At 40.6% G+C, this 537916-nt stretch overlaps 9 protein-coding genes and 3 long non-coding RNA genes across 20 annotated transcripts; 5 read left to right on the plus strand and 7 right to left on the minus strand.

The window, feature by feature from the left end:
* Positions 1 to 2817: 2817 nt before the first annotated feature.
* LOC120449608 lies at positions 2818 to 7640 on the minus strand. Of its 2 annotated transcripts, none has more exons than XM_039632176.2 (3): positions 7370 to 7640; positions 6014 to 7142; positions 2818 to 5930 (listed from the first exon to the last, which is right to left on the minus strand). In XM_039632176.2, exon 3 carries the CDS (start codon positions 5816 to 5818, stop codon positions 3704 to 3706), a length of 2115 nt encoding a protein of 704 aa, XP_039488110.1. In that variant the 5' UTR covers positions 5819 to 5930; positions 6014 to 7142; positions 7370 to 7640; the 3' UTR covers positions 2818 to 3703. The 2 variants fall into 2 exon arrangements, with proteins under 2 accessions (XP_039488110.1, XP_039488111.1); XM_039632177.1 differs by having other exon boundaries at positions 4578 to 5930.
* Positions 7641 to 69812: 62172 nt separating this feature from the next.
* Positions 69813 to 70122, plus strand: LOC120447467. Its single transcript, XR_005616051.1, has 2 exons — positions 69813 to 69933; positions 70036 to 70122. It is a non-coding gene; the product is annotated as an uncharacterized LOC120447467 (long non-coding RNA).
* A 185-nt stretch (positions 70123 to 70307) lies between these two features.
* LOC120447465 lies at positions 70308 to 74728 on the plus strand. 8 transcript variants are annotated; one of them, XR_005616050.1, is made up of 6 exons: positions 70308 to 70615; positions 70669 to 70717; positions 70801 to 70881; positions 72377 to 72383; positions 72793 to 74078; positions 74153 to 74728. It is a non-coding gene; the product is annotated as an uncharacterized LOC120447465 (long non-coding RNA). The 8 variants fall into 8 exon arrangements; XR_005616046.1 differs by having other exon boundaries at positions 70669 to 70881; positions 71727 to 72383; XR_005616044.1 differs by having other exon boundaries at positions 71727 to 74078.
* Positions 74729 to 110976: 36248 nt separating this feature from the next.
* LOC122756458 lies at positions 110977 to 126262 on the minus strand. Its single transcript, XM_044006063.1, has 3 exons — positions 125960 to 126262; positions 124208 to 125334; positions 110977 to 111191 (listed from the first exon to the last, which is right to left on the minus strand). The coding sequence occupies exons 1-3, from the start codon at positions 126100 to 126102 to the stop codon at positions 110977 to 110979; spliced, it is 1485 nt and encodes a 494-aa protein (XP_043861998.1). The 5' UTR covers positions 126103 to 126262.
* Positions 126263 to 154347: 28085 nt separating this feature from the next.
* LOC120447464 (ubiquitin-conjugating enzyme E2 G1) lies at positions 154348 to 159334 on the minus strand. Its single transcript, XM_039628853.2, has 3 exons — positions 159185 to 159334; positions 157758 to 157860; positions 154348 to 154776 (listed from the first exon to the last, which is right to left on the minus strand). Exons 1-3 carry the CDS (start codon positions 159228 to 159230, stop codon positions 154419 to 154421), a joined length of 507 nt encoding a protein of 168 aa, XP_039484787.1. The 5' UTR covers positions 159231 to 159334; the 3' UTR covers positions 154348 to 154418.
* A 37051-nt stretch (positions 159335 to 196385) lies between these two features.
* Positions 196386 to 199731, plus strand: LOC122756459. Its single transcript, XM_044006064.1, has 2 exons — positions 196386 to 196910; positions 199218 to 199731. Exons 1-2 carry the CDS (start codon positions 196876 to 196878, stop codon positions 199729 to 199731), a joined length of 549 nt encoding a protein of 182 aa, XP_043861999.1. The 5' UTR covers positions 196386 to 196875.
* A 9788-nt stretch (positions 199732 to 209519) lies between these two features.
* Positions 209520 to 487309, plus strand: LOC120450087 (aminopeptidase N). Its single transcript, XM_039632880.2, is given in 14 exon segments — positions 209520 to 209596; positions 210816 to 210878; positions 212346 to 212596; positions 212654 to 212924; positions 212985 to 213064; positions 285027 to 285204; positions 368440 to 368585; positions 368636 to 368786; positions 368844 to 369538; positions 454727 to 454910; positions 454964 to 455160; positions 455220 to 455419; positions 455422 to 455533; positions 487018 to 487309. Coding segments are annotated over 13 exon segments (2796 nt in total). The 5' UTR covers positions 209520 to 209596; the 3' UTR covers positions 487286 to 487309.
* On the minus strand, positions 238029 to 242344 carry LOC120450089. The gene is made up of 3 exons (XM_039632881.2): positions 238981 to 242344; positions 238458 to 238929; positions 238029 to 238401 (listed from the first exon to the last, which is right to left on the minus strand). The coding sequence occupies exon 1, from the start codon at positions 242342 to 242344 to the stop codon at positions 240656 to 240658; it is 1689 nt and encodes a 562-aa protein (XP_039488815.1). The 3' UTR covers positions 238029 to 238401; positions 238458 to 238929; positions 238981 to 240655.
* On the minus strand, positions 243765 to 245250 carry LOC120450092. The gene is made up of 3 exons (XR_005616248.2): positions 245061 to 245250; positions 244303 to 244748; positions 243765 to 244251 (listed from the first exon to the last, which is right to left on the minus strand). It is a non-coding gene; the product is annotated as an uncharacterized LOC120450092 (long non-coding RNA).
* LOC120450091 lies at positions 295669 to 296715 on the minus strand. The gene is made up of 2 exons (XM_039632883.2): positions 295939 to 296715; positions 295669 to 295884 (listed from the first exon to the last, which is right to left on the minus strand). The coding sequence occupies exons 1-2, from the start codon at positions 296602 to 296604 to the stop codon at positions 295873 to 295875; spliced, it is 678 nt and encodes a 225-aa protein (XP_039488817.1). The 5' UTR covers positions 296605 to 296715; the 3' UTR covers positions 295669 to 295872.
* LOC120450090 lies at positions 422455 to 424167 on the plus strand. The gene is made up of 3 exons (XM_039632882.2): positions 422455 to 423289; positions 423347 to 423964; positions 424026 to 424167. The coding sequence occupies exons 1-3, from the start codon at positions 423080 to 423082 to the stop codon at positions 424035 to 424037; spliced, it is 840 nt and encodes a 279-aa protein (XP_039488816.1). The 5' UTR covers positions 422455 to 423079; the 3' UTR covers positions 424038 to 424167.
* Positions 487310 to 536350: 49041 nt separating the features above from the next.
* LOC120449510 lies at positions 536351 to 537535 on the minus strand. The gene is made up of 2 exons (XM_039632013.1): positions 537498 to 537535; positions 536351 to 536970 (listed from the first exon to the last, which is right to left on the minus strand). Exons 1-2 carry the CDS (start codon positions 537527 to 537529, stop codon positions 536610 to 536612), a joined length of 393 nt encoding a protein of 130 aa, XP_039487947.1. The 5' UTR covers positions 537530 to 537535; the 3' UTR covers positions 536351 to 536609.
* Between the last annotated feature and the right edge of the window lie 381 nt (positions 537536 to 537916).

Here is a 537916-nt window from a genome sequence, read left to right on the forward strand (position 1 = left end):
GACTTCCGTGTACTTCGCGTAACTTTTCCGACCGACTGTGTGGCTGTATGGCCCTTCGCGTACTTCTTCTTGACCGTCCGTCTGTATGTCACATTCTTCACTGACTGTGTGCCCGTATGGCACTCCGCGTACTCTCCTGATCGACCGTGTTCGCACCTTCTGCGTCTGCTCCGACTGTCCGGCCGCACGCCTGTGTCCTGACTGCGCGACTCGCGCTCGCACTCTCCGCTTGCTCGTATGACCTACGCGTGTTAGTCTGACCGACTGCCTCGAGCCGCGCCTGCGTCGCTTTTTTATAGGCCGCGGGGATCCCGCTATTTCCCCTTTGCGCACGGCTCACTCAGGTCCAAGGTCCAGCGCGGTACCGTTAGTTCACGGTGCGTCCTCTTTGTGCTTGTCCAAAGTCCGCACCTTTAACGTTCGACCTTTGTGCCCTTTGCCGGTTCGAGTCCAAGGTCCATCGCGGTACCGTTAGTTCACGGTGCGTCCTCTTTGTGCTTGTCCAAAGTCCGCTTTGCCGGGGTCCAAGGTCCATTATTTCCCGTTTGACCTGACCGCCTTGACTCCTCTCGCATTCCAGCCGTCTTCGCTGTTGCTACGCCGATCTCCTGCACCCGGATTTGTGGGGAGTTTTAAGACTCCTCACAAACTTGATAGTAAAAAAATCACTAATTACAAATGTTTGCGTGCTAAAACTACACCCATCCCACTAATTTAATATTTGGTTGGGTATCTCTTATTACCAGTAACAGAATCGCAACATTTTGGCATGGAATCAACCAGGTCCTGGCACCGTTTTAAGGATATTTTGCTCCAGAACTTCATATTTATACCCAAAGTTATTCATTGTTAGTTGGCTTTGAAGGTACAACTGCTTTTCTCATATCTGACCAAGAGTTTTTGATGGGATTACGGCCTGGGGACTGTGCAGGCCAATCCAAAACAGGAACAGATTTATTTTGGAACGAATCCTTGGCTTTCCTGCTGGTGTACTTGGGGTCATAGTCTTGTTAATAGAATTCGGAAAAGGGTAGCATCATCGTCACCAAGATATCCACAAACACATGTTGATCCATGATGGTTTTTATCCATGGTATATTATGGTATTGCCCCAACTACATAGTATGAGAAACAAACATACCATTATACAGGATCCTTCGTGTTTAATTGCTTCTACTGTGTAGTTTGGCTTATATTCGGTGTTCCTAAGGCGCCTTACATTCGATCAAGATCTATTGCCACCAAAAAAAACCACCTTGCTCTCATCTGACAATAAAAAGTTCGTCCATCTTTCGCATGGCCAATTTAAATGTTCCTTGACGAACTTAATGCGCTTGGGTATGTGTCTCCCATTTAAAAGAGGGACTTTAATTGGACTACAGCCTTTTAAACCATGTTCCCTTAGACATTTGTAAACTGTTTGCTCTGTTGCGGATAGTTCGGTAGGAGCTTTAAATGGATCCTACTTGCTCTCGGGCACTAGCTCTTTGAAGAGATGTTGTTTTCTCCCACGTTCTTCGGGATTCTCGTTGTAGGTGATTGCATTTCCTATCATTCTGTTTTAGCATTAAAGGATTAGACCAATATTTCTGTGTGATTTTCCTTCAGAAATTGATTTTTTGACCATGTCACGTTTAACTGAAGTGCAATGCTTTCCTCGTCCCATTTTAATAATTTTTTTTAAGGTATGGTTAAAAAAATACTGTTGAAATAGGAATACAAATGTGAAGTTTTACAACCATGTGCTATTCACCAAAACAAACCGCCGACAAGTATTGAATATTTGAAAATATCGATAGTGCTGCTATTTTTGTTTTCGCCTCATTTTAGTCCTTGCCGCCCAAAAAAAATTATAAAAAATAAAGGTATGGACAATTCAAATTTTTTTTTTATTTTTTGATGTGAAAAATATCTAGCATTATACGAAAATACAGTATTTTGTACTATCGGTACCGCAACGTTAATTTATTTGGTCGAGAATAAAATACGTTATGGCTGCTATTATTTTTTTCGCATACTCCACTTAGTGTTTTCTTTATTTATTTTGTGTTTGTGAATATCTTATTATTGTTAGGTTACAATTAATTGGTGCACAAAGGTATATTAATGTATCATCAATATATGTATAGCAACACCCAGGATCCAACGCGTCGAGATCTCATCGCTCCGGATTAAAGTGGGGTAAGTTTGACGGAACCCTGTTCCCGAGTTTTCTCTATATTCATATATATACACAAGCTGACCCGGCCACGCGTTTCTGTGGCTAAAGTTTTTGTTATATTAAAGACGAAAATGTTGATGTTGGTATATAAATTCACTGGATTAAGATTTGAAGGGGAAGTACGTTGAACACAATTAATTAAAATGTTCTTACACTTGATATTAAGCAGAAATCAATACAAAATAAACATTTATCAGATCGATTATTTCCATTTAATTTTATAACAAATAAGTATATATTACAGTATAATACAGCAAATAATATGTGACGCTCAAACTCATGAATGAGGTAGGCAAGGCAGACAGTCTTAAACTTTTAAACATTAATATCTATTTTTTAAAATATAAATACTTTCAATTTCAATTTAATTTAACACCAATCGGTGCACAATGTTTTTGGTTAACCTGTCTTTAGCTAAAACAAATAGATTCGATGGTTTTCCAACACGTGAACACGCAACATATAGTTGCCCATGAGAAAAACATGGATTTTCCAAATCTAAACCACAAATGGACATTGTTTGACCTTTAGATTTATTGATAGACATGGCGAAAGCTAAACGAATTGGAAACTGTAGCTTTTGAAGGGTATGGTAGAATCTAATGGTATCATCAAAATACGTGGCAGCAGGACCACTTTTCCTTTAAACTTCCCAGCCAAAATGGTTGCTTCAAGAATGTTTCCGGTGATCTTTTTGATGACCAAACGCGTACCGTTACATAATTGAGGTGGATTCAAATTACGGAGGAGAATAATAGGGAACCAATCTTTAATCGAAGATTATGTGGTGGCATTCCAGGGATATCTAATGAATTTAAAAATTCGATCGGAAAATGAACACTTTCATTTTCATCCACATCAGTATCGATTGATTTAAAAGACATCAGATCGCCTGGTAACAACTGTTGTATCTGGAAGTTAATTTCGTCAACATCAACGTTTTTGGCTGCCAAAATCGCCCGTTGACTGAGCCATTCATGATTCAAATAATTATTATGTATATCCGGGAAAATACTCTGAATCAATTCATTTTTATCCTGAACAACAGTGCAAAAATTGTCTGGTAGTTTAATGCATTGCGTATTTGGTTGCAGTTCTATTTTACCGTTCCCAATATCTAGTAGTTGTTCGGAAAATATTTGTGCTGATTGATCATTTTGCAATTGTACTCGCATATTTATTGTCAATCGAAGTGTTTCAACACTTCGCAATAAGAATGATTGTTTCAAACATGCATTAATCTCATCCGCGAAAGTAGAGCGAGGTATAACCGGTAAGGTCTGCCGGAAGTCACCAGACAAAAGTAAGATAGCACCACCGAACAGTTTATTATTGCTGTTTAAATCTTGCATAGTTCTGTTTAATGCTTCAAGTGAATATTTGTGTGCCATTGTGCACTCATCCCAAATTATTATAGAACTCTTCCGCAACACTGCATCTATTCCACTATTCTTTTTGATGTTACACATTGCATCTGGTTTATTATGAACATGGCAGCTTGAATGTTGAATGTGCTGTTCGCTCACCATCCAGTAAAGTAGCCGCAATGCCTGACGATGCTACTGCTAATGCGATTTTTTGTTGCGACCGTATTTTGGCAAGAATCAACGATATTAAAAATGTCTTACCGGTTCCACCGGGTGCATCCAAGAAAAAAAAACCGCCTTGTTCAGCAGCAACAGCCAGCATAATCCGATCATGAATAATTTTTTGTTCTGCTGTCAGTAATAGTTCACTGTTCATGATAATTGTTGCTAAACTTCCATGGTCATATTGCTTTTCTCGTTGCAAATCGGTATTGACTAAGTCGGTGGCTGGACGATTAGGTGATGGCATACCATAATGATTAAGCGGTAAATTTGAAATAAGAACACATAAATCCTCGATAAAGACCAATGCTTCATTGTAAATCTCTGGTGTATAATCTATGTTTTGGCATTGATTTGTTTGTCTCATTCGGTGCAAGATGTCTTCTGTCATACAATTTTTATATTTTTCCCACAAAGTTTGTGCTTGCGAGGGATAACATGTCGTCAAAATAATTGCAAGCAACTGACGAATGTTATTCGGTGTTGATGTCAACGCAGCATCGGCAAGCGTTAAGTCCCAATGGTTATCGTCTTCTAGCAATTGCAGTTCACGACATGCATCCTGGTATGTATTGAATACTCGACCATTAACTGTTCGCAAAAATTCAAAAGACGTTGGTCCGGGAACATTCACCATTAACAAACGTAAATAGAAGCATTCACGTTGCTTTGGATGTACCGTGTAAAGTCTCCCCAATGTCTTAGCTTTGAATATGCCTGTAATGGAAGGATGTGGTTTTCCTTGTTTCCGTGGCTCCCATTTTTTACTGGATTTGTTCCATGTGAAATAACGTGGAACATCACCATACACCAATGTCTTCGCAAATTGGCCAAAAACATCAGGTTTTTGACACAATGTAAAAAATTCAGTTAGAGTCGTTTTCGGAGCTTCGAACGCTCTTTGGAGAACATTTTCTTCAGTGAAGTATACACGTTGACCGTTTTCAAGATGTATAGCCAGATGTTGGACAGCAGGATCTCTTTCGTGGATGGGAAAGCTGAGAATATGCCAAATAGCTTCATTGCTGCTAATGTATCTGCCCATTTGGTATCGTGCTATTTCGTCATTTTTATTTATGTTTTGTACTTCAAATATGGCCAAATCACTGCCTTTGCTTACATATTTACAAATATACTTAATTGATTTAACAGAACTGCAAAGCTCAACATTGATATGAGCTTTGTAAGTTTTTTCAAATAATTGTGAGTATGGTACCACCCACTGATTATCAAACTCAACTTGATTTGGAAAGTTCGGCAGTCGCATTGTAAATGTGTGGCCACCATTCTCAGTACTTCTGCGGCGATACATTGGATAACCATCAATATCCGTGATCGTGTCATTCGTATGCGGCTTTGGGAAGTTTTTTTTACATTTTCCATTTTCCATGCACGGTGACGTCATGTTGAAAGCACCGCATGGCCCATGGATCATGTGTTTGGTGACAATATCAAATAATTCTTGATCAATTAATGGGTCTGGAATTTTGGCTGAAATTATTTGATCGATTTCTTCAGGACGGATTCTATCTTTAAGCCAAACCAAAATGTGGGCATGAGGCAAACCTCGCTTTTGCCACTCTATCGTATACAGCCAACAACGTGTGATACCAAAAATTGAATATTTAACAATAAAATCAATTAAGGATTTCAATTTTTGTTTAAACACACGTGCAGTTAAATCATGGCGATGAATGGCTTGTTGTCCTGGCAATAGTAAAGTTTGTATCTCTTCCCAATTTGAATTACATGTGAATGTAATAAATAAATCCGGTCGGCCGTAATAACGTACGTAAGTCATCGCATCTTGTATGTATACCTGCATGTTCCGTGGACTGCCGATGTAGCTTGAAGGTAAAATGAAAGCATTACCGATGTCATTGAGATTTACATTTCCATCGATGTTTCCAGCAACAGCATCTCGTAAGTGAATATATTCTTCCGATCGTAGTTTTGCCTGGTTGAATCGAAGGAATCGCAAGCGTTCGCTTTCGACCTTAGCATACATATCAACAATGTATTGATGGAACAGCTTACGATATCAAAGGATATAATTTTCTTGATGTTGTCTAACCATTATTCGGTGTGCGTAGTAGTTCATTTTTTATTACTGTAATCACCTAAAAAATAAAAAATAAAATGCAATACGAAATTAAAATCTATACATACAGTAAGAAAATAAAAAGATAATTGTCAAATTTACCGGTATTTGGATCATACTGTTTGATATAAAGGTGATATTCATCTTGTCCTTGCCAAAATATCAATGGATACTGTAGTGCGTCATATGAACGGTGTAGATCCGAAATCGTACTGACAGTGTCTCGCCGTGTAATTTTTATAGATCTTTTGTCAACTGGATCACCAACCATGATAACAGTAACCTCATCAACAGTTGGAGCGTTGAATCTACCAGCATGTTCACCTAATGGTACTTTGTCGGCTTTTATGACGATTTGATAATTGTCATTTTGCAGTCGTGGCGAAACTCTTTTGATCAATTGAATTAGTTGATTGTGATCTTCTAAAAAATTTTCCAATAATATCACAATTGCTCTTCCGTCTGTTTGTTCAATAAAATTATACAGGCACCGAGTCGTCACGCGCTCTTCATGATCGCCCATAAAATAAATTTGAAGAAATTTCGGATTGTTATCAGGCATTTGCATCAAGGATCCGATTTTATGGTACACCTGGCCTTGAATTTTGAATGTAGTTTCAAAATTACGTCCATCGGATGCACGATCGCAAATTTTAGTTGCCCCAAATGACGTCATTTTGAAGCAAGAATTAAATTTGCGTATTTTACGCAAAAATAATTTGGAATCATCTGAATTGCCAGTAAGAAGGGATAATAAAGGCTCCGGCGGAGCGGGTAGAGGTGACAGTACAACTTTTCCTGATGCGCAGCACATGCCGGCTGCTTCATTCCGAAATTTCAATGCCTGACAATATTGACATACTTTATCCATTCCACCAATAGCAATTTTTGAATGCGCTGAGTAGTTAATATCTGGTGCATATTCAAAGGCAAGCCGAACGAATGATGCACGTGTTAATGAGCGGCTGATTCGTTGCCTTTGTCGACCTAGTACTCGTACTGTAGCTATGTTTCGTTCTCGTGCCGCTCTTGTTCTCGTAATATTCTGTTGCAGACGTTCGTCACGCCGTTCTTGAGATTCTTGTGCACGACTTTCTGCAGTCCTGATTCTTTGAGCTGCATTTCTTGTTTCGATTTGTTCTGGTATTTGCTGAGCTCTTTCAACACGTTTGCGTCGTGACCCTTTGCTGCTCGCGTTGTTGAGGTTAGATCTTTTCGATGGCATTTTTGACTGAAAATAATAATTTAATCGTTTAATCGGTTAAATATTAGAAAGAGGAACTGAAAAACAGGTTATCATAGCACATTGAAATAATAATTGCAAAATAATTTTCAATTGAGGTTAAATAAAAATAATATAAAATTTTTGTACAATTATTAAAAAAGGGTGGGGAGCTTTGTGCCATTTTCTCATTGATATATTAATTAACTTTGATAAAACTATGTGATATTACTTACGTGTATAAATTGAAATTATTGTTCCTTTACTCCTACTGTGGCTATGTCTCGTTCTCCTGCTGCTCATGTTCTCATGATATTCTCTTGAAGACGTTCGTTACACTGTTGTAGCTTATATGACACGTTCGTTGATTTCAATAGCAGCGCCATCTATTGATTACTTACTCAACCCAGTCGAAAGGTATCGACATCTGTTAGAAATTCTAACTTAGAATCATTTGGAGTTAACAGATAATTGTGACTATAATTTGAGATTTAAACTATCCTATCTCTCAAGTAATCGGTTGAGTGGTTTAGGAGCCCATTGAGGACAAACATTGTGACACGAGATTTATATATATAAAAAATATATAAACAAAACAATAATAGCCAACTTATCATAATTTTTGTATGCTAGCTTTTTAATTCTTTTTTTGTATTACATGGCAGTAGCCAACGATCTATTACTCAATAAAATTATGCTTTTAGAAAATGAGTATGTAAACATTTCCAGAAGGGGTGCTGACGCGAGAAGTGGAGTAGGTCAAAAACGATGACATAACGTTTAACGGACAACCTTGACAAAAGGGGATCGTATTGCGCGGCCAGCGACGATCCATCAGGCATGCGGATGCATGAAGGGGGAGGGCATGTGGCCGAAACATTGCCCGATCGTTTTACGATCAAGCTACAGCTTGTGGGGCAGTGAGGACGAACAGTGCTGACTGACGAACGGTACGAACTTTTTCAGGCACTACTAATATTCTATTCTCTATACTAATATTATTCTCGTTATGTTGGAGAGGTGAGGGGCTTACCAAGATCCCATCTTAGTGCCTGAACATCGGATGCCTCTCCCTCGGCCTGAGTCCTTTCCCAGGACACAGGCACGAAGACACCGACGTAACTCTATAGTAATTAACATAATTCTGTAGTCCGGTTTTATTAACATTTTTGGTTTACTTTAAAATGTTACTGAATCCTGTGATAAATAAATGATTGGTCTATGCATGTTATTTTCAAATCTTTGTGTCTTGAAGGTAAGAAAACGCTATATACATATAAAGGGTGTTTGTTCAGGAGGTTTATGTTTATACCCGTTTTTTGTAGAGTAAAAGGGTATACTAGATTCGTTTAAAAGTATATACCAGTATAACAGTAAATAATATATGTTCTTGATTAGGTTCAAGCTGATTATCGAGTATCAGATAGTCGGGGAACTCGACAATAGCGCTCTCTGTTATTTAAATGGGATGAGGTGTAACTTCAGCGCCCGGTGACAAATCGATGGGTTCGGTTTTTCTGTTACACCGGCCTCAACGGATGCAATGTTTTCTTCAGTGTGCACTCTGCGAAGTATAATCGGTGGCCGGAGGTCTAAATGAGTGAATTGGGTGCGACACTTCTCGATAGTATTGCGCACTGTCGGAATTGATTATAAACACCATAAAACGAGAGAAGCAAACGGTGCACTTTCACAAACGACCTCTGATTTTCAAAATAAAATTCAAGGATTTGGTATCGCTGCTCAGCTGTTAACCTAATCATCATGAATTGTCAAACCAAACTAAACATAAAGCACTCAACAGATCTCAGCCGTCGTCAAAGATGGCCGAACTAAACGCTATGGAAAAAAAAACCGTCTAAAAAACACTCGTTTCCCCCAAGGGTGGAATTGTAAATCGAACTTTTGAGCAAAGCCTGCCATACGAATGGACACCGCACAGACTAACGGACAGAAAGATATTGAAGGTCGACCAGAGGAATGCCCAATATTCCTGTGTGCGATAACGGAGACAACGCGGAGACTGTACAGCCTTAGAAAGTTACCAAAGGCTAGTGAAGGCCTTAAAAGGTGTAGTGGCCAGTGTACCAGAAATAAACAGAAGTAAATAATCTAAAAAAAAAATTATTATCATCTGTAAAGACTCAGACTAGACCACTTTTCTGTATACTGGGGTTTATTGAAAACTCGTAACAACTCCGTGAGACAGAAGCTATAAGTCCCAGTTGTCCCATTCGCACTTTAGTCGTCGCCTTTGCAAAGAGTACAGCAAACACTCCATCATTCTGATTTTTCTACTCTGAGACGACAGACGCTCTGAAAAGAACAGACCACCGAAGGGAAGTAAAAACATGTGCGGTCTTTAAAAACAGTAATCGGTCAAAAAAAGTGTAGTATGACATATTTTGAGTGCGGGAAGTGCGTAAAGACAACGGAAATCGCCGCTTTTCGATTCCTGAAATTTTAAAAAGTGAATAGTGTATTTGCAATGACAGGTAAATAAGAACACTGAAAAGCGTTAATTTGTATTTACGTTACAGAATTGAGTTACTGTTGGCCGGCACTTTTACAAGCCTATGTGCTGCCAAGCCACGCGGTGTACATATTTTCGCGGAGTACTGGTATAAGAGAATTCGCTGCACACATATGCATACACATATTTATGCATAGGCGCTGTCGACAGTAACCGCAAGCTGCCAAGATTTCATTTCTATGTGATCGAAACTGGCGCGAAGGCCAGATCTGGGAATTAGAGACGAAAGAGACAAGGAAAAGGGATCCAGAACACGTGGAGTAAGCAGATAAAGAAGACAGAGAAGTAGAGAAAAATCGCCGTGAGTACGAATATGTCGCTGATATAGGGTGCCTCATGCACTCTGACCAAGGAACCAAGAGAAAGAGAGAGAAAATATTAAAACGAAACAAACCAGTGATGTTGCTGCTGACTACGGCTAGAGCCGTAGAAGAAAATAATAAACTTTAAATCAGTATATTTTTTGCAAAATATTAGCTTTAACTTAATTATAGACATGGCTTGGAAATGTAAAAGAAAATACATATACACATTAAAATTAGTTTAAGCGGAAAAGAGTATTCGGAGTGCGAATTACAAGGAAAAAGAAATTAAAGCAAAAGAATTGATGACTGAAATTAAAATAACTAATTAAAAATGAAGATTGTAAGTAATTGAAGAAGAATAATTAAACAAGATTTGCAGAAGAATTTTTGAACAAGATTATAAGAAGAATAGTTGAACAATAAAGGAAGGGGTGGGGCGATGGGGCAAGTGGAAGTTGCCGAAAGTTGTTGTAATAGGAATTTTTTATGTGGAAGAATACTTTCTAAGAGTTAGAAAGGCATTTCAGAGAGGAAGTTTTTGTATGGCCATGCCCGCGGGTAGCAGGTAGTTGCGCTATCCACTACACCACGAGGCCCCACAATATAAATATTGTTGGTTTGTGTGAGCTATGTTAAAATAAAACTTATAATATGATTTTGTTAATAAATAACAATCTGTCCTTTTACATAATGCCAATGAAATATCAAGATTAATGAGATGAAATGATTTAATTTAGGGGAAATGGTTCCGCAAATTTCCAAAGGTCAGGAGGGTATAAAAGAACGAGTGATCACTACCATCTCGATCACTTCCCAACACAACGCGGTCCCCTAATTCTCTGCTATTGTTTACACCGTTTTGGGGAATTCGCTAAATTCATATTTTTTTGAGTTTTTGAGCACAGGCTGTAACCGAAAACAAGCAACAGCCCTGCTACTATATACAATATACGTAAACGTTCAATTCATTATAAAAATGGCGGCCACCGAGGGGCCACCGAAGTTATAAAGGACGTGCGATTCGCCGTCAAGAACTTGGTGTACCTAACTTTTAGCCTATATCCTGTTTTGATGATCCCGATATCATACAGCTTAAGGTCAATCAAAGATCCAAATATTATTTCCGAATAAGGCGAAATGTAATCCTTCGGAAAAGTTAAGACAACCTTTGTCCTGTAAAAGGCACCTCGACATATCGGAATATTACCGAAAACATAGACTTTTTCATTATACCCGACTTAAGTCAAGAAGTTTATCTGGGAATAGACTTCTTTAGAAGATGTACACTTGCGAATAAGCTTGAGGAAAGCATCAGTGAGCTAGATTGTAGTCTTGCAGATGAAGATATGGAATTACCAAGGTTACACAACCTTTCCATTAGTGAACAACGTAAGCTAATAGCCGTGATTGACATTTTTCCCTCTTATGAAAAGAAGACTTGGGGCGAACAAACCTCATTTCTCACTCTATTGACGTCGGCGAGGCTAAGGCTGTTTACCAAAGGCACTGACCACTAACCTGTACGGGAGAAAGTTATGTTCGCCGAGATAGACAATATGTTAGCTCTTGATATAATCGAACCTTTTCGCAATCCTTGGAGCAGCAATTGCGTGATTGTGCAAAAGGCAAGCAAGGTTCGGTTATGTTTGGACTCCCGCAAAGTCAATAAACATACCAGGAAGGACGCGTACCCATTACCTCAAATTTATGTTATTCTAAGTCGCTTACCTCCTGGACTTTTTATAACCGGTCTCGACATGAAACATCCTTTTTGGCAAATAACGTTAGAAGAGAAGTCGCGTCAGTATACAGCATTTACTGTTCCTAACCGCCCTCTTTACCAATACAAAGTCATGCCATTTGGTCTTACTAACGCACAGACATCATGCCGTCTAATGGATCATGTCATACCAGACAATCTTCGCAAACGAGTTTTTGTATATCTTGATGACTTATTAGACCATTCCGATGATTTTTATTCGCACTTCGTTCTTTTGCAAGAAATAGCAATCTATTTACGGAAGGCCCATATAACCATTAATGTAGGGAAATCTAAGTTCTGCATGCGAGAAATAAAATTTCTTTGATTTTTAATTTCTGACGGCCAGATCAAGACCGATCCATTAAAAATTCAGGCTATCAATGAGTTTCCACTCGCGAAGGCCTATCTGGATGGTATCGTAGATTTGTAGATAGCTATGCCAGCATAAGTTATCCGATGACAGAGATGGTGTACATACATATTAGCGGGGGGTGCTGGTATAAGAGCATTCGCTGCACACATATGCATACACATATTTATGCATAGGCTCTGACGACAGAAACCGCAATCTGACAAGATTTATTTTCTGTGTGATTGTAACTGGCGCGAAGGCCTGATCTGGGAATTAGAGACGAAAGAGACAAGGAAAAGGAAGCGATAACACGTGGAGTAAGCAAATAAAGAAGACAGAGAAGTAGAGAAAAATCGCTGTGAGTACGAATATGTCGCTGATATAGGGTGCCTCATGCACTCCGACCAAGGAACCAAGAGAATGAGGTAGAAAATATTAAAACGAAACAAACCATTAATTCTGCTGCTGCCTACGGCCAGAGCCGTATAAGAAAATTATAAACTTTAAACCAGTATATTTTTTGCAAAATATTAGCTTTAACTTAATTCTAGACATGCCTTGGAAACGTAAGAGAAAATATATATACATATTAAAATTAGTTTAAGCGGAAAAGAATATTCGGAGTACGAATTGAAAAGAAACAGCAATTGAAGCAAAAAAATGGATGACGGAAATTAAAAGAACTAATTGATAATGAAGATTGAAAGTAATTGAAGAAGAATAATTTAACAAGATTTGAAGAAGAATAATTGAACATGATTTGAAGAAGAATAGTTGAACAATAATGGAAGAGAAATATTAAAATTGAAGATTAGCTTATAAATTATGATTGATTAACATTAAATATAGAAATATTATTCTAACTCCCTTTATTAATACTACTTAAATAATATCTTATAATTTTCCAAATATATACACCTAGACACATAAACATACGCACGTATCCATACTTAATTAACCCTTGATATACAGCTATGTAGGAGTTCATTGGGCCCAACGAGCTTCTTGGCGACAACCATGAGGTAAAAAATAAATAATTCAATTTAGTGTAAAATATAAATAGTACGGTAAAATTTCTAGAGTAAAAGCTGGAATTTCTTAGGAAGAAAAATATACTCGATATTTAAAGTAAAACCTAAAACGATACCTTAAGAAAAAAATTAAACGATGTAAATACTAAGTAACAAAGAAAATTAATAGTCTAAAAATTATGCCTAGGGAACGAAATAAGATAAATATGAAAATTTTTGGGTTGTGTGAGCTATATTAAAATAAAAACATATAATTTAGTAAATACATAATGCCAATAAAATATCAAGATTAATGCGATGAATTGATTTTTTTTAGGTGAAATGTATAACGTTCCACACATTTCCAAAGGTTGGGAGGGTATAGAGGAACGAGTGATTACTACAATCTCGATCACTTCCCAACACAACGCGGTTCCCTAATTTTCTGCTATCGTTTACTCCGTTTTGGGGAATTCGCTAAATTCATATTTTTTGCGTTTCTTTCTTATTTGGATTAGAGTAGTTTCAGTCAAAAGCACTTATCTTTTATATATGGTGGGAAACAGAGATTATAGGGATAGGAAAAACCCGACCCCAATACCGGCGAGCTGAGCGCAGAACGCACCATAATGCAGGAAACCCCGATTCCCCCTCCAGACGATTCTGAAACCGAAACAACAAAATACAGCGCGACCCTCCGTTAAGTCTTTGCTCATCCACCCGGACTTGTCCACCCGGACTTCGGCTTTGGGGACTGGGAGGTCTTGCTTGCCACCAGATGTCATAGACCGGGCCTACCACCTAAAATTATCATTTACTATAAGATCAGATTTTCTACGAATAACAACAACCACAACACCGTAGACGCCACGCCAATCCCCGATGACGACAGGTGGCAGCCCCACCACTGGGATAAGCCGCATCTGGCCAATCACCAGATCGGTCGAAAAACTTACAACGATTACTGAAACTAATACCATAAATTTAAACATAAACGGCTCCCCAAATTCGATAACGACCATAAGCATCTCAAAACGGACACGAATTGGACAATGGAACGTTAGAACTCTAAGAGAACCATCTAGGTTAGCACAGTTCGAGGCGAAGATGGAGAAACTCCACATTGCAATAGCTGGAATCTGCGAGATGAGGTGGGCTAGCTGTGGGGTAACAACGACATCAGATATCAATCTAGTCCTACACAGTGGCAACAGTGACGGCAGCAGATATGGAGTGGGGATTTTCAGTCCAAGCGCATAAAGAAGGCACTGGTTTCCTGGGAACCCATTTCTGATAAATTAATGACCGCCAGGTTCAGATGTAGAGCTAGATACATAAACATCACCCAATGCTATGCCCCGACGGAAGACGCAAACGACGACACCAAGGACGACTTCTATACTGCCCTTACAGCAACCCTCAACAAGCTACGGCAAGGTGACATTAACATCCTCATGGGTGACTTCAATGCAAAAATTGGCCCCAACAACACCGGACTAAGATCTGTCATGGCCCAGCATGGAACTTGGACTCGCAACGATAACGGAGAGAGATTAGTGGAACTCTGCCAGCTATTCCAACTGGTCATCGGCGGCACAATATTACCACACAAAGATGTCCACAAATACTCATGGACATCTCCAAGTGGTAATACGCGCAACCAGATCGACCACATATGCATTAGCAGGAAATGGAGACACTCGCTACTGGACGTACGGAACAAATATCTGAATTGACCTGGGACCTGATTAGAAGGAGGAACCACCTGAAGCCTCTGGCGGACCAGCTCACACAGTACCGTGAGGAGTATTGCGGACTATGCAGAGCGGTGAAAAGGTCGGACAGAATGGACAAAAGAGCACAGCTGGATAGACTTGCGGCAGACGCAGAACGAGCAGCCGGCGAGAACAACATGCGCTCGCTATACCAGCAGATTGCACGTATTGCCGAAACCCACCGCAGACGGAACCATTGTGAAGCTTACCAAAAAAGGCGACCTTAGTGACTGCAACAACTGGAGAGGGATAACACTGCTCAACACCAGCTACAAGATCTTAGCTACACTTCTGTTCGTCCAGGAGAAAATTGAGCCAACAATCTGAAACGAACAGGCAGGCTTCAGACCACACAGGAGTTGCGTAGACCAGGCAAATACACAACGCATAATAACCGAGCAAACTGTGGAATGGAGAGCCCCGCTTTTCCTCCTGTTCATCGACTTCAAGAAGGCATTCGACTCAGTTGAAAGAGCAGCAATATGGCGAGCACTTGCAAGAAAAAGAGTACCTGCAAATCTCATCGCCATCATCGAATCGATGTATGACGATGCCAACCTGGCGGTACTGCACAATGGAAAAACTAGTGCACCTTTCCAGACGAACACCGGAATTCGGCAAGGATACCCGCTGTCACCACTCCTCTTCAACATCGTAGTCGACGAGCTAATGAGCGAAGTATGCTCTTCCAAGCGCGGAATTACGTGTAACCTCACACGACACCTTGAGGACTTGGACTACGCAGACGACATCTGTCTCATATCGCACAGACTCGGCGACATACAGAGGAAAAGTGACGACCTCGTCAGGATAGCCAGAAGCGTAGGGCTCGTGGTAAACATAGCGAAAACAAAAGCTATGCGCTTCAACCACTCCAGCCAAGGGAATTACGTGTAACCTCACACGACACCTTGAGGACTTGGACTACGCAGACGACATCTGTCTCATATCGCACAGACTCGGCGACATACAGAGGAAAAGTGACGACCTCGTCAGGATAGCCAGCAGCGTAGGGCTCGTGGTAAACATAGCGAAAACAAAAGCTATGCGCTTCAACCACTCCAGCCAAGGGAACATAAACGGGAACCAATCGAGTACATTACCAGTTTTCCATATGGAGAGACCGACGATCAAAGCTCAGGATCTACAATGCGTGTGTGAAATCCATACTGCTACACGGAAGTGAGACATGGCTCGTTACGAAGAAAATAACGCAGAAGCTACAGGCTTTCAGCAACAAATGCCTGAGAGTCATATGTGGAGTATTCTGGCCAAACAGAATAGCCAACACAGAACTGGGTCGCGTTACAGACGAGTCCCCGATTCACATACAAATAAGGAAGAAGAAATGGATGTGGATAGGGCACGCTCTCAGAAGAAACCCGAGTGGCATAGTGAGGATGGCACTAGACTGGAACCCCCAAGGAAGCAGGCGAGTAGGGAGGCCAAGAGCAACCTGGAGAAGAACCGCTCACCAAGAACTAGCCCAAATAAACACCACATGGGTACGTGCAAAACAGACAGCTCAAAATAGAGTTAGATGGAAAGCTCTCGTAGAAGCCCTAAGTTCCCGAGAGGAATAGAAGGAATTAAAAAAAAAAAAAAAAAAAACAGAATAAACGTGCTGCGATAGAAACAAGCTAGTTAAGAGAACCGGGAGAGCTTATAAAAGGATTCAAAAGAAAAAATAGTAATAGAAGACGAAGATGATAGAAGATCGGCAAACGGACAAGAGAAATTGGTCAAAGCGAAGCCACGGGTGTTATTGGGGTCGCAAGTGCCCACCCTACCTACGGTAACCCACCTGAGAGCATGGCTCAGGTGACCCCTTTGTCCCCTACGACCGCGGAATCATCAGCATGAGTTCGATCTAATAACTTAGCAGAACGTCATCTCATCATAGATTCCGAACGGCGCAGAGGGCATCGGGCGTCATCCATCACGGTAATATCTGCGGAAAAAGAAAATCGGACAAGTCTAGGGAACTCTACTAAAAAAAACTATTAATAATTTTGAATAAGGGGTTAGCTTAAACTACTTCATTTCTATGACGAATGTATTAATTTTGTGTTTTACATATGTTGAGTGTGTATTAAGTACACATATAAAAGTTTAAGTTTAGAGTATATCGAGTATAGGAACGATAGAGCAAGAAAGAGCTATCAAATATTATTTCATTTCAATGCTTGTTTAAACATTAAATTAATTTATCATATTTTTGGCTAACTGAAGGCTTCATTATCAATTGCCTTTTTTTTTTTAATAATTTGTACTTTCTTGTGTAAATGGAATTAATTTTTTCTTTAGTTTGTATTAATTGTGGAGGGAATGATTAGCTTTGCAGCTCATGTAAAAAAATATATTTTTGAAGTAATATGTATGCACAAAATATAAAGGAAAAAGAATAAGTTCATAAAAGGAACGGACTCACCGCACTAAAATTCCATCGACGAAAGATCGATCTTCCGGCTCCGGGGAAATAGTTGAATTTTTGGTGTTTTGTTGCTGCTGTCAATTTTAAGATTTCATATTAACATTTTTCATAACATGAGCTGAGCATAATTTCCCTAACTAAAAATTAAATTAACATTTATTCGTTTTATATTGAAATTTAACTACTCTTGCTTTGCTCTAAAAGCTCATTGCTATGATAGCGTTGGATTTAGATTCCCTTCTGCATATGCAGGAACATCAAGATAGACTTTTAGGCGCGGCTCGATAAATTAAATTTTTTTAATTTGTTGTTGTTTCGTTTTAGTTTTCTCGTCGCATTTGATTTTTTTGAATTGAGTTAAATTAAGAAGAATGGATTAATAAGTGCTGGACTGGTCCCGCGAATGCCTGAAGGCCATCGCCACGTGTGCCAAAGAAAATTTCACATTCAGGTTAGGTCACTTTTGCCCGGCTGACATGAGCCCTCGGGCACTTGCAGCCAAGGGTGCTCCTACAAACAATCGGTGCAAAAGGTGCTCCTGTGGGCAAAAGGGGTAAAGATGCTCCAATGGACCAGAGGTGTAAAGGTGCTCCGATGGACCAGAGGTGTAAAGGTGCTCCGAAGGACCAGAGGGCTAAGAAAAAAACGCTACGGCTAAACCCCGCTGGGTGTGCTTTTTTTTTCCGTCAGATAATGCACCAAAATGCAGTTTTATGGCCTTATCTTAAAGCTAAGCTCCGGATATTATTCGATCTGCGAATCTTGTATCCGAAGTTAGGCTTATGATCTACAAAAGCTACTTTAAAAGTACTGACAACTTTCAGATGCTCTTGTTACCGAAATTCGCTGCATGCTTTCAGGCACCATCCTTAAATTACTTATGTACTTTTCAGGCGCCGCTACAAAGGCCCCCCGGTACAATCTGACTAGGGTATTTCTCGAAGATACCCTAGACAGATACCGCCTGAAGCACTATCACTGTCGTATATGCTTCGCGTGATAGTTTCCCAGCGTTCGGCCGTGCATATCTTTCAGCTCATAGTAAGAATTTCCTATTTTTTATACCCGTTACTCGTAGAGTAAAAAGGTATACTAGATTCGTTGAAAAGTATGTAACAGGCAGAAGGAAGCGTTTCCGACCATATAAAGTATATATATTCTTGATCAGGATCAATAGCCGAGTCGATTTGACCATGGCCGTCTGTCCGTCCGTCTGTCCGTCTGTCCGTCTGTCCGTCCGTCTGTCTGTCCGTCTGTCTGTCTGTCCGTCCGTATGAACGCTGAGATCTCAGGAACTACAAAAGCTAGAAAGTTTAGATTAGGCATACAGACTCCAGGGACATAGACGCAGCGCAAGTTTGTCGATTCACGTTGCCACGCCCACTCTAACGCCCACAAACCGCCCAAAACTGCCACGCCCACACTTTTGAAAAATGTTTTGATATTTTTTCATTTTTGTATTAGTCTTGTAAATTTCTATCGATTTGCCAAAAAACTTTTTGCCACGCCCACTCTAACGCCCACAAACCGCCAAAAAATGTCAGTGTTGAAGACTCACCTTCGGACTTCCACTATCTGAGTAACGGGTATCAGATAGTCGGGGAACTCGACTATAGCGTTCTCTCTTGTTTTTTACTCAAGAATTTACAAATTTCGAGTTGAAACCAGTGCGAAGCAACTTTGTTTAAAATTGCGTCTGAAAACTTCTTGACCTTCTACAAAGTTCACCTCTCGTGATCTCAATTTGTATCGCATTTCGTTTTGCTCATGCGCTTTTTGCATATGCTTTCCAGCGGCTGCACGAACTATTTCGAATGTGTCTGGGCGACTAAAGACCAACGATCGGTCGTCTAGCCTATTGAGCTTCCTCAACAGAGAATATGTGTTGCCTGACGTTGTACCAATGCTTGAATGTTTTGAAGAGTGCAATGCACACGAAATTTTATTTAAGTGATCGTCCCACTTTTTCTGATCGGGATTCACATAGGCCCGATTGGCTGAGATAACAGAACGATTGACTCGCTTAGAGGCATTCGCTTGAGGCGAATGCATGGCCGCCAGCGTATGCGTTATGTCGTACTGCTTCATAAGCTTTTATAACGCATAAGACCGCAATTGCGAACCGTTATCAGAAACTATTGTTTCCGGCACACCGTATGTCATAAAAAGATCGCCTTCGAGGTACTTTATCACCACGTCAGCGTTAATCCTTTTGACGGCCTTTAAAAAGACAAACTTTGAAAAATGATCTAAAACAATAAATATCCCTATATTTCCGCTTCTTGGTCACGGGTATGGACCGAGAAAATCGATAAAGAGGCGCTGAAAAACTCATTGAGTCTCAGCGGTTTTCACATTGGAGGTCTCAAAACTTGATTAGGAGGCTTTGCTGATTTGCAAATTTAACATGAGTTTATATAATTCCTGATATCGGGTACTAAGCCAGGCCAAAAGTAGTATCGTCTTACTCGCTCGATAGCTTTATGGATGCCTCCATGCGAGGCCAACGGGCTGTTATGTGCTTTCGAGATGACTTCTACCACTAATTCTTTTTGAATCCATAGCTTCCAGGCATATTCGTATTCCAGGCATGGTGTTGCGTACACCCTTTTTGGAAGATCGTAAGTCTTTAAAGATTCAAAGCCGGAATCTAAAAGCAGGGGAAGGGGTACCATCACCCCGTTGACTCAGTTGGATTGCGACAAAGAAAATGCAAGTCGACAGTAAACGAGTCTCCGATTACCCGGTCAGCGGCCGCAATAGATTGCAGAAAGTAAAGAAAATCAACACCAGTTGACTACCCAAAATAGGGGAAAGTGAGAAATATGATTCCTGGGTGGGAACACTTGGCATAGAAGACCAATAGATCAGAAAAAAGCTCTATGCCGGTATAAAAAGACCATGGCTCACCGATGAAAGGGCAGGCAGATAGAGAGTCAGTACCCGGGTAAACACCCGTCGTCCGTCGGTACCCGGGTAAACATCCGTACGTCAGATACCCGGGCAATCATCCTTTTGTCCATCGAGGAGAAGACTCAGGGATAACTCCAGTCTCAAAGAAAAACGTCAAGGAGCAAGGACACTAGCATCCTTTAAAGGAAATAACAGGACTAACAAGGAACACACTTTGAAGGAAGACCATAGTTCCACGAAATTCTCAGGATGGGCGGCAAGGAGTCTAAGGCCTCCGACAACACAGCAAATGTGATAAACACCGTGGAGGTTGTCGACCACAAACAGGAAATAGAAGCAGTACAACATACCCTGGAATTCATCGCTGCTATACTGATCTTCCTGGCTCTGTTAAAGATCGTAAAAATGTACAAGAGATCCGTACAGCGGAGGAGGGACCATCACCATGTCCTGGACAGAATTGGCTCCGGAGTCCCGCAAAGTACTTAATTAAAAATACAAACTGAAAAACAATTAAAAGGTCAAGTGAACCGGTGCAGGCCGTTAATGTGAACATCAGCAAAAACCAAACAACAGGAAGAGCGAGCCATAAAAAAATGGCCTATTTCATTAATAGGAGTTAAATGTTTTGTGTTCCATATTGTTTTAAATTAATAAAAATTACTTTTCAGCGACGAGTATCCGCATTGTTTTTGTTATGCAAAAACAAGAGCCATCAGAGCGACGTTTGTAGTCGTGAATAGCCAACAATTTTTGTTGACGTGCGCACCTTTGCTTGGTGATGAATTCGATACTCCTCGCTAACAACAGTTATAGCCAACTTATCATAAATTTTGTATGCTTTTTAATTCTTGTTTGTATTACATGGCACTAGCCAACAATCTATTACTCAATAAAATTATGCTATTATTGGAACTACATCAAAATGAGTATGTAAACATTTCCAGAAGGGGTGCTGACGCGCGAAGTGGAGTAGGTCAAAAACGATGACATAACGTTTGAGGGACAATCATGACAAAAGGGGATCGTATTGCGCGGCCCGCGACGATCCATCAGGCATGCGGAAGCATGAAGGGGAGGAAACGTGGCCGAAACATTGCCCGATCGTTTTACGATCAAGTTACCGCTTGTGGGGCAGTGAGGACTGTTGACTGACGAACGGTACGAACTTTTTCAGGCACTACTAATATTTATTCTCGTTATGTTGGGAAGGTGAGGTCATTGGTCTCAACGAGAAGTAGGCATAAATTCCATCATCTATTGACCTAATTAATTTGACTCTGTATAGAATATTAAACTTAAGTATAATCAGTGAGCGCTTACTAACTTTTTTACTATTTAGCATAAATTAAAGTCCCTAACTTCTGCAACCGAAATCACGTGTAAATGGTTCAGAATAGAGGTATGACTTTAAGATGACTTTCGTTTATTATCCTTTTAAAATCATAAGTCCTTTGTTTTGTCATTAGAAAAATCGGTTTGAAAAAGAAAAAAAAAATTCCTTAATTCAAAAATGTGGGAGATTTCCTTGTTATAATATCAAACAACTAAGTGCCGATCGACTATTTTTTCTGTAAATCATGTAAATATAATACGAGGGTGGCTCACGCTTCCAACGTATTAGGCCAAGTAGCCAGGTAGTTCGAGAAGTCTGAGTCCAAAGAAGATAGGAGCGCAGATATAATGGTAACGCATTTAGCGGCGCGGTGCGGGTGTATCAATTATTTGACGATCCAGTACAGAGGGGGTGGGGGAACTGACCGGAAAACGTAAAATCGACGCTGCCCACGTACTAGGCTCGACTCTTTGCGGCTTTCCATGACTAATCTTGGGCGGGGGACGATTTTAGTTTCTTTGGTTCACGCTGCCGGCGTACTAGGCCAAGTAGCCAGGTCGTTTGTGAGGCACGTGGCCAGGGAAATAGGAAAACTGTTGTGGAGTCCGAACGTAACGGTCAAATAGCAGCAGGTTGTGGAGTCCGCAAATATCGGTCAAACAGCCTGATTTTCCGACGACTGGCGGGAGGGGGTTTTCGGACATACACTGTCTTAGGTGGACCAGTTCACATATGTAGCCATTGTAAAAGCTCTTCAAGAGAAGGTGGGCCAGCTCACATATGAAACCAAGTAAAAGCTCCCCTGGAAAAGATGGGCCAGTTTACATATGGAACCATAGTAAAAGCTCCCCAGGAAAGGTTCACGTACGAAACCTAGTAAAAGTTCCTCAAGCAGTGGAAGACGGAGGCATGTTGGCGTGGTGTAACCATGTCAGGGCAACGACCAACATCTCCGGGCAGTTTTTGTTTTTTGAGGCTTAAATACCGGACGGTATTTTTGACTAAGGAGAGACTTATTAATGGCGTAGCAGCACCCCAGCTTACCTATCTTATTTTAACAGTTGTAGACAGGAACTTTCACGGTAGATCGTGTAATATATTTAGCTGCATACCAAGCAGAACACAAAAAAAAACAAGTATCAAATAGAGCAATCCAAAAACGTAAATGAGGGGGGCAAAAAAGAAAGTGTTGTTTCAACCCGCCACAGTGAGAGTAACCCGATCGCGAACACAAGAAGAGGGTCGTGCACCACGAAGTGCGAGTGCGGGAGACATCCCCCCGACTGTATGAGGCACTAGATCAAGAGAGTCTACAAAACTTCGAGAACCAGCCGGAAGAGATAGGACACTTGTCCGAACAGATTGAAAGCACGATGGATGAAACAGCCGGAGGAATAGATATACCGCTAGAACCGCCTAGGAGACGCTCTATCATGTTGCCACGGTACCATGCAAGTTCCGAAGACCGTTCGGAGATGGCCAATAAGCGGGAACGAGAACTAATGGAGTTGGTGAAGCTAAGTAGAGATGCGGAATTGGAAATGTTCGCTCAAGTAAACGCTTTGAAGAAGAATGTGGCAGAGTTACAAGCCACCCAAACCTTTTCCGAACAACCAAGAATGGCCCCACCACCTGGACTACTCAGAATCCCCACAGATAGCTTTTTAAGACATCAAGATATCCCAACACCAGAACAGGTGTCCCAAGAATGTTTTAACAACCAAATGCATCGGTTAAGGGAGCCCAGACAAACGGCCACTCCGCAGCAGATACCGGAGACCAGCCACCAACTGCACCAGCACAAAAGGGTGTTCGGTTGGATTAATGGAACTTAAAATTTGACGGAACAAGCCGCGGTATGACCGTTGAAAGTTTTTTATTCCGTGTGGAAAGACTACAAGAATTATATGACATAAGCCGAATTTCATAGTCTGCTGATCGGCGCAGCCAGCAAGTGGTATTGGCAACTCATGGAGGATCGAGCCGAGGATTATGATTTTGATTACTATTCGCTCACCAGGGAAATAAAAAGCGCTTTTTCCACATGTGACCTAATGAAGATCAAAGAATTAATGGAGAGGAAACAAGGGTATAACGAGTCCTTCAGCGATTATGTCGCCTACATGCACAACTTACCCTTTAAGTTGAAACACAAGATCGCCGAGGGTGAATTTGTAGAACTTTTGAAGGATAACTTGAACTCCCAAATGGGTGAGTTACTGTTGACGTCCCCAATAAAGTCTCTGGCAGAGCTTAAAAAGGAGGGGTTCAGAGTGGATCGGTGGTTAAGAAACCATGGGAAACCGATGCGAGGTAGACCTGTAAATGAGATCCAACGCTCAGAGAGGCAAGGTCGTATTCCCGATGGTGTCCTTGTGGAAGAATTCCAACGCAGACCAGGAGACAGCCGCGAGTCCAACAGAACAGCGCCTGGGTGCAGAAACTCTTTGCACGATATGATTTGCGTGTCGATACGGAGAGGCTTTCTACCGCCAACACCCCAGAGCCAAGAATCCATGCACGTCTCGATTCCATGAGTCCACTTATCGTTTTTACCAGAAGTCCGGTAAGGACGATTTGTAATAATAGTTATGCAATTTTTATGTTTTTAATATAACTTTTATTAAAAGAGAAATTTAATTAGATATCCAGCGTATTTGTAACTTCTGTTAAGACTGCTTAAGATTCAATTAAGACATGTTGAAGACTCTTTGACGACTGCCTTGTACTTGGTCTTGAAGAGTCCAAGCTAGCCAAATGCAATCCGTCTGCGCCGGCAGAGAGGCCGTCGGCAGAGACGTTGCTTTGCTCTTATGTACTTAACTTTGGCAGCGAGAGCGCCGCTGTCTAAGAGAGTCATGTGCACATAAAGATCGAGCAGTCGCGCATGCTAATTATGCCGACTTTGCACTCCTGGTCTGAATAGCATTCTTGTGTGGTCAGATTGCTGAGCACTCAAGATATGCCTGGGAACTGAAAAGTCTTGCATAAACATTGTTGCAAAAGTGCTACAATGTGATTGTTCCCAATGTTCTGATTTGGTACAGTGCTTATTCGATATGTGTTCCTATTGATGATAATAGGGCTTCCACCTCGGCGAATGCTGCAAAATAGAATAAATCCCGGCGAAGCAATGAATGCCATTGCGTTTGTTGCAATTGAGCGCAGGCTTTTCACCACGCTGTCTGAGAATATAAGTGAAATCGTACAAAATACGGTCGTGGAAACCGTGCAGAGACTGATGATCACACCTCCTCAGGCAATTTCAAATAGTGCTCGAGCACAAGAAAACCCTCGATCACTGGAAAACCCTTTAGAGCAGTTGGGTTCTTTTTCAGCAGTCGAAACAAAACGAGCTCAAAACGCAGGATCTCCCTTTTCAAATAGATCCCATAATTCAGATCCACTAAACGTCCTAATAAAGTTGTCCACACTCAAGTACTGGTTTCTTAACAATCGATAATTTTATTTATCGTGTAGAAGCCCTTACCGTGCAGACTTTAGACGGAAACTTCTATATTTTGTGCAAAAACGCAAGCGTGCTTTTTTAATTTTATTGGCGCTATCACAAGTCTGTAAACGAGGTCAGATGGGATCAATTGTGTGCAGCTTTGCGTTTGCAATTTCGGCAAGAAATGGATGATGCAGATATCGAAGAGCTTATCCGAACTAGGAAACAGAAAGTTAATGAAAACTTTGATAGCTTTGATACTGTACTCCGTACTGCTAGACCAGTTAGAGCAACCATTATCGTCTCAGAAATTGGTACGTCTCCTCAAGAACAATTTAAGACCTGAAATAAGGCATGAACTATTAAATGTAGATATTAAAACCGTATCAGCATTAAGAGACATTTGTCGTCGACGTGAGATCTTTTTAGAAGATGTAAAGAGCTCGCAAGGCTATAAGATCGGTAAACCTTTTCGACGAGAAGTTTCGGAATTGGGGCAGGAAGAAATAGTTGTTGAATCCGATTCAGATTCTCAGGCAGTCGAAGTTGAAGCAATATCATTACTCTGTTGGAATTGTCACAAAGAGGGACATAGATACCAAAATTGTTTAGCTGAGAAACGAGTTTTTTGTTACGGTTGTGGTGCAACCAACACCTACAAACCAGATTGTAGAAATTATTCAAAAACTACAAAAGGTGCATGCAGAAGTCGCTACCCAAACCGAAGACTTCGAGTGCTAAGCTAAATCAGGGAACAATGACCGACTAAAGATTGAGGTAGCTCTAGATACACCACCAGATTTACTTATATTACCAGATTTACGCACAAACACTGACTTCTTGCCAATTCGGATGCTAAACCGAACAGTATATGGCCTATTAGATTCAGAAGCATCGATAAGCTGTATAGGGGACTCTTTGGCCGTTGAAGTCCCTAAAGGGGGTGTAGCATACAAACCTATAAAGGCAAACGCTTCTACAGCTGATGGTAGCTCACAGCGCATAATAGGTAATTGAAGCTAAAGGTAGAATACGGAAAACAGGAAAAATCCCTGAATATGTACATAGTTCCCTCGCTGCAACAAGAGTTATACCTTGGAATCGATATATGGTGGATTTTTTGCATATTTCCTAAAGAATTAGAAATCGCCGAATTAAATTTGAAGGATAAAGATGTTCCCAAGTCGAAGGTAGAACAACACGCCTTAACTACAAATCAGCAAGCAAAACTCCAACTGGTGATCAATTGCTTTCCCTCGTTTTGGAAGAAGGTTTAGGAAAAACCAATTAAATAACGCATTCCATTGACGTTGGCAATACTAAGCCGGTGAAGCAACGACAGCTGTGGAGAAGGAAATGTACGCAGAAATTGACAGAATGCTTGCTCTTGGTGTAATAGAAGAGTCAGATAGCGCTTGGTCTTCACCTATTGTAATGAATGGTGACCAAACCAGGAAAGATTAGGATTTGTTTAGACTACCGCAAAATCAATTCGTTTACTGAGAGGGACGCTTATCCACTTCCTCAGATAAGCGGCATACTGAGCCGGTTGCCAAAGGTTGAGTATATTAGTAGTTTAGATTTGAAAGACGCTTACTGGCAAGTTCCACTAGAGCAGCAATCCCGCGATAAAACTGCCTTCACAGTACCTGGTAGGCCACTTTACCAGTTCAAGATTATGCCTTTTAGTTTGTGCAACGCGACCAGCACCATGTCTCGTTTGATGGATAAAGGGGTTCCATTCCAACTCAGGAATGTGGTCTTTATCTATTTAGACGATTTTCTTAGAGTTTCCTCTAGTTTTGAAAGACATCTAGAAGTTCTCAGAGAGATTGCTCTCCACATAAAGCGCTTAGGATTGACGCTTAACGCTGCATGCGGCGTGTGCGTTATTAAGGTCACATAATTGGAGATGGCGAAATTCGAACTGATCCTGAAAAGGTGTAGGCGATTACACAGTTTCCCATTTCTAAAACCCTTCGGAGCTTGAGAAGATTCATGGGAATGCGTGGGTGGTACCGTAAATGCGTACCTAATTTCGCAACACTAGTTTCCCCGTTGACCGATTTGATGACAACCAAAAGAAGATTTTCTTTAACCGAGACCGCAATAAAAGCCTTTGAAGAGTTGAAATCTCACCTCACTAAGGCTCCTGTTTTATGTAGTCCGGACTTTACAAAACCCTTCGCAATACATTGCGATGCAAGTAAAACTGTAGTAGGAGCAGTATAAGTACAAACCTCGGAAGAGGGAGACGAGCGCCCAGTAGCTTTCATCTCAAAGAAGCTTAACAGAGCTCAAAAAAATTACACGGTCACGGAGCAGGAATGCTTAGCAGCAATTGTAGCGCTAAAGAGTTTTCGAGCTTACGTGGAAGGGTATGATTTTACAATCAAAACCCAACACGCGTCTCTTAAATGGCTAATGTCCAACCACGATCACAATTCTCGTGTGGCTCGTTGGGCATTAACTTTACAAAGATTTAAAAGTAAAATTGAACATAGGAGAGGTTCGCTAAATGTTGTGCCAGACTCCTTGTCGCGCGTAAATGAAGACAAAGTTGCAGCGATAGACATCAAAGAAGGTTTGCTCATTGACCTAAATTCTGAGCACTTGAAGTCTACAGAATACAAGGATTGGTTCCGCAAGGTGCAAGCCACCAGAGCGTTATTCCCCGATTTAAAGACCGAAGATGGGTACGTCTATCGGCGGTCAGAACATTTAACTGGAGAACAAACTCATGTTACGTCGGTGTATTCGTGCCTGTGTCCTGTGAAAGGACTCAGGCCGAGGGAGGGGCATCCGATGTTCAGGCACCAGGATGCCGGCGTAAGCTCGTCGATTTTGGGTCGTGGATCTTGGTATACGAGAATAAATATTAGTAGTGCCTGAAAAAGTTCGTACCGTTCGTCAGTCAGTCCTCACTGCCACACAAGCGGTAACTTGATCGTAAAACGATCGGGCGATGTTTCGGCCACGTTTCCTCCCCTTCATGCTTCCGCATGCCTGATGGATCGTCGCGGGCCGCGCAATACGATCCCCTTTTGTCATGATTGTCCCTCAAACGTTATGTCATCGTTTTTGACCTACTCCACTTCGCGCGTCAGCACCCCTTCTGGAAATGTTTACATACTCATTTTGATGTAGTTCCAATAATAGCATAATTTTATTGAGTAATAGATTGTTGGCTAGTGCCATGTAATACAAACAAGAATTAAAAAGCATACAAAATTTATGATAAGTTGGCTATAACTGTTGTTAGCGAGGAGTATCGAATTCATCACCAAGCAAAGGTGCGCACGTCAACAAAAATTGTTGGCTATTCACGACTACAAACGTCGCTCTGATGGCTCTTGTTTTTGCATAACAAAAACAATGCGGATACTCGTCGCTGAAAAGTAATTTTTATTAATTTAAAACAATATGGAACACAAAACATTTAACTCCTATTAATGAAATAGGCCATTTTTTTATGGCTCGCTCTTCCTGTTGTTTGGTTTTTGCTGATGTTCACATTAACGGCCTGCACCGGTTCACTTGACCTTTTAATTGTTTTTCAGTTTGTATTTTAATTAAGCACTTTGCGGGACTCCGGAGCCAATTCTGTCCAGGACATGGTGATGGTCCCTCCTCCGCTGTACGGATCTCTTGTACATTTTTACGATCTTTAACAGAGCCAGGAAGATCAGTATAGCAGCGATGAATTCCAGGGTATGTTGTACTGCTTCTATTTCCTGTTTGTGGTCGACAACCTCCACGGTGTTTATCACATTTGCTGTGTTGTCGGAGGCCTTAGACTCCTTGCCGCCCATCCTGAGAATTTCGTGGAACTATGGTCTTCCTTCAAAGTGTGTTCCTTGTTAGTCCTGTTATTTCCTATAAAGGATGCTAGTGTCCTTGCTCCTTGACGTTTTTCTTTGAGACTGGAGTTATCCCTGAGTCTTCTCCTCGATGGACAAAAGGATGATTGCCCGGGTATCTGACGTACGGATGTTTACCCGGGTACCGACGGACGACGGGTGTTTACCCGGGTACTGACTCTCTATCTGCCTGCCCTTTCATCGGTGAGCCATGGTCTTTTATACCGGCACAGAGCTTTTTTCTGATCTATTGGTCTTCTATGCCAAGTGTTCCCACCTAGGAATTATATTCTCACTTTCCCCTATTATTGCGGCCGCTGACCGGGTAGTCAGAGACTCGCTTACTGTCGACTTGCATTTTCTTTGTCGCAACTCAACTGAGTCAACGGGGTGATGGTACCCCTTCCCCTGCTTTTAGATTCCGGCTTTGAATCTTTAAAGGCTTACGATCTTCCAAAAGGGTGTACGCAACAGGCTCGAAGTGATCGATGCGGTTACGCATGGAATGACTTCGCAAAAAGAAAGGACGTACGCCATTTTCTTGTATTTTGTTTGTTTCCTTTTTTTTTATTTTCCTTTGTTGGCATGTGGTTCTCACCACCACGACCCACCACACTCTGCTGACTACGCTAGCCGGGCTCTTAGGAATAAAGGTTTTTTTTTCTCTTCAAGAATGCTTCTGCCATTTTTCAAATACAACTCGTACGAGCAACTCGTTGTCCTAGGTTCTTATGTGTTTGATAATTCTGCGTGAGCTTACGGTAATTTATGGGTATGACGAATTTCCCGGTTTATGGTTCTTACCGGACTTCTGGCAAAAACGACAAGTGGACTCATGGAATCTAGACGTGCACGGATTCTTGTTCCCGGGGTTTTGGCGGTAGAAATCCACTCCGTATCCACACGTATAGCAAATCATATTGTGCAAAGAGTTTCCGCACCCAAGCGCTGTTCTGTTGGACTCGCGGCTGTCTTCCGGTCTGCTTTGGAATTCTTCCACAAGGACACCATCGGGAATACGTTCCTGCCTCTCTGAGCGTTGGATCTCATTTACAGGTCTACCTCGCATCGGTTTCCCATGGTTTCTTAACCACCGATCCACTCTGAACCCCTCCTTTTTAAGCTCTGCCAGAGACTTTATTGGGGACGTCAACAGTAACCCACCCATTTGGGAGTTCAAGTTATCCTTCAAAAGTTCTACAAATTCACCCTCGGCGATCTTGTGTTTCAACTTAAAGGGTAAGTTGTGCATGTAGGCGACATAATCGCTGAAGGACTCGTTATACCCTTGTTTCCTCTCCATTAATTCTTTGATCTTCATTAGGTCACATGTGGAAAAAGCGCTTTTCATTTCCCTGGTGAGCGAATAGTAATCAAAATCATAATCCTCGGCTCGATCCTCCATGAGTTGCCAATACCACTTGCTGGCTGCGCCGATCAGCAGACTATGAAATTCGGCTTATGTCATATAATTCTTGTAGTCTTTCCACACGGAATAAAAAACTTTCAACGGTCATACCGCGGCTTGTTCCGTCAAATTTTAAGTTCCATTAATCCAACCGAACACCCTTTTGTGCTGGTGCTTGAAACATTAGACTATGATCGAACTCGGGGTGCAGTTGGTGGCTGGTCTCCGGTATCTGCTGCGGAGTGGCCGTTTGTCTGGGCTCCCTTAACCGATGCATTTGGTTGTTAAAACATTCTTGGGACACCTGTTCTGGTGTTGGGGTATCTTGATGTCTTAAAAAGCTATCTGTGGGGATTCTGAGTAGTCCAGGTGGTGGGGCCATTCTTGGTTGTTCGGAAAAGGTTTGGGTGGCTTGTAACTCTGCCACATTCTTCTTCAAAGCGTTTACTTGAGCGAACATTTCCAATTCCGCATCTCTACTTAGCTTCACCAACTCCATTAGTTCTCGTTCCCGCTTATTGGCCATCTCCGAACGGTCTTCGGAACTTGCATGGTACCGTGGCAACATGATAGAGCGTCTCCTAGGCGGTCCTAGCGGTAGATCTATTCCTCCGGCTGTTTCATCCATCGTGCTTTCAATCTGTTCGGACAAGTGTCCTATCTCTTCCGGCTGGTTCTCGAAGTTTTGTAGACTCTCTTGATCTAGTGCCTCATACAGTCGGGGGGATGTCTCCCGCACTCGCACTTCGTGGTGCACGACCCTCTTCTTGTGTTCGCGATCGGGTTACTCTCACGGTGGCGGGTTGAAACAACACTTTCTTTTTTGCCCCCCTCATTTACGTTTTTGGATTGCTCTATTTGATACTTGTTTTTTTTTGTGTTCTGCTTGGTATGCAGCTAAATATATTACACGATCTACCGTGAAAGTTCCTGTCTACAACTGTTAAAATAAGATAGGTAAGCTGGGGTGCTGCTACGCCATTAATAAGTCTCTCCTTAGTCAAAAATACCGTCCGGTATTTAAGCCTCAAAAAACAAAAACTGCCCGGAGATGTTGGTCGTTGCCCTGACATGGTTACACCACGCCAACATGCCTCCGTCTTCCACTGCTTGAGGAACTTTTACTAGGTTTCGTACGTGAACCTTTCCTGGGGAGCTTTTACTATGGTTCCATATGTAAACTGGCCCATCTTTTCCAGGGGAGCTTTTACTTGGTTTCATATGTGAGCTGGCCCACCTTCTCTTGAAGAGCTTTTACAATGGCTACATATGTGAACTGGTCCACCTAAGACAGTGTATGTCCGAAAACCCCCTCCCGCCAGTCGTCGGAAAATCAGGCTGTTTGACCGATATTTGCGGACTCCACAACCTGCTGCTATTTGACCGTTACGTTCGGACTCCACAACAGTTTTCCTATTTCCCTGGCCACGTGCCTCACAAACGACCTGGCTACTTGGCCTAGTACGCCGGCAGCGTGAACCAAAGAAACTAAAATCGTCCCCCGCCCAAGATTAGTCATGGAAAGCCGCAAAGAGTCGAGCCTAGTACGTGGGCAGCGTCGATTTTACGTTTTCCGGTCAGTTCCCCCACCCCCTCTGTACTGGATCGTCAAATAATTGATACACCCGCACCGCGCCGCTAAATGCGTTACCATTATATCTGCGCTCCTATCTTCTTTGGACTCAGACTTCTCGAACTACCTGGCTACTTGGCCTAATACGTTGGAAGCGTGAGCCACCCTCGTATTATATTTACATGATTTACAGAAAAAATAGTCGATCGGCACTTAGTTGTTTGATATTATAACAAGGAAATCTCCCACATTTTTGAATTAAGGAATTTTTTTTTTCTTTTTCAAACCGATTTTTCTAATGACAAAACAAAGGACTTATGATTTTAAAAGGATAATAAACGAAAGTCATCTTAAAGTCATACCTCTATTCTGAACCATTTACACGTGATTTCGGTTGCAGAAGTTAGGGACTTTAATTTATGCTAAATAGTAAAAAAGTTAGTAAGCGCTCACTGATTATACTTAAGTTTAATATTCTATACAGAGTCAAATTAATTAGGTCAATAGATGATGGAATTTATGCCTACTTCTCGTTGAGACCAATGACCTCACCTTCCCAACATAACGAGAATAAATATTAGTAGTGCCTGAAAAAGTTCGTACCGTTCGTCAGTCAACAGTCCTCACTGCCCCACAAGCGGTAACTTGATCGTAAAACGATCGGGCAATGTTTCGGCCACGTTTCCTCCCCTTCATGCTTCCGCATGCCTGATGGATCGTCGCGGGCCGCGCAATACGATCCCCTTTTGTCATGATTGTCCCTCAAACGTTATGTCATCGTTTTTGACCTACTCCACTTCGCGCGTCAGCACCCCTTCTGGAAATGTTTACATACTCATTTTGATGTAGTTCCAATAATAGCATAATTTTATTGAGTAATAGATTGTTGGCTAGTGCCATGTAATACAAACAAGAATTAAAAAGCATACAAAATTTATGATAAGTTGGCTATAACTGTTGTTAGCGAGGAGTATCGAATTCATCACCAAGCAAAGGTGCGCACGTCAACAAAAATTGTTGGCTATTCACGACTACAAACGTCGCTCTGATGGCTCTTGTTTTTGCATAACAAAAACAATGCGGATACTCGTCGCTGAAAAGTAATTTTTATTAATTTAAAACAATATGGAACACAAAACATTTAACTCCTATTAATGAAATAGGCCATTTTTTTATGGCTCGCTCTTCCTGTTGTTTGGTTTTTGCTGATGTTCACATTAACGGCCTGCACCGGTTCACTTGACCTTTTAATTGTTTTTCAGTTTGTATTTTTAATTAAGCACTTTGCGGGACTCCGGAGCCAATTCTGTCCAGGACATGGTGATGGTCCCTCCTCCGCTGTACGGATCTCTTGTACATTTTTACGATCTTTAACAGAGCCAGGAAGATCAGTATAGCAGCGATGAATTCCAGGGTATGTTGTACTGCTTCTATTTCCTGTTTGTGGTCGACAACCTCCACGGTGTTTATCACATTTGCTGTGTTGTCGGAGGCCTTAGACTCCTTGCCGCCCATCCTGAGAATTTCGTGGAACTATGGTCTTCCTTCAAAGTGTGTTCCTTGTTAGTCCTGTTATTTCCTTTAAAGGATGCTAGTGTCCTTGCTCCTTGACGTTTTTCTTTGAGACTGGAGTTATCCCTGAGTCTTCTCCTCGATGGACAAAAGGATGATTGCCCGGGTATCTGACGTACGGATGTTTACCCGGGTACCGACGGACGACGGGTGTTTACCCGGGTACTGACTCTCTATCTGCCTGCCCTTTCATCGGTGAGCCATGGTCTTTTTATACCGGCATAGAGCTTTTTTCTGATCTATTGGTCTTCTATGCCAAGTGTTCCCACCCAGGAATCATATTTCTCACTTTCCCCTATTTTGGGTAGTCAACTGGTGTTGATTTTCTTTACTTTCTGCAATCTATTGCGGCCGCTGACCGGGTAATCGGAGACTCGTTTACTGTCGACTTGCATTTTCTTTGTCGCAATCCAACTGAGTCAACGGGGTGATGGTACCCCTTCCCCTGCTTTTAGATTCCGGCTTTGAATCTTTAAAGACTTACGATCTTCCAAAAAGGGTGTACGCAACACCATGCCTGGAATACGAATATGCCTGGAAGCTATGGATTCAAAAAGAATTAGTGGTAGAAGTCATCTCGAAAGCACATAACAGCCCGTTGGCCTCGCATGGAGGCATCCATAAAGCTATCGAGCGAGTAAGACGATACTACTTTTGGCCTGGCTTAGTACCCGATATCAGGAATTATAACGGGTGTTTTTTTTAGAGGTATAGAACTTTAAGTTGGCATTACTGTTCAAGATGGCGACCGATTTAACAGCTGTCAAGTGATTTATTCTCAGTTTGGTTTGGCAATTCGTCATGCGTGCTTACAAAATCCAACTCGTGCAAGAATTGAAACCAAACGATCATCAAGCAAGGCGTAGATTCGTCGAATGGGCCCAAAACGAGATTGCTGTTGTTCCCGATTTTTCATAAGCCTCCAAGATCTTGTGATTTAACACCGCTAGACTACTTTTTGTGGGGCTATGTAAAGTCATTGGTCTATGCGGATAAGCCACAAACGCTAAACATTTGGAAGACAACATTCGCCGTGTTATTGCGATATACGGCCAAATATTGGAAAAAGTCATTGCAAATTGGACGTCCAGATTGGACTACATCCGAGCCAGCCGTGGCTCATATCAGAATATAAATTAATAAACTCATGTTAATATTTGCATAATCCATGGCAATAGCCCTCCTAATCAAGTTTTGAGACCTCCAATGTGAAAACCGCTGAGACTCAATGAGTTTTTCAGCGCCTCTTTATCGATTTTCTCGGTCCATACCCGTGACCAAGAAGCGGAAATATAGGGATATTTATTGTTTTAGATCATTTTTCAAAGTTTGTCTTTTTAAAGGCCGTCAAAAGGATTAACGCTGACGTGGTGATAAAGTACCTCGAAGGCGATCTTTTTATGACATACGGTGTGCCGGAAACAATAGTTTCTGATAACGGTTCGCAATTGCGGTCTTATGCGTTATAAAAGCTTATGAAGCAGTACGACATAACGCATACGCTGGCGGCCATGCATTCGCCTCAAGCGAATGCCTCTAAGCGAGTCAATCGTTCTGTTATCTCAGCCAATCGGGCCTATGTGAATCCCGATCAGAAAAAGTGGGAGATCACTTAAATAAAATTTCGTGTGCATTGCACTCTTCAAAACATTCAAGCATTGGTACAACGTCAGGCAACACATATTCTCTGTTGAGGAAGCTCAATAGGCTAGACGACCGATCGTTGGTCTTTAGTCGCCCAGACACATTCGAAATAGTTCGTGCAGCCGCTGGAAAGCATATGCAAAAAGCGCATGAGCAAAACGAAATGCGATACAAATTGAGATCACGAGAGGTGAACTTTGTAGAAGGTCAAGAAGTTTTCAGACGCAATTTTAAACAAAGTTGCTTCGCACTGGTTTCAACTCGAAATTTGTAAATTCTTGAGTAAAAAACAAGAGAGAACGCTATAGTCGAGTTCCCCGACTATCTGATACCCGTTACTCAGATAGTGGAAGTCCGAAGGTGAGTCTTCAACACTGACATTTTTTGGCGGTTTGTGGGCGTTAGAGTGGGCGTGGCAAAAAGTTTTTTGGCAAATCGATAGAAATTTACAAGACTAATACAAAAATGAAAAAATATCAAAACATTTTTCAAAAGTGTGGGCGTGGCAGTTTTGGGCGGTTTGTGGGCGTTAGAGTGGGCGTGGCAACGTGAATCGACAAACTTGCGCTGCGTCTATGTCCCTGGAGTCTGTATGCCTAATCTAAACTTTCTAGCTTTTGTAGTTCCTGAGATCTCAGCGTTCATACGGACGGACAGACAGACAGACGGACAGACAGACGGACGGACAGACGGACAGACGGACGGACAGACGGACATGGTCAAATCGACTCGGCTATTGATCCTGATCAAGAATATATATACTTTATATGGTCGGAAACGCTTCCTTCTGCCTGTTACATACTTTTCAACGAATCTAGTATACCCTTTTACTCTACGAGTAACGGGTATATAAACGCTGGGAAACTATCACGCGAAGCATATACGACAGTGATAGTGCTTCAGGCGGTATCTGTCTAGGGTATCTTCGAGAAATACCCTAGTCAGATTGTACCGGGGGGCCTTTGTAGCGGCGCCTGAAAAGTACATAAGTAATTTAAGGATGGTGCCTGAAAGCATGCAGCGAATTTCGGTAACAAGAGCATCTGAAAGTTGTCAGTACTTTTAAAGTAGCTTTTGTAGATCATAAGCCTAACTTCGGATACAAGATTCGCAGATCGAATAATATCCGGAGCTTAGCTTTAAGATAAGGCCATAAAACTGCATTTTGGTGCATTATCTGACGGAAAACCCCCCAGCGGGGTTTAGCCGTAGCGTTTTTTTCTTAGCCCTCTGGTCCTTCGGAGCACCTTTACACCTCTGGTCCATCGGAGCACCTTTACACCTCTGGTCCATTGGAGCATCTTTACCCCTTTTGCCCACAGGAGCACCTTTTGCACCGATTGTTTGTAGGAGCACCCTTGGCTGCAAGTGCCCGAGGGCTCATGTCAGCCGGGCAAAAGTGACCTAACCTGAATGTGAAATTTTCTTTGGCACACGTGGCGATGGCCTTCAGGCATTCGCGGGACCAGTCCAGCACTTATTAATCCATTCTTCTTAATTTAACTCAATTCAAAAAAATCAAATGCGACGAGAAAACTAAAACGAAACAACAACAAATTAAAAAAATTTAATTTATCGAGCCGCGCCTAAAAGTCTATCTTGATGTTCCTGCATATGCAGAAGGGAATCTAAATCCAACGCTATCATAGCAATGAGCTTTTAGAGCAAAGCAAGAGTAGTTAAATTTCAATATAAAACGAATAAATGTTAATTTATTTTTAGTTAGGGAAATTATGCTCAGCTCATGTTATGAAAAATGTTAATATGAAATCTTAAAATTGACAGCAGCAACAAAACACCAAAAATTCAACTATTTCCCCGGAGCCGGAGATCGATCTTTCGTCGATGGAATTTTAGTGCGGTGAGTCCGTTCCTTTTATGAACTTATTCTTTTTCCTTTATATTTTGTGCATACATATTACTTCAAAAATATATTTTTTTACATGAGCTGCAAAGCTAATCATTCCCTCCACAATTAATACAAACTAAAGAAAAAATTAATTCCATTTACACAAGAAAGTACAAATTATTAAAAAAAAAAGGCAATTGATAATGAAGCCTTCAGTTAGCCAAAAATATGATAAATTAATTTAATGTTTAAACAAGCATTGAAATGAAATAATATTTGATAGCTCTTTCTTGCTCTATCGTTCCTATACTCGATATACTCTAAACTTAAACTTTTATATGTGTACTTAATACACACTCAACATATGTAAAACACAAAATTAATACATTCGTCATAGAAATGAAGTAGTTTAAGCTAACCCCTTATTCAAAATTATTAATAGTTTTTTTTAGTAGAGTTCCCTAGACTTGTCCGATTTTCTTTTTCCGCAGATATTACCGTGATGGATGACGCCCGATGCCCCTCTGCGCCGTTCGGAATCTATGATGAGATGACGTTCTGCTAAGTTATTAGATCGAACTCATGCTGATGATTCCGCGGTCGTAGGGGACAAAGGGGTCACCTGAGCCATGCTCTCAGGTGGGTTACCGTAGGTAGGGTGGGCACTTGCGACCCCAATAACACCCGTGGCTTCGCTTTGACCAATTTCTCTTGTCCGTTTGCCGATCTTCTATCATCTTCGTCTTCTATTACTATTTTTTCTTTTGAATCCTTTTATAAGCTCTTCCGGTTCTCTTAACTAGCTTGTTTCTATCGCAGCACGTTTATTCTGTTTTTTTTTTTTTTTTTTTTTTATTCCTTCTATTCCTCTCGGGAACTTAGGGCTTCTACGAGAGCTTTCCATCTAACTCTATTTTGAGCTGTCTGTTTTGCACGTACCCATGTGGTGTTTATTTGGGCTAGTTCTTGGTGAGCGGTTCTTCTCCAGGTTGCTCTTGGCCTCCCTACTCGCCTGCTTCCTTGGGGGTTCCAGTCTAGTGCCATCCTCACTATGCCACTCGGGTTTCTTCTGAGAGCGTGCCCTATCCACATCCATTTCTTCTTCCTTATTTGTATGTGAATCGGGGACTCGTCTGTAACGCGACCCAGTTCTGTGTTGGCTATTCTGTTTGGCCAGAATACTCCACATATGACTCTCAGGCATTTGTTGCTGAAAGCCTGTAGCTTCTGCGTTATTTTCTTCGTAACGAGCCATGTCTCACTTCCGTGTAGCAGTATGGATTTCACACACGCATTGTAGATCCTGAGCTTTGATCGTCGGTCTCTCCATATGGAAAACTGGTAATGTACTCGATTGGTTCCCGTTTATGTTCCCTTGGCTGGAGTGGTTGAAGCGCATAGCTTTTGTTTTCGCTATGTTTACCACGAGCCCTACGCTGCTGGCTATCCTGACGAGGTCGTCACTTTTCCTCTGTATGTCGCCGAGTCTGTGCGATATGAGACAGATGTCGTCTGCGTAGTCCAAGTCCTCAAGGTGTCGTGTGAGGTTACACGTAATTCCCTTGGCTGGAGTGGTTGAAGCGCATAGCTTTTGTTTTCGCTATGTTTACCACGAGCCCTACGCTTCTGGCTATCCTGACGAGGTCGTCACTTTTCCTCTGTATGTCGCCGAGTCTGTGCGATATGAGACAGATGTCGTCTGCGTAGTCCAAGTCCTCAAGGTGTCGTGTGAGGTTACACGTAATTCCGCGCTTGGAAGAGCATACTTCGCTCATTAGCTCGTCGACTACGATGTTGAAGAGGAGTGGTGACAGCGGGTATCCTTGCCGAATTCCGGTGTTCGTCTGGAAAGGTGCACTAGTTTTTCCATTGTGCAGTACCGCCAGGTTGGCATCGTCATACATCGATTCGATGATGGCGATGAGATTTGCAGGTACTCTTTTTCTTGCAAGTGCTCGCCATATTGCTGCTCTTTCAACTGAGTCGAATGCCTTCTTGAAGTCGATGAACAGGAGGAAAAGCGGGGCTCTCCATTCCACAGTTTGCTCGGTTATTATGCGTTGTGTATTTGCCTGGTCTACGCAACTCCTGTGTGGTCTGAAGCCTGCCTGTTCGTTTCAGATTGTTGGCTCAATTTTCTCCTGGACGAACAGAAGTGTAGCTAAGATCTTGTAGCTGGTGTTGAGCAGTGTTATCCCTCTCCAGTTGTTGCAGTCACTAAGGTCGCCTTTTTTGGTAAGCTTCACAATGGTTCCGTCTGCGGTGGGTTTCGGCAATACGTGCAATCTGCTGGTATAGCGAGCGCATGTTGTTCTCGCCGGCTGCTCGTTCTGCGTCTGCCGCAAGTCTATCCAGCTGTGCTCTTTTGTCCATTCTGTCCGACCTTTTCACCGCTCTGCATAGTCCGCAATACTCCTCACGGTACTGTGTGAGCTGGTCCGCCAGAGGCTTCAGGTGGTTCCTCCTTCTAATCAGGTCCCAGGTCAATTCAGATATTTGTTCCGTACGTCCAGTAGCGAGTGTCTCCATTTCCTGCTAATGCATATGTGGTCGATCTGGTTGCGCGTATTACCACTTGGAGATGTCCATGAGTATTTGTGGACATCTTTGTGTGGTAATATTGTGCCGCCGATGACCAGTTGGAATAGCTGGCAGAGTTCCACTAATCTCTCTCCGTTATCGTTGCGAGTCCAAGTTCCATGCTGGGCCATGACAGATCTTAGTCCGGTGTTGTTGGGGCCAATTTTTGCATTGAAGTCACCCATGAGGATGTTAATGTCACCTTGCCGTAGCTTGTTGAGGGTTGCTGTAAGGGCAGTATAGAAGTCGTCCTTGGTGTCGTCGTTTGCGTCTTCCGTCGGGGCATAGCATTGGGTGATGTTTATGTATCTAGCTCTACATCTGAACCTGGCGGTCATTAATTTATCAGAAATGGGTTCCCAGGAAACCAGTGCCTTCTTTATGCGCTTGGACTGAAAATCCCCACTCCATATCTGCTGCCGTCACTGTTGCCACTGTGTAGGACTAGATTGATATCTGATGTCGTTGTTACCCCACAGCTAGCCCACCTCATCTCGCAGATTCCAGCTATTGCAATGTGGAGTTTCTCCATCTTCGCCTCGAACTGTGTTAACCTAGATGGTTCTCTTAGAGTTCTAACGTTCCATTGTCCAATTCGTGTCCGTTTTGAGATGCTTATGGTCGTTATCGAATTTGGGGAGCCGTTTATGTTTAAATTTATGGTATTAGTTTCAGTAATCGTTGTAAGTTTTTCGACCGATCTGGTGATTGGCCAGATGCGGCTTATCCCAGTGGTGGGGCTGCCACCTGTCGTCATCGGGGATTGGCGTCTACGGTGTTGTGTTGTTATTCGTAGAAAATCTGATCTTAGTAATGATAATTTAGTGTAGCCGGTATGACATCTGTGCAAGCAAGACCTCCAGTCCCAAAGCCGAAGAGCTAGAGCCGGAAAATTAAAACGTGCCCTGCCAGTACAGATCGTCCGTAAAACACATACCGTTGCACGTTACAGCATGCGTAATGCGGAAAAGTAGATGACCTCCGTCCGTATCGACGCAACTTGGAGGCACAGAAAGCCGATTCAATATTTTTATGCACAGTTGGAGAAATATGGTTAAACTCCTTGCTGTCCTTGACCGAAGGTTGCCCTTTACATATTTGGCATATTTTGTAAGGGTTCTGCTCCCTGTACTCGACGTTTGCAAAAGTACACACCAGCTAAGCGCGCTTGTTCAGCAACTCGATGAAGTGTATAACCGTTGGGTAGCATCCTAGACCATTCCAGCTGGCTACGTATAAGCTACTTCGGGCGCCCGTGTCGGAAACGTAATTGGTTCACTACAGCTTGAACGTTGTCCGGGTGGATGAGCAAAGACTTAACGGAGGGTCGCGCTGTATTTTGTTGTTTCGGTTTCAGAATCGTCTGGAGGGGGAATCGGGGTTTCCTGCATTATGGTGCGTTCTGCGCTCAGCTCGCCGGTATTGGGGTCGGGTTTTTCCTATCCCTATAATCTCTGTTTCCCACCATATATAAAAGATAAGTGCATTTGACTGAAACTACTCTAATCCAAATAAGAAAGAAACGCAAAAAATATGAATTTAGCGAATTCCCCAAAACGGAGTAAACGATAGCAGAAAATTAGGGAACCGCGTTGTGTTGGGAAGTGATCGAGATTGTAGTAATCACTCGTTCCTCTATACCCTCCCAACCTTTGGAAATGTGTGGAACGTTATACATTTCACCTAAAAAAAATCAATTCATCGCATTAATCTTGATATTTTATTGGCATTATGTATTTACTAAATTATATGTTTTTATTTTAATATAGCTCACACAACCCAAAAATTTTCATATTTATCTTATTTCGTTCCCTAGGCATAATTTTTAGACTATTAATTTTCTTTGTTACTTAGTATTTACATCGTTTAATTTTTTTCTTAAGGTATCGTTTTAGGTTTTACTTTAAATATCGAGTATATTTTTCTTCCTAAGAAATTCCAGCTTTTACTCTAGAAATTTTACCGTACTATTTATATTTTACACTAAATTGAATTATTTATTTTTTACCTCATGGTTGTCGCCAAGAAGCTCGTTGGGCCCAATGAACTCCTACATAGCTGTATATCAAGGGTTAATTAAGTATGGATACGTGCGTATGTTTATGTGTCTAGGTGTATATATTTGGAAAATTATAAGATATTATTTAAGTAGTATTAATAAAGGGAGTTAGAATAATATTTCTATATTTAATGTTAATCAATCATAATTTATAAGCTAATCTTCAATTTTAATATTTCTCTTCCATTATTGTTCAACTATTCTTCTTCAAATCATGTTCAATTATTCTTCTTCAAATCTTGTTAAATTATTCTTCTTCAATTACTTTCAATCTTCATTATCAATTAGTTCTTTTAATTTCCGTCATCCATTCTTTTGCTTCAATTGCTGTTTCTTTTCAATTCGTACTCCGAATATTCTTTTCCGCTTAAACTAATTTTAATATGTATATATATTTTCTTTTACATTTCCAAGGCATGTCTAGAATTAATTAAAGCTAATATTTTGCAAAAAATATACTGGTTTAAAGTATATAATTTTCTTATACGGCTCCGGCCGTAGGCAGCAGCAACATCACTGGTTTGTTTCGTTTTAATATTTTCTCTCTCTTTCTCTTGGTTCCTTGGTCGGAGAGCATGAGGCACCCTATATCAGCGACATATTCGTACTCACGGCGATTTTTCTCTACATCTCTGTCATCTTTATCTGCTTACTCCACGTGTTCTGGATTCCTTTTCCTTGTCTCTTTCGTCTCTAATTCCCAGATCTGGCCTTCGCGCCAGTTTCGATCACATAGAAAAGAAATCTGGGCAGCTTGCGGTTACTATAGACAGCACCTATGCATAAACATAATTTTTTTTTTTATTACAAATACGGCAGGAAAATAAAATCTTCAAAAGATACCATCCACCGCATGGATCCACCATCCTTGCACGATTCATAACTCTCCAAGTAGAGTTACGCCGACGTACTAAATAAAAACCTCCGAACGCTCTAAAGTCCTTGCTTCGCTCACCGGGACTTCCAGTCAGGCGACTCTTTAGTCGCCTTTTACGACAAGCCGAGCCCGCTGAGGTGGTATTCTTGCCCCGCCACCACACGGGGGTGCTTTTTATCCAACGGGTCTGCTGGCCGTCTCATCAATGCGAACACGTTTCATCATGCCGATGATAATGCCACCTAGTCCATGAAGCCAGTCAGTGATCTCTTCCCCGGAATTACCTTCTTGCTTTAGGTATTGGGCCTCTATCTCTAGGTCGATCGTTGGATGCCCGCAAGAACATGGGCCACATCTTCCGAGATTGTTCTGAATCCTCTGATCAGTCTAAGGGCCAGGGTCCGTGATACTGCACGCGCGTTGTCCAAGTGTCACTTTATTCGGGACACTCCTCCAGATGGGGGCAGCGTATAGAAGCGAAGATTTCGCGACCGCCACGAGCAGCCTTCTGGCCGGCATCCTGGGTCCACCTATATTTGGCATGAGTCTTGCCAATGCTGCTGCTGTCATCGGTGCCTTCCTGCTGGCGTATCTTGCATGCTCCTTGAATGACAGTCTGTTGTCTATAAGAACTCCCAGGTACTTAAGGAATCCAGCTGACTCTATTTGAGTGTCTTTGACCGAGACCCGTATACTCTCGACGGCCTTTCTGCTGCTCAACAACACCACTTCGGACTTGTGCGCAGCGATGCTGAGACCGGCCTTTTCCAGCCAGTTAATAGTTGTGCTAATCGCTGCATTGCTAATGTCCTGTAACTCCGGTATTGTTTTGGCAACCGCTGCTACTGCCACGTCGTCTGCAAAGCAGAGTAGCTCAACTCCGGTGGGCTTGCTAATGGACAATATCCCGTTATGCATTATATTCCACAGGATTGGTCCAAGAACCGACCCTTGTGGGACATATGTGATTTTTTGGCCCGGCACCAGTATCGTACCAAAGTACACGGTCCCTAAAGTAGCTGCCAATGATGATCCTGAGGTAACGAGGTATACCCGGTACCAGCTTCATGTTCTTTCAGCGGGATGAGAAGAGACCATCTATCAGGCACTGTTGGAAGGTGTCCCTGAAGATTTCTGGCTTAGCATTTGCGGCAGCCATAACTACGACACCTGGGATGCCATCAGGACCAGGGGCTTTGTTGGGCTTTATTCTTCGATTACCTCACTTGCAGTGACACACGGAAAATCTGGAGCAGGGATTTCTTGCGCGGGTTGCCATAGAGTATCCTGCTTTGGGAATAGATCAACCACGATGGTTGACAGTAGGACTGGGTCCTGTGGAGTACCACCTTCAGCGGCTTTCAGTTTGTTGCTAACTATTTTGTAAGCGATACCCCAGGGGTCTTCGTCGACTCTTGCCAGCAACTCTTTAAAACCATTTGCTTTCGCAACAGCTATGCCGTTTCTAAGATCTGCACGTTTCGTGAAGTTCGTCGTGCTGAGGAAGTCCTCTAGCTCGTTGCGCCTGTCTCCTTGCCCTGAAGCATTCCGAGCGTAGCTGGTTGAGGGAGCCGTTCCACCAGTAGACCGGAGGTTTGCGTTTGCCATTTTTCCTCTTTCGCTGCATCGCATGCAGCTTCCAGCATCTTCATGAGCGCCGCCACCATGGTTTCCGCCTGCCCATTTGTTGGCTCCATTTGCTCGATGCTAAAGGGCCCGCATGTCCTTGTCCAGCTTTCTGGTGTCCCATGCTTGCCCAAGGGTACTCCTTGCCTGTCGTTGTATGATGCACGACGAGCGGGCGCTGAATCTGATTAGGGCATGATTGCTCAGAGTTACGTTCTCCTGAACCATCCAATTAGCAGTGGAGGCTAGACTTCGGTTAACAAAGGTGACGTCGATTAATGATGTACCTCTGTCGTTGTTAAACGTCGGCTTCCCACCATCGTTCAGCAGCACCAGATCCAGCTGGTTCATGGCATCGATAACGGCCCTTCCTCGGAGGTTAGATGTCCGGCTTCCCCATTCTATTGCCCAGGCGTTGAAGTCACCTGCAATGACTACCGGCTTGCGCCCTCTAGCGTGGTGTATTAGGTTGTCTAAAAAGTCCTCGAAAAGGTCCGGACTATCACTAGGCGGGGCAGCTATATAGGTGGACACCCTTCACTTTAGCGTACGCAATGCCGCGCATTGGCACACTTTCCTGGTCCTCTATGTAGAGGTTTCTGCAGCATATGTCACCTTTCGAGTAGAGTCGAAAAGAACTCCTGCATTTTCCACACCAGGGGCGTACGGTTCACTTAGTATCATGACGTCAGCATTGCGCTCTATCGCTGTTTGGGACAGAAGGCTCTGTGCAGCTGCGCAGTGATTGACATTAAGCTGTAGTATGTTAATCATGGATGCGGCGACTTAAGACTCCTTTTCTGTGTTCGCTTTGAAGGCAGGGCATGTAAAGCTACCTGTCGGTAACAGAATTGCAGATCAGGCAATTCGGCGGGTTGACACAGCCCTTCGCTTTGTGACCTCGTTCGCCGCACCGGAGACAGCAGTCCGAGCGATCAGGATCCTTGCAGTTGAGTGCCCTGTGACCGTAAAGCTATAAAGCTCCATTGCAGTCGTCGCCTCATCCATGTCGCTGCAGGCTAGCGCCATTCTCCGCGCGCCCTTGCAGCCATTTTCCGAAGGGATTCTTCGATAGGTCCTCTGTATTCGGGCATACTTGCAGCAGCTTTCCTCTCCACTTCGAGCAACAACTCTCCTTGTTGGGTCCTCCTGATTTTTTTGACGTGGCTGCCCAGTTCTGACAGGCTCGGGTCTGCTTTGAGTTTACGGAGCATGTCCGTGTACGAGGCTTCTCCAGTCTTCTTAATTATGATGGCTTACGGTTTTTTTCGTAGTCGCTTAGATGGACCTTAGTCCACTCCGAATTTTTGTTACCCTCTTTGGCAACGGACGCAAAGCTGGGCGGAACAGGCTCGTCCCCCTTATGCGTCTGCTAAAGCACGTCCTTGCTAACCAGAAGCTTCTTTTGGGGAGGCTTTGCTGGGGCGCTCCTTTTGCTGGCTGCTGTGATGCTCGCTGGTTTGGTTTGCGCTTCCGTCTGGGTTGCCGTACTCTTTGCTGGGGCTTCCTTGACTTTGGCCTCCTGCAGCTGTATAGCTCTGGCATTTAGAGCTGCCAACTCCGAGATCACAGCCTTGGTTTCCCGCGTAACGTGGCGCTGCGTCTCAAAAGCTTATGGCAGTACCGCTATTTTCGAGTTCATAGTGCCCAGGATGCTGCTGAAGTCCTCGTTTTTGTAGGCCGATAGGTCTAGTGGCCTAGTCGGCCAAACAAGCGGGGTTTTTGCTGGTGTGGGACGGGACGGCACGCTGATGAGGTCGGAGATCTTCCTATTCATCAGGGATGTTGAGGGGGCCAAGTTCTCTGTTGTAGTAGCTCCACCGATGCTGGTTGTTGACGTAAGCGTCTGGGGGACGGCTTGCGCTACGCTCACAGCCGCTGGCATTACAGCTCGGTCCGTTATCTCCGTGATCTCCTGGACATTCTGGCGCTTCGTTTGAATGGGTCCACCACGTCGTCGGGGGCAGTGCCCCCCGCTGGACCGTCTATTGATTGACAAGATTCAACCCTAGTTTACCCTATGCGAACATAGAGCACCGAATTTAACAGGTTTCCCACTTAGGCCACGGATTTCTCCTAGGCGTTGGCTGATGGAGGTTATTCCGCCCCTTCTCGGACACCAGAGCCTCTACTTGGGCACCGAGATGGTGAGAGGATGATGTCTGTCCGCGACTTTTATGTCGATTCCCTTGCTAAATATTGGTCAACTCCACGCAAATTTATATATAACTATATATTTTGTTGGTTTTTCGTAATTTTTAGCAATTGTCCACTTCAAAAAATTCAATTTATTGTTTGAATATTACTATTTAGGTACAGGTACACTATTCAACTGTTCGAGCAGCCCTGGCAGAGCCGATGGTCTGGCAACGCCACTAAGCTCCGATCACTTGCGACGTAAGTTGGCAGCGCTGTCAGCTGTTGTTCTCAGCTGCAAAGTCATAAAAATTTAATCGCGCCGAAATAAAGCACATGAGCATCGTGTGGCTTTGGGCAGTTATTCCGCCAGACTCGCCAAGTCGACTTCCTGATAAAGAATTTTTCCGCGCAGCTTAACAAAAACACGTCCGATTTTAGCAAGTGCAAAACTCTCTCCCATGCATAAATATGTGTATGCATATGTGTGTAGCGAATTCTCTTATACTAACACTCCGCGAAAATATGTATGTACACCGCGTGGCTTGGCAGCACATAGGCGTGTAAAACTGCCGGCCAACAGTAACTTAATTCTATAACGTAAATACAAAATAACGCTTTTCAGTGTTCTTATTTACCTGTCATTGCAAATACCTGTCATTGCAAATACTGTCACTTTTTAAAATTTCAGGAATCGAAAAGCGGCGATTTCCATTGTCTTTACGCAGTTCCCGCACTCAAATTATAGAGTAAGGGATCGTTCGCAAATCGAAGTCCCCTTATTGTTCTCCTATTTGGGTGGTCCCCAAGAAGGCAGACGCCTCTGGGAAACAAAAATTTAGGTTGGTAGTTGATTACAGGAATCTAAACGAGATAACTGTTAATGACAAATTTCCCATTCCTCGAATGGATGAGATATTGGATAAATTGGGTAGATGCCAATATTTTACCACCATTGATCTAGCTAAGGGTTTTCACCAAATCCAGATGGACGAAAATTCTATTGCAAAAACAGCTTTTTCAACTAAGCATGGGCATTACGAATATACACGTATGCCTTTTGGCCTATAGAATGCTCCAGCTACTTTTCAGAGATGTATGACTAATCTTTTGGAAGATTTGATCTACAAAGATTGTTTAGTCTATTTGGACGATATTATTGTTTACTCCACTTCATTGGAGGAACATATTTTATCTCTAAAGAAAGACTTTGAGAAACTGAGAGACGCCAACTTGAAGTTGCAGCTAGACAAATGTGAATTCATGAAAAAAGAAACTGAATTCCTGGGACATATTGTCACAACAAATGGCATTAAACCAAACCCAAACAAAACTAATGGAATCACAAATTATGTGGGTTCTATCGCAAGTTCATTCCTAACTTTGCTAAGATAGTTAAACCCATGACCCTCAAACTAAAGAAAGGTGCTGTAATAGATATTAAATATAAAGACTACATCGAATCATTTGAAAAAATAAAGGTTTTGATAACTTCAGATCCGATATTAACCTACCCCGATTTTTCGAAGCGCTTTTCTCTAACAACCGACGCGAGTAATGTAGCTATTGGTGCAGTGCTATCACAGAACCATAAGCCCGTTTGTTATGCCAGCAGAACGCTGAACGAACACGAAATCAACTATGCTACCATTGAAAAAGAATTGTTAGCTATAGTTTGGGCGACAAAATATTTCAGGTCATACTTATGAGTGATCACACGCCATTGGTATGGCTGAATAATATCAAAGGGCCGAACATGAAATTACAAAGGTGGAAAATCAAACTTAATGAATTCGATTATAAAATGAAATATCTTCCAGGCAAAGAAAACTATGTGGCGGATGCTCTTTCCCGCAATTTACTTCCCTTATGATGAGGATTTTCTGATCTTCCAGAGGGCATTTACCGAAATCATAAGCCCTAACAATTTCACAAAACTATTGAGATGTACCACGAAGCTAATTGATATACTAACTTATGCGGAATTTAAGGATTTAATCCTAAAAAGACATAAGGAAGTTTTACATCCAGGCATAGAAAAAACCATTAATTGGTTTAAAGAAAAATACTATTACCCAGATAGTCAAAAGCTAATTCAAAATATTATCAACGAATGCGAAATCTGTAATCTGGCAAAAACAGAATATAGAGACACTAAATTGACATTTGAAACAACACCAGAAATATTTAACACAAGGGAAAAATACGTGATAGATTTTTATCTCACGGGTAACCAGATCTTCTTATCTTGTATTGATATTTATTCAAAACTTGCCTCACTAGTTTAAGTTAAAAGTAGAGATTGGCTAGAAGCGAAAAGAGCCATTACTAAAATATTCAATGATATGGGAAAGCCACAAGAAATTAAAGCAGACAAAGATTCAGCTTTTATGTGCATAGCTTTGCAAAATTGGTTAAGATTTCTGTAACAACCAGCAAAAATGGTGTATACGATATAGAAAGATTTCACAAGACCGTAAACGAAAAGCTAAGAATCATCGTTAGTGAACAAAATATCGAAGATAGGTTTACAAGGTTCGAAACAATCTTATTCGTCTATAATCATAAAACTAAACATAATAGTACAAAACGATCTCCGGCAGACACTTTTCTATATGCAGGCAGCCCAGACTTTAACGTACAACAAAACAAAATTGATAAGATCGAATATCTTAATAAGAATAGGCATGATTTTGAAGTTGATATAAAATATAGACAGGCTCCACTCGTGAAGAGTAAAATCACCAATCCATTTAAAAAGACAGGAAGAATTGAACAAGTAGACAGTAAACATTTTGAGGAAACAAACCGCGGCAGGAAAATCGTTCATTATAAATCAAAATTCCAGAAACAAAAAAAGATTAATAAGAGCAAATACGATAATTCCAGACCAGCCAGAGAAGCGCAAAGTACGCAATCTATTTCTAATAATGCTAAGTTGCATGTTATCACATGTTATCATTCAATAACCAAGTATTTCATAAAGATACAGATAAATTAATATTCGACAAATGTATTGTTGGACTTATTAAACAAGAGCAAACTCAATGCAAATACATTAAAACCCAAAGAAATTTTCAAATAAATTATATAGAACCAAATATACTTTTAACATGGAATATTCCTGAAACAGTTGTCAACCAAGATTGTACAAACAACAAAATATTAATATCAGGAAACAACATCATTAAAATTAAAAATTGTACCATGCAAATAGATGAATTCCTAATTTCTAATAATGTAGCAGATTTTACACAAACGATTTATATCACCAACAATGTTACAAGTTTAGAACCAATAAATCTTTTAGAAACAAGAGAAATGATAAAATTGCATGTAAAACACTACAACTTTTTCCAAATTATATGCATTACAACTTTTGTCATCATGATAATTAGTTTGACTCTGTATTTAGCATATAAGTTAAAAACAAGAGAGAACGCTATAGTCGAGTTCCCCGACTATCTGATACCCGTTACTCAGCTGGTGGAAGTGCGAAGGAGAGTCTTAAACACTGACAGTTTTTGGCAATTTGTGGGCGTTAGGGTGGGCGTGGCAAAAAGTTTTTTTGCAAATCGATAGAAATTTACAAGACTAATATAAAAATGAAAAAATATCAAAACATTTTTCAAAAGTGTGGGAGTCGCAGCTTTGTTCGGTTTGTGAGCCTTAGAGTGGGCGTGGCAAAAAGTTTTTTGGCAAATCGATAGAAATTTAGAAGACCAATACAAAAATTAGAAAATATTAGAACATTTTTCAAAAGTGTGGGCGTGGCAGTTATAGGCGGTTTGTGGGCGTTAGAGTGGGCGTGGCTACATGAATCGACAAACTTGCGCTGCTTCTATGTCTTGGGAGTCTGTATGCTTAATCTCAACTTTCTAGCTTTTGTAGTTCCTGAGATCTCGACGTTCATACGGACAGACAGACGGACGGACAGACGGACATGGCCAGATCGACTCGGCTATTGATCCTGATCAAGAATATATATACTTTATATGGTCGGAAACGCTTCCTTCTGCCTGTTACATACTTTTCAACGAATCTAGTATACCCTTTTACTCTACGAGTAACGGGTATAAATATACCTAAGAAAATTATTGTCAAATACTGTAAACAAAAAGAAGAACATCCGTACCTTGAAACTAATGTCAAGGAAAATATTCAACCAGAAAACAATGTTATGATATATCCCAATTTAACGACCTGAGGACAGGCCAAATTCAATGATTGGGGGAGTGACATATCCGTAAGTCCCTAAGACTTAAGCACATGCCCTTCAGTACCAGTCCCTAAGGATTACCTAACGAATCCCTAGGGAGTCCCCAGGACTCCTAGAGGAATCCTAGGGGAAGACTCCATACAAATCTGACAGGAATATCCATACAACAGGCGTTAGTGGCGAGGAATTCGAAGTTCCAGAGGAAATCCTCTGAAATTCCTCAGGTATTCCCCTGGAATATCCTCAGGAATTCCCGAGGAACTTTTTCGGAATTCCTTGGGAAAATACCTGTAAATACAGAAAAATCTCCCAAAAAACGTAAACAATGTATTTAATTGGTAAATTCAATTATTATTTTTTTTTTATTCCATTAATATTTTCCTATTTTTGTTTGCGTTCTTTTTAACATGCAAGTGCCGTCAGTGGGGCAAGGCCTTCTCCGGTGGCTGCTGGGCTGGCCTTCTAATGTGCTTATGCTATCTGTAAAGAAACATATTGAAATAATATATATTAATATCATGTAGTTTCAATGCAATTAGCTATGCTAACTTACCAATGCGAAACAATACTTACCGGTTTTTTATATTTAACGTTGAAAATGTTCCAAACACCACTTGTCATGTTCTACAATTGAATAAAAATGCAAAAAAGGGGTGACGGAAAACAAAACAGAAAATTCTGACAGGCATTTCTGACAGGGTATTTCCGACCATAATGATCCCGTGTAATTAGAGTAATTCTAATTACAAATAGATAAATAATTAAAAATGGACGCATTGGCGTTGCCTATAGCGACAGTTTAATTTCTTAAAAAATTTAAAATCCTTAAATCAACAAATATAAATTAAATATACACTTTAAAATATAAAAATATCCCACCAATAATTAGAACGGTATTCAGAAGTCTATACATAGCGTTTTTTTCTCTACTCTCATTTTGTCCTCTCTCATCTCTCACTCTCATTTTCGGTCACTGCTCCTAACTACTTCGAAAAAAAACAACAAATATGAACTTCTAACATAGGCAGCATCAAAACCATGACAAAATTTGGCTTGACTTCGGTGTTTGAAACTTTGCTAAAAAAAACCTGTGAGATTTGCTTTTGTTTTTTCGAACTCTCGCAAGGAAAAATACGGGCGAGGAATTTTGGTACTGAAGGGTGCCTACACACTAATACACATACAACTTGTACACCCAAACACACACACACACCCAATGCAACTCTGGATGTACCAAACAGATACCAGATACCTGATAAGTCACCCACTGGTAGACTTAACATCCGTTGTCTAATTTAAACAATCTATGCTTTAGCCCTCGCATCATCGTTGCGTTCCCACGTTCAAAGCTCGGACTCGCAATCCCGAAAAACAGAAGTATTAGATTTCAATAAACAAAATTATAAGAATCTAAGAGCACTTGTATCCAAGAGCGAATGCACTCGAATCCAAGAGAAATGCAAAGACTATTAAAGTCAGCAACTCCAAAGCTTTCTCTCTTTATTTGATCAGACCCTAAAGTCTAAAGTCCATTTTAGAAAAGCTCAAAACCGAGGCTTGAACGTCAAAAAATCAGAGTAATTATCAGAGTTCAGTTTGAGACCTATAATTAGGTCGGTGTTCTTCTTAACTAAAAATATTGTAATCATTCAGTAAAATAAAATTATATTTTTTTTACATATGAGTATTGCGATTATTTAATTATATATATATAAATGTATGAATGAGTTGGGTTTCTTTTCTTTTGTAGCACGCTTTGGCTGCTATTCGGCTCTCAGGTTGCTTGTTTTTGCTGGTGTTCACATTAACAGCCATGCACCGGTTCACTTGTTCTTTTATTATACCCGTTACTCGTAGAACGTATGAACGTCGAGATCTCAGGAACTACAAAAGCTAGAGAGTTGAGATTAGGCATACAGACTCCAGGGACATAGACGCAGCGCAAGTTTGTCGAATCATGCTGCCACGCCCACTCTAACGCCCACAAACCGCACAAAACTGCCACGCCCACATTTTTGAAAAATGTTTAAATATTTTTTCATTTCTGTATTGGTCTTGTAAATTTCTATCGATTTGTTAAAAATCTTTTTGCCACGCCCACTCTAACGCCCACAAACCGCCCAAAGCTGCCACGCCCACAGTTTTGAAAAATGTTTTGATATTTTTTCATTTTTGTATCAGTTTTGTAAATTTCTATCGACTTGCAGGAAAACTTTTTGCCACGCCCACTCTAACGCCCACAAACCGCCAAAAACTGTCAGTGTTGAAGACTCTCCTTCACACTTTCACTAGCTGAGTAACGGGTATCAGATAGTCGGGGAACTCGACTATAGCGTTCTTTCTTGTTTTTAATTGTTTTGCCGTTATTATTTTTAATTAGGCACTTTGTGAGAAAACGGATGCAGTCCTGTCCAGGGTATGGTGATGGTCCCTCCTCCGCTGTACGGATCTCTCGTACATTTTCAGGATCTTTAATAGAGCCAGGAAGATCAGTATAACAGCGATGAATTCCTGGGTATGTTGCACTCCTTCTTTTTCTGCCTGTGGTCGACAACCTCCACGGGTATTTGATGTACTGATGATTACCGCTGGGTATTGACTACGGGTGTTTTCCCGGGTACCGACGAACTACGGGTGCTTACCCGGGTACTGACTAACTTTTTATCTGTGAGCCATGGTCTTTTTATACCGGCATAGAGCTTTTTCTGATCTCTTGGTCTTCTATGCCAAGTGTTCCCATATTTCATATTTCTCGCTTTCCTCTATTTTGGGGAGTCAATACCCGTTCGGTGAAGTGTGACTGGAACTGGTGTTGATTTCCTTTTCTATCTGCAATCTTATTGTGGCCGCTGACCGGGTCATCGGAGACTCGTTTATTGCCGACTTTTATTTTCTTTGTCGCAATCCAACTGAGTCAACGCGGTGATAGTACCCCTTCCCCTGCTTTAAGATTCTGGTTTTGAATCATCAAAGACTTACGATCTCACGAAAAGGGTGTACTCAACAGGCTCGAAGTGATCGATGCGTTTGCGCATGGAATGACTTCGCAAAAGAAAACCGTACTCCATTTTCATTTATTTTTGTTGTTTTTTAGTAGATTTTCTTTCCTTCTTCTAATTATGCGCCCATAAGCGTGTGGCTTCGACTGCGCCAGCCGGGCTATTATGAAAAGATAGATGTTATCGGTTGTGATCTGTTTTTTTTTCTTTAAGAATGCATCTGCTACTTTTCAAATAAAACTCGGACTAGCACCGGTATCAAGTAATGCCAGTATTTCTACTCCATCACCCTTAGTGATGTCTTGTTGTACTCCATCTCCGTTTCCGCGACTTTCTGTTTAAAGCGTCTGTGTTCAGTTATGTTTTCATAAAGTTTTGGTGTCGTGCCAATGCAAATTCCTGCTCTCGTTGTTCTAGGTTCTTACGTGATCGGTAATTCTGCTTAAGCTTAAGGTAATTTACGGGTATGACGAATTTCCCGGTTAATCGTCCTTACCGGACTTCTGGTAAAAACGACAAGTGGACTCATGGAATCGAGACGTGCATGGATTCTTGGCTCTGGGGTGTTGGCGGTAGAAAGCCTCTCCGTATCGACACGCAAATCATATCGTGCAAAGAGTTTCTGCACCCAGGCGCTGTTCTGTTGGACTCGCGGCTGTCTCCTGGTCTGCGTTGGAATTCTTCCACAAGGACACCATCGGGAATACGTTCCTGCCTCTCTGAGCGTTGGATCTCATTTACAGGTCTACCTCGCATCGGTTTCCCATGGTTTCTTAACCACCGAACCACTCTGAGCATCTGATTTTTAAGCTCTGCCAGAGACCTTATTGGGGACTTCAACAGTAACCCACCCATTTGGGAGTTCAAGTTATCCTTCAAAAGTTCTACAAATTCACCCTCGGCGATCTTGTGTTTCAACTTAAAGGGTAAGTTGTGCATGTAGGCGACATAATCGCTGAAGGACTCGTTATACCCTTGTTTCCTCTCCATTAATTCTTTGATCTTCATTAGGTCACATGTGGAAAAAGCGCTTTTCATTTCCCTGGTGAGCGAATAGTAATCAAAATCATAATCCTCGGCTCGATCCTCCATGAGTTGCCAATACCACTTGCTGGCTGCGCCGATCAGCAGACTATGAAATTCGGCTTATGTCATATAATTCTTGTAGTCTTTCCACACGGAATAAAAAACTTTCAACGGTCATACCGCGGCTTGTTCCGTCAAATTTTAAGTTCCATTAATCCAACCGAACACCCTTTTGTGCTGGTGCTTGAAACATTAGACTATGATCGAACTCGGGGTGCAGTTGGTGGCTGGTCTCCGGTATCTGCTGCGGAGTGGACGTTCGTCTGGGCTCCCTTAACCGATGCATTTGGCTGTTAAAACATTCTTGTGACACTTGTTCTGGTGTCGGGGTATCTTGATGTCTTAGAAAGCTATCTGTGGGGTTTCTGGGTAGTCCAGGTGGTGGGGCCATTCTTGGTTGTTCGGGAAAGGTTTGGGTGGCTTGTAATTCAGCCACTTTCTTCTTCAAAGCGTTTATTTGAGCGATCATTTCCCATTGCGCATCTCTACTTTGCCTTACTAAATCCAATAGTTCTCTTTCCCGCCTATCGGCAGTCTCCGAACGGTCTTCTGAACTTGCCTGGCACCGTGGAAGCATGCTGGAGCGTCCTCTAGGCGGTCCTAGTGGTAAGTCCATTCATCCGGCTGCTTCATCCATCATGCTTTCAATCTGTTCGGACAAGTGTCCTACCTCTTCCGGCTGGTTTTCGAAGTTTTGAAGACTCTCTTGATTTAGTGCCTCATATAGTCTGGGGGTGTCTCCCGCACTAGCACTTCGTGGTGCACGACCCTCTTCTTGTGTTCGCGAACGGGTTACTCTCCCGATGGCGTGTTGAAACAACACTTTCTTTTTTGCCCCCCTCTTTTACGTATTTGAATTGCTCTATTTGATACCTGTTTTTCTCGCCCCAAAAAAAACAAATAACTACGCGGAGATATTGGTCGTTGCCCGTTACAGTCGTCGGAAAATCAGGCTGTTTGACCGATATTTGCGGACTCCACAACCTGCTGCTATTTGACCGTTACGATCGGAACTATAGCTTGATCGTAAATCGATCGGGCAATGTTTCGGCCACGTTCCCTTCCCTTAATGCATCAGCATGGCTGATGGATCGTCGCGGGCCGAGCAATACGATCCGCTTTTGTCAAGGTTTGTCTGGAAATGTTTACCTACTCATTTTGTTGTAGTTACAATAATAGCATAATTTTATTGAGTAATAGATTGTTGGCTAAAGCCATGTAATAAAAAAAAAATAGAAATAAAAAGCTAGCATACAAAAATTATGATAAGTTGGCTATAATTGTTTTTAGCGAGGAGTAGGCGCGCACGTCAACAAAAATTGTTGGCTATTCACGACTACAAACGTCGCTCTGAGGGCTCTTCTTTTTTCATAACAAAAACAAGGCGGATACTCGTCGCTGAAAAGTAATTTTTATTTAAAACAATATCGAACACAAAATATTTAATATCTATTACTGAAATACATTGCCTGGAAGAGGCTAACAATAAAATAATATTTTTTTTAAACCTGACACCCTTCGGTTACCATTGTTACAAAAATATACTTATATTTACTAATAAGGTAAAAGTAAAATGAGCACGAGAATATATGTTTATATATGTGGGATTGGTTTTTGGCTGTTTACCCTAATCCCACTAGTATGAAACAGCTGATCCCTAGACAACGACAACGACGATAACAACAACGATTATGGGAACAGCAACGATTAATTACAGATGAAGAAGGTGACGAATTAGCGAGGTGGCGAATTCGCAAACACGACGATCAACGAGGAGCAAGAGCGCAACGCTACGAGGGCGAAGTGCTTTACGACAGGGGTAGAGATAGAGTTGCTCGGAGAAGAAGTAAGTTGTGCGTTCTGCCTGTGTGGCTACGAGAACGACAACAATACGACGACGGTGACGATTAATTCCAATATCCTATATTATTTGTTACAAAATTCAAATAAAACTTCTATTATAATAATAAAAATAAATACTTTTGGGCGCTCGTCCGGGATTGAGCAAATGTAAACGGGAATGAGCAAATGTGAACGGGATTGATCTATTGTGAACGGGATTGAGCAAATCTGAACGGTATTGACATAAGTGAACAAAATTGATGATATTAAACAAAAGTTGAACATGTAAAACAAAAAAGTACAGTCGCAATTTTTTTTTTACCATAATGGCGTGTTTAAATAATTTCATAAGTGCTAGTTTACGCTCAAGTAAGAAAGAGAGCATTGCTGCACTGCATAAGTTTGTGTTCGAGAGTGAAGGAGACAGAAGTAATCGTCAAAGACTACGGGAATTCACTGGTTTCGATTTTGCCGAAAATTACTAGAGATATGGTGCAAAGAAGGAATACGCAGTAGATAATTTGACGCAGGCTGACCTTGTGGCAATATGTAACGTGCTAGGCAAAGGGTACAGAGACGAAGATTTTCATATACACATTTTCCGCAACTTAAAGAAGAACAGTTTACTGGCGTCAACCGAAGCCGACAAAGACGAAACAGACGATGAAACAGACAGTGATGCAGAAAACGTTGTGTTCCAGACGCCGAACAAAGCAACGAACGCCGAAAGAAGAAGAAACGAAACGTGGCAACAACGAGTGTGTTTTCGATTACTTTTATAGAATGAAAGATATTGCTTCTAGAGGTAAAATTGCAGATGACGCTTTCATACAGTATTTAATTGACGGCATCGACGAAAAAAGTGTAAACAAAACAATATTATATGGTGCCAAAAATATGAGTCACTTTTAAGACAAACTAAAGTGTTTCGGAACAATGATAGTAAAGGAAAATCAGAGTGAGAAAGGCAGGTCGAAGAGCAATGAGAACAGTGTGAAAGAGAAAGACAGAAAAAATCAGAATGTAAACAACGACGCGAAAAAAGAGGTGAAATGCTACAACGGTGGTGAAAAAGGGCATGTGTTGAATAACTACCAGAATAAAGAAAAAGGCAGAAAGTGTTACAAATGTAATCAGTACGGACATATTTCTATAGAGTGCGCAAATATTGACAAAAATGTTTTAAACACGAACACTCGCAGTTTGATTTCTAAAAACGATTTGACCAGCAAAGAAGTTTATATTGCAAATAAAAAAGGTACGGCGTTATTCGATACGGGTAGTAAATTCAATATCATACGGAAAGATTTTTATTGTGATATTGGAAAGCCGAAGCTGGAAAGCCGCAATGTCGTTCTAATTGGATTCGGGAGTGACCGCGACTCCAATAGAATAAAACCACTTGGACAATTTAAACAACAAATTCAGATTGATGAAGAGGATTATTTGTTAGATTTTTACGTCGTTCCAATCAAATTTCTTGATATGCAATTAATTATCAGAGAACAGCTATGTTTACAAGCAGAGATTGTTTTTAACTGTAATGGCTTAAAAGTGCGAAAAAATAAAAGAAATAACGAACAAAATTTTCTAAACATTTGTGTTGAAGTGGACAATGAGTTGTTTGACATTAACGAGGCTGCGCGAGTTATAGTTCCGGGGGTAGTTGTCGAGGAAATAGATCGGCTGTAGTTTTAAAATTGTAGGGTAATTTAGTTTGTTTGAAAGAATACTTGTGAAGAACTTGGATGTCAAAATCAGACTGACTTTATATTTTAGCTTTTGCCACAATGAGACCTCCGCCGTTTAAGTACATACAAAAAGGGATACATAGTCTTAAGCATAAATACAAATGTAAATAAACTGCTGTGTCGGATTGTCTTGAGTTGGAGTGGGGGCCTGTTGCTGACTCGTAGCTGTGGATTCCTGGTACGCTGCGGAGTGGGGGCATCCTGCCCAAGTGCAGCGTAGACATATTTCATATTTAGACAACGGCCGGTCATTGAACGGCCTGGATTGAAGTGATGGCCAGAACGAAGGAGTGGTCATCACGAAAGTTACCGGTTGGACAGAAGGTGAAAAGAGTATCTTTTCAGTTTTGGTGACGATGATTAAGCATGCTATTATTGTGATGCTTCCCAAGATGTATATAATGGTGAAATTTGTTGTCGTTACATTTTTCCAATAAATTAGATCATTTTGATCTTGAATTGTTTGTAAGTTAAGTTTTTGCAGATTTAAATCATCTATGTTATTTGTTAGGTTGATACTTTGAATGGAGGTGAAGATTAATTCTGGCCTTTCTTCTTTGGTGTAAAGCTGTTTGTCATAGGTAATTCCATTTATAGATATTGTGCAATTCTAGACTTCTAGGATTGCTGATCCCATTATGACGTTTGGTGTTGAACAATCAGATTCGATTGTTGTCTTCCTGGTGTTAAAAATGAAGATATATCCGACCTCTTCCTCCACGATGGATTCCTGCTCTCCGACATCCTTACTCAGACAATGCGCAGTTTTGTTATTTAAAATATCGATTATACAAGTGGGTTCAAAATTGTTTGAGCTTATAGCTAGGTTTTCGCAGAAGAATAGGTTTTGTATTTGTAAACATCTTTTATCGAAGTTCTTAAAATTATTTGGGTCGTGATAAGCTATAAATTTAGGTAGTATTAAGTACTTTGATATATTGACAGGTAAAGGGATAATATGTAAGAATTCATAATGAAGTTTGCTGAAGAGTGGTATTTTTACTTTGAATGTAATCTTTTTGTTCTGTATAAATGTTTCAAGTTCTAATAGTTTTATTATTTCTTCATTATTCATGTTTTGGATCTCGTTGTCTTGTATTTCTTTCTTTATTAGTTCAATTTCTTGTGTTGATAAAATGAATTTAGGTATAATTCTTAGTTTAGATATAAGAACACTTTCTTCTATATTATTTAAAAAGTTTGATAGAATATCAATGTTAATACTTATTCTAGTTACGAATTGTAGGAGGTGTATTTGTTTAAATTCTGTATATATTGTCTTAAAAATCATGTTTTTATATTTATTTATGAAAGTATTAATGTTTTCTTGCTCTTCATTTATGTGTTTAGTGATATTTTCAAATCTTTCAATTACTTTGTTATTAAATGTCATTTGTTTATTTGAATTGGCTACTAGCTCTCTTTCGTTTTCTCTAATAATTTCTTTGATTCGCTGACCATCTGACTCATCTAAATTTCCTGTTACTGTCTTTATGATACTGCCTAAGCCGTTTATTAATCCTCTCCTCTGTCTACCTTTGGGTATTAGAATATTTACTCTATCCTTTAATTGATTTATTTTTAGGAACAGACTACCTACTACCTCTTTAGAATAGGAAATTTCTTTTAAATCATACATGGCTCTATCGAATTTGTCTATTGTGTGTGCAAGTTCTTGTATATCGATTTGATGATTTAAGTAGGTGTATGATTGAATTAAGCGCTTTATTTTGGATTTGTGTAATTTCTGTAGTCTAGTCGATATAAGTGTGATATTATTATCTTTTGCGATTTTGTGTTTGGAAAACCTAGGAGTGATTTTGTTTCGCCTATTTTCTTTTCGAAAAATTATATCCCCTGGTTTTACTGTCATTGGGGTCTTTCTGCCCTTGTTTAATTTATTGATATTTTGGTTCATTTTGTCCTCCATTTCTTTTTGTACTACTGGATATATGGTTTTTGGAATTCATTTAATTTTTGTAAGTAATCGTTTTGGTTATTAAAGTTTGTTTGTCTCAAAAACATTTGTGTTCTCCCTGTAAATAGTTCGAAGGGTGTATGTTTGGTTGATGAATGAATAGCATTATTATACGTAATAAGTGTTTCAAAAAGAATGTCTTCGTGTAAACATTCCAATTTTTCGGATTTTTTTGTTTCCAATATAATTCTGTAAATTTCTGTTAACGAAGAGTGAAGTCTTTCTACTGGGGAATTACTTGAAGATTGTGAAAAAGACGTGACATGGATATTTATATTAAATTGTTTACAAAAATCGAGGAACACTTGTCCAGAAAATTCCGTACCTTGATCGCAAACAAGTTTCTGGGAAATCCCGTGGATACTGAAAAAATGTTTAAGAGATTTTACTACGCTTATACAATTTCTAGAGATAATTGTATATGCGCTAGCAAATTTTGAAAATTTATCAATTATAGTCAAGATTATTTTTCCGTTAATTGTATAAATGTCAATATGTATTATCTGTAGGGGGGTATTAGGAATTTCTGTCTTTTGAAAGAGTGGTCTAGTCGGTTGTCTATCGTATTTTAGTGTTTGGCATGTGTCGCATTTTTTAATAATTTGCGCGATTTTTGGTCTCATGTGTGGAAAATAAACGGTACGTTTTAAATGATTAAGCGTTTCGTCGATACCCCGATGGTTACTTTTGGTATGATAATTAAGAATGACTGAATTTTGGTTGTCTGTTGTTGTAATATCGAGTAATATAAGTTTGCATCTGATCAAAGTATAAGTATTTAGATTTTTAAAATATTTGTCATGCGCTTCCTGTATAACTTTAAAGATCTCGTCAGAAGTTAGGATAGCATACGTTTTATGGGGCTGTAAAAAGTTTTTTAATATTTTAGTAACGTTATCCAAATTGAAATTTTGTTCGGAAATCGTTCTTCTAATCCTGTTTTTGAATAGAATTGCTACTGTAGTTTTACTCTGGTTTCCCAATTCAAATATATATTGTAGTTTGAATTCGTTAATAGGCCTGTCTGAAGTGATAATAGTCTTGGGAAGTTGTCGCCTATAGCTTGTCACGTTAGTGTTTACTGTGATACGACTTAAAGCGTCTGCCACTACATTTTGTGGTCCTTTCTTGTATACAACGTCGTAGTCATATTCTAACAGTTGGAGTTTCCAACGTACTAATTTCGAGTTTGGTTCTTTAAAGTTCATCAGCCATTTTAGTGGTTTGTGATCCGTTACAATTTGGAACTTATTACCGAATATATAGGGGCGGAAATATTTGGTTGCCCAGATAATGGCTAACATCTCTTTTTCTACCGTTGAATAATTTGACTCTCTATCTGATAATGTTCTGCTGGCAAATGCCACCGGTCTATCAGATCCTACGGTACCTTGTGATAGCACCGCGCCGATTGCTACGTTACTAGCATCAGTGGTTAATATGAATGGTTTCTTAAAATCCGGGTATTTTAATATTGGGTCATTGCAGAGTAGGTTTTGACATAATTCGAAAGTGTTTTTGTATTCATCGTCTATTTCCACTACTTTTTTTCCTCTTAGTTGTTGGGTCATAAGTTTTGTGATTTTTGCAAAGTCTCTAATAAATTTTCTATAATAGCCCAACAATCCCAGGAACGATTTAATTTCTTTTTTGGTTGTTGGTAGAGGAAACGATTTAATAGCAGCTATTTTGTTTGGATTGGGTTTAATTCCATGTCCAGTTACAATGTGTCCTAGATATTCTATTTCCTTGCGTAAAAATTCGGATTTATCCCGTTGTATTTTTAAGTTAGCTTGTGCTAGTCTATTAAAAACTGATTTTAGGTCGTTGATGTGTTCCTGAAGTGATGGTGAGAAAATGATAATGTCATCTAAATATACCAAGCAACATTTGCCATTAAGTTCTGCTAGTACATTATCCATCACTCTTTGAAAAGTGGCTGGTGCGTTTGTCAGTACAAATGGCATTCTAAGAAATTCGTAGTGGCCATTTTGTGCCGTAAACGCAGTTTTTAAGATATCCTTGGGTTCCATCTCAATTTGATGATACCCACTAGCCAAGTCAAGAGCTGTAAAATATTTTGCTCGACCAATCCTATCTAATACGTCATTTATATTGGGCATGGGATATTTATCTTTTATTGTCTTTTCGTTCAATTTCCTAAAGTCGACTACCATTCTCCATTTTTTAATTCCCGAAGTATCGGCCTTTTTTGATACTAGGAAAACTGGAGCACTCCAAGGCGAGTGGCTATGTCTTATTATATTTTGTTGTAAAAGTTTATTAAGCTGGTCTTGAATTTCGTTCCCCTCAGTGGGACTAAACCTAAATGGTCTGGAGAATATGGGTTTCTCGTCTGTAATGTTAATTGCGTGTTTTACTTGATTTGAAAATGATAATCTGTCTCCGTCCTTAAAAAAGATATATGAAAATTTTTTAAATAACTTGAATAATTCTTCTTTTTCTTCTTTGTTTAGATGTTCGGTGCGTAAAAAATCGAAGGGTGTATGATTCTGTTCCGGGTCAAGGTTATGTGACAAAACTTCAATAAGTTCATAATTGTCCTCATTAAATTCCGTAACATCTAGCCTTGAATCGAGACAGAATTTTTGTTCTTTTGTGGAGAAATTATTAACTTCTAACAAGCTGAAATTATCGTTTGCATAACCGGAGGTTATGAACAAATTATTATTTAATAGGATTTGGGGACAAAAGAACGGGCCATCTTTAATTGTAACTGGTAGATTTATCAAAGATTTGGATTCTTCTTGAACTAACTTGATTTCCGACGTTTGATTTGTTTCGAAAGACAAGGCGTATTTAAATTTTGGTGAAGTTAATGTTAGATTTGCCATGTCGACAACCGCTTGGATTTCCCGAAGGATATTCATTCCAATAAGGCCATCAAAGAATTGATGAAAATCAAATAATAAAAATGGGAATTTAGTGTCATCATTTCTTTCTTTGAAGATAGATAATAATACCATATGCGAAATTGGGTGTTCGTTGAGAGCAGTTGAAATGGATACTGGTTTTTCTAATTCTATAATGTTTTTTTCTGAAATTATCTTAGGGTGTACAAAAGAACCCTGCGCACCAGTATCCACTAGCAATTTTAAGTTTGAATGATCGGTAAGGCATATAGTAATGTATGGTAACATAGACCCTATTTTAAATTTACTCATGTATCCCGTTTGGGATGTGAGGCATTTAACTGAAAATTTTTGTCTTCATCGTACTTATGTGAAATCTTACTTTGGCTATCATTCGTATTCATGTCCATATTAAACAATCGTTGACTATTTGAATTAGTCTTCTCATTTTTAAAATTTTGATTTGCGTATTTGGAAGTACTAGGTTTGTCATCGTTGAGCATAATAGCTGGGTACCTATTTGTGGAACCGTTGTTGTTATTTTTAGTTGTAAAATCCCTTCTGTTATATCTATTATAAGAACGATTGTAGCCTTGATTTTTCTACTTGCCTGTCTTGAAACCTGTTTTGGATTGGCTTGTTTGCGTTTTCCGTAAAATAGGTATTTCGTTCTTTTAGTGCCAAATCGAATGCCTCTTCTAAATTTTCCGGTTTCATAGCTCTGATTGTACTACCTAGTGGTCCCCCAATTCCGGTGAGAAAGGACTTTAAACAGGCCTGCGAAATTGACCTCTTCTTAACCCTGATCGCTATTAACTCTGTTTCCTCTGAGTCTACCAGCCTAAATAATGTGAGTTTAATCTTAGTTATCTGATCATATAGTTTTTGCAAAGGTAATCTTTTCTGAGGTAGATTAAACAATTCTGCCATTAAAGTAACCTCATCCCTTCTATCCCGACAATGTACGATTAAGGCTTCCTTAATTTCATCCCAGTTTAGAGATGCTCCAGAAGCTATCACTGCCTCATTAGCCTTGCCTTCGATTTTCTGACGAATTGCCCTGAGTAACATTTGTCCATATGGGGTTTGATCTGTGCCCCTAATAAGTAAAATTATCTCTTCCACGCTTGTAATGAAATCGTTTAACGTGTAGGAATCTCCCCCATACGGTGGTAAGAAGCGGATTACATCCGGAATGCGCATAGAATTAAATAAATCAGATGGATTCACGCTCGGAATTTGAGAATGGGGGGTGAACCCGTATTAGTACTCATGGTAGATGTGGTTGGCGTATTTGGTCGTAAAGAGATAAGATTAGTAGGTTCTTCGTTAATATCCGGAAGATTACCGGTGCTACTACTCCTGGTGGTAATTCTTGAGGCAGGCAAATATTTTTTTACTTTTTGAATTTTCGACATTAATTAACAATTGAATTGGATTTTTCTTTTATATATTTTTTGTATATGTATATGCCCTAATTTATGTTTTATGAGGATATACCAACTATTTGTTGTTTTATCATAGAAAACTTAAATATAAAATGTTGTTGTTTTGTATTTTGTCTTTTTCTTAAAATTAAGTACTTAATGTGTTTTTGTGTGTTGTTGTTCTGCCTCCGCTCGTGAAGTGAATATTATTTTCGTGAATTCTAGTAAGACGTTTTGTAGTTGTAGCTGGATTTCGATACCTTGCGCTTCAAGTTGAAGTAGTAATGATCGTGTTGTCCTTTCTTTAATTGTGTTCTTTTTTTGTGTTTTAGATTAGGCTTGCCCAACTCAACGTTGTTCAAAACCTGTAGGTAGGGAGAAAAAAGATTTTTAGTATGCGTTTAAGAAATAACTACTAGCTGCTAGTACGTAGTACATCTGTCATGCCTTTGCGGCTTCAACTATATTTGTATAAATTTCCCACACATACACATATTTCGCACACATACACATCTCTTTTCCCCATATATTTTTATTTTTACGTAGTTTTTTTTTGTGTGTTAGAGAATTTGGCTTAGAGTTCTCGACTCTCGAAGTTTAATTACGTTAGAAATTCGCACTGAATTAAAAAAATCGCAAAAACTTTAAAAGTTGTATATATATTTGGTATATTATTTTTATTTTCTTCCGTCTTCAAGCTTGCATATGCCACGAGAAGTTTATTGGTGGGTTATATAGTTTTAAATTTCGCTAGAAATTCGCACTGAATTAAAAGCTCATAAAACATATATATTTACTTCTTCTTTTCTTTTTTTTTTTACTTGGTTTTGCTAGAGAATTCGCCCTGAATTCTAGAGGCTTCAAAGTTTAATTACGTTAGAAATTCGCCCTGAATTTAAAACGCAAAAACTTACAAGATTGTATATATATTCTTTTTTGTTTTCTTCCTCTTTTTTTTTGTTTTGCATATGCCACGAGAAGAATTTATTGATGGGGTATATAGTTTTTAAATTTTGCTAGAAATTCGCCCTGAATTAAAAGCTCATAAAAACGTATATATTAATTTTTTTGTTCGTAGGTTAGAGAAAACAAAGTTTAATTACGCTAGAAATTCGCCCTGAATTTAAAACGCAACCACTTAAAGAAATGTATATGTGTTCAAAAGCCTGTATGTGCCACGAGAAGAATTTATATATTATTTTTTTTGTGTGTTGTATTTCTTGTATAGGTTACACATTCCTTTTCTAGAGTTGAGAAAATCTGTAGTTTTAATTTGCTATAAATTCGCCCTGAATTTAAAGTGCGTAAAAACAACATATCCATTATTCACAACTTTCCTTTTTATCATTATGAAAAAATTTTTTTACGTGTTGGATACCATTTTATCAACTCTCTCTTTTTTATTTTTTTAATAACTTTGGGGATTAATTCTTTTTAGTTTTTCTATATATCATATATTTTCTTCTTTATAGTTTTTATATAACTGTTACCCAGTGACCGAATAACGCTGATCAAACTCCTCCTCCCGTTTTCATTCAATTTTCCTTCACTTTTTTTTTTTTTTTTTTTTTTTTTAAATGTACACTTCACTTAATACTTGCGGTTTTTGTGTGTGTGTGTATTTTTATGTGCATCTTTTTCTTACATAGTAAGACAGGGAGCTTCATTTTTGGTCCGTAGACGGCTGCGCCAGTTATAGTTCCGGGGGTAGTTGTCGAGGAAATAGATCGGCTGTAGTTTTAAACTTGTAGGGTAATTCAGTTTGTTTGAAAGAATACTTGTGAAGAACTTGGATGTCAAAATCAGACTGACTTTATATTTTAGCTTTTGCCACAATGAGACCTCCGCCGTTTAAGTACATACAAAGGGATACATAGTCTTAAGCGTAAATACAAATGTAAATAAACTGCTGTGTCGGATTGTCTTGAGTTGGAGTGGGGGCCTGTTGCTGACTCGTAGCTGTGGATTCCTGGTACGCTGCGGAGTGGGGGCATCCTGCCCAAGTGCAGCGTAGACATATTTCATATTTAGGCAACGGCCGGTCATTGAACGGCCGTTGTTCGGGTTTCAAAGTTTATGTGTTTGTTTGTCCCGATTCCAGGGAAAGCCTGGGTGGCTTAGCTGGTGGGTCGGTATACCGGTTGGAACCGGTAACTCGCGCGAGTATACCAAGAAAAAGGTGCGTGAGCTAATTTCGAACTATGAACCGGTCAAAACAAAAACAACAAATGTAGAAATGCGTATTGTGCTAAATGATGAAGCGCCAATTTGCTCACGTCCACGCAGACTAGCTTTTTCGGAAACGCATATTGTTGACGAACAGATTAAAGAGTGGCTTGAGAATGACATAATTGAAGAGTCAACATCCGACTTTACAAGTCCCATAGTACTCGTAAAAAGCACGACGGTTCTGTAAGGCTGTGTGTAGATCATCACAGAATTAACAAAGTAATTGTTAAAGACCATTTCCCATTACCGCTCATTGAGGACCAGTTGGATCGTCTGCAAGAGGCAAAAATATTCAGTACAATCGATTTGAAAAACTGATTTTTCCACGTACCAGTTGCTGAACCCAGCAGAAAATATACGTCATTTGTGACACACCGAGGACAATATCAGTTTTTGAAAGTACCCTTTAGATTTTCAAATTCGCCAGGCGTTTTTCATCGCCACGTTAATGCGATATTTCGGGATCTATCACGCAGAGGAATCGCATTGCCCTATGTAGATGATATTATTATCCCCGCTAAGACGGAACAAGACGCTGTACAAAACTTGAAGGAAGTTATTGCGACGTGCAAAGATTATGGTCTGCAGCTTAATTTGAAAAAATGCAATTTTCTGAAGACGCGCATTCAATTTCTGGGCCATGTTATAGAAAATCGCAAAATGTACCCCTCACCAGAGAAAATCGAAGCTGTATCCAAATTCAAGATGCCACAAACTATTAAGCAAATAGAAAGTTTTTTGAGCCTGACGGGCTATTTCAGAAAGTTTATACCAAATTACGCAGGAATTTGATTTGGACGAAGAGAATGCAATTAATATTTTGAAAAAGTTACTAACTAAGAACCCTGTTTTAAGTATTTATAATCAGACTTACGAGACGGAAGTGCATACAGATGCGTCTATTGATGGATTCGTAGCAGTTTTATTACAGATGATCGTCGACAATGGTCAATTGCATCCTGTGTATTTTATGTCAAAAAAGAACACAAATGCACAGCGTAAATACAGCAGCTATGAGTTAGAAATATTGGCAGTCATAGAAATATTGACTAAGTTTAGGGTGTATTTGTTAGGCATTAATTTTAAACTAGTAACAGATTACAACGCTTTTACTAAAACTTTAGAAAAACAAAGCTTATGCACCAGGGTGGCTCGCTGGATTCTTTTTCTACAAGAATATAACTATACAGTTGAACATCGATCTGGCGTGAGAATGAAGCATGTCGATGCTCTCAGCCGGTATCCAGTGATGCTCATAAAAGAAGATAGCATAAGTACTGCTTTGAAGGATGCGCAAGCAAGCGACGAGAAGATAAGAGCCATCAAAGAAGTTCTAAGCGATGAAAATAAAGTATACTATGACTACTTTTTAAAAGGAGGTGTGCTGTACAAACTTGTAGGTGACGATGAGCTGATAGTAGTGCCAAACGAAATGCAAAAGCGAGTCATTAACAGTGCCCATGACAGAGGTCATTTTGCTGCTAAGAAGACAAAGGAGTTAATCTGCCGAGAATTTTTTATACCACACGTTGAAGACAAGATTAAAAAATATATCGAGTGCTGTATTCCATGCATTTTAACGGATCGCAAACGAGGCAAGCAAGAAGGACTACTACACTCCAGAAAGAAGACGTCCAATTGTTTACCTACCATATTGACTTTTTGGGTCCGCTGGAGTCAACGCATAAAGACTACAAACACATTTTGGCCGTAATCGATTTTTTTACGAAATTTTGATGGCTCTATACTACGAAGTCAACCACAGCAAACTAGGTGATTGTGAAGCTCAGCAACCAAAGTGTTAACTTTGGCAACCCAGCATTCATTATTTCGGATAGAGGCTCAGCATTCACATCGCAAGACTTTGTGAAGTATTGCGAAGACGACGGAATAAAGCTAGTGAAGACGACTACTGGCTTGCCAAGGGTAAACGGACAGGTTGAGCAACTATATTCTATTATAGTTTCAGTACTCTCAAAGCTAACAGGCGATCAACTCAACATTTACCAGAAGCATTAATACGACGCCTTTTGAGCTACTGGTTGGTATTAAAATGAGAACGAAAGATTATCTTCAGATACGAAACTTGATAAACAAAGAGGCCGTAGCAGTTTTCAATGAAGAACGTAACGAGTTACGAATAAAGGCTAACCCTCAGATATTGAAGCTGCAGAACGAGAACAAGAAGGACTACAATCTTCGACGCAAGCAAGCAAGACGATATGGTATTGGCGACCTAATTGCTATTAAACCTACCCAGTTTGGTAGTGGCCTAAAGCTGAAACCTAGGTTTTTGGGGCCTTATAAAGTTGTAAAGGTGAAGCACAACAACGCCTATGATGTCCAAAAAGTAGGCAAGAGCGATGGACCAAAGAATTCTGCAACGTGCGCGGAATATATGAAGCCATGGCCGATTGGCAACGATGACAGCGATGACGATGAAGCATTCGGGTCGAAAGCTTAGTCAGAATGGCCCAATGTGGGATTGGTTTTTGGCTGTTTACCCTAATCCCACTAGTATGAAACAGCTGATCCCTAAACAACGACAACGACGATAACAACGACGATTATGAGAACAGCAACGATTAATTACATATGAAGAAGGTGGCGAATTAGCGAGGTGGCGAATTCGCAAACACGACGATCAACGAGGAGCAAGAGCGCAACGCTACGAGGGCGAAGTGCTCTACGACAGCGGTAGAGATAGAGTTGTTGTTTGCTCGGAGAAGAAGTAAGTTGTGCGTTCTGCCTGTGCGGCTACGAGAACGACAACAATACGACGACGGTGACGATTAATTTCAATATCCTATATTATTTGTTATAAAATTCAAAAAAAATGTATATTATAATAATAAAACCCCACATATATGAATATAGAGAAAGCTCGGGAACAGGGTTTCGTCAAACTTACCCCACTTTAATCCGAAGCGATGAGATCTCGACGCGTGTTGCTATATATATAAAGTGATGGAGTTATACATACATATACCTTCGTGCACCAATTAATTGTAACCGAACAATAATAAGATATACACAAACACAAAATAAAAAGAAATACACTAAGTGGAGTATGCATCTATATATATAAAAATTGAGAACAAGTTTCACAAATGATTATAACTCCAGAACGCATGAGCCGATTTCAACGGTTTTGCATTCGTTGGAAAGGTCTCGGGCTCCGTTAGGACAAAAGCAAAGAAAATTCTGGAAAAAGTCAAAAGAGTCCTAAAACATAGGATGTCATTCTTCTCTGCTCATTTCGTTTTATTTAATTCATGAGGCAAACTTTATTTGGTTGGTTCATAAATAAATTGTAACAGCAGGCATTTGTTTTTGAGGTGGTAAGTTCAACTGTGTTAATTATGTGTATCGTGCATTTGAGGTTAAACTCACCACTTCCACCTTCTTCGACTTCCTCATCCTCCTTCTTCTTCATCAATTAGAAGATACACGAGCCGAACGCAATAAAGCAAGAACACTAAAGCATCAACAATCACGCAGGTTTTCAGAAGAAGGAGGAGGATGAAGAAAAAGGTAGAGGAAGAAGAAAGACGATGAAGAAGAAAAAAAAGGATGAAGATGAAGAAGGAAGAGGAGGAAGACGAAGAAGGAAGAAGAAGAAGGAAGAAGAAGAAGGAAGAAGAAGGAGGAGGATTAGGAAGATGGAGGAGGAAGAAGAAGGAGAAGGATTAAGAAGATGGAGAAGGAAGAAGGAGGATGAAGAAGAAGAAGGAATAAGGACCATGAAGAAGTCAGAAGAAGAAGGAAGAAGAAGGGGGAGGAAGAAGAAGGAAGTGGTGAATGACGAAGGAGGAGGAGGAAGACGAAGTGGGATAAAACGGTGAATTTAACCCTAAATGCACGATCCACATCATTTACACAGTTTAACTTACCACTTTATTGAATCTAAAATTTCATTGATTTAAGCTGCAGTTCATTTAGTTCTAGAAGGCTATTCTCTTTCATTCAATTTTGTGGTTTTGGAAATCAAATTGGATATTTTATTTGGAAATCGTATTCAATGTTAGTATTTTTCATCATATATTAATAGTGTTTTTAAATTCCATTTTTTTTAGATTCGTAATAAACCGGATTTGCTAAATACGTGCTTTATTGAATTCTACGGTATGTGTTGTTGTTAGTGCGGTGTTTTATTTCTTCGCGGGACAGGCGAACTTTGTCTCGCCCCTAATTGTTCTTTTATATAGTTCTAGAGTACTGTTCTATTTCATTCAATTTTGTGCTTTTGGAAATCAAATTGGATATTTTAATTGGAAATCGTATTTCATGTAAGTATTTTGCATCATATATTTATACCCGTTACTCGTAGAGTAAAAGGGTATACTAGATTCGTTGAAAAGTATGTAACAGGCAGAAGGAAGCGTTTCCGACCATATAAAGTATATATATTCTTGATCAGGATCAATAGCCGAGTCGATCTGGCCATGTCCGTCTGTCCGTCCGTCTGTCTGTCCGTCTGTCCGTCTGTCCGTCTGTCTGTCTGTCCGTCCGTATGAACGCTGTGATCTCAGGAACTACAAAAGCTAGAAAGTTGAGATTAAGCATACAGACTCCAGAGACATAGACGCAGCGCAAGTTTATTGATTCATGCTGCCACGCCCACTCTAACGCCCACAAACCGCCCAAATCTGCCACGCCCACACTTTTGAAAAATGTTTTGATATTTTTTCATTTTTGTATTAGTCTTGTAAATTTCTATCGATTTGCAAAAAAACTTTTTGCCACGCCCACTCTAACGCCCACAAACCGCCCAAATCTGCCACGCCCACACTTTTGAAAAATGTTTTGATATTTTTTCATTTTTGTATTGGTCTTGTAAATTTCTATCGATTTGCCAAAAAACTTTTTGCCACGCCCACTCTAACGACCTCAAACCGCCCAAAGCTGCTACGCCCACACTTTTGAAAAATGTTTTGATATTTTTTCATTTTTGTATTAGTCTTGTAAATTTCTATCTATTTGCCAAAAAACTTTTTGCCACGCCCACTCTTACGCCCACAAACCGCCAAAAACTGTCAGTGTTAAAGACTCTCCTTTGCACTTCCACTAGCTGAGTAACGGGTATCAGATAGTCGGGGAACTCGACTATAGCGTTCTCTTGTTTTCGTTTTAGTCGTGCCTTAAATTTCATCATACAACTAATAAAATGCAATGAAAAAGGCGTAATAATATTAGTCGCCGTACACGTAATGTTTATACTTTAAGGTCGAATAGAACATTGCAAAGTAAGGAAGAGCGTGCACAAATTAATGCAGATAGAAGAGATCGATTTGCACGAAATCGAAACTCACCTAATCGATCTCTTGATAGGCAGCCACCTCGAAATCGGTCAATGCGAGCGGGAGTTCGTGTTTTGCAGCAAACGCTCCTTGCTGGTTTTAATTACGATAGTGCGATTGATTACAGTGCATATGGCTGTATTGGTGGAATGACGGTGATATGTGCACATTGTGGTGCAACCAAATTTTTAAATGAAACAGATGGAATGTGCTGTGCTAACGGCAAAGTGAAATTGCCAACATTTGAATCTCCACCCGATCCACTACGTTCGCTGATTTTTGGAATGGTATCAACGTCGACACATTTTTTGTCTCATTCAAGAATGCAATGCATCATTTCAAATGACTTCTTTTGGTGCGACAAAAATTTTAAGAGACAAATTTATGCCGACGTTCAAGGATATTAGTTCTTCTTCCTTCTTCTTCTTCATCCTCCTTCTTCTTTCTCCTCCTTCTTCTTCCTTCTTCGTCTCACATATTACAGATTCAGGGTAAGATTTACCACCGCGCTGGCTCATTATTACCATATCATGATACCGACCATCAATTCTTACAAATCAATTTCGTTGGAAATGAAAATCGCGAATTGGATCGGCGATGTACAATTGCTTTGAGGACAAGGCGACAAAATGTTTCTGAGCTTCAAACATTTTTTCATCAAAATAATGAATTAGTTCGATTATTCAAAATCGCTCTCGATCGTATGCCATCGGATAATCACAAAATCATCATAAAAGCCGATAGAATACCAATCGGAGAGCATGCCAGACGATTTAGTGCACCGACAATCGATGATGTGGCTATTGTAATTGTTGGGGACCAGTTTCAATCCCGCGACTCCGTGCTATTCACTTTAACACAAGAAGACATTTTAATTTTTTGATAATGCATTCATTACAGGTCGTGACATTCAAAAAAAAGTTTGTGCGATGAACTATTACTCGTACAGATTCATGATTCGCCCACAAGAAGACAATTTCATTTTGAGATGTGGCAAACTTTTTAATCAATACGCTGTTGACATGTACGCAAAAATAGAAACAGAACGTCTGAATTACCTTTGATTCAATCAAGCAAATTTACGATCGGAAGAATATATACATTTGCGAGATGGTAATGCAAATGATATCGGACGTTTAACAATATTACCATCCACATATGTCGGCAGTCCGCGTCGCATGCATGAATACACGCAAGATGCAATGTCATACGTTCGCAAATATGGTCGACCAGACTTTTTTATATTATTTACATGAAATACGCAGTGGGCGATTTTGGCCATACAACAACAATTAGAGTTCATAATCAAGACACTATCATTGACAATCGTTGGGTAGCGATTATTTGGACTGCAAAAACATGGCAACGACGTAAAAGAGGAGCCCCAGTTGATGGTCATTCAGGCGTTTTATATGAAGATATTATGGGAAGGTTGTACACAGTTCATCCAAACAATGCAGAGTGCTTTTATTTGCTACTGTTGTTGGTAAACGTTGTAGGACCGCGCTCATTTCAACATTTGCGAACAGTTAATGGTCATTTATGTCAGACATATCGCGAAGCATGTGAACACTTACATTTGTTGGAAAATGATGCTCATTGGGATTTGACACTTAACGATACATCGATTTCTTCTTCTCCACATCAAATACGTATGCTATATGCCATAATATTATCGACATGCTTTCCATCGAATCCATTCGATTTGTTGAATAAATATAAAGGTTTAATGGCCGAAGACTTTTTAAATCGAATGCGTCATCACACCAGAAATCACGATTTGCTGATCTCATGGGAAATGTATAACGAGGCATTGATATCGATTGAAGATATGTGACTTGCGATGGCAAATAAAGCATTAGGTCAATTAGGTATGCCTTCACCGAATCGTCCAATGCATGATTTGTTTGATCGAGAATTGCAACGTGAACAACCTACCCAAATTGAACGACCAACAAAAACATGTTTACGATACCATTATGCAAGCAGTACATAATGATGGTGGATTGTATTTTTTGGATGCGCCTGGAGGTACGGGTAAAACATTTGTGGTATCATTGATTTTGGCAGCCATTCGGTCACAACAAAAAATTGCATTGGCACTTGCTTCGTCAGGAATAGCTGCTACTTTATTGGATGGTGGAAGAACACCACACTCAGCATTAAAATTGCCGTTAAATGTGCAGGTTTGTTTGTATTCATTGATTGATCTATTTAAAATACATTAGTGCTAATTACTATATTATTTTTGAACGTACAGGTGATTGACAATCCCACATGCAACATATCAAGAAATTCTCCAATGGCAAAAGTTTTGCAGCAAGCAGCAATTATTCTTTTGGATGAATAAAAAATGTCTGGAAGCATTAAACAGAACAATGCAAGATCTACGTCGCAATCAACAAATTTTTGGTGGTGCACTAATATTTTTGTCAGGAGATTTCCGACAAACATGGCCCGTCATTCCACATGCAATGTTAGCGGATCAGGTCAATGCGTGCTTGAAGTATTATTTCCTGTGGCGATATGTCCAAAAATTGCCATTAAACATAAACATGCGTGTTCAATTGCACAATGATCAATCTGCAGAACGGTGTGCGAAGCAATTATTAGAAATCGGAAGTGGCAAAGTTCCAAGTACAAATAACTTGATCACTTTGCCAAACAATTTTTGTACAATTCTACAATCTAAAGGCGAATTAATAGAAAGCGTTTTTCAAAATATAATTCAAAATCACAGAAATCACGATTGGTTGACAGAACGAGCAATATTGTCATCAAAATTTGTACATGTCAATGAAATCAATTTTCACATTAAAGAATTTTCACATTTAAATTCCCTAGAACCGCCTGGTATGCCACCGCATTTTTTGAACTTAAAAATCGGCTCATCAATTATTTTACTACGGAATTTAAATGCACCAAAATTGTGCAATGTCACAAGATTGGTTGTAAAAAAATTGATGCCGAATTAAATTGAAGCCACGATATTGACTGGAAAAGCGAAAGGAGAAATGGTGCTCATACCGCGTATTCCGTTGATACCAACAGACATGCCGTTTGAGTTTAAACGACTGCAATTTCCAGTGCGTCTATCATTTGCCATGTCCATGAATAAGGCACAAGGACAAACGCTTCAAGTATTCGTGTTTTTCTCATGGGCAGCTATGTAAACGTAGCCTGTTCAAGAGTTGACATTCCAAACTCTTTATTTGTATTCGCTTCAAATGGACAAACGAAAAATATAGTTTACCCAAATGTTTCGGATTGAAAATAACAATTTTCAAATAAAATAAATGACTTTCATATAACAAATTCTAAGAATTTTTCAATGAATATTAAGACTGCATGCGGCGAAGCGCATAGGGCACACTAGTATATATTGACATATCCATAAGTCCCTAAGACTTAAGCACATGCCTACACACTAATACACATACAACATGTACACCCAAACACACCCACACACCCTACACAACTCTGGATGTACCCAACAGATACCAGATACCTGATAAGTCACCCATTGGTAGAGTAAACATCCGTTGTCTAATTTAAACAATCTATGCTTAAGCCCTCGCATCATCGTTGCGTTCCCACGTTCAAAGCTCGGACTCGCAATCCCGAAAATCAGAAGTATTAGATTTCAATAAACAAAATTATAAGAATCTAAGAGCACTTGTATCCCAGAGCGAATGCACTTGAATCCAAGATAAATGCAAAGACTATTAAAGTCAGTAACTCCAAAGCTTTCTCTCTTCATTTGATCAGAACCCTAAAGTCTAAAGTCCATATTAGAAAAGCTCGAAACCGAGGCTTGAACGTCAATCAAATCAGAGTGATTATAAGAGTTCAGTTTGAGACCTAATTATAATCGGTCGGTGTTCTTCTCAACTAAAAATATTGTAATCATTCAGTAAAATAAAATTATATTTTTTTTACATACGAGTATTGCGATTATTTACTTGGCGCAGTCCTTTTAGTACGTTACTGATCCATTGAAGGATACGCTATACAACTAGCTATCCAGGATCGGCGAATTAAAACAGTGATTCTAAAATTATTTTGAGATCCGCAAAAGAATCTACGTGAAAGTAGTATTCAAGAAAAAATCCCGTGTGGTCAGTAACATCTGCAAAACAATTTAAAATCCCGTGCGGTCGGAAACAAAATTATATAAAATTTTTAATTCCGTAACTTAAAACCAAAAATTAAAATAAACACCGTGTATCCAGAAACTTATACCAATACACCTAAATCAATTATTAAATCAAATTAAAGAACTGAACTACTACGATGGCACACCTGGCAAGCTGTTTGTGTTTGTTAACCAGGTCGAGCAGTTACTCAACTTATACCCTACCCAAGATGCCAGACAAGCACACCTTATCTACGGAGCAGTAAAACGGTTACTAGTGTAATATATATATTATCGCCATGTAATTAATATAATATATCTTTGTCAAAAGAGAGAGAGCGGTCCGGTCACTTCATGGTTCTTTATTTGAATGAATCTTCTGAGCTGATTTTGGGTTCAGCTAACCCGCACATATATTGCTTATCTCTATATATTTCTGAATTGCATTTATACATATACATATGTATGCAGAAGGCATGCATATGTTTATGTATGGCTTGACCACTTGAGCTGCAAAGTGCATGCTCAGCATTCCCAGGCTCCGCGATCGGCTTATGTATAAGCGTTCGATCATATTTCTTGGGCGCTGGAATGCTTATATTATTGTTGTTGGTCATTTTGGGTATTTGTATGTCTTTATTTAGTCTGGCACAATGTGACTATGTACAAACGTTAAGACATACCCATTCTTTGATATATGGAAGGGTAGATATGCTACACTAGTGGATGCAGCATTGGAGGTCGTGACCCAAGAAAGAGTAAACACATGGCTGGATACAAAGACGGTCCTGGCGATGGCATTCATGGATCACAGGCCCTACATAAAACTTATAAGACAACTGGAGGATACATCATACCCCGGAAGCATCTGTAAGTTCATCGAGAAGCTCGAATCACAATATTGGATTATGTTTGACAAGTTAGAATTAGAAAGCGACCCTGTAGATAAATCAAATTACACTGAAATGTTATATCTTTAATAGATCGAAAACTGCTGGAAAGAATTTATATGTCATTGGCACGCAAAGATATTGATACTATTTATAAATTAAAACAAGCTTCAATGGAGCTAGGCCTCTATGACGCCAGTCCAGAAAATCAGCGTTCTAATAGATCAGAAGAGAACAGACGCAGGAACAGGGGAAATCATAGTCAAAGCAATAATCAAAGATATTACAATAATAGAAATTACAATCACAGCAATTATTATCCTGGAACGAATCAGAATAACAATACGCAACATCAAAATTCTAATCAACCTACAATAAATGAAAATCAGTATTCCACTCGTCCCATACCGGTTAGTCAAAGGAGAAATTATTACACGTTTAGAAGGGAGTTAACACAAGGCCAACAAAACAATCCTCTTAACAATTCCCTTAATTTCCAACCTTCAACTTTAAATAATATTAACGGTCAGATGCCGGTAAAAAGTCAAAGTGGCCAAAGCAGAATGGATGTAAATTTTCATCAAACTGCCTCGGACACTCAAGTGACACAGGAGGACGTACCAGTCCCCATGTAAGAATAGGTTATCATAACAAAATTTACAAGGGAATGATCGACACAGGTTCATCCATATCATAAGGGAAAATTTTGAAAATTTAGAAGAAAAAGTAGAAGATCTAACAGTGTATACCATTAAAGGGGCAATAAAATTAAAGAAAAACATAATATTGAAACCCACTTCAGTATGTCCGTCTGTTCAGAAATTCTATATCCACAAATTTTCCGACAATTATGATTTCCTGTTAGGTCGAAAGTATCTAGAGGATACGAAAGCTAAGATAGATTATGATAACGAGACGGTAACTTTAGGTTCAAGAACCTTTAAGTTCGTGTATGGAGAAAAGAAGGGCGAGACCGCATCTAAATGTCTCGACCCATGTAGGATGTAACACATCTCGATCCCATGTCCGTTGACAACGATATAGTCAATTTCGCGATCAACAATGAGTTAAGCGAATGTAACGAGTACAGACTCGAACATCCAAATGTAGAGGAAATTGAATGTTTAAAGAAAGTTCTATACGAATATAGAGAAATTCAGTACAAGGAAGGCGAAAATTTGACCTTCACCAGTACTATTAAACATGTCATCCAGACTCAGCATGAGAATCCAGTATACCGTAAACCCTATAAGTACCCCCAAAGTGTTGACCAAGAAGTCAACAAACAAATCGAAGAAATGATAGAGCAAGGGATCGTTCGGAAATCGAAGTCTCCTTATTGTTCTCCTATTTGGGTGGTCCCCAAGAAGACAGACGCCTCTGGGAAATAAAAATTTAGGTTGGTAGTTGATTACAGGAACCTAAACGAGATAACTGTTAATGACAAATTCCCCATTCCTCGAATGGATGAGATATTGGATAAATTGGGTAGATGCCAATATTTTACCACCATTGATCTAGCTAAGGGTTTTCACCAAATCCAGATGGACGAAAATTCTATTGCAAAAACAGCTTTTTCAACTGAGCATGGGCATTACGAATATACACGTATGCCTTTTGGCCTAAAGAATGCTCCAGCTACTTTTCAGAGATGTATGAATAATCTTTTGGAAGATTTGATCTACAAAGATTATTTTGTCTATTTGTACGATATTATTGTTTACTCCACTTCATTGCAGGAACATATTTTATCTCTAAAGAAAGTCTTTGAGAAACTGAGAGACGCCAACTTGAAGTTGCAGCTAGACAAATGTGAATTCATGAAAAAAACAAGAGAGAACGCTATAGTCGAGTTCCCCGACTATCTGATACCCGTTACTCAGCTAGTGGAAGGGAGAAGGAGAGTCTTAAACACAATTTTTGGCGGTTTGTAGGCGTTAAAGTGGGCGTGGCAGAAAGTTTTTTGGCAAATCGATAGAAATTTACAAGACCAATATAAAAATGAAAAAATATCAAAACATTTTCAAAAGTGTGGGCGTGGCAGCTTTGGGCGGTTGTGGGCGTTAGAGTGGGCGTGGCAAAAAGTTTTTTGCAAATCGATAAAAATTTACAAGACTAATACAAAAATGAAAAAATTTCAAAACATTTTTCAAAAGTGTGGGTGTGGCAGCTTTGGGCGGTTTGTGGGCGTTAGAGTGGGCGTGGAAAAATTTTTTTGACAAATCGATAGAAATTTACAACACCAATACAAAAATGAAAAATATCAAAACATTTTTCAAAAGTGTGGGCGTGGCAGTTTTGGGCGGTTTGTGGGCGTTAGAGTGGGCGTGGCAGCATGATTCGACAAACTTGCGCTGCGTCTATGTCCCTGGAGTCTGTATGCTTAATCTCAACTTTCTAGCTTTTGTAGTTCCTGAGATCTCGACGTTCATACGGACAGACAGACGGACAGACGGACAGACGGACAGACGGACAGACGGACGGACAGACGGACATGGCCAAATCGACTCGGCTATTGATCCTGATCAAGAATATATATACTTTATATGGTCGGAAACGCTTCCTTCTGCCTGTTACATACTTTTCAACGAATCTAGTATACCCTTTTACTCTACGAGTAACGGGTATAAAAACTGAATTCCTGGGACATATTGACAAAACAAATGGCATTAAACCAAACCCAAACAAAACTAATGCAATCACAAATTTTCCGTTACCTAAGACACCTAAACAGATAAAATCATTTTTGGGATTATGTGGGTTCTATCGCAAGTGCATTCCTAACTTTGCTAAGATATTTAAACCCATGACCCTCAAACTAAAGAAAGGTGCTGTAATAGATGTTAAATGTAAAGACTACATCGAATCATTTGAAAGACTAAAGGTTTTGATAACTTCAGATCCGATATTAATCTACCCCGATTTTTCGAAGCCCTTTTCTCTAACAACCGACGCGAGTAATGTAGCTATTGGTGCAGTGCTATCACAGAACCATAAGCCCGTTTGTTATGCCAGCAGAACGCTGAACGAACACGAAATCAACTATGCTACCATTGAAAAAGAATTGTTAGCTATAGTTTGGGCGACAAAATATTTCAGGTCATACTTATTCGGCAGGCCATTTGAAATAATGAGTGATCACAAGCCATTGGTATGGCTGAATAATATCAAAGAGCCGAACATGAAATTACAAAGGTGGGAAATCAAACTTAATGAATTCGATTATAAAATAAAATATCTTCCAGGCAAAGAAAACTATGTCGCGGATGCTCTTTCCCGCACAAAGATAGAAGAAGTCATGGTTGGCGAAGTCGCAAACAGCGCAGACGCAACTATACATAGTGCTAATGAAGATAATTTAAATTATATATCCATAACGGAAAGACCAATTAATTTCTTCTCTAGACAAATAGAGATAGAGAAAAGCGACAGTGACACAACAAGTGTAAGCCACTACTTTCAAAAACTAAAGATTAAAATAATCTATAAAAAAATGACACTTGAACTCGCCCTCGCCTCATTAAGGAATATGTGTGCACCAAGAAAAGTGCAATTTACTTCCCTTATGATGAGGATTTTCTGATCTTCCAGAGGGCATTTACCGAAATCATAAGCCCTAACAATTTCACAAAACTATTGAGATGTATCACGAAGCTAATTGATATACTAACTTATGCGGAATTTAAGGATTTAATCCTAAAAAGACATAAGGAAGTTTTACATCCAGGCATAGAAAAAACCATTAATTGGTTTAAAGAAAAATACTATTATCTAGATAGTCAAAAACTAATTCAAAATATTATCAACGAATGCGAAATCTGTAATCTGGCAAAAACAGAATATAGAGACACTAAATTGACATTTGAAACAACACCAGAAATATTTAACACAAGGGAAAAATACGTGATAGATTTTTATCTCACGGGTAACCAGATCTTCTTCTCTTGTATTGATATTTATTCAAAACTTGCCTCACTAGTTTAAGTTAAAAGTAGAGATTTGCTAGAAGCGAAAAGAGCCATTACTAAAATATTCAATGATATGGGAAAGCCACAAGAAATTAAAGCAGACAAAGATTCAGCTTTTATGTGCATAGCTTTGCAAAATTGGTTAAGATTTCTGTAACAACCAGCAAAAATGGTGTATACGATATAGAAAGATTTCACAAGACCGTAAACGAAAAGCTAAGAATCAGCGTTATTGAACAAAATATCGAAGATAGGTTTACAAGGTTCGAAACAATCTTATACATCTATAATCATAAAACTAAACATAATAGTACAAAACGATCTCCGGCAGACATTTTTCTATATGCAGGTAGCCCAGACTTTAACGTACAACAAAACAAAATTGATAAGATCGAATATCTTAATAAGAATAGGCATGATTTTGAAGTTGATATCAAATATAGACAGGCTCCACTCGTGAAGAGTAAAATCACCAATCCATTTAAAAAGACAGGAAGGATTGAACAAGTAGACAGTAAACATTTTGAGGAAACAAACCGCGGCAGGAAAATCGTTCATTATAAATCAAAATTCAAGAAACAAAAAAAGATTAATAAGAGCAAATACGATAATTCCAGACCAGCCAGAGAAGCGCAAAGTACGCAATGTATTTATAATAATGCTTAGTTGCATGTTATCACTTATCACTATGGTCAAATGCAGCAACATCGAAGTAAACCCAATAAGTGCGAAAAATGTATACCTTATATTCCAAACCGGCACGATGGAAATTCCAACCAGCTACGAATACCACTATTTGAGTACAAAAATAAAAAAGGCAATGCTTATGTTCGAAAATCTAGTAACTGAAGCAAATGACTATTCCAATGTACCTCAGATACAATATTTAGTCGATAAACTAAAACGGGAAATAAATGGATTAAGAATTATTAACAGAAGCAAAAGAGGTCTCTTGAACGTAGTAGGGAAGGCATATAAATACTTATTTGGTACATTAGATGAAGACGACAGGGAGGAGTTAGAGGAAAAAATTAATAACATGTCAGAAGATTCCGTTAAAACCCATGATCTAAACATGGTTATCGACATAATCAACAGTGGTATAGACATAATTAATAGGCTCGAGGTGGAAAAAGAACAGAACCAACAAATTGCGATACTGATATTCAACCTACAGCAGTTTACAGAATACATAGAAGACATCGAGTTAGGTATGCAATTAACCAGATTAGGAATCTTTAACCCAAAATTACTAAAACATGATTATTTGAAACACGTAAATTCGGAGAAAATGCTAAAGATAAAAACATCAACTTGGCTCAAGACAGACACGAACGAAGTTTTGATTTTATCCCACGTTTCTAGCGAGGTCACTAAAGTTCCGATATTTCAAATAGTTCCGTTAGTTAACTATATTCTTACCGAGCAAATATTCGATAAGTTTTATGTATTCAATAACCAAATATTTCATAAAGATACAGATAAATTAATATTCGACAAATGTATTGTTGGACTTATTAAACAAGAGCAAACACAATGCAAATACATTAAAACCCATAGAAATTTTCAAATAAATTATATAGAACCAAATATACTTTTAACATGGAATATTCCTGAAACAGTTGTCAACCAAGATTGTACAAACAACAAAATATTAATATCAGGACACAACATTATTAAAATTAAAAATTGTACCATGCAAATAGATGAATTCCTAATTTCTAATAATGTAGCAGATTTTACACAAACGATTTATATCACCAAATATGTTACACGTTTAGAACCAATAAATCACTTAGAAACAAGAGAAATGTTAAATTGCATGTAAAACACTACAACTTTTTCCAAATTATGTGCATTACAACTTTTGTCATCATGATAATTAGTTTGACTCTGTATTTAGCATATAAGTTTAAAAATATACCTAAGAAAGTTATTGTCAAATACTGTAAACAAAAAGAAGAACATCCGCACCTTGAAACTAATGTCAAGGAAAATATTCAACCAGAAAACAATGTTATGATATATCCAAATTTCAGTACCACTCCAAACTTCGAGAAGTAAAGACGTGCGACTAATTAACAGCGGACCTATACGCCTTATCAGTTAAAAACCAACAACAACACTAACCATATAAAAAATTTTTTTGGACAAACTAACGACATTAAAAGAGAACAAAAAAAAAAAGTGACAAAGCAAAAAGGGCTAGTGCCCAACAACAATGCCTCCCGAAATAAATAGACTATTTAAATCATCCGACACTGGACCCAAATTCATAATCATAAAAAGAACAGACAATGAAACATTTAAAAACGTAAGCCCATTCTTAAGGAAAAAAGTTATTGACTACGCATGCAACGGTGAAGTGGAAACAGCCAAGGTCACAAAAGAAGGATCGATGCTAATCAAAACTAAAGACACCCTACAAGCACAAAAACTTCTAAAAATGACTAACTTTCACAACTTCCCCGTAGAAGTAAGTGAGCACAAGACCCCCAACTTCTCCAAAGGAGTTATATACTCCAATGATCTCCGTAACATCGACGACGAAACAATTGTAAATGAACTAAAACCACAAAACGTGACAGAAATACGGAAAATTAAAAAAATTGAAAACAACGAACCTAAAGAAACTGGCCTTATCATTATCACCTTTGCATCACTAACGCTTCCAGATACACTGATGATTGGATACGAGAGAGTGAATGTACGCCCATATATTCCTCTACCACTCAGATGCCGAAACTGCCTAAGATTCGGACATCCCACAACTGCTTGCTCATCAAACAAAATATGCATCAACTGCTCCGCAGAACAACACACAACAACAGACGAAATATGCACCAAAACTAAATTTTGCGTAAACTGCAAATACGATATCCCAGACAACAAACACAGCCCATTAGAAAAAACATGCCCAGCATTTATAAAACAAAAGGAACTAACATCTATAAAAACCCTCGAAAAAGTCGACCACAAAAAGGCCCTAATGATTTACTACTCACGACATACCCACCAACCTACTCTATACTCAACCATAACAACCGAAAAAACAACAAAAGTAGCCACGCCAATCACCAAACTACCCATCGTCTTACCCAATTCACTTCAGAACGGAAAAAATACTGCCTCCACCTCTTCAGCCGCTAAACCCCCATCTAGAAACACCACAACATATGATGACCTCGACACACTAATGGACACCACCCCGATCACTGCATCTACATCAATACTGAACTCCTCCATACAAGAAGACCTAAAACTAAGAATCTACACCAACAAACAAAACACTCTCGCCAAACCCTTTAAATCTAAAGAAAAAACTGAACAAAAACAAAAAAAAAATAATAGCAACAAAACCCCACTTCTTAATAGCGACAGCGACAGTATCTAATACAAACAAAAATAAAATAAATACAAAAAAGTAGAATGCAATTATACATCAAAACAGGTAAACTGTCTCTATTTCCTAAATTAATTAAAATCCCAATTTAAAAAAAAAAATGCTTAAAGTAATACAGTGGAACATGAACGGTTACATTAACAACTACAACCAATTGCAAATTATTATAAAAAAACACAACCCTAAGATAATATCCATACAAGAAACACACTTACACTCTACTCAAAACATACCTATTCCAATAAACTACACCATCTATCACGAAAACACCGCCACAAACAGTTTTGGAGGAGTTGCTCTCCTCGTCCATAACTCATTACAACATCAAAATGTACAAATCAGCGCCTTTGACTTCGACACAATAGCAGTAACAATTCACTCCAAATTCAAGTTCACCATATCATCATCTTACATCCCACCCAACAAACCTTTTACAATACAAAACCTCAGAAATATATACGACAACTTACAACCACCCCTTCTAATAACTGGAGATTTTAATAGCTGGCACAGGAGCTGGGGCTCACAAACCAACAACCAAAGAGGAAACATATTATTTAAATTTATCAACCAAAACTCATTCGTAACACTTAACAACGGCTCAGAAACCCACTTTACCACACATCATACATTCACACACATTGACCTTTCCATTGGATCACCCCCTATTAACCTAAACTCAAAATGGTATACGGACAGCTCGCTTTCAGGCAGCGACCATTACCCAATTCACATAGACCTATTCGAAGAACATAACATGAACAACCCAATCGAACGACCAAGATTTAACCTTAAGAAAGCAAACTGGCCCCTATTCCAGGAAATTGCGGATAAGCTGTCTATTAAAAAACCCCCAAGCTCCAATGTTAATAAAGAACTCGCTATTATTACAAGAATAATAATTCAATCCGCCAATGAATCCATCCCCCAATCACACCAGTCTAGAAGACAGCGGAACGTTCCATGGTGGGACCAAACCCTCCAACAATAAAGAAATGAAAAGCAAACAGCATGGAAAAATCTTAACAGAAACACTAATATGACAAACGTATTATCCTACAAAAAATCCAACGCCAAACTCAAACGAGAAATAAAAATAAGAAAAAAATCAGCAACGGAAAGCTTTACAACCGAAATTAGCCCAAGCTCACCCATCGGAAAAATATGGACTAAAATAAACCATTTCTGCGGCCTGAAAACTAGGCACCACATCCACTGCCTTACCGATCCCAATGACACAACACAAAGCATTATGGACAATAATGAAATAGCCAACTACCTCTGCACCCACTGGTCTAAAGCATCGCTTGACAGAAACTTCCACACAGCATTCATACAAAGGAAATCAAATCCAATCCCTCACACACACGTCCCATCCCCTACAGCGCTTAGCATCGAACAGGACATATCTCTTACAGAACTCCTTGCTGCACTTAACCAACTTAAAGGAAAAACTCCAGGCCGAGACCGTATAAGCTATCCTATGCTTAAAAACCTATCCGCAAACCTACATAAAAGACTGCTAAAACTTTTCAACAACATCCTTAGCTCACATATACCTCAGCAACTTAAAGTAAGCAGCGTCATACCAATACCCAAACCGAACACGGACAAAACCAACATTAACTCCTACCGACCCATATCACTCAATCCATGCATATCCAAAGTCCTTGATAAAATAATAGCAAAACGGCTATGGTGGTTTGCTTCAAATAGCAAGCTTCTAGATAACCGGCAAATGGGATTCAGAAAGGGAAAATCGGTTTCTGATTCTCTAGCTATGCTAGATTATCAGATAACTGCATCCCTATCAAAGAAAAGCCACGCGTCGATCATCTCACTAGACTTCGCCAAAGCGTTTGACAGAGTAGGCATCCACAGCATCATTGACGAACTCATAGCCTGGAAAATAGGCCCAAGGATCTCCAACTACATATCATACTTCCTCACCAATAGAAAAATAACAGTCCTTTCCAACAAATGCTACTCAAACCCCCAACCACTACACAATGGAATACCGCAAGGATCCCCCTTATCTGTGATATTATTCGCAATAGCATTCAACCAATTAAACAAAATACTAGCTACGCACAAACAAATGGATTTCACTGCTTACGCCGACGACTTCACAATAATTTACAATCCTGGGAAAAAACAAAACAACCTCAACCTAGACGCACTTCTCAACGACATAAATCAATGGTGCAACTACTCGGGTGCATCCCTCTCAACCAACAAATGCAAACATCTGCACGTTTGTAGGAAAAGAACCTGCAACTTCACACTGCAAACCATCGATACCCCCATACAAAATGTAACATCCCTCAAAATACTAGGAATAACAATAGCCAGAAACTACAGATGGAACAAACACATAGAAAATCTTACTTTAGAACTAGCTAAAAGACTAGACGTCATTAAATGTCTAGCCAACAAAAAATTCTGCTGCAACACAAACACAATAATATATGTGGTCAAATCAATTATTATGTCCAAAATAGACTACGGAGTACACATTTATGGAAATGCTCCAAAATCAACCCTGAGCAAACTAAGAACGATTTACCACTCAGCAATAAGAATCGCCTTCAATGCCTTTCGCACCACTCCAATTAACAACCTATTGCATGAAGCTAACATACTGCCAATAGAACATAGAACAATACATGCAACACAAAAAAACATCAAAATCATAATCAACTCCAAGTTCTCACCAATTGAAAAAATTTACAACAAAATTAAAAATTCCAAAAGAATACCAAAAGTCCCGTCTTCACTACACAACACAATAGAACAACTAAAAAAAGTAAATATTTATGTATCACCCGAAACAAGCAGGAAAGAAAAAGCCCCACACTGGCTGTGCAGTAATACAAGCACTAACACCGCACTACACACCTTATCCAAAGCAGAAACGGCACCATTAATATACCAACAAAAGTTCAAGGAATTAAAAAACACACTAGCAGGCAGACACTTTCTTTACACAGATGGATCCAAGTCAGCTAGCGGAGTCTCATATAGCGTAACAACGGAAACAGAAATTATTTACCACCATATACTCCCACAATACTCCTCCATATACACAGCCGAAATAGCAGCAATTCTGACAGCATGCAACGAGGAAAATTTGCAATCTGCACAGATTCCCTATCAGCCCTAAAAGAAATTGAAAACATAAAAAGCCAAAACTACTACACCACCTCCATCAGAAATATCCTAAATAAATACAAGAGAAATAAAATCTTAATTCTATGGGTCCCGGGACACTGCGGGATTTCAGGAAACGAGCTCGCGGACGAAACAGCAAAAAACGCACATAATTTCCCTTTGATTACCCAAAAAAACTTTAACACATCAGACATCTTGAAACACATCAAACAAAACACTGTAACCTTTAAAACTTCAATATTTAACAACTCATCAATCCACTACAAAAATATTAGCCACGACAGCACCCCGACGAAAAACATCTCACGATCAGACTCAATAAAATTCACAAGAATAAGACTAGGACATACCAATCTAACCCACAGCCACATACTCAATAAAACTCCACCACCAATCTGCACAACCTGCAACATCAACATAACATTACAACATATATTACTCGACTGTCCTGACCTTCAGCAAAACAGATCGAATCTCTTGAAACAAACAATGAGAGAAATCACCTCATACGAAAACATTCACCAAACAATACAATTCCTAAAAAATACGAACCTTTACCATACAATATAAGCAAAAATAAAAAATCATATCCATAAATAACATAAATAAATTAGCTTTAAAAAACTATTTCATAGTAATTAACCGTAAAATAAGAACCTCCCTTGTACATATAATATAACCAAACTCAATAAAATGTATATAACTTAGCTTAAGGCCCTCAGCTGCTATAGCTAATCCAAAATTCCGCATAATTTTAATCATGCGTTAATTTCTCAATAATAATAATAATATCCAAATTTAACGACCTGAGGACAGGCCAAATTCAATGATTGGGGGAGTGACATATCCATAAGTCCCTAAGACTTAAGCACATGCCTACACACTAATACACATACAACATGTACACCCAAACACACCCACACAGAAGTATTAGATTTCAATAAACAAAATTATAAGAATCTAAGAGCACTTGTATCCAAGAGCGAATGCACTCGAATCCAAGAGAAATGCAAAGACTATTAAAGTCAGCAACTCCAAAGCTTTCTCTCTTCATTTGATCAGACCCTAAAGTCTAAAGTCCATTTTAGAAAAGCTCAAAACCGAGGCTTGAACGTCAAAAAATCAGAGTAATTATCAGAGTTCAGTTTGAGACCTAATTATAATCGGTCGGTGTTCTTCTTAACTAAAAATATTGTAATCATTCAGTAAAATAAAATTATATTTTTTTTACATATGAGTATTGCGATTATTTAATTATATATATATAAATGTATGAATGAGTTGGGTTTCTTTTCTTTTGTAGCACGCTTTGGCTGCTATTCGGCTCTCAGGTTGCTTGTTTTTGCTGGTGTTCACATTAAAAGCCATGCACCGGTTCACTTGTTCTTTTATTTTTAATTGTTTTGCCGTTAGTATTTTTAATTAAGCACTTTGTGGGAAACCGGATGCAGTCCTGTCCAGGGTATGGTGATGGTCCCTCCCCCGCTGTACGGATCTCTCGTACATTTTCAGGATCTTTAATAGAGCCAGGAAGATCAGTATAACAGCGATGAATTCCTGGGTGTGTTGTACTCCTTCTTTTTCCTGCCTGTGGTCGACAACCTGCACGGTGTTTATCACATTTGCTGTGTTGTCGGAGGCTTAAGACTCCTTGCCGCCCATTCTGAGAGTTTCGTGGGACTATGGTCTTCCTTCAAAAAGCTGCCCTAACCTAGTCCTGTTATATCTTTTAAAGGATGATAGCGTTCTTCCTCCTTGACATTTTTCTTAGTGACTGGAGTTATCCTTGAGTCTTCCCGGCGATAGACTGAAGGATAATTGCCCGGGTATTTGATGTACTGATGATTACCGCTGGGTATTGACTACTTGTGTTTTCCCGGGTACCGACGAACTACGGGTGCTTACCCGGGTACTGACTAACTTTTTTCTGTGAGCCATGGTCTTTTCTGATCTCTTGGTCTTCTATGCCAAGTGTTCCCACCTAGGAATCATATTTCTCGCTTTCCTCTATTTTGGGGAGTCAATACCCGTTCGGTGAAGTGTGACTGGAACTGGTGTTGCCGACTTTTATTTTCTTTGTCGCAATCCAACTGAGTCAACGCGGTGATAGTACCCCTTCCCCTGCTTTAAGATTCTGGTTTTGAATCATCAAAGACTTACGATCTCACGAAAAGGGTGTACTCAACAGGCTCGAAGTGATCGATGCGTTTACGCATGGAATGACTTCGCAAAAGAAAACCGTACTCCATTTTCATTTATTTTTGTTGTTTTTTAGTAGATTTTCTTTCCTTGTTCTAATTATGCGCCCATAAGCGTGTGGCTTCGACCCACGACACTCTGCTGACTGCGCCAGCCGGGCTATTATGAAAAGATAGATGTTATCGGTTGTGATCTGTTTTTTTTTCTTTAAGAATGCATCTGCTACTTTTTAAATAAAACTCGGACTAGCACCGGTATCAAGTAATGCCAGTATTTCTACTCCATCACCCTTAGTGATGTCTTGTTGTACTCCATCTCCGTGTCCGCGACTTTCTGTTTAAAGCGTCTGTGTTCAGTTATGTTTTCATAAAGTTTTGGTGTCGTGCCAATGCAAATTCCTTCTCTCGTTGTTCTAGGTTCTTACGTGATCGGTAATTCTGCTTAAGCTTAAGGTAATTTACGGGTATGACGAATTTCCCGGTTAATCTGTAATGTGCACACATATCGAATAAGCACTGTACCAAATCAGAACATTGGGAACAATCACATTGTAGCACTTTTGCAACAATGTTTATGCAAGACTTTTCAGTTCCCAGGCATATCTTGAGTGCTCAGCAATCTGACCACACAAGAATGCTATTCAGACCAGGAGTGCAAAGTCGGCATAATTAGCATGCGCGACTGCTCGATCTTTATGTGCACATGACTCTCTTAGACAGCGGCGCTCTCGCTGCCAAAGTTAAGTACATAAGAACAAAGCAACGTCTCTGCCGACGGCCTCTCTGCCGGCGCAGACGGATTGCATTTGGCTGGCTTGGACTCTTCAAGACCAAGTACAAGGCAGTCGTCAAAGAGTCTTCAACATGCCTTAATTGAATCTTAAGCAGTCTTAAAAGAAGTTACACATACGCTGGATATCTAATTAAATTTCTCTTTTAATAAAAGTTATATTAAAAACATAAAAAATGCATAACTATTATTCCATGGCGACCGTGACATGGTCACTTAAGCCAGTAAAACAACAATAAAAAGAAATATATAAAAGTTAAAATGCGAACAGTGACCATTGAAAAAAAAATTGTGACATTAAATGCTATCAAAGTGTTAAATACACGGCAAATATTTTGAATGTTGAAGTGTTTGGAAATAAAAATACAAACACAAACCTGTGCGATGACCAGACCAGAAGAAATATAATACCATAATTGATCAAACCCGGACGACAACAGCAGCCGCAAACTGGAGGACTCTGCTCCTATCGAGCAAAGGGACGCACCTACTCTACAAGATGCACTAGAGGTGTGTCCAAACGATGGACCACGCCCACTCACAATAGCTGAGTATAGAGCAAGAAGACAGCCAAAACCAAAAATAAAGAAGAAGAGAAGCGGCAAAAGGATCAAGCTGCTTCAACAACGGAGGTTAATAAAGGACCTTATAAAGACGGCAACTACAGAGGATGAAATAATAGCCCAAACCAAAAATATGGAAGCGATTGAAGCCAAATTGTGCAGTGGTGCGCAATAACGCAGTTGAGGCTGTATTTAATACCAATGCCCCAATCTGCCTTAATATTAAGAATAAATACCTCAAGCCGATGCGTGAAAACGCTGCTTGAAAAATACTAATCTCTGTTAGGCTTTTACTAAAAACATGTGTACGGTATTGAATTATTTAGAGCAAAACATTGTAAACCGTACACATGCCCTCTAACTAACTTTTTCTTGGACAGGCATACGTGTAGGAAGAAATAATAGAAATATACAATTTTTAATCAAAATTAAAAAAAAAAAAAAATCGTTCAATTAACAACTATGGGTTGGTTCGGATCTGACGATAGTCAGACCAAAGACAACACGGCTAATGTCGTGAACAACGTCAAAATAGTAGATCACACAGAAGATATTCAAGCACTGTGGGTTTTACTCCTAATTTTGACAATTATTAGTGTGGCCCAGTTCCTTCTGACGTTGTACGTAAAACATAACAAAATATTAAAAAGAAGATATATGAGTAGGGCGAATAATCTAGACAGGGTTTAGAAAAAAAAAATTTAGCTATACAAAAAAAAAAAAAGTATATAAATATATACTAACAATTAGGAATATATAAAATAGTATGGAATGGAACGAGTTATGTAAAAACATAACAAGAATAAGAAACGAATTTGAAAAATCTCATAAATGTTTGTCACAAAATAGACCTATTTTAGGACCGACAATAAAGAAACATGCAAATATTCTGGTAAATTCCTTCAACGAAGCACGAATACTAGTGTATGATAACAAGGAAAGACTAAGTCCAGATCATTGGTCTCAGGTATCGAAAGTTCTCATAAAACTTAGATCGAACTTGTTATCTGTAAAATTGAAACTTGGTTTGGATATATCAATACCAACCATTTTAAATTCGCCAATAAAAATAGAATCGGACGAACAAACAGAAACAGAAATAGAAGACGAAGATTTGAACAACTTAACAATTCCAGCTATATTAACACTAGCTGAATTGACGGAGGAAGAATTGGCTGAGTCAGACATAGAAGAAACAGAAACAAAATCTGTCATCATGGTGGACGAAACAACTGCCCAGAGGGCATACATAAAAGACATTTCAACGGCGATTCCGGAATTTGACGGTAAAAAGATCAATTTGCGTAGATTTATCACGGCAATCAAGTTGGTTAACCTGACTAAGGGACCACATGAAGCTATTGCCATTGAAGTGATTAAATCGAAAATAATCGGAACAGTTACAATTGATGCCATAATCAGGAAATTAGAAGAAGTGGTCGTAGGAGAAACAACGGACGTAGTAAGAGCAAAAATGGCAAATGTTTACCAAAAAGGTAAAACAGCCACACAATTTACAAATGAAATTGAAAACCTACGCAAGTCTCTTGAATCTTCATATATAGATGAAGGATTGCAACCAGAACATGCTATCAAATTTAGCACAATGGAAGCAATCAATACAATGACAAAGAATTGCGATCATGGAAAACTGAAAACAATCCTAGAGGCAGGAACATTTAAGACAATGGACGAAGCAATAAGTAAATACATCCATTGCAGCACTGAGATGACAGGAAGTGCAAGTTCCGTTTTGTTTTACAAGAGAGGACAAGGAAGTTACAACAGAGGTAACTACCGAGGACGAGGAAATGGTCGAGGTGGTAATAATAGAAATAATTATAACCAGAACACCGGCCAATACAACAACTATAATAATTATAACAATAGCAATGGCAGAGGACGAGGAGGATATAGAGGAAATAACTACCAGAACAGAGGCGGTGGTAACTATAACAACCAAAACCGCAATTTCTCAAGTTATAGCCAAAATGGTAATGTCAGACATGCACAAGGCACGTCGGAAAACCAGCAGGCTCCCTTAGGGCATCAAGAACAGTAAAACAAAAGATTCATACCATCAATCTTAATCTAAATATTTTCATTAAAGTACAAAATGAACACACAAATAAGATACTTACATTTCTAGTAGACACAGGCGCCGATATATCAGTCATTAAAGAAAACTCAGATGAACTTTTGAATCTTGATCATAATAATATAACACAAATTACAGGAATTGGAAAGGGTTCATCAATAGGTTTAACACTTCTCGAGATGAGAACCGGTAACTATATAGTACCGCACAATTTTCATATTGTGGACGACAATTTTCCGATCCCTGGTGACGGAATAATTGGAATCGACTTCATAAAAACATTCAATTGCCAAACAATATTAAACAAGCGATACAAATACCAATTTTTCATAATATCGATAACACTGAGATAACCATACCATCTCGTTGTGAGGTTATCAGGCAAATTACCGTAAGTTCGGTGGATAACCAAATTATAATACCCAATCAGGAAATAGAAGATGGTGTATTTGTCGGAAATTCGATATCAGATTCAAAAAACACGTACATCCGAATACTAAACACAACTAACAGCAATAAAATTTTAAACGTAAGCAAAATCAATTTTGAACCATTAACTAATTACAAAATAGCAGACCTAAACGACTCCATAAGAGCCGAATCAATTTCAAGCAGATTAAAGAAAAACTTTCCATCTGCACATAAGAAAATGTTGACTGAACTGTGTTCACAATATACTGATATTTTTGGATTGGAGACAGAGCCAATCACTACAAATAATTTTTACAAACAAAAGATAAGATTGAGAGATGATGAACCGAGCTATATTAAGAACTATAGAACACCCCATTCACAACAAGCCGAAATATCGAGACAGGTAACTAAATTAATAGAAGACAAGATAGTAGAACCAGCTGTATCTGAATATAATAGCCCATTATTGCTAGTTCCAAAGAAATCCTTACCGGATTCAAAAGAAAAAAAATGGCGTTTAGTGATAGACTATCGCCAAATAAATAAATCATTTCAAACCATATATATATGGTAGACACTTCACCGTCAAAACAGATCACAGACCGTTAACATACTTGTTCTCGATGGTTAATCCAAGTTCAAAACTGACCAGAATGAGGCTTGATTTAGAAGAATATGAATTTACTGTGGGGAAAAGACAATTATGTAGCAGATGCGTTATCCAGAATAACCATCGACCAACTAAAAAATATATCCAAACAAGTACTTAAAGTCACTACAAGAAATCAAAGTAGACAGGAATTCTGCGCAGGAAAAGGAAATAAAAATGATAAAGTAGAATTGCCTAAGCAAACTACTCAAGATGCTTCTAAGCCCAAAGTATACGGAGTCATTAATAATGACGACGTACGCAAAGTAGTGACATTGCATGTAAATAATATGATATGTTTTTTTAAACATGGAAAAAAAATTACTGCAAGATACAACGTTGAAGATTTGTATATTAATGGAACTCTCGACTTAGGTAAATTTTTCCACAGGCTTGAAAAGCAGGCCGGTATGCATAATATCAATCAACTTAAAATGGCACCGTGGGAAAATATCTTTGATAACATTTCAATAGATACATTTAAGAAAATGGGCAATGAAACATTAAAACTATTAAGAGTAGCGCTACTCAACCCGGAGGACGCGCAGGCATTACAAAAACCCTGGCCAGGATTAAAAGCCATTACTTTTGGAAAGGTATGACTCGGGAAATAACAGAGTACATACGGAAATGTCCAAAATGCCAAAAAGCTAAAATTATGAAACACACAAAAACTCCTTTATCAATTACAGAGACACCAATAAGCGCATTTGACAGAGTCATAGTGGATACGATAGGTCCACTACCAAAGTCAGAAAACGGTAATGAATATGCTGTTACACTTATATGCGACCTGACAAAATATTTGGTAACCATTCCAATCGCAAATAAAAGCGCAAATACAGTAGCGAAAGCAATATTTGAATCTTTTGTACTAAAGTTCGGTCCAATGAAGACGTTCATTTCGGACATGGGAACTGAATACAGAAATTCAATTATCAAAGACTTATGCAAATACCTGAAAGTAGAAAATATAACTTCTTCAGCACACCATCATCAGACGGTAGGAACAGTGGAAAGAAGTCATAGAACTTTTAACGAATACATCCGGTCATACATATCGGTTGATAAAACTGACTGGGACGTATGGATAAAATATTTCGAATTTTGTTTTAATACTACACCCTCTATGGTATGGTGATGGTCCCTCCCCCGCTGTACGGATCTCTCGTACATTTTCAGGATCTTTAATAGAGCCAGGAAGATCAGTATAACAGCGATGAATTCCTGGGTGTGTTGTACTCCTTCTTTTTCCTGCCTGTGGTCGACAACCTCCACGGTGTTTATCACATTTGCTGTGTTGTCGGAGGCTTAAGACTCCTTGCCGCCCATTCTGAGAGTTTCGTGGGACTATGGTCTTCCTTCAAAAAGCTGCCCTAACCTAGTCCTGTTATATCTTTTAAAGGATGATAGCGTTCTTCCTCCTTGACATTTTTCTTAGTGACTGGAGTTATCCTTGAGTCTTCCCGGCGATAGACTGAAGGATAATTGCCCGGGTATTTGATGTACTGATGATTACCGCTGGGTATTGACTACTTGTGTTTTCCCGGGTACCGACGAACTACGGGTGCTTACCCGGGTACTGACTAACTTTTTTCTGTGAGCCATGGTCTTTTCTGATCTCTTGGTCTTCTATGCCAAGTGTTCCCACCTAGGAATCATATTTCTCGCTTTCCTCTATTTTGGGGAGTCAATACCCGTTCGGTGAAGTGTGACTGGAACTGGTGTCGGAGACTCGTTTATTGCCGACTTTTATTTTCTTTGTCGCAATCCAACTGAGTCAACGCGGTGATAGTACCCCTTCCCCTGCTTTAAGATTCTGGTTTTGAATCATCAAAGACTTACGATCTCACGAAAAGGGTGTACTCAACAGGCTCGAAGTGATCGATGCGTTTACGCATGGAATGATTTCGCAAAAGAAAACCGTACTCCATTTTCATTTATTTTTGTTGTTTTTTAGTAGATTTTCTTTCCTTGTTCTAATTATGCGCCCATAAGCGTGTGGCTTCGACCCACGACACTCTGCTGACTGCGCCAGCCGGGCTATTATGAAAAGATAGATGTTATCGGTTGTGATCTGTTTTTTTTTTCTTTAAGAATGCATCTGCTACTTTTCAAATAAAACTCGGACTAGCACCGGTATCAAGTAATGCCAGTATTTCTACTCCATCACCCTTAGTGATGTCTTGTTGTACTCCATCTCCGTGTCCGCGACTTTCTGTTTAAAGCGTCTGTGTTCAGTTATGTTTTCATAAAGTTTTGGTGTCGTGCCAATGCAAATTCCTGCTCTCGTTGTTCTAGGTTCTTACGTGATCGGTAATTCTGCTTAAGCTTAAGGTAATTTACGGGTATGACGAATTTCCCGGTTAATCTGTAATGTGCACACATATCGAATAAGCACTGTACCAAATCAGAACATTGGGAACAATCACATTGTAGCACTTTTGCAACAATGTTTATGCAAGACTTTTCAGTTCCCAGGCATATCTTGAGTGCTCAGCAATCTGACCACACAAGAATGCTATTCAGACCAGGAGTGCAAAGTCGGCATAATTAGCATGCGCGACTGCTCGATCTTTATGTGCACATGACTCTCTTAGACAGCGGCGCTCTCGCTGCCAAAGTTAAGTACATAAGAGCAAAGCAACGTCTCTGCCGACGGCCTCTCTGCCGGCGCAGACGGATTGCATTTGGCTGGCTTGGACTCTTCAAGACCAAGTACAAGGCAGTCGTCAAAGAGTCTTCAACATGCCTTAATTGAATCTTAAGCAGTCTTAAAAGAAGTTACACATACGCTGGATATCTAATTAAATTTCTCTTTTAATAAAAGTTATATTAAAAACATAAAAAATGCATAACTATTATTCCATGGCGACCGTGACATGGTCACTTAAGCCAGTAAAACAACAATAAAAAGAAATATATAAAAGTTAAAATGCGAACAGTGACCATTGAAAAAAAAATTGTGACATTAAATGCTATCAAAGTGTTAAATACACGGCAAATATTTTGAATGTTGAAGTGTTTGGAAATAAAAATACAAACACAAACCTGTGCGATGACCAGACCAGAAGAAATATAATACCATAATTGATCAAACCCGGACGACAACAGCAGCCGCAAACTGGAGGACTCTGCTCCTATCGAGCAAAGGGACGCACCTACTCTACAAGATGCACTAGAGGTGTGTCCAAACGATGGACCACGCCCACTCACAATAGCTGAGTATAGAGCAAGAAGACAGCCAAAACCAAAAATAAAGAAGAAGAGAAGCGGCAAAAGGATCAAGCTGCTTCAACAACGGAGGTTAATAAAGGACCTTATAAAGACGGCAACTACAGAGGATGAAATAATAGCCCAAACCAAAAATATGGAAGCGATTGAAGCCAAATTGTGCAGTGGTGCGCAATAACGCAGTTGAGGCTGTATTTAATACCAATGCCCCAATCTGCCTTAATATTAAGAATAAATACCTCAAGCCGATGCGTGAAAACGCTGCTTGAAAAATACTAATCTCTGTTAGGCTTTTACTAAAAACATGTGTACGGTATTGAATTATTTAGAGCAAAACATTGTAAACCGTACACATGCCCTCTAACTAACTTTTTCTTGGACAGGCATACGTGTAGGAAGAAATAATAGAAATATACAATTTTTAATCAAAATTAAAAAAAAAAAAAAATCGTTCAATTAACAACTATGGGTTGGTTCGGATCTGACGATAGTCAGACCAAAGACAACACGGCTAATGTCGTGAACAACGTCAAAATAGTAGATCACACAGAAGATATTCAAGCACTGTGGGTTTTACTCCTAATTTTGACAATTATTAGTGTGGCCCAGTTCCTTCTAACGTTGTACGAAAAACAAAAAAAAATATAAAAAAGAAGATATATGAGTAGGGCGAATAATCTAAAAAAATATATATAATCAAAAAAAAAAAAAAAAAAAAAAGAAAGAATGAGTATATAAATATATACTAACAATTAGGAATATATAAAATAGTATGGAATGGAACGAGTTATGTAAAAACATAACAAGAATAAGAAACGAATTTGAAAAATCTCATAAATGTTTGTCACAAAATAGACCTATTTTAGGACCGACAATAAAGAAACATGCAAATATTCTGGTAAATTCCTTCAACGAAGCACGAATACTAGTGTATGATAACAAGGAAAGACTAAGTCCAGATCATTGGTCTCAGGTATCGAAAGTTCTCATAAAACTTAGATCGAACTTGTTATCTGTAAAATTGAAACTTGGTTTGGATATATCAATACCAACCATTTTAAATTCGCCAATAAAAATAGAATCGGACGAACAAACAGAAACAGAAATAGAAGACGAAGATTTGAACAACTTAAAAATTTCAGCCATATTAACACTAGCTGAATTGACGGAGGAAGAATTGGCTGAGTCAGACATAGAAGAAACAGAAACAAAATCTGTCATCATGGTGGACGAAACAACTGCCCAGAGGGCATACATAAAAGACATTTCAACGGCGATTCCGGAATTTGACGGTAAAAAGATCAATTTGCGTAGATTTATCACGGCAATCAAGTTGGTTAACCTGACTAAGGGACCACATGAAGCTATTGCCATTGAAGTGATCAAATCGAAAATAATCGGAACAACACTCTATAGAGTACAAAATGAAGTTACAATTGATGCCATAATCAGGAAATTAGAAGAAGTGGTCGTAGGAGAAACAACGGACGTAGTAAGAGCAAAAATGGCAAATGTTTACCAAAAAGGTAAAACAGCCACACAATTTACAAATGAAATTGAAAACCTACGCAAGTCTCTTGAATCTTCATATATAGATGAAGGATTGCAACCAGAACATGCTATCAAATTTAGCACAATGGAAGCAATCAATACAATGACAAAGAATTGCGATCATGGAAAACTGAAAACAATCCTAGAGGCAGGAACATTTAAGACAATGGACGAAGCAATAAGTAAATACATCCATTGCAGCACGAGGAGGATATAGAGGAAATAACTACCAGAAAAGAGGCGGTGGTAACTATAACAACCAAAACCGCAATTTCTCAAGTTATAGCCAAAATGGTAATGTCAGACATGCACAAGGCACGTCGGAAAACCAGCAGGCTCCCTTAGGGCATCAGGAACAGTAAAACAAAAGATTCATACCATCAATCTTAATCTAAATATTTTCATTAAAGTACAAAATGAACACACAAATAAGATACTTACATTTCTAGTAGACACAGGCGCCGATATATCAGTCATTAAAGAAAACTCAGATGAACTTTTGAATCTTGATCATAATAATATAACACAAATTACAGGAATTGGAAAGGGTTCAATAAATTCAATAGGTTTAACACTTCTCGAGATGAGAACCGGTAACTATATAGTACCGCACAATTTTCATATTGTGGACGACAATTTTCCGATCCCTGGTGACGGAATAATTGGAATCGACTTCATAAAAACATTCAATTGCCAAACAATTTTAAACAAGCGATACAAATACCAATTTTTCATAATATCGATAACACTGAGATAACCATACCATCTCGTTGTGAGGTTATCAGGCAAATTACCGTAAGTTCGGTGGATAACCAAATTATAATACCCAATCAGGAAATAGAAGATGGTGTATTTGTCGGAAATTCGATATCAGATTCAAAAAACACGTACATCCGAATACTAAACACAACTAACAGCAATAAAATTTTAAACGTAAGCAAAATCAATTTTGAACCATTAACTAATTACAAAATAGCAGACCTAAACGACTCCATAAGAGCCGAATCAATTTCAAGCAGATTAAAGAAAAACTTTCCATCTGCACATAAGAAAATGTTGACTGAACTGTGTTCACAATATACTGATATTTTTGGATTGGAGACAGAGCCAATCACTACAAATAATTTTTACAAACAAAAGATAAGATTGAGAGATGATGAACCAAGCTATATTAAGAACTATAGAACACCCCATTCACAACAAGCCGAAATATCGAGACAGGTAACTAAATTAATAGAAGACAAGATAGTAGAACCAGCTGTATCTGAATATAATAGCCCATTATTGCTAGTTCCAAAGAAATCCTTACCGGATTCAATAGAAAAAAAATGGCGTTTAGTGATAGACTATCGCCAAATAAATAAATCATTTCAAACCATATATATATGGTAGACACTTCACCGTCAAAACAGATCACAGACCGTTAACATACTTGTTCTCGATGGTTAATCCAAGTTCAAAACTGACCAGAATGAGGCTTGATTTAGAAGAATATGAATTTACTGTGGGGAAAAGACAATTATGTAGCAGATGCGTTATCCAGAATAACCATCGACCAACTAAAAAATATATCCAAACAAGTACTTAAAGTCACTACAAGAAATCAAAGTAGACAGGAATTCTGCGCAGGAAAAGGAAATAAAAATGATAAAGTAGAATTGCCTAAGCAAACTACTCAAGATGTTTCTAAGCCCAAAGTATACGGAGTCATTAATAATGACGAAGTACGCAAAGTAGTGACATTGCATGTAAATAATATGATATGTTTTTTTAAACATGGAAAAAAAATTACTGCAAGATACAACGTTGAAGATTTGTATATTAATGGAACTCTCGACTTAGGTCAATTTTTCCACAGGCTTGAAAAGCAGGCCGGTATGCATAATATCAATCAACTTAAAATGGCACCGTGGGAAAATATCTTTGATAACATTTCAATAGATACATTTAAGAAAATGGGCAATGAAACATTAAAACTATTAAGAGTAGCGCTACTCAACCCGGAGGACGCGCAGGCATTACAAAAACCCTGGCCAGGATTAAAAGCCATTACTTTTGGAAAGGTATGACTCGGGAAATAACAGAGTACATACGGAAATGTCCAAAATGCCAAAAAGCTAAAATTATGAAACACACAAAAACTCCTTTATCAATTACAGAGACACCAATAAGCGCATTTGACAGAGTCATAGTGGATACGATAGGTCCACTACCAAAGTCAGAAAACGGTAATGAATATGCTGTTACACTTATATGCGACCTGACAAAATATTTGGTAACCATTCCAATCGCAAATAAAAGCGAGTTAAGATGTAGGTCCGTTTAAGAGTTCGTGGAGTTCAAATTAGAATACGTCTTGGTTCTTTTAGGTTTAACTTCAGAATGAATTTATTTCTTTACTTCATACTTCTTTACAGCTATGTTTGATACAATTGGAATTTGCTGATGCGACAGTAAATGGAAATGGGAGCGGATGCGGTTCTGTAGCTTGGATGGATCAGCGTTTCGGTGGCCGATATTACGGTGTCGACTAAACCTCCGGCTGTCGAGAGGGTTTCGGCGGGGGACCGCCGAGGGTAAATGCTGAGGCGGTAACTCCTCCCCCCCCAGACTGAACTACCGACCATAGCGGGGATATAGTTGCTGGAACGGGTGAAGCGATGGTGGGAGTGAAGGTGGCATGTGGCGTAATCTCTGGTGTAAAAATGGTCGTCTTCTTCGGGAAATAGGCCACGACCACTACTATTATTAATAGTACGCCAAGCATCGTGTAGGTCGTTGTTTTATGGATCGTGGTTCCCCATTGTATTTTGTTGATCTGTATTTTTGTTTCAAGATCCTCCATCCTTAACTCATGTATCCCCAATTCTTGGGTTGTTCTGTTTCTCTTAATTGTCATTATTTGAGGTATGTCCAACTTCAACTCTGCTGCGCCAAGCCTCTCCACCGCTTCGTACTGCACGTTGTTCACCATCGCCTTGCAATGGGTGAATTTAATTAACGCCGATCCGTTCAGCGTCCTCTCCAGTCCGCAACTCGTCTGTAGCTTGACGTTTTCCCCGTTGAATATAGCGATATATCCGGCCTCCGGTTCGAATATTGTTGTGGTGAATCCTGCATCCTTCGTTTCGCATTCCGCCTCCTTTCCACTAACCAGTCTTCTAATACATTTCTCATTAACCTGATTTACAATTTTATCATTCTTACACATGTATATGTTTCTTATAAACTGACATTTTTGTTTGTAATAAAGTATTTCATCTCCATGAATCGCCACATAATTTGGTGTTATGACAAATTCTGTGTTATTCATGGGAAGTGGGATAAGTCTACGCAATGAAAATGTTTCGTTTTTGAATATCGGCAACCTGATAGAGAATATTATGTCTGTGTTGTTCATTATGGCTCTCAATTCTAAAAACTCGTACATGTGCTCTTCCGACACCAATTGTATCCCCTGGTTTTCTAACTCGTGAACACACTTGTCCGTTTCCTGTCTATTGAATAAAAACCTGGAGATTACCCCTATCTTTGCCAACAAGAGGCTCTCGGCAACGTCGTTTAAGTTCAATCCCAACATGTCTATTGTAAGTGAAATTCTATCGATGAATTCCAATCTGTAAATCCTCTTGTCCTCCTCTAAAAATGTTTTGCTTATGCTATTCTTATAATTGTTTATGAATGTGCTTACCCTACTCTGTTCTTCGTTAATGTACTTCGTTAGATTCTTGAACATTATATTAACCTTACTGCCTGTTTCTTCCTGCGTCCTTATGCTTTCCTTCAAATTCTCCTCTTCCTCTCGCATCTTCCTTATCTCTTCTTCCATCTTTACTGCGTCATCCGCATCTAAATTCCCTGTTATAGCTTTAACCACTGAGCCCAGACCATTTATCAATCCTCTAGCCCTTCTGTGCTTGGGACATATATTTTCCAATCTGGTCTTTATCATTTGCAGCTTGTTCTGCAGTGATTTGACCAGATCTCTGGTTTCAGCTTCTCTTGCAGCTTCCCGCAATGTACTTTCCATCCCCTCTACTATATCTTTATATTCTTGCAACCTTACAATGTGGACAAAAGTCTTGTGCGTCTGGACTACCCTTGCCACTCCTAGTTGTATTTGGGCCAATGGTTCATTCCCCCTCAAGGGAATTACCTCGAGTCCGCTCTCCTCGGCCACGGCGATTGACCACCTGGAATTAATATCATTCGTTTGGTTTATTAATTCGTCGGATCTTTTCTTTGTGTATTTTCTGTGGTTTCGCTGTCGCTATGGTTAGAACATTGTCCTCCACCACCTTGTGTTTTGAGAACCTGGAAGTGAGTTTATCTCTTCTGTTCTCCTTCCTAAATATTGTATTCCCCACTTGAATTGGTTCTGGTTCCTGCCTATCTGTGTTCGCTGCTTCGATTCTTCTCACCTTTTGATCGTGTACCCGTTGCTTAATCTTTGGGTATAATTCGGCCTGGAACGCATTGATTTTCTGTAAATAATCGTGTTCATTATTGAATGACACGTTATTCAGGAATTCATGCGTTCTGCCCGTAAATAGTTCCTGAGGAGTCAGCTTTGTTGCTGAGTGAATGGCGTTATTGTACGTTATAAACGCTTCACTCAGAGTCTCTTCATGTTTAAGCTCCAATCTCTTTTCCTTCTTATTTTCCAATATTAAACGGTATATTTCCGTAATCGTGGAGTGCAGTCTTTCGACTGTGGAGTTACTCGACGACTGCTGAAAGGACGTTGTATGCAGTTCGAGTTCGTACTGCCTACAAAAATCCTTAAAGAGGTTCGACGAGAACTCAACTCCCTGATCGCAAATTACCTTTTTGGGTATTCCGAATAGGGCCATAAAGTTCTTCATTGCTTTAACAATGTTGATACTCTCCTTGGCTGGGATAGTTATTCCCCATGCATATCTCGAAAATTTATCAATGATTGTGAAAACGTTTTTCTTGCTCACGAAATACAAATCGATATGCACTATCTCCAAGGGTCTGTCTGGAGTTTCGGTCACACTATACTTGATTTTATAGGGTCTCCTGTCGTATTTTTGAGTTTGACAGCTGTCACAGTTGTTGATTGTTTGTGCTATCACCTGTTTCATGTGAGGAAAAAACACCTTCCTCTTCAGGTGCGCTAGTGTCTCCTCTATCCCCCTGTGGTTACTCTTCAGGTGATAATCCTTGACCACTTCTTCTTGCTGGCCTCTCTCGATTATATCTGGCAACAATATTGTGCACCTTATCGCCCTATACAATCTACTGTAGGCAAAATACCTGCAGTATACCTCCTGAATGGTTAAAACCAATTCCTCCGGTATTAGCAATGCTACCGTTCTCTTTGGCTTTAAAATTTCCTTGAGTTTTCGGCCGATTGTCTCATCATCAAAGGTCTTCTCCGTCCAATTTATCCTACTCTTGTTCCTAAATGGAACTTGTTTAGTTACCTTGGACGTTTCTCCCTTTTCTATCACCACTTGGATGTTGTATTCATTTAGTGGCTTTTCCGAAATCGGAAAACCTAACTGTAAATCTTCTTCTGCAGAGTGTATTGTTTCTCCGTTAGTTGCATTTTCTGAGGCGTTTTCTAGCACGTTAAGCTCTGGCTGAACTCTACTTAATGCGTCTGCCACTACATTCAAGGACCCTTTCTTGTACACTATTTCGTAGTCGTATTCCAACATCTGAAGTCTCCACCTCCCCAGTTTAGAGTCGGGTTCTTTAATACTCATTAACCAGGTTAATGGTCTATGATCCGTCACTATCTTGAACTTGGTACCAAACAAATAATGCCTGAAATGTTTTATTGACCAAATTATGGCAAGCATTTCCTTTTCTATGGTAGCATAATTTGTTTCTGATGTTGATAGGGTCCTACTTGCGTATGCTATTGGTCTGTCTGCCCCCAGGTTTCCCTGCGATAACACCGATCCAATAGCATAATTGCTGGCATCCGTGGTCAAGATGAATGGTTTTTCAAAATCGGGAAATTGTAAAATCGGGTCATTGCAAAGGAGTGTTTTACACACTTCAAATGCTTCAATATACTCTTCATCTATTTGCACCGTCTTTTTTCCTTTTAGCTGTTTCGTCAGCGGTTTTGTTATCGCTGCGAAATCCTTAATAAATTTCCTGTAGTAACCTAACAACCCCAGGAAGGACTTAATTTGCTTCCTAGTTCTCGGGATAGTGAACTTTTTTATCGCTTCGATCTTTCCCGGGTTCGGTTTTATGCCCTGCGGGGTTACTACGTGTCCTAAATATTCTACCTCTGTCCTTAGGAACTCCGTCTTGTCTAATTGTAATTTAAAATTGGCTCCCGTGAGCTTTTTAAATACCTTCTCTAAGTCAGTAATGTGTTCCTGCAACGATGCTGAAAACACCATGATGTCGTCCATGTATATGAGGCAACATTTGCCCAATAACTCCCCAAAGATGTTGTTCATTAACCTCTGGAAGGTCGCAGGAGCGTTGTTTAAGCCAAACGGCATTCGCACATACTCGAAGTGACCTCCCTCTGCTGAAAAAGCCGTCTTAGGAATGTCTGATTCCTGAACTTCGATCTGGTGGTATCCACTTGCTAAATCCAACGTCGAGAAGTATTTAGCTCGTCCTAAATTGTCCAACACATCACTTATTATTGGTAGTGGATACCTATCTTTTATCACCTTTTCATTCAATTTCCTATAATCAACTACCATTCGCCATTTCCTCATACCATTTAATCTTCTCTCCTTTCAGTATCATACTCTGCTCGTTAGCCTTAAGAAGGCTCACCAACGCCTTTTTCAATGTCATGACCTTGGTATACAAAGCCTCTAATTCCAACTTCTTTTCTTTAATATGGGTTAATTCCATTATTAGGTCCTGCTCCGACCTCTTGTCTTTAAAATGGGACACTAATGTCTTCTTAATCTGGTCCCAATTTAACTCTGTTTCATCTAGATCTAAGACCCTATCTGCTGCTCCTATTATCTTGCTCCTAACTGCTCTGAGTGCTATAACTCCTACATTCGACCTTTCCTCCCCTTTAATCAAACCTAATATCTGTTCTACCGCAGCTATAAATCCGTCTAGCTTACTTCCTTCCCCATCATACTTGGGAATAATCTCTACCAACTCGATCACCTTGATCGCTTCCAATACACCTGTAGTTGCCATTTTCTGCTACCTTGATTAACTTCCTACTTGCCTACTCTTTCAGAGTGTGTCTGTGTGTTATGTTTTGCTTAGTCTAGTCTTATGTCTTACAAATAATTAGTACTACTATTACTTAATAAAATGTTAAGATGTGTATTTGCCGATCTCCGTGTGTATGGAATATGTGTGTCTTATAAAGTGAATCCTTAAGTGTCCGCGGGTGAAATGGAGTTTCCGTAATTAATTTTCATGAATAACCTTTCAATATTTAATATTATTTAACAAAATGGGGTTTCCAAAATAATGTCGCAATGTAATGTTTTTTTTTTTTTTTTTTTTTTTTATCTTATTCTTTAAAATACCCTGCGTGCTGAAGCTAGCTGTTCAGCTGTACCATACAGCTTCACAACCAATTGCGGACAGTCACTGCTAAGGCATCCCCGTTTGCTTATTTCACCTTACATGCTGAAGCTAGTTCGTCGGCTGTGCGATACAGCCTCGGAACCAAATGCGGACAGTCATTGTAAAACCCTCCAGCCATACCTACGCTAGGCAGCCGCTCCGTGCGTTACAGTGCGCCGCCTAATACATGTGCATGGCCGGATTACTAAATCCTTTATTATTTCTTTTACTTTTCCATATGCAGTAATTTATTTAAAAATTTTTCCGATATTATTTCAGATTTATTATTCCGTTTTATTTTCCTCTATTTAAATTTGTAATTTTCTCAATATCCACTCCCATGCTAAGCGGCCGCCCTGTGCGTTACAGTGCGCCGCCCAATACATGTGAATGGCTATCCAATTTATTAAATTCCCACACTTCAGGCCCCACGGTGCCTTTCACTACGCCCTGTGCCTGTATGCAACGCTCGTTTCCATCGAACCGTTACCTACGACCGTTCTCTCATACTATCGAACTTTGTTGCACTGAACCTCGAGCTCCAACCGTCCGAACCGTCCGACCTGGCGTCGACCGACGGCCGTTCGCCCAACGAACTTCTCGTTGTATCGAACCGCCTGCCAACCACTGTTTTTGTGCGACGGTCGTTCGTCCGCTCGAGCCGTTCGACACGAACCGCCTGCCAACATCCGCCACCGAACATTCGACCGATCGAACCGAACTTCTTCTCGTGCATTTTATTGCCGATTTATTTCTTATATTCTTTCCTTTTATTTCGTGTTTATTTATTATTTTATATTTTCCATATTTCTTTCCATTGCATTACTTTCTTCATTGCGATTTATTATTTATTTTACACCTCCATTTCACTCACAAACACTCTACTCACTGTTTTGTTCTTCTTACAATGCTAATGTAACTATAACGATTTTCTCCATCCTTGTCGTCACGAATCCTTCCTTCTGTCGAATTCGTCCTTAGTCCAAGGGTCTACCGACTGCGCCAGTTAAGATGTAGGTCCGTTTAAGAGTTCGTGGAGTTCAAATTAGAATACGTCTTGGTTCTTTTAGGTTTAACTTCAGAATGAATTTATTTCTTTACTTCATACTTCTTTACAGCTATGTTTGATACAATTGGAATTTGCTGATGCGACAGTAAATGGAAATGGGAGCGGATGCGGTTCTGTAGCTTGGATGGATCAGCGTTTCGGTGGCCGATATTACGGTGTCGACTAAACCTCCGGCTGTCGAGAGGGTTTCGGCGGGGGACCGCCGAGGGTAAATGCTGAGGCGGTAACTAGCGCAAATACAGTAGCGAAAGCAATATTTGAATCTTTTGTACTAAAGTTCGGTCCAATGAAGACGTTCATTTCGGACATGGGAACTGAATACAGAAATTCAATTATCAAAGACTTATGCAAATACCTGAAAGTAGAAAATATAACTTCTTCAGCACACCATCATCAGACGGTAGGAACAGTGGAAAGAAGTCATAGAACTTTTAACGAATACATCCGGTCATACATATCGGTTGATAAAACTGACTGGGACGTATGGATAAAATATTTCGAATTTTGTTTTAATACTACACCCTCTATGGTATGGTGATGGTCCCTCCCCCGCTGTACGGATCTCTCGTACATTTTCAGGATCTTTAATAGAGCCAGGAAGATCAGTATAACAGCGATGAATTCCTGGGTGTGTTGTACTCCTTCTTTTTCCTGCCTGTGGTCGACAACCTCCACGGTGTTTATCACATTTGCTGTGTTGTCGGAGGCTTAAGACTCCTTGCCGCCCATTCTGAGAGTTTCGTGGGACTATGGTCTTCCTTCAAAAAGCTGCCCTAACCTAGTCCTGTTATATCTTTTAAAGGATGATAGCGTTCTTCCTCCTTGACATTTTTCTTAGTGACTGGAGTTATCCTTGAGTCTTCCCGGCGATAGACTGAAGGATAATTGCCCGGGTATTTGATGTACTGATGATTACCGCTGGGTATTGACTACTTGTGTTTTCCCGGGTACCGACGAACTACGGGTGCTTACCCGGGTACTGACTAACTTTTTTCTGTGAGCCATGGTCTTTTCTGATCTCTTGGTCTTCTATGCCAAGTGTTCCCACCTAGGAATCATATTTCTCGCTTTCCTCTATTTTGGGGAGTCAATACCCGTTCGGTGAAGTGTGACTGGAACTGGTGTCGGAGACTCGTTTATTGCCGACTTTTATTTTCTTTGTCGCAATCCAACTGAGTCAACGCGGTGATAGTACCCCTTCCCCTGCTTTAAGATTCTGGTTTTGAATCATCAAAGACTTACGATCTCACGAAAAGGGTGTACTCAACAGGCTCGAAGTGATCGATGCGTTTACGCATGGAATGACTTCGCAAAAGAAAACCGTACTCCATTTTCATTTATTTTTGTTGTTTTTTAGTAGATTTTCCTTGTTCTAATTATGCGCCCATAAGCGTGTGGCTTCGACCCACGACACTCTGCTGACTGCGCCAGCCGGGCTATTATGAAAAGATAGATGTTATCGGTTGTGATCTGTTTTTTTTTCTTTAAGAATGCATCTGCTACTTTTTAAATAAAACTCGGACTAGCACCGGTATCAAGTAATGCCAGTATTTCTACTCCATCACCCTTAGTGATGTCTTGTTGTACTCCATCTCCGTGTCCGCGACTTTCTGTTTAAAGCGTCTGTGTTCAGTTATGTTTTCATAAAGTTTTGGTGTCGTGCCAATGCAAATTCCTTCTCTCGTTGTTCTAGGTTCTTACGTGATCGGTAATTCTGCTTAAGCTTAAGGTAATTTACGGGTATGACGAATTTCCCGGTTAATCTGTAATGTGCACACATATCGAATAAGCACTGTACCAAATCAGAACATTGGGAACAATCACATTGTAGCACTTTTGCAACAATGTTTATGTAAGACTTTTCAGTTCCCAGGCATATCTTGAGTGCTCAGCAATCTGACCACACAAGAATGCTATTCAGACCAGAAGTGCAGAGTCGGCATAATTAGCATGCGCGACTGCTCGATCTTTATGTGCACATGACTCTCTTAGACAGCGGCGCTCTCGCTGCCAAAGTTAAGTACATAAGAGCAAAGCAACGTCTCTGCCGACGGCCTCTCTGCCGGCGCAGACGGATTGCATTTGGCTAGCTTGGACTCTTCAAGACCAAGTACAAGGCAGTCGTCAAAGAGTCTTCAACATGTCTTAATTGAATCTTAAGCAGTCTTAACAGAAGTTACAAATACGCTGGATATCTAATTAAATTTCTCTTTTAATAAAAGTTATATTAAAAACATAAAAATTGCATAACTATTATTACAAATCGTCCTTACCGGACTTCTGGTAAAAACGATAAGTGGACTCATGGAATCGAGACGTGCATGGATTCTTGGCTCTGGGGTGTTGGCGGTAGAAAGCCTCTCCGTATCGACACGCAAATCATATCGTGCAAAGAGTTTCTGCACCCAGGCGCTGTTCTGTTGGACTCGCGGCTGTCTCCTGGTCTGCGTTGGAATTCTTCCACAAGGACACCATCGGGAATACGACCTTGCCTCTCTGAGCGTTGGATCTCATTTACTGGTCTACCTTGCATCGGTTTCCCATGGTTTGTTAACCACCGAACCACTCTGAGCATCTGATTTTTAAGCTCTTCCAGAGACCTTATTGGGGACGTCAACAGTAGCCCACCCATTTGGGAGTTCAGGTTATCCTTCAAAAGTTCTACAAATTCACCCTCGGCGATCTTGTGTTTTAACTTAAAGTGTACGTTGTGCATGTCGGCGACATAATTGCTGAAGTTATACCCTTGTTTCCTCTCCATTAATTCTTTAATCTTCATTAGTTCAGTTCCAGTTGTAGAAAAAGCGCGTTTCATTTCCCTGGTGAGCGAATAGTAATCAAAATCGTAATCCTCGGCTCGATCCTCCATGAGAAATTCTCTGAACACTTTTTGTCGGCTTATGCCATATAATTCTTGTAGTCTTTCCACACGGAATAAAAAACTTTCAACGCTCATACCGCGGCTTGTTCCGTCAAATTTTAAGTTCAATTTATCTATCTATTTATGCTGGCGCTTGAAACGTTAGACTATTATCTAACTCGGGGTGCAGTTAGTGGCTGGTCTCTGCTCGGCTGGTCTCCGGTATCTGCTGCGGAGTGGCCGATCGTCTGGGCTCCCTTAACCGATGCATTTGGCTATTAAAACATTCTTGCGACACTTGTTTTGGTGTCGGGGTATCTGATGTCTTAGAAAGCTATCTGTGGGGTTTCTGGGTAGTCCAGTTGGTGGGGCCATTCTTCGTTGTTCGGGAAAGGTTTGGGTGGCTTGTAACTCAGCTACTTTCTTCTTCAAAGCGTTTATTTGAGCGATCATTTCCCATTGCGCATCTCTACTTTGCCTTACTAAATCCAATAGTTCTCTTTCCCGCCTATCGGCAGTCTCCGAACAGTCTTCTAATCTTGCCTTTTACCGTGGAAGCGTGCTGGAGCGTCCTCTAGGCGGTCCTAGTGGTAAATCCATTCCTCCGGCTGCTTCATCCATCGTGCTTTCAAGCTGTTCGGACAAGTGTCCTACCTCTTCCGGATGGTTTTCGAAGTTTTGAAGACTCTCTTGATTTAGTGCCTCATATAGTCGGGGGGTGTCTCCCAAACTAGCACTTCGTGGTGCACGACCCTCTTCTTCTGTTCGCGAACGGCTTACTCTCCCGGTGGCGGGTTAATACAACACGTTTTTTTTTGTTCTGCTTGGTATGCATATGACACGATCTACCGTGAACGTTGCTGACTACAACTATTAAAATAAGATAGGTAAGCTGGAGTGCTGTTTCGCCATTAATAAGTCTCTCCTCAGTCTAAAACTCGTCTGGTATTTAAGCCCCAAAAAAACCCGGCCAACATGCCTCCGCCTTAAACTGCTTACTAGGTTAAACTAGGTTAACTTAAACTTTTACTAGGTTTCGTACGTGAACTGGCCCGCCTTTCCCTGGGGATCTTTTACTATGGTTCTGTACGTGAACTGGCCCTCTTTTTTCCTAGTGAGCTTTTACTATGGTTCCATATGTAAACTGGCCCATCTTTTCCAGGGAAGCTTTTACTTGGTTACATATATGAGCCCACCTTCTCCTGGAGAGCTTTCACGATGGCTCCACATATGAACTGGTCCACCTAAGACAGTGTATGTCCGAAAACCCCCTCCCGCCAGTCGTCGCAAAATCAGGCTGTTTGACCGATATTTGCGGACTCCACAACCTGCTGCTATTTGACCGAAACGTTCGGACTCCACAACAGTTTTCCTCTTTCCCTGGCCACGTGCCTCACAAACGACCTGGCTACATAGCCTAGTACGTGGGCAGCGTCGATTTTACGTTTTCCGGTCAGTTCCCCCACCCCCTCTGTACAGGATCGTCAAATAAACGATATACCCGCACCGCACCGCTAATTTTCGTCAAACTTACCCCACTATAATCCGGAGCGATAAGATCTCGAAGAGTTGGATCCTGGGTGTTGCTATATATATATAATTAAATAATCGCAATACTCATATGTAAAAAAAATATAATTTTATTTTACTGAATGATTACAATATTTTTTAGTTGAGAAGAACACCGACCGATTATAATTAGGTCTCAAACTGAACTCTGATAATTACTCTGATTTGATTGACGTTCAAGCCTCGGTTTCGAGCTTTTCTAATAGGGACTTTAGACTTTAGGGTCTGATCAAATGAAGAGAGAAAGCTTTGGAGTTGCTGACTTTAATAGTCTTTGCATTTCCCTTGGATTCAAGTGCATTCGCTCTTGGATACAATTGCTCTTAGATTCTTATAATTTTGTTTATTGAAATCTAATACTTCTGTTTTTCGGGATTGCGAGTCCGAGCTTTGAACGTGGGAACGCAACGATGATGCGAGGGCTTAAGCATAGATTGTTTAAATTAGACAACGGATGTTTAGTCTTACTTATCAGGTACTTATCAGGTATCTGGTATCTGTTGGGTACATCCAGAGTTGTGTAGGGTGTGTGGGTGTGTTTGGGTGTACATGTTGTATGTGTATTAGTGTGTAGGCATGTGCTTAAGTCTTAGGGACTTATGGATATGTCACTCCCCCAATCATTGAATTTGGCCTGTCCTCAGGTCGTTAAATTTGGATATATCATAACATTGTTTTCTGGTTGAATATTTTCCTTGACATTAGTTTCAAGGTGCGGATGTTCTTCTTTTTGTTTACAGTATTTGACAATAATTTTCTTAGGTATATTTTTAAACTTATATGCTAAATACAGAGTCAAACTAATTATCATGATGACAAAAGTTGTAATGCATATAATTTGGAAAAAGTTGTAGTGTTTTACATGCAATTTAACATTTCTCTTGTTTCTAAGTGATTTATTGGTTCTAAACGTGTAACATATTTGGTGATATAAATCGTTTGTGTAAAATCTGCTACATTATTAGAAATTAGGAATTCATCTTGCATGGTACAATTTTATACCCGTTACTCGAAGAGTAAAAGGGTATACTAGATTCGTTGAAAAGTATGTAACAGGCAGAAGGAAGCGTTTCCGACCATATAAAGTATATATATTCTTGATCAGGATCAATAGTCGAGTCGATCTGGCCATGTCCGTCTGTCCGTCTGTCCGTCTGTCTGTCCGTCTGTCCGTCTGTCTGTCCGTATGAACGTCGAGATCTCAGGAACTACAAAAGACATAGAAGCAGCGCAAGTTTGTCGATTCATGTTGCCACGCCCACTCTAACGCCCACAAACCGCCCAAAACTGCCACGCCCACACTTTTGAAAAATGTTTTATAATTTTTTAATTTTTGTATTGGTCTTCTAAATTTCTATCGATTTGCCAAAAAACTTTTTGCCACGCCCACTCTAAGGCTCACAAACCGAACAAAGCTGCGACTCCCACACTTTTGAAAAATGTTTTGATATTTTTTCATTTTTATATTGGTCTTTTAAATTTCTATTGATTTGCCAAAAAACTTTTTGCCACGCCCACTCTAACGCCCACAAACCGTCCAAAGCTGACACGCCCACACTTTTGAAAAATGTTTTGATATTTTTTCATTTTTGTATTAGTCTTGTAAATTTCTATCGACGTTCTGCCACGCCCACTATAACGCCTACAAACCGTCAAAAACTGTGTTTAAGACTCTCCTTTTCCCTTCCACTAGCTGAGTAACGGGTATCAGATAGTCGGGGAAATCGACTAAAGCGTTCTCTCTTGTTAATTTTAATAATGTTGTTTCCTGATATTAATATTTTGTTGTTTGTACAATCTTGGTTGACAACTGTTTCAGGAATATTCCATGTTAAAAGTATATTTGGTTCTATATAATTTATTTGAAAATTTCTTTGGGTTTTAATGTATTTGCATTGAGTTTGCTCTTGCTTAATAAGTCCAACAATACATTTGTCGAATATTAATTTATCTGTATCTTTATGAAATACTTGGTTATTGAATACATTAAACTTATCGAATATTTGCTCGGTAAGAATATAGTTAACTAACGGAACTATTTGAAATATCGGAACTTTAGTGACCTCGCTAGAAACGTGGTATAAAATCAAATCTTCGTTCGTGTCTGTCTTGAGCCAAGTTGATGTTTTTATCTTTAGCATTTTCTCCGAATTTACGTGTTTCAAATAATCATGTTTTAGTAATTTTGGGTTAAAGATTCCTAATCTGGTTAATTGCATACCTAACTCGATGTCTTCTATGTATTCTGTAAACTGCTGTAGGTTGAATATCAATATCGCAATTTGTTGGTTCTGTTCTTTTTCCACCTTGAGCCTATTAATTATGTCTATACCACTGTTGATTATGTCGATAACCATGTTTAGATCATGGGTTTTAACGGAATCTTCTGACATGTTATTAATTTTTTCCTCTAACTCCTCCCTGTCGTCTTCATCTAATGTACCAAATAAGTATTTATATGCCTTCCCTACTACGTTCAAGAGACCTCTTTTGCTTCTGTTAATAATTCTTAATCCATTTATTTCCCGTTTTAGTTTATCGACTAAATATTGTATCTGAGGTACATTGGAATAGTCATTTGCTTCAGTTACTAGATTTTCGAACATAAGCATTGTCTTTGTTATGTTTATACTCAAATAGTGGTATTCGTAGCTGGTTGGAATTTCCATCGTACCGGTTTGGAATATAAGGTATCCATTTTTCGCACTTATTGGGTTTACTTCGATGTTGCTGCATTTGATAAGTGATAACATGCAACTAAGCATTATTAGAAATATATTGCGTACTTTGCGTTTCTCTGGCTGGTCTGGAATTATCGTATTTGCTCTTATTAATCTTTTTTTGTTTCTTGAATTTTGATTTATAATGAACGATTTTCCTGCCGCGGTTTCTTTTCTCAAAATGTTTACTGTCTACATGTTCAATCCTTCCTGTCTTTTTAAATGGATTGGTGATTTTACTCTTCACGAGTGGAGCGTGTCTATATATTGATATCAACTTCAAAATCATGCCTATTCTTATTAAGATATTCGATCTTATCAATTTTGTTTTGTTGTACTTTAAAGTCTGGGCTGCCTGCATATAGAAAAATGTCTGCCGGAGATCGTTTACGTGTTTAGTTTTATGATTATAGACGTATAAGATTGTTTCGAACCTTGTAAACCTATCTTCGATATTTTGTTCACTACCGATGATTCTTAGTTTTTCATTTACGGTCTTGTGAAATCTTTCTATATCGGATACACCATTTTTGCTGGTTGTTACAGAAATTTGTACGCCTGCGGATCTTAACCATTTTTGCAAAGCTATGCACATAAAAGCTGAATCTTTACAGATTTCACATTCATTAATAATATTTTGAATTAGCTTTTGATCATCTGGGTAATAGTATTTTTCTTTAAACCAATTAATGGTTTTTTCTATACCTGGGTGTAAAACTTCCTTATGGCTCTTTAGGATTAAATCCTTTGATTTTCCACCTTTGTAATTTCATGTTCGGCCCTTTGATATTATTCAGGCATACCAATGGCGTGTGATCACCCATAAGAATGACCTGAAATATTTTGTTGCCCAAACTATAGCTAACAATTCTTTTTCAATGGTAGCATAGTTGATTTCGTGTTCGTTCAGCGTTCTGCTGGCATAACAAACGGGCTTATTGTTCTGTGATAGCACTGCACCAATAGCTACATTACTCGCGTTGGTTGTTAGAGAAAAGGGCTTCGAAAAATCGGGGTAGATTAATATCGGATCTGAAGTTATCAAAACCTTTAGTCTTTCAAATGATTCGATGTAGTCTTTACATTTAACATCTATTACAGCACCTTTCTATAGTTTGAGGGTCATGGGTTTAAATATCTTGGCAAAGTTAGGAATGAACTTGCGATAGAACCCACATAATCCCAAAAATGATTTTATCTGTTTAGGTGTCTTAGTTAACGGATAATTTGTGATTGCATTAGTTTTGTTTGGGTTTGGTTTAATGCCATTTGTTGTGACAATATGTCCCAGGAATTCAGTTTCTGTTTTCATGAATTCACATTTGTCTAGCTGCAACTTCAAGTTGGCGTCTCTCAGTTTCTCAAAGACTTTCTTTAGAGATAAAATATGTTCCTCCAATGAAGTGGAGTAAACAATAATATCGTCCAAATAGACAAAACAATCTTTGTAGATCAAATCTTCCAAAAGATTATTCATACATCTCTGAAAAGTAGCTGGAGCATTCTTTAGGCCAAAAGGCATACGAGTATATTCGTAATGCCCATGCTCAGTTGAAAAAGCTGTTTTTGCAATAGAATTTAGTCCATCTGGATTTGGTGAAAACCCTTAGCTAGATTAATGGTGGTAAAATATTGGCATCTACCGAATTTATCCAATATCTCATCCATCTGAGGAATGGGGAATTTGTCATTAACAGTTATCTCGTTTAGGTTCCTGTAATCAACTACCAACCTAAATTTTTGTTTCCCAGAGGCGTCTGCCTTCTTGGGGACCACCCAAATAGGAGAACAATAAGGAGACTTCGATTTCCGAACGATCCCTTGCTCTATCATTTCGCCGCTTTGTTTGTTGACTTCTTGGTTAACACTTTGGGGGTACTTATAGGGTTTACGGTATACTGGATCCTCATGCTGAGTCTGGATGACATGTTTAATAGTACTGGTGAAGGTCAAATTTTCGCCTTCCTTGTACTGAATTTCTCTATATTCGTATAGAACTTTCTTTAAACATTCAATTTCCTCTACATTTGGATGTTCGAGTCTGTACTCGTTACATTCGCGTAACTCATTGTTGATCGCGAAGTTGACTATATCGTTGTCAACGGACATGCGATCGAGATGTGTTACATCATTGTCCACTGTGTCACTAACAACTTTTGAAGTGAGGCATTTTGGTAATGCGGTCTCCTTCTTCTGTTGTTGATGCTTTGGATTAAGGCATTTAGGTGCGGTCTTAACCTTTTGCATCTTTGGATTGATTTCCTCCACTGGAGCGGAATCATCCTTTTGATGTGGGTCGAGGCATTTAGATGCGGTCTCGCCCTTCTTTTCTCCATACACAAACTTAAAGGTTCTTGAACCTAAAGTTACCGTCTCGTTATCATAATCTATCTTAGCTTTCGTATCCTCTAGATACTTTCGACCTAACAGGAAATCATAATTGTCGGAAAATTTGTGGATATAGTATTTCTGAACAGACGGACATACTGAAGTGGGTTTCATTATTATGCTTTTCTTTAATTTTATTGCCCCTTTAATGGTATACACTGTTAGATCTTCTACTTTTTCTTCTAAATTTTCAAAATTTTCCCTTATGATATGGATGAACCTGTGTCGATCATTCCCTTGTAAATTTTGTTATGATAACCTATTCTTACATGGAGACTGGTACGTCCTCCTGTGTCACTTGAGTGTCCGAGGCAGTTTGATGAAAATTTACATCCATTCTACTTTGGCCACTTGGACTCTCTCGTTGTCTTTTTACCGGCATCTGACCGTTAGTATTATTTAAAGTTGAAGGTTGGAAATTAAGGGAATTGTTAAGAGGATTGTTTTGTTGGCCTTGTGTTAACTCCCTTCTAAACGTGTAATAATTTCCCCTTTGATTAACCGGTATGGGACGAGGTGAATACTGATTTTGATTTATTGTAGGTTGATTAGAATTTTGATGTTGCGTATTGTTATTCTGATTCGTTCCAGGATAATAATTGCTGTGATTGTAATTTCTATTATTGTAATATCTTTGATTATTGCTTTGACTATGATTTCCCCTGTTCCTGCGTCTGTTCTCTTCTGATCTATTAGAACGCTGATTTTCTGTACTGGCGTCATAGAGGCCTAGCTCCATTGAAGCTTGTTTTCATTTATAAATAGTATCAATATCTTTGCGTGCCAATGACATATAAATTCTATCCGGCAATTTTCGATCTATTACAGATTTAACAGTTCTTTTTAACATTTCAGTGTAATTTGATTTATCTACAGGGTCGCTTTCTAATTCTAACTTGTCAAACATAATACAATATTGTGATTCGAGCTTCTCGATGAACTTACAGATGCTTCCGGGGTATGATGTATCCTCCAGTTGTCTTATAAGTTTTATGTAGGGCCTGTGATCCTTGAATGCCATCGCCAGGACCGTCTTTGTATCCAGCCATGTATTTACTCTTTCTTGGGTCACGACCTCCAATGCTGCATCCACTAGTAACCGTTTTACTGCTCCGTAGATAACATGTGCCTGCCTGGCATCTTGGGTAGGGTATAAGTTAAGTAGCTCCTCGACCTGGTTAGCAAACCCAGACAGCTTGCCAGGTGTGCCATCGTGGTAGTTCAGTTCTTTAATCTGATTCAATAATTGATTTAGGTGGGTTTCCGAAAGTTGTAAAACTGTCATGGTGTATTTGTATAAGTTTCTGATTACCCGGAGTTTATTTTAAAATTGGTTTTAAATTACGGGATTAAAAATTGTAATTAATTTTGTTTCCGACCGCACGGGATTTTAAATTATTTTGCAGATGTTACTGACCACACGGGATTTTTTCTTTTACTACTTTCACGTAGATTCTTTTGCGAATCTCAAAATAATTTTAGAATCACTGTTTTAATTCGCCGATCCTGGATAGCTTGTTGTGTAGCGTATCCTTCAATGGATCAGTACCGTACTAAAAGGACTCTTTATTTAACAGATCCTACCGACTGCGCCAATTAAATAATCGTAATACTCATATGTAAAAAAAATATAATTTTATTTTACGGAATGATTACAATATTTTTAGTTGAGAAGAACACCGACCGATTATAATTAGGTCTCAAACTGAACTCTGATAATTACTCTGATTTGATTGACGTTCAAGCCTCGGTTTCGAGCTTTTCTAATAGGGACTTTAGACTTTAGGGTCTGATCAAATGAAGAGAGAAAGCTTTGGAGTTGCTGACTTTAATAGTCTTTGCATTTCCCTTGGATTCAAGTGCATTCGCTCTTGGATACAATTGCTCTTAGATTCTTATAATTTTGTTTATTGAAATCTAATACTTCTGTTTTTCGGGATTGCGAGTCCGAGCTTTGAACGTGGGAACGCAACGATGATGCGAGGGCTAAAGCATAGATTGTTTAAAATAGACAACGGATGTTTAGTTTACCAGTGGGTGACTTATCAGGTATCTAATATCTGCCATCGTGTACATGTTGTATGTGTATTAGTGTGTAGGCATGTACTTAAATCTTAGGGACTTATGGATATGTCACTATATAGTGATGGAGTTATAGATACATATACCTTCGTGCACCAATTAATTGTAACCGAACAATAATAAGATATACACAAACACAAAATAAAAAAATACACTAAGTGGAGTATGCATATATTTATATATATATGTATGAATGAGTTGGGTTCCTTTTCTTTTGTAGCACGCTTTGGCTGCTATTCGGCTCTCAGGTTACTTGGAGCGAGCACTTGTTAGGAAAGTCTACGCTGTTGCATATTTTTGCTGATGTTCACATTAACGGCCATGCACCGGTTCACTTGTTCTTTTATTTTTAATTGTTATGCCGTTAGTAATTTTAATTAAGCACTTTGTGGGAAAACGGATGCAATCCTCTCCAGGGAATGGTGATGGTCCCTCCTCCGCTGTACGGATCTCTTGTACATTTTCACGATCTTTAATAGACCCAGGAAGATCAGTATAGCAGCGATGAATTCCAGGGTATGTTGCACTCCTTCTATTTCCTGCTTGTGGTCGACAACCTCCACGGTGTTTATCACATTTGCTGTGTTGTCGGAGGCTTAAGACTCCTTGCCGCCCATTCTGAGAGTTTCGTGGGACTTCAAAGTTTGTTCCTTGTTAGTCCTGTTATTTTTTTATTTTATTTTTTATTTTATAAGATTGCAGAAAGAAAAGGAAATCAACACCAGTTCCGGGCACCCTTCACCAAAATAGGGGAAAGCGAGAAATATGATTCCTAGGTGGAAACACTTGGCATAGAAGACCAATAGATCAGAAAAAGCTCTATGCCGGTATAAAAAGACCATGGCTCACCGATGAAAAAGCAGTCAGTACCCGGGAAAACACCCGTAGTCAATACCCAGAGGTAATCATCCGTACATCAAATACCCGTGCAATTATCCTTCAGCCTATCGCCGGGAAGACTCAAGGATAACTCCAGTCACGAAGAAAAATGTCAAGGAGAAAGGACGCTCTCATCCTTTGAAAGAAATAACAGGACTAACAAGGAACACACTTTGAAGGAAGACCATAGTTCCACAAAACTCTCAGGATGGGCGGCAAGAAGTCTAAAGCCTCCGACAACACAGCAAATGTGATCAACACCGTGGAGGTTGTCGACCACAGGCAGGAAATAGAAGGAGTGCAAAATACCCTGGAACTCATCGCTGCTATACTGATCTTCCTGGCTCTATTAAATATCGTGAAAATGTACAAGAGATCCGTACAGCGGAGGAGGGACCATCACCATACCCTGGACAGGATTGCATCTGGTTTCCCACAAAGAGCTTAATTAAAAATACTAACGGAAAAACAATTAAAAATAAAAGAACAAGTAAACCGGTGCATGACTGTTAATGTGAACGTCAGAAAAAACAAGCAACAGCGTAGACTTTCCTAAAAAGTGCTCGCTCCAAGTAATCTGAGAGCCAAATAGCAGCCAAAGCGTGCTACAAAAGAAAAGAAACCCAACTCATTCATACATTTATATATATACAGCTACGAAAAATAAAATAGCAGCACTTGCTCAGTAAATCTTTAAACAAGTCTCCTACCTACAATTTAGGGTTTCAATGGAGCTGAAATACCTTTTTAGAAAGGTTAAACAATTACTTTTTAGGAAATGAAAAATAACTACTATTGATTTATTTATTATTATCTTAAATGAGGAACTTTGTTGATACCGACAAAGTTAGGCGTAAAATAAAATAGCAGCACTTCATGAAAAATGCTAAAATTTTCTATTTTAAACTTGATAGTAAAAAAATCACTAATTACAAATGTTTGCGTGCTAAAACTACACCCATCCCACTAATTTAATATTTTGTTGGGTATCTCTTATTACCAGTAACAGAATCGCAACGTTTTGGCATGGAATCAACCAGGTCCTGGCACCGTTTTAAGGATATTTTGCTCCAGAACTTCATATTTATACCCAAAGTTATTCATTGTTAGTTGGCTTTGAAGGTACAACTGCTTTTCTCATATCTGACCAAGAGTTTTTGATGGGATTACGGCCTGGGGACTGTGCAGGCCAATCCAAAACAGGAACAGATTTATTTTGGAACGAATCCTTGGCTTTCCTGCTGGTGTACTTGGGGTCATAGTCTTGTTAATAGTATTCGGAAAGGGGTAGCATCATCGTCACCAAAATATCCACAAACTCATGTTGATCCATGATGGTTTTTATCCATGGTATATTATGGTATTGCCCCAACTACATAGTATGAGAAACAAGGCCATACCATTATACAGGATCCTTCGTGTTTAATTGCTTCTACCGTGTAGTTTGGCTTATATTCGGTGTTCCTAAGGCGCCTTACATTCGATCAAGATCTATTGCCACCAAAAAAAACCACCTTGCTCTCATCTGACAATAAAAAGTTCGTCGATCTTTCGCATGGCCAATTTAAATGTTCCTTGACGAACTTAATGCGCTTGGGTATGTGTCTCCCATTTAAAAGAGGGACTTTCCTTGGACTACAGCCTTTTAAACCATGTTCCCTTAGACATTTGTGAACTGTTTGCTCTGTTGCGGATATGTTGAGATCCTTTTATAGTTCGGTAGGAGCTTTCAATGGATCCTACTTGCTCTCGGGCACTAGCTTTTTGAAGAGATGGGTGCCCAATGATTGTTTTCTCCCACGTTCTTCGGGATTCTCGTTGTAGGTGATTGCATTTCCTATCATTCTGTTTTAGCATTAAAGGATTAGACCAATATTTCTGTGTGATTTTCCTTCAGAAATTGATTTTTTGACCATGTCACGTTTAACTGAAGTGCAATGCTTTCCTCGTCCCATTTTAATAATTTTTTTTAAGGTATGGTTAAAAAAATACTGTTGAAATAGGAATACAAATGTGAAGTTTTACAACCATGTGCTATTCACCAAAACAAACCGCCGACAAGTATTGAATATTTGAAAATATCGATAGTGCTGCTATTTTTGTTTTCGCCTCATTTTAGTCCTTGCCGCCCAAAAAAAATTATAAAAAATAAAGGTATGGACAATTCAAATTTTTTTTTTATTTTTTGATGTGAAAAATATCTAGCATTATACGAAAATACAGTATTTTGTACTATCGGTACCGCAACGTTAATTTATTTGGTCGAGAATAAAATACGTTATGGCTGCTATTATTTTTTCGCATACTCCACTTAGTGTTTTCTTTATTTATTTTGTGTTTGTGAATATCTTATTATTGTTAGGTTACAATTAATTGGTGCACAAAGGTATATTAATGTATCATCAATATATGTATAGCAACACCCAGGATCCAACGCGTCGAGATCTCATCGCTCCGGATTAAAGTGGGGTAAGTTTGACGGAACCCTGTTCCCGAGTTTTCTCTATATTCATATATATACACAAGCTGACCCGGCCACGCGTTTCTGTGGCTAAAGTTTTTGTTATATTAAAGACGAAAATGTTGATGTTGGTATATAAATTCACTGGATTAAGATTTGAAGGGGAAGTACGTTGAACACAATTAATTAAAATGTTCTTACACTTGATATTAAGCAGAAATCAATACAAAATAAACATTTATCAGATCGATTATTTCCATTTAATTTTATAACAAATAAGTATATATTACAGTATAATACAGCAAATAATATGTGACGCTCAAACTCATGAATGAGGTAGGCAAGGCAGACAGTCTTAAACTTTTAAACATTAATATCTATTTTTTAAAATATAAATACTTTCAATTTCAATTTAATTTAACACCAATCGGTGCACAATGTTTTTGGTTAACCTGTCTTTAGCTAAAACAAATAGATTCGATGGTTTTCCAACACGTGAACACGCAACATATAGTTGCCCATGAGAAAAACATGGATTTTCCAAATCTAAACCACAAATGGACATTGTTTGACCTTTAGATTTATTGATAGACATGGCGAAAGCTAAACGAATTGGAAACTGTAGCCTTTTGAAGGGTATGGTAGAATCTAATGGTATCATCAAAATACGTGGCAGCAGGACCACTTTTCCTTTAAACTTCCCAGCCAAAATGGTTGCTTCAAGAATGTTTCCGGTGATCTTTTTGATGACCAAACGCGTACCGTTACATAATTGAGGTGGATTCAAATTACGGAGGAGAATAATAGGGGAACCAATCTTTAATCGAAGATTATGTGGTGGCATTCCAGGGATATCTAATGAATTTAAAAATTCGATCGGAAAATTAACACTTTCATTTTCATCCACATCAGTATCGATTGATTTAAAAGACATCAGATCGCCTGGTAACAACTGTTGTATCTGGAAGTTAATTTCGTCAACATCAACGTTTTTGGCTGCCAAAATCGCCCGTTGACTGAGCCATTCATGATTCAAATAATTATTATGTATATCCGGGAAAATACTCTGAATCAATTCATTTTTATCCTGAACAACAGTGCAAAAATTGTCTGGTAGTTTAATGCATTGCGTATTTGGTTGCAGTTCTATTTTACCGTTCCCAATATCTAGTAGTTGTTCGGAAAATATTTGTGCTGATTGATCATTTTGCAATTGTACTCGCATATTTATTGTCAATCGAAGTGTTTCAACACTTCGCAATAAGAATGATTGTTTCAAACATGCATTAATCTCATCCGCGAAAGTAGAGCGAGGTATAACCGGTAAGGTCTGCCGGAAGTCACCAGACAAAAGTAAGATAGCACCACCGAACAGTTTATTATTGCTGTTTAAATCTTGCATAGTTCTGTTTAATGCTTCAAGTGAATATTTGTGTGCCATTGTGCACTCATCCCAAATTATTATAGAACTCTTCCGCAACACTGCATCTATTCCACTATTCTTTTTGATGTTACACATTGCATCTGGTTTATTATGAACATGGCAGCTTGAATGTTGAATGTGCTGTTCGCTCACCATCCAGTAAAGTAGCCGCAATGCCTGACGATGCTACTGCTAATGCGATTTTTTGTTGCGACCGTATTTTGGCAAGAATCAACGATATTAAAAATGTCTTACCGGTTCCACCGGGTGCATCCAAGAAAAAAAAACCGCCTTGTTCAGCAGCAACAGCCAGCATAATCCGATCATGAATAATTTTTTGTTCTGCTGTCAGTAATGGTTCACTGTTCATGATAATTGTTGCTAAACTTCCATGGTCATATGGCTTTTCTCGTTGCAAATCGGTATTGACTAAGTCGGTGGCTGGACGATTAGGTGATGGCATACCATAATTAAGCGGTAAATTTGAAATAAGAACACATAAATCCTCGATAAAGACCAATGCTTCATTGTAAATCTCTGGTGTATAATCTATGTTTTGGCATTGATTTTTTTGTCTCATTCGGTGCAAGATGTCTTCTGTCATACAATTTTTATATTTTTCCCACAAAGTTTGTGCTTGCGAGGGATAACATGTCGTCAAAATAATTGCAAACAACTGACGAATGTTATTCGGTGTTGATGTCAACGCAGCATCGGCAAGCGTTAAGTCCCAATGGTTATCGTCTTCTAGCAATTGCAGTTCACGACATTCATCCTGGTATGTATTGAATACTCGACCATTAACTGTTCGCAAAAATTCAAAAGACGTTGGTCCGGGAACATTCACCAATAACAAACGTAAATAGAAGCATTCAAGTTGCTTTGGATGTACCGTGTAAAGTCTCCCCAATGTCTTAGCTTTGAATATGCCTGTAATGGAAGGATGTGGTTTTCCTTGTTTCCGTGGCTTCCATTTTTTACTGGATTTGTTCCATGTGAAATAACGTGGAACATCACCATACACCAATGTCTTCGCAAATTGGCCAAAAACATCAGGTTTTTGACACAATGTAAAAAATTCAGTTAGAGTCGTTTTCGGAGCTTCGAACGCTCTTTGGAGAACATTTTCTTCAGTGAAGTATACACGTTGACCGTTTTCAAGATGTATAGCCAGATGTTGGACAGCAGGATCTCTTTCGTGGATGGGAAAGCTGAGAATATGCCAAATAGCTTCATTGCTGCTAATGTATCTGCCCATTTGGTATCGTGCTATTTCGTCATTTTTATTTATGTTTTGTACTTCAAATATGGCCAAATCACTGCCTTTGTTTACATATTTACAAATATACTTAATTGATTTAACAGAACTGCAAAGCTCAACATTGATATGAGCTTTGTAAGTTTTTATACCCGTTACTCGTAGAGTAAAAGGGTATACTAGATTCGTTGAAAAGTATGTAACAGGCAGAAGGAAGCGTTTGCGACCATATAAAGTATATATATTCTTGATCAGGATCAATAGTCGAGTCGATCTGGCCATGTCCGTCCGTCTGTGGGCATACAGACTCCAGAGACATAGACGCAGCGCAAGTTTGTCGATTCATGTTGCCACGCCCATTCTAACGCCCACAAACCGCCCAATACTGCCACGCCCACACTTTTGAAAAATGTTTTGATATTTTTTCATTTTTGTATTGGTCTTGTAAATTTCTATCAATTTGCCAAAAACCGTTTTGCCACGCCCGCTCTAACGCCCACAAACCGCCCAAAGCTGCCACGCCCACACTTTTGAAAAATGTTTAGATATTTTTTCATTTTTGTATTAGTCGTCTAAATTTCTATCGATTTGCCAAAAAACTTTTTGCCACGCCCACTCTAACGCCCACAAACCTGCACTTCTACTAGCTGAGTAACGGGTATCAGATAGTCGGGGAACTCGACTATAGCGTTCACTCTTGTTTCAAATAATTGTGAGTATGGTGCCACCCACTGATTATCAAACTCAACTTGATTTGGAAAGTTCGGCAGTCGCATTGTAAATGTGTGGCCACCATTCTCAGTACTTCTGCGGCGATACATTGGATAACCATCAATATCCGTGATCGTGTCATTCGTATGCGGCTTTGGGAAGTTTTTTTTACATTTTCCATTTTCCATGCACGGTGACGTCATGTTGAAAGCACCGCATGGCCCATGGATCATGTGTTTGGTGACAATATCAAATAATTCTTGATCAATTAATGGGTCTGGAATTTTGGCTGAAATTATTTGATCGATTTCTTCAGGACGGATTCTATCTTTAAGCCAAACCAAAATGTGGGAATGAGGCAAACCTCGCTTTTGCCACTCTATCGTATACAGCCAACAACGTGTGATACCAAAAATTGAATATTTAACAATAAAATCAATTAAGGATTTTTCAAATCTTTGTGTGTCTTGAAGGTAAGAAAACGCTATATACATATAAAAGGTGTTTGTTCAGGAGGCTTATGTTTATACCCGTTTAATAAGCAGAAGTAAATAATCTAACAAAAAAATTATTATCATCTGTAGAGACTCAGACTAGACCACTTTTCTGTATACTGGGGTTAATTGAAAACTCGTAACAACTCCGTTAGACAGAAGCTATAAGTCCCAGTTGTCCCTTTCGCACTTTAGTCGTCGCCTTTGCAAAGAGTACAGCAAACACGCGATCATTCTGATTTTTCTTGTATGAGGCGACAGACGCTCTGAAAAGAACGGACCACTGAAGGGAAGTAAAAACACGTGCGGTCTTTAAAAACAGTAATCGGTCAAAAAAAGTGTAGTAAGACATATTTTGAGTGCTGGAAGTGCGTAAAGACAACGGAAATCGGCGCTTTTCAATTCCTGAAATTTTAAAAAGTGAATAGTGTATTTGCAATGACAGGTAAATAAGAACACTGAAAAGCGTTAATTTGTATTTACGTTACAGAATTGAGTTACTGTTGGCCGGCACTTTTACAAGCCTATGTGCTGCCAAGCCACGCGGTGTACATATTTTCGCGGAGTACTGGTATAAGAGAATTCGCTGCACACATATGCATACACATATTTATGCATAGGCGCTGTCGACAGTAACCGCAAGCTGCCAAGATCTGGGAATTAGAGACGAAAGAGACAAGGAAAAGGGATCCAGAACACGTGGAGTAAGCAGATAATGAAGACAGAGAAGTAGAGAAAAATCGCCGTGAGTACGAATATGTCGCTGATATAGGGTGCCTCATGCTCTCCGACCAAGGAACCAAGAGAAAGAGAGAGAAAATATTAAAACGAAACAAACCAGTGATGTTGCTGCTGCCTACGGCCGGAGCCGTATAAGAAAATTATATACTTTAAGCCAGTATATTTTTGCAAAATATTAGCTTTAATTAATTCTAGACATGCCTTGGAAATGTAAAAGAAAATATATATACATATTAAAATTAGTTTAAGCGGAAAAGAATATTCGGAGTACGAATTGAAAAGAAACAGCAATTGAAGCAAAAGAATGGATGACGGAAATTAAAAGAACTAATTGATAATGAAGATTGAAAGTAATTGAAGAAGAATAATTTAACAAGATTTGAAGAAGAATAATTGAACATGATTTGAAGAAGAATAGTTGAACAATAATGGAAGAGAAATATTAAAATTGAAGATTAGCTTATAAATTATGATTGATTAACATTAAATATAGAAATATTATTCTAACTCCCTTTATTAATACTACTTAAATAATATCTTATAATTTTCCAAATATATACACCTAGACACATAAACATACGCACGTATCCATACTTAATTAACCCTTGATATACAGCTATGTAGGAGTTCATTGGGCCCAACGAGCTTCTTGGCGACAACCATGAGGTAAAAAATAAATAATTCAATTTAGTGTAAAATATAAATAGTACGGTAAAATTTCTAGAGTAAAAGCTGGAATTTCTTAGGAAGAAAAATATACTCGATATTTAAAGTAAAACCTAAAACGATACCTTAAGAAAAAAAATTAAACGATGTAAATACTAAGTAACAAAGAAAATTAATAGTCTAAAAATTATGCCTAGGGAACGAAATAAGATAAATATGAAAATTTTTGGGTTGTGTGAGCTATATTAAATAAATAATAATCTGTTCTTTTATATAATGCCAATAAAATATCAAGATTAATGCGATGAATTGATTTTTTTTAGGTGAAATGTATAACGTTCCACACATTTCCAAAGGTTGGGAGGGTATAGAGGAACGAGTGATTACTACAATCTCGATCACTTCCCAACACAACGCGGTTCCCTAATTTTCTGCTATCGTTTACTCCGTTTTGGGGAATTCGCTAAATTCATATTTTTTGCGTTTCTTTCTTATTTGGATTAGAGTAGTTTCAGTCAAATGCACTTATCTTTTATATATGGTGGGAAACAGAGATTATAGGGATAGGAAAAACCCGACCCCAATACCGGCGAGCTGAGCGCAGAACGCACCATAATGCAGGAAACCCCGATTCCCCCTCCAGACGATTCTGAAACCGAAACAACAAAATACAGCGCGACCCTCCGTTAAGTCTTTGCTCATCCACCCGGACAACGTTCAAGCTGTAGTGAACCAATTACGTTTCCGACACGGGCGCCCGAAGTAGCTTATACGTAGCCAGCTGGAATGGTCTAGGATGCTACCCAACGGTTATACACTTCATCGAGTTGCTGAACAAGCGCGCTTAGCTGGTGTGTACTTTTGCAAACGTCGAGTACAGGGAGCAGAACCCTTACAAAATATGCCAAATATGTAAAGGGCAACCTTCGGTCAAGGACAGCAAGGAGTTTAACCATATTTCTCCAACTGTGCATAAAAATATTGAATCGGCTTTCTGTGCCTCCAAGTTGCGTCGATACGGACGGAGGTCATCTACTTTTCCGCATTACGCATGCTGTAACGTGCAACGGTATGTGTTTTACGGACGATCTGTACTGGCAGGGCACGTTTTAATTTTCCGGCTCTAGCTCTTCGGCTTTGGGACTGGAGGTCTTGCTTGCACAGATGTCATACCGGCTACACTAAATTATCATTACTCAGATCAGATTTTCTACGAATAACAACACAACACCGTAGACGCCAATCCCCGATGACGACAGGTGGCAGCCCCACCACTGGGATAAGCCGCATCTGGCCAATCACCAGATCGGTCGAAAAACTTACAACGATTACTGAAACTAATACCATAAATTTAAACATAAACGGCTCCCCAAATTCGATAACGACCATAAGCATCTCAAAACGGACACGAATTGGACAATGGAACGTTAGAACTCTAAGAGAACCATCTAGGTTAGCACAGTTCGAGGCGAAGATGGAGAAACTCCACATTGCAATAGCTGGAATCTGCGAGATGAGGTGGGCTAGCAGTGGGGTAACAACGACATCAGATATCAATCTAGTCCTACACAGTGGCAACAGTGACGGCAGCAGATATGGAGTGGGGATTTTCAGTCCAAGCGCATAAAGAAGGCACTGGTTTCCTGGGAACCCATTTCTGATAAATTAATGACCGCCAGGTTCAGATGTAGAGCTAGATACATAAACATCACCCAATGCTATGCCCCGACGGAAGACGCAAACGACGACACCAAGGACGACTTCTATACTGCCCTTACAGCAACCCTCAACAAGCTACGGCAAGGTGACATTAACATCCTCATGGGTGACTTCAATGCAAAAATTGGCCCCAACAACACCGGACTAAGATCTGTCATGGCCCAGCATGGAACTTGGACTCGCAACGATAACGGAGAGAGATTAGTGGAACTCTGCCAGCTATTCCAACTGGTCATCGGCGGCACAATATTACCACACAAAGATGTCCACAAATACTCATGGACATCTCCAAGTGGTAATACGCGCAACCAGATCGACCACATATGCATTAGCAGGAAATGGAGACACTCGCTACTGGACGTACGGAACAAATATCTGAATTGACCTGGGACCTGATTAGAAGGAGGAACCACCTGAAGCCTCTGGCGGACCAGCTCACACAGTACCGTGAGGAGTATTGCGGACTATGCAGAGCGGTGAAAAGGTCGGACAGAATGGACAAAAGAGCACAGCTGGATAGACTTGCGGCAGACGCAGAACGAGCAGCCGGCGAGAACAACATGCGCTCGCTATACCAGCAGATTGCACGTATTGCCGAAACCCACCGCAGACGGAACCATTGTGAAGCTTACCAAAAAAGGCGACCTTAGTGACTGCAACAACTGGAGAGGGATAACACTGCTCAACACCAGCTACAAGATCTTAGCTACACTTCTGTTCGTCCAGGAGAAAATTGAGCCAACAATCTGAAACGAACAGGCAGGCTTCAGACCACACAGGAGTTGCGTAGACCAGGCAAATACACAACGCATAATAACCGAGCAAACTGTGGAATGGAGAGCCCCGCTTTTCCTCCTGTTCATCGACTTCAAGAAGGCATTCGACTCAGTTGAAAGAGCAGCAATATGGCGAGCACTTGCAAGAAAAAGAGTACCTGCAAATCTCATCGCCATCATCGAATCGATGTATGACGATGCCAACCTGGCGGTACTGCACAATGGAAAAACTAGTGCACCTTTCCAGACGAACACCGGAATTCGGCAAGGATACCCGCTGTCACCACTCCTCTTCAACATCGTAGTCGACGAGCTAATGAGCGAAGTATGCTCTTCCAAGCGCGGAATTACGTGTAACCTCACACGACACCTTGAGGACTTGGACTACGCAGACGACATCTGTCTCATATCGCACAGACTCGGCGACATACAGAGGAAAAGTGACGACCTCGTCAGGATAGCCAGAAGCGTAGGGCTCGTGGTAAACATAGCGAAAACAAAAGCTATGCGCTTCAACCACTCCAGCCAAGGGAATTACGTGTAACCTCACACGACACCTTGAGGACTTGGACTACGCAGACGACATCTGTCTCATATCGCACAGACTCGGCGACATACAGAGGAAAAGTGACGACCTCGTCAGGATAGCCAGCAGCGTAGGGCTCGTGGTAAACATAGCGAAAACAAAAGCTATGCGCTTCAACCACTCCAGCCAAGGGAACATAAACGGGAACCAATCGAGTACATTACCAGTTTTCCATATGGAGAGACCGACGATCAAAGCTCAGGATCTACAATGCGTGTGTGAAATCCATACTGCTACACGGAAGTGAGACATGGCTCGTTACGAAGAAAATAACGCAGAAGCTACAGGCTTTCAGCAACAAATGCCTGAGAGTCATATGTGGAGTATTCTGGCCAAACAGAATAGCCAACACAGAACTGGGTCGCGTTACAGACGAGTCCCCGATTCACATACAAATAAGGAAGAAGAAATGGATGTGGATAGGGCACGCTCTCAGAAGAAACCCGAGTGGCATAGTGAGGATGGCACTAGACTGGAACCCCCAAGGAAGCAGGCGAGTAGGGAGGCCAAGAGCAACCTGGAGAAGAACCGCTCACCAAGAACTAGCCCAAATAAACACCACATGGGTACGTGCAAAACAGACAGCTCAAAATAGAGTTAGATGGAAAGCTCTCGTAGAAGCCCTAAGTTCCCGAGAGGAATAGAAGGAATTTAAAAAAAAAAAAAAAAAACAGAATAAACGTGCTGCGATAGAAACAAGCTAGTTAAGAGAACCGGAAGAGCTTATAAAAGGATTCAAAAGAAAAAATAGTAATAGAAGACGAAGATGATAGAAGATCGGCAAACGGACAAGAGAAATTGGTCAAAGCGAAGCCACGGGTGTTATTGGGGTCGCAAGTGCCCACCCTACCTACGGTAACCCACCTGAGAGCATGGCTCAGGTGACCCCTTTGTCCCCTACGACCGCGGAATCATCAGCATGAGTTCGATCTAATAACTTAGCAGAACGTCATCTCATCATAGATTCCGAACGGCGCAGAGGGGCATCGGGCGTCATCCATCACGGTAATATCTGCGGAAAAAGAAAATCGGACAAGTCTAGGGAACTCTACTAAAAAAAACTATTAATAATTTTGAATAAGGGGTTAGCTTAAACTACTTCATTTCTATGACGAATGTATTAATTTTGTGTTTTACATATGTTGAGTGTGTATTAAGTACACATATAAAAGTTTAAGTTTAGAGTATATCGAGTATAGGAACGATAGAGCAAGAAAGAGCTATCAAATATTATTTCATTTCAATGCTTGTTTAAACATTAAATTAATTTATCATATTTTTGGCTAACTGAAGGCTTCATTATCAATTGCCTTTTTTTTTTAATAATTTGTACTTTCTTGTGTAAATGGAATTAATTTTTCTTTAGTTTGTATTAATTGTGGAGGGAATGATTAGCTTTGCAGCTCATGTAAAATAATATATTTTTGAAGTAATATGTATGCACAAAATATAAAGGAAAAAGAATAAGTTCATAAAAGGAACGGACTCACCGCACTAAAATTCCATCGACGAAAGATCGATCTCCCGGCTCCGGGGAAATAGTTGAATTTTTGGTGTTTTGTTGCTGCTGTCAATTTTAAGATTTCATATTAACATTTTTCATAACATGAGCTGAGCATAATTTTCCTAACTAAAAATTAAATTAACATTTATTCGTTTTATATTGAAATTTAACTACTCTTGCTTTGCTCTAAAAGCTCATTGCTATGATAGCGTTGGATTTAGATTCCCTTCTGCATATGCAGGAACATCAAGATAGACTTTTAGGCGCGGCTCGATAAATTAAATTTTTTTAATTTGTTGTTGTTTCGTTTTAGTTTTCTCGTCGCATTTGATTTTTTTGAATTGAGTTAAATTAAGAAGAATGGATTAATAAGTGCTGGACTGGTCCCGCGAATGCCTGAAGGCCATCGCCACGTGTGCCAAAGAAAATTTCACATTCAGGTTAGGTCACTTTTGCCCGGCTGACATGAGCCCTCGGGCACTTGCAGCCAAGGGTGCTCCTACAAACAATCGGTGCAAAAGGTGCTCCTGTGGGCAAAAGGGGTAAATATGCTCCAATGGACCAGAGGTGTAAAGGTGCTCCGATGGACCAGAGGTGTAAAGGTGCTCCGAAGGACCAGAGGGCTAAGAAAAAAAAGGTACGGCTAAACCCCGCTGGGTGTGCTTTTTTTTCCGTCAGATAATGCACCAAAATGCAGTTTTATGGCCTTATCTTAAAGCTAAGCTCCGGATATTATTCGATCTGCGAATCTTGTATCCGAAGTTAAGCTTATGATCTACAAAAGCTACTTTAAAAGTACTGACAACTTTCAGATGCTCTTGTTACCGAAATTCGCTGCATGCTTTCAGGCACCATCCTTAAATTACTTATGTACTTTTCAGGCGCCGCTACAAAGGCCCCCCGGTACAATCTGACTAGGGTATTTCTCGAAGATACCCTAGACAGATACCGCCTGAAGCACTATCACTGTCGTATATGCTTCGCGTGATAGTTTCCCAGCGTTCGGCCGTGCATATCTTTCAGCTCATAGTAAGAATTTCCTATTTTTTATACCCGTTACTCGTAGAGTAAAAGGGTATACTAGATTCGTTGAAAAGTATGTAACAGGCAGAAGGAAGCGTTTCCGACCATATAAAGTATATATATTCTTGATCAGGATCAATAGCCGAGTCGATTTGACCATGTCCGTCTGTCCGTCCGTCTGTCCGTCCGTCTGTCTGTCCGTCTGTCTGTCTGTCCGTCCGTATGAACGCTGAGATCTCAGGAACTACAAAAGCTAGAAAGTTTAGATTAGGCATACAGACTCCAGGGACATAGACGCAGCGCAAGTTTGTCGATTCACGTTGCCACGCCCACTCTAACGCCCACAAACCGCCCAAAACTGCCACGCCCACACTTTTGAAAAATGTTTTGATATTTTTTCATTTTTGTATTAGTCTTGTAAATTTCTATCGATTTTGCCACGCCCACTCAAACGCCCACAAACCGCCAAAAAATGTCAGTGTTGAAGACTCACCTTCGGACTTCCACTATCTGAGTAACGGGTATCAGATAGTCGGGGAACTCGACTATAGCGTTCTCTCTTGTTTTTTACTCAAGAATTTACAAATTTCGAGTTGAAACCAGTGCGAAGCAACTTTGTTTAAAATTGCGTCTGAAAACTTCTTGACCTTCTACAAAGTTCACCTCTCGTGATCTCAATTTGTATCGCATTTCGTTTTGCTCATGCGCTTTTTGCATATGCTTTCCAGCGGCTGCACGAACTATTTCGAATGTGTCTGGGCGACTAAAGACCAACGATCGGTCGTCTAGCCTATTGAGCTTCCTCAACAGAGAATATGTGTTGCCTGACGTTGTACCAATGCTTGAATGTTTTGAAGAGTGCAATGCACACGAAATTTTATTTAAGTGATCGTCCCACATTTTCTGATCGGGATTCACATAGGCCCGATTGGCTGAGATAACAGAACGATTGACTCGCTTAGAGGCATTCGCTTGAGGCGAATGCATGGCCGCCAGCGTATGCGTTATGTCGTACTGCTTCATAAGCTTTTATAACGCATAAGACCGCAATTGCGAACCGTTATCAGAAACTATTGTTTCCGGCACACCGTATGTCATAAAAAGATCGCCTTCGAGGTACTTTATCACCACGTCAGCGTTAATCCTTTTGACGGCCTTTAAAAAGACAAACTTTGAAAAATGATCTAAAACAATAAATATCCCTATATTTCTGCTTCTTGGTCACGGGTATGGACCGAGAAAATCGATAAAGAGGCGCTGAAAAACTCATTGAGTCTCAGCGGTTTTCACATTGGAGGTCTCAAAACTTGATTAGGAGGCTTTGCTGATTTGCAAATTTAACATGAGTTTATATAATTCCAGATATCGGGTACTAAGCCAGGCCAAAAGTAGTATCGTCTTACTCGCTCGATAGCTTTATGGATGCCTCCATGCGAGGCCAACGGGCTGTTATGTGCTTTCGAGATGACTTCTACCACTAATTCTTTTTGAATCCATAGCTTCCAGGCATATTCGTATTCCAGGCATGGTGTTGCGTACACCCTTTTTGGAAGATCGTAAGTCTTTAAAGATTCAAAGCCGGAATCTAAAAGCAGGGGAAGGGGTACCATCACCCCGTTGACTCAGTTGGATTGCGACAAAGAAAATGCAAGTCGACAGTAAACGAGTCTCCGATTACCCGGTCAGCGGCCGCAATAGATTGCAGAAAGTAAAGAAAATCAACACCAGTTGACTACCCAAAATAGGGGAAAGTGAGAAATATGATTCCTGGCTGGGAACACTTGGCATAGAAGACCAATAGATCAGAAAAAAGCTCTATGCCGGTATAAAAAGACCATGGCTCACCGATGAAAGGGCAGGCAGATAGAGAGTCAGTACCCGGGTAAACACCCGTCGTCCGTCGGTACCCGGGTAAACATCCGTACGTCAGATACCCGGGCAATCATCCTTTTGTCCATCGAGGAGAAGACTCAGGGATAACTCCAGTCTCAAAGAAAAACGTCAAGGAGCAAGGACACTAGCATCCTTTAAAGGAAATAACAGGACTAACAAGGAACACACTTTGAAGGAAGACCATAGTTCCACGAAATTCTCAGGATGGGCGGCAAGGAGTCTAAGGCCTCCGACAACACAGCAAATGTGATAAACACCGTGGAGGTTGTCGACCACAAACAGGAAATAGAAGCAGTACAACATACCCTGGAATTCATCGCTGCTATACTGATCTTCCTGGCTCTGTTAAAGATCGTAAAAATGTACAAGAGATCCGTACAGCGGAGGAGGGACCATCACCATGTCCTGGACAGAATTGGCTCCGGAGTCCCGCAAAGTGCTTAATTAAAAATACAAACTGAAAAACAATTAAAAGGTCAAGTGAACCGGTGCAGGCCGTTAATGTGAACATCAGCAAAAACCAAACAACAGGAAGAGCGAGCCATAAAAAAAATGGCCTATTTCATTAATAGGAGTTAAATGTTTTGTGTTCCATATTGTTTTAAATTAATAAAAATTACTTTTCAGCGACGAGTATCCGCATTGTTTTTGTTATGCAAAAACAAGAGCCATCAGAGCGACGTTTGTAGTCGTGAATAGCCAACAATTTTGTTGACGTGCGCACCTTTGCTTGGTGATGAATTCGATACTCCTCGCTAACAACAGTTATAGCCAACTTATCATAAATTTTGTATGCTAGCTTTTTAATTCTTGTTTGTATTACATGGCACTAGCCAACAATCTATTACTCAATAAAATTATGCTATTATTGGAACTACATCAAAATGAGTAGGTAAACATTTCCAGAAGGGGTGCTGACGCGCGAAGTGGAGTAGGTCAAAAACGATGACATAACGTTTGAGGGACAACCTTGACAAAAGGGGATCGTATTGCGCGGCCCGCGACGATCCATCAGGCATGCGGAAGCATGAAGGGGAGGAAACGTGGCCGAAACATTGCCCGATCGTTTTACGATCAAGTTACCGCTTGTGGGGCAGTGAGGACTGTTGACTGACGAACGGTACGAACTTTTTCAGGCACTACTAATATTTATTCTCGTTATGTTGGGAAGGTGAGGTCATTGGTCTCAACGAGAAGTAGGCATAAATTCCATCATCTATTGACCTAATTAATTTGACTCTGTATAGAATATTAAACTTAAGTATAATCAGTGAGCGCTTACTAACTTTTTTACTATTTAGCATAAATTAAAGTCCCTAACTTCTGCAACCGAAATCACGTGTAAATGGTTCAGAATAGAGGTATGACTTTAAGATGACTTTTAGAAAAATCGGTTTGAAAAAGAAAAAAAAAATTCCTTAATTCAAAAATGTGGGAGATTTCCTTGTTATAATATCAAACAACTAAGTGCCGATCGACTATTTTTTCTGTAAATCATGTAAATATAATACGAGGGTGGCTCACGCTTCCAACGTATTAGGCCAAGTAGCCAGGTAGTTCGAGAAGTCTGAGTCCAAAGAAGATAGGAGCGCAGATATAATGGTAACGCATTTAGCGGCGCGGTGCGGGTGTATCAATTATTTGACGATCCAGTACAGAGGGGGTGGGGGAACTGACCGGAAAACGTAAAATCGACGCTGCCCACGTACTAGGCTACGGAGCCAGGTCGTTTGTGGGGCTCGACTCTTTGCGGCTTTCCATGACTAATCTTGGGCGGGGGACGATTTTAGTTTCTTTGGTTCACGCTGCCGGCGTACTAGGCCAAGTAGCCAGGTCGTTTGTGAGGCACGTGGCCAGGGAAATAGGAAAACTGTTGTGGAGTCCGAACGTAACGGTCAAATAGCAGCAGGTTGTGGAGTCCGCAAATATCGGTCAAACAGCCTGATTTTCCGACGACTGGCGGGAGGGGGTTTTCGGACATACACTGTCTTAGGTGGACCAGTTCACATATGTAGCCATTGTAAAAGCTCTTCAAGAGAAGGTGGGCCAGCTCACATATGAAACCAAGTAAAAGCTCCCCTGGAAAAGATGGGCCAGTTTACATATGGAACCATAGTAAAAGCTCCCCAGGAAAGGTTCACGTACGAAACCTAGTAAAAGTTCCTCAAGCAGTGGAAGACGGAGGCATGTTGGCGTGGTGTAACCATGTCAGGGCAACGACCAACATCTCCGGGCAGTTTTTGTTTTTTGAGGCTTAAATACCGGACGGTATTTTTGACTAAGGAGAGACTTATTAATGGCGTAGCAGCACCCCAGCTTACCTATCTTATTTTAACAGTTGTAGACAGGAACTTTCACGGTAGATCGTGTAATATATTTAGCTGCATACCAAGCAGAACACAAAAAAAAACCAGTATCAAATAGAGCAATCCAAAAACGTAAATGAGGGGGCAAAAAAGAAAGTGTTGTTTCAACCCGCCACCGTGAGAGTAACCCGATCGCGAACACAAGAAGAGGGTCGTGCACCACGAAGTGCGAGTGCGGGAGACATCCCCCCGACTGTATGAGGCACTAGATCAAGAGAGTCTACAAAACTTCGAGAACCAGCCGGAAGAGATAGGACACTTGTCCGAACAGATTGAAAGCACGATGGATGAAACAGCCGGAGGAATAGATCTACCGCTAGGACCGCCTAGGAGACGCTCTATCATGTTGCCACGGTACCATGCAAGTTCCGAAGACCGTTCGGAGATGGCCAATAAGCGGGAACGAGAACTAATGGAGTTGGTGAAGCTAAGTAGAGATGCGGAATTGGAAATGTTCGCTCAAGTAAACGCTTTGAAGAAGAATGTGGCAGAGTTACAAGCCACCCAAACCTTTTCCGAACAACCAAGAATGGCCCCACCACCTGGACTACTCAGAATCCCCACAGATAGCTTTTTAAGACATCAAGATACCCCAACACCAGAACAGGTGTCCCAAGAATGTTTTAACAACCAAATGCATCGGTTAAGGGAGCCCAGACAAACGGCCACTCCGCAGCAGATACCGGAGACCAGCCACCAACTGCACCCCGAGTTCGATCATAGTCTAATGTTTCAAGCACCAGCACAAAAGGGTGTTCGGTTGGATTAATGGAACTTAAAATTTGACGGAACAAGCCGCGGTATGACCGTTGAAAGTTTTTTATTCCGTGTGGAAAGACTACAAGAATTATATGACATAAGCCGAATTTCATAGTCTGCTGATCGGCGCAGCCAGCAAGTGGTATTGGCAACTCATGGAGGATCGAGCCGAGGATTATGATTTTGATTACTATTCGCTCACCAGGGAAATGAAAAGCGCTTTTTCCACATGTGACCTAATGAAGATCAAAGAATTAATGGAGAGGAAACAAGGGTATAACGAGTCCTTCAGCGATTATGTCGCCTACATGCACAACTTACCCTTTAAGTTGAAACACAAGATCGCCGAGGGTGAATTTGTAGAACTTTTGAAGGATAACTTGAACTCCCAAATGGGTGGGTTACTGTTGACGTCCCCAATAAAGTCTCTGGCAGAGCTTAAAAAGGAGGGGTTCAGAGTGGATCGGTGGTTAAGAAACCATGGGAAACCGATGCGAGGTAGACCTGTAAATGAGATCCAACGCTCAGAGAGGCAGGAACGTATTCCCGATGGTGTCCTTGTGGAAGAATTCCAAAGCAGACCGGAAGACAGCCGCGAGTCCAACAGAACAGCGCTTGGGTGCGGAAACTCTTTGCACAATATGATTTGCTATACGTGTGGATACGGAGTGGATTTCTACCGCCAAAACCCCGGGAACAAGAATCCGTGCACGTCTAGATTCCATGAGTCCACTTGTCGTTTTTGCCAGAAGTCCGGTAAGAACCATATACCGGGAAATTTGTCATACCCATAAATTACCGTAAGCTCACGCAGAATTATCAAACACATAAGAACCTAGGACAACGAGTTGCTCGTACGAGTTGTATTTGAAAAATGGCAGAAGCATTCTTGAAGAGAAAAAAAAACCTTTATTCCTAAGAGCCCGGCTAGCGTAGTCAGCAGAGTGTGGTGGGTCGTGGTGGTGAGAACCACATGCCAACAAAGGAAAATAAAAAAAAAGGAAACAAACAAAATACAAGAAAATGGCGTACGTCCTTTCTTTTTGCGAAGTCATTCCATGCGTAACCGCATCGATCACTTCGAGCCTGTTGCGTACACCCTTTTTGGAAGATCGTAAGCCTTTAAAGATTCAAAGCCGGAATCTAAAAGCAGGGGAAGGGGTACCATCACCCCGTTGACTCAGTTGAGTTGCGACAAAGAAAATGCAAGTCGACAGTAAGCGAGTCTCTGATTACCCGGTCAGCGGCCGCAATAATAGGGGAAAGTGAGAAATATAATTCCTAGGTGGGAACACTTGGCATAGAAGACCAATAGATCAGAAAAAAGCTCTGTGCCGGTATAAAAAGACCATGGCTCACCGATGAAAGGGCAGGCAGATAGAGAGTCAGTACCCGGGTAAACACCCGTCGTCCGTCGGTACCCGGGTAAACATCCGTACGTCAGATACCCGGGCAATCATCCTTTTGTCCATCGAGGAGAAGACTCAGGGATAACTCCAGTCTCAAAGAAAAACGTCAAGGAGCAAGGACACTAGCATCCTTTATAGGAAATAACAGGACTAACAAGGAACAAACTTTGAAGGAAGACCATAGTTCCACGAAATTCTCAGGATGGGCGGCAAGGAGTCTAAGGCCTCCGACAACACAGCAAATGTGATAAACACCGTGGAGGTTGTCGACCACAAACAGGAAATAGAAGCAGTACAACATACCCTGGAATTCATCGCTGCTATACTGATCTTCCTGGCTCTGTTAAAGATCGTAAAAATGTACAAGAGATCCGTACAGCGGAGGAGGGACCATCACCATGTCCTGGACAGAATTGTCTCCGGAGTCCCGCAAAGTGCTTAATAAAAAATACAAACTGAAAAACAATTAAAAGGTCAAGTGAACCGGTGCAGGCCGTTAATGTGAACATCAGCAAAAACCAAACAACAGGAAGAGCGAGCAATAAAAAAATGGCCTATTTCATTAATAGGAGTTAAATGTTTTGTGTTCCATATTGTTTTAAATTAATAAAAATTACTTGTCAGCGACGAGTATCCGCATTGTTTTTGTTATGCAAAAACAAGAGCCCTCAGAGCGACGTTTGTAGTCGTGAATAGCCAACAATTTTTGTTGACGTGCGCAGCTTTGCTTGGTGATGAATTCGATACTCCTCGCTAACAACAGTTATAGCCAACTTATCATAAATTTTGTATGCTAGCTTTTTAATTCTTGTTTGTATTACATGGCACTAGCCAACAATCTATTACTCAATAAAATTATGCTATTATTGGAACTACATCAAAATGAGTAGGTAAACATTTCCAGAAGGGGTGCTGACGCGCGAAGTGGAGTAGGTCAAAAACGATGACATAACGTTTGAGGGACAATCATGACAAAAGGGGATCGTATTGCGCGGCCCGCGACGATCCATCAGGCATGCGGAAGCATGAAGGGGAGGAAACGTGGCCGAAACATCGCCCGATCGTTTTACGATCAAGTTACCGCTTGTGTGGCAGTGAGGACTGACTGACGAACGGTACGAACTTTTTCAGGCACTACTAATATTTATTCTCGTATACCAAGATCCCACGACCCAAAATCGACGAGCTTACGCCGGCATCCTGGTGCCTGAACATCGGATGCCCCTCCCTCGGCCTGAGTCCTTTCACAGGACACAGGCACGAATACACCGACGTAACATGAGTTTGTTCTCCAGTTAAATGTTCTGACCGCCGATAGACGTACCCATCTTCGGTCTTTAAATCGGGGAATAACGCTCTGGTGGCTTGCACCTTGCGGACCCAATCCTTGTATTCTGTAGACTTCAAGTGCTCAGAATTTAGGTCAATGAGCAAACCTTCTTTGATGTCTATCGCTGCAACTTTGTCTTCATTTACGCGCGACAAGGAGTCTGGCACAACATTTAGCGAACCTCTCCTATGTTCAATTTTACTTTTAAATCTTTGTAAAGTTAATGCCCAACGAGCCACACGAGAATTGTGATCGTGGTTGGACATTAGCCATTTAAGAGACGCGTGTTGGGTTTTGATTGTAAAATCATACCCTTCCACGTAAGCTCGAAAACTCTTTAGCGCTACAATTGCTGCTAAGCATTCCTGCTCCGTGACCGTGTAATTTTTTTGAGCTCTGTTAAGCTTCTTTGAGATGAAAGCTACTGGGCGCTCGTCTCCCTCTTCCGAGGTTTGTACTTATACTGCTCCTACTACAGTTTTACTTGCATCGCAATGTATTGCGAAGGGTTTTGTAAAGTCCGGACTACATAAAACAGGAGCCTTAGTGAGGTGAGATTTCAACTCTTCAAAGGCTTTTATTGCGGTCTCGGTTAAAGAAAATCTTCTTTTGGTTGTCATCAAATCGGTCAACGGGGAAACTAGTGTTGCGAAATTAGGTACGCATTTACGGTACCACCCACGCATTCCCATGAATCTTCTCAAGCTCCGAAGGGTTTTAGAAATGGGAAACTGTGTAATCGCCTACACCTTTTCAGGATCAGTTCGAATTTCGCCATCTCCAATTATGTGACCTTAATAACGCACACGCCGCATGCAGCGTTAAGCGTCAATCCTAAGCGCTTTATGTGGAGAGCAATCTCTCTGAGAACTTCTAGATGTCTTTCAAAACTAGAGGAAACTCTAAGAAAATCGTCTAAATAGATAAAGACCACATTCCTGAGTTGGAATGGAACCCCTTTATCCATCAAACGAGACATGGTGCTGGTCGCGTTGCACAAACTAAAAGGCATAATCTTGAACTGGTAAAGTGGCCTACCAGGTACTGTGAAGGCAGTTTTATCGCGGGATTGCTGCTCTAGTGGAACTTGCCAGTAAGCGTCTTTCAAATCTAAACTACTAATATACTCAACCTTTGGCAACCGGCTCAGTATGCCGCTTATCTGAGGAAGTGGATAAGCGTCCCTCTCAGTAAACGAATTGATTTTGCGGTAGTCTAAACAAATCCTAATCTTTCCTGGTTTGGTCACCATTCATTACAATAGGTGAAGACCAAGCGCTATCTGACTCTTCTATTACACCAAGAGCAAGCATTCTGTCAATTTCTGCGTACATTTCCTTCTCCACAGCTGTCGTTGCTTCACCGGCTTAGTATTGCCAACGTCAATGGAATGCGTTATTTAATTGTTTTTTCCTAAACCTTCTTCCAAAACGAGGGAAAGCAATTGATCACCAGTTGGAGTTTTGCTTGCTGATTTGTAGTTAAGGCGTGTTGTTCTACCTTCGACTTGGGAACATCTTTATCCTTCAAATTTAATTCGGCGATTTCTAATTCTTTAGGAAATATGCAAAAAATCCACCATATATCGATTCCAAGGTATAACTCTTGTTGCAGCGAGGGAACTATGTACATATTCAGGGATTTTTCCTGTTTTCCGTATTCTACCTTTAGCTTCAATTTACCTATTATGCGCTGTGAGCTACCATCAGCTGTAGAAGCGTTTGCCTTTATAGGTTTGTATGCTACACCCCCTTTAGGGACTTCAACGGCCAAAGAGTCCCCTATACAGCTTATCGATGCTTCTGAATCTAATAGGCCATATACTGTTCGGTTTAGCATCCGAATTGGCAAGAAGTCAGTGTTTGTGCGTAAATCTGGTAATATAAGTAAATCTGGTGGTGTATCTAGAGCTACCTCAATCTTTAGTCGGTCATTGTTCCCTGATTTAGCTTAGCACTCGAAGTCTTCGGTTTGGGTAGCGACTTCTGCATGCACCTTTTGTAGTTTTTTGAATAATTTCTACAATCTGGTTTGTAGGTGTTGGTTGCACCACAACCGTAACAAAAAACTCGTTTCTCAGCTAAACAATTTTGGTATCTATGTCCCTCTTTGTGACAATTCCAACAGAGTAATGATATTGCTTCAACTTCGACTGCCTGAGAATCTGAATCGGATTCAACAACTATTTCTTCCTGCCCCAATTCCGAAACTTCTCGTCGAAAAGGTTTACCGATCTTATAGCCTTGCGAGCTCTTTACATCTTCTAAAAAGATCTCACGTCGACGACAAATGTCTCTTAATGCTGATACGGTTTTAATATCTACATTTAATAGTTCATGCCTTATTTCAGGTCTTAAATTGTTCTTGAGGAGACGTACCAATTTCTGAGACGATAATGGTTGGTCTAACTGGTCTAGCAGTACGGAGTACAGTATCAAAGCTATCAAAGTTTTCATTAACTTTCTGTTTCCTAGTTCGGATAAGCTCTTCGATATCTGCATCATCCATTTCTTGCCGAAATTGCAAACGCAAAGCTGCACACAATTGATCCCATCTGACCTCGTTTACAGACTTGTGATAGCGCCAATAAAATTAAAAAAGCACGCTTGCGTTTTTGCACAAAATATAGAAGTTTCCGTCTAAAGTCTGCACGGTAAGGGCTTCTACACGATAAATAAAATTATCGATTGTTAAGAAACCAGTACTTGAGTGTGGACAACTTTATTAGGACGTTTTAGTGGATCTGAATTATGGGATCTATTTGAAAAGGGAGATCCTGCGTTTTGAGCTCGTTTTGTTTCGACTGCTGAAAAAGAACCCAACTGCTCTAAAGGGTTTTCCAGTGATCGAGGGTTTTCTTGTGCTCGAGCACTATTTGAAATTGCCTGAGGAGGTGTGATCATCAGTCTCTGCACGGTTTCCACGACCGTATTTTGTACGATTTCACTTATATTCTCAGACAGCGTGGTGAAAAGCCTGCGCTCAATTGCAACAAACGCAATGGCATTCATTGCTTCGCCGGGATTTATTCTATTTTGCAGCATTCGCCGAGGTGGAAGCCCTATTATCATCAATAGGAACACTGGGAATGACTATAGTATTGCGGCTTTTGGATTGTCCACGAGTAGTTACTCCTAAACCTTCAGGCTGACAGACGGCGTTGCATCTGGGATATTTGTTGCTATTTTTAAAATGCACTGCAATGCATTTTCTATGAAAATCGTGCTCACAACATGTTCTATATTGTCCAGAAAGTGAATTAATTTGAGTCTCGCATAACGAACATACAGAATTTGGCTGTGCTTCAGAGGCTATTTTATCGGGGGATCGGTCGAGCCCCATGTTGCAGATAATTAGAATCGTTACTTATAAACTAAAAACTCGAAAACCAAAATCAAAGCGAACAGATTAATTTTTAAAAGGAATCAACAATCGACTATATTATAATTAATAAATTTTTCTTATTTTTTATACCCGTTACTTTTTGCACAAAATATAGAAGTTTCCGTCTAAAGTCTGCACGGTAAGGGCTTCTACACGATAAATAAAATTATCGATTGTTAAGAAACCAGTACTTCAGTGTGGACAACTTTATTAGGACGATTTAGTGAATCTGAATTATGGGATCTAAAGGGTATACTAGATTCGTTGAAAAGTATGTAACAGGCAGAAGGAAGCGTTTCCGACCATATATATATATATATATTCTTGATCAGGATCAATAGTCGAGTCGATCTGGCCATGTCCGTCTGTCTGTCTGTCCGTCCGTATGAACGCTGAGATCTCAGGAACTACAAAAGCTAGAAAGTTTAGATTAGGCATACAGACTCCAGAGATATAGACGCAGCGCAAGTTTGTCGATTCATGTTGCCACGCCCACTCTAACGCCCACAAGCAGCCCAAAACTGCCACGCCCACACTTTTGAAAAATGTTTTGATATTTTTTCATTTTTGTATTGGTCTTGTAAATTTCTATCGATTTGCCAAAAAACGTTTTGCCACGCCCACAAACCGCCCTAAGCTGCCACGCCCACACTTTTGAAAAATGTTTAGGTATTTTTTCATTTTTGTATTTGTATTGTAAATTTCTATCGATTTGCCAAAAAACTTTTTGCCACGCCCACTCTAACGCGCACAAACCGCCAAAAACTGTCAGTGTTGAAGACTTCGCACTTCTACTAGCTGAGTAACGGGTATCAGATAGTCGGGGAACTCGACTATAGCGTTCTCTCTTGTTTATATATGAAAATATTAACTCAGTGCATAATGTTTCGCGTATCGTAGGAGATAAACATTTAATTTTTTACCAATTTTCTTGCCGATAAAAGTATAGAAAGAGAAGGGAAATAGTCGTTAGTTGCGCGGACAGTGGACGTTCGAAACATACTCATCTGTATTCCTGCTTTTAACATAACTAATCAGATAGGCTCAAAATAAAACAATCGAATTACAAACCCGGATAGAGCAATGCTCGGAAGCAACGCAATTATATTCCAAAGTGCTTGATTATTCAAACATTTTAATTGAAGTAAATGACAGATTTGCTGTGCCAATAATGCAGTATCTTATTTTGGGCCGAAACCAACCTAAGTTAGACTTTCTTCCGTATATCCGCAAACTTCCGCAAGCATAGCAGAGGAAATCTTTGTCTAAAAACTTTTAATTGTGGACAAAATACGACTGATAATCGATCTTACTGTATTCCAAAGCAAATAAGGTTACTAGGCAAAAGATTTTTTTTTTCTTTTTTTAAAAAGCAATTAAGAAATTGAAAAGAATTTGAAAATGAAAAAGAAGAAGGGAAACGAGAGAATATTTGAATCTATTTATTGATAAGTCTCAATGAGGCCATCTAGTTGGGCGCCACTTTCTTAATTATGTAATAATATGGGGTCGCAAGTGAACACCCTACCTACGGTCACCCACCTGAGAGCATGGCTCTGGTGACCCCTTTGTCCCCTACGACCGCGGAATCATCAGCATGAGTTCAATCTAATAACTTAGCAGAACGTCATCTCATCATAGATTCCGAACGGCGCAGAGGGGCATCGGGCGTCATCCATCACGGTAATATCTGCGAAAAAAGAAAATCGGACAAGTCTAGGGAACTCTACTAAAAAAAACCATTAATAATTTTGAATGAGGGGTTAGCTTAAACTACTTAATTTCTATGACGAATGTATTAATTATGTGTATATTGAGTATAGGAACGATAGAGCAAGAAAGAGCTATCAAATATTATTTCATTTCAATGCTTGTTTAAAGATTAAATTAATTTATCATATTTTTGGCTTACTGAAGGCTTTATTATCAATTGCCTTTTTTTTTTTTTTAAATTTGTACTTTCTTGTGTAAATGGAATTCATTGAATTCATTTTTTTTTAGTTTGTATTTATTGTGGAGGGAATGATTAGCTTTGCAGCTCATGTAAAAAAATATTTTTTTGAAGTAATATGTATGCACAAAATATAAAGGAAAAAGAATAAGTTCATAAAGCTGAGCATAATTTCCCTAACTAAAAATTATTTAACATTTATTCGTTTTATATTGAAATTTAACTACTCTTGCTTTGCTCTAAAAGCTTATTGCTATGATAGCGTTAGATTTAGATTCCCTTATCAGTGGAAGCTCGGGATAATCTCCATGATCCACAAACCTGGCAAGCCGGAAAGGGAGCCCGCCTCCTACCGGCCGATCAGTCTCCTCCCTTCAATTTCGAAGGTGTTTGAGAGAATGATTGCTGTCCGGATTGTAAGGATTATGGAAGCCCAGGGGATTACCCCTGAGCACCAGTTCGGTTTTCGTGCTGGCCACTGTACTGTCGAGCAGCTCCATCGGGTCGTCGAGCAAATTCTGACTGCCTACGACAGCAAAGAATATTGCAACAGCCTCTTCTTGGACATTCGAGAAGCGTTTGATCGAGTGTGGCACCTTGGACTTCAGCTAAAAATCAAGCAAACGCTGCCTGCTCCATATTATGGGTTGCTAAAATCGTACCTGGAAGGTAGGAGGTTCGCTGTGCGCTTCCATTCACCGAGCACAATGTGGCAGCTGGTGTTCCACAAGGAAGTGTCCTTGGCCCCTGCTCTACTGCCTATATAGCCACGACATGCCGCAGCCGGATGTAAGCCTCTACGGGAATTCAATGTTGGCCACATTTGCCGATGACGTGTGCGTCACCTACAGGTCCCGATGCGAGCACGACGCAGCGGATGGTATACAGGACTTTGCAGATCGATTCTCGGAATGGGCAAGACGTTGGAACATTGGCATAAATAGCAGTAAATCCAACAACGTCTGCTATACTTTAAAGCGGAGAACGCCACCGCCCGTTTACATCGAGGCAGCCCCTGTACCACAGCCGAATGCAGCCAAATACCTTGGAGTGCTTCTGGATCGCAGACTCACATTTGCCAAGCATGTGACCGACATTAGAACGCGCCTACGTGCTAAGGTGGCGAAGCACTACTGGCTACTCTGTCCGCGCAGTAAATTGTCGCTTTCCAACAAGCTGACAATCTACAAACAGATTTTAGCTCCAAACTGGAAGTACGGGTGCCAAATCTGGGGCTTGGCATGCGACAGCCAAATCAAAAGGATCCAGGCTATACAAAATAAGGTCGCAAGACTCATCACCGGATGCGAGTGGTTTGTGCGAAACACCACCCTGCACAGAGACCTGAAACTCGCAACGGTATTTGACGAGATAAACCAGCACTCGAGCAGATACCATGACAGGTTGGAGCGCCACAGAAATCGGCTGGCCAGCGCTCTAAATAGATCTCGCCCACTAAGAAGGCTGAATAGAATACAACCGAGGGATCTCATATCCCGATCTCCTGTGACAAGGGTCAGCAGAAGCTGACGCTTATCTTAATTCCTATATGTTATCTGTGATTGTTATGTAATTGTAGTAAAATCATTGTAAAATAGAAAAAGCTAACTGTAGTTAGCCGGCGCGCCCAAATGGGCTGAATTAATAGAAAAGAAGGACACAAAGGGGCTCCAAGTTTCCCCGTATGCCTTAATAAATAAAAAATTATTATTATTAAAAAAAAAAAAAAAAAAAAAAAAAAAAAGATTTAGATTCCCTTCTGCATATGCAGGAACATCAAGATAGACTTTTAGGCGCGGCTCGATAAATTAAATTTTTTTAATTTGTTGTTGTTTCGTTTTAGTTTTCTCGTCGCATTTGATTTTTTTGAATTGAGTTAAATTAAGAAGAATGGATTAATAAGTGCTGGACTGGTCCCGCGAATGCCTAGGAGGCCATCGCCACGTGTGCCGAAGAAAATTTCACATTCAGGTTAGGTCACTTTTGCCCGGCTGACATGAGCCCTCGGGCACTTGCAGCCAAGGGTGCTCCTACAAACAATCGGTGCAAAAGGTGCTCCTGTGGGCAAAAGGGGTAAAGATGCTCCAATGGACCAGAGGTGTAAAGGTGCTCCGATGGACCAGAGGTGTAAAGGTGCTAAAATGGACCAGAGGTGTAAAGGTGCTTCAATGGACAATCGCGGAATAGGCTTGATTGCTTACTTTTAGGTGGAAGTGGAGATCAATTTTTAGGGTCGAGTTAAATTGTTGCACAGCTATATTCGCTGCAACCTGCTGCTCCACAGACTGCCAAGGCTCTAGAGCTTTTTTTGAAAAATTTGTATTTAGCCTTTTCCATAGGTTTTGTTTAAAACAAATTCTCACTTACGTGGGCGACGAAGGCTTTTGGTTTTCTTTTAAACTCTTCACTGGTAAAATTTGATTTTGCACTTTGGGTTAGGATTTTTTCCAATCACGTGTATATAAAAAAATTTTCTTTTTCTAATTTTCTTAACAAAGGACGTCTTTTCGCTTTGACGATCAGAATAGAAAAGATCGCTCTAAGAAAAAAACGCTACGGCTAAACCCCGCTGGGTGTGCTTTTTTTTCCGTCAGGTAATGCACCAAAATGCAGTTTTATGGCCTTATCTTAAAGCTAAGCTCCGGATATTATTCGATCTGCGAATCTTTTATCCGAAGTCAAGCTTATGATCTACAAAAGCTACTTAAAAAGTACTGACTACTTTCAGATGCTCTTGTTACAGAAATTAGCTGCATGCTTTCAGGCACCATCCTTAAATTACTTATGTACTCTTCAGGCGCCGCTACAATGTGCCTCTGTAGGTGAAAGGCAAGAAGCTGGACGAAGGATCATCCGTAACCACGATAGATAAGGTGCCTAGATCTGAGAGGCAAGAATCGGCAGCTTTATATGATAAGCGTACAGATCAGTGGGATCAGTGGACTACGGAACGTGAATATCATCTCGAATCTTAATCTACCCATGCAGAATCCGATGAAGAAGGGTGTACAGTAACATTACCCCGAGAATTTTGATTGGTTTCGATCATGCGAGCCGGAGAAGCATTGCACCAGCAGCACCATTCACTGGATCAGAAAACTTTTTTCCTAGCAGAACAACATTGTCTTCTGGATAAGATATTTAGCGGCTACTTCAAAATAGGAAACTTCGGAGCGAAACCGATCGCACCTAGTGGTGATGCACGTGCCTTGGAAATTCTAAACGAGATGACTATGAAACTTTTCTGCTTTCGAAGAATGACGAGGTGAGAATGCCGGATAGCTATAACATGGCGCTCATGAGGCTCGTCAGCATTTAAGGGAAAATGAGTCGTGACGTGAGATTCGCGACGGCTTACAAAGCAATTAAGAAGAAAGAATACGAACGACGACTAGAGCAGCAGGAAGTCACTCCAGCCAGTGACAGAGTCTGGTACATGCCGCAGTAAAATTCTCTGCAAGCCGTGATCATTCACTTCGGGAATGGAGCGGTCGGTGTCTGTGCAGATATTTAAACGTGTGGTCAAGGAGGAACACTGGACTAAGTCTTTCTCAGCTGATGACAGCATCATACCTACAACGGAGGACAAAGAGATGCCCTGCGAGCTTGCATTTGTTACAGCAACCAGATTTATATGTCTGGAAAGCTTTTTAAGCTACAAGCGTCTGGTCAGGATTGCATGGGTTCTCAGGTTTATCCGACGGAGACGATCTGGAGAAGTCCGGTCTTTTGCGACCATAAACCAGACTCGAATAAAGTTCTGGATAACAAATGCGTGAAGGTTCTTGCAGAGGATCATGACCAACTGCCATGTATGTAAGCTCCGGAGAGCACGACTGATTTCACCACTAATAGGCCTCCAGAGGACCGAATTGAGGCCAACGGATGGTTATTTAAGTAAACCTCCATGGACCACCTTGGACCATTGCAACTGACGCTTGGACGTAGAGTGAAAGAAAGGTGGGTCGCACTGTTTACTGTCTAACCGGTAGGGCTATCTACAGATTCCTGCATCTTCCCAAACAGGAATCTTATAAACCGCCGTGAACTGGAGGTCAGACTGAGGAACAACGGAGGAAAACGGAAACAACTTCATCGGAGCGAGCCTTGTAACCAAGAGGTTCGATGAAGTCTTCGGATTCAGGAAGAGGTGTCCTTCAAAGGAATCAATCAATTAACCGCCCGGAAAACCCAGCTTCAGGAGGCGTATGAGAACGGATGGTCCAATATCTAAAGAAGGTGCTCGCGCACACCGTGAAGGAGGTGGCCTTTAAGAAGCACGTGCTGGAGAGCTTCCTCATTGAAGTTGAGAATGCAGTTAATTCTCGTCCCCTTACCTATCTGCCTGTTACGGTGGACCAGGAGGCTCAACGAACGCCGAACGCTGAAAGAAATAGCAAGTATTTCAGATCTTCTCGGGGACAAACGACATACACCTGAGAGGTGCGCCACGAGAAAGCAGTGGCGAATCGCACAGATATTGAGGGACCGATTTTGGAAACGATGGGCACTTGAATATCTACCCACGCTACTCCGCTGGGAGAAGTTATACGAGCATGTCGCGCCTATACGTCGCGAAAATCAAGTCGTTATCTGTGATCCGAGCAGAATGGAGAAAGGGCGTAATCCAGCCGAGAGCTTGGTGGCAAGAATAGCTAATTTATTAGCGACCGACAAAACGAAAAAAAGAATGCGTGAACGCTTAACGACTTTAATTTTCAACATAACTTCTATTTCCACACGATCGTACATAGAGCCCATCTAAACAAAGGTTGGAGAAGGCGGGGCGAATATACAAAGAGCTTTTTTATGCCCCCACCTTACCCCTAAACTAACTTTCACTAGACTTTGAACTTTCCAATATTTACAGGTAGACATAAATATGGATTTAGCCAACTACCGTGTTTCAGAATCTTTTATTAAATATTATAGTTATTTGACCAATACGTTCGGAATGCACCACCCGCGGTAATTACTTATACGTTCGGAATCCACAACAGTTTTTTTATTTACCTGGACTGCATAGGTTAACTATTTTAATTTGTTTGTTTTGCCAGTTGCTTACGTTTGTTAAGTGGGCTCCGTCTTTTAGTGCTGCTTTCACGATACAGAATTCTTAGGGATGCAGGATACTGGACACGATCTTTTCAGATGATGATGATGGTTTCAGAATCGCTAGAAAAACCAACACTATTTCGATGTAATTAAGTGTGTTCTGCACGTCCTTGTGGTCTATCACTTTCACGGTGTTGAATGTGATGTGGTCGGTGTTGTCGGAGGCCTTGAATCGCCTTCCGCCCATCTTGGAACATTCTGCTGGTTCGATATGCGGGGTTTCCTTCACAATGCATGCTTTTGCGTTCACCTTGTAATCCCCATCCGAATTTTTCATCCCCCCTGGGTCAAGGATTTCTTCTGGTCCTGACGTAACTCGAACCTCCTTAAATTACAGAAATTCCAGATCCTAAAGAATATGTCCGCTAAGGACTCAAAATATTCTGTATCTGCAAGAGAGTGAGTCTCCTGGGCACTTGTAATGTGGACACGAAATTTTTAGTTCCTTGATTTTTGGTGGGGAGACCTGGACCAAAGCTTTTTTATCCACTCCCCTAATTGCTTTTTTGATATATTGGGAGTCAACGCCTGACTGATGAACTTTGCCAATTACTGGAGTAGAATTGGCTTGTGAACGGTTATGGGCGTTGGACTGGTTATTTTATTTTCTTTGTTTCTATTAGCTATCAGCAAAGAGCTGACAGCCGCCAAAAGTGTGCATTAGACTAATCTTATTCTCCTAATATTATAAGCCGAAGTAGTCAGTAGTAGCAGTTGCGATGCCCATAGTTTAAACCGCTGTTCTCGCACGAATTTATCTGTACGGCGCTCATTCCTTCTTCTCTTTGTTATCTACCTACATTAAGCTTGGGCGCAGCATTCGGCTGTCTGTCCCCCCAATGGTAACAACTTCGTTTTTCGGCAAAGACTTAACTTGTGCGTTTGTTATAGCTCTTGGTCGGCCCTAGCTGCCAGTATAATTAAGAAAATTAACTGTGTCGGAATAAAGACAAAACTTTCTTCGGCTACTTATTTCTCGCAACAGCTATTGAAAAAGCTCAATAGCTAGCTGATAGGGGCTGTGTTTGAGCGAGCTAGCATTCTTACTGTTCGAGCGCATGCATGTGCATACATACATATTTATATACATATACATTTATATACATACTCCGCTTGCATTTTCGGCATTTATTTTGTGCTCATCTTCCCGCTGAACCGAATTTAAAGCGATTTGTTGCTGTGCCCGTTAAAAGTGACAAAAACGGGGTGACCTTTTTAAAGCGCAAAGCCAATCCGTTGTTCAGCAGATTGCAGAGGCTACAAACGTCGCTGTCTAATGAGACGCTAAGCGGTTACGACGAACCCACTCTTACGGTGAGGCTGGAGCAGATTGTGTAGTAGCCCTGAGGTAAGTGTTCACTAGGACGCAGAAGGCTCTCTAGCGTATAGACGGATCGGTGTTCGTGCACTTCTCGCATTTGCTCGATGCAAAGCTCGTCGGATATGGCGTGGGTCTTCCTCCTCATATATATGGTACACCCGTTCTACTACGAAAAGTTTTAAGTGCACTATCTGTTCTCTAAATGATTGGTTCAAAAGGTGTAGTAATCGGACATTAACAGACGGACCCTAAAAAGTAGTGTATTAGAGAGGCGGATACCAGCAATATAGGGTGGCTTAGGTGTAAGTTGCCCCCATCCTATACCCTCCCAGCCTTGATAACGCTTGTATATTCAATGGTTACCCCTTAACAATTCTTTTATTACATTTCAATTCATTTCATAGGATATTGACATTCGCATCACGGTACTGGCAACAGACCCGGATTTTGTGGATTTATCTATTCATAATACAAAATTATCCAAATCGGTTCCCTTCATTGGTGTTCTTCTCAATTACAAGTTTTCCAAATCAAAATAAAGATATTTCCCTCTTATGTTAGATTAATCTACATGCTTTCTTATACGCCGGTTTTACAGCTCCCACTTAAAATTGAATATAAAAATATATGCGCTACGTTTGCCGATATTGCGGCTTAATCCCTTACGTACAGGTCCTCGCTGCTGATTCGCTGCTGATTCGCTGCTGATTCTTAAATGGGACACACTCTGGCGGTATACAGATCGCGGTTCGGATTTGGTGGATATCCTACATCTTGGCTAGGATCGGCTAGTCCCTAGCGACGAGTTTCACTACGTGGTGGTTCATGCTGTGTTGCCTAGGCCGAGGTGCTGTTCTTTTCCGACAAAAGAGTTACTGGCCGTGAAATGTGCTAAACGCGCCCAGTCACTATGGCTGCGCCCTGAAGGGTGTGGCTGGCCAGGTCCAGAAGGGTGATTAAATAAATGTAAGCGCGAGAGCGCCAGCGACAAGCCTTCTGGCCTTGACCTACGTCAAGAAAACACAAATTAAGTTACCTACGAACTTTACGGGAATCTGGCTGCAAATATTTACCCAAGTAGACTGATATCTGGTTTTATTCACAAACTGGGATTTATGTAACACCCTTATGGTTACAGAAGTCCACGCGGCTTTACTTCTTTACACTAGATAATGACCTTTCGACGTTTGAATACTTTGAGATTGCAAACCCAAATGAACGAGCAATTTGTATTTTCTGCTGCGGTACACTTTTCGTGGTTTGGCAAATGTAATTAACTCGATATCCTAAAATTGCTTGAAATGAGCATCCCATTAACACAGTAATTGACATTATGTACTTAATTTTAACCACAACTCCTCCCTCGATCAAAGAAAACCCTAAGATATGTACATATTTAAGTTAATCCTTTTAATGTATAAAATGTTTAATATAAATATACAAATATAGGGCGGGTCGCTTCACGAGCACTCCTCCTGACTTTTTCTGACGCAACGAGCAACTTTGCGCTTAAAGTCGGTATAGGATTCTCGCCATTCCTTGGCAGCATCAACGTTTGCTGGAGACTCATCGTTTGGATCGGCCAGCATTGATATTACAGATATCAAGATGGTCTCCACTGTATGCACGGGTAACCAGCGCTCCGATGCTTTTTCGTATCCCCATTTATCGTCTCCAGGCTCATGTAAAATAGAAATACAGACATCTCCGTTCTTCTCAATATTAGGGTGCCAAATTTCTGTAACAAACTTCATTCGAGGAGGACGCAACGGATATTCCTTAGGAAAGTAAAGATGAGCTTTAAAGAATCCTCCTTCGCTGCGGGATAAAAAAGAAACATTTTGTATAATTAAAAGACACGCACCCTAAATAATAAATAAATTCGTATTTTAGTAATTAGAGTTATACTCAAGTGCCAAGACAAATAGACACCCGATACTTAGTTAATGGAAGTGCGTGAGAGATGGGGAGATAAATAAAGTCGAGTTAAAGCTGCTTGAAGGAATGAGACAAGTTGTAACTTAACTTACGAGGAGGACTCAAAAACATGTGTAAGATTGATAATAAACAGGCTGAATAATAATGCACCAAAAACCTGCCTTGGGAATCTTCTGAACTCATAGTCACCGTATTTTTATTAAGTTATTGTTATTAAATCTCGTTGAATCCGAGTCGTTAAGAAGGAGCGAAACCATATTAGCAAGGCAGAAGAGAAGCAGAAAAGTTGTGGCTCGTGGATTAGTAGTTTAAGATTAACCGATTTAAAGACCTTTTTTAAGTCTGCCATGCCAATAAAAGTGGTGAAGTCATAACTAATCGAGGTTGACCGCTTAAGGCAATCTGAAAGAAAGGTACTGAGCTTAGCTATGCATTGATAATTGCTATTAACATAGTTGCTGCCCTTCTTATGCACTGAAATTAGAAGGGAGTGCTGTGTTGCTAACTATTTGAATTAGGACTATTGGGCACCATATTAGAACAATATGCAAATAGCTTTGCTTGGTGGGAACCGCAATAGTGTGAAACACAAAGTCAATATTGGAGCTACTATTTTATGAGTTAGTACCATGTAGCAAAAACATTATTACATTAAATTAAAAGTGGATTGCTTATTGTTAAAATGAAATATTAAGTATATATATTCTTAATCAGGATCAATATCCGAGTCGATCTGGATATGCCCATCCGTCCGAATGAACGACGAGATCTCAGGAACTATAAAAAGCTAGAAAGTTGACATAGACGCAACGCAAGTTTGTTGACTCATGCGGCCACCCCCATTAACCGCCCAAAACTGCCACGCCCACACTTTTAAAAAATGTTTTGATATTTATTCATTGTTGCTAATAAGTCTTGTTTGCCAAAATAAGACCACAAAACGCCAAAAATGTTTAAATTTGTAACATTTTATTTATTTTTTTTCCAATTTCTACAATAATTCAGAAAATGTTTAAATTTCTCCTTTGCACTTCCTACTCAGGATTTATCTATCTAATAGGTCGGGGAAATCGACTATAGCATTCTCTCTTGTTTTCATAACAGTCCTTGACGACTTTGTCACACGTACTACTCCGATATTCGTTCATGGGGATCTTCAACAACCTTCACTAAAAATTTCCATAAAATTTCAGACGTCGGTCAGATTTTTAAAAGATATGTACATTTTCCCACGGAGCCCTTTGGTCGCCTGGTGCACTTTTGGACGATAGCACGTTGTGGCCAAATGTTTAAAATTAAATTTCATAATTTCAGTGTCATTATGATTGATATGGGAAAGAAGATATGTATTATGATGTCTAACATTTATAAGTCTTACCGACGGCATAAGAGCCTAGACGTAAATATGGCATTTGCGCTTCGCATTTCCACTACCTGAGTAACAGATATTAAGAGTAGAGGAACTCGACTAAAGCGTTCTCTTAAGATAAAAAAATTATTTTCCTGCCTATTATTGACAAGAAAATAAATGCCGAAAGTCTTAAGTTTAACTGAGAAAACTAAATAAACAAACTGAGTGGAGTATAATTTTTTTTGTAAAACCATTACAAAAGTGGATACATTCTTACTTGTTGAACACGCCGTTTTACAAATAATATTGTATTCGACTGGGAAATCAAACTAAAGTGTGGCTCTTCAGATTAGTGGAAATAAAAGTAGGCGAGACAACGTTCTGAAGCAGACTTGCGGTTTTTAGCTCCTGAGAGCTCCTATGCTCATACGGAGGGATAGACTGACGGATAAATAGATACTGATCAAGAAAACATATACTTTAACTGGTCGAAAACACTTCTTTCTACGTGTTTCATACTTCCAAGCGAATCTATTACCCTTTACGAGTAACGGGTGTTATTATAATTCTTAGTTTAAGTTTTTAACCCTGGCTTGGTGACCTTTTTGTTATTTTTTTTAATTATAACAATATATAATTAGTAACGTACTCAATTTTCAATCTAAACTTGCCTAGATCTTGACGTTCATACGGACATGGCCATATCGAATCGGATACTAATCCTGATAAGGAATATATATATCTTATATGCACCCTTTTACCTGTAACATACTTTTCAACGAATCAAGTTTACCATTTAACTCAACGAGTAACGCGTATGCAAATGTATTGATCAAACAAAAGCGAATGCTTTAGTCGAGTTCCCCGACCTATTAGATAGATAGATCGTGAGTAGGAAGTGCGAAGGAGAAATTTAAACATTTTTTGGAATATCGGTAGAATTTGGGGAAAAAAAAAATACAATGTACAAAATTTTGACGGTTTGTGGTCGATTTTTGGATAACAAGACTACTAGCAACAATGAATAAATATCAAAACATTTTTTTAAAGTGTGGGCGTTGCAGTTTTGGACGGTTTGTGGGTGTGGCAACATGGGTAAACAAACTTGCGCTGCGTCTAGGTCTCTGGAGTCTGCATGCCGAATCTCATCTTTCTAGCTTTATATATAATTCCTGAGATCTCGTCGTTCAAACGGGCAGACGGGCATGTCCAGATCGAGTAGGATATTGATCCTGATCAAGAATACGTATACTTTATATCCTTCTGCCTGTAACATACTTTTCAAAAGATCTCGTATACGAGTAACGGGTGAAATTATTTCAAGATAGTAAAATAACGTTTAGTTGCAGACAAACAAAAATTTAATTTTAAAAATTAGGTGACAGTAGTAGGTGACAGAATTTCATGTATCATGCATGTGGACGCTTAGTCGTCCATAGTGATTGTTACATAATAATATAATAATACTTATTTTTTCTTAAACGAAAAAGGTAATTCATTCATAACATACTACAGTGTATCTGGCGGTCCAATTATTAAAACTTCCCAGCGAAATATATCATTCTCATCAATTAAACCAGCCGAGAATCCTTCCACTGGATTCTTGTTTAGTTCTGAAAAGATACAACAGTTTATTTATTTTTAGTAATCACGTGGTTTGGTGGGTTTCAGTTTTTTAAGTACATTTAGATTTATGTAGAGTTATAGTTTAAGAAAAACAATTCTTGTACCTATTCTGGTGCCCCTTAATGGAATATGATTATACCAGTTAGTCGTTGAGTATATATACATATATATAATTATAATTATATATATTTTTATATTGTTTCCTTTTTTTCTTTTTATGCCGAAACGCTTTACGAAGGTTTTGCAGAGAAATTGATACCCCTGCTTAAATAAACTGTACGCGGCCTGTTCACTTATTCGTAGTCTTAAATTTTAAATTAAAAATAAAATATTTTTAAATAATTTTTAATATAAACACTAAAAATACGATGGAAAATAAAATAAATTAAAGGTAAGTTAAAGTTTAGTTATGTGTTAATTATATGCATAACTGAATAAACCATTTGTGTTTCAATTTAAAATTTTTTGGGGTTGTACACAGACTAATGGGAGCAACCTTTATGATCAAATGGAAGATGTAGGCAAAGATATGATAATTTTATTTCGAATATTTTTAAGGATCGATGACAAAAATTTATGTTTAAAATATTTATTATCATTATTATACATTTTTGGTAAAGCAAAAAGGTTGGAAGAATTATATAAATTTATTTTGAAATTAAATTAAATTATTATCATTAATATAAATTTTGGTTTATATATAGGCAAGCAAGTTGAGAGAATTAAAATCGAAATACATATGTAGAATAAACATAGAAGTTAATTTTCTTATAAAAATTAAAAGTTGCTAATGCAGTGAAGGCAACATTATCTATGTACACATATTTGTGTATGCACGCATGTGTGAGAGTAGCGAAGATTATATATTTTATGAACACTTACACTTATTAAACATATAGAAATATCTTTTCGACATATTAAATAAATTCTTGTTAAAATTTTAACACCTTTTTACGTACTTATGTATACAGAACACAAGGGTAGAAACAGATTTTCACACATATATACGTATGCTCATACACATTATATATATACATTTATTTTACTATGTAAGACTATACTATCAACTTTACCAAAAAATAACAGTTAAATTATTATTAAAATCACCTTTCTAATATGTTATTTAGAAATTATAAAATGTGAAAACATATTACTCATCAAATTTAAATTTGGTTGAGCAATGCTAATGGTTTATGCACCAATTTTCGCACATGTGCTTGACTGGAAAAATAATTTCAAAATTTGTATGCAAGAACATATTCATGTATGCATTTTTGCTTATATATATGTGTTCGAAATAGTTAAACATACCTGCCAATTGTTTTTTTAACAGTAAAGATGACTGAAGTTCAGACATTCTAAGTTGAACAATAAATGAATTGTTTAGCTTAACGCACAAGAAATTTACACGAACAAAAATTGTATGCTTAAAAATAAGTTTGTATTGAAAGTAAATATAATCGACATATCGACTGACCAAATATTTTATAAAGGCAAAACATAAAAAAGAACTAGTTACACAAGTTTATCAAAGATCTAGATCTTGTGAATACTACTAATATGAGCAGAATAACACAAATTTCAAACTGCACTTATATTGCATTTACACGGCGTTTTCTTGTTTCAGTTTTCCCAAATGTTTGTTGAAAATGCATTTAAATACAAATTTAAATATAATTTTAAATATACATATATATATATATATATATATATAATATATATATATTATTATATAAACATATATATTATATATTTTATTATAAGTTTATATATATATATTTATATGATAGTTTTAAGATTTGGTCCCAGGCTTCTTTTAGTGTAAAGATGGGCAAAAGAGATTTATTCATATTTATATATGATATTATAATAACATTACACATAGGGTATTTTAAAAATTAATTAACTTACCTTTGTTACCTCCTGGATTTTTAATATTAGGTACATCAGAGACAGGAGCACCAGGCAAACCACGCATGAGGCGAGCAACTCCAGGGACACAGTCGAAATCTTTTGCAGGTTCTTCAGGCTTACGTCATATGTATTCCAGTGACAGTTGGTAGTCGGTGGTTGTCTTCTGGGTGAGTACCGCCTGCAGGGGCATCAAATGACTCCTTCAGTAGCTAATATAATTTCTTTTTCCGATGGCTACCGTTCCATTGTCGATCCCTTGACCCGGTTCTTACCGTTCCATTAAAGTACGTCAAGAACAGGGTGCTATCTTCGATAAGGGAGACGGTAACCCTTTTATTCCTACGATAGGTACACGCTGCATGGCCACCCTTCAGCAGTCGCGGGATGCAGCCTTCCTCTTCCAGTTTAAATAGGTCTCTCCCCAGACAAACAGTGGTGTTGCCTATAGAGAAGCGGCCGGCCAAGACGGCTAAGGGGTCGCTACGTCTAGCGCCAGGTCGCTGTACTTCAGAGCCACCTGTCTTCCATGGCAGATAAAGGTAGATAAAGGTGTACTCGGTTATATTCCCTGTCGAGCACTTTATGGAATGCCAACATATATAGCAGCACTGTACTGCTGGACAGGATGGATGAAACGCTTCAAATGCGTTTTGGTACGGGAGATCGATGACCTCGTCCAGTATTGTTCTAGTTAACCATGGTCCGAGAGATTGGTATTTACCACTCCAGTTTTGGCCAACTGGCATGGTCTAGCAATTTCTTTTACTTGGCCCGCAAGGATAATGGCCTTATGTAGAATCGTCGTAGCTGCGTGCAAATCCCCTTTTAATGAGTTCATCCGGGAGACGATATTCCGGCTATTTCGTAGGTCGCATCGAACAGGGTATTGATCCTGATCAGTTGATTATTGTTTCTCGCCTCCGCATCCTGTGATCCAGCCACCCATTTCCATGGTGAGCCAAACCAATCAATAGAGCGCGATTTCTTTGGCGGCGAACTTGCTATTCTCCCGATTGCCTTCGATGTTTTGCTCAGATAATGAACCCACTGAGGCTTCCGCGCCAAATGCTGCCCTGTTGCATTGGTACTTCAGGGGCTTCGTATCTAAAGACTTGAATTGCGGTTATGGTTTGGCTTATAATTTTTTTGAAAGGGAAAGGTTTTACAATAAGGTTAGTACAAATGCTTAAAATGTCGGTGTGATTCCAATATTATAATAGCGTATGCGAGTTTGTTGATTTTGGTTATACAATTAAAATGTGTAATTTGCTTGGTACAAGGTTTTTATGTGTGTTTAAGTGTGGTTGTTTTGTCCAACGCTTAGTTGCGAGCGGGTGAAACGTTGGTCACTCTATTTAATTTAATTTTTATTTTCTAGGAAATTTAGTATGGATTTCTTGCTTCCTTTCACTTACGTGGTACTTTTATTTCTATATTTTTTTTTATGTTTTTTAGTGTCTTTTTTTTTATTATTATAATTATTAATTATTTTTTTCCCCCTTTTTAACTCCTTATATCTGATTGTGGAATAATTTACCGGACTTGGTCCTAAACGTGACAACTTTGGCTTCCTGTATCTCTTTGAGACTGAAACGTGGTTTTCCTTTCCGTTCGATCAAGCCCCTTACGTTTAAAATCGGACAAACCCTGATAGTTTATTCTTGATGTACGATCAAAGAATATGACTACACGTCTCTTGTCAGTGACTGAATGGACAGACATGGCTGTTCTACAGCAATGGCGACCAGCTCTACGCTCTTGAATAGGGCTTACTTGCACTTCAAGCAAACGGTAAAGGTCGAGTGGAACCTTTCTATCTGGCCATTGACTTCGCTTTCCTGAGTCGGGGTGCCGTATAATTCCATTTAAAGTTCCCGGAGGTAGTTTAAAGCTGTTGGGCAGAGGTAACCCCTCTCGTTGTCGGAAACAACAGCCCTTGTAAACGTGAAATAGTGCAGCAATTTCTTTCGTAGATGTATTGCTGATTTGAATTCCAAAAACCAATTTTGTGAATTTATCAATTAAACGGAGATAGATTTTTTTCACCACATCGATATGAAGTATTTTACATGGATAGTTCGGTATCGGGGTCGAAAAAGAATTTTTCTTAGATCCTTTTAGACCCCCTATGGGCCCTGCGATGTTAATTTTCAATAACATCACAAATCGCCTCTCTGCGTTATACGGATTTTATACAGTTTCTGAATATAGGACCGAGATCCCGTTCAGGATTGAGGCCGTAAAATGTTTCTGTAATAGTGCTGATAGGTAGGATTTTTCTTGGTCGCTTGATTGTGAGATGCTAATGGGGATTTTATGCCGCACATGTCCCATGTGCCGGTACTTGCAAACATACTCGGTTAGGTAGGGGTCGAAAATGAATTGATTTTTGTAAACATTGTTTGGCGCTTCGATGTGTGGTATTAGCTGAGTTGCGTCTTCCAATACGCTATTGCCGCGTCTATGCAGTTCACAACATTGGATTTTCCCGGTAGAAGCTAACAACAGAAACTCTTGTTACTCCTCTCGACGCACAATGGCTCAAAAGATACAGATACTATACAAAAATTAATTTTTTGATGAAAACGAATCATATTGCATTTGACAGGTAGTAGTTCAAAAGGGTTTTTAGAAGTTACACGTGTTCAAAGTTGAATCTTGTTTTGGGTTGCAAAAGAAGCAGGTAGTTTTGTAGAAAATTCGGACTATGCGGTCGATATTTAGGTAAAATATGTAACCGACAGGTTTTTTATGGGCTCTATGGAAAGGGTTATCAAATCTCGGTAAAACCAAGGTAGAATAAATGTATAATAATCTTTGCACGTGCAGGAGTACCTGTTTTACCGAAGAACTAATTTTCACATATCTTTCAACTTTGATGGAAAAAAATCATCGATCTTATGGGTTAGGCGTATGAGGTGTTATTCTTGAATATGTTCTTTATCATATTCAAAAGAGATCGGGTCCCCCAACGTCCCACCCCGAATTTCCAAGGCAAAAGATACTTTCAACTCAGCGTAAAAAACGCGCGGCTTAGTGCAAATTCTGCTACAATCGCAGTCGCTGCGCAGTAAGAAATTGTATGGCGAACAAACATTTTTTCCTGTATTGGCTGCTTTTCAATCCCTGACTTTGTAATGATTTTTAATGAATGTATAATTAGTTATTCTACAAAAATATTAAATGATACAATGAACTCTTGGTACTTTGCTTGCAATAATTGTGCAACAATATATTCAATGAAAGCAAGAGTTCTAAAAAAGCAATAATATAAACATCTGCCACGAGTTCCACGCAACGCCGAAATTGCAGAGATTGCAATTTGATTCAGTTCAAACCACTCCAATTCTAGCTACCGATCACGTTGTCATTGACGACGCCAACGTTCTGACGACTCTAAATTTCAATGTTTAGTTCTTAATTTGAATCCGAAATAAAAGGTCAACCATTAAATTGAGTGAGATATTAACTGGCTCCCGAAAAGGGACCTAATGAGAAGGAAATCTTGTTAAGTCAGATTATACATCAGTACGACTCAATTAGTCTTAAAAACATTTTTTGCATTCTTTCGTACACGGATTTACTAAAGACAACCTATAAGCGGTCTACGCGTTCTGTCAAGGTCTGACCTCGTAAAATCCTTTACGCGTGTGCATTGCAGGATCCCAGAGTAACTCAGTAAAACGGACAACATCCGGATCACAAAGAGGAGTAGCCGCATCAAGATAGCAATGTATGTTAAATGAAGCAAATTACCCAAAACAAAATAGGAAAATTAGAGCACAAATAATTCAAAGTAAAAATAGTGATAGGTTTAAAGCAAAATGAAAGTGTTTAAACAAATTATCAAAAATTTGTGAATAAAATTATTTATTTATTTAAAAAAAAAATTTAGTATACAATACCAAACCAAATAAATGTAATGAGTACTAGCTAAGGGGGGCCTTCGACTCGAATCTTATGTGTTATTACTTTATATAATAAAATGAGCTGTTTGAACAAATTTGTTAATTTTGAAGATATTTTCAAAAAAGGGGTTACTTAAACAACTTAAAAGACTATGTGTACCAAATAGTAGAGATCTAATTGAGTGCAATCAACTGCAGGCGTCCAGAATATGGCCAACGGAGAGCTCGTCCCCGCATTGTGGGCATGTTGGTCACCGTTCCCGTCAGTAGGTGTTGATGTGTGGATTGTGTGTGCCCGATGCGTAGACGGATGAAGGTATGTACGTCCGGTGCTGGCTTAAACATTATGCAATTTTCTTGCAGTTTCTTTTCTTTACGGTATAGCTGAATTCGACAATGTATATCCTTGTATCATCTCTTCGGAGACTGTAACGAACTGATTCCTTAGTTTCTGCTCGCTACGGATTGCAACGGCTAGCTCAGAGAGTTTGTTTGTTCGTCCCACCAAATAGATGATTTGTGTGATTGCCCGACCAAAGAAAAGAAGGGTCTTCTGATCAGAGTACCCCTTATTTAGTGACGCGTGACAAAGGGAATCCTACGATCCTTGCCTTCGGATGCGCGTCGTCCTTCTTTGCTGGTCCCTCGTCGCTCTTGACGGCGTATCCGTGCCGTCTCGACTGGGTTAGGATGTTATGGGGGTAGGGTGTATCGTCCGTGAGATAAGCTAGCGCTCCTCCCCGAACCACCTTTGCCGACCAAAGACCCCACCGTCCCTTCTGTATATGGCGGGCACTCGTCGCCTCTGCCAATGGACCACCTGCTGGCTCGTATGGGCTTAGAATGTTATGGGGCAGGATGTATCGTCCGTGAGATAAGCTAGCGCTCCTCCCCGAACCACCTTTGCCAATCAAAGACCCCACCGTCCCTTTCTGAGCACGCTAGGTCCCTGTGGTTGCTTCTTCTTCGCTTGTAGGGATCCTCCTTGGATGTCCGCTTCGACACTCACTTGCTTTAACTGGTTCACTATCTCGCTGTCGACCTGCGGGTACTTCACTGACCGACTGTCTCGTTGTATGGATCTCTGCGTATTTTCCTGATTGACTGTCCCGAGCTTCGCCTGCTCCATCCCTTTATAGGCTGCGGGGATCACGCTATTTCCCTTTTCGCGCAATAGCGGGAATCCATCACGCTCTTTCAAAATCCGTCGAAAAAAAAGAGACGTGATTTTTGGTCGAAAGAGCGTTCGAAGCGAAGTGTTGGATACGCAATAACGCGCCCATCGTGCTGTGAATTCTTTTGATTGCAACTTAATTATTGGAAATTCGACTGTGGCATTTAATGAACCAGAGAAGTCTTTGTGCTAATAATTATGATTAATTAGGATTATGATTTTTTTCACGTATATACTCTATTGAAAAATTTTGGTCAGAAGAGTATTCAGCAAAGATCAGGCAAACTCTTCGGTGATTTGCTTTTTTGTATCTTATGAGGTTTATATTATTCATATTGGCGCTGTAGGACGAAACTGATTTTGGTCCCTAAGCTTTTGAAGCTTAGCGTTCCATCACGGCACTTCGGCTTTCTGGATCTCTCTTTTCGTTTAGGGAATGCTGCAGTTTTCAGCTGCTCTCATGACTTTCGTCATTTGTGCGACTTGCTGATTTAAGCAACCGTCAGTCCAAATTGCTGCTGATATTTCGCAATTTTTATTAAAGCGTTTTCAGTTTGCTAGGTCTGTTTTGTATTTAGGGAGGAGTAAAATATTATCGGAGTGGGTTGGTGGTGATGTGTATGATAAAAGTATAGTATAAATAGTATATTCTTTGGGGCAAATAAAATTTGTGAAATTGAATGGAAGGTGGGTTTCCTGCAACAACACAATGTCGGGTTCGTGGTCTTTTATAAGTAATGTCAGTTCGTTGTAATTATTAAAAATACCTTGGATGTTCAATTGTAAAATAGTAATTGTCTTTTTTTTGTAGCGTTCGTGTTTATTAATTTAAAATCTGTCCAAGTGGATAATAATTTTATGTTTTCGTGGGGGACATTAACGTAAGTGAGGTACTTCAGATCTACTTGTGTAGAGATTAAAAGTATATCTTAATGTTTGCTGAGGTCAATTGGGTGCGTTCTCCGCAGGCGTCTACGGGATTGGCTGTTGTCCAGAAGGTGGTTGGGGTAGTTGTCCAGCCAACCAGGTGGTTCTTGCGTATCTCTCGCTGTGACTATAGATTTCGTCTACCACCCTTGGGATCCCGAGCTCTTCGTGGATGATGCAGTTCTCATGGTAGGGATGGGCTTTGGAGACCACTCTCAAGTATCTGTTTTGGAAGCGAATGATCTTTATTCGGTGTGAAACGCTTGCAGTACCCCACAGCTGGATTCCGTAAGTCCAGATCGCCTTAAGAATGGTTTTGTAGACGAGCATTTTGTGTTTCTCTCGCAGCGCGCAGTGCGGATGCGCTTTTTGTTGAGGGGAGGGCCCCATGTGAGCCTTCGGTACAGGGTTAGCCCTAGGTATATGGCGGTGCTGTTGGTTGGGATGGTGTCGCCGTCGAGCGTGACAGGTTGATGATCTCTTCTGCATAGTGAGAATGTTGCGCTCACAGGGATCCAGAGCATCTAGTTGTTTTTGGATGATGGCTGGTTGAGGAGCCGCATCGTACTTGGAACGATTTGAGGAGGGCGAAGTGGGAACTGGGAAGATGGGACTTAAGCTTGGATAGGAGTCCAGGGCGCCACACTCTGTCAAACGCCTGTTTGACATCCAGGAAGACTGCATAACAGTATTGCTAATTTTCGAAAGCGTCCAGAATGCATGCTACGGGCCAGTGGCATTGCTCGGGTGTTCCAAGGGAGCACCTGAAATGAAACGGGTGATCAGGGATCAGTACAGTCTCGTCCAGTACTGGCCACATTCTGCGCATAAAAACTCTTTCGATTATTTTTGAGAGGATCGCCAGCACTAATCGGTCTATATAAGGGAAGATTGGCTTCAGGCTTTCGAGGTTTGAGGATGAGTATCACTTCTGCACGTTTCCAAGACTTCGAGAAATACCCTAGACTGAAGCAACTGTTGAAGATGTCAGCCAACAACTGGGATCAGCGGATGGCCAGGCCTGGTTAGGTTAGGTTAGGTTTTACCGGCCGTCGGTAATCCGACGCACTTAGACCATTAGAGGTCCATTGTAATACCGTGTATGTTTTCCCTTTTTGCCCGTCGAGGTTCGTGTGAAGTTAGCAGTTTCCTCAGCCAGAGGCGCTGGTGAATTTTTGTATCCGATGTGGAGTGCTGTCGGAAAGGTCGGACGTGTTTATCAGGAATCTGCTTCCTAATTGAGCAAGTCTTTTCGCTTGCAGTGCTGGGCAGTGGCATAGTAGATGCCGTTTCTTCCATTTCTTTGCCCCTACAGCTACGGCAGAAATCTTTATACGGAGCATTTAGTCTTATGGCATGGGTGCCAACCAATGCCCTGTGATGACTCTCATAGCAGTGCTGAGGTTTGCTCTGGTCAATCTTAAAAGTTTTGACGTTCTTTTTGATCTTATTTTTGGCCATATTTGGCGTGTTAGGCGACAGTGTGTGGTATATTCCCATATGGTCTGTTTGTTACGGTTTAGGTTTTCCTAAGGTTTTAGGTTAGGTTTTCTAAGTAGTAGTTTACAAGTGGCTAAAGGCATACTCATGCCTTCCATCTCTTGTATGAGTGGCGCGGTAGTGCCTTCTCGAGCTAGTTCATCTGCGATGCAGTTGCCTTCTATGCCCCTGTTTCCGGGAACCCATATAAGGCTGATTACGAATTGTTGTGTCATCTCATGTAAAGATGATCGGCAATTCGATACTGTTTTTGAGTGACTTGAGATTGAGCCAATCGATTTGATAGCTGCTTGGCTATCACTGAAAATGTTTACATGTGAGCTTTCCGATTTTAGTGCTGCTACTTCAGCTTGGAAGACGCTGCAATGATCGGGGAGTCTGCACGAGATACGAAGGCCTCTCTGTTCGGAGTAAATTCCTCCTCCTACTCTGTACTGTAGTTTTGATCCGTCCGTATAGAAGCATATAGCATTCTAGGGGCCAGGTGATCGTGAGTTCCACTCGTCCCTCTCTGGGATGATTGTGTTGAACGGTGTTTGTTGTACTCCGTTGGAGTGCAGTAGTCTGTCCTGGAAGTTATATTTGAATGTTTTTTAGTATACATGAGTCCCCCGTTTTTTGTGGGTTCCAATGTTTGATATCCCTAAGCCTGATTGCCAATACTGTAGCCTGTTCCATGCCAGCTAGTTCTGGCTTGGGAGATTGAGTATGGCATTTAGGGCTTCGTTTGGGGTGGTGCGTAAAGCACTGCTGATGCAGAGTGCCGCAACTCTTTGCATCTTTGCTAGCATTTTTATGGTGGATTTCTTTTTCAGAGCCGGCCACCATACCACGACCCCCATACAGTAGTATTAGTCTGACGATGGCCGTATATATCCAGTTTAATATATGCCCCATTTGAACCCTATTGCTTTCTTGCACGTGAAGAGTGCCAGGCCGGGTTACTTTCTGGTTTTTAGGGAGGTGATCTCCTGCGCAACCTCTTCTGAGGTGACGGGCTCTTTTGTCAGGCTAGGAAGACTTGGAAGACTGTCTAGGAACCTGGTGGTGGCTGCACGTTCATCACCAGTGCATCTGTCGAAAGGGGTAAATGCATTCTGAAGGTGGTTTGCAAAAGCTTTTGTTTTTTCGGATTCAGAACGGTACCAAGAACCGCCCACTTTGGTTGTGCTGCGGATCACCAGGTTCCCGCTCCTCAAGAAATCTGTTGAAGAAGTCCTGCGTAGGGTATACAGCCTGTCCTTGAGTTCCTTGGTGGCTCTATTGAGTGCTTCTTTGTCCCTTGGGCTGCGCGAGGAGAACCAGATTCTTCTGAAGACCAAAGGTGAAAATCTCTTTTGGGAGTTATCGGTACACTGGGCACCAGTTCCTGTTGCACCTCGTTCTCCACGGGTGTGGTCGCTCGTTGCCTGAAAACCCGAAATATAAAATAATTATTTCGCAATCATATTTAACAGAAAAACTCGCTTACCTGTGGTGCAGGCGATCCGGGTCAGAGGAGGCACCACGCCTACCCCCCCCAAAAGCCTCCGACAGGTCCTGCACACCGTCCTCTACGACAGTCCTGAAAATTCGAAGTATAAAAGGTATTGCTAAAAAAGCGGTTCCAAAAACCCCAGCTCCCTGGTCCACGGCCAGTTGGAAACGCCCTTCACAAGTTCCCTCCCGTATTTCCGACGAAGCTCGGACTACCGCTTCTTACATGCGGAAGCTGAGAAAAAAAAAATGATGCAAAATTCTAAGATTTGCATTATTACATACACATAGGAAATTTTTTTCATACTTACGAGACTTCTGACACGTCGCCCCAATTTCCAGCCATGCTTGTTTGTCGGCGGTCCTCAAGACGCGGCACATTTACGATTTTGTCGTACAGGCATTGGTGGTCCCTTACAGCGGCAATTAGCATGGATTCCATTTCTTAGGAGGCGGGCTTTGGGGTGCGGGAGTCGGGCTATGCGTTGCGGTATGCGGACTTTTGGATGCGGGAGGTGGTCCCTGGGATGCGTGCTCTTTTACACGCCGCCCCAACTTCCACCCATGCCTGTTGCCGTTGGGCCACAAGACGCGGCACCCTCGTGGAGCTGTTGTACAAGTTAACAACTCATAACATAATAACTCATAGCTCTGCGAAGAGAACGTCCGGCAACGGAAAGCTGACATTTCTTATTCGGAGTGCTGCAAGGAAGGCTGAGTCGGCTTTGCCGACTCGTCTTGGTGGCGCGATGCATTGCTGTTAGGGTAAACTTAGCTCTATGTTTTGTCAACTCTTCAGTCTCAGTTTTGTAACCAAATAAATCAGAACGTGCTCCGGCTTACAGCCGCAAATAATAATTGTATTTATTATTTATAACCTAAGGGGGCGAAGTCAAGCCCTCCAACGTAATCTTCAGAAGAAGAATCTACAGACGCAACGTCTAACCTCCGCTACCGACCGGGAGAGAAGTCCCTGGATCAACGCGGATACACCCATGTAATTGGCGCCTAACTGCAATTCGAACTCAACTACCCTGTTAAATCAGTTGTTAAGTTAGAAATCATGTAAGTTTTACATTTGACTTCTTCGACACGACTCAAGAAATCTCATAAAAGAAAGAATTCGTTTAACTGGCCACGTAATAGTTGTGCTCTGTGTAAATCAGTTTCAAAAGCATTGCATATTTTCGGCAGAGCAAATTCTTATTGCATACCTTATAAAAAAATAAGTGCTGCATACCATTGCATACCTTTTATCAAGATATTATTGCATACTTTTAACAAATAAATAATTGTTGCATACCCTATAAATAATTATTGCATACTATAGGTCGGTATTTATATATGTTTAACTTTATTTTCACGGTCTTATTTTCGCAGTCTTTTTTCAATCAACTTAACTATGCGACGCCAACCAGTAGTGATCGCAGATCTTACTTCCCGATATATATCTTTTCTCAAACAATCGTATCGATGCATATATTCTAATACAATATTCACACTATCGTTATGTTATTCTTAATTTCGCTATATACAATGTTTTTACTATGTACAATAAGGTTATTCTACTATGTTCCTATGCTATGTACAATAAGGTATTTCTACTATGTTCCTACAATACCTTGGTATAATTTTATTGCATACTCTTTCTTGCCACATCACTTAGCCGATCAATTGTGCTCGGCAACAGTATATTTATTTATTTTATTTATTTGTGCTTTATCCCTTATATATATATGTACATTTCATTAAAGCTAATGGTATAATTAGGTATTTACAACAACAGTATATTAGTGGTGTCCCAATCAACAACTAATAAGTTGGGCACATAACTACAGAATTATCAAGGTCGAATACGAAAGCGAGGATAGCTGGGAGGAGGAGCAAGTAGGCCAAGCAGTAGGTCAGACGTTAGATAGTGGCCCGGTAGATAATACTATGGACCCCAATCAGATTCAAGCTCTTATCGACAATGCCGTCAGACAGGCATTGTCGCAACAGCAATCCCAGTTTCAGATTCAACTAAACTCCCTAGCTGCGCGGGTACAGAGTTTGCAGGTGGAAGCTCCGCAAATCGTAACTTATGAAAAAGTCTCTGTCAACCCCGATGTTAGGTGTGAAATTCCCCTTGACATAATAAAGTCTGTACCGGAGTTCTCCGGTACCCAAGACGAATATGTGGCCTGGAGGCAATCGGCCATATACGCCTACGAGCTTTTCAAACCATACAATGGCAGCAGTGCCCATTATCAGGCTGTTGCCATATTAAGGAATAAAATCCGTGGCGCAGCCGGAGCTTTACTCGTATCCCACAATACGGTATTGAACTTCGATGCCATTTTGGCCAGATTAGACTGCACGTACTCGGACAAAACATCCTTACGCCTGTTGAGGCAAGAATTGGAAATGGTGAGGCAAGGAGACCTACCATTAATGAAAGCTAACGCTTGTCACAAACAAAATCGTAATGTCGCATGAACAAGAGGGTGCTGACCTGCTTAACGCTGAGGTCAGAGCCGACGCCCTGCATGCTTTTATTACAGGGCTCAAAAAGGCCCTTAGAGCTGTGGTCTTCCCGGCCCAACCAAAAGATTTACCATCTGCACTGGCTTTAGCTAGAGAAGCAGAGGCAAGCATAGAGAGAAGCATGTTTGCTAACTCCTACGCCAAGGCCGTAGAGGAGCGAGCGCATTCGGTGGCAAACGGCAAGAGCCGTTTCCAGGGGAAATCACATAAAGAAGAACAAGGACAGGACAGAAATCCCCACTTCATGAAACGACAGGTAAACAACGGACAAACCAACAAGGACACTCAGGCGCAAGCGCCCCAGCCTATGGAGGTCGATTAATCCTCATCCAGGTTCAGGCATCGCACTGAATATAATCAGAATCATCCTAATGAATCGAACGCGTCTAAGAGGAGAAATTCCTCAGAACGCTTGACAGGACCGAGACGATAACGTCTTAATAACGTTGTCCAAGAGGCTCCTAAGCAAAAAGAGACCAAAGAAGAGTATGAAAAGGCAGAAAAGGCTGCAGTCGAGGAAATCGACAGCGAAAATGAGTAAGCTCCCAGTGACGACTGGTTGAATTTTTTAGGGGTCGCTCCTGGTTGCCGTTCATTGAACGACGGCTGGCTGGGAGAACCTTAAAGATGCTAATCGATACCGGCGCGGCAAAAAACTACATTAGGCCCGTAAAGGAGCTGAAAAATGTAATGCCGATCGCCAGCCCTTCCTGGTGAGCTCAATACACGGCTCCACCGAAATCAAACACAAATGCTTGATGAAAGTCTTCAAGCACACCTCCCCATTTTTTCTTCTGGATTCTCTCAATGCGTTCGACGCTATTATAACACAGGCCGGGGTAAAGCTCAACCTTGCAGAGGACTCCCTAGAATACCAGGGCATCGCTGAAAAGCTTCACTATTTCAGCTTCCCCAGTGTAAATTTCACTGATGTAAACGATATTGTTGTACCTGACTCCGTTAAAAAGGAGTTCAAGGACACAATAATAAAGAGGAAGACAGCTTTCTCCACGACAAATGAAGCTCTTATTTTTAACACCGCTGTCACTGCCACAATTCGGACAGTTGATAATGAACCGGTGTACTCAAGAGAGTACCCAAATCTTATGGGTGTCTCCGACTTTGTGAACAACGAGGTCAAACAACTGCTGAAAGACGGCATTATCAAGCCCTCAAGGTCTCCCTATAACAGCCCGACATGGGTTGTTGACAAAAAGGGGACCGACGCCTTCGGGAACCAAAACACGAGGTTGGTCATTGACTTTAGGAAGCTAAATGAGCGAACTATTCCTGACCGGTACCCGATGCCTAGCATTCCCATGATTCTAGCGAATCTGGGCAAGGCAAAGTTCTTCACTACCCTTGACCTGAAGTCAGGGTATCATCAAATTTACCTCGCGGTGAATGGCGGCAAATACGAGTTCTGCCGTTCGGCTTAAGAAATGCAAGTAGCATTTTTCAAAGAGCCCTAGACGATGTGTTGAGAGTGCAAATCGGGAAAATATGTTACGTCTATGTAGATGACTTCATAATTTTCTCAGAAAACGATATCTCACCATGATATCCCGCACCCTGAGACAGGCTGAGCAAAATTATGCCACAAACGAAAGGGAATTGCTACCCATTGTATGGGCCTTAGGTAAACTACAAAACTTTCTATACGGCTCTAGGGAAATCAACATATTCACCGACCACCAGCCTCTCACGTTCGCTGTTGCCGACAAAAACACGAACGCTAAGATTAAGAGATGGAAATCCTATATAGACCAACACAATGACAAGGTTTTCTACAAACCTGGCAAGGAAAATTTCGTGGCAGATGCCCTGTCCAGGCAAAATCTTAATGCCTTACAAGACGAACCCCAGTCAGACGCTGCGACTATTCACAGTGAGCTGTCCCTGACCTACACGGTCAAAACCACAGATAAACCCTTAAATTGCTTTAGGAACCAAATCATTCTGGAGGTAGCACGTTTCCCGCTTAAGCGAAGCCTAGTGCTGTTCCGAAGCAAAACTCGCCACTTGATCAGTTTTACTGACAAGAGTCACCTGTTAAAAACTCTAAAAGAAGTCGTTAGCCCTGACGTCGTGAATGCTATTCATTGCGACTTGCCTACACTCGCAAGCTTAAAACACGACCTCATTACCAATTTCCCAGCCACTCAATTCCGTCACTGCAAGAATGTCGTGTCAGATATAACTGATAAAAACGAACAATATGAAATTGTCACTGCAGAGCACAATCGTGCACACAGAGCCGCGCAGGAAAATATTAAACAAGTCCTTCGAGACTACTATTTTCCAAAAATGGGCAGCATGACAAAGGAAGTGGTTGCTAATTGCAGGGTATGTACCCAAGCAAAGTACGACAGGCACCCGAAGAAGCAAGAGCTCGGGGAAACGCCCATCCCCAGTTATACTGGCGAAATGGTGCACATTGACATATTTTCAACCGACAGGAAGCTGTTCTTGACGTGCATTGACAAATTCTCTAAGTTTGCAGTAGTGCAACCGGTTACATCTAGGACAATAGTGGAGATCACAGGACCCCCTATTGCAGATTATTAACCTTTTCCCCAACATCAAAACAATCTATTGCGACAATGAGCCCGCATTCAACTCAGAGACAATCACGTCAATGCTCAAAAACAACTACGACATCGACATTGTGAACGCGCCTACTCTGCACAGCGTGTCCAATGGCCAAGTTGAACGGTTCCACAGCACCTTGGCAGAAATAGCTAGATGCCTGAAGTTGGACAAAAAGACAAATGACACAGTAGAGCTAATGAGCGCCATGGTGGAATACAACAAAAACCGTGCACTCAGTTACTCGTGAGAGACCAATTGATGTTCTTCACTCAGGGGCCCACGAGCGCTGCCTGGAAATCAAGTCAAGATTAGCTAAGGCTCAGTAAGACATCGGAAGATGCAACCCCCCTTCCCGTCAAAACCGTGTGTTTGAGGTAGGAGAACACGTGTTTGTAAAGAATAACAAGAGGTTAGGAAATAAACTAACCCCGTTATGCACGGAACAAAAAGTGCAAGCAGACCTGGAAGGTCTGTTCTTATTAAGGGGAGGGTGGTCCACAAGGACAACCTTAAGTAGGCATTCCCCTTGCAGTTAGTTAGTAGGTTACTTTAAGAAAGCCCGAGCACTACAGTCTCACCCTGTATCTAAATTCCAGGTTCACCCTCACGATTTTCATTACACTGGCATTAGCGAATGCACGGATTACCTACTTTTCGCATGCCAACTACATCCCTGTCGTAGATGGTGATGTGCTGGTTTTTGAACAGCGTGACCTCTTAAAGCACTCAAGCAACTTGTCCGAATTCGATGTTATGATAGACGAGACAGAAAAATTATCCAAGTCTTTTCCCCAATCGCATATGCGTAAGTTACTAGAGGTCGATACGGACCATCTTAGAACTTTGTTGTCCGTCCTTAAGGCCCATCATAGGATTGCCAGGAGTCTAGATTTCCTAGGTACAGCTTTAAAGGTAGTGGCGGGTACTCCCGATGTTACGGACCTTCTAAAGATAAAGATCACAGAGGCTAAACTAGTTGAGTCTAATTCCCGGCAGATAACCATAAATTCCGAAACCCAGAAACAGATTAACAAGTTAACTGACACCATCAATAAGGTGATCAGTGCCCGTAAGAGCGACTTGGTTGACACTCCACATTTATATGAAGCGTTGTTGGCAAGAAATAGGATGCTTTCTACTGAAATTCAAAATTTAATTCTCACTATTACTTTGGCCAAATCAAACATTGTAAATCCCACGATTCTTGACCATGCCGACTTGAAGTCTCTTGTAGAACAGGACACCCCTATCGTCAGCTTAATAGAAGCATCCAAGATTAGAGTCCTCCACTCCGAGAACAGCATTCATGTTTTAATTGCCTATCCCAGAGTCAATTTCAGTTGCACGAAAGTCGCCGTTTATCCTGTATCTCACCAACACATCATCTTACGCCTCGACGAGGATACGCTGGCCGAATGCGAACATGACACCTTTGCGCTCACAGGATGCACAGATACCACACACTTCACGTTCTGCGAGCGGTCTCGGCGCGAATCTTGTGCGCGCTCACTCCACGCAGGAAGCACAGCCCAATGCCACACTCAACCCAGCCACTTGCAGGAAGTAACTCCCGTAGAAGACGGCGTTGTGATTATCAACGAAGCATCAGTTCGCTTTAGCACCGATGGCAGCCCAGAAGTACTAGTCGAGGGAACCCACCTGGTGACCTTCGAGAGAACGGCGACCATCAATGGCTCCGAGTTCGTAAACCTGCGAAAAGCATTAAGCAAGCAGCCAGGCATTGTGCGCTCCCCATTACTTAACATCGTCGGGCACGACCCCGTGCTCAGCATCCCTCTGCTACACCGGAGCAATAACGAGAATCTACTCTCCATCCAAAGCTTTAAGGATGACGTGGAATCTGAAGGTTCGCCTAAACTCTGGTTCGTAGCTGGTGTGGTCCTAAACATTGGTTTAATTGGCTCCTTCGCACTTTATCTGGCATTAAGGAGAAGACGAGCCTCCATGGAGATTCAGCGTACCATCGACACATTCAACATGACCGAGGACGGTCATGAACTTGAGGGGGGAGTAGTTAACAACTCATAACATAATAACTCATAGCAACTAAGTAGCTCTATATAAAGAATGCTGACGCGCCAGAATTGAGTTCAGCGCTCTGCGCAGAGAACGTCCGGCAACGGAAAGCTGACATTTCTTATTCGGAGTGTTGCTTCACTCTGCAAGGAATGCTGAGTCGGCTTTGCCGACTCGTCTGGGTGGCGCGATGCATTGCTGTTAGGGTAAAACTATGTTTTGTCAACTCTTCAGTCTCAGTTTTGGAACCAACATATAATTTACAGGCATGGGCGATCCCGAACTGCGTCCTTTTCTATCTTGGCTGCGGGCATATATATGTAAAAAACCATAAAGGGTTAATGTTTTTTCTTTAATTTTTCTTAAACCTTGGGGCGCTTATTATTAAAGTTTAAAACAAATTCCGGCCAGGCCGCCTCCAACCTTTCCTCCCCACTCCGCAAGTGGCGAAACATCGCCGAAGGGGAGAAATAATTTTACGTCGGCTGTATTTTTCTTAAAGCACCAATTAATTAATTTTGTTTTAATTTATTAAGTTTTACAAGTACACATATGTAATTTGATCGCCTCCTTAAAAAGCTGAGCCAGACTCCAAGAAAGTCTTTTAAAACCTATCACTTTCCTTCTTGTTCTGCATGACTAAAGAGCGTTCTTAGCAGCTCTTAAAACGGCGGGGAGGATGAGGTCCGAGTCCACTATCTGGGAATTCGGGTCAGATTGCAAGGCGATAGCAAGCTCTAGCACCCCGTTCTCCACGGGGGACCTCGCGCGTTGCCTGAAAACCCGAAGTATAAAATATTTATTTTGCTAAATTATTTAAAGAAGAATCAAATAATTTATTTTAAGAGGTTCCAAGAACCCCAGCTCTGCGATCCACGGCCAGTTGGAAACGCCCTTCACTAGTTCCCTCCCGTACTTTTGACGCACCTCGGAGGCTTTGGCGGTCTCGAACTGCGTCGATGACTGCCTTTTCGATCTTGAGACTGGAAAATTAAAATAATGAAATTAATTCCAAGAACCCCAGCTCTGCGATCCACGGCCAGTTGGAAACGCCCTTCACTAGTTCCCTCCCGTACTTTTGACGCATCTCGGAGGCTTTGGCGGTAATCGAACTGCGTCGATGACTGCCTTTTTGATCTTGAGACTGGAAAATTAAATTAATGAAATTAAAAATTAATCTAGTAAAAAAAACTACACATGTAACTTATCTCTTCACAAATCAAGTTTCTTACTAAGAGTAATGGGAGTAAATGGAGAAAAGGGGACAATAAAAACTCTACTACATATCTTAAAGGAGTATCGGTTTAAATTGTAGTTATGAGCTAAGGCTGGAAACAAATTTGGCAAATTTTCCGAAAGAAAACAATGTAGGTGGGATGACCCAGCAGTCCCAAAGTTACCCTACAGTTCTACCAAAGACATTAAAATAACAAGATGCGTAACGCCATACCATTTTTTTGCACAGAATTTTTTTGTGCTGGCTATGGAGCTGGCTCCAGGCTCTCTCGAAACTTTGTTCAAAATTATGTCCTTTCACAGGAAAACCATGGTAGAGATAGACCGATAGCATATATTTCCCGATCACTAAATAGGAAAAAATTACGCTAATATTGAAAAAGATAGTTTAGTCGTTGGACAACCTTCGGGCTAACTTATATTGCGCTGGTATTATTGAAGTATAGACTGACCATCAACCTCTCACGTTTGCATTGGGCAGAAGAAATTGTAATGCGAAACTAAAACTCAGGAATCAACTAATTTTTGACACGACCAGGTCATAGTTCTTATGAGAACACCCGTACCCAGGTTATACTCGTATTTGATTCCTCTTCAAGACGGATTATTTACCGATTTAACCAGTTCGGTACAGTCATATCTGCGACCCGTAATAATTAACAGCATCAAAATCCCAGAAGTGTATTTGAAACTTTTTCAATCCATCTGCTTAGCGAGTTTTCTTTTAAACAAAATTCGGATAACGCAGCGTCTGGTGGCGGACGTGACTGACACATAGGAAATTTGTGAAATAATTGAGAAGGAACACCGTAAAGGCATTCGCCTCCAACTTTAAGAAAGATATTATTTCCCGCGGATATCGGGTACGATCCGTCTCCAAATTTGCTCATGTCATTGTTGCAATATAAAAACACAAATACAAATAAATATATACAATTTTTTAATATGGTTTTTATACCCGTTACTCGTAGAGTAAAAGGGTATACTAGATTCATTGAAAAGTATGTAACAGGCAGAAGGAAGCGTTTCCGATCATATAAAGTATATATATTCTTGATCAGGATCAATAGTCGAGTTGATCTGGCCATGTCCGTCTGTCCGTCCGTCTGTCTGTCCGTATGAACGTCGAAATCTTTAGGAACTATAAAAGCTAGAATGTTGAGATTAGGCATACAGACTCAAGAGACATAGACGCAGCGTGTTGCCACGCCCACTCTAACGCTCACAAACCGCCCAAAACTGCCACGCCCACACTTTTGAAAAATGTTTTGATAATTTTTCATTTTTGTATTGGTCTTGTCAATTTCTATCGATTTGCCAAAAAACTTTTGGCCACGCCCACTCTAACGCCCACAAACCGCCCAAAGCTGCCACGCCCACACTTTGGAAAAATGTCCTGAATTTTTTTCATTTTTGTATTGGTCTTGTAAATTTCTATGGATTTGCCAAAAAACTTGTTGCCACGCCTACTATTACGCCCACAAACCGCCAAAAACTGTCAGTGTTGAAGACTCTCCTTCGCACTTCCAATAGCTGAGTAACGGGTATCAGATAGTCGGGGAACTCGACTATAGCGTTCTCTCTTGTTTCAGTTACAATTTGTCAATAAGTTGACTCTGCGGGGTACAGAAAAAAACTTTTCCAAAACTTTTTGCGTGTCGACCTTGACATCGCGATGAATGTTGAGCGAGGCTAGACCATTTAGCCGGTCTTCAGACATTGTCGACCTGAGGTACGTTTTGAGACGACGTAATGTTGAAAAAGAACGTTCAATAGTAGCTGTTGTTACTGGCAAAACGGCCCAAATGCGAAGCATTTGATGGACATTGGGAAACGCGTATTTATTCCACATATCGAGTGCTTCCATTGAAAAAGCGAAAATTTGAAAAAAAGCGCGGCATAGAGATTAAAACCACAAATTTGGAATATAATATCGAAATAAATTTTTTTTCAATATTAATTGCTGTCCATATTTTAAAATGTTGGCACTGAAAAAACAAATTCTGACAATTAAGTATGAATTGTCAAGTTATTTGCACTTTTATATAAAAAGTGCTATTGTTCATAAAAATTTATGTGGAAAAATTCTCCATGGGGGGGGGGGTTTACAACCCCCAAAAACCCCCCCCTGCACACGGGCCCACGTATATATGTCCCGCCCACGTATATAAGTACGAGGGGCCGGTGATCCCCTTGCAGCACGGCGAGGTATGGAGAATCAACGGCGATTTCAAACTAGCGCACCTCGTCGACCTTGCAAAGATGAACAGATTGGCTGAGGAAATCGGACGGTAAAGGGTTGGTTCGGCGGATAGGGGAGCCGAAGCTTTCGTCGACTACTACCTCAACACAGCCATAGAAGGAATCAACAGGCTTTATGGACGAGCGGGGCGCAAATCTCGTTTATTTGACTGGCTGAGGTTGGCTGGCTGCAAGCTTGAGAGAAACTTATGCGGTTCTTTGAAATTGCCTTTCCATTGGCAATACCACTGTTTGCCGGGAGGAAGAACTACAGAAATAGGAGGAGGCTAGTTGTATCGCCCGGTTACTGAAAGGCGGTCAGGCCAGGTGCTCATATCAAAGAAACAGCCAACGAGTGGTTAAGCAAATCGACGATGGAATGCTCTACCTGACTAACTTCAACGGAGCTCTGGGAACGGTTGCAAGCAACTACCACTTGATGGGCTCCTTTATCATCCAATTCGACTACGAGACGATAACGGTCGATGGCCAAAACTACTTCAGTTACTAGATCAGTCATCTCATGGCAATGCCGGCCGTACTGAGCCACATAACGGCCAGCAACTTTCAACTTTCCCTGAAATACGTCCACGACGTGAGCATGAGGAATTTTGAGAAGATATCCAACGTGACCGCAGAACTGCTAGCTTCTTTCCTCACCGAGGCAGCACTCGCCATCTGTATACTCTCAGATTTTTATTTCCTATGGAGGTATAATGTTCGCAAGGATCACAAAGAAGGTTCAGTATTTTTAGAGTCTGCTCAGTTAGAGTTACTTTATTCGAATGTTTCTTATGCGCTCAACTTGGGCTGAGCTGACCCGTATATATAGTACTTAATTTTATATACATATAGTTCCATATGCACAGCTGCAAAGTGCATGCTCAGCAATCACACGCTCCGCGATCGGCTTATGTATAAGCGTTTGATCATATTACTTGAGCGCTGGGACACTTGTATAATTGTTGGTGGTCTTTTGGGTACTTGAACGTTATGTTTATTATGACAAAGTGTCACAATGTTTTGAAGATAAGTTGAACCCATTAATTTAGTATATTTATAGGGTAGATATGTTACACCTCCCTTTTTAAAAGAAATGACGTAATACATGTAGTCATTTAGTTCTCTTTAGTTAAAAATTTTTTTTTATGATATTGATTTTTCTTATTAATTATTAGCAATGTTTTGTCTCAAAGCATTTTTGTGTAATGACAGAATAGAAGGAAAAAGAATTCTTTTTTTTGTTTGGTTTTTTTTTTGTGGTGATCAGACCTTTTAAAGTTGTTTTCTATAAGACTTTGCTTTATCTAACATAAGTCTAGCTCTTTTATATGCTATTTCTAATCTAAATTTTATTTCCTTATTTCTGTTTTATTAAAATTGGCGAACTGCCTTGGTAATCTTCCAAAGACTAGTTCATATGGACAGTAATCATGCATGACTGATGGTGTTGTGTTGAAACAATATGTAAATATTGTATCCAAACGTCCCAATCAGTTTTATCTGCTGAGATGTATGAACGAATGTATTCATTGAATGTTCTATGACTTCGTTCTATTGGCCCTAAAGTTTGGTGATGATATGCGGTAGATTTTAGGTTTTCTATCTTCATGTATTTGCACATATCTAAAATTACTTTATTTTTATACTCGGTACCCATGTCCGAAATAAACGTCTTCATTGGACCGTACTTTAGTATACAAGTTTCGAATATAGTCATATTTTTCCAATAATAGTGTCTTTTTATTTTTGCTAGCGTTCTTGTAATGCCTGCATGACCTCCTTGAATTGGATCGTCATGATATGTAGACAGTATTGATTGTATCTCTTTTTCAGTTTTTATAATGGTTACCGGCTGGAGTAGCGCTACTCCTAATGATTTTAATTTTATATTGCCCGTATTTTTGAAATTATCTATTGAAATGGTTTCAAAGATTTTTTTCACTCGGTGCCAATTTGAGTTGGCTGATTTTTAGTATACCGGCTTGCATTTCAAGCCTTTGGAAGAACTAACCTAAGTCAAAAATTCCATTGGTATATAAATCGTCAACATCAATTCTTGCAATAACTTTATTTCCTCGTTTTAGTAAACAAATAGATTCAGTTATTCGCAAGGTCACTACTTTTCGTACTTCATCATTTGTTATGACTTCGTGTACGTTGGGCTTAGATACATTTTGGATACTTTGCCTAGGCAATAGTTCCTTATTTGTTACTGTACAGATTTTATCTTGTCTACTTTGTTGCCTGGTAGTGACTTTCAGGACTTTATGTTGCATGTCTTTGAGTTCTGTTATATTTATACGCGAGAGTGCGTCTGCTACAAAATCATCTTTCCCCTTTACGTATTCTAAAGTGAAGTCGTATTCTTCAAGCTCTAACCGCATGCGAGTTAATTTAGAACTGGGATTAGTCATAGAAAATAGGTACGTTAAAAGTCTGTGGTCCGTTTTAATGGTGAAATGTTTGCCATAAATATATGGTCTAATATGGGTAATTGCCCAATGAATTGCCGCTAGTTCTTGTTCCGTTGTACTCTTATTGCTTTCTCCTTTTGTAAATGAACGTGATGCATAAGCTATTGGGAGCTGAATCCTGTTACGGTTCTGAGTTAGAACTGCTCCGCAAGCTTGTTTACTAGCATCCGTTATAATGCAAAATTCTTTGCGAAAATCAGGATATTGTAACAATGTGGGGTGCATAAGATTTTCTTTAAGGTATTCGAATGCGTTCTGGCACTCGCATGACCATTCAAAAGGGACATTCTTTTTACATAATCTAGTTATGTGCCGTGAATAGTCGGCGAAGTTCCTTATAAATCGACGATAATAGTTGCAGAAAGCTACAAATCGTCTTGCGCTGTCCGCATCATGAGGGACAGGATAATATTTGATGACGTCATATTTCTTGTCATCTGGAAATACTCCTTTGTCTGTGCATTTGTGACCTAGGAATGTCACTTCGTGCATGAAAAACAACCAGTTCTGGATGCAACTTTAGGTTATATTTCCTACATACATTAAAAACGTCATGTGTTTTTCTGAACATCCTATCACCATTAAGTCATCCATATGAAGGAATGCCTGAGAGGGTTCTAAACCCGAGAATGATATAGTCATCTTCCTCTGAAATGAATTTGGTGCTATTTTAAGACCAAATGGTAATCGCGTGAAGCGATATGAGCCGATAGTAAATTACTAATCGCCATTTCTTCTCTTGTGAATTTGGTAATGATTTTCACGGAACTAACAAGAGTGGGCTGTTATACTCGGATACAGACGGTTCGACGATTTTGTCGCTAATTAATTTCCCTACTTGTTTTTGAATTTCTTCAATATGGCTATGCGGGCTTCTGTAGTTTTTTATATAAATGGGTTCATCATCTTTAAGTCTTAATGTTTGTTTATAAAAGTTGTTTGTTGATATTGGTTCGGTTTCCAGTCCGAACTCATCACTATACTGTGTGCATAATTCAGTTAATTGATTTTTGAATTGGTCTGGAAAATTTTTCTTGAGTTTTGAAAATACTTGTTCGCTTCTATTTTTAGTGTTGGTATTATGAATGTCATAATCTTTTAAATTTTCATATTTGATTTTGTTTACTTTGACCAATTGATCGAAATTAGTTGTATTTAGAAGTCGAGTGTATAAATGTTTGGATGCTGCTATTGTATTTGCAACATAGATCCCATTGTGTAGTTCCTGATTAGGCACAAATATGTAATCATTTACAGCATTAATGTTTTTTTTCCGAATAACTTGTGATCTGGCTGGCAGAAGAACTGTATTGTTGCCAGCGCTATATGTTATCGGAACATATATTGGATAATTTTAATTTTGGGGTCTAATTATAAACCAGTCTTCACTTGGTTTGAAATCTAGTTGACAATTGAATTTCTTTATAAAATCTATGCCTATTATTTCATCACATGGTATTGAGCGACTTCGCGAGAGGATTTTCGTGTGCGGCGAGCTTTGCTTGATGTTTACTTTTTCTCATCTGGATTTCCTCGTTGACGAGGTTTATGTTGAGGTCTCTATGGATGCTTTCGCTGCGTAGGTACCATGGTGTCCCAGTGATAGTTCGCAGAATCGCTGACTGAGCTCGCTGTATAATTTCAATGTTGGTTTTGGACGCGTTTCCCCATAATTCACAGCCGTATGTCCAAATGGGTTTCAGCACGGTATTGTAGAGAAGTACTTTGTATTCCAGACTAAGCGGAATTAATAAGCCAGTGGAGATTGCCTGCTTTAAGCTTCATATGAGTCCTTTTAGATTCTATATGTCGCCGCCAGGTGAGGCGTCTATCTAGGTGAACCCCGAGATATGTTACTACGTCTGATTGTGGTATGAGTGTATTGTTAAGGGTACATGGTGGGCAGGTTTGTCTATTTAGTGTGAATGTTACATGTCTGCTTTTGGTCTCGTTTATCTTAATGCGCCAGTCCGCAAACCATTTTTCCACTGTTTTAAGATGACAGTCAAGTTTTTCTGTTGCCTTTGATGGGCGTAAAGGTTGTGAGCTGATAGTTTGTAGGCATGTCTGCTGTATATAAAGTGTAAAGAACGGGGCCCAGCACACTTCCTTGGGGAACTCCAGCATTGATGACGCGGTCGTGTGAAGTCGAACTGTTACACCTGATTGAGAACACTCTTTTGAAGAGATAAGATTCGAACACTTTGTGGGTATTCTGCGGAAGCAGTTTTGTTATCTTGTACATTAGTCCTTCCAGCCAGACTCGGTCAAATACTTGTGCGACATCTAAGAATATTGCTGAGCAGTATTCCCGGTGCTCAAAAGCAGTACGAATTTCGTTTGTGATGCGATTGACCTGTTCGATCGTTCCATGATTTTTGCGAAAACCAAATTGATGGGATGGTATTGTGTTTCGCATTCTTAAGTAGGGGGCTAGGTGTTTTAAAAATGCCTTTTCAAACAGTTTCGAGAGACACGATAGGAGACTGATTGGTCTGTAGGATGAGGGTTGCGTTTTGTCTTTACCTGGTTTGGGAATCATCACTATGACCGCCTTTTTCCACCTTTGGGGATAGTATCCAAGTTTCGTAATAGCGTTAAAGAGATTGCATAAGGTCAGAACCGCACACGGTGGGAGATCTATGATAATTTTTGGTGTCACCAAGTCGTGTCCAGGTGATTTTTTGGGCTCAAGATCTTTTATTATAGATGCTATCTCACGTTGACTAAATGTTATTGGATTTATTGGTGGCTGGATTTTAATTGCTACAGGTAGGACAAATGAGTTGCTAGCAGTATTTGGTTGGAATACGCCTTGAAGGTGATCGGCGAATGCACTTGCTCTATCTTGTTCGCTGCGTATCCAGCTTCCTGAGGGGCCTCGCAGTGGAACGACTGTTTCTGCTGGTGGCTGAATATTTTTGTGTGCTTTCCACAAAGGGTTCTTCTTGCTGGTGGGCGATAGTTGTTCGATATATAGATGCAACTAGATACAACTTTGCTTCCTCAAGCTTAAGTGCCCTGGCTAGTCTACGTGTTGCTATTTTTAGCTGTTCCTTAGCCTTTGGGGATCTGTGATTCTGCCATTCTCTTCTTAGTCTTCGTTTTTCAAGTACTAGCTGTTCGATTTCGCGAGTTGTCTTGGTATGATTTGTCATTTTGTGTGTGTCTGGAGGGGTAGAGACCTTGGCTGCAGCAACAAGATTTTCCTCCATCCATTCGGTCAGGCGGTCAATATCCTCATGGGTAGACACTGTTTGAGTTGGTACCATGTGAGTACAAACATATTTCGTGTACCTTGCCCAGTTGGTCCTGTTGCCTGTCAGCCTGTAGGTGTGATCAGTTATATGTGGTCGATGCCTGAGAGCAAGTAAAACTGGTGAGTGATCTGATGATAGTTCTGCAAGTGACTTAGCCATAATATTATTTCTAGGGATTTTTCTTATTATTGCGAAGTCAATGAGATCCGGGAGCTTATTTGGATCTGCTGGACAGTATGTAGGCCTTCCCGGAGTGACATAATCGAGCTTATTTCGTGGCTTAATGAGCGCGTTGTAAAGTTGTTTGCCCTTTGGGTTTAAAAGTCGTGAACCCCAGTGCGTGTTCTTGGCATTGTAGTCACCAGCCGCTATAAATCGCTCACCGAGTGAGTTGAAAAATTCCAAGAATTGGTCCTCAGAAACTGCAAAACGAGGTGGGCAGTAGACTGCGGCCAGAGTGACGGGGCCGATGCTAGATTGCATGCTTATGGAAGTGGATTGCAGGTAGTCCGTCTCAGTTCTATTATCTCAGTTCTAAACACCACCTTCAGTTTGATGCGACCTCTGATAAGTATGCCAGTGCCGCCATGGGCTTTTCCGTCCGGATGGTTAGTGGCGTAGAATAGGTATCCTGGAACATGGAAGTTGTGCTTGTCTGTTAGATGTGTCTCGGAGAGGATCATGACGTCAATATTTTTTCGGATAGGAACTGGGCAAGTTCGAGTTTATGCCGTGAAACGCCATTCGCGTTCCACATAGATATTTGAAGTAAAGACATTAAGTTGATTTTGATGACACGAGAAGCTGTATCAGCATATTTTGGTTTCGCATAAGCTCTTGCATTGTGCTTTGCATGAATTTCATAAATTCTTTTAGGGTTTGCTGGAGTGAGATCATCATCGTTTCAATGCCAGTTGATGTATGCTGCGTTTGATCGTTCGAAGTAGTTATTTCCTGTTCTTCCCGCGTAGTAGTTGACTTTTGTGTTATTGGATTTACGCTTTTAATTCCCGATCTTAAGGCAGTAGCGAAGGAAACGCTAGGATTGGTACGATGTGTAGGAAGGGGTGCCGTGTAAGAGGGGCCCGATTGTGGCGGAGTGTGACTGATGTGTGTGGCCTGAGCTCGTGTTGATTCTCCGTGTTTGTTAAGACGGTTCTTTAGTTCCTTATATAGCACACAGCCACGGCAATTCGCTGTGTGACTTTCACCGCAGTTGCTGCACATTTTAACAGAGCTGTCTTCCTTGTTCTTATGACAGTTCGCTGTGCTGTGGGCTTCACTACAGACTACGCAGATAGAGTTCAGTGTACAGTAAGCCTTAGTGTGGCCATATTCTTGGCAGTTAGTGCACTGCACTGGGCGGTTGCGCTTGTGTGGCTCTTCTACTGTGATACGCCGATGCAATAGGAGCTGTAACTTGTAGATTGGGTGAACTTAATTTTTTTTTAGTACCTGGCTCTCTGGCTCCAACTCGATTTTGAACATTGGTTGTGGTTCCTTATTTTTATTAAGTATGTTCATGACGATTTTTGCATTAAAGTTCTTTTCCTTGAGCGCTTCTACGATTTCAGTGGTCGAAACAGTTGCCTCAATCCCTTTGAGAACAACCTGTAGGCCCCTTGCGCTTTTTAGTTGGTATGTATAAAAGTTTTTTCCTGCATCGTCCAGACATTTGGTTAGGATACGATGGCTAGCCTCGGTGTGAGTTTGAACTTTTGTTTCATTAATGTTCCCTTTTCTTAGGGGGATTATGTAGAACAATTCTGTGTCATTGCTTTTACAGCTGTTGTAGTGCTGTATTTATTTGCTTAGGACTGGCTGAGACCTTCACTGATATAGGCACCTTCCATGGCCTTTGTCAGTTTCTCCACCTCTTGGGTGTATTGGCTAGCCGTTTTATTTCTCTGTTTTAGATTGAGAAGCTTGGCAGATATCACTTCTACCGATTCTCCTTTTACTGCACTTGACAGTTGTGTAATGATTGCTACAATTGTCTGCTCATTACTTATAAGGTTTCTTACATGGCCTTTAAGTTTAGTTTTTATTAGGCTTATCGCAGTTGTTTCATGTGTGCTCTTTAAGCTGCCTAGTAGACCTAGAGCATCCAAAAAACTTTGTAGATTTTCTGGTTGACCATTAAACTCTGGTATCAGAGATGTGGCTAGCCTGAAAAAGTCTGTCACTGTCTGTGCCATTTCAGAAATTGTTATTGTTTTTGGATTTAAATTCAATTCGGTCGCTTCCTTCTAGTGTTTCAATGTCACTATCGGACTCAGCGCCGCCTGATGGATGTACAGATTCGTCTAGTTCTTTGAACTGGTCTGGGTTGAATTCAACCAATTGACTTAGACTTTCTGGTACATCTATCAGAATATGCCTTCTTTTTCTGATAATATTTAATCTTGTGTTTAGGGATTTTATAACCCTCAAACACTTGTTATTATGTTCAGATGTGAGTCTATTTGCATATTTATTTACTAATGTAACTATATTATTATATTCTCCTACAACTATCTCTATATGATTTTTCAAAGTTTCGGATTTTATTACTGCATCTCTTGCATTTATAAGACTTATCAAACCTGTAGCGAAATTCGTCTATTTGTATCGCTATTTCGCTCCATTCCATTCTTGTCGTAAAAAAAAAGTTTTTATGAAGCTTTCTTCTACTCTATTTTTTTTTAAATCTGGTCTAAACGATTTGCCCAATTCATATAACGTTTTTTGATGATTTTGTTATGCTTAACATAAATTGTAAGCAGAAATTGTAGAATTGGCACTATTGTAATGATCAGCAATAAGATCCACAATGCATTTATATCGTCTGTGTGATCTATAATTTTTACGTTATTAACTACGTTGGCAGTATTGTCTTTTGCCTCATTAGAATCGCAAAACCATCCCATTTTTTAGTTTATATTCAATGAAACGTTTTTTTTGAAGGAAAAAGTAAGATTTTCTATTAATGAGTTTTTCTCATAATTATTATATTATTTTCTTCTTCTAGAAAATCAAAAATAAAAATTTTTACGTTTAAGAATTAGGAATTGTTATATTTTGTCATTTTTTAAAAAAATTATGCAGACGTGGAAATATTACTTGTTAATAAATGTGGTTGGCTCACATATTTGTTTACAATAATAAAAAAAATTGTCCAACCGCATTGTTAGTAAAAAGCCTAACAGATATTAGTGTTTTTCAAGCAGCGGTTTCCCGCATCGGCTTGGAATTAGAAATGAAAACTAAACAAATTGGGTCATTGGCATTTATTTATGCAGTCCGTTTGCGTTGTTTCGCACCTTGCGAAAGCTTGATTTCAATGTTTTCCAGACGCTCTTTGTAGCGTTGCCGGGATGTCTCGTCTCTGGCCAACTGGGTCATTTCCTTGATCAGTCGGCGTTGTTGTAGTAGCTTTACCCTTATTCCGGAGCGTTAGTGCTTCTTTGGTTCTTCTAACGTTGGCAAGTCCCTTTGCATCGTGGGCCTCCCATTGTGCCTCCTCTGCCATCAATTGTTGCGTGTTGTTATTATTTTTGCACAAATTTTATCGGTGATTTGTTTGGCAAGGTGGCAAGGCATTTGTTGTCAGGCGGAGGCGAGACTTAGTCTCATGTCCTGATGTCCTGACGTCCTGAGGTCCTGAGGTCCTAAAGTCCTGACGTCCTGTCACGGTCAGTTAGAGTTACTTTATTCGAATGTTTCTTATGCGCTCAACTTGGGCTGAGCTGACCCGTATATATAGTACTTATTATTATATACACATAGTTCCATATACATATACATATGTATGCAGAAGGCATGCATATGTCATGTATGGTCTGACCACTTGAGCTGCAAAGTGCATGCTCAGCATTCCCACGCTCTGCGATCGGCTTATGTATAAGCGTTAGATCATATTACTTGAGCGCTGGAACACTTGTGTAATTGTTGGTGGTCTTTTGGGTACTTGAACGTTATGTTTATTATGACAAAGTGTCACAATGTTTTGAAGATAAGTTGTACCCATTAATTTAGTATATTTATTTGGTAGATATGTTACAGAGGAAACTGACGTCCACCAAACCCAATGTCCGCGAGATTGCCGCAAAGCGCTGCTGCCCCCGTATCATCATCAGCACAGTTTTTTCGCGGTATCATATGGACAACATTGTATGCAGGTGCTGTGCCGGCAGTCTCAGCATTGGGACAGCGAGAGTCACGTTGCGCTTGGTCAGCACTTATGCTGGCTGGTTAGGGCTCAACAGCTCGTAGCTGACGAGCCAAGCGACACTCTTGGGAGAGAATCAGACTCCAGCAGACTTCAACTGAATTGTATTCAAACTTACCAGACTTACTGTGGCAATAAAGAATTAAACTCATATTCGATGGTTATTCTTCCACATGGAATTAATAATTAGGTAATATCGAACCAAGTGCTGAACAGGAAGAATTATTCCTGGTCATGGCACTTAACTTAAATATAAATATTTTAACGGTAGTTAATTCGAGCGGCGATTTTAACAAATGAATATTTAAAAAAATAACTTCTTTCGGCATCAATTTTTAAATAAAATTTTATTAGGTCATTGAAATTGACCAAAACATTAAAATTTGTTTCTTAGAAAAAAGCCGCACACACTTTCTCCTTTGTTGTTTTTACTCACACAAGCAAGAAAATTTTATTTTTAGATTTTTACGCTCTCAATTTTAGGCGAGCGAAAAGAGAGCAATTTTGATCGTCACCAAAAAAATTGATGCATAGTGCAAAACCAATGTATGGCCGTTACGCATCAGTCTCTGCTTTTACAAAGTTAAGAGTGTTGTGGAGCTTGCACTTGATTTCGCATAAGGCGGTTAAAGAGGTCACCTTGGCGAATTTCTCACTAATTTCCTTGAAGTTGACCTGCAGAAGGTTACCATCGCGAAGATTAGAGATGGATGTGATGTCCTTGCTGATGTACTTAAGGGCTCTCTGGACGGCAAAGCAGATATATTCGCATATGGTTTTCGGAAAGTTTTTTTTATGAGATTCTTGCACTAAGTTTCAATGAGGTTGGGGAAATCAACTGCTAATTTCTGAACAGGTCTTTTTTCTTTGCTTTGGGGCTAACGCTGAGGCTGGCAAAGCAATTATCCCCTAAATTGGGTGGCCCGGGGCCATGGCTAACAAGTTTATTGATATAAAAAAATGTTAAAAAGAAGTTTAATAGATAGGCGATAAGCTGGGCGATGGGATTTCACGATAATTAAACCAGTCGGTGACTGTGTGAATAGAATAGCGATAAAATAACATACAACTGCACTAACAAAGCTCAATCTTGCGAATCCTAAGGGACCCTCTAAGCTAGAAGCAAAACCAGACACTGGTTTTCAAAAACTAAAATAAAATAAAATCACTTTAATCAAAACACACAGTTCTTTGATCACGTTCCCTTTTTAAAACTGAATAAAGAAATTTGAAAATTAAGTAATTATAATTTATACAAAACTAAATTATTTTTAATAAGATTTACGATTCTGAAAATTAAAAAAAAATGTCAATCAAATAAAATTTAAATGTACGGTTAAATTTGGCTATTAAATATTTAAATTTAATATAAATTAAAATTTCAATGTGCTGTAAAATGTTGCTATTAAATATTATTTATTATTAAATAAGTTTTACTTGAATTTCAAAATCAAAATAATTGTAAGGACTTATTAACATATCTCAAATTAAATATTTTGGTTCCCTTATTCATTTTTTATACATTTTAATAATTGATTTTATTTCTATAATACTATTCGATATCACAGGAAAATTGTTCCTTTATGGCAAATTTCAACAATTTAATTAGAACACCAGTACTTAACGTAGAAATAGAGCCCGAGGTAATAAACCGAATAGAACCTAACGCACATAATTAACTTCAACAACACGGAAAAATAGAACGACAAGAAACACACCAACAAAATAGAAACATAATGGTACAGCCCGAATAACTAGCCGAAACCATTCGTTATATTCTGATCTATTCTGACTTCCAACTCTCTTGCAACAAAGTCAAAGTTATAGCTTTGATTTCGCAAATGTCGTGAGCCAGGTATTAGCCCAGAACATCAACATAATTTACAAGATCTGGACAACGTCCCCGATATGGTAACATCTTTGCATGATTTTTCCGGTGACCCAGCTAAATTCGGTTCCTGGAAAAAGGGTGTAGATATAATACTAAAAACTTATGCTTACACCCTAGGTACAGCGAAGAATTTTGGTATTTTGCATACAATTCGAAATAATATAAAAGGCAACGCAACGCCATTGATTCTTATAATGTCTCTTTGAACTGGGCAGCAATTTAAAAGTACTTAACAATTCATTATGTATAGGGATAAAACTTTAGATACCTTTATCAGACGTCTCCGTAGCGACCTCTCATGTTTGTTGGGCATAAAAGAGCCCGCTGACTTGTCATCTGCTTGACACCGCAATGACGCAATGACAGCTTAAAACAAGAGAGAACGCTATAGTCGAGTTCCCCGACTATCTGATACCCGTTACTCAGCTAGTGGAAGTGCGAAGGAGAGTCTTCAACACTGACAGTTTTTGGCGGTTTGTGGGCGTTAGAGTGGGCGTGGCAAAAAGTTTTCTTGCAAGTCGATAGAAATTTACAAGGCTGATACAAAAATGAAAAAATATCAAAACATTTTTCAAAAGTGTGGGCGTGGCAGCTTTGGGCGGTTTGTGAGCGTTAGAGTGGGCGTGGCAAAAAGTTTTATAACAAATCGATAGAAATTTACAAGACCAATACAGAAATGATAAAATATTTAAACATTTTTCAAAAGTGTGGGCGTGGCAGCTTTGTGCGGTTTGTGGGCGTTAGAGTGGGCGTGGCAGCATGATTCGACAAACTTGCGCTGCGTCTATGTCCCTGGAGTCTGAATGCCTAATCTCAACTTTCTAGCTTTTGTAGTTCCTGAGATCTCGACGTTCATACGGACAGACAGACGGACAGACGGACAGACAGACGGACGGACAGAAGGACATGGCCAAATCGACTCGGCTATTGATCCTGATCAAAATTATATATATACTTTATATGGTCGGAAACGCTTCCTTCTGCCTGTTACATACTTTTCAACGAATCTAGTATACCCTTTTACTATACGAGTAACGGGTATAAAAATTAGGTGCAGTCGTTGCCACAAAAAACCAAAAAATGCATTTAAAAAATTGCACAAACATTCCCATTAAAGAAAAAACATTTAAATCAGTCAATGTAATAATACCAAGGTCGGATGAACTTACACTCAATCAGCGAATTGAATTAAATCGTTTACTTTAAAATTATCCAAAACCAGATGACGAACTGACCTACCTCACAAATGTGAAAGCCGAAATACGAACACATACTGACACACCAGTTTTATCAGTACCCAATTGCTTTAAAAGCTGAGGTTGGCAAACAAGTTAAAGACCTTTCAGAGATTAACATAATACGACCATCACGATAATCCGAAAAAGTAAGATGGTTCCAACGTAAAAAAATGTAGAATGGTCATTGATTAGTGTAACAATACCCGACCAATCCCCTTTACCTGCCATAAACGGAGTCTCGCACAGTTAGGTAACAACAAGCTTTTTCCCGTTCTAGACCTTAAAAGTGGATTTCACCAAATTCCATTAAGGGAAAAAGATATAAAAAAGAAGCATTTTCTGTAAACAACAGAGAATACGATTTTACCAGGCTTCCATTTGGTTTAACAAATATTCCAACGCACATTTGATGACATTCTTAGAGAACACATATGGAGAAAATGTTCATATACATTATGGTTTTTAGCAAAGATAAAGATTCTCATTGCTAAAATATAAAAACAATTTTTGAAACACTAAGTGCAGCACTAGACAAGTGCGAGTTCTTTTAGAACAAAGTAGAATTCTTAGGATTCGTTACATCGGATAAAGGAATAGAAACTTACCCAGCTAACTATCCGCGACCAAAAACCCTGAAGATTGACCCTGGTAATTAAGATTCTTTCTTCGGCTATCAGGATACCACAAGAGGTTTATACTGGGCTATGCTACAATGACCAAGCCACTGACTGATTTGATTAGAGGGGGAAACGGACGCATTTCAAATTGATTCACTTAGACAATAAAGCAATAAAAGCATTTGAAAAGTTACGCAATACACTAATAGCAATTCACACTCAGCACGGAGGCCTCTGACTATGCGATAGGAGCAGTATTACCACAATCCGACAGACCAATTGCATTTAGATCTAGAACCCTTTCCAAAACCGAAGAACTATACGAAGCGGCAAAGGAAGAAATGCTAGCCATACATTGGGTTGTTTATTTCATTAAGGGATATAAAAGGTAAAAATCTATACAGATCACGAACCACTTACGCACAATTGCAATTGGAAAGGCGGGATAGCTATTAGAAGGTGAAAGTCTTATTTCGATGAATATATTAAGGATTACTCTAAAGCCAGGGAAAGAAAATGTAGGCACCAAGGCAAGTTGAAATTAATTCAACTCAACTAGTTCTCAAAGTTCTGGCAACAATCTGATATCAAAAGTTGAATCTCCAATTAATGTTTTTAAAAACCAAATTTTGATTTTAAGTTCCCAAAGAACCTACCATTAGCAGACCCCTGTTTCCATGTCACAAAAAATTGATACACTTATAGAAGCAGATTAATTTTTCGAATTGCTAGCTGTTGGTCAAATTGTCTAGGTCCTTAGTATTCAACTTTACAAAAGACCCTTATTGGTTGCGTTGTCTCGGCCGATACAAATCTGCGGCCCGAATTAAGTTGTGAATAGTTTCAGTTGTAGTGAAGTACCGTTAGAATCGATTGACAGCACATTACAGAAATTTTGGTCACTGGAGGAAATGCCGAATCCAAAGAAAATTCTGAAGCCTGAGCACAAGTTACAGAAAGATTTCTCAGGTATTGCCATCAGGCCGGTTTGAAGATAGGCTGCCATTTAAGTCCGATCTAAATGGGTTGGGCAACTCCTTCGAGGTTGCAAAAAGGTTTTTGTCACTTGAGCAAAGGTTGTCTCGAGATCCTAACATGAAGACCATGTACTTGGAATTCATGACCCCAGGAAAAATGTGGCCTACAGACAACCAAATCCTTTTTACTTCATATTATGTCATTCCCCATAAATGCGTGTTAATGGCCAAGAGTACGCAGACAAAGTTGCTCGTCGTGTTTGATGCTTCTTGTCTCAGTTTGCATTCTGATGGTGGGGCGGACTGTTCTCCACGCTACTCCGCTTCCGGCTGCTCGGATGTATCGTCAAGTGATGGTTTATGAAGCGGCTAGGAAGTTTCAACTCATAGTGTGGAGGAGAGGCAACTATGAATCCTGTATAATGGTTGGATCCTGAAGTTACTCTTCACTGGATTCGATCTCATCCATCTTCGTTGTCGACATTTGTTTCAAACAGGAATTTGAATCTGTTAGTCATTATCTTCTAGTAAAGAATCTTGATTTATTGGGGTTTCCTGTTTATGTTCTAAATTGAATTTTAATTTATCTGAATTGCATTACGCAACGGGTCCTATTTAAAAATTCTCTTTCTTGTATTCTCCGAGTTACATCAGGTGTCCCACAAGGGAGCCACCTTGGTCCGCTCCTTTTTACCTTATTTATGAACGAACTTTCCTTAGTAATAAAACATTGGCGTGTACGCATGTGCACAGACGATGTTAAATTATGCCTCCAGTATAAGGACTTTTCTTGTCATTTGGACATTTGGATCTAGATAGCTTTCAAATATGGTGGCGTGATAACGTACTAAACTTAAATGGCCAAATTTTAAGTTACCTTCTGTCGAGTATTTCGTCTACAGTCAATAAGGCCAGGGAAGTGCTTGCTTTTATAAAAAGGTGGTCAAAGGAATTTGATGGTCCTTAGATAACCAAAACCTTATTAATTTCACTAGTCCGTCCGATTTTGAGTATGGATCGCCTGTTAAGAGTCCACAATAAGTAGTTCACTCGGACCGCATGTTATGTTAAAAAACTTCTTACTGTTGCCCTACGGCGCCTTAATAGGGATGCAAACCTAATATTACCTCATTATTCCCGTAATTTTATGTTAAATAATTTACCTTCCCTAGATAACCGTATAACGATGCTTGGAACAATATTTATTTGTAAGCTTATTCTAGGTAAAATTGATTGTGGGCTTAACTTCTCTGTTCCAAGCAGGTAGAATACTTAGAAAATGAATACTTACCCCTAATATTAAATAATTGTAGATCAAACTATGAGTGTCATGACCCCTATAGATGTTCTGACTATAATAGACTTTATCCTATTATCTGAAATCTTGACTCTCTGCCACTCTTAAAGCAATCAATTTTAACTTTTTTAACACAAAATTTGATCTTACTAATATTTCTACATTTTCTCGTTTCTGTACCCGTTTGGGCGAGAGGTGTAGCCTTGAAACTTACGAACAATAAATAAAAAAAAAATACAAGAGAGAACGCTATAGTCGAGTTCCCCGACTATCTGATACCCGTTACTCAGCTAGTGATAGTGCGAAGGAGGTCTTCTACACTGACAGTTTTTGGCGGTTTGTGGGCGTTAGAGTGGGCGTGGCAAAAAGTTGTTTGGCAAATCGATAGAAATTTACAAGACTAATACAAAAATGAAAAAATATCAAAACATTTTTCAAAAGTGTGGGCGTGGCAGCTTTGGGCGGTTTGTGGGCGTTAGAGTGGGCGTGGCAAAAAGTTTTTTGGCAAATCGATAGAAATTTACAAGACCAATACAAAAATGAAAAAATATTTAAACATTTTTCAAAAGTGTGGGCGTGGCAGTTTTGTGCGGTTTGTGGGCGTTAGAGTGGGCGTGGCAGCATGACTCGACAAACTTGCGCTGCGTCTATGTCCCTGGAGTCTGTATGCCTAATCTCAACTTTCTAGCTTTTGTAGTTCCTGAGATCTCGACGGCATGGCCAAATCGACTCGGCTATTGATCCTGATCAAGAAAATATATACTTTATATAGTCGGAAACGCTTCCTTCCGCCTGTTACATACTTTTCAACGAATCTAGTATACCCTTTTACTCTACGAGTAACGGGTATAATAATAATATCGGTCATATTTGGGATTAGTAGGTCCTAAGTGAGGTTATGTTCGGTCATCCTTCAAGAGGATGCTTAACGGAATAGTTGGAGCTGTGCATGTGTTCTTGTGCGTGGTGTGGGGTGGTCAGGTTATGCAAGGTCTTGTTTCAAGTTGCACGAGTTACCGACCCATCGGTACCACGCCTACACTCTCCACCGAAACCCCCTCGATCGTTCCAAATTCACTAACAATGTTATTGAACCGGGAAACATTGTAGCTAGTAAGCGAATGTCGCAACTGCAGACACATCCGCTTAGAAGCTACATCAGCAAGAATACTATGTCAAGCATTGGACAGTTGGCCGGCTGCAAAATTATAATGTAAACAAACTGAGCTAGCTAAGATATATATAAGACAAAGACATTTTTCAGAACGCAGTCTCAATTCACTCTTTATACAACGTTGCTAACGAACGGACGTGTACTGTCCAGATATATTTTGTATAATTAAAAATATAAATATCACAAACGAAATAAAGTGCTGTATTTACTGAAGAACACAAATGGAAATTTGACTAGAGAAGCGATACATCATCGACGTCACCTGGGCCACGATTGACTGAACCAAGAGGACTCCCACTCTGATGGTGACTGGCGCAGCCGGAAAACGGAATGAACTTACACAAGATTATATTTAAGATTATGCAGTGAGTAGAGTGCAGTGGAAAATAAATTAAAAGAAACATGTAGCAAATATACACAGCTTAAAACTATAAACCAGTGATCGGGTCAAAAAAAAAAAAGGGCCTAAATATAACTAAAACATACAAACAAAAGCACACACACAAAACACATAAGCAAAATTAAACTATACACATATAAATAACCAACAGTATATGCCGCAAATATAAACAGTGACGTGGTGGCGAAGTCAAACGCTGACGACGAAACTACATTGTATGTATTTAATGGCAACAAAAAAAAAAAAAAAAAAAAAAAAAAAGTACTGACAAAGAAAAATTCAGTTGCTATAGTCGAGTGGAGGATAGCAAAGATCAATCGCTGATATTGCTATACTTATACATTCGCTTCAACAAGACATCAAACGATGATGTCACTGTTGTTGTAAAATAGCTGCACAAAAGAATACCACACAATTTTAAACACATTAGTGCCGTAGTGAAAGAGTGAAGTGTAGTAATGATCAAACGCTGATACTTACTTACAAACTCACGACAACAGGGTATCAAACGCTGAGACTACTGTTGTTGTCACATAGCACGGCAAGAATAAATATATAAACTATTGGCAAGTACGTATTATGTATTCAAAAGTAGCAATATCTATCGCTGATATTAGACTACAAAGAATGCTGATTCGATCGCAATAGAAGTATACATACATACATGCATTCAAAGTTAATGTGGCACGATCACTGACATACAGAGCTATACTCACAAATTCAAAACTAAGAAAGTTTCTTTTAATTTACAAAAAACTGCCGCACAGCAAAAGATACATATATCTATAAACAAACATATACTAAAGTATCTTACATTACAGAGAGAACACCACAAACACTCACTAACATATACAGTATAAACAAAAAATTATTATTATTACACATATAACATTGTTAAAAACAACACAAAATATTGCACACAATTTGTAACGCACATCTATCTTATATAAATATTCTAAGAACACAATATTTGAAAGAAAAGAGAGTATTAGGATTCGACTTGGAAATAGCTTGCGTCTAGATGTCAAAGAAGATTGTAGAAAAAACTAGACAGGGACTAGGCTCAAGTAAATCCACAGGCCCAACTACTAGAGCGAGTAGTCAGATTGTTGAACAGGTAGCAGGTAATATGGATTCTGGCAACGTTTCTCATTCGATCTCACCAACGGTGAGTGGAGTAAGCGCTATATCAACGACATTGAGCCCTAATGATATATTATCATTCATTAAGGAATTGCCAACGTTTGATGGCCAGCCGAGTCAGTTGGATAAATTCATCACTAATGTCGAGGAAATAATAATGCTTATTAGGGGCACAGATCAAACTCCCTATGGATTATTACTTCTTCGGGCTATAAGAAATAAAGTTATAGGAAAAGCAGATGAAAGTTTGACCCTAGCCGGTACCTCACTAGTGTGGGATGATATTAAAGAGGGACTCAAAAGATTGTATGGCAGTAAGAAGTCAGAAGCGATTCTCCTTAGGGAAATTCAATCACTCCCAGATAATCTGTCACTTGGTCAGCTATTCTCGACAATTACCAAAATTAGAGGACAGCTCGTATCATCGGTACAAGGAGGAAATCACGCGACCACTGTAATGGAAGCGAAGAAACAACTTTATAACGAGGTTGCTCTGAACTCATTCATGGTCGCTCTAAGAGAACCCCTTAGAACGATTATAAGACTAAAAAACCCTACAACTATAGAACAGGCCTACGAATGTTGTCAGATAGAACAAACCTTTTATTACCAAGGAAAGAGAGATAGAAGTTATGCAGAGCGAGGCAATCAAGGTAATCGTACGAATCCGTACAATAATCAAAATCAGAAACCATGATAACATATAATAACGCTGTACACTCTAGTACCAAGTTGACACCCTATGAACTTTTCCATGGTAAAACCCACACTTTTAGTAACTCAGTGAAATTTAATGGAGAGCATGATTATTTAAATCAGTTAAATATATTTCGAGAAAAGTTATACCCAAAAGTAAAACGTAAGTTAGAAGAGATAGTATACAAGAGAACTATGAAATTAAATGAGAATAGAACGGATGAAATAGTAATAGAGGAAGGAGACAAGATCTTTAGAAAAGAAAATAGAAGAAATAAGATTACACCTCGTTTTTCAATCCATAAAGTGTTAAGGGTACATGGACCTACATTTAAAACAAGCAGAGGCCAAAAGATACACAAGTCTAAAATCAGAAAGACTACAAAGAAACAAGAAGATAACTAAATGTCTCGGCCTTTTCTCTTTTTTTTAGATTCGTGCTAGTTTCGGCACAATTCATATCGATCCAAGATATTAATGAGTCCACTAATCCCATCGCCAAAATAGAACTAGGAGAATGCTTAATAATCCAAACTTATAAAAATATTAAACATATAATAGATCTACAGGAATATGAAAGCTGTGTAGAACAATTTAGTAGTACACTAAATTTGATACAGCAAGATGAAACGCTCATTGATGCAGCTTATATCCTAGAGGGTAAGATAGCCCAATTGCGGGAAAAGATAGAAATACTAACACCCTCGGGAAAACAAAAACGGGGTTTAGTGAACGGATTAGGAAGTATCGTAAAATCAATAACCGGTAATATGGACGCCAATGATGGCCAAGAGATAGAAGAAAAAATAGACACATTAAAAGAAAAAGAAAGAAACTTAACAAATGCGCTACTAGATCAAGAAGCATTTAACAATGAGATACAAATAAGATTCCAAGATGTAGCAAAAAGCATTAACCAAGAGCAAGCTATGATAAGTCGATTTTAGAAACATCTCAAAATAAAATTTTTAAAGTACTATCGAAAGAACAGGACCAAATTAATAAATTACAATACATTAATAGAATAATATATAATATAGATCGGCTTGTAAATCATTTAAATGATCTATCAGAAAGTATAATAATGGCTAAAATAAAAATAATACCTAAGCTAATACTAGATCCAAAAGAGATCACAAAAATTGAAGAGATCATAAGAAAACAAAATATTACTATCAAATCAAAACAAGAGATATACAAATTAATTAAATTAAATACATATAATACACAAGATAAAATAATATTTGAAATTATGATACCTATATTCAAAAAACAAAATTATAAAATTGCTAGAATTATACCATTACCGCTCAACAAAACATTTTTATAATAGCGCCTAAGTTTATAGCATATAATGATTATAAAATTGTACACCTTTCGAACAAATGCCAACAAACTGCCAACACATCCATTTGCGATATAGAAAACATTGAAACACGACCAACAAACGAATTATGTATCCAGAATTTACTAAAGAATAATCACAGTAATTGTGACATGCAGAATACTGGTATGGTCACAGATATATTTGAACCAGAAAAGGGATACATCTTCATCTTTAATGCGAAGGAAACTAAAGTAAAAACACCAGAAGGCAATGAGACCTGTATAAACGGATCGGCAATAATAACTTATGGAAATGCTACAGTAGAAATAAATGGACTGGACTATGATAACACTATAGAAAGTATATTAGAACATCCAGAGATAATTATGCCACCTACAAGAGGGATTTCAAGAAACAACACGGTGGAAACACTGACACTGCAAAGATTACATCTAGAAGCAATAGACATACATAAGAGGGTAATCGTCGCAAGTAACACAACAACACAGCACACGTCCATCCTTTATATGATAGTGGCAGTACTATCCATAGCAACAATCATTGTCTGGAAAGCAAGAAGGCCTGTCACAATCTTTACACCAAATCCAGAACATCATGTACCCATGGTCGCGCTGGACATACCGTCACTATGGCCATCGCTTCAATCTGGGGGGGGAGGAGTTACCGACCCATCGGTACCACGCCTACACTCTCCACCGAAACCCCCTCGATCGTTCCAAATTCACTAACAATGTTATTGAACCGGGAAACATTGTAGCTAGTAAGCGAATGTCGCAACTGCAGACACATCCGCTTAGAAGCTACATCAGCAAGAATACTATGTCAAGCATTGGACAGTTGGCCGGCTGCAAAATTATAATGTAAACAAACTGAGCTAGCTAAGATATATATAAGACAAAGACATTTTTCAGAACGCAGTCTCAATTCACTCTTTATACAACGTTGCTAACGAACGGACGTGTACTGTCCAGATATATTTTGTATAATTAAAAATATAAATATCACAAACGAAATAAAGTGCTGTATTTACTGAAGAACACAAATGGAAATTTGACTAGAGAAGCGATACATCATCGACGTCACCTGGGCCACGATTGACTGAACCAAGAGGACTCCCACTCTGATGGTGACTCACGCAGGTTGCTCCAGGCTCGCAAGTTGCATACGTTTGCGGGATCTCGCTCAGGCGCTTCTGTCGTCTTGACCAGGTCTGTCGCCTCCTTTATTGGGAACCCCTGGGTGCGTCTACTAAAATATAAGGTTTTTCATAAAGCATTTTTTTTTTGCAAACTGTGAAATCATAAAATGCATTGTCAATTTAATAACCTTAGCTACAGAAAAAAATCTATTTTTATGGGGCCATTTTAAATTAGTCTATTGTTGGTTTCAAAAGAGCTCGAGTCGTCGTTACAGGGGCGTAATAAATATTTCAAACAATTTAAATGTACATATAAATACAAAGCGATATAATCTGTATGTTCAGAAATCACGAATTCATCTTTAAAAATGTAACATTATAAATTATGCTTATAATCATTCATTATGCAGAAAATTTGTAATGTGTGGGCCCCTTCTATGGGCCTCGAAGTTTAGGATTTTTCTATTACGGAATGATTAGTTTTACATTATAAAGTGTCTTGCTTTCAGCAAACTCGGTTCACGTTTGTTCAATTCAACAATATTAAATATAATTTAAAAATAATTCAATACTTATATTTAAAGTAAATATGTAGTATTTTATATTTTTTCCCGTATGTTAGTTAGTGATTTTTAAGTAATAAGATTGCCTAACTTTTTCTTTAACTTTTTCTTATGATAGGATTATCTCATAGCTTAAAATTTTAATTATTATTAGTGAAAACAAAAGATTCCACGTAAAGAAGATTCCTATAGTAAATGCGCCTTTTAGTAAAGCGAACTTGCAGTAGTATTACTCGATTAGTAACATTTTACACTTTCCCTAAACACTTAAACTCCATAGGAGATGGAACTGTGACTAATTTTGTTATCCGCTATGCAAATTTATTTATTTATTTAGGAGTCTCAATGGGTTAATGTCAATTTAATATAGGATGTAATATTAAAAAAAAAGGTGTTTTTCCATATGCTTTATATTTCTTGATATATATGGAATAACTAAACTATTTTAAAGGAATTAATTTATTTTTTTAGCTAAGAAAGAAAGGAATCATTTTTGTGTTGTTTATTATTATACCCGTTACTCGTACAGTAAAAGGGCATACTAGAATCCTTAAAAGGAAACAGGCAAAAGGAAGTGTTTTCGACCATATTAAGTATATAATATATTCTTGATCAGGATCAATAGCCGAGTCGATCTGGCCATGTCCGTCCGTCTGTACGTCCGTCTGTCCGTCCGTATGAACGTCGAGATCTTAGGAACTACAAAAGCTAGAAAATTGAGATTAAGCATACAGACTCCAGAGACATAGAAGCAGCGCAAGTTTATCGATTCATGTTGCCACGCCCACTCTAACGCCCACAAACCGCCTAAAACTGCCACGCCCACACTTTTAAAAAATGTTTCGGTAATTTTTCATTTTTGTATTGGTCTTGTAAATTTCTATCTATTTGCCAAAAAACTTTTTGTCACGCCCACTCTAACGCCCACAAACCGCACAAAGCTGCCACACCCATACTTTTGAAAAATGTTTTGATATTTTTTAATTTTTGTATTAGTCTCGTAAATTTCTATCGATTTGCCAAACAACTTTTTGCTACGCTCACTTTAACGCTCACAAACCGCCAAAAACTGTCAGTCTTTAAGACTCTAGTTGAGTAACGGGTATCAAATAGTCGGGGAACTCGACTATAGCGTTCTCTCTTGTATTCATTTTGATTTGCCTGTTGTTTGACTGCGTCAAATGTCACTATGTAAACCTAACTCTGTCTAGATAGCCGGCATCCGGCGTCCCCGCTACTACCTTTAGCATTGAGCCCAGAAAATCTAAACTCCTTGCGATTCTGTGGTGGACTCTGAACGAATCCAGCGTGTCCCGGAGGTGTCCACTTCTAGCAACTTCCTTATGTGAGACTGTGGAAACATCTCGTTCATGCTACTTGTTTCTTCTATTACGCGCATATATTCCGAAAGATTTGCCGAGTGGGTCACGTACGCGAGCTTCTTCCACACCAGGATCTCTCCATCTATAAAGGGGATATACCTTGTTTGTGAATTGTTAGTGATGTGCGTTGACACCAATGACAGTGAGAGGGAATGAAAATTCTGCACTTGTGGAAATATATTTTTTAGTCGCTTTTTCTTGTCTGCTTTTATGGCTTTTTCCTCACACAAGGGAGTGAGTTTATTGCCAAGCCTTCTATTAGTTTTGACCAAAACCTTTTTGCCCACTTCGAAGACTCTGTTTTGTCGAGATGCATTCTCTCTAGACCTTAGCGCGTCTTGGGCACTCTTAATTTTGTCAGCAATCCGTTCTTGTGTGTCGTCCTTGGATTCTTGTATTTCGTCGACTGGCCTCTTATCGATGACCGAATGGATTGATTTGTTATATCTGGTAGTGGCTAATAAGATTATTTCCACAGTATCACTCATGCCCTTCTCAACTTTAGGCACCTGGCGAGCTCTAGTAGAGTGTTGTAAAAACGTTCCACTTGCCCGTTTGAGAGACTGTGAAGGGGTGGCGCATTCGTGATACTGACGCCAAAATGGTTGTCTAGCATGGCCGGGATCGTGTGCGATTTTAACGATGGCTTGTTGTCGTAGTAAATCACTTTGGCCTTTGGGAAGAAATTCATGACCTGTAACAAGGCCGGTTTCAAATCCTCAATTGTTATTGACGGCACATGCTGTACGACGATGAATTTCGAAAACTTTCCAAAGCAAGTGAGAATATAATTTTTATCCGTTGAAAAATGTCTATGTGTAGCATTTTTTCTACATGAGAAGGAATCGGTGAGTCGCCGATCTCTTGTTTCTTTGGGTGCCTATCATATTTAGCTTAGGCCAGTTTGGCCATTTTTAAGAAGTAGTACTCTGTGAGAACCTGCTTTCCATTTTCTTGGGCCGACCCGTGGGCCCTATTGTGTACTGCTAACATGACTTCCCTCCTTTCCTCGACCCCAAAAATAGCTGTAACACGGTTTTTGCAGTGCCAGAATTTTGTAGTCGGGAATCTCCTTTTAATTTTCGCTTTAGGGTTAGAATCTGATACCGAGAATGACAATGGCTGATGGTCAGTGAAGATAGATATATCTTTCACCGCATATAAAAAGTGTCGCAGTTTGGCCAACGCCCAAACAATGGCTAATAGTTCCCTTTCATTTGTGGCGTAGTTCATTTCCCTATCCCTTAATGTCCTCGAGATAATTGTAATAGGACGGTTCTCTTGTGAAAGCACTGCATCAATACCGTAGGCTAAAGCATCCGTCGTTAGATGGAATGGCTTCTTGTAATCCGGGTATCTGAGCATAACATCTTCGGATGCCAGAATGTTGCGCAGTTTTTCGAAAGAATTTTTTTGCGCCTCATTGAATTGTACTTGGATGTGTCGCGATCTATGTCTGCTTACACTTCCATTTTCGCCCTTTAACATGTCCGAAATAGGCAGTATGGCTGCCAAATCCTTAATAAAGCATCTGTAATAGCTCGCGTGAACTAGAAATGATCTAACCTCAAATATTGTTTTTGGTTCGGGGAACTCTTTTATGGCCCTGACCTTTTCTGGGTCGGTAGTGGTGCCATCACTGGTGACTATAAAGCCAAGAAAGTTCACGCTTTTTTTTAAAAAACTTGACTTTTTTTACTGAGACTCTCATATTTGCATCGCTTATGGTTTTTAAAACCCAATCCACGTACTTGACATGAGCATTCTCATTTTCTAAGAAGATTATTACATTATCGAGTCTTGCCGATTTGCTTTCTGGAAGATGCTAAAAGCATTTCTCAAACCAAAGGGAAGCCTCGAATTCGTACTTCCCTCCGATTACGGAGAAGGTCATTTTCCGCTAAGACGATCTGGTGATAACCGGACTTCAGGTCCAGTGTCGTAAAAAATTTGGCCTTGCCCAAGTTGCCCAGTATCATCTGAATTTTACAATTTTTAAGCAGGTCTTGGATCCCGTTGTTGACGAAATCTGCTGCCTCCATTGGATATGGATATAATTTGGCGTAAATGGGCTCTTCGCTAGTCGTTCTAATCGTTGGGATCTGCGAAGGCGTTTTTTCGGCTTTTTATCATTCTTCACCAAAGGTGGTGCATCTGCGCACTTTACGTTAGTGAAGTTGACGTCAGTGCATTTACGGAATGAAATCTTCTTAGCCATGTTACCCCATTTGAGTTGGGCGAAAGCGAGGCAAAGTGGTAACATTGTAAAATCTGGTAAAATGAAAAAAGTAGCTTTCAAATTAAAAATCGAGACGAAGCATTTTTTGTGACAGTGGTGGCGCCATTAATGGAGTGAATTTCGAAAGGAGAGTCCGCCGGGCAATTTGCGAGGTCGGATGTTTAAAAAGAAATTCATTGGTACCCCTGCTACTCTTCGTCTGATGACGGGTAACAGGGATTTTCCCCTAAAAAATTGACGTAGTCTGAATCATACTCGACAATGGCATCGTCGTCTATTTTCGATTTCGCTTTGGAGGCGGCATATGCTCCTGCCTTTTCTTCCGCCTTCTGCGTAATGAAGTTAATTTTTTGTTGTTTCCTCACGGCGCCTGTGCGCTCAGAGATGGCTGGTCTTCTGTTCTGGTAGCTTTTGTCGGATGCAGCAATTTCAAAAAATGAGGGATCGACCTTCATAGGCTCTGGTGAGCCGTTGTTTTCGTAGTTTTTGACATTTTGCGGGTCGGCGTGAACCTGTGCCTTATGCTGCCTATTATTATTAGGTTGTGGGTCATGGTAGTCGTACTTGTCAAGTTGACGACCCTGCGCTTTTGCAGTAGGTTTGCGGTCTTTGTCTTCCTGTCTTTTTGCAAAACTGTCTGCAAAAACGTACCTCTCGTGGTTAGATTCCACTTCTTGCGCTAAGGCCAGAGCTGACGGCATGTCTTTCGGCTTTGTCGCGAAAAGCTCGTCAGTGAGGTTGCGTTTAAGATCCGAGATGAAAATGCGCAAGGCGTCCTCTCGGAATTTTTCGCACAATATTTTTGCCGTCGATGGCTTGTTAGACATATGAGCTTTATTTGTGAGTAAGGTAAAAAACTCACCTTACTCACAAATAAAGCTCATGTCGACCTCATCATAATACTGTAACAGGGTCATGTTTCCCTGTCTAAGAGTGCTCATTTCTTGTTCAGTGACATGTATTGGACGCTTGTCACTGTAAGTGAAATCGAGACGATTTATAATAGCATCGAAATTCAGCACAGTGCCAAACGAGGATAAAACGTTATCGGCCGCGCCCCTAACTTTGTTTCTAATAATTGTCACTGCCTCGTAATGGCGAAAGGTGCCGTTGAAATTTTTATACCCGTTTCTCGTAGAGTAAAAGGGTATACTAGATTCGTTGAAAAGTATGTAACAGGCAGAAGGAAGCGTTTCGGACCATATAAAGTATATATATTCTTGATCAGGATCAATAGCCGAGTCGATTTGGCCATGTCCGTCTGTCCGTCCGTCTGTCCGTCTGTCCGTCCGTCCGTCTGTCCGTCTGTCCGTCTGTCTGTCCGTATGAACGTCGAGATCTCAGGAACTACAAAAGCTAGAAAGTTGAGATTAGGCATACAGACTCCAGGGACATAGACGCAGCGCAAGTTTGTCGAATCATGCTGCCACGCCCACTCTAACGCCCACAAACCGCACAAAACTGCCACGCTCACACTTTTGAAAAATGTTTTGATATTTTTTCATTTTTGTATTGGTCTTGTAAATTTCTATCGATTTGCCAAAAAACTTTTTGCCACGCCCACTCTAACGCCCACAAACCGCCCAAAGCTGCCACGCCCACTCTTTTGAAAAATGATTTGATATTTTTTCATTTTTGTATTAGTCTTGTAAATTTCTATCGATTTGCCAAAAAACCTTCTGCCACGCCCACTATAACGCCTACAAACCGCCAAAAACTGTGTTTAAGACTCTCCTTCTCCCTTCCACTAGCTGAGTAACGGGTATCAGATAGTCGGGGAACTCGACTATAGCGTTCTCTCTTGTTTTTTTTAAAACGTTTCTGTGCAGCGGTTTGTGGTACATACAAATATTAAAAGACTGGCAGGAGAAGATTATTATTTACGTTGAGAGGAACTTTCCTCTTTTAACTGCCAGCCCTGTGGTCTGGCAGAGTAAGTAATAAAAATGTGTTTAGTAGGAGTAAAAAGTTGACGAGCTGCCGCTTTTTATTCTGGTAAATGCCAATTCAAACTTAAACTTAAAATGATTCTTAAAGCTAACAAAGACTCTCACGCAAATATGCTGTGTTTGCCGGCTGCGCACGGGTTTCCGGCCCAATGCTGGGTCAGCACTTTGATATTATATTGCGTACACTGTTCTAGTTTCGCAACTGTTCTAGTTAGTTGGCTTGTGTTAACTTACATTTTAATCTCGTAAGAAAAGACTAATTAAAGGAAAATACATTCAGCAAAGAAAAATACATTCATAACTTGTTTTATGATTAAGACAAGTGCATATTTGTTATTAATTAATAAGTGCCACGCGTAAGAAGCTCGAAAATTAAGCAGCGATCCAAAGAGCGAGCATAGAAGCTCTCAACACGCGATATCGACGAAGAAAGTAATTCATCAAAGAGCAACCCGGCTTTACTGACCGTCGACAGCAAGAGATCGAGCTCTTGCTCACCCACTCTCCCCAACTCCTACATCATGGAGCCAGTATCCATCTTAGCGGAGAACAACCAAGCAGAGTTGGAACAGGAGACGCAACCGCAATCACTCGAACCAGATAGATGCCTTAAAGAAAAACAAAGTGCACCCGATCTACAAGCTGCAGCTCCTACTGCATCGAAGGATCACCGTGGAAGAACCACAGAAAAGCAACGGCCCTGTACAATGACATACTGCATACTTTGGGCAGTCTGCGTACACTCCCAAAACTCCGTAAGCTGCCCCACAAACAAAGAAGAAGAACCCCTAAAAAAAAAATGTGGCAAATGTGGAGGAAACCATACGGCAAACTACAAAGGCTGTAAAATGCGTACCGTAACCCAAAAAGTACCTCAGGCGTATTTTTCGGTAATGCAGCCAGATCTTCATTCGGTCCGCTACAGCCACACTCAGAAAACGCTAAGCAGAACCCAGGGCAGCCGCAAAGAAATTTTGAAACTATGTTCGTCATTGGAACTTATGTCGTTTAGGAAAACCACTATGCAAACCCTTGCTTAGAACCAGAATATGGTGATTCAGTTGCTTGTCCAAACAATAAATCGCTCACCTAAGGCATAAACTTGAAATAACGCAATTCCTAAATGCAAATCATATCGACGCCATGCTGCTGGTTGAAATGCACCTCAGCGGCGAGTACACTTCAGCGGCAAGTATCATCCTTGTTTTTGATGCACAAAGAAAAGAACCCTCAGAGCAATGTTTGTAGTCGTGAATAACCATATTAATGATATGATAAAATGATATTATTTCTACTACGATGAAATGAGTAGGTAAACATTTTTAAAGGGGGTACACGACGCTGTAAGTGGAGTAGGTCAAAAACAAGAGAGAACGCTATAGTCGAGTTCCCCGACTATCTGATACCCGTTACTCAGCCAGTGCGAAGGAGAGTCTTCACCGCTGACAGTTTTTGGCGGTTTGTGGGCGTTAGAGTGGGCGTGGCCAAAAGTTTTTTGGCAAATAGATAGAAATTGACAAGACTAATACAAAAAAGAGAAAATATCAAAACATTTTTCAGAAGTGTGGGCGTGGCAGCTTAGGGCGGTTTGTGGGCGTTAGAGTGAGCGTGGCCCAAAGATTTTTTGCAAATCGATAGAAATTTATAAGACCAATACAAAAATAAAAATATTTAAACATTTTTTAAAAGTGTGGGCGTGGCAGTTTTGGGCGGCTTGTGGGCGTTAGAGTGGGCGTGGCAACATGAATCGACAAACTTGCGCTGCGTCTATGTCTCTGGAGTCTGTATGTTTTATCTCAACTTTCTAGGTTCATACGGACGGACAGACAGACGGATAGACGGACAGACGGACATGGTCATATCGACTCGGCTATTGGTCCTGATCAAGAATATATATACTTTATATGGTCGGAAACTCTTCCATCTGCCTGTTACATACTTTTCAACGAACGTTTACTCTACGAGTAACGGGTATAATTATGACATAACGTTTGACGGACGGATAACCATGACAAAAAGGGAATCGAATTGCGATGCCCGCGACAATCCATTTGGCTCGCGGGCGTGTGAAGGGGAGGGAATGTGACCGAAACATTGCCCAATCGTTTCGTTTTACAGCTAAGGAAAAGAAATCATAATTTTGTAATTTAGATTATAAATTATAGATATACTTAATATATCATTAATACAAGGGTAAATAAACTTCGACTTGCCTTGATTTATGCATTTATGCAAAATATGCATTTCGAAAAGAATTCATTCGTTCGGTTGACATCTCTAATTTTTCCTTTATTACTTTTCTTGTGTCGATTTCCACCTCAAAAGTATTCGACTCATGTAAGTTCGTCTGCATTAACGATACTTAATTCACCAGCAGTGCTGTGAGGAAATTCTTTGTCACTCTCCGAGTACGCCAAAAAAAAAAAACAACCCAAAAGACGACCCGAATTAATATGCTATTAAAAGACCAATTTACGAGATGTGATCAATGTTCTTGGGATCAGTAACTGCCAGAGATAGCGCTGGCCATTAACTATAGCGTGTCGGACTTTAAGAGGTACGGCCGCAGTCCCGAGCGTAAAGCTCTTCTGATGAACAATTCAACGTGTGTCTTAAGAGAAAGCACCAAGAATGGGGGCCAAACTTTATCGATGTCTTTTAGGCCAAATAAGTCCACACATTGGTCTTTACACCTTGTGGCTTTAAACGTGTACATGTTTTTGCGATGCCCTGAAGATTAACGATGGCATTGCGCAAAAACTAGTCCATCAAATCCTTGGAAAGCTTTAGAAGGTTCGGAATAAGACTATCAAAAGATGGTGGAACGTAAGTGGGTTAACAAGAAGACCAGTCACAAAATGTAGTACGGAAATTATATTATGTCCAAGGTTCGCTTATATAGTTAGGTTAACGATTTTCCATAAGTTCAGTGAAAACGACGACGTCATCATTTTGTCAAACAGCTTCCATCACACTCTCTTAGATTGTTAGAAATAACCGAAAGCTACGATGGAGAAACTTCAAGATGAAGACGAAAAATGAGCACAGAGTTAGGCAGCACTCGATCTAATAAGCCTTTTTATTATAAATATATATATTTAAGAATAAGACATCGTGTTATAATGTAGCGATTTTCAAATAAATGTATTTTATTTTAATTGGTTACAGCGATAATTGGCTTTAATATTATACAAAGAGGAATAGGTTACAAAAGCTAATGACAAGAGAGCCTTAATTGCAAAGCGAATAGGAGCTCCCCTCTCTTGTAATCATCAGAATGCACTTTTGGGTTAACTCTGCAATAAAGCCTGCTTGTCAAAATCGTAATCTTATTCCTAAAAAACTGCTTAACAGTTACCAAACACGATACAAAGCTTAAACTAAAAGGTTTGTAATTTTAAATTTGTTTTAGATGGCTGGCGGTACACGAACCTTAATATTATTGGAAATACTTGTTACTGCGTCTGTATTCAAGGTAAGATACCTAAGTGAAACTGTAAAAATATTTGCTACAAATTATTTAAAAAACAAGAGAGAACGCTATAGTCGAGTTCCCCGACTATCTGATACCCGTTACTCAGCTAGTGGAAGGGAGAAGGAGAGTCTTAAACACAGTTTTTGGCGGTTTGTAGGCGTTATAGTGGGCGTGGCAGAACGTTTTTTGGCAAATCGATAGAAATTTACAAGACCAATTTAAAAATGAAAAAATAGCAAAACATTTTTCAAAAGTGTGGCCGTGGGAGCTTTGGGCGGTTTGTGGGCGTTAGAGTGGGCGTGGCAAAAAGTTTTTTGGTACATAGATAGAAAATTACAAGACTAATACAAAAATGAAAAAATTTCAAAACATTTTTCAAAAGTGTGGGCGTGGCAGTTTTGGGCGGTTTGTGGGCGTTAGAGTGGGCGTGGCAACATGAATCGACAAACTTGCGCTGCGTCTATGTCCCTGGAGTCTGTATACCTAATCTCAACTTTCCAGCTTTTGTAGTTCCTGAGATCTCGACGTTCATACGGACAGACGGACAGACGGACATGGCCATATCGACTCGGCTACCTTTTACTCTACGAGTAACGGGTATAATAAGAGAGAACGCTATAGTCGAGTTCCCCGACTGTCTGATACCCGTTCCCCAACTAGTAGTAGTGCGGTAGGAAGAAGTTTCAACACTGACAGTTTTTGGAGGTTTATGAGCGTTAGATTTTTGGCAAATCGAGACGAATTTACAAGGCTAAAAATGTGTGAAAAAATATTAAAACATATTTCAAAAGTGTGGGCGTATGGGTGGACGTGAAAGTTGTCCTGCAACTCGATAGAAATTTAAAAAACTAATAAAAAAAAGGATCTCGATGTTCATACGGACAGACAGACGGACGGACATGGCCAGATCGTTTTGCTTACTGATCCTGATCAAGAAGGAGCGTTTCCGACCATATAAAGTATATATATTTTTGACCAGGATCAATAGCCGAGTCGATCTGGCCATGTCCGTCTGTCAGTATGAACATTGGCAAAATGAAAAGGTGCTTGAATAAGGACCATTTATATCTGTAGTGGCCGTGATCGTCTTTTTAGTCATCAGTTGTACCTATTTTGGATTCTACCAGAAACCGGAAGTTCTTTAAGTTATCAATTACGGTATCAAGTCCAAGCACGTCCTCCAATTAAGCAAAGGAACAGATACCACACCCAACAGCGTTCTCAGCTCCGGACCACGAATGCAAGGTCAGCGTTGCCAGCTCCAAGTTCTTTAGTTCGATTTTGGAAATAAACCGTGACGGTCGACTCCAAATTATTTAATTTATATATGTATATCTGAAATGCGTTCTTCTACCTATTACACACATATTTTCAACGAATTAATATGGGGCAAAATTTTGTAAAACATTACGCATTATAATATTCTAAGGTCTTTGATTAAACAACGCGATTTACTTTCCAAACTAGGGGTTTGTCAATGCAGACATTGATTTTTCTTCACTTCACGTAATATCAGAAGTACGCCTGCCGAAAGAAGTTTTGCCTCTGAACTATGAAGTCCTCATTGAACCCCATATTAGTAACCATAACTTTGAGGGATCAGTAAAAATTCACTTAAGGTGGATTACAGATTCAAAAAAGGTGAATTTCCATGCACATGACAGTTTACTGATCGATTACAGACAAATTAAATTAAATAGGATAAATATGGGAGATGGGTAAGTTAAACTATTAACTATATCACTTTTTGTAATTTATTTGAAAATTCTTTTTAGGACTTTGGGCGACAGTGTAATAATTTTAAGGGGCATCCGACTGCCTCGAAAGCCTGTATTTGTTTTATACCTAAAGGACAAAATCAAAAAGGATACTGAATGTCTTTTAGAAATTTATTTTAAAGGAAATATTTCAGAAACTGAGAAAGGCCTCTTTAGAAGCTATTATATCAATTCTGGCAACGAAGACAGTGATATATATTTAGCAACCAACCTTAATCCCAACTATGCACGTCGATTATTTCCATGTTTTGATGAACCTGGAATAAAGGTAGTGCTTAGCACATTTCATTATCTTTATTTAGTTTACACATTTTCTCTTCACACACAGGTCCCATTCAATGTGTCAATTGCAAGACCTAAAGGATATACAACACTCTTTAATACGCCTCTGCACAATTCAATAAATCAGTAAGTAATGTGTTTTATGTTTTATATACCAATCTCAAATCATTTAACCTGTCAAGTCATTTAACCTGAGCTGGCTACCTAAGATTGATCATCATTTAAGTGTTTACAAAAAGTGCTTTGCGATGAACATAAGTCTACATAAAAGTAATTTGACTCCTAAAATAGGAACGTTATATTTAAGTTTCTCAATTATTTTATGCTCGTAATTCAGCTACTGTTTTACGACAGTGACTTTCGAGACTTCGACGTATGGCTTAAATACACAGTTAATTATACTTGCAAAAGCGTATACTAGATTCGTTAAAAAGTATTGAATAGGTAGAAGGAAGCGTTTCCGACCATATAAAGTATATATACTGACATTTTCATTCTTCATTTAAATATAAAACAAGAGAGAACGCTATTGTCGAGTTTTCCGACTATCTGATACCCGTAACTCAGCTAGTGGAAAGTTTTTGGCGGTTTGTGGGCGTGACAAAAAGATTTTTGGCAAAGCGAAAAAAATTTACAAGACTAACCAGAATGTGAAAAAATATCAAATAATTTTTTAAAAGTGTGGGCGTGGTAGTTTTGTCCGGTTTGTGGGCGTTAATTTGTGGGTGCAAATCGACAGTACCTTACAAAAAAATAACAAAATATTTGCAAAACTATGTTAAGTTTCTTGAAACTGTATGCTTAATCTTAACTCTCTAGCTTTTATAGTTCCTGAGATCTCGACGTTTATACGGGCAGACAGCCGGTCATACGGGTATGGCCAGATCGACTCGGCTACTGATCATGATCAAGAATATATGGTCGCAAACGCTGCCTTCTGCCTGTTACATACGTACTTTTCAACAAAACTATATTTAAATTAAAAAAAGTACCTAACGCCGCATAGCGTAGATATTAGCGGCAAAAATCAGCTTAGTGCTATTAGCAAAGCACTGCCGTCAGTGCAGTTAAGACTTCAATCAGATTGCGATGCTGTAGTTCCAAAGGTGAACACAAACGGTCTTCGGTGATGGTTTGGTGTGGAGGCGATCCCACTTCTGATGTCGGAGCACGATTATTATTACCGTTAACTAAATCGATACCGTCGACTCATTGGGCAGCATGTATCCTAGGCAATGACATGCTGAACTTTCAAATGAAGATTGTCTCATTTCGACACCAAACTCAGTATATATAGGCTTGTGCCAGATCAGCATAACGGAACCTGGCGCCTCAAATCTACGCATTTTCTTGCATTTTTGTCGCTTCAAAACCATGCGTCGAAATTCACTTGAATTCAGGACCGAAACTACTTGAAGCTCGGCGCCACACGTCTTACGCGCCTAGGCTACGCAAAACAGAAACAAACGTTGGTCCAGGCATCGAACGGGCACAAGACGAGTTCTAGAGAATTCTGCGAATCGCTTTACATTTCATCATATATTTAAATGAACATTAACATGATATAATGCTTCAGCCTGATAAATATAATATAAAGCAGCGACATATAATATAAAGTGACGACATATATATAAGCAAGACTATCGCCGACTATCAGATACCCGTTACTCAGCTAGTAGAAGTGAGAAGGAGAGTCTCAACACTGACAGTTTTTGGCGGTTTTTTGGCAAATCGATAGAAATTTACAAAACTAATACAAAAATGAAAAAATATTTAAACACTTTTCAAAAGTGTGGGCGTGGAAGCTTCGGGCGGTTTGTGGGCGTGGCAAAAAGTTGTTTGGCAAATCGATAGAAATTTACAATACCAATTCAAAAATGAAAAATTATCAAAACATTTTTTAAAAGTGTGCGCGTGGCAGTTTTGGACAGTTTTGTGGGCGTTAGAGTGCGCGTGGCAACATGAATCGACAAACTTTCGCTGCGTCTGTGTCTCTGGAGTCTGTATGCTTAATCTCAACTTTCTGGCTTTTGTAGTTCCTGAGATCTCAGCGTTCATACGGACGGACAGACAGACGGACAGACAAACAGACAGACAGACGGACGGACAAACGGACATGGCCAGATCGACTCGACTATTGATCCTGATCAAGAATATATATACTTTATATGGTCGGAAACGCTTCCTTCTGCCTGTTACATACTTTTCAACGAATCCAGTATACCCTATACTCTACGAGTAACGGGTATAAAAAGCTTTACTCTTTAAAAGCATCACAGTAAAAACAAGAAAGAACGCTATAGTCGAGTTCCTCGATTATCTGATACCCTAACTAAAAGGCTTAAAGGTTGATAAGGTACATTGACCATAAAGAAGGTAGGTACACAGGGACGATAAAAAAAGAGTTGTACTTTTTTTATTGTAGGCACTGACGTATCTTGCAAGGAATTTTAAATTTCGTTGTGAACGCAACTTAGCAGTAAGCCCAATTTTACAGAATGAGGTCACGCAATATACCCATGCAGAGGATTTATTGATTCAACACAAATTTTGCAACGCAATTCAGATGTCAAGTGGCTTTCTACGCAAGCCCCGCAGTTTTTAAATTATCTGAATGAAATTTTGATAAAAACTATCCATTCTATTACAACAGGTATTACAAGTCCTGTCATGTTGTTGCCATAGAATAATAAAAAGTTAAAAGAAACAAACAAGAAAGGAAGCTAGCTTTAGCAAGCCGAAGGTTATGTACAATTTATAATAAGTATATATTTTTGAGCTTTTGAGCTATTAATATGCTTTTTTATTAGCTTTTTTTGAGAAGTAGACCGACTATTTTAAAAAGGTAGCGATTTCGAATGAGTTTAGTTTATTTGGTTGGTTACGATATCGAATATAACGGGTGTTTTTTTTAGAGGTATAGAACTTTAAGTTGGCATTACTGTTCAAGATGGCGACCGATTTAACAGCTGTCAAGTGATTTATTCTCAGTTTGGTTTGGCAATTCGTCATGCGTGCTTACAAAATCCAACTCGTGCAAGAATTGAAACCAAACGATCATCAAGCAAGGCGTAGATTCGTCGAATGGGCCCAAAACGAGATTGCTGTTGTTCCCGATTTTTCATAAGCCTCCAAGATCTTGTGATTTAACACCGCTAGACTACTTTTTGTGGGGCTATGTAAAGTCATTGGTCTATGCGGATAAGCCACAAACGCTAAACCATTTGGAAGACAACATTCGCCGTGTTATTGCCGATATACGGCCAAATATGTTGGAAAAAGTCATTGCAAATTGGACGTCCAGATTGGACTACATCCGAGCCAGCCGTGGCGGTCATATGCCAGAAATCATATTTAAAATGTAATGCCACAAGATTATCTTTCATGTCAATAAAATTCATGTCAATCGAATAATCCATCGTTGTTTAATTGCAATTTAAAGTTCTATACCTCTAAAAAAAACACCCTATATAATGAGTGACTTAATAGCAGCACACTAAGCTAAAAGTGAGTACAAGAAAGAGAGAGAGCGCAGGAGGAGCGTGCTTAGATGCTCAAATAGCTCCTCTGAAAGTACCAAAGTTAGTAATATTTGTACAAGAAAACATTATTTTAGGAACAGCTGGTGCGGGACCCGCCATATATTTAAAAATTAAATATTAAAATTTATTATTAAAAGAAAACTATTAATTCTTTTTAAAATGTTTATATTTTTTTAATCAGACATTTCCTATGGCACTTATCAGACGTGGATCAATTATTGTAAATAAATTCGAAATGTTCAAAAACGTGTAGTCGGTATCAAATTGCTTCATGAATGAAGTTGACCCCAAAAACTATATATTCGGTACATATGTAATAAGAACTTTTTGATCAAAAACAATAAAGTTTTTTTCGGAGCTTCACAAGGAGTAAGCCAGAAGTTAAACATTTTTTTGGTAAATCGATAGAAATTTATGAGACTAAGAAAAAAATGAAACAATATCAAAACATTTTTGGGCGTCAGGGTGGGTGGCAACAAGGGCCAAAATCAGCCGGCCAATGGCACAGAGGTCGAACGGTAACACGGTGTGGGCTTTGGACGAGCACAAAGAGGACGCACCGTGAACCAACGGGATACGGGTTGGACCTTTTACCCGAGCTGACCGTGCGCAAAGGGGGAAATAATGGGATCTCCGCGGTCTACGGACACGGAGAAAGTGTAAACGCGCACCTGTCGATAAGTGCGTTGGTCCGTTGGTGGATATAACAAGGGACTGTCGTGGTCAGAAGGGACAGTGGAGTAATGGGTCGGCAAAAGTTGGTTCTGAGAAGAGCGTCGGCTTTACCTTTTGGACGATACACCAACACCACCATAGCATCCACCGGTGACAGACAGCCGGACAGACAAATGGACAGACGATCAAGAATATATATACTTTATATGGTTGCAAGCGCTTCCTTCTGCCTGTTACATACTTTTCATCGAAACTAGTATACCCTCTTACTCTACGAGTAACGGGCTTAAAAATATAACACGAGCCACACAGTAAATATATGTATGTACCATTGATTAAATTGGAAGACATTCGGAAGAAAATTGCCCATCTTTGTAAAATAGGGTCTTTTTGGCCAATAAAAAAGAGACTGCTCAGCTTGCAGTTTATTGGCGTTAAATCAGGAGCTGCACTTGTAATGTGCAGAGTTTCACAATTTTTTTAAAGAGACAATGAAAATGAAAAAGCACAAAGCCCTCTGTGCTGTGTTTACACGTCGCGGGTTAGCGTATGTGGATGTTCAGCTCTATGATGGTGTTATAGAGTGTAGTGCACTCTTGAAAGTGAGCGCTTTCAAAACATTAATTGCACCTGACAGTCCACAAAAGCAGATTGCCAGAGGTTGACCTAATAATTCTGCCAAATACAAGCGATCGAGAGGCACAGTGCATTGTTTTGGTTATCCAACTCATAGTTACATCTACAATGATTTAAAATTAGGTACGTAATTTCTAGTGAATCTGCTTGGATATGATCTGAAAAATTAAGTTTATGGTCCAGAAGAACACCAAGATCATTAACCCGAGCTATCCTGTTCAAAGAGCACCCACTTAGAGTGAGTCGCCTGTATTGACACATCATAACCTTACACTTGGAGCCATTTAAGATTGGTATGTTTTCACGAGACCACATTTGAAAGCTGTGTAGATTGAATTATAAGTTAGAATGGGACGCCGGATGTGACTCGGAGAATAAAAGAAAAAGGGTTTTTAAAGAGGACCCGTTGCGTCCTGCCATTCAAATAACTTCAAAACCAATTTAAAAGATCAACCGGGAAACCAAAAGATCCGTTATTTAAGTGGATGTAGATGACAACTGTTTGAAATTTATTTTTAAATCCTTTGTAGTTCCAAAAGGTAGTGAGATACCTCTGTAAATGCTTACATCCAATTGGTTTAATTTTTTAGGATATGAACCACAAAGGACTCCATTTATACATAGGGGAACTGTGATGTTTCCAGATATACAGTAAACTGTTTTCCCGTGGAACAAAAAGGGTATGAAATGGTTTTGCACTTAGTATTAACGAAATTATAAAACTGCCTCGGATCCTGTGCGAACTGGAACTTACAACGGCTTAAATAGTTATTGTAACACTGAGCATTATGCACGGTAAAATTTCATAACTTCCACACGCGTTAGGGTGGGCGTGGCAAAAAATCTAAAAAAAATTTACAAGATTAATAATAAAATTTTAAAATATCAAAATGTTTAAGAGTTCTTGTAAGTTATTTCTTCTTGCCCTAATGATTATGGTTACTTCTTTTTTTCTAACATAAATAAAAATTCTTAATGCTAAGATGTTTTAAATTATAAGGGTTTTGTTGGCTGAAGTTATAGGATGTAGTGTTTTTTTGAATGGAGTTATGCTGGAGCATAATAAATCTCTTTCTTGGCTCTAAGCGTATCATGTGGAAATATAAGTTATGTCGAAATTTGAAACCGTTAAGCGCACACACATTCTCCTCGTCGCCAATTATTATTTATCTTAGCAAAGAGAACAGAACTTAGCTGTAACAGCAAGCACAAACTCTTCAATTGTCGCGACAACCTCAATAACTAAAACAACACCGATGCCGACTGCCCGCTCAACACATACAAACACAACGAAAGCTGCGCAGACAGCAAAACAAACTGCAACAAACGAAAACGAAAACGCAAAGCCGGCCATACAGACTGGAATGGATCGCTACATCCAAATAAAAAGAAAGCTAAGCCCCCAAAAAATCTCACGCGCCAACGCCAACACAACTTTAGGCCCTAAAAAGCTGCAAGGGTCTACAAGTCGTACTAAAGGGCATAGAGCCTGATGTAACACCAGACGAAATAAAGCTGGCGCTACAGGATAAAGGATTTACCGCAAAATCAGTCTTCAACATCTTAAACAAAAATAGACAGCCGCAACCACTCTTCAAGGTGGAACTTGCACCAGAAGCAAAGATGCCGAAAAGAAACGATGTGCATCCAATCTACAAACTCCAATTTTTACTACATCGTAGAATCACTGTAGAAGAACCTCACAAATGTAACAATATGGTACAATGTATGAACTGCCAAGAATACGGCCATACAAAGTCTTACTGTAAGCTGCGCCCAGTGTGCGTAGTCTGTGGCGAACTCCCAACAAAGCCAGCTGCAGAGGCTGCCCAGTATACAAAGATCTCAAAAGCCGCATTAACCAGCGCGTAATCACTTTACGCTCACAAAACGCACCGATCACAAAAATACCCTCCAAAAACAACCCAGAGATTTTCTTCTCTACCGCAGCCAGATCCTCACTTGGTACAGGATTCGTTACCAAAAACGCGTCATATGCAAGCGCTCTAAGATCAGGTCTAGAGCCCCCAGCCTCCAATGCGCCATGTTCACAAGCCAAATATGTGGACTTCAATTCGGTACAAGACAAAAAGCCAATGGAACAACAACAAAACAATTTCGAAGCAATGATACTTACCTTGCAGCACAGCATGGCGGAGTTTATGGCGTTTATGCGGACAACCATGCAAGATCTAATGCGCAATCAAAACATGTTGATACAACTGCTTGTATCACAACAATCAAAATAATCATCTACATGGCCTCGCTAAGAATCTCTACGTGGAACGCCAATGGCGTTTCACAGCACAAACTTGAGCTAGCTCAATTCCTACTCGAAAAGCACATCGACGTAATGCTACTTTCGGAAACACACCTCACATACACACCCAACATACTTATATTGACATCCAGTATTAACATTCAGTACAAAAAACTCACTGTGGAAAGCTCACCCAACTCTTGGCTCACCCACAGTACCAATGGTCCCTATTAGAAACCAAACAGGTGGTTGGCTTGACGGTCTGATGTACAAAATCAAAACAACGCTTCCAAACAACACTCATAAACTGCTAGAATCGTACCTCTACAACAGGAAGTTTGTAGTGAGGCGCAACACTGCGATATCCGACGAACACAGTATTGAAGCCTTTGTCCCACAAGGCAGCGTACTAGGCCCAACACTATACGTCCTATTCACAGCAGACATTCCTTCAAGCAGCAACCTGACAGTTTCAACATTTGCGGATGACACAGCTATTCTCAGCCGCTCCAGATGCCCAATCAAAGCATCATCTCAGCTAGCCATCTACCTGGTTGACGTGGAAAAGTGGTTATTCGACTGGCGTATAAAGGTAAACGAACAAAAATGCAAGCTAGTAACTTTCACCCTTAACAGGCAAGATTGTCCACCGCTCACGTTAAACAATGTCGCACATCCAACAGCAAACGAAGTGACGTATCTGGGCGTACACCTCGATAAAAGACTAACTTGGCGCCGACACATCGAAGCCAAGAGAACGATTTGACTATCTGATACCTGTTACTCAGCAATTGGAAGTGCGCAGGAGACTCCTCAACACTGGCTGTTTTTGGCGGTTTGTGGGCGTTAGAGTGGGCGTGTGTAAAGTTTTTTGGCGAATCGATAGAAATTTACAAGACTAATACAATATGTTATATATGTTGAAGCGTCAGTTAATTCAGTATTCTTAACACCTCGAGCAGCGAGCCCCGTTCCCTTCGTTGGTGACATCGTTCCACTTGTCGTCGTTTCAATATTAATATCGTCTGTATTATACCAAGACTGACCTCTCTCTTTTTATGCACGCTCGCTCGTCCCCAAAATCTATTGCGCAGCTTGCTCGTGTCACACTTGCCATCCTGCGCTTTCGCACACACAGCAAATAGCCAGTCCAGCCTCGCTCACACACTTCTTCAGGTGATGTACACAGGACGAACAACCGGAGGATGCAACACACCAAACACATGGCACGGGTCACACTCAGTGAGAGAATTTACAATTAGTCCTCTCACCGACTCTCGGTGATATAAAGAACACAAGACAGCAATAACAGTTGTTATGTTTTCTGAATCCTTCGTTATTACAATGTTGTCACATACAATATTCATGTTGCTGTACTAAATTCAAATAATGCTACCAATGCTGTGGCAACATGAATCGACAAACTTGCTCTGCGTTTATGTCTCTGGAGTCTTATTCTCTGCTTTCTAGCTTTTGTAGTTCCTGAGATCTCAGCGTTAATACGGACGGACAGACGGATCCTGATCAAGAATATATATATACTTTATCGGAAACGCTTTCTTCTTCCTGTTACATACTTTTTAACGAATCTAGTATACCCTTTCACTCTACGAGTAACGGGTATAATGACAGGGACACACATACATGAAAAAAGTGCAGTTTAAGGGGAATTTTTTTGGTGTGCCAACCAAAGCCGGAGTTGGAGACAAATTTGATAAATTTGATTTTTATTGTCTGGTGCTGAAATTTAGAACGTCGCTTTCAATTCAAATAATTAAATTTTTATTTTCAAAAAAATACACATAAATATATTGAACCGCTCTTGGACGCAACATCACTTGTAGCCACAGAAAACTTGTAGGTCCAATGCAGCAGATCATTTACTACAGAACTGTATCCCGTTTGGGCCTCTATCTGAAGGAAAGGCTTGAGTTTGCAACGGCTAGCCACCAAATTTGTGATTTGTGTGATTGCCCGACCAAAGAGAAGACAGAGTTTCCGATTTTAACCAGCTTTATTGATGTACTGTGTATCTCCACGTATTTTCACTGGTCGACTGTGTCCGCACCTTCTGAGTCTGCTCCGACTGTCCGGCTGCACGCCTGTTTCCTGACTGCGCGACTCGCGACCGCGCTCTCCTTGCTCGTATGACCCGTTAGTTTTGACCGACTCCCTTAAGCCGCGCCTGCGTCTCCTTTTTATAGGCCGCGGGGATCACGCTATTTCCCTTTTGCGCTCGGCTCGCTCGGGTCCAAGGTCCAACTCGTGTCCCATTAGTTCACGGTGTGTCCTCTTTGCGCTTGTCCAAAGTCCACACCGTTACCGTTCGACCTCTGTGCCCTTGGCCGCTTCTCTCCGCTTTGCCGTGGTCCAAGGTCCATTATTTGACGTCTGACCTGACCGCCTTTGACTCCTCTCGCATCCCAGCCGTCTTCTCGGTTGCTAGGCCGATCTCCTCCCCGATCTCCGAATTTGTGGGGAGTTTTAAGACTCCTCACAGTATCAATTGTCTGCGAAAAGGTCATACTGTTTCAAAATGCAAAGTTAACAAATTTCGAGCTTGCCACCGCTCACACCACCTTCTTCTACATAGATACACAGTGCATATTAGCATTTATCAGCTGAGGAAGCGACAAAGCCGATAAAAGGCAAATTATTGTAAAGCAATAGCTAATTTGAATGTTTCTCCTCCAACAGCAAGGCTCAGCAAAAATATTATATTTTCCTCCTCGATGCGAAAAGCTAAATTTAAACTGTTGCAATCTAGAAATCCACCTAGCAAGGCTTCCAGTTACATTCTGTTCGGTGCCTTCTTCAAACTCTGACAATGCTGACAAATGAGATTTACAATCTAAGTGAGTAAATATTGTGAATGAGAATACGTAGAAGGGAATGTTCAGGAGCTAAAACGCATAGAGTATCGACGCAAGAACTGCCGAGCGGCGTAACCATTATTCTTGCGTGTTTTTGTTTTGGTTTTAATGAAATTTGAAATAAGTAAATACGTTTTCTTTGATTATGATGTAAGCTTATATTTTAATATTTTTTTTTTATTTTTAATATTCGATTTAAGGTCGTAGGGTTATTTAAATTTACTATTATATTTAATGTCTAAATGAAGAAATTGAAGTTAAGTCTAATAAGAGAAATGAAAGATAAAGAATGAAGTTAAATTATACGTTAATGAAATTTTGGTCTAGCATTCCATTCGTCATCGAAACAACAAAAAGTGTAAGGTTTGATAAAACTTAATAACAGTTAAACAAGGGGTAGCTATTAGAAAACGTTGCAGATTTCTTAATCCAGATTTTCCCTTCATTTGTGGGTATAGCCTATCACGAATCTTATCAGTCCACCATCTAAGTTTGAGTAAAGCTCTTATTTTCTTCATTTATGTAAGTGTACAGCTGAGGTAGAAAAAAACCTACGCCAATTCCGACGAGCATAACGAAGAGTATCGCTATAAGGGCGTGCACCTCTACATGCAGCATACCCTGAAATCCTGTCAGGGCGAAGTTGAGCTCTACAATCTGTTGGTATGATCTGATCCATTAAGCGACTTATCGTGGACGGCGATTTATATTGCCCGAACTAGTATAACGGTCGTCCAGGCACCGTGAATACAGTTAATTCAGTCAGAAGTTATGTTACCCTCTTTTTACCCAAACCTTTTGTGATTTGGGCTCTCAAATGGCTGGTGGAATCATCTGGTGCCTAGTCCTTTCAGCGATGGGGTGGGACGGATTCTATTTCACAACTGTCCGTCCACACATACTTTAATTTTAAGAAATCCTATTGAAACGAATATGAAACTAACAAAAAATGAACTTAAAAATTAAATCAGAAAAAGACTGCGGCAAGACTAAATGATAGCAAGATCGGTGGTGTAAATTGAACCCAACCATAATCTTCGCGAAAGCATATTCGAAGATTCCCTGAAGACACTTCCGATTAGAGGTGGGCGCGGGACTACTTTTTGAGGCCCGGCCCGGCACGAGCACGAAAGCACGAGGCCGGCACGACTTTTTTGGAAAAAGCACGGCCCGGCCCAAGCCAAACACGAAAATTTCAAAAAAAAAACCAATGCAATTTTTTTAATTTATAGTATGACATATACAAAGAAATTTAGTTAAGTTCAATATAGTTATTAATTATTACAGTGTTATAATATGCCGGAATGGCTAAAATGTAACGGGCAAGTCTTTTCATTAATTTGAGGTCACTACATTTCCAAAATTCTAACACATTTTGGTCTGAAATGGCTGCACAGCCATTTAAATATTTTTCGATTTCAATATCAAAAGAATTTAATTGTAACTTTGGTTTTTTTGGAAAATTTGTAATCTTGAAATTCTGCAAACAGTCCTGGGTCATCTGTCTTGCAGTTCTTAATTCCACAAACTCATTTGATGCCTCCTCATCATTTATCATTTCTGAAAGCATTGTTTTGACCGTTACCATGACATTCTCCTTAACTTTTGGCGATAAGAAACGCATTTCCTTGAAGGGAGGATTTAAGAAGAGGCCAACATAATGTGCCGTTGATGGTGCCAATCTTTTATTTAAAGTATTTAGCGTATTATTTTTTAGCTGCATTATGATTTCACAATCGAGCATTTCAGTGGCGCAGACCTTCAATAATTTCTCCGACCACAAACAAAAAGTGTGCATGGTAGGTTGCGTATCGGCACTTAGTGCCTCCGAACAATCATTAAACGGTTTTAAAAAATGCAGTAAACTTTCGAGCAATGATAAATCTAGTCCGGATATTCGATTGAGCTCATCTCTCTCTAATAAAATTACTTTTATTTCTACTTTTACTGGTTTAATGCTGTCTAACATAATAAACACCGAGTTCCAACGCGTACGTATTTTTTGCTTTAAGGTCCTAGACAGTTTGTTATTCAAATGCGAATGTTTAAAATATTTAACAAGATTTTTGCAACATTCTATCAAGGACTTAATTGGAGAAAGAGGATTTTTTTCAAATATGTTTAAATTGTGGCATGCACACGATAATCTTTTGTAGCTTTTAAATGCAGCTACCACATTTGCACCATTGTCCGTAACAAAAATACATTTATCGATTTTAGAATCCGAACTGTACTCTACCAAAATTTCCTTAACGATATTGAGGATATTCTCGTCTGTTTTCTTATCATCTGTGAACTCTTTTATCCTTAGCAAAGCCACTTGCAGCTTAAATGACTTATCCACGTAGTGAGCCGTCAGCGAAATGAAGTTTTTTTGCGTGTCGTCGTCCGTCCACATATCTGTTGTAAATGCCAACTGTTGACCTTTTATTTTGGACCGCACTTCACTTTTTAGGCTTTCGTACTCTCGGCTCATAATTGTAGATGACAACGTTTTGCGCGATGTGACTAAATCAGCGAAGTCCAATTTGCCATACACTGATCCAATATCCAAAAGCTCTTGGCAATAGTCGCGAACGCCATTGCCTGCCAATTGAGAAAATGTGAAGTGTGTGTGAAGTGTTTGATGACGGACGCGTCGCGTTAGCGCTCCCGGAAAAACCCCAAAATTTCCGCGTTGAGCCAGCGTGGACGCGCCAATGGGTGACAGCGTGCATTAGCGCCGCGGCCACGGTCACTTACCCGCGGAAGACTGCTCTCCAGAGGTCCATGGACTGCCAGCCGGACCCAATCTCCAGGCCCATGGGACAGGTCAGGGTGAGAAAATTCGAAGCTTTCTCTTCCGGTTTTTCTCTTCCGTCCGCTTTTCCATGTGTGCAATTAGAGATGCACTGTCACACCAGCTGATCTCACTCTCAGCTGCTAAACCAGTGTTGGAAAACGGCTCAGGCTACCGGTCTGGCAGCGCTGCACAGCCGAAGGCGACCCCAACCACAGGTGGCGCTTCTAGGGAAATGCTACTGATCAGAAGCAAATTGCTACATAACTAGCCAAACGATCTCGTCTCTAAACGTAGCATACTTTCCTGGGCTGCTGACGAGAATCCTTGCCAGCAACGCATGAAATCCTTGCGAAAATAGAACCAACAAGATGGGGCTAGGAAATAAGAGGTGTCAAAGGTCAAGGAGCGGCTGCACGCCTGTTTCCTGACTGCGCGACTCGCGACCGCGCTCTCCTTGCTCGTATGACCCGTTAGTTTTGACCGACTCCCTTAAGCCGCGCCTGCGTCTCCTTTTTATAGGCCGCGGGGATCACGCTATTTCCCTTTTGCGCTCGGCTCGCTCGGGTCCAAGGTCCAACTCGTGTCCCATTAGTTCACGGTGTGTCCTCTTTGCGCTTGTCCAAAGTCCACACCGTTACCGTTCGACCTCTGTGCCCTTGGCCGCTTCGCTCCGCTTTGCCGTGGTCCAAGGTCCATTATTTGACGTCTGACCTGACCGCCTTTGACTCCTCTCGCATCCCAGCCGTCTTCTCGGTTGCTAGGCCGATCTCCTCCCCGATCTCCGAATTTGTGGGGAGTTTTAAGACTCCTCACAGTATCAATTGTCTGCGAAAAGGTCATACTGTTTCAAAATGCAAAGTTAACAAATTTCGAGCTTGCCACCGCTCACACCACCTTCTTCTACATAGATACACAGTGCATATTAGCATTTATCAGCTGAGGAAGCGACAAAGCCGATAAAAGGCAAATTATTGTAAAGCAATAGCTAATTTGAATGTTTCTCCTCCAACAGCAAGGCTCAGCAAAAATATTATATTTTCCTCCTCGATGCGAAAAGCTAAATTTAAACTGTTGCAATCTAGAAATCCACCTAGCAAGGCTTCCAGTTACATTCTGTTCGGTGCCTTCTTCAAACTCTGACAATGCTGACAAATGAGATTTACAATCTAAGTGAGTAAATATTGTGAATGAGAATACGTAGAAGGGAATGTTCAGGAGCTAAAACGCATAGAGTATCGACGCAAGAACTGCCGAGCGGCGTAACCATTATTCTTGCGTGTTTTTGTTTTGGTTTTAATGAAATTTGAAATAAGTAAATACGTTTTCTTTGATTATGATGTAAGCTTATATTTTAATATTTTTTTTTTATTTTTAATATTCGATTTAAGGTCGTAGGGTTATTTAAATTTACTATTATATTTAATGTCTAAATGAAGAAATTGAAGTTAAGTCTAATAAGAGAAATGAAAGATAAAGAATGAAGTTAAATTATACGTTAATGAAATTTTGGTCTAGCATTCCATTCGTCATCGAAACAACAAAAAGTGTAAGGTTTGATAAAACTTAATAACAGTTAAACAAGGGGTAGCTATTAGAAAACGTTGCAGATTTCTTAATCCAGATTTTCCCTTCATTTGTGGGTATAGCCTATCACGAATCTTATCAGTCCACCATCTAAGTTTGAGTAAAGCTCTTATTTTCTTCATTTATGTAAGTGTACAGCTGAGGTAGAAAAAAACCTACGCCAATTCCGACGAGCATAACGAAGAGTATCGCTATAAGGGCGTGCACCTCTACATGCAGCATACCCTGAAATCCTGTCAGGGCGAAGTTGAGCTCTACAATCTGTTGGTATGATCTGATCCATTAAGCGACTTATCGTGGACGGCGATTTATATTGCCCGAACTAGTATAACGGTCGTCCAGGCACCGTGAATACAGTTAATTCAGTCAGAAGTTATGTTACCCTCTTTTTACCCAAACCTTTTGTGATTTGGGCTCTCAAATGGCTGGTGGAATCATCTGGTGCCTAGTCCTTTCAGCGATGGGGTGGGACGGATTCTATTTCACAACTGTCCGTCCACACATACTTTAATTTTAAGAAATCCTATTGAAACGAATATGAAACTAACAAAAAATGAACTTAAAAATTAAATCAGAAAAAGACTGCGGCAAGACTAAATGATAGCAAGATCGGTGGTGTAAATTGAACCCAACCATAATCTTCGCGAAAGCATATTCGAAGATTCCCTGAAGACACTTCCGATTAGAGGTGGGCGCGGGACTACTTTTTGAGGCCCGGCCCGGCACGAGCACGAAAGCACGAGGCCGGCACGACTTTTTTGGAAAAAGCACGGCCCGGCCCAAGCCAAACACGAAAATTTCAAAAAAAAAACCAATGCAATTTTTTTAATTTATAGTATGACATATACAAAGAAATTTAGTTAAGTTCAATATAGTTATTAATTATTACAGTGTTATAATATGCCGGAATGGCTAAAATGTAACGGGCAAGTCTTTTCATTAATTTGAGGTCACTACATTTCCAAAATTCTAACACATTTTGGTCTGAAATGGCTGCACAGCCATTTAAATATTTTTCGATTTCAATATCAAAAGAATTTAATTGTAACTTTGGTTTTTTTGGAAAATTTGTAATCTTGAAATTCTGCAAACAGTCCTGGGTCATCTGGCTTGCAGTTCTTAATTCCACAAACTCATTTGATGCCTCCTCATCATTTATCATTTCTGAAAGCATTGTTTTGACCGTTACCATGACATTCTCCTTAACTTTTGGCGATAAGAAACGCATTTCCTTGAAGGGAAGATTTAAGAAGAGGCCAACATAATGTGCCGTTGATGGTGCCAATCTTTTATTTAAAGTATTTAGCGTATTATTTTTTAGCTGCATTATGATTTCACAATCGAGCATTTCAGTGGCGCAGACCTTCAATAATTTCTCCGACCACAAACAAAAAGTGTGCATGGTAGGTTGCGTATCGGCACTTAGTGCCTCCGAACAATCATTAAACGGTTTTAAAAAATGCAGTAAACTTTCGAGCAATGATAAATCTAGTCCGGATATTCGATTGAGCTCATCTCTCTCTAATAAAATTACTTTTATTTCTACTTTTACTGGTTTAATGCTGTCTAACATAATAAACACCGAGTTCCAACGCGTACGTATTTTTTGCTTTAAGGTCCTAGACAGTTTGTTATTCAAATGCGAATGTTTAAAATATTTAACAAGATTTTTGCAACATTCTATCAAGGACTTAATTGGAGAAAGAGGATTTTTTTCAAATATGTTTAAATTGTGGCATGCACACGATAATCTTTTGTAGCTTTTAAATGCAGCTACCACATTTGCACCATTGTCCGTAACAAAAATACATTTATCGATTTTAGAATCCGAACTGTACTCTACCAAAATTTCCTTAACGATATTGAGGATATTCTCGTCTGTTTTCTTATCATCTGTGAACTCTTTTATCCTTAGCAAAGCCACTTGCAGCTTAAATGACTTATCCACGTAGTGAGCCGTCAGCGAAATGAAGTTTTTTTGCGTGTCGTCGTCCGTCCACATATCTGTTGTAAATGCCAACTGTTGACCTTTTATTTTGGACCGCACTTCACTTTTTAGGCTTTCGTACTCTCGGCTCATAATTGTAGATGACAACGTTTTGCGCGATGTGACTAAATCAGCGAAGTCCAATTTGCCATACACTGATCCAATATCCAAAAGCTCTTGGCAATAGTCGCGAACGCCATTGCCTGCCAATTGAGAAAATGTGAAGTGTGTGTGAAGTGTTTGATGACGGACGCGTCGCGTTAGCGCTCCCGGAAAAACCCCAAAATTTCCGCGTTGAGCCAGCGTGGACGCGCCAATGGGTGACAGCGTGCATTAGCGCCGCGGCCACGGTCACTTACCCGCGGAAGACTGCTCTCCAGAGGTCCATGGACTGCCAGCCGGACCCAATCTCCAGGCCCATGGGACAGGTCAGGGTGAGAAAATTCGAAGCTTTCTCTTCCGGTTTTTCTCTTCCGTCCGCTTTTCCATGTGTGCAATTAGAGATGCACTGTCACACCAGCTGATCTCACTCTCAGCTGCTAAACCAGTGTTGGAAAACGGCTCAGGCTACCGGTCTGGCAGCGCTGCACAGCCGAAGGCGACCCCAACCACAGGTGGCGCTTCTAGGGAAATGCTACTGATCAGAAGCAAATTGCTACATAACTAGCCAAACGATCTCGTCTCTAAACGTAGCATACTTTCCTGGGCTGCTGACGAGAATCCTTGCCAGCAACGCATGAAATCCTTGCGAAAATAGAACCAACAAGATGGGGCTAGGAAATAAGAGGTGTCAAAGGTCAAGGAGCGGACCAACAGCCAACCCCGCCGCTAACGCGGGGCTCTGGCGACCGAGCAGGAGCGGTATAACTCCCACCGAATAAAACCCTTTCCCCTTCACACCATTCTCACCAAAAATCCACGGAGCGTCTGACCCAGAGTGGGCGGCTACCTGGTCTGCGTCTGCGCCATAGTGGCCGGCAGTAAATCCAACCCTGGCAGAAGGGATAAATCTGCAACATAAACCTGGCAGTAGGGATAAAATGCATCCAAGTGAGGAATGTCGGTAAATAACATTACTACTCCAGGTGGCAACCACTTAGTTGGAAATCCACCCGTGGTTAATCCCACGGCAGGGGCACGGATTCTGGAGGCCCCAAACCACGTTCTAAACCAACCTGGCGAGGTGGTGGCAAGCTTGGCCGCCTCGACAGTGATCGCAACAAGCAAACACTATAGCGAAATGGACAACGCGGGAGCTTTTCAAAGCAGTAAAAAGATCTTGCGTTCGCCGATCCTACCAAGATCACCTGGGCCACCACAGACTGGTGGGTCAGTCCTGGCCGAGATGGGAGATGGTCAGGACACGCCGAAGCGGGCAAGGACCCCGAGCAGCCCCTCCGGCTCGATCCGCAGTACACCTCCAAAGAGGACGAAGGCGGATGGGCAAATCCGCTGCGCCGACAAGCTATCGGAAATCGGACGGGTCCTGGATCAGCTGATAAACCTGACCAACGTGAAGCAGGTGAGGCACATAAACGTGCAGATGAAGGCGATGTTCGCCAGGATGAAGGCCCTCCAAGAAGACGCCAGCCGGGGCTGGACATGGAGGACGAACAGCGCCACGCCCTCCCAGGATGCCCCAAGTGTGGGGACAAACGAATGAAGACCGAGCAAAAGTCGCAGCAGACCACCCCCAGGCGAAAAAGGGACAGTTTCGTGCAAACGGACCAAACGGCAAAGGGAAAGAAGCCGGTGGATAAGAGAGCGAGCCCCCCAAGACAGCAGGTGAAAGCAGCGGAGCAAATCCCGGCTCAGCCAGCGGGAGTCCCAAGCCGTGGGAAGCCGGACACGTGGACGAAGGCGGAGACTAGGAAGAAGGCACGCCTAGCGCGGAGACCCGACGCTGTCATAGTCGAAGCGAAGGGAAAAACCTACAGCGAGGTCTTGGCTTTGGTCACCAGGCGAAGCGACGGACAACTGCAGGAGTTGGGAAGGAACGTGCACAAGGTTCGCTGCACAGCTAGTGGTAACCTCCTGCTCGAGCTAAGCAGGGATGGAGAGAAGAGCGCATCGCTAATGAAGAGCGATCTGGAGGCGGTGCTGGATGGAGTCGCATCTGTGCGAGCTCTGACGCAAGACTCGAGGTTGCAATTCCTCTCGATCTGCGACTTGGACCCATTAGTCGCTATAGAGGACCTGTCAAAGGCATTGGTGGACCAGTTCCAAGTTGAGGCAAGCTCGATTAAGCTGAAAAGCCTCCGATCTTCCTTCAGGGACACCCAAACGGCAGTAGTGGGCCTGCCGTGCAGCGAGGCACAGGCGGTCCTTGCCAAGGGTACGCTGAAGGTGGGATGGACAGTCTGTAGAGTCAAGGAGAGCGACTCCAGACCCAGGTGCTTCAAGTGCCTTGAGCTCGGCCATATTGCAGCGCTTTGCAAGAGCACTGCAAATCGCAGCGACTGCTGTCTCAAGTGCGGACAAACCGGGCACAAGATTGCTAGCTGCACTCAAGAGGCCAAGTGCTTCCTATGCACCAGTGCCAGGAGAGCCGACGCTAGGCATATTGCGGGTAGCAGGAGATGTGGTGCTATGAGCACCAAGCCACCGAGGAAATGAAGATCGTCCAGATTAACCTAAATCACTGCGAAGCGGCGCACCATCTGTTGAGCCAAACCATGCGCGAAGTCCAAGCCGACGTAGCGCTAATAAGCGAGCCGTATAGAAAAACCCCCGGGTCTGACTACATATTGGACGGTACAGGAAGCGCCGCGATCCTAATCAACGGGACAAGCCGGCCAAGAAACATGCGCATTGGCTCATTCTTTGTAAGGGGGCTGGTTGGCGACCTGTGCCTGTACAGCTGTTATCTACCGCCACGCCTTTCCCTTCCGGAATTTTCGGCAGTTATTGATGAGCTGGCTAACGACGCAAGAGGAGAGCGAAACGTGGTCATCGCTGGGGACTTCAACGCCTGGGCAGAGGAGTGGGGCTCAGTCCACACGAACGCAAGAGGGCGTACCCTTCAGGAAGCCTTCGCGTCTATGGACGTAGCTCTTCTGAACACGGGAACGGAGCACACCTTCAGCCGAGCTGGAGCAGGATCGGTAGTAGACCTGACCTACTGCAGTGGCTCGCTTTTCCAGCGCGCACAATGGTCCATCAGCGATGCCTACACGGCAAGTGACCACAAGGCGATTATCTGCGACATCACCAGCAGAGGATCTTTCACAGCCCCACCAGCGAAGAGGCACTTCAACCCAAAGACGCTCCAGCGGGACGCGTTCCTGAGGGAATTTGGGAGCCCAGACATCGGTGAGAACGCAGCGGCAAGCGCAATCAGCCTGACTAGAGCAGTCGAGAGGGCATGCACAGCAAGCATGAGGGTGTCAAGGATCCACCACCGCCACCGGGAACCAGTCTATTGGTGGACCGACGAGATCGCGGAGGCTCGCAGAACCTGCCTTCGGGCAAGACGGCGGCAGCAAAGGGAGCACGGCTACCCCAACAACGAGACTCTGAGGCAAGAATACGCCGACAATCGAAGGGCCTTAAAGAGACTCATTAAGCAGTCGAAGAGGAGATGCTTCTTGGAGCTATGCGACTCAGCCGAGCAGGACCCTTGGGGCTCAGCATATAAAATAGTGGTTAAAAAGCTAAGCCAGGCGAAACCTCTAAAAGCAGGCGACGCGGCCACGATGACAGCGATCGTGGAACACCTGTTTCCAATGGTGTCCTCGGACCCGCAACCTCCTCACGCGGCTCCAAGCGACTTGTCGCAGATAGCGCTCCGACCGGAGGAAATACGCGAGGTCGCAAAGGAAATGCCTTCGGGGAAGGCGCCAGGGCCGGACGGTATCCCAGATATCGCCGTCAAGCTTGGAATGTACGAGCACCCGGAAGCATTCGCAGCCGTCTTCAACCAGTGTCTCACGGAAGGCTTCTTTCCAGAGCGCTGGAAGAGACAGAAGCTGGTACTGCTCCCCAAGCCCAACAAGCCGCCCGAGGACCCATCCTCATACAGACCGATATGCCTGATCGACCACATCGGCAAGGCTTTCGAACGCTGTATCAGCCTCAGACTGCACGAGGCCATCTCCGCTGCAGGGGACCTCTCAGAAATGCAGTTCGGCTTTAGGAAGGCGAGATCGACAGTGGACGCCATAGCAACGGTCAAGGAGATCGCCTCGAAGGCAATATTACTGCTTGGTGGTAACATTGGATATAAAAAATGCGTTCAACACAGCGAGATGGGGCGTCACCATAAGAGCATTACAGCACCTAAGGGTACCGGACGCTCTGGTGGGCATAGTCAAGGCCTACTTCAGCGACAGAGTGCTACTGTACGACACAGACGGAGGCACACTTGAGCACAGGGTGACCTGCGGGGTCCCCCAAGGTTCGGTTCTCGGGCCGCTGCTGTGGAACGCAATGTACGATGGTGTGCTACGGCTGCCACTACCAGGGAGAACCAAAGTGATTGGCTTCGCTGACGATATTGCCGTGGTAATCGTGGCAAAAACCGTTAATGAAGCCGAGAGCCTCGCGAATGCAGCAATCGGCATCATAGTGGAGTGGCTCCAAGCGGTCGGCCTAGACATTGCTCACCACAAAACGGAGGCAGTGCTTATATCTAGCCGCAAGCAGGTAGAGAGAGCCACCATCCGAGTCGGAGACACCACGGTCACGTCGGCGCGAGCAATTCGATACCTAGGGGTCTTGTTAGACACTAGGCTAACGTTCAAGGAGCATCTGGCGGAAGCGAACAGGAAGGCGTCGAGCGTCGCTAGGGCTCTAGCGCGAATAATGCTCAACTGCAGGGGCCCAAGACAGGGACGCAGAATTCTCCTACAGTCCGTCTGCAGGGCAACAGCCCTGTACGCAGCCCCAATATGGGCGGAAGCTGCGGAGAAGAGGTCCTACATAACGGGCCTTGAATCGACGCACAGGCTGTGCGTCCTAAGGGTGTGCTCCGGCTTTCGGACAATCTCAGACGACGCAGCCCAAGTCATAGCGGGAACTCTGCCCATAGACTTGCTGGCCTTGGAGGCGAAGGAGATACACCACGAGGTGAAGAAGATTGTGGGACAGTGCAGCTCGGCCCAGAAGCGAGCCATAAAAGCCAACGCCAGAACCAACAGCTTGGAAAGGTGGCAAAGACGGTGGCAGCAGTCGACGAAAGGAAGATGGACCTTTAGGATCATCCCGGATGTGGTCGCATGGACGCGAAGACGGCATGGCGAGGTGAACTTTTGGCTCACCCAAATGCTTAGCGGGCATGGATGCTTCAGGAGCTACCTGGCTAGGTTTGGCCACGACGACGACAGCCACTGCTCAGAATGCGGCGTCGACGAGACGGCTGAGCACATCATCTTTAATTGCCAGCGATTCGACCGCGACAGGGAAGGCTTCATGGAGGATGTATCGGACCCTTCTACCCTAGGGGAGCGCATGATCTCGGATCAGACGTTCTGGGATCAGATCAGCAACTTCGCTGCGGTGGCGATGAAGAGGCTGCGGGCAGCGGAAAGAGAGAAAGCCGCTCGGAGTCAACAGGATCCTAGGTAGGGAAAAATGAGCGCATCCTGGCCCTGCGAAGCATAGCCTCGCGGTAGTACCGCAGATACTCCAGGATTTATCGCACCTCACAACACCTACGCCTGTTTCCTGACTGCGCGACTCGCGACCGCGCTCTCCCCTTGCTCGTATGACCCGTTAGTTTTGACCGACTCCCTTAAGCCGCGCCTGCGTCTCCTTTTTATAGGCCGCGGGGATCACGCTATTTCCCTTTTGCGCTCGGCTCGCTCGGGTCCAAGGTCCAACTCGTGTCCCATTAGTTCACGGTGTGTCCTCTTTGCGCTTGTCCAAAGTCCACACCGTTACCGTTCGACCTCTGTGTCCTTGGCCGCTTCGAGTCCATGGTCCAGCGCGGTACCTTTACTTCACGGTCTCTCCGCTTTGCCGTGGTCCAAGGTCCATTATTTGCCGTCTGACCTGACCGCCTTTGACTCCTCTCGCATCCCAGCCGTCTTCTCGGTTGCTAGGCCGATCTCCTCCCCGATCTCCGAATTTGTGGGGAGTTTTAAGACTCCTCACAGTATCAATTGTCTGCGAAAAGGTCATACTGTTTCAAAATGCAAAGTTAACAAATTTCGAGCTTGCCACCGCTCACACCACCTTCTTCTACATAGATACACAGTGCATATTAGCATTTATCAGCTGAGGAAGCGACAAAGCCGATAAAAGGCAAATTATTGTAAAGCAATAGCTAATTTGAATGTTTCTCCTCCAACAGCAAGGCTCAGCAAAAATATTATATTTTCCTCCTCGATGCGAAAAGCTAAATTTAAACTGTTGCAATCTAGAAATCCACCTAGCAAGGCTTCCAGTTACATTCTGTTCGGTGCCTTCTTCAAACTCTGACAATGCTGACAAATGAGATTTACAATCTAAGTGAGTAAATATTGTGAATGAGAATACGTAGAAGGGAATGTTCAGGAGCTAAAACGCATAGAGTATCGACGCAAGAACTGCCGAGCGGCGTAACCATTATTCTTGCGTGTTTTTGTTTTGGTTTTAATGAAATTTGAAATAAGTAAATACGTTTTCTTTGATTATGATGTAAGCTTATATTTTAATATTTTTTTTTTATTTTAATATTCGATTTAAGGTCGTAGGGTTATTTAAATTTACTATTATATTTAATGTCTAAATGAAGAAATTGAAGTTAAGTCTAATAAGAGAAATGAAAGATAAAGAATGAAGTTAAATTATACGTTAATGAAATTTTGGTCTAGCATTCCATTCGTCATCGAAACAACAAAAAGTGTAAGGTTTGATAAAACTTAATAACAGTTAAACAAGGGGTAGCTATTAGAAAACGTACACCTGCTACCAAGAAAGCGTGGGTATAGAATAGGGAGGCGCACAACATCCAAGTTTCCCTAACGCCTGACTAGTTGCAGATTTCTTAATCCAGATTTTCCCTTCATTTGTGGGTATAGCCTATCACGAATCTTATCAGTCCACCATCTAAGTTTGAGTAAAGCTCTTATTTTCTTCATTTATGTAAGTGTACAGCTGAGGTAGAAAAAAACCTACGCCAATTCCGACGAGCATAACGAAGAGTATCGCTATAAGGGCGTGCACCTCTACATGCAGCATACCCTGAAATCCTGTCAGGGCGAAGTTGAGCTCTACAATCTGTTGGTATGATCTGATCCATTAAGCGACTTATCGTGGACTGGTATAACGGTCGTCCAGGCACCGTGAATACAGTTAATTCAGTCAGAAGTTATGTTACCCTCTTTTTACCCAAACCTTTTGTGATTTGGGCTCTCAAATGGCTGGTTGAATCCTCTGGTGCCTAGTCCTTTCAGCGATGGGGTGGGACGGATTCTATTTCACAACTGTCCGTCCACACATACTTTAATTTTAAGAAATCCTATTGAAACGAATATGAAACTAACAAAAAATGAACTTAAAAATTAAATCAGAAAAAGACTGCGGCAAGACTAAATGGTAGCAAGGTCGGTGGTGTAAATTGAACCCAACCATAATCTTCGCGAAAGCATATTCGAAGATTCCCTGAAGACACTTCCGATTAGAGGTGGGCGCGGGACTACTTTTTGAGGCCCGGCCCGGCACGAGCACGAAAGCACGAGGCCGGCACGACTTTTTTGGAAAAAGCACGGCCCGGCCCAAGCCAAACACGAAAATTTCAAAAAAAAAACCAATGCAATTTTTTTAATTTATAGTATGACATATACAAAGAAATTTAGTTAAGTTCAATATAGTTATTAATTATTACAGTGTTATAATATGCCGGAATGGCTAAAATGTAACGGGCAAGTCTTTTCATTAATTTGAGGTCACTACATTTCCAAAATTCTAACACATTTTGGTCTGAAATGGCTGCACAGCCATTTAAATATTTTTCGATTTCAATATCAAAAGAATTTAATTGTAACTTTGGTTTTTTTGGAAAATTTGTAATCTTGAAATTCTGCAAACAGTCCTGGGTCATCTGGCTTGCAGTTCTTAATTCCACAAACTCATTTGATGCCTCCTCATCATTTATCATTTCTGAAAGCATTGTTTTGACCGTTACCATGACATTCTCCTTAACTTTTGGCGATAAGAAACGCATTTCCTTGAAGGGAGGATTTAAGAAGAGGCCAACATAATGTGCCGTTGATGGTGCCAATCTTTTATTTAAAGTATTTAGCGTATTATTTTTTAGCTGCATTATGATTTCACAATCGAGCATTTCAGTGGCGCAGACCTTCAATAATTTCTCCGACCACAAACAAAAAGTGTGCATGGTAGGTTGCGTATCGGCACTTAGTGCCTCCGAACAATCATTAAACGGTTTTAAAAAATGCAGTAAACTTTCGAGCAATGATAAATCTAGTCCGGATATTCGATTGAGCTCATCTCTCTCTAATAAAATTACTTTTATTTCTACTTTTACTGGTTTAATGCTGTCTAACATAATAAACACCGAGTTTCAACGCGTACGTATTTTTTGCTTTAAGGTCTTAGACAGTTTGTTATTCAAATGCGAATGTTTAAAATATTTAACAAGATTTTTGCAACATTCTATTAAGGACTTAATTGGAGAAAGAGGATTTTTTTCAAATATGTCATCCATGGCCAGGTTTAAATTGTGGCATGCACACGATAATCTTTTGTAGCTTTTAAATGCAGCTACCACATTTGCACCATTGTCCGTAACAAAAATACATTTATCGATTTTAGAATCCGAACTTTACTCTACCAAAATTTCCTTAACGATATTGAGGATATTCTCGTCTGTCTTCTTATCATCTGTGAACTCTTTTATCCTTAGCAAAGCCACTTGCAGCTTAAATGACTTATCCACGTAGTGAGCCGTCAGCGAAATGAAGTTTTTTTTGCGTGTCGTCGTCCGTCCACATATCTGTTGTAAATGCCAACTGTTGACCTTTTATTTTGGACCGCACTTCACTTTTTAGGCTTTCGTACTCTCGGCTCATAATTGTAGATGACAACGTTTTGCGCGATGTGACTAAATCAGCGAAGTCCAATTTGCCATACACTGATCCAATATCCAAAAGCTCTTGGCCATAGTCGCGAACGCCATTGCCTGCCAATTGAGAAAATGAATCTTTCACAACATCTGACTATTTTTGTTGTACTTACCTTCAGTTACGGAAAACGAATGTAGATCTTTTCCAACCAATGCGAGCTGTTTTCTCTCCAGAATTTTCATCACACGACTGGGCACCGTTTTTTGGCAAATAATGAAAGCGAATCAATTCTGGGTTGGTTGGCATTTTCATTTGTCGCCAAAACACAATTCCAATTGCCCGTTCCATGCCTAGGTGCATATGCAATTACGTTCTTGCATTCGCGGCAGCATGCAAATTCAACAATTTTATTGTTGAACTCGACATTGTATGTCTCGACATTGTATATGCCTTCACTTCACTGATATTTCATATAAGTGATGTGCAAAAGTGAGTAGCAAAAGTGATGGGCACAAGGCGATAAATATCTAAAACATTGAAAACTATGATATCGTCGCGCGAACTGAGTTGCCTTTAAGCGGCTACTCCACCATGGATCCCGAAAGAAAGGGCAGACTATTCCGTGGATGTAGGCTCGTTTTATTCTGTTAGGATTAAGGGTTATTACAGTTGGAGTTTACTTATTCTTAGCTCACCGCAGTGTGTCCTCCAAGCTTTCGCGCGATAATGAAAAATGGAAATTTTTACGGCTAACAACTCACTCTGAATCTTCTCCATCTCGAACACGTCACCAAAGCGTATGGCTTCCCTGTTATCGCTGCGCAGTCTATGTAGTGGCTCTCTAAGGCAGACGAAGTTCCTGATCGCAATTACGCAGGAATACGTCGACAGGTCATGCGCCAACTCCAGATGAATCGCCCTTGTCGTCAAGCACGTAAACAAGGCGACCCAACGCTTCTCCTTGTGACGGGACACAGTCACCAACAGTGGCCCAAAGTAGTCCACTCCAGTGTACTTGAATGGCCATCCACCCGCATCCAATCTGTCTTCTGGATGGGGTCCCATTATTGGCAGCATCGGCCGAGCTCGCTGCAACTTGCACTCGTTGCCCGATGAGATAACACACCTCATCACACGCCTTATCTTCGTAACCCAGAATCTCGTCCGCAATTGTAGCATCGACGTTTTGATGCATCATTCTGGCGTGGAAGTGTCGCACAATCAGCTCCGTCAGACTGTGCCTGTGTGACAGTATGATGGGCCTCCTCGCACTGTACGGCATGCAAAGCGTATGGCTTCCCTGTTATCGCTGCGCAGTCTATGTAGTGGCTCTCTAAGGCAGACGAAGTTCCTGATCGCAATTACGCAGGAATACGTTCTGCCGTAGGCTCGTAGAATCCCATGTTCGTACAAGTAGGGCACCAACCCTCGAATGTCGTTCGAGCTAGCGACGTCCTTTCCAGCTTCTGCCGACCTTATCTCGTCGGGGAACGACTTTAGTTGTGCCTGTCTGACCAACAGGTTCACTGCGACCTCACAGTCTGCTGCAGTAAGGCCGTATTCCTCGAGATCGCCTTTCTGTTTGCGGCACCGGCGCGCAAACCGTAAGACCCAGGCTGTGGTCCTCACCAGGCGATTGAAGCTCGAGAATTTCTGAAACGGGAGTACGAAATTGTTTGCCGCAAACTCACTGGGCATCTCTTCTTCATCCGGCACATCTGGAACGCGTTCAATTACTTGCTCAGGCTCCGGCCAGCTGGCTGCTGGCTGCCTTAAAAACGCAGGTCCTCTTAGCCACCTTGATTCCTGGCTAAGGTCGACTCCTCTCTGAGACCGCGTCGCATCATCCGCAGCATTGTCGGCTGTAGGCACCCATCTCCACTGAGAAACCTTCGACGAATCCAGAATCTCCGCCACTCGGTTGCCGACAAACTGCTTATAACGGCGGTGCGTGCTGCCGATCCACCTCAGCACCGTCTTCGAGTCCGTCCATAGAACTAGGTCCGAAGTAGTGGAGAGGACATCGAAAATGTCCCACGGCGTCCATCTCTCTAAGACAAGTCGGAAGAGCCTTCGCTAGTGGTTCGTCCCACTGGATCTTCTGCCTCCAGATCTCCCGCAGCAGCAGCTTCGCTGTAATCATGAGGCAGCACAGGAATCCCAGGGGATCAAACGTCGACATCACCAGGCTCAAATATTCCCTTTTCGTAGGGACACTCGATGATACTCCACGTTAAACCTGAAGTCATCCGTTGCTACTTGCCAACGCGTTCCGAGGATCTTCTTTTCAGCCTCACCCCATCCGACGCTCTTGACTCGTCCAGGTCCTAAAGCCGTCTCCACGGTGGGCGAGCTGGATGAAAACTGGCACTACTCGAATCCAGCATACGCGTGTATCTCCTTCACACGGGTAGATACGCTGATAGCCTCGCTCTCTGTAGCGAAACTGTCCACATAATCATCGACATAGTGGTAGTCGGTGATGGCCTTGACTGCTCTCGGATCCGAATCCCGAAACTTCAGGGCATTCACAGTCTTGACATAATGTGCAGCACTCGGCGAGCATGCTGCTCCAAAGGTCATTACGTCCATCTCGTAGACGTCTGGATCTCTGTCGTCGTCGCCATCTCTCCAGAGGAATAGTTGGGAACATCTATCCTCGGGTCGGATCAGAACTAGGTGGAACATCTCCTTAATGTCACCGCAGACTCCGACTGCTCCCTCTCTGAAGTGGAAGAGCACAGCTGGCAAAGGCTTATAGTGCTGAGGCCCTTTGTCCAGCGCCGAATTCAACGATGTTCCTCCAACTTTGGCTGCAGCATCGAACACAAGCCGCACCTTGCCGGGCTTGTTAGGGTCTTCGACACCAAAGTATGGGCAATACCAAAGTCGATCGCTCCTTACCGCGACCTCATCCGGCTGCAACATTCTCGCACATCCTTTAAGTACATAATCCTTGATGATCCGGTCATATTCTTGCGCTAACGGCTTGTTGCGCTTCAATTTCCTCTCAACGTTGACCAGCCTCTTGTACGCCATCTTGTAGCTCTGTGGCAGTACAACGTGGTCGTCCTTCCAGAGCAATCCTGTCTGGTAGCGACGCCCCACTTTCACCGTGGTGTCTTCGAGGATCCTTTGGGCCCGAACATCGTCGCTAGCTGCGACCTGTGGCGCGGGCTTCACTCCAAAGTTCTCCACGTCGAAGTAGTCCTCCACCATTTGCTCCATTGTGTCGTCCACTGACACGGCGAGTAGGCAGGACCTCGGCGATGGCATGGTCGATTGCCCACTTACAGGCCCGAACACAACCCAGCCCAGGTCGGTTGCGGCCGCGTACGGTCCCTCTCTAGAGAACCGCCTCGTTCTAAGTGGCAATCCGAGATGTCCATGATCCAGACCGATGAGCAACTTCGCCACTGCGTTGCTGTAAGGCTTCATCGGCAGACGCGCATCTCTCTGCACTCCCTGGACATCCTGTCGACTTAATGTCTGCATCGGCAGACTCAGGCTTGAAACGGCATAAACGTTTTTTAATGCGTGGCGAGTGGTCTTACCGACTCCACTTATCTGCAGGCTCACCACGTTGGTAGGCTCTCTGGCTTCCCTACCTCCGAACCATTGGATGTTAAGCTGCCGACGCTCTCCTTGTACTCCAAGATCCCTTCGCAGCTCGTCATCGATCATCGTGACCGAGGATCCTTCGTCCAGGAGCGCATATGTATCCACCCTCCGACCGGCTCCGTATAGCGTAACGGGCAGTAGGCGTCCTCCTTCAGGGTCAATGCAGCTTAGGTTCCTTTGGGTGGGCAGTCCCGCTTCACGCGGAGCACTTCTCCCCAGGTTGTTTTTGAAAACCGCTGGCTGCTGGTTTCCTTCTTGGTCCCTGTGACCATCTCGTCGCGAAGGCATCCTGGCCGGGCTGCGTCTGGGAACTGGTTGCTGGTTCCCTCCGTGGCGTCTGAAACCACCTCGTTGCTGCGGCCTTCGCTCTTCGTCCGCGCCATATAGCAGACGATGATGCATCCTCCGGCATCCGTTAATCTGGCACTCAGATTGCATATGGCAGGATCTGGTGGCGTGCCCGCTTCGTAAGCATGTGAAGCAGAGTCGGTGCCTCTTCACAATGCTTCACCTTCCAGGCGGCGAAGCTCCAACGAACTCTTGGCAATTCGTGATTCCGTGTTGTCCTCGGCAGATGGGAGAACCTCCATGGCGATCATCCTGTTCGCCTTCGTTGTGGTCGACGCTCGCATGCAGAACTCGACGCCTCGGCTCCTTTCCCTCGCCGTCCAAAACCTTGCACACCACGTTTGCGTATTCCTGTAGCCACGCGTTGAAGTGGACTACAGTGGGAAAGGGCACAATCGTTGCAGCATGCCTGGCCCATTCTACTCGTTTGCTTTTGGGAAGCTTGGCCACAAGCTCCTCCATGAGAGTTCGGTTCCCGAGGTGCTGCTCCGCCTTCGCTGACTGCAAGAAGGCTGCCAGGTTGCTCACTCGGGTCGCGAAGGGAATAATCTTCGCCAGGTTGTGCTCCGAAATCGGCTGCACCTCTCGCACGCTGTTGAGCTGGCTGCGTATGAGCTGCTCCGGTCGGCCGAACCTGAAGCGCAGCTGCTCCATCACGGCGCTGACATTCCCGGGATGAATCAGCAGCGCCTTCACTGTCTCACGAGCTTCATCCTTCAGCGCCTTCAACAACCTCTGGTTGTTCTCCAGGTCCGTGTAGTTGTACGCTCGGGTCGTCTCCACGAACACACAACTGAAGATCGGCCACTCCTCAGGCTGCCCTCCAAATGCAGGCAAGTCCGGAAGCTACCTTGGTCCATATGCTCCATGCATTCCATTCGGCGACATCGAGGCGTAGGATCAGACAAGTGGCGATGCTGTTGACACTTTGTGGACGCTCAAGCCCGGTTGCAGGAATCCATAGGCTGACTTCCCAGTACTTGTTGCACACAGTGGCGCCACAAAATTGTTGCTAGTCGTTAGCAATGGCGGTCCATTCCAAGATGAAGGCAGTGTGCATGCCGCGCTGCTTGCACCGGCACCGTTATAGGGAATCGACCCGACCCCGTTATGTGATGCCTCTCCATTAGTGAGTAGTGGCGGTCCGCTCCAAGATGGCGGCTGCCCCGACGCTCCACTATTGGCGCCAACTGCGCTTGGGTTTGCTGGGCTTGTCGCGCAATTGGTGGCCCTTGGCGGGCAATTGGTGACTCTCGCTCTCTCTAGCTCCTTCTCCAACGCTGCGATCCTCGCCATGAGATCCAACGTGAGGGACTGGTTCATCTCTGGCGCAGCTGCGCCGGCAGTACATCCAATCTGGGAAGCTACTGTAGTGCTGGCATTGGTCGGGGTGGCAATGGCCGCTGTCGTTACCCGCGGCCGGGTTCCTGATCCACTCACTATGCGCTGGCTGCTGATCCGGTGTAGGGGTGCCAGCGCCTCCGATGAGACGGGCACTCTTCCTGGGGAATGCTGGATCTTCCCCAGATCCATTTTGGCAGCGTCCAAAAATGGCGTCTCCTACGCGTCCAATATGGCGTCTCCTACGCCTTGTGGCAACTGTCTGCGGCCGCCGATGCTTGGCGCTCCTTGCGCCTCGTGACCGCTGGCTGCGGTCTCCGCAAATAACGATCCTGTCCGTCTCCTCGTCGCTGGCTGCGACCCAGTTGTACCGCCGTTCGTCGCTGGCGGCTCCTCTGTCGCTGGCTGCGACGACTCTGTCGCTGACTGCGAGTCCTTTTCCGGCAAGTAGCGCTGGCTGCACTCCTCCTGCTGGCTCCTGGCAACTCTCTAGCTGGCCGTCTAAGCCCTCCTCCAGCGCAAGTTGCCCTTGCAGTCGCCCTCGGACTGCGAATAAAAGATATCGTCGCGTGAACTGAGTTGCCTTTAAACGGCTACTCCACCATGGATCCCGAAAGAAAGGGCAGACTATTCCATGGATGTAGGCTCGTTTTATTCTGTTAGGATTAAGGGTTATTACAGTTGGAGTTAACATATTCCTAGCTCACCGCAGTGTCCTCCAAGATTTCGCGCGATAATGAAAAATGCAAAGTTTTCCCGGCTTATTGGAAACTTACGATGGCGACAATCAGTGTGCCCGCATACATTTTGGCTAATAATCCTAACATTTCGGACTAGTTCACAATACAAAGATAAATAAAAATACTAACTATCGATTACAATGTTCGATCCGGGACATATCATATCAGGAGTCCCACCGATTGTGCGGCTCGATTTTGCGGGCCTCCGGGCTTTTGCGGGCCTCCAGGCTTTTTTCTTAGGCCCGGGGCCCGCACGAACCTGCACGAAACTCGATGTTTAGCACGAGCACGTTTTTTTTGGCAAAAGCCCGCGGGCCACGAAAAAAAGCACGGCCCGCGCGCACCTCTACTTCCGATTTCATTTAAGTTTAAGCTGTGTGCAGCAGTCAGGACACCCAGAGCTTACGGGCAAGCTGAAAGAACAAATAAAACATTAATAAAAGATTTAAAGACCAGCACATAAGCACAGAAAAGACAGCACAGCAGCAAATATTACAAACGAACAGAAGAAATGGAAAATTAGGTTCGACGCAAAACGCGAACAAATAACGAATTAAACGATTTAGTTATCATTAGCTTTCTACCAATGGCTAGAGGAGAGTCACATAAATTGTATGCTGCGTATAAAGGCCCATATGTAGTAAGAACGGACCTGAAAAACGATCGCAGTATTGTGGAAGATCTGCCAGACCACACTATTAGTCAACGACGCTTATGTAACGTACCTGGATATTGAAAGATGACGACGGCAGAATGTCGGGAGAGGCCGGGTGTCGTATGTGGGCTTGCTGCATGAACTAGGGTTATATTCCGTATTGTACTTGGACATATAGATTGTAGTAATGATTAATAAATAAAAGAGAGCCGTATGTTAATACAACCTGTCTATTTTTTTTTTTATCATCATGGATAGGTGTTTTAGATGTCATAGATGTCATATTCATAGAAGGGTGTTCCTGCGTAAAATAGAACGTAATCTGGAACCTGTAAGGTTGTATTATTTTTTACTTTTATGATTGCATGTATATAAAATGTTTCCTATTCTTGTTTCCCTATATTGTCTTAGAGACTAATAACAAAAACGGGAATATATAAAAATATTTTTCAAAAGTTTTAGGCGTTTTCTGTGCGTTAGATTGGGCGTGGCAGCATGCACTGCCTTCATGTCTAAAGAATCTGTATGCTTAATCGTATTATTCTAGCTTTAATAGATCCTGAGATATCGACGTCAATTGGGACGAACAGACAGACGGGCTGACATTGCCAGATCGACTCGGCTTTTGACCCTGATTAAGAATATACGGTACCTACTACCTGTTACATACTTTTCAAAGATCCTAGTATTTTCTGTCACTCTCCGAGCAACGGGTATAATAAACGTCAATACGGGATAAATTTTCTTCATTGTCAACAGCATAAAAATCAATTACGTAAAGTGGTTTTGTGTTATTTGTTCTATTTGGTCTATGTTCCGGTTTTTTCAAGATTGCTGACTTCGTAATCATTAATGATCCTTTGAAATCATTTGTTATAGTCGGAAAAATAGAGTTTATTTTAAAATGTCGTATAATTTTTTCAATATCAGGGTATAATAACTTTATGTGCTGAGTACTTAATATTGAATTCCTTGAATTCAGCATAAGAGTTAATGTCCTTTAGATTAATTATCCTTTTTATAAGTTGTACTGTCATTGGCTATGTAAATTGCTGTAGTGTAGCCTAGAAAGTATTTTATTAAAAAGTCTTTCATCATTGGTGGAATCTTTCCAGTGTATTTTGATAGTGATGTGAATATAGTTTTCGTTACTTTCTGCTGCTCTACTCTTTAAATATTTACCATATTTTCTCAAATTTTAACGCGAGTAAAAGCGCCTGCTAAATAATAAAGTTTTCCATCCAAAAATTTTATTCTAAAGTTGTATACACTAAGTTTAATTCGCCAACGCTGTTTTTGTATATTGTCAGAGAAGCGGCCTAATTTTTTAAAAGGGACTCGATACAAATATGGAGGGAAGTATTTGGTTGCCCAAACAATTTCGAATAATTCTTTTTCTATTGTACTGTAATTCTAGGAGACGTATTTGTACAAAATTTGCAATAAGCTTGCTGAAATATCCGCGAAGGCCTAAAATGATTAAATTTGTTAAGAGGTTTTTAGAATGGGATATATTTCGATCGCTTTTCCTTTTTCTATATTGGGTCGGATACCGTCTGGACTTATGGTATGACCTAAGAAATTTTGTTTTGTCCGCTTCACGCGGAGCACTTCTCCCCAGGTTGTTTTTGAAAACCGCTGGCTGCTGGTTTCCTTCTTGGTCCCTGTGACCATCTCGTCGCGAAGGCATCCTGGCCGGGCTGCGTCTGGGAACTGGTTGCTGGTTCCCTCCGTGGCGTCTGAAACCACCTCGTTGCTGCGGCCTTCGCTCTTCGTCCGCGCCATATAGCAGACGATGATGCATCCTCCGGCATCCGTTAATCTGGCACTCAGATTGCATATGGCAGGATCTGGTGGCGTGCCCGCTTCGTAAGCATGTGAAGCAGAGTCGGTGCCTCTTCACAATGCTTCACCTTCCAGGCGGCGAAGCTCCAACGAACTCTTGGCAATTCGTGATTCCGTGTTGTCCTCGGCAGATGGGAGAACCTCCATGGCGATCATCCTGTTCGCCTTCGTTGTGGTCGACGCTCGCATGCAGAACTCGACGCCTCGGCTCCTTTCCCTCGCCGTCCAAAACCTTGCACACCACGTTTGCGTATTCCTGTAGCCACGCGTTGAAGTGGACTACAGTGGGAAAGGGCACAATCGTTGCAGCATGCCTGGCCCATTCTACTCGTTTGCTTTTGGGAAGCTTGGCCACAAGCTCCTCCATGAGAGTTCGGTTCCCGAGGTGCTGCTCCGCCTTCGCTGACTGCAAGAAGGCTGCCAGGTTGCTCACTCGGGTCGCGAAGGGAATAATCTTCGCCAGGTTGTGCTCCGAAATCGGCTGCACCTCTCGCACGCTGTTGAGCTGGCTGCGTATGAGCTGCTCCGGTCGGCCGAACCTGAAGCGCAGCTGCTCCATCACGGCGCTGACATTCCCGGGATGAATCAGCAGCGCCTTCACTGTCTCACGAGCTTCATCCTTCAGCGCCTTCAACAACCTCTGGTTGTTCTCCAGGTCCGTGTAGTTGTACGCTCGGGTCGTCTCCACGAACACACAACTGAAGATCGGCCACTCCTCAGGCTGCCCTCCAAATGCAGGCAAGTCCGGAAGCTACCTTGGTCCATATGCTCCATGCATTCCATTCGGCGACATCGAGGCGTAGGATCAGACAAGTGGCGATGCTGTTGACACTTTGTGGACGCTCAAGCCCGGTTGCAGGAATCCATAGGCTGACTTCCCAGTACTTGTTGCACACAGTGGCGCCACAAAATTGTTGCTAGTCGTTAGCAATGGCGGTCCATTCCAAGATGAAGGCAGTGTGCATGCCGCGCTGCTTGCACCGGCACCGTTATAGGGAATCGACCCGACCCCGTTATGTGATGCCTCTCCATTAGTGAGTAGTGGCGGTCCGCTCCAAGATGGCGGCTGCCCCGACGCTCCACTATTGGCGCCAACTGCGCTTGGGTTTGCTGGGCTTGTCGCGCAATTGGTGGCCCTTGGCGGGCAATTGGTGACTCTCGCTCTCTCTAGCTCCTTCTCCAACGCTGCGATCCTCGCCATGAGATCCAACGTGAGGGACTGGTTCATCTCTGGCGCAGCTGCGCCGGCAGTACATCCAATCTGGGAAGCTACTGTAGTGCTGGCATTGGTCGGGGTGGCAATGGCCGCTGTCGTTACCCGCGGCCGGGTTCCTGATCCACTCACTATGCGCTGGCTGCTGATCCGGTGTAGGGGTGCCAGCGCCTCCGATGAGACGGGCACTCTTCCTGGGGGAATGCTGGATCTTCCCCAGATCCATTTTGGCAGCGTCCAAAAATGGCGTCTCCTACGCGTCCAATATGGCGTCTCCTACGCCTTGTGGCAACTGTCTGCGGCCGCCGATGCTTGGCGCTCCTTGCGCCTCGTGACCGCTGGCTGCGGTCTCCGCAAATAACGATCCTGTCCGTCTCCTCGTCGCTGGCTGCGACCCAGTTGTACCGCCGTTCGTCGCTGGCGGCTCCTCTGTCGCTGGCTGCGACGACTCTGTCGCTGACTGCGAGTCCTTTTCCGGCAAGTAGCGCTGGCTGCACTCCTCCTGCTGGCTCCTGGCAACTCTCTAGCTGGCCGTCTAAGCCCTCCTCCAGCGCAAGTTGCCCTTGCAGTCGCCCTCGGACTGCGAATAAAAGATATCGTCGCGTGAACTGAGTTGCCTTTAAACGGCTACTCCACCATGGATCCCGAAAGAAAGGGCAGACTATTCCATGGATGTAGGCTCGTTTTATTCTGTTAGGATTAAGGGTTATTACAGTTGGAGTTAACATATTCCTAGCTCACCGCAGTGTCCTCCACGATTTCGCGCGATAATGAAAAATGCAAAGTTTTCCCGGCTTATTGGAAACTTACGATGGCGACAATCAGTGTGCCCGCATACATTTTGGCTAATAATCCTAACATTTCGGACTAGTTCACAATACAAAGATAAATAAAAATACTAACTATCGATTACAATGTTCGATCCGGGACATATCATATCAGGAGTCCCACCGATTGTGCGGCTCGATTTTGCGGGCCTCCGGGCTTTTGCGGGCCTCCAGGCTTTTTTCTTAGGCCCGGGGCCCGCACGAACCCGCACGAAACTCGATGTTTAGCACGAGCACGTTTTTTTTGGCAAAAGCCCGCGGGCCACGAAAAAAAGCACGGCCCGCGCGCACCTCTACTTCCGATTTCATTTAAGTTTAAGCTGTGTGCAGCAGTCAGGACACCCAGAGCTTACGGGCAAGCTGAAAAAACAAATAAAACATTAATAAAAGATTTAAAGACCAGCACATAAGCACAGAAAAGACAGCACAGCAGCAAATATTACAAACGAACAGAAGAAATGGAAAATTAGGTTCGACGCAAAACGCGAACAAATAACGAATTAAACGATTTAGTTATCATTAGCTTTCTACCAATGGCTAGAGGAGAGTCACATAAATTGTATGCTGCGTATAAAGGCTCATATGTAGTAAGAACGGACCTGAAAAACGATCGCAGTATTGTGGAAGATCTGCCAGACCACACTATTAGTCAACGACGCTTATGTAACGTACCTGGATATTGAAAGATGACGACGGCAGAATGTCGGGAGAGGCCGGGTGTCGTATGTGGGCTTGCTGCATGAACTAGGGTTATATTCCGTATTGTACTTGGACATATAGATTGTAGTAATGATTAATAAATAAAAGAGAGCCGTATGTTAATACAACCTGTCTATTTTTTTTTTTTATCATCATGGATAGGTGTTTTAGATGTCATAGATGTCATATTCATAGAAGGGTGTTCCTGCGTAAAATAGAACGTAATCTGGAACCTGTAAGGTTGTATTATTTTTTACTTTTATGATTGCATGTATATAAAATGTTTCCTATTCTTGTTTCCCTATATTGTCTTAGAGACTAATAACAAAAACGGGAATATATAAAAATATTTTTCAAAAGTTTTAGGCGTTTTCTGTGCGTTAGATTGGGCGTGGCAGCATGCACTGCCTTCATGTCTAAAGAATCTGTATGCTTAATCGTATTATTCTAGCTTTAATAGATCCTGAGATATCGACGTCAATTGGGACGAACAGACAGACGGGCTGACATTGCCAGATCGACTCGGCTTTTGACCCTGATTAAGAATATACGGTACCTACTACCTGTTACATACTTTTCAAAGATCCTAGTATTTTCTGTCACTCTCCGAGCAACGGGTATAATAAACGTCAATACGGGATAAATTTTCTTCATTGTCAACAGCATAAAAATCAATTACGTAAAGTGGTTTTGTGTTATTTGTTCTATTTGGTCTATGTTCCGGTTTTTTCAAGATTGCTGACTTCGTAATCATTAATGATCCTTTGAAATCATTTGTTATAGTCGGAAAAATAGAGTTTATTTTAAAATGTCGTATAATTTTTTCAATATCAGGGTATAATAACTTTATGTGCTGAGTACTTAATATTGAATTCCTTGAATTCAGCATAAGAGTTAATGTCCTTTAGATTAATTATCCTTTTTATAAGTTGTACTGTCATTGGCTATGTAAATTGCTGTAGTGTAGCCTAGAAAGTATTTTATTAAAAAGTCTTTCATCATTGGTGGAATCTTTCCAGTGTATTTTGATAGTGATGTGAATATAGTTTTCGTTACTTTCTGCTGCTCTACTCTTTAAATATTTACCATATTTTCTCAAATTTTAACGCGAGTAAAAGCGCCTGCTAAATAATAAAGTTTTCCATCCAAAAATTTTATTCTAAAGTTGTATACACTAAGTTTAATTCGCCAACGCTGTTTTTGTATATTGTCAGAGAAGCGGCCTAATTTTTTAAAAGGGACTCGATACAAATATGGAGGGAAGTATTTGGTTGCCCAAACAATTTCGAATAATTCTTTTTCTATTGTACTGTAATTCTAGGAGACGTATTTGTACAAAATTTGCAATAAGCTTGCTGAAATATCCGCGAAGGCCTAAAAGGATTAAATTTGTTAAGAGGTTTTTAGAATGGGATATATTTCGATCGCTTTTCCTTTTTCTATATTGGGTCGGATACCGTCTGGACTTATGGTATGACCTAAGAAATTTGTTTTTTTTTTTTTTTTCAAAAATTCACATTTTTCTTACGTAAGCTTAAGATGTTCATCTGTGCATTATGTCTGTGAAAAACTTTCTTTAGTGAAAGTGAGAGTTGTTGAGTAGACTATGACATCATCTAAATATACAAGGCTATGTTTGTTAGTTAGGTCCTTAAGGACCAAGTTCATGTAACGTTGAAAAGTTTCAAGCCACATGGCATGCGAGTATACTGTTTAGTCGAAAATGCAGTTTTTGGTATTGATTTTGGGTCCATTTCGATTTGGTGAAAACCTTTATTTATCAGAATACTTGATATCTATAAATTCTTTTAATAATTGTGCCAGTTTATACTTTTCTTCATTGTATAAATGGTCTAGTGGGTATCTGTGGTCTTTAAAGTTTATTTAATATTTTTTTATCATTTATATCGCTAACTAGTGGAGTCCCAGGTAATTAATATGGCAGGCCTAGCACTTTTGTCTGGGCGGCGTCAGTTGAACCAGTTGATCTTATCTGAAAGAAGAACCACGTAAAGCGTAGTGCTGGCGTAATTAAATAAAACCGAGTGATAATCAAAGTCAAGTGCAAATCGTGAACACGGCAATCGCTGTAGCTGGAGCACCGACTTAGACAGAATTCCGGGCAGTGTTGGGCACCAGCCTTCTAAATGAGGTTACCTCTGCACACAGGCATTTAAATTTATAACTGGGCACGAGCTAGGTCCTCGTTTGTAACTAGTTCCTCACGCGCGCTACCCACGCGGCCGCAACTTCGGCGCGGACTACGCTACCATTATCCACAGGCGGAGCATCAATAGTTGCCGTTACCCCTGGAAGGTTGGGAAGAATCCATTGACGAACAGAGACGACATCATCTGCCTAAGAACAATATGCGCACCTCGGCATCCTTACTGATGCTTTTTAACTTAATCTCGTGGTCAAGATGACGAGATTTTACGAACGAGTTAATGTTAAGTTACCTTCTGATAAAGTTTCACTCCGCCAAAACTTAAAGAGAGGGTCAAAGGTAAATTTCTTCTATCTTAGCACCCGAAGCAATCAGCTCTGCTATCAAGTCATCAAAAAAGTGGAAATGATTCACAAGAAAAGAGACTCCCTTTAACTTCAATACCAGCAACTGCTTCCATACAGATAGGTTGCATACCAAGCTTTTGCGCTCATAAATCGCATCCAAATTTTCTGCTTGGCATTATACTCGGCATTGGAGAAGCTAAGAAAAAAAACGCTTAAGTATTCAATAATAATACTTTTAGCTTTGCTGTTTCACTTTCTCCACTGAACTGTCTCTTCTTTTGCGTCTTTGTCAATAATGTCTAATAAATAATTTTCCTCTAACAGAGCTCTAACTCGATATTTTCAAAATGAATTTCCAAATAATATAAACAACGCTCTGTTATAATTTCAATATTTTTTGTTTTTGTTTTTTTCTTGAACAATTTTAACCAATTCAACCACAGCGTCGTAAAGAACACGCAGGCAGAAAAGCAAATCCCAGAAGAAACAATCTAATTCCCGCTCATCTTGTTATATGCATTAGCCATATCTTTCTATCATTAGCAAATCAATGAAGCTTTTCCAGTTTTCATATAGGGATTTTTACATTTTGAACGGGCTATAGGAGCTTTCCTATATTTTGTGTCAAATTCATCATTTTGTCGGTTCTCTTTAAGTTTTTCCATTTTGTGAAGAAGAAGAGTTGTAGGGTGGAGCTGCATTCGAGATACCAGCGAGTGTGGACGTACATATGTGGGCTTGCTGCGTGAACGAGGGTTATATTTTGTATTTTACTTGGACATATAGATTGTAGTAATGATTAATCAGATGTGGGATGAAAATTTATTTCTAAGTGGAAAATGTGATTAAAAGAAAGAAAAAACTATGTTTTCTCCAAACCAAAGGAAACAAAACTGCAAAGCTCAACGAATTAATACGAAACTAGGAAATGTTGAAATTGATACGGACGACTACAAAGTCTTGGAACAAAACGTAAGCACAAGTATGCAAGCCCAAATCAACGATTTAAAGGAGATGGTAGAAAACTTGGTCCAAACGGCGTGCACACAGCAGCAAGGCCGAGGGAAAGGGACTGTAGACTCGACAAGGGTCAGACTCAAGGTCAAGGTTTTGCAAGCATCAAAGAAATGATAGGAGTTTGATTCAATCAGGGGATATATTACATCGGATCAATTCAAGGGGCCCTCCCGAGCAGAGACTTCTTTGTCCAGCTAGATGTAAGCGTTGATCGCCGAGACCTTTGTGTCCCAAGCGAGTCGATCGAGGCTTTGGGAACGACATCTACTACTAAAAGCTTATTCATAACATAATGCTCTTTTTCTAATAAGTGAGGGTATGTATAGGTATACATGACTCCCCCAGCGTAAGTTTCGACAATGTGGTTGAAATTATTTGTTTAAGTAAATATATAATAGTATAGAAATGCTAGTTTTCACAATCTTCATTTTGATATTTATATCTCCGTTTCACCTGATCCTTATAGATTTTTCTTTTATGGTCTTTATTATTAATCAAGTAGTTACCGTATTTCTTTGTATTTTGGATTTGATTTTCCTACTTGATTATTCCTAACAAATATATTTGCGAAGTTTGTTTAGCAATTAAAGTTTGTTTATTTCTTACTAGCTTTTCCGATATTTTGGAGGTTGAATGAATTGTATTATTATAGCAAACAATTGCATTATAAACATTATCTTGAATAGTGTCAATATTATTTGAATCAGCATTATACAATCGCATATGTTCATTGAGGGTTAAATGTAACTTTCCACGTCCGTGTTTCCAGTTTTCTTATAAGGAATAGTAAAGTGCACATCTATATTATTTTCGAGGAGAAATTGCTTTATTACGACAATGCACATTGGGCCAGCGAGCCGATTTTTCACCGAAAATTAAAGTTTTAAGGCTAGGTTCTTGAAATTTCGTACATATGATAGTGTCGATGCATATAAAAACATATCCAAGTTTCAGACCAATCTGAAACGGCCTTCCCTAGCCGCCCATATGTTTCCTCTTATTCTTAATTGTACGCTAGTTAATAATGCTAGCACTCGTTAAATTCAGCAAATGTTTTTAATTAATTTTTTTTAACACATAACCTTAATATTAATAACTAAGATATAACAATGCATTCAAAATGACATAAATATGTATTTTACTTTTAAAAATGTTCATAAAAGTCGTGTTCTACATCAAGATCTATTGAAAACGGATTTTCAGTCAGAATCTGAATCACTATCACTATTGTTAGCATCAAAATCGGGAACATTGTTATTATTGTTCATGTTAATAAAATTTGGCAAGTTTGGTGATTTCAAAAGTTTGATTACGTCTGCTGGTAAGGGTAGTTTATTTTGCTTTTCTTTTTGTTAGATAGATGCTCGACACAAGAGGATCTGAGGAATCCATTGCTCTGTGGAAAACGTCTGACATGTTGTTCTGCCGTGTACTCTTTCGAACATGTAACCTCCTGTCACTTTTATAGTATTTGTTGCGAGCCTCTGAGCCGTTTTCGTCAAGAACACCTAATGGAAGGATTGATGCTTCTATTATTTGGTAGCCGTGCATTAACACTTTATGGACCGTTGCCGACATGGAAACCGTGGATACAAGGACATATATCGAATTATGGGTTTCTGGCAATATTTTTTAAATTGTGTTGGATCAATTGGTAGGTCACAAGAAATAGCAATTAAAATATTGCTAAAATATGCAATGAGGAATTCATAAAGACCTAAAATTTCAGCTAGTAGCTTAGGTGGGCGTCTAACTCGTCTTGATGTAGACGGCTTTGGATTTGAAGACAACAACAACCATGTTGGACGAATACCATTTGGTATGCTTTGTCTTAAATCTGGCCATATTTCTATTACAATTTGCCAAATTCTTTTGTATGTAAAGGTGAAAGCTTCTTACTTTGGTGTTGATTTCATCCTTTTACTCCGTGCTTAAGTCGAATTCTTTCAGTTCATCATAAATCCAACTCGAAACGGAAGATGCGCTACGATTGTTTTGTATGTAGATATCAAGCAGTTGATCATAGGCGAACTCAACCACAGCTGTAATATTAAGCATTATACACATCGGAGCAAAAAAGATTTTTAAAATTAGTTTATATACACTTTGCACTATAATGACACATAATTACTTTTTGGCACAAATTGGCACAAAATAAGTTATACTCCACAAAAGACGGTTTAGCAGGTTAGCTTTTTCTACTTTTGGACAACACGAATAAACGCCCACAAAAAACACAAACGAACGAAATTTTTTTAATACAATAATTCTACATACCATAAACCACAAAAATTTTGGCACGCTCGCAAGTCAACAAAATTTTTCCTGCGCTTTTTAGTTTCGCACGCATGCAATCAAACAGCTGAATTAGAAGGGCTGCCAAAATTTCAGGAATTAATCAAAACAATTAAAATCTTTTGATCCATTAGAGGTCCGTTGTGATACAGTGTATGTTTTCCCCTTTTGCCGGTAGAGGTTCGTGTGAAGTTAGCAGTTTCCCCAGCCAGAGGAGCTGGTGAATTTTTGTATCCGATGTGGATCGGTGTCGGAAAGGTCGGACGTGTCTATCAGGAATCTGCTTCCTAATTGAGCAAGTCTTTTTGCTTGCAGTGCTGGACAGTGGCATAGTAGATGCTCTACCGTTTCTTCCATTTCTTCTTCCCTACAGCTACGGCAGAAATCATTATAAGGGGCATTTAATCTCCTGGGATGGGTGCCTATCAACCAATGCCCTGTGATCAATCTTAAAAGTTTTGACGTTCTCTTTGAACTTATTTTTGGCGTGTTAGGCGACAGTGTGTGGTGTTTTCCCATTGTTTAGCTATTGAGCTTTTTCAATAGCTGTTGCGAATAATAAGTAGCCGAAGAAAGTTTGTTTATTTTCCGATACTGTTTATTTTGCGAATTGTTTACGGCAGCTAGGGCCGACAAAGAGCGATATCAAATGCACAAGTTGAGTCTTTGCCGAAAAACGAAGAAGTGACAATTGGCGGGACAGACAGCCGAAATGCAGCGCCCAAGCTTAACGTAGGTAGATAACAAAGAGAACAAGGAATGAGCGCCGCACAGATAAATGCGTGCGAGAACAGCGGTTTGCACTATGGGCATCGCAACTGCGACCACTGACTACTTCGGCTTGCAATATTAAAGAGTATGAGATTAGTCTACTGCACAGTTTTGGCGGCTGCGTGACCCAACATCCTCCCCCCGTTGGAAGCTTGGCTTCCAACAGAGTCCTCAAGGGGAAGCAGACACAGCTTGTTCACTGCCCGCCTTATTAATCCAGACGCGGTCCTCAATTCTGCAACTCGAGCGACGCCGTCTCTGCCAGGAATCAACTGCATGACTCTCGCCAAAGGCCATCTCATTGGGGGTAGATTCTCATCCTTAACAAGAACGACGTTGTCCACGGCTACGCCAGGCTTTGGGGTGCGCCACTTGGAGCGCTGCTGGACCAACGTCAAGTACTCTTCCTTCCATCGCGACCAAAATATTTGCTGAAGAAAGGAGATGCGCTGCCAAGAGTCAAGCCGATTATAGTTTAGGACCGTTATATCTGGCTCGTCAAACGACGAAGGCGGACCACCATTGAGAAAATGCGCCGGAGTGAGGACGTCCAGATCGGCAGGGTTCTCTGAAATGGGAACTAAAGGTCTGGAGTTAATAACTGCCGAGATGTGGCACACCAGCGTCCTCAGCTCGTCGAAGGTCAGAACCGCCGTACCCACAGCGCGGTAGAAATGATGTTTGGCCGTTTTCACCGCTGCTTCCCAAAGTCCACCGAAATGGGGCGACCGTGAAGGGATGAACCGCCAGTCAATCGTCTCCGAAAGGCAAAAATTCTGAACGGAGCCTTGATGCTCGCTGCTGAGAAATAACCTTCGAAGTTCTAGAAGTTCATTTTTGGCGCCGACAAAGTTGGTGGCGTTGTCTGACCAAATTTGCTTAGGTTTCCGACGGGTGCATATGAACCTCTTGAGTCTGCACAGAAACGCAACTGTCGAGAGATCCTTGATCAGCTCCAGGTGCACTGACGTGGTTGCAAAGCATATAAAGACGCAGACGTAGCATTTAACCGCGGGCTTGTTGCGAGTATCCGACTTGTGAAAGAAGGGTCCACAGAAGTCTATACCAGCAACCTCAAAAGCGTGAGATCCTTCTGAGCGCTCCTTGGGAAGGTGCGCCATTATGTGCTCTATCAGCCGCGGATTAATCCGAAAACATCTGATGCATTTGTTCACGGCCTTGGTAACCGTCTTCCTCCCCCCAATAGGCCAATATTGGGATCGAATTGCACCCAGAAGAGCTCGAGGTCCGGCATGAAGATTGCTTTCATGGTAATGCAAAATAATTGCCAGAGTTTCCGGATGGGACCTTGGGACCAGGAACGGCGAAAGCGAGGATATGGGACTAGACGAGGAAACTATTCCCAGCGTTTTTAGGGACTGCATGTCCTCCCATAACTGCGCGCGCTGCACCAACCGCAGCATCATCTGAGTACCCTCTTGAATGTGTGCGACGGTGAGCCCAGGATGACGGATTCCAGGGTGCTTTTTAAGCTTCCTTTCCAGCGACAAGAATCTCCGCAAAACCTGAGTATAGGAATCTCCTAAAGAGTCCAAATGGAGTTTTAGCGGCAACCGTACCGAGTAATCGCCAGCTGGCAATCGGGTGTAATTTTTAACAAAGTGGGCCTCGCAATCTAGCTCCTCCTTAGTGGCTTGAACTATTGGGCCGGGACAATTTTCTACCTCCCAAAAGCGCTGCAGAAGTGAATCAAGTTCAACATCAATGCCGTTTTCCTTGCTGGCTGAAGAAGGAACGCGTGAAGCTACTAAGGCGCTACCGCAAGGGCGCGCGCAGCCTCCAGACACAACCCAGCCCAGACGAGTTTTTTGAAGCAGTGGCAGTCCTGGCAACAACTTTATCTGACCTACGCACAGCAGCTCATAAAACAAGCTAGCTCCTATTAACAGGTCAACTCGCTGAGCTTTATGAAATTCCGGGTCGGCGAGCTGCAGGTTTTCTGGAATCTTCCAGTCCCCAATGTCCACATTTAAACTTGGCTGGCAATCCGTGATATTGGGAGCGATAACTGCTGTTATGCTCGTTGAGAAATCCGAAGTGGCAGACCGCAGCGCAATTCCTACCGAGAATCCATCAGTCGCGAAATTGGAATCCCCGATTCCAGTAACGGAGCCGGACGACCTTGACCTCTTAAGTTGCAGTTGATTTGCAAACCGAGAGGTGACCAAGTGCAGTTGAGAGCCAGAATCTAACAAGGCCCTGCAGGGAACGAACAGTCCCGACCGATTCTGCACTAGAACGGTTGCAGTGGCTAGCAGCACAAGGTCACTACCGAGATCCTGGGCAATTAGAGTAGAAGAAGTCGAAAGCGGGGCAGAAGGCTCAGTGTGGGAGCTTGAAGACACCGGAACATGTGGCTGCGAGGAAGGCGGACCATCTAGATGGAGTAGAGTATGATGCCTGATTCCACAAGTGCGGCAGCGGCTCGAGCTGCATTGCCGTAGCTGATGACCTGCCTTTAGGCAATTTAGGCAAAGTGCTAGTCTCTTTGCCTCGCGCAGACGATCTACTGGCGCTAAGTCTCTAAATTGCGGGCAATAATATATGGCATGCTCTGCACTATGGCAAAGCATGCAACCAAGAGAATTTTGGGTGGTAGCAACTAGCGTCGAACGATTTCTGCCCACCTGAACGCCTGGCGCATAGGTTGCCATGGCTTCCAGAGTCCTACATCGCTGCTCCAGGAATGCAGCCATCGATTCCCACGACGGAATAAGGTTGGCAAAGACCGGATCCTCATAGCGCTCCTCCCACTTAGCTTGGCTCGCCGCATCCAGCTTTTGCAGCAGCACTTGCACTATGATGCAGCCAGCGATTTGCTCAGTGGTCCCCAAACCCTTCAACGCACGAATGTGAGCGTTAAACTTGTCCGACAATTCCCGAAGCGATGCCACTGAACCATTCCGTACTACCTTTAAACCCAGAATCTCGGTGATGTGCGCCTGAAAAACGAGACGCCGATTATCAAACCTTTTTTGAAGCAACTCTAAAGCCGCTTCGTAATTGCTGTTTGAGATCTCCAATGATCGGATAGTTTCCAGCGCTGAATTCCTCAATCATGACCGCAGATGTTGAAATTTCTCAATGTTGGAGAGGTCCGGATGGCTGTCGATTATGCTCGTGAACACGGAATAAAAATCCGCCCAGTTTTCGTAGCCTCCGCCAAACGTTGGCAGCTGCACAGGCGGCAACGGCATCGGCCTCGGCCGCGGCTGCGTTTGATGACCACTACACTGGTGGGGCACAACACCTTCCGCAAGCGTTGAGTGCGGCGCGAAATGCACATTGCGTTTGGCTATTTCCGCGCGCACACTAGCCTTGAATTCAACGATGAATTCATCGAAACTCTCGCTCATTTCACTGCCAATTTCGTCGAAATCCAATTCCTCGAGTTCTGTATGCAGAACATTGAAGGCACTTTACAGCTCATCAATCTGCTCCAGCCTCACCGTAAGAGTGGGTTCGTCGTATCCGCTTAGCGTCTCATTAGACAGCGACGTTTGTAGCCTCTGCAACCTGCTGAACAACGCATTGGCTTTGCGCTTTAAAAAGGTCACCCTGTTTTTGTCACTTTCAGCGGGCATAGCAACAAATCGCTTTCAATTCGGTTCAGCGGGAAGATGGGCACAAAATAGATGCCGAAAATGCAAGCGGAGTCAATGCACGTAACGATATATGTAGCAATGTATGTATGTATATATGTAATGCTAGCTCGCTTAAACACAACCACTATCAACGAAATCACCACTCACTTGTCCAACCGATTGCGATTTAATGTATTAATATTTTTTTATAAACGGGATAAGTGCATTAATTAATGGATGCAAATTAACACTATTGGCGGGACTAATTGGCGGGACAGACAGCCGAAATGCAGCGCCCAAGCTTAACGTAGGTAGATAACAAAGAGAACAAGGAATGAGCGCCGCACAGATAAATGCGTGCGAGAACAGCGGTTTGCACTATGGGCATCGCAACTGCGACCACTGACTACTTCGGCTTACAATATTAAAGAGTATGAGATTAGTCTACTGCACAGTTTTGGCGGCTGCGTGACCCAACACCCATATTGTCTGTTTGTTACGGTTTTGGTTTTCCCAAAGTAGTAGTTTACAAGTGGCTAAAGGCATACTCATGCCCTCCATCTCTTGTATGAGTGGCGCGGTAGTGCCTTCTCGAGCTAGTTCATCTGCGATGCAGTTGCCTTCTATGTCCCTGTGTCCGGGGACATATAAGGCTGATTACGTCATCTCGTCATCTCGTGTAAAGATGATCGGCAATTCGATACTGTTTTCGAGTGACTAGAGATAGAGCCAATCGATTTGATAGCTGCTTGGCTGTCACTGAAAATGTTTACATGTGAGCCTTCCGGCTTTAGTGATTTTAAGTGTTTTAGGGCCTCCCTTAGTGCTGCCACTTCAGCTTGGAAGACGCTGCAATGATCGGGGAGTCTGAACGAGGTGCGTAGGCCTAGCTGTTCGGAGTAAACTCCTCCTCCTACTCTGTTCTGTAGTTTTGACCCGTCCGTATAGAAGAATATAACATTCTGGGGGCCAGGTGTTTGTGAGTTTCAATCGTCCCTCTCTGGGATGTACTCCGTTGGAGTGCAGTAGTCTGTCCTGGACGGGACTATTTGAATGTTTTTTAGGATACATGAGTGACCCACCTCTTGTGGGTTCCACTGTTTGGTATCTCTAAGGCTGATTGCCGTTATTGTAGCCTGTTCCATGCCAGCTAGTTCTGGGCTTGGGAGGTAAAGCACTGCTGATGCAGAGTGCCGCAGCTCTTTGCATTTTTGCTAGCATTTTTATGCTGGATTTCTTTTTCAGAGCCGGCCACCATACCACGACCCCGTACAGTAGTATTGGTCTGACGATGGCCGTATATATCCAGTTTACTGTATAGGGTGTCATGCCCCATTTGAGCCCTATTGCTTTCTTGCACGTGAAGAGTGCTATTGAAGCTTTTTTATATCTGTCTGTGAGATTCAAGTTCCAGTTTAGTTTCCTGTCAAGTATTACGCCCAGGTACCTTGCGCTGTTACTGAAGGAAAGTTTTTGATTGTTGAGGATAGGTGGGACTAAGTCTTTTATGTTATACTTCCTAGTGAAGAGAACCAGCTCGGTCTTTGAGGGGTTAATCCCTAATCCGTTATTTTTGGTCCAGCTGGACAAAACACTGAGTTTTTCGCTTATGAGATCGAATAGCGTTTGGGGGTATTTGCCTGTGAAGATGATAGCAACGTCATCCGCCTAGGCTATTATTCGGCAGGACATTGGGACATTGATTTTTCTATCTTGGAGACGAGAAAGTGTAGTGCTGTCTCTGTAGATTTCCCTTTCTTGTGTTGCGTGTCTGTAATGAGACGAGGGTTGTGAGTTGATCTCAGATGCAGGCCGATGATTCTTTCAAGGGTCTTTAGTAGGAAGAATGACAGACTGATTCGTCTGAAGTCCTTTGGGGTCGTGTGTGATGGTTTCCCAGCTATGGGGATGAAGACAATACGGGACTCTAGCCACGATTGTGGTAGGTGTCCAAGAAGTAGGGACCTTTTAAAAATGTCATGAAGCCAGTTTACCGCTATATTTCCCGCATGCTGGATTTGTGCGGGTATGATTTTGTCTGTACATGGCGATTTGTATGGTTTAAAGCTGTCCAATAAGGGACCTTTGGGTCTATGCACAGTTTGATACTTGCCAGTGTGACGTTTGTTTGTTGGGGGGTGAGAGCGTTTTGGCTGTTTCCTGGGAAGTGAGAGTCTAGAAGTATCTCCAGAGATTCCTCACTCGTGCTGGTCCAGTAGCCATCTGCTCTTTTAAGGTAGCCTAGGGGTGTGGCTGACTTGGATAGTATTTTTCTAAGTCTGGCTGCTTTAGTTGTATTTTCAATTTCTGAGCAGAAGGAATGCCACGAGGATCGCTTTGCTTTCCTGATGGCTTTTTTGTAGTGTCTGTAGGCGATACAAATTGCCTCCTCATTTCCTGCCTGGGCCCTGTTAAAAAGGGTTCTGCAGTCTATTCGGAGGGGGGACAGTTCTGCTGACCACCAGGGAGGTTTTCTTTTTCTTTTGGGCTTGCTATTGGGGCAGGCCTTTTTAAGTGCATAGTTGCAGGCTTCTGTGAAACTTGAAACTAGTTCGTTTGGACTAGAGATTGTTTGGGGGTATGGAGGGGGATCCGTTGGGATTTTTTCCCTTAAAATATTTTTGTATTTTTGCCAGTCTGTTTTCCTTGGGTTTGTGAAAACTGCTGGCTTTGATTGGTTGATTGTAATTGTCGTTTCTATATACCTGTGGTCCGAGAAAGAGTGCTTATCTAGCACCCTCCATTGAGTTACTGTTTCTAATAGTGGTTTAGAGACGAGAGTTAGGTCTATTACCTCTTTTCGGTTCGTAATGATAAAGGTGGGGTCATTACCTTTATTACATATGAAGAGATTTGAACTAAAGATAAAGTTAAAAAGAGACTCACCGCGGTCGTTTGTGTCTGTACTTTCCCATTGTGTATGGTGGGCGTTAGCATCACAGCCTATTAGTAGGCCTATGTTTTTCTTTTCGCTGTCTTCTACCAGTCTCCTTACCAGTTCATCCGGCGGTTCTTGCCTTTCGTAGGCCATGTACGATGACAGCACTTGGAACGGAGATGGCTCTCTCCACGGTGGCTGCCGCGTTATCTGCATCGCTGTAATTATGGAGCAGAAAATTGCCAAAGTGCTTTTTGGCTAAAATGCAGGCCCTTATTTTACCTTCGCTGGGAGCTGTTAGAAGCTTATATTCCTTAGTCCCTAATCCTGAAACCTTTCCTCCCACTATCCAAGGTTCCTGGATCAGGACTATATCGACTTGATCTTCTGCCACATGGAGTTGAAGAGCAGCGGAAGCTGCCTTACTGTAGTGGAGGTTTATCTACAGACGCCTCACGGATATCTGCTGTGGGCCTCTCCACCACGGTTGTATCGCCTCCGTCCTCGACCGATGTGTCCAGGTCCGTTATTTGACCCATGTTCGCAAGGCTGCGGAGGATTGAGGCATCGGTCGAGGAGGGAGCCGATTGCCTCTCGGAGGCAATCTCCTCGATCACTCCTCCACTGCCTTCCTGATCCTCCTTGGCGGAGTCCGATTTGTAAACCTTTATGGTCATTGAGCTAAACCCGAAGCTTAGCTCCCCGTGAGCGGCCTCAATGGGAGCTAGGGACTCCTTGCTTAGGATGAGGATGGCCTGGTTTGTTGGCCCCTCCCTTTCGTCGACCTTCACCACTCGCCAGTCCGAGGTGGGAAGGTACGGGTTGCAGCGCTGCAGCATGGTGAGTATCTGGTCCGGCGCCTTGATGGATGCCGGGATCCAGATCCTTGCACGGGGTCGGCAAGGTACGTCGGACCAGCTCAGCGCAACAAGTCTTTCTCTTGCATGAACTTAAGCATATTTTCCTCGTTTCTGCTTGATTTAAATATATGTGTTACTTTCATGTTATGCAAAATTTTGAAGGTACCTAATTCGCTTTCTGCTTGTATAATTTTTATTTGGATTTTAAAAACGTTTAGACAATTAGTTGTAATACCAATAAAATTAAGATCGTCTGAGTCCGCACTGTGAACAGTTTTCAAATCGTCAATTTCGTTAGCAAATATATGAATTATATCTTTCGAGAAATCTTCATTTATAATTTTTGTCTTAGGCTTAACTACTGGTAATGTGTTAGTGTTCTCTAGCATAAAGTTATAGTTATAGCATAAGTTATTTATCTCTAATATTGTTTGAAAATTTTTGTCATACTTTTATGTTGATGCTTTGACAATACTGCTAAGTCCGTCTGCTAAAGCGTTTTCTTTTGCTTATAAATGTTATGTCAAAATCAAACTCGTTTAATTGCACTTTCCAACGTTGTAGCTTTAGGTTGGGTTTCTTTAGATTATTAAGCCAAACTAGGGGTCTATTGTCGGTTTTAATAATAAACTTTCTTCCATAAATAAATTATTTAAAAAATTATGTTGAGAAATATATTGCAAGAAGCAAAAGCTTTTATGTATTCTTGATCATGTGTGTTTATTTTAGAATTGTCCTTTAAATATTTTATTAAAGGTTGGACAATTTTGGAGTAGTCTTTTATGTAGCGCCTCAAATAACCTGTGATGCTTAGAAAACTTTTAATTTGTTTTTGGTTTGTCGGTAAATTTCTGACTTGGCTTAAGACCTTCTGAATTAATGGTGTGTCCGAGAAATTCAATCTCCTCTCTGGCAAACTCGCATTTGTCTGATTGGAGTTTTAAATTTGCCTTAGATAGGCAGCTGAAAATACAGCTTAGATGATTGACGTGTTCTTGTATATTCTTAGAAAATATAAGGATGTCATCCATATAAACAATGAAAAATTGTCTGGTATAGGTGCTTTCCGTAGTCCAAAAGGCATACGAAGGCACTCGTAGTGGTCACTGGTTGTTGAAAAGGCTGTTTTGTGTACGCCTTTATTGTCCATTTCTATCTGATAGAAACCTTTTGCAAGGTCTAAAGTTGAAAAAATTTTGCAGTCACCCAATTTATCGAAAATGGCATCTATATTTGGGATCGGGAATCGATCTTCGATGGTTTCTTTATTAAGTTTACGAAAGTCTACGACGAGCCACCACTTTTGCTTATTTGACTGGTCCATTTTCTTCTGAACAACACACAAAGGACTATTATATGGGCTTTTAGAGTGTCTTATAATACCTGTTAATGTTATAAAGCCTGTTAACTTCGTCTTTGTAAATTTCTGGATATTTTTATTTTTTTGAATAAATGGGAAGATAATTCTATGTTATTTATTTATTTATTTATACTCTGGTTCCGGGGCAATTACAAATTACCTCTAACCGATTGTTAAGCTATAGCTACTAGGCCTTAAGCTATATTTACATACTTGGATTTACATTAAATTGAGTATTAATAGTAATATGAGTAGATATTGGTTAGAATAAAAGTATTGTCTATGTTTTACATTAAGTGATATAAGTTTGTAGCCTTTAGGAATTTCAGGGAAGAGATGATATTTATGGTACTTGGGGATAGGGAATCAATTGGGTTAGCTGGTAGGAACTTCTTTCTTTCCGCCTCAAAAAGAGGACACTCTAGAAAAATGTGGCGTATCGTGATACTGGCGTTGCAGAGCCCACATTGGGGTGCAGGTTGCTTGTTAAATAAGTGTTCTTTTGTGTATTTGGTGTGTCCGAACCTTAGTCTTATAAATTTCACCATATCTTTGCGGTTGATGTTGTCTTGTGGAGTAATATTATAGTTTTTAATTGATGTTTTGTTGGGGTTGATGTATTTGTAGTGTTCCGATGTATTTTCCCATATTAATATGGATTCTTTTTTAAATAAGTTTTTAATATATATTTGTGTATCTTTATAATTTTTATTGATTTCGAATATTTGTGGGAAGATATGAGCTTCCCTAGCAGCTAAATCTGCCGTGTCGTTCCCAGTAATATTTGTGTGGCCTGGGATCCACAATAATATTATTTTTGGTTGGCATCGGTTAAGGATGTCCCTGATTTGGGACGTATAAAAAGTTTGATTATTAATATTGCCTATTGATTGTAGTGATGACAGCGAGTCAGAGCAGACAATAAATCTCTGCTTCTGGCTTTCCGCGTATTGGCAGGCAGCATAAATGGCTGCCACTTCTGCCGTGTATATAGTGCTATGTGCTGGTAGGAGAGTGGATTTGATAACGTGTGTGTCAGTCGTAATGCTGTAAGAGACTCCTTTTGTAGATTTCGATCCATCTGTGTAAATGAATGTGTAGGTGTTATAGTGTTCTTTGAGGGAGAGGAACTTTCTTTGAAATACTTCTGGTGGGGTGGAGGATTTTAAGGTGTAGTGTAAAGTTAAGTTTATTGTTATGTTATGTCTATGTTATAATCCAGTGTTTGATTTCATTTGTAAAACTTAGGTCTTGGCCTTCTTTGTAAAAAATATGTTCGAATTTTTGTATAAGCTTGTTTATTATGGACAAATTAAGTTCATTGGAATTAAGTTGTTTATGCCAATATCAAAGTGGTTTTCCTGAACCAAAAGATCTAGATAAACATTATTAAGTTGAATCTTTTTGTTCGAGTAATCGATAACTGCACTCATGTCATTAAGTATGTTACAGCCAATTAGCCCATCGAAATAGGTGTGAAAATTATACTCTAAAAATTCACAAATATAACTTTCAGCTTCAAATTCTTGAAAACATGGAAACCTGCATAATTTTCCTATTTTAATTTTGTTTCCCATTGCTTTCACTTCTATGTCAGTGTCTGTTTTCCACTTCGGGTGACACAAATTCTCATTTATTACACTGAATTCTGTTCCTGGGTTTCTCTGTTGGGTTTATTGTACCTATTATTTCTTCGAATTGGTCCGTATAATGTGTATCTTTGATGCCGAGAATCTTCAATGATTTTATAGGCATTGTGGGTTTCTCGCGAATATTAACGTTTTTGTAGGTTCAGACAAGTTTTCTCTGAAAACGCGGAGTGCTTCGGTTCACTTCTAATGTGGTGTATGTTGTGTCGTTATGGATCAGTATCCGTTTGTGTACCCTATTCGCAATTTCATTAATTTTATTATAATAATCTTCTATAGTTGATTCCAATCGACACAATTTTAACATATCCATTAAGACATCGCTCAATTCTATTTCACCGAAATTTTTCAGAATTACATGTTTAAAACTTTCCCACTCAGTCATATACACATGCCTATGAATCACTGGCCTGCATAATTCCACAAATTTATTCTTTATAAAGCCAAACAAAATTTTTTTTCTAGTCGTGTCGAAAACATCAAAAAAGGAAGGATATTTTCTATTTGTGTAATTAAATCTGGCAATTGTTATGTATCAGTACCATCAAAAATTTGTATTAACTTGATGCAGTTCATTGTTGAGTTAAATGCGGCTAAGCTATTTTCGTTCATTTTAGATTTCTTTGTTTTCTCTCAAAATATGCAAGTATTGATCCATTTCTTCTTCCTTATTTGGGTGTGTATCGGGGGCTCGCTCGTAACGCGCCATAGCTCTGTGTTGGCTATTCTGTTTGGCCAAAATATCCCACATATGATTCTCAGGCATTTGTTGCTGAAGACCTGCAGTTTCTGCGTTACTTTCTTCGTTGCGAGCCATGTCTCACTTCCGTATAGCAGTATGGATTTCACACACGCATTGTAGATCCGGATCTTTGTTCTTATTTCTCTGTTTTTCCAAATGCGGTATAGTCCCCCAAACGCTGAGCGGGCTTTGCCAAGACGACTCGAGACATCATCATCCACTCCTCCATTGTTGAATATTATGGTGCCAAGGTATGGGAAACTGTTGACGACTCGATTGGGTTCCCATGTATGATCATGTTTCCTTGGGTGGAGTGGTTGAATCGCATAGCTTTTGTTTTTGCTATGTTTATCTCGTGCCTGACGCTGCTGGCTATCCTGACGGGTTCATCACTTTTCCTCTGTATATCGCCGAGTCTATGAGAGATAAGACAGATGTCGTCTGCATAGTCCAAGTCCTCAAGGTGTTTGGTGAGGCTCCATCCTTGCCGAATTCGGGTGTTCGTCTGGAAAGGTTCACTTGTTTTCCCGTTGTGCAGTACCGCCAAGTTGGCATCGTCATACATCGATTTAATGATAGCGATGAGGTTCGCCGGTACTCCTTTCCTTGCAAGTGATCGCCATATGGCTGCCCTTTCAACTGAGCCTAACGCCTTCTTGAAGTCGATGAGGTAAAGCGGGGCTCTCCATATGCGTTCGAAATGTGGATTCAGCGTATCAGCCATCAGCTGAGTGTCAACTTGAAGCAGTTCGGCTGGTATGTTGTTCTCGCCGGCTGCCCTGTTGCGCTTTAGCTTCTTTATTGCATTCACAATCTCTCTTACATGCGGGGGTATCCTGGTATTCAGACTTGGTGGCGCAATGCTTCTATAGCCCGTAGCCACGTTTGGTGATGTGGTGTGGCTAATTCCCATGAAGTGTTGGCGCCATATCCGGATTTGTGCATCATCATTGGATAAGACGTTGCCTTCTAGGTCTCTGACTGGCTGGTTCCGTCTGTGGTGGGTTCCGGCAATCCGTGCAACCTGCTGGTATAACGAGCGCATGTTGTTCTCTCCGGCTGCTCGTTAAGCGTCTGTCGCAAGTCTATCCAGTAGCGCTCGTTTGTCCTTTCTGGCCGCTCTTTTCACAGCTCTGCACAGTTCACGATATTCATCACAATTCTGTGTGAGTTGGTCTGCCAGAGGCTTCAGATTGAATGCTCCAGATGCTCCCCTAGGAGATGTCCAGGAGTATTTGTGGACATCTTTGTGTGGGAATATTGTGCCGCCGATAACCAGTTGGAATAGCTGGCAGAGTTCCACTAATCTCTCTCCGTTGTCATTGCGAGTCCCAGTTTCATGTTGGCCCATGACAGATTTTATTCCGTTGTTGTTGGGGCCCACTTTCGCATTAAAGTCACCCATGAGGATGTTAATGTCACCTTGCCGCGTCTGGCTGAGGGTTGCTGTGAGGGCAGTGTAGAAGTCGTCCTTGGTGTCATCTTTGGCGTCTTCCGTCGGGGCATAGCATTGTATGATGTTTATATGTCTAGCTCTACATCTGAAACTGGCTATCATGAGTCTATCAGAAATGGGTTCCCAGGAGTGCAGTGTCTTTTTTATGCGCTTGGGCCCATAAATCCCCACCCCGTATCTGCTGCCGTCATTGTTGCCACTGTGTAGGACTAAATTGCTATTTGATGTTGTTGTTTCCCCACTGCCAGAACACCTCATCTCACTGATTCCAGCTATTGCAATATTCTTCATATTCTCCATCTCCGCCTCGAACTGTGCTAATCTAGATGGTTCTCTCAGAGTTCTAACGTTCCATTGTCCAATTCGTGTCCATTTTGATATGCCTATGGTCGTCATCGAATTTGGGGGCCGTTTATGTTTAATTCTCCTACGCAGAGGCCTAATTAAATAGTCCCCGCCTTATTGAGGTCTCCCACTAAGGGGATAATTTAGGGAACGACCTCAAGTAGCTAACTCATGTGGTGTGCACTTAGATTACATGTTTTTGACCACTGCACTTATATCGCCCTAGATAATAAAATCCTAAATATAAATTTAACACTCTCGATTCATTTACACAAGATATGAACGGAGCCCAAAATTGTAGGTCTTTAAATATATTCGTGTTCGTCTGAACATTCTGCCAAGGGCCAGCAAAATTATAATTAAATTAGTTGCATTATAAAAAGAGTGGACTGTATTTAATTTATTCGATATAATTTATTTTGCAACTAATATTTTTTTTAAAGGCCGTAGTATCTTTGCTTTTAAATATGTTTACAATTCTCTGGTTTTGTTTTATCTGAATTAATTTTTCTTAATTTAACAATTTGTATTTAATTTTGTATTTATTATTTTTGCATTCATAATTAATTTCCTATCAACGAAAAGTCCTCTAGCAGTTAGTGAGGTATAGACCTCTTTTAATTCAGTGCCTGTTTCCTGGCAATACTAAATCTCAATCTTTACCTGGCTAGGATGCAACATATTAGTATTAAGCCGCCCATGATTGATGTCAATTAATGAGCTTATGATTCCGGACTGTATTTTTTCACAATCATCTATTATATTGCTTAATTGATTGGCAATCAGGAAGAAATTGGTTGATTCCTTACATAATATAATTCTTTTAGAAGAGCAGTCATATTTTCAATTCTTTTATTCCTGCCTCTAAAGTTGGTATTAATGTCATCGGTCGTGCTTTTTAGAATATTAGCTGTAGAATCGACAATTGACGTTTGTTTTTTACTCAACTCGTTAAGACTCTGCCGATTGCTTACAAGATTCCTCATATTTTCTTTCATTTGTAATCTATCATGCTCATCCATTATCCCGAACAAAATGTGGTAAAGAGATCCAATAAAGCCAAACGGTACTCTTCTAGTTCTCATTTTACCTTGGGACATAAAGAGCTTGTTATTTTCCTCCAAGTTTTCTCTGTCTTTCAGTGTTATGTAGAGTTAACAGACAAACTATACAGTTTTTCGCAAAACTACTTTCAATTTTGGAATTAACAGCTTCCCTTTTTTTAACATTTCGAAATAAACGTCCATATTATAGTATATTACTAAGGTCCAAGAGGAGGCTACAATCTCAACGTCGCCCATTGGATCTAAGTAAATTGCCGAGTTTTTATTAATTTTCTCTAAATTTCGGCTTGTCAGTATTAGGATGTCTATTTTCGTCCTTTAATAAAACAACCTGTCCTTCTTCTACATTAGGACTTTCTCTCCTCCACTTATTCCTTTGCTAAAGTGTATGTAGATACTCATTTTTCCATTTTACCCAAAAATCTTTTCTTATTATTTGAATAAGTCTCTACCTATCCAAGTGTCCGATTCTTTCATCTTCCGTTGGTTCTACTATTTCTAAAGGTGGTCTTCCAATCAAAAAATGAACGGGTGTTAAAACCTCTTGTTGGTCCATTTCATTAACTACACTATATATTATTATTCTTTTATTTATTCTTTTGAGATGGTACTTCATCGATTTAACTCCAGGTTCCCAAATACCTCCGAAGTGAGGTCCTGCCGGGGGAATAAAATGCCATTTAATTCTATCGTTTTCTAGCTGTGCATTGTATTGCATTAAAAAACTCTTGATCCAATTTTCTTGCAGCTCCTACAAAATTTGTTCCGTTATCCGAATAGATATTGGAACATTTTCCTCGTCTGGCAATAAATCTTCTGAGTGCTGCTAAAAATGCGTCAGAAGTTAAATCGCTAACCATTTCTAAGTGTATGGCTTTGCTGGCCATGCAAACAAATACGGCAACGTATCCTTTTTTGTCCAAGATTCTTTGAACATTTAACAAAATAGGAACCTGCGTAATCTATTCCCGTATTAATAAATGGTAATGCCATCGTAACTCTATATTTTGGCAAATTACCCATTATTTGCTGAGCTGTATTTTGTTTATACATTGCACACTTTACGCATTCTCTTAAATACTCTTAAATACTAACGAATTATTCAAACCGAAAATACAATATCTTCTTTGGATATAATTTCGCAAACGGTTTATCCCTCCATGCAATGTTTTCGCATGGGCATTTTTAATTAATAAGTACGTTAGGTAACATTTTTCTATAATGATTGGGTGTTTAACTTCAAATTCTGCATTGGAGTTTTGCAGCCTTCCTCCCACTCTGAGTACCCCATTTTTGTCTAAAAATGGATTTAGTGACAATATTTTATTATTTGTCTTAATTTCTTGGTTGTTTTACAGGCACTTTATCTCCTGACCGACCTGATGCTCTTGTTGTTGTTGTTTCAGCGAGTTTTAACTCCTTTACTGAAAAATAAAATAGATTGTACTCTTTTTTGGTTTTTATTTGAATAAATCTGTTTATATATGCTACTATACGTATGAGTTTTTCCATACTGGAATACTTTTCTATTAATTTATAAATTGGATAACTTGTTTCGTCATTAATTATTGTGTTTACCAGTACTGTTTCTTCTACAGATTGCTTCTGAAGCCAAAGTTCCTTTGGGTTAGCTAGCCATCTTGGACCTTTCCACCAAAGATCACAGTGTGTCAATTGTTTTGAATCAATTCCCCTAGATGCTAAATCTGCTGGATTATCCTCTGACTTGATTCCATGCAGTCTTTTTATACCCGTTACTCGTAGAGTAAAAGGGTATACTAGATTCGTTGAAAAGTATGTAACAGGCAGAAGGAAGCGTTTCCGACCATATAAAGTACATATATTCTTGATCAGGATCAATAGCCGAGTCGATCTGGCCATGTCCGTCTGTCTGTCCATCCGTATGAACGTCGAGATCTCAGGAACTTCAAAAGCTAGAAAGTTGAGATTCAGCATACAGACTCCAGAGATATAGAAGCAGCGCAATATAGTCGATTCATGTTGCAATCATGTTGCAAAATTTAACCTTACTCTCCAAGCATAATTTTCTACCTTACTGATTAATGGCTCTTTTATTCCTTGGATCAGTAAACTTAACAAATGAGCGGCGCACAGTTCTAGTTTAGGGAAAGTTTTTCTATTTTTTACAGGACTGACTCTACTCCTAATTTAGCATACACTGCAGCATATGCTTTTTCTGACGCATCAGCGAATCCATGTAGCTGAATACTTATGCCATTTCTAGAATTAATCCATCGTTGGATTCGAATATTTTCTAAATATAATACATTTTCCTAATATGCTTCCCAGTATTTCAAATCTTCTACTGCTAATTCCTGATCCCATTCACTTTTGCTTATCCAAAGTTTTTGAATGAAAAGCTTTCCTAAAATAGTCACTGGAGCCAACCATTCTAAGGGATCATATATTTTAGATCATATCCATTGTACTATCCTTTTGTTTGTCAATTTGGATGACCCGCAGCTTACTTTAAACTTGAATAAATCCTTTTGTGGTTCCCATTGAAGTCCAAGTGTTTTAACACTCTCATTTTCAATAATACTAAGAACCTTGTTATCCCCAGTATCCTCTACTGTTGATATTATTTCTGAAGTATTAGAAATCCATTATTTTAAATTTTGTTCCACATTTTGTAATTCGTTTGAAATTAGTTGGACAACATTTTTGGCGTCTTCTACAGAATCAACTCCAGTCATTAGGTCGTCCATGTAAAAATCGTTTCTTGTTATTTCACTTGTATTTTTATTTTGACATTTATCTGCTATGTCCACCAGAACCCTAGTAGCTAAGTATGGTGCAGATGCCGTACTATAAGTGTCTAAAGATGTGTTTAGACATGATAAGTAGACAAACTATAAATATTTTCTATTTATGGGCTGCAATAAACATGGCAGGGGACAACAGATAAGTACGATTGCAGTGGTCTATTGCCGAAGTGTTAAGAGATATGATCACGCGGGAGGTGATTAGCGCAGTCATAGGTCACAAATATAGATTTAAGATAAATCTCAGCTGCATTGACCAACGCAGACTTCAGCGTCTTACAACCGCTGCATTATATAATTAGATGATAAGAACCTATGTAAGAATGAATAAAAGGCGATGACCTCGAAGTAGCGAGTCAGTTAGATTCAAACACCCGAATTGAACTCATTAAGTGTACGCATTAGTTTATAGTGTGAACATTTTGGTCCTTCGAGAAATTCTGTTGTTTTCCCCCACCAGTGGTAAGAAACACAGAAGAAGAAACCAGCGCCTTAAAGTAAAAAGAGCAAGGTTATTCGAGTGATTCTGTTGTTTCCCCCACCAGTGGTAAGAAACACAGAATAAAAGACCACGCCTTAAAGTACTAGGACTATAAGGTGAAACATTGTGTTCTTGCTTTTCTTTGGCTGATCAATCAGCTGTGAGTCGAGGCACAGCTAGGTCAACTGGGCGACCAATCAAAAAATCCTCCAACGGATCACGCCAAAGAATACAAGCAGAAAGTACAAGTCACAGTGATTGTTTTCCCAAGATGTTGTCGGAAAGATCTGTGAAATTGATGCAAGACCAAGGAGTGCTGCAGAACAAAATACTGCAAGCCATCAAGGACAAGGCATCTATACCAGCAATAGAAGCATTGGTAGACCAATTTACTACTAACAACAATGCACTGGTAAAATTGGGAGTTGGCGATCATCAATATTTTAATGATAAAATATTTATTAAAACTATGGATGCTACCGGAAACTGGTCTCGTAGTGACATGGACAGAGCAAGAGTCTTCGCTGATCATCTCAAAAAGGTATTTCAACCCAATCCAGCCACTAACTCATTTACTCTCCCACCCTTAACTGCATCTGAATTAGCACCACAAGATCCCATAGAATTTCTGCCAAGCGAAATAACGAAAGTCATTAGAGACCAACTGAAGACTGGAAAATCGCCTGGCTTCGATTTAATAACACCGAAAATGATCATCGAGCTTCCAATGTGTGCAGTTCTACAAATCTGCCTACTCTTCAACGCTATTACCAAAATTGGATACTTTCCTCAAAAGTGGAAGAAATCAGTTATAGTTATGATCCCTAAGCCTGGGAAAGACAAAACACAGCCATCATCATACAGGCCAATAAGCCTACTTACTTGTCTCTCCAAGTTATTTGAAAAAGTACTGCTGCTACGAATCAGTCCCCACCTTAAAACACACGACACACTCCCATCGCACCAATTTGGTTTTCGGGCAAAACATGGAACTGTTGAGCAGGTTAACCGCATCACAACGGAAATTCGCACTGCTTTTGAGCATCGTGAATATTGTACAGCTTTATTCTTAGACGTTGCACAAGCATTCGATAGAGTATGGTTGGATGGACTTATGTTTAAAATAACCAAACTGCTGCCTCAAAACTTACATAAGCTTCTAAAGTCTTACTTATACAAAAGAGTGTTCGCGGTTAGATGTAGTTCAAGCACTTCAAGCGATTGTACTATAGAAGCTGGAGTGCCCCAAGGAAGTGTATTAGGTCCAATTCTATACACCCTATACACAGCGGACATCCCAACAGACTACCAGCTAACAATATCCACATTCGCTGATGACACTGCAATACTGAGTCGATCCAGATGCCCAGTAAAAGCTACGATGCAACTAGCACGCTATTTAACATGTGTAGAGAATTGGCTTGCAAATTGGCGCATACGAGTAAACGAACAAAAATGCAAACAAGTTACGTTTACCCTTAACAAACAAAGCTGCCCGCCCTTGGTTATGAACCACACGCGCATCCCACAAGCCGATGACGTAACATACTTAGGTATTCATCTGGACAAGCGGCTCACCTGGCGGAAACACATAGAGGCCAAGACGACGCACCTGAGACTAAAAGCAAAGGATCTACACTGGCTTATAAACGTTCGGTCTCCCCTGAGCCTGGAGTACAAAGTCCTTTTGTATAACTCCGTTCTTAAACCCATATGGACCTATGGCTCCGAGCTATGGGGCAATGCATCGAGAAGCAACATCGACATCATTCAGCGAGCACAGTCTAGGATTCTGAGAATCATAACCGGAGCTCCATGGTATCTTCGGAACGAGAATATACACAAAGACCTAAAAATAAAACTTGTCATTGAGACAATAACAGAGAGAAAAGTTAAATACAAGGAAAAACTAGGCTCACATCCAAATCCCCTTGCAAGGAAACTTCTTCGAGTATGCAGCCAAAGTCGACTGCACCGCAACGATCAACCAGCCCAGCGTTAAATTTGTTAGGCCACATAGCACAAATCATCTCATAAAATGATAATTAGCTAGCTTAGAATAAGATTTGAAAACTTATTGTTAGTCTCTTAAGTAAAAGGGAAGATTCAATAAATAAGAAAAAGAAGGAAAAAAAAAAAAAAATGGATGCTTTCAAGGCCTACAAGGAGTCGCAATTAAAGGTAGAAACACTTGAAGAGGTAAATATACCAAGTGGATCAAAATTATCAGATTCCGCATCAGCTCGGAGCTCCAGTCCAGTTGATAATCTGGTTCAACTGGTGGACAGAAGAGCGGACAGGGTGAGGCAACAGATAAGCCTAATATACGAAACCCTGGATAGTTCAAGTGAGATTGAACTAGTCAAGCAGCTGGCAATGATGAAAAGTCATTGGTCCGTGACGGACACACTGAAACTGCTTGAAAACAAGTATGACAGAACTGCCTTTGATCAAGATGAGGCAGACATTCTGCAATCTGATGTTGCCGCACTAGAGATGGTACTTCAGAGGAAGTTGGAACAGTTCAAAAGTTCCAACTACGACGTGCCAGAACTCCCAAAAGTGGACCTTCCAACGTTCAATGGAAATGCGAAGGAATGGCCAACATTTTACGAGCTGTTCTCTGAACTAATAGACAGCAGGAAGGATCTCAGCAACACAAGGAAGCTGGGATATTTAAGAGCCTGCTTAAAAGGAGAAGCTCAAATGGTGGTTAGCCATTTGATAACGGGATCAGCGGCTAGCTATGCAGCAGCGTGGGAGCTTATCTGCAAACGCTATGAGAATAGCAGAAAAATATTCTCCCAACACTTCAACAAATTAATGGAACTGGAGTGCTTGCTGCCCCACGATGAGAAAAATGTAGGGAAGTTTTTGGATACTGCGACCGAGAGCATATTCATCATAAAGCAAAAAGGAAAAATAGGAAGTTCTGCTGACGTAATTTTAGCTGAAATTCCCAGAAGACGCTGATTTCAGAGGAAGCAGCACAAATATTAAGGATTCCCAGAGTAAGAAGTACTATAGAGGTCGAAGGTAACTCCCAGACTACTCAATTATCAAAAAATAGTGTCCACCTGACGATCAAACCAAAAATTCCAAGCAGCTTCAAAGCATCAACGGAAGCATTGGTTTTACCAACACTCCATAGAGCCCTTCCCAGCAAAAAGTTTGATATTGATATCAACAAAGAGTGGAAGGGCTACAGGCTAGCAGATCCACGATTCAACGAGCCAAGCAGAATTGACATGGTGATAGGTGTGGATCTATTTCCCCTGATTATGATGGAAAAAATAAAAACCGTGAATGGAATCTTGGGACAAAAAACCAAATTTGGATGGATTGTGTCCGGAAATATAACTCGAGCAGCAAAGCACAAAATTATAAGTGCCACTACAACAATAAATCTAAAGGACCTGGATCGCTTTTGGGAATTGGAAGATGAAGCCGATGAGACGATTACAGACAATGCAGAATGCGAAAGAAAATTCCAAGAAACAACTGTCATCAACGAGGAAGGCAGATTTGTGGTGTCAATTCCATTCCGCCAAGAGGCAAAGCTGGGGGACTCTCGCAAACAGGCAATGGCAAGGCTCATGCAAATGGAAAAGAAGTTTCAAAGAAACCCAAAGAACTGGGCTGCATACAACGAATTCATGAAAGAATACCTTAAGATGGGACATATGGAATCTGTAAAGGCAACGGGTCAAGGTAAATACTATTTACCCCATCAAGCAATCATCAGGCCTGGAAGCTTAACTACGAAGCTACGAGTAGTTTTTGACGCATCCGCAAAAACGACAAATGGACTAAGCCTAAATGACGTTATTATAGCTGGTCCTAAGATTCAAAAGGATATATTCGATATTCTAATTAAATGGCGCAAGTGGCAATATGTTATGGTAGCTGACATTGAAAAAATGTATCGCCAAATAAAGGTTGCTGAGAAAGACCAAGAATACCAATATATCCTATGGAAAGATGATCCAAAACTGCCGATCAGTGAGTTTAAGTTAACAACCGTAACGTATGGCACCTCGGCAGCACCTTTCTTAGCAGTCCGATGTCTACGAGAGCTGGCAGACCGGTTTTGCCAAGAGGATAGCGTCTTAGCAGAAACAGTAAGAGACGACTTTTATATGGATGACCTCATAACTGGTGGAGACACAGTCAACGAGTGCTATGAACTTCAAAGGAAATTGAGACAAGTGATGGAGAAGGCCGGCATGCATCTGCGAAAATGGGTTGCAAATGACGAACGCATTTTAGCCGACATTCAGGACGACGGTGCTACGGATAAAATCTGCATTGAGGAGAATGAATCGATCAAAACCTTAGGACTTCAATGGGATCCGAAGAAGGATACATTTACGTTTTCGGTAGAAAACCCAATGCTAACACGCATAACAAAGCGGTTAGTGTTATCACAGTTGTCCAGAATTTTCGACCCACTAGGATGGTTGGCACCGGTAACGATTCAAGGCAAATGTTTCATTCAGGAACTGTGGAAGTTACCGATGACTTGGGACGTTGAATTGGAAACCAACTTAGCAAACTGGTGGATGGAATATGCTAAAGGTCTATCAGATTTAGAAGAAATTAGCATTTCACGCTGGACTGGATGCTCCAAAGGTATTATGGAGCTACATGGATTCTGCGATGCATCAGAGAAAGCATATGCAGCGGCTGTGTATACAAAAGTAGGCGGCAGAGTTACCTTGCTAGCAGCAAAAAGCAAAGTAAATCCTATAAAAAACAGGAAAACAATTCTTAAGTTGGAATTATGTGCTGCGCATTTACTAGCAAAGTTATTAGCGAAAGTGCAGGCTATATGGAGCAACAAGATTACAACGCATGCATGGAGTGATTCGCAAATTACTATTGCCTGGATACAGAACAAGCGCAGCAAAGATAAGTTCGTCAGAACTTGAGTGGAAGATATCAATAAACTAATTCCCAATGTCAAATGGAATTACGTTAAATCGGAAGAAAATCCAGCAGACGTGGCTTCAAGAGGGATATCACCGCAAGCTTTTAAAATCTGTGAAATTTGGTGGAGACGGCCGAATGGGCTATCTATAGATGCACAACACTGGCCCACTCAAAAGGAATCGGAAATGGTTGTGGTATCCACATTGATAAAATCCGAATATCTGCAAAACCATCTTTTATCAAAGTATTCATCGATCGACAAACTTCTTAGAGTAATGGCGTATGTATTACGCTTCATAACAAAGCTGAGAGGAAAATCGCAACAGCAGTCACATCTTACGGTGGAGGAATTAAAGCTAGCGAAGATTGCTGTGGTAAAGATATAACAACAGCTAGATTTTGGACACGAAGTCAGACTACTCAAAAACAAAAGACCTTTAGACCCAAAGAGTAAGTTGCAGGCGCTAAATCCGTTTTTGGATAGTGATGGCGTACTTCGAGTTGGTGGACGACTACAAAACGCAATGATACCGTATAATGTAAAACATCCAATTATACTGGATAAGTCACATTTGACTTGGTTAATTGTAAAGGATTCTCATAAAGAAACTCTGCATGGCGGAATTAACATTATGAGAACTTATATTCAGAGGGAGTTCTGGATATTTGGCATACAAAATTCCTTAAAGAAATATTTAAGGGAATGTATTGTATGCATACGATACAAGCAAGAGATGTCCAGTCAACTGATATACTGGAATAGACTACGCCGGACCGTTCCAGATTCGCTGCTCAAAGGGAAGAGGTCAAAAAACGTATAAAGGATACATTTGTGTATTTGTTTGTATGGCAACAAAAGCAATACATTTGGAAGCTGTTAGCGACCTTTCGTCAGACAAATTCCTGGAGGCTCTTCGACGGTTCTTTGCAAGAGTGAGAACATATACTCAGATAATGGAACAAACTTCGTAGGAGCTTCAAGAGTATTGGACAAAGAATTTGTAGCTGCGATTAAAAACAATAATGAGTTAGCACCTTCACTAGAAAAAGAAGGCATCAAGTGGCACTTTATCCCCCCGGGAAGCCCCCACATGGGAGGTTTATGGGAAGCCGGTGTAAAATCAGTGAAGCATCACCTTAAACGAGTTATTGGTGAAAACAGCTTTACATATGAAGAATTTGCATCGCTGCTATGTCAAATCGAAGCAGTGCTAAACTCGCGCCCATTAGTCACTGTAAGGAGCGAAAACGATGGTGAGGAAATATTAACGCCGGGTCATTTTCTGGTGGAAGACCTCTAATTGGAGCTCCTGAACATTTTGACGAAAGTAAGACAATCAGCTCTTTGGATAGATGGAAGCTTATTCAACGCATCAGAGGTGATTTTTGGAAGAAATGGAAAGAGGAGTATCTGGTGTCATTGCAACAGCGAACCAAATGGCGCCAGGTAAAGCCAAATCTGAAGGAGGGACAGTTGGTTCTTATAAACATGAGAACACTCACCCTGCAAGATGGCCAATGGGAAGAATCATTAGTACGACTAAAGGACAAGATGATAAAGTCCGGGTAGTCACGGTTAAAACAAGCGATGGGGAAGTAAAAAGATCGCTAAACAAGATCTGTCAACTTCCTGTTAGCGAAGCAAAACCAGCTGGAGCTGCAACGCCATCTAGAACGGAGTCAATGCAGCTACGCAAGGACAAGAAGCTTAGGCAGCGAGTTCCAAAAGGCAAAAGGAATGGCACTGGAAGCATAGCTACTGTGCTATGCTGTTTATTGATGTTGCAAGCTACAACTGCGACAAAAAATTCGGAAGAAATTCCCAAAGAACTTGGGAAAATTTACGACATCGACGCAAAAGCTGCAGTTATGGTAAACAAAATTGGTAAAATTGAAGTCGCTACATCCAGTTGGCAATTATTGTTTTATTATGACATGCAAGCCTATTTTGATGTCATAAAACAATCAGAGGACTTCCTGGAAAAATCCCGCCTGGTTTGCGAAAAAATGGGAGACTTCAAGGACTACTGCGATTTCTTCGGCACGACAATAAGGACAAAAATTGACAACATAAAAGAAAAAGACAAAATACTACGGCACCGTACCAACCGAAAGAAAAGGTTTATACTGTTCTTTGATATCGGAAATGCAAATAGAATACAGGAAAATATGCAAACGATCATAAAAAACGAAAAACATCTAATGGAATATGTTGACAATCAGACCTCGGTCATCAATGCCACGGAAGAATTAGTAAGAGCAACTACGATAGAAGCAAACCGGAATTTGGGAAAACTGACCCAACAAGTCAATATTATTGCAGAAACCATGAAGGAGCACTTTATGGTATATAAGGAGTCAATTAAATTCCTTATGTTATCAAATCAAGTGCGAAACTGGATTGAAGAGGCAGAAAGCCTACAAGCAACAGCGATCTCAATGGTAACGGACATTAGTGAAGGAAGAATTCATTCTACACTAATTGCGCCTAACAAAATGCTGGAGGAGCTCGAAAAAGTTAAGCAAAAATTAGGACGAAAACAAATGCTACCGGGTGGAAATTCAGTTATACAATTACCACTGATCTATAAACTGATGAAGGCACAAGCTATGTTGAAGGATAATGTCCTATTCATTGAAGCAAAATTGCCGATATACAACAATCAGGAAACGGATCTCTTTGGAGTAATCCCAATACCACTGTGGTCAAACGGAACAAAGCTTATTCCGAAATGGAATTCTAAATATTTTGCGTCCAATACAGACATAAACGCTTATCACCTAATGTCTGAAATGGAAATTAACCAATGCAGCCAAGAGGATTCGACAACATGGCTTTGCGAAAATAATTGGGCATGGAAAAACGCGGATGATCACTCTTGCGAAATATCTCCATTGAAACCAAGCAAGGCACACTCATGCGAAATGATGGAATTCCAAGGCAATTCGTTCATCAAAGAGATAAGTGGATCCAACCGTTGGCTATTTAGACTGTTTCGGAATACAACAGCTAATAAAAGATGCAACGAACAGCATCAAGTTATAAGACTGCCCAATCAAGGCATTATACAACTACCTGCAGGATGCACAGAAATATTAGGGGATACAACAATAATTACTCCTCAAAAAGTAATTTCGACAGCGTCTGAAATGTCTATCTTTCCCAGTTTACGAATTATAGATGACAAGGAGACATGGAACGTGGTCCCGCTGAAGCACTTTATTGTCAACAACACTAATGAACTACAAAATCTTCAAATGCGCATCAAGACTCTGAAAAATAACAAAGTACACATTGATGACTTGATTTTCCACACGGCAAGCGGACACTCGGCTCTAGCGTTGACAACGATTATCATAATTATAATGCTCATTTATATCCGGAGGCAACGCATAAATGAGAGACAACTACTGGCCGTACACTTTTCCCCCCCGGAGAATGTCTAAAGATGTGTTTAGACATGATAAGTAGACAAACTATAAATATGTTCTATTTATGGGCTGCAATAAACATGGCAGGGGACAACATAAGTGGCAACCACATATAAGTACGATTGCAGAGGTCTATTGCCGAAGTGTTAAGAGATATGATCACGCGGGAGGTGATAAGCGCAGTCATAGGTCATAGGTCACAAATATAGATTTAAGATAAATCTCAGCTGCATTGACCAACGCAGACTGCAGCGTCTTACAACCGCTGCATTATATAATTAGATGATAAGAACCTATGTAAGAATGAATAAAAGGCGATGCCCTCGAAGTAGCGAGTCAGTTAGATTCAAACACCCGAATTGAACTCATTAAGTGTACGCATTAGTTTATAGTGTGAACAATAAGTGACTGTTGTTAGTTTATAATTTTAAATTTTTTCTTCTGGAGAATTTCTCCATAAAATATATTGATATTTTTGGTCATTGTTATTTATTGTAATCTGACGGAACATTTTTTCAATGTCCGCAGAAACAACAAATGCCCATTTTCTCCATTTAACAATAATGTCAAAAATATCTTTTTGAACTTGTGTTTCAACCCACATTATGTCGTTCAAACTTTTATTATCTGTAGTTTTTGCTGAATCGCGAATTACAGCCTGGTGCCGCAAGAAATATTTTCCTTCATCCTGCACTGCAACCATTTGTCCTAAATCTATTTAACTTTTACTCCAAATTCATATAACGCGCTATAGCTTGTTTTTTCAAATCTCCTAAGGTGGCATCCTCCTTGAATGGAATTGACACAATTTATCGCCCATCTGAATCTTTTTTAGTAGTTTTAGTAGTGAATTTATTTTCACATATTTCAGACTTGATATCATTTTTGTCTTCCTCTTCAACTTTCCAGTAGCGATCCAAATCTTTTATTTCGATCGTTGTTGCTACAATTGTTTCCTTTCCCTTGGATTTTTTACATCCCGAAACAATCCACCCGAAATTAGTTTTCTGCCCAAGAAGCCCATCAATTCTTTTAACTCAATTTTGCAAAATGTGAATGTATAAGTCGGCTCCAATGATAAGATCAATTTGACCTGGCTTATTAAAATCGGGGTCAGCTAGTTTATAGCCCTTCTATTTTTCCTTATCAACATCAATTTTGCTGACTGGAAGGACCTTCATTAGTTTTATTGCTTCAATTTCTAAATTAGTAGGAGAATTTTTAATTGAAATAATGGTTTTGTGCTTGGAGATGCACTTTTCTGTGGAAGATACTCCACTTATTTCTGTTTGAGATCTAATTCTTTTTAATTTTAGAATCTGCGCAGATTCTTCAGAAATGATAGTGCTTTGTGACCCACTGTCAATCAATGCTCTGAAATTTTTATAATTGCCTTTAGATGTTTTTATTTGAACCCTAGCCGTAACGTGCCATCATCTCTTCATAGTGCTTATTTTTTAAGTAGTCATGATCGACTACTCCAATACGCAACAGTGCCGAGTGATTTCGTACGCATTCCGACTTTAAATCGTCATATTGCTTTAGGAAGGCAAAACTGAGGCTTGGAAAATTTGGTAATTTTCTACTGGCTTGGGTAATTTCAGTTTGCTTTTTTATAAGGGTAATCGTTTCAGCGGACAACATCTTTATTTTTGTGTTTGTAATTTCCACTTCCGATTTCAGTTTTTTTTTTTTACAACTAATTTTTGTTTTTATATGTATGTGTGTATAAATGTTTTTTATGTATATATAATAAACTTTTTTGGTGATAGATTTAATGAAAAAAAATATATTTTCCTTTTTATGATCTTTATTTGAATAAGTTTCACCAGAGGTCAGTTAAGAACTAATTTACAAATGTATTCCTTCGGCCCAGCAAACCTTTTACAGAGAATTAACATAAGCCTTTTAAGTTCTACTTAGCTTTATATGTCAAGCTTAACAGATCATTAAGCTCGTATGAATCCGTATGAATATGTTTATATTATTCTATATTTATATATATACATATGTGTATATACACAAAAAAAATCTTGAGTTAACTTAGCTGCCGTCGTTTTCACTGCTGCTGTTATTGTTGCTGCTGCCGTTGTTGTTACGTTGCGTTTCTTCCTTCTCTAACTAGGCTCCGTTGACGTCGATGTTAAAGATAATTGTTTTATTTTTTTGCGAGTTCGAGTTAGGAGGCGCACTTGAGGTGGTTAAATTTATGTGTCGCACTTAAACTTCGGTGGCGCACAGGAGGTAGTTTGATTTTAGGACGTTTGATTTTATGATGTGGTCACTTGAATGGAGTTATTTCACTTTGATGAAATTAAAAATTTTTTTTTTCGTGTGCTGGAATTATTTTTGGGAGTTTTTGTCGCCGGGCCTGATCGCATCTTAAAGTAAATGGGCTACGTAGAGGCCTAATTAAATAATCCCCGCCTTATAGAGGTCTCCCACTAAGGGGCTAATTTGGCTGACTCATGTGGTGTGCACTTAGATTACATGTTTTTGAGCACAGCGCTCATATCGCCTTAGATAATAAAATCCTAAATGAAAATTTGACACTCCCGATTCATTTACACAAGATATGAACGGAGCCCAATATTAAGGGTCTTTAAATATATTCGTGTTCGTCTGAACACACTAGGCATCTTGCTCTGTAGGAACTGTACAGGTGTCTGGCGAAACCGGCCGTAACAGAGCAAGGGACAGGAGTTTGTGACAAGCAAGGCTTACTGACATTAAAAAATTGTGTATAAGGTATGGGCATTACATTTCATAATTGTATCATTTCTTTGTAGAACAAAGGTTTGTTAGAATTATACTTATGATTGCGTTATAAAAAATATTTATGGCATCCGCAATAATGTTTTAAGCGTTAAGATCGGACCAATTAAGGGAAGATATAAAGCTATTCAGCTGAAGAAAATTAGCCTTGCAAAAGCAATGTTTTCGTTTAGTTGAATTCTTTGGATTTTCTTTTATTGCTGTACCTGTGTTCATTGTCACCTTAAAAGTAGGATGATATTAATCTTCCGGTTGAGTAAGGTGTGCACTGTAGACATAAAAACACACTTCAGAACAAAGCAGAGGTCCAGTAATCGACCAAGAGGATTTCGAACTGCCCTCTTAACAAGCGGGCAACTGATCTCTGCACCATCGCTTGGCAATAGCTTTAAATCGATTTTCCAACTTATTTATATATTATAAAAACATTTACCAACAGAACAAAAACTATCTTCACCAAACATAAACTTTTCTTGTCTTTCTATTTCAGCCCAAAATTAAGTGGTTACAGCTTGGATTTTTTTTATACCACTCCACCAATGTCTACGCATGCGTTCGGCTTTGTTATATTAAAAGTTAAAATATGGAAGGACCTTAGAATTTTAAAGGCTTCAGATATTCCTTCCATAAATATTTGGAGCAATAACTTATCATCAACTATTTTATTGGTAAGAGATTTTTACAAGTAAGCAATTCGATTAGTTTAAATTCTCAAACATTTATCCAGCTCTCCCAAACTATTTAATTATCAGTATAATAATTATTTTGCAAAAACTTTTCGGTGCACTTTCTATTTTAAGGGAATATAAGTTGTACACAAACTGCACCCAACTAAAACATAGAACGCAATAAACATGACAATGGATCTGACTAAAACGTAATAGAACGTTTGAGCTTTGAAGGGATATATAGTGACATATTCATTTCTTCATATAAAAAAGCTAAAGCCGATCTTTTGAAAAGCTTCACTCTCCAAAAGCCTCATAAATAACATTCCCCCAAGATACGAACCGCTTAACGGTAACGAGCTTAATGATCTGTTAAGCTTGACATATAAAGCTAAGTAGAACCTAAAAGGCTTATGTTAATCCTCTGTAAAAGGTTTGCTGGGCCGAAAGAATACATTTGTAAATTAGTTCTTAACTGACCTCTGGTGAAACTTATTCAAATAAAGATCATAAAAAGGAAAATATATTTTTTTTCATTAAATCTATCACCAAAAAAAGTTTATATTATTATCCTAGTCAACTCGTTATCCTTTGACAATCTAGTGAAAAGAGGAAACTTGTACGACCAAGTAACCTTTTCTGATTGTACCCGCGAATTGGCCGCAACAAAGTGATTTCGGTTCGTTTAAAGTGACTAAAATCGGTATCCGCACAAGAACCTGTGCGATCGGAGTTACTTTAAAGACCTAATTTTGTGGACCGCTTCGTGAAGTGAGACCTCCACTAAGGTGTAATACAATTAAAAGGCGCACAGTGCAGTTCACTAAGACACAAGTCTCGACATACTGTAGCAGTCTGTGAACAAAAACAGTAGCCCACTAAAATCAAAAGTGCGACCGCTACTATTGTATAAAACAATAAAAAGTTAAAACAGTGCAGTTCACTTAAGGCATAAGTCTCGACATACTGCAGCAGTCTGTGAACAAGAACAGAAACTAACCTATAAATAAAACTAAAATGGAATTACCAGCGGAAAATATGACTCAATTACTTCGGCAAATACGCCAAGTACCGAAATTCTCTGGGGACCCATCAAATCTCAGCTCGTTCATCAGACGTATCGAATACCTGTTGAACTTATACCCTTCAAACGACGCTCGACAGAAGGCGGTTATATTTGGAGCCATCGAACTTCAAATTGTCGGAGATGCGGAAAAGGTTACCCAATTTGGAATGCACAACGAATGGACAACTTTAAGAGACGCCCTAATCACGGAATTCAAGACTCAGACGCCCCTGGAGGAACTACTAGGAAGATTGTATCGCACACCTTTTAAGGGTAACTTACGTCTATTCTGTGACGTCAACGCTCACTCTCCGATAGGTTGTTCATGACCTTAGCGCGGTATGACATTTCAACCGTTCAAAAATTAAGGCAAACCGCCCAACAAGAAGGTCTATACGAAGACCCAATTTCAAAAACATTCGATAGTCAGCCAAAACTTAACTCAAATTCACCTAACACCTATAAACATTCAAACATTAACCAAATCAAAAACACTTACCCCAACCAACGATTCATTCGCCCCTTTATTCCATTAAATCCCACACAGACCCAAAACACTAACGTAAACAATCAAACCCCTCTTAGACAAATTCCTCCGACCAGACAACAGCAACTTAATCAGTACAGAAATTTATACAACGGATTCAGAACAGACTTACTTCAGGACCGTCAAAACGACACCCGAAACTACTATCAGCCCCCCCAACAACCAAGAGTGCCAAATAAGCGTTTTAGAGAAAGCAGCGAACAATCGCGTATGCAGACAAATGAAAATTTTCACCAGCACGAATTAGATTACGATAACGAAACTGAACACTACATTAATAACGACGAACAGTTCCACGAAGATCAATTACAGAATACTCAGACAGAATTGTTTACAGATCAGCAATATCAACAAGCTGAAAATTTCCAATACCAGCCTGGGATCCCACCAATACATAGAGATCATGTTTAATAACCACAGATATAGATGCATAGTTGATACTGGCTCTTCGATAAACTTGATGAGCTCAAACTTTTTCAATCTTCAAGTTAAAGATAAGCAAATAACTGTCCGAAGTATGACAGGCTATTCTAAATTAAATAAATATGTAGACCTTCCAGCCAACGGTCTTTTTCAACAAACGCAAAAATTCTATATTCATTCATTTTCACCTTATTATGATATTCTGTTAGGAAGAAAAATACTAATAGAGAATAACGGTTTAATAGACTACTCTCGGAAAGAAACAATAATTAACGAAAGAACATTCATTCACAAAGAATTAGATCCATGTGATGAGAACTCTTCGGAAAACTTTAATGCACTCTTACAAGAAAACAACTTTACATCAGAAATAAACTATGCCATGGACAACAACATAGATTCAGAACACACATACAGACTAGAACATTTAAACAGTGAGGAAAAATACAGATACAAATATTTTACAAATTTATTAAAAGAGTTCAATGAGATTCAATATTCCAAAAATGAAAACCTTACATTCACAAGAATAATACGTCACGATATAAAAACCTCTCATGAAAACACAGTTTAAAAAAGACCATACTCGTACCCGTTTTCCTACGAAGCAGAAGTAAATAAGCAAATTGAGGAAATGTTAAAACAAGGCATTATACGCGAAAGCGACTCCCCTTATTGCAGTCCATTATGGATTGTCCCCAAAATTCAGGTTGGTCGTGGACTATCGAAATCTAAATGAAATAACAATAAATGATAAATTTCCGATTCCTAACATGGACGAAATACTAGGCAAATTAGGAAAATGCCAGTATTTTACTACAATTGACTTAGCAAAAGGCTTTCATCAAATCGAAATGGACCCTAAGTCTATACCAAAAACGGCGTTTTCGACCAAACATGGTCACTATGAGTACACTCGCATGCCATTTGGCTTAAAAAATGCTCCTGAAACCTTCCAACGGTGCATGAATTACGTCCTAAAAGACCTCATAAATAAGCATTGCCTTGTTTATTTAGATGATGTGATCATCTATTCAACATCTCTGAACGAACACCTAGACTCACTGAGGAAGGTTTTTGAGAAACTTAAAGAAGCCAATCTTAAACTCCAATTGGAAAAATGCGAATTTTTAAAAAAGCAAACAAATTTCTTAGGTCATATTATAAGTCCAGAAGGCATACGACCTAATAAAGAGAAAGTTAAGGCAATCGAAAGTTTCCTCTCCCAAAGACGCCAAAAGAAATCAAATCTTTCTTAGGCTTATGCGGATACTACCGTAAGTTCATTCCAGACTTTGCAAAGATTGCAAAACCTCTGACAATATATTTAAAAAAAGGAGCTAAAATAGACACAAGAAACGAAGAATACAATAAATCATTTGAAAAATTGAAAACACTCATAATGAACGACCCAATTTTGATTTGCCCTGATTTCACAAAAACATTTCAAGTCACTACTGACGCTAGCAATTTCGCCATAGGAGCCGTGTTATCACAAGACAATAAGCCAGTAAGCTTTGCAAGTAGAACATTAAATGATCATGAACAAAATTATAGCACTATTGAAAAAGAACTACTAGCAATCGTTTGGGCAACCAAATATTTCCGCCCATATCTATATGGAGTCCCCTTTGAGATCTTGAGCGATCACAAACCCCTTGTTTGGCTAAATAATATTAAAGAGCCTAACATAAAACTACAACGTTGGCGAATTAGACTTAGCGAATATAATTTCAAAATCAAATATTTAGAAGGTAAACTTAATCATGTAGCAGACGCTTTATCTCGCGTCAAAATTGAAGAAAACATGGTAGGCGAAGAAGAAAATATTTCAACAGCAGCAACAATACACAGTTCATCAGAAAGCAACGAAACCTACATTGAAATTACAGAAAAACCCATAAACTATTTTGCAAGACAAATTGAATTTATAAAAGATAGCGTAGACCAAGTAGAGACAACGAAATACTTTCCCAAAATAAAACTGACCATCAAATACACTGACATGACCCTGACAAAGGCAAAAGATATCCTTATTAAATACTTCTTAGATAATAGCAGTGTTATTTACCTGGAAAAAGCATACCGAGAAACCATTAACCCACATAGTAACGTGAAAATTCTGAAAAGTATCATAATGTTAAAAGACATAAAATCTTATCCTGAATTTAAAGAATTCATTATTACTCAACATTCTAAATTGTTACACCCTGGTATTGAAAAAATGATACGATTATTTAAAGAAACTCACTATTTTCCCGATTATAATAAACTAATTCAAAACATTATCAATGATTGTGAAGTCTGTAACCTTGCAAAGACAGAACATAGACCAACAAAACTAGTTTTCGAAATAACTCCAGAGACAAATAACCCACGTGAAATTTATGTTATTGACTTTAATGCTATTGACAACGAACAGTATTTATCTTGTATAGACGTTTATTCAAAATATGCTTCACTTATTAAAACAAGATGTAGAGATTGGTTAGAGGCAAAACGAGCCATTAATAGAATTTTTAACGACATGGGAAAACCACAGAAAATTAAAGCAGACAAGGACTCCGCGTTTATAAGCACTTCTTTAAAAACTTGGCTAAACAACGAAGACATACAAATAGATATTACCACAAGTAAAACAGGAATAGCAGACATAGAACGCCTTCATAAAACCATAAATGAAAAAATCAGAATTATCAATACTGAAAACAATAGAGAAAATAAAGAAACACTAATGGAAACAATTTTATACATATACAACCACAAGACTAAACATAACACAACCAGACAGATACCGGCTAACATCCTTCTTTACGCAGACACTCCTACTAATGATACCCAGATGATTAAAGAAATGAAAATCAAAAATCTTAACAAAAAACGACAGGATTTCGAAATCGACACAAAATTTAGACAAGCACCCTTAACACGCGCAAAATCAAAGAATCCCTTTAGAAAAACAGGCAGAATAGAACAATTAGACGAAAAACATTATAACGAAAATAATAGAGGTCAAAACGTTATTCATTATAAAAGCAAATTTAAAAAGAAAAAGAAAGTTAATGACAGCAAATACTTGCAGCAAACCGACACCTCCCAGTCATCGGACTCATAATCACCATAATAACTTGTATTGCGACACAAACTACAGCAGGAACAATCGAAATCAACCCAATAGAAAACAATCAAGGATTTTTGTTTGAATCTGGAACAATACAAATCCCCATCACCTTTATGCATCACTGTCTCACCATAAATATTACAGAAGTTGAAGAAACATTTAATAGTATAATTAAAGAATGTCAAGAATTTAAAAATGTCACACAAATTAAATATTTAACCGAGAAAAGGGAAAGGCTAACTTTGTAGGTTCCACATTAAGATATCTTTTTGGCACACTGACAGTCTCAATAATGGCAGAAATAATTAACAACCAGTCCAATTCTTTGAAAAAGGAACAAAAATTGAATCTATTAATATTTAATATTGAACATTTTACCGAATATATCGAAGACATTGAAATGGGTTCACAACTAACACGACTAGGAATATTTAATCCTAAACTACTAAAACATGAAAATATTGGCCACATTAATTACAAAAATCTGATAAACATAAAAACTTCCGCTTGATATAACGTACCTACTAATGAAATATTCGTAATGTCCCACATTCCTATGAATTCAATTAAACGACAAACTTTCATCATTGCACCTTACCCCGACAATAATGGCCAAATTATTAAGGAAAATATTGAAGGCAAATTCTACTCACATAACAACTATGTTCTAAATACACTAACAAAGAATATTGTCAAAGACCACTGCATAGCTAACAATAAAACACGAAACACCAACTTGTACTTTTCAAAAATATGAAATTGCAAATTCAGTACCACACTTATATCCAGAAATAATCGCTTGAGGGCAAGCTTATATCTAAAAGGTGGGGGAGTGACATATTCATTTCTTCATACGACATATTCACTCTTCATATAAAAAAGCTAAAGCCGATCTTTTGGAAAGCTTCACTCTCCAAAAGCCTCATAAATAACATTCCCCCAAGATACGAACCGCTTAACGGTAACGAGCTTAATGATCTGTTAAGCTTGACATATAAAGCTAAGTAGAACTTAAAAGGCTTATGTTAATCCTCTGTAAAAGGTTTGCTGGGCCGAAAGAATACATTTGTAAATTAGTTTTTTATTTAAATTATTTTTTTTTTTATTAAATCTATCACCAAAAAAGTTTATTATATATACCTGTTACTCGTAGAGTAAAAGGGTATACTAGATTCGTTGAAAAGTATGTAACAGGCAGAAGGAAGCGTTTCCGACCATATAAAGTATATAGAATATATTCTTAATCAGGATCAATAGCCGAGTCGATCTGGCCATGTCCGTCTGTCTGTCCGTCCGTATGAACGCTGAGATCTCAGGAACTACAAAAGCTAGAAAGTGAGATTCATGCCCACAAACCGCCAAAAACTGTCAGTGTTGAAGGCTCTCCTTCGCACTTCCACTAGCTGAGTATCAGATAGTCAAGGAACTCGACTAGCGTTTTCTCTTGTTTTAGTGTAACATATAAATTTATTGGAACGTGGATCAACTAACTTACGTTTAGTAAAAAAGGGAAAAATAACATGAATTAACAGAGCAATTATAAACAATTGTTGTAACAATTAACAACCTTTATTGGACCTCATAATGACTCTTTACAGCAATGCTTACAACAGTACACAAAAAGACTTTAGAAGTTACAAAATCTTAGAAATAAACTTTAAAAGATGTTTATCCAATAAGGTAATCCTGTTAATGGGGAGAGATACAGGCAACAGTTAATTGCTTAATAATAACTAAAAATATTGTAAACGCTTGAACCAACTCCGGTGCGACGCTTTGCTTAATTAAGTTTTTCTTTATTATCAACTTTACTCTTTAAGAACCAGCGACCGAATGCCGCGCTTTGCTTCTTTGTTTTTCTTATCCTCTCTCATGCGTGTCTGTATGCGTGAGAGCTAGGTGTGTGTACATTGTTATCTCTTAAAGCTACCTTATAAGTAAGAGCGGGACAACAGTATTGTTCTTACTTATAACGGGGATATGATCGCATACTTCTCTCTGCCACCATGGGCTTCATACGTTAACCTAAACTACTACATGATACATACATGGTACTGTGGGCCTAAAGGGTATCTATCCTACTACAACTCGGCCGTCCTGACTAGCTGATCCCCTGATCATGGTTTACATTTTTTTGTCTGTAGTTACATATATAATGATTTTGTATCTTAAATATTTATATATAGTTGCACGTACTATATATGTTTGTTGACCTTGTTAACAGTGTTTAATTGTGTGTTCGTTTATTTTTCTTATTGCCTATCCAATGTTTAATGTTTTGAATGCTCCAGACACCTTGGTACGGGTTACGGGATACCTGGAAACCTTCTACGTCTTTTAATAAGAATCTGTCGTTGCTCAGTATTTTGAAAATCATAAATGGACCTTTACATTTTGGAATCAATTTTCTAGAAATACCTGCTGTGCTGTCGAATTTTTTTACCATTACATAATCTCCTATTTTGTATTCAGAAGGCTTTTTGGCGGACTTATCATATTGTGTTTTGTTATACTCTTGAGCTTTTCCTTGATTATTTTCTGCTTCGCTCCTAATCTTCTCTAAATCCCTATCTTCTGGAGTGTTATCTAATTCTTCTAGTTTTTCCTTCAATTCGTCTACTATTTTTCCTCTTTGCTCTAACCCAAAATACTGCGGTGTTGTGTATTATTTAGAACGTGCTCCACTTTATCTATTACTGTATCCCAATATATACCTTTCTCTGGTTCTACCAGTTTTGCTATCATTGGACCTAAACTTCTGTTGACTCTTTCGACCTGTCCGTTCGCCTGTGGTGATCCAGTCGCAATCTTCATACGCTTAACATCAAATTCTAACATAAAATCATCAAACTCCTTGGATGTAAAACAACTTCCCCTGTCTGAAATAATGCATCTAGGCTTGCTGTATGCTCTAAAATAGTCTTTTAAAGCTGTTATGACTTCTCTTGTATTGGTGGTCTTTGTAGTGTATAAACGTACGAACTTAGTAAAACCGTCGATGACAACAAAAATATGTTTTTTGGATCTACCCGAGTCGACTGGGCCGTAATGATCGATATGTATTAGTTCAAACGGTTGACTACCTTTTGGAATGCAGTGCAGAAATCCCTCCTTACCAGTCTTAGGGGAGAACGCAACACATTTTAAACAATTTTCTATATGGTCTAAACATTTGTCTTTGGCATTGGGAAACCAATAAGATTTCAAAATTATATCTAACATTTTGTCTCTACCTATGTGTCCGATCTCATTGTGATTTTTATATAGAATATGATCTTCCATGTCTGTGGGAACATAAAATAATAGTCTGCCGTCGTTACATTTTCTATAAATTATTCCGTTTCTCATTTCGTATAACTTATGTTCATTTTCCTCTAACAGTTTTCTAATTTCTTGAATTTTTTGATCTTTGGCTTGGTAAATTACTAAATTGTCTTCAAACGTATTCGATTCTACTATCATGATATTCGTACATCTACTTAGAGCATCTACATGCTGCATCCTTTAACCTTCTCTAACGCCCATCTAGCTATTCGTGGATTAAGTTCAATCTTATTCAGTGTTAAAGTAAGTGAATTACAATCAGTAATAATTTTAAAGCGTTTTCCATACAAGTATATTCTAAATCGTCTCAGTGCGTGAATAATTGCCATCGTCTCCAGTTCGAAACTGTGATATTTTGCCTCAGCGACTGTTGTACGTTTTGAAAAATAAAATATGGGGTGCAATTTTCCATCCTCTTTCTTTTGACATAATACGGCACCGAAGCCAAGACCGCTTGCATCACAGTGCAGCTCTATCTCGTCTTTGAAATTATAAATGGCTAAAACCGGCGCCTGCACTAACTTTTCCTTGAGTGTAGAAAAACAGCTCATTTCTTTTTCTCCAAATTTAAATTTCTCGTCTTTTCTCAAGAGGTCGTATAACGGTTTCGCTAATGTTGAAAAATCTTTTATGAATCTACGAAAGTATGAACATAAACCTAGGAAACTTTGAACGGATTGCATCTTGTCTGGAATTGGAAAATGTTGTATGGCATCTATACCTTTATCATCTGCCCTAATGCCTTCGCCGTTTATAATGAATCCTAAATACTTAATATTTGTTTGAAGAAACTCACATTTATCCATTCTTAATTCTAATTTATTTTGGGCTAATCTGAGAAACACTTCCTTTAAGGTTCTTAAGTGTTCCTCCATGTATACAATTACTTTGTTGTCCCTAATGAGATCCTCGAAAATTTTGTTTACAAATCTTTGAAACACTGCCGATGCAGTTTTTAGCCCCATTGGCATTCTGAGAAACTCGAATTGACCTAACGGTGTAACAAATGAGGTGTATCTAACCGAATCCTTATTAACAAATACATGAAAATAACCGTTTTTTAAATCAAGTTTCGAAAAAATTTTCTTGTTAACTAGTTTGTCTAAGAGGTCATCGATAAGCGGTATCGGATAATTGTCCTTGATTAATATCTTGTTTAGTTTTCTAAAGTCTATGCATAGTCGTATGTCTCCCGTTTTCTTTTTAACTAAAACTATTGGCGAAGCATATTCGGATTCACTAGGTCGTATAATCCCTTCTTTCATATATTCATCTAACAATTTTTGTAATTTCTCCTTTTCTGAGTAGGCAAGTCTTCTTGGTGCGCAGCTAAATGGTTTTGACGTTTCTAAACATAGTTTTATTTCACATCTGACTAGAGGTTCGGTAGGCTTTCTAACATCTAAGTAGTTGCTTTTGATAATCTCTTTCAATTGACAGTTTAAGGCTCGGTCATTTTCTGCCCCGCATATGTAATTCATTTGCTCATCCTCTACGTAATCAATGCTAAAGATTTCTCTAACTGCTTTTTCATAACTGGGCATAACTGTATTATAAAATTTCTGACTAAGTGCGGAATCCGTTGTAACGCTGCCTAAAGGAATAACTGTTTCGTTCAGTGTTTTACTAACTGTAGTATTAACTGTTTTACTACTCGTTTCGATATCTGCTATACTAACTGTTCCATAACCTGTTTCACTAACTGTTTTACTGTTTCATAACTTGTCTCACTAACTGTTTTACTAACTGTTTCATAACCTGTCTCACTAACTGTATTACTAACTGTATTACTAACTGTATCACTAACTGTATTACTAACTGTCTCACTAACTGTATTACTAACTGTCTCACTAACTGTCTCGCTAACTGTCTCATTGTCTAAGGTACTAACTGTTTCCTCATTTAATGGGTTAACCGTAATCCTTCCCAAAGTATCTGGATCCAGCTTAAGCTGGCAAGCTTCCATAAAATTTCGTCCAAGGATTACATTATGACTCATAGACCCGTCTGGAACTACGTATAAATCAAAATAACATTTTATTCTTTCTTTTGTAATGTAACATAAGGTTTTTCCGAGTATTATTAGTTGGCTTTTATTTAGCCCGAAATAGTTTTCAGCAGCAGACTCTAAATTGACTTCACTGAATATACTGCTTAGTTTTGCAAATGATATTGGACTCCCGGTGTCTATGAGGCATTCTGTAATTAGTGGGTTTTATAGCTACTGTGAAAAAAAATCTTAACATGCCTTACATAATTGTTGATATTGGCGCTCTTGCGCTCCGGGCATTGTCCGACGAAGTGTCCGAACGCTCCACAAGCATAGCAGGATCCGGGCTCTCTCTTTGGCTTCAGGCACTCCTTGGCGAAGTGTCCTTTTGAGTTGCAGTTGGCGCAACGCAAATCCTTCTTAGTTGGACCTCCTTCAAAGAGGCGTTTTGGCAAACTATTATCAGGCTTGTGCTTTGGCAGACGTACTTCCGAGAAGGCTCTCAAAACCTGCATCGGCTCGGAAAAGCACTGTATGCGAGCCTGATTGCGTAGCGCTGGTGCCGGAATTCCCTCGATAATGTTTTCCAGGAGTTCCTCCAGATCGATGTTGATATTGTTGGCCAGCATCATCTTGTCCTCGAAATAAGCCGCAAATTTCTCCTCTGAACGCCATTCCCGCTTTTGGAATGCGCTCCTCAATTCTCCTTTGGACATTTTGACCCCAAATGACATAATTAACTGCTTACACAGCTGATCGGTTGACTCCAGAATTCGCGTGGTGTTTGCGTGCAGCCAACGTTGTGCACTCCCTTTCAGCTTGGCAATTAGAAGCATATGCATGCAGCCGTCGTCCAAATTGTAGATCTTGCCGATGTTCTGGAACTGTGTGACCCAATTACGCACACACACGCTGCCGTCGTACTCCATGGTGACCTCTTTTGCCAAGGCAAGCGCTGCTGCTGGCGATTCCAAGAGTTTGTTTACATTTGTACTCTGGCGTTGATCATCACTGCTAGCGGTCTCCTTTCCAACACTGGTATCTCCCTCGATAATGTTATCGGCAGTGATGGTTACTTTGGTGCTTTTAGCTTTAACATTGGTGCTGTTAGCGCACATGTTAATATTGCCATCATTTTCAATACTATTTTCGATGACGTCATGGGCTTGGCCAACACGAACGGACTTGTTCTTGCTCGCCTCGTCGATTTCTGTGTAAATGCTCTGCAACACGGTCATGTTTGCATCTATTTCGTCACGAATTTTCTGCAGGGTGGCTTTTTCGGCATCCACTAGCGATAACTGCTCTAAATCCAGACTTTCTAGGGTCTCTGACGCCGCCGATTGCGCGTCTAACGGGGTCGCTGGTGTGTCTCCCTCTTGCAGCTCTCGTTGTGCTAGCTGCGATGCAGCTCCATCCGTTGCTGATCCGTTGTTTGACGGTGGATCGCCACGTATTTCCGGAGAAATGGCTTGGAGACGCCCTATCAACTCCGCTTTAGTGCCGAAAGTTTGGCGTCCAAGGGCTCCCAACCATTTTTTTAGTTGTTGCACCGAGAATTGATTTAATATGGTGTCAGGCATAGTGAGTAATGACCACTTCTGATGTTGTAAACGCTTGAACCAACTCCGGTGCGACGCTTTGCTTAATTAAGTTTTTCTTTATTATCGACTTTACTCTTTAAGAACCAGCGACCGAATGCCGCGCTTTGCTTCTTCGTTTTTCTTATCCTCTCTCATGCGTGTCTGTATGCGTGAGAGCTAGGTGTGTGTACATTGTTATATCTTAAAGCTAGCTTATAAGTAAGAGCGGGACAACAGTATTGTTCTTACTTATAACGGGGATATGATCGCATACTTCTCTCTGCCACCATGGGCTTCATACGTTAACCTAAACTACTACATGATACATACATGGTACTGTGGGCCTAAAGGGTATCTATCCTACTACAATATTAATAATTTGAGATCATCTGCTGATTTGGCTGTTCCAAATCAACTTAAGTATAGGCATCAAAGGCTTCCATACAGTGTTTAGAGAAGATGGCTACGTTGGTAGTGGTTGAGCGTTATAAACCAATGCTGGTAGGGATCGATATAAGCACGAATTATGAAGTAAGTTTTTACAAACTATTCTTTCCCAAATTTTGCAATATTGCTGATTTTAACAATTGGCCTGTAGCTGGAGACAACTAAATATAAGCCATTTTTCTTATAGAAATAAAATTAACCCGAAAAAGGCTTCATAAGTACAAGAAGGAGACTTTAGATAGTTTTTAAGAAAGAAGGAGAAAGCCCCCTCAATGTTGGGCTTAGGAGAATTATTAAAGTTCAATATCGCTTCCAGGCATCATCCGACTCAAAGTTAGTGGAGAAATAAGAAGTAAATACTTTACAGATGCCAACATCGGTGTTAGCTGACATGTTCCGATATGTCATAATTGACGGTATTGACGAAGATTTCTTTTTGAAATTAATAACGTGCCGGAATGTGAAGGGGCTGGCCCTGAGTCCATTTTTAAACAACAGAAATATCATGTACTGATTGTATAAGAATTTACTCAAGAACTCAAATTCGCGTTCGTGTTGACTTTACCTTTCCCCAACAACTGATTACATCATTAAACAAGAGAGAACGCTATAGTCGAGTTCCCCGACTATCTGATACCCGTTACTCAGCTAGTGGAAGTGCGAAGGAGAGTCTTCAACACTGTTTTTGGCGGTTTGTAGGCGTTATAGTTGGCAAATCGATAGAAAATTACAAGACCAAAACAAAAATTAAAAAATATCAAAGCATTTTTCAAAAGTGTGGGCGCAGCAGCTTTGGGCGGTTTGTGGGCGTTAGAGTGGGCGTGGCAAAAAGTTTTTTGGTAAATCGATAGAAAATTACAAGACTAATACAAAAATGAAAAAAATATCAATCTAAACTTTCTAGCTTTTGTAGTTCCTGAGATCTCGACGTTCATACGGACAGACGGACATGGCCAAATCGACTCGGCTATTGATCCTGATCAAGAATATACAGCCGTGGATGTATAAATAGCACACATCAGAACAGTAACTTTAGATAGATTATTTTATAAGTATTTGGCTTTCGATTCCAAAAATTTTGATGTGAATCGATTATTGCTTTCTTCTACATGACGTACAACCCAAAAATTTACCGTTTTCATTTTTTTCTTCTGCTCTATGCTTAATTTTCGTTCGCGAGCGACTATTTAGCTTGGTCACAGAAATAGCACACTTTAAAGAACTTACATCAAATTCCGTGTAAAAAGTGGTTTTCCTAAGTTTTTTCGTCATTTCGTCAACAAATTATTGTAATTTAATACAAAAGTTAAAAAAATGGGTCGAGGAAAGCATTGTTCAGTTGAAGAAAGGAGGATGATATTCAACCTAACTGAATCTGGCAATACACCTGCTGAAATTGCCAAAATAATGATGTGTTCGAGGAAAATGGTATATAATGCACTGAAGGTTGCAAAGGAAAACACAGCATATTTGACCAATCAAAAAATAAGCAAACCAAAGCCACGAAAAACTGATCCGCGTACAGATATGCTCATTAATCATTTTGATTAATTAATTTATTAGTTTATAAGCTAAGCTATGAAGAAAGAAAGCTGTTTTATTTCCAAGAAATATTTGTTAATTAAAAAAACTATTGAAAAAGATGAACTTTATTTTGTGCTATTTATACGTCCACGGCTGTATATACTTTATATGGTCGGAAATGCTTCATTCTGCCTGTTACATACTTTACAAGGAATCTAGTATACCCTTTTACAACCATCTTATCTGGGGTTATGTCGAACTTTTTAATGCCTTTCGTCTACCTCGGAAGAGTCGCACCTTGTTAAAAGTATGTATAGATATAAACATTTTCTGCCTAGAAGTATGCACTAAATTATGTGACACTCTGAGCCTGGCTTTACGCGACGGGAATAACGTCGATGCATTTCAGTAAAAGCTTTACGTACGAGTTTAAGCTGAGCTTTAATGCACATGCATTTTTAATTAGCTAGCGGCATTTCTGACAGAACAGAGTTTTGGACACAAATACCAGATAGCTCATGGATGCGCCAGGGAAGATCTGGAAAGCTTTAGTCTAATTAGGAAATTTTTATGCTGTGGCAGAGAAAAAGTGCTAAGCGACTCCATCCGTTTCCGTGCTAAATTCTATTCCTTTTGAGATCCGGTAGAGTGCAAATCGTTGCAGTGGCCGATAAGATATATAATAATCACATAGTGCCAGTGTCCACGCGGATTGTGAAAATCTGGTGGCGGAAAAATTTATTCGGCGAAAGCTTAACCAAACTCAAGTGAGTAAAGCCGTTTTCATTTGCATACAGATGCATAACCTTTTGTTGCCCAGGTCACGGAAAGAGTGTCCACGGAGCGGCCAACAGCGCGCATGCGCAATAGCCTACAGTGGCCAGCTTTGGCGTTTTACGGAACAGTTAATGGAAATTGGCAGTGCCAAAAGTGACCCAATAATTTTGACCCCAGTTGACCCCAGCACCCATGTGGGTTTAACTTAAAAAGATTCAAAAAGTGGATCTAACCCCAAGAGGTAGTGTAAATCCGAGCATCCGATGTCCGACTATAAATTTTCTTGTGCATTATATCAAAACCATTAAATGGGTTTTAACCCAGTTCTGCCGAATTAAAATTTCTTGCAATTTTCGCCACAAATTGGTCATAACCTGTATCGAGTTACCTAACTTTTACGACACTCATATGAAATGTTTTTGTGAATTTGATTCTGGTAATAGAAGCCATGAATAGTTGATGAAAAATCCCTGTAAAATTAGAATACATTTATTTTTATAATTTAAGTAAAGTTAGTTAAAATCTAAGAAAATTTCTCTTGTTGCGAAGTGAAACGAATTGTGTAGAAGAATGCCTTTTTAACTCTTTTGTTTAAACTAATGCCTTAAAACCCAAAGTGGGCTGCCAAAGCCATACGATTTTCAGCACATCTTCGAGGGAGATCGATCTTTCGCCGATGGATATGATGCGTGAGTTTATATAACTTTGGTTTTAAGTGCTAACCCAAAACTTAAGAGAAATTTATTAAATGGCAATGATATAAAAGAAGTTGAGAAACGAATTAAATGCCGCAACAACTGAAATTTGGCTATCGCTGTAATAAATTAAATATTTTTTTTTATTTTGTCGTGAATTATAATGAAGTTTAATTGAATTTAATTAAAAGAAATTTCACAATGGAGTTAAACGAGAAGTTGTCTACCAATGAATTCAATTAGATAATCGAAACTATTTCTTATTAATTTAATTCTTATCACAATTAACATTTATATCCAAATCCTCACATTTTTACTACATATTATTAAATCATGCGATACATAAATATTCTTATAACTATCTAAGCTTATAATCAAACTACCTATATACGATGTTAGTCTTAATTACTTTATGTAACTAAACATTTCCTTTACCGACTCTACTGATGACTCCACGGTCGTAAGGTTTCAAGGGATCATCGGAGCCATGCGGAAGATGATCATAGGTTGGGTGGGCCTCAAGCGAGCTCAACAACATCCGTGTCTTCGCAAATGATAGTTTCCTATCTGTCTTTTCCTCCATCTTTCGTCCTTTCTTCTAACTTTCATTTTCTAGAATTTAATTATTTATTTTTCTTCCGGTTTAGTTCTAGCTCGTATTTTTTGTCGCAAGCACGCTCAATTCTTGTCTTTATTAATAGTGATGTGTAGTCCGTGTCCGAGATCTGGGTGAGCAAGACCACCACCCCCAAAGCCGAAGAGCTAGAGCCGGAATCTAAAGCGTGCCCCGCAGCTCAGATCCTCGAAAGCCTGCCTAACGCGAGGAGTTATAATTCCTTCTTGTATTGAGAACAGTGGCGCACTACGTTACACACTACAGTTATAATTCATTATTATTAATAAAAAAAAGTGGCGGCCAAACGTGTGGAGCCTTAGTAGAAAAATAATTTTTTTTATTAAGACTCGCGAATATATAAATTTATTTTCTTTAACTTCAGTTATCAAGAATTCTCGGATTACAGTTAAGTGAATATTAGTATTCCTAGCTGTCCAGACTTAAATCGGGTAGTGCCTAGCAAAAAAAAAAAAAAAAAAGATTTTTTATTAGGAATCCCAGATAAACGAAGTCTTTCTTTCTTTTATCTTTTATCTGAATAATTCTTGGAAAACATTTGAGGTGAATATCAGTATTCCCAACTGTCCAGTCTTACAAAGAAGCCAAAGATTCTTTCTAAGATGTAGGTGAGATTACAAGGTGTCTATTTAAAATGAGGAAAACTGAGGTGGTCATCGAAGGCTCATCTTCTGTCCCAGATTATAGCACTAAGTCATTGAACAAAGTCTACGCTAAAACTCAACGCTACGGAAAATACTGGCAATTTCTTCCGAGTCGTGCCATAGCCAGAGAGAGCTAATGAAAATTTTCCTTTATTCTTTATTTTCTAGAAGTTCTATATTTTTTTTGATGGTATTCTGGAATACATGCGTTTCTGTTTTTGAACGAATCGCTGTCCGAATTCGAAATCCTGAAATATATCTTCCCTCCTAGGGTCAAACCTTAACAAAAGCCTATTACTTTCCAATCTTTCAATTTCTGAGAATATTAATTGTCATTAAGAAAAAGATACCTTGCGATACGTGCGACATATAGTATTGAGTTCGGTAAATACATATACATATTTTTGATTACTTTATCATATTTTACTTTTCGAATTTTTGGGTTGAATTACCGAAACATTTTCTTACAAACATTTAATTACAAAACAAAGCATCAATTTCTAAAAGAACAATTTCGATTTGTAGTTGGTTAACCGTTGTCGGAACGTGAATATTTTTTTTCGCACTCAAACCAGATTTTTATATCTTGTGGGAATGATGGGGTTAGACCGATCTCCTGAAAGAGGGTCTGACTCAAGCCCAAAGGTTTGTTTGTCCGTTATGTACAGCAGATATAATTCCTGCTGAGGTTTTTATAACCAGTTGCCAACACGAGTTTCATAAGCGGTGTATAAAAGCTTATTGGAAGAAGAGCGCACAATGTCCTGTGTGTAAAGTAGCTAGTAGACCAGAGATCCCGAAGCCTAAAGAAGTAACTGAGAGACAAACTCGAAGTGGGTCGAGAAAACGACAGCCCGTAGATACAGTTGGTCAGCAAGTCTCAGGTAATATAGCTTCGACCTCCGGACAAAGTACGCAAGCTAATAACATTGGGGCCAGCAATTCGAATAGTTTAACAGATAATGCTATGACATTACTAGCTATGGAACAAAGGTTATTAGCTACGCTTTCAGAGAAGATGACTGATTTAATTCAGAATTTCATTACCGATACTATAACCAGGGCGTTAGCAAGCACCAGTGGTGGTAATGACAATTCTCAGAGGGAACATTCTTCACGTCGATCGCTTAGCAATGGAGATAGGGTCGAAACAAGAAATGAAACCGGTAGCAATTCAAGGCAAGTCCTCTCGGCTCCGGGCTCTCCCGCTTCACAGAGAAGCACTACGTCCGATTTGGTAAACCGACCAGATAAGGTTGTACATATCCTCAACGGTTGGAAGATAAAATTTTCTGGAAAAGGAGTGTATGTTAATAATTTTATTTATAGAGTAAATACTCTAACACGAGAGACGTTAGACAATAATTTCGATCTGCTTTGCAAACACGCCAGCGTACTTTTTGAAGGAAAAGCCAATGAGTTTTATTGGCGTTATCATAAAGCGCACGGCGATATTCAGTGGAATTCTTTCTGTGCAGCTTTGCGTCTCTAGTTTCGCGATAGCAGAGACGATTGCGATATCGAAGAATTAATCAGGAATTCTAAACAAAAGCAAAACGAATCTTTTGATAGTTTTTATGATACAATATCAGGTTTAGTCGATCAGCTGGAGCATCCTTGGACTACGAGTAAATTAATTCGAGTTCTCAGAAACAATTTGCGTCCAGAGATAAGACATGAGATCTTAAACATTGATATTAAGACGGTTTCAGATCTCAGACAGATTTGTCGAAGGCGCGAAACCTTCTTGGCCGATATTAAGCGGGTTAGCGGCTACGTGCGAAGCACTCCGTTTAAACGGGAAGTGGCTGAATTTAGCCAGGAGTATGATACGCAGTTAGAATCAGAACCTGAAAATGAGGCTGATGTCGAAGCGTTCTCCTTATTATGCTGGAATTGCCGCAAGGAAGGACACCGATATCAGGATTGCGTATCGGAGAGAAGAATATTCTGTTACGGTTGTGGAGCTGCAAACACTTACAAGCCAAGTTGTAATAAGTGTTCAAAAAACTCCAAAGCCGGCACGTCGAAGTCGCAATTCGAACAGAAGACTTCGATTGCCTCCCGGAGCCAATCCACAATGACCGAAGACTTAGAGATGCAGCAAATGTTGCACAACCTCCAATCCCTGACGAACAACAACTACCTGCTAGTTCTTTGCTACATAGCAAAATCCAAACACTAAAGAAAATTAAACATGAAGAGAACTATTTACAAAATATTGGTAAACGAAAGGCTCGAAATTCTAGTCGAAGCATTCTGGCAAAATGTCAAGAACTGTAGAATTGGAGTCAATTATATAAAGTCACTACCTGAAGGACCAAAAGATCCTCGTCCGTTTTTGCAAATTCGGTTGTTTAATCGTACGGTTTACGGTCTGTTAGACTCTGGCGCATCGGCAAGTTGTGTAGGAGGTAACTTAGCCCGTGAAGTAGAAGCTGCAGGAAACTATAAGGCCATTAATAGTAGTGCTACAACGGCAGACGGCCGATCACAGCAGATACGAGGACATATTCAAACAGAGGTAGAATACGGCGACCAAAAGAAGGTTTTAAAAATTTACATCGTACCGTCGCTTAAACAAGATCTATATTTAGGGATAGATTTTTGGAAGCTTTACGATTTACTTCCCAGAAGACTTATCATATCTGAGCTAGATTCAACTGAAGTTGATTTCAAAGTTAAAGTTGACCACCATAAGCTATCCGAGATGGATAAGGCGAGGCTAACGAATGTGATCAATTGTTTTCCGTCATTTTGTCAAGATGGTCTTGGTAAGACCAACCTTATATCGCACTCTATTGATGTAGGTATGGCAAAGCCAATAAAACAACGCCATTTCCCTGTTTCACCAGCCGTAGAAAAGGCAATGTATTCCGAGATTGACAGGATGCTACAACTAGGAGTGATAGAAGAGTCTGACAGTTCTTGGTCATCTCCAAACGTTATGGTAACGAAACCTGGAAAGGTTAGAATTTGTCTAGACAGTCGTAAGATGAATAGCTTCACCGAAAAGGATGCATATCCACTGCCTCAAATTAGTGGCATTTTGAGTAGGTTGCCGAAGGCCGAGTACATAACTAGTCTTGATCTAAAGGACGCTTATTGGCAAGTGCCTTTGGAAAAAGCTTCGCGTGACAAGACGGCGTTCACCGTTCCTGGTGTACCCCTCTATCAGTTTAAAGTTATGCCGTTCGGGCTATGCAATGCCACAAGTACAATTTCTCGTTTGATGGACAAAGTGGTGCCAGCTCATCTTAGGAACGAAGTTTTTATTTACCTAGATGATCTGCTGGTGGTTTCATCAAGTTTTGAGAGGCACCTCGAAGTGCCAAGAGAGGTTGCGCTACAGATAAGACGTGCAGGTTTGACGATCAATATAGGCAAAAGTCACTTCTGCATGTTAAGAGTGCGTTACCTAGGTCATATAATCGGAGATGGAGGAATCCGTACAGATCCAGAAAAAGTAGCCGCAATTAGGAATTTTCCTTTGCCTAAAACGTTGAGCAGTCTGCGAAGTTTCATGGGTTTATGTGGCTGGTATCGCAAGTTCGTTCCTAATTTTGCGTCTCTTGCTGCTCCTTTAACTGATCTGATGACCACGAAAAGAAGATTCAGTTTGTCTGAAGCAGCAGTAGAATCTTTTGAGAAGCTAAAGCAATGTCTTAGCGAGGCTCCTGTTTTATGCAGTCCTGATTTTTCGAAACCGTTCGCAATACATTGCGATGCGAGCAAGACCGGAGTTGGAGCCGTATTAGTCCAAGTTTCGGAAGAAGGAGATGAGCGTCCTATTGCCTTCATTTCAAAAAAGTTAAATAAGGCGCAACAAAATTATACCGTCACAGAGCAAGAATGTCTCGCCGCGATCGTGGCTCTTAAAATTTTTAGGGCGTACGTGGAAGGACATAGGTTCAAGATCATAACTGATCATGCGTCACTAAAATGGTTGATGTCTAACCATGACCTTAGTTCGCGCCTAGCTCGATGGGCTTTGGCCTTGCAAAGGTATGATTTCGCGATTGAGCATCGCAAAGGTTCGATGAACGTAGTTCCCGACTCCTTGTCTCGGGTGAACGAAGACGCGGTAGCTGCAATTGACTTACGGGAGGGACTTCTCGTGGATCTAAATTCTGACAACTTTAAATCAGCGGAATACACCGAGTTAGTGCAGAAAGTGAGCGCAAATCAGAGGAATTTTCCTGATCTTAAGACCGATAGCGGTTACATTTATCGGAAGGCTGAGCATTTGACAGGAGAGCAGGTGCACGACGAATATGCCTGGAAGCTATGGGTACCTAAGGAATTGGTCTCTGAAATACTGTCTCGTGCTCATGATAATTCGTTGTCTGCTCATGGTGGGATACACAAGACCATTGAGAGAGTCAAAGGTTTTTCCAACGCTTATTTATAGACTTTATTGGACCTTATCCAAGGTCTAGAAGTGGGAACATTGGAGTTTTTATCGTCCTTGACCATTTCTCCAAATATGTCTTTCTTAAACCAGTAAAGAAGATAGATTCAGGTGTTGTCATAAAATATCTTGAAGGAGAATTATTTATGTCGTATGGCACTCCCGAAACGATAGTGTCAGATAATGGATCTCAATTCCGTTCACACGCTTTTCAAAAGTTAATGCAGCAGTATGGCATTACTTATACATTTACTGCTGTACATTCGCCACAGGCGAATGCCTCCGAGCGCGTGAACCGATCAGTTATTGCTGCAATTAGAGCATATGTGAGACCCGATCAAAAAGACTGGGACGAATACTTAAACAAGATTAGTTGTGCGTTGAGATCATCCGTACATTCAAGCCTAGGAACTTCTCCTTATTATATGGTTTTCGGGAAACACATGGTTACCTCTGCTTCTACGTACTCTTTGTTGAGGAAGCTCAACCTATTGGATGATCGATCTTTGAAGTTCAATCGGTCAGACTCGTTTGATATAGTACGGGAGAAAGCATGTAAGAAGATGATTGAAAAACACTCCGAGAATGAAAAGAAGTACAATCTTCGGACTCGAGTTGTTTCTTATACGGAAGGGCAAGAAGTATTCCGAAGAAATTTTAAGCAAAGCTGTTTCCAAACAGGATACAACGCTAAATTTGGTCCTTCTTTTGTGAAAGCAAGGGTTCGCAGAAGGCTAGGAAGCGCCTACTACGTGCTAGAGGATTTACAGGGAAGACTAATAGGTACATACCATGCGAAAGATATTCGGCAATGACGTGTCTTCAGTGGTGTCATCCGTCTAGGGTACCAGTCGAACATATACCCTAGCCAGATGTTACCGGGGGGGGCTTTTGTAGTGGCGACTGAAGAGCCGCTAAATAAATTTTAGATAAACCATAAAAGATATAAACATTTTCTGCCTAGAAGTATGCACTAATTATGTGACACTCTGAGCCTGGCTTTACGCGACGGGAATAACGTCGATGCATTTCAGTAAAAGCTTTACGTAGTTTAAGCTGAGCTTTAATGCACATGCATTTTTAATTAGCTAGCGGCATTTCTGCCAGAACAGAGTTTTGGACACAAATACCAGATAGCTCATGGATGCGCCAGGGAAGATCTGGAAAGCTTTAGTCTAATTAGGAAATTTTTATGCTGTGGCAGAGAAAAAGTGCTAAGCGACTCCATCCGTTTCCGTGCTAAATTCTATTCCTTTTGAGATCCGGTAGAGTGCAAATCGTTGCAGTGGCCGATAAGATATATAATAATCACATAGTGCCAGTGTCCACGCGGATTGTGAAAATCTGGTGGCGGAAAAATTTATTCGGCGAAAGCTTAACCAAACTCAAGTGAGTAAAGCCGTTTTCATTTGCATACAGATGCATAACCTTTTGTTGCCCAGGTCACGGAAAGAGTGTCCACGGAGGCAACCAGGCGGCGGACTGACAGCCAGTGCCATAGGGCGGGGTGGACAACCCTTATATTTCATCGGGGCTCAACCAGCGGATCTAGCCCAGCAAGCCGACTTTGCGTCCTGTCCCGAGGAGCACCCTGGGAGGGGCAGGATGGACTACTAGGAGAGCAGCAGTAGGAGAATGATCGGCAAATAACCTTTAATTGGTCAACAGCGCGCATGCGCAATAGCCTACAGTGGCCAGCTTTGGCGTTTTACGGAACGGTTAATGGAAATTGGCAGTGCCAAAAGTGACCCAATAATTTTGACCCCAGTTGACCCCAGCACCCATGTGGGTTTAACTTAAAAAGATTCAAAAAGTGGATCTAACCCCAAGGGGTAGTGTAGATCCGAGCATCCGATGTCCGACTATAAATTTTCTTGTGCATTAAATCAAAACCATTAAATGGGTTTTAACCCAGTTCTGCCGAATTAAAATTTCTTGCAATTTTCGCCACAAATTGGTCATAACCTGTATCGAGTTACCTAACTTTTACGACACTCATATGAAATGTTTTTGTGAATTTGATTCTGGTAATAGAAGCCATGAATAGTTGATGAAAAATCCCTGAAAAATTAGAATACATTTATTTTTATAATTTAAGTAAAGTTAGTTAAAATCTAAGAAAATTTCTCTTGTTGCGAAGTGAAACGAATTGTGTAGAAGAATGCCTTTTTAACTCTTTTGTTTAAACTAATGCCTTAAAACCCAAAGTGGGCTGCCAAAGCCATACGATTTTCAGCACATCTTCGAGGGAGATCGATCTTTCGCCGATGGATAAGATGCGTGAGTTTATATAACTTTGGTTTTAAGTGCTAACCCAAAACTTAAGAGAAATTTATTAAATGGCAATGATATAAAAGAAGTTGAGAAACGAATTAAATGCCGCAACAACTGAAATTTGGCTATCGCTGTAATAAATTAAATATTTTTTTTTATTTTGTCGTGAATTATAATGAAGTTTAATTGAATTTAATTAAAAGAAATTTCACAATGGAGTTAAACGAGAAGTTGTCTACCAATGAATTAAATTAGATAATCGAAACTATTTCTTATTAATTTAATTCCTATCACAATTAACATTTATATCTTTTATATATTTTTACTACATATTATTAAATCATGCGATACATAAATATTTTTATAACTATCTAAGCTTATAAACAAACTACCTATATACGATGTTAGTCTTAATTACTTTATGTTTATTAAATTTAATGTTTACCGAAATCATGAGCAACTAAACATTTCCTTTACCGACTCTACTGATGACTCCACGGTCGTAAGGTTTCAAGGGATCATCGGAGCCATGTTCCTGCGGAAGAATATCATAGGTTGGGTGGGCCTCAAGCGAGCTCAACAACATCCGTGTCTTCGCAAATGATAGTTTCCTCTCTGTTTTTTTCTCTATCTTTCGTCCTTTCTTCTAACTTTCATTTTCTAGAATTTAATTATTTATTTTTCTTCCGGTTTAGTTCTAGCTCGTATTTTTTGTCGCAAGCACGCTCAATTCTTGTCTTTATTAATAGTGATGTGTAGTCCGTGTCCGAGATCTGGGTGAGCAAGACCACCACCCCCAAAGCCGAAGAGCTAGAGGCGGAATCTAAAGCGTGCCCCGCAGCTCAGATCCTCGAAAGCCTGCCTAACGCGAGGAACGTCAAATTTCCAAAAATTTTATCCGAGTACTCTAAACATTTACTCTGCATTCACTCATTCTATCCATTCCGCTTTGGATTGAATTTCACTCATTTCGCATACAACGAAAACAACGCTAATCAATGCGCAATTTACTCATTTGAAACCGTTTCGGCACGCCGAGTTGCGAGTTAGGCTTGTGAGTACTCAAATAACCGAAAATTTTGAGTGCACTCGTCTGATGCATAGGTTGCGAAAGCGAGAAATGAATTAATTGCAGAGAACAGCAAAACGCTAAGCCAAAAGTGTAGGGGCGGGAGTACTAGAGCGAGAAAAAACGCGTGAGAGATGATAGATTTGATGCTCTCGCAGCGTTTCCGCATAGACTAATTGTGTCTACAATGTTGGCAATGAATGAAGAAATAAATTACCCAAAATCCACAAAAGTGAAGATATTGAGGAGGAATGAAATGAAACTTGATTTCCTTTGCCTCAGTTCAAGCCACTCGTTTTTTTGCGGCAACAAAGTTAGTTGCATTGGTGCAAGTTCATATTCATATTTTCGGATTCCAAAAAAAACATATATTATCAACGGACTTAATTCACAAAAACTCACGAAAGCATTTTTAGCAATGGATATACGCACTTGTTCAGAGCTGCTAGATTCCTTGGAAAATCTGTATGCAGCAACAACAATACAACGCGGCAACAATTAATAAAAAGCAAAAAAACAATGCTGATGGCAAGATGAAAGCAATTAAATGTTATATCTGCAATAATTTTGCGCACTTTGCGTCAAAATGCTCAGAGCCCCAGCGAAAAAATGGTGTTTCAAAATTCTAGGATTGGGCATAATGAAAACGGTTGGTTGCTCAAGTATATGAGTCAAAACATAAGAAATATCCGCCAATAATGAAAACAGTTCTGTTTGGAGGTAAACATGTTGAAGCATTTAGCGATAACACACTCATTAAAGAAGCAGCAGTGCCAAATGGAGCAATACGGCAGCCAAGGGTAAAACGTCGGCAAGGCTTTGGAGGATCAGTGGTCAGGAGTATTATGTGGACGAAGTATAAATTGCAACTAAGGCGGTGGAAAAAGGACTAATTATATTAAAGATATATCTGAAAGGTGACTTTTTTGGGTCACGATATTACGGGCAACGGTATTCAGCCAGGCAACAAGAAGACTAAGTGCATTTACGAATATCAAAGGCCATGCAATGAAACAGAAGTAGGCAGATTCCTAGGAATTACAGGATTCTTCAGAACATTTTGTCAAGGACTACAGAAGCCAAGTAATGAACTAGAAGTTCGCAGATTTCTGGGAATAACATGAATTTTCGGAAAATTTGTTAGGTACAGTATTATTGCCTATTTATTGAGCAAATTATTGAAAAAGGATGTGGACTTTGTATGGGGAGACTTTCAGCAACAGGCTTTTTAACGACTAAAAGAAGCCTTAGCATCGAAGCAGGTGTTGGCTCTGTACGACCCAACAAAATATCATGACGCCTGGACAACTGTTGCACCAACCTCACAGCTAGGTAGAAAGCAGGCTTCGGTCCATACGTAACAACTTAAACACGTACATATCTTGTTGAGGAGAACCTTTCCACAAAATGCACTGGAAGTAGCAAAACCCTGACACACCGGTACATTTTACAGATTTTACCTGCGATTGCAGCTAATGCAATCGAAAACGAAGAAGAATCTGGAATAGTTTTGGATGAATCACTAGAACAGTCATTAGAACATCATTTAAGCCAAGACATTAAAATATCAAGAAGCGTAAACCGCGATTTTTTGCACACGATTTTGTAGTCCACGCTCTCAAATTTTTGCTCAGAAGTCAAAAAGAGAGAGTGCTCTAAAGCCAGCAGCTCTTTTGTACGCATATAGCGACTGCCGACCGCTGTATGTTTGCACATGCATTGTAAATATTACAAAATTGCCCTTTACTTTAATTATTAAAGTACAGCAAAGAAATAGTAATAACCGAATATATGTATATAATAATTTAAAATAATTTTCATAAATTACTTTATACTAGAGCAATTGTCTTTAATATTCAGCTTACGACGTACAAAAAATATTTGAAGACAAAGATTCTTAGGTGGTTATGTCCGTGCCTTAAGAAAACAATTTACCTATAAACAAGTTGCATATTTGTATTTAATTTATAAATTATAAAGTAGAGTAAAAGGGTATACTAGATTCGTTGATACATTTCAACAGGCAAAAGGAAGCGTTTTCGACCATATAAAGTATATACATATATTCTTGATCAAGATCAATAGCCGAGTCGATATGGTCATGTTCGTATGAACGTCGAGATCTCAAGGACTACAAAAGCTTGAAAGTTGAGAATATTCATACAGACTCCAGAAAAATAGACGCAGCTCAAGTTTGTTGACCCAAACTGCCACGCCCACACTTTTGAAAAATGTTTTGATATTTTTAATTTTTGTATTAGACTTGTAAATTGATTGATCTACTAACCCCCACAAGCCGTCAAAAACTATTAGTGTTAAAACTTCTCCTTCGCACTTTTCGCAGCTTAGTAACGGGTATCAGATAGTCGGGAAACTCGACTAAAGCGTTCTTTCTTGTTAAATAAGTATTATTTTAATAAAATATATTTTTAAAACATTTATTTAATAGAATCGGACATTGGACTAAAGGCACCACCTGATCTTTTTATTAATATGTATCTGCAAAATACACATTAAAGTTTTTGCAAATATTTTTAAAAATAGTCAAAAACAACTGGGTATAAAAAATATATTCTTAAGTAATGCATTAAAAGCACAAAGGGAAGTATTGATTTATCATTTTGGTATTTCTTAAATGAAAAATGTTATGTGCAGAAAATATATCTTTTAAACAAACTTATAAATTTTGAAGGTTACTTTGATAGCTGATAGACAAAAAAGCAAGCTCAGAAGAAATTAATGAAAACAAATAATTGAAAATGGAGAAAAATATATCGGAGCATAATATAAATAAAAACAAGAGAGAACGCTATAGTCGAGTTCCCCGACTATCTGATACCCGTTACTCAGGTAGTAGAAGTGCAGGTTTGTGGGCGTTAGAGTGGGCGTGGCAAAAAGTTTTTTGGCAAATCGATAGAAATTTAGACGACTAATACAAAAATGAAAAAATATCTAAACATTTTTCAAAAGTGTGGGCGTGGCAGCTTTGGGCGGTTTGTGGGCGTTAGAGTGGGCGTGGCAAAACGGTTTTTGGCAAATTGATAGAAATTTACAAGACCAATACAAAAATGAAAAAATATCAAAACATTTTTCAAAAGTGTGGGCGTGGCAGTATTGGGCGGTTTGTGGGCGTTAGAGTGGGCGTGGCAACATGAATCGACAAACTTGCGCTGCGTCTATGTCTCTGGAGTCTGTATGCCCAATCTAAACTTTCTAGCTTTTGTAGTTCCTGAGATCTCAGCGTTCATACGGACGGACAGACAGACAGACGGACAGACGGACAGACGGACAGACAGACGGACGGACAGACGGACATGGCCAGATCGACTCGACTATTGATCCTGATCAAGAATATATATACTTTATATGGTCGGAAACGCTTCCTTCTGCCTGTTACATACTTTTCAACGAATCTAGTATACCCTTTTACTCTACGAGTAACGGGTATAACAATAGTTAGAAAACTAGCTATGTTGGGGGAAATTGAAATATTTTAATGTATAATATTAAAATATTTTATACAACCCTATTAGAATTGTAATGGCCTCCCCGCATTATTAATGGGTATTAATTATTACATATATTTAATATTATTAATAATAAACATATAAATTTACATTTGTAAACAGTAGCTAATTTAAGCGGTGATTTTAACTAACGAATAATAAAAAAAAACTTCTTTACAAAAATTGAAGAAATTGAATTGAATGAATTTTTAATTAATGTTATTTTAGAATTAAATCATTTATTTCTTAGATCAAAATTAATTTTTTTTTTTTTTTTTCCTTCTTTTTCTTATTTATTGAATCTTCCCTTTTACTTAAGAGACTAACACAAAGTTTTCAAATCTTATTCTAAGCTAGCTAATTATCATTTTATGAGATGATTTGTGCTATGTGGCCTAAAAAAATTAAAGCTGGGCTGGTTGATCGTTGCGGTGCAGTCGACTTTGGCTGCATACTCGAAGAAGTTTCCTTGCAAGGGGATTTGGATGTGAGCCTAGTTTTTCCTTGTATTTAACTTTTCTCTCTGTTATTGTCTCAATGACAAGTTTTATTTTTAGGTCTTTGTGTATATTCTCGTTCCGAAGATACCATGGAGCTCCGGTTATGATTCTCAGAATCCTAGACTGTGCTCGCTGAATGATGTCGATGTTGCTTCTCGATGCATTGCCCCATAGCTCGGAGCCATAGGTCCATATGGGTTTAAGAACGGAGTTATACAAAAGGACTTTGTACTCCAGGCTCAGGGGAGACCGAACGTTTATAAGCCAGTGTAGATCCTTTGCTTTTAGTCTCAGGTGCGTCGTCTTGGCCTCTATGTGTTTCCGCCAGGTGAGCCGCTTGTCCAGATGAATACCTAAGTATGTTACGTCATCGGCTTGTGGGATGCGCGTGTGGTTCATAACCAAGGGCGGGCAGCTTTGTTTGTTAAGGGTAAACGTAACTTGTTTGCATTTTTGTTCGTTTACTCGTATGCGCCAATTTGCAAGCCAATTCTCTACACATGTTAAATAGCGTGCTAGTGCATCGTAGCTTTTACTGGGCATCTGGATCGACTCAGTATTGCAGTGTCATCAGCGAATGTGGATATTGTTAGCTGGTAGTCTGTTGGGATGTCCGCTGTGTATAGGGTGTATAGAATTGGACCTAATACACTTCCTTGGGGCACTCCAGCTTCTATAGTACAATCGCTTGAAGTGCTTGAACTACATCTAACCGCGAACACTCTTTTGTATAAGTAAGACTTTAGAAGCTTATGTAAGTTTTGATGCAGCAGTTTGGTTATTTTAAACATAAGTCCATCCAACCATACTCTATCGAATGCTTGTGCAACGTCTAAGAATAAAGCTGTTCAATATTCACGATGCTCAAAAGCAGTGCGAATTTCCGTTGTGATGCGGTTAACCTGCTCAACAGTTCCATGTTTTGCCCGAAAACCAAATTGGTGCGATGGGAGTGTGTCGTGTGTTTTAAGGTGGGGACTGATTCGTAGCAGCAGTACTTTTTCAAATAACTTGGAGAGACAAGTAAGTAGGCTTATTGGCCTGTATGATGATGGCTGTGTTTTGTCTTTCCCAGGCTTAGGGATCATAACTATAACTGATTTCTTCCACTTTTGAGGAAAGTATCCAATTTTGGTAATAGCGTTGAAGAGTAGGCAGATTTGTAGAACTGCACACATTGGAAGCTCGATGATCATTTTCGGTGTTATTAAATCGAAGCCAGGCGATTTTCCAGTCTTCAGTTGGTCTCTAATGACTTTCGTTATTTCGCTTGGCCGAAATTCTATGGGATCTTGTGGTGCTAATTCAGATGCAGTTAAGGGTGGGAGAGTAAATGAGTTAGTGGCTGGATTGGGTTGAAATACCTTTTTGAGATGATCAGCGAAGACTCTTGCTCTGTCCATGTCACTACGAGACCAGTTTCCGGTAGAGTTACGGAGGGGTACGACAGTTTCTGCTGGTGCCTGCAGATTCCTGTGGGCTTTCCACAATGAGTTTTTTGTGCTGGTGGGCGTGAGGTTCTCGATGTAACGCAGATGTGCGTCCGCTTCTTTTTTCTTAAGCGCTTTAGTAAGTCTGCGAGAAGCTGCTTTTAGTCTACTCTTTGCGCCAGGTGATCTGTGCTCCTGCCACTCCCTTCGAAGTCGTCGTTTTTCAAGCACAAGGAGTTCGGTATCTCGACTTGTCATGTTGACTTTTTACTGCATCCGTTGGTATCTTGTGGAGTTGACGCTTTTGCTGCTGCGACTAGTGTTGATTCTAGGCTACCAGCAAACTGATCGATGTCTTGCTCGGTTTCCAATGAGCTAGAGAAGTCGGTATGTGAACAAACATATTTTTTGTACCTCTCCCAGTTGGTCCTGTTGCTTGTGAGTCTATACGGCCGCTCGATGTGTTGCAGTTGGTACAAAAGATTAAAGAGCACCGGGCAGTGATCAGATGAAAGTTCTGAAAGTGCCTCAGCTGTAATCATTGATTGGGATATCCTTTTGGTGATGGCAAAGTCAATCAAGTCTGGAAGCTTTTTAGGATCTGCTGGCCAGTATGTAGGCGTACCCGGAGAAACATAATTAAGCTTGTTTTGCGGTTTAATAATTGCGTTGTATAGCTGTTTTCCTTTAGGGGTCGCTATCCGAGATCCCCAGTACATGTGCTTGGCATTCCAATCACCAGCTGCAACAAACCTTTCACCGAGCGAGTCGAAGAATGTTGTGAATTTGTCCTCTGATAGTGTGAAGCGGGGTGGGCAATAGACAGCAGCCAGAGTGAGAGCACCGTTATAGCATTGGAGGCTTATAGAGGTAGATTGTAGGCAATCTTCTTGCCAATTACTAACAAAGTGGTGTTTGATTCGCGATCGTATTAGTATGCCAGTGCCTTCATGGGCCTTGCCATCCGGGTGATTCGTAAAGTAAAATTTGTATCCTGGTATTTGAAAATTGTACTTTTCAGTGAGGTGAGTCTCTGAGAGTAGCATAACATCAATGTTTCTGTCGGCTAAGAACTGAGCAAGTTCTAGCTTGTGCCGCGAAACGCCATTAGCGTTCCAGGTTGCTATTATTAGGGGAGTCATTATACTGTTTTAGAGGAAACGAGCATTTGAATAAGGATGTTTTGGTTCCTCATAAGCTCTTGCATAGTTGTTTGCATGAAGGCCATAAAGTCTTTCATGCTTTGCTGCATCGAAAGCATAATCGCTTCAACGCCAATTGGCTGCTGTTGCATGTTATCGTGAGTGTTTGTTTGATGAATGGGAGTGTCCGCTGCTGGTGTTTGGATCCCTGATTTTAGTGCACTTGCAAAGGAAATATTTGGCGCTGTTCGGTAGCTGGTAGACAGAGGGATGTTAGTTGTACTCGGTTCCATTGCTTTGTGAATTGCTGGTGTGGTACGATCACGAACTGAAGTCACTCGTTTGTTTAGGCGACACTTAAGTTCCTTGTAAACAATGCATCCTCGCCAGTTGGCAGTGTGGTTTTCGCCACAGTTGCTGCATAATTTAATTGAGCTGTCGTCCTTGTTCTTATGACAGTTTGCGGTACTGTGAGCATCGCTGCAAACGACGCAGATAGATTTTAGGGTGCAGTACGCTTTGGTGTGGCCATATTCTTGGCAGTTAGTGCACTGCACAGGCTGCTTGCGCTTGTGTGGCTCTTCGACGGTTATTCTCCGGTGCAGTAGAAACTGGAGTTTATAAATAGGATGTACTTCATATTTGCTGATTTTTTGACTCGATGGCTCCAGTTCGACTTTGAAGAGTGGCTGCGGCTCTTTCTTCCTGTTAAGAATGTTGATCACCGTTTTTGCCTTAAAGTTTTTCTCCTTTAGTGCCTCGATAATTTCGGATGGGGTCACTGATGATTCAATTCCTTTAATGACGACCTGCAATCCTTTTGGCTCCAAAATAGTCAACATAGTCTACATAGTCTTACATACACACTTTTCCCCCTATTGTTTTTAGTACTCTCAAATTTACGCGAGCGGACAGAGAGGTATTATTGCCGCCTGCAAAGTACAAAACTAATGTAGCCGTTACGCATATTGTTATTTTAATGTCTTTGGTTTAATGGCCGTTACGCATCAATGTAACTGTTCCTGTTTTCTCTATATTTTTATATATGCACTCGTGCCAATTTTATTTTCACACAATTAGTAAGTATATGTATATTTTTGTGATAATGGTAACCAAAGGGTATAAATAAATATTTGATTGCTATCCTCTTCCAGGCAATGTATTTCATTGACAGAAATTAAATGTTTAGTGTTAAATATTGTTTAAATAAAAAAAACTTTTCCGCAGCGGGTATCATCCTTGGTTTTGATAGGCTAAGATATGTGCCCTCAGAGCGATGTTTGTAGTCGTGAACAGCCAACAATTTATATTGACGTGCGCACCGTGCGACGGACAACTGACGAACGGTGCGAACTTTTACAGACACTTCTAATATTTATTTTCGTTATGTTGGAGAGGTGAGGGGCTTACCGAGATCCCAGGACCCAAAATCGACGAGCTTACGCTGTAAGCCTGATTCCTGAACATCGTATGCTCCTCCCTCGGCCTTAGTCCTTACCCAGGACACGGGCGCTAGTACGCCGACTTAACATACCAGGGAGATGAATTTCTAATGTAATTGGTTTTGTCATAAAAAATTGTAGTAGTGGAAATAGCTAAGCGGGAGAGGCTATACGAGACCGGCTTGTAGTGTAGACACTTACCGACGTTCAGCTGAAACACGAACCATTGATTAGTCAAGACACGATTAATTGGATAAATACAATTCTAATTAGAACATTTATTAGGTTTCAGTAAAATCGTGTTCGAAGGTTTGTGCCTAAACGGTGCCGAATAATGAGCTAGAGAGATCACTTTTGGGGTTAAGTATAATATTACTTATTGAGTTTACTTTGCCGGGTACATATCTAGAAGAGGTTTCAGAGATTACTTAAAGGTTTATGACTTAGCTTAATAATAATTTTGGTGTCATATGTGAAAAGGTATTTTTAAACCAATGATAATATTTGGTGTTCTTCAGCGCCAAACGGGAGACTGCTGTGAACTACTACCCGGAAACAGGCAAAATTTGCCGGTATATGCTATGGGGATCCTTATTAAAAAAATAAAAGTTTGCTCTCGTTGGAAAGCATTTTTCAAGCCCTTTCCAATGCATTGCAATTTTATGCTTTTAAGGATTCTGAATCTAAAAATACGAATCATCATAAAAAATCTCAAAATTACAATTGCACAAACAATCTTGGAAGGGGGTGTACCTGCAGGCACAAGCAGCCATACGGATGACCGTAAGGGTTGGGGTGAGATTTCTGTTCAAGGATATGCACCTTACTCTCTCCTCAATTTTCTCGGAAGGAAAATTTGATGAGAAATATCGTACAAACTGGTTATAGGGTTGTGTATAAATTGACAATTTAGTTACTGAGCTCTTTATTATACGACTAACTCGTTTGAGTCTGCGCTTCAAACTGAGTACAATTTCATTTCTTATTCTTTATACCCTGCTTGTGCTCTCTCGTGAGAGAACAATCCTTCTCTCTCGTCCGATGTTTGGCTACGTTAACTATTCCCACCTTCAAGTGAAGCGCGTCCTCGAGCTTCGTTATATTTTTGTTGGTATCGTAGTCAGCTACAGCAATGTTTTATCCAGGATACCTTTGGTCTCATTATAAGAAATAAAATTTTTTATACAATGAATAAATAAAAATACTTAGGATAGATTTAATACTAGTAGAACGCTCATTAATCAATGTCTTAAATTCTTATTTTTTTTCTTTTCGTTTTTTGTTTTTCGATTTCATATCTTAAGTGACTAAAAAAAGTTGGTGTTTCCTGTCATCTTATACAATTACAAATTTGTGACGGTTTTAGTTTAGGAAAGTTGGTTTGTTGTTGGCAGATATTCAATATTGTAATAATATTTGAGAGGGACAATTTTTTAAATTTATCTTATGTTGTCCTTATGGACCTCTCCCATTTGCGAGGATGCTTGCCCCTAGGTCAGCGTCAACAGTTCGTTCAGCATAGAGAGGAGAAACCTTGTTTCCCAGCCTTCTGTTTTCCTTTACGAAAATTGTCTCTCCTCTTTGGAATGTTCTTGTTTGTCTCTTTTCATTTAAGCGGTTAAGCTGGAGCTCCTGCGCTTTTTGAACTCTGTTCCGTATCTCGCAGTTCATTTGATCCGGTGACGAATGTATTACATCAATGGGTGTTGCATTTGTGACGGAGTGTACTGTTCGGTTGTACTCTATTGTGGACTGGAATATGAATTTCACGGTGTCACTTCTCCCCATTTCCAGTTTCAGGCATCTTCCTATTTTCGCAGGAGTACTATGGAATCTTTCGACTTGTCCATTTGAGATACTGTGATGTGGTGGTGCATGTGAAATCTGGATTCCGTACGATGATAAGAGTGATTTTATAGTTTCTGACTTTAGCGAAGGCTCATTGTCACAGTATACAACTTTTGTTCTCTTGAAGATATTAATTAGCTGAAGGATTCATGGTTCCAGGCCAGATATTGTTCTCGATGGAATATGCTGAACCAGCGCATACTTTGAGAACTTGTCGATGCAAGTAAGGAAGTATTGGAAAAAATGTCAACATGCAAAATTTCTTTCACAGCCGTGGGTATAGGAGTCTCACAGATTTTCTGCATCATGGGGTGACGATCATATTTGGCTTTTCGGCAGATCTTACAATTGAGAATCACCTCCTTTGCTATTTGAGTCATCTTAGGGAAGAAATAGTCCTGGAGAATTTGCTTTACATTCTCTTGAGCGGCTCTTTGGGCCCTGTTGTGCTCTGTCAATACTATTTCTCTATGCTCGTTTTTATCGAATATATCCATTACCAATTCCTTGATGTGTCTGAAAGTTGTAGCTGGGAATTTTTCAACAATCCTAACGTCAGGCTTGACTACATTGCAGACGGCATCAAACAGAATTTTTCTATCTGAGAAGTGAATGAAGTGCCTTGTCCTTTCGCCATACATAATAACGGTGCGAGATGAGTCAGTTTGTGCCTGCTTTATGATGATTTGGTTTTTATAGCAGTTTAGTGGTTTATCAGAGGACTCTATAGTGTACGAAAGTGACTCCTCGAGTAGCGAGGTCACATTGCGCTTCATTCTCTAAGGCATGAGCGCATCCGCCACTAGGTTGTCCTTCCCCGGCTTATGGAGTATCTTGGCGTTATGCTCATCGATAAAAGCTTTCCACCTTTTTATTTTTGCATTTGGGTTTCGGTCAGAAACGTTCAAGTTTTTTACACCATATAGGTAATTCCTGCATTTTTTCAAGGCCCAGACGATGGCAAGTAGCTCCCTCTCGTTAGTTGCAAAATTTTGTTCTTGATCACGCAAGGTCCGAGATATCATTGTTATAGGTCTTCCCTTCTGAGACAATACAGCGCCCAGACCAGATGAAGACGCATCTGTGGTGAGATCGAACGACTTGTTATAGTTGGGATACAAAAGCATGACATTCTCTGAGGTCAAAATGGTTCTCAGTTTGTTGAAAGATTCGAGTTGCCTTTCATCCAAATGGACAGAGATCTTTTTTGATTGTGTGGCGCTTATTCTGCCGTTTTCGCCTCGGAGGTCTAGCTATGGCCTCAAAATCCTTGACGAAGCACATATAATAGCTTGCTAAGCCAAAAAATAATCGTACGCCAAATAATGTTTTCGGCTCCTCATAGTCAAGTATTGCTTGTACCTTGGTAGGACTTGTAGTGATACCTCCCCGAGTAATAACGAATCCCAGGTACTCTACGGATTCCTTGAAAAAGTGAGACTTTTCTCGTGATATTCTCATATTGGCTTGATAAAGACTGTTTAAGACCCAATCAATATGTTTTAAATTGTCCTGCATGTTTTTAGAAAAACGTAACGTAAACGTAGCAAAATTTGCCAACGTTCTCCCTAAGGACATCGTCGATGGCTCTCTGAAATATGCCTGGCGCATTTTTGAGGCCAAAAAGAAGTCTGCAGAACTCAGGGTCTTATATCTCGAGGGTCTTATAATCTTGTTTTTCAATAACTCTCCGATCTCAGCCTTGACGAATTCTGCTACTCCCTTTGGATATGGGTATAGTTTAGAATATACTGGTTCCTTGTTTTCTGTGCGAATGTCCTCAGGTACTATAATGTCCTCAGTCTTGGTAAAGTTTACATCCTGGCAGTTTTGAAATAACATCTATTCCGACCCATCCTTGAAAATAATTAGCTTATTTTTGGGATCTAAGATTATTCCCTCCTTTTTCATAAAATCAAACACAATAATTCCGTCAAACGTTTTACGATATTAAAAAAAATGTAGCAAGAGCATTATACAGACCAACTGTCGTCGCAGCCGTGTACGGACCTAACCTTAAACTTCTTATTGACGGAAGTGACATGTTTCAGCTCTGCGAGTGGTCTTATATAATTTTTAGCAGCACCCTAATCCAATAAGAGTTTTATTTTCTTCCCCAGGACCAGCTCCTAAAAAATTAATCTGATCATATTCAACAACATCTTTTTCGACTGAATCCGCTTCCTGCTCTGCAAAATTATTATAATCTTCTTAAGCTTCTGAGACTAAATTTTCGTCAGTGACATGATTAATTCTTTGGTATTTCGGTCCGGTAAATCTTGCTGATCCATCGAAGGGCCTCTTGGGAGTCTGACCTTGATCGCGAGCATCCATGGGCTGTGTAAATCTGTGTTGTTGTTCTGGTCTAGACTGTCTTGAGCGCAGCGATTGATCTACTTCCATAGGGACTGCGCTTGTTTTCTATAAAAGTATGCGTATTTCCTGAGGTCATTGTCGGCATATCTGCTTTTCGGATTTGTTCGTTCCTTTGTGCCCTTATTTCTAGGCTTCGAGCGAAATTGTTTGCAACATTATAGCGCTCGTGATTGGCCTCTACCTCTTGGGCCAACGCTAAGGCCGATCGGAAGATTGGTCTGGCGGAAAACAGGATGTCGCTTAACGATTTCCTCACGCCTGAGATAAATACCCGCAAAGCATCCATTCTATACTTTCCATTCAATTGGGCTGCTACAGTTGAATCGTACGACATTACAGTCTTGTTCACAAGGAGCGTGAGCTTCTTTTCGACCTCATCATAAAATTCGATTAGCGTCATTCTTCCTTGGCGAAGAGTCGACATCTCCTGCTCTATTAGATGTATTGGTCGTTTATCCGATTACGTAAAGTCGTGCCTATCTATAATCGCCTTAAAATTGAACGGTGTGTTAAAGGAAGCTATTACCATATCTGCAGCCCCTTTTATCTTATTCCTTATAATTCCTGAAGCTTGGTAATGCTTTGAAGTACCATCATACTTTTCAAAAACCTTATAAGCAGTATGGGCCGCCTTTCTCCATGAAACATAAGTTTCGTGCTTTCCCTTTTTGCAGTTGGGGATCTGGAAGATTGCCATTCTCTGCGTAAGCGTCGTTTTATGTGGACGATTTGCTCGATTTGTACGTTGGTCTCTTTTGAATTAATTGTAGTACTTGTTATTTTGGGTGTTGCAGTAAGAGCTGCTGCAGTAAGGATAGATTGCAATGCACATGTGCAGCTCACTATATCAGATTCAGTATTGAGTTTTGGGCTTAGCTCAATGTGTGAACTTATATATTTTTTATACGGCCGCTAGTGTGAGGAGAGTGTTGTCCTCCAGCTGAATGTTGATAGATGTGGCCTGAAGATGATTTTCCGCAAATTCTTTGTAAAAGTGGTGCTTCATACGGTTCCTTATGAGTATGGCGGTGCCACCGTGTGCTTTTACGTCGGGATGATTTGTACCATAGAAATGGTAGTCTCTTATTTGAAAATTGTATTTGCTTGTGAGATGAGTTTCCGAAAGAAGCATTACGTCGATGTGCTTCTCATGTAGGAATTGAGCTAGCTCAAGTTTGCGCTGTGAAACGCCATTGGCGTTCCACGTAGCTATGCGTAAGGTAGCCATTATTTATTTGATTGTTGGGCTACAAGCATTTGTACCAAAAGGTTTTGATTACGCATCATGTCTTGAATGGTGGTCTTCATAAATGTCATAAATTCCATCATGCTCTCTTGTAGGGCTTGCATCATAGCTCCAGTTTTTGTTTCCTGCTGCGCAGCTTGGTTATGGTTTTGCTGTGTGTCTAATTTTGTGTGCACTTCATGTGGGGTTCGAGAATTTTGGGTTGGAAGCGTCATACCGGATTTTAAAACGTTTGCAAATGTTATCTTGTTAGTGTTGGATGTAGGCCAGGGAGCGAAACTTGCTGCTTTCGAGAAAAGTACTTCAGGATTTGTTTCTGATGGTGTCAGCGTAGCTGTTCCTTGGTGTGTCCGCGCCGTATTCATTCTTTTGTGAAGACGGATTTTCAGCTCTTTGTAGATTTGACAGCCTCTGTAGTTTGCTGTGTGATTGCCCACAGTTATTGCATTTTTCTCGCATCCATTTTCTTTGTTAGTTTGACAGTGTTTGGATTCGTGGAGATCTCCACAGACTACGCACACCGGGCGAAGTGTACAATACGACCTCGTGTGGCCATACTCTTGGCAGTTTGTACATTGTACAGCAGCGTTACGTTTGTGCGGCTCTTCTACTGTGATCCTACGGTGCAGAAGGAGCTGGAGTTTGTAAATTGGGTGAACCTCGTTTTTTCTAGGAGTCTTGTTTTCTTGTTCAAGCTCAATCTTGAAGAGTGGTTGGGGCTGCCTGTTTCTGTTTTTGATATTGAACACGCTGTTGGCGTAAAATCCCTTTTCCTTTAGCGCCTCAGTTATCTCTTCGGGCGTAACATCAGACTCAATGCCCTTCAGTACTACTTGCAGGCCCTTGATGCTTTTAAGCTTGTAGGTGTAGAAGCCTATTTTTTGTTCGGTAAGATAGTTTGTGACTTTTCTGTAGTTGTCCTCCGTTTTCGTTTGAAGTTTGATTTCATTGATAGTACCTCTTACGAGGGGAATTATATGAAAGCTATCTTTTCCATAAAGGCCAATCAAAGCATTTACAAAACCGCTTGTGCTCTTCTCGCGGATGTATATTGGCGGAGGCTTTGTTTTCTTCGGTTCGATATCAACGGATCCCAGCGGCACGTTCTCAGCGGTATCTGCCAGCAAGGCAAATCTGTTGGTATTTCCGGGGGCTACATTGTTGATCAAGGTAGAGTTGTCGCGTGTATTTTTCGGCTTGTTTTCCAAAACTGAATTTTCCGGGCTGAGCTTTCGCTTTATTGTAATGTAGCGGTCCATTCCAGTCTGCCAGGTCGACCCAGCTTTTTTGTTTACGTTTTCTTTTTGTTTTGCTGGTAGTGCAGCAGAACCGTTTATTGCTTGCGGTTTTGCTTTTGCTGACTCAGTCAGAGCGTGAGCGGGTGCAGCCGATGACGAGATAGAGCGGGCTGTCGGTATATCTCCAGCTGTTGTTGTTGGAGGTAGCGAGGCTTCTGTCGAGGCTAAGAGAGCGGGAGAGCAAGAGCGCGCTCTTTCTTGATTTGTTGGTAGAAGATTTGATTTGTTGGTTGTCGGTGAGACGTAGGAGAAGTACGCGTTGTTGCGTTGAACTGAGAGCCGGCGTTCGTCTTGCTCACGCTGACGCTGAGAGCGAGTGTCGTTCTGACTCATAGCTTTATTATTTACGATCACTATATCACTATATATATTTAAGCGATCTTGCATCGCATAGAGCGTCTCTTTCGCTTTCGGATTATTTATTTAGTTTATTTTATTGGGCGTTCACTTCACTCAAAACAACTGATTTTGTGCGGAGCTCGATAATTACACGTCTTCACGCGTCGCCGATCGAACGGACATATATAGTTAATACCAGTGTTTGAAAAGCTGCAGTCGAATTAGCAGAAGTCGCAATACTTTTGCTTTTTACTGCTTCTGCTGCGAGCGATATCAGAAAGCGAACAATTGCTTGTGCTTCTGCTTCTGAAAAATCAGAAGTCGCAGTCAAAGCATAAGTAAAAATCCCGCAGCGACGAATATCAAAAATCAGCAGCAGTCGCCGTTTTTCGTTTTTTCGCTTTCTGCTTTGCTGTTGCTTTTCATCGTAGACGTTCGTCGCTGCTGCAGCTACCGACGACTTTCGGAAGTCGTCGGCAGTCGCAGCAGCATAAGTCGGTGCCTTCGACTGTTTGCTGCTTTTGATTTTCGTTGCTATTGCTGCTGACCAACAGTCGCAGCAGCATAAGTCGGTGCCTTCGACTGTTTGCTGATTTTGATTTTCGTTGCTATTGCTGCTGACCAACAGTCGCAGCAGCATAAGTCGGTGCCTTCGACTGTTTGCTGCTTTTGATTTTCGTTGCTATTGCTGCTGACCAACAGTCGCAGCAGCAGAAGTCGGCGCCTTCGACTGTTTGCTGCTTCTGATTTTCGTTGCTATTGCTGCTGACCAACAGTCGCAGCAGCGTAAGTCGATGCTTTCGACTGTTTGCTGCTTCTGATTTTTGCTGCCGAGCACCATAAGGCGACAGACGCATGAGGCGACAAATTCATTCAGTCGCCGCGACTTTTATTTAATTACGAATGACTAGTCAAATTAAATCCCACCTTTTTGGACATGGCCATTGATACTTTGCCACTTTTTGAAAACGAAGAACTTACTCTTAGTGGTTTATAAAATAAGTAAAATAATAGTTATAACAGAAAGCAATGAAAATTTATTTATGTATCATTTTTCAAAATTCATATACTATTATTTTAATTTTGCTAATTTTTTCTATAATTTTATACCTTACTCGTAGATAAAAGGTATATAATTCGTTGAAATATGTAACAGAAAAGCGTTTCGACCATATAAATATATATTTTGATCAGATCATAGCGAGTCATCTGACATTCGTCTGTCCGTTGTCTGTCCGTCTGTCGTCTGTCGTCTTCGTCTGTCGTCTGTCGTATAAGTCGAATCTCAGGAACTACAAAAGCTAGAAAGTTGAGATGATATACAGACTCAGGACATAGACGCAGCGCAAGTTGTCGATTTAGTTGCCCCCACTCTAACGCCACAACCCCAAAACTGCCACCCACATTTTGAAATGTTTTAATATTTTTCATTTTGTATTGTCTTGTAAATTCTATCGATTTGCAAAAAACTTTTGCCACGCCACTCTAACGCCACAAACCGCCAAAACTGTCCTCGCTCTTACACTAGCTGAGTAACGGGTATCAGATAGTCGGGGAACTCGACTATAGCGTTCTCTCTTGTTTTAAAATTGATTAGTTGTATTATTTTATAAGCATTATACAAAAAGAAAGTCCAAACAACGGAGAACGCTATAGTCGAGTTCCCCGACTATCTGATACCCGTTACTCAGCTAGTGGATGTGCGAAGAAGAAATTTCAACACTGACAGTCTTTGGCGGTTTGTGGGCGTTAGAGTGGGCGTGGCAAAAAGTTTTTTGGAAAATTGATAGGAATTTACAAGACTAATACAAAAATGAAAAAATATCAAAACATTTTTCAAAAGTGTGGGCGTGTCAGGTTTTGGCGGTTTGTGGGCGTTAGAGGGGGCGTGGCAAAAAAATTTTTGGGTTACCGATAGAAATGGGCAAAACAAATAGAGAAATGAAAAAATATCACAACATTTTTCAAAACTGTGGGCGTCGTAGCTCTGGGCGGTTTGTGGGCATTAGAGTGGGCGTGGCAAATACATTTTTGGCACACCGATAGAAATTTACAAGACTAATACAAAAATGAAAAAATATCAAAACCTTTTTCAAAAGTGTGGGCTTGCCCGTTTTAGGCGGTTTGTGGGCGTTAGAGTGGGCGCGGCAACATGAATCGACAAACTTGCGCTGCGTCTATGTCCCTGGAGTCTGTATGCATAATCTAAACTTTCTAGCTTTTGTAGTTCCTGAGATCTCAGCGTTCATACGGACGGACAGACAGACGGACAGACGGACGGACAGACGGACATGGTCATATCGACTCGGCTATTGGTCCTGATCAAGAATATATATACTTTATATGGTCGGAAACGCTTCCTTCTGCCTGTTACATACTTTTCAACGAATCTAGTATACCCTTTTACTCTACGAGTAACGGGTATAACAAATCAATCAAGACGTTCAATGCTATGGAACGTCGTAAGGCTTTAGCCGATCCACTTTGATTGCAACCGAAGTAGCCCATACCGTATAGCCGAGTCTGATTCCCTACTTCGTGCACAGTTCGCTCTTATTCAAATCAGTTTTACGCTGGGCATACTTATATTGAATGCACAAGGTCGTGTGGATTGGTACCGATTTGATTCTCTTTTTGAACAGAGTATTTGTTCATACTTAATCATACTCGTTGCAGTTCTCTGATACGTATATATTAAAAAGTCATATAGTGTATTCCAGGTGCTTTTAGCTCAAAGCTATGGAATCGTCGAGAAAAAAGCATCAACAATCTGAAGTCATAGCGACTTTCAGCTTAAGGCTACCGACGTTTTTAATTTATGTTTTGCAAAATGATACTTAAAAAGTAACAGTGACTACTAATCATCAATAAATTTCTGAGTCCTGACTGCGGTCATCCGAAATATTATAATTCCCTACGGAGAAATGTATTTCAGATTATCAGTGATCGGTCCCCATTTTCAATATGCTTGGAGACCCCATAAATTCAAATATTTATGACTCCTAGAACATATTATCGAGAAAGTCAAGCGGCTATTTACCTGCACCCAAAACAATAGCACGCCCATCTTCTCTGACTTCCACATTTCAGTCTGTGAAGGCTCCTTAATTCGAGAACCAATCAGGTGGATTTCTAAGAGTAGACACCCCCTGTAAATGTCAAAATCTCTAATCCTCATGTATAAAAATGGCTATCCCTAAATTGCTTAGGATAAGTTCTTATAATACTTCAGCACTGCATTCTTATAATATCATTTCGTTCGAACTTGCTCGGGGTATTACGAGTATCCGTTATATTACGAATATAACGTTATATAACGAATTAAAATATATAAATAACAAATATTTATAGAAGAATTAAATGGAATCATCTGTGGCTTGTGATTTGTGCAACTAATGCATCGAAATTAGTGAGTTTGATTCTCATTACGCAAAGTGCGCAGAACCCAGTAAAGCCTAAGAGGCATTGATGTTTGAAATGGAGTGGGCGGAATTTGTCCAAGATAATTATTGACTTCTGGGGGATCGTGATGTGGTCGTCTCTCAGTGTATGTGTCGTTGATCGTCGTTGTTGTTGTTGCGGCTGCTGCTGCTAATTCCTTCAGAAATTAAAGGCACGGGATCGACTTCACTTTTGAACTTTATTAGGACACTTGTAAATTAAGACTAACTTAAAACTAACATTGGAAATACCGCGGGACCGCGGAGTGGTGAATACCTTGCGGGAAGGAGGGTGAGCGAGAGGAGAGAAGGAGAGCGCGAGCAGCGGTGCTTGCGAGCCGTGGAGGAGCTTTGAGTACAAGCATTGGCCGCTTACACTGCCGCTCAACTGTTTGCGCCCTTCTGGCGTGAACATTCTCCCCCCCCCCTTGCGTAGCCTGGCCGGCTAGACAGCAGGATCGGCCTCTTCATTCCGTGCACGCTCCAGAAACGGTCCATCCGAGCACCGTGTTCTGCGCGACGGGCAACCCATCCTCAATTTTTAGGAACCCCGGTTGGATCAGATTGGCATATACATCTGATCCCAACACGAGGGAGATGGTGGCCGGCTTGTATAAGCGCTCGTCCGCGAGACGGACACCGTCAAACTTGGCCCTTGCGACGTCGCTCAGAGCTCGGATGGGTGTCCGGATCCTTAGGCTGGGGTCGATCTTCAGGACGACGTTGAGTCGGAAGGTGCTTGTTCGGGACCGGAGTGTCACCGAGCAGACCTCGTCGTCTCCCAGCCGGGTGATGGGCAGACGGAACGCAGCCGCCAACGACCGGTCGATGCTGCTCACCGGCGTGCATGGGTCGATCATGGCCCCGGTCTCGAAGGTCTTCGAGCCCGTGTCCAGCACGACGATGGCTGTAGGCAGAATGGGGACAGCCTTCTGCTGCCCCGTTGCCACCGACGGAGACGCGACGGAGACCTTCGGACGCGGGCGATTGTTGGCGACTGGGGCTGGTGGCGGAGTGCGGGAACGAGGTGCAGCGGGATGGCGCTCTCTGCGCGTCGGAGCTGGTAGCGCTGCCGGGGTCGGAGCGGGGAGGACCTCGTGCATGTGGAGGAGAGTGTGGTGGTCTCCTCCACACTTCTTGCATCCCTCTTGGCTGCGGCAGTCTCCTCCTGAGTGCTGATGGGCGAGGCAGTTCGCCCGAAGGCGCTTTTCAGCGGTCAGTTTGTGGAACCTCTTGCACTTCCGAAGAGGATGGATTCCAGAGCAGACTCGGCAGGGGTAGGATTAATACCTCGAGTACGTCTGCTCTCCAACGACTGGGTGCACGAGGACGAGGAGCCATTAATGTAGGAAGTGAGTAAGTCTGCCAATAAAAGAAATAAAAAAGCTTATTATGAGCCGACTACTATTTGGGCACGGGATGGGGGAAGTGCCCTAATCCCTAGGAACGGAGGACTCTTTGTCCTCCATCGATAGAAGAATAACTTTGTGGACAGGGCGTTTTATGGTGCCGCGAGACGTACGGATCTCAACGACTCGAATGCGATCGTCGGCTCCTGGAAAGGCAGAAACGATTCTGCCGAGCCGCCATTCGTTCGGTGGTAAATTGTTCTCCTTGACAACTACCATATCGTCGGCTTGCCATATCGGAAATTGCCATTTGTTTCGTTTATGGAGTTCTTTAAGATACTCCTCTTTCCACCGTGCACTAAAATGCTGATGTTGTGCCTTGAGGTGTTGCCATCGATTTATTATCGACTTGGCTTCGCCCTTTATCTCGGGTTCCGCCGTGGAAAGCAACGGCCCTCCAATAAGGAAATGGCCTGGTGTGAGGGCCAGCAAATCTGAGGGATCTTCGGACATAGGGGAGAGGGGTATATTTGCGGGCTGACGTCGATTTAAGGAACAGGGTTTTGAAGCTTTTCACCCCTGCTTCCCACAAACCCCCCATATGTGGAGCCCCTGGTGGCTATATGCATCAGTCACGGACTCTTTGATAGCTTGGAGAAAGTCCCTGGAAATCAAAGTTGCCGCCCCCACAAAGGTCTTACCATTATCCGAATGGACCCGCCGAGGACAACCGCGCCTCGCTACGAAAAGGCCGCTAGAAATTTCTCGGTTGTTAGATCGGAAGTGGGTTCCAAATGTATAGCCTTCGTGGAAAAGCACACAAACACACAAACATATCCCTTCGTTATGAGACACGCTCTCCCTGTATAATTTTTTATTTCGAAAGGGCCGGCATAGTCGATACCCGTGTAGGGGAACGCCCTCGAGAAGGAGACTCTATCTGTCGGGAAATCGCCCATCAGTTGTGTTTGGAGTCTTTTCTTGTAAATCGTACAAATCTTACACGGATTGACCACAGCCTTCACCAGATTCTTGATTTTAGGAATCCAATACTTCGATCGGATCAGGCGTACCATCAATTGACTACCGCCATGAAGAGTAATCTGGTGAGTAAATTGGACGATGAGGCGCGACAGTCTACAGTCATAGGGGAGAATAATCGGATGACGTTCATCATATTGCAGGGTTTTGGAGGCAGTGAGACGGCCGCAAGCCCTTAAAAGGCCGTGTTGGTCAATGAACGGGAAAAAATTCACCAAAGGACTTGACACTGGAAGAGGCCTTTTCTCGGTCAGATGCTGAAGCTCTTGGCCATATGCTCTGCGCTGCGCAATGGAGGTCAGAGTTCGTTATGCCTCTCGGATCTCTTCACTTGTAGGTCGTGAATTGGGCAAGAATGAACCTTTGCGGCAGCGTTTAAGGAAGCGTTGAACATAGACCATAAATCGCAGGGCCTTGTCCAATTTGGAGAAAAGTTCGAGAAAGTCGATGGACGGGGCCTTGACAAAATGCACTTTGACCGCGCGCTGCTCTAGCTCTGTCACAGAGTGTCGCTTTGTACTGGCCATAGCTCTCGGGGCCCTTGCAGACACTCTGGTCCGTGCCACCAGAGATGGTTTTCTGCAAATTCATGTAGGGATACGCCTCGACTGGCTAGATCGGCGGAGTTTTGTTCTGAGGGAAGGTGTGCCCAACAGTCGACTGGCGTCGCCTGCGTGATCTTGGCAACTCTGTTGGCCACAAATGTGGTCCAGTTGCACGCAGGCTTTCGTAGCCAGGCTAAGACGATTGTGGAATCTGTTCAGCAGCGGATATCTGAACTGGCGGAGGGCATGTGCGGAAGGATTGCTGTCACCATTTCGGTTAACAGCACGGCACCACAGAGCTCTAGCCGAGGAAGGGAGACGGTTTTTACCGGGGCCACTCGTGTTTTGGCTGTAAGCAGGCGAGTCAGGATCTTTTGCCCCATCTCGACGCGGATGTATATAGCTGCTCCATAGGCTCTCTGAGACGCGTCACAGAAACCGTGGTGCTCTATGATTACCTCAGGCTGGTACCAGATCCATCGCGGAACGCGGATCTGATTGAGGTCGGAATACTCGTCTAAAAACGATTGCCACCGCTGACTCATTTCAGTGGGAAGCTTATCGTCCCAGCCTAAGTTTTGCAACCAAATCTCCTGCATGAACATTTTTGAACGGATTATGAACGGCGCGAGCCACCCGGCAGGATCGAACAACCTAGCGATTTGGGACAAAACTTCTCGCTTTGTATAGGAGGGTTCCACAACTATTTCGGGGGGAATGAAATAGAATTCGTCGGACTTTGCCCTCCACCGAATACCGAGCGTCTTGGCCGTGCTTTCGGCATCGATGTCGAGGAACTCGCTAAGAAGGAGGTGTTCGGCCGGGACGTCTTTAAGGACGCTTTTGTTGTTCGAGGTCCACTTTCTTAGCGGAAACCCGGAGGCACTTAGGGCTGCTTGCAACTCTCGAATCGAGCTTTGGGCTTCGTTTACGGAATTCGCCCCTGCCAAAACGTAGTCGACGTACTTGTGCTGCTGGATGATGCGGCTGGCATTTGGAAATGGCACTTGGATATCCTCTGCCAGCTGTTGCAAGACTCGAATGGCGAGGAAGGGGGCGCAGTTGACCCGGATATCTCCTTCCTTGTTTCGGAACAGAATTCTTTGAAACGGGGTATGTTTTGGGTCGACCCAGATCTGACGATACATTTTCGTAATGTCTGCACTGAAGACGTATTGAAAATAACGCCATTTCAGGACCTGGATCGTTTGATCGGATTGTAGGACTGGACCAGCATGAAGGATATAATTTAAGCTGGTCCCATTTGCCGACGGACTTGAAGCGTTGAATACAACGCGAAGCTTTGTAGTGGTGCTTTCGGGCTTAACTACTGCGTGATGAGGAAGATGGTACGAGGGAGAATTGTGAGTCGGCGGAACTTCTTTCATATGACCCAGATCCAGGTACTCCTGGATCACGCTGTCATATTGCTCTTTTAAGGGAAAGTCTCTTTTTAAACGATTTTCGTTTCTAAGAAACTGAGCTAACGCAATGGACCTTGAATATCCTAAATCGGATCCGGTATTCTCGGGGTCACGGAACGGGAGCTTCACCACGTACCTCCCGCTTGCGTCTTTTGTTGTTGTTTGGAGGAAGTTCCTTTCACAATAGGAGTCCGACTCTTTTACCATCTTTACTGGTAGATCCTCCACCTGCCAGAACTTGCTGAGAAGCGTGTCGAGCGAATCGTTTAAGGCTCGGGCTCGGTAGTTCGTCCCCAAATGGCACACGTCAATGGCGTCCGGCTGAAGTGCCGGACGCGAAAAAAGTTTGCACCGCTGAGGTGCTTGCCGATGCATTTCTGCTGGAGGGTCTCGGAGGTTGCTGTGTAGGGGGCGAGGTTGAGGAACTCGCATTTTCGGAATTTGGGGGGCTGCGATGCAGCAGCGTATGGTGCCTGCCCTTACATGTAAAGCAGCTGTGTGTGCTTGTGCAGTCACGTAGCTGGTGACCTCTGGCAAAACAATTCAGACATAGCTGCTTCTTTTTTATATAGCCGGAGCGCGAGTCAACAGACATTTGAAGAAAACGCGGGCACAATCTTACCGGATGGTTCTCCTTAGAACATAAGTCACACCCTTTCTGTTTGGTGCTGACCTTTGTCTCGAAGGATTGAAGCCTTTTTGGAACTGCCTGAGTCGGTTTCATATCTTCGATGGCTTCCAATGTCCGATACCTTTCGCTCAGGAAGGCATTCATTTCCTCCCAAGCTGGGATCTCGGATTTGGCAGTTAGCGACTGTTCCCATAAGGACAGGGTCTGCTTGGCAGTTTGCTCGCGCAAAGGAAAACCAAGAGACAATCCCAGTTTTCTGTGGATACCTGGGAATGCGCTAGTGCTGTTTAACACCCCTGAATCGTGGATTGTAGCTCTTTTAGAGCATGACCAGATTCTTGCGAAATTGAACTCAAGTTAAAAAGGAGCTTGAGCTGGCTGTTGACTAAAAGTCGCTTGTTTTGGAACCGATCTCGCAGTGCCTCCCACGCCGCAGCAAAACCATCATTCGTGAGAGGAGATTTCGCCACGATGGCTTTTGCTTCGCCACTTGTTTTCGTAAGGAGATGGAATAGCTTCTCGACCGGAGTCAGCCTGGGGTTGTTTACGTAAATTGCCGTGAATAGGTCCCGGAAAGTGGGCCATCGGAGGTAGTCGCCATCGAAGACTTCCGTGTCGCATGGAGGTAAGCGGCAGCCGGACGAAATTAGCGGCTGAGAGGGTGCTTGCGCGACTTGAGGCGTTGCTCTGTCAATTGTTTCGCCAATTTGTGCTGTACATGACTCGTATACTGAGTAGCAGTAGTCATATTTGGCCTGGAGAATAGGCACTGTGTCGAGGGATCCTTCTTGGGCCATTAGGTCAGAGCATGTTTCGTACTCTCTTTTCACTTTGTCCCATAAGGCTCGCACCTGTTGCAGACGGACTTGTAACGTGTGTAGGGACGGAGAGGCTTGATCAGGAGTGTTGATCTTCGCTTCGAAAAGGCTTACGCGATCGCTGACGGCGATGAATTTATGCAACGCTGCGGTTGCGGTCGTTGGCTGCTCAGAGGATGCCATTTTCTTTGTGGTAGAGCGTGTGACGCGGAGGAAATCAGTCCCGACAGCGGAGGGACTCTCGGATTTTCTCGATAGAGAAGACTCACTAGACACTCGCGTCACTGGTCGGGAAATGACAATCTTAGGAGTTGTCTTCGAACTGGTCGATGGCAAAACCTTTGCTTTCGGAGTGGGAGTCGCGGTTTTGACCCTGGGACTAACGGACTTGGGTGCTGCCTTACCGCGAGTGGATAGCGGAGATTGCGGGTTGAACTTTTGTTCTTTTCCAGGTGCGGGTGTCTTTTTCTTGTCTCCCTCTAGGGGCATGCTCAGCTATGCCCTAGGAGAAGGAAGTCAAGAAGGCCTGCACGCCGCAAAAAATGTGAAATTGAAAAAGAACCAGACACAGAGGGCACCCAAATCTGGATGGACAAAGGATCCCGTCGGAATTCGGGAGAAAGTTGCAATTGGGATCTGGAACTTGGAGCACGAAAGGAAAAAAAATCCCAATTTTTGTGAAATAAGGCCCCAATAGATCTTCAATCAACTGGAAAAAGCTTAAATAAAGCACAATATAGCTAAAATTCAGTGTGAAAAATAGCTAGGAGGATTCACAAAAAAACAGCTAGAGTGAAGTCCACAAGAAGATATAGCTATATTGGAGTCTTGAAAAACAATAACTCAAATTTATAAAAAAAAGCTATGAACTGCAAATTCTAGAAAAATAGCTAAAAAAAATAGCTACCAGCTGGAGTCTGGATAATAGCCATTGATTTATAAAAATTAGCTACCGATTGGAAATCCCGAAAAAAAATATATGAAAAATAACTATAAATTGGGATTTATAGAAAAATAGCTAACAAATAGCTATCGAATAGAGTTCGGATGATAGCTAATAATTTATAAACAAATAGCTACCGGATTTAGAACCACAACGAAAAAATCGCGACAAACGGATGCGAAACATAAACACCAAAAAAAACCAACAAACACGCCAAAAAGCCAAGTTGGGAGGCTGATAAATTTTAATTTAGGAACCAGAAATAGGAGCCAGAAATAGCTTATAAAAAATTATTATTTGGCTTAAATAATTATTAAAAATTCGGGTCAGTTTTTTCTTAAATTTTGTCGTCGGACTTATTTATTTTACTTTATGTTTCGATTCTAGGGTATTCTCTCGTCGCTATGCGCCGGTTTTTTGTCAGGGCAATAAAGAACAAAGAGGAGACGAAAGAACTTGCACTTGGCAAGCCTATGTAAGTCGCGACTGTGTGTATGTATGTATGTACTATTTGGAGTTTAATAGGGGACTTGCAATATGTATTTATATTTCAAACCACATATTCTACGTTACCTCATTCCGAACGACCTTACTCTTACGCGGTATCAAAGTCAAATTTAATATTCTGTCCCACTTTAAACGAAAGCTCACTGATCTTCAGCGAGTTAAGCCTGTCTATTCGCCAGGTCCCGATGGAATTCCTGGCTGTGTGCTTAGATTCTGTGCGGAAGCCTTGTGCAAACCTCTACTAAAACTGTTTAAATTATCTTTGGAATCTACTCAGTTCCCCCAAATATGGAAGGAGTCCTTTGTGATCCCTCTCCATAAAAAAGGTAGCAAATCGGATGCAAGCAATTACAGAGGAATCTCCAAATTGTCTGCTATCCCTAAGCTTTTTGAAAACGTTATCACTCCTCATTTGCAGCACCTTTGTAGGTCAATTATTTCACCATGTCAGCATGGGTTCATGAAACGCAGATCAACAACTACTAACCTTCTGGAGCTAACCTCCTTCATAGTACAGGGTTTCAAAAATAATCTTCAAACAGATGTCATTTATACGGATTTCAGTAAAGCATTCGACTCTGTTAATCATTCACTTTTAATAAAAAAAACTTGATTTATTAGGTTTCCCTGTTGATCTCCTAAATTGGATTCTAAGTTATCTAAATGGCAGGATAAATCATTCGCGTGTACTAATGTACGCTGATGATGTAAAATTATGCTTGCAATATAAGGACATTTCTCGCCATTTGGACTTACAATCCGATCTAGATTGCTTTCAAACCTGGTGCCGTGATAACGTATTAAACTTAAATGGCTCTAAGTGTAAAGTTATGACCTTTTGTCGTGCCAACTTAATGCACACGACTTACACTCTAAGTGGGTGCTCTTTGGACAGAATAACACATGTAGATGATCTTGGTGTTCTTCTGGACCCTAAACTTAAATTTTCAGACCATATTTCGTCTATTGTCAATAAGGCCAGGGGTGTGCTTGGTTTTATAAAACGGTGGTCAAAGGAATTTGATGATCCTTACATGACCAAAACATTATTTCTCTAGTCCGTCCGATCCTCGAGTATGGATCACCTGTTTGGAGTCCACAATATGAAGTTTACTCGGACCGCATTGAATCGGTTCAAAAGAACTTCTTACTTTTTGCCTTATGGCGCCTTAATTGGGATGCAAACCGTAGATTACCTCCTTATTCGAATAGATTAATGTTAATTAACTTACCCTCCTTAGCTAACCGTAGAACGATGCTTGGAACAGTCTTTATTTTTAACCTTATTCGTGGTGAAGTGGATAGTCCCGACTTGGTTAGTCGGCTAAACTTCACTGTTCCAAGCAGATTTACTAGAAATTACGTACCTCTAATTTTAAATCATTGTAGATCTAACTATGAGTTGCATAATCCCTACAGAGTATTATGTTCTGACTATAATAGATTTTATCCTATTATCTCTAATTCTGACTCTGCCATTTTTAAAGCGAACATTACTAACGTACTTAACGAATCCTTAGATATTACTACTAGCATACATATATTTCCTCGTCCTTTACTGTCTTCTATATCGCGTCTATCTTCCCGCGATTCGAGCCGTACGATACACGGCAGCGCCCCTCGGTCGGTTGGGCGGGAGGTGTGGCCGTGGGACTCGCGCGTGAATTTAAAAAAAAAAAAAAAAAATGTATGGAGAAACATATATATGTAATGTAATATCGGAAGAAAAAAGTCAGGTTTTATTTTATTCTGTATGTCGAGATTTGTGTTTTATTTTGAGCCAAGAGATAAAATTTGTTCTCAGTTCGGGTTCGATATTATTTATTATTTTTGGTAATATAATTTATTTGTGTATTAAATTGGTTAAATCTTGGAGTGATTCTTATATATGTATGTAGATGTAAATTTTATTGGAATATATGTATGTCAAATTTTACTTAATGTATGGATATGTATATTTATGGGTATGTATAATTTTATGTGTATGTAAAATTTTGCTGAATATATGTATATGTATATCTGATTTAATTTAGTTGAATTTGTGGTTTGTATTTTTTATTGAGGCAAAAAACAGCAGTTTAGCAGCGGACGATAATCGTGAATTTTGGACAGTGTTTTAAAAAATGTCTATATATATATGTATATGCGCTTGGATACCAGCGGATCACCGTGAGACGAATTAGGGGGCTGGTATTGGCAAAGTGCTTTTTTATGCACTTAAAAAAAGAAGTAATCACGGTGGCTGGGCGCATGTACTTATATATATTTTCACTTTTCACTTGATACGGATGGACGGAAAGAATAAACGCCGTTGGAAAAACGAAAATGGCGACCACGGACGGAATAGGATTTAAAGCCGTACTTATCTTAATTTTTCCGCAAGGAGCGCTGGATGTGTCGCGGACGAAGGACCATGAAATGGAGTGGGCGGAATTTGTCCAAGATAATTATTGACTTCTCAGGGATCGTGATGTGGTCGTCTCTCAGTGTATGTATCGTTGATCGTCGTTGTTGTTGTTGCGGCTGCTGCTGCTAATTCCTCCAGAAATTAAAGGCACGGGATCGACTTCACTTTTGAACTTTATTAGGACACTTGTAAATTAAGACTAACTTAAAACTAACATTGGAAATACCGCGGGACCGCGGAGTGGTGAATACCTTGCGGGAAGGAGGGAGAGCGAGAGGAGAGAAGGAGAGCGCGAGCAGCGGTGCTTGCGAGCCGTGGAGGAGCTTTGAGTACAAGCATTGGCCGCTTACACTGCCGCTCAACTGTTTGCGCCCTTCTGGCGTGAACATTAAACTCTAAAATTAGATTTGATGATCACTACCAACGCTGTGAAGGACCCCGAAATGCTTTTAACATTTTAATGGGTAGAGGAAAACTGGATGATCTACAAAACCCGTCAAATCATCAAGGAGACCACCCTATGAAATCAGCTAAGTCTTTAAAACCATTGAGAATAGAATAAGGAAATATCTAACCCCCCAAAAAAAATAAATAGACTTAAGAAGGGAACTCTTATGTCCTACTTGCAGTGAAAATTTTTAAATAGCCCAGTCCTAAGTCTTTTTCTTGGAATTCACTGCTCAATGTAATCTATGCAATCTATGGCCGAATTTGGCGTCTGCATTTATGTATACAGATTTGTAGGCAATTTTGAAGTGCTTCATTGTTTCCACTGTAACTCCTTCATCTGTTTGCTTTATGTATGTACCATATACACTTAAGTTAAATTTAATGGTCCTGTAATCTATCATACAATGCTTTAGAATTTCAGCTATATTTTTTGGTACATCGGAAAAATATGCTATGTGTATATTGATGATATAATAGTCTTTAGTGATGACTATGACAACCATTGGTCGAATCTGCGTCTTATTTTCGAAAGCTTGAGAAACGCAAATCTTCGGGTAAATCTGGAAAAAACCCAGTTCTTGGCAAGTGAGGTAGAGTTCTTGGGATACCGACAGTAAGAAAGTAGAAGCCATTAACAAAATGGAACCACCTACCAACGTTAGGGAATTAAAAAGGTTCTTGGGTATGACTTCCTACTACAGGAAGTTTATTCAGGATTACGCCAAGGTGGCGAAACCCTTAACTAATCTTACTAGAGGGAAATATGCTAGAATCAAGGCATCTTAATCAACAAAGGTTCTAATTGAGTTGGATGAAGAAGCCTTACAAGCCTTTAAAAATTTAAAAACCATTCTGTCTTCATCAGAAGTACTAGCTTTCCCCAATTTTAACATACCATTTCACCTGACAACAGACGCGTCCAATTACGCTATTGGGGCGGACGCTAATATATCACGCGCCTTAAATAAAACTGAAGAAAATTACGCTACAATAGAAAACGAAATGCTCGCGATAGTCTGGGAATTAGACAATCTACGATCATATGCCCATCAACGTATTTAGAAACCAATTAATTTTTCAACTGGACTTACCCGAATTTTCTTGCGAGCATCCTCATTCGGGATTTGTTCGTCATTTTATACCTATTAACAATGGTATCCAATCCAGCCTAACCATTTCATTATGAAAATATTTAAAACCACCCAAGGAGGTTCGTCTTCAAATTCTTGAAAAGTTTTATTTCCCAATAATGGCTAGTACGATCCGTGTTCAGCTGTTTTCATGCGAATGTTGCAAGTTGTTTAAATAGGACAGACACCCGAATAAGCCACTCTTGCACCCAACACCAATACCAGATTATCTCTGCGAAATCCTTCACATTGATATCTTTACTTTACAAAAGAAACAAGAGAGAACGCTATAGTCGAGTTCCCCGACTATCTGATACCCGTTACTCAGCTGGTGGAAGTGCGAAGGAGAGTCTTATACACTGACAGTTTTTGGCAATTTGTGGGCGTTAGGGTGGGCGTGGCAATAGGTTTTTTTGCAAATCGATAGAAATTTACAAGACTAATACAAAAATGAAAAAATATCAAAACATTTTTCAAAAGTGTGGCGTGGCAGCTTTGGACGGTTTGTGGGCGTTAGAGTGGGCGTAGCAAAAAGTTTTTTGGCAAATCGATAGAAATTTAAAAGACCAATATAAAAATGAAAAAATATCAAAACATTTTTCAAAAGTGTGGGCGTGGCAGTTTCGGGCGGTTTGTGGGCGTTAGAGTGGGCGTGGCAAAAAGTTTTTTGGTAAATAGAAAATTACAAGACCAATCCAAAAATTAAAAAATATTAAAACATTTTTCAAAAGTGTGGGCGTGGCAGTTTTGGGCGGTTTGTGGGCGTTAGAGTGGGCGTGGCAACATGAATCGACAAACTTGCGCTGCTTCTATGTCTTGGGAGTCTGTAAGCTTAATCTCAACTTTCTAGCTTTTGTAGTTCCTGAGATCTCGACGTTCATACGGACAGATAGACGGACAGACGGACGGACAGACGGACAGACGGACAGACGGACGGACAGACGGACATGGCCAGATCGACTCGGCTATTGATCCTGATCAAGAATATATATACTTTATATGGTCGGATACGCTTCCTTCTGCCTGTTACATACTTTTCAACGAATCTAGTATACCCTTTTACTCTACGAGTAACGGGTATAAATATATCTGAGCTGCATAGATAAGTTTACGAAATTTGCGAAACTTTTCCCGTTGGAGTCAAAATCTTCGGTTCATCTGGGGGAAAAGTTGGTGGAAGTACTTCACTCTTTTTCAGTCCCTAAAACTATTGTGTCAGACAATGAGAGGGGATTGCTATGTCCAACTCTACTCAATTATTTACAAACGCTGGGAATTAAGTTGTACAACACCCCAACCCAGAAGAGTGAAGTCAATGGTCAGGTAGAAAGATTCCACTCCACCTTTTTAGAAATCTATAGGCGTCTAAAAACCGAATATCCGACGTTTAAGGACACAGATTTGGTACCCATAACAGTGGACAGATACAAAAACTCTGTTCACTCAGTCACTAATAGGAAACCAGTTGACATTTTTTTCAACAGAACATCTCGTATAAATTACCAGGGGTTGGTTGATTTAAACAACAAACCTTGCAAGATGTTAAAGGTCTCATCGCATTCAATCAGGAGTCTACTAATTTCTATAAAAATAAGCTTAGAACAAAACCCCTTTCCTACAACCAGGGAGACAAGATTTTCGTAGCCAATAGGCAAATCAAAACAAAAGAGAAACAACGCTACAAGCCAGAGGTAGTACAAGAAGATAGAAGAGTAACTGTCAAGACTAGATCCGGTAAAACTGTTCACAAATCAGATCTTAGGAATTAATAACAAAAAGAGAGAGAGTGTGTCACTTTTAATCATTCACTTATAAATTAAGAATACTAGAATTCCACTTCTAACTGTCATAATGTCCACACACAAATTGTTAAGTTAAAATTTTAATTCAAAATACACCATTTATTCACCCTGCGACGGGAGGTTAACGTAAAATCTGAAACTAAACGTAAAAAAAACCTTTTTGTATCATACCACAATATCTTAATAATCCGAAAACCAAGTTTGCTCTTCATCCCCATGGTGGGAGCAATCCACATAATCAAGTACGATTCACCTGTCGTCCCGCTACAAAGAGGCAACGTATAGAGAGTAACAGGAGTCTTCAAGTTGGTGCATTTTATCGATTTGGAAAGGATGCGACGAATCGTCGAGGCCACTCAAGGAGAAGCGGCTATGATCAACGACCAACGAATAACCACCATAACGACTCACTATCTGCAGGAAGCAATAGAGTGTCTCGTCCGGCTGACCGGCTCATCGCATCGGAACCGTCGGGCCATCAATTGGTTGGGCTCCGCCTGGAAATGGATAGCAGGCTCGCCAGATGCAGCAGACTGGGACGCTATTTTGAACTGTCAGGATAATCTAGCCAGGAACAACGATCAGCAAATACGGATCAACACTAGGCTATTCGACGCAACACACCAGTCGATCCAGCAGCTAAACGACGTTATTGGAAAGGTCAACGCCATAGATGGGGATCTCTTCACCGCTGTACTTCACAAGGCTATAATCTTAGCCACACAGGTAGCGGAGATCACGCGATCTTGTCAATTAGCTAAAACTGGCATGGTCAACACAAACCTGTTGGACCACGAGGAAATGGCTATGATACTGTCGGAAGTAAGAGACCTTCCTTATCAGAACGCAGTGGAAGCAGTAGAGTTCTCTCGGCCTACGATACTAACTAATGGGACGGCCCTACTTTACATTGTGGCCATGCCCAAGGTAACGGAGCAGAAATATCGTATGATATACTTGTACCCAACGGTGATTTACGGAAAACAGGTAATATTGGAAGCTAACAAATTGGCAACGACCGCCATAGAAACGTACATCGTCCTCGGCAAATGCCTCTCCATAGGCAATACAACGGTATGCCAGGAAAAAGACCTGCGTAAACTAAACGAGGACACTTGCATTCCCAGACTGCTTAAGGGAGGACACGCTACTTGTAGCCACCTGAGGAGCAACGCAGGAACCATCATGCCAGTCGACGACGGCAAGATCTTCTTAACAAATTTTAATAGTTCAATAAGCGGCCCCACAAAGGAGTACATCTTGAAGGGATCTTACATGATACAATACTCCAACGAAACCATCGCTGTCAAGGGTAGGAATTACAGCAGCCACAATACAACACATCTGATGGCAATTCCGGCAGTACTCTCGAAAATAACTGCAACGAGGTACGAACTTTCCTTAGAATACGTTCACGACTTTAGCCTGGAAAACATCAAAAGGTTATCCGCAACATCAATCAGACTGATATACTCCTGTTCTCTGGAAATCATATTGGTAATGATCATCCTTGTAAGCAGTTATCTCATGTGAAGGAAGATCACGTCAACGAAAGACATCCCAAATACGACTTCGCTTTGGAATTGGAATCACAGGTCACCAGCGTCAAAAGCGAGCTCAAGTGATCTGCGGGACGCAGATCTTGTGGTGGGGAGGAGTTAACACAGGCCACAACGAGCCTCCTCCCCGTCATCCTCAATAACTCGTTCGGCCAACAACAACGCTGCGCTGGTCAAATATCGACTAGCGCAAGTGTCGCAATATCCGTTGCGACCAAAACGCTGACACCGCTGACACCGCTGACGCCGCGGAATGCGCGACGCCGCTGTGGAACCCAAAAACCTCAGCTCCCGACAATGTTGCGCTGGCTAAGCATTGGCCGACGCTGTTGTCGCAACGTCCGCTGCGGCTGGAAGGCTGACTAGATAAGCCGGTGGATTCGTCGCGGGAATTTAGTCCAATTCTGGCTGCGATCCGACTACGAAGAGTTCTTGATTATTCTATCAACCTAAACCTTGAATAAATATTAAAATCAATTCATCTTCTTTTATTTGGAAATGCAGTTCTCGTTAAGGTAGTCCTTCGGACTGCCCAAACTTTTATATAGTGACATATCCATAAGTCCCTAAGACTTAAGCACATGCCTACACACTAATACACATACAACATGTACACCCAAACACACCCACACACCCATACACCCAACACAACTCTGGATGTACCCAACAGATACCAGATACCTGATAAGTCACCCACTGGTAGACTAAACATCCGTTGCCTAATTTAAACAATCTATGCTTAAGCCCTCGCATCATCGTTGCGTTCCCACGTTCAAAGCTCGGACTCGCAATCCAGAAAACAGAAGTATTAGATTTCAATAAACAAAATTATAAGATTCTAAGAGCACTTGTATCCAAGAGCGAATGCACTTGAATCCAAGAGAAATGCGAAGACTATTAAAGTCAGCAACTCCAAAGCTTTCTCTCTTCATTTGATCAGAACCCTAAAGTCTAAAGTCCATATTAGAAAAGCTCGAAACCGAGGCTTGAACGTCAATCAAATCAGAGTAATTATCAGAGTTCAGTTTGAGACCTAATTATAATCGGTCGGTGTTCTTCTCAACTAAAAAATATTGTAATCATTCAGTAAAATAAAATTATATTTTTTTTACATATGAGTATTGCGATTATTTAATTGGCGCAGTCGGTAGGATCTGTTAAATAAAGAGTCCTTTTAGTACGGTACTGATCCATTGAAGGATACGCTATACAACTAGCTATCCAGGATCGGCGAATTAAAACAGTGATTCTAAAATTATTTTGAGATCCGCAAAAGAATCTACGTGAAAGTAGTATTCAAGAAAAAATCCCGTGTGGTCAGTAACATCTGCAAGACAATTTAAAATCCCGTGCGGTCGGAAACAAAATTAATTAAAATTTTTAATTCCGTAACTTAAAACAAAGAATTTAAATAAACAACGTGTATCCAAATACTTATACAAATACACCATGGCAGTTCCGCAACTTTCGGAAACCCACCTAAATCAATTATTAAATCAAATGAAAGAACTGAACTACTACGATGGCACACCTGGCAAGCTGTCTGTGTTTGTTAACCAGGTCGAGCAGCTACTCAACTTATACCCTACCCAAGATGCCAGACAAGCACACGTTATCTACGGAGCAGTGAAACGGTTACTAGTGGATGCAGCATTGGAGGTCGTGACCCAAGAAAGAGTAAACACATGGCTGGATACAAAGACGGTCCTGGCGATGGCATTCAAGGATCACAGGCCCTACATACAACTTATAAGACAACTGGAGGATACATCATACCCCGGAAACATCTGTAAGTTCATCGAGAAGCTCGAATCACAATATTGGATTATGTTTGACAAGTTAGAATTAGAAAGCGACCCTGTAGATAAATCAAATTACACTGAAATGTTAAAAAGAACTGTTAAATCTGTAATAGATCGAAAATTGCCGGATAGAATTTATATGTCATTGGCACGCAAAGATATTGATACTATTTATAAATTAAAACAAGCTTCAATGGAGCTAGGCCTCTATGACGCCAGTCCGGAAAATCAGCGTTTTAATAGATCAGAAGGGAACAGACGCAGGAACAGGGGAAATCATAGTCAAAGCAATAATCAAAGATATTACAATAATAGAAATTACAATCACAGCAATTATTATCCTGGAACGAATCAGAATAACAATACGCAACATCAAAATTCTAATCAACCTACAATAAATCAAAATCAGTACTCCACTCGTCCCATACCGGTTAATCAAAGGGGAAATTATTACACGTTTAGAAGGGAGTTAACACAAGGCTAACAAAACAATCCTCTTAACAATTCCCTTAATTTCCAACCTTCAACTTCAAATAATACTAACGGTCAGATGCCGGTGAAAAGACAACGCGAAAGTCAAAGTGGCCAAAGCAGAATGGATGTAACTTTTCATCAAACTGCCTCGGACACTCAAGTGACACAGGAGGACGTACCAGTCCCCATGTAAGAATAGGTTATCATAACAAAATTTACAAGGGAATGATCGACACAGGTTCATCCATCAATATCATTAGGGAAAATTTTGAAAATTTAGAAGAAAAAGAAGAAGATCTAACAGTGTATACCATTAAAGGGGCAATAAAATTAAAGAAAAGCATAATAATGAAACCCACTTCAGTATGTCCGTCTGTTCAGAAATTCTATATCCACAAATTTTCCGACAATTATGAATTCCTGTTAGGTCGAAAGTATCTAGAAGATACGAAAGCTAAGATAGATTATGATAACGAGACGGTAACTTTAGGTTCAAGAACCTTTAAGTTTGTGTATGGAGAAAAGAAGGGCGAGACCGCATCTAAATGCCTAGACCCACAGCAAAAGGATGATTCTACTCCAGTTGAGGAAATCAATCCAAAGATCCAAAAGATGCAACAACAGAAGAAGGAGACCGCATTACAAAAATGCCTCACTTCAAAAGTTGTTAGTGACACAGTGGACAATGATGTAACACATCTCGATCCCATGTCCGTTGACAACGATATAGTCAACTTCGCGATCAACAATGAGTTACGCGAATGTAACGAGTACAGACTCGAACATCTAAATGTAGAGGAAATTGAATGTTTAAAGAAAGTTCTATACGAATATAGAGACATTCAGTACAAGGAAGGCGAAAATTTGACCTTCACCAGTACTATTAAACATGTCATCCAGACTCAGCATGAGGATCCAGTATACCGTAAACCCTATAAATACCCCCAAAGTGTTGACCAAGAAGTCAACAAACAAATCAAAGAAATGATAGAGCAAGGGATCGTTCGCAAATCAAAGTCCCCTTATTGTTCTCCTATTTGGGTGGTCCCCAAGAAGGCAGACGCCTCTGGGAAACAAAAATTTAGGTTGGTAGTTGATTACAGGAATCTAAACGAGATAACTGTTAATGACAAATTCCCCATTCCTCGAATGGATGAGATATTGGATAAATTAGGTAGATGCCAATATTTTACCACCATTGATCTAGCTAAGGGTTTTCACCAAATCCAGATGGACGAAAATTCTATTGCAAAAACAGCTTTTTCAACTAAGCATGGGCATTACGAATATACACGTATGCCTTTTGGCCTAAAGAATGCTCCAGCTACATTTCAGAGATGTATGAATAATCTTTTGGAAGATTTGATTTACAAAGATTCTTTAGTTTATTTGGACGATATTATTGTTTACTCCACTTCATTGGAGGAACATATTTTATCTTTGAGAAACTGAGAGACGCCAACTTGAAGTTGCAGCTAGACAAATGTGAATTCATGAAAAAAGAAACTGAATTCCTGGGACATATTGTCACAACAAATGGCATTAAACCAAACCCAAACAAAACCATTGCAATCAGAAATTTTCCGTTACCTAAGACACCTAAACAGATAAAATCATTTTTGGGATTATGTGGGTTCTATAGCAAGTTCATTCCTAACTTTGCCAAGATAGTTAAACCCATGACCCTCAAACTTAAGAAAGGTGCTGTAATAGATATTAAATGTAAAGACTACATCGAATCATTTGAAAAACTAAAGATTTTGATAACTTCAGATCCGATATTAATCTACCCCGATTTTTCGAAGCCTTTTTCTCTAACAACTGACGCGAGTAATGTAGCTATTGGTGCAGTGCTCTCACAGAATCATAAGCCCGTTTGTTATGCCAGCAGAACGCTGAACGAACACGAAATCAACTATGCTACCATTGAAAAAGAATTGTTAGCTATAGTTTGGGCGACAAAATATTTCAGGTCATACTTATTCGGCAGGCCATTTGAAATAATGAGTGATCACAAGCCATTGGTATGGCTGAATAATATCAAAGAGCCAAACATGAAATTACAAAGGTGGAAAATCAAACTTAATGAATTCGATTATAAAATAAAATATCTTCCAGGCAAAGAAAACTATGTCGCGGATGCTCTTTCCCGCACAAAGATAGAAGAAGTCATGGTTGGCGAAGTCGCAAACAGCGCAGACGCAACTATACATAGTGCTAATGAAGATAATTTAAATTATATATCCATAACGGAGAGAGACAAATAGAGATAGAAAAAGGCGACAATGACACAACAAGTGTAATCCACTACTTTCAAAAACTAAAGATTAAAATAATCTATAAAGAAATGACACTGGAACTCGCCAAAACCCTCATTAAGGAATATGTGTGCACCAAGAAAAGCGCAATTTACTTCCCTAATGATGAGGATTTTCTGATCTTCCAGAGAGCATTTACCGAAATCATAAGCCCTAACAATTTCACAAAACTATTGAGATGTACCACGAAGCTAATTGATATACTAACTTATGCAGAATTTAAGGATTTAATCCTAAAAAGACATAAGGAAGCTTTACACCCAGGTATAGAAAAAACCATTAATTGGTTTAAAGAAAAATACTATTACCCAGATAGTCAAAAGCTAATTCAAAATATTATTAATGAATGTGAAATATGTAATCTAGCAAAAACAGAACATCGAGACACTAAATTGACATTTGAAACAACACCAGAAATATTTAACACAAGAGAAAAATACGTGATAGATTTTTATCTCACGGGTAACCAGATCTTCTTATCTTGTATTGATATTTATTCAAAATTTGCCTCCCTAGTTGAAGTAAAAAGTAGAGATTGGCTAGAAGCGAAAAGAGCCATTACTAAAATATTCAATGATATGGGATAGCCACAAGAAATTAAAGCAGACAAAGATTCAGCTTTTATGTGCATAGCTTTGCAAAATTGGTTAAGATCCGAAGGCGTACAAATTTCTGTAACAACCAGCAAAAATGGTGTATCCGATATAGAAAGATTTCACAAGACCGTAAACGAAAAGCTAAGAATCATCGGTAGTGAACAAAATATCGAAGATAGGTTTACAAGGTTCGAAACAATCTTATACGTCTATAATCATAAAACTAAACATAATAGTACAAAACGATCTCCGGCAGACATTTTTCTATATGCAGGCAGCCCAGACTTTAACGTACAACAAAACAAAATTGATAAGATCGAATATCTTAATAAGAATAGGCATGATTTTGAAGTTGATATAAAATATAGACAGGCTCCACTCGTGAAGAGTAAAATCACCAATCCATTTAAAAAGACAGGAAGAATTGAACAAGTAGACAGTAAACATTTTGAGGAAACAAACCGCGGCAGGAAAATCGTTCATTATAAATCAAAATTCAAGAAACAAAAAAAGATTAATAAGAGCAAATACGATAATTCCAGACCAGCCAGAGAAGCGCAAAGTACGCAATATATTTCTAATAATGTTATCACTTATCACTATGGTCAAATGCAGCAACATCGAAGTAAACCCAATAAGTGCGAAAAATGGATACCTTATATTCCAAACCGGAACGATGGAAATTCCAACCAGCTACGAATACCACTATTTAAGTATAAACATAACAAAGACAATGCTTATGTTCGAAAATCTAGTAACTGATGCAAATGACTATCCCAATGTACCTCAGATACAATATTTAGTCGATAAACTAAAACGGGAAATAAATGGATTAAGAATTATTAACAGAAGTAAAAGAGGTCTCTTGAACGTAGTAGGGAAGGCATATAAATACTTATTTGGTACATTAGATGAAGACGACAGGGAGGAGTTAGAGAAAAAAAATTAATAACATGTCAGAAGACTCCGTTAAAACACATGATCTAAACATGGTTATCGACATAATTAACAGCGGTATAGACATAATTAATAGGCTCAAGGTGGAAAAAGAACAGAACCAACAAATTGCGATACTGATATTCAACCTACAGCAGTTTACAGAATACATAGAAGACATCGAGTTAGGTATGCAATTAACCAGATTAGGGATCTTTAACCCAAAATTACTAAAACATGATTATTTGAAACACATAAATTCGGAGAAAATGCTAAAGATAAAAACATCAACTTGGCTCAAGACAGACACGAACGAAATTTTGATTATATCCCATGTTCCTAGCGAGGTCACTAAAGTTCCGATATTTCAAATAGTTCCGTACCCAGATGAACATAACTATATTCTAACCGAGCAAATATTCGATAAGTTTTATGTATTCAATAACCAAGTATTTCATAAAGATACAGATAAATTAATATTCGACAAATGTATTGTTGGACTTATTAAACAAGAGCAAACTCAATGCAAATACATTAAAACCCAAAGAAATTTCCAAATAAATTATATAGAACCAAATATACTTTTAACATGGAATATTCCTGAAACAGTTGTCAACCAAGATTGTACAAACAACAAAATATTAATATCAGGAAACAACATCATTAAAATTAAAAATTGTACCATGCAAATAGATGAATTCCTAATTTCTAATAATGTAGCAGATTTTACACAAACGATTTATATCACCAACAATGTTACACGCTTAGAACCAATAAATCACTTAGAAACAAAAGAAATAATAAAATTGCATGTAAAACACTACAACTTTTTCCAAATTATATGCATTACAACTTTTGTCATCATGATAATTAGTTTGACTGTATTTAGCATATAAGTTTAAAAATATACCTAAGAAAATTATTGTCAAATATTGTAAACAAAAAGAAGAACATCCGCACCTTGAAACTAATGTCAAGGAAAATATTCAACCAGAAAACAATGTTATGATATATCCAAATTTAACGACCTGAGGACAGGCCAAATTCAATGATTGGGGGAGTGACATATCCATAAGTCCCTAAGACTTAAGCACATGCCTACACACTAATACACATACAACATGTACACCCAAACACACCCACACACCCATACACCCAACACAACTCTGGATGTACCCAACAGATACCAGATACCTGATAAGTCACCCACTGGTAGACTAAACATCCGTTGCCTAATTTAAACAATCTACGCTTAAGCCCTCGCATCATCGTTGCGTTCCCACGTTCAAAGCTCGGACTCGCAATCCAGAAAACAGAAGTATTAGATTTCAATAAACAAAATTATAAGATTCTAAGAGCACTTGTATCCAAGAGCGAATGCACTTGAATCCAAGAGAAATGCGAAGACTATTAAAGTCAGCAACTCCAAAGCTTTCTCTCTTCATTTGATCAGAACCCTAAAGTCTAAAGTCCATATTAGAAAAGCTCGAAACCGAGGCTTGAACGTCAATCAAATCAGAGTAATTATCAGAGTTCAGTTTGAGACCTAATTATAATCGGTCGGTGTTCTTCTCAACTAAAAAATATTGTAATCATTCAGTAAAATAAAATTATATTTTTTTTACATATGAGTATTGCGATTATTTAATTATATATTTTAATTCGTTATTAAAATATTTCACAGTAAATGGTTTGAATCCACACAAACAAATATAACGGTTACTCGTAATACCCCGAGCAAGTTCGAACGAAATGATATTATAAGAATGCAGTGCTGAGGTTTTATAAGAACTTGTCCTAAGCAATTATAAGCAATTTTTTTTGAAACAACTGGATAATAAAACCTACAAAATAAGAGGCCGAAATGCGCTTATAAACGTTCAGAATGCTGACGTATTTTTTTTTAAGTGGTGTATATTAGCATTTATAGCTAATAACAAGAGAGAACGCTATAGTTGAGTTCCCCGACTATCTGACTATCCGTTACTCAGCTAGGGAGATTGTGAAGAGAAATTTCAACTCTGACCGTTTTTGCCGGCTTGTGGACGTTAAAGTGGGCGTGGTAAAACGATTTTTGGCAAATCGCTAGAATTTTACAAGACATACAAAAATGAAAAATATCAAATAATTTTTCAAAAGTGTGAGCGTGGCAGTTTTTAGCGGTTTGTGGTTAGAGTGGTTGTGGCAACATTAATCAACAAACTTGCAATGCGTCTATGTCTTTGGAGTCTGTATGCTTAATCTCAACCTTCTAGCTTTCGTAGTTCCCTAGATCTTGACGTTCATACGTCGGACATGGCCAGATCGACTCGGCTACTGATTCTCATCAAGAATATTTATACTTTATATGGTCGGAAACGATGTCTTCTGCCTGTTACATACTTTTCAACTAAACTAGTACACCCATTTACTCTACGAGTAACGGGTATAAAAACCATGAAAATAGGACTTTTACAACCCCACAGCAAAGACTATTCGAGAGAAAGAATGACAAAGACTTAAAGCTATATCATTAATGTTAATGATGAAATTATGGTGTATGGCAAAATGACCTTAGATTTTTCGGGAGTAAAATATCCAATCGAAAAAATCGGAGTTCGACATTCAACAATGTCAACTATAGCATAGTAAATATCTATGAATTTGATGTTGCTGGTGGAAAAATTGTTTGTCCCGCGATTAAAAGAAGAGATAGAAAACGGAACCACATTCAAAAATTGGGAATCATTATGCATTATGTGTATATAACAAATCTTTATACATTATGCTCTTGACAATTTTGTGTTTTTTTCAGACAGTTGAATATTTGCAAGAATGCACACATAAGAATTATATGTTTGTGATAATTTAAATAACTTGTCGTAATATGGAATTGCAGCACAAATGTGGTAATCTTTAAAAGAATCTTAATAAAGATCTCCAGGACCCACAATCGAGATCAATTTTGTTAGCATATTGACCAAAAATACCAAAAACGTACTGCTTATCTGTGTTTATATGAGGGGCCACTGTATGGCCTCTGCGCACAGAGCTTTTGCTCTCGTCCGCGCTCGCCCCTCTTACGCACTTACGCTCTCGCTCTCATCCGAGATCGCGCTCTCCAAGCGCACCCGATCACCCGAGCCCGCTTTAACGATGTTAAGCGGGTAAGAGCGCCGCTCTAGTTATACCCGTTACTCGTAGAGTAAAAGGGTATACTAGATTCGTGGAATGTATGTAACAGGCAGAAGGATGCGTTTCCGACCATATAAAGTATATATATTCTTGATCAGGATCAGTAGCCGAGTCGATCTGGTCATGTCCGTCTGTCCGTCCGTATGAACGTCGAGATCTCAGGAACTACAAAAGCTAGAAAGTTGAGATTAAGCATAAAGACTCCAGGGACATAGACGCATTGCAAGTTTGTCATGCTGCCACTCCAACTCTAACGCCCACAGACCGCACAAAACTGCCACGCCCACACTTTTGAAAAATGTTTTTGTAAAAACAAGAGCTTTTTCTTGAGTATAAATGATAAGTCGGATGGTGCTAGGTTAATAGTTAAATTTTAATGACAATTCTTGATTATTTCTCCTCACTTAAACTCCTCGTGGCTATATCTTCAACTTCAATTTTTTATCTGTCTTTGTTCTATTCTCTCTTTTTTCTAATTCCTATCTGCCACTTGTTCGCTAGTACGAGTTGGCAGCCTAGCGCAACAGCTGTTATGTTAACATCATTCAAAAAACGCGAAATTCAAATATACAAGATTATTCTAATTGGGTTTTGACCCAACAGTTTTGATATTTGATATTTGAGATTTTGAACTCGACTATAGCGTTCTCCCTTGTTTTTTCTCATCTTGGTGTGTGCCATTTTTTCGCCCCATAATTTTTCTGTCCTTTTACAGACAGTAAATAAAGTCCACTTCTCGATGCTTTACTGTGCCCATAAATTTGCATGCATGCCCATATTTTGTATACGTATATTATCTGCCTTTTTTCCAGGAACTAACCTCCGCTAATAAATTATTAATTTACGAATTAATATATTTAATAAATTACAAAAAATATAATAAATTATTAAATAACGAAATAATATAAATACAAACTTAAAGCGAGACAAAAACGACAACGGGCGAGACCGCGATTGTTTCTTATCCAGTTTCGAGTTAACCGCTGCAGAGGCCACGGTGTTGTGGTTGTTTGTTCTTCCTCTATCTTCCATCCCTTACGCACACACTGCTTGCCGACAGCATAACAGCCAAGGTTTTAATTCCACCGTTCCGGCTACGCAATTATTTAGTTTGAGAATAAGTGAATTTTTGCGATTACTTTTTTCTGAAGTATTAATTAATTAATTTCGAATTACTGGACAAGGTCAACCCTTCGTGAATCTAATTTGGTTTTCTGACCCAACAGAATATAAGAAAGCTCAACGTCCGAGCAACGAAATATTAATATTTGTATTCACATATTCATGCCCGACGACATCGAGATGTCCCACACGCCCGTTTCCAATTCTGTTGTCCATCCCGCTAATGGCACCATCTGCCCGCGCAACTTTCGCCAGTGTCAGGCCGTGTCATCGTCGTTCGCCGCCGGCGAGTATATTTTCTAAACCGCTTTTTTTTTGGCTTTTCCGCCGTTCTTAAATAACCCATTTGTTTCAACCGGCTTCTTTCGGCGACGACAAACTTGTCGCGCCAAGAGCCCGTTGTCCAACTCAGGTGACGAGCCCTGATCAGCAGAAGTCGATTCTGAGAATGCCCACGGGACGCGACAAGAAGCCGCATACGATCCCTTCGATCCGCTTGGACAGGTCCCAATCCGCATCTCCGCGGCCGTCTCAGATAAAGCCAAAGGCTACCATTCAACGGGCAAAAGTGACGAATTCGTCCATACCTCCCCCGGTGCCTCATCAAGGTCGACTCGATCGGTCGCAAAAATGGCGCAAAGTGCGGTAGATGTCGCACTAAAAAGGTTCATTGCCACGACGGACCGAGTTAGCTTATTCGAAGCTAACCTCCACACTCCGGGCGCCTCGGAACCTGAGAGATTTTCGCGGCAAATGTGCCGAGTCCATCTGGACGAAATCCGGGCCTAATGGGAAAATGTGAAGAAGGGCTATGATAGCTCCGATCTCCTTTCCGTGTCCACCGAGGATCCCGACACCTTCACAGTGCTGGAATACAAATACAGATACTGTTATTCCGTCTATTCGAGGTGTGTTGCCAATCTTCAAGAGATAATGGAAAAGGCGGCAGTCCAGTCCACTTAGGCTTCCGTCAGTGTTCCCACACCTTCGACTACAGGGTGTCGTCTACCGCCAGTGGACACCGAAGTTTTCGCTGGTGATTATCTTATCACATTCCGGGACCTTTTCACCGTGATATATATCCAAAATCCCCGGTTCACACCGGTGGAAAGGTTGTTTCTCCTGCTTGCCAAGACGAGTGGCGATGCACACGTGATTGTGTCGAAAGCACCGGTGACGAATGAAGGGTTTAGTTCAGCATGGCGAGGCATTACGGATCGCTATGAAAATAGACGCTTGCTGGTTAACAGCCACTTGAAGATTTTACACAGCCTCCCAACTGTCCACCAAGAGTCCGGGACCGGCTTAAGAGACTTACAGAGCACGTTCTCCATTCCAGTCGACGCTTGGGATTGCCTCTTGGTGTTTATAGTGTCCACAAAACTTCCAAAAACCACACTATTTTTGTGGGAGCAATCCATCCACAACAAGGACGAAATTCCAACATGGAATGAGATGGATGCGGGACTGAGCGCCATCATACTCTGGAGGCCATCGACAACGTCCGGCCTAGCGTTTCGGGGCACTTTCCGCAAGCGTCCCACCGCGTAGGCTCAACTCATACGAGACCAGGGTGGCTTCCGGCCCCAAGGGATGTGATCTCTGTTCCAGGGAGAACCCCCCTATTTGCTTATGTCCACGGTTACTCGACATGGATGTGAATGGTCGCTCCGACTACATCAAGAGATGGCAGCTCTGCCTGTTTTCGCACGAGGGCACCAGCAACGGGATTGCACTAGTGCCCACAGCTGCTTCACATGCCACAGCCTGCATCACACCCTCCTACACCGCGGCAATCCATTTGCTACCGCTCCAAGTTCGTCTGCGACAGCCGGGACTCGGCTCCAGAAGGCACGACCGCCTCAGAGGATCCTTCAGATGCGCTGTCTGGCCCACGAACACTCCGACGGAACGTGTCGGCGAGGGGACTGCTGCAAAACGTGCGGGCAGGATCATCACACGCTGCTGCACCTCTTCGCGCGCCAGTAGCGTCAGGAGGCGCGCCGGCCGCAAAGCCACAGCCCACGGAATTCGTCAGCCACTCCACGGCCTCCAGCCGCTCCTCGGCTCCCGTCCGCCGCTCCACGGCGTTCTTCAGTCGCTCGTCGGCAATCGCTTGGCGCTTCCCGACGTCTTTCAGCCGCTCCGCGGCCCTCATCCGCCTTGCCACGGCGTTCCTCGGCCTCTCATGAGGGTGCGTCCGTTGCGCCTAGGCAGTTTTTCGCCGCCCGTCCGAGTAGTCCACCGAGCGCATCCTCCGCTCCGTCGCTGTAGTCCCTGTTACAGCGACACAGCGTCAACTATGGTGCGGATTAGTACCGGGACTCAGGTCTTCGACACAGCGGCGCTCATCGACCCGTGCACGCCTACGAGCTGCATCGACGCATTGCTGGCGACAGCGTTCAGGCTGCCAACGACCAGAGTTGGGAATGAGAAGGTTTGCTCGGCCACCGTGAGCTCCAAACGGGACAACAGCGTCCGGTTCGAGCTGGTTTTGAAGGTCGAGCCACACGTGCGCATTCGCACTCCAATCCGGGAGCTGAGCGAGACAGTGCGGGCCCACTTCCGGGACATTTCCTTGGCCGGAGCGAATGGGCGGAATGTTTATGTGAGGGGCCACGGTATGGCCTCTGCGCACAGAGCTTTTGCTCTCGTCCGCGCTCGCCCCTCTTACGCACTTACGCTCTCCAAGCGTACCCGATCATCCGAGCCCGCTTTAGCGATGTAAGGCGGGTAAGAGGGCCGCTCTAGTTTTAAGTTACAATTAGTCTTATGTATGCACCCCAATAAAACGCACTTATGCCCACGACGCCCCCGCTTGCTGTTATTCTTCTTTGGTGGTCCCCTTTACGATCTATTCGTTTGCGCCTTGGGAATTTGTCCCAATTTCGACAGTCAGCACAACACATCTTGGAGGACGAGCCCCCCTACACATAGGCTTTCATTAAACTCTAAGATTAAAGTCCTAATTCATAAAAGTGGGTTTTTACCAATATTAATTAGTTCATTGCTTTCAGGAATTTTGGGAAAAATGGAAAAAAAATAATTAAAAAATAGGCATAATTTAAATAAAGTAATTTTAATGCATTCTAATGCCTTGCAAAAATTACTTAACAATGATCGAGAGAATGAATTATTAATTACAAAATTTTAAAAAATAACAAAATAAGTGTTTTCGATAAATGGATTAAGATTCGACAAGAACTGAGTTTCTATCAAAATAAAAAACTTAGGAATTTATGGAACACTTCAAATGAACAAAAATCATACTTTAAATTTTGAGGAGCTAAAACTACTCACAAATGCAGAGGTGATCGCGTGAGGAGGGCCTGCCATTGCCAGTTACGCAACAAGTCAACGCGTGGTAACGGCAGTGCGAAACGGCAGTGCGAAAGAAAGAGAGTTGGGAGACTCTGAACATGAGAGAAAAGAGTTTGAGACTCTGAAACTGGAGAAAGAGAGTGTGGAGACTCTGAACCTATAGAAAAGAGAGAGTTTAAACCTTCTGTCTGGTTTAAAGGTGAATAACTGTACAAGTTGAACCTTGGACCGGGCCAACGGTAAAATCGTGGAATTTGGATCCGGAGGCTGGAGACTAGACGAGTGAACCGTTAAAGGAGGCCTATATAAGCAGGCCGAACGCTGGCAGCTATACAGTCAAGGAGAACGAGTATACAAGTCAACAACGTGAAGAAACGAAATCAGCAGAGGAGCTACAGCCGTAATAGTCAATAAGGAGCAAGATCGCTACGTCAAGACTTTCATGACAAGGAAATTCTCCGAATTGAGACGCAGGTAGCTGAGGTCCAATACGACGAAGCACGGTTGGTCCGGAAGCATTCAACAGGCGAAGCCAAACTAAGTAGGGCACCGGAAAGGCGGCAGGAATTGTGGTGTAGACCCGGTGGACTGTGTAGGAGACCGCGTACTTGAACCCAGCGATAGTCAGAGACGTGGGGTTGGCGTGTTGCTGTTCCACCAGGCGTTTGCCTTGGGTATCGCAGCCGTTAGCTGCCGTGTGTCCGCATACGACGACAATTCTCAGCCAAAGTGACGAGCGCCCAACAACGACGGTCCGCGTCACTCACCACGACGATTGCGGTGAGACAGTGGAACGAGGCCGCTGTACAGACCATCCGGCACTACGACGGGAGAGCAGAGACGTCCGGATAATCATATCGCATTGTAAAGCTAAGTACGAATAAATGCCCAAGAAACGAAAACTACAAGTGACATTGCTGGTAACCGGGTGATCACGTTATAATATAAATTTGGTGGGACGAACTCACAAAATCTACTGAGCTAGCCGCACGTATTCCGTAGCGAGCAGTTATTGGTCTGCTTCAGTTCGTAAAAAATCAACAAGAGCAGGTGAAAAGGTCGTGATAAATTGCGAAGGTCAACTAGAAAAATCTAGTGGAAGTAGGGAAAAACAAATTTAATTACATATCTTACCAATAAATTTAAAATTTAATATTGAATATAAGAAGATAGAGCGCTATAGTCGAGTTTCCCGACTATCTGATACCCGTTACTCAGCTAGTGAAGAGTGAAAAGAGGCTCTTCAAAACTGACAGTTTTTTGTGGTTTGTGGGCGTTAGAATGGGCGTATCGTCTGCAGATCGATAGAAATTTACATTACTAACAAAAAAATGAAAAAATATCAAAACATTTTACAAAAGTGGGGGCGTGCCAGCTTTGGGCGATTTGTGGGCGTTAGAGTGGGCGTGGCAAACAAATTTGCAAATCGAGAGAAAATTAAAAAGCCAACGAATCTAGTATACCCTGTTACTCTACGATTAACGGGTATAAAAATGTCTTATATAAATTATTATACCCGTTACTCGTAGAGTAAAAGGGTATACTAGATTCGTTGAAAAGTATGTAACAGGCAGAAGGAAGCGTTTCCTACCATATAAAGTATATATATTCTTGATCAGGACCAATAACCGAGTCGATATGACTAGTTCCTTCTCTCCGCCTGTCTGTCCGTCTGTCTGTCCGTCCGTATGAACGCTGTGATCTCAGGAACTACAAAAGCTACAAAGTTAAGATTAAGCATACAGACTCCAGAGACATAGACGCAGCGCAAGTTTGTCGATTCATGTTGCCACGCCCACTCTAACGCCCACAAACCGCCAAAAACTGTGTTTAAGACTCTCCTTCTCCCTTCAACTAGCTGAGTAACGGGTATCAGATAGTCGGGAAACTCGACTATTGCGTTCTCTCTTGTTTTTTTATTACATTTCTCAGTAATGAATCATTAAATGTATTTCCTAATTATGTAAAGTGTGCATTTACAAACATTGTAAATATCCCCGAAGACAAAATGATGACTGGGAAGAAGGCATTACAGATATGTATCTGAATAATTAAATTAGCAAAACAATTGCGAAAGAAATAATTTTATCTGAAGAAAAAGAGTTTGTTAGTTTTTTAAATGCTGAAACATTTAGCTATAAAAACGTCTTCGTTGAATTGAAAATATTTAAATGTAGATTGATTTTTATTTACACTGGCATAATTAAACTCAGATATGTTGGTAGTAAGAGACCTCGATGTCCTTGTGTAATGCATTATAAACTTTGGAAAATATATTTCACAATAGTAATAAGGTAGACAATTACCAAATTTTCTAGCTTTTTGTGCGAAAAAGGCAACCGAGCCCTAGATACATTTAACTTTCTAACATTTTAAAATGAAACGCTTTAATCTAACGGTAAATGGAGTTCAAGTTCCTTCGCAAGCTCTGCAATTTGACTACTCGAACTCTGAAAACGTTCAAAGCTCAATAGGCTATAATATTCTATGGAGATCAACCAGGATCTTATTTCCAAAGTCGCAAGTCAGCAGAGTTTTTTGATTCTTATGGATAATTTTCTTCAAAATAAGAAATTCGTGACATTTCTAAAATCTAACGCAAATAAAAATTGCTCTAATAAGCAACAACTACAAGGATATTTTTCTAATACGTCTAGTCATTATTGAATAATTTTTAAATGTAAAAGAAAACGCTAAATAATTTATTAAAAAAATTGTAAGAGAAAGGACTTTTCATATAACGATAAATTAACACTTAAAATGTTTAATTTAATTTTAAAAAATAAAATGAGAATTTTTCCAGGTCGCTCGCATTTATCTCTTTCTCGCAGGCGCAACAATTACCATTTTGAAGCTGTTCATCAAATGAGTGATCCCTCGGTTTCTTGGAGTTGGCCCAATACTTGTAATACAGACTCAAAGTTTTTTCTTTATGCGTTTTACAAAATGTTTGTATACAATAAACGGCTTTAAAATTATAAAATTTAAATATGTAAGTTAAATATATTGTTATAAAAATGTTGTTCTATTTACCTTCGTAGGTCCACAGCTGGTTAAGATTAGGATAATCTTTATGGGCCACATAAGAAGATACTGCACATGCCGTATGCTCTTGTACTTGGGTGGTTGACAAAGTAGCAGAAGAATTCAAGCACGTTTTGCAATTTTCAAGAACAGCCCCAAGTCTGCATAAATCACCACTGGAGGAGATAATTTTTTGTGATAGCCTTTAAACGATGCTGTCATACTAGGTGATGGAAAGTGTGGTGCTTAGATCCGCATGCTCGGCAATTGCCGGAGTGGGACTGCCTTAATTGATGACCAGTCTTAAGGTCATCTACATATAAGTTATGAACCCTCTCCAAGTGCCTTCCCCCCTCCCCTATCGACCGTCGTTCTTACACGCGCTCTCCCTATTGAGCCACTCGACGGTCATTCACTTTTAATTGCACTCCCAGAACGCTGACTTGGCCCCTCCGCCTTGCCCATTAACCAGACGATATATTCGACGGCTGGGTCGGCTACAATGTGCAGCGTCAGCAGGCGACACTTTGTTGCTACGAGCGGCACAACCGGCGGACGTTGGGTAAGCAACCGCTGTCATAGCTTGGCTCGCATCTCGGCCGCTGCCCAACGGCTACGCGGGGTTGCCCCCAACAAAAAGTCGCACTCAGCACAGGAGCCGGAGCCCTGATGAGAACCAGCGCCAACTCTAAAAATCAGTCTTCGACAACCACCCGATCTTGCTAGTAAAAACTTCGCAGCCCAATTTAAATATTTCTTCTTTAAGTTGTAGACTTAAGTTCTTCAATTATAACGTTCTTGATAAACCGAACCGCTGATTCTTCTCAATACCGGGGGAATCAAACCGAGGGTCCATCTCCAACTCAACTCACGTTGAAATGCTGTTCATCATTACTAGGTGAGCTATGCGGCTACGATAGTCGCAGCTACACTGCGAGAAACTAACTCGCTCGGCGCCCGAACAGTCAGAATTCTGGGTACCAATTTACGACAATAAAGTTAAAAAATAAATAAAAATAAAATTAAAAAAAAAAGAGGAAAAAGTGAACCACAAAAAGTGTTAAAAAAATAACGACAAGTGACTTAATGGCAGTGATGTGATAGAGGAACTATGAAAAAAGAAAAAACGACCACTCGCCGCGGTGAGAGTGCCGGTAAAACCTGTAGCGGGAACAACATTCTGCACGGGCGCAAAAAGTCGCATATAACGAAACAAAAGACCAGCCGCCGCAGCGTTAGTATCGCCTCCGTTCAGGGGTGGGGCACATTTTACGCGGGCACAAAGTGTATACTTTAAATAATAAAAAAAGGGTCCTATGTAGAAACTGCGGCGATTCGTCTACAGCCCCTGTAGCCCATTCGCGAGTGCAAGGCTCATAGTGGCAAACCAATACTCGAGTAAAACGATAAAATAGTAATTTTGTGAATGTAAAAACAAACCTTGAATTGAGATTAAGGCGTGTGGCAATCTGCTGGATAGGTTGAGCGGCGCGGAGGCGCCCAGAAAAGCTGACCAGTAGATTGTGTGGCAACCGTACCCCAGTAGGCTAATGCCAAAAAGGAAAAATACGGACCACCGTGCCCAGTGCTAAGTTCATCAACACAAAACTCGGCCGTCACTGTCGTCGAATATCAAATCAAAAACAAAGAAATAACAAACGAAGAAATCTACAACAAACCATTGCCTTTGCTTGAACTAAAAAAAAATCTTTTTCTTCCCATTAGATACAACTAAGAAAAAACGCACACAAAAAACGACACACAATACGCAAACACACAAGGATCAACAAGAATTGTCAAGGGTGAGTGAAGCCACATTTACTATCTGTGCCCCAAAAAAAAAAAAAATTAATTAATTTGAAAAATTGAAAAACTTGGAAGATCTTTATTGCCTATTTGTGTTTTCCGATTCTGTCCGATACTCGTACTAAAAAAGATGAAGGAAATTAAAGAAACACTTAACGTACTCCGTGCCCAAATGACCGGGCTTAAGGATGATAGTTATCCCCCCTGTGCCCTTGACGCGTGCGCGCAACGAATTTGAGCTAAGGGAAGTTTTCAGGCTTCCCGATTGTGTAAAAGAGCCCTCTTCACCTCTTCCTATCAGGGAAATGTTAGACCTTCATTAGGATCGGGATATGGACAGGGAAATGGAAGACGTCTTTAGTAACGACTATGATAGCCACTGGAAACACCTTCGCCTGGTCTTTGAATGCCTTAAAACGGCACGGCTTCAGGTTAATCTGACTAAGACTCAATTATTGTCCACCCAGGTTGAGTTTCTAGGTTGTATCGTCAGTCATGACGGTATCAGAGCGGACAATAAAAAGGTTGAAGCTATATCGAAAATGAAACCCCCTGGCAATATCAAGGAACTAAAAAGCTTCCTTGGCGATTATGCAAAAATGGCCAAACCTCTGACCAATTTAACCCGCGGGGAATCCGCTCGCACTAAGGCAAACCAATCTAAAAAGGTCCCAGTCGAGCTCGATGACACGGCTTTACAGGCTTTTGACGACCTCAAAACAACTTTATCCTCTTCAGAAGTGCTCGCCTTCCCAGACTTCGGCACGCCATTCCATTTGACCACGGATGCGTCTAACTATGCTCTGGGAGCTGTATTGTCACAAGACATTGAGGGAAAAGACCGCCCCATTGCCTATATATAGCGCACTCTGTCCAAAACTGCGGAAAACTATACTATTATAGAAAAGGAGATGCTTGCTATAGTATGGGCACTATACAACCTCAGGTCCTATTTGTATGGCGCTGCATCGGTTAAGGTTTATACAGACCATCAACCTTTGACGTTTGCGCTAGGGAGCAAGAATTTCAATGACAAACTGAAACGTTGGAAGGCGAGAATTGAGGAGTACGATTGCGTACTCATTTACAAGCCCGGTAAATCTAACGTCGTTGCCGACGCCTTGTCTCGTATAGTTCCGATGAACCATTACCTTTGTGAATGTCGTTCGGACACTGCATCGGCTACTAAAGGGGACTCCACCATTCATAGCGCGGACGAAGACACATCCCACCTGCTACCTCACGTGGAAGTACCTATCAACGTTTATCGGAATCAACTGGTTTTTGACCCAAAGCGCACAGAGTACTTGTGTGAGCAACCCCACAGGGGCTTCGAACGCCACCTTTTTCCCGTTGGTACTGGTCTTTTATCTGAGTTAGTCGTTACCCTGAGACAATACCTTAAACCATAGGTGGTTAAAATCCCGGAAACTTACCTGTCATCATTCCAGCGCCTTTGGTTAGAGAATTTTGCTGTGTTCGTCTGATCCCGAGGAGATCTGCGAAGTTATTGAACGAGAGCATCGAAGAGCTCATAAATACTATTTTTCCCGGATGGCTAGCTAACTGACGCCTATCCCAAAATATCCGTACGAAATTCATCACGTCGATATTTTTACCTTGGAAAAGAAAATTTTCTTGAGCTGCATAGACAAATTCACCAAGTTTGCCAAGCTCTTCCCTCTCGAATCGAAATCCTCGATTCATCTACGGGAAAAGCTAGTTGAGGTGCTTTACTATTTTACCGTTCCAAGTTTATTGGTCTCTGACAATGAGAGAGGTCTTCTGTGCCTGACGGTTTTGAATTATCTGCGTACGTTGGGCATCGGTCTGTATAACACACCGACCCAGAGAAGTGAAGTTAATGGCCAAATCAAAAGGTTTCATTCTACCTTCCTCGAGATTTACCGCTGTTTGAAGATTGAACACCCTGGCTTCAAAATAAACGAGTTATTGCTATTGCGGTGGATAGATAAAACAATTATATCCACTCAGTGACTAAAAATAAGCCAGCAGACCTGTTTTTTGATCGCACGGCCATAATAAACTACCAGGGTCTAACTAACTTCAGAACTAAGGTTCTCGAGGACGTTAGGGTTTTACTTGAATACCGAAAAGAGCTCGGAAACGCGGTCCATAATAAAACTAGGTCTAAGCCTATCTCATATAACGAGGGCGACAAAATATTCGTTTCCAATAAACAAGTAAAAACAAAGGAGAAGCAACGTTTTAAAGCTGAGGAGATTGCTGAAGACAGAACGTGACAATAAAAACCAAGACAGGGAAGATCTTCCATAAGTCAGACTTAAGGAACTAAAGTGGCACCAGATCGTTTTTGTGCGTTTCACACGCTCCCATACACGACCCTAATTATACACAAAAAAATAATAAAAAAAAAAATAAAAAAAAAACATCTAACACAAAAAATAAAAAAACATCTAACCACACCAATGAATAACGCACTCTTACAAAGCAAAGCCCAACCTTTCCCTAACACTTACACACTTAAGTGTGTAATTTAAGCAACAGCATAAAAAAGAATATTACTCATAAGACTACCCTTCCAACCAATATTGCAAGTATCATTGTCTTTCAAATGATGGGAGCCGCGGATATCTTTAAATATGAGGCTCCGCTCGTCCCACTACAGGAGGGCACCGTCTGGCGTGTCAACGGCCACTTCAAACTGGCACACGTAATCGACTTGGGAAGGCTCGAGTCGCTGATACAGGATGCTCAACGCGAGGCAGTGCAGCTAACGGATACAAGGATTGCAGCACTGGTGGCGCACTACTTCGAGGAGTCGCAGGAGGGCCTGTCGAGACTGATGGGTTCGCAGCTTGGACGTCGATCACTAGATTGGATTGGGTCCGCCTGGAAGTGGATTGCGGGCTCATCGGATGCGGAAAACGTCGTGAAATCAGCCGACCAACAAGTACGGATAAACGCTGGACTGTTTAATGCCTTACACGAGTCCCTGAGGCAACTGAACGAGGTCCATGCCATCGACGGGGACTTACACGCGGCTACGACCTTACTGCACAAGGCTTTGATCATCGATAGTCAGGTCGGCGAGCTGACTCAAGCGTGCCAGTTGGCTAAGACAGGGATTCTCAACTCCCGCTTGCTGGACCACAAGGAGGTACAATCGATCTTGACTGAAGTCAGGAACCTACCGTACCAGAATGCAGTTGAAGCACTGGAGTTTTCCCGCCCGTCCGTGTTAACTAATGGAACGGCGCTTCTGTACATTCTTGCCATGCCTAAGATTTCCCCAAAGGACTACCATCTGCTCCTTCTCCTTCCTGCTACCCTAGAAGGAAAACAAGTCATGGTCAAACATGACAAGGTCGCCTAAAACTCCGAGGAAACCTATGCCATGGTGAACGATTGCCTCTCCATAGGCAACACAACTGTTTGCCCGGAAAAGAGTCTCCTAAAGATGGATGAAAACAGCTGCATCCCCAAGCTACTTAAGGGTGGTCAGGCTAGATGCGAATTCCTCAGGAACAACGAGGCTCACATAGAACTGGTCGAGGACGGCACTATGTTCCTGTCCAACTTCAACGGAACCTTGGAAGCTGGACACCGAACTCACAACTTATCCGGAACCTACATCGTCCAGTTCACGAATGAGACGGTTAGTGTGGCTGGAAGAACCTACACTAGCTACTCGACGAGCCATCTTATGGTTATGCCAGCGATACTAACTACAGTCACCGCCACCGGGTACGCGCCCTCGCTCCATTACAAAACAACACCCCAGGCCCGGAGATGTTAGACGCAGGTCGGGCACCCAAAGCCCTATAATCTGCGGGACGCAGATCTTGAGGGGGGAGGAGTTATAAACCCTCTCCAAGTGCCTTCCCCCCTCCCCTATCGACCGTCGTTCTTACACGCGCTCTCCCCATTGAGCCACTCAACGGTCATTCACTTTTAATTGCACTCCCAGAACGCTGACTTGGCCCCTCCGCCTTGCCCATTAACCAGACGATATATTCGACGGCTGTGTCGGCTACAATGTGCAGCGTCAGCAGGCGACACTTTGTTGCTACGAGCGGCACAACCGGCGGACGTTGGGTAAGCAACCGCTGACATAGCTTGGCTCGCATTTCGGGCGCTGCCCAACGGCTACGCGGGGTCGCTCCTCGCCCTGCTCTGGCACTCAGTCGCACTCAGCACAGGAGCCGGAGCCCTGATGAGAACCAGCGCCAACTCTAAAAATCAGTCTTCGACAACCACCCGATCTTGCTAGTAAAAACTTCGCAGCCCAATTTAAATATTTCTTCTTTAAGTTGTAGACTTAAGTTCTTCAATCGATTCAAATTATAACGTTCTTGATAAACCGAACCACTGATTCTTCTCAATACCGGGGGAATCAAACCGAGGGTCCATCTCCAACTCAACTCACGTTGAAATGCTGTTCATCATTACAAGGTGAGCTATGCGGCTACGAGAGTCAAATCTACACTGCGAGAAACTAACTCGCTTAACTTATATCATAAGTCGAAAGTCATCATTCAGGTTTACCTGCTCCCCTGTTGTTGATTTACTTATCAGAGCAAAAGCTTTTAGCGATGCTCTCCATAAATAGCTGAATTGTTTCAGGCTTTTTTATATATTTAAAATTAGCAAGCGTTCGTAGGTGCCTTATTGTTCGAATCTAATTTTTGAACCCAGAAAATAAAATAAAAATCTTAACAATCTTTATAATATATTAATAAAATAAATTTTACAAAATTGTTTAAGGAATAGATATCTCAAAAGCCTACAATTTTGGAATATTAAAATTAAGTATTTGCCTATTAAGGACTTGCGTGAATTCATCCGGTAAATATTCAGACAATATCGAAATGCTTCGTAAAACAGTTTTTTAATTTCGTTAACACTAAGCGCAAAACAACCAGTTACCCTTCCTTGCTATTTTTTGAAAATACTACGGTAACATCGGAGCAGGCAATAGCCGATCTATTTGCACAGTTTTTAAATAACATAATCCACATATGAGGTAACATTCCAAACAGAATTTAAAAGTCGAATTTAATATTTTCCCAAGCTAAACAAAAGCGCACTGTCTTACGATCTTCAGCGTGTTAAGCCTTTCTATTCGCCAGGTCCCGACGGAATTCCTGGCTGCGTGCTTAGGTTCTGTGCGGAAGCCTTGTGCAAGCCTCTACTGAAACTGTTTAACTTATTTTTGGAACCTTCACAGTTCCCCCATATATGGAAGAAGACCTTTGTGATCCCTCTCCATAAAAAAGGTAGCAAATCGGATTCAAGCAATTACAGAGGAATCTCTAAATTGTCTGCTATCCCTAAGCTTTTTGAAAACGTTATCACTCCTCATTTGCAGCACCTTTGTAGGTCAATTATATCAACATGTCAGCATGGGTTCATGAAACGCAGATACTAACCTTCTGGAGCCAACCTCCTTCGTAGTACAGGGCTTCAAAAATAATCTTCAAACATATGTCATCTATACGGATTTTAGTAAAGCATTCGACTCTGTTAATCATTCACTTTTATTAAAAAAAAAAACTTTATTAGGTTTCCCTGTTGATCTCCTAAATTGGATTCTAAGTTTTTATCTTATTTATTAATGACCTTCCCTTAATAATAAAGCATTCTCGTGTACTTATGTACGCTGACGATGCTTCAATCCTGGTGCCGTGATAACGTATTAAACTTAAATGGCTCCAAGTGTAAAGTTATGACGTTTTGTCGTGTCAACTCAATGCACGCGACTCACACTCTAAGTGCGTGCACTTTGGACACAATCACACGGGTTGATGATGTTGTCTTTGTATTTTTCGGGACCCTAAACTTAAATTTTCAGACCATATTTCGTCTATTGTCAATAAGGCCAGGAGTGTGCTTGGTTTTATAAAACGGTGGTAAAAGGATTTTGATGATTCTTATATGTCCAAAACATTATTCATATCTCTAGCCCGTACGATCCTCGAGTATGAATCACCTGTTTGGAGTCTACAGTACGAAGTTTACTCGGACCGCATTGAATCGTTTCAAAAGAACTTCTTGCGCGAAAAAAAAAAATTTAAAAAAATATTTAGTCTAGAGATATATATAGAGGCCGTGCTTTCACTTAATATGGTTGAAACAACATCAATTATGCAGAAAAAACTTAAAAGTAAGAACTTAAAAATAAGACTGCGTTTGGGCACTCCACATTGGTGACTTTTGAAGTGCACTTCGTAAACGGTTGTTTAGTGTTTGTTGCTTGCGCTTGGTTTTTATGGATTTGTTTTTATATATGTTTCTTTTTGTTCTGTTCGGCAGGGTTCTTTTCCATCACTCGCGATTTTCTCGGGCCAGATGAATGCGACCGAAAATATTTTTAAGGCTGGAGGAGCAACACCTTTGCACGGAATGCTTGAATAATTGAAGGCTCCTACGAACAAGGACGACCACCTTAATGTTGCTCATGGCGTTGGCGGTGTTACCTTTAGTCCTTGACACTGGGAATCCCATTCTGGATATCATTAAACCGGGGTGTATACCCCTTTTTTTTAAATTTCTCGTCCGCCCGGTACTTTTTTAGACTGTTCAAAGCCTATTTACACGAATGTGACTACATAAACTTAAAACATAATTTATCGTATTTAACGTATATTCGTATGAAAATAGTCATTCGTAGATCCGCTTCAGAATCGTTAAAAAGTATGTTACAGGGAGAAGGAATCGTTTCCGACCCTATAGGTCCTTGATCAAGATCACTAGCCTTTCGATGTATCCATGTCTGTCTCTCTGAAAAAATAGTAAAAACGTAGAGACTAAGTATACCGAGGACAAGCACACTCTAACCCCCACAAGCCGCATAGGATCTCGCCATTTTGAAATTATTAATCCATTCCATGGTTTTACTGAATATTTATTTTATATTTTCTACTTAAAATTTGTATGTATTATATTTTTTAAATATCTGTATTCTATTTGTTTTAGGATATCCATAACAAACTTAATGTGGCACATAATACAATACAACATTTTTTTAATATCCCGCTCCCTATAACAAAGCTAGAAGTTATCGCGATACCTAATCTTGCAACAGTTCCATATATCAGCGCAAGTGGTATTCTTATAGTTAGGTAAGTGTTTTTAACTACTTATTTCGAATATAATTCCATAATCCTTACAGAGAGTCTGAAATAGTAAAGAAAGATGTATTTGACATTTCGCGAGAACTTATTTATCAATGGATTGGTATATGGATAACACCTGAATGGTGGACTGATGCTAATGTGAATAAAGCTCTAATAAGTTTTATTGCGTCGGAAATCGTTTTTGAAGTAAGTTTACTTTAGTATACTACGATTTTTCAAAAATAAATAAGTTGTATTCCTTAGATAAATGGCGGAATAGAGTTTAATGGTAAATATCCAATGACAATTCTTTACTCATTGTACTATGAGTTAAGCAAAAGGTATCCACACTCGCACATAACAGGAATAAAACATGAGTTTGCGTCATTTAAAGTTCAGCTTATAATTCGAATGCTTAGCCTAACAGTAGGAAAAGACACTTTTAGAATCGGAATACAACGTTTTATATCTGACTACAAATTTAAAACGTATAAAAGCTCTGACTTTTGGAATGCAATCACGATACAAGCTAAGGCAGATAATTCACTAGATAGCAATCTTAGTATAATAACCATTGCTGAGTCTTGGCTAAAGCATAGTCGCCTACCTCTTGTCACAATTATAAGAGATTACAACTCAGAAACTGCAATTGTTCAACAAAAGGTATATCTTAGAGAAAGGCCACATGATGTACCCGACCAGGACAAGATGCTATGGTGGATCCCCATTGCGTTAACACGGCAAGATAGTGTAAATTTGTTGAATCCTAGGACATGTACATGGATGAAAATGACGAGGCAAATGCAAATTTCAAACCTGCCAAGCAAAAATATGTTTATAATTGTTAATCAAGAGGAAATCGGACCGTTTCCCGTTAACTATGACGACAACAATTGGAATATGCTATCAAAATATTTAAGGATGGAAGCAAAGAGGGAATCAATTCCAGTATATACAAGGTACATAATTTATTGCCCTGTATGATCTGTTTTGATCAGCTCGCAAAGTTTTGCCACGCCCACCCCGACGCCCAAAACCGCCACGCCCACACGTTTGAAAATTGTTTTGATATTTTTTCACATTTTCGGTAGACTTATAAATTTCTCTTGATTTGGCAAAAAACTTTTTGCCACGCCCTGTCTCCTCCCCTATCGACCACCGCTCTCAATCTTGCGCCACTCGACGGTTAGTCACTTCTAAGTGCACTCCTCAAAACGCTGACTTCGCCCCCCGCCTTGCCCACTAACTCGACGACATATTCGGCGGCCAAAACGCTGACTTCTCCCCCCGCCTTGCCCACTAACTCGACAATATAATCGACGGAACGCCGCACTTAGCACGGGAGCCGGAGCCTTGATGAGAACCAGCGCCATCGCTAGAAGCCAGGTTTCGACGTACTCTTACAACTGAAAGACCTCAGCAAATTATATTCTCTTGTACAAACATAAGTTGAACTAATTAAAATTATAGCGAAGCTACTACGAACTTTTCTCTACATTGGGGAACCAATCACAGGACCGGCCATCGATCAACTGAAACATTTGGAATGCTGTCCATAGTTACTAGGTGAGCTATGCGGCTACGAGAGACGTAGCTACAAAGCGAGAAGAAAAAAAACCATCCGCCGAAGCCTTAATGCCGTATCCGACCTGGAGCGGGGCACATTTTACGCGAGCGCAAAGTGTCTACTTTAAATATTAAAAATATCGCCTGTAGCCCACAAAGCTCTTAGTGTCAAGCCAATACTTAAATGAAGCAAAAATAATAATTTCGTCAATAATAAAATAAACCGTGAATTCTGATTAAGGCGGGTGGCAATCTACTGGATAGGCTGAGCAGTGCGGAGGCACCCAAAAAAGCTGCCCAGTGGATTGTGTGGCAACCGTACATTAGTAGGCTAAGGCCAAAAATGAAAAATACGGACCACCGTGCTAAGTTCAACTAGAATTAGCACATTAGAATCAGAAAATGTAGCTCGAAACCCAGTAGTTACCCTTGCGGTGCACTTGACGCGTTTGTGCAACGAATTTGAGCTAAGGGAAGTTTTCAAGCTTCCCGATTGCGTCAAGGAACTACAAACGTTCGAGGGTCAGCCTGAGAGATACGTCTCTTGGGTAAACCGTGCGCAGGCGATCTTGAATGACTATGAGGTTATCAAGCGGTGCACTATGCAGATAAACGCGATGTGCGAACGCTAGAGTATCAGCTTGGCCAGTTGAGCTAAGGGAACAAAACCTTGGAAGAGTATTATTTGGAGGTGAATAAACACCTCTCTTTACAGATTAAAAGCCATGGGAACCCTATGGAAGTAGTCAGAGCCCTGTCCGAGCATTCCAGGCCTTGACGTCTTCTGTTGAGGAGTCGGTAACGACGCCTCCAGACGATTGGTCATGCGTAGACCAAAAGACTTACAAGATGCCTACTTCTTCTGTAAGGAGTTACAGGGGGTTGCTCCGAGGGGTGGTTCGTTCGGCCGGGGAGACTGGCGAATGTTGAACCGAATAACCGGTTTTACCAGCTGGCCTTCGCTTTACTTCTTTACGAGGTCCCTATCGAACATGGCGAGGTCCTGTCGAGGTCCCTGTCGAACATGGCGAGGTCCTTTCAACTGACCGTTATTATGATCAGCTTGTTGCTGCGAGCGTTGGGATGGAAAAGAGGGACGGTTGAGGGTCCAAATTTTTTGACCGAGGCCTCTACAGCGACCCATACCTAGAATACGAAGGGAAAGATGGGGCTGAATTACAATTCTTGATCGATACCGGCGCAAACAAAAATTTCATCAGCCCCAGAATTGCCGCCGGATCGACTGCAAGGATTGAAGTGGATAAGCAAATCGGGGAACTCCTGGATGAGGGTATCATACGTCCGTCCGAATGTCCGTATAACTCTCCAGTGTGAATAGTGCCGAAAAAGGCGAAACCGGATGGCGGAAAGCAATGGCGGTTGGTCATTGATTTCAAACGATTAAATGCGGTCACAATTTCTGACAATTACCCGATCCCGGACATAAATTCCACGCTGGTTAGCCTTGGCGCAGCCAAATACTTCACAACACTTGACCTTACTTCGGGGTTCCACCAAATACACATGAGTTCCTCCGCCTTCCCTTCGGCTATCCTCCAACAAATGATCGATGATGTCCTTCGATGATGTAACGTATACATTGACGACAATTTCGTCCTTAGTAACAATTATGATAGCCACAGGGAAAATCTTTTGCTGGCCTTAAATGCCTTAAAAAGGAACGACATCAGGTGAATCTGACCAAGACTCAATTCTTGTCGAGCCAGGTCGAGCTCCTCGGTTATATCCTCAGTCATGACGCTATCAGAGCGGACAAAAAGAAAGTTGAAGCTATATTAAAAATGAAACCTCCTAGGAATGTCAAGGAACTGAAAAGCTTCCTTGGCATGACATCCTACTATAGGAAGTTTATTCGCGATTATGCAAAAGTCGCCAAACCTCTGACCCGCGGGGAACCCGGTCGCGTTAAGGCGAACCAATCTAAAAAGGTCCCGGTCTAGCTTGACGACACGGTTTTGCAGGCTTTCGATGGCCTTAAAACAATTTTATCCTCTTCAGAAGTGCTCGCTTTTTCCGATCTCGGAAAGCCATTCCATTTGATCACAGATGCGTCTAAATATGCTCTGTATTGTCACAAGATATTGAGGGAAAAAGTTCATCCCATAGCTTACATCTTACTTACTCTGTCTAAAACTGAGGAAAACTATGCCACAAATATGTCCTATTTGTATGGCGCTGCATCGGTTAAGGTTTATACAGACCATCAACCTTTGACGTTTGCGCTAGGGAGTAGGAATTTTTATGCCAAACTGAAACGTTGAAAGGCGAGAATACAGGAGTACTGGTCTTTTGTTCGAGCTAGTCGTTACCCTGAGAAAATATTTTAAGCCATCGGTCGTCAACGGGGTTAAAATCCCGAAAACTTACCTGTCATCATTCCAACTCCGTTGGTTAGAGAATTTTGGCGTGTTCAAAATTCGAATAAAGCAGAGGCTGGTGATAGATTTGTCGGATACCGAAGAGATCTGCGAAGTCGTTGAACGAGAGCATCGCAGAGATCATAGGGATGCCAAAGAGATGCGCCTGCTGCTTTTGGAGGAATACCATTTCCTCCAGATGGCTAGTACCATCCGTAAGCAACTCTCGTCGTGCGAGTGTTGTTAGGTCTTTAAGTACGAGGGAGGCCATCTGTTGACGTCGGGGCCGGAAAAGCTGTGTGTCCCGAATATTCCCAGAAATAATGAAAGCAGGTGTTGGAGTTTGTCCTTCTCGTTCGGGGTTTTATTCAAAAGTCGGCGGCTTCGTGCCCCAATTCCCAAACGGGTCAAAAAGTACATTCCGCCAACAGCGATGCTCTGCTGGCGGGATACCGGACTCAGCTGTTCGGCATGAACATTCTCCCCCCTTGCAAGAGGAATACTTGCAACTTAAGAGAGAGAGCAGCGTCCCGAAAGGATCCATCCCAGTTTGGAGTTCTGCGCCATGGGCAGGCCGTCCTGGCTCGCGAGGATACCCGGCAGCATCAGGTCGGCGTACACGTCCGCTCCAAGTACAGCCGAGACAAGCGATGGGTGGAACCACCGGTCATCCGCTACCGTCACGTTTTGGAACATGTCCTGCACCTTCGGATCCAGTGGCTGTGTCGGCGTCCGGGTCTGCATTTCCTCGTCCACCAGCAACAGCAGCTGTTTGCTCATCCGGGATGTTTTTGAGCGAATTTCGGTGGTACACAGCCGTTCGTTGCCAACGCCCGTGATGGCCAAATTTAGGGCGTTTACCAGCGAGACGTGGATGCGACTCACGGGGCAGCACGGATCCACCAAGACTCGCACATCGAATCTTTTCTGGTCGGACCCAATGAGCACGGCAGCTGTCGGAAGGATGCTGACACTTGTCCTCACCAGACTAGGCGCGCCCGTCGGCGTTGACAATGAGCTGCCTCTTGGCAGATGTGGCACCTCGCTTTGCTGCGACACGACCGATCCGAATGCTCGTGGGCCAGACAGTTTGCGCAGTATTTGTTAATTAAAACTGCCCGAAGCCGCTTCACAGCCGGCAGTTGTAGGAACCGCTGGCAGCTCTTCAGTGGGTGAACACCCTTGCACACTCGACATCGGTATACACCGTGAAACGATGAACGACGGACACCGTGGCGTATCGCTGGGGCCATTGTATATGCGGCTATATTGGAATTGGGTAAATAATGAAAAAATTAGATGTTATGGATCATGACACATGGACGACGTAGGATGACAGAAACTTAGGACTAGTCATTAGCAGTTTTTGAAATAACTAAAGTATGGAGGAGTCATTCGACTCATTAGGGCTGTCCATTGGGAGGCGAATAATTTTTGCCACTGGTCTTCGGAGGACCCTCCGTGCTCTGAGAGCGTCTGCCACTCTGATCTTGCCGTCCACGCCAGGACAGATCATTTGGATACGCCCAAGCCACTCGTTGGATGGCAAGTTCTTCTCTTTGATCACGACTATGTCTCCCGCCTGGAGATCTCGCGTTGGGAACTTCCATTTGTTTCTTTTGTGGAGTTCCTTTAGGTACTCCTTCTTCCAGCGCAGTCAGAACTGCTGATTCAGAGCTTTCAACCTCCGGCACCGATTGATAATGGAGCTGGGACCTTCTTTAGTATCAGGTTCTGCTACCGCAAGTAATGGTCCACCGATTAGAAAATGCTCAGGGCTAAGGGCGACAAGGTCCGTGGGACCGCCACTGGGTCGCGAAATCCATGGGGAGTGGCTGATCCCAGCTCAGCTCCCGTAGCCAAATTTTCTGCATGAAAATCTTGGCTCGGACTACAAAAGGTGATAGCCATCCTCTCGTTTTGTGTAAGCAGTTTGGAGGTGGATCTCCATTGGAATAAAAAATAAACTATCAGATGTAGCTTGCCAACGGATCCCAAGAGTTTTCGCCGTACTAGCCTCTTCAAGCTCAAGAAAGTCTGCACTAATCAAGTGCTCCTTTGGAACCGCTTTGGAGAGTTTTCCCTTGTTCGAAGTCCACTTCCGTAATGGAAAACCAGCACTCTCAAGAGCCAGCCGAAGCTCCTCGATAGCCAAAACTGCCGACTGCCGTCGACGTAAATGAAGTTCGAGATGATGTCACTTACCAAAGGATATTGGCCTCGGATATTTTAATCCAACTGTTGTAGTACGCGGATGGCTAGGAAAGGCGCACAGGTTACGCCGAAGGTGATTGTATCGAGTTTATAGTCACAGAGCTCTCCGTCCTTATTGCGAAAGAGGATTCTCTGAAAGCGCGTATGGGCAGAATTTACCCGAATTTGCCTGTACATCTTTGGGATGTCAGCATTGAAAACATACTTGTAGAAACGCCATTTTAGAATCTGGATAGTCAGATCGGACTTCAGTACGGGCCCCGCATGTCATTTAGGCGGTTCCCGTTTGATGAAGGATTGGAAGCATTAAACACAACGCGAAACTTCGTTGTGGTGCTGTTTGGTTTGAAGACGTGATGGGGCAAATAAAAATTAATAGAGTCGTTCGGAGAGACTTGGTGGATATGACCTAAATCTAAATACTCTTGAATGACTGAGTCGTACTTCTTTTTTGACGGAACGTCTTTATTCAGTCGAATCTCGTTTCTGAGATGAACTGAGCCAGTGCGATCGACCCAAGATGGATATTGTTAGGCTCTTTAAAAGGCAACAAGACCAGAAACATCCCATCCTCGTTCCTTTTGGTAGATTGGACAAAGTTTTCCTCGCAAATCGAGGTAGATTCCCTAACCAGCTTCACTGGAATATCCTCCACCTCCCAAAATTTTGTGAGAATGTTGTCTAGTCTGGACTCGGTGACAACTAGTCGGGACGAAAATGAGCATATTCTGCTTGTGGGATTCGTTGCGATTGGACCGCAAAGAATCCATCCGAATATGGTCTCCTGGCCAAGAAGCGTGCCACAGATATTGGAATGGGAGCCGCTGAGAATGATCGATGGCAGGATATCGGCACCAATCAGAACTTCGATCTGCGAACTCAGGTAGAAATTTGGGTCTGCTAGTTGGAAAAGCGGCAGATGCTTCAAAGAGTCTTCATGTAAAGTACAGGATGGGAGTTTCCCGGCCAGTTGTGGTAGTACATATGCAGAAGTTTTAATTTGGGTGTGGGGCTTGACGGGAGAACCTATGCTGAGTTGACAGCGCTTACGGGGCTGAACCGCAACAGTGAGGTTGAGCCCTTAAACTTGATCATGGATGGAATCATAAGGCAACTTAATCAAGTTGAACAAGCGTTCTGAAATAGAGGTTGCCCAAGAACCCGAGTCAATAAGTGTCCGTGCTGAGTATTAGATGCCTAAATGGCAAATCTCTATAAAAGCTGTACTCAGGAGGAGAAACGCCAGAAACGTTTGCACATTCGGTTCATTCGTTGATGGAGTGGACACAATATCTTGCTGGTGGTTAAATGTGGATACGGGGGGCTGGTGGTCAGGATTGACCGCTGACTGAACTGGTGGAGTGCCATTTCGGAGTGTTGTGGCGTCCTCTGCAAGTATTGCAATTATGCGTGCTAGTGCAATCCCTAAGAAGATGCGTTCTGGCAAAACAGTTTAAACACAACTTCTGCTGTTTTATATATTTCTCCCGCTCTCCGACTGGCATTCGTAAGAAGAACGGTCATAGGATGGTTCTCTTGCGAACAAAGTTTAAAGGATTGTGGAGTTACCGTCACTCTATTCTCAAAGGTCTGGATCGCCCGCGAGCTATTGTCAATCCGCAGTGCTCTGGATGGAGCGTTTGGCTTAAAATCTTCAATCGCCTCGAGCGATTTTGACTGGATGTGGGGGCCCAGGACAACGCGTGAAATAAAATGTGACAATCGGAACAAAACACCAGGGTCGTTATCTCGGCAAAGGCGCTGAAAGATCCGGCTCGAAGGACCAAAAATGTTGACGTCGGGGGCCGGAAAAGCTGTGTGTCCCGAATATTCCCAGAAATAATGAAAGCAGGTGTTGGAGTTCGTCCTTCTCGTTCGGGGTTTTATTCAAAAGTCATTTCCAAACATGAATATGGCGTCTTTCGTGCCCCAATTCCCAAACGGGTCAAAAAGTACATTCCGCCAACAGCGATGCTCTGCTGGCGGGATACCGGAGTCAGCTGTTTGGCATGAACACCTGCTGTGCACGACGGTTTTTAACTCTCGTCGTGCGAGTGTTGTTAGGTCTTTAAGTAAGAGAAAGTCCTTCTCTGCCCGACGGTTTTGAATTACCTGCGTACGTTGGGTATCGGTCTGTACAACACACCGACCCAGAAAATGAAGTCAAAGGCCAAATCGAGAGGATTCATTCTACCATCCTCGAGATTTACCGCTGTTTGAAGTGAAAACCCCCTGGCAAATTAAATAAATTAGTTGCCATTGCGGTGGATAGATACAACACTTCTATCCACTCACTGACTAATAATAATCCAGCAGACCTGTTTTTTGATCGCACGGCCATAATCAACTACCAGGGTCTAACTAACTTCAGAACTAAGGTTCTCGAGGACGTTAGGGTTTTACTTGAATACCGAAAAGAGCTCGGAAACGCGGTCCATAATAAAACTAGGTCTAGGCCTATCTCATATAACGAGGGCGACAAAATATTCGTTTCCAATAAACAAGTAAAAACAAAGGAGAAGCAACGTTTTAAAGCTGAGGAGATTGCTGAAGACAGAAATGTGACAATAAAAACCAAGATAGGCAAGATCTTTCAAAGGTCAGAATTACGAAACTGAAATAGCACCAGATCGTTTGTGTGCGTTTCACACGCTTCCCATACAAGACCTTGATTATACACTCCAAAAACACTTACCATAATTTAGACACACCAATAATTCATGCACACTTACATAACAAAACACAAACTTTTCTTAACATTTAACATACTTAAGCCCTTACGTCTAAGCATATTTAAGTAACACCATGAAAAAGAATATCAATTGAACGAACTGCAAGAGTCAATGCCGTCCACTGAGATCAACGCACGGCTACAACCCTTGATCATCGATGGTCAGGTCGGCGAGCTGACTCAAGCGTGCCAGTTGGCTGAGACAGGGATCGTCAACTCCCGCTTACTGGACCACGAGGATGTAAATCGATTTTGACTGAAGTCAGGAACCAGCCGTATCAGAATGCAGTCGTAGCACTGTAGTTTTCTCGCCCGTCCGTGTTAACTAATGGAACGGCGCTTCTGTACACTCTAGCCATGCCTAAGATCGCCACCTAGGACTACCGCTTGCTTCTTATCTTTCCTACAACCCTTAAAGGAAAACAAGTCATGGTTTAACATGACAAGGTCGCCGTAAACTTCGAGGAAACCTATGCCATGGTGGACGATTGCCTATCGATGGGCAACACAATTGTCTGTTCGGAAAAAAGTCTCCTTAAGGTGGATGAAATCGGCTGCATCCCCAAGCTACTCAAGGGTGGTCAGGCTAGATGCAAATTCTTCAGGCTCGCATAGAACTGGTCGAGGACGGTACCATGCTCGCCTGGAACTTACACAGTCCAATTCACGAATGAGACGATTAGTGTGGCTTGAAGAACCTGTACTAGCTACTCGACGAGCCACCTCATGGTTATTCCAGCGTTACTGACTACAGTCACCGACACCGGGTACGCGCCTTCGCTCTTACTACGTAAACGACCTCAACATGGAAAACCTGAAGAGACTCTCTGGGATGTCCGAGGGGGAAGTCTTTCTCCTTCCTTCTGGAGGTATTGGTTTGGTTGTCGGAGCGGCTCTTTACACTATATGGATGAAGCTGACATCGACCAAGGGCAGATCTTGAGAAGGGAGGAGTTATGAACCCTCTCCAAGTACCTTCCCCCCTCCTCTATAGCCTGCCGCTCTCACACGCGCTCTCCCCATTGCGCCACTCGACGGTCAGTCACTTTTAAATGCACTCCTCAAAACGCAGACTTTGCCCCCCGCTTTGGCCACTAACTCGACGACGTATAATTAATTAAAATTATAACGAAGCTACTACGAACTCTTCTCTACATTGGGGAAACCAATCACCAATCACAATCACCAAAAAAAAAAAAACCAATCACAGGACCAGCCATCGATCACTTAAAACGTTTGGAATGCTGTCCATAGTTACTAGGTGAGCTATGCGGCTACGAGAGCCGTAGCTACACAGCGAGAAATAGTTTTGCTTAACTTATACATTGTTATTTTACCTTAGTTTATTATTAGTTTTTTTTTTATCTTTTTGTATTTTTATTTAATTTATTTATATTAAATGTAAAAATTTAAAAAATCTAATATATAAACATATTTACTTTTTGTTTTATAACAAACTGATTTTGTTGGTCTGCTCGCTACGAGAAACGTGCGTCTAGCTCAGAAGATTTCGTGTGTTCGTTCCACCAAATTTATATTAATCCATTGCCATTACTACGCTCTAATTTGTTGCACAATAAGGCACAAAATAGTACTGAGAAACACGAAAGAACATTTCGTCAAAATAATTGTGCCTACCAGTGTACATTCATTTAAAATCATTACAAAGTCAGGGATTAAAAAACAAGCCGCCAATACAGGAAAAAATTTATGCCCGCAATACAATTTCGTACTGCGCAGCAACGGCGCTTGTAGCAGAGTTTGCACTAAGCCGCGCGTTTTATACGCTGAGTTGAAAGTATCTATTGCCTGGGAAATTTGGGGTGGGACATATTCAAGAACAACACCTTATACTCTAAACCCAGGGAATGGTAGGGAATCGATTTATATACTCCAACAAAGTTGAAAAATATGTGAGAATTAGTACTTCTGTAAAACAGGTATTCCTGCACTTGCAAAGAATATTATACATTTATTCTACCTTTGTTTTACCGAGATTTGATGACCCTTTCCATACCCATACCCAAATATCGACCGCAAAGTCCAAATTTTTTTAAAAAACATCACCGGTTTTTTTTGCAACCCAAAAAGTTTCAACTTTGAACACGTGTAACTTCTAAAATACTGAACCGATTTAAATTATTTTAACCCTTTTGAACTATTACCTGTCGAATGCGATATCCCACGCAACGAGCCGTTGTCATCAAAAATTTGAATTTAGTATAGCATTTGTATCTAATGCGCCACTGTGCGCTTCTTGGGTTCGGTAAGTACATTACGCTGAAACGGTCGCCTCAGCTGCTTGTATTTGGGATACGTTAAGTGTGCCAAATAATTTTAGTTTATTTAAAAACTCAGAAACTTTATTACGTTGTGGTTTTATTCAACTCCAAATTGTGACTGAACAGAAAATATCTTAGAATACCCTAAGCTAGATGTGGGTGTTAAGCAGTGCCGCGGCAGAGCTCTGCAGATCTGGTTTGAACTGACCATGATCTGCAATGTCAGCAATTTGTCGTCAAGGGCCGAAAGTGCGTACGCAAGACAAACTGCGGACGCTGTTAATGGTATTTGGGACGTTTTGAACAGATGTTTAGTTTATTGAACTGAACAGTGTATTACAATGTAGCAGTTCTTCAGTTGGGTCGGCGGATGTTTACCTTATTGAACTAAAGTAATGTTGCAATTTTTTCTTGTTAAATGTTGTTTTGTATTATTATTTATTGATTCGTTGGCTGTTTATATTGTTTTGTATTAACAATAGTTAACTATCCCTCGTCAAAGTCCTGCTAGTCCTCGAACAGTTTTTATTAATATGGAATATTATTAAATTTCAGATAAATATTCTTGGGCTGTGATATTGTATTCATCGGGATTGTATTATTTAATTTTTGGGGACCCTTTTCTTGTATTTTGTAGTAGCACTGAGGTAGGTGTTTACTAGAACGCAGAGGGCTCTCTAGCGTATAGATGGATCGGTGTTCATGCACTTCTTGTAATTGCTCGATACAAAGCTCGTCGGATATGGCGTGGGTCTTCCTCCTCATCTATATGTTACACCCGTTCTACTACGAAAAGTTTTAAGTGCAATATCTGTTCTCTAAATGATTGGTTCAAAAGGTGTAATACTCGGACATTAACAGACGGACCCTAAAAAGTAGTGTATTAGAGAGGCGGATACCAGCAATATAGGGTGGCTTAGGTGTAAGTTGCCCCCATTCTATACCCTCCCAACCTTGATAACGCTTGTATATTCATTGATTACCCCTTAACAATTCTTTTTATTAAATTTCAATTCATTTCATAGGATATTGACATTCGCATCACGGTACTGGCAACAGACCCGGATTGGTGGATTTATCTATTCATAATAACCACTATTCATAATACAAAATTATCTAAATCGGTTCCCTTCATGGGTGTTCTTCTCAATTACAAGTTTTCCAAAACAAAATAAAGATAGTTCGTTAGATTAACCTACATGCTTTCTTATACGCCGGTTTTACAACTCCCACATAAAATTGAATATTAAAATATATGCGCTACGTTTGCCGATATTGCGGCTTAATCACTTACGTACAGATCCTCGCTGCTGATTCGCTGGCTTTACTTCATCGCATTAGATGATGACTTTTCGCACGTTTAAATACTTCGAGATTGCAAAACCAAATGAACGAGCTGATCTACGCATTGTACAGTCGACGTGCACTGGAATTTGCGCGAACCGCTAGAAACGGGACTTTTCCCGGCTCTGTCTCTATTCTATTCTGTCTGCGTGCCTTGCGAATGTGTGCGAGAGCGAGATAGTTAGATAAGTGGGAGTATTGAAGCGGTGCGACTAGTTCTGCATTACCGATTGGAATTACTACTCTAGCTTTTACGCCCAGTGTACAATTCGTTTAGATGCTTTGTATTTTTAATATGGATAGCTTCTAATGCTTTTAAGGATAGGACTTGTAGTCGCTCGGATAATTTTGGATTCATTTGAATTAGTGGTATTCCCGGCTTCATAAGCGTTGTTTCTTTATTATTAAATTCTTTGCCCTTTATGTAAATTTTGTCATTCCAAAAGTGCACTAAGTATGTGCCCATTAGATGTCGAGTTATATTATTATTGGTTATATTGCCATTAAAATTATTAATTATGCTCTTGTCTTCTATTTTTTCAATATGTTCCGCGTTACTAAAGTCACATAGCGATTCCTTTCCCTGAACCAGATTAAAAATACATTTTGTGTTGTCCTTATTACAAATTTTTAGAATATTACATATTTACAATCTGTTGGTATTTTTAACATTTGTTCTTTATATTGGAATATTTCGTTAGTTTCTGGGTGTACAATGGAATGATTTTTAATTACAGGTTTGATTAAGAGGTATTGATATGTTGTTGTTTCTAGTTCTGGGATTTTGACAATATAAATAATTGATGTTTTATTGTGGAGGACCGAGACATCGACAAATTCTAACATTTCTTCAACTGACAAGGGAGTTAAGTTGCCTTTATGGAATATATTACGGACTTCTGCAATTTCTATTTCATTTAAAAGTAATGTGTTTGTGATATTTAGTTTTGCCCACTGAATGGCGTATTTGACATTTACTATTTCTACTTTCATTAATCTAACCTGATTCTGTAAACTTGTCGCTATTTCATTACTAAAAACAAGAGAGAACGCTATAGTCGAGTTCCCCGACTATCTGATACCCGTTACTCAGATAGTGGAAGTCCGAAGGAGAGTCTTCAACACTGACAGTTTTTGGCGGTTTGTGGGCGTTAGAGTGCGCGTGGCAAAACGTTTTTTGGCAAATCGATAGGAATTTACAAGACCAATACAAAAATGAAAAAATATCAAAACATTTTTCAAAAGTGTGGGCGTGGCAGTTTTGGGCGGTTTGTGGGCGTTAGAGTGGGCGTGGCGCTGCGTCTATGTCTCTGGAGTCTGTATGCCTAATCTAAACTTTCTAGCTCTTGTAGTTCCTGAGATCTCAGCGTTCATACGGACGGACAGACAGACAGACGGACAGACGGACAGACAGACGGACGGACAGACGGTCATGGCCAGATCGACTCGACAATTGATCCTGATCAAGAATATATATACTTTATATGGTTGGAAACGCTTCCTTCTGCCTGTTACATACTTTTCAACGAATCTAGTATACCCTTTTACTCTACGAGTAACGGGTATAAAAATCGTCACGTTTTATTGAATTTGCCAACATATTTGAAACTTTAGTTAAATAGTTTATCTTGTTCTGTAGTTCGTTTTTTATAATTATTTGATCGTTATTATTTGAAAAAAGGTCGTTTAGATTATTTTCGATCATTACTAAGTCAGCATGATCAGGGGTTCCTGCAATATATTCCAGGCTAATACAATCCAATTAATTTATCTGGCTGTCTATTTTTTTTTTTTTTTTTTTTTTAAATGCTTTGCTTTTATTTATTGAATCTTCTCATTTACGAGACTAACAATAAGTGTATCAAATCTTATACTATAACCTAACTAGGAGTCATGTAGACTGAGACAGTGGCCCTGACAAGTTATGGCTGGGTTGGAAGGTCTGATCGTTGTAGGCGGGTTCGGCTGGAGACCCGAGTCAAGACCCTTGCTAGAGGATTTGGGTGGACAGAGAGTTTTTCATTGTAGGAAGCTTTTTGCTTGTCTATTTCATCTTTTACTGCGAGAATGCCGAGGTCCCTGTGGATGTTTTGGTTACGAATATACCATGGTGCCCCAGTGATAGTTCGCAGGATCTTTGATTGGGCTCGCTGTATGATGTCTATGTTATTTCTGCTCGCGTTCCCCCACAGCTGGGAGCCATACGTCCAGATTGGCTTAAGAGTGGAGTTGTAGAGCAGGACCTTGTAGTCCAGACACAAGGGCGATCGTGAGTTTATAATCCAGTGGAGGCTGCTGGCTTTCAGTTTTAGGTGCAGATTCTTGGATTTGATATGTCTACGCCATGTTAGACGTCTATCGAGGTGGATGCCCAGATACGTTACTTCATTAGCTTGGGGGATCTGCGTGCTATTCATACAGAGCGGAGGGCAAGTTTGTCTGTTGAGGGTAAACGTTATGTGTTTACACTTTTGTTCGTTTATTTTAATACGCCAGTCAGATAGCCACTTCTCGACTACCACGAGGTGGTTGGCGAGTTGGGTTGTTGCACGGACTGGGCATCTCGAGCGGCTAAGGATCGCAGTGTCGTCGGCGAAGGTGGATGTTGTTAGTCGGTCACTCGTGGGAATATCTGCTGTGTAAAGGACGAATAAAGTTGGCCCAAGTGCGCTACCTTGTGGGACCCCAGCTTCGATAGTGTAGCTGTCGGAAATTGTTGTGTTACATCTTACTGTGAAGGCTCTATTGTAGAGGTAGGATTCAAGGAGTTTATGAGTGTACCCGGGCAAGTGTGTTTTAATTTTATGCATGAGACCTTTGAGCCAGACACGGTCGAATGCTTGAGATACGTCGAGAAATATCGCGCTGCAATATTCTTTATGTTCGAAGGCTGTGCGAATTTCTGATGTTATTCTGTTTACTTGCTCTATAGTTCCGTGTTTTTCTCTGAAGCCGAAATGATGGGCTGGGATAATGTTGTGGGCTCCCATATATGGTATTATGCGCGTTAGAAGGCATTTTTCGAATAATTTGGACAGGCATGATAATAAACTTATTGGACTGTAAGATGACGGAATCGTGTGATCTTTTCCGGGCTTCGGTATCATTATAATAATTGATTTTTTCCATTGCCTTGGATAATAGCCGAGACTTATGATTCCATTGAAGAGTTTACAGATGACCTTAATAGCACAGTACGGAAGTTCCATTATCATTTTTGTAGTTATTAGGTCACCGCCTGGAGCCTTTTTTGGTTTTAGCTCCCTGATGACTTTTGTGATCTCGTTCGGCTGAAATGTAGTTGGCGTGGATTCAGTTTCGAGGTGGATTTGCGGAGGAACATAATCATCTGCTGCGGGGTTCGGCTGGAAGACGCCTCTGAGATGTAAGGCAAATGATTCGGCTCTATCTTTGTCGCTGCGGGCCCAGCACCCTGAAGAATTCCTTATAGGGGTGACGGTTTGAATTGGAGAGCTTAGATTTGGGTGAGCTCTCCACAATGGATGCTTTGTACTAGTTGGCGAGAGTTTTCCAATATATTTAAGATGTTCATTTTCAGCTTCTTGCTTCAGGGCCCGGCTAAGATTGCGGGTGGATTCAGTAAGTCTTTGCTTTGAGCATGGCGATCTGCTGGTTTGCCAAGCTCGTCGCAGACGCCTCTTTTCCAGAACCAGCTGTTCAATTTGCCGGTTGGTTTTGAACTTCTTAAATTCCCCATCCTTCCGTTTAGGGGTTGAGATCCTGGCTGCTGTGACGAGTACCTCTTCCAGTGCGGCGGTGGAGCAGTCGATGTCCGCTTCGATATTTAGTTGGGGAGTTAGCTCGATGTGGGAACTCACATACTTTCTGTATTTCATCCAGTTAGTGTTGTGCGACGTCAGCCTGTGGGGGTGGTCCGCCATTTCTGGGCTTTGAAGAAGGCTTATCAACAAAGGCGAGTGGTCAGATGAGAGATCCGGTAGTGCTATGGCGCTTATTAGATTGCGTGGGATGTTTTTTGTCACCGCGAAATCAATTAGATCTGGGATCTTTTTTGGGTCTGCAGGCCAATATGTGGGGCTACCAGGAGAAACGTAGTCCAGTTTATTGCTCACCTTTATAAGTGCATTATACAGTTGCCTTCCCTTGGGAGTCACGAGGCGTGATCCCCAGTGTGTGTGTCCATGAATTGACCTTCAGAGATATTAAATCGAGGTGGGCAGTAGACAGCGGCAATGCAAAGGTTGCCGCTTCCTGAGATCACTTTTATGGACGTGGCTTGCAGGTAATTTGTTGCAAACCTTTGATGAAAGTGGTGTTTGATGCGTTCTCTGATTAAGATGCCCGTTCCGCCGTGGGCCTTGCCATCCGGATGATCTGTGCGGTAAAAGGTATAACCTCTTATATGAAAGTTATATCTCCCTGTGAGGTGCGTTTCAACCAGCAGCATGGCGTCGATGTGATTTACGTTTAGAAATTGAGTTATTTCAAGTTTATGCCGTGAAATGCCGTTGGCATTCCACATGGATATACGTAGGTTAGTCATTTATTATTTGGACTGTTGTGCTACAAGCAACTGAATTACCATGTTCTGGTTCTGAACAAGGGTTTGCATGGTTGTTTTCATGAATGACAATTTGCTTTGCGGTTGCACTGGAACCTGCTGAGCATTTTCTGAGTGAGGCTGGGGCGGATTTTCCATGCCTGTTCTTAGTGCTTCGGCGTAGGAGATTCCCTTGGTTGTATCTAGCTGCCCAAAAGATGATCTGGCTGCCTTGGCGAAATGTTGTTGGTGCGTAGCTGTCGCTCGTCGCATACGACTCTTCAGCTCCTTGTAGACCGCACAGCCTCTGTAGTTTGCCGTATGGTTTCCTCCACAGTTGCCACATTTTTTCATTTGGGGGTCTTCTTTGTTTTCGGGGCAGTTTACGGAGTTGTGGAAGTCTCCGCAGACTACGCAGACCGTCCGAAGTGTGCAGTATGTCCTGGTGTGTCCATACTCTTGGCAGTTTGTGCATTGAACAGGGCCGTTGCGTTTGTGGGGTTCTTCCACGGTGATTCGATGCAGTAAGAGCTGCAGCTTGTAGATCGGGTGCACTTCGTTTTTCTTTAAGGCTTTGCTATCTGGTTCGAGCTCGACCTTGAAAAGTGGTTGCGGTTTTTTGTTTCTGTTAACAATATTGCTAACATGGCACAGAAACCCCTGGCCTTAAGGGCTTCTTGAATTTCAGAGGGGGTGACGTCAGGTTCTATACCTTTTAGCACAACTTGCAGTCCCTTGCTGCTTTTTAGTTGATAGGTGTAAAAGTTCTTTTTTGTGTCTTCCAGGTACTTAGACACAGCTCGGAAGTCTTCTTCAGACTTCGTTTGAACCTTTGTTTCGTGAATGTTCCCTTTAATAAGCGGAACAACATGGAAATTCTCGTCCCCGACCAGCGCAACAATTTTGTTGACCAGGGCGCTTGAACTTTTTTCTTTTACGTAAATAGGGGGGGGCTTAGGTTTCCTTTGGGTCTCCTGCCCCAACTCTGGTTGATTGTTGTCCGCCTCTGCTAAGATGGAGAATCGGTTTTTATTGGAGCTCCTCGTTTGATCGGTGCTTTTGTTGGTTCGATTGATCTTGGGTTTATTGCCAACCGTGTTGGGTGGACTAAGCTTGCGCTTAATCTGGATGTAGCGGTCCATGCCGGTCTGTATAGCCGGGACCGCTTGTCGCTTATCGAGGCTAGCTGTTTTTGTTGCCATTTTATTTTGTTGTGCGGCCGTTGGGACCGAACTCGCAGTATTGGTAGTTGGTTTAATTATTGGTGGTGAGTTTGCTGCAGAAATTTTAGCACTGCTTGTTGTTGGAGCTTCATTCAGCGAAGCCGGCGGTGATGGGGTTTGGCACTGGTAACTCCATGATGTGGGAGTTGGGGTGAGCAGAGAGGGTGAGCAAGAGCTGGCTCTCTTGCTGTCGACGGTCAGTAGAGTCGAGTTGCTCTTTGTCGCCTTCTGATGTTGATCTACATATATCTCTAGTTGAGAAATAGGAGTAGCAAGCATTTCTTGGGTTGACGGAGCTTCTACGCTCATTCTTTTGATCGCTGCTCATTTTTTCGAGCTTGTTGTGCGTGGCACTTATTTGTTTAAATTAAATTAAATCAAATTTTGAATTTAATTTTGAAATTACGCGCCCAACGTTCGCACCTCAGCACTGGTCTTACAGTTGATGTGGCAACGCCACTCGCTCATGATCGCCCTCCGAGATAAGTTGGCAGCGCTGTCAGCTGTTTTATCAGCTGCAAAAATTGCAAACTTATATATTTTGCTAACCACCTGCACACGCGGTCATTCAGCACGCCTAGGTTACGCGCAGAACTACGGCACAAGTCCACCGTTTGTTTTTGCAGATTTGCCGCTAACACTGTTCAGCACAACCACGTTAACACAAGATTTTCGCGCAGCGCTTTCGAAAGACGTCCGCTTCCACGAATGTGTAGACTTATTGGATGTGCATTTTTAAATGATGTGCCTAATGCTGAGAGTGTTTGGACTATTTCGTGGGTTAAGGTATGGTATAAGTAGCTATTTCTTAGGTCAGTAACTGTGTGATCGCGTATTTTCAGAAGTTAGTTTTCGATTTGTTTTATATTTATAATATGAATAAGGTTTATGGATGATATTTTTATTTTTCCTTCTCCTTTATACATTGTAATAGTATGCGCGTCAGTGTAATTTGTGATTACCGATGGCAAAACCATTAAAATTAAAAGATACATATAAAAGAAAAATTGGTTTTATTAAAGAACCAAGTTTTTTGGCGGGTATGGGCCGATCCCTTCATGATCGGATTGATAACCTTAGTCGGACGACAGCTGGTAAATGTGATTGGTCTTTATATTTTTTTTTGTATATTTTTATACCCGTTACTCGTAGAGTAAAAGGGTATACTAGATTCGTTGAAAAGTATGTAACAGGCAGAAGGAAGCGTTTCCGACCATATAAAGTATATATATTCTTGATCAGGATCAATAGCCGAGTCGATCTGGCCATGTCCGTCTGTCCGTCCGTCTGTCCGTCTGTCCGTCTGTCCGTCTGTCCGTCTGTCCGTCCGTATGAACGTCGAGATCTCAGGAACTACAAAAGCTAGAAAATTGAGATTAAGCATACAGACTCCAGGGACATAGAAGCAGCTCAAGTTTGTCGATTCATGTTGCCACGCCCACTCTAACGCCCACAAACCGCCCAAAACTGCCACGCCCACACTTTTGAAAAATGTTTTGAAATTTTTTTCATTTTTGTATTAGTCTTGTGATTTTCTATCGATTTACCAAAAAACTTTTTGCCACGCCCACTCTAACGCCCTCAAACCGCCCAAAGCTGCTACGCCCACACTTTTGAAAAATGTTTTGATATTTTGTCATTTTTATATTGGTCTTGTAAATTTCTATCGATTTGCCAAAAAACTTTCTGCCACGCCCACTATAACGCCTACAAACCGCCAAAAACTGCGTTTAAGACTCTCCTTTTCTCTTCCACTAGCTGAGTAACGGGTATCAGATAGTCGGGGTACTCGACTATAGCGTTCTCTCTTGTTTTTCATTTTATTTATATCACTTTTTTTCAGACTGAACGGACTTAGGTTTAATTTCTAGAACGTGACGGACCTTTTTTAGTATTATATATGTTGTGTTTCAATTAATACGACGACACGATCGGTTTGAGGGTAATTATGCGAGTGACTTTATATGGCTATGTTCGGCTCCTTTTATACATGCCTCTGTTATGTTAGTATTTGTGTATAAATGTAAAAAGATGATGCATGTGAATATATAGGTTGCGTAATAAAAACTGTTTTCAGGGAATTCTTGTAGGAATAGATGATGCAATATTTTTTAGAAATTACAATACATATCAATATAAACAAAATTATTAGTTGATTTTGATATTACTTTTATGAACAACTCTTCCGGCATCGGTGACAATGCTTGTATTTATACCCGTTACTCGTAGAGTAAAAGGGTATACTAGATTTGTTGAAAAGTATGTAACAAGCAGAAGGAAGCGTTTCCGACCATATCAAGTATATATATTCTTGATCAGGATCAATAGCCGAGTCGATCTGGCCATGTCCGTCTGTCCGTCCGTCTGTCCGTTCGTCCGTCTGCCCGTCCGTCTGTCCGTATGAACGTCGAGATCTCAGGAACTACTAAAGCTAGAAAGTGGAGATTAAGCATACAGACTCTCAAGACATAAAACCAGCGCAAGTTTGTCGATTTATGTTGCCACGCCCACTCTAACGCCCACAAGCCGCCCAAAACTGCCACGCCCACACTTTTCAAAAATGTTTTGATATTTTTTCATTTTTGTATTGGTCTTCTAAATTTCTATCGATTTGCCAAAAAACTTTTTGCCACGCGCACTCTAACGCCCACAAGCCGCCCAAAGCTGCCACGCCCACACTTTTGAAAAATGTTTTGATATTTTTTCATTTTTGTATTAGTTTTGTAAATTTCTATCGATTTGCAAAAAAACTTTTTGCCACGCCCACCCTAACGCCCACAAATTGCCAAAAACTGTCAGTGTTTAAGACTCTCCTTCGCACTTCCACCAGCTGAGTAACGGGTATCAGATAGTCGGGTAACTCGACTATATCGTTCTCTCTTGTTTCATATGGTTCAAGAGTGGATTTCTAGTGCTTTATCCCTATACAGCTTGGTCATGAGTTGTTCTGATTCGGAGCATAATTCCATGCAGCCAATTTTATTTAAATTCAGGGATAAATGTTTGTTTACTGCTTGGTGGAATTTTTATACCCGTTACTCGTAGAGTAAAAGGGTATACTAGATTCGTTGAAAAGTATTTATCAGGCAGAAGGAAGCGTTTCCGACCATATAAAGTATATATATTCTCGATCAGGATTAATATCCGAGTCGATCTGGCCATGTCCGTCTGTCCGTCCGTCTGTCCATCTGTCTGTCCGTATGAACGTCGAGATCTCAGGAACTACAAAAGCTAGAAAGTTGAGATTAAGCATACAGACTCCCAAGACATAGAATCCGCGCAAGTTTGTCGATTCATGTTGCCACGCCCACTCTAACGCCCCCAACCGGCCAAAACTGCCACGCCCACAATTTTGAAAAATGTTTTGATATTTTTTCATTTTTGTATTAGTCTTGTAAATTTCTATCGATTTACCAAAAAACTTTTTGCCACGCGCACTCTAACGCCCACAAGCCGCCCAAAGCTGCCACGTTTTGATAACTTTTTGCCACGCCCACCCTAACGCCCACAAATTGCCAAAAACTGTCAGTGTTTAAGACTCTCCTTCGCACTTCCACCAGCTGAGTAACGGGTATCAGATAGTCGGGTAACTCGACTATATCGTTCTCTCTTGTTTCATATGGTTCAGGGTCTGTGGTCAAGTGTCTGCCAAAAAGCACATCAAGTGGTCGTTGTTTTGTTACGGAGTGTATTGAGTAATTATACTCATAGACGGATCTGTCTAATAGTTCTTCAAATGTTCGGTGCGCCTGTTTTGCTTTTAAACATCTCATGGTTTCGGCAAGGGTGGAATGGAATCTTTCTATTTGACTGTTAACTGAACTTTTATAGGGAGGAGCATTGTAAATTTCGATGCCTAATTGACCTTTTAACATGAAAGTAATGCTAGCTGAGTTAAATGATTTTTCATAATCCATAACTATAAAATTGGGTACGCCGTAGTAAAACAAAATGTCGTGCAAGGGTTTTTTTACATCTTCTAATGATTTTGAATTTATGATTTTTGCACAAGCTAATTTGGAAAATTTATCGATTGCTGTCAGGACTAATTTTTTTCTGTAGAGAATATGTCAATATGAATTGTGTGACCCGGATATTCCGGAATTGGTGTTTCTGCTATTTCTGGATTATGAAAAGCACCCATATCATATTTCACTTCTTTGCATACTTGACATTGTTTTACGAGAGTAGCTTTTTTTTGTTTCATTTTAGGGAAATAATATTTTTGGGCTATTTGAATTTTATTCTCCTGAGCGTTTCTGTGAGCTCTATTATGGGTTTGTAGTATTTGTTCGTCTTGTTCGCCTTCTGAATTTAGGTCAATTACTTTAATTTTAAAGAATTGGAATTGTTGTGGATATAGTTTTTGGATCTGTCCTATTATGTCTTCTGTCGTATAAATTCCATTTATAGCTGTTGGGTTAAAGTATTTTTTTAGTCATTTTAGTAGGTCATCTTCAGAAAATGTTTGTTGTGAAATTATATGTCTGTGGAATGTGGGGAATGGGAGTATAAATTTGTAGTCAGGTTATGAATGAATATTTGGTTTTTAAATGCGTTAATCGAAACCTCGATACTAGGAATGAGATTTTGGTTTGAGCTTTGAGCGCTATGTTGTGTTGAGGTGATTAAATTTTTTTGATTTCTATTAGGGGCCCTGGAGAGAGAATCTGCCACTACATTTTCCTTTGCTGGTTTATAAAGAAGTTGTTTGTTATATTCGTCAAGGTATGTCTTACCTCTCCTTATTGCTATACATCCTTTCCAATTACAGTCGTGCGAAAGCGGTTCATGGTCTGCATAGATTTTCACCTTTTACCCTCCATACAAATAACCTTTTAAAATTTTTACTGCGCAACATATGGCTAACATTTCCTTTTTGGCTGTTTCATAATTTTCTTCTGTTTCGGATAAAGTTCTAAATATGAATGATATTGGTCTATCGTTTTGGGAAAGTACTGCTCCTATTGCATAGTCTCAGGCAACTGTAGTTAGGACAAATTATTTATTAAAGTCGGGATATTGTCAAATGACATCATCGGATGTAAGGGTACTTTTGATTTTTTCGAACGCCTCCATGGCTTCACTGTTGAGTTGGATTTGTTTTCTAGATGAAGCTGATTTGGAAATACGACCGTCTTCTCCTCTGAGCAATTTTGTGAGCGGTCTAGCTAGCGATCCGTAACCCATTATAAATCTTTTATAGTAACTCGCTAATCCAAGAAATGCTCTTAGTTCTTAAACTGTTTTTGGTTGGGGATAGTTGACTATTGCTGCTACTTTTGTTGGATTTGTTTCTATTCCTTTATCGGATATAACAAATCCCAGAAACTCTACTTTATTTTTAAAAAATTCGCATTTATCCAGTTGACATTTTATATTAGCTGCATTTAAAGTATCAAAAATTAAGTCAAGATTTTTACAGTGTGTTTCTACGTCCTGACTAAAAACTATTATGTCGTCAATGTAAATGCAACATATTTAACCTATGTGTTCTCTAAGGATATCGTTGGAATATAGAGGGTGCGTTTTTTAGTCCAAGAGGTAGTCTAGTAAATTCGTATTTTCCGTTATTTATGGAAAATGCTGTTTTTTCTATGTCGCTCTCTTTCAACTGTATTTGGGGAAATCCAATCTTGAGGTCAAGGACGGAATACAATTTGTTATTGCCTAGTTGTGCTAATACTGTGTTGATATCTGGTATGGGGTATTTATCTGCTATTGTAACGCTATTTAATTTTCGGTAGTCAATTACCATTCTATATTTTTTTATATTTGAGGCGTCTAGTTTTTTTAGTACAATACACACTGGTGAATTGTAGGGGAAACGGGACGGACGAATTATTTCATTTTCTAAAAGTTCATTGATTTGTTTGTTGACTTCGTCTTTCAAAGCAAATGGGAATAGGTAAAATTTCCAATAAATTGGAGTATCTGCGTCTGTGTGGATTTCTGCTTTGACTCTAGTTGGGTTTTTTTTACAAGTTGTCTTAAGTTTGTTTTCTGAGATTCTGTCTGGTGTTCTGTTCTTGGGATTATTACGATCACGGATTCAAATTTCTTTTCTTGTATTGGAACACTCATACCATTTTTTAGTAACATTAGTTTGCTTTTGATGTCAATTGCAGCACCTAATTCTTTTAGGCTGTCGCTTCCCAGTATAGCAACAAACGTCTTTAGTGTACGTAGTAGGAAAAACTTAACTATAATGTTTGGGTCGTTGAATAAGTTTGCCATCTTGTAATGGGTCATTTTAATGTTGCCTCCTACAGAGACTGCTTGAAATGGAGTTTTGTTTTGTAATGGATTTGGGACAAATTTGGGCTGGATATAATTTCTATTTGAACCGGTGTCTATTAATATGTTAAGCACTTGGCCACTCCTCACTTTTCTTGCTCATTTTCCTAAGCACGTTCAGTATAGTCTGACAAATTTTCATCTTGGTCTGCTATTAGAATAGTCAGTGTCTGTTTGTTCGTCTGTGCTAGTTTGAATGTTAAAATTTCTTTGCCTTTTGTTAGCGTCGTTTTGTGTTGTATTTAGTGGTGGCGGTCTTTTTCCTGCTTCTTGGGGTCTGGATTTGGGGGATGAATGGTCTTGTTAGTGGCTGTCCAAAGTTATTATTAGGTCTGATCGTGGCATAAGGATTTCTTGGTGGAACCATTGGTCTTTGTTGGAAAGTTTGGTTTTGATGAAGATGTGGTGGAACTGTAGTAGGTTTTGGTGGTAAATTTCTATGTGCAATAGGCTATCCCTTAATCGTCGCGTGATTAGTTTGATATGTTTGATTTTCTAATTTCAAGCACAAATGGAGGGCTGAAGGTAGGTCTGTGGGCTCTTTGATGCCCAGAAGTCGTGGCAAATCTCCACGAAGTCCTCGAACAAAGGTGTCTAGTGCTTTATCCCTATACAGCTTGGTCATGAGTTGTTCTGATTCGGAGCATAATTCCATGCAGCCAATTTTATTTAAATTCAGGGATAAATGTTTGTATACTGCTTGGTGGAATTTTTATACCCGTTACTCGTAGAGTAAAAGGGTATACTAGATTCGTTGAAAAGTATTTATCAGGCAGAAGGAAGCGTTTCCGACCATATAAAGTATATATATTCTCGATCAGGATTAATAGCCGAGTCGATCTGGCCATGTCCGTCTGTCCGTCCGTCTGTCCATCTGTCTGTCCGTATGAACGTCGAGATCTCAGGAACTACAAAAGCTAGAAAGTTGAGATTAAGCATACAGACTCCCAAGACATAGAATCCGCGCAAGTTTGTCGATTCATGTTGCCACGCCCACTCTAACGCCCCCAACCGGGGGGTCGATTTACCAAAAAACTTTTTGCCACGCGCACTCTACCGCCCACAAGCCGCCCAAAGCTGCCACGCCCACACTTTTGAAAAATGTTTTGATATTTTTTCATTTTTGTATTAGTCTTGTAAATTTCTATCGATTTGCAAAAAAACTTTTTGCCATGCAAAAGTTTTAGGCGGTTTGTAGGCGTTAGAGTGGACGTGGCAACATGAATCGAAAAACTTGCGCTGCTTCTATGTCTCGGGAGTCTGTATGCTTAATCTCAACTTTGGAGTGGGCGGAATTAGTTGTTGTTGCTGCGGCTGCTGCTGCTAAATTCTCCAGAAATTCAACTCACGGGATCGACTTCACTTCTGACCTTTATTATTACACTTGTAAATTAAGACTAACTTAAAACTAACATTGGAAATACCGCGGGACCGCGGAGTGGTGAATACCTTGCGGGAAGGAGGGTGAGCGAGAGGAGAGAAGGAGAGCGCGAGCAGCGGTGCTTGCGAGCCGTGGAGGAGCTTTGAGTACAAGCATTGGCCGCTTACACTGCCGCTCAACTGTTTGCGCCCTTCTGGCGTGAACATTCTCCCCCCCCCCCTTGCGTAGCCTGGCCGGCTAGACAGCAGGATCGGCCTCTTCATTCCGTGCACGCTCCAGAAACGGTCCATCCGAGCACCGTGTTCTGCGCGACGGGCAACCCATCCTCAATTTTAAGGAACCCCGGTTGGATCAGATTGGCATATACATCTGATCCCAACACGAGGGAGATGGAGGCCGGCCGGTAGAAGCGCTCGTCCGCGAGACGAACACCGTCAAACTTGGCCCTTGCGCAGTCGCTCAGAGCTCGGATGGGTGTCCGGATCCTTAGGCTGGGTTCGATCTTCAGGACGACGTTGAGTCGGAAGGTGCTTGTTCGGGACCGGAGTGTCACCGAGCAGACCTCGTCGTCTCCCAGCCGGGTGATGGGCAGCCGGAACGCAGCCGCCAACGACCGGTCGATGCTGCGCACCGGCATGCATGGGTCGATCATGGCCCCGGTCTCGAAGGTCTTCGAGCCCGTGTCCAGCACGACGATGGCTGTAGGCAGGATGGGGACAGCCTTCTGCTGCCCCGTTGCCACCGCCGGAGACGCGACGGAGACCTTCGGACGTGGGCGATTGTTGGCGACTGGGGCTGGTGGCGGAGTGCGGGATCGAGGTGCAGCGGGATGGCGCTCTCTGCGCGTCGGAGCTGGTAGCGCTGCCGGGGTCGGAGCGGGGAGGACCTCGTGCATGTGGAGGAGAGTGTGGTGGTCTCCTCCACACTTCTTGCATCCCTCTTGGCTGCGGCAGTCTCCTCCTGAGTGCTGATGGGCGAGGCAGTTCGAGCAGTACTTATTGATAAGTACTGCCCGAAGGCGCTTTTCAGCGCTCAGTTTGTGGAACCTCTTGCACTTCCGAAGAGGATGGATTCAAGAGCAGACTCGGCAGCGGTAGGATTTAATACCTCGAGTACGTCTGCTCTCCAACGACTGGGTGGCACGAGGACGAGGAGCCATTACTGTAGGAAGTAAATAAGTCTGCCAATAAAAGAAATAAAAAAGCTTAGTATGAGCCGACTACTATTTGGGCCCCGGAATGGGGGAAGTGCCCTAATCCCTAGGAACGGAGGACTCTTTGTCCTCCATCGATAGAAGAATAACTTTGTGGACAGGGCGTTTTATGGTGCCGCGAGACGTATGGATCTCAACGACTCGAATGCGATCGTCGGCTCCTGGAAAGGCAGAAACGATTCTGCCGAGCCGCCATTCGTTCGGTGGTAAATTGTTCTCCTTGACAACTACCATATCGTCGGCTTGCCATATCGGAAATTGCCATTTGTTTCGTTTATGGAGTTCTTTAAGATACTCCTCTTTCCACCGTGCACTAAAATGCTGATGTTGTGCCTTGAGGTGTTGCCATCGATTTATTATCGACTTGGCTTCGCCCTTTATCTCGGGTTCCGCCGTGGAAAGCAACGGCTCTCCAATAAGGAAATGGCCTGGTGTGAGGGCCAGCAAATCTGAGGGATCTTCGGACATAGGGGAGAGGGGTATATTTGCGGGCTGACGTCGATTTAAGGAACAGGGTTTTGAAGCTTTTCACCCCTGCTTCCCACAAACCCCCCATATGTGGAGCCCCTGGTGGCTATATGCATCAGTCACGGACTCTTTGATAGCTTGGAGAAAGTCCCTGGAAATCAAAGTTGCCGCCCCCACAAAGGTCTTACCATTATCCGAATGGACCCGCCGAGGACAACCGCGCCTCGCTACGAAAAGGCCGCTAGAAATTTCTCGGTTGTTAGATCGGAAGTGGGTTCCAAATGTATAGCCTTCGTGGAAAAGCACACAAACACACAAACATATCCCTTCGTTATGAGACACGCTCTCCCTGTATAATTATACCCGTTACTCGTAGAGTAAAAGGGTATACTAGATTCGTTGAAAAGTATGTAACAGGCAGAAGGAAGCGTTTCCGACCATATAAAGTATATATATTCTTGATCAGGATCAATAGCCGAGTCGATTTGGCCATGTCCGTCTGTCCGTTCGTCTGTCCGTCCGTCTGTCCGTCTGTCTGTCCGTATGAACGTCGAGATCTCAGGAACTACAAAAGCTAGAAAGTTGAGATTAAGCATACAGACTCCAGGGACATAGACGCAGCGCAAGTTTGTCGAATCATGCTGCCACGCCCACTCTAACGCCCACAAACCGCCCAAAACTGAAACGCCCACACTTTTGAAAAATGTTTTGATATTTTTTCATTTTTGTATTGGTGTTGTAAATTTCTATCGATTTGTCAAAAAAAATTTTGCCACGCCCACTCTAACGCCCACAAACCGCCCAAAGCTGCCACGCCCACACTTTTTTTTTTTTTTTTTTTTTTTTTGCTTTTTTTATTATTTATTGAATCTTCCCTTTGTGTTAAGAGACTAACAATAAGTGTTCAAATCTTAATCTAACTTAATTAACTTTCACTTAGTGATAGTTTTTTCATTAATGCCCTAATAAGTTTATTGCTGGGCTGGGAGGTCGTTGCGGTGCAGCCGGCTTTGACTGCATACTCGGATTAGTTTTCTTGCGAGGGGATTTGTATGGGTGGTCAGCTTTTCGTTATACTTCGTTTTTTTCTCAGCTATTACTTCGATTACTAATTTGATTTTTAGGTCTCTGTGTATGTTTTCGTTCCGAAGGTACCACGGCGCTCCAGTGATAATTCTCAGAATTCTTGACTGTGCTCGCTGAATAATGTCTATGTTACTTCTGGATGCGTTGCCCCACAGCTCGGAGCCATAAGTCCAGATAGGTTTTAAGACGGAGTTGTATAGAAGAGCTTTGAACTCCAGACTAAGTGGAGAGCGAGCATTTATGAGCCAGTGGAGGTTCCTTGCTTTAAGTTTAAGATGTGTCGATTTGGCTTCTACCATATATGTTTGCGCCAAGTGAGCCGCCTGTCCAGATGAACACCCAGATATGTTGTGGCTTTTATTGGGCATTTGGAGCGACTGAGTATCGCGGTATCATCAGCGAACGTGGAGGTTGTTAGATTGTAGTCTATGGGGAAATCCGCCGTATACAGGGTGTATAAGATTGGACCCAGTACACTGCCTTGCGGCACTCCAGCTTCGATTGCGCAATCGCGTGAAGTGCTTGTATCGCATCTTATTGCAAACACTCTGTTATATAGGTATGACTTCAGTAGCTTATGTGTGTTTTGGGGCAACAGCTTGATTATTTTAAACAAAAGTCCGTCGAGCCACACTCTGTCAAATGCCTGCGCGACGTCTAGAAAAATGGCTGTGCAGTATTCTCGATGTTCAAAAGCAGTACGAATTTCTGACGTGATTCGATTGACCTGTTCGATGGTTCCATGTTTTTCTCTAAAGCCAAATTGATGTGTTGGAAGTGTGTTGTTTATTCTAAGATGAGGGCTAATCCGAAGGAGTAGCATTTTTTCAAACAGCTTTGAAAGACATGTTAGTAAGCTTATCGGTCTATATGATGATGGCTGCGTTTTATCTTTTCCTGGCTTTGGAATCATTACTATGGTCGACTTTTTCCATTTTTGAGGGAAGTATCCAAGCTTGGCGATTGCGTTGAACAACAGGCAGATGTGAAGAATAGCACACTTTGGGAGTTCAATGAGCATTCTTGGAGTTATTAGGTCGTAGCCAGGCGATTTTCTTGGGTTCAGTTGCTCTTTGATAACCTTTGCTAGTTCACATGGTCGGAATTCAAAGGGTTCTTGAGGATCTAGATTGGCTGCTATTAAAGGAGGGAGAATAAATGTGTTGGTAGAGGGATTTGGTCGGAATACATTTTGTAAATGATCAGCGAAAGCACTGGCTCTTTCTTCATCACTTCGAAACCAGGTGCCAGAGGGACTTCGTAGTGGCATAATTGGCGCTATTGGAGTCTTTAGGTTTCTGTGAGCTCTCCAAAGAGGGTACTTAGTGCTGGTGGGAGAGAGTTGCTCGATATATGAACGTTGGCTGTTTTTTTCCTCTTGTTTGAGAGCATTGGTAAGCCTGCGTGTGGCTATCTTAAGCATGTGCTTTGTAATTGGTGATCTATTAGACTGCCAATCCCTTCGTAGGCGTCGTTTATCTAATACCAGCCGCTCGATTTCGCGATTAGTTTTGATGTAGTTTGGTTTTGCATACGTCACTGGCGGGGTTGAAGCCTTTGCAGCCGAAACTAAAATGTTTCCAAGAGTTTCCGTTGACTTGTCTATATCCTCCTTTGTAGATAATGCCGTCGTTAGTTCTATGTGTGAACAGACATACTTTTGATACCTTGGCCAGTTTGTTCTAAAATTTGTGAGTCTATACGGTGGGTCGACGATGTGGGGGCGAGTTAGCATATTTAGAAAAACAGGTGAGTGATCTGATGATAAATCTGCTAGTGCTTCGGCGGTGACCATGTTGCGGGGGACATGTTTAGTAATTGCAAAATCGATCAGGTCTGGGATTTTTCTTGGGTCTGCTGGCCAGTATGTAGGCTTACCCGGGGATACATAGTCTAGCTTGTTTTCTGGCTTCGTAAGCGCATTGTACAATTGCTTACCCTTTGGCGTCACAAGTCGAGATCCCCAGTGGGTGTGCTTGGCGTTATAGTCACCCGCTGCGATGAACCTGTCACCTAGTGTGTTAAAGAATTCCATGAATTGATCCTCAGAGATTGGAAAGCGCGGTGGGCAGTAGACTGCGGCTAGAGTCGTTGAACCATTGTTGAGTTGTAAGGCTATGGACGTAGATTGTAAGTAGTTTTTGTCAAAATTGTTTAAGTGGTGGTGTTTTATGCGATTTCTGATGAGTATTCCAGTGCCTCCATGAGCTTTACCATCTGGATGATTTGTACCATAGAACAAGTATCCTGGTATATGAAAATTGTTTTTATTTGTGAGGTGCGTTTCTGATAGTAGCATTACGTCGATGTTTTTTTCGTAAATGAACTGTGTGAGCTCTTGTGTATGCCGTGAAACGCCATTTGCGTTCCACAGAGATATCCGTAGGGAAGCCATTATGGGGATTTTGAAGATACAAGAAGTTGAATCAGGATATTTTGGTTTTTCATGAGCTCTTGCAAAGTATTTTGCATGAACGTCATAAAGTCTTTCATGCTTTGCTGTAGGGATAGCATCATAGCTTCGATGCCACTTTGTTGTGTTTGTTGGATGTTTGTCGGTGTATGTTCGGAATGAGCAGTTCTTGTCGGTGGGGCGGGCACTTCTAATCCGGATTTTAGGGCGCTAGCGAAAGAAATTGTTGGAGTAGTGCTTGGGACAGTTAGGGGTGGTTGAAAAATCGGTTGCGGAGAGTAGAAATTGACTTTGTTGTATGTATGTGCTGTGGCAATACGTTTGTTTAGGCGGCTCTTCAATTCTTTGTACACCACACAGCCTCTGTAGTTTGCAGTATGTTTTTCCCCGCAGTTACTGCATTTCTTCACAGACATATCGTCCTTGTTTTTGGGGCAGTTTGCGGTAGTATGAGGTTCGCTACAGACAACACATACGGACTTAAGGGTGCAGTATGCCTTGGTGTGGCCGTATTCTTGGCAATTAGTACATTGAACTGGATTGATACGTTTGTGCGGCTCCTCCACGGTGATCCTCCGATGTAGCAAGTACTGTAAATTGTATATTGGGTGCACTTCGTTTTTCTTTAGTGCCTGGAGCTCTGGTTCGAGTTCTATTTTGAATAGTGGCTGCGGAACTTTGTCTTTGTTTAAAATATTAATAGCTGTCTTTGCAGAAAAGTTTTTGGCCTTCAGAGCCTCAATTATCTCAGCTGGTGTCACTGTTGCTTCAATGCTCTTAAGTACTACCTGTAGCCCTTTGTAACTTTTTAATTGGTATGTGTAGTAGTTTTTACCAGCATCATTTAGGTATTTAGTCACTATACGGTGATCTGCTTCTGTTTGGATCTGTAGTTTTATTTCATGAATATTTCCTTTTTTAGTGGGATAATGTGGAATTTGCTGTCACCAATCAAAGCAACGAGTTTATTTACAAGTGCATTTGTACTTTGTTCTCGTATGAAAATTGGTGGAGGCCTGGTCTTTTTTGGTTCCCCTACCGTTTTTTCGTTGGGTTGTTCGGTCGCAGAATCAGCCAAGATAGCATATCGGTTTGAATTATTTACTGCAGAGTTTTCATTGCCGTTGCTGGTTCGATTGATTTTGGGTTGATTACCTGCCTTATTGTTTTGAGGGCTGAGCTTTCTCTTTATTTGGATGTAGCGATCCATGCCAGTCTGCACAGTCGAAATCGACTTCTGCTTTTGTTTTGATTCTTCTTTGCGTGCATTATTGTTGTTGCAAACGGTCAGTGCTGCTGAATTATTTACAGCTGGCACAGCGATAATTAGTTGGGCCGCTGACGAAGTTGTTGTTGTGGTAGCAGTGACAGTTGCCAGTGAGGTCACTGCACTCGTTATTGCAGTGTTACAGTTACCCGGGACGGTCGTTTGGCGCTGCGAGAGGAGCGGGGTAGGAGAGGCGGTCTCTTCGCTCCACGACTTGTGAGCCGAAGCAGGCAGAGAGGGAGAGCAAGAACGCGGTCTGTCGTTCTCTGAGGGCAAAAGTTTCGAGTTAGTTGAAGGTGAGGGTGCTCGATCACCGATTTGCGGTGAGACGAAAGAAAAGTATGCATTGTTGCGTTGTAAAGAGAGCCGGCGCTCGTCTTGTTCACATTGTCGCTGAGAACGTATGTCGTTTTGATTCATTGTTCTAAGTCCACATATAACAATTACCAGAACAATATGGAATAATTATTTATTTTAGTAAATAATTACTATAGTCAATAATTGTTAGTTGTGCAAACTGCACTTTACACTTTGTGTTTAACTTTCACTATACTGTTGTAGTTTTTAGAACTTGCTATTCGTAGCTTGAAAGAAACACGTCTGCACTCGCCGACGTTCGAATTTAACCTCCCACACTTTTGAAAAATGTTTTGATATTTTTTCATTTTTGTATTAGTCTTCCAAATTTCTATCGATTTGCCAAAGAACTTTTTGCCACGCCCACTCTAACGCCCACAAACCTGCACTTCTACTAGCTGAGTAACGGGTATCAGATAGTCGGGGAACTCGACTATAGCGTTCTCTCTTGTTTTTTATTTCGAAAGGGCCGGCATAGTCGATACCCGTGTAGGGGAACGCCCTCGAGAAGGAGACTCTATCTGTCGGGAAATCGCCCATCAGTTGTGTTTGGAGTCTTTTCTTGTAAATCGTACAAATCTTACACGGATTGACCACAGCCTTCACCAGATTCTTGATTTTAGGAATCCAATACTTCGATCGGATCAGGCGTACCATCAATTGACTACCGCCATGAAGAGTAATCTGGTGAGTAAATTGGACGATGAGGCGCGACAGTCTACAGTCATAGGGGAGAATAATCGGATGACGTTCATCATATTGCAGGGTTTTGGAGGCAGTGAGACGGCCGCACGCCCTTAAAAGGCCGTGTTGGTCAATGAACGGGAAAAAATTCACCAAAGGACTTGACACTGGAAGAGGCCTTTTCTCGGTCAGATGCTGAAGCTCTTGGCCATATGCTCTGCGCTGCGCAATGGAGGTCAGAGTTCGTTCTGCCTCTCGGATCTCTTCACTTGTAGGGCGTGAATTGGGCAAGAATGAACCTTTGCGGCAGCGTTTAAGGAAGCGTTGAACATAGACCATAACTCGCAGGGCCTTGTCCAATTTGGAGAAAAGTTCGAGAAAGTCGATGGACGGGGCCTTGACAAAATGCACTTTGACCGCGCGCTGCTCTAGCTCTGTCACAGAGTGTCGCTTTGTGCTGGCCATAGCTCTCGGGGCCCTTGCAGACACTCTGGTCCGTGCCACCAGAGATGGTTTTCTGCAAATTCATGTAGGGATACGCCTCGACTGGCTAGATCGGCGGAGTTTTGTTCTGAGGGAAGGTGTGCCCAACAGTCGACTGGCAACTCTGTTGGCCACAAATGTGGTCCAGTTGCACGCAGGCTTTCGTAGCCAGGCTAAGACGATTGTGGAATCTGTTCAGCAGCGGATATCTGAACTGGCGGAGGGCATGTGCGGAAGGATTGCTGTCACCATTTCGGTTAACAGCACGGCACCACAGAGCTCTAGCCGAGGAAGGGAGACGGTTTTTACCGGGGCCACTCGTGTTTTGGCTGTAAGCAGGCGAGTCAGGATCTTTTGCCCCATCTCGACGCGGATGTATATAGCCGCTCCATAGGCTCTCTGAGACGCGTCACAGAAACCGTGGTGATGATTACCTCAGGCTGGTACCAGATCCATCTCGGTACGCGGATCTGGTTGAGGTCGGAATACTCGTCTAAAAACGATTGCCACCGCTGACTCATTTCAGTGGGAAGCTTATCGTCCCAGCCTAAGTTTTGCAACCAAATCTCCTGCATGAACATTTTTGAACGGATTATGAGCGCCGCGAGCCACCCGGCAGGATCGAACAACCTAGCGATTTGGGACAAAACTTCTCGCTTTGTATAGGAGGGTTCCACAACTATTTCGGGGGGAACGAAATAGAATTCGTCGGACTTTGCCCTCCACCGAATACCGAGCGTCTTGGCCGTGCTTTCGGCATCGATGTCGAGGAACTCGCTAAGAAGGAGGTGTTCGGCCGGGACGTCTTTAAGGACGCTTTTGTTGTTCGAGGTCCACTTTCTTAGCGGAAACCCGGAGGCACTTAGGGCTGCTTGCAACTCTCGAATCGAGCTTTGGGCTTCGTTTACGGAATTCGCCCCTGCCAAAACGTCGTCGACGTACTTGTGCTGCTGGATGATGCGGCTGGCATTTGGAAATGGCACTTGGATATCCTCTGCCAGCTGTTGCAAGACTCGAATGGCGAGGAAGGGGGCGCAGTTGACCCCGAAGGTCACTGTTTTTAGTTCAAAGTCTCGGATATCTCCTTCCTTGTTTCGGAACAGAATTCTTTGAAACGGGGTATGTTTTGGGTCGACCCAGATCTGACGATACATTTTCGTAATGTCTGCACTGAAGACGTATTGAAAATAACGCCATCTCAGGACCTGGATCGTTTGATCGGATTGTAGGACTAGACCAGCATGAAGGATATCATTTAAGCTGGTCCCATTTGCCGACGGACTTGAAGCGTTGAATACAACGCGAAGCTTTGTAGTGGTGCTTTCGGGCTTAACTACCGCGTGATGAGGAAGATGGTACGAGGGAGAATTGTGAGTCGGCGGAACTTCTTTCATATGACCCAGATCCAGGTACTCCTGGATCACGCTGTCATATTGCTCTTTTAAGGAAAAGTCTCTTTTTAAACGATTTTCGTTTCTAAGAAACTGAGCTAACGCAATGGACCTTGAATATCCTAAATCGGATCCGGTATTCTCGGGGTCACGGAACGGGAGCGTCACCACGTACCTCCCGCTTGCGTCTTTTGTTGTTGTTTGGAGGAAGTTCCTTTCACAATAGGAGTCCGACTCTTTTACCATCTTTACTGGTAGATCCTCCACCTCCCAGAACTTGCTGCGAAGCGTGTCGAGCGAATCAGGGTCGCCTATTTGGTGCACCTGGGTCGTGAAGGATGCGACCCGTTTCGGCTTACCCTTAAAATTCGGCCCCGTTAGCACCCACCCGAAAATAGTTTCTTGGCCCAGGAGCGAGCCGCAAATATTTTGTCGGGTGCCATCCATCATTATGGATGGTAGAATGTCGGCCCCGATCAGTACATCAATTTGAGAGCTCTCAAAAAAGGTAGGATCTGCCCAGCGGAGTGCGGGCAGGTCCTTCAAAGAATTCCGAGGGATCGGATAGGAGGGCAGTTTGTCTGAGAGCTCCGGAAGGACGTACGCTTCAGTGTCTAACTGTAGACCTGGCTTAGTAGGAGAGCGAATCCCGAAGTGACACAGCTTCGAGGATTTCGCGGAGACCGAATGATTTAACCCGAAGACTTGGGTCTGGGTGTTGCGGAATGGCAACTTGATGAGGTTGAACAGGCGTTCTGAAATGAACGTCGCCTCGGATCCCGAGTCGATTAAGGCTCGGGCTCGGTAGTTCGTCCCCAAATGGCACACGTCAATGATCGCTGTGCTCAGTAGGACGGCTGAAGTGCCGGACGCGAAAAAAGTTTGCACCGCTGAGGTGCTTGCCGATGCATTTCTGCTGGAGGGTCTCGGAGGTTGCTGTGTAGGGGGCGAGGTTGAGGAACTCGCATTTTTGGAATTTGGGGGGCTGCGATGCAGCAGCGTATGGTGCCTGCCCTTACATGTAAAGCAGCTGTGTGTGCTTGTGCAGTCACGTAGCTGGTGACCTCTGGCAAAACAATTCAGACATAGCTGCTTCTTTTTTATATAGCCGGAGCGCGAGTCAACAGACATTTGAAGAAAACGCGGGCACAATCTTACCGGATGGTTCTCCTTACAACATAAGTCACACCCTTTCTGTTTGGTGCTGACCTTTGTCTCGAAGGATTGAAGCCTTTTTGGAACTGCCTGAGTCGGTTTCATATCTTCGATGGCTTCCAATGTCCGATACCTTTCGCTCAGGAAGGCATTCATTTCCTCCCAAGCTGGGATCTCGGATTTGGCAGTTAGCGACTGTTCCCATAAGGACAGGGTCTGCTTGGCAGTTTGCTCGCGCAAAGGAAAACCAAGAGACAATCCCAGTTTTCTGTGGATACCTGGGAATGCGCTAGTGCTGTTTAACACCCCTGAATCGTGGATTGTAGCTCTTTTAGAGCATGACCAGATTCTTGCGAAATTGAACTCAAGTTAAAAAGGAGCTTGAGCTGGCTGTTGACTAAAAGTCGCTTGTTTTGGAACCGATCTCGCAGTGCCTCCCACGCCGCAGCAAAACCATCATTCGTGAGAGGAGATTTCGCCACGATGGCTTTTGCTTCGCCACTTGTTTTCGTAAGGAGATGGAATAGCTTCTCGATGGGAGTCAGCCTGGGGTTGTTTACGTAAATTGCCGTGAATAGGTCCCGGAAAGTGGGCCATCGGAGGTAGTCGCCATCGAAGACTTCCGTGTCGCATGGAGGTAAGCGGCAGCCGGACGAAATTAGCGGCTGAGAGGGTGCTTGCGCGACTTGAGGCGTTGCTCTGTCGATTGTTTCGCCAATTTGTGCTGCACATGACTCGTATACTGAGTAGCAGTAGTCATATTTGGCCTGGAGAATAGGCACTGTGTCGAGGGATTCTTCTTGGGCCATTAGGTCAGAGCATGTTTCGTACTCTCTTTCCACTTTGTCCCATAAGGCTCGCACCTGTTGCAGACGGACTTGTAACGTGTGTAGGGACGGAGAGGCTTGATCAGGAGTGTTGATCTTCGCTTCGAAATTTATGCAACGCTGCGGTTGCGGGCGTTGGCTGCTCAGAGGATGCCATTTTCTTTGTGGTAGAGCGTGTGACGCGGAGGAAATCAGTCCCGACAGCGGAGGGACTCTCGGATTTTCTCGATAGAGAAGACTCACTAGACACTCGCGTCACTGGTCGGGAAATGACAATCCTAGGAGTTGTCTTCGAACTGGTCGATGGCAAAACCTTTGCTTTCGGAGTGGGAGTCGCGGTTTTGACCCTGGGACTAACGGACTTGGGTGCTGCCTTACCGCGAGTGGATAGCGGAGATTGCGGGTTGAACTTTTGTTCTTTTCCAGGTGCGGGTGTCTTTTTCTTGTCTCCCTCTAGGGGCATGCTCAGCTATGCCCTAGGAGAAGGAAGTCAAGAAGGCCTGCACGCCGCAAAAAATGTGAAATTGAAAAAGAACCAGACACAGAGGGCACCCAAATCTGGATGGACAAAGGATCCCGTCGGAATTCGGGGGAAAGTTGCAATTGGGATCTGGAATTTGGAGCACGAAAGGAAAAAAAATCCCAATTTTTGTGAAATAAGGCCCCAATAGATCTTCAATCAACTGGAAAAAAGCTTAAATGAAGCACAATATAGCTAAAATTCAGTGTGAAAAAATAGCTAGGAGGATTCACAAAAAAAAAAAACAGCTAGAGCGAAGTCCACAAGAAGATATAGCTATATTGGAGTCTAGAAAAACAATAGCTCAAATTTATAAAAAAAAACTATGAATTGCAATTTCTAGAAAAATAGCTAAAAAATAGCTTCCAGCTGGAGTCTGGATAATTGCCAAGGATTTATAAAAAATCGCTACCGACTGGAAATCCCGAAAAAAAATAGCTAATATATAGAAAATAGCTATAAATTTGAATTTATGGAAAAATAGCTAAAAAATAGATACCAGATGGAGTCTGGGTAATAGCCAATGATTTATAAAAATTAGCTACCGATTGGAAATCTGGAAAAAAAAGATATGAAAAATAACTATAAATTGGGATTTATAGAAAAATAGCTAACAAATAGCTATCGAATAGAGTTCGGATGATAGCTAATAATTTATTAAAAAATAGCTACCGGATTTAGAACCACAACGAAAAAATCATGACAAACGGATGCGAAACATAAACACCAAAAAAAACCAACAAACACGCCAAAAAGCCAAGTTGGGAGGCTGATAAATTTGGGTGGAACTGATAAATAATTATTTTAATTTAGGAACCAGAAATAGGAGCCAGAAATAGCTTATAAAAAATTATTATTTGGCTTAAATAATTATTAAATAATCGGGTCAGTTTTTTCTTAAATTTTGTCGTCGGACTTATTTATTTTATTTTATGTTTCGATTATAGGGTATTCTCTCGTCGCTATGCGCCGGTTTTTTGTCAGGGCAATAAAGAACAAAGAGGAGACGAAAGAACTTGCACTTGGCAAGCCTATGTAAGTCGCGACTGTGTGTATGTATGTATGTACTATTTGGAGTTTAATAGGGGACTTGCAATATGTATTTATGTATGGAGAAACATATATATGTAATGTAATATCGGAAGAAAAAAGTCAGGTTTTATTTTATTCTGTATGTCGAGATTTGTGTTTTATTTTGAGCCAAGAGATAAAATTTGTTCTCAGTTCAGGTTCGATATTATTTATTATTTTTGGTAATATATTTTATTTGTGTATTAAATTGGTTAAATCTATGGAGTGATTCTTATATATGTATGTAGATGTAAATTTTATTGGAATATATGTATGTCAATGGATATGTATGGGTATGTATATTTATGGGTATGTATAATTTTATGTGTATGTACAATTTTGCTGAATATATGTATATGTATATATTTAATTTAATTTAGTTGAATTTGTGGTTTGTATTTTATTGAGGCAAAAAACAGCAGTTTAGCAGCGGACGATAATAGTGAATTTTGGACAGTGTTTTAAAAAATGTATATATATATATGTATATGCGGTTGGATACCAGCGGATCACCGTGAGACGAATTAGGGGGCCGGTATTGGCAAAGTGCTTGTTTATGCACTTAAAAAAAGAAGTAATCACGGTGGCTGGGCGCATGTACTTATATATTTTCACTTAATTTTCACTTTTCACTTGATACGGATGGACGGAAAGAATAAACGCCGTTGGAAAAACGAAAATGGCGACCACGGACGGAATAGGATTTAAAGCCGTACTTATCTTGATTTTTCCGCAAGGAGCGCTGGCAGTATCAGGATGTGTCGCGGACTCGAAGGACCATGAACTGAGTGGCGGGAATTAGTTGTTGTTGCTGCGGCTGCTGCTGCTAAATCCTCCAGAAATTCAACTCACGGGATCGACTTTACTTCTGACCTTTATTATTACACTTGTAAATTAAGACTAACTTAAAACAAGAGAGAACGCTATAGTCGAGTTCCCCGACTATCTGATACCCGTTACTCAGCTAGTGGAAGGGAGAAGGAGAGTCTTGAACACAGTTTTTGCCGGTTTGTAGGCGTTATAGTGGGCGTGGCAGAAAGTTTTTTGGCAAATCGATAGAAGTTTACAAGACCAATACAAAAATGAAAAAATATCAAAACATTTTTCAAAAGTGTGGGCGTGACAGCTTTGGGCGGTTTGTGGGCGTTAGAGTGGGCGTGGCAAAAAGTTTGTTGGCAAATCGATAGAAATTTACAAGACCAATACAAAAATGAAAAAATATCAAAACATTTTTCAAAAGTGTGGGCGTGACAGCTTTGGGCGGTTTGTGGGCGTTAGAGTGGGCGTGGCAAAAAGTTTTTTTGCAAATCGATAGAAATTTACAAGGCCAATACAAAAATGAAAAAATATTAAAACATTTTTCAAAAATGTGGGCGTGGCAGTTTTGGGCGGTTTGTGGGCGTTAGAGTGGGCGTGGCAACCTGAATCGACAAACTTGCGCTGCGTCTATGTCCCTGGAGTCTGTATACTTAATCTCAACTTTCTAGCTTTTGTAGTTCCTGAGATCTCGACGTTCATACGGACAGACGGACAGACGGACAGACGGACAGACGGACAGACAGACGGACGGACAGACGGACATGGCCAGATCGACTCGGCTACTGATCCTGATCAAGAATATATATACTTTATATGGTCGGAAACGCTTCCTTCTGCCTGTTACATACTTTTCAACGAATCTAGTATACCCTTTTACTCTACGAGTAACGGGTATAACTAACATAGGAAACACCGCGGGACCGCGGAGTGGTGAATACCTTGCGGGAAGGAGGGAGAGCGAGAGGAGAGAAGGAGATCGCGAGCAGCAGTGCTTGCGAGCCGTGGAGGAGCTTTGAGTACAAGCATTGGCCGCTTACACTGCCGCTCAACTGTATGCGCCCTTCTGGCGTGAACAAGCAGATACTGTGTGAAGACAGAACTCGGTTAGGCTCGTACCCGAATATGCACGATTGTAAAAGTATCCAGCAACTAGGCCACTTCGGGTTTTTTATTTTCCTTAAAATATCCAAAAGAGTAAAAGTAAATTCATTATAGTAGAGTACTATACGTATGCTTCTACCAAGCTTCTTTGTTGAGGAATTTAGTGTCCTTGACACGTTTCCGAACTTCCGACTGGGTGGTGTCAAGTGTGCAAGTTATCAGACCCATGATTCAGGGGCCCTTGCCCAAATTATAAATAATTTTTCGAAATCCAATCTGAACGATTGACATTCCTTTGCTCTCAAAAGTCGCACTTCGCCGGCCTGCCACTGTTTATATAAACAAATCCAAATCTTCCCACCAAGTCATGAGAACCAAGCCGTTGCCGGTCCACAGCTTGGCCACTTAGATAAACAAACTAACGTAACGTAAACACAGCCTCCTCTTGGTGACCAAGAACTTTGTGCGCTTCAATCTGCAATCTGCATTGGTCAACAAATTTGAATTTCACAATGCGGTGAAGCAATTTCATCACCAAGCTTTTAATCTAAACACAAATCAAAGTTTAAGAATTTGTAAGAAAAGCTCCTGGCCGAGGTTTGGAGGAAAAGAATCATTCTTAAGCGGTTAGTCTGATTCGGGACGATGTAAAGAAAGGTTGAAAATAAGAAAAGTGTCTTGTAATTGAGAATTAAGTTTAAAAGTTTCACTTCAATAAAATTATATTAAATAAAAAATTATTTTTTTTTAAATAATTATACAACAATAAATTTAATTGGCGCCCAACGTGGGGCGGTGTACTTAAAAGTTCTAAATAAATTTTAACGATAATAAGTTAAATACAAAACGGAACTCGCGCCGCCAACAACCCATATTTTTAGTGGAAAAATTAAAACATCCACAATAATCCAACGACAACTAACTACTGTGACAGTGATCGTGGAAAAACTTAATTGGAAATTAATTAATGCAATAATCCAATTAAGAATTTTATATAAAAAAAGGAGGACAGAATACTTAATACAAATTACAAGAACACGATAACAAATAAAAAATCAACATCAACCAAAAACCAAAAACTACGAGTGATTAAGGAGTGAAAAAAACCAGATGAAAGATATAAACTAAATGAAAAGGAGAAACACCCATGTCAAACTGACTTTGAAATATTTAAAACCAATACACAAAACATTAAAGAAGGAAGAAAGACCATTTGATACGTGAACAAGTTACATTCTGAGAATGAAGACCCCAACGGGAAATAAGCAGAACAATTTAACTGAAGGAAGACCCCAACAGAGAAAAATCTGAACAATTTAACTGAAGGAAGACTCCATCGGAAAGTATCGTGAGCAAAAAAGTAATATTAAGACTTTAAATTAATAAAATAAGATCAAGATAAATAGAACATTACAAAGTTTTAGCATTACTAAATCAATTTTAAAAAATTAATTAAAAGAGATCAATCTGGAAAATTTAATAGAAAGTTTTGAGAATTTAAATTTAAAAATGGCAACCGGAGGTTCAGCGCCAGCAGTCTGACTATGGAATTAATAAACCGATTAATAAATGTACAATTAGGTGAAGTTACCAAGAAAATTGAAGGGATAGAGGGACTATTAACCGCTAACAAAAATGAAGTTGAAGATTATAAAACCCAATCATATGACCGAACTATAAAATGCGAAACTACACTAGAGTTAGTTAAATCTTTACCAAAGTTCACAGGTGAACCAACCCAATATGTAGGCTGGAGAGAAGCGGCAGAAAACGCAATGAGTCTGTATAAAATTGAAAGTGAACAATATTTTATCGCTTTAACAATTCTTCGTAATAAAATCATGGGAGCAGCACACGATGCTCTAAATAACCATGGTACCATTTTAAACTTTCAAGCAATTCTTTCTAGGTTGGATTTTATTTATAATGATCAAAGACCAATCCATTTTCTGGAATCAGAATTAAGCGTCCTTAGACAGGGACGCATGACCATTACAGATTTTTACAATGAAGCTAACAAGAAAATGACATTACTCGTAAATAAAACTATAATGACTCATGGAAAGGACAGCGAAATAACCAAAGAAACTAATAAAACAATTAGGAGCAACGCTCTTTGAATTTTTATTTCTGGATTGAATGGTTCGATCTCAGAAACTCTCTTTTCTCTTTATCCACCGGACATAGCTTTGGCTAAGTGCCAAGAATTAGAATCAAATAACTTTCGAGCCCAATTCGCAAATAGGAATTATGGGTTCAAAAATGATAATAAAAATCAGGAAAATAACCTTAGATTTAACCCAGTAAATTCTAGACAGATTAACAACACTTCAAATAGAATGAATAATAATTGGCCACAAAACGGTAACTGTGGACAAAACAACAATTGGAATTTTAACAATAATTCCGAAGATCAACCCCCACCAGAACCTATGGAAGTTGATAGCACCATTAGGATTCAAAACCGTCCGAATAATATCTTCAATAATAACTACAATCGTCCGAATAACAATTATAAGAGGTACAATAATAATAGGCAGAATTATAATAATTTTTCGCAAAGAAATAATTATAATCAAACCCAAACACAAAAAACTGAAACGCAAGTCCCATTAAAAAGGGAATCAACTGAGACAGTTATTCAACCAGCTCAGAAAACTATGAGGGTAAACAACATCAACGAGGACCATTTTTTAGATAAGCAACCAACAGAGGAATGCCTCATATAATAAGGGTGGATAGAAAAACAAAAAGGGAATTAAATATATTAATCGACACAGGGGCCACGCCCTGTTATATTAAAAAGGGAATTTACGAAAACAAAAATGAACTATCAATATATAAAAGAATATCCACAGTCCATGGGCATTTAATAATAAAATATTATCATATGATAAATATATTTGGTGTTAGATATTTATTTTATGAAATCGAAGGTCTAGAAATCGATCTATGGGATCAACTTATTAAGAAGAATAGGTGCTAAACTAGATATTGAAAAAGGCATCTTGGAATATAACGGGGTACAAGAAAAATTTTTATACAAAGACAATGAAGAAAAATACGAATTGTGTTTAATTGGGGATAACAATTGAAAGAGTATATTATAAAAAAATACATCGATACTCAAAAAGAGTACGAAGATGAATTAGTAATTGCTGAATGAAGTTTATATAGCTTGGGATCAAGGAATCCTGAGCACGCCGACGTTGAATTATCCGTCATAATAAAACTAATAGTTTGGGATCCACAAATCCTAAACACGCCGACGATGTTAATTCCGTCAATTTAAAATTGAAAAGTTTGGGAAATAGAAATCCTGAACACGCCGACGATGTTAATTCCGTCAATTTAAAATTGAAAAGTTTGGGAAATAAAAATCCTGAACACGCCGTCGTAGAATTATCCGATAAGCAAAGATTAAATAATGTTAAAATATTTTCAAATCAAATAAAAGATTTAGAAAATGACATTATAAACGGAATCGAAAGGGAGCATTCCAAAATAGATATGCAAATCCCATTTCGAACCGATATTCGAGGTGAAGTAAATACCGAACATGACAGAGCAATATATGGAAAACAATATCCTTATGCTATGTCGGTCTCAGATTTCGTTAATAATGAAATCGATAGAATGCTAAGGGAACAAATTATAAGACCAATTAGAAGCCCTTACAATTCGTCAGTCTTAGTAGTACCCAAAAAGGGTTAAAACGAAGATGGAACATCAAAACATCGACTAGTTGTTGATTATAAAAAATTAAATGAAAATACGATACCTGATCGGTATCCAATGCAAGATCCATCCGTCATACTAGCGAACCTAGGAAAATCAAAATACTTCTCAACCATCGACTTGGAATCCGGCTTCCATCAAATTTTAATGAAAGATTCCGATATTGAAAAAAACGCTTTTTCTATTAATAATGGGAAGATTGAATTCTTACGTATGCCATTTGGGTTAACAAACGCCCCTAGAATATTTCAAAGAGCAATGGATGATATATTAAGAGAACAAGTCGGAAAAACTTGTCATGTTTATATGGATGATATTATAATCTTTTCGAATACAATTGAACAACATTATACTGATCTAATTCAAATAATTAATATTTTACAACAGGCAAATATGAAAATTTCTCTTGAAAAATCTAAATCTTTCATATTAGAAACAGCATTTCTTGGTTATATTGTTTCTCACAATGTAATTAAAACTGACCCTGAAAAATAGCAACTATTCAAAGTTATCCAATTCCAAAGAATATCCGAGAGTTACGAAGCTTTTTAGGCTTAGCCGGATAATATAGAAAATTCGTACGAAATTACGCACAAATTGCCAAACCTTTGACAAAATATTTAGGAGGAGAAAATGGAAAAGTAGGTAGACGCATGTCGCTAAAAATTTCTATACAACTTGACAATTCAGCTATACAAGCATTCAATGAAATTGAAGAAAACCTAATTGCTCAAGTAGAATTAGTACAACCCGACTACAATAAAAAGTTCACTCTAACAACAGACGCATCAGATATAGCTATAGGAACAGTTTTATCCCAAGAGAATGAACCAATTACCTTTATTTCAAAAACACTCAATAAAACTGAACAACTATATGCTACGAATAAAAAGGAGCTACTAGCAATTGTTTGGGCATTAAAAAATCTGAGAAATTATTTATATGGAGTAGTAGACATTGAAATTCAGACTGACCATCAGTCATTGTCATTTACAATTTCTGACAAAAATCCTAACATAGAAATGAAAAGGTGGTACTCATTCATAGAAAGCTTCACTCCTAAAATAGTCTACAAACCAGGAACAACAAATGTGGTAGCCGATGCTTTATCAAGAATAAAGTTGAATAATATTACCGAGAGTAATAATGATCAATCAGATGAATCAAGCTCAGATATAAATACTCAGCATTCTGCTGAAAGTAGTTACGAAAATACTATTCAAGAAACACGCAAACCACAGAACCAGTTTAAGCAACAACTGTTGCTAACTACTGGGAGGTTTACGGTACACGAATCACTTTCAGTCTTTGGTAAAATCAGACACATAATAGAATACGACACACCGGAAAACTTAATTACATTATTAAAGGAATATCTTCCTCCTAACATAACAGTCGGAGTACACTGTACAGTCGAAGACTTATATCATATCCAATTACCTTTAAAAAGTAACTTTTCAAAAAAATTTCTTTATACAAAATTTTTTTTTACAAGATGTTGAAAATAATGAAGTTAAAGCTTTAATTATTGAAGAAACACATTCTCGAGCTCACAGGGGACTCGAAGAAAATTATAAACAAATTAGTAGATTATACTATTGGCCAAATCTATTTATTAAACTAAAAGAGTACATTAAAAATTGCCAAATTTGTAACGAAAATAAATATAATAGACACCCGGTGAAAATGCCCATAGGAGAGGCACAAATTCCAACAAAAGAAGGTGAAAACCTTCACATTGACATATATTACGCTCAACATTTAACGTTTCTAACCTGTATCGATGCTTATTCGAAATATTTGGTCGTCAAAGAAATTCAAAACAAATTAACTATTGAAAATAAAGTAATGGAATTACTACAACAGTTTCCTAGAGCTAAAATAATCATGATTGATAACGAGCCAAGCTTTACCTCGGCTCAATTCAAATCTTTTGCACAACGAAGCGGACTAGCATTAATCTATGCCGATCCGAGACATAGTACAACGAACGGACAGGTAGAAAGAGCACATTCAACTTTAACAGAATTAGCTCGCTGTATCAAGGAAGAGTTCAATATAATTGATCATTCAGACATTCTGATTAGAGCCGCCCAGGCATACAATCAAACTATACACTCAGTAACTAATCAAAAACCTTTCGATATACTGTACATGTTCACACTATAAACTAATGCGTACACGGCCAGAGTAGTTGTCTCTCATTTATGCGTTGCCTCCGGATATAAATGAAAATTATAATTATGATAATCGTTGTCAACGCTAGAGCCGAGTGTCCGCTTGCCGTGTGGAAAATCAAGTCATCAATGTGTACTTTGTTATTTTTCAGAGTCTGGATGCGCATTTGAAGATTTTGTAGTTCATTAGTGTTGTTGACAATCAAGTGCTTCAGCGGGACCACGTTCCATGTCTCCTTGTCATCTATAATTCGTAAACTGGGAAAGATAGACATTTCAGACGCTGTCGAAATTACTTTTTGAGGAGTAATTATTGTTGTATCCCCTAATATTTCTGTGCATCCTGCAGGTAGTTGTATAATGCCTTGATTGGGCAGTCTTATAACTTGATGCTGTTCGTTGCATCTTTTATTAGCTGTTGTATTCCGAAACAGTCTAAATAGCCAACGGTTGGATCCACTTATCTCTTTGATGAACGAATTGCCTTGGAATTCCATCATTTCGCATGAGTGTGCCTTGCTTGGTTTCAATGGAGATATTTCGCAAGAGTGATCATCCGCGTTTTTCCATGCCCAATTATTTTCGCAAAGCCATGTTGTCGAATCCTCTTGGCTGCATTGGTTAATTTCCATTTCAGACATTAGGTGATAAGCGTTTATGTCTGTATTGGACGCAAAATATTTAGAATTCCATTTCGGAATAAGCTTTGTTCCGTTTGACCACAGTGGTATTAGGATTACTCCAAAGAGATCCGTTTCCTGATTGTTGTATATCGGCAATTTTGCTTCAATGAATAGGACATTATCCTTCAACATAGCTTGTGCCTTCATCAGTTTATAGATCAGTGGTAATTGTATAACTGAATTTCCACCCGGTAGCATTTGTTTTCGTCCTAATTTTTGCTTAACTTTTTCGAGCTCCTCCAGCATTTTGTTAGGCGCAATTAGTGTAGGATGAATTCTTCCTTCACTAATGTCCGTTACCATTGAGATCGCTGTTGCTTGTAGGCTTTCTGCCTCTTCAATCCAGTTTCGCACTTGATTTGATAACATAAGGAATTTAATTTACTCCTTATATACCATAAAGTGCTCCTTCATGGTTTCTGCAATAATATTGACTTGTTGGGTCAGTTTTCCCAAATTCCGGTTTGCTTCTATCGTAGTTGCTCTTACTAATTCTTCCGTGGCATTGATGACCGAGGTCTGATTGTCAACATATTCCATTAGATGTTTTTCGTTTTTTATGATCGTTTGCATATTTTCCAGTATTCTATTTGCATTTCCGATATCAAAGAACAGTATAAACCTTTTCTTTCGGTTGGTACGGTGCCGTAGTATTTTGTCTTTTTCTTTTATGTTGTCAATTTTTGTCCTTATTGTCGTGCCGAAGAAATCGCAGTAGTCCTTGAAGTCTCCCATTTTTTCGCAAACCAGGCGGGATTTTTCCAGGAAGTCCTCTGATTGTTTTATGACATCAAAATAGGCTTGCATGTCATAATAAAACAATAATTGCCAACTGGATGTAGCGACTTCAATTTTACCAATTTTGTTTACCATAACTGCAGCTTTTGCGTCGATGTCGTAAATTTTCCCAAGTTCTTTGGGAATTTCTTCCGAATTTTTTGTTGCAGTTGTAGCTTGCAACATCAATATACAGCATAGCACAGTAGCTATGCTTCCAGTGCCATTCCTTTTGCCTTTTGGAACTCGCTGCCTAAGCTTCTTGTCCTTGCGTAGCTGCATTGACTCCGTTTTAGATGGCGTTGCAGCTCCAGCTGGTTTAGCGATCTTTTTACTTCCCCATCGCTTGTTTTAACCGTGACTACCCGGACTTTATCATCTTGTCCTTTAGTCGTACTAATGATTCTTCCCATTGGCCATCTTGCAGGGTGAGTGTTCTCATGTTTTATAAGAACCAACTGTCCCTCCTTCAGATTTGGCTTTACCTGGCGCCATTTGGTTCGCTGTTGCAATGACACCAGATACTCCTCTTTCCATTTCTTCCAAAATCACCTCTGATGCGTTGAATAAGCTTCCATCTATCCAAAGAGCTGATTGTCTTACTTTCGTCAAAATGTTCAGGAGCTCCAATTAGAGGTCTTCCCACCAGAAAATGACCCGGCGTTAATATTTCCTCACCATCGTTTTCGCTCCTTACAGTGACTAATGGGCGCGAGTTTAGCACTGCTTCGATTTGACATAGCAGCGATGCAAATTCTTCATATGTAAAGCTGTTTTCACCAATAACTCGTTTAAGGTGATGCTTCACTGATTTTACACCGGCTTCCCATAAACCTTCCATGTGGGGGCTTCCCGGGGGGATAAAGTGCCACTTGATGCCTTCTTTTTCTAGTGAAGGTGCTAACTCATTATTGTTTTTAATGGCAGCTACAAATTCTTTGTCCAATACTCTTGAAGCTCCTACGAAGTTTGTTCCATTATCTGAGTATATGTTCTCACTCTTGCTCGTCTTGCAAAGAACCGTCGAAGAGCCTCCAGGAATTTGTCTGACGAAAGGTCGCTAACAGCTTCCAAATGTATTGCTTTTGTTGCCATACAAACAAATACACAAATGTATCCTTTATACGTTTTTTGACCTCTTCCCATTGAGCAGCGAATCTGGAACGGTCCGGCGTAGTCTATTCCAGTATTTTGAAACGAGTAATCAGCCGTTACTCGATAAACTGGTAAATTTCCCATCAGTTGACTGGACATCTCTTGCTTGTATCGTATGCATACAATACATTCCCTTAAATATTTCTTTAAGGAATTTTGTATGCCAAATATCCAGAACTCCCTCTGAATATAAGTTCTCATAATGTTAATTCCGCCATGCAGAGTTTCTTTATGAGAATCCTTTACAATTAACCAAGTCAAATGTGACTTATCCAGTATAATTGGATGTTTTACATTATACGGTATCATTGCGTTTTGTAGTCGTCCACCAACTCGAAGTACGCCATCACTATCCAAAAACGGATTTAGCGCCTGCAACTTACTCTTTGGGTCTAAAGGTCTTTTGTTTTTGAGTAGTCTGACTTCGTGTCCAAAATCTAGCTGTTGTTATATCTTTACCACAGCAATCTTCGCTAGCTTTAATTCCTCCACCGTAAGATGTGACTGCTGTTGCGATTTTCCTCTCAGCTTTGTTATGAAGCGTAATACATACGCCATTACTCTAAGAAGTTTGTCGATCGATGAATACTTTGATAAAAGATGGTTTTGCAGATATTCGGATTTTATCAATGTGGATACCACAACCATTTCCGATTCCTTTTGAGTGGGCCAGTGTTGTGCATCTATAGATAGCCAATTCGGCCGTCTCCACCAAATTTCACAGATTTTAAAAGCTTGCGGTGATATCCCTCTTGAAGCCACGTCTGCTGGATTTTCTTCCGATTTAACGTAATTCCATTTGACATTGGGAATTAGTTTATTGATATCTTCCACTCTAGTTCTGACGAACTTATCTTTGCTGCGCTTGTTCTGTATCCAGGCAATAGTAATTTGCGAATCACTCCATGCATGCGTTGTAATCTTGTTGCTCCATATAGCCTGCACTTTCGCTAATAACTTTGCTAGTAAATGCGCAGCACATAATTCCAACTTAAGAATTGTTTTCCTGTTTTTTATAGGATTTACTTTGCTTTTTGCTGCTAGCAAGGTAACTCTGCCGCCTACTTTTGTATACACAGCCGCTGCATATGCTTTCTCTGATGCATCGCAGAATCCATGTAGCTAAATAATACCTTTGGAGCATCCAGTCCAGCGTGAAATGCTAATTTCTTCTAAATCTGATAGACCTTTAGCATATTCCATCCACCAGTTTGCTAAGTTGGTTTCCAATTCAACGTCCCAAGACATCGGTAACTTCCACAGTTCCTGAATGAAACATTTGCCTTGAATCGTTACCGGTGCCAACCATCCTAGTGGGTCGAAAATTCTGGACAACTGTGATAACACTTACCGCTTTGTTATGCGTTTAGCATTGGGTTTTCTGCCGAAAACGTAAATGTATCCTTCTTCGGATCCCATTGAAGTCCTAAGGTTTTGATCGATTCATTCTCCTCAATGCAGATTTTCTCCGTAGCACCGTCGTCCTGAATGTCGGCTAAAATGCGTTCGTCATTTGCAACCCATTTTCGCAGATGCATGCCGGCCTTCTCCATCACTTGTCTCAATTTCCTTTGAAGTTCATAGCACTCGTTGACTGTGTCTCCACCAGTTATGAGGTCATCCATATAAAAGTCGTCTCTTATTGTTTCTGCTAAGACGCTATCCTCTTGGCAAAACCGGTCTGCCAGCTCTCGTAGACATCGGACTGCTAAGAAAGGTGCTGCCGAGGTGCCATAAGTTACGGTTGTTAACTTAAACTCACTGATCGGCAATTTTGGATCATCTCTCCATAGGATAAATTGGTATTCTTAGTCTTTCTCAGCAACCTTTATTTGGCGATACATTTTTTCAATGTCAGCTACCATAACATATTGCCACTTGCGCCATTTAATTAGAATATCGAATATATCCTTTTGAACCTTAGGACCAGCTATAATAACGTCATTTAGGCTTAGTCCATTTGTCGTTTTTGCGGATGCGTCAAAAACTACTCGTAGCTTCGTAGTTAAGCTTCCAGGCCTGATGATTGCTTGATGGGGTAAATAGTATTTACCTTGACCCGTTGCCTTTACAGATTCCATATGTCCCATCTTAAGGTATTCTTTCATGAATTCGTTGTATGCAGCCCAGTAGTGGCACTTATAATTTTGTGCTTTGCTGCTCGAGTTATATTTCCGGACACAATCCATCCAAATTTGGTTTTTTGTCCCAAGATTCCATTCACGGTTTTTATTTTTTCCATCATAATCAGGGGAAATAGATCCACACCTATCACCATGTCAATTCTGCTTGGCTCGTTGAATTGTGGATCTGCTAGCCTGTAGCCCTTCCACTCTTTGTTGATATCAATATCAAACTTTTTGCTGGGAAGGGCTCTATGGAGTGTTGGTAAAACCAATGCTTCCGTTGATGCTTTGAAGCTGCTTGGAATTTTTGGTTTGATCGTCAGGTGGACACTATTTTTATACCCGTTACTCGTAGAGTAAAAGGGTATACTAGATTCGTTGAAAAGTATGTAACAGGCAGAAGGAAGCGTTTCCGACCATATAAAGTATATATATTCTTGATCAGGATCAATAGTCGAGTCGATCTGGCCATGTCCGTCTGTCCGTCCGTCTGTCTGTCTGTCCGTCTGTCCGTCTGTCTGTCTGTCCGTCCGTATGAACGCTGAGATCTCAGGAACTACAAAAGCTAGAAAGTTTAGATTGGGCATACAGACTCCAGAGACATAGACGCAGCGCAAGTTTGTCGATTCATGTTGCCACGCCACTCTAACGCCAACCGCCACTGCCCCACTTTGAAAATTTTTATTTTTTCATTTTGTATTGTTTGTATTTCTATCATTTGCAAGTTTGCCACGCCCACTCTAACGCCCACAAACCGCCCAAAGCTGCCACGCCCACACTTTTGAAAAATGTTTAGATATTTTTTCATTTTTGTATTAGTCGTCTAAATTTCTATCGATTTGCCAAAAAACTTTTTGCCACGCCCACTCTAACGCCCACAAACCTGCACTTCTACTAGCTGAGTAACGGGTATCAGATAGTCGGGGAACTCGACTATAGCGTTCTCTCTTGTTTGATAATTGAGTAGTTTGGAAGATACCTTCGACCTCTATAGTACTCCTTACTCTGGGAATCCCTAATATTTGTGCTGCTTCCTCTGAAATCAGCGTCTTCTGGGATCCGCCGTCATTAAGCGCCCTCAACTCGTTGTAACCTCCAGCTTTGTTTTTTACTAAAACAACAGCTGCAGCCAGAAGTGTGTCTTGGCCTTGCTTAAGGCTATTGCTGTTGATACTGCGTTTTATGTCTTCATGAAGAAGGGTGTTGTGTCTTTTGGAGCATCGATTGCATGTAATTTCCTTTCTGCAGTCGATAGCTTTATGCTTTCCAAAGCATCTAAAGCACATGCTGTTCTTTTGAACGAATTCTTTTCTTTTTCGATTGATTGTGCTCTGAATTTGAGACACTTTATCATATCGTGGCCATCCTTAGAGCAAAAGGCACACGATCTAACTTGCACTTTTCTTGTAGCAAGCTGAGCGGTATTTTTGGTAATGGCATTTACTGAGTTGTATTGCTGCTCAATAAATTCTAGTACATCTTGTAAGGACTGTATAGCTCTTGCGTTTTTTACATGCTGTTCATACAGCTGCAAGGCTTCTGGCGAAAATTTCCGCAGCAGAATTTCAGCTAAAATTACGTCAGCAGAGCTTCCTATTTTTCCTTTTTACTTTATGATGAATATGCTCTCGGTCGCAGTATCCGAAAACTTCCCTAAATTTTTCTCATAATGGGGCAGAAAGCACTTCAGTTCCATTAATTTGTTGAAGTGTTGGGAGAATATTTTTCTGCTATTCTCATAGCGTTTGCAGATAAGCTCCCACGCTGCTGCATAGCTAGCCGCTGATCCTGTTATCAAATGGCTAACCACCATTTGAGCTTCTCCTTTTAAGCAGGCTCTTAAATATCCCAGCTTCCTTGTGTTGCTGAGATCCTTTCTGCTGTCTATTAGTTCAGAGAACAGATCGTAAAATGCTGGCCATTCCTTCGCATTTCCATTGAACGTTGGAAGGTCCACTTTTGGGAGTTCTGGCACGTCGTAGTTGGAACTTTTGAACTGTTCCAACTTCCTCTGAAGTACCATTTCTAGTGCGGCAACATCAGATTGCAGAATGTCTGCCTCATCTTGATTAAAGGCAGTTCTGTCATACTTGTTTTCAAGCAGTTTCAGTGTGTCCGTCACGTTGGACCAATGACTTTTCATCATTGCCAGCTGCTTGACTAGTTCAATCTCACTTGAACTATCCAGGGTTTCGTATATTAGGCTTATCTGTTGCTCCACCCTGTCCGCTCTTCTGTCCACCAGTTGAACCAGATTATCAACTGGACTGGAGCTCCGAGCTCATGCGGAATCAGAAATTTTGATCCACTTGGTATATTTATCTCTTCAAGTGTTTCTACCTGTAGTAGTAGTAGTAGTAATTGTGTATAAGCATAGTAGTATAAGTCCCATTGCAATATTAGAATGTAAGAACCTAATAATAAGAGTCGCGAATGTAAACAGTATACACACACTTGCTGAATAAATGAAGAGTCAGTCGTCGCTGAACTGTCACAGATCGCACACTAAAGCTCAGAAGTGGTCGGACCTACCGAAGTGATAATTTCAAAAGAAAAATAAAAATCGGCATTAATGAATTGTAATCCTGGCAATTACACATTAAAAGAACTAAAAGCTCTGTGCGTACAAAACAAACTTAAAAGTAGTGGCACAAAAATCGAATTGATTAAAAGACTTGAAAATATTAAATTTGAGTGGTGCGCGCTTGAAAAAAATAAAACAGCAATGAAAAAAATCAACGCCACAGAACAAACCGGTAAAATAGACAGGGATGAAAACAACGGCAACGGCGAAGAACAAAGTAGCGAAAACGAGATAGCAAGAAGTAGCGACAACGACGGCGACACGATGACGGCAACGGTTGCACATACATACAAAGGAATGCAAGAAACAGAAGGTTCGAGAAAAGTAACGGGATCTTGCGAAATAAATGTTAACAACGAAAATGAGATCGAGCAATGTTCTGAGAGGCAGATGGTGAGCGCCAGCAACAATGAGTCCAACAAATGTTTAGCGATCCCGATGGCCAGCAACAATGATCCCGAGATGCAATGGCTGGCAACAAGGAGCCACAACAATGTTTTGGAAACCAAATGATGCGGAACAATGTAACTATCCAAGACAGCGATATTCAAAGAATGGAAAATGAGTTGAAAATATTGAAGCTGCAAAATGAGATCGACCAGTTAAAAAATAAACAACAACGAAGTAACGAAACAGACTCAAGCATTTCTTTCGAAATTTTAAAGGAGATCGTTAAGGTATACGATGGCGGAAACAATTTCATTGTTTGGATATCTCAACTTTTGAATGTCCAGAAAAATTTCAAGGTCGGCGACGAGATGATGCGTGCGCTGATTCACTACAAAGTTAAGGGCGATGCTGAAATATGGCTGTATTCAAGCACGAGCGCTACTATGGACACAGCGGATAAAATGTTAAGCCACCTGGAGAAAATGTTCGTAATGTCCAAAGAATCAAAGTTGAGTATGCGGCAGAAGCTACAGAACTGCGTCTGGATCAAAGGTGAGGAGTTCTCCAAGTACTACAACGAGAAGTGGCAGCTGGCGGATAACTTAGCACTGGCAGAAGATGAATTTTTGGAATATGTCATTGACGGCATACACGATGTCAATCTACGCAATCTGGCTAAGTCGCGTTCGTTCAAGACCGGATTGGAGCTTCTGGAGGCATTCCGAAACGTTGAGTTGGGCTACGTTCCTAAGCCCAAGTTACCGGAAGACCGTAGAGCAGGAGATTTTCAGAAGCCACGAGGTAATGCAGAGTGCTACAATTGCCACAGTCGGGGCCACCTGGCCAAAGAGTGCCGCAAGCCTAAGAGACAAGATGGGGCTTGTTACGCATGTGGCTTGCAAGGACATGTTGCTAAGGAGTGCAACCAATACAAGAAGTCGAAGGGCGGGGACAACGATTATGTAAGTTATATTGAATTAACATTTTGTACAAAGAATAATATGCTGAACCCTATGTTTATAGAATGTCTCATAGATTCTGGCAGCCCGATAAGTATTATTAAAAACGTTTTATACCAAGTCAAATTAAAATGGAAAAGACTACTTCTTTAAGTTACGTTGGATTAAATTTAAGTAAATTACAAATACATGGAAGCGTAAAATGTTCAGTTAAATTTTCAAATAAAGATACTCCTATGTTATGTCGTGGATGATGAATCTATGGGATATGCTATGTTATTGGGAAGTGATTTTTAGCAAGAGTAAAGGCCAAAATTGTAATTGATAATGAACACGAAAAATATCTGAAATAAAAAAAGATTCGATAGTTGAAGAAAATCAAAATACAAATAAAGAATCTAAAAGTCATTATGAGACAAACGCAGACGAACAAAATAATTTTGAAAAACAACTATTATTAATTGATTACAATGATAATGAAAATGTATATGAGATAGGTTCACAATTAAATTTTAAACAAAGACGCGAATTTATAAATGTTATTGAAGAATATTATATTAAACCAAAAGACCGAGTGAACCGAATATAAAATGTGAAATGAAGCTAAGGTTAGAGGAAGACAAGCCGTTTAGTTTTTCGCCAAGACGCCTGGCATATGTAGAGAAAGAAAAATTACAAGGAATCCTTGATGATTATTTAAAAGATGGTATTATACGACAAAGTGAGTCTGAGTATTGCTCGCCAATTGTACTAGTAAAAAAGAAATTGGGTGGCATTCGGATGTGCATAGATTATAGGAAACTAAATAAGATCACGGCGAAAGTTAGATACCCGATGCCATTAATGATGATTTATTAGATACCCTAGCAAACAAGTTGTGTTCTCGAAGTTAGACCTGAAAATGAATACTTCCATGTTTATAATAAACATGATAAAGTATACATCATTTACCACGCCACTAGGACAGTATGAGTTCACAAGAATGCCTTTTGGGCTGACAAATGCTCCGTCTGTTTTTCAAAGGTTCATCAACAAAGTATTTGACGACATGATTAGGGATAAGAAAGTGATAGTTTATCTCGATGACATAATGATAGCGACAAAGAATATAGAAGATCACCAAGCTATATTAAAAGAAGTATTTGAGCGATTGGTGTGAAAGCAATTGAAAATTTTCCCGTGCCACAAAAAGTTCTTGATGTCCAAAGTTTTTTGGGGATGTGCTAGTATTTTAGAAGATTTATACAGAATTTTTCAACAATAGCAAAGCCACTCCATGATTTGACAAAGAAAGACAAAAAGTTCGAGTTTGGCCTAGCGCAATTAGAAGCATTTGATGAATTAAAAAGCAAGCTTGTACACACTATAAACTAATGCGTACACTTAATGAGTTCAATTCGGGTGTTTGAATCTAACTGACTCGCTACTGCGAGGGCATCGCCTTTTATTCATTCTTACATAGGTTCTTATCATCTAATTATATAATGCAGCGCTTGTAAGACGCTGCAGTCTGCGTTGGTCAATGCAGCTGAGGTTTATCTTAAATCTATATTTGTGACCTATGACCGCGCTAATCACTCCCGCGTGATCATACCTCTTAACACTTCGGCAATAGACCCTGCAATCGTACTTATCTGTAGTTGCCACTTATGTTGTCCCATGCCATGTTTATTGCAGCCCATAAATAGAACATATTTATAGTTTGTCTACTTATCATGTCTAAACACATCTTTAGACAAAGCTGTTAAAACGCCTATTTTAGCATTGTACAGTCCTGAGGATGAAACAGAATTGCACTGCGATGCAAGTTCGATAGGTTTCGGATCAATTCTCTTGCAAAGGAAAGCAGATGGTAAATTACATCCAGTTTTTTACTTCTCAAAAGGACAACGGATACAGAATAAAGGTATCATAGTTTTGAACTGGAAACATGGCAGTAATATATGCATTAAAAAGGTTTAGAGTGTACCTACAAGGAATTGAATTCAAAATAGTGACAGACTGTAATTCCCTCACAATGACGTTGAATAAAAAAGACTTGAACCCAAGAATAGCAAGATGGGCCTTGGAATTACAGAATTATCTGTATAAACTAGAGCATAGATCAGGAACTAGAATGAACACGTTGATGCTCTTAGTAGATGTAATACGATTTTGGTAATAGAGGAAATACGTTCGAGGACAATTTAGTTATATGCCAAAACAGAGACGAGAAGTTGAGAAAGATTAAAGAAATGCTAAGTAAAGAAGAAAGCGAATTATATGAAATGCGAAATGGTGTGATTTACAAAGAGTAAAAGATAAGTTACTGTTCTATGTCCCGGAAGCTATGGAAGAACACGTATTGTATAGATACCACAATGAGTTGGGCCATGTAGGGAAAGACAAAGTTACGGAAATGGTCGGTAAAAGTTTTCGGTTTCCAAATGTTAGAAGTAAAGCAGATGAACATGTTAAGAACTGCCTAAATGTATAGCTTTTCAAGGAAGAAATGGTAAGCAAGAAGGAACTGTTAATATTGTACCAAAGGGAAACACACCATTCGAAGTCATACATATAGATCACTATGGTCCGGTAAATCAAAAGAATTCTACGAAAAAACATGTATTAGTAATTGTTGATGGATGCACAAAGTTTGTGAGATTGTATCCAGCGAAATCAACAAACTCAAAGGAAGCAATGGAAGCTTTAGGTGATTATTTTAGAGCGTATAGCAGACCAACGACCGTTGTTTCAGACAGAGGGACATGTTTTACATCAGATATGTTCGAAGAATTTTTGGAATCAAGAAACATTAAGCACGTCAAAATTGCAACAGGCTCACCACAAGCAAATGGACAAGTTGAGAGAATAAATAGAGACCTAGGACCCATGATTAGTAAGCTCGTAGATGTAGAAAGAACGCACAGTGGCACAAAGTTTTGGAAGATGTAGAGTATGCAATGAATATACAAAGCACAGAAGCATAAATGAGCACCCAAGTATACTGCTGTTTGGAGTGAATCAAAAGGAAAATGCTAGATTGTTTAAAAGAAAATGTATTGGAGTCAATGCTAAAAAGAAAAGAAATTATTTAGAGAAAATTAGACAAAATGCAGAAGTTTCGCAGGAAAAAGTACAGAACTATAACAAGAAATATGCTGACGCTAAACGACTAGAAGCAAATAAATACAAATTAGGAGACTACGTTGTGGTCAAGAATTTTGATTCAACAGTTGGAGCGCCTAGGAAATTAATAACCAAATATAAAGGCCCCTATGAAATCGCCAAAGTACTAGACAATGATAGGTATTGTATCAAAGATGTGGAAGGTTTTCAGTTGACACAAAACCATACGATGGAATATGGGTGGCTCATAATATTAAACCATGGCTTCAGAAAGAATTCGGTATCAAATAATAAAAATATAGAAAAGAAAAATGATAAAGAAAAACAAATGTCTAAGGTAAATGTAATAAGAAACCAAACCAAATGTAACAAACACTGAAATAAGTAACGAAAATGTAATGATTACAAGAAGTAGAGCGGCGAGGACCAGGAGATCCTAATTATCAGGATGGCCGAGCTGTAGTAGTAGTAGTAGTAATTGTGTATAAGCATAGTAGTATAAGTCCCATTGCAATATTAGAATGTAAGAACCTAATTATAAGAGTCGCGAATGTAAACAGTATACACACCTGCTGAATAATGAAGAGTCAGTCGTCGCTGAACTGTCACAGATCGCACACTAATACCTTTAATTGCGACTCCTTGTAGGCCTTGACAGCATCCATAGTTTTAATAAATATTTTATCATTAAAATATTGATGATCGCCAACTCCAATTTTACCAGCGCATTGTTGTTAGTAGTAAATTGGTCTACCAATGCTTCTATTGCTGGTATAGATGCCTTGTCCTTGATGGCTTGCAGTATTTTATTCTGAAGCACTCCTTGGTCTTGCATCAATTTCACAGATCTTTCCGACAACATCTTGGGAAAACAATCACTGTGACTTTTGCTTTCTGCTTGTATTCTTTGGCGTGATCCGTTGGAGGATTTTTTTATTGGTCGCCCAGTTGACCTAGCTGTGCCTCGACTCACAGCTGATTGATCAGCCAGGAAAAGCAAGAAACAATGTTTCACCTTATAGTCCTAGGACTTTAAGGCGTGGTCTTTTATTCTGTGTTTCTTACCACTGGTGGGGGAAACAACAGAATCACTCGAATAACCTTGCTCTTTTACTTTGAAGTGCTTGTTTTTTCTTCTGTGTTTCTTACCACTGGTGGGGGAAACCAACAGAATTTTTCGAAGGACCTTGCTCTTTTTACTTTGAAGCGCTGGTTTTTTCTTCTGTGTTTCTTACCACTCGTGGGGGAAAACAACAGAATTTCTCGAAGGACAAAATGTTCACACTATAAACTTATGGGTACACTTAATGAGTTCAATTCGGGTGTTTGAATCTAACTGACTCGCTACTGCGAGGGCATCGCCTTTTATTCATTTGTACATAGGTTCTTATCATCTAATTATATAATGCAGCGCTGTAAGACGCTGCAGTCTGCGTTGATCAATGCAGATGAGATTTATCTTAAATCTATGTTTGTGGCCTATGACCGCGCTAATCACCTCCCGCGTGAACATATCTCTTGACACTTCGACATAGACCACTGCAATCGTACATATCTGTAGTTGCCACTTATGTTGTCCCGTGCCATGTTTATTGCAGCCCATAAATAGAACATATTTATAGTTTGTCTACTTATCATGTGTAAACACATCTTTAGACAGTACAATAGAATTGAACATGAAATAAGCCAAAGCATTAAAGCTTGCTCAAACTAAAATGTTAGAAGTTCACAATGAAAATAGAAATATCAAAAATTACCATGTCGGTCACATTGTTACGACAAAAACACGGGGAACAAAATAAACTCAAACCAAGATATAAAAACAAGTAGTTAAAGAGGTAAAACCGAATAAAATTATAATTAACAACAGGAATAGGATTATTGATAAAGATAACATTAAGTTTTAAATATATTTACCAACAAGATACCATTTTATTAAAATATTGGTTTTAATTTTTTACAATTTCCAGTAAAATGACTTTATTACTGATCATTCCATACCTTATCACTTTCTCAAGATGCGAAATCATTGATTATTCAAACCATGAGTTTTTTCTGTTCAAGGTCAAAAAGGATGTTCTTACTTACGAATCCTATAACGAATTATTTCACGTAACCAATTTAAGCTTTTATAAAGAATAATAAATGTAGAATCTCAAAACATAAAAAGAGACCCTAATAGAATATCACGATGGGAAATCAAATACGACTTAGAAGTTATCGAACTACTTTTATCTCAGTTAACACCATCAAAAGGGGAATTAATGAATTAGACACCATGTGGAAATTGATAGCTGGAACTCCGGATCATGATGACTTCATGAATATTCAAGATAAAATCAATGACTTAATAGTTAATAATAATAAACAATCTATTATCAACTCCAAAATGTTCAAAGAATAGAATCTCTTTCTGATGACTTTAAACATGTGTTTATCGATCAAGATCTGCCATTAAGAAACATCGTTTAAGACTGTTAAATTTGACCTGCTAAATTTAATCGATACTATTACATTGGCAAAATTGATGTCTTCAATACAAAAATGTTAAACACGGAAGACATAAAAGAAATATTAAGTCACGGACAAAGACCGGTTATCATCACCGATTAATGAATATTTCTGTGTTCAAATTGGAATTCATAAAGACCTACTTATTATTTATATAAAATACCCTATAATCTCTAACAGATGTGACATATACTATGCCAGAGCCATTTCCAAATCAGATGGAAACTAGCAATAAGCAATCAAGTCGCAAATGCGATAATACATATTATGAAATGTCTACATTTAAGATCGAACTTTTTAACAACTACTGTATCATTAGTAAAGTAAAACCTGTTTCACAAAATTAATATTAAAAAATTTAAAAATAGATATCATTCAAGAAGGTGCCATTTTTATAAATGGTAACAATATTGTTAACAACTCCCAGTTAAACGGAAATTTCCTTATAACATTTAGCGGTACAACCACCATTAATAACATTTCATATACAAATATTGAAAACAAAATTATTGAATATAAGCTGCAAACAATTTCACAAATTAAGAAATTTCCGATTACATTTTGTCAAATAATTCTGAACTCTCTTAGATAATATTAAAATTTTAATCCATTCATTAAAGTTAATAATACCAAGATATCACTTTCCTTTATATTTTATTATTTAATCATTATATATTTAATTTTTTAATTATTTTTAAATATATTCACATTATATAAATTTGTAACCAAAAACATCGGCCAGATATAGAAGAATCTTTTAATCAAGAAGAATTTTTAACAGAATTAAGGATCACCTAAATGAAACTCGAAATGAATCGGGACGCTCCATTTTAGAAGGGGAAGAGTTATCAAACCCATGATTCAGGGGCCCTTGCCCAAATTATAAATAATTTTTCGAAATCCAATCTGACGATTGACTTTCCTTTGTTCTCAAAGTCGCACTTCGCCGGCCTGTTAATGTTTATATAAACCAATCCAAATCTTCCCTCCAAGTCATGAGAACCAAGCCGTTGCCGGTCCACAGCTTGGCCACTTAGATAAACAAACTAACGTAACGTAAACACAGCTTCCTCTTGGTGACCAAGAACTTATTGCGCTTCAATCTGCAATCTGCATTGGTCAACAAATTTGAATTTCACAATGCGGTGAAGCAATTTCATCACCAAGCTTTTAATCTAAACACAAATCAAAGTTAAAGAAGTTTTTAGAAAGCTCCTGGCCGAGGTTTGGAGGAAAAGAATCATTCTTAAGCGGTCAGTCTGATTCGGGACGATGTAAAGAAAGGTTGAAAATAAGAAAAGTGTCTTGTAATTGAGAATTAAGTTTAAAAGGTTCACTTCAATAAATTATATTAAATAAAAAATTATTTTTTTTTAAATAATTATACTTCAATAAATTTAATTTGCACGAAGTGGCCGGATTATACACAAAGGGCAGTACAAGAAAGTTTTGTGCGACTCAAATGTAGTCTTGAGGTGGGATCAAAGAAATAAAGACGTAAAGAGCATTTCTCCAAACCTATATACCTGTTAATGCATGCAGACTCCAATGACATAACTGGTATCAGATAGTCGGGGAACTCGACTAAAGCGTTCTTTCTTGTTTTTATTCGTAGCGTTGTCCTTAGTCATCTGCTGGACATTAGTTCCACTCAATATAACATAAACATTTCACTGGCGCAGAGTCGGTAAGATACAAGAAGTATTCGAATTCTTTTTTCGAAGTGGAAAATAAATTAAATATTATAATCCAGTTCTCATACAAATTTCCCAACGCGAACACCCTTCAACTTGGTTTATATTCCAATTCGCTGTCCAAAACAAAAGTGGAAGCGGTTTAAATTAACAAATAATATTTTATAATTAGTTATCTTGAATAATTCCCAACACAAATACAAGAAAACTCGTTTGACTTGGATTATAATTATAATACGGCCGTCTAACTCAAAAAGTGGGGAAGTAAAACTAGAAAACTAAAATAAAACATTAAGTCTAACGGCAACTAGCAATTAAACCAAGATTTTCCACGAAGAATAAATAAAACAAACTTGTAACGGGTGTTTTTTTTAGAGGTATAGAACTTTAAGTTGGCATTACTGTTCAAGATGGCGACCGATTTAACAGCTGTCAAGTGATTTATTCTCAGTTTGGTTTGGCAATTCGTCATGCGTGCTTACAAAATCCAACTCGTGCAAGAATTGAAACCAAACGATCATCAAGCAAGGCGTAAATTCGTCGAATGGGCCCAAAACGAGATTGCTGTTGTTCCCGATTTTTCATAAGCCTCCAAGATCTTGTGATTTAACACCGCTAGACTACTTTTTGTGGGGCTATGTAAAGTCATTGGTCTATGCGGATAAGCCACAAACGCTAAACCATTTGGAAGACAACATTCGCCGTGTTATTGCCGATATACGGCCAAATATTGGAAAAAGTCATTGCAAATTGGACGTCCAGATTGGACTACATCCGAGCCAGCCGTGGCGGTCATATGCCAGAAATCATATTTAAAATGTAATGCCACAAGATTATCTTTCATGTCAATAAATTCATGTCAATCGAATAATCCATCGTTGTTTTATTGCAATTTAAAGTTCTATACCTCTAAAAAAACACCCTATATACCTAATTAAGTGAAATTAAAATAAAACAACACTTTAAAAAGATATTTACTAAAACCATAAAATTAAAAATATACAATGTTAATGGCACAGCCAATTATTGCCTGAACGATAACTACCTTGCCGAAGCCTGTCGGCAGCTAAAAGACTTTCACTCTACCAAACTAACGATGTGCGACAACAGATAATTCTACTTTGAGCCATCGAAAGGAACTTGGTCGGACACGTAACAAGATCTTTGGGACTTCCGAACGTCGAAGATTGGCCTACCCTCAAAGCGAGACTAATCACAGAATTCAAACAACAAACACCGAAATACAAGCTACTGGAGAACTTCAGGAAGACACCTTATAAAGGAAATCTGAGAGCATTCTGAGAAGAGGCGAAAAGACGACGTCAAATCTTGATTTCGAAATTACACCTGGAAGGTAACCAACCAAAATTTCTTATTTATCTTCAAGCAATTAAAAAATTAAAATACTGATTAAAAGCTTCCAACACAATTATTTACTATTTCATCTGTAATATCATCATGACTATTGCACAAGGTGAGAGAATTTATAAAGAACATATTTATTTTGAATCAAATAAAATTCCGGAAATACGTAATAAAAACTGAAATCCTAATCTGAATCCAAAACACACAGATTCAATACAAATACACAAACTCACTATCGACCAAGTTATTCACAATATTCTTAATCCTTCCAACCTAATTAAAAAAAAAAAAATGCAACCATTTAGACCTACCTATACACTGCAGATGCCTAGCAACCAACCTATGCGGCACACGCAAAATAATTGCAAATTATTAAATACATAGAAGACTTGGACTCCTGACCATAATGGGTATCAATTAGACTATTTAGATAAACAAACATATTTTGAAGATGAGAATAAATTATAATCAAGAAAATGAATGCATTAAAAATATAATTAAGCATAAGAATCAAATTTGTAATTTTATACCAACTCCCCTCAAGGGACGTTATCCAATAAGTTGAACCAAATATAATACTTACATGGAGTCTAACTGAAACTACAATCTCACAAAATTGTCAAGAACTAATTGGGGATATAAAAATAAATGGAAGCAAAATTATTAGAATAAAACAATGTAAAGTTTAGTTTAGAAACGATATATTAAGCGATAATTCTTTATGTTCCGAATTTAACACCATTGTATTTACGATTAAGGGAACTAGGAGAAAAATGAAAGAAAATGATGACGTTTTAAAATAATTTTCATAAAATAATTCCACATTTTATATAACAATTATAATTGTAATTATTGTTATCATTTTTCTTGACCTATTATAAATTTGTACACTAAATCCAGTAACCTCCCTATATATAAATAATAGAAACCAAATTAAGAACCACAAGAAAAAATAATCAGAATCACAACAAGAAATAGAACCGACACAAAACCAGTTACCTGCATAGCATAGGGAACCATTTAAAGAGAAGGGAAGTGACATATTCACATGTCTAGTAGTGTTCGAAAATATAATCCACATCCTGAGCAAGCGATGTCGCTCTCCCTAAGCGGCACTCAAAATCTTCAATTATTGTATATGATCAATATGCCAAGCGGGCGATTTCGCTCCCGAAATAATGTAAACAGAAGGGCTTAGGCTGAGATCGAAGAAATAAAGACGTAAAAACTATTTCTCCGCGTTTTTTTATTCTTAGCCTTGTTCTTAGTTAACTGATGGGACATTAGTTCAACTCAATAAAATATAAATATTTTAATATATACATATATATACGAATTCAGACCGAGAGTTTAATAAAAAAAAGAACACGTTTGGTTATTTATGTATTATTAAAGGTTTTTTAATAATTCCAATAAAGGAAGAACTAGAGCCTTTGAATTATCACTAGGTTGGATAATGGACTTCGAAGTTGAAGTGGGCTTAGCAAAGCTATCGCACTTGATAGCGTACTCAGTACTCAGCGTAAATAACAGCTAAGCTTAATCGAAGGGCTCTCGATCTTTGATTACATTTTGTACATAGACATTAATGTGTGTGTGTGAGTTGTTACAGTAGTGAGTGTGGTTGGGGAGTTGTGGGTGTAGAATGGATATTTTATCCTTAAGACAAAAGCCTGTCCTCAGGCGTTTAGATTTGGGTACAATACAGGGGTATCGGGGGGTACAATATTGTTTGTTTCAGGACGTATAATATTTTCGTTATTTAGGGTTTGTTTTTGAATTTTACAATTAACTTTTGGGATATAGTGTTATATTTATCGATAAGGTACAATAATGCAATTAGAACAATTATGATTACTGTTGTAAATGTTATTATATGTGTTGTTCTATTATTTCTTTTATCTGAGTCTAACATTGTGTTGGAAATTAATATCTCTTCTAATTGAACAGAACAAATAAATGCTTTTATTATGTTAATGCCTTCTATTATAGTTTTACTATTGATACAATTTTGGTTTAGGATAGTCTTGGGAAGGTTCCAAGTTGTAATTATATTAGGCTCTACATATTTTATTTCCAAATCAGAATATGTTTTATGTTTGAATATGTTTGGTTCGTGCTAGATCGACGACGTGTGAAGACGTGTTTTTATCGAGCTCCGCACAAAATCGGTTGTTTTGATTGAAGTGAACGACTAATAAAATAAACTAAATAAATAATCCGAAAGCGAAAGAGACGCTCTACGCAATGCAAGATCGCTTAAATAGATATAGTGATTCGTTATCTTAAATAACAAAACTATGAGTCAGAACTACACTCGCGCTCAGCGTCAGCGTGAGGAGGACGAACGCCGGCTCTCAATTCAACGCAACCGATAACCCCCAACGCAGACATCGAGCGGTCAATAACCCATAGCCCAAGAAACCTTCTTCTACCAACAAATCAAGAAAGTGCGCGCTCTTGCTCTCCCGCTCTTTTAGCTCCGCCACAAGCCCCGCTACCTCCAACAACAACAGCTGGAGCTTCACCGACAGCCCGCTCTATTTCGTCGTCCGCTGCACCCGCTCACGCTCTGACTGAGTCAGCGAAAGTAAAACCGCAAACAACAAACGGTACTGCTGCACTACCAGCAAAACAAAACAAAAGCGTAAACAAAAAAGCTGGGTTGACCTGGCAGACTGGAATGGACCGCTACATTACAATAAAGCGAAAGCTCAGCCTGGAAAATTCAGATTTGAAAGACAAGCCGAAAATACACGCGATAACTCTACCCTGATCAACAATGCAGCCCCCGCAAATACAAACAGATTTGCCTTGCTGCCAGATACCGCTGAGGACGGGCCGCTGGGATCCGTTGATATCGAACCGAAGAAAACAAAGCCTCCGCCAATATATATCCGCGAGAAGAGCACAAGCGGTTTTGTAAATGCTTTGATTGGCCTTATTGGAAAAGATAGCTTTCATATAATTCCCCTCGTAAGAGGTACTATCAATGAAATCAAACTTTAAACGAAAACGGAGGACAACTACAGAAAAGTCACAAAAAGCCTTACCGCACAAAAAATAGGCTTTTACACCTACCAGCTTAAAAGCAGCCTGCAAGTAGTACTGAAGGCATTGAGTCTGATGTTAAGCCCGAAGAGATAAGTGAGGCGCTAAAGGAAAAGGGATTTTTCGCCAAAAGCGTGTTCAATATCAAAAGGAACAGGCAGCCCCAATCACTCTTCAAGATTGAGCTTGAAGCAGAAAACAAGCCTCCTAAAAAAACGAGGTTCATCCAATTTACAAACTCCAGCTTCTTCTGCACCGTAGGATCACAGTAGATGAGCCGCATAAACGTAACGCTCCTGTACAATGTACAAACTGCCAAGAGTATGGCCACACGAGGTCGTATTGCACACTTCGCCCGGTGTGCGTAGCCTCTGGAGGTCTTCATGACTCCACACACTGCCAAACTAATAAAGAAAATGCAAACGAGAAAAAATGCAATAGCTGTGGGTGTTCCCGCCATAATTTAAATTCAACCGCCAACTAGGAGAACAAGGCGTAACCCTGAAACCTTTGGTAAAAGTGTTACCCATGATCTGCGGTTATTGGATAGGGCACTTGTACGACACTTGAGGAAACACTGGCGAAGGAGAAAAAACAAAGTTTTTTAAAGCTGCTCGCTTTACTTAAATAAATTAAATAAAAATAAAGTGACTGCTACAAATGGTTGTTTATTATTGCTCTCCCTAGGCCCAAATCAATTAGTGCCTCAACAGTGGGGGTAATCACACAGCAAACTAGAGGCTGTCCAATCTACAAAGAGCTGAAAAGCCGTTTTCACAAAAGAATGAAAACGGCGCTGGCACACCAAGGAACAGCTACGCTGAGACCATCAGAAACAAATTCTGAAGTACTTTTTTCGAAAGCAACAAGTTTCGCTCCCTGGTCTATACCCAGCACTAACAAGATAACCTGCGCAAACTGGAGCTAGCTCAATTCCTACATGAGAAGCATATCGACGTAATGTTTCTTTCGGAAACTCATCTCACCAGCAAATACAGTTTTCAAATAAAAGACCATTTCTATTGTACAAATCATCCCGACGGAAAAGCACACGGCGGCACCGCCATACTCATAAGGAACCGTATGAAGCACCACTTTTACAAAGAATTTGCGGAAAATCATGTTCAGCTCAATTCCTGGATTTCTTCCAAGCACTAGGGCCACACTTCATTGCAGGAATCGACTACAACGCTAAACATACTCACTACAACGCTAAGCTTAATCGAAGGGCTCTCGATCTTTGATTACATTTTGTACATAGACATTAATGTGTGTGTGTGAGTTGTTACAGTAGTGAGTGTGGTTGGGGAGTTGTGGGTGTAGAATGGATATTTTATCCTTAAGACAAAAGCCTGTCCTCAGGCGTTTAGATTTGGGTACAATACAGGGGTATCGGGGGGTACAATATTGTTTGTTTCAGGACGTATAATATTTTCGTTATTTAGGGTTTGTTTTTGAATTTTACAATTAACTTTTGGGATATAGTGTTATATTTATCGATAAGGTACAATAATGCAATTAGAACAATTATGATTACTGTTGTAAATGTTATTATATGTGTTGTTCTATTATTTCTTTTATCTGAGTCTAACATTGTGTTGGAAATTAATATCTCTTCTAATTGAACAGAACAAATAAATGCTTTTATTATGTTAATGCCTTCTATTATAGTTTTACTATTGATACAATTTTGGTTTAGGATAGTCTTGGGAAGGTTCCAAGTTGTAATTATATTAGGCTCTACATATTTTATTTCCAAATCAGAATATGTTTTATGTTTGAATATGTTTGGTTCGTGCTAGATCGACGACGTGTGAAGACGTGTTTTTATCGAGCTCCGCACAAAATCGGTTGTTTTGATTGAAGTGAACGACTAATAAAATAAACTAAATAAATAATCCGAAAGCGAAAGAGACGCTCTACGCAATGCAAGATCGCTTAAATAGATATAGTGATTCGTTATCTTAAATAACAAAACTATGAGTCAGAACTACACTCGCGCTCAGCGTCAGCGTGAGGAGGACGAACGCCGGCTCTCAATTCAACGCAACCGATAACCCCCAACGCAGACATCGAGCGGTCAATAACCCATAGCCCAAGAAACCTTCTTCTACCAACAAATCAAGAAAGTGCGCGCTCTTGCTCTCCCGCTCTTTTAGCTCCGCCACAAGCCCCGCTACCTCCAACAACAACAGCTGGAGCTTCACCGACAGCCCGCTCTATTTCGTCGTCCGCTGCACCCGCTCACGCTCTGACTGAGTCAGCGAAAGTAAAACCGCAAACAACAAACGGTACTGCTGCACTACCAGCAAAACAAAACAAAAGCGTAAACAAAAAAGCTGGGTTGACCTGGCAGACTGGAATGGACCGCTACATTACAATAAAGCGAAAGCTCAGCCTGGAAAATTCAGATTTGAAAGACAAGCCGAAAAATACACGCGATAACTCTACCCTGATCAACAATGCAGCCCCCGCAAATACAAACAGATTTGCCTTGCTGCCAGATACCGCTGAGGACGGGCCGCTGGGATCCGTTGATATCGAACCGAAGAAAACAAAGCCTCCGCCAATATATATCCGCGAGAAGAGCACAAGCGGTTTTGTAAATGCTTTGATTGGCCTTATTGGAAAAGATAGCTTTCATATAATTCCCTCGTAAGAGGTACTATCAATGAAATCAAACTTTAAACGAAAACGGAGGACAACTACAGAAAAGTCACAAAAAGCCTTACCGCACAAAAAATAGGCTTTTACACCTACCAGCTTAAAAGCAGCCTGCAAGTAGTACTGAAGGGCATTGAGTCTGATGTTAAGCCCGAAGAGATAAGTGAGGCGCTAAAGGAAAAGGGATTTTTCGCCAAAAGCGTGTTCAATATCAAAAGGAACAGGCAGCCCCAATCACTCTTCAAGATTGAGCTTGAAGCAGAAAACAAGCCTCCTAAAAAAACGAGGTTCATCCAATTTACAAACTCCAGCTTCTTCTGCACCGTAGGATCACAGTAGATGAGCCGCATAAACGTAACGCTCCTGTACAATGTACAAACTGCCAAGAGTATGGCCACACGAGGTCGTATTGCACACTTCGCCCGGTGTGCGTAGCCTCTGGAGGTCTTCATGACTCCACACACTGCCAAACTAATAAAGAAAATGCAAACGAGAAAAAATGCAATAGCTGTGGGTGTTACCGCCATAATTTAAATTCAACCGCCAACTAGGAGAACAAGGCGTAACCCTGAAAACCTTTGGTAAAAGTGTTACCCATGATCTGCGGTTATTGGATAGGGCACTTGTACGACACTTGAGGAAACACTGGCGAAGGAGAAAAAACAAAGTTTTTTAAAGCTGCTCGCTTTACTTAAATAAATTAAATAAAAATAAAGTGACTGCTACAAATGGTTGTTTATTATTGCTCTCCCTAGGCCCAAATCAATTAGTGCCTCAACAGTGGGGGTAATCACACAGCAAACTAGAGGCTGTCCAATCTACAAAGAGCTGAAAAGCCGTTTTCACAAAAGAATGAAAACGGCGCTGGCACACCAAGGAACAGCTACGCTGAGACCATCAGAAACAAATTCTGAAGTACTTTTTCGAAAGCAACAAGTTTCGCTCCCTGGTCTATACCCAGCACTAACAAGATAACCTGCGCAAACTGGAGCTAGCTCAATTCCTACATGAGAAGCATATCGACGTAATGTTTCTTTCGGAAACTCATCTCACCAGCAAATACAGTTTTCAAATAAAAGACCATTTCTATTGTACAAATCATCCCGACGGAAAAGCACACGGCGGCACCGCCATACTCATAAGGAACCGTATGAAGCACCACTTTTACAAAGAATTTGCGGAAAATCATGTTCAGCTCAATTCCTGGATTTCTTCCAAGCACTAGGGCCACACTTCATTGCAGGAATCGACTACAACGCTAAACATACTCACTGGGGATCGCGACTTGGGAACACAAAAGGAAAACAGCTTTATAAGACTATAACAAAAGCCACTAATAAACTTGACCACTTGAACTTGACTTGGGAGTCCAACATACTTCGCAGTTACGAAAAATATTCCCCGCAGTTTGGTTAAAGCTGAATGTCTGCCGGATTTGTCATCTGATCACTCGCCTGTACCAATTCACCTCCGCCGATACGCAGAAAACGTGAAACCACCATACAGATTGACTTCTCACAAAACAAACTGGCTCAGGTATAAAAAATATATAAGTTCACACATTGAGCTAAGCCCAAGACTCAATACTGAATCTGATATAGAGAGCTGCACGTGTGCATTGCAATCCATCCTTACTGCAGCAGCACTTACTGCAACACCCAAAATTAAAAATACTACAATAAAGACTACTACAAAAAAGACCAACGCACAAATCGAGCAACTCGTCTACGTAAAACGACGCTTACGCAGAGAATGGCAATCTTTTAGATCTCCAATTGCAAAACAAAAGCTAAAAGTAGCCAAACGAAAACTGGCCAACGCTCTGAAACAAGAAGAGGAAGACGATCAGCGCCGATACATAGAGCAACTCACACCAACAGACACGAAACATAAGTCACAGTGGAGAGCCCACTCAACTCTTCGCCCACCGACTGCAAACGTTTTGCCGATAAGGAATTCCGCAGGCGGCTGGGCCCGTTGTGATGCAGACAGAGCCACCACATTTGCCTCACACCTACAAAATGTATTCTCACCCGTAAACTGCCATCATTAACACAACCCAACTGTATTTCGTCCAAAAGAAGTCATTAAAATAATCAAATACAATCTCAGCCCGAAAAAATCCTCCGTCTGTGACCTTATAACACCGGAAATGATCATCGAGCTGCCACACTCTGCAGTTCGCTACATAACCCAGTTCTTTAATGTCATCACCAAACGTTATTACTTTCCACAACGATGGAAGAGATCGATTATCATAATGATTTCAAAGCCTGGTAAGAACCACACAGTTCCTTTATCTTACAGACCAATAAGTCTACTCTCCTGTATTTCGAAACTATTCGAAAAATGCCTGCTGATCCGACTTAATCTGAGAACCAACAACATAATCCCAGCCCATCAATTTGGATTTCGGGAAAGCCACGGAACCATTGAACAGGTGAAAAGTATAACACCGGAAATAAGAACTGCATTCGGAAATCGCGAATACTGTACAGCAGTATTTTTAGACCTATCCCAAGCATCACAGAAGACTCACATGGCGCAGGCACATTGAAGCCAAAAAAAATCAACTGAAACTTAAAGCCATCAACTTACACTGGGTCATCAACTCTGGTTCTCCGCTCAGCCTAGATCACAAAGTCTTTCTGTACAATTCTGTATTGAAACCTATGTAAACCTATGGCTCACAGTTATGGGGCAATGCCAGCAACAGCAATGTTGACATCATACAGCGAGCACAATTAAAGATTCTAAAAACCATCACCGGGGCACCGTGGTACGTTCGGAATTAAAACATCCAAAGAGACTTAAATATCCCACCAGTTATCAATGCAATTACGGAACTTAAGGAAAAATAGCATAGCAAGCTTTACTCGCACTCCAACCACCTAGCGAGAGGTTTAACTCAGCTCAGCAGCCGTTCCCGTCTCCGGCGAAAAGACCTACCAACCCAGCGAAGAAATTTTTAGAACCGTTTAATCATAGAACAGTTGGAAAAATAATACAACTGTTCAGGAAAAAATACTTGTTATAGTTAAGATTTTTAAACTTATTGTTAGTTCTTATACAAGAAGATTCCATAAATAAAAGCAAAGTAATAAAAAAAAAAAAAAAAAAAAAAAAGTGTGGGCGTGACAGTTTTGGGTGGATTGTGGGCGAAGAGTGGGCGAAAAGCTATTCTCAAAATATATAGAAATTTACAAGTCTAATAGAAAAATATCAAAACATTCCACGTTCATACGGAGAGACGGACATGTCCAGATCGACTCGGCTATTGATCCTGGTCAAGAATATATATTCTTTATATGGTCGGAAACGCTTCCTTCTGCCTGTTACAACAAATCAAATCTAGTACACCTATTTACTCTTCGAGTAACAGGTATAAAAAACAAATAGGATATTCATTGTACTTACTGGAGGATCTAAATTATTCTAATTAATTCTTAATTTATTCAATCTCCTGCGGATTAGAGTTAGAATTAGTATAAGTAACTTATGACATTAACGCAATTACTTTTTTACTGCACTTTGACCATTTAAGTAAATAAATTATATAGCATTATTTACAAGGAACACGAAATAAAATCGAAATCGTAAAAATCTTACGAATTCGATTACCGGAGCATGCCTGTATCTACATTGTGTTGGGACCTGGTTTTAGCATACCAGGTTTTTTTTATACCCGTTACTCGTAGAGTAAAAGGGTATACTAGATTCGTTGAAAAGTATGTAACAGGCAGAAGGAAGCGTTTCCGACCATATAAAGTATATATATTTTTGATCAGGATCAACAACAGAATCGATTTGGCCATGCCTGTCTGTCCGTCCATTTGTCCGTCTGTCTGTCCGTATGAACGTCGAGATCTCAGGAACTACAAAAGCTAGAAAGTTGAGATTAGGCATACAGACTCCAGGGACATAGTCTTGTAAATTTCTATCGATTTGTCAAAAAACTTTTTGCCACGCCCACTCTAACGCCCACAAACCGGCAGAAACTGTCAGTGTTGAAGACTCTCCTTCGCAGAAGACTCTCCTTCTATGTGACTGTGAGGGTTTCTGTAGTTTTTTATATAAACCGGTTCATTGTCTTTCAATCTCAATTTTTGTTTATAAAAATTATTTGTTGTAATTGATTCGGTTTCAAGTCCGAATATATCACTATATTGTATGCATAATTTTTCAAGTGTGCTTTTTAAAAGAGGCGGAAAATTTTGTTTTAGCTTTTGCAATACATTTTCCGTTTTTTCTATGTTATCGGACTTAATGACGTTGTAATTTTCTAGGAGTGTTTGACTCCTTGGGCTATGCCTTGAATATTTATCTGTTGATTATTATCAACGTTCGTGGATTCTATAACATTTTCTTTTAAAAGTGAAATGTCTGCTCCAGTGTCTATTAGGAATGTCAATTTTTTGTTTGTGTTAGCATTTGAAAAATTTGCATATATGTTTAGATTGAGATGGATCAAACAAACTAGTTTTGTGTATCTAAAGGTGCCTGTTGGTTTTCCGAGGAACCTTGCTATTTCCGTTGTTATTATTTCTTCCACGATTGGAATTGTTATTGATATGTATTGTAATTTCTAAAAAATATTGCATCATCTATTCCTACAAGAATTCCCTGAAAACCGCCTTTATTACGCAACATATATATTCACATTGCATCATCTTTTTACATGTATACACAAATACTAACATAACAGAGACATGTACAAAAGGAGCCGAACATAGCCAAATAAAGTCACTCGCATAATTACCATCACAACAATCACACAATGACAAACAATCAAATCAATTTTGAAGCATTGTTGGCTCAACAGCAACAATTCACGGAACAGTTAATGCGGTCACAACAAACACGGATGGAATCTTTCATCACACAAAGAGTTGGCGTAAGCAACGAAGACAGATCGGGAGAACAATCAGTTTGTCCGCCGTTTCTAAATTTGAACAAGGACCTACAAAGTTGGGAAACATATCTCCAACAATTAACTCAGCACTTCGCCGCGTACTCAGTGCAATCCGCGGATAAGAAAAAAACGTATTTTTTATCGTGGGTAGGCACATACGCGTTTGAACTTGTTAAAAATCTGTTCGGTAGCGAAAATTTGGACCAGCAGACATATACGCAAATAACGGATAAATTAACAGAGCACTTTAAACAGAAACGCCATATAGTTGCTGCTCGATATAAATTTTTCAAACGTCAAATGCGGGACTCGCAAACACATAAGGAATGGGTCGCCGATTTACGTGGAATCGGTCGTGAGTGTCAATTTGCATACTCCATTCGACGCAATTCGCACAGCCGCTTTGCAGAAACTACAGCCGTCACTCGAGGACGTTCTCTCTATTGCCAAAACATATGAGGCAACAACAAAAACAGTTATAAAGGCAAAACCAAAGCAAAGCCACAGAATTAGTTCAACCAATTTACAACGTGTCGAGCCTTGTGAAATTTGAAGGAAACAAAAAGGTGATTGATGTGGAATTTTTTAATACGAGCATTTCTTTTCAAATGGATTCTGGTGCAACAGTGTCAGTTATAAATTCAAAAACATATGAACTGCTTAACCGTCCGAAACTTAAAAGGTGTGACCGAATTTTGCATGCATTTGGCCAAAATGAAATCCCTCTGTTGGGTGAACTGCACACTGTAGCAAAGTGTGGAAACAAATTTGCAAATGTAGTGATCATTGTCGCAAACGTAGAAAACTCAAACAATCTATTCGGCTTAGATTTGTTCAAAACATTTAATTTCGAAATTCAACAAATCGCAAATGTGAGTGAGCAACAGGGTACTCAAATGACTGAACTTTGCAATAAGTATAAGGAAGTATTTGAGCCGGCTATTGGAACAATAAAAAACTTTAAAGCAAGCATATATCTAAAACCAAATTCCGTTCCAAAATTCTACAAAAGCCCAAATGGATAAGTTCCAGGAGGAAGCGCAGCGTCTCAACGAAGCAGGTATTTGGAAACCTATAAAATTCAGCAACTGGGCATCGCCTATAGTACTAGCACCCAAGCCGGGTGGAGCACTACGAATTTGTGGCGATTTTAAACAAGGTGTCAATTCGCAATTGGACATTGAGCAATATCCATTGCCAACACGTGAGTCTCTTTTACATAAAATTTGTCACGGCACGCATTTCTCTAAAATAGACCTAAAAGATGCCTACTTACAAATGGAGCTAGACGAGGCAGCGAAACAAATTATGGTTGTCAACACGCCGTTGGGTCTTTTCCAGTACCAACGTTTACCTTACGGAATAGCTAGCGCTCCAGCTATTTTTCAGCGTCGTATTGAGCAACTTCTTAGTGGAATAGAAGGTTGTGGAAATTATATAGATGATATAATTATTTCGGCTCCAACAGTGGATAAACATCTGGATATTCTTGAGAAAATTTTATCAGTCTCACAGGAGAATGGAATAAAATGTAAGAAAGAGAAATGTTTCTTTCTAAGGGACGAAAAAGAGTATCTTGGGAGAAGAGTCAGTGTCAAGGGCATTCTTCCGGATTCGTCAGGACTAGAAGCCGTTAAGGAATTAAAGCCGCCCTCTAATCTACAGCAGTTAGATGCGTTTATGGGAAAAGTTAACTACTACTGCAATTTCATCCCAAATTACTCTCAGATAGCCTCACCCCTAAATCAACTTCATAGGAAGAACACGCCATTTAAGTTCGAGCCAGACCAACATCAGGCATTCACAGCCTTGAAACGTTATATCCTTGATGCTACAGAGCTCGCACATTGGTGTAGTCCTTTCACACATACATCCAGATGGCAAAGAAAGACCCATAGCATTTGCATCAAAAACCTTAGATGTTCACCAAGTTCGATACATCCAAATTGAAAAGGGAGCTCTTTCAATTATATTTGGGGTAAAGAAATTTCATCAGTATTTATACGGCAGGAAATTTATATGAATAACTGATCACAAGCCATTGGTCACAATATTTAATCCGAGTAAGCATTTATCAACTATGACTTCCATCAGACTACAGCGATGGGCTATAATATTGATGGCTTACAATTTTGAAATTAAATATCGCTCAACAACAGCTCATGGAAATGTAGACGCACTCTCACGTCTTCCTTTTAGCTCAGATGACAAATTTTATAGGGAGGAAGCATGCTATAACATCGTCGATGTATCCTGTCCAATAAATGCCGACATCATCATTAAAAATATAAAAAGCGATAATGTTTTTAAAAAAGTTTATCATTTTGTATCAACGGGTTGGCCAGAGCAGCAGAATGATCCCGAAATTCTGCCATATTTAAGTCGCAGATTTGCCTTGACGATTAACAACAATCTGCTATGTCTCCACTCGGACGTCAACAGAATTATTATTCCTCGTAGGCTTCGAAATAAAATTTTGAAACTCTTCCATGACGGTCACTGGGGAATAGTTCGCATGAAGCAACTAGCTCGTCAAAACGTCTGGTGGCCAGGTTTCGACGAAGATATCGCACAACTAACCAAGAGCTGCAGCGTTTGCAAGATAGGTAACCCAGCCCCAGCTAAAGAATTCCAAAGCTGGCCCAAGGCTACATAAGCGTGGGAAAGAATACACATCGATTTTGCCGGTCCAATATTTGACTCAATGTGGCTAATATGCGTTGATTTTTATTCCCAGTTCCCGTTTATAACACAGATGTCATCGACTACAACTGCAAATACAATATCTGCACTTACAGCCATATTAGCGATCGAGGGTTACCCAAAAACGTTAGTTAGCGATAACGGACCGCAACTTACCGCAGAATCATTGAAGGATTTTTGCCTTTTGCACGGAATTAATCACCTAACAACAGCCCCATTCCATTCCACGCAGAGCGTTTTGTTCAAACTTTTAAAACCTCAGTTACTAAAAACATAAGAGATGGGTATCCAGTGAAAACAGCCGTTACAAAATACCTAAGCTCATATCGCTTTACGCCTAACCCAGAAGGTAAAACACCTGCAGAACTCCTACACGGTCGCCCAGTTCGTACCATCTTAAGTCAACTTTTTGAGAAACAAACTGAAAAGCAGCAGAATAAACTCTCCAAGTATTCTACAAACCAAAAAGTATTCGCAAAGAATTATGCCAGGGGAGAAAAGTGGATAAAAGCTGTCATCGATAGGCCCATCGGACATATGTTATTTATTCTTCAAACATCCACAGGTTTCATCAAGCGCCACATTAACCAGATCAAACCGAGATCCGACTCAGAAGAAGTTGAAGACAGCTCCAAAGAACTCAAAAGTATGTTTTAGTGGATGTCCGAAAATAAAAAACCGCAAAGCATAGTCGTAAACTCCAGACATGAAGAAGAACCGTCGGTTATTTTATCACAACCTCTTCAGTCCATACCAGTCTCCGACGAAGTACCAGCAGCATCACAGCAAGAAGTCCTTCAAAAGCGACAGCCACGCCGATCGGGTATCCCCATCCGAAGCAGTACCCGACCTCGCCAAGAAGTCAACAGATTCCAGCCAACAGATTTCAGAAGGCGTAAAACTACTAACAATATGAAATTTTCTAAAAAATATTGCGTCATCTATTCCTACAAGAATTCCCTGAAAACAGCCTTTATTAAGCAACATATATATTCACGTTGCATCATCTTTTTACATTTATACACAAATACTAACATAACAGAGACATGTATAAAAGGAGCCGAACATATCCAAATAAAGTCACTCGCATAATTACCCTCAACCCTCGTGTCGTAGTATTAATTGGAAACACAACAGTTATTACCGCGGTTAACCGCCTCCTCGGTATCTTCGGTTACTGTTTCTGCTCCTGTTGTAATTAATATAATTTCCATTATTGTTTCTGCCACTATTTGAGTTACCATTACGGTAGCCTCTATTTTGACGTCAGAACAATACTGCGTCGCTCTTCCCAGTTACGTCGGTACAACTCCCAACGAAAGTACCAGCTTGCATTATAAGCTTTACTTTCTCTATGGAACCGTTTGTGGTCATGGCCTTGATAGCGTGCTGTGTGCTATATTTATTGGCTAGATCAAGTGAAAGTCCATCATTTATATATGCACTTTCAAGAGCTTTTGTCATATGCTAAACCTCTTTTGTATATTGGTTGGCAGTTTTATTCTTTTGTTAAAGCTTCATCAGCTTTGCTGTTATCACTTCAACATACTCGCCCTTTACATTTCCTCTAAGACTCGAAATTACCTGTGTTACGCTGCTGTTTCTTTTAATTTTGGTTTTATAACCGAAACGGCTAGAGACTCTTGTTCTCCTTTGATTAAATTTACTATATTTAGGGCATCTAAAAAACTTGTTAAGTTTTCAGCTTTACCGTCAAAGTCAGGTATAAGCTTTGATGCTGTATTTAAAAAATCAATATTGGTCTGTGCCATTGTATTTTTATACCCGTTACTCGTAGAGTAAAAGGGTATACTAGATTCGTTGAAAAGTATGTAACAGGCAGAAGGAAGCGTTTCCGACCATATAAAGTATATATATTCTTGATCAGGATCAATAGCCGAGTCGATCTGGCCATGTCCGTCTGTCCGTCCGTCTGTCCGTCCGTATGAACGTCGAGATCTCAGGAACTACAAAAGCTAGAAAGTTGAGATTAAACATACAGACTCCAGAGACATAGAAGCAGCGCAAGTTTGTCGATTCAGGTTGCCACGCCCACTCTAACGCCCACAAACCGCCCAAAACTGCCACGCCCACACTTTTGAAAAATGTTTTAATATTTTTTCATTTTTTTATTTGTCTTGTAAGTTTCTATCGATTTGCAAAAAAACCTTTTGGCCACGCCCACTCTAACGCCCACAAACCGCCCAAAGCTGCCACGCCCACACTTTTGCAAAATGTTTTGATATTTTTTCATTTTTGTATTAGTGTTGTAAATTTCTATCGATTTGCCAAAAAACTTTCTGCCACGCCCACTCTAACGCCCACAAACCGCCAAAAACTGTCCGTGTTGAAGACTCTCCTTTGCACTTCCACCAGCTGAGTAACGGGTATCAGATAGGGGGAACTCGATTATAGCGTTCTCTCTTGTTTATTTTAAAGTTTTCTGCTTCTTCTTGATGAGGGGTTTTAACTAATTTTAATATAGCTGGAATTGTTAGGTTTAATAGGTCTTTATCTTCGATGTCGGTGTATTTTTCTTCTTTTCCTTCTTCTTCTTCTTCCGACTCGGTGACCTCTAAATCAATTTCTTCTGGTTCTATTGATTCAGATGGTTCGTCTGCATCAATCGTTAAAGGGGTATTTAGTATTGTTGGAATTGATATTTCCAAACTAAGTTTCCTTTTAACTGCTATCAAGTTTAATCGAAATTTGATTAATAGTCTTGATAACTTAGACCAGTGTTCTGAATTAATTGTTTCCCTATGTTCGTATACTAGCTTTCGTGCTTCATTAAAGCAGTCGACTAATGTTGATGCATGTCTTTGAATTGTTTCTGCCTGTATAGGCCTATTCTGTGATAAGTCATATAGACTTATCGAATTTAATTTTTATATTTTTAATTGATGTGTATATTTTATGCCATTCCATGCTCTAATGTTTTTAGTTTGGATATTCAACATTCCAATTAGACCTTATCCAGACCTAATCTTTTCTTGAGCCACCTATTGTGCAATTTATATAATTTTGTTATCATACCCACACCTAGCAGTACTACTACTATTATGAGGAGTACTTTAATTGTTTTAGGTTCAGGCTGTGATATCTCAACTATATTAATTACATTTGCGGTGGAGTCCGCTACATTGGAATTATGGTCTAGCATAGTAGATGGTTCGGTAGTTATGGTTTTTGGGGAATCTAGTATTGATATGGCATTATTGCTTATTCCCATTCAATTAAACTTATAGAATTTATAAATTTTACTTAAACGTCTGGGGTTATGACGTTTTCAAAATGACATTCAACGTATTCGTCGAGGCGAGCTATTTCTCGAAATTCTTCTGAGTTTATGGTAAGCCAACAGTAGGCAGTAAATCTGACAGATATAAAAATGCGTGAGTAGAAACGCCCTAAAATGGTTGCGCCAATATTGCTATACTGATATATGTCTATAATCATGTCTAAGTGAATATTTGCGATATATATTTAATGGAACGTTAATTTAAATTGGTATTGGTAAAATCGTATTGTAAATAATGTATTATCTTCCGAAAAATTTATTTTAAACTCATGATCTTTAAATTGTCATTAGCAGAATTGTTTGCATCTGAGTCTATATATGCTCAGTGCCGGAGACATGGAAATATAAGAGTTGGAATGTGGTTGGCTCACAATTCAATGTTACAAATCAATAAAGGAAAAAAAAAATCTCCAACCACATTTGTTAATAAAAGCCTATCAACATTTTTTTTTAGTAGTTTCCAAGCAGCGGTTTCCCGCCTCGGCTTGGCTTTATTTATAATATTAGAGCAAATTGGGGCATTTGCGTTTAAGCAGCCCATTTGCGTTTCTTCGCACTTTGGCGAAGCTCGTTTTCAATTTTTTCAAGACGCTCTATGTAGCGTTGCCGGGCCGTCTCCTCTTTTGCCAACTTGGTCATCTCCTTGACCAGTCGGAGTTGCTGAAGCAGTTTAACTCTTCTTCCAGAGCGTTTGTGTTTTTTCACCTCTTTCCTTTCATTTCGTGCCCGATACTCAGCTATTGTGAGTGGGCGTGGTCCTTCGGCGGGGTTCTGCTGGGGCGCTTCTTCCAGCGTTGGCAGGCCCATCTGCCATCAATTGCCGCTTTCTGTTATTGTGTGTTTATAGAGAGTTCTTAATAGAACGTTTGTTTTTGTGTATTAATTTTGTTCATAGTTTTCATAGTTTTTGTACATGCCATTTATAACACAACACATCACAACAGAACTCGAGACTGAGTCACGGTCGCAATATTATAACTTGATAATAACTTTATTCAGAATTCAGTTTAGTTTAGAGCGTCTGCTCCGTTCGAGTGATTTTATTTGAATAATTCGTAGCATGCTGTCATCGGGTGCAGCTAAACCGCACATGGTATGCTTAAGACTATGTACTCTATATTGTATGTGTATGCAGAAGGCATACATATGTATGTTATGTATGGCTTGACCACTTGGGCTGCTAAGTGCATGGTCAGCATTCTCACGCTCCGCGATCGGAGCGTAAGCGTTAGATCGTATTTCAAGAGCTGGAGTGCTTGTGTAATGCTTGGTGGTCTTTTTGCGTAGTTTGTATTAATTATTTATTATGACAAAGTGTCACAATGTATTTACTCTACATAGTCGAAGGGTAGATACACTACAATTGGCCGAGTGTCGTTTAGAGCTCAACCATACATATCCGGATGTATTTTTTACCCTACTGGAGTCGGAATTCGCAAGTCTCCGCATAACGGTGGACGAAAAAACGTTCCATCAAACTTTGAACGTAGTGCCAGCAGAGTACTTGGAGACCATCATCTACATTCTGCGAAATCCGCCGCCCAACCTGCCCAACTCAGTCCCAGTTCACACAGTTGCTTCGGTCGCTGGAGCTTGGAGACAGCAAGCCGTCTGTATTGCTGCGCAGCATGCGCGAACTGGCCAGGGACGGCATTGGCGAAGACGCCCTGAAAGCCATGTGGCTTGACGGTTGCCCGAGGGCTTGCGACTTGTAGTGGCGATGGCGCAAAGCGATCTTGACAATATCGCAATAATGGCTGACAGGTTCTGGGAGTTACAACCAGATTACAACCGATTACAACCCATAGCGCGTCAGCACGGCACGGATCTGTGGAGCAGCAATTGACGGAGTTGAGAGCGATGATAGCCGAGCTCGGAGGGCGCCCAGAACATCAGAGCCGTAGTCAAACCAGAAGCAACAGACCCGGCTCTCGTGGAAATAGCAGCAGTCGATCAAAGTCCAGTGGCGATCGCTTTTGTTTCTACCACAATCGGTTCGGTGAAAAAACGAGGAAATGCAGATCGCCTTGCAAGTGGCCAGCGGGAAACTAACCGCCACTTCGCAAGAGGCAGCATGTGAAGTGGGCGCGATCCAGTCCAGACGTCTGGCTAAGAGTGTGTTCGGAAAGACTGACGTAACATTTCTGGGACACTCTATCACGGCATCCGGTATATCCCCAACGGTCGAACGAGTGAATGCGATCAACGAGTACCCGAAGCTGACCAAGATATGGGAGTTGCACCGATTCATTGCCATGATCAGCTATTACCGCCGTTTCCTGCTGCCGCAAGCAGCCGTTGTTCAAGGCAATCTCCCAGCGCTCATCCCGGGCAACAAGAAGAATGACCAGTCGTTGATAATTTGGTCCGAGGACGCCGAAATGGCATTTTTGCGCTGCAAAACCAACTTGTCCAGCGCAGCACGGTTGGCGCACCCAATAGCCAACGCACCCCTTGCTCTCCATGCTGACGCCAGCAATTACGCGGTCGGAGCAGCGCTTCACCAGGTTAACGACAAACAACTGCAGCCCCTAAGTTTCAACTCTAAGCGCATGACGGAAACACAAAAGCGCTACAGTACGTACGATCGGGAGCTACTAGCGATTTTCCAAGCCGTCTAGTTCAATCGTTTCATTATCGAGGGACGCGACTGCACTATTTACACTGACCACAAGCCATTAATTTATGCGTTTCGACAGGATCACGAGAAAGAATCACCACGACAAGCGAGACAGTTGTCGTTTATCGCCGAATTCTGCACGAAAATCGAGCATAGTAGTGGTGCGTCCAATACTGTGGCAGACGCCCTATCCCGCATTGCTGGAATCGAACAAATCGACATGGACGAGTGCGCACGCCTACAAGAGGCGGACGACGAGCTGCAGCAGTTGTTAAGAGACATCGAGACGGGCAAATCTTCGTTGCGGTTGCGTAAACTCCAGCTGCCGAAAAACTTCAGCCTGGCTTAAATCTGATACTAACGAAATTCTGATAATATCCCACATTCCAAGAGACATAATCAAAAACACCATATTTTTCAACGAATTTAGTATTATTATTTGACCCTTTTACTCTACGAGTAACAGGTATAATTATTGTTAATTATTGAATTAACAAAATCATTAAAGCAAAACAAAATATTATGGTTGAAATTCCTTACTTGTATGAGATACTGTAGGCTAAAAATAAAATGTTAATAACTGAAATTCAAAATTTAATGCTTACCGTCACACTGGCTCAGGCCAATATCATAACCATGACATTTTAATCACGATGATTTGAAGTCTGTACTAATTGATCACCCACAGAAATCCCCGTTATAAGCCTAATAGAGGCATCTAATATTAGAGTCTTCCAGTCCGATAGTATAATCCATTTGATAATCCCAATTTTCCCTGTATCACACCAACACATCATTCTGCAACTAACGGAGAACATATTAGCGAAATGCAACAACGACGTCCTTACAGTCACCAATTGCGTACTAACAATTTACGCATCGTACTGTGTGAGGACCCCTTTTGGGCCTCTCACCCTATTGACAATAGGATTAGTTGGTAGGATTAGTGCTAGGATTAATTGGTAGAATTGGGCTTAGGATTAATTAGTAGGGTTAATGGGTAGGATTAGGATTTAGGGTTAATTGGCGGCAGAGGCAAAGCGACGCAACGCACGACATTATCGGCAGAGCCACCCGACGTAACGCATGACATTATCGGCAGAGCCCACAGCGGCAGAGCCAAAGCGACGCAACCGGCCGAGCCACCGGAGACACCTGAGACTGGCGGCCATCATGGAAAGGCTGGCCACCATCCCGGACGAGTAAAAGTGGGGTGAGCCGGGCCTCGGGCCGACCCCCCTGGCGGGTGAAATGTGTGTGTGTGTAGGGAAAACTAACCGCAATTATTTCTAGGAGTTAAGATATAAATAAAGTCCTGTGAATATATGACACCGAAAAACGGACAATTCAATCCTTTCTTCCCCAACTCTCCTTTCCTTCCCCTCGAGCCCTGTTCGGAAGCGGCCCCGCGCATCGCAGCCGCTTTTCGGACGAGACTTCTTTCCTTTAGAATATTTCTTTAAATATTTCTGTGGAGGATCCTGGCCCGTAATTAGCATCCTTACAACTGTAAGCTGGCAAACCACGATTCTTGCGCTCGAGGCCTGCTTGCGGGGAGCACTATGCAAAACACAGGCCAGACAGTTAAGCCCCATCACATTGATAGACGACGGAGTAATAATAATCAATGAGTGCCCAGCTAAAGTCAGCACTGACGACGACGCCGAAATAGCTACCAACGGCTTACATCTGATTATGTTCGAGCAAGTGGCTTTCATAAACGGCAAAAAATACTCCAACCAACGTGAAGCCATAAGGCAAACACCTGGCATGACTGCATTCCCAATACTAAACATCATCGGCCACAATCCAAGCCTAGGCATGCCACTTCTTCAAAGGATTGATAACGAAAGCTTGGAGGTCATCCAAGGACTTAAGGAGGAAGTGAAAGCGGCTGGAACTACCGACATCTGGTTCCCGGTCGACGTGGGATCCAGCGTCCTCATTAGCTGCTCTATCCTACTCGTCTTGGTACTCTCGCGAAATGTGCGAGAGATACGACGTCGTTGACAAGTTCCAGATAACGAAGGACAGTCATATTTCGAAGGGGCGAGTTCATCAGTAAACTTAAGTCCACCCTACAGTTTTTATATGCAAATTCAGCGTAAACGCCTTTAGGGGTTGTGCCTGATCCCCATTGGTTACCGGTATGGTGAAATATGCTGTTTTTGCTACTGTCAGCACTTTGCTGGACGAGCGGTCGGCTTGCCGGCTGCGATTAGCTCTAGTACAGTTGGATAAGTTTAAGTTTTGCATTGACCACTGATTCAATAAAGAGCACAAGCTCATAAATTGAAACTCCGGCATCCCGCCGTATATCTTTTTATTATCACGCTATCTGAGTCTCTAGGCCAGAAGCCTTCGTAATCATCCTAATTCTACATTGTGATCTGCAACTTGCAATCCCCTGCAAAGATATTTGCGTGGGAAACCAAAACCCCCGTATAATCGCCAGGCCTGCCCTGCCATTTACGGACTGCTGCGTGGGACCTCCCAGAAGTCACCCAATTTGGCTAACCAACCTATAGGATCGTACTAATAGCATAATTTGTATATTGAATTATTACACATAATAATTAGAAACAACTGTTAGAAGCCACTGTTTTGCTGAGAAAATTTACGCAAATAATTAATACGTTTTTGTACCAACATTTTATACTATAAAATTGTATTTGGGAACGCCAATAGTTCTTAACGTCTTCAAAAGGAGTTTTGAATTGATATATTTTATTATGTGACTCTAATAATAATTTTATTGTTCGAGTCACATAATAAAATATAACCATAATAACTTTTTATAATAACAAGTTTTATTCATTTCTCTATATATTTTAAGGGCAAAACTACTTCATGACGCCTGGAACTTAGCTTATGCTGGTGAGCTAAATTTTGCCACTGCTCTTAATGTAACATTATTTTTGAAGTATGAACGTAATCTTATTGTTTGGAATCCAGTTTTCACATTTCTTGACCAAGTTGGTAAACGTCTCGAAAAATCGTCAATAAGTAGAAAGTTTGAGGTGAGCATAAAATAATTTAATTAAAAACCACATTCTTTACAACATATTTTCAGTTCTACATTATAGAACTTTTAGTTCCATTATATGACTATTTGGAAACTGCAAATGTAAACGATGACATAAATATAACTGAAATCCGAAAATTGACTACAGCGTTTTTATGTAAAGCTGGATATTTTCCGTGTTTTAAGGCAGCAAGAAGGGCCTTCAATTTGTGGGTCAACAGTTCTTATCCGAACTTTGAAAATCTGTAAGTGATTTAGAACTTATGATAAATAAAACATTTTTATTTTGAACTATTTATTTTAGGGACCATAACGAGTTCATGTGTCCAATGTTTAAGTGGGGCTCTATGAAGGAATGGATGTTTGGGCTCGATCGTGTGCGCGAGTTTCCTAAGTCCCGCCTTCAGAGTGATCGCACATTTTTATTAAAAATGCTAGCTGGATGTCCAGCGCAACAAGATAAAATTATTTTTCTACTTGAATTGGCCATTCTGAAAAATGTTTCTATTTTTCGGATAACGACAAAATTTTAATTATCAGCATGGTTAGTTCTCGATCCATGGGATACACAACACTGTTTGATTTTCTGTCAAATAATTGGGATTCTATTTATCAGAAGTGAGTAATCCTTTTTTCTTCTCAAAGTATATAATATAATGTTTATTTTATTTAACGGCCCTTCCTAATTTTATCCTAAACAAATATTACACAATTTCATGGTGTAGTTAAAAATTAATAAGTCACGAATCACCTCAGGATAGAGTGCGAAGGGGTATATTAAATATTATATTTTATTATGCTGTGGATGGCAACAAAAAAACAATTGCATCCCAAGACTATTCAATAATTGTTGGTTTCGTAGAAAGAAACCGATTCACTTTTTTTTCGGCATTCGATATACACTTTCAAAAATTTAAATTGGCAAGGCAATTATTTAAATAAAATCCAAACGTTTTGCATGTTCCAAACGGACGGTGTTTCATACATTTTAGAGAAACTATGTAGATATATATATGTTTATAGTTTATTGATAATTAATTTTATGTAGTAATACAACGAATAGTTGAAGTTCTTAGCTCGGCGAATGTTTATAAAAGCAGCTTGACAACAGCACTGGATAACGGCTTTAGATTACAGCTTTAGATTACGCCTTTAGATTACGGCTTTAGATTACAGCTTTAGATTACAGCTTTAGATTACGCCTTTAGATTACGGCTTTAGATTACAGCTTTAGATTACAGCTTTAGATTACGCCTTTATATTACGGCTTTAGATTACGGCTTTAGATTACAGCTTTAGGTTACTGCTTCTACTACGGCTCTACAGCTCTCGACTACGGCTTGTCTACTTTAGATCAGCTCGGTTTTTTTGTAGCAACCTCTTTACACGTTCTTATTTTCCGCTGGCTCTCGATCGACTCCTGGCTTATAGTGCTGCCAACTCTTGTCTCTCCAACCAATGCTGCAAATGATATCTACGCTTGTGGAGGTATAATTTCGACCTTCAAACTCGGCAGCCTTTTGACGTCATAGCGACCACAGCGTTTCACTTTCACCACCTCGTAAGGACCAAGACAAGTATCAGCCAGTTTCCTACCAGCGACAAACTGCGACCGCTTAATAGCAACCAGATTCCCTTCCTTATAAGTGACCTCCTTCTTTCTCTTTTTGTCAAAATTGTGTTTGTAGACATTTTGGGCTTTTTGTATCTGCATTTGAGCTTCGTGACGCATTTTTCTCCTTTCTTAAAATCTTCCATTAGTTCTTGTTCTAGGACCATAGTTATCTTGTCTGTAATTTGGTCAGCTCTTGGTACCAAACATCATCTCGAATGGTGCTTTTTGTGTAGTCGTATGAACATGCGAGTTGATTGCTTTTTGGACTTCGGCAACGTACTTATACCATCTAGTTGTATCGTCTGCAGAAAGTTTACTAATGATGGACAGGATAACTCGGTTAACTCGCTCTATCTGACCGTTTCCTCTGGCCACTCCAGTTTTCGTCCATATGTGCTGAATCGCATTCTGGTTTACGAACTCCTCAAAAGCGTCTGAGGTATAAGCTGCTCCTCTATCCGTCCCGATCCGAAAAGGAAATCCAAAAACTTTAGACCATTCCTACAGCTTTTTGATAACTTCATCGGACCCTGTAGATTTTGTAGCGAACAGCATCACGAACTTCGAAAATCCATCGACCAATGCAAATATGTACTTATAAAGTTTTGCCGTAGAATCCATTGGGCCAAGGTGATCCAGATGCAGAGTCTGTAACGGTTGACCACCTTTGTCTATACAGTTCAGTTAACCCTCCTGCTTACCAATTTTCTTATTGGTCATTATGCACTTTATGCCTGTGCCACATTTCGTACCATGTGCGGGCTTTTATGATGGATACATCAGCGCCTGAGTCAACCAGACAATCGATCGCAACTTTATTGATGACAACAGATTTTAGGCGGTTCTTGTCCCGTACCACTCTTACGCTTTGCACAGCTTTTGGACAATTTCTCGACATGTGACCACTTTCGCCGCACTTTAGTTGCAGCTTGACAATCCTTCCTGAGATGATTTGTGCACACGCAATTAAAATAATACGCTGCTCTTCCTCCATATTCGGCTTTTTTCCCTGAGTCGGCTGTATGTTTATGAAGTGGTTCGCGTTCTTTCATCTGCTCGTAAATTGAATACTGACTCTGTAGTTCATCGTCTGTCTTGCAGCTGTACATGCTGTATTTGTATTCATTTTTATACCCGTTACTCGTAGAGTAAAAGGGTATACTAGATTCGTTGAAAAGTATGTAACAGGCAGAAGGAAGCGTTTCCGACCATATAAAGTATATATATTCTTGATCAGGATCAATAGCCGAGTCGATCTGGCCATGTCCGTCTGTCCGTCCGTCTGTCCGTCCGTCTGTCCGTCCGTATGAACGTCGAGATCTCAGGAACTACAAAAGCTAGAAAGTTGAGATTAAACATACAGAATCCAGAGACATAGAAGCAGCGCAAGTTTGTCGATTCAGGTTGCCACGGCCAAACATCGACATGTTTGATACTGCACAACAATTGCTATGAACACTCTTAGGAAATGTCAAATACTGGTAAAGATGCGCTATGTCAGTAGCTTTCAGCAGAGTATTTACTTTTGTGTGTGTGACTAAGAATAGTTAACTAGCGTCATCTTTCGTAAAGCGCTACGAATTAATTCCAACACCCAGTAGTTTGGTAATTCGATTTTTTTTTTTTTGTAGACCAAATTTTTAGATTTGGTTTTGTGTGGCTATTTAAATTATGTTAGTAATGCATTTCTATTGAAAGATAATACAGGGTTATACAATAGGGACGCTCGAACCTTGAAATTCATTGTGGTTTGAGTGACAGATGTCAAATGTTATATCAGTGTGTTATGCTCATTCCATCCACCCAAACCACCATGGCAGGTTACAGTGTCGAGAAGCACGTGCAAATCATAAAATTCTTTTATGAAAGTGGATCTTCAGGTCAAGCAACGTTCCGCGTTCATCTTCAGCGACGAGGCGCATTTTTGGATGAATGGCTATGTCTACAAGCAAAATTGCCGTATTTGGGACGAGACCAATCCACACGAGCTTCACCAATTGGCAATGCATCCGCAAAAAGTGACTTTTGGTGCGGATTTTGGGCGGTTTAGGAGGATTTTGTTTTCGATAGGTATTTGCGCTGCCAGCTTTTTACATTACATTACATTATAATAGGCGTAGAAATAACATTAATATACCCGTTACTCGTAGAGTAAAAGGGTAAACTAGATTCGTTGAAAAGTATGTAATAGGCAGAAGTAAGCGTTTCCTACCATATAAGGTATATATATTCTTGATCAGGATCAATAGCCGAGTCGATCTGGCCATGTCCGTCTGTTCGTCTGTCTTTCCGTCCGTATGAACGCTGAGATCTCAGGAACTACAAAAGCTACAAAGTTAAGATAAAGCATACAGACTCCAGGGATATAGACGCAGATCAAGTTTGTCGATTTATGTTGCCACGCCCAATCTAACGCCTACAAACCGTCCAAAACTGTCACGCCACACTTTTGGGAAATATTTAGATATTTTTCATTTATTATTAGCCTTGTGAATTTCTATCGATTTGCCAAACAAACTTTTGCCATGCCCACTCTATCGCTCTCCTTCGCACTTGACTAACGGGTATCAGATAGTCGGGGAACTCGACTATAGCGTTTTCTCTTGTTTTGTATTAAATATCGATTTTACTGTTAAGAAATCATAAGGAGATGGCTGCTGTCGACATGCTCTTACCGTTGGAAAACTCACTTTCAACAGAATCATCTATTGGCCACATACACAACTTCCTGACCGCTCTACAAATGATGAAGAATTGTGGCCTTAACTCAGCCACCCGAGGTACGTCATCCTTTCCTAGTGCAGGACCGACTACTCGAGCCAGTGGCCAATGCAACTGGAAGAAGATTCTTGTCCTTGACCAGCACCAAATCATCTAGAGGTTGACTTGTTGAGCGTCATTTGGAGCACTGTTGAAATAGGGTTAGATATTCCTTACGCCATCGAGCACAAAACATCTGCTGAGGTGTGTTACTTTCTATCATCTGTTTAAACGATTCTAGTTTAGAGCAGACAAGTCGGGCCCCCCAAGCGTCTCAGCAGGTCCGCAAATAATAAAATGTGTGGGAGCCAAAACAATCAAGATAGTCTGCGTTTTCTTAAACGATTGCGTAATTAACGATTGAAGAAATTTGACAGACGAGAGTACGCAGCTCCAGTACCTGTAAAAGCCCGAGATCAATCAAATAGTTCCTTCGGAAGGCTGCCAATGACATGTTCAATAAGCTGCGGCTTAGTCCTAAAGCATTTAACGCATTTGCACACAACTCTTGAGGCAATTTTTAAACCACCAATAGGCCAGAACTGCAAACGTAAATTTACCAGCTCGTGCAACTGTCGTTCATGGAAGCTCCGAAAGCTTGCATTAATAAATTGATTGTAGTATCCAGATATGGAATTACTTAGTAGCACGCTCTTTCGGAGCTCAATTAGTGGTCGTGTAATAACATAAGATGCCCGCCAGTATTTTGAAACTTGTGAAAGGAATGGCGGACCATAAAACCAAAGCTTAGATTGCATTACTTTATTAGGAGTTGCACCTCTGGAAAAAATATCAGCAGGTAGGCGACGAATATCAAAGTTAAAAGGTTCGTCCCTGATCCAAGACAAGGCCACTGATGATTCACTCTAGCAGAAATATTTTTAAACGATGCTTGCAATCTGCCCTACGGAATTCATAAGTTCAGTCAACAAAAGCTCCTGAAAACTCGAGTTTCGGCACCGTTAATGTTTTAAAGGGAGCTACTATAGAATTCGAGCACAGTAGATGACTAGTGGCCTCCACGGACATAGAAACAATGTAAACGGAAGCTACGTACGCTTCCATGTTGGGATTACAGAATCCATGAATTTCTACCCTTTGGGACCTAATCTGGGGAAGGTTAAACGGTTACCATTCAAAAATTGCTGGGAAAGGACAAAATCTTTGAAGTCTGTTGCATTTTGTTTATAACCACAGAAATTGGGTTGCAAACTGAAATTAAATCATCTACGTAAAAACTGTAACGAACTGTTTTGTTTTGTCTGCTCGCTACGGAATACGTGCGGCTAGCTCAGTAGAGTTTGTGCGTTTGTCCCACCAAATTTATAGAATAACGTGATCACCCGGTTACAGGTAATAACACTTGCAGTTTCGTTCTTGGATCTTTATTTGTGTTTGGACTTACAAAGAAATCTGATTATCCGGCCTTTGTGCTGGATGGATTGTCCACCGGCCTCGTTCCGCTGTCTCGCCGTTCCTGTCATCCTGAGTGGCGCGGACCTTCGTTGTTGGGCGCTCGTCGCTTGGGCTGAGAGTTGTTGTCTTACGCAGACTCACGGCAGCTAACGGCTGTGATCCCCAAGGCAAACGCCTGTGGAACAGCAACACGTCAACCCCACGTCTGGTTCGGACTGGTGGCGCCGGTATCACGCCTGTTTGGATCGCACGGACACACCTAGGCGATCGCCTGGTTCAAGTTCGCGGTCTCCTACAGAGTTCTCCGGGTCTACACCACAATCCCTGCCGCTTATCCTGTGCCCTCCTTAGTTTGGCTTCGCCTGTTGGGCGCTTCTGGGCTACTCGTGCTTCGTCGTACTGCCCCTTAGCTACCTGCGTCTCAATGCGGAGACCTTCTCGTCCCGAACGTCTTGTCGTAGCGATCTTGCTTCTTGTTGACTACCACGGCTGTAGATCCTCTGCTGACTTTGTTCTAACGTTGTTGACTCGTACACTTGTTCTTCTCGACTGTCTGTCCCGCTTCCAGCGTTCGGCCTGTTTATATAGGCCGCTTCTAACGGTTCATCCCTTTGGTCTCCAGTCTCCGGATCCAAAGTCCACGATTTTACCGTTGGCCCGGTCCAAAGTTCGATTTGTACCGTTATTTGCCATTGAACCTGCTGACTCTCCAAACTCTCTTTTCAGTAAGTCCGGAGTCTACACTCTCTCTACACACTCTCTCTAGAGTCTCCAAACTCTCTTTCTCCAACCCAGAGTCTCCAAACTCTCTTTCTCCGGGCTTCGCACTGCCGTTACTACGCTTTGCCTTGTTGCGTAACTGGCAACGGCTTTACGTAGGGCCTCCTTATGCGATCACCATCCGCATTTGTGCGGAACTTCAACGCCTCACAAAACCCTCTGGCAAAGCAGCCGATCCAATGGGATAAGTAAAGCCTTCTTCTTGAGCAAGCTGGTGCATTGCCCTCACTAACGAGAAGGAAGTTGTCTTGGTTCTATAATTGAATGTGTCCAACTTAAACACACTTAATTCCTCCTTAGGAAAGTCCATAAGATGCATTGCTAATAATTATCTAGAGCTATTATACGGACACACCGATACATTTTGCATATGAACGAAAATTCATTAAAATGACGAATAGCTTAGGTTGTATGACAGGTCCTGCTAGGAGCGCCGTATTAAGAGATCCATCCGATCTTCCAACAGCCGATCCTTCAAACAGAACGCGAAGCTTAGTCGTTGTACTATCCTCTTACAAAACACAATGATGCAGCAAGAAATACCTGCACGAAAAATGCTGCCCTAGTTTTCGCTCTTGTTAGTACTATCCTAAATTTGAGGACTTGCAATCTAATGACAAATGCACATGCCAAAAATCCATAGAATTTCTTTGCTTAGGGTATTTTTCCATAGACGTAGTGTACTCCCAGCCAGTTTGTGTACCAACATCCAATCTTTGCAGCAGCATCCAAAGCGCGTGTGTGAGTTGGCCTTTTCCGAAAACTTCCGTAGTTTTTGCACCGACGACGAATCTACGTTCTTGATGCTAAGTATTTCCTTGGAAAACAAGACGGCTATTAAAATACCGTTTATTAAGTAAATCTAAAGTCACTGGATAGTTGGCCGTAGCTCTTCAACGTTGGATAACTCGGGGTCTTTGTCCATAATTTTATAAAAAGCGAACGAAAGCAACTTAAGCTCTGGAACACAGGAACGTTTAGCCATGACGTAAACTGTAAATTTGTTGTGACGCCATTTAGGCTGTTAGCTTGTTCATCTCTACGCTGTTGAAAACTCAAACAGAACTCAAGATGTAAAGCCATTTCATCAAATTCATCTCGGCGTTGGCTGCCGATTTCATTAAAATCGAGAGCTTCTAGCGAGTCTTGATGCCGTCCATATGCAGTTTTAATTTGGTCAATCAGATGCAAGAGAAAATCTAAATCAATCAAATTGAGTAAACCAATTTTATCCACAATAACTTCACTGGCAATCACCTTAAGCCGATCAAAATAAGCTTCGGCGAGGTCAAACAGCGAAGAGAAGAGGCAAAGTAACAATTGTCAGTCTTCAAACCTTTATTCTGTAGGCGATAAAAACTGTTGTTGTTATTGTTGCACTTCAGGCCAGCAGATTCCTTTATCATCTGCCTGTTACATACTTTTCAACAAATCTAGTATACCCTTTTACTCTACGAGTAACGGGTATAACAACAAAATAAATTTTTACAGCATTAAATGAATTAATTATGACGCGGCGTTAAAACTAAAACTTCTTCCAGCAGTCAATAGTGCAATTTAATATAATAATAATAATACAACAAAAAGTGTTCGGATTCAGTAGTGGCGAAAGAACCAAATGGCTAATACTTTTTCAGCAGCATGATTTTATAAAACATTTGGATTTTTAGATCGCAATTTTTGCTTTAAACACCTATTTTATTTAATGAACTTGTGGAGATCTTGGGTTCGAACATCTGTTAGTGACGATTTGAAAAAAATTTTTTATTTTAGATCTGGCCTTGCCGGATCTATCTGTCACCAAGACAAAATCGGGCATCACATAAAATGGTTCCAGCTACCATTTTTCGGAAGATTAACGGAGGGAATAATTAAAATCGCGGATACTCGTACGGCACGTATTAATCACTTATTTAAATCGCGGGCTATGATGGATCTCGACAAAAAAAAGGGGCTATGGGACTATCGAACTAAGAACAAACAAGGACATAGCACTTCTTACGACAGCAGCTGTCGACGCTCACCCTACCATGCCCACCAAAGACCAGTTGACATAAATGGTGACCCCTACTAATATGCAACACTTTACACAACATAAACCCCTGACGACGCATCGGAACAGGTTCATAGATTTTTAAAGAACGGATTACAATAAGTTTTAATACTAAACGTACTATTTTCAACTAAAGATAAACGATTTTTGATTGTGGGGCCCTAAATGTAAAGTTGATTTAATTTCTGTATAATTGTATAATTTCTAAAAATCTTTTTTTTTTTTTAAACAATAATTATTTTTCTACTTGGAGGGCATTTCAATTTTGGCGGACTTGAGTTCGGGTGAGGGAGGGTCTGGGTTTTATATTAGTTAACACTGTTAATGAGTAGATTTAAGTCGATATAAGTTCGGGGCTGTTACCCTATATTTTATATGCAAATTCAGCATAAACTCTGTAGGGGCCGTGTCTGGTTCTCATTGGTCTTCCCGGTATGGGGAGATATGCTGTTTTTGCTAGTGTCAGCACTTTGCTGGACGAGCGGTCGGCTTGCCGACCGCGAATAGCTTTTGTAAAATAGAATAAGTTTTCAGTTTGATTTGTAACGGGTGTTTTTTTTAGAGGTATAGAACTTTAAGTTGGCATTACTGTTCAAGATGGCGAATAGTGCAATTTTATTTCGAAAATAATGGTTCTGTGCGGAATACGTATCGCGCACTACGTCCATTTTATCGTCGACAAAATCGTCCATCAGAGCAGTTAATTCGATTAACCATGGACCGTTTTCGCACCGCGTTTACTCTTATTGATAACTCGCATCCCCAGAGACGCCGTACGGTGCGTACAGAAGAAGCTATTGCTGCTGTAGAGCGTAGCATTGAGGAAGACCCGAATGAGTCCATCCGCCATCGAGCACAGGAATTGGATCTGTGTCCATCCACTTTATGGAAGATTTTGCGGAAGGATCTTGGTTTGCGTGCTTACAAAATCCAACTCGTGCAAGAATTGAAACCAAACGATCATCAAGCAAGGCGTAGATTCGTCGAATGGGCCCAAAACGAGATTGCTGTTGTTCCCGATTTTCATAAGCGAATTTTGTTTAGCGATGAAGCGCACTTCTGGTTGAATGGCTACGTCAACAAACAAAACTGCCGCATTTGGAGTGAAGCTAATCCTCAAGTGTATGTCGAAACACCGTTACATCCAGAAAAACTGACTGTTTGGTGCGCTGTATGGGCTGGTGGAATCATTGGTCCGTACTTCTTCAAAAACGATGATGGCCAGAACGTTACAGTCAATGGTGATCGGTATAGAGCCATGATTACTAACTTTTTCATTCCTGAATTGAACGACCATAATGTCCAGGAGCTGTGGTTCCAACAAGACGGCGCAACGTGTCACACAGCTCGTGCCACAATCGATTTATTGAAAGACACGTTTGGTGACCGCCTAATTTCACGTTTTGGACCTGTGAATTGGCCTCCAAGATTATGTGATTTAACACCGCTAGACTACTTTTTGTGGGGCTATGTAAAGTCATTGGTCTATGCGGATAAGCCACAAACGCTAAACCATTTGGAAGACAACATTCGCCGTGTTATTGCCGATATACGGCCAAATATGTTGGAAAAAGTCATTGCAAATTGGACGTCCAGATTGGACTACATCCGAGCCAGCCGTGGCGGTCATATGCCAGAAATCATATTTAAAATGTAATGCCACAAGATTATCTTTCATGTCAATAAAATTCATGTCAATCGAATAATCCATCGTTGTTTTATTGCAATTTAAAGTTCTATACCTCTAAAAAAAACACCCGTTATAACAATAAAGAGCAGTGGCTCATAAATCCTACTCCAGCTAAAGCTGCATTTGTTGAATTGGTTATCTAGCCTTAAGGGCAGGTAATAACGGAGAAAGTTCTCCCATCGTAAACTGAATCAGGAACGGCGCTGAGCAAAGGCCAGCGAACCACCCCTACCTAGCTGAGGAGACGACTACGTTGACGATTACGTCATCCCCGGAGGAGAAGATCTCCAGCACATACAGCCCTAGCAGAGCAGCCGATTGCATCGCCGCTGAACTACTCAACCCCTTTCCCCTTGGACTGCGGCGCGGGATAACCTAGGGCTACACCTAAAACATAATTGGCACCCAACTGAATAAGAATTCACGACCCCCAAAAATGTAAGTGGGCTGATCATATTTAATACAGCTTCAAGTACACAGGGAAAAAATAAACAAAAATCCTTACAAATTATTTACCAAAAATTTTAATATAACAATTTTTTTATTTGATAAAGTGCGATTTTAAATATGATTTAAAGATAAAGGCAAATTAATATCAGCCGTCTCAAAATAAATATTTTCAATAAAATTTATTTACGAAGTTTTAACGTATAAAATTCAAATAAAGTGTGACTGTAAATGTGACTCACAAATAAAGGCAAATTTATATCAGCCGTCTCTAAATGCACATTTTCAGACACCAAGCACCCGGTTATTAATATAAATATACCATATCCAAATTAATTTCTGTCGAATTAGAATATTTGGCCTCTCTACAACTTGTGTTCAGTGTTAACCAGTTAAGGGCTTGATGAGTTTTCCAGGCCCATATGGGGAAAATAAACGCGAATTAGAAAGTGATAGTGAGGAAGAGCTTGTCCGAGAGACCCGCAGATTGCAACTAGCACAGGCAGAGAAAAACACATACACCATGAACGCGTCCCAAGTTGAAGCGTTAGTTCAGGCCGCGTTGTATAATCAAGAACAGAGGCTTAAAGCCGAATTTACAGAGCAATTAAATGCCGTTAATCAACAGCTAAAAAATTTGCGTGTAGAAGCGCCGGAGGTAGAAACCTACCAGAGGGTAGCTGTAAAACCGGGAGCAACACCGTGTGATACACCTTTACACATTGTGAAGTCAATTCCAGATTTTACTGGTATACAGGATGAATACGTGGCATGGAGGCAATCGGCCACCGATGCTTTTGAATTGTTCAAAGATTATCCAGACAGTAGCGGACACTTCCAAGCTGTTACTATAATTAGAAACAAAATTAAAGGGCCAGCGTGCGCGCTGCTAGTTTCATATAACACAGTGCTTAATTTTAACGCCATTTTGGCTAGACTAGACTGCTCCTATGCAGACAAGACATCCTTGCGACTTTTACGACAGGGTCTTGAGTCGGTCCGTCAGGGTGACCAAACCCTAATGCAGTACTACGATGAGGTCGAACGAAAATTGACCCTCGTCACTAACAAAATTGTCATGACATATGACGATGAAAGAGCCACCTTGCTTAATACAGAGGTAAGGGCTGATGCCCTACACGTATTTATATCGGGTCTAAAAAAATCCCTTAGGGCTGTTGTATTTCCAGCACAGCCCAAAGACCTGCCAGCAGCACTGGCATTAGCAAGAGAAGCAGAGGCCAGTATCGAACGAAGTATGTTCGCGGCCACATACGCCAAGGCGTTGGAGCAGAGAACTCAAAATACTGACTTCCACAAGAGCCAACACCGCGCGCCTGAAAAACAAGCCAAAAATTTTGGTGCCGACCGCGGCCCAGAAAAAAACCCTAATTTTTTCAAAAAGCCAAACAAGAATCAAAATACCGATTCATGGCGCAAACAAGAGAACTGGGTATCCGATCTACCCAAACAGATTCAATCCCCAGAGCCAATGGACATAGATCCATCGTCTTCAAAGTTTAGGCATTCCACTAACTTTAGAAAGGGAAGCGATAAACATGCCCCTAAAAGACAAAACTCTTCTGAGAGAATGTCTGGTCAAAGGCCCCAGAGGGTTTTCAAGATTGAACAAGACGCTAACGCGGGGGAAGATGAGGATTATGAAAACGCGGCTGCAGCCGCTCTTAATGCAATCGAAGACGACAGTGACCCATTGGAGTCCAATGACCTCATTAATTTTTTAGAGGAAGGTCCCGCTTGCCTTTCATTGAAAGAAGGCTGGCGGGGAGAGTTTTAAGAATACTCATAGATACTGGAGCGGCAAAATGTTATGTAAAGCCCCTAAAGGAGCTGAAAAACACAACACTTGTCGACTCCCCATTCACTGTGAGTTCCATTCATGGCTCCAGTAAAGTGAAAAAAAAAGTGCCTAATGCACATATTTCGCCTAACGGCCCCATTCTTTTTGCTTGATACCATTGGTACATTTGATGCCATAATAGGTTTCGACTTGCCAACGCAGGCCAGAGCGGTATTAGACCTACGCAACGGCGCAATAAGGTACGGAAACGTATCTGAAAAGCTACAGTTCCACAACTGTGAAACTGTGAACTTCACAAACATTGATGACATTGAAGTCACAGATTCAGTGAAAACTGAATTTAAAAAAATGATCCTTAAGAGGAAACAAGTGTTTTCGCACTCTAACGAGGCGCTTCCATTTAACACCTCGATCATTGCTACAATTCGTACGGAGACTAACGAACCCGTATACTCCAAGCTATATCCTTATCCCATGGGAGCAGCGGATTTTGTTAACACAGAAATCAAACAGCTGTTAAAGGATGGCATTATTCGGCCTTCTAGGTCGCCATTCAACAGCCCAACATGGGTTGTTGACAAAAAAGGGACCGATGCCGACGGCAACAAAAAAAAACGGCTGGTGATCGATTTCAGGAAACTGAATGAACGAACCATTGCCGACCGGTACCCTATGCCAAGTATTCCTATGATTCTAGCGAACTTAGGAAAGGCAAAATTTTTTACTACCCTAGACTTAAAACCAGATTTATCTGGCTGAAAAAAACCGCGAAAAAACTGCCTTCTCCATAAATGGAGGAAAGTATGAATTTTGCCGTCTACCCTTTGGACTAAAGAATGCAGGAAGCATCTTCCAAAGGGCGAATGACGACGTGCTCCGCGAACAAATCGGAAAAATCTGTTACGTCTATGTAGACGATGTGATAATCTTCTCCGAAAATGAGGCAGACCACGTCATACACATTGCCACAGTTCTTAAATGCCTGTGTCAAGCCAACATGAGAGTGGCCTCAGAAAAAACCAAATTCTTCAAAGAAAGTGTTGAATTTTTAGGTTTTATCGTCACAGCAAACGGAGCAAAAACAGATCCGGAAAAGGTTAAAACCATACAAGAGTACACCGAACCAAAAACTTTGTTCAGCCTCAGGTCTTTCTTGGGTTGGCCAGCTACTACAGAAGTTTCGTCAAAGACTTCGCTTCTATAGCTAGACCACTTACCTCCATACTCAAGGGAGAGAATGGCACTGTCAGTAAACACATGTCAAAAAAGGTCGCTATTGAATTTAACGATACCCAACGCAGAGCGTTCGAGCGCCTTCGAGACATTCTGTCATCTGAAGATGTTATACTTACATACCCAGACTTTAAAATCCCTTTCGATTTGACTACCGATGCCTCAGCAAACGGTATCGGTGCGGTACTATCCCAAAAGGGCAGACCAATAACAATGATATCTCGCACATTAAAATACTGCGAGGTTAATTACGCAACAAACGAAAGGGAGCTACTACCAATTGTATGGGCTATTGAGAAATTGCAAAATTACCTATATGGCACTAGAGAGATCCGAATTTTTACGGACCATCAGCCTCTCACATTCACCGTGTCCGAGCGGAATACAAACGCTAAAATAAAACGATGGAAAGCATTCATCGAAGAACACAACGCCAAAGTGTTCTATAAACCTGGAAAGGAAAATTTTGTGGCCGACGCTTTGTCCCGTCAGAAAGTTAATGCTTTGGAAAGTGAACCCCACTCTGACGCATCCACAGTGCACAGTGAACTGTCACTGACCTACACGATCGAAACTACCGATAAACCCTTGAACTGCTACAGGAATCAAATAATCCTGGAAGAAGCAGCCCAGCCCTCACGACGACATTTTATTGTTTTCGGTAACAAAAACCGACACATTATCAACTTTGATAAAAAAGACTCACTGCTTCTATCGATTAAAGAGGTTGTAAACGTAAGTGTTGTTAACGCTATTTACTGCAACCTCCCCACACTAGCATGCATCCAGCATGCCTTGGTTACGGAATTCCCAGCAACCAAGTTTTGACATTGCAAAAACTTCGTAAATGACATTACTGATGCTAACGAGCAGAAGGAAATTATTACATGCGAGCACAACCGCGCCCACAGGGCTGCCCAGGAAAATGTTAAGCAAGTCCTTCAGGACTACTATTTCCAAATATGTCAAAACTTGCCAATGAGGTGGTTATAAATTGTAGAACATGCACCAAGGCTAAGTACAACAGGCACCCCAAGAAGCAAGAATTGGGTGTCACCCCAATTCCCTCATATGCGGGTGAAATGCTACATATGGACATCTATTCCACGGATAAAAAATTATTTTTAACCTGTGTGGATAGGTTCTCAAAGTTCGCCATAGTACAGCCATTAGCCTCTAGGGCCATTATCGACGTACGCAGCCCCATACTACAATTGGTACATTTTTTCCCAAATACCAAAACAATATACTGCGATAACGAGGCATCTTTCAATTCGGAGACCATAACTTCGTTATTGAAAAACCAATATGACATTGACATCGTTAATGCACCCCCTTTACATAGCAGCTCCAACGGGCAAGTGGAGCGATTCCACAGCACCCTAACGGAAATAGCTAGGTGCATTAAAATTGACAAAAAAGTTGACGACACCGTCGAGCTCATCATGAGAGCCACGGTAGAGTATAACAAAACGTTACACTCAGTCACAAATTTGCAGCCTAAAGACGCCTTGCATTCTGCCAACGACGCTCAGAGACTGGCAATAAAAATCAGTATCATAAAAGCGCAACAGGCTAACCTAGATAGGTGTAACCCTACTAGGCAAAACCGAATTTTTGAGGTAGGTGAAAAGGTTTACCTCAAAAACAACAAAAGGCTAGGGAATAAGCTAACCGCACTCTACACAGAAGAGCGTGTAGAAGCAGACATGGGAACGTCTGTCCTCATTAGAGGGATGACATTGACATTGTTAATGCACCCCCTTTACATAGCAGCTCCAACGGGCAAGTGGAGCGATTCCACAGCACCCTAACGGAAATAGCTAGGTGCATTAAAATTGACAAAAAAGTTGACGACACCGTCGAGCTCATCATGAGAGCCACGGTAGAGTATAACAAAACGTTACACTCAGTCACAAATTTGCAGCCTAAAGACGCCTTGCATTCTGCCAACGACGCTCAGAGACTGGCAATAAAAACCAGTATCATAAAAGCGCAACAGGCTAACCTAGATAGGTGTAACCCTACTAGGCAAAACCGAATTTTTGAGGTAGGTGAAAAGGTTTACCTCAAAAACAACAAAAGGCTAGGGAATAAGCTAACCGCACTCTACACAGAAGAGCGTGTAGAAGCAGACATGGGAACGTCTGTCCTCATTAGAGGGAGGGTGGTCCATTAGGACAACCTTAGAGAAAAATCCCTCTCGAATTTACATCTTCCACAATTTTTATACCTTTATTCATGCACCTTGTATTTAAGCGTACTTATCCTTTTATTAGATGCACATTCGATTCAACCTTCCGCTTTCTTACAGGATCGCAGGAATCATATTAATTACGTTAACTATAGTTAACGCTAGGATTACCAATTACTCTCATGCTAATTACATCCCCATAACAGATGGTGTTGCACTGGTGTGGGAGAAGAGAAACTGGCTTAGGCATTCTACTAACCTGTGCGAATTCGAAATGATGATAGAAGAGACTAGTAGGTTGTCCGAGCTATTCCAGAGTCGCATATGCGAAAATTACTAGACGTCGATACCGACCATCTCAGAAGTTTACTGTCCGTATTGAAAGTACATCATAGGATTGCCAGAAGCCTAAACTTTCTAGGCACAGCCCTGAAAGTAATAGCGGGCACCCAGATGCCGCCGATTTTGAAATGTTAAAAATGTCCGAATCTCGATTAATAGAATCAAACAATAGACAGGTGGTCATTAATACACAGACCCAGGAAAAAATTAACGAACTAACAGAAGCAGTTAATAAAATCATTCTAGGAAAAAAGATAATATGGTTGACACTCCTCACTTGTACGAGGTACTCTTGGCAAGAAACAGAATATTATTTACCGAAATCCAAAATGTAATGCTTACCGTCACACTGGCTAAAGCCAATATCATTAACGCGGCCATTCTTAACCATAACGATTTGAAGTCTGTATTAATTGATCACCCTACAGAAATCCCCGTAATAAGCCTAATAGAGGCATCTAACATTAAAGTCCTTCAGTCCGACAGTGTTATCCATGTGATAATTACATACCCCATCATTAAAGCCACTTGTAAAAAGGTCACCATTTTCCCGGTATCCCACCAACACACCATTTTGCAACTAACGCTTCGTACTGCAAGCTGGCTACCCATGATACCTGCGCTCGAGGTCTGCATGCGGGGATCACTGCATTATGCAAAACGCAGCCCAGCCATCTTAGCCTAATCACATTGGTAGATGACGGCGTAATAATAACCAACGAGTGCATAGCTAAAGTCAGCACCGACGATGGCCCCGAAATAGATACCAACGGCTCACATCTAATTATGTTCGAGCGAGTGGCTTTCATCAACGGCACCAAATATGCCAACCGACGTGAAGCCATAAGGAAAGTACCGGGCATGGCTGCATCCCCATTGCTAAACATCATCGGCCACGATCCCAGGCTAAGCCGCTTCTCCAAAGGATCAACAACGAAAACTTGGAGGTTATCCAAGGCCTTAAGGAGGAGGTGGTATCGGCTGGAACTACAGACATTTGGTTTGCGGTCGGCGTGGGAATCAGCGTCTTCATTAGCTGCTCTATCCTGCTCACTCTGGTGCTGAGGAGGAGACGAGATGCGATTGAAATACAACAAGTCGTTGCCAAGTTTCAGATGACCGAGGACGGGCATATTCCTGAGGGGGGAGTAGTTAACACTGTTATTGAGTAGATTTAAGTCGATATAAGTTCGGGGCTGTTACCCTATATTTTATATGCAAATTCAGCATAAACTCTGTAGGGGCCGTGTCTGGTTCTCATTGGTCTTCCCGGTATGGGGAGATATGCTGTTTTTGCTAGTGTCAGCACTTTGCTGGACGAGCGGTCGGCTTGCCGACCGCGAATAGCTTTTGTAAAATAGAATAAGTTTTCAGTTTGATTTGTATAACAATAAAGAGCAGTGGCTCATAAATCCTACTCCAGCTAAAGCTGCATTTGTTGAATTGGTTATCTAGCCTTAAGGGCAGGTAATAACGGAGAAAGTTCTCTCATCGTAAACTGATCACAATCAGGAACGGCGCTGAGCAAAGGCCAGCGAACCACCCCTACCTAGCTGAGGAGACGACTACGTTGACGATTACGTCATCCCCGGAGGAGAAGATCTCCAGCACATACAGCCCTAGCAGAGCAGCCGATTGCATCGCCGCTGAACTACTCAACCCCTTTCCCCTTGGACTGCGGCGCGGGATAACCTAGGGCTACACCTAAAACATAATTTATATATGTGTTTTTTTCTGTTTTTCTTTTATTTGTAAATTTTTTCAAAAATTTGGGTCTCAAACTTTTATAAGAAACGCATTAATAGTTGAACAAATTAGAGCTAAGAAACGCCAGAAGTAGTAGGTGTTTAAAAGTTATATATATTGGGTAGCTGTGTTTATATTAATGTTAACATACTCTCTGTTGCATCCCGCATTGAAGCGCTTCATGTACAGAGAGAAAAACAGCCTTAAAGCGCGAATGGGAAAGAAGAATGGTTGCAGAATATTATTTGCCCTATATCATTTTTTTCTCTTAAATATTAATTAAAACTAAACTGCTAAACCTACAAAGCAATTTATCCCAATCGGACACTTATCACTGCTGCATAAACTCTATTATCCTGATCTGCTTAACAAGCAGTCTACATGCGGGTGCAATGTAGGAAATGGTTACTTTATAGTTACATATGTAAACTTTTTAAATATTCAAATAATTAAAAATGCTATAAGTCGGTGGCGCTTGTTCGGGATTTTTGTGATCTTTGCTTCTTGCACGGGGTCTGTTCCCCTTAGATTTCAGTTTCACATTCCTTCTATCCTGACCTTCAAATATTTTATTTATTTATTATAATAGATAGAGTAGTTAACAAAAATAAAATAACTTAAATGGTATAGCACTGGTTGCAGGGCCTATGGCTATGTTGGTTTACAATGTGTTTTTATCTTAATTTAGTTAATGGCTAATTGGCTAAATAATTGCTGTGTTTGTTATGTACATTTATCCTAGAGTTTTGTAAGTTATCTGGGTTGGGTTTGCTAAGAAGGTCTAGGTTTGTAGGAGGGATGGGCATGAGTTTAATATATGCCTTATTGAGATATCACCTTGGCAAAACGGGCAAATTGGTATTGAATTTGGATTTAGGTAGTGTTGGTTGGTTATGTTTGTGTGTCCTAGTCGAACTCGTATTATTTTTACTTGGTCGAGCCCAATGGTCCAAATTTGTCGGGATTGTTTAAGGTAATTGCAGGTGTGTGATTCGTATTAATTGATTGGTACCATTGACTGCAGTTTATTATGTTTTCATTCTTTTTGTCGCAAGTTCAGGTTTAAGATGTTTTTATGTCTGTGTTATTTATGTTTGGGGTGAGGATAAGTGGCTTATTTTTGCAGCTTGATCAGCTAGTTCATTTCCTTTAATACCTGAATGGCCAGGAATCCACATTATTTTAGTTTTAGGAGCATGTTGCGTTATTAGTGATCGTATTCTGTTCGGGTAAAAGTTGTTATTATTTGTATTTTGAATTAAGTCTATTGCTGATAGGGAGTCGGAACAGATAATAAATTTGCCTCTTCGGTTTTTAATAATTTCGATTGCTTCTAGAATGGCAATTGTATCGAAGGTGAGGACGGATGAATATGGAGGCAGTATGCAGTATTTCATGTTTGTTTCCGTTATAATGGCGAATGTTATTGTGCAGTTAATTTTTGAGCCGTCAGTGAATATGAAATTATGAGGTTTAAGGTTATTTGTTGTGTGTTAGTGTAGAAGATGTTTTGATGTTTTTGCAGCTAATCTTGCAAGTACAGTGGTGCTCTTTACATATGTGGAGGTGTTTGCATTTGGCATTTCGAATTTTCTATATCGTTTAATAGGTTGTCTAAGCTGAAGTTTATATTTGTGTTTTTATTGAAATGTATTATAAGGAAGAAGTCGGCGTATGCATTTTATTTAATTTCTTTGGGTAGGGATATGATGTTAGATAGTTTATTGAAAGCTATAAGGAATAGTAGTACGGATATGGGTGATATTGGTTGTTGGGAAAAGGGTCGTGATAATAAGGAAATGGTTCTACCATGAAGGTCTTTTAGTATTTTCCATTTGGCGTGTGGGGCTAGGATTGGAGAGCAGAGTGTGAGGTCGAAGTATTGTGTGTTGCAAAGTGTGTGGGGGATTTGTTGTTTAAAAGAATAAGTTGCGTTTATTTTCTGTTGGGGGTGGGTGCCATCCATTAAAATCTCCCGTTATTAAAATTTCCCGTTATTTTGTAGGTTAGTAATGGTTAGTAATGTTTTTGGTCGGAGAAATGTAGGTGAAAAATATGTTGAATTTTAGTTTAAATTGTATATTTATGGCTATTGCTTCTATATCACTTATGATGTTGAGGACAGTGTACTGAATTGACTTGTGCTCTAGTAGTGCTACGCCCCTAAATCCGTTGGTGGCTATATTTGTTAATAGTTTGTAGTTTATTGGGGTAGGAATGTTATTAATGTATTGTATGTGAGTTTCTTGGAGCGAAATTATGTGAGGAGCGAATTTTTTTATGAGAAAAGGGAGTTGGCTGTAGTTGTTGTCATATCCTTTCAAATTCCATTGGATTATAGTTTGAGATATTTGTGAGAAAATGATTTAGGTTTAAGTTTTGCGTAGAGCTTAAGGTTCTATATGGATTCGCTGTCGCTGTTGTTAGTGTTCTTGATTTTGTTCAGAGCATTGGCCTTTATTTTTGATGCTTTGAGGCTTGTAGATAGGTTATTAGACTTATTTTTGGGGAGATTTTTATTTTTAGGTCTTCTTTGCGTTGTGATGAGTATGACGTAGATCGTTTTCTGGTAGGTGTGGGGTCAGTGTCCATGTCTTCTAGTTTGTCGTAGCCGTGGTGGTGATGGTGTTGGAGAGGTTGGTTTGATATTAGAGGTGTTTTGGCTGGTCCAGTTGTTGGTGTCTTAGAAGAAGTGTTTTGTGCTATTGATGTGGTGTGCTATTTCTGACGTTGCGATTGGGTTGTGATTGTGAGTTTATTTGTGTGAATGTTCGGTTATGTTCGGGTCGTGCTGTTCTTAAGTGTTTTGGCATAGGTGTCTCTTTGTTTGAAACCGTGTCGTTTTATGGTTCACTTTTTCTATGGTTTTAATGGCTTATAATTCCTTATTTTTAATGAAAGTAGGGCATTTGCAGTCAATTGGGCTGTACTGATAGTTAGGTTCTGGATTGTTTCTGCAACTTAAGCAGTTTTTTTATTTGTGCATGTTTCTCCGTCGTTCGCGTGTTTTATTTCTGAAAAATTTGCGCAAGTTTCTAAACTTGCTGGATGACCGTAGCAGAGGCGTTTTTTGCATCGGAGTTTGTGTGACTCAAATGTTATAATAATCAACCCAGTTTCAACTAAGGTGATGTTGTTGCTATCAGAGTTAGAGTTGGGGTTAGGGTTTTGTGGTTTTAACTCTTGTAGAATGGTGTCGATATATGTATATAAGGTCATTGCAATAAATAACTACTTTAGAGATGATTAATGTTTTATGTTCAGTGGCTGTTACTACACATCTGCGCTTGTTGTTAGTTTCGGGAGTTTTTTGGATTATAATTCGTTTTTGGTTTTTATCGTACGGAAAACGGCTGCGATGCGCGGTGCCGCTCCCGAACGGGCGTCAAGGGAAAACGAAGTCTCGCCCGGAAAACGGCTGCGATGCGCGGGGCCGCTCCCGAACGGGGCTCGAGGGGGGAAAGGAGAGTTGGGGAAAGGCAGGATTGAAATTGTCCGATTTTGGTCTCCTATATTCACACTCTGTCCTTTATTTTTAGTTTAACTCCTAGAATTCATTCGCGACTAGTTTCCCTACACACACACCCGCTGGTTTCCCCACCAGGGGGTCGGCCAGAGGCCGGCTCACCCCCTTTTTTACTCCTCCGGGCCGGCTAGCCTAACCATGATGGCTGCCGATCTGAGGTGTCCTTCGTCCTGTTCCTCGTGGAAACTGGTGTCGCCAAAAATGTTGAGTTCAGCTCGGCGATCAAAATTCAACTACTCGATCGGCAAGCAGCGTTTCGTCCAGTAGCTCGTCTCTGCCGCCGATCGCTCTGCCCGCACAAGCGTTGTCGCCTTCGGCCGACACGAGGTGGCTAGCCGGCCGATCGTGGTTCGGCTGGTTGCGTCGTTTCGGCTCTGCCGCTGTGGGCTAGAAATATTATATGAAAGGGCAAGTGTTGAGACGAACGGTGGCGACGCGGGGCGCCCATGGTTCCGTGAGCTCCTTGCTGACGCGATGATTGTCGGGAGGAGTCCGATGTGGCGGTCCATGGCTTGAAGGGGAACCAGGTTAGTGTTCATTTCCCCCGAGGGGGGGGTGGGGACGTTTGCTGAGCGCGCCCAGCATCAAGTGGCCTCCTTGGCACTCTGGTACCTTCGACCAGGGATCCAGCGCCGTGGAGCCTTGTCCTCACTTGTGACGTCCTCTTCCTGTTCCACCGGTTGGGTTTCGTCGCTGTCCTGATGGTTGGGCTTCAGGTGATGAATGCCCGTGGTGCGACGTCGGCGACCCCGCCGTCCTGCAGTGTGACTATGTTCGGCGAGAGGAATTTTATAACCCGATATGGTCCGTCGTATTTTGCGGCTAGCTTCGCGGCGAATCCTTCAGCCCAGTGCTGGTCTGCATTCCCGTCGCCTGAGATGATAGTGTCGACCTTGTTCGGCGTATTCGCGGGAGACTTGAAAAATGTTGTGGAGCTGCAGACACTTCTCCTCAGGGGGCACCAGGGCTGTACCTCGTCCCGGCGTAGATCGCGTTGGGCAAGCGTGGCTCTCGTCCTTAAACAAGGAAGGCGGGGCTAACCCGGTTGTGTCCGATACACTACTGTTGACCGCGAGCGAGATCTCTGGTAACAGCTGATCCCACGTGTTCTGGGGCGTTTCCCCAAGATACTGCGCTATCATGGTCTTCACGGTTCGGTTGTCCCGTTCCGTGGGATTCTGTCGAGGCGTGTAGGGCGCGGTGTGCTATAATTCCATTCCCATAGACTTGCAGAAAGCCTGGAATACGCGGGCTCGTCTACCTGTCGGGTAAACATTCTCCCGGCTGGCTTCTCTTGGCTTACCTTATACCTTTGGCAGTTGCGGCACCGTCGTACGTAGAGCGCTACCTCTCGGAACAATCCTGGCCGCGTACACGTTTTCCGTACGCCCAGGTGTCCAGCCGTGGGGTGGTCATGGCACCTGTGCGTCGGTACAAGTGTCCGTTTTCTTCCCGAAAGTCTGGATACTTCGTCGGTTCCTGGTGGATTTTCCGCAGCTTCTTGTTAATTCACTTACAGGAGTCGTCCTGCACCTGTGCCTGGCGTACCATGGCCAGCGGTTGGCGTGACAACGCGTCGGCGACCAGATTCTGCGCCCCGGCTTCTTGTCCGTGGGGTTCGGGGTACGCTTGTGCGTCCTCTTTCCGTCTGTTCGGCCCTGGATAGGGATAGTGGGTGGCTGGAGTATGAAGCCCGCCGCATTGGAGGGTCCCGGTTCCGTAACACAGGAAATCCATGCCAGGCAGGAGATCGGTCATGTCTGTCATGATGAGAGCGGAGATGCTGACCTGAGCTTCGCCCAGCTGGACAGTTACTCCGCGTTACTTCTCGGCCTGTCCCATCCGCCAGCTTGACCCGGGATCGGATGGCTCGAAGATTGTTCCCGTTATCTAGTCGTTTCGCCATGTGATCGCTGATGAAACTATGCGAGGCCCCCGTATCCAGGGTAGCGGTGAAGGGTCGTCCCTCGACCGTGACCTGGGCGCAGATACGGTTGTGATCCTGTTGGATCGCGGTCGTCAGTTTCCTTGGGCGTTCGTTGGGGTCCTCGGGTAATTTCCGGATACTCGAGGCCCTTGTCCGTTTCCCTGCGTCGGGGCTCAGCAAAAATATGTCCTGGGATCTCGACACTCTGCCGCGAAGTGCCCGGCCTGTCCACAGTTCCGGCAGAAGGATGGTGCGTCTATGGCCCGCCTGACTGGGGTTTCCTGGCTTGGCGACGTCGGTAGTAGTAGTCCGAGGTCGTGGCGACTGTACCGCGGTGGACGGTGCATGTCCGTGAGTTCCCCGATTCCGTTGGATATGGTTGCTCGAAGAACTCTCTGTCTCCGCTCGGCCAGTAGAGTAGCCTCGGATGGCTTGACCTCCTCGGCTGAGCACAACTTCGAAATTTACCACGAATTGAGTCAGCTCGGCCAAAGTCCAGAAGTCCTGTCGTCTTGTAAACATCTGATATTCCGGCAGCATATTTTCATATATGCGTTCTAGCTCTTGTTCCTCTGAAAGTCCCGCGCGTCTCATCTTTAGTCGGAGATCGACTAGGTATTCCTTGAATGACTCGTGTTTCCTCTGATAGTGCGTCCGGATTTCGTCTTCCAGACGTTGGTAGTATCGGGGTGACAGAAAGAATTCTAGAAATTCCCGGCGGTCTTCGGTCTAGGACTTTCCTTGTAATCCGCTGGTGCGGATCGGCCAGTCAGTAACACCCCAAAAGCGTGCGAGAAGCTCTTCCGGTCAATCCGGTATGTGTCTGCCCGCTCTTCTACGTGTTCAACGAATGTGAGTGGGTCGGAGGGGCCATCGAAGGATAGGCCCCATATTATCACCTTGTCTACCACTACGGAACCCGCGTTCGCGTCGACCAGGGGAGTATTGGCGCGCGACGCTCCCTGGGATTTCCCTCGTGTTCCGGGGGACGCACTGCGTGGCTGGTACTCGGCGTGCTGGTCGCGGCGTCGGTGTCCGGCGTACATTGCAGACGGACTTTTGAATTCACAGGAACCTTAAACAACCAACTACTTTTCTTTTCTAACTCTACCCAGTAACTTTTAGAGTCGACTACTGTTTTAAAGATCCAGTTCGCCGCTTTATTTGGCTTTTGAGGCTGAATCTCACATGCATTATCATTGGCAGAATTCCAGGGCCAACTTCCTTTGCATATTCTCTTATTTAGTTGCCATTTCTGACATTGATTTAAGCTGGCTTCCGTCATTATGTGATAGGAAAATATCTCAAAATTATAAATTAAATATTCGGACGTTGTATGCACCATTATTATCCGATCTTCATTTCGAATTGGCACCGGAATAAGCCTGAACAATTTGGATGGATGCCTGCTAAACAATTTATCGTCGATGAATAAACCCCTGGCTGTTAACAGTGTATATACCTCCTTAAGTTCCGTACCTGACCGTTTTCCTGGAATTACTAGGTTCTCCGAAAGACTCTGCTGAATTTTGGGAATTTCTTTTTTAAGCTGATTTGGCCTGAGAATATTTGTATTTAGCCTACCGTGATTAATATCAATCAACAGGCTTCTAATACCTGCTTGAATTCTTTCGCCTTCTCCAATCAATGAGTGTAGCTGTTTCGTAACCATAAAGAATTTTATTGATTCCTTATAAACATAATAATTTTCTTTAAGAACTTCTGTCATGTTCTCAATTCCTATTTGCATACTTCTAAAATTTGAGTTAACATCTTCTGTTGTTCTCCTTAATAGATTAGAAGTTGAATCAACCACAGATGTTTGTTTTTGAATTAGTTTATCAAGGTTGTTCTGGTTATCTAACAAATTCTTCATATTTTCTTCTAATTGCTCTCTATCATCTTCATCCATTATACCAATTGGATCATTTGTTTCGTCATTAATTATTGTGTTTACCAGTACAGTTTCTTCAACAGATTGCTGCTGAGGCCAAAGTTCTTTTGGGTTAGCTAGCCATCTTGGACCTTTCCACCAAAGATCACAGTGTGTCAATTGTTTTGAATCAATTCCCCTAGATGCTAAATCTGCTGGATTATCCTCTGACTTCACATGATTCCATTCAGTATTTTTTAATTTCCTAATGTCTTCCGTTCTTCGTCTGATAAATTTAACCTTACTCTGGCCATTCTTGATCCATGCTAAAGTAATAGTGGAATCACTCCAAGCATATATTTCTACCTTACTGGTTAATGACTCTTTTATTCTTTGGATCAGTAAACTTAACAAATGAGCGGCGCACAGTTCTAGTTTAGGGATAGTTTTTCTATTTTTTACAGGAGTGACTCTACGTTTGCTATCTATTATAGTTACAGCATCTCCTACTTTAGCATACACTACTGCAGCATATGCTTTTTCTGAGGCATCAGCAAATCCATGTAGTTGAATACTTATGCCACTTCTAGAATTAATCCATCTTTGGATTCGAATATTTTCTAAATATAATATATTTTCCTTATATGCTTCCCAGTATTTCGAATCTTCTGCTGCTAATTCCTGATCCCATTCACTTTTGCTTATCCAAAGTTTTTGAATGAAAAGCTTTCCTAAAATAGTCACGGCAGCCAACCATCATAAGGGATCATATATTTTAGATAATATCGATAGTACTTTCCTTTTGTTTGTAAATTTGGATGACCCACAGCTTACTTTAAACTTAAATAAATCCTTTTGTGGTTTCCATTGAAGTCCAAGTGTTTCAACACTCTCATTTTCAATAAGACTAAGAACCTTGTTATACCCAGTGTATTATTTCTGAATTATTTTGTAATTCGTTTGAAACTAGTTGGACAACATTTTTGGCGTCTTCTACAGAATCGCTTCTTAAAAAAATCGTTTCTTATTATTTCACTTACAATTTTTATTTTGACATTTATCTGCTATGTCCACCAGAACCCTAGTAGCTAAGTATGGTGCAGATGCCATACCATAAGTGACTGTTGTTAGTTTATAATTTTTAATTTTTTCTTCTGGAGAATTTCTCCATAAAATATATTGATATTTTTGGTCATTTTCATTTATTTTAATCTGACGGTACATTTTTTCAATGTCCGCAGAAACAACAATTTCCCATTTCCTCCATTTAACAATAATGTCAAAAATATCCTTTTGAACTCGTGGTCCAACCCACATTATGTCGTTCAAACTTTTGTTATTAGTGGTTTTTGCTGAAGCATAAAAAACTACTCTTAATTTGGTCAAGAGGCTTGAATCTCTAATTACAGCCTGGTGCGGCAAGAAATATTTGCCTTCATTATTCACCTCAACCATGTGTTCTAAATCCATGTATTCTTTCGTGAATTTAGTGTAGTCAACCTTAAGTTTTTCATTTCTTTGTAGTTTTTTCTCCAGATTCATGTAACGAGCTATGGCTTGTTTCTTTGAATCTCCTAAGGTGACATCCTCCTTGAATGGAATTGACACCATGTATCGCCCATCTGAAACCTTTTTTGTAGTTTTAATAAATTTATTTTCACAGATTTCAGACTCGATATCATTTTTTTCCTCTTTTTCAACTTCCCAATAGCGATCTAAATCTTTTAATTCTATTGTTGTAGCTACAATGGTTTCTTTACCATTGGATTTTTTACATCCAGAAACTATCCACCCGAAATCAGTTTTTTGTCCAAGGAGCCCGTCTATTTTTTCACTCCATTTTGCAAAATGTGAGAATATACGTCTGCTCCAATGATTAGATCAATACGACCCGGTTTATTAAAATCGCGGTCTGCTAATTTAAAGTTCTTCCATTTTTTCTGATCAACATTAATTGTGTTGACTGGAAGTGCCTTCATAAGCTTTGGGAGAATAAGTGCTTCAATTTCTAAATTTTTCGGAGAATTTCTTATCGAAATAACCGCTTTGTGCTTGGAGATGCACGTTCCTGTGGAAGATACTCCACTTATTGCAGTATGAAACCGGAATTTTTTCAATTTTAAAATCTGTGCAGACTCTTCTGAAATGATTGTGCTTTGAGAGCCACTATCAATCAATGCTCTTAATTGTTCAAAGCCTCCATACCTCGACTTTACTTGAATCAAGGCCGTGGCCAACAAGGCTGGACCTGTTCTACACGTATTCACTTTTTCTGGATTATGACCTGCAAAGTGAAGTAAAGTGTGGTGAGGTTTACGACAAGTCGAACAAAGCTGCTCGCTTATACATTTCTTTCCCATCTTAGGCAAATCCCATTTTTTCTTACCCAGTCAGACCGTTCTGCTGGATTCATTATTTTAAATTTATGGCATTGAATTAAATAATGCCCTGGTAGTTTGCAATATGCACAATTGTCACTATAATTTTTATTCTTGTTATTATTAATCATTTTCTTTACAGGTTTTGAGCCTTTGCTCTAAAAAGTCCATGACATCAGAAAGTGCCTGTATTTCTTTTGTCTTTTTAACATGGCTTTCATATAAATTAAGTGATTCTTTATTGAATTTCCGAAGAAATATGTGAGCGAAAATTGCATCCAATTCTTCTGGCATATCGATTAGCCTATTCATGTGCTCTGAGAAAATTTTCCTTTTATTTTCAAACCGCTTGGTCAAAAACTCCCAAGTGGCTTCGTAATTCTCCCCAGAGCCAAGCAATAAATGAGTCACCATATTCCTGGCTTCTCCTTTTAATGCTGACTTCAGATAATTAAATTTGAGTGAAGGACTAAGATCCTCCCTCGTATGAATGAGCTCTGTGAAGAGGCATTTATTTAGCACTCTTTTTCTCCACTAATGCTCTAATGGCACTTACACTGCACTCAATTAATGAGCTGTTCATTTATAATGCTCTATGGCATTTATTTGGCACTTATTCATTTTATTTTTATGCACTTTTTATTTTCACAGTTGCTGATGTATGGCCTCAAGAACGCCTTACCACAAATTTTTATGGTAAACACAACAACCTTTAGTTATTAAAACACTATAAAGTGTTTGTTTTAATTTAAAACATAAAAGATTCTTTTGTAACTTTTTGCTTTTTTTTATACTCTGTCCCTTACCATATAGGGGGAAACAAGAGTTAATTATTTTCGCTACCTTTAGCTGCAAGATAAATTTATCAATGCTTAAAGGAGCTGGCCTTTCTCTGAGTCCCTTACCATATAGGGAGAAACTGCAGAGTTTTACGAAGTTCAATTTCTTCGAAGGCTCGATTGACCAAATGTAAAGGTTCCAAATAAGAAGACTTTACTTGTGAGTTGATAATTTCAAACTGAGTCTTTATTTTCTAAGTCCTAGCTTAGGTAGCTAACATGAAATTTACATATTCTAATCTTATCTCTAACTAGACCAACGCAGTGGCCATCTGTTCCCCAGATGTGGAAAACTGTATCAAGTGCAAGAATTTTCCACTGCAAGATATCCCTTATCTTCAAGGAAATGCTACGTGATCGCTTGCATCTTTATTTAAGGGATGAAACCCACGCAGGAGTTCGTTGTTTATCCCAGATATCTATATCCTAACGCTCAGGCGTTGTTTATTTTTAGATAAGGCATTGCTTGAGCGTTTCACTAGCTATACATACATTTCTTATGTAAATTCTTTTATATATTCATGTTCGTCTGAACACCTATCCAGTAACAAATTCAGATGCAATGTAAATACAATACTTTATGTAGTAAAAGCAATATTAATGTCAAAAATTGATTTCGGGCTCCACCTTTATGGCACAGCGCCCAAATCAGCCCTCAACAAATTAAAAACAATGTACTACTCAGCTATTAGACTCGCTCTTTGCGCTTTTCGTTCAACCCCAACAAACAAACATTTTACCAATAGAATATAGAACAGATCATGCCATCCAAAAAAACTTCAAATTAATCATGAATTCAAAACAATCTCCCATAGAAACTATGTACAATTGATTTAGGGACAGTGTTTGATTTAGGGACAGTGTTTTCTACCGACTCGCCCTTAATTTTTTCATTTTTATACCCGTTACTGGTAGAGTAAAAGGGTATACTAGATTCGTTGAAAAGTATGTAACAGGCAGAAGGAAGCGTTTCCGACCATATAAAGTATATATATTCTTGATCAGGATCAATAGCCGAGTCGATCTGGTCATGTCCGTCTGTCCGTCCGTCTGTCCGTCTGTCTGTCCGTATGAACGTCGAGATCTCAGGAAAGTTGAGAATTAGGCATACAGACTCCAGAGACATAGACGCAGCGCAAGTTTGTCGATTCATGTTGCCACGCCCACTCTAACGCCCACAAACCGCCCAAAACTGCCAGGCCCACACTTTTGAAAAATAATTTAATATTTTTTCATTTTTGTATTGGTATTGTAAATTTCTATCGATTTGCAAAAAACCCTTTTGCCACGCCTACTCTAACGCCCACAAACCGCCCGAAGCTGCCACGCACAGACTTTTGAAAAATGTTTAGGTATTTTTTCATTTTTGTATTAGTCTTGTAAATTTCTATCAATTTGCCAAAAAAAACTTTTTTTCCACGCCCACTCCAACGCCCACAAACCGCCAAAAACTGTCAGTGTTGAAGACTCTCCTTCGCACTTCCACTAGCTGAGTAACGGGTATCAGATAGTCGGGGAACTCGACTATAGCGTTCTCTCTTGTTATTTTTAATTTTTTCTAACACCATCATTATTAAATCATACTGCTTCGTGTTAAAATATTCATGATCGACAACGCCGATCTTCAACAAATTGCTATGATTAGCAATGAAACATTTTTGAAGCTCATTTAAATTTAGAATTTCTACATCTGTTAATGTTGGTTTTACTTCCAAATTTCTAATTTCCAAAATAATTTCGGACTGCTTCTTAAGGAATTGAATAGTCTTTTCTGACATCATTTTGAAAAATTTTTTTTTTTTATATAGATGGGCTTGATTTGATTGAAAGTTCTTAATATATATAGTACGTGTGTATGTATTGTATATGTATTTATATATATATGTGTGTTTGTATAAACAGAAAAGCTGATGTCGTCGTTGTTGCTGCTACTGTTGTTGTTGCTGCTGTTGCTACTGCTGTTGCTGCTTTTGCTGCTGCTGTTGTTGCTGCTTCTGCTGCTGGTAGAGGCTTCTTTGAATTTGACTTCCTTCTCTTTTTAGCCATTTATTTCGGCATTTATGCTCTTTTGGCAAATACACTAAAAATAAGCTTTTAGATCTTGGATAGGCCGACTCAGAATTCCCATGCACCGCAACGCGACACTCCGGATAGGCAGTGTACGATTACCGCTTCTGGACGTTCTTAGCGCGGAGCGCTGTACTTATTTTGCTGGGGTCAGCATTGTTTGTGAAGCTACTTAGTTGCTAGGGTATTGTTTATGTAAAACTACTTAGTTGCTGGGTGAAATATATCGAGTGCTCTTTTCAGCTGTTAACTTATATATATACATTTATCTATAGACAATATTTTTTTTTTATGTGTATTACGTTTTTCAACTTTATGTCTAGTAATTCCCAGGATCCTTGCACCAAGGCAAGAGCTCTCAGAGCAACGTTTGAAGTCGTAAATAGCCTGCAAGTTTTCTGATGTGTGCTCCGTTGCCCAGTGGTGAATTTGATACTCTCTGGAAAACAAATTATTGTCAACTAATGTAGCTTTTGCTTACTAGCCAACAATATAATAATCAATAAAAATATAATATGAATACAACTACGATGAAATGAGTAGGTAAATCTGTAGAGGATGCTAACTCGAGAAGTTGAGTTGGTCAAAAATTATGACAACGAACTTAACGAAAATGGATCGAATTGCGTTACCCGCGACAATCCATTTGGCACACACATTGCCCGATCGTTTTACAATCAAGCGACTGCTTAGCTTCTGGTGCTTGAATACCGGATGCCCCTCCCCCGGGCCATCCAGGACAAGGGCACTATTATGACGACGTAAAAGGGCTATACAGTTTCTCTATGGTTATGTCTTTTGGGCTTAGGAAACTAGACTTCTTATATATGTATGTTTCCCGATAAATTAGCAGCGGTTTTTCGCTTTTTTAATTTTAATATTTTTTGTGGATGAAGTTACTTTCTAAAGCGTCCCATTCGCCCCAATTTTTGAAAATTGTACTTTATCTTTACCTTTCCATCAACCAATGTACTGCCTTTTAAATTAGGTATTAGTCGTAAAAATCGGACAACAGCAGATTTTAATTTCTTCATGTATATAGTAGCAGTCACCTGATGCGTGGACTGCTGTTAGTTCTCAGGAACTACAAAAGCATAAAAGTTGAGATTAAGCATTCAGACTCCCAAGACATAGAAGCAGCGCAAGTTTGTCGATTCATGTTGCCACGCCCACTCTAACGCCCACAAACCGCCCAAAACAGCCACGCCCACACTTTTGAAAAATGTTTTAATATTTTTTCATTTTTGTATTGGACTTTTAAATTTCTATCGATTTTCAAAAAAACTTTTTGCCACGCCCACTCTAACGCCCACAAACCGCCCAAACCGCTCTCTTGTTTATATAGCAATTTTGTAAATCGTATTTTTAATTAAGCAAATTACATTTCTTTCAAGGTTTTATAATAACACAAATATTTGGAGAAAGCTTATTTCATCTGCAACGGAAATGTTTTGTACACAAGAAGGTTACGATATGGTGAAAATTTTTTACGATAAGCATTATGGACATTTTGGCAGTGCACAACACCTTATAGAAAGATCACTTCGAAATATACAAGATGAAATTTATTGGAGTAAACAAAATATACCCGTAATAGAAGAGTGGATTGACCAATATTTGTCTCACACCCCAAAACGTACATATGTAGCTTATAAGGTATAATAAAAGGTATGATATATGTATACATATTCGCAAATAAAAGTTTGTTTAAAATTACTTCGTTTCCAAATCTCTCTTTTTTTACATAAGGTCTAAAAAATTATACACTGATTCGCTAAAGGGTAGGTATATAATTTTATTAAATTTAATATATTTTTTTTTTAACTTTTACGTTAGATCAATAGTGCACCGGTCCTAAGATTAGAAAATTATAAAAACTCTACATACAGTTTCGGGGTGTGTTGTTACAAAATATTTAAAATAGATATACTCGATATACTCGTTAATTCACTATCGATACATCATATATTAGTATCGATCGGTATATAAATAAGATAATATAATTAAAAATTATTGCTCATTAGCTAACTGGTTACGTAGACGCTTTTTATAAGACCATAATACGTTAACAGTTCACAAATCAAACAGTCAAGAATCCGAATCATAAGGACGCAACTAGCTTGTTAAAGTCAGAATGATATCAACAAAGAAAATGCAGTTCGACAATTAACGACTGTCAAATAAACAATTCAAAGGCCACAACCGTTGACATGGAAATTTTACTCTAGTAATTGGGCAATTTTTTCAGTCGGAACGGACATTGAATAAGAATATTCTGGGATTCAAGAAGGTTCGACACCTCAGGACCCAGGAGGGAGTAGAAAATCCGGGACTGGAATAGCAGGATGAACGCTAAAGGACACATCGTCAAGGAAGACCCTCATTTCAAACTAGTAGATAGAAAGTTTCAAGATCGGCGGCAAACAATCCGAATACACAACCAATTCTAGTAATAGACTACCACCAGGACAAGATCTTTGGCGAGCAGCATTGATACTGATACTGAACAAAGAACAGAAAATAGTGAACCTAAGCATTTTTGAATGCCTGCCAAAAACAGGAAAAATAAAAGAAAAACAACTGCAAGCCCAACCCAAGTGATATTATATATATATAAAATATTTTCTTTATTCTTTAACGTCTTGTCTATAATATGTTGGGCCACTTATATATCCATGCATAATTAAAACTTAATATCTAGGAATGTCGAGAATACAAAACATCGAGGGGTCATCTCACAGGATTAGATTGGAGTAAGTAAGAACACAGTTTCCTGATTTTCTTATTATCTGTTTACATACATATATTATTATTTCCATACATAACAAACCTTTGTCCTTATTACCGAAATTGTATAAGGCACTTTCAGCCGCGTTCGGGCAATGCAATTTTACTGACTAAAATTAAATGTTTAATAATTAATATTTTTATAAATAAAGTTAACTTACAAATCTAATTTTTATTGCAGGCACTTTATAAATTTTGTTTTCGTTATGTTGGAGAGGTGACGGGCTTACCAAGATCCCACGTCCTAAATCGGCGTGCATACGCTGGCAACCTTATGCCTGAAAATCAGATGCCTCTCCCACGGCCCAAGTCCTTTTTCAGGACAAGGGCAGTAAAATGCCGAAGGAACGTAATGCGACCAATGAAAGGACTGTTCGTATTCATTGAGAAATAGTACTATTTGTATAACTTTCAGCTGCATTTGCCAATTAGACTGATCGTAGAACATTGGACAAGGAGTCTCAGTTCCAGCTTGCTAATTCTTTTATTATATGCCTAAACAATATAACATTAAGTTACCAACGATGAGACAGAGAAAAAGCGTAAGTGTTTATGAATAGAGATTTGACTTTTTGACCACTTTCGTTTATAATTATTTAAAATCGTATGTTCATTGTTATACCCGTTACTCGTAGAGTAAAAGGGTATACTAGATTCGTTGAAAAGTATGTAACAGGCAGAAGGAAGCGTTTCCGGCCATATAAAGTATATATATTCTTGATCAGGATCAGTAGCCGAGTCGATCTGGCCATGTCTGTCTGTCCGTCCGTCTGTCTGTCCGTCTGGCCGTCTGTCCGTATGAACGTCGAGATCTCAGGAACTACAAAAGCTAGAAAGTTGAGATTGAGTATACAGACTCCAGGGACATAGACGCAGCGCAAGTTTGTCGATTCAGGTTGCCACACCCACTCTAACGCCCACAAACCGCCCAAAACTGCCACGCCCACATTTTTGAAAAATGTTTTGATATTTTTTCATTTTTGTATTAGTCTTGTAAATTTCTATCTATTTGCCAAAAAACTTTTGGCCACGCCCACTCTAACGTCCTTCGCACTTACACTAGCTGAGTAACGGGTATCAGATAGTCGGGGAACTCGACTATAGCGTTCTCTCTTGTTTTGTTATTGGAATAACTACTTTTAAAATGTCTTAAAATCAAAAATGTGAGATATACTTGTTATAATACCAACCAGCTAAGTGCAGGTCGACTTTTTTCATTAACGTTAATTTATATTTACGACTTATTAGTTTAAGCCTTTTGGCCGACACTGCGACGTTCTAGGTTCACCCCTGGTCGTCTGAGAGGTTCGAGTCCAGAAAAAGCAGGAGCGCAAATATAATAGTAAGGCAGTTAGCGATATAATGTGGACCTAACGTTTGTTTGTCGATCCAGTACAGTGGGTGTGGGGAAACGTAAAAGCTTAGAAGCCAGGTCATTTGAGAGGTTCTGCCGACATACTAGGCCCAGTAGCCAGGTCGTTTTTGAGGCTCGAGTCCAGAGAATACTCCTCTTACTCTGGGAAGAGAGGAAATTAAATTCTTTTTTAATTTTCTTGTGTGCCTGCTCGGTTCGCACGTACACATCAGGCAATCGCTAGGTTCACGTACGTAGTCTCCGACACAGTCGACCAGGTCTTCACCATAATTCCTGCCGCCTCTTCGGGTCCTTCTTCGGTTTGGCCCCGCCTGTTGAATGATTCCGGACTTAGCGTGGCTCGTCGTGTTGGACCTTAGCTACCTGTGTCTCAATTCGGAGACTTTCCTTGTCCCATGCTAACTATTACGACTGTAGCTTCCTTGCTGACTTTGCTGATTTACGTTGTTGACTAGTATCCTCGCTCTCCTTAACTGTCCAGCTTCCAGAGTCCGGCCTGTATATATAGGCCTCCTTTAATGGTATTTCCCTTTTGTCTTCAGTCTCCGGATCCAAAGTCCACGGTCCGGTCCAAAGTCCCGCTGTTGTCTTGCCGTCCTGCTCCAAAACGTGCCGTTTCTCTTTCGCTCTCCGTGATCTCTCCTTCCAACCGTCTGTTCTCCACTCTCTCTTTCTACCGGTTCTGTTTCTCCAAACTTGTTTTCTACTGGTTCAGTTTCTCAAAACTCTCTTTCAACAGCTCCTCGGCTTGAATTGTTGCGTTGCAACGGCAGGCCCCCCTCATGCAATCTTCATTTGCATTTCTGCGGAGTTTTAAGTTCTCACACCTCCCCCTTTCTTTAGAAAATATTAAATTCGGCCTTGCAGTCCGTGCGGAAAAATCCTGAGACCCCGTCAACGCTCACAGCTCTGTCTTGAGTTCCACAGCGCCGATCTCCTTTCAGTGATCGTTCCCCGTTCCTCCTTTTTAAATTTTGCCGCCGATTCTTATTTTTGTGAAGCCACTCCTTTCTTCACACCTCTTTCCGCATTCCGTATTCTTGTCCTTTTGTCATCTGGCCACACTACTTCCTGTCGATCGATTATTGCCGATAGATCCTGATAACTTCCGTGGGTGCGGCGTTGCCACTCGATGACCATTGTATTTCTGTAGTGTGACCCGTCATATGCCGATAGTCCCAATACTTTTGCCCATCGACTAGCACTATCGAGTGCCGTTCGACCGCCTTGTGATCGAGTCGCCTCCTTCCCTAAGCACATGGTGACAAAGCAACTGCCGACAAAAGAAGGAATTTAGGCTAAGGTAAGTTTTCTATTTTACTTTCTCTTTTCCCTTCACTTATTCCATTTTCTCTTGGCACCGTGGCCCTCTCCTGCACCCAGCCACCCTCCCCTCTGATGGACGCCCGACATTGCGGATTTATGCCCTCTCTTCTTCTGCACTTCGACACACACGTAAGTGCCTGCCCCTCCTCTGCATCCCGACGTACTCGACCTTCCTTCTCCTTGGTGGTGGTTGTTGAGGCAATATTCTGGTTCGTTCGTGGTCTGCATCCATTGACTCTCGCCTTGGCCTCCCGCTAGAACGACTGTCGGACTCGTAGGCTGCATCCTTTGACTCTCGCCTTGGCCTGACGCTAGAACGGTTGTCGAGTCTCGTCTGTTCTCAGGTACTGTCGTCGATACACAGCCCGTCGTTTGCGACCTTACTTTTCCCTAGTGGTGGGGCTGTTGACTCTGGCGGAGGCCAGACGATTAAGCAGATGTTCTCAGCACGTTCATGGGAAGCAGTACTTCGGTTTGCTCGCGGCGTGGCTCCGTTGACTCTCACCTGTTGGCCTGCACCCCACGTTGCACAGTGGTTCCTCTTGTATGGAGACGTGGCCATAAATACTTCCAGTGCAGTTAGAAACCTTAAATTTGGCCTCAGGGATCCAATAGTGCTTCAGAAAGCATGGTGTAAAAATTATTAGGATTGGAGCCCCCTTCCCCACCAAAATGCAAAAAAACCCTTTTTCAATCACCAATAAGTAGGCAATAATTTTTAAGCAAATAAAACCAGGTTAATTCGTATATATTTTTGACAAATGGGCATCCAGACTTTATACTTTATATATACTGTATGGAGTCTTATTCTTCTCTCTATTCTCTTCTCTATTTTTCTTGTATGGAAAACACTAATGAAAAATATAAAAACGCATATTATAAATTAATTTAATACTTTATTCTCCTCTGGCAAACTATGAACAGATTCAAACAAAGTTGACCTATCCTTTTTCTCAAGGGTTATAAACGGATCGGAGAGTAGAAGGAGTGCAGTCAAAATGTCGGTGTCTGTAATAATCCGTGATATTTTCCGGCTGTGATAAAGTCTACATTTGAGTACTGACGATTTTTTTCGATTATAGCGTGTCCAATAAACAGCAATTTGTTTACAAATGTTGTCAATACATTGAATATGTTCGGTCAATTCAACTATGTAGCCTTTAGTCTTAATTTCATCTTGTACAGCAGTGATAATTTCTTGTATTTTTTCTGTATAGATACTCTTTTTTGTGCACCATAATTTAAAAAAGTGATGGCGTTCAAACACACACTGATACAAATCGCCGTCTAAAACCAAATCGAATTTACACAGAAAAAATGACAAAATAATTCATTAAATGAGCATTAAAAATTTTACACACAGGAAAGACAAAATCACACAGACAGCACGATAAAAGGGCAAAACAGAGATTTCGTTGCCAAATTTGACCTTGAAAAATAAGAGATTGGGTTAGTATATTAACAATAAATAGCACATCCGCAACTTTCCGAAAAATTCTCAAACAGTTTTATTACCTCAAGAAACTCTTTAATACAATGTCATAACCATTTATTTCGGAGTTTCGACGGAACACAACTAAAACTTTACGTAAACATAAAAAAGACGTTTACAAAATACACAAAAAAGGTTAAATCAAATATAATTACAAAAAAAGTGTTACTCTATGAAATTAACTGAACATAAAGAATATATAAAAGTAAATACCTTCAAATTTAAACTGAATTTTAAATTATATTAATCTGAAAAGTATTACTGACGTTGTTTTGCTATTGGGCTTTTTCAATAGCTGTTGCGAAAAATAAGTAGCCGAAGAATTATTTGTCTTTTTATTTGGTTAATTATACTGCCAGCTGGGGCCGACCAAGAGCCATAACGAATGCACAAATTAAGTCTTTGCCGAAAAACGAAGAAGTGACAATTGGCGGGAAAGACAGCCGAATGCTGAGCCAAAGCTTAATGTAGGAAGATAACAAAGAGAAGAAGGAATGAGCGCCGTACAGATAAATTCGTGCGAGAACAGCAGTTTGCACTATGGGCATCGCCACTGCTACTACTGACTACTTCGGCTTACAATATTAAGAATATAAGATTAGTCTAACGCACAGTTTTGGCGGCTGCATGACCCAACATCCTCCCCCGGTGGAAGCTTGGCTTTCAACAGAGTCCTCAAGGGGAAGCAGACACAGCTTGTTCACTGCCCGCCTTATTACTCCAGACGCGGTCCTCAACTCTGCAATTTGAGCGACGCCGTCTCTGCCAGGAATCAACTGCACGACTCTCGCCAAAGGCAATTTTATTGGGGATAGATTCTCGTCCTTAACAAGAACGACGTTGTCCACGGCAACCCCAGGCTTAAGGCTGCACCACTCGGAGCGCCGCTGGAGCGTCAAGTATTCTTCCTTCCACCGCGATCAAAAGATTTGCTGGAGAAAGGAAATGCGCTGCCAAGAGTTAAGCCGATTATAGTTAAGGCCCGTTACATCTGGCTCGTTAAATGACGAAGGCGGACCACTGTTGAGAAAATGCGCCGGAGTGAGGACGTCCAGATCGGCAGGGTTCTCTGAAAGGGGAACTAAAGGTCTGGAGTTAATAACTGCCGAGATGTGGCACACCAGTGTCCTCAGCTCGTCGAAGTTCAGAACCGTCGTACCCACAGCGCGGTAGAAATGATGCTTGGCCGTTTTCACCGCCGCTTTCCAAAGTCCACCGAAATGGGGCGACCGTGGAGGGATGAGCCGCCAGTCAATCGTCTCCGAAAGGCAAAAATTCTGAACGGAGCCTTGATGTTCGCAGTTGAGAAATAACCTTCGAAGTTCCAGAAGTTCATTCTTGGCGCCGACAAAATTGGTGGCGTTGTCCGACCAAATTTGCTTTGGCTTCCGCCGGGTGCATATGAACCTCTTGAGTCCGCACAGAAACGCAACTGTCGAGAGATTCTTGATCAGTTCCAGGAGCACTGCCTTGGTTGCAAATTATATAAATACGCAGACGTATAATTTAACCGACGGCGTGTTGCGAGTAACCGACTTGTGAAAGAAGGGTCCACAAAAGTTTATACCAGCAACCTCAAAAGCGTGAGATTCCTTCAAGCGCTCATTGGGAAGATCCGCCATTATGTGCTCTATCAGTCGCGGCTTAATCCGAAAACATCTGATGCATCTATTTACGGCCTTGGTAACCGTCTTCCTCCCCCAAACAGGCCAATATTGGGATCGAATTGCACCCAGAAGAGCTCGAGTTTCGGCTTAAAGATTGGTTTCATGGTAATGCGAAATAATTGCCAGAGTCACCGGATGGGACCTTGGAAGGATTTTCGGGTGGCGGCCATCAAAGCCCTATGACGAATTCCGGAGGCAACCGCCTACTTTAAGAAGTCCAAATTGGTCCAGTAACAGCGAAAGCGAGGATATGGGACTAGACGAGGAAACTCTGCCCAGCGTTTTTAGGCACTGCATGTCCTTCCATAACTGCGCGCGCTGCACCAAACGCAGCAACATCATCTCTCTTGAATGTGTGCGACGGTGATCACAGGATTACGAATTCCAGTACAAAATTTGTAAATGTATGCAAACAGCCGTTGCAGTGAGGGGTAAGAATTTGCAAATTTGGAGCTAGCAACTACATCCACGTACGGCGACTTTACGATGAACACACTTCGACGAAATTCAAGCACCGGTTTCTCAGGACAAACAGCTGATGGCCAATCTCTTTCAGGCTCCATAAGATAGGCGGGTCCATGCGCCCAGAGTGACGACTCGCAATCTACCTCCTCCTTTATGGCTTGAACTATTGGGCCGGAATGTTTTCCTCGCTGGCTAGAGAAGAAACGCGTGACGCTATTAAGGCGCTACCGCACGGGCGCGCGCAGCCTCCAGATACAACCCAGCCCATACGAGTTTTTTGAAGCAGTGGCAGTCCTGGCAACAACTTTATCTGGCCCACGCACAGCAGCTCATAAAACAGGCTAGCTCCTATTAACAGGTCAACACGCTGAGCTTTATGAAATTCCGGGTCGGCGAGCTGCACGTTTTCTGAAATCTTCAAGTCAATCAGTCGCGAAATTGGAATACCCGATTCCAGTAACGGAGCCAGATGACCTCAACCTCTTAAGTTGCAGTTGATTTGCAAACCGAGAGGTGACCAAGTGCAGTTGAGAGCCAGAATCTAACAAGGGACGAACAGTCCCGACCGATTCTGCACAAGAACGGTTGCAGTGGTTAGCAGAACAAGGTCACTACCGAGAATGTCATGGCAATTGGAGTAGAAGAAGTCGAAAGTGGGGCGAAAGGCTCAGTGTGGGAACTTGAAGACACCGGAACATGTGGCTGCGACATTTAGATGGAGAAGCGTATGATGCCTGATTCCACAGGTGCGGCAGCGGTTCGAGCTGCATTGCCGTAGCTGATGACCTGCCTTAAGGCAATTTAGGCAAAGTGCTAGTCTCTTTGCCTTGCGCAGACGATCTACTGCTACTCTCTAAATTGCGGGCATTAATATATGGCATGCCCTGCATTATGGCAAAGCATGCAACCAAGAGAATTTTGGGTGGTAGCAACTAGCGTCGAACGATTTCTGCCCACCTGAACGCCTGGCGTAATAATTGCCATGGCGCAATCCACGGCCTCTAAAGTCCTACATCGATGCTCCAGGAACGCCGCCATCGATCCCCGCGACGGAATTAGACTAACAAAGCGCTCCTTCCACTTAGCTTGACTCGCCGCATCGGCGATTTGCGATTTGCTCAGTGGTGCCCAAACACTTCAACGCACGGATGTGAGCCTTAAACTTGTCCGACAATTCCCGATGCGATGCCTCTGAACCATTCCGTACTACTTTTAGACCCAGAATCTCGGTGATGTGTGCCTGAAAAACGAGGCGCCGATTATCAAATCTTTTTTGAAGCAAATCTAAAGCCGCAGATGCTGGAACTTCTCAATGTGGGAGAGGTCCGGATGGCTGTCGATTATGCTCGTGAATACGGAGTAGAAATCCGCCCAGTTTGCTTAGCCTCCGCCGAAGGTTGGCAGCTGCACAGGCGGCAACGGCATCGGCCTCGGCCGCGGCTGCGTCTGATGACCACTACACGGGTGGGGCACAATACCTTCCGCAAACGTAGAGTGCGGCACGAAATGCACATTGCGTTTGGCTATTTCCGCGCGCACACTAGTCTTGAATTCAACGATGAATTCATCGAAACTCTCGCTCATTTCACTGCCAATTTCGTCGAAATCAAATTCCTCCAGTTCTGTATGCAGAACTTTGAAGGAACATTGCAGCTCATCAATCTGCTCCAGCCTAACCGTAAGAGTGGGTTCGCCGTAACCGCTTAGCGTCTCATTAGACAGCGATGTTTGTAGCCTCTGCATTGGCTTTGCACTTTAAAAAGGTCACCCAGTTTTTGTCACTTTTAGCGGGCATAGCAACAAATCGCTTTAAATTTGGTTTAGCGGGAAGATGAGCACAAAATAAATGCCGAAAATGCAAGCGGAGTCAATGCACGTAACGGGGCGGTCTGCACTTGATATATGTAGCAATGTATGTATTTAATATAATATTTAAATAAATATAAATATGTATGTACGTACATGCAAGAGCTCAAACAGTTACAATGCTAGCTCGCTTAAACACGGACACTATCACCGAAATCGCCACTCGCTTGTCCAACCGAATGCTTTTTAATATATTTATGTAAACGGGATATGTGCATTAATTAATGCATGCCAATTAACACTATCACTTCGGGGTCACCAAATGTTTAGCTATTGAGCTTTTTCAATAGCTGTTGCGAAAAATAAGTAGCCGAAGAAAGTTTTGTCTTTTTTCCGATACAGTTTATTTCGTTAATTATACTGCCATCTAGGGCCGACCAAGAGCCATAACGAATGCACAAGTTAAGTCTATGCCGAAAAACGAAGAAGTGACAATTGGCGGGACAGACAGATAACAAAGAGAAGAAGGAATGAGCGCCGTACAGATAAATTCGTGCGAGAAAAGCGGTTTGCACTATGGGCATCGCCACTGCTACTACTGACTACTTCGGCTTACAATATTAAGAATATAAGATTAGTCTAACGCACAGTTTTGGCGGCTGCATGACCCAACAGACGTTTTACATTTTTGAATCTCGCTTCGTTATCAGGAAGAATGCTTCGCAAATGAGCTTGTGCTTGCGACTTCAATTCTATTTTTAGAAAGTACCGTAAGCTTTCTAGAAAAACCCGGTTTAATCTTGAATTGTCTGGACATTTTAGAGATAATTTGTTTACTTTTTGCGCAAATCTAGTCTGATTCATATTTTTTGAATTTTGGCTTCTGGGGGAACCACAGTGCTCTGGGGAAAAAGCAGTGCGTTTGGGGGCCAGAAGTAACGAACTCATTTTGTGGGTCTGCTCGCTGCGAAATACGTGCGGCTAGCTCAGAAGATTTCGTGTGTTCGTCCCACCAAATTTAAATTAAAACGTGATCACCCGGATATCAGTAACAACACCTTGCAATCATCGTTCCTTTGATCTTTATTCTTGCCTTATACTGATTTATACTGTGAATTAATTACCCGGACGTGTATCACCTGGCACTGCCGCAGACACACGTAGTTGGTGCTGAGAAGAAAGGCTGTGGGCTTAGGGAAGCGTTACCCAGACTAGACTGAACAAGGGCTGGCTCTTAAGGCGTACGTCTCGCTAGATGCAGCCTCCTGTCCCTTGCTCTGTCCCGGCCGGTTCCGCCAGACGCCTGTTCAGTTCCTACCGACACTCCGCGCAATCGTCCGGTTTACGCCGCAGTCCCTGTAGCAAGACGCCCAGTGAAAATCGAACGTTCCACCCTACCTTTTCTCTCTAGCTAGTGCGGACGGACCTGGGTTGTCGGCTTAACGACTTCGTTCTGCTGTCTCTCCGCTCTCGTCGTCCCGAGTGGTGCGGACCGTGTCGCTGAGGGCCCGTCACTTGGGCTGAGTATTGTCGTCGTATGCGGACTCACGGTAGCTAACGGCTGCGATCCCCAATGCAAACTAGTGAAAGAACAACACGCCCACGTCTGCGCTGACTGGTTGTGCCGGTACCACGCCTGCTCGGTTCGCACGGACACCCCAGGCAATCGCCAGGTACACGTACGTAGTCTCCGACACAGTCGACAGGGTCTTCGCCTCTTCGGGTCCTTTTTTGGTTTGGCCGCGCCTGCTGAATGCTTCCGGACTATTGGACCTCGGCTACCTGTTTCTCATTTCGGAGATTTTCCTTGTCCCGAACATATGGATCTGGTTCCTTGCTGACTATCACGGCTGTAGCTCCCTTGCTTTTATGTTGTTGACTCGTTTCCTTGTTCTCCTTGACTGTTCAGCTTCCAGCGTTTGGCCTCTTCGCCAAATTAGAATATGGCCTGTTTCTATACAGACACGCTCCCAAAAGCATTCTAAACAAAATAAAAACACCATTCAACTCCGCACTCCGCCTAGCCCTCGGAGCCTATCGCTCTACTCCAATAATTAATTTACTCTACGAATCAAATATTCCCTCTTTAGAAATGAAACGAGACCTTCAAATAGCCAAGCTATCCCAAAACCTAATCTTTTCGAAAAACTCGCCAATTCACAAATTTGTTAAGCACATAAAATCTAAAAAGAAAACACCATCAATAATAGACCAAACAATCAAACTCAGCCTAGAACTTAACCTACCCTACAAGCCAATAAAACTCCATAAATACAAGCCATCATGAATCCTCCCCAACCTAATAGACACATCACTCAGAGGCCACAAGAAACAAGAAACATCCCCAGAATCATACAGAAAATTATTCGAACACGCAAAAAATAAGCTAAAGCCACATAGGGTCATATTCACAGACGGTTCAAAAGTGAACTGCATTATAACATTCGCCATAACAACTGACACAAATATCTTAAAACAGGGCATACTGCCTCCATACTCATCCGAAACAATTGCCATACTAGAAACATTAGAACTAATTAAAACCCGAAGAGGTAAATTTATTATCTGCTCCGACTTCCTATCAGCAATAGACTCAATCAAAAACCCGAATAACAACAGCTTTTACCCAAACCGAATCAGATCCCTATTAACACAACATGCCACTAAAATTAAAATAATGTGGATGCCTGGCCATTCAGGAATAAAAGGAAATGAACTTGCCGATCAAGCTGCAAAATCAGCAAGCAATATGCCACTAATTGTCACCCCAAACATAAACAACACAGATGTAACACGAGAGAACGCTATAGTCGAGTTCCCCGACTATCTGATACCCGTTACTCAGCTGGTGGAAGTGCGAAGGAGAGTCTTAAACACTGACAATTTTTGGCAATTTGTGGGCGTTGGGGTGGGCGTGGCAAAAAGTTTTTTTGCAAATAGATAGAAATTTACAAGACTAATACAAAAATGGAAAAATATCAAAACATTTTCAAAAGTGTGGGCGTGGCAGCTTTGGGCGGTTTGTGGGCGTTAGAGTGGGCGTGGCAAAAAGTTTTTTTGAAAATCGATAGAAATTTAAAAGACCAATATAAAAATGAAATAATATCAAAAAATTTTTCAAAAGTGTGGGCGTGGCAGTTTTGTGCGGTTTGTGGGCGTTAGAGTGGGCGTGGCAAAAAGTTTTTTTAGCAAACCAGATCGACGCGGCTATTGATCCTGATCAAGAATATATATACTTTATATGGTCGGAAACGCTTCCTTCTGCCTGTTACATACTTTTCAACGAATCTAGTATACCCTTTTACTCTACGAGTAACGGGTATAAAAAGACATCTTAAAGCTGAACTTGCGACAAAATAGAAAGAAAACATTATAAACTGCAATCAATGGTACATATCACTTAAAATGAATAACTCATACACCTGCGATTACCTTAAACAATCTCACCAAAATTGGACCAGACTCGACCAAATAAAAATAATACGACTTCGACTAGGACACACAAACATAACCCACCAATACTACCTAAATCCAAATCCAATAATAGTTTGCCCTTTTTGCCAAGGAGATCTTTCAATAAGCCACATAATGAACTCATGTCCATCCCTTATACAAACCAAGCAAGCCATATTTAGCAACGCTAACCCCCTAGACCTTCTTAGCAAGCCCAACCCAGAAAACATACAAAAAATCATACGCTTCCTAAAAAAACAGAATTATACCACCAAATTAAAAAAAAAAACAAATGTACAACAACAAACACAGTAATCATTTTGTCAATTAGCCATTAATTAGATTAAAAAAAATAATAAATAAATAAAAATTGTAAACCAACATAGCCATAGGCCCTGCAGCCAGTGCTATATTACTTAATTTTGTTTAGTTTTGTAAACTGCTCTATCCATTATAATAATAATAATATAGGCCTCCTTTAACGGTATATCCCTCTTGTCTCCAGTTTCCGGATCTAAAGTCCACGGTTATTATCCTTGGCCCGATCCAAAGTCCAGCTTGGACTAGTTCAAAGTCCAGCTGATACCGTTATTCTCCTTACCCTGGCACGATCGTGCCGTCTCCCTCTCGCTCTCCATGTTCTCTCCTTTCAACTGTATGTTCTCCCATCTCTCTTTCTACCTGTTCTGTTTTCCAAACTCTCTTTCTACCGGTTCAGTTTCTCCAAACTCTCTTTCTACAACTTCTCGGCTTCGCACTGCCGCTACTACGCGTTGACTTGTGGCGTAAGTGGCAACGGCAGGCTGTCCTCATGCAATCTTCATTTGCATTTGTGCAGAGTTGTAATTTCTCAGTGTCAATCACTTATTTAATTCGCGTGCTAGGATTGATCTTCACTAAAAAATGGGCTATGGGACTAAATGACCTCAGGACTAAGGACAAACAAGGACATAGTAACTTCTTACGAAAGCAGCTGATAAGTTGTCGACGCCCACCCTACCATGACCACCAACGAACAGTTAACATACGAGGTGATCCCTACAAGTATGCTTAACTTTACACAAAATAGACCCTCAGACGACGCATGGCTCCCCTATAGAAATTTACTCTGATTTAGACAACATTAACCTACCTTGGGGCTTGGTGTTCCTTTATGTAAAATTAATGTTTACCTATGTAAGTTTTATGTCAATATGTAAGATTTTTCAAAGAATTATTATTATTTGTTTTAATTGGATGGCATTATAGTTTGGGTATTGGGCGAGGGAGGCTTGGGATTTGTGACTTAGTTGTTTATTCTCGTTTCTCGATTTTTTATTCGTAATTTTTCAGAAAAATATATGTGATTTGTTTTTTATTAGCATAAGCATTCTATTCATATTTTCCTTTGGAAATTTTGCACCAAAACATTTTCTCAAACTAAGGAACTGGAAAGCGCCGCAGTAGCAATTTATTCTTTAAATATTATATCGGCAGCTGTTCCTCGTATTTATGTAAAAAAAAAAAGATATTACCCACTTTTTGCAATTCACGATGAAACGCTCCATTTAGGTTGCCTGTGAAAAGAGAACAACTTAAACCGCCCTAACTAAAAATAAGAGAGCTCTTTTTCTTTTCTTTCGTCCTCTCATTTGAGCCGCTCTCCGCCAAGAATAGGCGGGCTCTCGTTTTAAAGCGGGAAGAGGAAGGAGGATGTGGGATAAAAGGAGAAGAAAGGTAAAGGGAATTGCCCTATTTTGTTAATTCTTTCTCTTAAATAATAACTTATGCTAAACTCCTAACGTACCAAGGCGGTATATTTTTTCAAACGGACTTAAACTTTAAACTTTTCTCCAGCTCTAAATGATCTGATTATCAAGCAGTATTCACGGCGGATGCAAAGTAGATTTTGTTATATTACAGATGTAAAATTGGGTAAAATTAGCGCTGCTGGGATATGGATGACTCTTGGTTATTTTTTTTTTTTGTTTTTTTTCATCAAACCCAAAGCCAGAACGCTCCACAGATTCATGCAGAACTCTTGGTCATGAGGGTGTCTTTTCATATTCCTCCTTAGCCTTCTTAGCCGGAAAATTAGACCACACTGGCCTGGCATTTCTTTTTTTTTAACTTCTTGGCCACATGTAATTTTTACCTCCTGTAATTTTTGCCACAGCACAGCGCAACACTTACCCTCTAGGGGTTGGCACTGAATGTAGAAAAAATATAAATAATTTACTGTTGCCGTGCACCCGTCTCAGTTTTGATTCCGTTTTGATCCGAATGAGTTTTGCTGAATCGAGTTTTGCTGGAAATAGTTTTATTTCAAATCACGAACTTTCTACGGATGGAACTTTCACGCACCACGCACTTTGCACTCTACTGATCGCTGACCAAATGCGATTTGAAGCCCAGTTTCTGCAGCTTCGGGTCGGGACCCCGAGTCTGATTTCTAAAAATCCATCAGTTGGGGAAATGTCTAACATAATGGGCTTAATTAACATTATTCCTTTCGCCTAAAACGGCCAATTAACGTGCCTCTTTACCTTTCCAAAAAACAATGTACTGCCTTTTAAATTGGGGCATTAGTCGTAAAAATCGAACCACAACAACAGCAGATTTTAATTTCTTTATGTATATAGTAGCAGTCACCTGATGCGTGGACACAATTTTTAATATTGCTCTTGTTGTAAAGAGTATTTTTAACTAAACAAATTACATTTCTTTCAATAACACAAATTTTTGGAGAAAGCTTATTTCATCTGCAGCGGAAATGTTTTGTACACAAGAAGGTTACGATATGCTGAAAATTTTTTACGATAAGCATTATGGACATTTTGGCAGTGCACAACACCTTATAGAAAGATCACTTCGAAATATCAAACATTAAATTTATTGGAGTAAACAAAATATGTACGTACATATGTAACTCATAAGGTATAATAAAAGGTATGATATATACATATTCGCAAATAAAAGCTTGTTTAAAATTACTTCGTTCACAAATTTTTCTTTTTCTACATAAGGTCTTCAAAATTATACACCTATGCGGTAAAGGATAGGTATATAATTTTATTACATTTGTTATTTTTTTTTTTTTAATTTTAACGTTAGATTAATAGTGTCCCGGTCCTAAGATTAGGAAATTATAAAAAGTCTACATACAGTTTCGGTGTGTATTGTCAAAAAAAATATTGAAATAAATGAAACTCCGTGGACTTTTTATTTTATTTCTTGGATTTATTTTGGGAGCAGCAATGGTGCCGCTTCCCATGTCAAAATGGATCTGTGTTTTACATTATTCCTTAGGTTCTAATTAAGCCTCGGTCTCCTAGCTGCGCTGCCCACAGTTGGTCAGCAGGGGGACGGTTATGTATATATCTTATATATTATATATTTACGAATTCAGTCCGAGAGTTTAATAAAAAAATAGCACGGTTGGTTTGCGATATTTTATTAAACGTTTTATTTATTCCAATAGAGGAAGAACTAGAGCCTTTGGATTATCACTTAGTTGGACAATGGATTTCGAAGTTGAAATGGGCTGATAGCGTACTCAGAACTGAACTGCCTTATGGGAACATGTTTGCGTTTATATAGGCAGATTGGGATAGCTTAAGAGTGAAGTTTAAGAGAATTAAGTTATAATTGTTTATTAAGAGAGAAGCTCTCGAAAAATATGAGAGAGAAGCTCCCGAAAAATAGGAGTAATTGGAGAATCCTGAGACCATTGCGTGGGCGGAAGTATTTGTTATTTCAGTTGGCCTCGCCAAGTGATCGAATGTTTGGGGGACGACGTTGGCTCGCCACAGAGTCTAGACTTTGGAATATGATGCTGTGCGTAACCCTTCAGTACCAGTCCCTAAGGATTCCCTAACGAGTCCCTAGGAAGTCCCAAGGACTCATAGAGGAATCCTAGGGGAAGTCTCCATACAAATCTGACAGAAATTTCCATACAACAGGAGTTCGTGGCGAGGAATTCGAAGTTCCCTAGGAAATCCTCTGGAATTCCTCAGGAATTCCTCGGGAATATCGAAAAATAAGCAAGGGGTTTTCCCGAGGAATTCCCGAGGAACTTTTTCGGAATTCCTTGGGAAAATACCTGTAAATACAGAAAAATCTCCCAAAAAACGTAAAAAATGTATTTAATTGGTAAATTCAATTATTATTTTTATTTTTATTCCATTAATATTTTCCTATTTTTGTTTGCGTTCTTTTTAACATGCAAGTGCCGTCAGTGGGGCAAGGCCTTCTCCGGTGGCTGCTGGGCTGGCCACCTAATGTGCTTATGCTATCTGTAAAATATTGAAATAATATATATTAATATCATGTAGTTTGAATGCAATTAGCTATGCTAATTTACCAATGCGAAACAATACTTACAGGTTTTTTATATTTAACGTTGAAAATGTTCCAAACACCAATTGTCATGTTCTACAATTGAATAAAAATGCAAAAAAGGGGTGACGGAAAACGAAAATTCTGACAGGCGCTTGCAAGGGTATTTCCGACCATAATGATCCCGTGTAATTAGAGTAATTCTAATTACAAATAGATAAATAATTAAAAATGGACGCATTGGCGTTGCCTATAGCGACAGTTTATTTTCTTACAAAATTTAAAATCCTTAAATCAACAAATATAAATTAAATATACACTTTAAAATATAAAAATATCCCACCAATAATTAGAACGGTATTCAGAAGTCTATACATAGCGTTTTTTTCTCTACTCTCATTTTGTCCTCTCTCATCTCTCACTCTCATTTTCGGTCACTGCTCCTAACTACTTCGAAAAATAACAACAAATATGAACTTCGAACATAGGCAGCAGCAAAGCCATTACAAAATTTGGCTTGACTTCGGTGTTTGAAACTTTGCTATAAAAGGCCTGTGAGATTTGTTTTTGTTTTTCTCGCGAGGAAAAATACGGGCGAGGAATTTTGGTACTGAAGGGTACTTAGACATTAATGTGAAAGTGTGAGTTGGGGAGTTGTGGGTGTAGAATGGATATGTTACTTCTTCATCCTTAAGAAAAAAGCCTGTCCTCAGGCGCTAAGATTAGGGTACAATACAGGGGTATTGGGGGGTACAATATTGTTTGATTCAGAACTTGTAATATTTTCGTTTTTTAGAGTTTGATTTTTGAATTTTACAATTAATTTTTGGGGTATAGTCTTATATTTATTGATAGTGTACAACAATGCAATTATTACAATTATGATTAATGTTGTAAGTGTTATTACTAGAATAATATTATTCGTCTGATTGTGTTGTTCGATTATTTCTTTTGTTTGAATGTATTCGAGTGGTTCGAGTTTTGTTACATTAATTTTTACATAGATAGTTTGAGTATAGTCTAACATTGTGTTGGTAATTAATATTTCTTCTAGTTGAACAGAACAATTAAATGCTTTCATCATGTTATTGCCTTCTATTATAGTTTCTCTATTGATACAATTTTGGCTTAAGATAGTCTTGGGAAGGTTCCAAGTTGTAATTATATTAGGCTCTACATATTTTATTTCGAAATCAGAATGTCTTTTACTGTATCTACATTGTGTTGGGACCTGGTTTAGTATACCAGTTATACATTTATTTATAACTAAGCTTTGAGAACTTGCTGTGTAAGTTTGATTATTGTGTGAAAAATATTTGTCATGTATTGGCTCGGTTAGTATGTTACTTTTTTCATCTGGGTATGGGATTATTTCAAAAACTGGTGTTTTGATTATGTCTCTTGGAATGTGGGATATTATCAGGATTTCGTTTGTATCAGATTTAAGCCAGGCTGAAGTTTTGATATTAAGAAGTTTTTCAGAATTTATGTGGATTAGCGAATCGTGTTTTAAAAGTTTTGGGTTAAAGATACCTAAGCGTGTCAATTGCAAACCAAGCTCTATGTCTTCAATATATTCAGTGAATTGTTGTAAGTTGAAAATTATTAAAGCTATCATTTGTTCTCCTTCAAAATTATGATTTAATTGATTAGTCAGTTCGATTCCTTGATTAATGACTTCTATTACATGGTTGAGTTCGCTTATTTCTACATTATTTTTAGAGATGTCGGCTATTTGTTGTTGTAATTCTTCTTTATCTTCTTGATCTAAGGTACCGAATAAGTATTTGTAAATTGTTCCTATGAAGTTAACAAGACCGCGTTTACTGCGTTTTACAATTCTTATACCGTTCATTTCTCTGTTTAGTTTTTCTACTAGATACTGAATTTGTGGTAAGTTATTAAAAGGTTGAGTTTGTTTAATAAGTTCTTCATAAGTATTTTCGGTTTTAGTTAAGTTAATGGATAAGTAATGATATTCATGGTTTATTGGTAAGTCTATTGATCCGGTTTGAAAGATTAGGTAACCGTTTTTGGCCTGGATGGGGGTTACTTCTAGATATTGTGTGTTAATTGTCGATGGGAGGCATAACATGATTATTATGCTCAGGAGTAGGCCTGGAATTATCGTTATTATATTTACTCTTATTAATTTTCTTTTTATAGTGTATTATCTTTCTACCTCTATTTGTTTCTTCAAATTGTTTATCATCTATTTGTCTTAAATTTCCTGTCTTTTTGAATGTGTTAGTTGTTTTTGATCTAATTAGAGGGGATTCTCTAAAGTTGGTATCTATACTGAAGTCATGTCTATTCTCGTTGAGTTTGTCAATTTTGTTTACTTTATTTTGTTGAGTGTCATAAGCAGGGGTTCCTGCAAAAATGAAGATGTCAGCTGGAGTTCGACCGGTTGTATTATGCTTTGTTTTGTGATTGTATACGTAAAGAATTTTTTTGAACTTCGTGAATTGGTTTTCGGGTTCATTTTCGCTTGTTATTATTCTTAATTTTTCATTAACAGTTTTATGAAATCGCTCAATGTCAGAAATTCCGACTCCGGCAGGCGATTCGCGTCGGGGTAAGACGTATTTTCATCGAGCTCTGTACAAAATCAATTTATTTAAGTGAAGTGAATAAATAAAACAAAATAAATTACAAATATCAGCGAAAAGACGCTATTAGCATTGTTAAATTGCAAATCTATAATATTTGTTGTGTGTGGAAACATTAAATTAAAACAAAAGCTAATTTAAATAGACAACAAACAAATCGACAGTTCCAAAATGAGCCAACGCGAATTGCGCGCTCAGCGGCAAAAAGAGCAAGACGAGCGCCGGCTCTCTCTCCAACGAAACAATGCCTACTTCACCTTCGTGTCTGACGCCCGTGAGTGCCAAACAACCCATCGAGTCAATGACCTAGCACCTGCAGAAAGCAAACGATCGCGGTCCTGCTCACCAATGCTTATGACTGCACAATGTGAACCCGAACGCATTGAGAGCGTCTCTCTCGCGCTCTCCTCATTGCAAACGGTGCCAAGCTCTGTAGCTACCAGCACAGTAACTTCGATATCTACTGCAACTGCACCTATAGCAACAACAACAACATCAACACTATGCTCAGTACCGAGAGTTGTGTACATTTCTGCTGAAACAACAACAACCAAAGCAAGTGCACTCTCTCCGACTCTAGAAAACAAAAGCGGACAAGAACCAAAACAAAACACAAAACTGTTTCAAACAGGGCTGGATCGCTACATTCAAATAAAGCGAAAGCTAAGCCCACAACACAAACAGGCTGGCAATCAGCCGAAAATAAATCGCACCAACGTTGACAACTCAACTTCAAATAGGTTTGCACTACTGGATGACTGCGAAGTGCATCCAATGAAAGAACAGGAGCAGAAGAAGACTAAGCCGCCTCCAATATTTATACGAGAGAAAACCTCAAGCGCACTGGTTAACAAACTAGCTACGATCATCGGAGAAAACAGGTTCCACGTTATACCTCTTACCAAGGGAAACATACATGAAACGAAAGTGCAGACTCCGGATGAGTCTAGCCATCGATCAGTGACCAAGTACCTGGATGAAGCTGGAAAGAGTTACTATACCTACCAGCTTAAAAGTGCCAAAGGATTGCAGGTCGTCATTAAAGGAATTGAATCATCAGTGACCCCATCCGAAATTATCGAGGCACTAAAGGAGAAAAACTTTAAGGCAAAAACGGTGATCAACATTCTTAACAGGAAGAAAGAGCCGCAGCCACTCTTCAAAGTCGAACTGGAGCCATCGAGTCAAAAAATCAGCAAAAATGAAGTACATCCTATTTATAAACTCCAGTTTCTACTGCACCGGAGAATAACCGTCGAAGAGCCACACAAGCGCAAGCAGCCTGTGCAGTGCACTAACTGCCAAGAATATGGCCACACCAAAGCGTACTGCACCCTAAAATCTATCTGCGTTGTTTGCAGCGATGCTCACAGTACCGCAAACTGTCCCAAGAACAAGAACGACAGCTCAATTAAATTATGCAGCAACTGTGGCGAAAACCACACTGCCAACTGGCGAGGATGCATTGTTTACAAGGAACTTAAGTGTCGCCTAAACAAACGAGTGACTTCAGTTCGTGATCGTACCACACCAGCAATTCACAAAGCAATGGAACCGAGTACAACTAACATCCCTCTGTCTACCAGCTACCGAACAGCGCCAAATATTTCCTTTGCAAGTGCACTAAAATCAGGGATCCAAACACCAGCAGCGGACACCCCCATTCATCAAACAAACACTCACGATAACATGCAACAGCAGCCAATTGGCGTTGAAGCGATTATGCTTTCGATGCAGCAAAGCATGAAAGACTTTATGGCCTTCATGCAAACAACTATGCAAGAGCTTATGAGGAACCAAAACATCCTTATTCAAATGCTCGTTTCCTCTAAAACAGTATAATGACTCCCCTAATAATAGCAACCTGGAACGCTAATGGCGTTTCGCGGCACAAGCTAGAACTTGCTCAGTTCTTAGCCGACAGAAACATTGATGTTATGCTTCTCTCAGAGACTCACCTCACTGAAAAGTACAATTTTCAAATACCAGGATACAAATTTTACTTTACGAATCACCCGGATGGCAAGGCCCATGGAGGCACTGGCATACTAATACGATCGCGAATCAAACACCACTTTGTTAGTAATTGGCAAGAAGATTGCCTACAATCTACCTCTATAAGCCTCCATGGTATCTTCGGAACGAGAATATACACAAAGACCTAAAAATAAAACTTGTCATTGAGACAATAACAGAGAGAAAAGTTAAATACAAGGAAAAACTAGGCTCACATCCAAATCCCCTTGCAAGGAAACTTCTTCGAGTATGCAGCCAAAGTCGACTGCACCGCAACGATCAACCAGCCCAGCGTTAAATTTGTTAGGCCACATAGCACAAATCATCTCATAAAATGATAATTAGCTAGCTTAGAATAAGATTTGAAAACTTATTGTTAGTCTCTTAAGTAAAAGGGAAAATTCAAAAAAAAAAAAAAAAAAGGAAAAAAAAAAAAAAAAGAAATTCCGTTTTTGCTTGTTGTTATATTGAGGGTCACTCCTTCTGATTCTAACCAGAGTTTAAGTGCAGCGCACATGAAAGCGGAGTCTTTGTCGGCTTTTATTTCTGTGGGTGTACCCATATCGTTGAATATGCGTAAAATAGCTCTTTTAGCTTCAAGCCAATCTCTACTGTTTACTTCTATCAGGGAGGCGTATTTAGAATAAATGTCAATACATGATAGGAATTGTTTATTAAGTAAAAATCCATGACATACTTGTCTCTGGGATTGAAAGTTTCTGGAGTTATTTCAAGAGTTAGTTTTGTGTTTCTATGTTCCGTTTTGGCGATGTTACAGATTTCACATTCGTTTATGATATTTTGGATAAGTTTTTGATAATCAGGGTAATAATAGAGTTCTTTGAACTGAAGCGTGAGTTTCTCTATACCAGGGTGTAATAGTTCTTTGTGTGTTTTGATTTCTTTGAATTGTGCGTATGTTTGAATGTCTATTAGTTTATTACTGGTTTTCATAGTTGTAGTGAAACTGTCGGGGCTTATGATTTGAATATACGCATTTTGAAAGATTTGAAAGTCGACTTCGTTAGGGAAGTAAATAACACTTTTTTTAGTGCAGAAGTATTCTTTAATTAGATCTTTGGCAAGGATATAAGTCATTTCTTTATAACTGATTTTTATTCTGATTTTATGGAAATATTTTATTATCTGGACGTCGTCAAAATTGTCTTTAATGAATTCGAATTGCCTGTTATAATAGTTAAGAGGTCTTTCTGTTATTGCAATGTGACTTTGGTTGTCTTCTGGTGCACTATGCACAGTAGCTGCTGTGGGAACGGAAACTGGGTCATCTTCTCCTAGGAAGTTTTCTTGTATTTGGACTCTAGATAGAGCGTCAGCGACGTGGTTTTCTTTACCGGGTAGATATTGAATCTTATAATCGTATTCGTTAAGTTTTATCTTCCATCTCTGTAGTTTCATATTGGGGTCTTTTATGTTACTTAACCATACAAGTGGCCTATGATCGCTTAATATGTCGAACTTTCTCCCAAATAGGTAGGACCTGAAATATTTTGTTGCCCATACTATAGCTAATAGCTTTTTTTCTATGGCCGAATAGTTAAGTTTATGTTCATTTAAAGTTCTGCTTGCATAACAGATGGGTTCATGTTCTTGGGATAATACAGCACCTATGGCTATATTACTCGCATCTGTTGTCAGTGAAATTTTCTTTTCGATGTTGCGATATATTAGGATTGGATCGGACGTGATGAGTACTTTTAGTTTTTCGAAAGCGGACATATAATCATTATCTTTTGTGTTAATTACTGCTCCTTTTTTTAGTTTGAGAGTCATAGGTTTTGCTATTTTTGCAAAATTGGGAATGAATTTACGGTAAAATCCGCATAGTCCAAGGAATGATTTTATTCCTTTTGTGGTTTTAGGAATAGGGAAATTAACAATTTCATTTATTTTGTTAGGGTTTGGTTTTATACCTTCTGTCGAGATAATTCTTCAGAAATTCACATTTATCAAGTTGCAATTTGAGATTAGCTGATCGTAGGTTATTAAATACCCTTTTTAATGACATTATATGTTCCTCCAATGAAGTGGAATAGATGATAATGTCATATAAGTAAACTAAACAATCTTTATAAATTAAATCTTCTAAAAGATTGTTCATACAACGTTGAAATGTTGCTGGTGCATTTTTCAGACCAAAGGGCATACGAATATATTCATAATGTACATGTTTTGTTGAGAATGCTGCTTTGGGTATTGATTGTTGGTCCATTTGGATTTGATGGAAACCTTTAGCTAGATCAATGGTTGTGAAGTATTGACAGCGTCCAAGCTTGTCTAATATTTCATCCATTACAGGAATAGGGAATTTGTCGTCAATGGTTATCTCGTTGAGACTACGATAGTCTATGACTAATCGAAATTTTGGTTTCCCAGAAGCATCGCTTTTCTTTGGGACGATCCAAATTGGAAAACAATAGGGGGATTTCGATTTCCTAATTTTTTGTTCTAACATTTCGTTAATTTGTTTGTTGACTTCTTGATCAAATGCTTGGGGGTACTTATATGGTTTTTTATAGATCGGGTCTTCGTGTTTTGTATGAATAGAATGTTTGATCGTACTTGAAAAAGTCAAATTTTCACCTTCTTTGTACTGAATGTCATTATATTCAAGCAGAACGCGGGAAAGTTGTTCCCTTTCTTCTGTATTCAAATGTTCTAATCTGAATACGTTGGATTCTCTTAACTCGTCGCCTAAGGCGTAGTTAGAGGATGTTACTAGAAGGGCTTCTTCTATGTAAGGAGTAATAAGAGGGTTTTCCTCGGATTTAGAAGGCTTGGAATACTCATAGGTAATCTTGGTCTCTTCTGAATTAGACGGTCTGGGGCACTCATTGGTGTTCTTTGACTCATCTGGTTTTAAGTGGGCTTTCCGCTTAATTTTTAGGAGGGTCTTCTCCTTTTTTGGGGTTTGTAGAGGGGTTTCCTCTGGGTTAGATGACTTGGGGCCCTCATTGGTAGCCTTGGACTCATCTATTTTGATGTGGTCGTACCACATTTTGAATGTATAGCCATTTATAGTGACTGTTTGTGTTGAATAATCAATTTGAGTGTTAGTTGGCTCTAAATAGTTTCTGCCTAACAGTAAATCATATTTTTCTGAGAATTTGTGAATATAAAATATTTGATTAGTGGGACAAAGTTTGCTTGACTGCAATGAAACACTTTGGTTCAATGTTATAACGCCATTTATAGTGTGGACATTTACTTTAGAAGGTTTGATTGGAAAATTAAAGAAATTTTGTTTCATAATGTTAATAGACGAACCAGTGTCTACTAAGCATTTGAGAGTGATATTATTCATTTTAATTTTCAGGAATGGGTTTCCACTTCCTCTGAATCGCTTTCTGATTCCGAGGCTGGTTGAAGAAAATTTTCGCAACCTGTGTCCATTCTGAATTGAGCACTAGCGTTTTCTCTCTGCCTTTTGGTAGGAGGGTTTGGTGCACTAGTATTTTGTTGTTGAAAATTTAAATGATTTTGAATTCTACCTGTATTTAGTCTTTGTGTGAATTCCCTTGCTAACCTTGGATTTATTTCAGCTGGTCTTGAGTTGGTATTTTGGATCTGTGTAGGGGTTGTTAATGGAATAAAAGTGGGAACGAATCTTTGGTTGGGATGGGTGTTTTTAGTTTGGTTAATGTGTGTATGTTTATGTGAATTTGGGTTAAATCTTGGGTGACTATCGGATGGTTTTGAGACTGGGTCTTCGTAGAGACCTTCTTGTTGGGCGGTTTGTCTTAATTTTTGGATAGTTGAAATGTCATGCCTCGCTAGGGTCATGAACAGTCTGTCGGGGAGTGATCTTTGAATTGTATTCTTTATAGTGGTTGCCATTGCTTGTGTATAAACTGTAATATTAGTTCTGTCATTTTCTAATGCTAACTTATTTATGATTACATTTGATTTATTTTCTAATTGATCGCAAAATAGTCGTAAGTTACCTTTGAAAGGTGTGCGGTACAATCTTCCTAGTAGTTGCTCCAGGGGTGTCTGGGTCTTAAATTCTGTGATTAAGGCGTCCCTTAGAGTTGACCAATCATTATGCATTCCGAATAAGGAAACTTTTTCTGCATCTCCAGTGATTTGAAGTTCGATGGCTCCAAATATGATCGCCTTCTGTCGAGCGTCGTTTGCAGGGTATAGGTTTAACAGGTATTCCATTCGTCTGATGAACGAGCTGAGTTTTGATGGATCTCCAGTGAATGGTGGTACTTGGCGTATTTGCCGAAGTAATTGAGAAAGATTTTCTGCTGGTAACGCCATTTTAGTTTTATTTATAGGTTACTTTCCGTTCTTGTTCACAGACTGCTACAGTATGTCGAGACTTATGCCTTAAGTGAACTGCACTGTATAACTTTTTGTTGTTTAATACAATAGTAGCGGTCACACTTTTGATTTTAGTGGGCTACTGTATTTGTTCACAGACTGCTACAGTATGTCGAGACTTATGTCTTAGTGAACTGCACTGTGCGCCTTTTAATTGAATTAATTAATTAGGTCTTTAAATTAACTCCGATCACACAGGTTCTTGTGCGGATACTGATTTTAGTCACTTTAAACGAACCGAAATCACTTTGTTGCGGCCGATTCGCGGGTACAATCAGAAAAGGTTACTTGGTCGTACAAGTTTCCTCTTTTCACTAGATTGTCAAAGGATAACGAGTTTACTAGGACTCTTTTTCAGTATCCTACCGACTGCGCCATTTACGAATTCAGTCCGTTTTATTTATTCCAATAGAGGAAGAACTAGAGCCTTTGGATTATCACTTAGTTGGACAATGGATTTCGAAGTTGAAATGGGCTGATAGCGTACTCAGAACTGAACTGCCTTATGGGAACATGATTGCGTTTATATAGGCAGATTGGGATAGCTTAAGAGTGATGTTTAAGAGAATTAAGTTATAATTGTTTATTAAGAGAGAAGCTCTCGAATATGAGAGAGAAGCTCCCGAAGAATAGGAGTAATTGGAGAATCCTGAGACCATTGCGTGGGCGGAAGTATTTGTTAATTCAGTTGGCCTCGCCAAGTGGTCAAATGTTTACGATTTGTTATTTCAGTTGGCTTCGCCAAGTGATCGAATGTTTAGGGGACGACGTTGGCTCGCCACACACTCTTTTTAAGCTGGAGTGCAATGGTATATGTATGCACTTGAGTTCGATCGGGCGGTGTGGTGTAAGAGCGCCGTTGAAGAAGAGAAACATTTACTGGGTATCCTTGTTGGCGATTCGATTCCTAAATGTTCACCCTTTTCAGGCTTGTCGACCATTAACCATCAGCTGAGCGGGACCCATTGATTCCTAGCTCTAGCGGGAGATGTGGGGGGGTTTTTTGCTGTGGATAATGATTGCTACACCAAAAGGTTTTATTATAGAGTCCCTCCTGAATTTAAACAATGAGACAATCCTCATATGAACGAACAGCGGAAAAAAAAACAAACAACTCCACTGTCTCAGTTTCATCTTTTAGAAAATGAACAGCAAGCGAAACTGAATTAAACTACAATGTGAGAGAAGGAAGCACGAATTTGGATGTAAGCCTGGCGGGGTGGTTTTAGATGTTAATTTCCACTCCCACTATCATTACCCTCCCAACCATAGTCTTCAGTGTAACCTTTTTTTAGAAGACCCCAAATGTAATTAAATATGCATCCTCTAATTATGCTCCCCTGCCATGAATAAGAACTTAGAGTTTCATCTTTACAACAATTTTAATTTTCAATAAACAATTTCTTCTTTCTTGTTGAGTGCATTTCTTGCAGTGTACATATTTCTAACTAATTAGCCTTACTAGTTTTAATCTTATAATTCCATACTCTTAATTCCCTAAGTCTGATTCCGTATTTTTCTAAGTTTTGCTCCTTATTTTACATTATTTATCTTTATTTATTTTTCGCAAAATCTCTATTCATTTTTATTTTTTTTTATTGATTTATTTATTTTTTTTTTGTTTTATTTTTATAGTGCCAAGCTTTTCTTTTTCTTGTTTGTTACCAACAAAGAACATTGAAGTGGTGTGGGTTTTTTTTTTTTTTGTTGTAATTGTTAAGTATTTATTAATCCTAAACAACTATTAAGTGTTTTTCTTTTTCTATGGAGTTTATTTATTTAATCGCATCATTGAAAGAAAAAGCTTTCTATTGCTAAAAGGGAGAAAATATGTAGGTGCCAATCATGTCAATATTAATTTCTTTCAGTGTAGTCGTCAATGTTTACGTTACATTATAGTGCTTTAAATTACCATGTTAGAATTTGGATAAGAATCAAAAGAGTAATCTACAAAATAGACAAATTAATCGGCGCGAGCGGTTGATAAGCCTTAACTCAGGTAGCCAGGCTCTACACTGAACTACATAATTGCAATTTAGTAACTTGAAGTTTTAGTTTTGTTTTGGTTATATATATAATATTTTATTTTTTTTAATTTTACTCACCCACTGTTGGTTCTCGAAGAAGGCCTTCTTGTCGATGCGGTGTTGGGGGTTATTAGTAAGAAAACTTCAAACTATAAATGCACTATTTAGTTTTTTTCATAAGTGATAATTAAAATATAGGATTATTTATTTCAATTTTTTTTTTTTTGCATTTCTTTCATTTCATTTTTTGTTTATATTGTCATGATGAATTATTTTTATTTTTGGATTTGAAGTATTTTATTTTTGGCATTGGCAACGAAACTTTGTTTTTCTTTCAGTGTACGATTTTACATTGGGTTGGCCAGCTTGTATTTCTTTTTTTTTTCTCCTATTTTACTTATCACCTGCACACACTCACATCACTATCAAATGCTTTTGTTTTATGTAATATGTACTATGTAATATGTTTAACTTCAATTAATTTTTGGGTTTTTTTGGCACTGAAGGTATTTTAATCTGTTTTTGTTTTACACTAGTTTTGTAAGGGTTTTTATTTCTATGTAGGTTTTCTGTAGATTTTTTCCTGCGACCTCCGAACAAATTGTCTCCCAGCAGAGGTAGCTGACTCCAGCCGAACTTTTGGGTCGGCGTGGAAGAGTTTAAAGTTCAGCTTCGTTTCCTCGGGTAACTGCGGGAATATAACTCATTCATTTCGGGCAATTTTTTCCCAGAATTACTTGGATATTTACCCAGTGATTTTCTTCTTTAGTAGAATCAATCGACCTGGCGATTTCTCGCTGTGTAGTCGACGATAAAAATAACACGCGTGACCTAAACGTGCACAACTGTTATTATAATTTGGTAATTTTTTTGAAATTTTCATTGAAATATTTACCTTGCCGACACGGCAATCCACGGGCATTTATTAATTGCCTTTTCTTTGTGGCCTTTTAATCTTGATGCCGAAATAAACGCTGGATTAAAGTTGGGAGCACATGTGATTGTACTCTCCAGTTCTTTTTTCTTGATTTGCCTTTTTTGCTAGGTCTTATCTCTGCTGGGACTGAACTTATCAGCTTGACGATCGTCGTAAGAAAAGATCGAAGCTAGATGCTGGGGATCCGAAGAACCCTTATCCGAATCAATATTCACCAGCTGGTCAATTGCCATTTAGATGACGTTGCCAGATAAGGTTCCGATAATTATTATCGCTTCTAACTAAGGCGCGAATTTCGGTGATTTAAAAAAATCTTGATATATGGGGACATTACACCACCAGATAATCTAACGAGAGGGTCGAACGAGGCACGATTAGCTGGAATTAGCTTCGTAGGTCCTTAGCGTGGTATGTACCGATTTCTTTGCCTTGTAAATTTTCTAATACATAGTAGGCTGTTCCTATTTTTTTCTTCACTCGACACTTTGAAAACTGAGGCCCTAATTTCTTATTAAAATTCTTCGAGAAATTACTTAGGTAAAAGTTTCTCTTAAACACTTCTTGGCCTTCTTTGTACGAGACCGGCTTGGATCGCAAATTGTATTGTGTCGCATTACGTTCATAAGCCGTACGGCTATTTTGTTGTATATTTTCTCTTAACCAATATAGTTTATCCTGGCAATTTAACAGCGGAGATTCTTCTAAGAGGGATAGCTTTCTTAACAATTTATAATCGCTGGCATGATTAATCATATTGAATCCGAACAATGCCTTATAAGGTGAGCATCCAAGAGCTTGATGCAGAGAGGATCGTAATGACGACGAAATGCTAGTTAAATTGATATCCCATTCAGTCTGATCCGCTCTCAGGTAGGATCTTATCGCAGCCAATAAAGAGCGATTAACCCGTTCCGCAGCGTTGCTCTGAGGGGAGTATAACGCTGTGAAAGTGTGCTTGATTCCAAACTTGGTTAGAAAGGCTTCAAACTCATGTGACTTGAACTGAGATCCATTGTCGCTTACGATGGTCTCGGGTGTTCCAAATTCAGCAAAAATTCTATTCCCAAGGAAATCGATAACCGCGGAGGTAGTAAACTTTTTTAGTGGACATAACCAATGGTAACGACTGAAATGATCAAGGACAATAAGTAATCCTATGTGACCTTTCTTGCTTCTTGGGTAGGGACCTAAGATGTCAATGTAAAGTTTCTGAAAGGGTCTGTCCGAAACACTTTGTTGACCCATGGGTGGCCGTAATGTTGTGTTCGGGGCTTTAGTCTCTTTACAAACATCGCAGGCTCGAACGTATTCTCTAACTTGTTTGGACAACCCTGGCCAAAACAAGTGTCTTCGCAGCCGTTCGATTGTTTTCTGCATTCCACCATGCGCAGATACAATAGAGTCATGTGCTTGGCGGATCGCTGCTATTCGTAACGCCTCCGGCACCCACAGTTTCCAACAATCCGAGTCCTGGATGGTATTTCCCGAAGGGTGTTCGGTGCGTATGTACACAAATTGGTCTGCCGTTCGCAGATCAGGAAATTTTTCGCTATTTTCTTCTATTGTTTTCTTGAGCTGAAGATAATCAGAATCTTTGAAAGATGACGATTCTAAGTCAATTTCTGGACCTATCCATTCAACACTATCAATTTCAGGGTCACAAATTCGGGACAACGCATCTGGAACAATGTGATCTTTCCCTTTTCGGTGCGAAATGGTGAACTTGAAAGCTTGCAATCTAAAAATCCATCGGGCCAGTCTTCCAGATACATTTTGCTGTCGCATAAGCCAGAGAAGGCTTGAATGATCTGTCACTACTTCAAAAGGCTGTAATTCCAAATAACACCGGAATTTTTCGATCGCTAATATCACCGCCAGACATTCGCGTTCGGTTACGCTATAGTTCCTTTGCGACTTTGACAGTTTTTTGGACATAAATGCCAATGGTCTTTCCTCTCCGGTATCAGAGACTTGTACCAGCACAGCACCAATTCCATAATCACTAGCATCACATACAACTTTCAAAAATCAGGGGTTAGTACTATATACCAGCCAAATACTTTAGCACCTGCCTTTCAGCATCGGCGGCTGCACCAAAAATCTGTGTGACTGCCTGCTGGACTAAAATATATGTAAGGAATAAGCACTTGCCCCATGTTTGGGCGCCAAAAATCTATGTGGTGTAAGAGCGCCGTTGAAGAAGAGAAACATTTACTGGGTATCCTTGTTGGCGATTCGATTCCTAAATGTTCACCCTTTTCAGGCTTGTCGACCATTAACCATCAGCTGAGCGGGACCCATTGATTCCTAGCTCTAGCGGGAGATGTGGGGGGGTTTTTTGCTGTGGATAATGATTGCTACACCAAAAGGTTTTATTATAGAGTCCCTCCTGAATTTAAACAATGAGACAATCCTCATATGAACGAACAGCGGAAAAAAAAACAAACAACTCCACTGTCTCAGTTTCATCTTTTAGAAAATGAACAGCAAGCGAAACTGAATTAAACTACAATGTGAGAGAAGGAAGCACGAATTTGGATGTAAGCCTGGCGGGGTGGTTTTAGATGTTAATTTCCACTCCCACTATCATTACCCTCCCAACCATAGTCTTCAGTGTAACCTTTTTTTAGAAGACCCCAAATGTAATTAAATATGCATCCTCTAATTATGCTCCCCTGCCATGAATAAGAACTTAGAGTTTCATCTTTACAACAATTTTAATTTTCAATAAACAATTTCTTCTTTCTTGTTGAGTGCATTTCTTGCAGTGTACATATTTCTAACTAATTAGCCTTACTAGTTTTAATCTTATAATTCCATACTCTTAATTCCCTAAGTCTGATTCCGTATTTTTCTAAGTTTTGCTCCTTATTTTACATTATTTATCTTTATTTATTTTTCGCAAAAATCTCTATTCATTTTTATTTTTTTTTATTGATTGATTTATTTTTTTTTTTGTTTTATTTTTATAGTGCCAAGCTTTTCTTTTTCTTGTTTGTTACCAACAAAAGAACATTGAAGTGGTGTGGGTTTTTTTTTTTTTGTTGTAATTGTTAAGTATTTATTAATCCTAAACAACTATTAAGTGTTTTTCTTTTTTCTATGGAGTTTATTTATTTAATCGCATCATTGAAAGAAAAAGCTTTCTATTGCTAAAAGGGAGAAAATATGTAGGTGCCAATCATGTCAATATTAATTTCTTTCAGTGTAGTCGTCAATGTTTACGTTACATTATAGTGCTTTAAATTACCATGTTAGAATTTGGATAAGAATCAAAAGAGTAATCTACAAAATAGACAAATTAATCGGCGCGAGCGGTTGATAAGCCTTAACTCAGGTAGCCAGGCTCTACACTGAACTACATAATTGCAATTTAGTAACTTGAAGTTTTAGGTTTGTTTTGGTTATATATATAATATTTTATTTTTTTTTAATTTTACTCACCCACTGTTGGTTCTCGAAGAAGGCCTTCTTGTCGATGCGGTGTTGGGGGTTATTAGTAAGAAAACTTCAAACTATAAATGCACTATTTAGTTTTTTTCATAAGTGATAATTAAAATATAGGATTATTTATTTCAATTTTTTTTTTATGCATTTCTTTCATTTCATTTTTTGTTTATATTGTCATGATGAATTATTTTTATTTTTGATTTGAAGTATTTTATTTTTGGCATTGGCAACGAAACTTTGTTTTTCTTTCAGTGTACGATTTTACATTGGGTTGGCCAGCTTGTATTTCTTTTTTTTTTCTCCTATTTTACTTATCACCTGCACACACTCACATCACTATCAAATGCTTTTGTTTTATGTAATATGTACTATGTAATATGTTTAACTTCAATTAATTTTTGGGTTTTTTTGGCACTGAAGGTATTTTAATCTGTTTTTGTTTTACACTAGTTTTGTAAGGGTTTTTATTTCTATGTAGGTTTTCTGTAGATTTTTTCCTGCGACCTCCGAACAAATTGTCTCCCAGCAGAGGTAGCTGACTCCAGCCGAACTTTTGGGTCGGCGTGGAAGAGTTTAAAGTTCAGCTTCGTTTCCTCGGGTAACTGCGGGAATATAACTCATTCATTTCGGGCAATTTTTTCCCAGAATTACTTGGATATTTACCCAGTGATTTTCTTCTTTAGTAGAATCAATCGACCTGGCGATTTCTCGCTGTGTAGTCGACGATAAAAATAACACGCGTGACCTAAACGTGCACAACTGTTATTATAATTTGGTAATTTTTTTGAAATTTTCATTGAAATATTTACCTTGCCGACACGGCAATCCACGGGCATTTATTAATTGCCTTTTCTTTGTGGCCTTTTAATCTTGATGCCGAAATAAACGCTGGATTAAAGTTGGGAGCACATGTGATTGTACTCTCCAGTTCTTTTTTCTTGATTTGCCTTTTTTGCTAGGTCTTATCTCTGCTGGGACTGAACTTATCAGCTTGACGATCGTCGTAAGAAAAGATCGAAGCTAGATGCTGGGGATCCGAAGAACCCTTATCCGAATCAATATTCACCAGCTGGTCAATTGCCATTTAGATGACGTTGCCAGATAAGGTTCCGATAATTATTATCGCTTCTAACTAAGGCGCGAATTTCGGTGATTTAAAAAAAATCTTGATATATGGGGACATTACAGCGGTCGGCGTGTGCAACAGAATGCTTACATTTGCTCTTTCTTGGTGCGCGCTGATCGACTCATATTTCGGCCACTTAGGCTAAATACCGGAGCTCTGTTTATGTAAACATAGCAACAAACTCGATACAGTAGATATTCAATATTTGTGCATACTACATCTCCCTCCTTTTGAAAAATAACGTAATTTATGAAGTTATTTTCTTATTCTTATTCATGTTCTTATTTTCTTCTATCATTATTCTAGCTCTTTTGTAAGCTACTTCTAATCTATATTTACTCTCCTTATCATAGTCTTCTATATTATAAATTGTCTCTATGTTATCTATACTATTAAATTGTTTTGGTAAATTATTTGTTTTACCAAATACTAACTCATATGGACAGTAATTATGTGCCATTGATGTGGTCGTGTTGAAACAGAAAACGAAGTATTGAAGCCATACATCCCAATCAGTTTTATCTACCGATATATATGAACGTATGTATATGTATTCCTTGAAAGTTCTATGACTACGTTCAACTGTTCCAACGGTCTGGTGGTGGTGTGCGGTAGATGTTATATTTTCAATTCCTAAATATTTGCATAAATCATTTATAATTGAATTCTTGTATTCTGTTCCCATGTCCGTAATGAACGTCTTCATTGGACCGTACTTTAGAATAAATGATTCAAAAATTCATTGCCATTTTCTGATTTAGGTAGTGGACCAATGTGTCTACTATCACCCTGTCGAAAGAATTTATTGGCGTATTTGTTATTATCAATGGGGTCTTGCTGTGCTTTGTTATTTTAGCTTTTTGGCATTTTTGACATTTTCGTATGTACTCAGTAATATCTCGAGTCATACCTTTCCAAAAGTAATGTCTTCTGACCTTGGCCAAGGTTTTTGAAATGCCGATATGACCTCCTTGTATTGGATCGTCATGGAATTTAGACAGTATAGCTTATTTCTCTTTTTGTTTTTCTATAAGGGTCACCGGGTTGAGTAGCGCTACTCTTAATGTATTCAATATTTCATTGCCCATTTGTTTAAAATTATCTATTGAAACATGTTCAAAGATATTTTCCCACGGTGCCTTCACGCCTTTGGAAAAATTGACCTAAGTCGAGGATTCCATTAGTATATAAATCGCGAACCTCATATCTTGCAATAATTTTCTTACCATGTTTAAAGAAACATAGCATATTTTTTATATGCAAGGTCACTACTTTACGTACTTCGTCATTGTTTATGACTTCATATACGTTGGGCTTAGAAGCTTTTTCAATAGATTGCCTAGGCAATTCTATTTTGTTGTTATCCGCGCGGATTTTGATATCTAGTAGTGACTTTCATTATAACGGGTGTTTTTTTTAGAGGTATAGAACTTTAAGTTGGCATTACTGTTCAAGATGGCGACCGATTTAACAGCTGTCAAGTGATTTATTCTCAGTTTGGTTTGGCAATTCGTCATGCGTGCTTACAAAATCCAACTCGTGCAAGAATTGAAACCAAACGATCATCAAGCAAGGCGTAGATTCGTCGAATGGGCCCAAAACGAGATTGCTGTTGTTCCCGATTTTTCATAAGCCTCCAAGATCTTGTGATTTAACACCGCTAGACTACTTTTTGTGGGGCTATGTAAAGTCATTGGTCTATGCGGATAAGCCACAAACGCTAAACCATTTGGAAGACAACATTCGCCGTGTTATTGCCGATATACGGCCAAATATGTTGGAAAAAGTCATTGCAAATTGGACGTCCAGATTGGACTACATCCGAGCCAGCCGTGGCGGTCATATGCCAGAAATCATATTTAAAATGTAATGCCACAAGATTATCTTTCATGTCAATAAAATTCATGTCAATCGAATAATCCATCGTTGTTTTATTGCAATTTAAAGTTCTATACCTCTAAAAAAAACACCCTATACTTCCTGTAATGTTTTGTAGATCTTTGATGGTTATTCTTGATAACGCATCAGCTACATGATTGTTCTTTTCCTTTAAATATTCGACTGTAAAATCATACTCTTCTAATTCTAGCCTTATGCGTGTCAGTTTAGAACTCGGATTGATCATTGAGAATAGATATATTAATGGTCTGTGATCTGTTTTAATTGTGAAGTGTTTTCCATAAATGTATGGTCTAAAATGTAATATTGTCCAGTGAATTGCAGCTAATTCCTGCTCAGTTGTACATTTATTACTTTCTCTTTTACTGAAAGCTCTTGATGCGTATGCTATTTTTCTGGATGTAACTTTAGATTGTATTTCTCAAAAACGTCTGTTAAGTTTTTAAGCATATGTTTTTCAGAACAACCTATGACTATTAGACATCCATATAAAGGAATGCTTGTGAAGGTTCTAATCCAGAGAATGCTATAGTCATCATGCTCTGAAATGAATTAGGCGCTATTTTTGTACCAAAAGGTAATCGCGTGAAGCTATACGAGCCATTGCTCGTTGAAAATGACGTTATATCTCTTGTTATATCTCGAGTTCAATTTGATGAAATCCTGACATTAAGTCAAGACATGAAAAATATTTTGCTCGCCCAAGTTGATCTAAAATATCATCAATTCTTGGGAGTGGAAATTTATCGGACAGTAATTTTTTATTAATTTGACGATAGTCAATTACTAATCGCCATTTCTTTTGTTCTGAACCTGGAGTTGGTTTTTTAGGAACAAGTAATAATGGGCTTTTATATTCAGATACAGATGGTTCAACAATGCCGTCAGTGATCAATTTTCCAACTTGTTTCTGTATTTCGTTCACCATACTGTGTGGGCTTTTGTAATTTTTTACATACACTTTTTCATCATCTTTTAATCTCAATTTTTGTTTATAAAAATTATTAGTGCTGATTGGTTCAGATTTCAATCCGAATATATCATTATATTGTGTGCACAAGTTTGAAAGTTGTGATTTGAATTGTGGGGGAATGTTTTTCGTTAGTTTAGATAATAGAGATTGGTTTCTATTGTCCAGATTAGTTTTGACTACATCGTAGTTCGAAAGTGATTCATACGCTTAATTATTTGTACTGACTACTTGATCTTTATTTGTTGTATTGAGTAGTCTTATGAATGCGTTTTTAGATGTTCCTATGGTACTTGCTATGTAAATACCATGCTGAATTTCTTGATTTGGAATCAATACACTGTCTTCTTTTGAATTTAGTTATATTTTCCGAACAACTTGGGATCTTGCTGGCAGAAGTATTGAATTATTGCCAGAACTGTATGTTATTGGAACATAAATTGGAAATTTTGAGTTATTAGGTCTAATTATAAGCCAATCTTCAGATGGCTTGAAGTCTAATTGACACTTGTATTTTTTAATAAAATCGATTCCTAATATGCCATCACATGGAATAGCGAATTGTAAATCCACGATATGAAAATCGTGTGGGATTATGTACTTAGTGGTCTGTATTTCAATAGAAGTTAACCCCTTAGATTTGGTTACTTCTTCATTTATTCCTTTTATATCTATAATATGATTATATTGTATGTCATGAAAGACATCAGAATTTTCTTTAACTATTGAAATGTCTGCACCTGTGTCTACCAAAAAGACAAATTCTTTTCCTGTAGCTACATGGTTGAATGATACAAATATATTCTGACTGAGATTAATAGTATGAACCCTTGCATTTGCTACTGTTGAGTATTTAAAGGGTTTTGTGAGTTTTCCGAGGTATTATTGGTTACTCGGACGTTACTTGGGTTGTTAGTTTTGGCTTCGATATGAGTTGCCACGGCCTCTTGAGTTTCCTCTATATTGACCTCGTCCATTATTGTATTGGTTGTTATAATTATTGTAATTATTGTTCATCAACAAAGAAAATGAAGTTTGACAATTAACGAGTGCCAAATATTCAGTTCAAAGGCCACAACCGATGACATGAAAATTTTACTCAAGTAATTGGAAAAGTTTTTCAGTCGGAACCGACTTTGAATAAGAATATTCTGGGATTCAAGAAGGTTTGACACCTGAGGACCCAGGAGGGAGGAGAAAATCCGGGACTGGAATAGAAAGATGAACGCTAAAGGACACATCGTCAAGGAAGACCCTCATTTCAAACCAGTAGATAGAAAGTTCCAAGATCGGCGGCAAACAATCTAAGACCTCACTAATTCAATCAAGACCTTGGAGCTAATAGACTACCACTAGGAAAAGATCTTAGGCGAGCAGCATACTCTTAATTTCATTGATACTGAACCTAGGAAATACATAAATCCAGACCATCGTGTCAAGCATTTCGAATCCGCAACAAATCAATAACATGAAAGCAGCACTAAATATATGCCGGCAAATTAAGCTCAAAACAAACAACAGAAAATAGTGAACCTAAGCATTTTTGCCTGCCAAAAACAGGATAGAGAAGAAAAACAACTGCAAGCCCAACCCAAGTGCAATTATATATATATAAAATATTTTCTTTATTCTTTAACGTCTTGTCCATGCATAATTAAAACTTAATATCTAGGAATGTCGAGAATCCAAAACATCGAGGGGTCATCTCACAGGATTAGATTTGAGTAAGTAAGAACACAGTTTCCTGATTTTCTTATTATCTGTTTACATACATATATTATTATTTCCATACATAACAAACCTTTGTCCTTATTACCGAAATTGTATAAGGCACAGCTTTCAGTAAAATGCCGAAGGAACGAAATGGGACCAATGAAAGGACTGTTCGTATTCATTGAGAAATAGTACTATTTGTATAACTTTCAGCTGCATTTGCCAATTAGACTGATCGTAGAACATTGGACAAGGAGTCTCAGTTCCAGCTTGCTAATTCTTTTATTATATGCCTAAACAATATAACATTAAGTTACCAACGATGAGACAGAGAAAAAGCGTAAGTGTTTATGAATAGAGATTTGACTTTTTGACCACTTTCGTTTATAATTATTTAAAATCGTATGTTCATTGTTTTGTTATTGGAATAACTACTTTTAAAATGTCTTAAAATCAAAAATGTGAGATATACTTGTTATAATACCAACCAGCTAAGTGCAGGTCGACTTTTTTCATTAACGTTAATTTATATTTACGACTTATTAGTTTGAACCTTTTGGCCGACACTGCGACGTTCTAGGTTCACCCCAGGCCGTCTGAGAGGTTCGAGTCCAGACAAAGCAGAAGCGCAAATATAATGGTAAAGCAGTTAGCGATATAATGCGGACTTTACGTTTGTTTGTCGATCCAGTACAGTGGGTGTGGGGAAACGTAAAAGCTTAAAAGCCAGGTCATTTGAGAGGTTCTGCCGACATATTAGGCCCAGTAGCCAGGTCGTATTTGAGGCTCGAGTGCAGAGAATACTCCTCTTTCTCTGGGAAGAGGGGAAATTAAATGCTCTTTTAATTCTTGTATTCCGATGTACCATCCGTCCATTTCTAACAAACCTCCTTGGTGTAATATAGAGTGGACCCAAATAAGTAATAAAAATCGTGACATTGTACAACAATTTAAAGATACCGGCTTTCAATTTATCTTTTCTAAATATTTTAGTGCCGGGTTATATATTACCATGATTCACGCTCATTGTTACAATATTAAAAGTTGAAGGTTCCAGTTTATACAGGATCCAAGGCAGTTATATAATTTCTTTAATACTTAGCGCAAGACCACGACCCAGTATCGACTTTTTTATACCAGTTAGTCCTAGAGTAAAAAAAAAGGGTGTACTAAATTTATTGAAAAGTATAAAAAGTATATCAAGTATATATATTCATGATCAGGATCATTAGCCCAGTCGATCTGGCCATGTCCGTATGAACGTCGAGATCTCATGAACTACAAAAGCTAGAAAGTTGAGATTAAGCATACAGACATATTAGTCTTGTAAGTTTCAATAGATTTCTTAAAAAAACTGTCAGTGTTAAAGACTCTCCTTCGCACTTCCACTAGCTGAGTAACTGGTATCGGATAGTCGGGGAACTCGACAATAGCGTTCTCTCTGGTTTCCTCTTAAGTTGATGCTGATTTGCGAATCGTGATGTTATAAGGTGCAGTTGAGATCCAGAGTCCAGCAGAGCACGACAAAGAACGAAGATTCCTGAACGATTTTCACTAATACGGTGGCTGTGGCTAGGACCACAAAATCTTTACTGACATCCTGTGAAAGAAGCGCGGCAGACGTTTCAGGCACTGCAGAGGGTTCTACGGCATTATGTGAGTCAGAAACAAGAGCTTTCCTGCATGTTCTTTCATGTCATAAAGGCGACTTGAGTTTCCCATATGAAGGTGAGTGTGCTGCTTATATCCGCATACCGGGCAATTGCCGGAGTAACACTGCCTCAGTTAATAACCACTCTTAAGGCAATTTATAAAAATAGTTAATCTTTTTGCTTCTCAAAATCGACTTGCTGGATTTACGTTCTTAAAACTCTGACCAAACTGAATTGAGTGCCCATAAGCATTACAGAAAGCACATGTCGGATGGTTAAGATTTGTGGCGAGAAAAGCTGACGTACGCATTTTAGATGTGCGATTAGTTCCCACCTGGCGCATAGGCTTGCCATGGCGAAATCCATATTCTCCAGCGTCCTGCATCGCTGCTCAAGAAATATTTTCATGGATTCCACGCGTTGGAATTAAATTTGGAAGGCTGGGTCCTCCAAATGCTCCTCCCACTCCTCACTCGCCGGTGCTGCCTTCGGCTGCGAGACCCGACAAAAAATATTAAAAACTTTTTTCAAAGTTGTGGGAATGACAGTTTTGGACGTCTTGTGGGCTTAACGCCCACAGCTTGGACGCATATGTCTGTAACGGGGTTGGTGCTCGACTGTGTTGACCTATCCGTTACACATGTTATTTAGGGTCAGATCGTGGTTGCCTCGAGAGATATCCCCCGGAAATTAGTAATCATCAGTGACTAATTTTATTCACTTAAATCATATAGCTTTGCGATGTAAATTTTAAAGTTTAGGGACCCCGGTCTGCCAACGTGAGAATGTGACAAAAGTTTAGCATGGTCGTTAGTGTTGACGTCTGAGGAAAGGCACCAGAAGGTTATGTTTTCGATGCGGGCGGGTGTTCCGAAAGTATCCTATCCAATGAAAAATTTGTGAGTTTCCACTAAATGGAAATGGAAGGTTGGTACCTGGTACCTGGCAACCTAGTACCAGAACATTGGATGCCTCTCCCTCGGCCCTCGTCCTTTTACAGGACAAGAGCAATAATATGCCCAAACGTTATGACTTTTCGTAATAATTTAGGAATTGTGTTATTAGATTCAACGGTCTATATTCCTGAAGTGTGATATTAGTGTACATGCCTAACGTTCATCTTAAATTTCCAAAATTAATTTTACTCTTTATAGAACATTGGACTTAAGTTTTATTAATGCTCGCTTGCTAATAAATTCTATTACTATATTCCAAACCGTAACATTAATTCCCCAACTTCTGCTGTTGAGAACTCGTGTAAATATTCAGAATAGAGGCATGACATTGAGAACACTTTTGTTAATCATCTTCTCAAATTGTGTTGGGTCATGCAGCCGCCAAAACTGTGCAGTAGACTAATTTTATACTCTTAATATTGTAAGCCGAAATAGTCATTAATAGCAGTTGCGATGCCCATAGTGCATCGCACTCTCTCTCTCGTTGTTATCTACCTACATTAAGCTCGGGCGCTGCATTTCGGTGTCTGTCCCGCCAATTGTCACTTCTTCGTTTTTCGGCAAAGACTCAACTTGTGAATTTGATATAGCTCTTGGTTGGCCCTAGCTGCTAGTATAATTAACCAAATAAACTGAATCGGAAAAAAGACAAAACTTTTTTCGGCTTGTTATTTTTCGCAACAGCTATTGAAAAAGCTCAATAGCTAAACATTTGGTGACCCCAAAGTGATAGTGTTAATTTGCATGCATTAATTAATGCACATATCCCGTTTACATAAATATATTAAAAAGCATTCGGTTGGACAAGCGAGTGGCGATTTCGGTGATAGTGTCTGTGCTTAAGCGAGCTAGCATTGTAACTGTTTGAGCTCTTGCATGTACGTACATACATATTTATATTTATTTAAATATTATACTACATACATACATTGCTACATATATCAAGTGCAGACCGCCCCGTTACGTGTCCGCTTGCATTTTTGGCATTTATTTTGTGCTCATCTTCCCGCTAAACCGAATTTAAAGCGATTTGTTGCTATGCCCGCTGAAAGTGACAAAAACAGGGTGACCTTTTTAAAGCGCAAAGCCAATGCGTTGTTCAGCAGGTTGCAGAGGCTACAAACGTCGCTTTCTAATGAGACGCTAAGCGGTTACGACGAACCCACTCTTACAGTGAGGCTGGAGCAGATTGATGAGCTGCAAAGTGCCTTCAATGTTCTGCATACAGAACTGGAGGAATTATATTTCGACGAAATTGGCAGTGAAATGAGTGAGAATTTCGATGAATTCGTCGTAGAATTAAAGGCTAATGTGCGCGCGGAAATAGCCAAACGCAATGCGCATTTCGCGCCGCACTCGACGCTTGCGGAAGGTGTTGTGCCCCACCAGTGTAGTGGACGCAGCCGTCTGATGCCAGTTTTTCCGGCACACATCACCAAAATTCTGGCTCTAAAGGTAGTACGGAATGGTTCAGTGGCATCGCTTCGGGAATTATCGGACAAGTTTAACGCTCACACTCGTGCGTTGAAGGGTTTGGCCACCACTCAGCAAATCGCTGGCTGCATTATAGTGCAAGTGCTGCTGCAAAATCTGGATGCAAGCTAAGTGGGAGGAGCGAACCTTATTCCGTCGTGGGAATCAATGGCGGCATTCCTGGAGCAGCGATGTAGGACTTTGGAGGCCGTGAATTGCGCCATGGCAACCTATACGCAAGGCGTTCAGGTGGGCAGAAATCGTTCGACGCTAGTTGCTACCACCCAAAACTCTCTTGGTTGCATGCTTTGCCATAGTGCAGAGCATGCCATATATTATTGCCCGCAATTTAGAGACTTAGCGCCAGTAGATCGTCTGCGCGAGGCAAAGAGGCTAGCATATTGCCTAAACTGCCTAAAGGTAGGTCATTAGCTACGGCAATGCAGCTCGAGCGGCTGCCGCACCTGTGGAATCAGGCATCATACGCTGCTCCATCTAGATGGTCCGCCTTCCTCGCAGCCACATGTTCCGGTGTCTTCAAGCTCCCACACTTAGCCTTCTGCCCCGCTTTCGACTTCTTCTACTCTAATTGCCCAGGATCTCGGTAGTGACCTTATGCTGCTAGCCACTGCAACCGTTCTAGTGCAGAATCGGTCGGGACTGTTCGTTCCCTGCAGGGCCTTGTTAGATTTTGGCTCTCAACTGCACTTGGTCACCTCTCGGTTTGCAAATCAACTGCAACTTAAGAGGTCGAGGTCGTCTGGCTCCGTCACTGGAATCGGGGAATCTAATTTCGCGACTAATGGATTCTCGGTAGGAATTGCGATGCGTTCTGTCACTTCGAGTTTCTTAACGAGCATAACAGCAGTTATCGCTCCCAATATCACGGATCGCCAGCCAAGCTTTAATGTGGACATTGGGGACTGGTAGGTTCCAGAAAACCTGCAGCTCGCCGACCCGGAATTTCAGCGTGTTGACCTGTTATTAGGAGCTAGCCTGTTTTATGAGCTGCTGTGCGTAGGTCAAGTATACAAGTTACTTACGGCACCAAACCAGCCTCCCTCTTATCCGTAAGGGCTATGCACCAGTTATCAATCGATGAGCAGGCAGCGTTTCCCATTGGATCAGAAATCCTTCGGAGCGATTTTTACGTCGATGATCTTATCTCCGGCTCCGGCACGGTAAAGGATGCTATCAGCATAATGCAGCAGACGGCTGGCATTCTTGCGAAGGGCAAGCTCAAGCTAAGGAAATGGTGCTCTAACATTCCGCTTGTGCTGGAGGGTGTGCCCGCCGAGGACAAGGAGTCGTTCCTGAAGTTTGAAGATGGTAGCGATTTCACCAAAACTTTAGGTCTCGCTTGGGATCCCGCCTCCGACCAGCTATTGTTTTCGTTCTCTGCCTTTCAGTCGCCATTGAGACCCTGCAAGGCGCTCTTTTTTGTCTGCGATTGCTAAATTTTACAATCCTCTCGGCCTGGTCGGTCCTGTAGTCAAAAGGTGTAAAATCTTTTTGCAGCAGCTCTGCAAGGAAAAGCTGTCCTGGGATGAAAGCCTCCCGGAAACTCATAACACGAAATGGCTTGATATATGTCGCAGTTTTGAAACAATAAGTCATGTTAGTTTCCCTCGGTTCGTGTTTAGCGCAGAGTCTGGTCTTGAGGTGCATGGTTTTTGTGATGCAAGCATTGATGCCTATGGTGCCTGCGTTTATGTGGTTTCTGAAGGGAATCAAAGTTTTATCCATTGGCTTTATTCGAAGTCGCGCATAGCTCCGTTTAAGACCATAACAGTACCAAAGCTGAAGCTTTGTGGTGCGGATCTTCTGGCCAAAATCATGAGGGAAATAGTTGGATTGAAAGTATTTAAAGGACGCTACTATTGTTGGTGCGACTCGACGGTGGCACTTTTCTGGATCCGAGATGAGCCCGCCAGGTTCAACATATTTGTGGCAAATAGGGTTGCTGCCATTCTGGAGCTGACAGATGCCACGGCTTGGCGTTATGTTCCAACAGTGTTAAATCCGGCTGACATCTTATCCAGAGGATCCCCGTCTGAGCTTAGCGAATCGTCACTATGGGCTCATGGACCCGCCTATCTTACGGAGCCTGAAAGAGATTGGCCAACAGCTATTTGTCCTGACAAACCGGTGCTTGAGCTTCGTCGAAGTGTGTTCATCGTAAAGTCGCCGTACGTGGATGTAATTACTAGCTCCAAATTTGCAAATTCTTACCCCTCACTGCAACGAGTGTTTGCATACATTTACAAATTTTGTAGTGGAATTCGTCATCCTGGGCTCACCGTCGCACACATTCAAGAGAGTACTCAGATGATGCTGCGTTTGGTGAAGCGCGCGCATTTATGGGAGGTCATGCAGTCCCTAAAAACGCTGGGAAGAGTTTCCTCGTCTAGTCCCATATCCTCGCTTTCGCCGTTCCTGGATCAATTTCGACTTCTTAGAGTAGCAGGTCGCCTCCGGAATTCGTCATTGGACTTTGATGGCCGCCACCCGAAAATCCTACCAAGGTCCCACCCGGTGACTTTGGCGATTATTTCGCATTACCATGAAACCAATCTTCATGCCGGACCTCGAACTCTTCTGTGTGCAATTCGATCCCAATATAGGTCTATTGGGGGGAGGAAGACGGTTACCAAGGCCGTGAACTGATGCATCAGATGTTTTCGGATTAAGCCGCGGCTGATAGAGCACATAATGAACTTCTGGAACTTCGAAGGTTATTTCTCAGCAGCGAGCATCAAGGCTTCGTTCAGAATGTTTGCCTTTCGGAGACGATAGACTGGCGGTTCATCCCTCCACGGTCGCCCCATCATTTCTACCGCGCTGTGGGTACGGCGGTTCTGACCTTCGACGAGCTGAGGACGCTGGTGTGCCACATCTCGGCAGTTATTAACTCCAGACCTTTAGTTCCCATTTCAGAGAACCCTGCCGATCTGGACGTCCTCACTCCTGCGCATTTTCTCAATGGTGGTCCGCCATCGTCGTTTGACGAGCCAGATATAACGGGCCTAAACTATAATCGGCTTGACTCTTGGCAGCGCATCTCCTTTCTTCAGCAAGTCTTTTGGTTGCGATGGAAGGAAGAATACTTGACGTTGCTCCAGCAGCGCTCCAAGTGGCGCACCCCAAAGCCTGGCATAGCCGTGGACAGCGTCGTTCTTGTTAAGGACGAGAATCTACCCCAAAGAGATGGCCTTTGGCGAGAGTCATGCAGTTGATTCCTGGCAGAGACGGCGTCGCTCGAGTTGCAGAATTGAGGACCGCGTCTGGAATAATAAGGCGGGCAGTGAACAAGCTGTGTCTGCTTCACCTTGAGGACTCTGTTGGAAACCAAGCTTCCAACGGGGGGAGGATGTTGGGTCATGCAGCCGCCAAAACTGTGCAGTAGACTAATTTTATACTCTTAATATTGTATGCCGAAATAGTCATTAATAGCAGTTGCGATGCCCATAGTGCATCGCACTATTTCTCTCGTTGTTATCTACACTCTCTTTGTTATCTACCTACATTAAGCTAGGGCGCTGCATTTCGGCTGTCTGTCCCGCCAATTGTCACTTCTTCGTTTTTCGGCAAAGATTCAACTTGTGAATTTGATATAGCTCTTGGTTGGCCCTAGCTGCCAGTATAATAAACAAACAAACAGAATCGGAAAATATTCGGCTATTTATTATTGGCAACAGCTATTGAAAAAGCTCAATAGCTAAACAAATTGTATGTCCTTTGTTTTGTTATTGGAAAAAATAATTTTAAAATTCCTTAAATCAATAAATGTGAAATTTTTTTGTTATAATATTAATCAACTAAGTGCAGATCGACTTTTTTTTAATTAACGTAAATATTATATAACTCGCTTGGCTAAGTTGCCAGGTTGTGTGAGAGTTTCGAATTTTTATGGTATTCTATTACTATTTCGTGCAGGGGACGATTTTAGTTTCTTTGGCTGACGTACTAGGCCAAGTAGTCAGGTCGTTTGTGAAAATCGAGTCCAGGAATATAGGAAAGCTTTTTGGATTCCGAACGTATAGGTCAAATACCAGCAGGTTACGGAGTCCGAATGGATCGGTGATCCTGATTTTCGACAACTGGCGGGAGGAGGTTTGTAAACATATACTTTTTCTAGACGAGCCAGTTCCACGTAAGAACTTCGTAAAAGCTTCCTAGAAAGAGGAAACATTGTTTTAGGTGGGCCCGTTCCCGTACGAATCCCGAATCTTGTAAAGCCTTGTATCCCAACAATCTACCGGGAGAGGCACCCGATCATGGATGCAGAGGGAGAGCCGTGTTCCTCAAAAGTGCGAGCACCGGAGACACCTCTCGGTGATTCGATACGCATAATAGAGAGAATCTCGAAAACTTGGAAACCAGTCAGAAAACGTGACATACCAAATTAACGCCTCAGTAGATAAAGTGGCCGGAAGCTGAGACTAGTTACCAGTCTTAACCCAAAATAGACCGGAGTCAAGCTCTAGTGACGAAGGGAGTTAGTCTGAACAAATGGAACTTAAAATTTGAACCGGCAGCAGTATGACCGTTGAAAGTTTTTTATATCGCCTGAAAAGGTTGCAAGAATTATATGAAATAAGTCGACAACAAGTTTTTAGGGAATTCCATAATCTGCTGGTAGGCGCAGCCAGCAAGTGGTATTAGCAACTAATGGATGATAGACCGGAGGAATTTTATTTGACTATTATTCGATCACCAAAGATATGAAACGGTCTTCTTTCACGACTAGAAGTGACTGGATGCAAGTTACGGAAAGGAAGCAAGGGTATAACGGATTTTTTCGGTGACAGGGACTTTGACATGCACAACTTGCACTTCAAATTGAAACGCAAGACCGCTGAAGATGAGTTCGTGGAACTATTGGAATATAAAATGAACTTACAAATGGGCGGTTTACTGTTGACTTCCCCAGTAAGATCCCTGGCAAAGCTTAAAAAGGAAGGGCTCAGAGTAGACGGACGGTTGAAAAACCAACGCGATGGAAATCCATAATATAAAATTTGAAAAATGCTGAAACGCTTTTCACGATATGATTTTCTATTTTCGCGAAAACAATAACCCATAAATGTACCGATTTTATGACGTCACCTGTCGTTTTTGTCAGAAATCTTAATATAGTGACTATGCGTCACCTGTCGTTTTTGTCAGAAATCTTAATATAGTGACTATGCTAGCCTCACGGTTTTTCTGCGAAGTCTGCCAGGCAAGAACGGGGAAAACAGGCGGATCAAGCCCTCGTCATTCCCGTGAAATCATTGAAGCCAAAGCAAATTTTCCCTAAAAAGAATCTAGATCAACGATAGCGGGAATACGCGTTAGCCCTGTTGAAACTATCAGATAGCACTGTAATTCCTAATAATATATTTCGATAGTACAGCAGATACAGCAGACACTAAAAGTACACGAATAACGATCATTCCATATGTATATTCTAAAACAAAGCGGACGTGATTTTATTCAAGAGGACAAGCCCGAGAGCGAACTTCCAACGGCTCGAAGGAAGGATATAACCAAACGCGGGAAACGTGCAAAATACAAAAGTTTAATGAAAATATAGCAGAACATCGACGGGACAAACAGAAAGCCGTAGACACAGTGTGAAGCGTACAAAACGACAACCGTTTCTTTGCCAAAAGTTGACGGAGAAGAAATATTGCTGGATACAGGTGCTAGCACACATTGTATTGACAAAGAAGCTGAAGAATTCTTAAAAAAACAATAGGGCAATAGCCGATCTATTTGCCCAGTTATTTCAAGCAACATATTCTATGTTACCTCATTCCGAACAGCCAAGAGTAAGGCTGTTTTCGGTTTCTAAGTCAAATTTAATATTTTTGTCCACTCTTAACGAAAGCCAACTGCTTTCTATACTCCAGGTTCAGACAGACTTACTTGCTGTGTGCGTAGTTTCTTCGCGGAAGCATTGTGCAAGCTTCTTCTAAAACTATTTACCTTATCTCTGGAAACTTCACAGTACCCCTCTAAATGGAATGAGTCCTTTGTGATCCATTGTGATGCAAGCAAATACAGAGAAATCTCTAAATTGTCGGCTAAGCGTAAGCTTCTTGAAAATGGAATTACACCTCATTTGCTGCCCCGTTGTAGGTCACCTTTGTCAGCACAATTTTTTGAAACGCAGATCAATAACCACTAACCTTCTCGAGAAGGCACTACCTCGCCACTCATACAAAAGATGGAGGGCATGAGTATGCCTTTAGCCACATGTAAATTACTTCTAAGGGACAAACAAACAGACAATATGGGAAAATACCACACACTGTCGCCTAACACGCCAAATATGGCCAAAAATAAGCTTAAAAAGAACGTCAAAACTTCTAAGTTTGACCAGAGCAAACCTCAGCACTGCTATGAGAGTCATCACAGGGCATTGGTTAATAGGCACCCATACCAGAAGACAAAATGCCCCGTATAACGATTTCTGCAGTAGCTGTAGGGACGAGGAAGATGAAGAAACGGTAGAGCATCTACTATGCCACTGCCCAGCACTGCAAGCGAAAAGGCTGATAGACACGTCCGACCTGTCCGAGTCCGATCCACATCGGATACCAAAATTTACCAGCACCTCTGGCTGGAAAATTGCTAGCTTCACACGAACCTCGACGGGCAAAGGGGAAAAACATACACAGTATCACAAGGGACCTCTAAGGTCTAAGTGCGTCGGTCTCATCCGACGGCCGGTAAAACCTAACCTAACCTTTTGGAATACAGAGCTTCAAAAATAATTCCAAAACACATCTCATTTACACTGACTTTAGTAAAGTATTTGTTAATCTTTTATTTTTTCTATGAAATTACCTTACTAATTACCCTCCCTTTAAAATAATTAGATTATTAAAAAAACCGATAAAGTTTTTGGCAAGAATAATTAATTTTTCCAGCGGCGACGAAAAGAATGCGTGTGCGCTTGACGGTTTCAAATTTCGACTTAACTTATACGGCTTCAGCATACTGGCAGTGGCGCCAGCTAGTGAATCTCCCTCCGAAAGACTTCTCCGTCGCTCCTTCTAAGGTCGACGACTCTGACCATGCCGTCCTCCCCTGCGTGCGTCGCAATGACCCTTCCCAGCAGCTACTGTTAAGGCAGCTTGTAGCCCCGGGACCATCGCCGCCAGAACGTTTGCCTGACTGATACAAGCCGCCATTGTCGCAAACAACTGAGACCCGCCCGGTCCGGGGTCCGGAGTGCTGGTGCTGGCCACCTGTCAGCAGGTGTCCTGGAGTGAGCGCCTCTCCGTCGCATGGATCCTGCCGAGCTCATCAAGGCCTCATCGATCCTTACAAGGACTGTTTCGAGCTCTGAGGCGGTGTGAACGCAAATTCGCATCATTTTTATTGATTCGAATTCGGGAATTGCGTCCGCCCGTTCGCGAAGAGCCTGGAAGTGGCTACTCGCTCCTTCGTGAACCGTCTGCGGACATCCCCGACGACCAATAAACCTTTGCAAATATTAAAAAAGAATCAGTACCTAGATCGGATAAAATTACTAAGTAAGGCGGTTGCCTTGAACGAAAAACAAACAAAAAAGGCAACATAGGACTAGTACGGAGGCCTTTCTCGAATTTTCAATTTCGGGTAAATTGCTCATAATTTCAGCGGTTGAGGCTTGCAGTGTCTGACTGCAGAGTTCCTGTGCGTTTACGATCCGAATACGCTGTCGTAGGATGCTCACCAGTACTCGAGGGCCGACAAGAAAGTTTTAATGATGATGCCGAACGTACGTCTGTACAAATGGTAGCGTTTCTTTATCAGCAAGGGAATCTTGGCATCTTATGATATAGGAACGTTAGCTAGCCCCCAACTCACAACAACAAAAAGTTGCACCAAGTGAGATGATGTTAGAATCTCGAAACTACCTCCGCTCAAGCGACAAAAACCGCCGTGTTGCAACCTTAAAGGAGTTGCCCAACCCATTTGGATCCGACTTAAACGGCAGCCCAACTTCAAACCGACCTGATGGCAATACCTGAGAAAAATCGAGCAAACACTCACTAGCATTTTTTCTCAACTACACCACTGTGTGTAACCAAAGACATTATAATAACAAGATGCGTAACGGCCATACATTGGTTTTGCACTATGCAGCCACTTTTTTGGTGACGGCCGAAATTGCTCTCTTTTCGCTCGCCAAAAATTGAGAGCGTAAAAATCTAAAAATAGAATTGACTTGCTTGTGTGAGTAAAAACAATAAAGGAGATAGTGTGTATGTGTGCGTGCTAAGAAACAAATTTGATTACGGTTTTGGTCAATTTCGATTCGTAACTATTATGGTTTGGAAGAAGTTTTTTATACCCGTTACTAGTAGAACTTTTCTTGCTTTTCATAATTGCGCGCTTTTTAAAAATATCAAAATAAAATATAAAAAAATAGTTTAACTGAATCTT

Source organism: Drosophila santomea, chromosome 3L, assembly GCF_016746245.2.
Source record: "Drosophila santomea strain STO CAGO 1482 chromosome 3L, Prin_Dsan_1.1, whole genome shotgun sequence".
Lineage (NCBI taxonomy): Eukaryota > Metazoa > Arthropoda > Insecta > Diptera > Drosophilidae > Drosophila > Drosophila santomea.

Coding starts and splice junctions, on each gene's coding strand:
- LOC120449608 (XM_039632176.2), bottom strand. CDS start 5,818: ATGTATGCTAAGGTCGAAAGCGAACGCTTGCGATTCCTTCGATTCAAC.
- LOC120449510 (XM_039632013.1), bottom strand. CDS start 537,529: ATGCTAGTGAGTGTTTGCTCGATTTTTCTCAG. Junction 536,971..537,497: donor GTTTGCTCGATTTTTCTCAG/GTATTGCCATCA, acceptor ATATTTGCAAAG/GTTTATTGGTCGTCGGGGAT.
- LOC122756458 (XM_044006063.1), bottom strand. CDS start 126,102: ATGGAAAATGTAAAAAAAACTTCCCAAAGCCGCATACGAATGACACGA. Junction 125,335..125,959: donor TGCCGAACTTTCCAAATCAA/GTTGAGTTTGAT, acceptor AGCTCATATCAA/TGTTGAGCTTTGCAGTTCTG. Junction 111,192..124,207: donor GGATGCACCCGGTGGAACCG/GTAAGACATTTT, acceptor GTTCGCGAACAG/AAGAAGAGGGTCGTGCACCA.
- LOC120450091 (XM_039632883.2), bottom strand. CDS start 296,604: ATGGAGTACGACGGCAGCGTGTGTGTGCGTAATTGGGTCACACAGTTC.
- LOC120450090 (XM_039632882.2), top strand. CDS start 423,080: ATGGCTGGCAACAAGGAGCCACAACAATGTTTTGGAAACCAAATGATG. Junction 423,290..423,346: donor TTTTAAAGGAGATCGTTAAG/GTATACGATGGC, acceptor TTGAATGTCCAG/AAAAATTTCAAGGTCGGCGA.
- LOC122756459 (XM_044006064.1), top strand. CDS start 196,876: ATGAACTTACACAAGATTATATTTAAGATTATGCA. Junction 196,911..199,217: donor ATTATATTTAAGATTATGCA/GTGAGTAGAGTG, acceptor TCTTTTTTTTAG/ATTCGTGCTAGTTTCGGCAC.
- LOC120447464 (XM_039628853.2), bottom strand. CDS start 159,230: ATGTCTGAACTTCAGTCATCTTTACTGTTAAAAAAACAATTGGCAG. Junction 157,861..159,184: donor GTTAAAAAAACAATTGGCAG/GTATGTTTAACT, acceptor GTATCTTTTCAG/AACTAAACAAGAATCCAGTG. Junction 154,777..157,757: donor GGACCGCCAGATACACTGTA/GTATGTTATGAA, acceptor TTTATCCCGCAG/CGAAGGAGGATTCTTTAAAG.
- LOC120450089 (XM_039632881.2), bottom strand. CDS start 242,344: ATGCAATCTGAGTGCCAGATTAACGGATGCCGGAGGATGCATCATCGT.